This window comes from Muscardinus avellanarius, assembly GCF_963383645.1.
Source record: "Muscardinus avellanarius genome assembly, chromosome: 7".
Taxonomy (NCBI): Eukaryota; Metazoa; Chordata; class Mammalia; order Rodentia; family Gliridae; genus Muscardinus; species Muscardinus avellanarius.
Genome location: NC_137793.1, coordinates 117,922,423 through 118,399,793, shown reverse-complemented (window position 1 = coordinate 118,399,793; position 477,371 = coordinate 117,922,423). Strand labels below are relative to the sequence as shown.

General features: G+C 52.0%; 1 protein-coding gene across 5 annotated transcripts; it reads left to right on the top strand.

Annotated features, from left to right (window-relative positions):
* Window positions 1-43,796: 43,796 nt before the first annotated feature.
* Window positions 43,797-286,650, top strand: PBX1 (PBX homeobox 1; the record flags this gene model as incomplete). Of its 5 annotated transcripts, none has more annotated exons than XM_080698394.1 (9): window positions 43,797-43,987; window positions 46,991-47,064; window positions 237,478-237,722; window positions 242,762-242,952; window positions 250,825-250,960; window positions 253,487-253,646; window positions 261,374-261,486; window positions 262,863-262,952; window positions 286,558-286,650. In XM_080698394.1, 9 exons carry the CDS (start codon window positions 43,797-43,799, stop codon window positions 286,648-286,650), a joined length of 1,293 nt encoding a protein of 430 aa, XP_080554520.1. The 5 variants fall into 5 exon arrangements, with proteins under 5 accessions (XP_080554520.1, XP_080554521.1, XP_080554519.1 ...); XM_080698395.1 differs by having other exon boundaries at window positions 253,487-253,650; window positions 261,384-261,486; XM_080698393.1 differs by having other exon boundaries at window positions 250,825-251,008; window positions 253,487-253,650; window positions 261,384-261,486.
* Window positions 286,651-477,371: the final 190,721 nt, after the last annotated feature.

Sequence of the window (477,371 nt, the reverse complement as noted above, 5' to 3'; positions counted from 1 at the left end):
GGGCCAGGGGTCCTTGCTGGTACAACAGAAATGAGTTTCAGCTAAGCCAGAGACGTAAACAGATTTATTTAGCAAAGTAGGAAATACGCATCGGAGGAGTATGCAGCCATCTCCAGGCTGAGGGCCGCATCTGGGGTCCACGGCTTTGCTTTTATAGGAGTGAGGGGTAGGAGGGAGGGAGGAGGTACATGGGGATAGCACCTGTCTGACCATCACAAGGCAGCCTAGGGCACTCCGGTCACCTGTAGCATCCTGATGGGGTCTCTACAAGAGTATCAGCAGGCACCTCTTCTGTTTAGACTACTTGGGCGCTAACAGCGGCCGAGGTCAGCCTTCCCGTGTGCTCAGTCCTGTGGCCACAGGTAGGTCTCCAGCTTACCTCTTCAATCTGGGTTGGATCATCAACATAAGTGAGTGAATTCTAGTGTGGTGTTCGGCCGCCTTTCTGGGTCTTTTGTGTGGTGTCCTATCAAGGGATACTGCTTTGAGGACAGGTGACAGCATTTAGGGTGTTATTAGAAGACTTGCAAATTCCCCAGAAACCTGGGACTAACAGGCCTGGCTGGGGAGGACGGATATGGGAGCTTGTTGCCACAGGCTCCATATCAGAGCGACAGTTTCCTGATAGCCCCTTTATGTCTTCTTCCTATATATTTCTTTTATTTCTCCTATCCCACCTCTCTGCAAGAAGCAGGCGGCCTACAACTGGAAAGAGTCCTCATCCGGCTCCGAGATTGCTGGCATCCACTGTGGCCGCCAGCCTCTGCAGCCGCAGGAAGGACCTGTCTGGGTCACCTGGTCTGCCCTGCCTCGCGCTGCCTGATTCACCTGTCTCCTCCAGTGATACAGATAACATGGAAAAGTCCCCCTGCAGAAGTGTCGTAGGCTGTAGACTGGGGCATCCCGGACAGTGGCCACAGCCAGCAGCCAGGCACACCCGCCCTTTCCTGGGAGGCTCCACAGGGCCCAAACACACACACACACACACACACACACACACACACACACACACTCACACACACACACACACACACACACACACACACACACACCTGCACAAGGATCTACTCTGATGGCTCCAGCATTCCCTCCTAACTGAATCGCACCATCAACATGTAGGCATCATCCAAAAGGAAAAATAAATCCTCTGTCACACACCTACCTGCTCCTACTCACTCTCCTCTCATCCCCTTTACAACAGAACTCTTCAAAAGACCCCGCTACTATCCTCCCCACCTCCCCCTGGGATCTACACAGACACTGTGTCAAGGTTACTGTGTAGGCCAGGGTCTTCCAGAGACAAGTACTCATGGTAGACCTCCTCTTGGCCCATGTACAGCCAAACAAACACACGATGTTGGTGCCTCCTGACCCTCAGCTGACCTGCGGGATCTCTGCTTAGTGGGTCCCTGTCAATACATTCAGCCTGAGCTGGGTGTGGTGGTGCATCCTGCATCCTAGTACTGGGAGGCTGAGACAAGAGGATCACAAGTTTGAGGGCAACCTCAGCAACATAGTGAGACTCTTAGCAACCTAGCAAGACCCTGTTTCAAGAAAACAAAACAGAAGAAGAAGAAGGAGGAGGAGGAGGAGGAGGAGGAGGAGGAGGAGGAGGAGAAGGAGGAGGAGGAGGAGGAGGAGGAGGAGGAGGAGGAGGAGGAGAAGGAGGAGGAGGAGGAGGAGGAGGAGGCCAGGAGTGTGGCTCAGAGACGAATGCCCTGTCTCTGTTCCCAGCACTGCTGCACTGATCATTAATTCGGCCTGAGCGACTTTATTTTCCCACACTCTCAGTATATGGCCTCACACACCTCCCTCGGTTTCTGCATCTATTAGTTGGAAAGTCCAATCCGTTCTTTAGGTGCTGCCTGGACGCCTCCCCTCGGGTCACAGTCGTACCGGGTCAGGGGCCAGCCCCACTGAAGTCCAGCTGTGGATGGAGAGGTAAAGCCCGAGGATGCACGTACATCTTCTGGAGAACCAGCAACTGCCTCAGCAGCTCAAGGCCCCTCACACAGAGGCTGAGTGCCACTGCGGCTCACTTCGACTGGCAAGAAAATACCCACGCACAAGAGTCTGAGGTCCACCTCATCTTCACCACGGCCTCTGAAACATCCCTCCCCAGCTTATAAGACCTGCTTCCCAGGCGATGCCCTCACTCCGGCCCAGGCTGGGGGTCAGCCGTGTGTCACCTGGACGAATGCAGGGGAGGGCTTGGGCCTGACTCAGCAACCCCAGCCCAGGGACACAGAAGAGAGGACTCCTTCTGGCACAAGTAGAAGCTCTGAGGTTGTTTGTGCAGCGCTGGAGCTGGGAACGTGAGACCCTGAGCCCAACTTCCCATCGTCACTTTGTCCAGCGACACTAGAAGCAACCGGCCAGCACCGCTCCACCCGTGTCTCACAGGTATTGGGAGTATCATCTATGGTCACTAAGTTCTTGGGCTGAGGGGTCAACTAGAAATACACCATGCTAATATTCGGTGCAACCATAAGTAGTTCACGCCACTCATGGGCCACTGGTGCCCAAGTACAGTGGCAGCAGCAGCCTTAACATTTTTAGATCTCAACAGAGTGGAGAGCCAACGCCAGAAACTTCAAAACCAACTACGGGGAAACTCACCCTTAATATATTCCTCTAAGCCAGGCGTGGTGGCGCACACTGGTAATCCCAATACTTGGGGGGCTAAGACAGGCGGATGGCAGGTTCAAAGCCAGCCTCAGCAACTTAGCAAGACCCTCTGCAACTCAGACCCTGTTTCAAAATAAAAACTGACTTAACTGATTTCTCTCTCTCGCTCGCTCACACACACACACACACACACACACACACACACGTTTCTCTGGACCCACTCCTAGTACCAAAATCTGTGTTAGAATTCTCCAGAAAAACACAACCAACAGGACATGTAGAGAACCGTATAGACATGTCTACATGAGAGGCAGTTTGTCAGGGAAATCGGCTCGTGTGTTACCAAGGGAGAAGTCTCAGGACAGCCATCTTAAGCTGGAATGTTGGAGATGCTGGAATGTTGATCAGGCTGAGCCCAGCAGCCTGGGGACTGGGGAAGCTGGTGCCCCATCAAGACAAAGGTCCAAGAACCCGGGGCCGCTGCTGCAAGCCCCAGATCCACAGCTGGAGGGCGAGGAGTTCTGTATCCTGAGCTGGACAGGGAGGGTGAATTCCCCTTCTCTATCTGGGCACTCCGTCCAGGCCTTCAGCGGTGGGGACTGCCCACCCACGGTGAGCGAGGGGGTCCGCTCTCAGTGCACTAACTCCAATTCCACTCTCCTCCAGAAACTCTCAGACACACCAAGGAATCGCGACTTACCAGCTGAGTGTCCTTAATCCAGCCACCTCAACACCTAAACTTAACGAATGACCTGCAGGCTCCAATGCCAAGGGTCAATTCCCAGGCTCACTTTATCATACATACCAAAAGCATGTCATTTTTACAAAAGAATATGTTCAGGGAATGTATTTCAATAGTTTCTGGAACACACTTTTCCCTCTCTGCTCTTTCTTCGTGGCTGACTCTGTCTCCCTTTCCTCCTTGTCTTCCCAAGTTCTAATTGTTGAAACCCACTCATTGGCCAGAGTTCTAGTTGTTGGAATGTTCTGAAACTTACTCTGATTTCTCTTTTAGCTATACCTACCTACCCCAAAAGTAGCCTCACCTAGGCCTATGGACCTCTATCATCTTAGGCTAATGCCTCTCAAACTTATATCTCCTGCCCCATTCTCCTCTGATCAGTAGACTTACATATCTCTTTGGTCACTTGACATTTCTACTTGAGTATGTAAATGGCTTTGGGATGGAACCCAGGGCCATTCTACCGCTAAGCTACACCCTCAGCCTGTTTTTTTATTTTTTAATTTGAAAAGAGGTCTCACTAAGATTTTGAGGGCATCACTAAGTTACTGAGGCTGGCTTAGAACCTACAAGCCTCCTGTCTCAGCCTCCCAAGTCCTGGGATTACAGGTGCACACCACCATGCCCGTCAGCTTCCACTACTTCGAACATGCTCCTTCCAAAACTTCTCTCATGGGTAGCTGGCATCTAGGGCTAAAGCCAAGAACTCTTTGACCAGCCTTAATTTCCTACCCCTCCCACACATATTGTCCGTCAGTCAACGCTGCTGGTCTGACCTTCCACTTATACCCCAGGTGGCACCTTGACCCTAACTTCCGCATCAGCCTGATCAAGGCCTTGCCCTAAGAGACAACTTCCACCTGGGTCTCCACCATCCTGGCCTCTTCCAGGTTACGTCGCTCCCAGATAGAACCCACCCAGAGGGCTCCAAGTCACAGAAACACGCAGAAGCCGCGTCATGGCTACAAAGTCCCCTCTGGCCCAAGATTCAGATGCACCGCCCACTGAGCCATCTTCTACAGTGCAGCACAGTGGGCCTGGCGCTGTCTTGAGGGCGGATCCGGGGCTCCAGGGCTGGTTCTGTGCAGGCCCAGGTGGGAGGGTTGAGGGTCATCATCAGAGACCAGCTCTTCTGCACAGCAGGTAAGCAACCCTGCTTCTCTGGCGCCTCTGACACCTTCTCCTCCTCCAGGGTTCCACACATCATCACTGCACGCATGCTCTTGCCCCTCCTGGTGGGGCCACTTCTCCCTGGAGACGTGGACCGTGTCTTGTGGCTGGGAAGGAACTGCTGAAGTGTCCAGGGCTTCCGGCCCTTGCCAGCTGCCACCTCCCACTCAGCTTCCCTCTTCCCACCTGACCCCGGGCCTTTGTGACCTCCAGACAGGTGACTTGGAGATTAGACTCAAGATCCCTGCCGCCCGAATGCTCTCAGCCCAGAGTGTCCAGACCCTTCCTCCCTCCTCCTCTTCCTCCTCCTCCCCTCCCACTTCTTCTTCTTTATTTTTGTGTGTAGGTATTACTAGGTATTGAACCCAGGAGTGCTGTACTCCTGAGCAACACCCTCAAGCCAAATTTTATTTTTTATTTTGAAACAGTATCTTACCAAGTTGCTGAGGCTGGCCTCCAGCCTGCAATTCTCCTATCTTGGCCTCCCAAGCACTAGGATTATAGCCATATGCCACCACACCCAGTTTTGAACAACTCTTTAAACTATACACTGGTCATTTCTGGATTGTGAAGGTGTAAATACCTTAGGTGGTGGTACCCACCAGTTGATGGTAGACACAGGTGTGTATGTTGGTCAGTTAGAAGACAGGATCGGTGCTGGCACCTGAGGTTAAGACAGCCCTCAGCCGTCACAGCGAAGCACGTTGACCGCTACACCTAGGCATAAAATTTGTCCCTGCGCTGTTTCCCAAGTCCTGGATTGGGGCCAATTCAAGCTCAGACCTGCATTCGGTTCCCTTAAAGCACATTCTCAAATGTGAGCTTCTCCGCCACTCGGGCATATACAAGTTTCTGCATGTACTTTGCCACTGGAAATGGTTGAGGCAAGAAGGCAAGTTTGGCCAATCAATCCGAGTTAATGACTTTGATATTGAAACCTGGGGATCTAGCTAGCCACCACTAAATTAGAAAACAGTAGCAAAGAAATAAAAGATCTGGAGGAGCCTGTAACCATTGCAATATAAATTAAAAACAGCTCTTTGCTGGCGCCAATCTCGGCGCGACATTTCAAAGGTGAAGTAATTGCAGTCCACAGCCTTCCTCGATGCGCACGTGACTCTTCCCAGCACTTCTCTAAGCGGCCGTCGGTTACTATTATTGCCACAGAGCAGAGAAAGAAATCGAGGCATTTCTTTCTCTACAGATGTAGGGTGCCTAACTTCCAGCCACACAGCAAAAGTGGGCAAAATGAGAATCAGAATCGCAGCCAACTAATCTGTGGCTATGGAATCAATCTGTCAAATGATGCGAGATGTGATTAAGTCAACGCCCGGGCACATGGCGCTGTGTGTTTAGTAGGCACTCAATAAATTTCACGGAATGAGAAAAGCAAAGCAGAAAGCAAATATGCTCTACGGTGACCCCAGCCCACATGCCCTCCCAGGCCCTGGAGAAAGATGGTCAGAGCAGGGAACCCCTCGAGGGAGGTGACCTACAGCAACGCAGCTGCTTCCTGCCTGAGGACAGGCCAGGCGAGTCCTCCTCTGCCCAGCTGCAACGCTCACACAAGTGAGCTATGTCCTGGCGTGCCCACGGTGGACCACCTCTCTCCAGAAACTACAGGAGGGTAGGAGGAAGTCCTCAGACCACCAAGAAAAGGGCTCTATTAACCCCGGCACTGTCAAAAAGCTGTGTCTTTTTCTGTTAATGGTTAGTTTGATATTTTGATGTATTGTAATGGTTTCCTTAATCTGTGCGGCCATCATTATCAGTTATACTAAAATGCTATAAATTCCTTGAGGAAAAGAAAGATAATAACACATCCTGCGTGGGTTTGTCCTGGAGCCTCAGGTACTGACACGGGCCAGCCAGATGGCCATAAATGCCCTTGGCCACATTTTGGCCATTCGTGGCATTTATTTATTTATTATTTATTTATTTATTTATTTTGTGTGGTACTAGGGATTGAACCCAGAGGCATTCTACCACCCAGCTACATCCCCAGTTCTATTTTACTTTTTATATTGCAACAGGTTTTTGTTAAGTTTATGAGCGCTTTGCTAAGTTTCTAAGGCTGGCTTTGAACCTGCAAACCTCCTGTCTTAGCCTCCCAAGCATGGGGCTCACAGGCCTGTGCCCCTACGCCTAGCCTAATGACATCCTTCCAACAAACACTGGGTGCCCCTCCTTGGGCATTTATCTGGTAGCCTGTGAGGGCCTCTATCTGTCTGTCCATTGTACAGAAGTGGTCCTTTGCCACAGTGGACTTGTAATTTCCTCAACTGGGCTGAGGGTGACTGACCAAGAACAATCCACCCAAAGAATGAAGGGCCTGCACTGTTAGAGGGTGACAGTCACGGCCTGCAATAAGAAGGCCCGGAGCCTCTGGGATGCTGCCAGGAGCTCTGTGAGCACGGGGAAGATGTCTGCAGCACCGGAACCTTCCGTACCTACCCACTGTGCTCCAGGGAATGTCCTAGAAGGAACGCTTCTCGTGGAATTCAGGTGAGCCACACAGTGATGCGTTCGCGCACACGCACACGCACACGCACAACCGCCTAATTTAGCTGTTAGCTGTGAAACTGTGCTCTTTCGGGTGCGGGTGCGTTATTTGAAGACTCGCAGAGCCGCTTATTCCTAGCTAACGGTTCCACAGCGCAGCAGTTGCTGCGCCAACGTGGCTCCCAGGAGGAGTGGGACACGGTGCAGGCAGTTTGAGAAGGGATCATGGTGGGAAGGCATTCTGCACAGGAGCCGCAGGGTCCGCAGCCGCTCAGCACCCTGCTCAGCACCCTGGGCTCTCTTTAGTCCTCGCTTAGTGGGGATAAACTTTCTGGGGATTTGCTGCTCTTCAAGGGAAGCTGGAGTGATTTCAGAGCTGGGCTGCCTCTCCGCACTCTCTGGCCAAGCTGGTGCCGCAAGCCGGTCCTCAGGGGAGTGGGCCGCAGTGCGGCGCGTCCTGGCAGGGCACGGGCCAGGGTCAGGAGGCTCAGGTCCAGGTAGGCCAGGGCCTATTTTTAACCCGGCAGCTAGGATCTGAGGACACAGTGACTCTGCTTCTATTTGTGGAACTGCCCTGCATCAGACTGGAAGAGGGCATGACTTTGTGGCTGGGTCCTGCCCCGCCCCTGCACGCGAGGGGCCAGCTGGCCGACTTGCCTGCCTCCAAGATTCCCTGAGCCACCCAGCGGTTACAGAAACCTTTTTCCCACACCATGAGGCCCGGTCGCAGGCTGGGAGATGTGACCCAGTCATGGGCTGCACCAGGAGTAAGGCGTGCGGACAGCGATGGTTAGAAGCCACACGGAGGAGAGGTATAGGAGCTGCCAGAGGGGCGGAATTGAACAACCACGCAGAACTGCTGCCTTAGACCCAGCTCCTCAGCCCTCCGGCCCTGAGCAGCAGGATCCGCCTTCAAGATGGAGCTGGGCCACATGGCTGCAGTATTGCGGATCTGAGGGTCGAGCTGCCACGGTGCTGGGGCCCAGAGGGGACGTTGTTGCTCTTTGGCTCATCCTGAAGAGGGGTTAGCCTGTGTGGAGTGAGGTCGGCTTCCTTGGAGGTGAGCTAAGGGGCCGAGGAGCCCCAGCTGGACCCATTCCCAGGGAGAAGGTGGAGCCCAACGCTGTGAGGTTGAGGAGACCTGCCCCTCGCCCCGCGTCTCCGTCCCTCAGCGCCCAATTCTCAGCAGAGCCAGCGGCCACACCCCGGCCTCATGAGAAATGGCTGTGTGCTCCACTTTGCAGGGCCTCTGTCACTCAGAACTACAAATTCAGGCTCAGTTGAAGGAGCTAGAGAAAGAATTTCAGCCCCGTGCTGTCCAAACACGCGTGGCACACGGACAGGTGCCTCCGCTCCGTCCTGGGCGATGCTGAGGCCTGCGGGCCTGGCTCTCCTCCACCACTCAGGAAGCTGCCTGCGCAGCCCGGGAGGAGGGGCCGCCGTCCACACGGCACTTGGCACTGAGTCTCTGCAGAGGTGGGCTCTTCCTCCAGTGTGAAGCCCCCACATGCAACAAGGCCGCTGGTTAGATTGGATGCCGCTTTGCATGACAGGTTGAGGGAAGGAGCCAGCATGATGCACACTGACAGGCCCGTAAATTTGGTTTCTAATTTTATGTATTTATTTCTGTTAAAGAAAAGAGGGAGAGAGGGAATGCTCAGAGCTGCGAAATCATTAAAACAAATTCCCTTCCCCATCCGCCCTCCCTCTCCTGAGTGCGGTGCGAAACAGTCTCTGCAGCTGCAGAGGCTCCCAGGGTATTGATCCCGGGTGGAAATTGGTATTGACTGCTGCCGCTGCACTTCCCGGCTTTTAAAGACACAGCACAAGGCGAGCGCACTCCGCCCAGGACGCAGCTCTGGAGATGTTCACTGAACTCACAAAACAGCCCCGCTGAAAATGGGCTCTGGCATTGTGCTCCCTGGCATGGGCAGGTGGGGCCAGAGTGCTCCCCAAAATGACAGCGCAGAAGACGAGGCCCCTCAGGAGAGGCAGGCAGGACTTGTGTGTGCACTGGTCTCATCCTGACTGCGGACCAGTGTGCGCCTTCAACCCAGATGTTGGAATCCCTCGAGGTCTGAGAGCTGAATGGGGGTGGGCTTGCTGGTCAGCACGCTGCCGCGGTCCTCTGCAGCCGACAGCACACATGTACTGGCACGGAGACGATGCTGCAAAGTCACCTTGAGGCCCTGAGGGCGCCCTCTGCTTTGCTGTTTTCTGGTGTCTTTAGGGAGACTCGCCCCCCCCATCCCTTCGGATTGTCGAAAGAACTCAGTTCCTTGACCCCGCAGGCCCGCTGCCCCAGCCTCGGATGGCCATGCGCGCTCCTGGGCTGTAGCTCATCGCCCTCTTTGGAACCATTCTCCCTCTGACCCGCCATTCGCCTCCCTCTTTAATGTTTGAGGACTTAGCTGGCACCACGGTGGGAAAGCTCCTGAGAAAGTCAGCGAAAGGGAAAAGAGGTGCCTTGCATCAGAGGCCCTCCTTTACGGTTGGTAGCTCCGTAGCTCGAGGCCTGGGGTGAGCGGGACATCAGGGAGGAAGGCATGGTGGAGAGAGCTGCTCGGCTCCTAGCAGCCAGGAAGCAGAGCAAGAGGAGGGAGAAAGGCTTCCGACAAAATACCCTCTTCAAAGGCAGGCCTCCGGTGGCCTCTGCCTCCTCCGGGTCGGCCGCCCTCTCAGTCTCCACCAGCTCCCGATGGAATCCCTTCCCCAGACCCCACCTCTGACACCTGCTGCTCTGGACACCAAGCCCCCAGCACATACGCGTTCCGGGACATTCTGAGGTCGGTGTGGGCTGAGCAGGATAATCCAGGCTATCCACCATCAACGTCCTTCAGCCGAGTCTGTGAGCTCCTTTCCTACCTATGCCAGCTAGTGCACAGGCTCTGGGCATTAGGACCTGGCGTGCCCGCAGGAGCACAGATCTGTGTGAGCTCAGCTCTGACTCAGGAGAGCCTAGCATGGATTAGAGGAGAAAAGTCGGCTCTTGATTTCCAGCAGTGGACAGCTCCGGGGTGGCTGCAGCTTCGCAGGGCGGCTGAACTCTGGTGTCCGATCCTCGCCACCCCAAAGGCTACACCACTGAAAAGCTAGTCGCCATGCTCACCAGCTGGTATGCTAAGTACACTGTTGGGATTCCACAGTGGACGCGGCATGGCTGGCTCCCAGAAGCACCCGGTGCAGAGGGCGATGGCCGTGGTGCAGTGTAGTTACAACACAGGACAGACTCCTGGGAGGCCTCGGCAGGAGCAGGGCGGTGCTGAAATCCAGCACTTCCATCAGGGCGCACCAGCCCAGGGAACTCTGTTCTGCCTCTGCATCTGCCCAGACAAACTCACTGCATGCTTCCAGATGGTGGCAGGGCCAGGCCCCTCGGCCGCGGTCCTCTGCCAGCCCCAGGGGCTAAGGAGACCGCCCTGTGCTGGGCGGGTGCAGGCGGCCAGGGAGGTAGTGCTTTAGGTGAGCAGGGGAGGGGCAAGGCGGATGGACACTTAATCAGTATAAGTAAATATTAGTGAGCAATCGTGTCTTTAAACAGTTACCTTACTCTCTGTGTTCCGTCCATTTCTATTTTGCCACACACATGCATGCACGTGCACACACACGTGCACACGCACACACACACACACACAGGCTCACAATACATTTCTCATCTCTGCTGGTGATTTCTAGTCTGTCTTCCTGAATTCATCCCCACAGTTGGAAAAGCGTAATTCTGCCCTGAAATGTATAGTCCAACAACCTGCGCCTGTTCCAGCGACACGCCGGGACCTCGCCGACTCCGATTTCATGGCATGGAGCCACGCGCGCCATCGGGAGCGGGAGACCTTAGCTCGAGCTCATGTGGTAATTGCTTTATTCTGCATGAACTCACTCTAATTCCCCCCAAACAAGAGCAAAGCTTAATCTCGCAATATTAATGACTACATTATTTACTCCTCTGCGCCTACCTGGTGCGCTGCTGGGGTGTCTGTGGACACTCCGGCCTCTGTTTTTATTTCTTTTGTTAATTTCCAGCAAGATGCCAGAGGGCTGTCAATCCCCTCCCCTTTCGCTCTTAACATTTGGGGAAGTTTGCTAAGTTCAAGCGAATCTCCCTGGACTCATGTCTGTCTCTTGTTCACCTCTTTCCCACTGCGGGATTCTCTTCTTTAATATTCCTTCATTTAGCTGAAGAGACAAAAATCCTACAACTTGTGTTTTAATTCCTGGATTTCAGATTCACCGTCTCATGTCTCATTGTTCAGGCACAGGGACCACCTCTGAGTTGCAGTGTTCTCTCCCCCTCTACCCCCACCCCCCTCACCGACGGCCACTACACACACCCTCTCTTCCCACCCTTTAAGAGCTTTGGTATAGGCCAGGCGTGGTGGCGCACGCTTGTAATCCCAGAACTTGGGAGGCTGAGACAGGAGGATTGCAGGTTCGCAGCCAGCCTCAGCTACTTAGTGAGGCTCTCAGCAACTTAGTGAGACCTTGTTTCAAAATAAATAGTTTTTAAAAATAGAGCTGAGCTGGGCATGGTGGCGCATGCTTGTAATCCCCGCACTTGGGAGGCTGAGACAGGAGGATCGCACAGGTGCGAAGCCAGCCTCAGCTACTTAGTGAGGCTCTCAGCAACTTAGTGATACCCTGTTTCCAAATAAAATATAAAATAGTTCTGGGAGCATAGCCTGGAGGTAGAAAAGCCCCTGGCTTCCACCCTAGTACCACAATAAATAAATACATAAATAAATACATACATAATGTATCTCAGAAGTAGAATGCCCCTGGGTTTAATGCCCAGTACCAATAAAATAAAGCTTTCTTCTTAGCCAGGCATAGTGGCTCACACTTGTAATCCCAGTACTGGGAAGCTGAGACAGGAGGGTTGCAGGTTTTCAGCCAGCCTCAGCAACTACGTGAGGCCCTCTGCAACTTACTAAGGCCCTGTTACAAAATAAAAAATAAAGAGGGCAGAGAGTGTAGTTCAGAGATAGAAACCCCCTGAGTTCAATCCCAGTCACACACACACACACACACACACACACACACACACACACACACGGCCATATTCTGTCACCCAACACTAATTTCCTCATTTGCTTGAGCATAACCAGGTGTCGTGGCCTCCCGACCTTTGGTCCACTCTCCAGCTTCTGTGCTGTTAGCCCAGTCTTCCAGCAGTGGTAGAATAATTGCACCATCGAGGGGACAGAATCCCCAGGGAACCCATCTCCTTGAGAGCCAATGTTTGATGAGTCTTTGAGTCCCCCTGCAGAGAGCATTTTGGAGAGAGAGCGGCAGCCACCCCGTGTTTAAGAGCTTCGTTCTAGAAGGAGCAAAAGACTCCTGCTTCCCTTCTGCTTTCTTCACGAAAGGCAAGAGTCCTCGCGGCAACCCCGCAACCCAGCCTTCGCCCAGGCCGCAGCCTCCCAGCCCCGCCCAAGGAGGGCTGATAACCCAGCAGCTGGCAACATTGGCCCATGCCTGTCATCCCAGTACAGAGGGATGAGACAGGAGCATCACAGGCTCCGGGCTGGCCTCAGCAACCTTAGCAAGACCCTGTTTCAAAATAAAGTTTAAAAATAGGGCTGGGAGTATATCTTGGAGGATTCAATCCCAGCACCAAATAAATAAATAAACAAACAAACAAAAAAAAATAGCATCCACAACACCAGGGACAACTGAAGCAGCCTGCTAGCTCGGCAGTGGTGCGCTGAGAGCTCCTGGGCCTCATCTTGAAAAATAAGGATTAAAGCTGGGCATGATGGTGCTTGCTTGTGATCCTAGTACTTGGGAGGCTGAGACAGAAGGACCCAGGTTGCAGCCAGCCTCAGCTACTTAGTGAGGCCCTCCACAACTTAGTGAGACCTGTTTCAAAATAAAGAATAAAAAATCAGGCTGGGGACGTAGCTTGGAGGTAGAATGTCCCTGGATTCCACCCCAAGTACTACACAACACAAACAAAAAAAGCAAGAACCAGACATAAGTAGTCGATTGGGATTTTAAAAACTCCTTAAAGCTCAGGAACTTTTTTCAGACACACGTAGACACAGAAACCTCCTTTATAGAATAGAGACAGCTAGCGCTTTTTGGTGCAGTACTGGGAGCGCCATGTGTCCCCAGATCGCCCTGCAGGGGTTCCCGGGTCTTCCACACTCATTCCACCAAAGCGATCAGACCAGGCAGAACCCAGGGCCACTCTTGGCAATCTACGGTTCTGTACAGACAGCGAAGCTCAGAAATAAGAACTGGTCTACTCTGTAGCCCAGATCCCGGGGGGTTCCCTGCAGGGGCCTCTTCCCTGTGGGATCCTCCCAGCTGCCTCATCCTCAGCCTGGTGGAGTCCTGCTTGGTGGCAGCTTCCTGCAGGCCTGCATCAAGCCGCTGGGCTCCTCTCTCCACCCCTCCTTCCCTCTGCAAACACCGCCCTCGCTTGGCAAACAACAGCGTTCCTAGATCAAGGAGGCTCCTCTCAAGCAGTTCATTTGACCTTAAAGAGAAATTATATTTCAGTTTAGAAATGCAAGAGGGGAGCAGCTTCGTTAAATCAACCCGGTGTTCATCTTTTAATAAAATAAAAACATTTAACTCTTGCAGGAGAATAAGAACTGTCTGTCTTGCAGTATTTACCGGTTCGCGGTGAACGGAAGCACATCGGGACTGTTTGCATCGGGTTGGACCATCCTAGCACTGGGAGTGGGTTTAATGAATACCTAGTGTCATGCTCAACACCACTGCCCGTCATGTGTGATGGGATAAAATCACTCCTGTGAGCATCTTAACCATTTACTCATGAATTAAAGAAGGACCTAGCAGGCCCTGCATACAGCGAGGCCAACACCAGCAAAGCAGAGTCCCGAACACAAGGATGTGCCAATCCACATCGGGACGCGAGGCACACAACATCTAATTATCTCAAGGCATCATGAATATATAACGGTGTATGAATAAGCCTTCTGGGGAGCAAAGACGGCAGCAATTCATTGTGTCTCACTGAGAGGAAGCAGGACCAGGGAGGGCGCGGGAGCCCCAAAAGACGGCTGGTGTCTGACCAGCGTGCTCTTGGAGAGAGCAGCACGTCCGCCCGGAGGCGCAGGTTCCAGAGAATAGGCATCGCGGCTGTGTGAGGTCTGTGGTCAAAGCACGGGGCCTGGCAACTGCCACCAGGATGGGGACGTGGGCTGCAGGTGCATTGGAGACACATCTTACATTATTCAGTTCGACATCCCATACGGAAGATGTTTAACTGGACAACAGCAAAGTCAGAACTGCGTTCCAGAACAATCACGCCAGCACCATGAAGAGGCGAGCCTGGGAGGAGGGCAGGTAGGGCGGGGCAAGATCATTTCTATCTTCTGGATATGAAACACTTCAGAGATGAAATGTATTTTATCAGTAATATGGCAAGAAGAGAAGGTGAGCTGGGCATGGTGGCACACGCCTGCAATCCCAGTTCATGGAAAGCCGAGATCACAGGTTTGCAGTCAGCCTCAGCCACTGAGGAAATCCTCTGAAACTTAGTAAGACTCTGCCTCAAAATTTAAAAACAAAATGGGGCTGGGTGTGTAGCTTAAGGCAGAATGCCCCTGAGTTCAAGCCACGGTACCACCCACAACAACAAAAGACAAGTTGTTAGAAGTGCCGGCATGAGGCTTGGGGAACAGGGTCAACAGTCATGTCTCAGAAGCGAAGGAGGCCAGCAGGGTGCAGTAGTTTCTAGAGGTCTTCACAAGAAGTGGAGTGGGCCGGGCAGGAAGTATAATGTGTTTGTTTCTACATCCTTCTGGCAATGCCTGAAGTATACACAGACTTTCAAGGGCAGGCCCTCGCTCATAACTTATGGGCATGGGAGGAGGCTGGGGACCCGGGCAAGGAGCCAGTCTCTGGTGCCAGCGGCAGGTCGGTCTTCAGGCTGACCACAGGCAGTTTGGAGCCTGTCAGACTGGACCACGGTTCATGAAAGAAACAATATCACAGGAGGAAACCCCTTGAAGATGCTCTGCGGGGAGCAGAACTCCAGTGCGCGGTGCATTAACAGTAACTGCTAGTAGGTAGAATCATAACTCGCATCTATTTCATAGGATGGTCTTGAAAATCCAGCAGGACAAGAAAACTGGCTCCTGGCATTCACCTGCTCTATATAATTTAATTCTTGTCTCCTAAATATGCACTGTAGACCCTTCTCCAAAGACACACTACAACTAATGTCACACTCTCATAATGTGAACAGCTGAAAGTTCCACGAAATAGAAATTCACTTTATATTTTTCCCTTCAGAGTCTCAAGTAGGTAAGCGGCATCCTGAAATGTCAAGCAAGGGTGTCCCATGGCGACCCATCCTCAGCACTGAACCCGCCCTCGAATGCCACGTGGAACACCTCCTCTCCCTCCCTCCCGGGTATTAGTTACTTTTTACTGCATAATTTATTGCAAAATTAAATTCTTTTTCTTAAGATTCACCTAATTGAAAGATTATTTAGAACTATTTCTCTTAAGATATCTAAATATGACTGCATTGTGCCAAAATTCTGTCATATTCAGACTAGCAAAAAATTACCATCAAAAAAGTTCAATGCGCTTTGATTTTCACAGAAAGAATTCAGAATCACGTGCTGAAGATGTGAAGTGGCCGTCTAAAATCACTCTGATTTTTAAAGAGAATGCAAAACTAAAGAAAACATATGACTTGAGAGGCTAAGACAGGAGGATCACAAGTTCAAGATCAGCTTCGGCAACTTAGCAAGGCCCTCAGCAACTCAGTGAGGCCCTTTTTCAAAATAAAAAATAGAATGAGTTGGGAGTTTAGCTCAGAGGTAGAGGTAGAATGCTCCTGGGTTGAATCAAGAGAGAGAGAGAGAGAGAGAGAGAAGAGCCAATAAGCACCACCCCTGCTTCTGTGAACATTAGGGTAGCTTGCTTACTTTTCTTTCTTTCTTCCTTTCTTTCTTTCTTTCTTCTTTTTCTTTTCTTTTTTTTTTTTTTTTTTTTTTGTTGTTGTTCGTTTTTGGTGCTGGGGATGGACCCTAGAGACACTCTAGCTCCAAGCTACACCTCCAGCCTTTTTAAAAATATATATATTTTAAAACAAGGTCTTACTATGTTGCTGAGAGGCTTGCTAAGTTGCTAGGGCTATCTGCAAACTTGCAATCCTCCTGTCTCACCTCAAATATTGGAATTACAGGTATGTACCACTACGCACAGCTGGGCTAGTATTTTGGGTTTAGGGGGATTTTATTTGTTTGTTTTTTCTTTAATGTTCACTCCGAGTGTACTGTTAGAACAACAACTTTAAGTGTAACGAGAAACACACGTGTGAGATAAAAACATGTTTTTCTGTGCTGTGCTCACAAGCTCATAGAACACTCTGGCGTCCAGATGTGTGGGGACCTTCTTCAACATAACAAGCAGTTTTCCAGTACAGGCAGCTGGCTCTCCCATGATTCAATTCAATTTTGAGCCTACCTACCCAGAGATAAAGTCAGATCCCATAGCTCATGGTCTTGGTCCCACAAGATTGCCCCAACTTCAGATGCCAGTTGAAATAATAGGTTGTCATTTATACTTCTGACGGACTGGCTCTAAGTGAAGGGTCCCGTCACCCTCTCCTTGGGTCTGATTGATTTTCTAGAGCGACTCAAACTCAGGGCAACACTTCTTTACATCGACCATCGTGTTACATTATCATAAAGGATGCTGATGGACAGCCAGGTGGGAGAGGTGGGGGAGGGCTGAGGGATGGGGCTGGAGGGCCGAGGCTTACACACCCTCTCTGGGCGCCCCCGCCCAGCACCTCTCCATAGTCAGCAACCTGGAAGTTCAACTCTATTGTCCAAGATTTTAACAGAGGTTGATCACACCAGATATATTTTGTATAATGCCAGACACATGGAATACAATTATTTATAAATGTGTTAGGGAAACTCAACCCTCCTACAAAGATGTTTGCTTTTATCCTAACACACAAACCTGTATTTATTCACATACACACAAATAACAGATATACAAACAAGGACCTGGATTCCAATGTTTCTTGACACATTTCTAAATGGATTACTATTTTGATACGGTTGACATAATTATACAAGAAAATAGAATAATAGAGAATATTTTGTTCTAAATATACACCATAATGTTAGACAATGACATTTTTTAAGAAGTGCATGTTACCCTCATTTTGCAGAATGAGGACTCATTAAAGCTCACCAAAGACTCACACACATGTTATCTATTACCATTCTCCCCTTTGAGAGAGAGGAAAAGAGATACCTAAAAGTCACATGACAGCCGGAAGACCGTATCAGTCTCCAGCTGTCTTATTCAATATTCCGTCTCGTACCTGGAGGAACGGCTGCCTGGGAGGACTCTTCTTCCTCTTGCCCTCTCTTCTCTCTCTCCCCCCTATTATAGAAAGAACGCAATGGTTTGAGTTTTCTAACACTCAAATCATCTGCTAAAACGATGTTATGGTTCATGGAATTGCCGAGCTAATTGGATTTTGACTCCACCTAAATTACTTTTAGGAATCCAATCTCCGGGTCAGAGCAGAAGTAAGTGGGCTCTTGAGCTACAACTGAGATATTCAGGTCGCATCACAGCGCAGAACCCATGGGTTATTTGAAGAAGACACACAGATTCATTGTTTAGTTTGCAGCTTATGGGCTTGTTGGCCTTGTGGGAATGTGCAGCAGATACACCTCTGAATTGCATTTGAAGAGTGGAGCTGAGGAGGAGACCGTGGCCGAGTCTCTGTGTGGGAAAGCGCTGCGTCCCACATGGCCAGCTTCAAGCTAGCTGCCTTGCCAAGATGGAGGGGGCCGACTCACCCCGACCACTTTGCACACGTGGAAATGGTCTTTCTTGAGATAGAAAACTCAGATATAAGCACCTTAATTTCCATACACACCAGCCATCCTGGTAAAAGAACCAGAATTATTTAAAAGTTCAACATTTGAGAGAAATAGTGTGATAGTAATGTTTGCTATCGTGAGTAATAAGCATCCTAAGAATAGATGGTCAGAAGCTAAGACTGAGAACAGACTACTGAAAGAAGAGTTGGGTTTGGACACTGGATGGGAATAAAATTTGAGGGCAAATGTGGAGAGCTTCGTTGGTGAAGTATAAATGCACTAAAAGAAGAAACGACCAATAAGCAGAAAGCAGGTCTGGGAGCCAGCTCGGTCCCCACCTGCCGGTGCACACACCGGTCCAACACACAGTAGTGAAATGGGCCTGCGGTTAGAGAAGATAGGCAGGAGGGGCCGCGGGGTCAGGTGGGCACAAAAGAATCCAAACGGATTGTAAAGTAGGAGAAAGGAAGAGCTCAACGATGACTGAGATGTTTAGAATTTAAGGAAGTTCATATTATGTGTTGTGTCAGGCCACAGGGTCAGCACATTTCAAAACAAGAATAAGAGCCAGGGCTGTTCTAACCAGGCGTGGAGCTGCGGTGCTGTAGCCGCGTGCAGACCCAGAAGAACAGGATGCGGCGGGTCATTCAGCTGACGCTGGTTTGACAACCCCAGTGTCAGACACATCACTGAATTCCTGGGACAAGAACGCGGTCACAGGTGACGCAAGGCTAAGTACTGATTTCACCCCACCTGACCTAATCCGAGTCACAGCAGTGCTGTATCTCTTGCTCCCACAAGACTCTTTGGGAAGAAGCACCTAAAACGGAATGTCGGTGAGCAATTCTAAAAGAAAATTTCTATCTCAAAATCCAGACAGGTATCTTTATAACCACACTCCTAGGATCTTTCTGAAAATATAAAATCTAGAGAGGTTGCCCAAGAACTGCGCTGTCTGGGTACCTGCATGCCGGCCGGAGGCAGCGCCCCTCCCCCGAGATTCCTCCCCAGAGCCGGCTGGAATCTGTGAGTCTACTGCACCATCCTCAGTGACTTTGGACACGAAAGAAGGAATGCCACTTCTAAGGACAACTACCTAATGGCTCCTGCTTCTGCACTTACTGGACATCCACCACTGTGTGTTTCACGCCAGCCATGGGAAACCCCAGGCTCTCTGAGCCCTGGAAGCATGGTTCGCTAGCGTTCCTGCTTCCCAGGTGAGCAACCATGCACAGGTGAAGCCACTGGCTCCAGGTCACTCGGTCCCCAAAGCTGCACAAATGCAGCTGGAACCAGCCTTTGCACGCAGGCCTCCTCTCTGCAAAGCCCACAGGAGGGCTCTATCTCTGCGGAGCAGAATTTGGCTTTGATAGAAACTACCTAGCATTAAAAAAAAAAAAAAAGTTTGTTCGACCAGGCTCATCATTTTCAAGGTAATCATCTCCCTATCTCTTCACTTGTGCACTAGAACCTCGCCTCCGGGATCTGCACAGCTCGTGGGTTGGGTGCTGTCTCCCAGGACCTGCTTTCTGTTTCCCCAAAGCCCCACTCTCCACACCTAGGTGTTGGTGTCTACCGACTGAGCACGTGGAGTCAAGTGGTCGACATGCGAGGAACTGGACACACTGTCTACGGGTGCAAGAGTGAGGCCTACGCCAGCCAGAGAGCAGCTCTCCCGACCCCTGTGCAGGCCAGGTAGTGGGCACAGGCCCAGGAGCCCTCCTTCCCTCGGTTGAGGCTTCTCAGGAGCACACTCTGCGGCACATTAAACTCCCCAGCGGTGGGTGAACAGAACGCAAAGTCCTGGGAGAGCTGGAGGGTCTCGGCCGTCGCGTGTTGTACAGAGAAGCTGCGGTCTTAGTGCAGTCTCTTCCACAGGCTGAAATGTTTACGTTTTGAAGAAAATGATGTGTGTTCTGCTTTGTAGTTGTGCTGAACATTTAAAAGCACAAAAGCGAGTCTTTCTAACGATGTAACTGTGGTTGAGATACCTGGAGAACAGGAGCTGCAGGAGTGGCTAGCAGACTCCCGGCCAGGCTTGAGCGCAACGCGCAGGATGGAGGGGGATCCGAGGAGCTTGGACTCCGCACAGCACCATCCACGGGCGCCGGGAGCTGGCCGAGGCCGGCTGCACACGGGTGGCTTGTGCAACATTTGCTGCCTCTTTTCAAGTGTGTCTTTGGGAACAGCTAATGCCTGGCTCAGGTGGATATTACTTACAGTTTGAGCTCATTAAAATGCACAAAACTGTGTGGCTGTATGCTCCATCAGACGCGCGTCCAGGCACAGCACATTAGAGGTCCTGCTGACTAGTCTTGGAATCGCACGCACGAGGCAGTCCCGCGTTTCAGGACCACACCACGGTGCTCTCCAAGTGAGCTTGCGTTAAGAAACGAGCAGCCAGGCGTGGTGGCGCATACTTGTAAGCCCAGTACTTGGGAGGCTGAGACAAGAGGATCGCAGGTTCAAAGCCAGCCTCAGCTACTTAACAAGGCCCTCCACAACTTAGTGAGAGCCTGTTTCAAAATAAAGAGTTAAAAATATGGAGCTGGGCCTGGTGGTGCATGTTTGTAATCAAAGTACTTGGGAGGCTGAGACAGGAGGATCTCGGTTCGCAGACAACTGAGGCCCTCTGCAACTTAGTGAGACTCTGTTTCAAAATAAAGAATAAAAAATAGGGCTAAAGGTGTAGCTCGGGGGTAGAATGCCCCTGGGTTCCATCACCAGTCCTACAGAAATAAATAAATAAATAAATAAATAGACCTGGGGGTATAGCTCAGAGGTAGAATGCCCCTGGGTTCAACCTCTAGTACCCCCCCCCAAAAAAAGCAGAGCAAAGAAGCAGGTTTGCAGGTTTGCTCATCAGTGTCCACTAACGTGAACGCACAGGCCCACTGTGTGGTGTCTAAGCCTCCTGTCACAACCATTTCTTCTGGAAGTTTACACTTCTTTTTTAATTTCACTCGGTAATTTTTTTTTTTTTAGCAAAATCCCCTGACCTGATGTCTCCCCACCGGTTCCAAGGACAGGAGTGCGTCTCCTCACGTGGTGTGCTCCAAGGAAGCTGGACCTGGCAGGCCCCTCCTTGCTGCGTCCCTTCCGTCTCCTCCCTCCTCTGCCTCGGGCTTTGCCAGCTCCTCTCCACACTGCATCTCTTTTACTTCCAAAAATAGATCATTCAATTTACGGAGAACAATTAACTGGGAAGAAAAGGCGCTGAGGATGCGGCGGCATTTCAGCTTCTCCGTCGGGCATGGAGTCACTGGCAGCGCCACGGGCGGCGTCTTCCCGGGATTCTGTCTCCTTCTTCCGTGTGTACTGCAGGGGGATCGTGGACTCGCGAGGGACAGACTCAGTTTCCACTGGTCCCCAGACCTCCCCCGTCAGCTCCAAACAGGTCCCAGAGCGGCGGCACAGAGAACAGACTCCTGCTGGGATTCCGCTCCTGTTTGTAGTCAGTGTGCCCCACAGAGCGCTGTGTGGGCATTTTATGTGATTTCTCACCCAGTGAATATTTATTGTCTTCAGTGTGTTGACCTGTGCCCTGACACCTAGTCCATCTGGAACATTCTGAGCCCGAGGAGGTTTGTGTTCAAGATCCAAATCCTTTGAGTGCGGGGAGCTTTAGAACACCTGACTCGGAACCACCAGGGCCCTTGTTAAAAAGGCAGCTGGCCAGCCACCTTCTCACAGCATGCAGGCGATCCTGACAGGGCTGAGAAGCGCAGCTGAAGGCCTCTCCAGGAAGACGTGGCCTCGCCTAGAAGCCAAAGGCCATCTGAAGAAGGGCTGCTGGACGCCGGTGCCCTTGTCCTCCAGGCAGAAGGCTGTAACAGTCCCGCTGTCACAGGAGCAGTGGGTCCGGAGTGCTGCTGGCATCCAGGGCTGAAGGTCAGGCTCACTGCAGCACCTGCGCCGCGCAGGCTCACCCCCAAAGAGCCACGGCCCGAGACCCCAACAGTGCTGACACTGGGAAGTCCCTGTAGGGGGAGCCGGCCCTCATCCCAACCTAGAGCTTTGTAAAGGTCTGGATGCGTGTTCTTTAGACTGAATCGCTGAGGTGGCTGGTTCATGCCAGCAATGCTTGACAGTATAAGATGGGACAAAAGGGAACAAGAGAGAAGAGAGCACATGGGTGCTGCGCCCAGTCTCGTCAATAATTAGGAAAGAGCAACTTAAACTGCAAAATGCTATAATATGTAAGGTACCATAACTTCCAGAATGGCTAAAATTAAAAAGATAAAAAATTTCAAGTGCAGAAAGGATGTGTATCGATGGAAACTTTTACACATTCCTGGGTGGCGTGCAAGTTAATGTATATAATGTGTATATTGCATATACTTTAAAAAACAATTTCTCTTTTTTTGTATTAGGGATTCAATCCAGGGGCAGTCTACCTCTGAGCTACACCCTATTTTTTTTTTTAAACAGGGTCTCGTTAGGTTGCTGAGTCTTGCTAAGTGGCTGAGGCTGGTCTTGAACCTGCCACCATCCTGTCTCAGCCTCCCAACCACTGGAATTAAAGGCATGCACCACCATGGCCAGCCAATACATACTCTCTGGAAAGCATCCTTTTCTCATGCTACCGTTTTATACACACCCAACACAGTACACCAGCACACAGTAGGTGTCTGAGTATGTTCCTACCTATAAAACTCATAACAGTCCCATGCTGGAAACAACGCAAATGTCCAAACAATAGAAGGGAAACATCTATTTATATAGTCACACACTAGACTATCACGTGGTCAATGAAAATTAATAAAACAGTATAGGTGAATCTCCCAAAGATAAAGCTAGTTAAAGAACTCAGACACAGAGAACACCATTTATATTAAGTCTAAATTGTGCAGAACTAAACTTATTAGGCACCGCACATACTTAAAACAATGTAAGAAAAGCAAGAAGGTTATTCCTTAAAACTTGGGATTCTTGTGTCTTTACTGGGTGGAGCGTGGGCTCATGGCCGTGAAGGGCGCTCTGGCTCTGGGTGGGAGCTCGGGTCCACCTCCTGCCCTGGGATGGTTACAGTGTTGGCGGCACTGAAGCGTGATGAATCTGGTAACAGCCAATTCAGGCATCTTCAAAGTTATGCAGTGGTATCTGCACAGTTTTAAGTTGCTATCTTTAACTACTAAGCATATTTTCATACAGTTATTAAATATTTGGACATCCTGTTTTCATGTTTCTTGGCCTCTTTTATAATTTCCTAATTTTGATTTTGATTTTTGCAGGATTATTGAGGTATGACCGACATTGACTATTATTGAGGTACCATCAACACATATTGCCCATGTTTCGCTGTTGTCTATTCTTCTTTATCAATTTGTAAGTTTTAAAATACTCTATGCACATTGCGCATACTTTCCTGACAGTAGCACTTGCTTGCCCTTTTATTCTCTTTACTGTAATTTGAGGAACAGAATGTCTTAACACTAATATAGTCAAATGGACCCACCTCCTCTTCCTCTCCGTCTTTATGATTAGCATTTGGTGTGTGTGTGTGTGTGTGTGTGTGTGTGTGTGTGTGTGTGTGTGAGTGTGTGTGCGTGCTTTACTGGGAATCGAATCCAGGGGCATTCTACCAGTTCTATTTTATTTTATTTATCTATTTATTTTTGAAACCAGATCTCACTAAGATGTAGAGGGTCTCCCTAAGTTGCTGAGGCTGACCTGGAACCTGCAATCCTCCTGCCTCAGCCTCCCAAGTACTGGGGTTACCACGCCTGGTTTTGTTGTGTCTTATCTCTCTACCCTCAGGCAAATGTACTCCTGCCTCTCATCCAGTAGTGATTTTTTGTGTTCTTCATGGTTAGGGACACAGTCCACCTGGAATATTTACCATGTGGAACAGAAGTACATTTTCACGACTTCGCCATGTGAACACCACAGTGCCCTGGCTTACCCGTGCAAAGGACTGTCGTGTTGCCACGGTTCTGGAGCACGTGCTCTGCTAGTCCTTGAGATTTCACACTTACTCGCAGGGCAGGCGAGAAATCTATTTCCTGGCCAGGTACTCTGGTCCATTCATCTTCCTACTTGATTTTCCATGTAACGACTCCATTTTGTACAGTCAGCTTTATGTCTCCATGTAAGGTACAACTCTCCTGTCTTTGACCTGCTCAACCGAGTTTTATCTCACTGATCCTCTGTCCACTTATGAGGTCTTGAGAATCAGCTCGTGGTGTTCCTCAAGAAACTTGATATCTCGATTGGGGTTATATTGACTGTGTAGGTCAATATAGAAAAAAGTAAATATTAATTCTCATAATTCCAAAACATGGCATATATCTTTTATTTATATATACATAATTCATAAATAATTAAATTTTATTTCTACCTTTCAATATTTACCATTTTGCTTAGTTTTCTTTTCTCATGCCCCTGGAAAGAACCTGGAGTGGAAGGTGGAATGATACATCTGGACATTTGATATTCCTGTCTTGACCTCAGAGGGAACTTTTTCAACATGTAATCAAGGGTCATGTTCATTGCAAGGTATTCACGGACACTCTTTGCAGGTGAAGAACACTTCCTTCTAATCTTGTTTATAATAAATTTTAATTATAAATTGATATTAGATTCTGTTGCATTCTTTTGCCACATCTCTTGAAATCACACTATTTTTCTCCTTTATTATGCTAACATCAAATTACAGTGACATTTTAATGTTATGTCAACCTTGTATTAATGAAAAAAACTCAGCTCAGTCGTGCCGCATCGCATCTTCACACTGCAGATTTTGCCGACTGTTTGCTTAGGCTTTGGCATCTATATTCGTACGGGGACACACTCACTTTTATATCATGTCTTTGTTGCTATTGATATCAAGGGTGCAGTAGTTATGAAGTGTCTACCTTTTTTCTAATACTCTGGAAGAATGTTATAAAATTGGTGTTCTTTGTTTTTCAAGAATTATTCAGCCGGGTGTGGTGGCGCACGCTTGTAATCCCCGCGCTTGGGAGGCTGAGACAGGAGGATCAAAGCCAGCCTCAGCTACTTAGTGAGGCTCTCAGCAACGTATTGAGACCCTGTTTCCAAATAAAATATAAAATAGGTCTGGGAGTATGGCCCGGAGTTAGAAAGCCTCTGGGTTCCACCCCCAGTACCACCACCAAAAAAAAAAAAAAAAAAAAAAAAAGAATCATTCAGATATCTTCTGGAGCATAGCATGGTAGCGCATGCTTGAAATCCTAGTATTTGGGCAGCTGAGACAAGAAGAGGTTCACAGCCAGCCTCCACTATTCAGTGAGGCTCTCCAAAACTTAAGGAGATCATGTTTTAAAATAAAAGAATAAGCCGGGCGTGGTGGCACACACTTCTAATCCCCGTGCTTGGGAGGCGGAGACAGGAGGATCGCACGTTCGAACTCAGCTGCGCCGGCTTAAGAGACCCTGTTTCCAAATAAAAATATAAAATAGGTCTGGGAGTGTAGCCCTGAGGTAGAAGGGCTTCCAGGAACCCCAGTACCACCAAAAAATAAAATAAATAAAATAAAAGAATAAACCAGGTGTGGTGGCACAGACTTGTAATCCCAGCATTCAGGAGGCTGAGACAGAAGGATTGCAGTTTGTGGACAATCTCAGCGACTCAGTGAGGCCCTTTGTAACTCAGTGAGACCCTGTATCAAGATAAATAATAATAAACAGGGCTGGGGTGTAGCTTAGATGTAGAATACCTTTGGGTTCCATCCACAGTTCCATAAAAAAGAAAAGAATAAATAGGAATGAGGGTATCGCTCAGAGGTAGACTACCCCTGAGTTCCATCCCCAGTACCACACACACACACACACACACACACACACACACACCCCCCAGATATCTTCTGTGGAAACCACCTTTTATCGAATATCCAATTTCTTAACTAGTTATAGGACTATGCATTTTCTCAATTTCTTTCAGTGGCTATTTTGGTAAATCCAATTTATTGAATTTATCACTTTATTGGCAAATTTATTCACCATATCTCCTCCTCCGCCTCCTCCTCCTCCTCCTCCTCCTCCTCCTCTTCCTCCTCCTCCTCCTCCTCCTCCTCCTCCTCCTCTTCCTCCTCCTCCTCCTCTTCCTCCTCCTCCTCCTCCTCATCTTTTTAGAAGCTGTGGAATTTATATTTATAGGCATTTTTTAAATTCTTACATTGGTTAATTAATTATTTATTTTGGTGGTACTGGGGGTGGAACCCAGGGGCTTTCTACCTCCGGGCTATACTCCCAGACCTATTTTATATTTTATTTGGAAACAGGGTCTCACTAAGTTGCTGAGAGCCTCACTAAGTAGCTGGGGCTGGCTTCGAACCCGTGCGATCCTCCTGTCTCAGCCTCCCAAGCGCGGGGATCACAAGCGTGCCCACCACGCCCGGCTTACGTTGGTTATTTATATCTTCTTTTTTCCCTTGGTCAAACTTCCTAAAACTGTATCACTTTGAATCCTTTATAAAGCCAGACATGGTGGCACACGCTTGTAATCCCCGCACTTGGGAGGCTGAGACAGGAGGATCGCACAGGTTCAAAGCCAGCCTCAGCAGCTTAGTGAGACCCTGTTTTCAAATAAAATATAAAATAGGTCCGGGGTGTAGCCTGGAGGTAGAAGGCTCCTAGGTTCTGTCACCAGTACCACACACAAAAAATTTTAAATCCTTTTAAAATATTTGGCCTACTGATTGTTGAGAGAAATGTATTAAAACTCCCTGCCCAAGATTGTGTGCTTGTTTAGTTCTCTTTGTATTTTTAATAATATATTTACACATTTGAGGCCATTTATGTGCATACAAATTTAAAAGAACTGAATGCCTACTTAGAAAAAAATTGTTAGATCCATATCTTAAGTATATATTGGGATAGCAAATCATAAAAAAGGCTATAAAAAGTAATGGGAGTATTGTTTTAACAATAGGAAAAGAGTAAAATCAGATATCAATGACAAACTAGAAAAATATTTGCCGATCAGATCACAAAGGACCCATTTTTCTAAAAAATAAAATGCTCCTACAAACCAATGACAATATAAGAAAAAAGGGGCAAAGACTCTTCACGAGCTGTTCACGATGGGATACAGTGGCCTGAAGCTGCACACTCAGCCCCTCTGCCCAGTGGCAAAAATGCAAGTTCAGTTTGTTTGGACACAGTCTTTCACCCGTCAGTTCTTTTTACAGTGTTGTGTAAAAGATGTAAAAGAATGTACATTCTTGGCTAATATGGTGAGAGGACTGTGTGGTATGTGTTGGCATGCATGCACAAGAAGCCCATAGGATTTATTTTTCTTTTTGAAGGTTCTGGGGATTGAACCCCAAACCTTGCTCATACTAAGCATGCAGCAGTATCCCCCAGCCCAAGACAAGTTTCTGCTCAGGAAATATCAGGGTTTCTTATTGTCAAGAGAATAGGGGTAGGAAGGAAGATTTTTCACTACATACTGTTTTCTACCTTTAAAAGTTCTAACCATGTAACCAGGAACAGTCGGCCCATAATCCCAATATTTGGGAGGCTGAGACAGGAGGATTGCAAGTTTGAGGCCAGCCTCAGCAACTTAGCAAGACCCTATTTCAAAATATAATAACAACAACAACAACAACAACAACAACAACAACAAGTAAGTGCTGGGGAGTATAGCTCCAAGGTAGAATGTCCTCAATCCCCTATACCAAAAAAAAAACAAAAAAAATCTGAGGGTAAATTATTTTCTTTTTTCTTTTTTCTTTTTTTTTTTTTTTTTTTTTTGCAGGTTTGGGGATGGAACCCAGAGGCACTTGACCTCCGAGCTACACCCCCTGCCCTATTTTTTATTCTTTATTTTGAAACCGGGTCTCACTGAGTTGCAGAGGGCCTCACTAAGTAGCTGAGGCTGTCCGCGAACCGCGATCCTCAGGTCTCAGCCTCCCGAATGCTGGGATGACGAGCGCGCGCCACCACGCCCGGCTGGTAAATTTTCAATCTAGAATTCTATACCCAGCCAAACTGCTGATCACGGATGAGGGTTAAAAATAAAAAATAGAGCTTGGGGTGTTCCTTAGTGAGCAAGCACATACCTAGCACGCACAAGGTCCTGGGTCAATATCTAATGCTAGAACATTAATTAATTGATCGATTGAAGAATAAACATATAGACATACAAAAAATTTCTTTCTCTATGAAAATTCATGACTAAACTAAGAAACAGAAAAATAAAAATTCCAAAAAACTTAGGATCCTATCCAAGAGAGGAAAACGGAGCACCCAGGATATGGAAAAGCGCAGGGTCATCCTGAAACCGTTGTGTCGATTGCAACAGAAACTTGGAGAGTCCAAAAAAAGGTGCTTCTAAGAAACAGAACTAATAGCTTACCTGGTATAGCTAGTCTTTCATAAAGGCATTTTCGGGTTCTGTAGGGAATGTTCAGAATACATTAGCAATAGATACAGAAAAGCTAAACTTTTAAAGGGTAACTACTAACTGCCAAATTTTTTAAAGTACAAAAAGAGAGAACATACACCATTAGACCGCAAAACATAGCTCCAATAAATATTTATACAGTCAAAATAAGGTAAGGACTGTATACTGATTAACCTAGAAAATGCAACGTAAGTATTTGGGGAAGTTGGTAGGGATGAAGGGTAAGATGAAATGGTGTAAGATAGTTTAATATTAAACTTCTATGATAGGAAATTAACACATGGTGTGATACATGGTGTAAATGTGGTATATGCAGAAATCGGAAAATATTAATAGTATCAGAAAAATAGCTGATGTTGCTGATATTGCTTCTCTGGGGAGGTGAGATTAGGTTAAAAGCAACAGAGGGAAGACACGTGTTTTGAGCTAAAACTCTGATGAACAATTTGACATTCAACGCTATGTATACATGAGATGGTTCACTACAGATGATCAGATGGGCTAAATTGGGACCCAAATCACAACTAAATCCCTTCTAGTCTCCAATTTGTGTTTTCTGTGTGAAGTTTTTTCTCCCAAAGAAGCAAGGACTGAGATGGAAATTATTACCCGGTAACATATGTATTACTTTGCTTTGTTTTTTAAATAAAGAAAAATTAAATGTAAAAAACTGCCATCAACTTAACACATGACAGACTGATGTGAAGGAGCCCTCCCAGAATGCGCTAGCATTCCGAAGATATGCTTGGTTTCCAAGGCAATAATTACCTTCCATCTCTGGATGGCAGTCAGACTTTTTAGTAGAATGTATCTCAGTGAACTCTAGAAACATACAATTTTAATAACCTAAGAAGCCACCTGGTCCACTTCTAGAACGTTTCCCTCCACAGTTTCCAGACCTGCAGGTTTGTGGAGCTGCTTATCACGCGCCTGTGAGAACTAGGAAGCGTTCGACCCAGCGTTTACCCCAGGGTGAATCAGAAAAGCCCTAGAGCCCCACGTTGGGCCACGATTCAGTACCAGATGCCTCTGTCTAGTTGTCTCAGGTTTCCAGGGATTCTAAGAACTTATTTTTCCATTGATTAAGCATTTATAAGAGTGCTGTATGACAGATGCCACTCTGCTTACGAAGGGAGCAACACATCTTAATACTGGAAGCAATGCCTGTATTTTATCTCTCTCATCTTGAGATTTTCCCCATTGGTTTTTGGCAGTGTGCAAGTGTGACTGTCACCTAATTTACACTGCTTGGAGAACGTAGAGATTCCTGGAATTTTGCTTTATGGTTATCACCAGTTCTAAGAAACTGCAGCCCACTTCTGTTCAGATAAGGCTTTGCCCTAGTTCCTCTCATCAGCTTTTGGTTCTCCAATTATACATGTGCTAGACCTTTCCACCATGCTCTGTGCATCTCAGAGGTCTTTCCTACAGTCTCATCTTCTTTTCTCTCAGTGCTTCAGTGTGTGTATTTTCTACTGATCCATCCCCTGACTCCTAGTTCTTTCTTTAGCTCTGTTTTGGTGGCTGGTAAACTTGTCTATTGCATTATTAATTTCAATGATTTAATTACTCAGTTTTAGAATTTATTTTTGCTATTTTTGTTTGTAGATTATAATTTTGTATTGAAATTCTCCATACTTATTTCTCTTGAATATATATATATACATATGTATGTCATAATTACCTATTTCTTCTTTGTTAGTTAATCTCTTTTTTTCTCTAGCGCTGGTTGTGAAGACATAAATTCCTTCAGTTTCTGTTTGTCATGGAAGCTTCTTATTTCCCCTTCTAATTTGATAGTTTTGTTGGGTGGAATTTTTTTGGCTAGAAATTGTTTTTTTTTCAGAGTTTGGAAGATGTTACTCCATGCCCTTCTGGCTTTCATGGCTTGGTTTGGGAAGTCTGGAGTGACTCTAATTGGTTTGCCTCTGAATGTCACTTGGCCTTTTGCTTTTGTTGCCTTTAAGATTCTCTGCTTGGCTTCCACATTATTAATTTTTGACAATTATGTGGCGTGGGGATCCTCTTCTCTGATCCTGTCTAAAGGGAGTTCTATAAGTTTCCTGGACCTGTGTATTAACCTCTTGCTCTATGTTTGGAAAATTTCTACTATTACTTCCTTGAAGAGATTATTGATCCCTTTGGTTTCACCTTCTTTTCCCTCCTCTATTCCAATTATTCTTAGGTTAGCTCTCTTAAAATGGGCCCATATTTCTCCAATGTCAAATTCCTGCTGTTGGATTTTTTTAAAATTATAAACTACGCATTTGTTTTTGGAGTAATCATCTTCTAGGAGTGAGATTCTATTCTCCATGTGGTCTAATCAATTGTTTATACTTTGAATTGAGGCCTTTACTTCAATGATTGCATCCTTTATTTCTTTTAGATTCTCTCTAAATTCTTTTCAAAGGTCCTGTATTATTTCTACAGTTATATTCCTGATTTGATCTTCTGGAGATCTCTGAATTTCTGTGTTATCAGGTTCTGATGTTGTGGGGTTGTGGGTGTTCATTGCTCCATTGTTGTTCCTCTTTCCCATGATTTCAGAAGTTTGTGCCTTCTCTGGGTTCTTCCTTGGGTCACTACAACTTCACTTAGGGTGCTCTGGATCTCAAGTCTGTAGTAATCTCAGTCACCACTACTCCTTTACTGGGTTGTATCACAAAGTCTCAGACCCAGGAAGTTAATCGAGGCTGCGGGAGACCATGGGGGTGCCAGGCTGGGTGTTTTCCCACTGGGAGCTACGACAAGTGTGTGGTATCTCTGCCACCGCTACTCCTTCACTGGGTTGGATTGCAAAATCTCAGACCCAGGGAGATTATCAAAGCTGTGCAAGTCCCTAGGGTGCAGTACTGGGATTTCTCCTTTAGGGGCTGCAATTTCACTTACGGTTGTTGAGTGAGCTGATCTGGAGCTGTTGCAGACACGGTGAACTTGCCACTGACACTGCCGCTGGTAATATGATGCCGCTGCCACGCCCTTGGCCGTGAGCCTAGCGTATTTCTTTTCTGGTTTTGAGCTCCCTTCTGAGTCCCTGGAGGGCATGCTGAGCTTGGCCACTGGGAGTTTTAGACGTTCTTTGCACTGAAAAAACTGCTGAATTACACCCGGATGATCCGCAGCTGCTCACTTCAGCTCCTTGTTTACCTTTCCTCTCTGGAGTCTGGTGGGTTGTTGAGTGAGCTGATCTGGAGCTGTTGTGGGTGTGGTAAACTCGCCACTGCTGCTGGCAATATGGTGCTGCTGCCGCACCCTCAGCCGTGAAGCTGGCGTATTTCTTTTCTGGTTTTGAGCTCCATTCTGAGTCCCTTTCTTCTCTGGAGCCTGGTGCTACGAGGAAAGATCTATATTTGTCATAATTATTTTAAAGTCCATGGGCAATAATTCTGATACCTGGACCCCCAATGTATAGTTCCAATACCATTGTCTACTTTTTCTCTTAGCTTGTGTTTGTTGGGATTTATTAGCACCCCTACTAATTTTTAAGTAATAACGAATGCTGCATATACAAAGCTATAAAGATAATTTGAGGGTTCATGCCTATAATCCCAATACATGAGTGGCTGAGACAGGAGGATCCCACGTTCAAAAATAAACTTATGACCTTAGCAAGGCTCTCAGCAGTGTACCAAGATCGTGTTTCAAAGAAAACAATAAAGTAGGGCTAGACTGGGGGTGTAGATCAGAATTAGAATACCTCTGGTTTCAATCCCTAGTACCACAATAAATAAATCAATAAACGAACAAACAAACAAAAAATGTGGGCTTTAGGATGCCTTTCTTTGCTTGTAGAGAGGATTTGCTTTGTCTTTTGAGAGGAAGTAGACAGAACTGCTAACCAGAAGGCGGATTTCAGGTTTTGTGGTTCTGTTCTGTTCCTTGGTCTCCCTCTATTCCTAACACAGCGCTGGAGTGTTTACAAGCAACTCCCCTTCTTAGTGGCCCTGAAATATAATTTTATATCTTTCTAGCCCCGTGAGACTCGGTCTACAGTTTCTCAGCCTCTTGGCCACCACTTGAGATGAGCAGGGGCTCACAGGAAAAGAGTGCTGGAAGCGGGGCTTACCTCTCTGAACTTCCCTTCTCTCTTGGGCCTTAGGACTTTAGTCCTCACTGCTTTAATAATTATCTCATGTCTACAATAGATTGTGTCTTCATTTAACCTGTTCTAGTTGTTTTCACCAGGACCATCTGTGTGATACCAGCTAGCTTGCCACAGGCAGAATGGAAACCCAGAACTGCCTACTTTCTGTAGCCTTGGAGAGCTGAGTTTAAGGGGCCTTCTTTTGTTGTTAAAGGAGGAAAGGTATTTCATTTCTGCTGTTCATCAACAAGCATCGATGAGAGTGAACTTCCGAATGGCAAAGGATGGGAGGGGTGCCTCCTGCCTGGGGCAGTAATGCCATCAAGCAAACTTCCAGAAATACCTATGTGCTTCAAGCAGTGTGAATTAAATGACGATCACCCCGGGCACTGGGCAGCGGTGCGTGAGCTACAGCTCCCTCGCTCCCCCGCTGGTCAGTCCAGGTGAGAAGACGTGGACCTGGGCAGAATCACGAAGCCACTTCCCCCACCATTCTCCACCCTATTTGATAAGCCCTGTCTTGCTCTCAGCTACATCATAATTTGGAAGAGTGTCAGATAAAATAATCCTCTAATCCCAACTAATGTAGGCAGTTAATATTGATTCACGAAAGATAGTTGCTATTAACTTATATATTTGATATTGACTTTATGAAATGTGATGCCATGAGGAGAAACATAAAAATTTTCCATCATTTTGTCATCATTACTTAGTCTATTAAACTACTTTATGCTGCCTTGAGATTTGTCGAAATCCAAAGTGCTAATTCAGGAGTGTAAAGTTCATTGATTCCTCTTTACTTTTATCTACATATGAATTCAACGTAAAGGGAAGGTTTCAGATGATTAGTCATATAATTGAGTTCTGTTAATTTTCCATTTTAAGATATTTTGATGCAGCAATTTTTAAAAGAAGCATTAAATTTTGAAACTAGAGAGAATCTTGGATGTCTCTGTAGTCCAACTATTTTTTGAAACATGAATGTCTTTCCTGGAAAACAATTCTCTGGAAATACTTCTCTTCAAATATAAAGACATGAACCCAGCTCCATGTTTATTGGAAGAAGCAAAAAGAAAGGGGAGAGCTCTATGCTGTGAACCCTCCCCTCCTGCCTCTTTCTGAGGTTTGAATCGCGAGCGAGCTCTGCTTTTGACACAGACCAACACGTTTGTGTCCTTCCACAATGTCAGAGTTTACTGAGTAACAATAAATCCACAAGTGATGTCAATCTCATCAGTTGCAATTCAGCAAGTGCTCATGGGTCACCTGGTAGTCAGAAGTCTGGCCATTACAGGTGCCTTTGTTCCAATCCTAATTACTAATGCCTATAACAGTCAAGATGCATAACACACCTTATAGAGTAAGAGATACATATGTGCTGAGAAAGGATGAAGGTGGCTGGGGGATTGGAGGCTGTTCCGGGAGCAGAACTGTCCAAGCACAGAACTTAGCCTAGGCCGGGGCCAGGGGCGGGTGGTTTCCAAGGGGCCCCGTTGAGCCCGGAGGTGGAGCTGAGCTGAAGCCTGGGGACAGATGATGTCAGCCCGTGCCAGTTTCTTCAGATGGCCTGGTGACGTGTTGGTGCACGCTGCCACAACCAGCCTTGGGGTGCTCCTTCTTCTAGGGGCCTCGGGTGAGGGGCTTGCATTGTTTGGTGGTCAGGTACATTTGATGAGCACACGAGCTTGGCTTCTCTGCTGTAGGGCTGCTCCGCCCATGCATCCGTGTGCTACTGATGGGATGTGGTCAGCTCACAGGTGGCCATTATCTGTCAGCCTGACCGATCAATCGACCTGTGTGTGTCTGTGGTTGAGCCGTGTAGATGGAGATTGCTGACTTGTACAAACAAGATGTAGAGTCTTTGTACTGTGGCCCTGGGACTCAAGAAGGAGCACACCACTACTTCATCAACAGAGTGGCGGGGAGGCCTGGCCTGGAAACGCCGTGGAGCCCCCAGGGCTGGGGCAGCCTGCTCCCTCCCCGCATGCAGAGACCCCTGTGCCGGCCAGCCAGCCACACGCACTCCCTCCAGGCACGCAGTGGCCTGCGCAGAGGCCCATGGGGAACAAGGAGTTGGGTTAACTTAACGGCATGCAGCGATACTGAAGGAATGAACACTTGTTTTTGCCCAGGGGACTGAGAGGGGAGCTTGAACTGGAGTTAGCCCCTGAAAGGTATGGGGCACCTCTGGGAGAGTTACAAAAGTATCTGGCGTCTCTGAAGCAGAAGTGCAGTGCAGAGACGAGAAGTAAGACCGGGACACAGGCTGGGCAGATCTCAAAGTCCTATGGTGCCACTCAAAGGAATCTGAACATTAACCAAACAGCGTCAAATACCCTAAAGCAAAGGACCTCTAGACACAGGCATACCCTGGGCCCCGCGGCGGTGTGCTGGACGGGGTGCGCCTGGGCTGAAGGTGAGGCAGGGCCTCCTTGAGCGCGGCTCCTACATGCTGTGCACGTGCCTCCGCACGCAGAGGTCTGGGCGGCCCAGGGCTCTCCAGGGCGCGGAGTGGCCGAGCCTCTGCTCCAAGAAGAGGCAGGTGGGGAGGGGATGGCGGCTCCCAGAGGTGGGGAGGGGATGGCGGCTCCCCGAGGCCTGGCACGCGGCCAGGCGCTCGCCCTCCTGGCCTCTCGGGAAGTCTCTGCACGGCCCTCAGCCGCAGATCCACGGAGCCGCCGATCCACGGAGAGGCCGCGATGAACCAGGAGGAGGAAATGGCTCTTCCCTTCTCTGAGCCGCTCACCTTCGGCTGGTGCCCTTGTGACCAACTCTGTGCTGTGTGGATTGCGGGTGCTCGGCTCCAGGCACGGGGGAGGGATGAGAACAACTTCAGCAAATACGGGATTGGTGTTCCCACTGTGCCAAGCCCAGGACGGGTGCCGGAGGACTGGTATGCTTTGAAAGGACACCATCAGGGTCCAGGCCTTTCTAGCTCCCTCTCCTGTCCACAAGAGCACTGATTCTCCTGGTCTAAAGACACTGTTCTACCTCCAGACATTAAATCTGCCCCAGGTAGTAATAAAGAGAGAAGAGTACACTGCATATACATGCTGAGTCTGTCGTGTGTGTGTGTGTGTGTGTGTGTGTGTGTGTGTGTGTGTGTGTTACTGGGGATTGAACCCAGGGCCATTCTACTTCTAAACTAACCCCCCAGCCCTATTTTATTTTTTTTATTTTGAAACAGGGTCTCACTAAGTTGCTTAGGGCCTCATTAGTTCTGAGGCTGACCTCGAATCTGCAATCCTCCTGTCTTAGCCTCCCAAGTCCCAAGATTACAGGCATGTGTCACCACGCCTGGCTTGAGTCCATCCATTTTAGGATGAGTTGAAGCGCTTTCCCAGGGGTTCAGCCCAAGAGCTTTCTTCCTGTATCTCATTGCCCAGAACGAGGACACTGAACCACACCTAACTTCAAGGACACCGGCAGAGTCGGTGATTGAGCTGAGTACGCTGCTGTTGAGATCGGAGAGGTTCCTGGGAGGAGAGTAGCTGGCATGTGTGCTGGCTGGCCTGCCAGTCACGTTTTCCATGTGCAGATGGGAGGATCAGCTGGGCGTGGCGGTGCACACCTATAATACCACTACTTAAGTCAGGAGGATCACAGGTTCCTCTGCAACTTAGCAAGGTCCTGTGTCAAAATAAAGTAAAGTAAGGTTGAAGGTGCACCCCCGAGGTAGAATGCTTCTGGGTTCAATCCCCAGTACCACAAAAACAAAACAGGAGGGCCGCAGGTTCACGGCCTGCACACTGTAGCCTAGTGAGACCCTGTTTCAAAATAAAAATAGGACTGAGGGTGTAGCTCAGAGGTAGGATGCCCCAGGGTTCAATCCCTAGAACCTCAAAAACAAAGGAAGGGAGAGGTGGAGTGGGGAGACAGAGGGAGGGGGACGCTCCCTTTAGACATGGCCTGTTGTTCATTTGCCGCTCAGTACAGAGATGCAGGGGGCAGCTGTGGGCGAGGGCGGTGCCGCCTGAGGGCCACCGTGCCCTGCCGCAGGTGCCTTTCTGATGCCCTCACTTTCTCTCCCTTCGCCTTTTTTCTTTTGGGGATGGTTTAATGTAATTGATAGGGGCAATTGGAATTCCCTAAAATAAAGTTTCCTTTAGGGGATTCTCAAAGTATCTCAGAGGTGTACACTTTTATTTATAAGGTAAGATAAACTGTGTTAGGTCTGAATGGAACAACTGAAAGAAAGTTTGGTTTGAAGGAGAAAACAGAGAAGCTGTGTGGGCACTGATCAAACCCTAGCAACCCGCGTTGCTGCAGAGATGCTTCTGAGCTGGGTGTGATGCTGCGGGCCTGCAATCCCAGTACTGCGGAGGCTGAAGCAGGAGGATCACAGATTTGAGGCCAATCCTGTTCGCCTGAGCCAGCGGCCTGCACCGTGCGTCCACACTTGCGCTCCCGAGACAGAGAACACCGAAATCAGACAATGGTCTCCTGTTGCCGGCCCGGTGCTCATCTAAAATGTAATGGGCGTGGTGGGCACGCTTGTAATCCCCCACTTGGGAGGCGGAGACAGGAGGATCTCGCGGGTTTGAAGCCAGCCGCGCTGGCTTAAGAGACCTTGTTTTTAAATAAAAATATAAAATAGGTCTGGGAGCGTAGCCCGGAGGTAGAAGGGTTTTCAGGAACGCCAGTACCACCAAAAAAAAAAAAAAAAAAGTACTGGTGTCCTCCGCCTCAGTTCCCTCTGCTCCCCCTTCTTGCCTCACGGCTTTGCCCCTCAGACCTCAGGCACCATCGCCGTGTACAGCGAGTTGGCCGCTGCTCCTGCTGCCTGACCCTGGTCGGCAGGCCCTGGCCTCCCAACGTGAGGCGGTCCCCAGGCCCGCCCGCACCCGGAGCCTCAGCTCACGGATACGACTCACCATCCCGATCACCGCCTCTGGCTGCATCCCTGGGGCTGTTTCACTGGCTGCTAAGTCAGCGTTCGACGCCATGCCTCCAGCACCTCCACCGAGGCTCCCCATGGGCTTCGCTCTTTTTTAATGTAACTTTCCTGGCGCCGTGGGATCACACAGCCTCGTGAAGTTCAGGGTAGCAGGGCTCCAGTGGGCTTCAAAGGCAGCTAGGGCCGAATCCAAACCCTGGAGGGAGGGTCCGCGTACACAGCTGCCGTCCCCCGCTTCCTGCGTCCTCTGCTCCTGCACCTCCAGGCGCTCTGGCTTTCCCGCGGGCCTGTCTCGCCCTCCCTCCCGTGAGTTTCCTGGGGTTTCTGCGGCTCATCATCCCACCTAAGCCCAGGTGGGCTCTGAGCGTGGCTTCCTGGACGCCCTGTCCCATGCCGCCCTCCTGCTGGGTCCCAAGCCCCTCCGCTCCGGGTTAGCTGAAGCACTCCGCGCGCGTCTCTGGGTTTCCTGACTTGAGCACTTGCTGTTTACTCTCCGCGTGGGCACACATGCTCTGTGAGCTCGGGCTCTCCGCTGTGTCCCCGGAGTCCGATGTACGGCACTGGGCTGGCGCAGCTGCGCGGCCTCGCCCTCCTCCTGACTCACTTCTGCTCTTTAGCCCTGGTATCGATAGTCTATTGACTAGCTTTCAATAGCCAGTCCTAATGGGATGTCCACAGTCCATGCGCTTGCTCTGTTTAGGAAAATAAAAACAGATATTTCCTAGAAAATCTCATCTACTAAGAGCCACAGAATTTCTCCAGCCCAGAAGGGTGAAGTTGCAGCATCTGAGCTTGGCCGTCTAAGGCTGGTAGCCGTGGCCCTGTTTAGAGCTTAGCCGTCTAAGGCTGGTAGTTGTTGCCCCGTTTGAGTCTAGAGTTCTCTTGAGACTCTGATAAATGTAACAGGGCCTTGTTAAAGGTAACGGTGCAATAACATCTGCCATCGATGGTGTTTATTTCTTTGTTTGCTTGTTTTTGCAGTACTGAGGATAAAACCCAGGGGCATTCTACCTCCGAGCTACACCCCCAGCACTATTTTTAATTCTTTTTTTGAAACAGGGTCTCACTGAGTTGCAGAGAGCCTCACTAAGTAGCTGAGGCTGTCCACAAACCTCGATCCTCCTGTCTCAGCCTCCCGAATGCTGGGATTACAAGTGTGCGCGATCACACCTGGCTCTGCCACTGGAGTTTTTATGATATTTCCAGGGATTTGCAGAATTCTTGGAGCTTACACATAGATTCTAGGCTCAGAATCCCTGTCCTAGGATGTTCTTTTTTTTCCTGGAACTGGGGATTGTCCCGGGGGCACTCTACCTCTGAGCTACTACCCTAGCACTTTTAGTTATTATTCTGATTTTTATTTATCTATTGGTTTTAAAACAGGTGTCACTAGATTGCTGAGAGTTGCTAAGTTGCCGAGACTGGCCTCGAACCTGTCTTGTTCCACCCATCTCAGCCTCCGGAGCACCAGGATTACAGGCGCTTGCTGCTGCCCTAGGCTTTTCTTGCTGTAGTATATGACCCCCTTGGCTCACGCAGGGAGCTGGCCCTGCACAGAGAGACAAGGAGACAAGGCAGCGGGGAGAGCTGAGCCAGCCAGGAGAGCGGGCAGAGCAAAAGGAGCAAAGACGGGAAACGGTGGAGAAGCTACTTGAACCGTTTAAGAAAGGCAAGGGGTAGGGGAGAAAATGGCTGAACAGGAAAGACAGGACTCCCTGTCCAGCAGGGACTGGCAGAGCCCGCCAGCTGCTCCTGCCTCCGTGACCCTGCAGAGAGAGCAGGCGTCTCTTCCCACACAAACACCAGCTCGACCCAAACCTACCTGGATAAAACCGTGGACATACAGAGATGCGTGTCTGCTTAGACGCAACGCCGAGTGGCTGTGAGTTTATTCCTGAGGCAGTAACCGGGGCTTACCTCTCTGTAACCACTTGCTTGCTGGGGAGGGCTGGGCCTTGGACACATTCTCTGTCTCATAATGAGGATAAGAATATCTTCTAGTGGGCACTTCCCTCTTTTCCTTCCTCTTTCTTTCTTTCTTTCTTTCTTTCTTTCTTTCTTTCTTTCTTTCTTTCGTGGTACTGGGGATTGAACCCAGAGACATTCGACCTCTGAGCTACACCCCCAAGCCTTTATTTTTTATTTTGAAACAGGGTCTTACTAAGTTGCAGAGGGCCTCACTAAGTTGCTGAGGCTGGCCCCCAGCCTGCGATCCTCCTGTCTCGGCCTCCTGAGTACTGGGATTACAAGCGTGCGCCATCTAATAGGCTTTTGATGGAGCCTAAGAGAGAGCATTCTCAGGACAATCCAGTCTTGTCATGGAGGTAAAGATAGCGGGATGACTCCTTGGGCATGTTAGATCAAGGCCAGCCTGAGAACTCTGAGCAGGCCACATTTGGATAACACATTTTAAAAATATAATCCAGTGGGTGTCCATGACTATCTTGAAGAAAGCAGCATGCTCACTATACCATTAATTCATGTATTCATAAGACACCTATTATCATTAAAGAGCTGCTGAAGCCGGGCATGGTGGCGCACGCTTGTTATCCCTACACTTGGGAGGCTGAGACAGGAGGATCACAGGTTCGAAGCCAGCCTCAGCTACTTAGTGAGGCTCTCAGCAACTTAGTGAGACCCTGTTTCCAAATAAAATATAAAATAGTTCTAGGAGTATAGCCCGGAGGTAGAAAGCCTCTGGGTTCCACCCCCAGTACCACCAAAAAAAAAAAAAAAAAAAATTGCTGCGGAGGCGGGCACGGTGGCACACATCTGTAATCCCAGTACTTGGAAGGCTGAGATAGGAGGGTCTCAGTTTCTATGCTGACTCGGCAATTTAGTGAGACCCTTAGCAACTTAGTGAGAACTTGTTACAAAAAAATAAAATAGTGCTGGGGGTGTGGCTCAGAGGTAGAATGCCCCCGAGTTTAACCCCCAGTACCACCAAAATAAATAAATAAGTAAACACAAACCCTGCTGAGATCTAGAAGGTGCAACCTGTAAGTATAGAAACGGCCTGAGGCGTCTCCTCAGAACCTGCTTTCCTAAGTTTCTTTAGTGAGGGTCTTGCCTTTTGTCCCTCTCTGGTGGATTCTTCTTTTGACTCCCTTTGCCCTCTGTGTGGCGGAGTTTTCCCGCCCCGCAGTTGAGTGTGCGTCACAGGTTCTGTAGAGGGTGGGCTGCAGGTGCGGAGGTGGTCTGGCAGGGCGGGCCTTGTGACGGGGCCGCTTTGGTTTGGACAGCTGCACATCACACGACCAAGAAGCCGCCCGGGGAGCACTTGACCCCCGAATCCCGCACTGAGCGGCGCGCAAACCCACCGTCGGCTCGTACGAAGTCTTGGTTTCTTTATCTGTGAGCAGGAAGTTATTAAAATTAGGTGTTAAATTGTTAAAATGAAGTGGTAATGTGTAGTGAGTGCCTGGAATACAGTCGGCACTCAATAAATTGTGTCCGCGCTGTAGTCACCACTGTATGAATTCCCCACATTCTTCTTGCCGAGCTAGAAGCCCTGCCTTCGTCCTCCTTCCCCTCCGAGGACCAACAGTCAAGTTCTGTTGGCTTTGTCTCAAGATGTCCTCGTCATGGCCTCTTTCTACGGCACCTTCCTGGCTCATTTGCCTTTCTCCCTCCTCCCTTTCTTTCTTTTTGTCCTGGGGATGGAACCCGGGCCATTCTGCCTCAGAACCACACCACAGCCCCTCCTATTTTTCATTTGGAAACAGGGTCTCACTAAGTTGCAGAGGCTGGCCTCGAACCTGCAATCCTCCTGTCTCAGCTTCTCACGTACTGGGATTACAGGCATGTGCCACCATTCCCAGCACCTGATTCATTTTTTCTGAGTTCATTTTTCCTTCACAAACGATTTTGGCAACCAGTTAACTGTTGTCCATTGAGTCTGACAACCAGATAACTTCCTGAAACCTGCCTTCGGCTCCTTGTTTAAAACCAACAACTTTCCACACTGCCTTTGCAGTGTCCACCAAACAATAAAAAGATCTGACTACTCAGCGTCTAGCCAGGCTTCCTAACACTACTCCCGGTGCACAGAACCGCTGCCGACTCACGGCCGTGTCCGGCTCCAATCTGTCCTTTAGACCCTCCTCAAAGTCCACTGGTACTCAGTTGCCCAGCTGCCCCTTTCGTCTCTTACAGGATCTCCGGGGCCTGGCGCCGTGGGTTCTTTTACATTGAAATATATTTGGGTGACACCATAGGGTAACTAACGGCTAAGAGAGTCAGACTCTGTGTGTGTGTGTGTGTGTGTGTGTGTGTGTGTGTGTGTGTGTTGACTAAACTAGCTAAGCCTGCAGTAAAATACTAACTACAACCACGGCAAGCACTCAATAAGCCCTAGCTCTTCTTAGTGTGGATGCTGCACGTGTCTCTTATGTCCCCACGCGGACGTTCCTGGGTGACAGCGGTCTTCTGGCACTGCTGGTAACTTGCCCAGTACTTTGCTTGGTGAGGTTTTGCGAGCTTGGCTTGCGGTCTGGTTTCTTCCAGGCTCTGAGTTGAATTCTATTCACGCGGGCGAGTTGGGATCTAACCTACTCTGCCTGTGATTGACACAGGACTCTTGTGTATAGTTTTGTGCTCAACTTTTGATTGGTGTTACTTAAAAACAGCTTATAAGTCAGAGTATACATGTGAATAAAGTAATTGTTTTTAAGTAATACGACATGATAATTACAATTAATCCCCTGTGCTGTAAACCCTCATACCAGTAAGTGCCAGAAGAGCTTGTTGAGAACCGCTCTGAGACGCTCTCCCGAGTGCCCCTTACCTTGCCAAACTTTTGCAACTTGACTGGTGAAAAGAGCAGGAATCCTTTGAGGATGCCTGCGTCTGGCTTCGTCACACACGCCACAGCGAGGCCTGCCGGGATGCGGCAGGTCTCCGTGTACTCCTCGCCGTCCAGGGCGAGGGCTGGCGGGATATGTCCATTCCAAAACCCACTGGGCTTTTGTCCTGCTACGTCACCCTGTGTGCGGCCCGACAGACGCTCCCATCTCCCTGACTGGCCAGGGGCTGGAGGCAAATCCGTGGTCCAGCAGGCGCTGGAGGCCTGGGCTCCGGCGTCCCGCTTTGCCTTGGGTTTTCTCCTGATTCTTTTTTATTTACTTATTTATTTCATCCTTTTCTATTCTGAGTCATCTTAGGGTTTGTGTCCTTCCATGACCTTCCGTGCGCTCTGGTTGAACACACACACCTACCTTCACAGGAGTCAGGCTTCTGTTAGCTTTGGGGTGGACCGCACCCTGGACCGGCTGTGGAGGAAGCTGCTCGGTGGGAATTCCAGCTTGGCCTTCATAGCGGTGGCCTCTGGACAAGTTATTCAGCCCTTCTGAGTCTCCTCCCTGTGAAATGGAAATAATAACCTTTAACTCGCAGAGATGTCTTGGGGACGAAATGAAATAACTCAAGTAAATTACTTTGTGCGTAGTAGGCATTGGATAACCGTCAGCTCACGTCTTCCTCCAGTTAATAATGCTTATTAGACTATATTAAAAACTCGAACCAGACTGTGATAATGCATTCCTTTATTAAGTATTTAAGCCAAATAACTAATTTCCCCTAGGGGGACGAGAAATGTTGAATTAGTTTCATTCGGCGAACTTATTTATTAATCTCTCTCTCTTCAGCCTTATTTGGTTTCACAGTCCATAATTTAGTTCTCATGCCACGAAAACGACACAATTCTGCGCTCGTTTTAACGCTGGGATGAGGGAGTTGGTTTCTCAAAATCTGTCGTTACGTCTTCCATCTTTTAGAGGTCATTGTTCGTTGTATTAACAGCTTGACTGCTCCTGAACTCCTTGGAGCTGCAAAAACTTTCGCTTTCCAGTCAGTTTCCCTGAGGTCCAGGGATGGAAGAGAACCGGGGTTCACGGCAGGGCCGCAGTCGGAGACAGCCAGGGGCGGGGCGCAGGGAGCCACAGCGCCCCGCTCTTCCGCGTTCACGTCTCGGGGTGGCACGGAGGCCGGGCCCGGCTCGCCCCAGGCCGCAGCCCCGAGGGCAGGCCCGCGCCGCCCGGCCGCGGACCGCGCGGGAGCCCGCGGCGGCCCCTTTAAGGGCCGCGTCCCGCCGCTCGCCGCCCCCGCCGGCCTCCGAGCTCTGATCGACAGGGCGCCGGAGCCGGGGGCGGGGCGGAAGAGGGCGTGGCGCCGCGCGCGGCCGGCCAATCCGCGCGCGGGGCGTGGCTCCGGGCCCCGCCCCGGCCCTCCCCCTGCGCCCTCCTCCCCGTCCTCCTCCTCGTCTGCGCGCAGGCCGTGGCTTTCGGTCTAGGTTTCTGGAGTCCGGAGCTAAACAAAAGCGGGCGCCGCGGGCCGGAGAGTTTGGGGGGCGCGGGAGAGCGGGCTGCGGCCGCGGGCCACCCCGGCGCGGCCGGCGCGGGGCGGGGCGGGGGAAAGTTTGCGCCGACCCCGGCCCGCGCGCCGCGACCCGCGCCGTGTGCGGGAGGCGCCGCGGAGGAGGGCGGGCTGCGCGCCGGCCGCCCCTGCCCGCCGCCCGGCCGCCCCGCCCCCACGCGGCCGCGCCGAGCCCCCCGAGCCGCGCCGGCGCCCGCGATGGACGAGCAGCCCCGGCTGATGCACTCCCACGCCGCGGTCGGGATGGCGGCGCACCCCGGCCTGTCCCAGCACTTGGCGGACGGGGCCGGGGGCGCGGAGGGGGAGGGCGGCAGGAAGCAGGACATCGGAGACATCTTACAGCAGATCATGACCATCACCGACCAGAGCCTGGACGAGGCGCAGGCCAGGTGAGCGCGCCGCGGCGCTGCCCGGGTTTTGTTTGTCGGGGCTCGCGGTCTCCCTCGCGGGGAGACAATGGGAGCGCAGGCTCGGCGCCGGCCTCCGGGGGGCTCCTTCCCGGTTCTGACAGCGCCCGCGGCGCGGAGGGCGGCGGGCGGCGGCCGAGGCGCCCGCGCCGCCCGCGGCGGCCTCGCCACTTTTCCTGCCCGCCAAGTCCGCGGGCGGCGTCGGCGTCCCGGCTGCACCGCCGTCTGGCGAGGGCTGGGAGCCGGACGCTCGCGGCGCCCCGCGATCACTTTATTCGCGGGCTAAGCGGACTCCTGAGCTGATTCGGAGAGTTGCATTTTCTTTCTTCACCTGCCCTTCCCGAATTCATTTTTTTTTCTCCCTTCTCACCCCCCCCCCCCAGCAAGAAGCAGTTAAAGCAAGAAAAGGCAGGGTATTTCTTTGTCAGTAATTGCTAGCGTTCCTGAAAATAGTGTACGTTCACACAATTATATTTTTTTAGAAAAAGCTAATGGAAAAAAAAAAGAGCATTTTGCTTTTAGGTGTATTTGCTGTTTTTTTTTCCACCCCCGAGACTCAGATTTTTAGTTTAACTTTATTGCCTCTTAATTTGAGTAGATTTACTGACTCTCCACGACTCTCAGCTATAGGGTCCCTAAGAAAAGGACAAGAAGACAAAAACCAGGCATGCTGTTCCCCACACTTCTTCCAGGAGCACTTAGGGTGCAACTAGGCAGAAATGAAAGCAAGGATCTCACGCATTTCAGTGCTACGGGGCGCCGAGGAAGGTCTCCATTAAAGAAGCATAACACACATCCCGGCTGCTTACCCCACCGGCCGGCACGGCTCTGCTTTGCGATCTCACACAAATCCTCTTCCAAAATAAAACGCAGATGAAGTGGCAGCCCACTCTCGGAGTGCCCAAGGCCAAGCTCAAAGGGAGAATTTAAAAATTCACATATGTCTGCACAATTACTCAGCTTTGTTAAATCTCCAAAGTTTATTTTTATTTTTTATTTGCTTTGAAAAAAAATCTTTCAAGCCTATGCACAAAATTACTAGACCTCAAGTGACTTAGTTCCGAGGAGGAGACAGGGCACTTAATTTTGTCTCTGGGAAACAGGGATTTGAGCCGGGGAAACCAAGCTGCTGGGAGCTCGGGCGCTGTGAATCACACACTATTGTAGCTGAACACACGCAACACGTAAACTCCAGTGCCGAGGCTCACGGGCCTGGAAACTTGGGGATGGGAAAAGACTTGAACTGCTCCAATTTTTTAAATAGGGGACAGATTTTTAAAATTAATGGTGCTCTTCTGAATTTTATTACGTAAAGAAAAGTTGATAGGTGTGGGAGATGGAAGTCTTCCCGCTGGCGATTCTCTTTAGAATTCAAACTGATTTCTCCATTACATTGTTCCAGAAAAATACACTGAGACATACCAGTAAGCTGGCTTAACAGCCAGTTGGTGAAGGGAAGGGCGGTAAGGACAGACGCTTGACACTTTTCTGATGGTTAGTCCTCTGTTTTGTGAAACTGAGACAAACGTTTCTCAGTGGGCTCCCCTTTAATGGCCTAGATGCTGAGAGAGAGGGATCAGATACAATTTGGGGATGAGGATATTTTCACTTCTCTTCCTATAATCCCATTTGTGTCCTATGGAGATGAGATATTTCTATATAGCTGTGTGGGAATTTTTGTTCGCACTTGGGCCTATGTATAAAGGTACAATTAGTGGAAACTGTTTTTAAAGACCCAGGAAAGACGCTTGATATATTAAAGTCTTTCCATCTTTCTTTTTCCCCACCCCACATGAGAACTGACTAAATCTCTACTAAGCTTTCTTTTTGGTTAAACAATGTGGCTCTTCTTGGTAGACACTGTCCTTTTTTTCTAGTTACATCTTTGCAACGTGTGTTTGTTTATTCTAAGTGAATATTAGTATTTTAGATACAATGTATGTGTTCATTTGGAACTCTTGGATTTTGAGTTTATTACTCTCTTGTATAGTATATAGAGCATGCATGTAATCTCTGTTCTTAGTAAGGATGTGTGTCTATTTTTTTTTTTTTAACTTTCAAAGGGATTAAAAAAGAATTGCTTGTGTTTCCAGTGCCAGGGGTTTCCATTTATCTCTGCACATTAATTTTAATTAGTAAACAGAATTCCCTTAGCTCATAGCTGATATGATCAGTATTTTGTTTCCAAAACAATATCATTCTGCTAAGTGATTCCATCGTAAAGTAGAAGAAAAGGTATTGTTTTCTTGCTCAAGTATGTTCTGAACGCAGACACACACAGACACAAGAACCGGGTGCATGGCTAATATAAAAGGCAAAATTGTATTTATTTTTTCCCCAATGGGTGCAAGGTCCTAATTGTAAATAATTGAATTTCAACACCTGCAAATAAGCGGTGTGTGCACAAGAGGCATAATGTGAACACAGAGAAATGAATTTGCTCCCCATATGGGTATGCTTGCCCCTGGCGATGAATTTCCATACTCTTTAACTTGGGGACTGAAATTTTATAAATTGACAGTTCTACTCAGAAGACCTTTCAAGCATCTTGTGTTTATGAGAATACGGGGGCATCTGCGGAATGAATTCGAACACATGGGTGAATTAAATTTGAAAACACACATCCTAGACCGAGAGGCAGGCAGCTCCTAATAGATTATACAAAACCCTTAACCTGTGCATTTGGCTTTTCCGTGCTTATTGTCCTGGGGAGGATTATTGTTTTAAGAATTCCACTTTGATTAAGCTACTTTTCAGAAAACTCCCTAAATGGGCATAATTTAGGTTAGTTGGGTTCTTAGTTAAATCCCTGCTCTCGACGCTAATTAACATTATTTCTTTTTGTACGGCGGGACCCTGTGTATTAAGTCATAAAAACAGCCGGAGCGCGCCGCCGGGACCTGCCTGGTACCCGGTTTCGGCTGTTCAGACCCTGCACCCTCAGCCTGACCTGCGCCCGCCTGAGCTGTTGTTTGTGTCTTGCAGAAAACACGCTCTAAACTGCCACCGAATGAAGCCTGCCTTGTTCAATGTGTTGTGCGAGATCAAAGAGAAAACAGGTAGGAATGTGAATTCGGTCTTTGGACATTTTCTTTGGCTGATTGAGTCACTTAAGCTGTAATCATGAAGCTCGCATTTAAATATTAAAATTTCAGCGTGGCCTTGCAGTCAAGATTGACCACATATCCTAATAGGAAGTCCTAGTCTGGCTTTCTTTAAAAGAAGAGATCGAGTTTCTTGACAGATATTTTCAAGTGTTTCGGGTTCTGAGGGGAATTTATAGACTGGTGTGCCTTTGGGGAAATATAAAAATGTCCATTTCCTGAAGGGATCGCTTTGGCCCATAATTAAAGCCTTTTATTTTTTGATGTTGGTCATGGAGGCTAAACTGTTAAAAGTTTCCTTTTTTCCCCTTTTGCTTGTGATTACACAAAGCTGCAGACTAGAGGTTCTCAGAAGAGAGCGTTGGCAGGTACCTCTGTGGGAAGCATGGCATGTTGGGTTATCGGTATTTGAATGGCCTGTGGTTTTAAAGCAGGGAGAATCATTGGCTTTAGGAGAGCGCACTGCCTGGAGATAAAAAACTCTGTTGTTTTCTACTTTCTAGACCTTATAGTATCGTGGACTCACACACTTACACCGCATCCCAGGAGGGCATTCAAATTTTAAAGCAACAATTAAAAAATAGCAGTCATCAATCAGAGGTGTTCTTAAACAACAGATGCTCTGGGAAGGACATTTAGCAACATCCTCTTGTTTGTTTATTTTAATCCTGAAATTTTCCAAAGTGGGTAAATCTCTCCCTCTGTAAGAAGAAATATCTGAAACCAGGGCAGAGAGGCAGAGAGCGAGCGAGACAGACTCTGACTAACTCCGGGGTTACACGAAGTGGGCGCCTCGGCGGGCTCTCTGGCTTTCTTGCTGGCTTCAAAGCGGTGCAGAGTGCCTGCCACCCTCTTTATTTATTTATTTTTTACAGCAAGGAGTGTAACAGGCAATAACTCATATCTGAACCATGTAAGCAAGGGCACGACATGAAGGGAAGGGCAGTAAACATGATCACACGCCCGGCTGGGGTACAGTGATGCTTACATGTGCAGGGGTGGGCAGGCAAGGTGCTTTCCTTTCGAGAGCCTTCTGTGGTCTCTCCTTTAAAAAGTAAACAGCTTCAGGATGGGGCTGTTGATTGAATATGTAATTACTTCTTTCTTCGAATGTGTATAGAACCAGTAAGCGGCTCTGTGTTGATGTGTTGTGCTAACTCCCTGGACAAGGCACCTGGCCAGTGCTGTCGGGCCTTTGGGTCTTCCAGGTCGCTCTGCCAAAGACTCACCTTATCGCAGAGCTGCTAATTGGGTGTTTTTAGCTGTGAGACACCTTTTAAGAGATTTATGGATTGTGCATACAAGTAGCAAAAGAGCTGGGTTTTTTTTCCCAGTGTGTAACAGTTTTTAGCTTTCTTTCTATCAGCTCAGATAAGAAAATTTTAGTATGTTTATGTGAATATAGATTTTTATTTTCTCTCCTTTGTTTTCCTGCTCTTTTTCTCTTGGATCGCAAATGCTTATTTATTCTGAAAATGGAGTTTGTTAAAATGTATTTTCTAAGCAGTAGGACTCCTGCTGACCTTGGTTTATAAAATGCAGAATCAAAATATAAGGAAATAGGTAATAATCTGGAGCAAGAAGAGTTTCTTTTTGAAGACGCTGTATCATGTTTTCAGTGACAGGAGGCCTATCAGGGCCCCTACATGTACATTGCGGGCAGCGTTTACCTCTTGTCTCCTAGTTAAAGCCTACCGAGGCAGCAGGTCAGAGCGGGTGGGTGTGAATGAGGCCCGGTTCAGGTGTGCACTGAACAGTCTGCTCCTTGTTAATATCTGCCCAGGTATGGAGACAGCAGACAATGGCATTGCTAAGAAGAGCGTATGTGCACAGAATACATATTTTGGTTTTTAAAGTTTTATGCCCACATGTTTAATGTTCGGAGACTTTCAACAATACTTGGAAGTTTTGTGTGTTGGATCTAGGATAATGTTTTGCAGATAATTTATAAAGTAATGTAAACCGAAAGTATAGGAATATTGTCTCCCATGTTAAGGGGGACACTGCACACATACACCTGTATACACACTGTGGGGTTGATGGGATACTCTTGGGTGGGAGTTAAAAAATAAAAAAGACTGGCCTCCTCTTAGTCTTCACCTTGAGTGCCAGAAGGCTCAAGGTCCTCTGCAGCGCTGAGGACGCTGGGATTCCACAGCAGGGGCGCTTCAGCAGAGACGCTGTGTCTCCCACATGGCTGGTGTGTCCGGGAGTGTCTGTAGAGTTGCACGAGCTTTTCTTTGCTCTTTGCCTTGATACCGAGCTGGGGAAAAGCTGGCGTGGGCGGTCCTTTCACGGGTTCCCTCCTCGTTTGGGGACTTTTCTAATCTTGCTCTCAAGCCCCGTTACGATGAACGAGCTTGTACCTGGGGCAGCGTAGAGGTCACTGGAGGGTGGGCCGCGCGTGCGTGCATGCGTGCGTGCGTGCGTGCGTGCGCTGGCCTGAAGTGCTCACATTGGACTCACCTGGGCAGAACCCAAAAGAAGCTTAGTAAACGCATTCATTTGCTTTTAAGCTTTTTGGTTTTTGCAGATGATTGTAGATGAAAGACTCCGAAGTGAATAGGGAAACTAGCTATCTTACCAACTTTTTGGAACTTCAACACACACACACACACACACACACACACACACACACACACACTCATGTGCACATACCCAAAGTAGGCAGCCCCGTCTGAATTACAGTTCATTGGTTGATTGATGGGTATTTAAGTCAGAAATTACTGTGAGGATATTTAAGAAAGAAGAAGAATCCTCATGTCCTCTTGCTTCAGAGTGTGGGTAAGTTTTTATTTATTTTATTTTTTTCTTTTTAAAAATAAATGCCAAGATCAAAGGCTGGCGGCAAAGGCTCGGGTGGCAACTACCAGACAGCCCCGAGAGAGTGGAGATGTGCGGCGCCGTCTGCACGTTCACCCTGGGAACACAGGGCTTAATGCAGAGTTTTGGATCATTTACCGTCACGTTTTCTTTGTTTTTTAAAGGAGCATGTCTTCTGACATATTAGCAAGGAGCCGAGCTTCGCATGCGTGCATACGTGGTTTTGGTGGTGGGCGGGTTGGAGGAGAAGAGAAACAGTCAAACAGGTTGCGTTTCTAAAAAGAAAAAATAGTATCGTGAAAGACCCAGGATATATTTTTAAACATTTCTCGTTTTTAAAATTTATTTCGGCGTCAAAACTGTACAGGTTTAAAGACTAGAAAAAGATCTAAAAAATGAGGTGCCACTTATGCGAAGACTATTTATAGACAGCATGAATAGTTGCGGTTGTTGTGAGCAGCTCTTAATTTTAGAGTATAATAGCTATATATGGCACTCCGCAGCCAGGTTCCCGGGAGCACATTCTGCGCTGAAGTTAAGTCAAACAACTGGAGGAGGTTAGAGGAGTGTTTTTTGTTCCTCTTCCCTCTTTTTGCTGCCTTCCATTAACTCCCCACCAAGGAACTGTGGGCTGTGTTTTTAAGTCTACTATTCTATTTCTTTTTTTAATCTTCTTTTATTATTCTGACTGCCTCTTCCTTTTGCTATAACAATTTCATTATAGGACTTCTCCATTAGAGAAAAATTTGCATGCCCGGGTGTGTGTTGGGGGGTATTGGAAGCCACTCGGAGAGGAAGGTATGTATTATAGGGAAATAATTACGATGCTACTAGTTCTCGAGCAAAGGACTGTAATCGTTATGAGACAGTTGAGAGCAGCCTCTGATCAAATTCCTTTTGGACGTGGGGCAGGAGTAACTTTTTGTAAAAACTCAAGTAAATGCAGAACCTTTTTCTTGGTAGTAAGAAAAGCCAAGAAAAATTTTTTTGGTAGTGGGGCTAAGAAGAAATAAGGAGATCAAATGAAAATATGTGGAAAGCAGTTTGGGTGACCGCCGCCTCAGGTGCCAGCAGGTCAGGTGAAGTGCCCTGCTTACACCGCTACTCACAGGATGTGGGTGCACGCTGTGGACCTGTCGATGCATCTCTGAGAAAGACGCTGTGAGCTGAGCTCGTGAAGGGAAAGGTCCCTTCTCTCCAGGCACTTGGTGTGCTCCGTTTCTAGAAGCAGATCTCGTGCTGGCAGAGTGTGGGGAGGGCGCCGAGCATTTTGGAAGGGTGCCGTTTGTTCTGACGGTAGGTGTGTGCGGGCTGGATGTGGGAGAGTGCTCTGTGAGCTGGAGGACAGAGCGGAGCCTCGCCCTGGCCCGGGCGCATCCCCTGCCGGCGTGGCCGGCTCTCCCGGGTGTCAGGGTCCCCACCGGCTCTTGATCTGTGTTCTGTTGACATGATGAATTGTTGGATGTTGTTGGCAAAATTGCAAAAATGTCCTCATACAAGCAGGCCATGCAAACCTAGATACTGAATATAGGTAAATAGGGAGACATTTTAATTTTTATTTTAAAGCCTAACTCTAACCTCTTTTGAGGCATGGTTTACTTGCATGCTTTAAGAAAGTTTGTCCTTAGTTTTGACACCAAACATCTTTTGGATAGAGGCTGTTGTGTTTGAATTCGGTGAAATACACGTAAATATATGTTTATTGCTTTTCCTTTAAAAAAAAATCACTGAAAGTACCATGTGATAGTCTGGGTGCAGTAGCACACACCTGTAATCCTTGAAGTTGGGAGGCTGAGACAGGAGGATTGTGGGTTTGAGGCCAGCCTCAGCAACTTAGCAAGACCGTCAGCAAATTAATGAGGCCTGTTTCATAACAATAAAAGGGCTAGGGTATGGCTTGGAGGTGGAACACCTCTGGGGTTTATTCCCAATACCACGAAACAAAACAAAATGATGCCATGTGATAGAGGCAGTATCCCGGGTCGAGTTTCAGAGACACATTCGTTCTTAGAACCTGGAGAAGCAGGTCGCCACAGTAGCCTGGGTTAGAGGAGTCTGTCACCTGGTCCCATGGCTGCCTGCTCGAGAGAGGCTGCTGAGATTTAAGGAATGCAGTATTTGATACATAACATAAATGGAGGATCAATGAATTGTTTTCAAGGTATTTGAGCTCCCTGGGCTATATAAATAAAAGATGGTGCATTTTATATAACAAATGATCTCAAAAGCTCACATTCTAGTCCACTGCACAGGGGTCACTGCATTAACTCTTTCTGGCCAAAGACACAGACATCTGCGGATGGGGTGGCCATGTGTCTTGAAGGAGGAAAGCTTGCTGCTTGCAGCAGTAACCCGTTTTCATCTCAGACTGGTCACTTCTCAGCACTCGGCGGAGACTCGGGGAAGGGGTGCAGGTATAGATTGTCACAAGATCCTAACACCGGCCTCCTAAATGGCAGAATAAGGTCAGTAGTGTCTTACAGGGGAGCCGCTTACCTGACAGCTCCCTTGCGGCCCCACCATTAGGAGTGGAAATTAAGATTGCAGTGGGCGGAAAAATTCATCCTTTGGGCTTAGCTTGTAGTTTCACCCACATCTTCCACTGAAACTTTTCTCGTGAAATGAGTGCCGGGGGTGCCAATTATAGACTTACCAACTAAGCTGTTTTAGAGGGTAGGCAAATCGCTTAAAGACTTGTAGGAGACACTGTAGTAATGGGCTGAGAGCTTGGCCCTTGGGCCAGGGCCCTGGGTTTCTCTCCCAGAGCGGCTGCGTTCGGGTTCCTCGCCTTCTCTGTGCCGTGTTTCCTTGTCTGTAGAATGGAGATCATGGTGAGGCCTGTCCTCAGGGTCATTTGAGGATTAAGCAAGGCAGTATATGGAAATTACAGGGCCTGGCATAAACCCTTCGCTCTTATTTTTCTGCCTTGTTTTCTTACATGAAAAAGAGGCTCACACCAGATGGTCCCTGAAGACCGAGCCAATTTCAAGACTCGGATTCCATGTCGAAAAGAGGGAAACGTTGCTGAATTTAAGCCTCGCTCCCTTTTGTCCCCTCGTTGTTCTCTCAAAGTGAAAATTCGCTGTGTCTGGCGGGGTGAAGAGGAGGCGGCCAGGGCGTGTCAAAGAGCAGAGACAGGGTCACCGTCGTCCACCAGTCCACCGAGGGACAGCCGCCGCCTGAGGGCCAGGGCCGCGGGGCCGAGAGTGGCCTGAGTGAAGTCGGCTCCCGGAACCTGCAGACCTTCCCGCCGCCTGCGAGGCTCGAGCGGGAAAGTGGCGCAGGGCGAGTGCAGGGCCCTGACCTTCCCGGCGTCCTCACAAGTTCCTTATTTAGGAAACGTTTTGTCTGTCATAAGGGCAGCTTTGGCCCAAAACACATTTAGTCTTTCTCGTAGCTTTCTTGAGATAGGGATTTTACATCACAAAATCCATCCACTTAAAAACGAGTTCAGGCCAGGCCTGATGGCGCACGCTTGTGATCTCGGTACTTGGGAGGCTGAGGCAGGAGGATCGCAGGCTCACGGCCAGCCTCAGCAACCTAGTGAGGCCCTCTGCAACTTAGTGAGATCCTGTTTCAAAATAAAAAATAAAATGGTATGGGGAAGCAGCTCAGAGGTAGAATACTCCTGGGATCCACCCCCCAGTACCAAACACACACACACACACACACACACACACACAAACAACCAACCAAACAAAAAAACTGTAACTCAGGCCAGGCATGGTGGTGCACGCTTGTAATTCTAACACTTGGGAGGCTGAGACAGGAGGATCATGGGTTCGTGAACAGCCTCAGCAACTTAGGCCTTGTTTCAACATAGAAAAGGGCTGGGTATGTAGCTCAGAAGTAGAATGTCCCTGGGTTTAATACTTAGTACCAAAAATCAAAACAAAGAAAAAGTGCCTCAAACAACAACAAAACAAGCAATAGTTCAGTGGTTTTTAGTATATTCGCAAAGTTGTGTACCCATCCCACAACCAAATCATAGAACGTCTTCCCTCTGCCCACCGCACACCCTGCACCCACTTCCCATCATCCCGTGCTCCCCCCCCGCCCAGTGCCACCCTGCCCCGCCTTCTGCCTCTGGACTTGCGTCTTCTGATGGTTCATGTGAGTGGAGCCACCCGTGTGGAGTCCCGTGCCTCCTGCTCAGCACGCTCTCAGGCTCACCCAGGCCTGATCGTGGGCCTGGACCTCATGCCCACGTATGGCCGGACAGTATGCCTTTGCATGGATATACCACGTTGTGTTTAGTAACCGGCAGACGCTTAGGTTGTCTCTAACTGGGGCTATTGCGACTGATGCTGCCGTGGACAGCAGCACACACCTTTTCCTGTGTGGACGTGTTTTCTTTGTACATAGGTGGGCATCAGATGGTAACTCTAGGTTTGGACTCTAAAGAGCTGCCGCCGTTTTCGAGGCTGATTTTGTTACGCGCATTCTCTTTCTTTTTAAGCTGCTTTATTGAGGGATAATTAATGTACAAAAAGAAGCCGTGCACACATTTAATGTGTGGCGTGTGAATGTCTCGGCAGGTTGCGTGCTCAGCTTGGCTTGGGCGTGGCCTGCGCTCGTTTTGGCACCTCCCCCTGCCCAGTGACCCTTCCTTCCCGAGTGTAGCGATCCTGTGGTTTTCCTCTCCTTGGGTCACATTCGTCTAGAGAAAACATCAGGGCTGTCTCCACTTGAGGTGTGCACAGCCAGGACCTCGCCGAAGCCCCTCACACGTGGGCATCCGAAGAGGAAGACTGTGCTCTTGAGGCTGGCATGTGGGTCTCCTGCCCCAGAGGAAGACGTTGGCGAGGGTGGCGCCTCCCAGCGTGGCCGGCTGACCCCAGTTTGCTGTGTGGCGTCACCCTCTGACGCGCCACGGAGCGTCAGTCTTCTCACCTGCCTAGCGAAGCAGGGACCCGACTACTTGGGGATGCTGAAAGACCAAGCGCGACCGCGCCCTGGGGCGCAGGGCTCAGAGAGGCAGCGGCCGCGGGCACTTTCCTGGAGTCACTTGTGAGAGCCTTGTCTGCTCCGCTCGTTGCTGGGACCCTGTCTCTCCAGTCTGTGTTTTCTACTAGCTCTGCCCAGGAGTTGCACGGCCATCTAAACTGCTCGCGGATCCCGCTTTTACGTGAAGTAGTTGTCTACATGAGAGAAAAAAAGGAAGTCTTGGGTGAAGCTCAGCCAAAGGTTCCCCAGAGCGTCTACACCTCCTCGGAGTTCAGTGGAGGGAGTTCCATAACAGCCGTGCTCAGTGGGCCCATCTGTAATTTTACGTTTAATGACTTAAGTTTTCTAGTAGCAGCCAGGCATTGTGATACCAGTATTTGGGAGGCTGAGACAGGAGGATTCCAGATTTGAGGCCAGCTTCAGCAACTTCTCCAGTCCCTCTGCACCCGCTTTTAAAATAAAATATAAAAAGCCAGGTGTGGTGGCGTACGCTTGTAATCTCAGCATCTGGGAGGCTGAGACCGGAGGATCGCGGTTCGCGGACAGCCTCAGCTACTTACTGAGGCCCTCTGCAACTCAGTGAGACCCTGTTTCAAAATAAAGAATAAAAAATAGGGCAGAAGATGTAGCTCAGAGGTCAAATGCCCCTGGGTTCCATCCCCAGACCCACACACACACACACACACACACACACACACACACAAATATATATATATATATATATATATATATATATATATATATAAATAAACAAAATAAAATAAAATAAAATATATAATAGGGCTGGGGTAGCTAAAGAGGTAGAAAGCCCTTGTGTTTAATTTCCAGTAAAACAAACACACACACACACACACACACACACCCATTTAAAAAGAAATGATGAAAAGAAACAGAATTAATTTTAATTATACATTATTTAGTTGAACCTAAATGTATCTCAAATATTTCAACATGTTTTCAACATAAAATTCAAAATAAAACCGAACTTCATTGCACACACGTCAGTTACAGCACGTTTTGGCTTCTGGACCGCTGCCGTGTGCTGGTCACCACCAGTTTGGACCACACAGCCACAGCATGGCTGCGCTGGCATGAATCTTTGTTCTCTTCCTGTTTGGCGTGGTTTTCTCCTTCCAAGGAAGAGACGCGGGTGTTCCCACGTGAGCCTGCCCTAGGGGTCTGCAGCGAGTGGACTTGGCCCTGAGGGGCAGCCCTGCTCCACGGTGGGACATCAAGGACTCCTTCCTGGCTGGGAGCGTCCCTGGGAAGCCACTGCTGGGCACTGTAAGGAGAGGTCCCCACGTTGCCTTCTCTGTCTTTTTAAGTTTTTTACTCTCTAGCAGGGTGTGGTGGCGCATGCTTGAAATCCTAGGACTGGGGGGCTGAGACAAGAGGATTGCAGGTTTGTGGCCACCTCAGCTATTTAAGCGGGGCCCTCCATAAGTTAGTGAGACCCTATTTCAAAATAAAGGAAAAAAATGTAACTCAGAGGTAGATTAGAATGTCCGTGTGTTCAATCCCCAGAAATGAAAAAAAAAAATAACCCACAAAACCCCACAAACCTTTTGTTGCATAGTTCCAGAGCAGATGCGCTGTCTGTTCCCTTATCCTTAACACAGTCGGGAATGTTCCCTAAAAGAGACCACGTAGCGTGGAGGAACCACCTTGGTTGCTTCAGCCCAGATGCTGTGGAGCCAGTGCGGAGGACCCCTGCTGTGCCACGGTGTGCAGTGCCCGCCTGGGGTGCCCAGGCCCAAGCCGCCTCCTCACCAACCCGGCCTGTGGCCCTGAGAACAACACCTAACTCTGGCTTCCGGTTCCTAGGTCCACGCAGCACGTGACTCCAGAGAGCCGCAGATCTGACCACCCTCGGTGGGTCACGAGATGCCTGGCGAGGCCTGGGGCCCTTGGAGGAAAGGCCTAGCCTCTGACATCTGAGGGAGCGAGTTCTCTCCCGCCGTCCTGCGGTTCTGATTGGCCAGCATCCTGAGTCTTTGTCGGCCATGGCTCTCCTGGCCTTGATGGGGCCCGAGCTGGTCCATCCATCGGGTTGCACTGGACGTCTCTGTCTCCGAGGGGGCATCGGTGGCTGAGAAATGTCACCATTGCAGCCTCCGTGTGGCATGGGAGGCTGGGTGGGCGCCCGTCCCAGTTTAACCCACCTCATCGACCTGCGATTGACTGCAAACAATGTGTCCCTACTGTGTGCTTCAGCGGGAAGCGCGGTGTACACGCCGAGCCGGGTCACAGTTGAGTGGCGCTGCCAGCTTGGGCTTGGTTCAGCTTGGGGCTTCGAGCGTCACTTAGTCACCTGCTGTTTGTCTCCTCTGAAGTGCCTAGGTAATTTGTTCCCACCTCTTGGCTGGAGTCCTTTTAAAGTGAGGATATTTAGAAAGCTGTTTGCATTTTGCAAAGCAGGTGCGGCCACCAAGTGTGGAGCAGAGTTTACCCGTTTGTCTTGCTTCGAGACCCCCTGAATCTGCCGTAGGTCAGAGGCTCCTTCTGCCTGCTGGCCCGCGCTGGCCTGGGCCAGAGAGCAGGGCTTCCTCCCGGGCCTTGGGTGATTGGAGCCCTAAAGTGTTGTCTCTGAGAGAGAATCCTCTAATTGCCATTGTTAATACAATTAAAACTTTGCATTTCTCTTTTGTCTGTAACAAAGAGAGCAGCTCCGTGACTCTAATGATGAGCACAGCCTACATCCATTCTGAAAGGAGCTCCGTGGATCTGGGGTGTAGACGTTAATTCCTTTCTACACAATTTGCATGCAGGGGCTCAGGGGCCCTGCACCCTGCGTACATTAATAAACATTTTAAAACAAAGAGCTGGCAACACAGGCAGCTTTCCTTCGTGTGGCCGCCCAGCTAGGGTGCCTGTAATCCCTACCCTGCGCAGGGAATGCCCAGTGGGTGCGGGCGGGCGGGTGGGCGGGTGGTGGTACACACTGCGCTGCTCAGGGATAAAGCCCCGAGGAGCGACTGTATTGTGCCAGGAATAAATTAAACCGGCTTCACCCTGAGGCCAATTAAGGGGAAAGAGGGAAAGGGAAAGAGAAAGAGAAAGAAAAGGAAAGCCTGACCCGGACCACAACAATAACAACAACAAAAAACCCAAGAGAAGAGAGATGTTGTTTGCCAGCCCAGGTAGGAGAGCTCCCAGTGGTCGGAGTTGAAGCGGATGGATCGCAAAAGAAAACTTTTGGACCTACAAACAGCGGAGGAGCCGTGTACCTGGGCTGAGGCCTGGGCCCTGGGGATGCAGGACCTGCTGGGGCCGGGCCCCGGGCAGCCAAGTGCTCTTGGCCTCGCAGTGCCCACAGCAACGCAGGAACCTGGGCAGCCGGCCTCTGCCCCAGCCTCTGCCCCCTGCCTACACCCCTGCAGTCCACGCCGGCCAGGGGCAGGAGACTGGAGCGGCTCCGGCTGCGGGGCCTGCGGGCCTCTCTTCCTTCTCTCCACTGAGGCCTGCAGCCCCAGGGAGCATCCCGGGCAGCCACACTGCTATCAACACCACCGCAGCTCTGGCTTCCAGGCTCAGCGCAGCTGCAGCAGGCCTGCCCCCCGGGGAGCCGGGCCTGTCTGCCCTCCAGTCAGCAGGGAGGTGCTGGAGCTGGCCAGGGGAGCCCGGGTGACCTGCACATGCATGCACGTAGAGGAGCCAGCCTTTCTGACTTTCCTGGGCCCTGTGAGGAAGGCCCCGGCTCTCCTCAGTAAATATGCCAGTTGTTGCTGTGTGGTGTTGCAATGGATTCAATAATGTAATCCGAAGTCGCTGCGGAAACCCGCCCTTCCTCCCTGGGCAGCTCCTGCAGGGAGCGAGTCATCTTCCCAGGGGAGAGTTTTAACCCAGAGAACCTGGATGGACTTTAAACCACGATGATGTTTGCTTTTGTTAAGCTGGGTCTGATTTCTTTGACGCTGGAGGCAGGGCCTGGGCCTTCCAGCAAACCCACTTGCTCCTGGGCGGGCGCTTCTTGTTGCAGACAATGTAAAAAGGGGCCTCCAGCTGCCTGGGTTTTGCCAGTCTTGAGAAAACAAAATGGCTTTGGGTAGTGGTCCCCCAGCGCGCCTCCCTCCCCCGCCAGCCGCTGGGGCTGGGGCCGGCAGGAAGGCGCTGTCTGTGCTGGGGCCCAATCCCTACTCCTTTATTTTGCTTCTTAGAAAGTTGTGCTGAAAGAGGCGCTCTTGGGGTGAGATTATTATTCTTAAATGGATCCTCGTGCTTTCCCACTATGGCCGCGTCACAGCCCCTGGAAGGACGGAGGACCACCTGGTCCTACCACAGACCCTCCGGAAACTTTCCGTCCAGTGAGCTTGGGAGACAGGAAAGGCAGGAAGGTTAAATTCTCTCAGAACTTGAAAAATCTATGAGTTAATCTGCTCTGTACACTTCCATCAGGCCTGTCTCTGGCCCTTGGGCTGGAGAACCAGCCGTTATTAATTTCTCAGGATGCGGTTCTCATCCCAGGAGCTCGGGGAGAGGAGGGAAGGTTATTATGTGAGTTAGAGATCACTCGTTAAGTCTGGCAGTTACAGACGCCTAAGCTGAAGTATGGGGCTGGCGATAAAGAGGGAGTGAACGTGGCCTCTCTCTGCCCCAGGGCTCCTGCCTCCTGGTGTCCCAGCCTGGGAGTGCTGGTAACTTCCTAGGCGACTTACTGCCAGCTAAGCAGAGGAGCCCCTGGACCGGATTCAGTTTGGCTTAAGTGCACAGAGCTTGTCGAACCAGCCCCCCCTTCCCTGAATGCCGCCCGGGCCCAGCAGCAGCTCGCAGCTTCCGTGAGTTTCACCTGAGCACCCTTGTCTGAAGATGGAGGGAGACGTTCTCTGCATAGACAGAGCAGTCGAAGCCCCGGGCGCCAGCCCCTCTCCTGCTTCGGTGCAGGTTTCATTTTGCAAACACTTTGCTTTTAGATTTCCCGAGGGCGGGCGTGGTGATCCTGCAGAACCCGCATTCTCTTCTGGTCTCTTCTTTGCTGTAATCAGTAGCAAATGTTTGTGAAGTTCTCTGTGCATGAAGCTTTATGAAAGAGACCCAGGACACACGTGCGCGTTCCCAGCCCAGAGAGGGCCCTGCGTCACCACCACGTCGCGGTTACTCTGAACCCGCCTTCCCTGCGGCCTGGTGACCGGGTTAGAGGCCAGCTTCCTCCCCGGGAGGGCCGGGCCCCACGCAGGCAGCTGGTCCTGTTACAGGCCTTCGCTGTCCCTGAGCACTGTGCCTGGCGGGCATTGCCTTTCTGCCATTCCCTTCCCCCTCGCCCCTCCCCCGCTGTTATTTGCCAAACTTGTGACCTGAGACCACTTGGCATTTCCCGGGATGGCTGGAATTTACCCGGCCTAGGAGGCGTCTTGTGACATTTGCTCACCTGGCTGCTTAAGCTACACGCTGTGCCGCTGCCTGAGGACGCTGGAATTTACCTCTGTGCTCAGGGCTCCTGTTAGCAGGAGCCAAACAGCCGCGCTCTGGGATTCCTTTTTTATCGTGGTGCACGTATGTGGTTATTGATATGTCCACACACGTTGATTGTGTATTCAGTAGATGCACGTGGGCAATTTGTGCCTTATCTGTCACTCGCTGGTCATTATTTAGCAAATGAAATAAATGTTCACGGTTCGCTTTGGCTTCCACATTGACACCTCTTGTGTTGGGGCCACCGTGCTCCTTCCTGTCCCCCCGGTGGGGGCACTGGGTCGGCCCCGTGTCCAGCAGGTCTGCCGCCCCAGACGCCCCGCCCCGCTGCCCACCTCTGAGCATCCCTTTGGTCTCGGAGCCTGGACAGGCCCACTCTGAGGCCTCCCTACCTGTCAGAACCCACAGATAGCCAAGCAAGAGAAACAGGCGGTGTAGACTTAGAGCTGTTGCTCTCCACTATGTGTGATGGACCGGGGGAGACTGGTGCTGGGTCCTGGAAGTGCAGTCGGAAGTGGTCCCCTCCATCCCCCCACACACCAGGCACAGCAGCGCTCGTGAAAAGGGGCTTGCTGTGTGTGGAGCGCCTGCTCTGCTCGGTCTCTAAGGTGAGGGCTCTGCGCGGAGCTAACCAAGTCCCCAAGTCACGCACCACCTAAGAGGCTAAGCTGGGGCAGGTTTTACTTAGATGGTTTTTCCAAGTTGATTTTTCTACAAAAACACTCATTCTCATGGAGTGATGGCCCTTCAAACTGTGCTTCCTCCAAGAAAGGCCAGCAGAATCCTATCCATCTGTCCCTCTCTGGTCTCCTGTCTTCGGGACAGAGATGTGGCCATCCGGGGTCGGCATGAAACAGGAGCGGAAGGGGAGTCCACGCCCACCTCCCCCTCTTTCTGCCTCTCATTACTCCTCTGCCTGCTTGCTTTCCAGAATCCAGCTGATCTCCTCCAGAAGGTGAGCGGGCTTGTTTCTAGCAGTGGTATAAGCCTGAGCCACCGTGTTCCCTTTGTTGGCTTTTCTAGTTCCTGCTCAGAGGCCTGCCATTGTGCAGGAAGCTGAAGCCGGGCGCGGGCCCGGGCTTCCCCTGCACCCTCCTGTCCTAGTGGGCACTAGGGCCGGCTGCCCAGTGATGCCCCGGTGTGTGCTGGAGCCTCCTGGCGGCCCCCCGGGGCTTGCCGGTGCAGGCAGAGTCCCCGTCCACTAGAGAGCCCCAGCTGCAGTGCCAGGGAGGTGAGGAGGCCAGGCGCTGGGAGGTGAAAAGGGATAATTGTGAGAAGTCATTCAGAGCATCTGTGTATACATGTATTACTTAGAAATCAGCACAACGCCCAGTAGACCTTAGCAAGGGAAGCTACCAAAGAAAAAGAAAACAAGCTTCCCTCCACCAGCCACCGGCTCAGGACAAGCTTTTGACTTCTTCTCCCTGTGTTTCTGTTCTCCCGCCATTTTCTTCGTGGCCTTGTAAGATGGCCATTGCTTGGGGATGGTTACACACTGGAGGTGGTTGCTCGCTCAGGTATGAGGTTCTCTTCTGCTGACAGTTCAGCCAGCTTTGTCTCTTCATTAGTTCCCTTCTCATCTCTGTCAAAGAGGAACTTGAGCAGCGTCCCAAACATTCATGATACAAGGAGACTTACAGGATAACTGAGGAGATTCAGGTAGACCGGGACAGTAAAAACGCAAGGGACGCGAGTGTGTGCTGGCGCGCAGGAGACCCGCTACGTAAAGTCCGCGCCCTTTTGCTAACAGGGAAACAGCTCCTGTGTCTTTGGAACAAGCTGCTCTACGACTCGCTCACTCTCTCCCTGCCGAAGCTGGCTGCAGCTTTCACTCTGCTTCCTAGTAGCAGAAGCAAAAAAAGAAATAAGATTACTTTCAAATTTCAAAGTATTTAGACTGAAAACAAATCAGCTGTTTAAGGGGAAGTTTTTTTCTCCTGGTGTTAAACCTCACAAATGTCTACTGTAGTAACCTGTCAAAAGATGCTAAGTGATACGGTGGGTGTTGTCCTTAAGAACATACGACACGCTATCTTCTACCATCATGCTGTACACGTAACCTCTAGTGCCCACCGGACCTCACTGTCATCATCGGTCAACCCTCCGGTCCCCTCATTAGACTACGGATTTCTTGGAGATGGTGATCAGTGTTTGTGTGGCCCAGCACACATCAGATCTCAGCTAATATATTTGAATTGAAGCTGTTTCATGTTAGCCTCCAAAGGGGGAAACTGGTGCATGAGTACCGTGTTCATGGGGTCTGGGCTGCTCGAGCTGCAGTCTGGAATGAGCGGCGCTGACGGATAGCAGTAGGTGTGCTGAGCTCTGGCTTCAGTCTGTGAACCACGCGGTGGGATTGCCAGCATTCTCTCTTTTGTGAGATATAGTAGAAGTTTTTGACGAGACCCTCAGTAGAGCCTGCCTGTCCTTCTGGGGACGGGGATTGGATTCCTCAGCCAGGAGGAGAGGGAAGCCCAGATGGGGATCTGCGTCCCCTGGGGTGGGCCAGCGGCTGTCTTGTACACTCTCCTTTTCACCTGTGTCCCTTGGGTGGCTGGTGCTGGGGAAGAGGGGTGGAGGCCTCTTCTGGGTCTGCTGACCAGGCAGCCTCGGCCAAGCTCGATGGTCCCAGGTTTCCTGGGCAGCCAGGGTCCTGGCCACACTGTGATCCTGGGAACTGGCTTGCGTAGAAACTCAAGAACCAAGGCCAAGAGGGGCCACCCCCGGGACAGGAGGGGCCACCCCCGGGAGGGGAGGGGCCACCCCCGGAACAGGCAGGCAGAGTAGAGGCAGCAGGAAGCGCTGACCACCATGTCTTAAGTTTTGCCTGCCATTTCCCTCCCTCCCTCTATTCCTCTCTTCCATTTTACTCACATCTGTTAAGGCTGCGGGCAAACCTGAGCCTGGACCCTGTCCTTGAGTTGCTCCTGTTCTGGAGAATGAGAGGCCGAGTTCAGGCGGCCCTTGAGCAGGCCCTCTGGGTGACCTGCGTGTAGCAGGTGCGCGTTCAGGAAGTGTCCTGAAAGACGGTCCTGTGTCCTCTGAGCTGGTGGGCTTCCTTCCCCTGGCACAGGGCAGACTCTCGCCAGCCACGTGGAGTCATCTTTGCCTGCCTGGCACAGTGGCACACGCGCACACACACACGCACGCACAGGCATTCACAGGCGCGCGGCCTTGGCATGCTGGGCAGCACTGTACCTCTGAGCTGTGTCCCCGCCTTGGGTGTGTATATCTGATGTGCACCAGTGTTAGATGAAGGAGGGGCAGGAGCGAGTCGCAGATAACTCATTTTACTCTACTTTCGACTTATTTATAGTTTTGGACTGAACCTGCTAAGAAATGATTTCCCACATTGTCACTCCCAGCTTACGGGCACTGGCTGGTGACTGGGTCTGTTCTTCTGTGACGTGTCCGAGTGAGAAGGTGCGGTTCCTCTCGGGTCTCCACTGGGCCACTCCAGCTGGGGCCAGCAGAGGGTCCTGGTTCCACTCAACCTGTTACCAAGTGGGGGAATGTCCTTGGATAGTTCCTCAGTTTGACTCGGGGATTGTGAAGGGTGAGAGGGGTTTGAGGGTAGACATGGGGGCCGGGGAGGGTGGAAGGGGAGGTCTGGGGTGGCGGGGGACGGAGCCACGGCTTCAGCTTGGGTGGCTAGGAAGGGCTTGGGTCCCGTATCCTCCTTTTATCCCATCCACACCCCCTTCCCTTCTGCAAAGCCCCCACCTTTCCTTTTAACCCTCTTCCCAAAGTTAAACTGCCTTTCTGTCTGTTCCCGCAATTCCAGCCAAAGTGTTACAGAAGAGCCCTGCCATCTAAAACCAGCACCAACAACAGCAAATAAAGCCAAGAGGTTGAAAGTGGGAATTTGTTTATTTATTTATTTTAAGGTGAAAGCAGCCATAGGGCTTGGATAATTGGGCGGGAGGCTCTCACCCCTCCTGCTGTGAGGGGCATAATTTAAACCTTTCCCTCAGGGGGAATAAAGGGAGAATTGGTTCCTGCCTCCTCCCCAGCCCCTCCTCCCCGTGGACATTCCTAGTGGGAGTCTGTGATGTCTCAGACGTGGCTGTCAGGACCCGGGGTCATTCCCTGGGGACGCCCTTCCCCCATGTAAGCCTGATGGAGCAGGGACCAGTACCACGCTCACCTCCATGTTGGGTCCTCATTCTAGTGACCACGCTCACCTCCATGTTGGGTCCACGCATTCTAGTGGCCGTGCTTGCTCCTGGGGCGCCTCAGGCAAGGCTTTGGGTGGTCAGACGCTGCGGCTTGGGCTTGAGTTGGGGACCCTAGGACACTCCTGGCTGGGGTGCTGTCTTGTCCCGTGCTCTGGCCGTTGGTGGCTCCTCTCCCTCCCAGGCCCCCTCCTCAAGCTCTTTCTGCAAGCTAGTAGTGGTGTGTACCTAGCCCAGAGGCTTTTCTGCTTTGGTTTGCAAACTTTTTCTCTGCTTTAACAATGAACTTCAAAGGCAGTCACACTTCTTCTCTGTAATGTCCATTTAATAAGTTCTGCTTCTAAGATATGCATCCATTCAGATGTCCAACAGATGGCTCTTCCTGGGAGCCAAGCTAACCGGCGAGGAGCCGCCGGCGAGTGTCGCAGGAGGGTTGTACTGCCCACACATCCCGGACATGAGGAGGTCTGGAGCACTGAAAGAACCACTCTCAGAGCGCCCCGGCCAGCCTGGACGCCCCACGTCATGCCAAGCAGGAGCGTGTGCCCAGTCTCCACCTCCACGTGTCTCTCTGTGGGGAACGGTGGAGTCGGGGTCTGATGTGCCCCGAAATGTGGGAGTGGGAAGACCAATGGGACATGTGTTATCCATAGAACACACAGATAACACATGTGCACATATGTGCAGACATATAAATAGCACACATGTGCACACATAGATAACATGGGCACACAAAGATAACACATGTGCCACCTGTAGAACACATGTGCACACACAGATAACACACATAACACTTGTGAAGACATAAATAGCACACATGGGCACACAAAGATAACACATGTGCTACCCATAGAACACACATGTGCACACACATACCGCACATATGCACATATAGGTAACACATGTGCCACCTGTAGAACACATGTGCACACACAGATAACACACATAACACTTGTGTAGACATATAAATAGAACACATGGGCACACAAAGATAACATATGCTACCCATAGAACACACATGTGCACACACATAGCGCACATATGCACACATAGATAATACATGTGCCACCTGTAGAACACATGTGCACACACAGATAACACATAACACTTGTGTAGACATATACATAGAACACATGTGCACACATAGATAACATGGGCACACAAAGATAACATATGCTACCCATAGAACACACATGTGCACACATATAGATAGCACACATGTGCATACAAATAAATAACATACATGTGCTACCTGTTGAACACATGTGCACACATAGATAGCATGCATGTGCACACACATAGATAACATATGTGCTATCTGTAAATACAAACTTGTGTTGTCTGCAGAACATACAGAGGGACACACACATGAAGCTATGCATGTGTCAGCTGTGGACACATACATGTGCTATTTCTAGGACATGTGTGTACATGTGGGCAACATACATATGATATCCCACATTTGGGTGCATGCATGTCGGTAACATGCACATGTTACTTGGAGCACACATACATGAACAAACATGTAGCTATCATACAGGTGTCATCTATGGACACATACATGTGTCACCTATAGTACACACATATGCATACATGTAGACAACACGTGCATTACCTGTAAAACATTCATGTGGACACATACACGTTGATAACATATGTGTTACCTGTAGAACACACATGTGGACATGCCTCAGCGCTGTCCTAGAGGAAGCTGCTCTCAGCGGAGAGTGCTTAGGTTTTCTCTGATGGAGGACCGCGAGCCGTCACACGCAGGACTTGGTGCTGGCGGATGATGAGTAAGTGCATTTCCCCTTTTTATGTCCAAGGTGAATGGAAACCTCCTGACCATTCGGAGCATCTTCGCGATGCAGGGAGCAGCCCCTGGCCTGTTCTTCGGCTGGGCTGATGTGCAGTGAGGGGTGCCTACATGTGGACGGCGGCCCTCCTGGCCGCCGTCCAGGCCCTGCGAGTCAGGGAGGGCTGTGAGGCTGCGGAGGCCCGTGTGGGACGCACCCCGCACTGTGAAGCACGAGGCCGCCTTCCTCTTTTTCTACCCTGTGCTGTCACCCCACTGACGGGATGGAAGCAGACAAAGGAGCCGCACATGGGCAGGCACGCGGAGGGCCGGTTAGGACGGGGCACCGCGGTAGACATCTGTGGAGTCCAGAATGGTGGCGCGCACCGTGAGCAGGGAGCTGGGATCCTGGGAGTGGCTGAGCGCCGTGCTGGAGAGTTGGCTGATGCAAAGTCAAGACTGCCCGCAGAGGGAGCTTGAGGACGCGCGGAGGCCCCGGATCTTTCCAGGTTGACGCTTGGATTCCAGCTCATACCCAGTGTTGCAGCAGCTGGGAGCTGCCAGGAGGAAAGCCCTGGAGGTGCCAGGTGGGGGGCGAGCCGGCTGGGTGTGGTGCAGGCCCCTCTCTCCAGGGTGGGGCCAGCACTGCCCTGCGCCCGGGTAGGCTGCGTGGCTCTGCTCTGCTCTGCAGATTTGCGGCCTGTGCTTCGGCGAGTGCCTTTCCTCTGGAAGCTGCCTGAGTGACGGAGCTGACCCCAGGGCTGCGTGGCAATCGCTTGCACACTGGGGCTTGGCCAAGCCTTAGCAGGTTAGATGCCTCCCGGGGGTGGCTTCTAAGGCTGCCTTTCCCGGGGGACCCGTCTTGTAGCGGGCATCCTCACGCGGCCGTTATGCTGTTGTGAGCTGTTGGGCCTCGCGTGTCGGATTTTCTTCGAGCAGAGACATCCTGCATGCTTATCCAGAGTGTCAAGTTTTTTTTCCTACTCAGAGAAATGCAGTATGAGAGGTTTTGAACACACAGCTCTTCTTCCTGATCCAGTTGCTGCGGAGACTGATGGGTGGCCTTTTGGGGGCCATCCACCTGCCTTTCTTCTCGTAGCTTTTTGCGAGTTGCTGCCCAGCTCCAAGCCTCATCTGCAGAGCCCATCCTCAGGGAGCCCGCTCACGTTACCAGAGCAGGTCCCCCAGGGCCCAGCCCAGGTGCAGGGCTTGGCCGTGCTCCCCAGCCTCTGCTCCCTCTTCTGCACCTCCTGCCAGTCCCCCTTCTTGCGGGCAGGAGAGGGAAGGAGCCCGGGGAGGCCGGGAGGCCTTGTCTCTTAGTTGGGATGCACAGTGCAGAGTCCCAGGCAGACCAGGGGCCAGAAGCCAGACCGGAAGTGACTGCAGGGTTTCCCAGAATGGTGGAATGAAGCAGGAACAGCGCTTCCTGGACACCAAGCGCCCACGTCCACGTGTGGGGAGGGACCCCGGGCCCGAGGCAGTGTGCACAGCCTGCGGGTGGGCTGGGCTGGGGTCAACAGTAAGTGGAGGTGGGGACTTTGGCTGCCTTTCATGGAGCACAGAGAAGACAGACTGGCTTTGCAGTGGCTTCAACTGTATGTTAATGGCTTTCTGAAGACCCCGCCTCAGGATTCTGGGGACAGTCACCCGGTTACAGTTGCTGCTGGTTCTCGCAGCCACGCACAGAAGGAGCAGAGGAACCCAGGACCCGGCGTCTTTGGGTTTTGGAGTGCGAGGTGATGTGTTCTGTAATTCCCGCACACAGCTAGAGTTTATTTTTGACTTAGAGCGAGCAGCCGAGTTTGGTCTGCCTTCCCCACCCCGGCCGGCTCTCCTTCCCTTGCTGCCTGCAAGCCTTCTGTAGCTTTGGGAGGAATTCCCTTTGGTTTAGAAATAAATAAATAAAGAGGAGGGGGCTGGAGAAGGGAGAACAGAGGCAGCTCTTGGCTGGCAGCCCGCTGCGGGGCCTCAGCCTCCTTGGGGAGCCGGGCCTCTGGACTGTGAAGCCAGGCTCTCTCTGGGCCTCCTTCCCTAAGGGGCCAGGAGGGCCCTCTCTCCCTCCTAACCTCCTTCTTTCCTTGCTGTTGTTAAGGAGAAAATCTCCCTCCCTCCCTCCCTCCCTTCCTCCCTCCTTCCCTCCCTCCCTCTCTCCCTGTCTCTGTCTCTCTCTCTCTCTTTTGAGTCAGGAGCTGCCAGAGCAGTGGATTTCTCCCCTGGCCTCTCCTCTCCCCCCTCCCGGGCCCCCTTCTCAGGAAGGGTTCATCCAGAGTTCGAACCCAGACTCGGAACAAAGTGGCAGACCTTTTCCTGACTCCTCACCCTTTGTCCCCGTCCTCACCCGGTGACAGACAGGAATCAAATGCTTAGGACCCAGCCAGGGCAGTGGGGGAGGGAGGGAGGGGGAAGGTTCCATTAACTCTGGCTCTGACAGCCCCCTGGAGGAGGACTGGGAGGGAGGGCAGCCCAGAGCAGGGTTTTCTTGAAGTTTCCCCAGACACACCCTGAGCACTCCCAGGCTGTTTGCAGACGCTTCATCTGGTTTCTGTTTGAGGAGAGAGCATGGCAAGCAGGGAAGAGAGGCTTGATGGGGTGAGACCCCAGAAGCCTCAGCGCTGGAGGAAGGAAGGTGTTGGGCCTTCGGACCCTGTGGCAAGGAAACAGATTCCCTGGCATAGGAGGGTTCACCTTTCGGAGGTGTGTTGGACTCTCCAGGACACCGAGGACCATAGAGCAAATTACTTCTTCCACAGTGCTAAATGCTCCCAGGTGCCCTGGAAAGAGCCTGTTTACCTCCAAACGGTGAGTTGTTTATTGCCAGAGTGGAAGATATTGGCTCGGAGCGCCGGCTCCTCCATCGCCGGCTCCTCCATCCCCGCATCCCCGCCGGCGCTCGCTCTGTGGAGGTGGCGTGGCTCACCTGTCTCTACCAGCAAGGGCCTGCCGGACACCTCTGTGCTGGCTCCTCCAGCGGGGTCTCAGGGACCCGATGACCTCCGGGGCCTCCAATGGAGCCCGGCGAGTGAATGAGACTTGAGTCACAACACGGTTTCTCAGACAGAAATAAGCATGCTGGCTCGCCTTGGAGGCCCACAGGAGAAGTGGCTCCGGCAGCTCCAGCTGGGCAGGGAGAGGTCAGGAGGAGGCCGTTGTCCTGCCGCGTCTAGGCCCCGGAGGCCCCGAGCTCTTCTGACTCACTTGCCTGGGCAGTGTATTTCCAATGAAGTGGTTTTTTTTTTCCTATTTCGGCTCATAAGAATTTTTGGAATCAAGGTAAACCTTAGTAATTAAGATCCAAGGTAATTTGGATTCTGAATCCTTTCAGGCTAAGTTGAATGAAAAGGTACCTTTTTTCATGTGTGAGGAAAAGGAGCCTTCTCGCCCGCTCCAAGCTGAGTGGTACTCCTGCGGATGTTTATCCTGCTGGAGAGAGTAAACTTTTCCGAGGGAGCAGCGGCATTTGCATACAATAAATGTTTTAATTACTAATGATCCTTGCCAATTAATTAAAAAGTATGTCTGTCATGGCGCTGCTTTCTTGGCAGCACTCGTATTGACGATGAGTTGGTGTGCATATTTAGATAACACAATGACATATCTTTTCCATGTTTGCTAACCCAGACTCCTGCGGCGGAGCACCCGTTAGCAGACCTGGGCAGCCTTCCTGCCCTCCCGAGAGGGACGTGGCACGGTGGGCGCCTGCGGCCTGAGCCCGGCCTCGCGTTTCCTTGGCATCTTTCCTTGGGAGTGTGTGAAAGTGGTTTCGAGGCCGGGCCGTGAACAGGGGTGCCGCGCTGCTGCCGTTGGTTGGTGCAGTCTAGACTTTGCACCTCCCCTGTGGTACCTTTGGCAAGTTGACAGGTGTAATTGATGAGTTATTCTAAGAATGCGATTCCTGGGTAAGTCGAGAGTGGAGTGACTGTTTCTGAGCCCTGATGTGGCTGGGGGAGAGGCAGAGAGACGAGGTGGGGGTGGGGAGGGGGAGGAGGGGAGGAGAGGCTTTGTTCCACCCAAGTTCTGTTCTCAGTCTGACTCGAGAGAGGGCCGCGGGCCTCCCAGCGCTGGGGTCCTGGTTGGAGTGAGCCCAGTTCCTCCCAGTGTGTGTCCTGGGAGAATGGGTAGACACACTTGGCTTTAGCTTGGAAGCAGCACGCCAGCCCTTCCCACTGAGTTTACAGGACTTCTCCAGAAGCTTCACCTTTGCTTGTGTCCACTGTTCAAAGCTGTGACCACTCTGGCCGGCCATGAGGCTCTCAGGCGTCCGCAGGGGGCGTGGGCCGTGGAGAAAGGGGAGAAGTCGAGTCATGGTCACAGAGGCTGGTGCTGGTGACTTTGGGCAGAATCTCCCTGGCTCCTGGGGACTGAGGGGCGGCCCCTGCTGGGACAGGTGTGGAAGCCCAGGGGATCTGGGTGCAAGTGGCCAGCCAGGGGCAGGGCCTTGGGAGTCCCCCGGTGCCCTGCCCACCTTCAGTGGAGTCTCCTTCCTCCCCTGCAGAGCACGAAGGCCACCCTCCTCTCCTGAGTGCTGTGTAAGATGGGACCAGCTCCCCACACTGGGAATCAGGACTTTCCCACCATTTGCAGCAGAGGGCTTTACATTCTTAAACCCAGCCTACCTATTTATAGCCCCAGACAGAGCTGTATTATTGGATTTTGGCTGTCGGTGAGTTGTGGGGACACTTTTATGTTTCCAGTGCTAGGTGGACCCCGGATGCCGAGTTTCCTTCGTAAGAATCAAGTCATAGCCCCAAAGGTCAGGAAGACTGTATCTGCCCCACAAACACTCTCCCCTCTCCCCTCGCCGCCATGGGCAGTGGGCAGGGCGAACCAGCCAGGACCCCTGCCCAGCCCAGGAATGGCACTGGACTTCCCACATGCCTTTCCTTCCCTTATGTCTTTATCTGTAAAAACGTGGGCGTGGTGTGGGCGTGGCCGTGGGCTTATCTCTGAAGGTGTTGAGAGGGTTAAGTTAGCAGTGAGATTATGGCCACACAAAAGCACTGCTCACTTTCTGCCTCTAGCCCGGAGGAGGCTGGGAACCACTGTGTGTGTGTGTGTGTGTGTGTGTGTGTGTGTGTGTGTGTGTGTGTGAAGTGCTGTGTCCTGGGGGCCTGGTACGTGCTGTCCCCCAGCCTTGCACCTGTCTGTCCGGGGAGGCCGGCGTCTCCCTCTTTCTAGGTCGCTGCTTCTCATGAGGATCTGCTCGGGTTCTTAGCCTGGTGTGGTTCAGCGCCTGCACAATCTCCCACTGTTCTCCCATGCCACCGCACATCAAAGGTGACCTCGTCCCTGTAGCGCCGCCCTAAGGGCTGGGTCCGTTCCTCCTTCCACTTGCTGTGGACAGACCGCTCAGGGCCCACGTGAAATGAGGTGCGTTAGAGCTGCAGGAGGGGCCTTGGGTCCTTTTACGCGGTGGCCAGGGCAAGTGATACTTTAAACACAGGATTTAAAAGTCCTAATGGCCATGTGGAAGGTTTCACAGAAAGTGCTCACTGGTCCTGTGTGGCCAGAGGCCGCCTGGGTGGACCGCAGCACTGGCCCAAGAATTTAATGATATAGATCAGAACCTCAAGCCCAGGCTCGCAGCGAGTGAGCTTTGTACTGTCTCCACTAAGCTTTTGTTGTCACGAAGTAAAAAGCCCCAGGTTTCTGTTCATAATTTACCTCTTCTTTTAAGCTGTGCCCTGCAGCTCCCTGGGAGGGAGCTGCTGTGGGGACCAGAAAGCACCTGCCCCAGGACACACTGCCTTCCTGTTGTCCTTCCTCCCTCCCTCCTTCCTCCTTCCCTCCTTCCTCCCTCCCTCCTTCCTTCCTCCCTCCTTCCTTCCTCCCTCCTTCCTCCCTCCTTTCTTCCTTCCTTTTTTCCTTCTTTCTTTTGTACTGGGGTTAAACCTCAGGGCATTCTGCCTGAGCTACACCTCCAGTCCTGCTTCATTTTTAAAAATTTTTTAACAGGGTCTAAGACACTGAGAGGCTTGCTAGGTTGCTGAGGCTGGCTGCAATCAGGGATCCTCCTGACTCAGCCTTCTGGGTACTAGGACCACCATGCCCAGCAGAGAGAGTTTTCTGATTGCTGAGAACATCCTCACTCCAGGGGCCGTGAAACCTGGGGATTTTTGCCAGGCCCCCTTCCGTGGTCTGGAGTCCTTGCCCAGTCTCGTGCCCCTAGGTGTGATGCCCGTGTCCTGGGGACTGCAGCAGGACCTGCAGGGTGGTTTCGGGTGCCCTGGAGTGCACTCAGCGGGAGTCAGGGAGGGGACACGGCGGGACGTGCTCCTTCAGCCACTTACCAGTCCTCACCTTGGCTGGGGGTCTCTAGGCGATTTGTCCCTCACCTCACCCAGCTCAGCTTTGCTTTCAGAAAGCGGTCTGCATACTCTGTGATCCGAGTGTGTTCACGGCTTAATGAAGCCGCCAGCAGGAACCTTACTTATGGCGGTGATGGTTAGGGTTCTGCCTATTGACAGCCATTCTTATAAACCTCATTTTTACTTAGTGTTAACAACTGTATGATCAGGGTTCTCAAGATCATGGAATTAGATCCTGTCCTTGCAAACGGGCTCCTACGAGAGGAATGACAGGAAGAGATGCCCGGCCCGGGCCGGTTAGGAGAAATGCGCTCTAGGGAAATACAGCTGGCCGACTAGCTCTGGAGGTTATAATCTGTAGGGCTTTGGTGGAGTCCAAGATGGTACTCTGAACACAGATTAGACAAACGGAAAGCAGGGTTTCCCAGTGAAGGAAACCAGTCGCTTCCGTCCACTTTAGCCTTTTCCTCTTTTCCTCCTTTCCCTTCTTCCCCTTCCATTTACCCTTCCTTTCTGGACAGCGGTGGGACCAGAGCCATTTGCTTTGGACAGGAGTTGATGGAGGCAGAGGGGATGGGGAGGGAGGGAGGCCTCGGGCCCCTGGTTCTCCTCTCTGACTCACACGGTGTCCACTGCATTCTTAGAGTGGAAGCCCTCTTGGAGGTGAACCAAGTGGATTCTGTTTTCTGATGAACCTGTGTGTCCACTTATCTTTGGCTAGATGGCCGGTGCCCATGGTGGGCAGCAAAGGCCTGGGAAGTCTGAGCCCTCCGGCTTTGTCCTTGGCTTGGTTATTGGTCAAGGGCAGGGAGCCCTGCCCTTCCTAGTAGCACTCGGCTCCTTCTACCCTTGGAAGGGCTCCCTGGGCAGTGTCTTTTCCTTGAGCACCCGGACCTGAGCTAGCTCGACACTATGTGCCTTGAGCTGTAGAGCACTTTTCCTTTCTGCCATCAGAGCCACAGGCAGGGAGGAAGGAGGTGTCCTCATCCCCTTTCACACAGACCTCATGACACGTGTTCCCGTCATCCCACAGGCCTGGCCCAGCTCCGGCGTGAGTCCTGGAGTGTCCACTCCGCGCAGGCTACCAAGCACCATTGTCTTTCTCCAGCCCCCACTTCCTCTCTCCGGAGTTTTCATCAGTGAAGGGTGTTTCTGCCCCGGCCTTCTCTCTAAGATTTCTTTCCCTCCCATTTTCTCCCTGGAGATCCAGGTCTACACCTGCTTTCCTCCCAAGCTAGCCCGAACCCCAGTTCTTGTAATTCCTTCCTTCACAGATCCTGCGTCAGGCCCACTGTCTCCTCCTCCCTCTTGACCACAGTCAGCCCCTTATTTTCGTCTCTTTCCTAGGAGAATTGGCCACTGCTGGGCATATATTTAGCTTGTTATTTTTTCTAGTATTCCCACGTGAATATTTTGTCAGTGGCTTCGTCTTAATTTCAGTCCTTTCTGGGGAAGGGTTAATAGTTCAAGCCCATTGTTTTTCTTCTGAGAGCCAAGACCCACAAAAGCTGTCTGGAGCGGTCCTTCCACGAGTGGGCGAGGGGCACAGGCTTGGGTGGGGTGGCCGGGAGGCGAGTGGCCTCTGGATACCTGCTGACCATGGGGACACAGTCCGTCCGTCCTTCCTTCCTTTCTTTTTTTTGTGGTACTGGAGATGTAACTTAGGGGCTTGTACCTCCGAGCTACACCCCCAGGCCGATTTTTTTTAGTTAGTTTGCTTATTTGTTTATTTATTTATTTATTTATTTGGTGGTACTGGGGTTTCTGTAAACCCTTCTACCTCCGGGGTACACTCCCAGACACCTATTATTTATATTTTTATTTGGAAACAGGGTCTCTTAAGCCAGAGAGGCTGGCTTCAAACCTACCGATCCTCCTGTCTTCATCTCCCAAGCAGGGGGATTACAAGAGTGCGCCACCAGCCCAGTGTTAGTCTTTTTATTTTTGAAACAGGGTCTCACTTAGTTACACTTAGTTACAAAGGGCCTCACTTAGTTACAAAGGGCCTCACTAAGTAGCTGAGGCTGGCCGTGAACCTGCATCCTCAGCTCTGGAATGCTGGGATTACCAGCCTGCCCCACCATGCCCGGCTCAGTTCCTGCCTGTTGCCTAGTTGTAGCACCAGGGGAGCTCATGCTGCTGGGCTGAGCCCTTCCAGAGGTCCGCAGTGCAGGGGCCGCTGGAAATGCATCGTGGTGTCTGTTCTTAACAGCTCCCTCCAGTCTTCTCCTTCCTTAAAAAGCTTCCGTGTGCTTTTTTGAAACAAGCCAAGAGAAGTTGAAGCCAGTGTGTATAGCCTGGACCTCAGGAGCCAGTGCTCCTCCAAAGTGGATCTCAACCCAGAGCTGGAGCTCAGGGGCAGGGCTAAGACTCACGTCATCCTGGCAACCGGAGCCGCCTCTCTCAGAGTACAGCCCTGAGACATGACGTCTCAATTCCCTAGCTCAGTGCAGTCAGGTTGGTCTGACAACCAGGAGAATGATGGGAAATTCTGGGTAGGATGCTCGGGTGGGGACTACCCCGAAAATCCCAAGATGTATTGTCACTGGGAGGTGAGTCGGAACCGCTACAGATGTTTCTGCTTCTCACCCCCTCTCTTGCCACCAAAAGCAGACGTATTTTACCACAGTTCATCCCAAGGCAACACCTGCCTTTTACCTTCCTATAGCTCAGCTCGTCGCAGTCCGGGGCTCGCAAGCAGACTTAGGGGCTCGCCCCCTTCAGGGCCACAGACTCCATCCTAAAGTGGTCCAGCCATCTCCTCTGCCATGTTCCCACTGACAGAAGCCTGGTCCTGGGCCAGAGGCAGGAGGGCGTGCGGGGTGCTCAGGGCCCATGAAGGTCCGGTTCCTCTGCTCTCAGCAGCAGGCACATAGGTAAGCTTCTTCAGGACTCTTTCTGAAATTAACCAGATAGCAACCCTCTGAGGGCTCCCATGCCAGCAAAACTCCTGTGCTTACCAGAAAACAGAGCAGGTAGTGGTGTGCGCCGAGGTCCCAATACTTGGGAGGCTGAGACAGGAAGATCACAGATTTGAAAGCAGCCTCGGCAACTTAGAAAAACCCTGTTTCGAAATAAAAAATAGGGCTGAGGTGTAGCACAGAGGCAGGAGGTCCCTGGGCTCAGTCCCCAGTACCACACACATACATACGCACGCACACGGGAGGGGAGCTCGTGGGAGCCTCCGCAGGAGCACGCGCATGCAGGCAAGGGAGCAGTGATGCTCTACAGGAGAGGGGCAGGCTCCCAGTGTCGGAGGGCTAGCCTCTGCCTCTGGGCTGGAGTGGAGGTGGGGTGGCGCCCAGGCCTCCTCCTCCTGGTGGGAGGAGGGCTTGAGTCCTCTGACCAGGCTCTGCGCTCACCTTACCTAGCTCCAGGCAGTGCCCAGCCCTTCCCCAGCCTCCTCGCGGGGCCCTGACGCCCCTCCATGCCAGGGAAGTCAGCATGGCTGAAATTTGTGTTTGGCTACTCTGAAGATGGGAGACTTGAGCTGTGGAGTTGAGTCCCCAGAGCCCCTGAGGAGAGATCAGGGCACGCCTTGGCGCTGTCTAGGCCAGCCTCCCTCGGCCAGGCGTGGCGGGATCCCCCAGGATGTGGGTAGCTAATCCTGACGGCAATCCCCTTAGGTAAGCCCTTAGTGGACAGTAATCTGTTTGCCCTTCCCTCCTTCCTGGGGATGGAGTTCAGGTCTTTTCAAGCCTCCTAGGTCTCGGCGAGGCTGGTCCTTCCATGTGGCCCCGGGAGTACAGCAGCCAGACCCTTCTGGGCATGTCCCCGCTGGAGGGAAGGCCTGGAGTGGCCAGGAGGGCCTGCGGGGTTACGGGCCCAGCCTGCCAGCCCTGGACAGCTCGCAGTCTGCCAAGGGCTGAGCCGCACTTCTTGATCCTTTCTGAGTTTAGCCTCTACTTTTGCACTCAAGGAAGAGCTCCACCTGGGTTGTTTTAGTGCAATTTTCATTTGTTTTTAAATGTTCTTGTTTATTTAAATTGCTAAGAGTTTGGCTGGGAGAGCAGAAGCCCTTTCTCTGGCCCATCATACCTCGCTCTGGACACAAAGCTTCCAGGCGCCTGCCGTGGCCGGGCCCGCTCCGCTGTGGCCGCCCAGCAGCCTCTGGCCGGCTCCCCTCTCCACCCCAATTCCCACAGCCCTGGCACCCATGGCGCAGCCGACTGGCTGGCTTGCAGGAAGGGCTGGCCTTGAGCGCTGGTCTCCAGGCACCTCATTTCTCTCAGATTTCCTTCTGTCTGCAGAGGGCCTCAAAGGCACTTGCAGAATGCTCGCTGCTAAACAACTGTAAACTGGGGGCCATGCCAGGGAGCGCCGGGAGGCTGGACCGGAGCCCTCCCCGTCCTGTCCCCGGTTGGCCAGTTTCAGTCCCAGAGGCCCTTGCTGGAGGCCCGGCCCCAGTGTCTGGTTTCAGGACCCCTTCTTCTTCCCTCTCCTTTTCTTTCTTTTATTCTGCAGCTGACCCCCGACACACTTTTCTTACTGTCTCTCTTTCCTTTCCCCGAACCCTCTGCTCCATCCGTTGGAATTTTTCTAAATGCAACTGTGAGGGACAGAGTAGACTTAGGGAGGCAGCCTCTCTTTCAAGGATGGCCGGCTTGCCCGCCCCCTGCCCCCCTGGCCCCTCCCTCCTCCTCTCCTCCCTCCCTCCCTCCCTCCTCCCTCTCCTTGTCTTTCCTTTGTGTTTGTTTCATTTCTTTCTTCTTAAGCCAGAGTTGAACTGATGCACGCACAAGACAGGGCTTTGGAGTGAGCGATTGGGCTGAGTGGAGGGTGGGAAGCTTGGCCAGCTCTGCTCCCTGCATCAGAAATTAATATTGTGGTAGGGCCCTGCCGGAGGGCCTGGCCGGCCGCAGCCAGGAGGCGTCAGCGCGCGCTAAGTTCTGTACCTGGGCGAGAGGCCTCCCCGTGAGAGCCTTGTCATGAAGGCTCAGACGCACAGCAGTGTGTGCGCCAAGGAGAGTCGCTGTGACTCGGCCTGACCTTGTGTCTAAGCGGAGGGCTGAGCCACAGGGCGTCTGGGTCCTTGTTGGAAGGCCAGGTTGTGTGTTTAAGGTGTGACCCTTTTCCAAAAGCCTCTTCTCTTGAGTGGAGTCCTTCTCACGCGTTGCGTGGAGAGTTCTGCGCGTCACGCTTTCTTGGATTCAGGGTTTCTGATGCAGACATGATGAGTTTTAAGTTTAATCTGGCGTGCTTTTCGGTTTAGTCAATACAAATTGCATCTACGAGATAATAACAGCGAATTTTAAGTGCACGATCGTTGCCAGCCACAGAGCAGGACACTCGGGCCTCTCCTCTGATCCTGCATCATTCCCCTCGAAGGAACCGGGGCTACACTTGCTGTGTACCAGGTTGCCCTGCCGTGCAGAGGACTGCTTGTCCCAAGAGTAAGAACTTGGCCTTCACAGATCCGGAAAGAACACAGCCTCCCTCTGCCCCTTAGGCACTGCTTACGCAGCCCTTATTGCTGTGGCATAAATAACTTATCAAAATAGTCATAAAGGACTCAGCAGACAGAATGAACTGCTAGAGAAGATCGCATTAAATTTTAATCAGAGGAATTGTCTTAACAAGGGGGGTGGTGTCTTCATGGAGCCAAGCCACACCTTGTGGGCTCCTGTGACCTCCAGCTATCCAGGGCTGTTTTACTGCATTTTTGATAAACGGATGTGTTGAAATTCCTCACTCTTCAAATAAACGCACTAAAGATGGAGGGAAAATGAGACCCCACCCCACACCGGAGGCCTCCTGTGTGCTGGCCCAGTGCTCCTGCAGGAGCCCCCACTGTGCAGGCCGGTGTGGAGGCTGGCCTCCGGAGGCTGCGTCCTGGCGGGTAGACGGGCACAGGGTCAAAGTGTGGGGCAGCGTACGTGGTCCCAGCGTGTCCGTCTTGGGGACCCGAGGTGGTCACTGGAGTCTGATAAAAGGGGACTGCGTGGCAGAGTTGAGTGTACTGAGCAGGTGAGGGGCCGAGTAGAGGGCACCACGGCAGGAGCTTTAGTTAGGTGTTTGTAGGAAGCGGGACGACATTTTTTTCTCTGACGTTCTGCACAGAGCCTCCAGCACTAATAGGGCTGCGGCAGACCTGAGCCAGGAGCACATCTTTTGGCAGGACTGGGCCGGTGAGCTTTCCCCCTGGGGCTCCTGATGCGGAAACGCTTTTCCTGTAGAAAAAGAGACCTGAGTGCATGCGGGGGCCCTGCTGGCACCCCGGCCCGGTGGCCTTTGCTCTCCTCCAGAGCAGGCTCGACCCCTTAACTCAGACGCCTTGGTTTAAAATGTCGGTGACTTATAAAGCCTCATAAAAAGCAGCTGGCCAGGCATATAAATAATATGACTATTAAATTAATGAATATATATCAAGCTTTTACATGTTCAGGGCGCTGGGTTTATATACTCCAGATTGCTCTGGGAGTTATGTAGCCAATTTAACGAAACAAACTTTTAAAAGGCTTTAAGGAGTGAACCTGTGGTGTGTCCGGTTTATAGTGCGTTCTCCAAAGTAGATCTTGATGGTGCAAACAGCCTACTAGCAATTATGTTCCTGTCTCAGAAAGTTTTCAGATTTTGCTGTTCACTAAAATCGTTGACATGCCAGCCCTTTGGGTAAGTACTGCTTGTCTCCCACTCCCATGGGGAAGACCCTCCGCAGCCGCCCCCCAGCTGGAGCTGCAGCAGCGCTGAAGGTGGCCGCCTGAGGAAGGTGTGGTGCGGCCACAGGGATCCTCACAGCCATTCGAGATTGAAAAAGCATTCAGTCCTCAAGAGTTAAGAGTTTTTTTGAGTATATTTAAGACAGCTTTCACCTTCTGGTCTATGATAAATGAACTCGGTGATGGTTCTGTGATACCTGGCCACAGAGTGTTCTATTTGATTAGTGTCTGCCTCGCTGGATTATGGGTACACAGTAGCAGAGACCTGGGGCTCTGTCCTGAGCAACCAGGGCATCCCTGGTGCGGGTGGGCGAGGGCTTCCTCTATGTTTAATGATCGGACGAGATAGTTCTTCCTTTGTGCATGGAACCTTCTGTCCCTTGCAGATGATGAAGGTATGTCAGCATTAACGCTGTCTATGTAACTTTTTGTGTTCTTTTTTTTTTAAGAGGAATTTCAGATCTTGTAAAACCTTTATTTATGGAGCCCTGGGGTAACTGCCGTGAGGGCAGTGCCCAGAGTCCTGGGTGGGTGTCTGGAGGTGGGCCGTGGTGAAGGGCGCTGAGAGGCCGCAGGTGTGCGCGAGGTGGGGCGCACGTAGCCGGGAGCCCAGCCACGGCCATGACCCAGGAAGCAGTTGGGGTCAGATCATGCCAAGCTAACGTTTAACCTGCAAGGCAGCCCTGAGAACCAGGGGACGGGGGAGGAGGGAAGAGGATCAGGTGAGTACTCTAAGGTGCTTTTGGCGGCTGTTTGGGGGATGGATTAAAGGGAGGGTGGGATGAAAAGGAGAGAGGGGGTGTGGAGTGGATGAACGCAGGAGTTCAGAGGCTGCTCTGGAGAGGAAGGGTCTGTGGATGGGGAGGCGTGGAGGGCAGGGAAGGGCTAGTGGGAGCTGCCCAGTTTCTAGTTGGAAGCCCGGGTGGGGATGCTAGGTTCCCCGAGGCTGAGGAGCTCTGAGCCCAGGCTAGGAGAGGGAGTAGAGGGTTTATTTTCCAGGTGCCCATTGGCCATGCAAGAACAGTCTAGAAGGCAGATGGGAATGTGTGGGAAGCTTCAGAGTGAGGCCAGGACTGAGGCTGGGTGTAGTCAGCATGGGAATGGCAACTGATGTCTTTGCGTGTGTGGTTTTATGGATGGAGCCCAGGAGCATTCTAGCTACCCTCCATCCCCTCTTATTTTATTTATTTATTTTTTAAATCTTGAAACAGGGCCCACTAAGTTGCTGAGCCTGGCTTTGATCTTACCATCTTTGTCAGTGCTCCAGGTACCAGGATTACAGGAGAGCATCACCATGCCTAGCTCAGCTGATGTCTTGAGGGGCTTCGTTGACCCCAGAGAGTCTGTGCAGAAGAGAAAGAAAGTAAGGCAAAGCCCCAGGGGTGCCAAGCTAGCAAGGGGGGCGGCAGAGAGGTGGAAGATCCTCAGAGGAATGACAGAAGCCCGGAGCTCGAGGCTGGTCCAGGGCGCTGGATACGCAGCCTCCCTCCAGGCTCTGACGGACGTGTCTGTCTAACCTAGGTTACTCTTGGCTGTGTAGACTCTCCCAGGAGCCCAGGACCCCCTGTGAGCAAGGGGAAGTGTGTTATCTTTGCGCCTAGGTCAGGATGTCTTTGTGTTCTCCAGCGTGCCAGGGCTGTGTGTTCTGAGTCAAGCCCGGCCTTCAGCCGGAAGACCAAACGTGAAGAGAATGGGGTGATTTGCCATGCACTTTTCTCTCCCTAGTAGTACTCCTTTGTTCACTATTCACAGGTGTTTACTGAGCAACACGCATGTGCCAAGTACTTCAGGGGCTCAAAAACGTTTTGGAATAAACGTTGAAGGGTTAAAGACCCTCATGTCCTGAGCTGGGCTTCAAAACAGAACCCAGGTCTGAGTCCCATGCTGAAATATGGCTGGGCTCTTTGGTGGCGTAGGGCCTGGCACTGCAGGCAGCAGTGGGTCTCGGGGCAGCCAGAGCAGCAGGCAGAGGAGTTGGGGTGGCTGTGCGGCCCCTGATTCATGAGTCGTTCTCTGTAGCTACTTTTTGTTAAGTTTAAGAATTCCAGGAATCTTTTAGGAATTGGGGGAGACTGCTCCCTCCTGAAATACAAAACATCTGCTCCCGGTTGCCTCGAAGCTCCACCGTCTGGAGGAAACACAGGGAAGAAGGAGTTGATGTGAATCAGACTTTCTTCAGACAATAAACAGTGACCCCCTCTACTCACTAATGGGAAAATAAACTCGTGGCCGGAGGTGCCGGCTTCTCAGGAGGCCTCCCTCGGCCCCACCTGCCCTGCTCTCTCCCTCCCTGAGAGGCTGGTAAGTTGGGGCAGGAGAGCAGGACACACTGGACACACGGGAGGGCCTGCTGGTCACTACCCTGGCCACCTCGCTCAGCCTCTCTGCCCCTCCCTCCCTCGTTCCTCCTTTCCTTGCTAGGGATTGGACCCTGGGCGTTCTACCTCCAAGCTACACTCGCACCCCTATTTTATTTATTTTTAAAATTTAGAAACAGAGTCTCACTAAGAATCACCGAGAGCTGCACTAAATTGCTGAGGCTGGCTTTGAACCTTTGATCCTCCTGTGTCAGCTTCCCAAGTACAGGGATGACAGGCATGCGCCCGCACCTGGCTCACCTTCCCTATCTTCCTCCCTCCCTCTTCCCCTCCCCCCCCTTCCTGTCTGTCTGTCTGTCTGTCTCTCCATCTTGGCTTTCTTCCTGATGACCACAGGCTCCCGAGGGGAGGCAGCATGTGGCGGGTTAGATACGGCGCCTGCAGACCCTGTGGGCAAATTCCTGGGATCTCCTCCTCCTCTGCCCTGTCCTCCTTCCTGTCTGATCTCTCTCCTCCCACCACCTGCGGCTCTGCCCAGGCTCCTCAGCCTCCCTACCCTGGGCCCCTGGGTTCCTCAAGATCTCACAGCGAGAGCCACCCCGAGCCTTTCTGCTTTTGGCAGGGCTGTGAGCGAGCGCATGGCTCAGGTCCTAAGAGGAGACCCTTCCTCCCTGGCTGACCGCTGTCCGCCCAACACCTGGACACTCGCGGGGCTGGCTGCGGCGCCACGGGCCCCCGGGGACCTGATGGAAGGCGCAGAGGGAGCTGGATGGCGCATGGGCTCCTCCAGAGCTGAAGCCCAGGCTGGGTGTTGAGTGCAGGTTCCCCGGCAGGCAGCGGGCGCCATCTGAGACTCCCCTAGAAGGAACCCGGCAGCATAGGCCTGGTGCACGTGGCCTACGCCTCATCCTCTGCTCCAAGGGTTCTAATGAGGCAGCGCGCTGCGGCTCGCCCTGTGGTGTCTGCCCACCGCCAACCCTGGAACAGCAAAGTCTGGCGCCAAGAATGCTCCCAGCTGCCAAAGGCCGGCCTGGGGCACTGGGTGTGTGCAGCTTTTCTAAAGCTGGAGCACGACCCGGGCTCTGCGGGAATGCTCCCTGGAGGACTGCATGGTCCACTTCCCTGCTAGTTCCAAAAGAAATGAGAAGACAGCCTCAAAGCAGAGCCGGGGCCACCAGGAGCCCATGGACCAGCGCTGGCCAGACTGCCGGTGCAGGAGGCCGGGAAGGGTGAGCTGGAGAGCCTCTGTAGGTGGAGGCTGTCCTGGGGTGGGGACAGCCTCGGCCACCCGCAGGACTGGTGGTCAGCTCCCTCTGGTCTCAGCCTGGGTGCAGCCTTGGTCCGGCCTGGGTGCCTCCTACCCTGACGGCACACACGCAGGCCCCTCTCCTCACAGGCAGAGCCGGGGGCCGGAAGAAAGGGAAGAGGAAGGCTAAGTAGACGCTGGGCCTGCAGAGGAAGCCTGTCTCCAGGGGCTGGCGTACACTCCTGGCCTTTTGTTCCCCCGACTTTCTCTCACCATAAATCCTTCCCGCCTTTTACCCGGCAGCCCCTTCGCATCCTGGGCTGGCCTGGGCCCCAGGGTTCTGTGTGGCGCCAGCCCTTCTGCTCCTGGCCGTCTCTGAGCCGTCCCTGGCCTCCAGTCCCGGCCCTTCGCCGACACCCTGGCTTCTCTCTTCAGAGCCGGCGGGATTGTTTGTTTGCTCTCTCTTGCTCTAGGGATGCTTGGATGCCCCTTGGCCTCCTTGGCGGCTTTCTCCCTCCAGCTGGGGTCTTGTTAACACTTTTTTCCTTCAGACACAACTGTGACCTGGGTGTGTGCACAGTCCTTGGGCTCAGTTCCCTTTTTGGTTACCTCTTTAGAAAAGTGAGCCTTACTTAGAAAGAAAACACGGCCCCTTCCCTGTGCATTTGTTTGCTTTGAGGCACGGGAATAAAAATTACTTAGTTCATCTATGTGCTGCTCAGGGAGTGGAAAGGAGGGTGCACACCTCCAGGAGCCCCAGGAGCCCGGCTGGCCGCCTTGCGGAGGGCGCTGGCTCCCAGGACCAGGAGCCCCAGGAGCCCGGCTGGCCGCCTTGCGGAGGGCGCTGGCTCCCAGGACCAGGAGCCCCAGGAGCCCGGCTGGCCGCCTTGCGGAGGGCGCTGGCTCCCAGGACCAGGAGCCCCAGGAGCCCGGCTGGCCGCCTTGCGGAGGGCGCTGGCTCCCAGGACCAGGAGCCCCAGGAGCCCGGCTGGCCGCCTTGCGGAGGGCGCTGGCTCCCAGGACCAGGAGCCCCAGGAGCCCGGCTGGCTGCCTTGCGGAGGGCGCTGGCTCCCAGGACCAGGAGCCCGCCGCTCCTGCCGGCCTCCCACTAAATCTGCCCTCACTTTCCCTCCAGCTAGAGGAGAGCCATGGCGGGCAACAATGGCCTCCTTTCTTCTGCTGGCCAGTGTTGTGATAGGGTCGGGTTTCCCCCAGCCTCCCCAGCCCATTTATAACCTGACACAGGCAATATGATGTAATGTTATTTTTCAGGACCGCAATCAGGGAATTTTTTTGCCCCGGGTCAGAAGAATGCTAGTTGATTTTCGCTGAAATGAACCATGGCATGGTTTAATGTATGGGCTCCTCGTTCAAGATACAGAGGGGTGGGGGCTGGTGGCTCTGGAGCCCTGGTGAACAACGCACCCGGGTCCCTGAGCTCTGGCCCTGTGGAAGTGGCTCGGGGGCTGCCCTGTGTGTGTCTTGCGGGATCTCTTGCCCTGGTCTGGATTTCAGTGCATCGTCTTGGAGCAGCTGCAGTGACCACAGAGAGGACGGGGCTGGCCTCCCACTCCACACCATGAGCTGCGCGTTGGTGCGCCATGCCCCTCTCCTTAGCCAGCTCCTTCCTGGAGCGATACCTGTGATCCTACACTTTTTCAGAAGAGCCCCCTTTCTGGGACTTCTTTGTGTTTGTTTTGAATCAAAAGGTACAAAAAAAATCTGCAATGAGAGGTTGCCTGGCGCTCCTCAGGAGCACAGCCCAGGTAGAGGACAGCCAGGGCTGAGTCTGGGTCCCTTCTCCCGCCCGGGGGTGGGGTCCCCGGGCACGGTGGCAGGGGAGCTGGAGCGGGTGTGCTGTGCTTTCTGGACCAGGCCCTGCTGCGGGCCTGAGGAGCCTTGGGTGAGTTATTTGCACTCTCTGACTTGGCTCCTAATGTGTGGAGTCTGGGGAACACCGCCGCTCAGTGGGTAGACCTACCTGGGCAGACGACGGAGCCGAGACGTCGCGATGCTTGGCGCTCAGGGGACAGCAGAGAGGAATTTCCCTAAGACCCTTCCAGAAGTACATATTACAGATATCTTTCCCTGTGATTAAATATATATATCCACACCTCAGCGTCCTGTGCACAGCTGCGCACTTGGCTTTTCGGGTGGTTTCTTAGCAGAAACGTAAGCAGCCCGTGTTCAAACCTGTGTTCCCGGCTTCGACCCCAACACTTGGCTGCTCTGAGTGTCGGTCAGCTCCCGGGGTATGTAGACGTGCATAGACATGCAGCTCAGATGGGCTGGGCTGCCGGAGGTGACCAGGCCACCAGGCGCAGGGTGACGGCGTCCAGCGCTGCCCAGCCTCCCGTCCTCTGCAGAGCACGCGTTCCTCTGCCCTGCGCACCTTGCAGACCGTCCCTCCTCGCCGGCGGCCCTCTCAGAGGTCAGGCTGCGGGAGGCGGCTGTGGGCTGCGGACTCCCTGGCGCGGCTCGTCCAGTCCCGTGGACACTGACCACTGGGGTGGGGCAGCTCCAGGGCGCCCGGCAGGCAGCCAGCATGGCGCTGCTCACCGGCCACACTCTGTGTTTGAGCTGAGAGCTGAACCGGCGCCGTACATGTCTTGTTGTGCCTCCACGCCTGGAAAGGTTGCCCTGTGGAGGAAACAAGACTGGAGCTCCACTTCAGAACCTGGCCTCCGCGCCTGCCGCAGCGAGCTCCCGCGCAGGCATGGAGTCTGCGGAGCCCCCGGGCCGCCAGCACCTGGAGGCGTCTGTGCTGGCTCTGTGCGATGCTGGGGGGAGGGAACTGCAAACAGAAGCCAAGCGTGGACAGTTCTTGCCCAGGGATCGTCAGCAAGAGCAGCCCGTGGTTGGGCCGCGTGTGCATGTGTGTGCATGTGTGTAAGTATGGAGATGCAGCGGGCAAGTGTGTTCTCAGGCCTCCGCTCTCTCCATCCCTCCCTCTGGCTTTGCACAGGAAGCGCGAGGCAGCGTTGGTGTGACCGGCACGCCCCGCCAGTTGGGAGCTGAATTCGAGGGCACTGGGGTCGGGCTGCCCTGCCCGGGTGTCCTGTCTCCACCACAGGTCAGCCCTAGGCCCCTCCTCTCTCCTTCCAGTGGACCTTCTCCCATCTTCCCCCACCTCTTCCAGCCCGATGGCGGGTGACCATGTTTCCACGGAGGCCATGGATTTGCAACCCATGCCACCGGTGTTCATGTACCCTCCGAACCCAGAGACCGCCGGAGGAACCGGGCCCACGCTCCCCAGCTCCGCGCGGGGCAGTGACGTGGTGGTGAGGAGCAGGCCGGGCCGGCTGCTGCGGGCACACATGGCCGCCGCGCTGACGCTGAGTCTCCACAGCTGTCCCTGTTCCCGCGCAGGAGACTTCACAACCACCGCTTCTCAGGGCCACAGGAGGCTCTGGACAAGCTCCATGCAGCCGCCCTCTCTGAAGGTAGGAGCCTGGTTGGACCTCCTTTCTCTTCTTTTTTGACCGTCTAAGGCCCCAGCTGTGTTCCGTTTCTACAGTGCTGAAACAGTCTCTCAAGTAACCACAAGGAACGTTGGAAAAACAAATTCATTGTCTTTTTCTCCAGGGCCAACTGTCTTCTTATTAATAGAAATAGAAATAAATAATAACAAAGTGGGACCCTTCCTTTTCTGGATTAACATCTCCTCTTTTGGGCAAGGAGCGCTTTGGTCCATGTGCTGTCCTGATTTTATGCAGGGTGATTCCCCACAGAATCACAAATGTTCAGACTCCAGCCTTCCACGAGTTAGGCACCAAATTGCCCTTTTTGTGACCAATTTGTTTTATCCAGCTTTATAAAGAGACAGCGCCGCACCACCGACAGATAGGCGCGGTGGCCAGGAAGCCCTCGCGGAAGGCGGCCAGAGCGGCCGGATTGACGTCCGAGTGGTTTTGTTTTCTGGACAAGGACTCTGTTAGTTAGAACAGCACTTAATTGTGCCCACCACAACTAAATAAAACCCACAAGACAGTTACAAATGGCCTGCCACCGAGGGGAGGAGGGACGCCGAAGGGCCGAGGGAGAGCCAGGCCTCCTGGGACGCCACGCACTGTTGACCTGGGGATTTGGCTTCCGTAAGTGCCAGGAGGCTCTTGAGGGTAAGAGCGGAGTCGGGCTGGGGAGGGCACTGTGTTTGGTTTCTGCAGTGCCCTCACCGTGGACCCTTTAACTGGGTCCCCAGAGATGCGAATCCCGTGCTCTGGCCTCGTGGCTGGGGTGTGGTCTTGTGGGTCTTGGGGTAGGGGTGGGAGGTGGGCTTGTCTCTTTCCACGTCGATCTCTGGAGCTGCTGCTCTGTGACTCCCAGGGAACTTTCCCATGGCTGTTATCCACAGGTGCAGGTCTAGGCAGGCCCTGTACATCAGAGCCCGAGCCAGCCAGAGGTGCCCGTTCCTCCTGTGCCCCCCCGTCCCAGAAGCTTCCCTTGCTCCTCTCTCTCTACCCCGGGCCGCTCCCACCCTGTCTGATGTGTAACAGGAAACTGTTTCCTGACCTGTATTTCAGTACTGATGGGGAGCGCCAGGTTAGGACGACTAATAGTGCCTTGAAATTATTTGGCATTGTATTGGGTGTATCTCCCTTGAGAAATGTATTCTTGGGAGTGTACCAGTAAACCAGTAAAATGGGTTTCGGTTAGCTGAATCATATTTTATAGCTATTGAAGTTATTAATTTAGAAATCTGTTCTCAAGGACGAAAACCTGACCCAGGCCATTTCAACTTCACACTGAAATTTTCAGGAGAAGCTTATAAATTTCTCTGAGGCTAACTCGAGGAAGCTGTGATTTTTCAGATGGCTCGGTCCTCTTAAAGGGGTGCTAATTACTAGTGTTTATTGACACTTAGCGAGTGGTAAGGCACAATGCTAAATCCCCATCACAGTCCGTGGAGGAATGGAGTATGTTTATCCTAATTTGCTGATTTTGAGAGCGAGCCCATACAGCGGTTATGTGGAGGAACTGGGGTCTGAAGCCTCTTGGGACCTGGTCCCCAAGTCCTACTCTGTACGTATCCTCTTGAATCCATCTCTCCTGTTAGTATACAGCAGCATACGCTTCTGACATAGGTAAAACCTTTGCATTTTTCCATGAGAGCCATTGGCCGCTCGCGGGCTCCTGCATGTTTATTCCTAGAGATGCTAACGTGGCTGTGGCTGGTCATCTCACTCAGGTGCAGCCGTCGGGAACCAGGTGTCTGTTCCTGGGCTGGCTTTCATGGCCATGGAATTGACCTTTCACCTTGCCCGGTGGCCTCGCAAATGCCCTTTGTGGACTAGAAAAAACTGGGGGGATTGTGGGTAAAATGGCTGAAACCACTTGACCAGCCGCCACAGAGGGCTTCAGCTGGTGGTTCAATTTTCCAGTTTGGGACTAGATATTACTGTCATTTTTAATAGCCACTGTGCCATTTCTTAGAGCGTCCCATTTTTATGGGTGAGGAAGGGTAGCCTCTTCAAGAAAGCTTGTGAGTTAGGGTTTCTTAGCTCTAAGCTGGAACCGTCATCCCAGTACTCTGGAGGCTGAGGCAGGAAGGATTGCAGGCTTAAGGACAGCCTCAGCAATTTAGTGAAATCCTCAACAACTTAGAGGAGATCCTGTATTAAAATAAATAAATAAATAAAAGGGGCTGAGAGTGTAGCTTGGAGGTAGAATGCACCTGGATTCAATCCTCAGTACCAAATAAATAAATAAATAAATAAATAAGAAGAAAAAGAGAGTTCCTTAGCTGTAGAGCTTCTCTGAGCTTTTAGATGTGAACGTGCACTGTGAATTTCTCACAGAGGCGTGGTGTCACTAGCATTTTCAGGATGGATGTGGCCTGAGGACTCTCCTTGGGTCCTCGGATGGATTCCAGAGTCACCTCGCTTTCCAGGACACCACAGTCCAAATCCCTTCTGCGCAGTGGCTCCATGTCCGCATGCGCCTGTGCAGTCTCCACCCGCCTCCCGTCGTCTCCAGTTTACTCAAAATACCAAGCGCAGTGCACATGCTTTGTGAATAGTTGTTAGACTTTATTGTTCAAAAAGGAATGGCCGGGAAATCTTTATGTGTTCAGTACGGACTAAATTTTCTTTTTCCTTATTTTCAATCCCTGGCTGGTTGAATCTGCAGATGTGAAATCCTCAGATAAGGAATCTGTAGCTACGGGTAGCTGTTGGCTCTGTTGTTCATTCTCTTTTCAATCTCCACCGCAGCGGGACTATCAGGAGAGAGCTCAAAGGACCGCTTTTCACATTCCCCAAACTCAGGTTTTGGCTTTACCACGAGAGCGCTTCAACGTTGCTCCTCTCCTCTCCTCTCCTCTCCTCTCCTCTCCTCTCCTCTCCTCTCCTCTCCTCTCCTCTCCTCTCCCCTTCCCTCCCCTCCCCTCCCCTCTCCCCTCCTCTTTTCCTCTTGCCTTTGTGTTTTAAGCAGTGCTCTAGCTGGCCATGGTGCTCCCTTGAACCCGTGTCTGTGGCGCCAGCCGCTGCTCTTCTCGTGGCCTGCGCTGCCTCCCAGTGGACAGCGGTGCTGGGAGCTGCCATCTCTGTGCCTGACTGAAGGCTTTGCTAGGTGGCTCTGAGCATTACCTTGGTTTGCCATGGCCCAAGAAAAGTGACTTTGTGTGAAGATGCTGGGTGAGCCTGGACCCCTCCCCCGGGCTGATTGCAGGATTAATAAACACTTAGAAGCATGACTCAGAGGTTCCCAGGGCAGATTTTCAAGTTGACTTTCCCCCAGGAGAAGGATCCACCCGGGGGACTCAATAATACACAATCACAGCGCTGACCTTCTCCTCGGCAGGAGCTAGGGCTCGCCCGGGTGCGTTCCGCTGGGATGGCGCCCGCGGCCTCCTCCTGCAGGGGTAGCTTCTCCGTCATTTCCTTCCTACTCTGTAGAGCTCTGGTGGCAGTTCTGGTGAGCTTAGACTTGGAAAGTAAAGAAAAGAAGATACATTTTTCTTTCCTTTTTCTTAATTTACACCCAAGTGAGCAATCCTGATGTTCCTCAGGGGTTCCTTCCTTCCTTCCTCCTCCATCCGTCCTTCTGTCCCTTCCTTCCTCCATCCGTCCTTCTGTCCCTCCCTTTCCTCCTCCATCCATCCTTCTGTCCCTCCCTTTCCTCCTCCATCCATCCTTCTGTCCCTCCCTTTCTTCATCCATCCTTCTGTCCCTTCCTCCATCCGTCCTTCTGTCCCTCCCTTTCTTCCTCCAAACGTCCTTCTGTCCCTCCCTTTCCTCCTCCATCCATCCTTCTGTCCCTTCTTCCATCCATCCTTCTGTCCCTCCCTTTCTTCCTCCATCCATCCTTCTGTCCCTTCCTTCCTCCATCTGTCCTTCTATCCCTCCCTTTCTTCCTCCATCCATCTTTCTGTCCCTCCCTTTCTTCCTCCATCCATCTTTCTGTCCCTCCCTTTCTTCCTCCATTTGTCCTTCTATTCCTCCCTTATTTCTTCTCATTTGGGATCCCCACAGGCATCCCACCTCTAAGCTGTATCCCAGCCCATTTTATTTTATTTATTTTATTTTGTGGTACTAGGGATGGAACCCAAGGGCATTCTACCACCAAGGTATACCCCCAGCCCTATTTTATATTTTTTATTTTGAAACAGGGTCTCACTGCGTTGCAGAGGGCCTCACTAAGCAGCTGAGGCTGTCTGAGAACTGCGATCCTCCTGTCTCAGCCTCCCGAATCCTGGGGTTACAAGCGTGCCCACCACGCCCGGCTCCCCAGCCCTTTTTATGTCTTTGTTTGGGAGGAGTTTGCCGAGAGCCTCACTGTGTTTCTGTGGCTATTCTGGAGCCTGCAGTCTTGCTGTCTCAGCCTCCCAAGTTCCTGGGAGTACAGGCGTGTGCCGCCCTGCGCGGCTTCTCAGTGGCCCCTCGGTGCTCCTCCTGGAGGACCGCAGAGCTCCCAGACCCCGCCAGCTGTCTCCCAGGTTCTGCTCCTGTGATCCTCCCGCCTGCCTGGATGACCCATTATAAAGAGATGGACACCTTAGGACCTCCTTGGTGTTTACAGCATTTGTGAAGCACTGGCGTTCAGAGCCTGCCTGCGGCCAATTCCCAGCGGTCATGCCAGCTGGTCCACGTGGGCTGCAGCCTGGGTGCCCCGCTTAGTGCCCTGTCTAGATGTGGGTCCTTCTTCAGCCACGCGAAAGCGACCGTTTCATGAGTATCGAGTGCTCAGGCTTTTGACAGAGGCTTACCTTTGAGCTAACCCTCACCCTCCACTTTAGTGCTACCCTGTCTACACTGGGATTGAAATGGAAAGGGATCGTCAGCAGTGATCAGAAGAAAGGACGATCATGTGAGATGCCCATGAGTAATTTAGTGGCAGCAGGGAAGGTTGGGTTAGGCAGAGGAGCCACCCCGCCCCGCCCCACCGAGCGTCCCTGCCCCCCTTGGAGGCGGAGGCAGGACACCTGTATGCCTGTTGTTGACTTCTGCTAGCTTGGTCATGAGCTTGACTCCTCCCTGCCCTACACTCAGGGCCAAGCAGCGAGCAGGGCGCTGGGCACTGACCGCCCAAACCTGGCGGGAGAAGGGCCTTCAGTGAGGGTTGGTTGGACGGAGCCCAGCTTGAGTGGAGTTCTTCCATCAAGCCGCTTACTTGGTCAGGGTTAGGGACGATGAGAGGAGGGACTGGTGGGTGTGCTCAGGGTAGGAGGACCCAAGGCATCAGCCCTGGGGACAGAGCAGCGGGTGATTGCCTGGGGTCTCCATGCCTGCGGGATTGGGATGGTAATCCTAGCTACAAAGGCTCAGCCTCTTCCCCAGCCCATGTCCCCTGTATCCTGATACAACCTGCGGTCCTCTCTCCAGAGAACGTGCCTAGATGCACAGCTTCCCACCCCGTGCAGTTTCAGGAAGCTAAGGGGCCCTGGCAGGTGAGTCGCGGATCTTCTAGTTTTGGCAGGTTATGCAATCCCGCCTTAGCTTAGAAGCAGAGCTGGGAAGTTCCCTGAACTAGACACGTGGCCTTTGAGGTACCCAGGGCCTCTCTGGGAGCGCTGTGCCTCCCCCGCTCCACACCGCTTATTGAAGGCTTCCTTCAGGTGGGTTTCGCAGGTGCTGGCTGTTTCTAAACATCCCGGGAGCAGCTGCCCCCAGCCTGTGAGGTGCGGTGTGTGTCCCCCAGCACTTGCCCTCTGGATCGGAAGTCCCCATGCGTCCTTCCTGCGTGCTTGGTGGAGGCGCTGGGAGCTGAGGCGGCAGGCGAGGGCGGCAGCGACCTGCGGCGCCAGGTGCAGCAGCTGACTTGCTCAGAGGTGCCTTTTCTGCCTGCTCCTCCACTGCCCACTCACCCGGAGGGGCGCCGCTGCGCCCTCCTCACCTCTTGTGGGCGCCCGGCTTCCCCGGCCTCGAATTCGTAGTTAGTGCTATAGGAATGTGGTTCAGTTTCACTTCTGATTCCTTTGCAAGACAGAGCTAGTGACATAAATACTATAAAGACTTAGGCAAATTCTCATAAAAAACAAACAAGTTTAGGAAAACATCTGTATCCAGATCCTTCATGAACTCCAGTTGTGTGGTTGTGTTTAAGGGTCCAAATGCAGACCTGCTTTACTTATTAAAGCAGGTCCTGCTGGGCGTGGGGCGTATTCCTCCAACCCCGGTACACGGGAGACTGCGGCAGGATTGCCAGCCTCAGCAGCTAAGTGAGACCCTCGGCAAGTTAGTGAGACCCTGTTGATGAAAATAACAATGTGATGGTGATGATGATGATGAAAGGTTTGGGTGTGGCCTGGAGGTTAAATACCCCTGGGTTCAATCCCCAGTACCCAAAGTAAATGTATAAGTAAAAATAAATAAATAAACAAACAGAGCAGGCCTTGCCAGGTGCAGTGGCACTGCCTATGAGCTCAGCGCCAGGGAGGCTGAGGCACAAGGATTGCCAGTTCGAGGCTGGCTGGGCAACTTAACTGGTCTCAAAATTATAAAAAGGGATCGAGATAGAGTTCAGTGGTGTAGTGCCCTCAATTCAACCCCAGTACAGCAGAAAGGAACAAAAACAACCCAGCAATCGGCCCGTCGGCCACTGCCCAGGGGCCGCAGGGGCCGCGCCTTAGAGGAGTCCTGTAGCCAGCTCTGGTGTAGACCACCAGGCGCCTCCGCGCACGCCTTTCTGCCCTTGCAGGCTGGTCCTTCTCCCTCCCAGTGCTTGCTTGCAGGGGGTTCGTGGCTGTGCTCCCTGCAGCCTCCAGGTGTGTGACAGGCTTCTCTCCTGTCCCACCTCCTCCCACTGGTGTGAGGGGCGGGTCTGCAGCTGAGTCCCGGTGGCCTAAAAGCAGGTCTGGTGAGGAGCTGTTGAGTGCCTGAGCTTTGGGAGCCATCGGCTTTGGGTTGTGAGGTCACGTCAGGCATTCTCCTTTTCCTGTCTCTATATTTTCCTTGGCTTACCTGTATCCCTAGTGGGGGAGAGAATTAGGTTTAACCAGCCTTGATCATCAGGTGCCTGGCTGGTGAGGCAGGGCTGCCGGGGGATGCTCAGGCCTGGTCCCGGGCACAGACGGCTTCTGGAAGGCTCCTCGGGGGCGGGTAGCGTGACGTAGCCAGCCACGCCGTCCCGGGCTGGCCCATGGCCTTCCCTGTCTGCCTTGCAGGCCTCTGGGCTGGAGCCGTGGGCGGGGGGTCGGCTCTCTGGTGCCCGATGTGTCCGTTGCTCACATGCAGGGTGCACGGCAGGCCGCTGAGGTTCCTAAGGACTCTGGGTGGCCACGCCTTCTCAGAAGGTTTCTGGGTTCCAGAGTAGGGAACTCACACCGGGCTGCTCCTGCTTCTACCTGGAGAACAGGCCTTGGGTAGGTGTCTTCTGCCACTGACTTCCATCCTCTCCAAGAATGAAAAGTGAGCCACAGAGGCGCGGAGGGAAGGCCCGCCGTCCACAGCACATCTGCCTCCAGAAGCCCCTGCCCGCCATTCCTGCCCTGGAAGCGAGCCCTGGGCCGTCCTGCTCCTGTGGGAATCCATGCCTCCTACAGGTTCCCTTTCCTCCACCGTGGTCCCAACGTTAGCACTTGCAAATGCCAAGTAGCTGGGGCTGGGGACTCACCAGACAGGAGAGGCGGATGCTACAGGAGCTGGTGGGTTGCTGGGCGTTGGTGCCCGCTGTGGGCTCTGCACCAGCTCACCAGGAAAGCCATGTCCCCGTGCACCGTGCCGGTAGGTGCTTCAACGATTCCAGCCTCAGGCACGGACCGCCAAGAGCTGAGCTTAGAATGTCTGCCAGCTTCTGAGTCTGTGGTCGATCTTTTCATATAGAGTGGCTGGATGGGAGGGCTCTCTTGGGTGTTTCTGAGAGCGGGCTCTCCTGTGTCCCCGCCTGTGCTGAGGGGTAGCTCCCTGGGCTGAGCTCCTCCTCCTCAGGCCGCGCTCCATGGCCCTGGCTGCCAGCCCATTTCCCCGCTCCTTCACCTTTTCCACCCACCCCCTGCTTGACCCTTCCCACCTTTAACACGCTCTTGTTCTCCGAGGTGGAGATGTTTCCACGAGGCATGAAGCCCAGGTTCGCCTGGCTGCTTGAGGACATGGCCCACAGCCACGAGGCTGGTGGACGCTCTCCACCCGTGGGTGCTCCCCACGCGGGCGCAGTTACCCCACCCTTCCGCATGCCTTCTTGTGCAAAGCGTGCTGTCGTCTCCAAGTCAGCCCTGCCCCTGGCACACAAGAGATGTGCCAGAAGGCTCTGCAGGATGGAGACGTCCTGCCGTGTGGCCAGAGGGCCTGGTGGGGAGAGCAGTGTAGTCCTCGGCAGTGCCGCTAGCATGTGGCGGTGAATGCCCGCGGCCTCCTGTTCCCGGGCTGACGGCGCCGAAGGTGTATGGCCAACGTGCACATCCGTGTCAGGTCAGGGAAAGGTGATCTTGGTCTTTCATTTTTATCTTGTGCAGAAAATTTGAAAAGCTCTGCTTTGGTAAGCAAAGAGCTGCCAGGTTCCTGCTCCCTCTGAGGCGGGCATAGTGTCTTGGCCTCAACTTCATTCCCAAACACCTTCTGAGGCCACCTTTTTTTTTTTTTTTTTTTTGTAGTACCTGGGGATGGAACCCAGGGGCATCCTACCTGTGAGCTACACCCCCAGCCCTATTTTTTATTCTTTATTTTGAAACAGGGTCTCACTGATTGCAAAGTAAGTAGCTGAGACTGTCCGCGAACCCCGATCCTCCTGTCTCAGCTAGGATTGCAAGCGTGCACCACCATAGCCCGCTTTGCGGCCACCATATTTTGATTGGTTTTGTTGGGACTGGGGATTGAACCCAGGGTTGTTCTACCACTGAGCTATACCCCAGCCCTTCATGTTTTTATTGTGTCTGAGGCTCCAGCCCTCCTGTCTCAGCCTCCCAAGTGCCGGGATTATAACTGCGTTGCTGGCCGGGCTGGGCTCCGCTGCCTTCGGAGGGCGTTTCGGTGCTGGTCCCGGTGCTTCACATCTCCCTCCGCGTGCCTTTGTCTGTCCCCGTCTCTGCCCTCTGCCGCATGGCATCTCCAGCCCGGGTGTCGCCACCTCTCCGTGCCTCTCACTTCCCGCCGAGAGCTCCGGAGCCTTTCATTACCACGCTAACAAACTCGAGTCCTGCCTAACGAGGACGCCTCATACGTTATGCTAATGATCAAGAGACATGTTAATGATATTTTAGAAGCCTAATTAGTGGAATATATAACTATATGCAATTTGGTAATGGACTGTGACAACAAGTTGTTAAAAGGGGCCTTGACAAATCCAGTCGCATGTGGCCTCCAACACGCAGGAGCGGAGGACGGATGAGCGCCAGTCAGACGTGTGCACCCGGGTGTGATGCCCGGCGGTCAGATGTGTGCCCGGGTGTGATGCCCGGCGTTCTGTGCGGGGTCAGTCTTGCTCGTGGGTAACAGCGCTTTCCTATTATCCTTCCACGCCTAGATCACAAGGCTGACTGTAGCCAGAGAATTATTTACTAATGTTTCTTAAGCAATTGGCTCTCCCGCCATTTATCATACCCGCAGATCTTTGATAGAAATGTTATTTTGATTATGCTATTCTCTGCAATACCCCTACTGCGATTTGTAATAGGAGATGTCCACACATTAGATAGGTTCTGGTGCCAGGGAGAGCATTTATGATGTTATAAACCAACAATCAAGACTGTGTAAACTGGGAAATAATCTGTGTTCTGTCTATCAACATTTTGATAGTATCGGCAGGAGTACATCGAGGGGTGGTGTGTGAAATCATTCAGCTATTTGGGTGTCATTTTCTCTCAATGAAAGACTCTGTTAAAGACTCACACTCCTCTCGTGCAGTGATTCTGCTTTGTGGGTCATGGACTCGGGGCCACGCGGGTGCAAAGCTTTGGGAATTCCATGCCACACCACACATTGTCCCTCGATAGGATAGTGTCACACATGCACACACGCACGTAAGTGAACCTCCTAAAAGTCTTTAAGTGTATGAGATGCTCTTATGGTAAATGAAACACACATTCACTTAAAGCCCTGTTCAATCTGTGTTGGCCTTTTGTTCACGTACATTTTCCTCCATCTGCGAAAGCAAGACACACAATGACCTTTCAGTGCTTGTTGGTTCTGAGTAAAGGACACTCTGCAGTCACAAAGGCGGGGCCTCCACCTCGTCTCTGTCCTCAGAGCTGCGTATGAAAACTCAAGCAGGCAGGTTTCACTTTGACAACTACTTAACTTTAGAAGATATGTGTGTGCAGATTCTCTTGACCCCAATGACTATTTTTCTAACTTTGGAGATATAGTTCTACAGGGTAGACCGTCCACCTTGGACAGAATTCAGGTTTTGATGGAGGACATGGCAGCCCGTGGCCCACCTGGTGGACCCTTGGGGACGGCGGCACCACTGCCTTGGGGCGCTCCAGTTCCAGAGTCGGCTCTCCTTAGCTTTTTGCCAGGATTAAGAAGAGAATGGGTCTGCAGCGTCACACTTCAGCATCCAGTAAAGCTTTTGGAAATATGTATTCAGTACAGAAATGTCTCAAGTTTGTAGCTTTTTATGCATGTGTGTGTACATGTGTGTGCTCACGTGTGTGTATGTGTGCGTGTGTCACTGGGGATTGAACCTGGGGCATTTTACCTCCAGGTAAAATGACACCCCCAGCCTTTATTATTTATTTATTTTTATTCCGAAACAGGGTCTTGCTGAGTTGTTGAGGCTGGTCTCAGATCTGCGATTCTCCTATCTCAGCCTCCCAAGCACTAGGATTACAGGTGTGCACCACCATGCCCGGCTAAGTTTGCGGCTTCTTGATGGATAAGTCAGTTAAAGAGACAGAGACTTGGCATTCTACACATTGGTTCTGTCCCCCAGAAAGGGACAGTCCCGGGTTCCAGGCAGTGAGTGTCTCTGCTGTTGTTTCTGGCTGGTGTTTCCGAGGCGGTGTGCCACAAGGCCGTCAAAGACAATTCTTGCTTTGTTTTAAACGTCTCTGGAGCCCTGGGTCTGTGTCAGGTGTACTTCCTGACACTTCCCTTTGCTAACTCTTGGCTCATTTCCCAGTGGGTCCTCCCGCTGGTGGGCGCTGGGGTAGGGCGTGGGGCAGAGCTTCCACAGAGACTTGCACGCCTCTCCTGCTCACCCTCATGGGGTGATTTTGCGTTCATATTCTCTTTTGGTACTAGAGATTGAACCCAGGGGACATCCTACATTTTTATCCCGAAGGCCCTTTTTATCTTTTATTTTGAAACGGGCCTCGCTAAGTTGCTGAAGCTGATCTCAAAGCCGTGATCGTCCTGCTCAGCTTCCCAAGTTCTGGGTTAACAGGTGTGCACCATCATGCCCAGCAAGAATTGGTTTTAAACGGAAAGAAGAGCGTAGCTCGTTCCACTTATTAAATGAAGCCCTTTTGACACCCACGACATCCAGGCTTCTGAATTTAGACACTGCGCCTGGTCATGTGTGTGGGAAATGTGTGCTGGGGAGGGAACCCATCTACCTGGAAGTCCTGTTTGAAAGCAGCCGGTTGACGAAACACCGTGTGGGTCTGGGTCAGTGGGGAATGGGCTTCTTCTCTCCTGCGCGACCTGGGGACGTTGGCGGCTTGAATGCCATCTTGAGGACTCCAGAGGACCCAGGAGCCAGCTGTGTGAGTCCACTGAGCAGCGCGGGCACCCCGCCGCTTCCACAGCCTCGCCCTAGCGCTGCACGCCCTTCCTCAGCCTCCCCTTTCTCCTCCTCATCTTTATTGAGAAAGCAGTGAAGGAACGTTCTGTCTGAACTCAGGACTCTGGTAATTATGCCTGATGTTTGTTTCACTTTAAAAGTGAGAGATAATTTTGGGGAGGGAGACGGAAAGGGGAAAAGTTTAGGAGTGAGCTAGTGGAAAGGCACATTCATTATCGGGCTCTTCCTCACACAGCCGTTTGAAGCTGGGAAAATATCTTTCATCTTTGTGTGTGTGAGAGTGTAAGTGTGAGTGTGTGTGTTAATATTAAGTGGAGATTCTTTTTCTTGCCACTTATTTGGTTTTTCTGCTAATAATGAAATTATAATGAGATCCCTGATGGGATTATAAAAAAAAGGAAAGAAAAAAATACCTCCCGTGAATCATCCCATTCCCCTCACCCTCCTTCTGCCTTTCTGTGAAATCTACTCTGCATAATAGGTCTTTGTTTCTGGCTTTGAGACAGAATTGAAGGAGGCCAGAAGCAGTCAGAAGTGTCCCCTGATGTTCTTTTGGGAACTAGGAGAGAGAGTTCTGTGGGCAGAACTGGCAGCCCACGGCCCCAGCGCCCCGGCGTTGCCGGGTGGAGACGCAGAGGTGGGATCGGACGCCTTTGCGGGCGGCGTGTTCTGTTCATGCAGGATGAATTCGTCCTTTCCTTCCCTCTTCCCCTCAAGGATCCATGACGTCAGCTGGTGCACAGAGGCTCTGCCTTGGTTGGCAGGACTTTGGGATTTGGGGAGGCGTGCTCAGGATGATGTTTTAGTATGGAGCCCCTCCTGCTGCATCTGGCCGCTCTCCCCTGGCCCTGCACCAGCACAGGCTTCTCAAGGTGTCCCAGGTGTGCCGGGGCCCAGCCGGGTCTGCATGCGGGCAGGTAGAAGGAGCCTTGAAGGAAGGCTCTGGGCTGCTCGAGGCAGACATGGTTCTCTTCGGTCGTGGTTTCCCCTTGGTTTCCTGGTGGTTTCCTCTTTGATACACATCTCTTCCTGGTGTATTCCAAGGAGCAGTTTAGACCTCGGCAGCACTCAGGTTCAGAGAATTTGTCCAGCGTAAACCTTTTCTTCTTCAGTGTCCTGTCTTGGGCCAGAGATAGCCCACTGTTGCTTCCTAAGACTAGAAGCGCAGCCTAGGAGAGTGGCGAGGTGCCGTGCGCGTCTGTGCGGTGGCTCAGGCAAAGACGGTTTCCGCCTCTCCCAAGCCGAGGCGTTCCTAACGGTAAAGACCGGCTTCAGGACCCTGGACCTCGCCATTTCTGTAGGGTCCCTTCTCCTTCTTCCTTCTACCATTAAACAGGTATAATAAAGCTGGGGAATCTTTACAGTTGGTGATTTTATATCATAGATCAAAGATCACAGCAGAGGAATACACAGCAACCATAAAATTAACTGCTTTTTCAATTTTACAATGCTTTCAGTGATAGAGAATCTTATAAATTTAATATTAATTAAACACTTAGCTTTTAACCTCCTCCTGCATCTACTTTTGGCTGGTGGCTGGAAAAAATTAATTGGGCATCTTAAATCTTGTATTACTAATGCCTTGACAGGAGGGTTTCAGAAGCACTCAGAACTCCGGCAGAACGCGCTGGTAGCATGTGTCTCTTCGCTCACCTAATTGAAAATGCCTTTTTTTTATCCTTCAAAAAAAAAAAAGAGCCATTTGTTAATTTTTTTAAGGAAGTATAAGTTACGGCCCCTTTTCGTAGCCTGAGCTTTCACTCACCTTGGCGCATTCAGCCCTTCACAAAATGGCAACCGTGGGCCTTCCATTATCCTAAGTGCTCTATTGATCCTTGGGTGCAGATGTGTGGCCGGCCATGGCAAGCCCGGTGACCGTGGCCCCTGCCGCAGAGAGCTGCAGAGTGGCCCCGGGCACCATGGCAGGAGTCGGGAGAGAGGAAAAGAGGCGGCTTTCTCTTGAAGGGAGCCCCAAGAGACAGGGTGCCAGTGCACTGCAGGTGACATCCCACCCTCTCTGGAAGGATCTGGCCGTGACCTCTTGTGGGTGGATAGGCCTCAGTATGGCCGCGGCTCCGCACGTGGTGTCGGCGCAGGACTTTGCGCACACGCGGAACGCCGGCGCCCCTGGACTCGTTTCTGTCCCGTCACTGAGCCATAGAGGCAGGTGGGCAGGGTCAGGATTCTGCTGTGACCACACATTTGGGCTGAGCACCTGGGAGGTCAGGAGACGAAGGTGGGCTCCAGGGTACCCCTGCGCCTGCCTTTGATGCAGGTAACTGAGAGACGATGTGGGGTGTATTCTTAGCATAGTGTCCGGGGAGTCCTCTGGTTTAGCGTGAGTATCTCACTTTACAAAAACCTCATTATATGACACTCAGTTGGGGGGGTGATTTAAGAAGTCGTTACTTTGCAGAAATGTTCTTAAAAGCCCCCTCTGTAATAGCTTACCACAGGTTCACTCTAGGTCACTAAGTTTTCCAATCCCAGCATTTCCTAGCAGGATTACAAAGCAGCTCGCAGCAGACTGGAGGAACACATTTTGGGGTAGGCAAGGGATGGAGAAGGCACCGCACCCTGCTCCGGCGTCTCTAGTTGGCAGTCCCGTTGGCAGTAGGGAGCCTTTACTCCAGCTGTGGAGTAATAAATTAGCCGTGGAGCCACCACAGAGCGGGCTCGGCTGTCTGCACCTGGCCGGGCTGTCCTGCGAAACCCCTGCAGCTCCTCCTCTCTGCACAGCTGAGCTCTCTGAACCTTTTAAGAACTGAATTGATGGGATGTGGAATTTGATAGCCGATAAATTAAGGATATTGGTAAATGTAACGGCTCTATTAGAAGATGGCGCTTCCGGGCTGGGCGGCGGTGGTTCGCCTGTGTCGTGGGCGAGTTGCCTGCGGAGAGCCTTTATAGATGGAGCTCTCTGTTTCTCTCTCTACCTGGATATAGATGATATGTGGGGTGCTGTAAAATTTTTAGTGCCTTAGTTTGGGCTGACCGCCTTATTGCTCACGAGTGAGCTGTACAGGTCTTCCTTAACAAGTGGTAATAAAGGCTTTACGGCACCCCTGCACCGCCACATATTTTTGTTTAGACCACATATTGTCTTTTCCTTTTTAAGTCTCCCTCTGCTCAGGTCCCTCCCAAGTACCTCCGTTGCCATGCCAACCATTCCATCCTTTCCTGGGTGGAGCTCAGCAGGACGGCCTCACACAGGATTCCCAGTCCGTGCTCCTTGGGACTGGCTGGAGCTGGAGCTGTGGGCTTCACCCTGCTCACCATGCCACTTGCCCTTGTTTGTGCTTGAAGTGACGTTTATTGGACTTCCCTGGCTTCTCTGCATAAATCATTCGACCTGTTCTCCAAAGAATGTGACGAAGGTGATACTCCTGGTCTGAAAATAGAAGAAGAAGGAGAAGGAAAGAAGGAAGGAAGGAAGGAAGCAGGGAAGGAAGCAGGCAGGAAGGAGCTAGTGGAGGCAGTTTGAGTGAAGCTTGCAGCTGTTTATGTAAGTGGCAGCCAGGCAGGGAGGTTAGGAAGGTGCCTTCTCTACTCAGCAAAGCTTGCTTTGGACTCTCTTTTAAAAGGCTCCGCTCCTGGAGGCGCCTACATGCATTTCTGGGTGCTGTGCACCTCTACAGTTCTCCCCTCTGGCCAGCTTCTCTTCACATGACTCTTGGAATATTAGTCCTGAGGAAAGTTGGACTTGATTCTATAATCAAGTCCAACTCACTGGTTAATTATAGGGAGACTGAGGCCCAGGGTCATACAGCTTGAGGTCACACATGGTATAGTAGTGCAGATGGGATGAATCTCACAGCTCCCATCTTCTGGTCAGACTTTAACTTTGACATAATTAGATGATATTTATTTATTTATTTATTTATTTTTGGTGGTATAAGAGATTGAATCCAGGAGTGTTCTACCTCTGAGCTATTTTATTTTTTATTTTGAAATAGGGTCTAAGTTTCTGGGAGTCTCACCACATTGCTGAGGCTGGTGGCAAACCTGCAACCCTCCTGTTTTGGCCTCCTGAGTACTGGGATTACAGGTGCGCTCCACCAGGCCTGGCTTAGTGGATTCTTTAAAGCAGAAATTATTCAGAAACGTTTACTGTCATGCTGACTCCCATCAAGACGCCTCTGCAGTTCTGTGGGCGCGGGCGTGCCCGCAGCACAGGGACCGCATGGCAACGTGGACAGGTGGGGAGGCTGCACCTTCTGGCTTTCTGGGCTCTTTCTTCAAAGAAGGGCTGGGTTGCCAACTCCTTGATGAAAGAGAAAAGTTCCCGGAACCTATTATCTCAGCCACACACGGAACGCTGGTATCTACAACCACATATATTTATATAGCTCACGTGGGCAATATTTTGACTGCTGCTTTTCTGAAAGACAGTGTGTGATCACGCCAGAGCCCACGGATGATAGAGAAACGCTATCGAGAGAAACATTTTTTTTCAGAAAGGTGAATGAAACAACCCAAAAGAATGTCCTTTTTTTTTAATTTTTTTTTCCCTGATACCATTTTGCAGTCATTAGAAGAACAAGGGCTGAAGGCCAGGGCCAGTCTTCCCGACTAGTGTCCGGCCAGCCGCGTGACTTCCCAGTGGGGAGAGGAATTCGGACCCAAGCGCATTTTGGAATGAGCAGAGGCTACGGGACTACGTAGAATTCGTTCTTGAACTATGGGGAAAAGAATCTGGAATATGTTTTTTTCCCTCTATTTCCAAAGCCCAAGTGAGGGTTTTCCATGCTAACTAATAGGATGTTTTGGAGATAGGCCGGCACTGTTTGACCATCACTTCTCTTTGCGACCTGGGCTGGTGGGGGCGGCGCGGCACTCTCATGTTTGAAGAGTCGGCATGTGGTTTTCATATACAGGCTCCTGTAGCAATCAGCAATTTGCCATGCATCCATCTGTCAACCAGGAAACACTGTGATATTCCACTAGACATCATTTTTCTGTTACCCAGATACTAAGGGAAAGAGAAGGCTACCATTCCCCAGGCTCCTACCAAGCAGACAAAATGAGATCACCTACGTAAAGTACGGAGAAGGACATGAAAGGGCTTATTATTCCTGCTTGACGGATGAGGAGACCGAGCCCCAGAGAGATGAAGGAAATGGCCCAGCTCCTGTGGCCAGCAGTGCCGAAGCTCGGGCCCTTGATTTCATAGCCCGTGTCCTGTCCTTCCTGTGAGTCACCTCGCCATCTCTGTCTGCAGTGGCCGGGTCTTTGCTGAAGTGCCTAATCATCTTCTCCCCTACCCATAGAGAAAGGAAGACGGCAGGAGCAGGACTGGCTGCCAGTACAGGAGGCAGTCAGGCCCGCGGCTCCCAGGTGCTGGGCACCCCGCCAGCAGGTAGTGGGGCAGCAGGCGTGCCTGGCCACAGGCACTGCAGACGCTGGGTTGTGAGAGAGGGGAAGTCGGATGCTGTCGGGCTCAACCGCTCTCCGTTGCTTCTTTATCTTGCAGGCTACTGTGGGTCACTGTTAATCTACTCTTTGAGGAGAGGGCTGTTTGGAGGGGAAGTAGCTTTTAAAAGCTGCCCGCTGGCTTAGGAGCAGAAGAAAGTTCTGGTTAAAAACAAAACGCATAGCTCTGTAAATTCCACGCTTGTTTGCCCACCCTGTCCTTGGATGCACTCACAGAGAGAAGCTCTCAGGCTGGGTAGCAAGGGTAGGTGTGGGGCTGGAGGAGAGCAAAGCATCCTGGGAAAGAGGGAAGTAAACGCTATCACTGCCCTGGCCTTTTACTGTGATAAGGTGCAAAACAACCCTCAGAGGAGGCCACAAGTCCACTTTCTTAATTCATTATTTATTTTAGTTATTGGAGACACTCACTGCTGCTTAGCCTCTGGGCATATTTACACATGTGAGAGAAAGGCAGCCTCTACCATTGCTGTGTACCATCTATGGGTAACATATAAGCGAGCATACTGCTTTCGTAAATACTTGCACCGATACACTTGGAGGATACAAGAATAAAACGGTTAATGTGCTTGTCGGCTTTCGTGGCAGTTGGAGGAAAAGTGGTACGGACTAAAAAATGGGAGATGGATAGGGTCCCTTTGATGGTTTTCTTAGGTAAAAACGTGATTTGGAAGGGGGTTTGGAGGGGCCAAGGCAAGGTGAGCAGCAGGGTGTGGCTCCTGTATTCTGCCAGGGAGCCTGGACGCGGAACAGTTCTCACCTCCTGGGCCGCCAGCTGTGGGGAGGTAAACTGGAAGGGTGGTGAGGCCGCAAGTCACTGCTGCCATCGCATCTGAGTCCTCCTGCATTTAATGGGCTTCCGCTCACTGCTCCTCTGTGGACCAGCACTGATACTCTTACTGTGGTTACTACAATTGCGGGGGCGACCCCACGCCCTCTGCCCTGAAGCCACAGGACCTGCCCAAGCGCCCCTGGTGTTGATGGGAACGCCTGGCTGACATGGCCGGAGAGGAGCTGACCTCGCAGGGAGGGAAGCATCTCTTAGGGCCGCTGCCCCGCCCTTCACTGCACTGTGCACCCGTGGGTGTTGGCCATGGTCCCAAGGAAATACAGCCTCAGATACTTTGATTTCAGAAGGGGTGGGGCGTTGGGTGGGAGCTGCCCACCCGCCCTAGCTCCGCCTTCCTTCTCCTGGATAGGACGGGAGGAAAGCTCGCTCTAGTGACCTTGAGGCTACCTCGTTGGCGTCCACAAGCCATCTCAGGCACCATGGACCACCAGGGCTTGGGTGCTGCGACCGTCCAGTTTTGGGTGTTTTCATTTTTAATCTATTTCTTTACCTCCACCTCCCCACAGTGAATCCTCTTTGGGGACTAAGAGGCAGGAAGTTCCTCTAGTGAATCAGACATAGCATTTTGGATGTAGGATCCCTGTCTTCAGCTGCAGGAGCCGAGTCTTCCCGCAGGCCGCCATCCTCACACCCTGGGTCCTCACACCCGCACCCTTTTCTGCCCTTCTGTTCCTAGCATTCCCTCGTCGCCCAGTCTCCTCTCCCGCTCCAGGCGCGCAGCCTGGGTGTGCTCTTGGTCTGGTAGAATTCAGGTGGACAGTGGTGTGAGGACCCTGAGCCCCGAGGCCGCCTCCTGTGGGCGTCGCACTCTCCCCAGGCAGAGCCCCAATCCCGGCCCTGCACATGGACCCCGGCTCTGCCGCGCCGGGATCCAGCTCCTGCGTACACACCCCAGGTGATGGGGCATGGTCTCCATCTCTCCTCATGCCACTTCCTAACCTGTAGTAGGAAGAGTAATGGTGGCGCCTGCTAGGTAGAGCCAAGTCACAGGTGCCGATGGAGAGCCATTCGGCGTCCGCTCAGCTTGAGCTGCCTCCTGCCGTGTTGGTATTCACTGCCTGACTGTGGCCTCAAGCTGCCTCAAGGGCTGTGCAGCTGATCCCCTGCCTCTGAGAAAGTGCCTCCCGGAGCTTCCCTGGACAAGGCTGTCGGCCCACTACCTTGGCACGGGAGGCTCCTGCTGCTTACCAGGGCCCGTCTGCCTGCCTTCCCCAGCCTGGGGTCAGGGCTGCTGGGAGGTGCACCAGAGGCCCCCAAGGCTGAGGTCAGAGCCAGGCCTCTGAGGACCCTGCTGTAGTGCTCCTGGACCCGGCACTGCTGGGGTCCAGCACCGATGCGGGGCAGAGCCGTGGGAACAAGGCCGCCTTGCCCCTTCCCACCCGGAGTGTCACCACACCCTGGAGGCTTGGGGGAGAGTGCTTCCGAGCCCAGCTCACGAGACCACCTGACCTGACACCCACAGTCCTAGGATCTCTGGTTTCTTTGCACCCTCCACAAGGCCATGAGCGGCCCAACCTGCACTGAGGAGCTCCTAGGCACTGGAGCGCAGAGGGGAAGTGTGCAGCCGCACACCTGCAATCCCAGTGCTTGGGAGGCTGGGGCGGAGGATCACATGTCTGAGGACAGCCTCAGCAATGTAGGGAGACTCAACCTAATGAGACCCTGTTCAAAATCGCAAGGACTGGGGGTTTAGCTTGAAGGTAGAATGCTCATGGATTCAATTGCCAGCACACACACACACACACACACACACACACACACGCGCGCGGAAGTGTGAGCTTTGCATGTACACCAGTCAGTGTGTTTCTGGAGCACAGATTTCACGTCTACCCAGCATGGCTCGGGAGGGAGGTCAGCCCTGCAGACACCACTACCGCTCTTGTCCCACAGAACTCCCCCTTTCGGAGCGGAGCGCTCAGTTTCTTGCAATCCTGTTGGGACTTGGAGACCTGGAGTTTGGGGCTGGGCCTGCTGTGTCAGGACCTGGGCCTGTGCCACGTGGCGTGAACCAGGGTCCGTGTTTCCTGTAGACCTGCGCGTAGGTGGGAGAGGCCGGGTCTCCTGCCTGCAGAGATGGCCAGCCCAGCAGGAGTGCACGCGGAGGCCATGATGCTCCAGCTTCCCTCCCTCCCTCTTCCTCAGGCCAGAGACGCCATTCTAAGAAGGCTGAAGTGTGTGGGGGAGGGGCCGCCGTGAGGGTGGGGGTGGGGAGAAAGGAGGAACAACTGTAAAAATGTTAATTTATTAATCACTGAATATATGGCAGTTCATCTGCGATGCCGTTGCTATGCCAACACCCTGGGAGTTTATTTTCTTAATCGGAGAGAGGAGCCCGCAGTCCCCTGCTCCCCCGCTGTGGCATTTGAATTGGCTGTGCCACTGCTGCCACCCCATATCTGTTTTGAGAGTGGGGGTGGGCAGCGGGGAGGGGCCTGCTCTGCCACACCAGCCACCGAGGCAGCAAGAGGCCTTTCTCAGAGCGACTTAGTAAAAATGACACAAATTAATATACTCTACTTAAACCAGACCAAGATTAATGGTTCTCTTTCAGTGCGGCTTAGCCCAACTGTCACTCGACAGGCGTTTGTCGGACAAAATCAACACTAATCAACATTTATTCGTCTCTTGCCCTTGGGTCTGAGGAGCAGAGCCGGCTGCGCCTTCTCCCTGGTCTCGCCACGGTTTTCGCCCCCCATCCAGCTCCGCCATACATCACCCTTCCTCCTGGTGCCTCTGCGCACACGGATCCGCACACTCAGCCATCAGGGTACATTAGAGGCATGATAGATTTTCTGTTTTAATTTACATCTATTATATTACGGCATAACAGATTTTGATTCAGTAGAGACCGGTGTCTCCCATAGCCAGACTCGTGGGGAGGGTTTCTGCATTAACTTATTAAGGTTCGTTAGGATCTGCCGCGGATAGACTCCCCTCTCGTCCTCGCCCCCTCTCTGGCATGCTCAGTGAAGCCTTCTCCCTGCACCTGCTTCTCCCCCTTCAGCTCATTTTCCTTAGACTTCACTTCCAGAGCAGAGCGGCCGCCATCCCTCCCGGAGGCCGGCTGGGGCCCTCCCCCCTCTCTGATTGGACTTTGATCGGCCAACAGTGGGTGCCGCCTCCCCGCCTGGCCTGGGGACGTGGGCCCTGAGGAGCCTGGGGCCCTGAGTCATGGCCACCCTGCCCAGATGCCGGTTCTACCCCAGCGTCTCCTTTCCTTTCTCTTCCCATTCCATCTTTGTAACTGGGAGATTGTGTTGATATAGAAACACATGTCTATAGAGACTGGAAGGGAGGGAGAAAGTGGCCTTGGGCTGCCCTGGGAGCAGGATGCTGACAGCCAGGCTGGAGGAGGGCGGCTGAGCAGGGCTGCCCACTCCTCAGGACCGCCTCGAAGGCTCTGTTCTCTGCCAGCAGCAGGGTGCATCAGCCCGGCCCGCCGCAGCACCTGGACGTGTATTTATAGTTCCCCGCAGAGTGGGTGTCTGCTTCCTTCACAGAGTTGGCTTTTGACTTTGTGCCTTCTCTCCCTTTCAACACATATATGACTGTTTCTCACAGTATTTATTTCCTCTTGATTTCTGGTTGGACTGCGGTCATTTGTGACTCTGGACTGTGGTCTTGTTAACCTTTGGGTATGTGGTCACCCATTGGCTGGCTGCAGAAAGGGGCCCCTGCGTCTGTCTGCCCCTCTGCACCGGTTCATGGACATTGGCTGCTCCAGGACCAGGAGACTGGACTGTTCCTCAAATGCTCACTGCTCTGGATCCCCTGGCAACTAGAAGGCTGAGTTCTTAACTGTTCCTCTAAGCTGTTTTGTCCAGGCTGTGGTGCGCTGTTTTGTGGGGCTTGAGCACAGAGAAGCCGTGGCTGGTTGGGTGGGTGGCTGGTGTGGCCGCCGGAGTGTGTGATGTTGGGAGGATGGCTGAAGACTTCCATTTCAGTTTCTTATTACACAGCAGTAAAGTAAATGACGCTTAGTATCTCTGCACTTACAGAACTGTAGCTCAATTTAAGAAACAGAACTCCACCAACAGGAGCGCTCCATGTCTTCAGCTCCGGATACTGACCTCGTTAATTTTAATGAGGGGAGAAATTCTCCAGCTGGGCCCGAGAAGAAACTGAAATGCCAATGAGGTTATCACTTTGGGTGATCCCACTGAATCCAGAGCATGAGCAGATTATGCTTGGAGAATTTTCTGAAATCCTATGGGGAGATTTAGTAGAAGGCCTGTGCCCTTGACAGTGTTAAGAGACGCCTTTTGTGGTAGGCAGAGCAGCGCTCACCATGGTCCTCCCGGGTGGAATGGACTGAGCGGTTAATGCTAAAAGGTTGGCCCAAAATAAAACTGAGAAGAGTCCTTTCAGACGGCTCTCCTGCACTCTGCACAGCTCTGCCGGGGCCTTTGGAGTCCAGTGCGCACCAGGATGGTGCTCCCCGTGGAGTTTGGGACATCTATTTCTTGGTCATTCAAGACCGGCGGTGGTTGAGGGATCCTGTAATTTTCTGGGAGGTCATTTGATTTGAAAAGTGACTTTGGCCCCGCTGGCTGTGGAGGAGCAAGGAATGTGAGCATGGATTTCAGATGATGAGGGGCGGTTCTGCCTGCAGTCGCCCCCTGGCATTCGGTTGGGGATCATGCAAGAGACACCATTGTCCAAGGCATTTGGCCCTCTCTAACTTCGATCTAGTGTACAAGATGGCTGGTCTTGGGAGGAGCTGGTCCACCCGTGGGCTCCCGGGAGGTGCGGGCAGGCAGACTGGCTCTTCTCCTCCACAAGTTACAGCTGGGCAGCTCTGCTCGCCCCTGTCTTGCTGCAGGTTGGTGCAGCCTCCAGGCGCAGACATGAGTGTCACCACGACGACACGGACGAGATGGGGCTGAAGGGGCACCGGCGAGGTGGGCCGTCCTGCTCTAGGGCCAGCGGGCATCAGTGGGACCCAGGGAGGCCCGACCCTGCTTCTAGCTCCCTCGGAATCCGGCCCTTCCTTTGAAGGCTGAGGACAGCAGTTAAGGGCGCGCATGCTGCTCTGTGCTGGGTTTGCTTGCGATGGGAAATGCCGGTTGCCAAGCAGCCAGGAATGGACAGATCCTGCTGCCTAGCAACCGCGACAGCGCGGTCACTTGCGCACATTCTGCGTCTCTTCCTGTTTGGTCTGCAGGAGAATGCAGATGGCTTCCGTGGGCCACGCATACCCGGGGAGATCTGTGCACCAGGGCACATCAGTATTTAAGGGCATGTTGTGAATCCATTACTTCCCGAACTGTCCAAGGCTGAGTACCATTTCCTTTGTGTGTGTGTGTGTGTGTGTAACATTCTTCGGTGTCCCCTTTGAAGTGGTGCTCTGGCAGGTAAGCCTGAGGGGATCTTGGGAAAGCAGCCGACTCTTCTGGGTGTTGTCCCTACTGGGCCTGGCCGCTCTCACGCTGCATGTGTACATGTAAAAGAGGCAATTTCCTGGTATATGCGTGTGTGCACACACACACACACACACACACACACACACCAGTTAAAAAAGACGACGGAGTTGAGTGTGACTCCCTGTGGCCCTTTGAGGCGAGGAACCTCCTTCGGAGCTGGCTTGCTCGTTCCCCGGCTCTGACACCCCCAGGGAGGCTGCCACTCCTGACAGAGTCCACGGGGCTGGCTTGGTGGAGGCTCCGGGCAGCTCATCCCCCTCCAGCGTTCTCGCAGGTGTGGCAGAGCACAACAAGTTTTAGAACCTCGTGCTCCAGCAGGATACTATTTGTCAGCAGGTAAAATGGAGGGAGCATCTTCCCGCCCCCGAGACCAGCAGTCCTCCCGGCCGTGTCCGCTCTGGGAGGTCAGTGGTGGCCACAGTAGCCAGGCATTAGAAGGCCTGCGTTCAGTCTCCTCATGCCAGTGCTCTTGGCTCTGGAAGGACAGCTGTATGGGCAGCGCTAAGTCAGAGGCGGAGTTTGTGAGCAGGCTTCCCACGCAGCCAGTGGCTGCCTAGCTCCTCCCAGGGTTAGAGCAAACTTGGGGGTGGGGGAGGTTACTATGGATTTCAGTGTCTTGGTCTTGTCCTCAGCCCTAGCTTTCCAGAATCATGGAATCCTTTCATGCAGGTTGGAAGAGACACAAGAGCCCTCTCCTGTTGAGACTGGACTTGGCTCACGGGGTGCCTAGAGGGTGCTAGTTTATTTTTAGTGGTTTCTTAGATAATCTTTGCAGAATCAGTTAGGATGGGCTGTTCCCACCTCACGGGTAATGAATCAGCAGCATAGAACAGCCAGAGTATTCGCTTGGGATCCTGGGAACGCTCATTTCCAAGATGGCCACTGCTGCGGCCTGGTGCAGCACATGAAGGCCTGGTGCATCCAGAGGCACAGAGCCAGGGGTTGTGGTTTCCAGGGGCCTGTGCGGCTTGAAGGTTGGGCTTTGAATTGAGACTGGCAAGTTCTGGGGACAGATGGTGGCTTGGCTTCAGGAGTCATGGATGTGCTTGGGTTGCAGGGAGAGGAACAGCGTCTTTTCTGGTATCTGCTGTGTGGGGTGACCAGGGCTCCAGGGGAGGGCTCTGGCCTGGCCTCTCCCATCTGGACAGCCCTCAGGCCTCAGTTTCTCCAGCAAGGGTGATGCCAGCGTGGACCTGTTGCTTGGAGCCAGTGGGCCCCGGTGTGCGGACCATCGGATCTGACCACTGTAAAACTGTTCCCTCTGCAGACGGCCCCTCATACACACTGGCTTGCGAAGCAGTGGCATACTTTGATCACCTCTGTGGCACAATAGAGGGACGCTATTCTGGGCAGGCATCTGTCACCTGACCTCTCTGTCCAGGAGGAGCTTGAGCCATCCGTCTCTCAGCTGTAGCTCCTCCAAGACCCCACATCCTCCACCGTTTCCTCATCTGCAGGCAGGGGCCCTTGGAGAGCTCCCCCAGGGCAGCCGTTCCAAGACTGAGCAGATGTTCAAGCAGGGTGCTCGAGCAGGGTGCTTCTGAGGCCTATACCACTGTCCTCTGGTTGTGTCCTTTCTTGAGCTGCCCCTCCCGTCTGAGGCCACGGCGTGTGCCACCAGGGACTCTACACACTGATCATAGGAGTTGACTTGGGGGCTGGGGAGGGGGGAATGGAAGGGCAGGTGCGGCGTCCACGCAGTTCCCTGGGCTGCTCCAGCCTGCTGATAGCAGCGCCAAGGCCTCAGGTCTCCCCGGTGCTCTTCTTCCTGGGATGTGAAGAATTCCAGCTTTTCTGGGACGTCAGAGGACACTGGAAGGAGGTGCCGTGTACAACTTCCCATGACAAGTAACTTCAGTTGGTTTGGCTCAGGGTGACTTTTGGTCTTCAGCGGTGCCCTTCCTCTAAGGAGGTTAGGGCAGGTGGTCACTGCTCAGCCTTTGACCCTCACCAAGGCCCGGGAGCTGAGATGGGGTGAGGTCGGTGCTGGTTGGCTGGGGCCAGCGCACTGCTCCAGCTCCGGCTCCGGCTCCCTTGGTGCTGTCTGAATGTGCTCTGCCCCTTTGATGAGCCACCTCTGGATTGCCCCATCCTGCCTGTTTTCTGGTGGGGCCGTCTGTTGCCACCTCTCTGGAAAGCTCTGTGTGAGATGTTAGTCGTGACTCCGCTTCACAGCCTGGGAAGCCAAGTGCCGGCTGATCTGAGCGGGAACCGGGTCCCAGGGGTGGACGTGTCTCCTGAGGGGATGTGGCTGTTAATAGGAAATGGAGCTAGACACAGTCCAGACGTCCCCAGGCCCTCTGCCTTCACCTACAGGCCAGGACAGCAGGGCATCTCTCCATTTATATTTGAAGCATTCGAGCCTATTTCAGGGTTGATGAGGAGAACCGCTCCTTTAGGGGTGACACTGACATACACTGGTGTAGTTCCTAAGTTTCTGGGGCTGGGGAGGAACAGTGGCATCTCGCCTGTGACATTCTTAGCAGAAAGTGAGCGCACAGTATGCACGTGCTGGTCTGTTTCGATGCCTTTGTCACCATGAGTACAAGTCCTTAGTGTCGGCGAGGACTTGGTGAGGGGTGCTGATGACCTTGCAGGAGCAAACGCTGGGAGAGAGGAATGTAGGGAGACCCTCCTGCCCTCAGGCGCTGCCCCCCCTCCCGTCCCGTGGGGGCACGACCTGTGGACCTGGCCTGGGCTGGGCTGTCGCCATGCCATGGTCTGATCCTTATTGCCACCTCCTGTTGACTCTGATGTTTACTTTAAGATAAACTGTGGGAGCGACTGGCTGATGGGTGATAAACTGGGTGGTCCAGGATTCCAGGAGGACACTTCATTCTGGGGGCATCTGTTTATTTCATGGGGTGGAAGGTCCCCTGAGTATCAATTTTGCTGATAACTTTGTTATTAGAGACCTCGCCAAACAAAGGGGAGGTGGCGAGGGTAGAGGCTGGTTTAACCTTGATGAAACAGTAATTTCACCCAGGATGATGGCCCCCATCTATCTTCATCCATCAAGGCACCGCGAGATATGCTAATGGAGCCCCAGACAGGAGCACACAGCAGTGAAATGGGGCGTCACAGACACTTGCCCTCCCCGCGATGGTGGGATCTTACCTGGCTTCCACCTGACACGGCTCGTGGCAGAGGAGAAGGAGACCGGGTTTCATCCTACAGAAAGGAAAGGCGGGATTGAGAAGCTCGCACTGGGGATGGGGTGGAAAGGGCCACTTAGCTTCTCCTTGACGGCTTCTGGCAAGCTCAGTGTGCAGCCAGGTAGGCGGTGTCTTGCCGATAGGGAAGACGTTTGTTTGCAAGGCCCAGTGTGTGGACCTCCACTTGGTACCCAATCAAGTTACCTGTCATTGTGTCCGGTTTTATCACTGGATTTGTTTCCAGTGGCTAATGAGCTAATATCTTGGTATATATGTATGTATGTATGTGTATGTATGTGTGTGTGTGTGTGTGTGTGTGTATTTTAAAGGTACAGTCTGTTGTTGGGAACTTATTATATGCTGGGCATACCACCATGTTATTTTGTATACCTTAATCTAATTAAATTCCCATAAGCACTTCATGAACAAGCACCATTGTAGCATATATTTAGAGATGAGTTTCAGGAAGTTAAATTCATGACCACGACCACATGGCCAGCATGGGGTACGGTTGGGGTTCAAACCCCTGTCCTCCTTATTCCAAAGCCATCACAGGAAGGCGCCGTGACCGGAGGCTCGGCACAGGGAACACCGGGCCCTGCGAGGAAGCTTGACTCACTTGTGCTCACTGGTCCAGGTCAGCCTTCACTTCAGGGTTCCCTTCCTCACCCTCCCTGATCACGGCATCAGTGCTGCGGCCAGGGCAGGCCCTCCTTCCGACCTCAGTGTTGCGAGGCCTCTCTTTGCTGTACCGAGCGCCTGCTTTGCTGCCGCGGTTCTGGCTGAAAAGCCCTGGCCCGCTGGCTCCCGGTTTTCTACATGAGATGAGAGCCGTTGGGATTTACTTGTCTTCGCGCGGTGACCCTGCAGGAGGCGCAGAGTCTGAGGCTTCGGCTTCCCTGGTGGACCCTCTTTCATTTCCTGCTGGTTCACTGGCTTGGCCTTATGTAGGTGGCATCTGACCATACAGAGAAAAAAGCAAATAACAAGTGAAATTTCATTTTGCTTATTTAATTGAATCTTCAGACCTGGAGCTGTGTACAGTCCTGTTGCTCCAGGGTTCCCGGATAGTTTCTTCAACGCGACCTGCAACTTTCTTTCCCAGGTTGAAGACCCTGAACTACAGAGGCGGTCTTAGGAAAAGCAGGCACAAGAATCCCAAATTTAAATATTTGTGAAGCCGGGCGTGGTGCTGCATGCCTGTAATCTCAGTTCTTGGGGTGCTGAGACAAGAGAATCACAGGTTCAGAGAGCCTCAGTAAGTAGTGACTGTCAACCCAGCCAGACCCTGTTTCAAATTAAAAGAAAAACAAAAACATAGGGCTGGGTTGTAGCTCAGAGGTAGAAAGGCACTGGGTTCAATCCCCAGTATCATGGGGTGGGGGGGGTGAGGGATTTTTTTATTAAAATGCTCAATAAGATGCTAGTAATATATTCTCCCCCAAACAAACCGTGCTGCAGTCGGAGCTCTAACTGGCCTGGCTCTGCCATTGGTTCCATGAGGCCTGAACTCTGGGGACGCGGCCTGTACCCAGGTGTCGTGTGGGTCAGCCTGTCTTGCCAAATGGCCGCCCTGACCAGCGGGACGGGTTGGGGTTCCTCCCGGCAGGGCTGTCCCTCCTCTGGTTCCTTGTCTTGGAGTTTATGTTTAGTAAATCTTCCTCTTAATAAAGCCGTTCTTCAAATCTGACTTTGGACTAGGGACTGCTTTTTCTCCAAATGCAACAGCTGTTAAACATGGCGCACTGGGCACTGTGTGCATCTTTGTTTAGTTTTGGGGTTTTCATCTGAGCAGAGATGGGGAGGAGGGGGAGCACTCCATGGATTTGTGTCTACCCTTGTGGCAGCCCCTGGGTTTGGAATAAGGCTCTCTTCAGGATGAAGCCCATTGTCCCTAATAACCAGCACGGGGTCCCCCCCTCCCGGGGCAAGATGGAACCGCAGAGCCCAAGGTGTCCCCCAGCGGAGGCCAGACCTCTGCTCCTTCTGCCCCGGCTTCATGGGAAGGCATTTCTGAGTCCTTGAGTCCTTGCTCTCCGGACCTTCTGTCACCAACTCTGTTCCCAGTGCGCGGGGAGCATTAACTCCCCGCAGGGGAGAAAGTTCACAAAAGAAATGAATTATGCATATGGAACTCATTTCCTTGATGAAGAGGGGCTCCAGCAACTCCCTGGCCTCGGGATTTAAGGCCCAGAGCAAGGGGGTGGGGCCCAGGAGAGTGTCGGGTGAGATCAGAAAGAACTGGGAGCCAGAGAAGGGGTGGAATATTAAGGACAGAGCAGGCTACCCTTTGAGAACGGGTTATGGCCCGTTACTTCACCAGCAGGCACACAAACACACACCTGTCTCCCAGTCAACGTGCAGATTTGCCCTCCGGGAAACTGGAAGCAGGTAAGGTGGTCCTGGGGCACAGTCAGCACAGTAGTGACGTGACCCCCGAATTCAGGTTTCGGGGTGGTTTCTGACTTATGCCTGTGGGCTAACCAGGGGCACTTCAGGTTTAGAGGCAGCCATCGTGTGAGGGTGAGAACTGTGTTTACGTAGAGAACGTGGGCCCTGTGCCGGCAGACTGACCTTGGAGAGATGCAGGCTCTCTCAGGCACGCCCATCTCGTCTGTGAGTGCGACCGTGGCCACCGCCTGTGGACTGTAAGCATACGTGGATGTGTTGGTACTGGAGCATGGACCCAGGGCATTCTGCCTCCTAGCTACAGCCCTCACTTTCTCTTTTCTAAATTTTGGAACAGGGTCTTACAAGTTGCCAAGGCTATCCTTGAGCCTGCGATCCTCCTGTCTCTGCCTAGTTAGGACTGGGATTACAGGTGTGGGCTACCATGTCTGGCTGGCCTTGTGGAATATTACGAGGCTCAGCTGAAGGGCTTGGCGCGTAGCACGAGGTGCACATCCCAGGAGATCTTGCTTTGGTTTATAACTGGGCCTTCTTCTCTCAGGAGCCCTTGGGTATTCAGGCCTAGTCTTTGCAGCAAGCCAGAAATTCTTTAGAGGGGGAGTAGGAAAGAAGGAAAGAGATGTTGGTTCTGGAGCAGTGCTGACTTAAGGATAATGAGCAGAGAAACAAACACCGACCAGTTGTGGCCCTCATGTAGGTGAGCGGATCGTTTCCAGACATCGCTCCGGCATCCCGGTGCACACAGCCTCTGGAATGGCAGCTGCTGCGTAACTGTTTCCTCGACAGCCGAGGAAAGCTGGCCGTCCGCAGAGCTGGTGTGAAGGGCTGGCCTGCAGGTGGGTTTGGGGCTCCTTGTGTGACCCACTCCCAGGATGAGCAACAGGCCTTTCTCCTGGCTGCCAAGGGCCGAGGCCGCCTCCCTGCAGGCACTGGGGCACGGCGACCTGATCTCTGGCTCCTCTGCTTTCCTGCTACTTGGGGAGTTGAGTCCTCAGAGAGGGGACCTCGCCATGGGCCTGCAGAACCTAGGGACTCCTTGCTGCTTCCCCAGGGGAGGGCTTTTGATAGTCTAGGGGGCTTAAATCCCATTTAGGTTGGAGTAGCTTAGACAGGTCCAACAACGGGTCACGTTTCCCCATTTTTCTCACCAACAAACTTCAGTACATGAGGTTTTCAGAGGGGACTTTGGGGCGCGGACTTTGGGTACATGGGGTGCCTAGCAAAGCGGTACTGGCCTGTCTTGCCGTGTGGCTGATTTTGGTGCTCGTGGGCCCCGGGAAGGGTATGCGGGTGCCCCAGGCCTTCCTTCCTGACAGCAAGGGGGCCACTCTGTGAGTCGTGGGGTTATCACCCCAACGCCAACCCCTGCATCTGTGTCTCATGGATTTTATTTGTTTGGCTTTATGGGTAAGAGTCTGCTTTTAAGCAATGTTTGAAACCCAGTGGTGCAGAGAATAGGCCAGTACCTGGTATGAATTATTTATTTGTTTAAGATTTTCATAGCCCCTTTCTCTCTAAGCCCAAGACACTGTAGGGAACACTTCAGTCTGAGCAGTCGGCATGGAGGATGGGAACCGGGGCCAGTGGGTGAGGGGACGCTCGGGAGGCCACGGGGAAGGCACAGATCTTGGGCTCCACGCCAAGGAATCTGCCCCTCAGCAAGTTCGGCTTCCCTCTCTGAGCCACCTCACTCGCTCCGGGCCTCCCTGAGGCCTGGCCTTTCAGGGAGGCTGAGGGCTTTCCTTTGAAGGTGAGCAGGCCCAACCCTCCCGCCAAGCCATTATGGCCATAAAAATGGTAATAAAAATGTTTTTTTAATGTCATGCATAAACCTCTCAATAACAAGTGTATTTGGTTCAGAGTGGTTTTCAACCCTGGCTGCGCATTAAAGTCACCTGGGGAACTTTTACAAAATACCACGAGGCCGGGGCTGCGCACTGGAACGAGGAGATCAGTCTGGGGGGCCGGGCCAAGCGTCCACACTCTCTCAAGGCAGCGCAGCTTGTTCTGCCGTGCGCCGGCTGGCAAATCCCGCTCTGGGGACTGGGGGAGGCGAGGCGAGGAGGCCAGGTGGAGAGTGGCCTTAGGAAGGAGAGAGAGAAAGACAAAGCAAGAAAGCTGTGTGCATGTGCGGCAGGGGGCGCGCTGCTCTCTGCGGGGAGCTGCGGGTCACTCGAGGACGGCTCCTCCACCACCTTGGAGGCTGGGAATGTCCAGGAGTGCTGTGGTGGCTCTGGCCCTCTGCTCCCTCACCAGCGCCTGGGGAAATGGTGGGCAAGTGCCGGGCCTGCGCTCTCACCCTCTGGCCGTTTGAAGTTGCCCACGGCAATGTGTGTTAGGGTTAGGTACAGAACGTCCCCTGGGGAGCTCATGTTTTAGTGTTCACAGGTGATGTGTTTAGTCATGAGGCTGGTATCCTCATCAGTGGACATTCACTGTACTGGATTCACTGGGTGGTGACCCAGCAGGTGGGTGTGGCTCGAAGGTGGGCCCCTGGGGTGCGGCCTCGGGGAGGCTGCCTGTGCCTTTGAATCCTTTACTTGCACGGAATCTGTGTCTGTCTGACTTCTGTGATGTGAGAGCAGAGCCCTCGCTCCCTCCTTCTTTCTGCTCTGGCCTCCATGATGTGAGAGCAGAGCCCTCGCTCCCTCCCTCTCTCTGCTCTGGCCTCCATGATGTGAGAGCAGAGCCCTCGCCCTCTCCCTCTCTCTGCTCTGGCCTCCATGATGTGAGAGCAGAGCCCTCTCCCTCTCTGCTCTGGCCTCCATGATGTGAGAGCAGAGCCCTCGCCCTCTCCCTCTCTCTGCTCTGTCCTCCATGACGTGAGAGCGGAGCCCTCGCCCTCTCCCTCTCTCTGCTCTGGCCTCCATGATGTGAGAGCAGAGCCCTCGCCCTCTCCCTCTCTGCTCTGGCCTCCATGATGTGAGAGCAGAGCCCTCGCCCTCTCCCTCTCTCTGCTCTGTCCTCCATGACGTGAGAGCGGAGCCCTCGCCCTCTCCCTCTCTCTGCTCTGACCTCCATGATGTGAGAGCAGAGCCCTCGCCCTCTCCCTCTCTCTGCTCTGGCCTCCATGATGTGAGAGCAGAGCCCTCTCCCTCTCTGCTCTGGCCTCCATGATGTGAGAGCAGAGCCCTCGCCCTCTCCCTCTCTCTGCTCTGTCCTCCATGACGTGAGAGCGGAGCCCTCGCCCTCTCCCTCTCTCTGCTCTGGCCTCCATGATGTGAGAGCAGAGCCCTCTCCCTCTCTGCTCTGTCCTCCATGACGTGAGAGCAGAGCCCTCGCCCTCTCCCTCTCTCTGCTCTGGCCTCCATGATGTGAGAGCAGAGCCCTCTCCCTCTCTGCTCTGGCCTCCATGATGTGAGAGCAGAGCCCTCGCCCTCTCCCTCTCTCTGCTCTGTCCTCCATGACGTGAGAGCGGAGCCCTCGCCCTCTCCCTCTCTCTGCTCTGGCCTCCATGATGTGAGAGCGGAGCCCTCGCCCTCTCCCTCTCTCTGCGCTGGCCTCCATGATGTGAGAGCAGAGCCCTCGCCCTCTCCCTCTCTGCTCTGGCCTCCATGATGTGAGAGCAGAGCCCTCGCCCTCTCCCTCTCTGCTCTGTCCTCCATGACGTGAGAGCGGAGCCCTCGCCCTCTCCCTCTCTCTGCTCTGACCTCCATGATGTGAGAGCAGAGCCCTCGCCCTCTCTGCTCTGGCCTCCATGATGTGAGAGCAGAGCCCTCGCCCTCTCCCTCTCTCTGCTCTGGCCTCCATGGTGTGAGAGCAGAGCCCTCGCTCCCTCCCTCTCTCTGCTCTGGCCTCCATGGTGTGAGAGCAGAGCCCTCGCTCCCTCCCTCTCTCTGCTCTGGCCTCCATGGTGTGAGAGCAGAGCCCTCACCCTCTCCCTCTCTCTGCTCTGGCCTCCATGACGTGAGAGCAGAGCCCCCGCCCTCTCCCTCTCTCTGCTCTGGCCTCCATGACGTGAGAGCAGAGCCCTTGCCCTCTCCCTCTCTCTGCTCTGGCCTCCATGATGTGAGAGCAGAGCCCTCGCCCTCCCTCTCTCTGCTCTGGCCTCCATGATGTGAGAGCAGAGCCCTCACCCTCTCCCTCTCTCTGCTCTGGCCTCCATGACGTGAGAGCAGATCCCTCGCCCTCTCCCTCTCTCTGCTTCCTGCCACCGTTCCCTGGGCTCCCCAAACCCTGGCCTCACGTGGACTGAACCCCCAAATCTTCAAAGAAACAGTGAAGAAATAACCCTTCCTTAAGTTGTGTAGTCAGTCATTTTGTATTGCAGCTGTGAGGATGTTGCCCGAGATACAAAGATTCTCCCCACTTTACAGAGGAAGAAACAGGCCCGGAGAGGCTGAATGAATTTGCCCTGGAGAGGGGAAATGACTAGTGGAGAGAGGATCCGACTTGTTCTGTAGAAGCGCCTTTCTCCCCTGCTCACGTCCTCTCCCAGAGGCGCGGGAGTTCTGGTTGGTCAGTTGCCTTCTCTCCACGGGTGAAGACAGGAGGAAGGGAGCCATGTCTACAGTGGTGACCTTGGGGACGGAGCAAGGCGGCATGCTGTAATGAAACTCACAAGCCGGCCTCACTTCAAGTTGCAATTAGGACGGGGCCAACAGAAATAAAGCTGTGTCCAGACCGAAAGTGGACAGGGTGGAAACATTTTCTCATACAACCTGTGTGTCTTTGGTGGCACTGATGTGGCCCACATGCTCTGATCCCTTCACGTGCATTCAGCAGGCCTCTGAGCTGCCACCTTTGCATTCCTGCCGGACAAAGCCTCAGCTGCTGTGCTAGAATGTGCTAGAACATTCTAGAACATGCTAGTGCTAGAACATTCTAGAACATGCTATAATGTGCTGGATGCAGTGTTGCTGCCCTCTTATCTGGTTCAGTCCCCTTCCATGACCCATAACCAATCACACCATTCTGAACAAATGGGCGTCTACTTCCCTTAGCAAAGTGTTCTATAATCATATGTTCAAGATTAAAAAAAAGTTAGTCTTTTACATGTGTAACACTTCTAAAGCACTTTTATTAATGGGTCGCTTTCCTTCCGGGATCATGCTGTGTTGTGGGAAGTGCTGATTCATCTGTGCTCCTCTGTCTAGGGAAGGAAGGAAAGAAACATTTTTGAACATTGACAAAACTTTTATTGGAGCCTCTAGGCCTGAAACCAACAGTCATTTGGTAAAATTGTTTTGGCCCCCAAGAGGCGGGGCCCCAGCCTACCAGTGCTCTTCCAGAGACACAGAACCTCAGGCTATCAATCACTAGTCCTCCAGAAGAGACAGCACCCTTGTGTATTTATGGTCTCCCAGGGAGGATGGCGCCCCATCATCTGTGGTCCTCTGCTAAGTGCAGTCACAGTTTGGGGACCAGCTGCGGATGCCTGTGTCTTGGAGTCGCTACACTTTGCAGTGACTGACTGGATCGTGTCTTTGGGTTCAAGCGTGAGGCCCTCTCTGCTGGACTCGGCCTTGTCCTCACAGCCCATGGCCCACCTGTAGCCAAGTCTCAGGAAGCTCTCTTCCCTCCACCCCTGCTGGCGGCGGGACAGGGCCGCCTGCCCTGCCGGATGTGTTCCGTGTTTGAGTTCTGACCTGGCTCAGCCTTCCCGTGCTTCCCCTTGGGGAGGCTCTTTAGTGCTAGTGAACAAAATCTCGGCTCTCCTTTCCCTTCTCTGTGTGCCGCCAGCTCTGGGATTCTTCACTTGAGAAGTGCATGCTTCTGATGCGGGCTTATCTCACCAGAGCCCCCTGTGAGGATGGCAGCCAGCGGCTGAAGAGTCTAGAAAGGGCATAGAAGGCCACTCTCTGGTCGTGTGCTTCAGCAGACTGGACTGGGGAAGAGGTAGCACCAGGGAGACTAGCCCTGGGCTTTGATGTGGCCGGCTGCTGGAGGTGGTCCTTTCTGCAGCCCGAGTCATTGGCTAACTGGAGGGAAGGGTGGCTTTCTCTCTGCTCCTGCTGACACAGGGCTGTTTCCATCAGAAGATGAAGAGGAGGTGGCCTGAGGAGGGCCTGAGCCAGCATGATTTGCTGTGGACTGGAGAAGTTCCTCATGGTCCTGGGGACCTTCCGCACAGCCCCCAAAGACAGCCTGTCTGACTCTTGACAGCTGGGGACCGGAACCAGCCCTCGGCCTGTGGGCACCCGCTGAGGACCCCGCAGGACGTGGACAGCTGGAGCTGCTCTGGTTCAGTACAAACCACCTGAACCTTCATGTCCACCCCCAAGGAAAGAGCCATCGCCCCTCCCCATCACCTCTCCCGGCCTCCAGTCAGCATCATGGGTGACAAGGAGAGAAGGCGCTATGGAGGTTGAAGGTGGGAACGGCCCGAGAGCTTGGGGAGCGGAGGGAGCGTCCAGCACCCCCACCCGCACCTCCCCCCGGCGAAGGAGGGCGATGAATTTGGCTTCTGCCAACATTAAACTGATAAATGAAATTTGTATGTTAAAACAACGGTAATTTAATTGTGTCCTCCCCTCCCCCCTCCCTCGCCGCCTGTGCTCGGCTCTGGGGCGCTGGCTGCGGGGCTTGGCGAGCTGTCGGTTTGCATTGTGTAGACGGGAGGTCTCTACCTGGCTCGTTTTGTCTCCTTTGCTTGGACCGTCACTGCTGACAGTTCTCATGTTTATTTCATCTCGCGAGGTGGCTGTCTCGTTTCCCTCCCCTTCGATGTCATTAACGCACAGAGAGAGAGCAGGCCGCAGCGCTGAGCCTAATGAATTCCGCTGTGGCTGCTCTGCTCCCCACCTCGTTACCAAAGCTCAAGGTGTCAAATTAAACCCAGCCTGGAGAGAAAGGGAAGTGCTGGGGAGAAAGAAGCCAGGCGGGGACACAGTGGCAGGGGAGAGGACCTGGGCCGCAGCACCCTCACCTTGTCCGTGCTGGTTTCCCGTCCCCTTGTCTCCACTGATTTATTATCACGGTTGACGCAGATTGAGCACCTCAGAAAGGCACAGGGTAGCTGTAACGAGGAAGCGCTCAGAGCTGATGGAGGGGAGTGCACGCACGCACGTGTGCAGAGAAGGTGCCTGCCTGCGTGTCTCTGATCCACCGCAGAAACCCAGTTTCAAAATGGTGGGAGTGACTCGGTGCGGCCACTTCCTGGCAGGCAGATTCCTCTTCTTGTTCCCGCCTGACCTGGGGATGCAGATCTCCTTCGTCTCCTTGACGTTTAATATTATGCCGTTCACAAAGCACTTTTTATTTTTGGGGAGATTGAACCCAGAGGCTTCTACCTCTGAGCTAACCCCGCAGCCCTATTTTATTTAATTTTATTTTGAAACAGTGTCTCGCTAAGTTGCCGCGGCTGGCTGTGAACCTGCGATCCACTTGTCCCAGTTTCCCGAGTACTGGGATTATAAGCGTGTGGCACCAGACCCGGCTACGCAAGCGCTTTTTCTGTCTGTATAGTATTGGCATTTTTATCTTTGGGTGTTTCATTTGAGATGGCCCTTAATGGAGTTTTCCCACTTCACAGACGGAAAGATTGAGAAGTAAAGATGTTAACTTGCTTGGCCAGCAGTGGTAGAGGTAGAAATGAAAGACAAGGGCTTAAGTTTCAAGCCCTCTGCTTCCAGAATTTGATGGCTTTTTTCTTGTATCATTAATTCTTTAGAGTTTGTCAAGAAGTGGGAGGAGGTTGCTGATAAATAAACTTGTAAATTTAAAGAATGGGAGTAAACGCCGAGTCATGTGTGCATCACTCAGCCTCACTGTGATGTATAATTACAGTGTGCCAATAAAAGTAAAAATAAGAAACAGTATGCTCATAACCAAAAAAAAGGGCAGCAAATCTAGACAGTCAGGTGGGATCTTAGTACGGAGTGTGAGGTGCTTTGCGGTGAATGTGCCCATGTAACCAACACTCGCATTAAGGTGTAGAAGTCTCCCGGCAGGCTGGGACACTTCTTTTGGCTCTGTCTACCCCAGTCCACACCCCGGCCCCTCCGCACGCAGCCATGCTGTCTTTCTGGCCGTCAGACTTGCCTTTTGCCTCTCGACCTTGTGCAAGAGGGCCCGTGTGCCTCAGGATTTGTGGGCTGCTCTCGTCGCGGTCCCTGAGACTCATGCTTTGCACAGTGTATCCACATCCACCGTTTCTTTTTCTCGACCAGTGTGTACCTGCTATACAGAGATTCTATAATTTGTCCAGTTTCACTTATGACATTTTTCAGAAAAATATTTTATTGTAAAAGTTTTTTGTTTGTTTGTTTTAAGGTGGTACTGGGGTTCTTGGAAACCCTTCTACCTCCAGCCTACACTCCCAGACCTATTTTTATATTTTTATTTGGAAACAGGGTATCTTAAGCCAGAGAGGCTGGTTTCGAACCTGCACGATCCTCCTGTCTCCGCCTCCCAAGCGCAGGGATTACAAGCGTGCGCCATCATGCCCAGCTATTGTAAAAGAGTTTTTAACAAGAGTTTTTGGGGCACCTGGGTGGGCACCGTCCTGTCCCCTGGGTGCAGCGGCAGGCAGGAGGGACCCTCTGGGTGGGCGCTGGCCTGTCCCCTGGGTGCAGCGGTGGCAGGAGGGACCCGCTGGGTGGGTGCTGGCCTGTCCCCTGGGTGCAGCGGCAGTGGGAGGGACCCGCTGGGTGGGCGCCGGCCTGTCCCCTGGGTGCAGCGGTGGCAGGAGGGACCTGCTGGGTGGGCGCGCTGGCCTGTCCCCTGGGTGCAGCGGCAGTGGGAGGGACCCGCTGGGTGGGCGTTGGCCTGTCCCCTGGGTGCAGCGGCAGTGGGAGGGACCCGCTGGGTGGGCGTTGGCCTGTCCCCTGGGTGCAGCGGCAGTGGGAGGGACCCGCTGGGTGGGCGCCGGCCTGTCCCCTGGGTGCAGCGGTGGCAGGAGGGACCCGCTGGGTGGGCGCCGGCCTGTCCCCTGGGTGCAGCGGTGGCAGGAGGGACCCGCTGGGTGGGCGCCGGCCTGTCCCCTGGGTGCAGCGGTGGCAGGAGGGACCCGCTGGGTGGGCGCTGGCCTGTCCCCTGGGTGCAGCGGCAGTGGGAGGGACCTGCTGGGTGGGCGCCGGCCTGTCCCCTGGGTGCAGCGGTGGCAGGAGGGACCCTCTGGGTGGGCGCCGGCCTGTCCCCTGGGTGCAGCGGTGGCAGGAGGGACCCGCTGGGCGGGCACCACTTCCCTTGGTTCAGAGTTCACGCCCCGCTCCTTTGTCCTTTGCTGTTTATGACACTGGGTGTGACGGTTGACAGCGGGTCCCTTCTGTTTCGCAGTTGACTTTGTTGATTATTTTACTTTTTCTGCTACTTCTCAGGATGAAAATGGGATTTTACTTTTGAGCAGCTGACACGGTTTCCTTCCCAGATAGCAGAGTCAGTTCAAGAGTGCAGCAGTGTCTGGCAGACTTGCTTATACACGGGTTGTTGGGGGGCCTAGCCACTGTGTAGACAGGGCAGTTCTAATTCACTTAGAATTAGCAAGGAAACCCAGTTCTCTGACTTCTAATATTCTAGTCCAGGGAATTTACCTAAACCCAGAGGGTAAACTCTGTGTGTGTGTGTGTGTGTGTGTGTGTGTGTGTGTGTGTGTATGTGCGCGCATGCGTGTACATGTGCTTTCATGGCTTTTGCACGTCCAGCATCCCTAAGGGCTGCCCCGGTGTGGACATAGAGGCCCCGGCTCTGCGGTGGCTGGAGTTGACCCCTGGACGAGGTGCTGGTCTGGGGTCGCACTGTTGCGTGGCTGTGTCCTGGCTGGGTCCCACCTGCCCTCCAGCCCATGCCCATCTCCCACTGCTCCGCACCCCCGGAGGGACAGGAAGGCCTCCCTCGGAGAGAGGCAGATGTTCGACAGATGCTGGCGTTGAAATCCTTTCACTCTTTAAGCTTCCCTGGTGCTGTTTAGACTTTTACAAAGAACCAAGGTGGGCAGCGAGGCTGACAGTGGGCCTGTTTCCTTAGCCCCCGTGCACACAGACTTCATGAAGAGCTGTGCAGCACTCGGGAGCCTGCACAGGAAGGACACGGTTGCAGTCTGTCAGCTGAGGACTGAGGCTGCTAAGGAAGTCCTAAGTATGCATTTATTCATTAGGCAACATCCCTGAGGGGGACAAGAGGTCAGCAAGTCATCCGGGTGCGGCACACACTCCTCATCCCAGCCGGTCTGGATGCCGAGGCAGGAGGGTCCCAGGTGCAAAGCTAGTTTCCTTGCGAACTTCGGTAGAACCATCTCAAAATAAAAAATAAAGATAAACTAGAAAGGGCTGGGAGGGTAGCTCAGCGATAGGGTGCTTGCTGAGCATTCACGAGGCCCTAGGCTCTTATCTCCAGTGCCACAAACACACACAGATGCATGGTACGTAACACACATGTGCAGTAGTACACATACACAATGCATTCGTCAACCCCTGCCCTCAGGGCTCACGGAGGGCACGGTATGTGTGTCACAGGAGGACATGGGGTGCCCATCGAGGCCACCTTGCTTCAGAGAGGGTGCCCATGATGGGATAGCTCAGGGAAGGAGTCCATCTTAGGAGAATTGGCTAGAGGTGCCGTTGGTTGGTTTAGCAGAGCCCCTGCCTATCCCCGACATCCCCTGGAACACGGGAGTTCGGCAGGGCATCGGTCGCACTGTGTGGGCGTCCTGACCGCCCCATGTTGGGCAATGGAGGGGTAGGTACACACTGTGATACCACGACTCTCCCCTGGGTGAGCTGCTGCTTATGTCCTCCTGTCAGGACAATCAGGACAGCGAGGATGTTCCTGGTGAGGGTCAGTCTGCTTCCTTCCGGGGCTGAGCTCCTGGCTGTGTTTGCAGCGGGAGCTCTGGGTGACCTTGGCCGAGGTCGCCTGTGCTAGTTCGCGTTGGGCCTTAGGTTTGTGAATCATTCAGTGCAGTGGTGTGCTGCAGTGAACCTCATCCTAGTCCTGGGGTTTTTTTATGGCATGTAAGTTTTTTTTTGCATGACTCATTTTATAATGAAACTACTATAGTTGTTACGGTATAATGTGGTAGAAAGACTTGACAAGGCCGTGGCTGTCTTTAGGGTCAGAGCATACATGGGACACAAGGAATATGACTTCAACATAATACTTTAACTGTTGGGATTTGTGCAAAAAGTTACCAACTGAAGGTAGAGAATGAAACTAACACAGTATATTCCTAAGTATTTAAAAATGATATTATAAGATAATCAAAATAAGGCACTCTATTTATCTGACTAATTAACCAGAAATTGGGTTGTCTAATATAACTGGATTACTCCAGGGATCTTTTGAAATAGCTAGTCAATGGTAAGACATGTAACAGAAATACTGGTTTAATACATATATAGTTATGTAACTCTGGCCAGGCAGCTGCAGATAGTTTGGAAACAGAGATTCAGCACTTGTGTCCGGCCAGGCAGGTAGCACATTCCTGTCATCCCACTTCTTGGGAGGCTGAGACAGGAGGGTTGCAGGTTCAAGGTCAACTTATTAGTAAGACCTAGTTTGAAATAACATAAAGTAGGGTTAAGGGTATAGCTCAGAGTTAGAATGCCCGTGGGTTCAATTCCAAGTCTCTTTCTCTCTAACATACACATGCATAGATACACACACCCAAATGTCTTATGAGATCTCCATTGTACTTGAGTGATTCTACAATCAGGGAAGTTTTTCAGGTGAACAATAATGCAGAGAGCAAGTGCCTAGTTCATCGCTTGGGAGTGTTTGCCCCAGCTGTATTTGCCTAGATGAGCTGCATTCTTTTAATGAATTTAATTCAGATTTTGCCTAGTCATAAAATTGAAATAATAATAGAGTTCATCTCGTCTGAGTTCGTGTAGGTTAACATACTGGTCATGTTGAGCGTTGTGCCTTCCTTGAAACTAAATTATAAATAGCACTTCTTCAGTGCATTTCAAGACTGAGTCTCTCCCAGCTCTGTACTGGCCACAGCACGCCCACTTCCTCCAGCTCAGGCGGCCTTCCAGGAGGACGCTCCTGGGGCGGCCGCTGGGTGCCGCGGAGGACTTGCAGTGTCCGTGCAAGATGATCAGGGACACGGGAAATGAAGGGGCAAATCCACATGTGAAGTGAGAAGTAGGAAGACAGCAGTGGTCTGGGATGAACAGGCCATGCTTGTAGCATGCCTGCGTGTGTGAGGGGCCAGGAGGCCAGTCTCCTGCGGGCAGCCTGGTGCTCTGAAGGGCTATGTGGCTGTTACTACATTGTATACCCATGTACTATATTACCCTACTATTCCAAGCATAGATGGTCAGATGTGTCCAACTGGTGGCTCACACATGAGTTTGTGAACAAGTTACCTGGCTTCTCCGTGTGATCACAGGCTTGTATTAAAATAAAACTGTCGTGTGGTTATTTGACTAGGGCAGAGGTATTAAGAAAACAGCTTCCAGGCCGAATGAGCAGCTCATGTACTCTCTGATAAAACACAATGGAAGCGTGGCCTGTACTGGTACTCTTTCTCCCCCGTTTCAAAAATAAAAATCAAAGGACTGGGGGTGTAGCTCTATAAGTATGAGAAGAAGGAGAAGAAGAAGAGGAAGAGGAAGAGAAGAGGAGGATGAGGAAGAGGAGGAGGAGGAAGAGGAGGAGGAAGAGGAAGAAGAGGAAGAAGAAGAGGAGGAAGAAGAGGAGGAGGAGGAAGAAGAGGAGAAGGACAAGGAAGAGGAGGAGGAGGAGAAAGAGGAGAAAGAGGAAGAGGAGGAGGAGGAGGAGGAAGAAGAGGAGGATGAGGAGGAAGAGGAGGAGGAGGAAGAAGAGGAGGAGGAGGAGGAGGAGGAGGAGGAAGAGGAGGAAGAGGAAGAGGAGGCTCCAAGAGCATGTGTCTGTACACATCAACTTGAGGGCCATGAGGGCTGAGCAGTCGTGTCGTGACCAGGGTAGGTCCGCCTGTTCTGGCTACATAGCAGAGGACTGAGGAGCCGCGCCATGCTGGGGTATCTGCTCAGAAGGTGGGGACATCTGCTGTCTGTCATGTAATTGGGAGATTTTATCTCAGCAGTAGGCAATGACAATATTGTAAACCAAACCTCATATTATCACAATGCATCAAAACCAGATTAATCGAAGCAATAAAATCAAAGTAACAGTAAATGCTGGTGCAAAATGGTAAGCAGCGTTTGCTTTGGTGCTAGAGTGATGATTTTGTGATTGTAGCATGTTCCACAAGACCTGCTCTGAGCGGGCAGAAACAAGACTCTTGGTCCTTGCAAGATGCCAGTAACATCTTGGTTGGCTCTGCAATGTAGGGCGTCCGGTGCAGAGAACACTTCACATTGCACCTTCTTGTTCAACAGTCTTGATCCAAGTGGGCATGTTTTATTCTTTGGGGGGGGGCATGGGGCTGCTCAAATATCAAGCTCCCCTCGGAAGGAGCTTTTACTTTGATAGCGTGGTCTAGAAAATAAATGTTTTTTCCTACCCCAGTCCAATGGGTTTTCTTACAGCCCTTCATTTATGCTCCTGATCTGTGTGTCTTTATCAACCCTGTAGTATAGCCCGTGGACCTTCGTGTCTATGAGCTGATGGACAGAGTCCAGGGATACAGGCTGCTGCCACCCTTGCTGTTGTGTGGACAGTGATCTTGTCCCCCCGAGGCTTTGGGGATAGCCTCCTGCTAAGAAGACTCCTCCAGAGACTCCCCGCAGCTCGGCACCGTGGATGCCTGCATTTGTCCCACTCTTAGACTCCAGAGAATGGGGAGTGGGAACGAGGCCAGTGGGTGATGGATGGAGAGACCCCAAATTCAAAGGCTGGGCCCTTGCTCTCTTAGCCCATAATGGCATTCAGAAGTTGTGGTGGTGTCGCAAAGAACTAAACAGAAGAAAAGGAGAATTGAAGAAAAATGCCCAAATCAACCCTACAGCCCACTCTCATTCTCCAGCCATGACTCGGCTCATTTGCAAAAGTGACCCTGTACCCAAGCACCCATGAAGCAAAGGCTGCCATGTCTGGAGGCTCCCCTCAGCCTGGACAGAGGCGGACTGGTTGAAACTGCCTTTCATCTGCTGTGGGCATAGGCATTTCAGTTCCCACCTTTCAAAAATGTCAGCATAAATGCAGATAATTACTGGAGATTAAGTACTAGAGATCTATGAACTTCGAAAGTTTGGAACTACTGCTTTTTTTTGGCAGCAATTTGATGTCTAAAATTTATCAGGCAGAGCGTAAGTATTTCCACAGCATGAGGTCCTGGGGTGGCCTCCGTCAGGTCCAAGTGTGGTACTCTAGTCCCATGAGATACACACATGGAAGGTCAAGCTCCATGACCCTGGACAGGCTATTTAACCATCTCCAAACTTTCGGATTTTAAGAGTAAATATTTATCAAGCACAAACACTATCAGCCCACTTGCAGATATTATCTATTTTATTGCAGTGCGGTGAGGTGGAGGCTTCTCTTATCCCACTTTATGTTGGAGTGCACACGGGAGAGGCTGAGGAGGCCTCCAGGAAGGAAGAGGCAGGGCCAGGCTCTCGCCTGGACCTCCGTGGCCTGGAGCCCTCGCTGCACGAGGAGGTCAGGAGGAGCAGGTGGCCACTGTGGACCTTGAGGCAGCACTGGCGCACGGGAGACTAGGAAGCGAGCACTCCATCAGGGCGCTTCCTCCAGGGTGAAGAGCCCACCGGAGCCCAGGAAACGTGTCTTTCCCTGCGTGGCGGGTGGTTGTCTCAGGCTCCAGACGACGCATCCCGGGAGTGCACCCCTGTTGGAAGGTGGATGCAGATTCATGGCATCTAGTCTGGAACGCTGAGGCCGGCTGACATCCTGGCCTCCCGGGGAGGGGCCAGTCCAGGGCATCCACAAGGCTCTTCTCCACGCATCAGCCTGGAGCCTGGATTTCACTCCACCTGCGCTCTGGGACTGTGGCTCTCCCCCTTTATATGAATGCTTAAGTTCTCCGAGGATGAGAGCAGACGCATACGGTTCCCTGTATCACCCTTCATTTGTAGTACCAAACATGTGCTGGGGATTTTAAAAAATGTTCACTAATCCAAGTGGGGTGCTTGGCCAGCACAGGGAGGAGGATGTGTAAGGGGAAGAGGGGATTGCGAGGAGAGAACCCTGTGCTCTGAGGGGGGCGGTGCCAAGGACTGCAGCGCCGCCTTCCCGCACCCACCCCTCCCTGGCACCGGACGCGTGCTTAGAACTTGGCCAGGTGGAAACCTGGCCCAGAACTGAGTGTTTTGTTGTTGTTGTTGTTGTTGTTTTTTGCTTTATGTTGCAGGATTGGGGATGGAACCCAGGGGCATTCTACCTCTGAGCTACACCCTCAGCCCTATTTTTTATTCTTTATTCTGAAACAGTCTCACTGAATTGTAAAGGGCCTCACTAAGTAGCTGAGGCTGGCCACAAACTGCCATCCTCTGGTCTCAGCCTTCTGAATGCTGGGATGACAGGCGTGCACCCCCACGCCTGGCTCCAGCCCTGAGTTTTGGAGGAGCCGGGCAGAGGTGGGATGGCCACAGGTGCTTCAGAGGTGGCTGCGGCCCTGGAGGTGGACGCCAGGGTGGGGACGAGGCCCCAAGGCCAGAGGTGGCAGCGTCCTGGTCCGGGCTGCGTTCTCAGCTGCTGGGAGTATTCTTGGAGCTTGGTTCTCCGGGCTTCCTGTGGGGGCTGTGGGGACTCCTTCCATGGGGAGGTGGGCCCGAGCCCGTTCCTGTTCACGCCTTGCCTGGTGGGAGAGGTTAGGGGACAGTAACTGCTGTCCCAGAGGCCACTTCCCAGGGGAAAGGGAGAGGAGGTCGGGAATTCCCTTCGGGGCACTGGTGAGGAAGGACAGGGTTCCTTGTTGAGCTGAATACTTCTGTTGGGAAGCAAGATTGAAGCCAACTGGAGAAAGCTTTGCAGCTGGCTTTGATACACAAGGGAATGTTGTCTAAACCTGAAATACTGGTTTGGGCTTTGAGTGAAGCCCTTGCCTACCCAGGAGTGCCAGGGCTGGAGCTGGGCGAACTGACATTGGGCTTGAAAAACAGCGGCAGGAGGCCAAGGGTCTCGGCTGCGGCCCACCCAGCTGTGCACAGGCTCCAGACACCTGTGTGGGAACAAGGACCCCAGAGGGGTCGCCGCGGGATAGTGGAGGATCCCTGCCGTTATGAAAGTCCCATTTCCGTCAGCTGTGGGTCCCTGTCACTGTGCTTGCTACAGAAAATCAAAGTCAGTCGTGGCACTGTCCCCAGAGGAAGAGGGAAGTGGCCTTGTCTGGAGGTCGCACTTGGTGGTCGTCCGAGCCTGCCTTGCTTTCCTCCCTGGGCTCACACACAGGGCTGCCTTTGTGCGCCTTCTCCTTGACCGCAGCCTTCGGCACGTTTCTAGGCTCGGCTTCAGAAGGGAGGATGGTTTCTTCACGTGGTATTTCATCTCTTTTCTAACAAGCGCCGACTGTGGTCTGCGCTTTGGGTAAGCGACACTGCCTGCTGACGGGCGCTCTCCTGGGCGCCTGTCCTGCCCCGCAGGTCTGCGCAGCACTGCTCTCCTGGCTTACCTGGAAGCCAGCACCTTGATTGACGCCTGCGCGGCGCTTCGCTGGGTGTGGTGGGGAGCCACCAAGCCATTGGTCACCTCGGGAGCAGACGTGTCACCGTTGCTGAGCCTCGACACCTGATGGGGCTGAGCACAGACAGGAAGTTGCCCGGAGGGGAGCCCCTCGGAGCCCCTCTTCGTGTCCACCAGCTCGCTCTTGGTCCAGTTGTGAATGCTCCAGCCACTGAATGGCCATTGCCATTTTTATCCTTCCGCATCCGTAGTGATCAGAGAGGAAAGGGTCTCAGCGTGTCGAGCCCAGGGGTACCAGTGGTTCACGTCAGAGACCCCCACGTCTTCAGACAGAGCCTGGCGCTGTTCCTTCAGTGTGGTCCAAGGATCAGTAGCAGTTCCACTGTGAGACAGCTTCTGGCTTCTGTACTGACCTGCGTGATTCCTGTCTTGGCATCAGTTAGCGTGTACGTGCATTGTCACTTTGTTGGAACTTCAGAAAGAGTAGTGCTCGCCCTTACTTCATATCGCCAAATAGCAATGGAGTTAGTTGTAGTGTAAAAGGAAAATGGAAAACCGAAGGCTTAAGGGCCATCCCGTGAAAAGCCCCAGTGGCCTGACCATTCTCTCCTCAAACACTCCGCAAAGCTGGTGGAGTCCACGCCTCCCAGACTCGAAGGAAGACTTGAAGAAAGCATCTCCCGCTGGGCGCAGGGGCACACTTCGGTAATCCTAGTCCTTGGAGGCTAAGATGAGAGGATCACAGGTTCGAAGTCAGCCTCGGCAACTGAGTAAGACCCTCTTTTAAAATAAAACGTTCTGGTAGTGTAGCTTGGAGGTAGGACACTCCTGTGTTCAATCCCTGTACAAAAAAATCATAATCACAACATATGAAATAGTAAATGTCTCCTTAGTCTGTTTTTGAAAACCTGTCAGACTTTAGGACCGCAGTGAGGCAGGGTTTACGCAGAGTTCTCCACCTTAGCAGGACCGCGTGGAGCCGGCGAGTCCGAAGCACAGCCCTAAGTCAGTGTCACTCATGATGGCTCAGGACCAGAGGGGACATGCTCAGCTCATTCCAGACAAGTCTGAACCCTGCTCGGCCCCAGCAGCCCTCATGGGGTGCAGGCGCCCGTGCCTCCAGCATTCCTGGATCGGCCTGGTGCACAGCGGCGAGCGGGTGCACGCTCTTCTCTCCCCAGCACCAGGTCTGCTCGCCTGGTCATGGTCCTCTGTCTCCATGTGCTCTTCAGGTTCACACCCATGTTATCACCTGTGTGGGGATCTGCATGGGTAGTGGGTTAAATTGATCAGAAACAGTTTTCTTCCTCTTAACTAAAAATTTCTCCCTTATTTTTTTTATTATTGTGGCTCTTCACTACAGAGAACTACATCTTTAAAACACAAATCTTTTAAATTTGCTTTATCATAGAAATTCATTGGTGCTAACAGGTAGAAATATGGCCAGCCCCGCTTCATAACTTTCAGGTGGTGTCCCCGAAGCCACAGCAGTCAAAGAGAAGACGACGACTACTTCTCCTCCTCCTCCTCCTCCTCCTCCTCCTCCTCCTCCTCCTCCTCCTCCTCCTCCTCCTTCTTCTTCTTCTTCTTCTTCTTCTTCTTTCTCTCTCTCTCTCTCTCTCTCTCTCTCTCTCTCATCTTGAGATTTGGTCAGAGTAGGAGGCATCCTAACGGGGCACTTCTCCCTATTGATACAAGACAATCTAGTGTAACAGCATATCGCTGTTATGAACTGTGGAACCCATTCAGCACTGCATGCCTTGGTGCTGTGGCCTGCAGCTCACCTGATCTCAGCCTTGAACCTGAAGATACTTATCGCCAACATGCTGTGTGCTCCTTAAAAGGATAGCTATATCAAAGATTACTTACATTTAATGAGATGATTGCACCTGTCTGTCATCGCAATTAAAACATTTATGAGATCATCAAACACCTTTCTGAGTGTTCCTCAATGCATTGCTCTTGGTATGATATCCTATCCATCACTGCGCTATGCAAATAATTACATTAGCTGGGTATGGAGCACTGTGCCGGCGCCGTGAGTGAAACATCAATTGCCAGGTAGGTTTGGGGTGAAGCCTAGGCCACCTCCGTAGCACAGCTATGACTAATCAGATGGTGTTTAAGTTAATTACTCTTCCCGGAAGCCAAGGGATGATGAAAGTCAGAGATGGTGTCTTTGTGTGGGACCCAGGCGCCTGGCGGTGGTGTGGAGCGGTTTTCTGATCATCTTTAAACGGGCTCCCTTTTGTGACAGGCCTTGGGAGAAGAAAAGGGCTGTGTTGTCAGAGATCGGCCTCCACATTCCACACGGGAGTGTGCTGAATTCCTGGTATCAGTCCATGTGACTACGGGAGGCTGGGAATCAGGCAGAAGGACTCGCAGTCCCCTGGAAACAGCTGGCTGCCGCCCTGGCTTGTAGGGAGCCCGGGCGTCCCTCCTTCTCTTCAGGATCTGCCATTGGCAGCAGCACCCTTTTCTAGGTGTCTGGACCTTCTGAGCTTCTTTGACTGCCATCGTAGGCTGAGGGGCTACTTGGTTGGCAACTGTGCCTCTGGCCTAGCGACTGGTTACGACCTTGAGCAGCCAGTAAGTCAGGGATTGGGCTCGGGCTGGCCCCGTCCTCTCTGCAGTGTCCCGCACCTCCCGATGGCGCACACTTGGAATCTGTGCGGTAGGGTCTGGGAAGAGAGACCTTTAGCACTGGGGCGGGGAGGATTGGGAGCCTTCTTCAGTGGAGTTCAAATCCTAGAATGAATTTTGTGAATGGTTTAGTTATGAAACTCTTGTGTAGGCAAAATAATTGATCTCTTGTACACTGGCCATTAGCAACATAACTGTTTTGGTCAGGAATGTTAGTTGCAGTAAAAGCAATCCACTCTGGCTACTTTAAGCAGAATGAGAATTTTATTAAAAAAGACCTTGTGTTTTAAAAATTATGTAATAGACAGGACCCAGGTAGCTCATAGACCACGAAGCCCTGACCTCCAGTGACTGTGTACCCAGCTGCATTGTGGGGTTCTCCCCACTGGAAACACCATGATGCCCAGGTCCTGCCCTGGCAGCGGGGCGCCACCCCTCAGAGCCTCATCACCAAGGCTGTCATGAGACTGAGTGCCCTTCCTTCCTGGCCACTGCTCTTTAGGGTCCAAGGCTCCAGAGGCTTCATCGATGGCCAGAACCCAGTTTATCTGCCTATGCCTCGTTGCAAGAGACTCCGAGGTTTTGATTTTCCTGGAGTGGCCTCAGAAAGGTGGGATTAATAATGGAGGAAATTTGCAAAATCACAATGTCTCAACAACTCAGGAAGCCACAAGCGTAAGACGCAGTATGGAGTCCTCAGCCGTGGCTTCTCCCAGGGCTGAGGCCGGCTGAAGGATGGAGGGTGGAGCACGGCCTCTGGCCTCCGAGGGCTCCCCCGCCTCATACTCTTGGGGTGCAGGTCTCCCTCCCAGGGCACCACCCAATGGGAAGGAAGGAGGTGCTGATCCTTGGGTTGGTGGCTGCATTAGGAGTGCTAGCAGCAGGCCCGCACATTATTAGCGTTATTCTTATTTGATGGCTTTTGAGGCTTTTGCTTTATAAATATGCTGAAGGTTTCAGAGATTCAATGATGTATTTAGCTATTGCTTATGTTGTTATAATGTACTAGTGTGTGCGTTGCTCAGACTAGTCTGAGGGAGAAAAATGAAATAATGCCAGCAGCTCTCAGAAGCCTGATAACATACGGCACCGGAGCGGACGCTTCGCCGTGTGACGAGCTCATGGGACTGCGGGCCTTTGTTACTGCCCTCCTAGGGCGCGAAATGTCCCCGCGGTCTCAAGAACAGTAGTAATAATGCACGGGGGCCGGGAGAGGTGTGGAGTGCGTGCGAGGCTGACGGGGAGGGGAGAGAATTGCAGGTACCCGGTCCTGGCATTTGCGCTCCCTGCGAAGAGGAATAGCCATGAATCATTTAATAGGCATGGCCTCGCACTGAGTCCTGGTGATCCTCTGAACTGCTTTTCTCAACCGGCCAGCACAGGTCCTATGAAGAAAGCATGGACGCTCCTTTCCCCCATGAGCGGCCGGCGCTCAGAGCCGTCAGAGCACCGGTCTTGGTCACGGTTTGTCTCGGGGTTGAGTTGGGGTTTGTATCTGGACCTAAGCATGAAGCTCATCTTCAGAATAGAGCCAGATGGATCTGTCTGTCTTGGGCAGGTTCTGCCCACGCCAGGTAATGGTTCTGAAAGCACGTACACTGGCCTGGCCTGACGCTTCCCTCAGACCACCTGCGCCATCTTCATGAACGCGTGGCCTTGACTCCCATTTCTTTGGTGGCACTGGGGATTGAGCCCAGAGAGATTCTACCACCAAGCTACCCCCCCCCCTTCTGATGAAACAAGTTCTAAGTTCCAGCATGCTGGCCTTGAACCTGCGGCCCTGTGCCTCAGCCTCCCAAGCACCGGGGTTACAGGAAGGTGTCACCAGTGCTCGGCTCGGCCGTCCCTTTTTCTTACTGGTCTCGTTTTGATCTTACCCCGTGTGTCTATTTTGTAAGTAAAATGCCATGCCATTTTTTTATTTTTTATTTTTTTAGCTAAGGTCCTTGCCTTGTAGAAGTTTATAACCTGAAAACCATAAATATTGGCAGAGCAGTGACTCTGAGGCTGGCAGAACGCCAGAGCACAGAGAAGGGGGGGCATTTGGGTCAAGACCAAGGCCTTGTATTATGGTCCCTGGTAGCTGCCGCAGCCTGAAGACATCATATGGACGAGGCCCCTGTCACAATTTGATAAGTAGTCCCACAGCTAAGCACGTAGGCCCTGGGTATGCAGCTGTGTGATACTCTTGGTTTCAAGTCTTAAGAGATGGCCACGATGTCTGTAGCATGTCACCGGTTGTAATTTTGCCGAGGTGCAGCTCGAGGTACGTGCCCAGGACTGACTCCTCAGATAGTGAGCGAGCCCAGCCACTGGCCGCAGCCCGTCTCTGGTGGGATTTCCAGATGCTGGGCGCCAGGGCTCAGGTTGGCAGGCTGGTGGCAGGTGCAGCGTGCGCTCCCTGTGTTTTGTGTATGGCCTGCCCCGTGCTCAGGGTCCTGATAGCAGCCTATGGGAGGCCCGCCAGTGTCTTCTGTCCTCGGCGTGTGCATGTGGCGTGCACGGCCCTCCCTGGCTGGGCTCCTCTGTGGAAACGGGTGTCTGTCTGTGTGTGGAAGTGGGTGTCTGTCTGTCTGTGCCTCCACAGGCACATCACTCAGGAGTGTCAGGAATTGTCCTCCCCTGCTCTGACCCAGGAGCCAGCTCTTAGCCTGGGGCCAGAGCCTGTCCGTCCAGGACTCTGAAACAGACCGCAAGTCGCGCCAGGAAGACTTCTTGTTAGCCAGGTGGTGGGTAGGGAACTGGCCAGGCGCGCTCTCCGCCCTCTCCCAGGATTTTCCTCCTGTCCTGGTGTGGGAGGCGGCTTGGTTTGGGGGCTCAGGAAGGCCTCCCTTCAGTAGCAGAAAGGAGAAATGTGTTTCCACCCTTCACTCCTTCCACAGACCGGCTTCTTCCTCCGCCAAAACACGTGTCTCCCAGCCAAGACCCAGCTGGCCGGTCCCTAGGGACCTTCCCCCGAGTGTGGAGGGGGAGCCCGGCCCTCCGGAGTCCCTGCGCAGCCTCCAGGTGACCGCGGAAGCCCTCCGCTCGCCCCAGCCCTGCCCGCCTTCCCCAGGCCGGCCTCACTTGCCATCTTTTTATCAGTGGGCTTGGCACTGCCAGGACGGGCTCCTAGAGCCAGTGTGGCGCAGCCACAGCCCCTCAGCTTGTTAGACTGAAAGAATGTGCCGTTTTAATTAATGATATGTAAATATCCTTGAATGGGCCGCATTTGCATATTAAGAGAGATTTGCGGAATCTGCGGAGTAATATATTTTAATTAAGGATTAATTAAAAATAATGGGAATTTCATTTCGCCTGGCAGAATCCGTTTAGATTTTAGCACACGTCTGCTTGGGAGTCTGGTAGGAAGGGCCGCGCTAGGATTCCCGGCTCTGAGAGGTACGCCAGGGTCCTCATCCCTGAGCCCCGGCCGGGAGCTGGAGAGGCAAAGGGTGACACTGTGCTTGCCTCTCCCGTCACGCACCCCTCTCCTTCCCTCCTCTTTGTGATTTTAGGGCTGTTTTGGTATTCTTTATGGTAAAGTAAGTAAATGGCTCTGAGACACGGAACACTAGTTGTGTTGGCAATTATGTTAATGGGATGCTATTAGGCTATGATTCTATATGAGCAATTGGGGAGAAGAAATGCCTTACTGAGAGAGAATGATACAACAGACGTCTGTCTTATTGATATAGTTCCAGTGGTGCTTTCTGCATAATTACACTCGGCCACTTTCCTTAGGTGGGGGAGAGGCCGCCGCGTTAGGGGCCAGAAGCAAGAGCCAGGTCAGGGTGTCCCCAGCACCTGCACCGAAGACGCGGTGGGGCAGATCTGGGTTCTGTGGCTGAGCAAAATTGGTTTCATAGAAAGCCTACTCTGCTCTACTTCCTGGAGTAAAATGTGGGCGGCTTCCATGCTCAGACTTCTCTCTAGGACCTGAATTCTCTGGAACATGTGCCCTGCCTCCCTGGCCTTCTGTGCCTGACCCCGTCCCCACTTCCTTTCTTGGGTTTATTCAACAAACCCCCATATCATAGGGAATTCACCCTTGGCCCCTGAGCCCGGACACGTGTGCCCAGCCTTCCCGTCCCCTGCCCCTCTGCTGGCTTTGCGGGGTGTGCCCACTGGAGCGGCCCAGCCTTCCCGTCCCCTGCCCCTCTGATGGCTTTGTGGGTTGTGCCCACTGGAGCGGCCCAGCCTTCCCGCCCCCTGCCCCTCTGCTGGCTTTGCGGGGTGTGCCCACTGGAGCGGCCCACGGCTGTTTGAGGTCTCCATCTAGTCATTGTAATGGTGTGTTCCTCTCTCCGGTTCACTAATGTCTGCTCTATGTATTTAGGTGCTCTGATGTTGAGTGCCTATGTGTTTCTAATTGTTATGTCTTTAGGCTGCGTGGTAATGGACTGGGCTTCTACAGACTCTGCCATCTTGTCCCGATCCCCAAGGCGCTAGCAGGATGAGGATCTGACCACTGGCTTGCACTAGTCCTCTTGCACATCTGGCTGCTCTGGGAGCATGGGGGTGTGTAGCTGTAGGCGGAGCCCCTGAGGACACGTGACTGCCCTGGTGACCTGGCTCAGGTAGCTGACTCAGGAGCACTGCCACAGAGGAAAAGGCCTGGCTGGCCTTCTTCCCCGACGGCCACGGGCTCAGGGGCCTTTGTGGGCAGAGGACTTCGTGTGGAGGCAATAGCCTGCTGCTTGCATCTTTCAGGCCGATGTCCCGGATTGTTTTTGTGAGTGCTACAGTGAAGGAACGCTGGGAGGAGTCTGGCGGCCAGGGGTTTAACAATCACACTGTCCCCACACCCTCTCTCCAGGGCAATCCTCCAGTGGACAAGGCCAACACAGCCACTGGGAGTCCAGCTCTGCCCTCGCTTTGGGAGATGCACCCATGCGCCCTCTCTCCTCCACCCTGGATCCTCTTGTCACAGATTTGGGGGTCCCCCTGGGCCCTGCCCACTGTGATGGCCTTCCTGGAACACATTCTGACATCTCAACAGCCAGCTGACCGAAGGCGTGTGGGCCTTGTTGAAAGGAAGATGGGGGGGGGCTTTGAGGCTGAGTGTATTGAGTCTGCTGAGGCAGGAAAGAAAGGATCCCTTCGAACCCCGCAGCTGCCGGGTCAGGAAGGGGAGAGAAGGTCCCAGGCCAAGGCGCGGCATGAACCGGGGCCACAGAGGTCAGTGGGCAGCGGACAAGGCCCCGGGAGCGTCTGGGTCCAGGAGCCTCCTCATCCTGCGTGTCTCCAGACCCCGGCTTCGCAAGGCCAGGGGGCCGTGCCGAATGCAAATGGAGAAAATGCAGTTTCTGGTAAGAGTTCCGTAATAAATAACACCAAGCCTTCTTCCCTATCAGCCATGACGTCCGCATTTCTCTTTCCCCTGCGCCAGCCCAAGACATTTAATGATGTGGCGCTCCTCGTCGATGTGAGGGCCATGCTAATACCGCCACTCTCGCAAAATGGTGGGCACAGATTTTATACTGGCTTAATTATGCTGCAGAGCCAGAAGTCACAAAATAAGTATCAATATATTTCAAGCACAGAGATGCCCTGCCCTCCCTCCTTCCCTCCTGCCTTCCTATTTTTTTAGGTTGGAGAACTTGCCGGTATATTGTGTTTGTTTTTCTGCTTTCCTTTTCATTATGTAGAAGTCGTGGTCCAGGGCTAGATTTGGTTGCTGGAGGATTTCATTAACGAAATGAAGAGAAATAATCAATTTCAGATGTTCCCAGTGTTTGTGGTAATGGTTTCTCTAACAATTCCGATTAGCAGTGTGAGATGGAATTTTTCTTTTAAATTACTGCCCGTTGACATTAAATATGGGCTACCTCGGTGTGCGTGTGCCTGCGTGCGCTGCGTGCGTGCGCTGCCCGCCCTCCGCTCTCCTCCGCCCTGTCTGCAGAGTCCCCTTGCCCTGCGCTCTCACCCCTGAATCTGGGCCACTTCTGGGAACATGTGTGAAGGAATGATTGTCTTTTCTCTTTTCTTTTCTGTAATTGGCAGGGGAGGACGGTGGATCTGCATTCAGATCGCCGTGAAGCCAGGCTCGCAGTCGGGGCTCTGTGCCCCATGTGAGCCTGGGTGTGTGGCTCCCGGTGTGTGCCAGCCCGGTTCTCTGTGCTCAGGGCCCGGCCTCTCCGATCTTCCTGGACCCCTTGTGTTTGCAGGAGCTGGAGCCGTGCATTCTCCACTTGTAATTTGTTTCTTTGTTTGCCGTTCGTCTGACTCTGGCCACCTCTGCTTCCTTTCTCTTGACTCCGTCCTCTCCTCTTCCCCCTGGACACACTGCGCACAGCCCAGCCTCTCTGCAGCGCGTGTGTCTGCATGGATGCCCGTGGTGTCCACGCGGGCGGCGGCCGGCATCGGGCATTGTTTGTACTTTTTCCCTTTGATGAGCTGTCATATGCGGGCAGTGCCCGGGGATTTGATCCCCGTAATCTCTCGACCCCGTGAAGACATTAAGCACCCGCGCAGACCTCCGCTCTGCCTCTGTCTCTGAACCTTTCACTCTCCTTTAATGAGAATTTCTCCTAATTATTTCAGTGGCTGCAGCAGAGGGACCACGGTGTACTTAGATCTCGACGCTGGGACGTGACTGTTATGCTGATGGAGGCAGGAGATCAATAATTTAGGCCCCAGCTTTAATGGCAGAGCGAGAGCTTAAGTGTCTGCATTCAGGTGGGGCCTGGAGGTGTTCAGCGCGTTAACCATTTCCACTGGAGTCTCTCTCCTTTCTTCTTAAGCTGCACTGATCAGTATTATTCTCCTTGCTAAATTGCATTTGTGAAAGAAACCCGTCTCTTTGAACACACAACCATATCTCCTGTGAGTGTGCGTCCGCGTGCATGTCTGAGATCACTCACACGTGTGTACACACACGGGCACATGCTGATTTCTATTTTTGTTCTCATCTGGGGAGTGTCCTGAGTCACATGTCTTAGGCTTTTGGACTGCCCATAATCCATCCTTTCAGAACTCATCTGGTAAAGCTGCAGCCACTTCAAAGGCAGGGGCAGAACGGCATCTTTCTCTCCCTGTCTGCGTTTCCCTTTTTTCTTTTCTTCCCTGTCTAATTTCTCCTTCCATCTGAACACTGCAATTATGCTCGGCTGGAAGGGCAAGGCCAGGGTGCTGAGCTCACCCAGATGTGGGTGTGCGTGCGCCCCCAAGTCCTTTTCATGTGGGGCCCTCCCCGAGGCATTCCAGCAAGCCTGGGGCCCCCGCAACTCCATACAGTACCTACATACGACCCAAACAGATGCCGGGAAAACGATCACAGCGTGTGACATATTTTATATTAAACGTGAAGAGAGAAACACAAACCAGCGGAGCCCAGTTAAGGGTGCTCTCGGAGGACTAGTCACTGGAATATTTATCACCTGAAAAGATGTGGGACCGAGCGACCATGCTTCCCAGAGTGTGAGGCGCGCTGGGGCCGCAGACCCGCGGTCTCCAACAGCAGGGCACTGTCCTCTAGCGGAGCCCAGGCGCCCCGTCGCTCCACAACCTAATCACCTCGGCCCACACTCTCCGGCATGTTTTGTTTTGTTTTTCTGGAAAGTTACTGTTATTTTAAAGTCACTTTAGGACGCTTACCCCCTGTGACTCTGCTTATATTTCAACAGTATAAATTCAATAAAAACCCATGGTTTTCACCTTAAACTTCCCAGCCGGGAGGAAGTTGTAGGAGAGTGTAGAGCGGTTCGCACGGATCTTCCACAATGGCCCCACCCGGGCAGGGCATAGCCACGGCCTGCAGGCCTTCGAGGGCCAGAGCCTCCACCCACAAGCCCAGCCACACCTGCTGGGCTTGGCTAGAGGGGAGTAGGCCACTGGTGGGCAGCACGGGGGCTGAGATGAGGTGACTGGAGCCGGGGACCAGGTGCTGGGAGTTTCCAGAGTAGCTCCCTGCCCCACCAGCGACCGCGCATCACCGTCGGAATGTGCGGCCCTTGCTCATCCACCCTGGCTGGCCTGCGTGTCTGTTTCTCCTGTTCATTGTGTTGGGGCTCCTGATTATACAGGAGATGACGTTATTGTCTTTTGTCCCAAGAAAACGATTTCTAGAAGCAGGTATTCTGGAGTCCTGACCTACGTGGACATGGAGGAGAACTGAGGCTGGACCATGGCCCTCCCGTGCGCTTGGTTCTAGCTGACCCTGCCTAAGACCCTTGGTTTAGTTTACTTTCTTTATTTCTTACTGCAAGCTCACCCAACCAGCTGGTCCTGGAGGCCTCTGGCCCTGGCCTAAGAGGGACAGAGGGCGGTGCCAGGAAGGCCAGAGGGCGGAGCCGCGGCCAGCCCCTGGGCGGCTATGAACACAGTGGAACGGGTCACGGCCTCGTGACGCCCAGAGCATAGCCTTCTCCCTGGGTGCCTGCCGTGGCTCACTGAAGGCTTTTGTGTCCACCCTGCTGTGAGATCCTAGCCCCATGTTAGGGTGGACAGCTGAGCTGGGGAGATCTGGGAAGTCTAATGTCACACACAGCTGGAAGAGAAACAGCTGCAGGACCGCCACCCAGTTCTTTAACCCCAGCCCTAGACCGGCAGATGATGTCACCAGATATGGTCCCCGGGGTCATCCTTGAAAAGGGTGGAAAGCCATTTTACCTGTGACAACAAAGCAGAAGTAAAGATTTGTTTCAGGTCTTCATTCTACCTCCATGTCTATCCCCTGTGTCAGCATTCCTTAGGTGTCGTTGACCCCTTGCTCAGCCCCTGGCTTCCAGCACCTCCCAGGTCGGCATCAGTGTCCTGGTCCAGCCACCCTCCTTCCCAGCACCCTGGGGCCCAGCCTCCAGCCCAGAACTGCTGAGCAGGGGCTTTCCTCACCAACCAGGGCACCGGAAGCTGGTCTGATACAGCCCCCTCTGTTCTGCCCACCTTCTGAGGGCCGCACCGTCCAAACAGCCCAGCTCCGTGGCCTCACTGCTCCCACCAGCCCCAGGAACTCCGGCCCCGCCACCAAGACCCCAGTGCTGGCCGTGGTCTTCCTGCCACATGTCCACTATTTCAGTGTGGGTGGGCACTTCAAGGTTCCTGGAGGGTGCTGATGCAGTCTCCATCAGTCTTGCAGCACACAGGGCCGTGGACCTTTCATGCCTGGCTGTTAGAGCAACTCCCCCGGCTCCCGGGGCTGGCCTCTGCCTGCCTCTGCCCGCCTTGCCCTGCCTGCCCACATTCAGCGTCAACGTGTACGGTTGGCAGAGCTGGCCTCCTGCCCGGCTCCTGGGCATCCTCTCAGCATCCAGAGGCGCTGCTCGGATCAGCACACCCACATCAAGGGCAGGTGTCGGTCTGATGTGTGTGTGTGTGTGTGTGTGTGTGTGTGTGTTGAACCCAGAACATTCTACCTCTGACCTATACCCGAGCCCTATTTTACTTGAAACAGAGTCTCACTAAGCTGCTGAGAGCATCGCTCAATTGCTGAGGCTGGCCTCAAACCTGTGATGCCTCTGTCTCAGCCTCCCACGTTTTGGGATTATAGGTATGCATCACCATGTCTGGCCCATGTCCGTAATTTATGATGTTTTCAGGTGGCCAAATACAATTCCATTAGCAATGAAAGGAAATGTTTGCGTGTGTTTTTGCCTTCTGAGTGTGGGAGATGGCATTTTTGAGGAGCAGAGCTGTGGCCTTCCTCACGTGACTGGCTGAGAACAGGAGCTGGTGGCCAAGCCCTCGGGAGGAAACTCGAGAGCCAGCCAGTGTCCCAGAGGGGAGCACCAGCCCCGTCTCTGTGACGTTTTGAACTCTGTAAGCTGTGGGTTTTCACCAGCCATTATGTACACTAACGACAATCCCAACAAAACAAAACTCTTTAAAAAGCCCCTTGCTTAGTCTGCAGCCCAACAGCGTAGCGAGGCCGGTGTGAGCAGACGCCAGGCGCGCGGAGCCCTGTGCTTCCTTCCTGCTGCCCCTCTTCCCCACTAATGCCGCTGGGTGCTGGGATGCCCTCCTTGAGCACCGTGGTTTTCTCCCCACTGCTCCCTTCCTCAGCCCTTTCCCCTTTCCCACCGTCCCCCAGCCCCTCTCGTCCCTCTACAGGTCTCTCCACATGGTTCAATGACCCTTATTTCTCCCATTTTCTCTCCAGCTTCCACACATGAGCGGAAGCATGCCGCCCTTGACTGTCTGAGACTGACTGATCTCACTCAGCTTAGCGTCCTCTGGTTCCATCTATTTTCCTACAAAGGACAAGTGCAATACTTTCCTTCTTCTTCATGGTTGAGAAGACTTCCATTGCGCCTAGCAAAATACTTCTTTATTAAAGATGCTTTCCTGTGATTGGTTTTATTGACTAAAAGTTTGCTTCTACCAATCCAGCGCTAAGAAAGCAAAGTTAAGGGTCCCCTTCCACAAGCCTCTGTGGGTCCCAGGTTCGTTTCCTCCGAGCTTCCAGGCAGACCTGTCTGGAAATGGAGGTAGGAGGAACTCCAAGATAAGTTTAGATTTATCTAGGACGACTAAGAAATCAGTGTAAGGAAACTTCTGGCAAAGGCAGGATGGTGAAAAACGAAAACCTAAATGCAGACTCAACATGTGTCTTCCTGTGTGGAGACCAGTGTTTTGAGAAAGGCCTTGTCAGGAAGCACAAAGACCGTCCGTAGGTTCTCCTCCCCCTGAAGGGTGCATGGGCTTCGCACTCCTAACTAACCACATCAAACAGTTTGTTTCCGAGGCTGGGCTGGCAGGGCGATGCCGTTGGAGTCAGTGGATGCATGATGGCTAATGGGTGATTCAGCAGGAGACGGAGGGATGCACGGCCTTGCCAGCTCCGCTGTGCTGTGCTCTTTGCACTTCGGCGGGACTGAGTTGGTAGTGAGACGGTCTGCTGCCCTGGCCACTGCAGAAGGAGATGGCTCCCGGGGGGCTGGAAGGCCCGGAGCAGACACGTGCAGCCATGATGTCGTAGACAGGCTCTTTGAAACCCGGTGACAGGATGCAGGCACCCTCTTCTGTCTTGTCATTTATAAAGTCACAACCTGGGATCATCAGGTTGTCAACAAAGCAACTGAGGGAGACCTCATACTGTTTGTTAAGAAGAAACGAAGAGTCGTATCCCCGTAGCGCTGTCCATGTAACTGAGGGACAGACTTTGATAGTACCTTATACTTTGCAGCTTCTGAATTTCTTCTAAGTTTACCTGGACAGCAGCACTCTGCTCCCCTGTACCACTCTGTGAGCAGCATGGTAGGTTTCATTCCTGCCCATGTTCTCGTTTGAACATTGCGACCACGTGTGAAAGGGTCTCAGGCACCTGTGCGTCCCCTCGGCTTCAAGACGGCAATCCGAGGCTCAGAGAGGAGAAGCGGCGGGTGGCTGGAGTTTGCAGCTCGTCATGTCTTCCGGATCCTGCCTCCAGCTGGTGCTGGTGCTGACACTGACCCACTGCTTTGCTCCAGCTCCCATCTGTCTTGTACAAAGCGGTGTTGCTGGAAGTAATAGTGACCACACGGAGCCAATCGCTGGCTCTCCGGAGATGGACAGTGGAGAAGACTGGACATGTTAGTCCATCCAAGTCAGGCTACCACCTGCCTTGCTGCCAGGGTGGACGGGGTGGAGCCGGGTGGTTCAGTGGAAGCAGGCATGTCTGCTTCCAGACACGGAGCCCCACAGATATGGCCGAAGGACCTAGAACTTGGCTACTAAAAAAGTATGAGCTAGAAAATCCTAAAGCAAAAATTTCACTTGCCGTTTTCTTTGGAAAAGTAAACTCATAAGCTTGTTTTGGAGTATCTGAAAAAGGAGACATGCACCATTTCAGAATTACAGATTCCTGAGGGTCTAGCTTTCAACTCCTACCTAGGTCTCACCGTTCCAGTGGCTTTTAGCAGCTAAAGGGCTGGTGAATGTTATCTGGAGGTTGTCTAGACACTCCTAAAATATGTAGAAAGATCACAGAACCAGACATTTTTCTACCTTAAGGAGTTTTTAATATTATTATTTAACAAAAAAATCTGGCTATTGTATACATCAGACAGGCTATTTTTCTCACAATGAACCGAATCCACGTGAGTGAAACTCCCCCACTGAGGGCTCCCTTGGTCAGTGTGGAATGGGCCCCTGGCTCCTCAGCACAAGCAGTGTGTGTGTGTGTGTGTGTGTGTGTGAGAGAGAGAGGGGGGGGGGAGATATCAGGCAGTAGAAAATGGAAGTGTGTATGTACTACACACACATGCCATATTCATATGTAACATACACATATTTTTCACCATAAGGAAGCGAACACTAAGAAGTAAATAACTATTAGGCATTTTAAATCCTTTGACTTCTCATGGTTTAAGATAGTAATGTTAGAGTTAATTACAGTTGCTTCTTAGAGATAGAGCTATTCAGACACATGGCTGCTGATTGTCTGGGCGAGATGCCTGGGAGGAGAGGAATTTGACGTCAACAGCCTGTTGGTATCTGTAAATGAAACCCCAGCCGGGTGTGGTGGCACATGCCTGGAATCCTAGTACTTAGGAGGCTGAGGCAGGAAAATCCTGGGTTCAAGGACAACCTCGCAACTTAGTGAGACCCTGTTGTTTCAAAAAAAGGAAGGAAGGAAGGAGAGAAGGAGAAAAAATGAAAGGAAAGGAAAGAAAAGGCTGGTAGTATAGCTCAAAGGTAGGATGTCCTTGGGGTCAATCACAAGTACAAAAAAATAAAATTAAATGAAATCTAATCTAATTGCAATAAATAAATAAACAAGCTCTTACCCCCAAACCAAAAGTAAACACACAGTAACTTAAACTCATTTGTTCCCAATGTTTAGATCCTTTGTGTATCTTTACTGGTAAAAATATTTAGGTGGACCTGGTAATTCCAGTACTTGGGAAGCTGAGACAGGAGGATCTCAGGTTTGCAGCCAGCCTCAGCAACTTAGTGAAACCCTGTTTCAAAAATAAATTAGGGCTGGGAGTGCAGCTCAGAAGGTAGAGTGCTCCTGAGTTCAATCACCAGTACCACTAAAAAAGATAAAAAATAAAAATAAAAATATTCCCCAAAATACAGAAACCTACTAATTAAGTTAATAACTTAAAGAAGACTGTAGTGGGAATGTTGAAGATCAAGCAAGCGCAGTAGCACCTTTCAGGGTTTTCAGAGTCTGTGCTACAAGTTCTCAACGAAAATGTGTTGCTGTCTTGTGTTAAACATCATTTACACATAATAGTCATATAATTATAACTACGTAACTTTCTTACAGATTTATTAAAACAGATGTGTTGTAACAAGTATGCTGTAGACCTGGTGGGAAGAATTACAGCGAAATTTCTTTTAATGTGCTCTCTAATCTATATTGCTAATTCAGACTGGCTCTCTGGTTATTTTGAGCTAGTAAGAGAATAGAATAAGTTGGATTTTGGAATCACCCACTTTCTTCATAGATATTTAGAAATAAGTGTGATTTTATTGTTTTTGCTTTTGTTCATTTGTTTTTGAGATGGGTTCTTGCTCTGTCATTCGGGTAAACCTTGAATTTCTGGGCCCAGTTCCTTGCCATATCTTATGTTTTAAATAGCTGGGACTATGGTATGTCTTACCATACCCAGGTAAATGTGGTTATTGTACAGCTTTCTTTGAGCTCAAGAGAAAGACCTATCATCCATCCATCCATCCATCCATCCATCCATCCATCCACTCATCCATCTACCTGCCCGTCCACCCACCTACTTACCTATTCATCCATCCATTTATCCATCCACCTACTCACCCATCCATTTATCCATCTATCCAGTATCCAGCCAGCCAGCCATCCAGCCACCCATCCACCCATCCATCTATTTACCCATCCATCCATCCATCCATCCACCCATCCATCTACCCATCCATCCACCTACCCACCCATCTATCCACCCCCACCCACCTACCTGTCCATCTATTCATCCATCTACCTACCGTCCATCCATCTACCCATCCATCCAGCTACCTATGCATCCATTCACCCCTCATCTACCTACCCATGCATTGAATAAAGGCATATTAAGCATTTACTAGATGCCAGGCATTGTTCTTGGCACTTGGGGAAAAAAAAAAAACAAAAAACCCCTGACTTCAAGAAACTTTGATTGATGATTTTTAGTCATTTAATTTTTTTTAGTCATTGAATTTTTGTCATCTATGAACTCTACCCATGAACTGGACTTTCCACCTAAAATAATTAATCATGTGCCCAAAGAGTAACCGAGACCAGGCTCCACCCTGTGTGTCTCCTCAGTCTTATGTGGCTCTCTCCTTCCTCGGGACGCTGATGGGCTTGGTGGCTGCGTCTCTGGGCCAGTGTGTGCCAGCATGAGGCCACTGCTCGGTCCGTGTGGGCAGGGCCACCGTTGGGCAGTGTGCACAGGAAGCAGAGCTTCCCTTGCTTTGGCATGGAGAGCTGTTCACAAGTGTTAAGAGAAAGGAAGCCTGCACGAGAGTGGTGACTCTGCAACCATCATTCACTTGTGATTTACAGAGTTAATGGGCAGAGTGGCTCACTCCTGCATCCCAGTGCTTGGAAGGCAGAGACAGGAGGATCGCAGGTTTGAGGCCAGCCTCAGCAACGTAGTGAGGCCATAAGCAATTTAGTAAGACCCTGTGTCAAGATAAAGGAATGAAGGAACAAATGAATTAATAAAATAGGCTGGGGGGTAGCTCAGAGGAAGAACTCCCCTGGTTTCAGTCTGCAGCACTGCCCCCCCCCCACACACACACACAAAGGCACACACCTGTAATCTCAGCACTTGGAAGCTGAGACAGGAGGACTGTAGGGTCATAGTCAGCTTCAGCAACCTTGTGAGGCCCTCCACAACTTAGTAAGACCCTGATTCAAAATAAAAGATAAAAGGAGTGCGTAGCTCATAGGAGAATGCCTCTGGGTTCAACCCCCAGTACCAGAGAGAGGGAGAAGAGAAGAGGTTAGAGGAAGGAGGGGGAGAGGGGGAGAGGAAGGAGGAAAAGTGCAGGGTTGCTGTTCCCTGCTCCAGGAGCAGTGACAGTAAGGTCCACTTGCAAGCCCTCTGCTAGTGAGCAGTGTGCCATCTTCCTAGTGGGGCATAGCTTTCCATGTTTCATACAGAGCGGTGTCTCCTTTGATCCGTGAGGATGTCCTGCAGCAAAACAGCCAGCCCTATTTCACAGAAGAGAATTCCAAGGACTTTGCCCAAGGTCATTAGAAAGAATCTAAAATAAGCCCTTGCTCTGGCCTGTGGTTTTCACACCAGCACTCGCTCAAACCGGCCACTTGCTCACTCTCGCTGCCCTGACTCCTAAAGCAGTGGGTGAAGAATCTCACCATCACCTTCCGCTCCGAGGAACCACCCCCTCCAAAGTCCATGTGATACGCAGGCTTGCAGGGCTCCGTCAGGTGGACCGCCCAAGCCATGAACCTGGGTGGAACCTTCCTGCGCCCTGAAAGGAGGTTTGGGTTGGTGGGTGCTGTGCGGCTGTCGTGCCCTCCGTCCCCCTCGATGGGGGTCACCTTCACATTGACAATTGCCCTTGGGATTCCCGCGGCCTGTGTATAGAACGTCCAGCGACTGGCCCGCCTTGAAGCAGCTTTACCAGTGTCCTTGTGAGTTCCTCAAGCTCCCTGCACCGTGTGCCTTTTGCAAACAGAGGCACATGGTCAGCTTCAGCAACCTGTGTCGGGCCTGTGGATGGTCCCGCCTGCCTCACAGAGCGCACCCTCATAAGGCCCTGCACTGGACGCCCTGGGAAGCCCGCAGAAATAAAAGAGCTGTCCTGATTCTTTGATTTCTCACACACTCTATGAGTTTAAAAATGATAGAGGGAAAAGGAAATTTATGTTCTGCTGCTTTTCCTAAGTTTCAAGAAGCGAGTTTACAAAATGCTTTCAAGTTTTTAGAAGCTATAATGGACAGACTGCAAAGAAGGATCCTATTGTGTTCAGGCAGACCGGGAGAGTTCTCCGACCCGGCCCTGTGGTTGAGAAGACTGCATGTAGATATTCCTTCAAGAGTCCTACATTCGTGGGCCTGAGTCATCTCTCTGTGGACTCAAGATGGCTGCAGATGTTGCTTCCTGAGGATAGTAAGTCTAGAAAGAGAAATATCACCCCAGACTTCCAGAAATCACCTTGAGCAGGGCTGCAGCCCTGCAAGCTTTCTGTGTTACCTTGACTCGGCCAGGAGAGTTGTGGGCACTGCCTCATGGTGACACGGCACTATACCTCCTCCATTCACACTCACAAACCTACTACAGAAACTCATGAGGCGGGCATGGGGGCTTCCCAGGACTTGGGAAACAGGAGCATCGCGGGTTCATGGCCAGCCTCAGCAACTTAGGCCCCATTTCCAAATAAAAGAATAAAATAGGGCTGGGGGTGCAGCTCAGAGGAAGACCCCTGTGGCTTGAATTCACAGGACTGCATACAACAAAACAAAGTCCAAAGCCCATGACCTCTCTGACATTTCCCACTTTAGCGCTTTCTAGGACTATGTTCAGCAGCAAGAAAGGAGGGGAATCCTCTGGTAGACACAGCGTCTCACTCAGTCCACAACCCTAAGAATTAATCTAAATGATTAGAACCATCGGTGATTGGGAAACCGAGTCTCAGGGAGGTGATGACTTCCTCGAGGACACAGGACCAACACGTGGGCCTAGTCCTCTGAGGCCGAGCTCAGCTCCGTCTGCTGAGGGACGTCCATGCGATGCGGGCGCCGCGGCTGACTTCCGGCATCGCTCACCCTGTCCTGCAGCCGGCGTCAAATCCCCCCTGCTGTCCGTCAGCGCTGCTCCTAGGATGAGAATGGCTTTCCTGACCTCTCTGTGTTGGCATTGTTATTATTTTAGTTCTTTTTTTTTTCTAATAAAAAAATGTGCTTTTAGCCTGCAAAAATAGCCAGGCACAGCTTATCAGGGCATTCCAGAAGGGAGTGCCTAGCTCACCTTGCTTCCTCCAAAGCTCAGCCCCTGTCCCAGAGAGAGTGTGAACCAGGAGGGGCATTAATAGTCACTGAAAACCTCCTCTGTATGGGCAGCAATATGGGGATTTTCATGAACATTTCCTAGTCAGTGCAACAGTCCTGTGGTGGCAGGCATCACCCTCATTTTTCAGACGAGGAAACTTGAGGAATTTTCCAAAATGGCAGTTACTGGGAGGAAGGTGGACAGGAGCTGGACAGGAGCTGGACAGGAGCTGGACAGGAGCTGGGGACTGCGTGCTTCTCTTCCGCCGGCCACCCTCCCTTAGCCTCCCGGGACGGGTAGGGACCTGCTCCTTATTTTGGAGATAACTGTCACACTTTTTAGAGGAAAGTGTTAGGTGACCTGGAGCCTGGAGGTTTGCTAGGCCACACATCCACATAGGCTCTTAATTCTGTGGCTGAAATATTTGCTACTTTTCCAGCATCTTCGCCCATTTTTGTTGCTGTTACAAAATGTCCAAGACTGCCAAATTCAAAAGGGAAGAGGCGCGTTCCCACAATTTGTAAAGAGGAGAGGCTGGGGTGTGTGGGACTGGGCGGCGGAATCGAGCCATGGTGTTCAGACTACATCATAGTGAGGTGGGTTAGTGGGAAGGCAAGCGGTGCGCAGGAGGGAAGGCCTGTGTGTGCACACGGAGGGAAGGGGCGGACCCTTGGGGTCTAGCCCGCTCTCTCTCGGCACAGGTGTCAACCCATTTACCAGGGCGGTGCCTGTGACCCAGACGCCACCCACGGAGCCATCCTCCCAAACTGTTAGGACCAAGGCGTCCACAGTCCCAGAAGCACCTGGGCTCCCTGCTCTCTCCAGCACAGAGCACTCACCTGTGGCCCTGTTATGACCGGCGCTGCCATCTGCACCTGCTGTGGCTTCTTGAGAAGCTTCCCTGCCAGCTGATAGGGCTGGGCAGTTGAGGACTGGCCAGGTGCAGCAGAGGGGCACCTGGAACAGTGGCCACAGGACTTCCCTAGCTGGCGGCCCCGGAGTGACCAGGAGAACACTTGCCTCAGAGGGCAGAAAGCCCAGGTGCAGCCTGGGCGGCCCTGGCCAGGCTATTGCCACCTCCAGGCACACTGGGCTGGTTTCTGCCTGGATTCAAGGAGGTGGACCAGTGGGAGAGGAAGGTTGCATCCACCCGCCCCAGGTCCTTGAACAACAAGGCGAGGGTCGGGGTTCTCAGCCAGCCTCAGCTACTTAGTGAGGCCCTTTGCAACTCAAAGAGACCCTGTTTCAAAATAAAGACTAAAAAATAGGGCTGGGATATAGCTTGGAGGTGGAATGCCTCTGAGTTCCATCCCCAGGAACACACACACACACACACACACACACACACACACACAATGGCCCGGGCCATCGGGGGGATAACCGGACTCCTGGAGCAGCGGCTCAGCCAGGTGCCAGTGCTCTAGCTGCACAGAGGGATGTGGGAGCAGAGAGGGGGTGCCTGGTGTGTGGAGGTAGGAAGGCACCCTGTTTGAGCAGCGGCCCCACAGCTGTCCTTCAGGCTGGTGTGCAGGCGTGTGCCGTGGGTCAGCCCTGTTGCGGGGCTCAGTGAAACCGAGCACGGAGCAGATGTTGGAGAATCTCAGACGTCTTACTGGGGACGTGGGGTGGAGCCACGCAGGGACCACGGCCAGTGCTAGCTTTGGGCACTGATGAGAAACGTGTGCTTGGAGAAATGGTAGACTGAGCACCCACCTAAAAAAGAAGTAACTCCAGTAAGAACCAGGCGTGGTTTTCTTTCTCTTTCGCTTTCCAGAGCTCACCAGCTCTCCCGGCTGTGTGGTGCTTGGGGGACCTGCGTGAAATCCTGCATGTTATGGCCCCCAAGGTGCTGCGTGGCCCGGGCTCTTCCCGTTGTGTCTCCCCTGGCCGTCTGGGGACTAACCTCTGGGGCCAGGGCCTTGGCGGGGCAGCTGGACTCCCAGCACTCAAGCCCCGCTCCACGTGCCTTGCGCTCACCCACTCTCCGTCTTTGTTCTTCCACCCTTGTTGGGCTGTGTCTTTGAGCCTTGTGCACCTCTGAACCTGCTGCACCTCTACCATTAGACAGCTTCTCAGTGGGCAGAGATCACTCTTCAGGTGGTTATGCACAGTATAAAGAGGATTTCTCCATTGGGCAGCGTCTCTGCTAGCCAGCCTCTGCGAGTAGGGAGAGCTCTGGCGTTTTTGTGTATAGGGACCAGTAACACCTTGAAAGGGAGGTTTGGTGCATTGCTCAGGAAGTTTTTGCGACAGTTGCCATAAAAAACGGAGCTGCTGCAAATGACAGCCATGGTTGGGACACGTCGGCTTCTCCGCTTCACGGGGCGCATCTGTGATGTGCAGGATCCCCACCCCTTGCCAGGCGGAGAGGCTTCTGTCTCATCCTAATGAGCGCCAAGTGGCTGGAAGCTGCTGCCTTGGCCCTTCAGTTGCAGGGGTCAAGACGTCTGGCTCATCTAAGAGCTTCATCAACGTCACCTGCCCCTGAAGACACAGGGCCCTGTCTCCATTCTCCTCTTCTTCCCCATCTCCCTTTCTGGAAGATTCCATGGCTTTGTTCTTTTCCACTAAACCATTGGAATCCTCAGTTATAGGCCAAGAAAAAATCAGATTTAATTTTCCGAGCTCTCGTCTGTACACAGCTCTCCATTAAAAACTCAGTGTCAGGCAAGACTGGGAATTCTCTGAAGAGGCTCTCCATGTCTCCCCGAGATGGGGAAGCAGGCAGATCCCCTCCCACACTCGGCCTGACCGGAGCCGCGCGGGAGGGTGGGCCCGGCCTCCCCTCCGCTTGGGGGCCGCATGGAGTGCCCGCAGCCTTCTTCCAGGGCTCCAGATACTGAGCTGGGGAATGAGTAATTGGGCTCGCCAAAGTGTTTAAACACCAGAATTGAAATTAATGTCCCCTCATTGCTGGGTACGCCGGCAATACATTACAGCAAACACCTTCCCAAAGTGAAATGAATGTTTGTTTATCCTCATGAAATATACATCAAAACATGTTGTTGGAAAATGCTCTAATGAGGGAAGGACTGGGGTTCCAGCTAATTCCAGGAGAATAGTTCACTGAAGTCCAGGTTTGGGTTTTTTTCCCCATTTTCCCCTTTCTTTTCTTCTTTCTTTTCCTCCTTCCTTTTATCTCTTTCTTTTTTTTAGAATAACCTGTCCACAGCTGTGTATCTAGGACATTAATATGGGTTTAATGAAAACTCCAGTTGATCTGTCCAAAGATATTGATGAACGTTGCCCGGCGTATTAATCATCTCCTTGAGGAAGGAAATGAAGGGATGGGTGAGCAGGCTTGTGTCAGGTGCCAATCCCAAGGAAGAGACAGAAGAGAGGGGAAAGGTCTAATTTATCTCTACGGCTACCTCCACTTCCTGGGAAGTGGGCTGGGCCCAGGGGGAATGAGAAGGGCCTAGGACCGTGCAGGAGATGCCGGGGCACACGCAGCGCTCAGTCATGAGGCTCCGGCCAATAAGTCCGTTCCTGTTAATTATATCGAGATGGCCAACGATCCGCCAGCAATATCTCCTCATTGATCTCCACTGCAGCCAGATCCCCTCGCGGTCGTGGTGGGCGTATCCTTCCTTTCTCCCCTGCTCCCTCCGCTGCCGGCTCCCACACCGCCCGCCCGCCCGCCCCTGAGCATTTGCCGTAATGCAGGTCCCCTAGCTCTGTGATACAGTTCTCTCCCTAAGTGCCAAATGTTTCTTGATAGGAACAAGCCACATTTCTTTATGGCTTATGGCAAACTGCCTTGATTACTTCTACTGCTGTACCCATTATGTGAATTAAATATGTATTCAGTCGCATGCTGCTTAGGATGTTATTGCAGGGTGACATATGGTACTGACTCAATTAGAATGAAACTAACATTAGATAACCCTTCTGATTACATGCTCCTGACCGGCTCCTCCCTGGCCTCCCCTGTGCGCGCTCCCGTGTCTGCAGGCCGGGCTTCATTAGAGGTCAGCATCTCTGCCACCCTGGCGGCTGCGGGCTTGGAGAGGCGGGGCCTGTGGGAAAAGGAAACGCAGACACACAGACACACAGACACACAGACAGGCAGACGTGCAGGGCTGCTGGGGACGGAGTGCATTGGGCCTGTGCTCGTGAATCTGGAAGGAGCCTTTATAATTCTGTATTTGGCCAGTGTCTCTCAGTCCTACTATGAAAAGAGGAGGCCGGGAGGGTCTCTGGCGTGGCAGAGTGACTGTGGAGTGTGTCATCTGTTGGCTCTGATCTGAAAATGGTAATTTAGAAAAGAACGAACAAGCTGGGTGTGGTGAGCACGCTTGTCATCCCGGCATTCGGGCGGCCGAGACAGGAGGATCCGGTTCCTGGACAGCCTCCGCTACTTAGTGAGGCCCTTTGCAACTCAGTGAGACCCTGTTTCGAAATTAAGACTAAGAAGTAGGGCTGGGGGTGTAGCTTGGAGGTAGAATGCCCCTGGGTTCCATCCCAGACTCACAAAGAAAATAAAAAAAAAAAAGAAGAAACAAAAAGGTGAGTTGACCCTCCGCAGTGGACAGTGGTGACCCGCCTTAGTTGTGCAGCACACCTGTGTTCACACGCACACGGCCTTGGTTCCCAGCAGCGTGGGGCAGTGTGGGAACCCTCATGCCTGCCCTGCACACACAGGGGCTGCTTGCCCGGCCCTTCCAGCTCACATGGCCACACAATGCCCAGATAGGTGGGATCTGCAGACCTTGGGGCTCAGAAGGCAGCAGCAAGGTGCTGGCTGAGCTTTGAGCAGATGTGGCTGCTGGGGTGCCTGTCTGCACCCAGCCCACGGTGTGCTAGAGTGTAGGCCCGCGGTGTCTCCTTGCCAGCCAGCTTTACTGTGTTGAGGGGTGCTGAACCCCTTTTGCTCACCTGCTGTGATCTCCACATGCCAAGCAAGAGCCCACACACCCATGCTCCTCAGAACCCAGCACATCCCGGGTGGCCCTCACCTCCGGGCCACTGTTTGCCGGACAGTGAGCGGGTCAACAGATAAGGAAGGAGGGAACCCAGCCAGGTGTGGGGGGGAGGCTGACTGCATTCCCGGAAGGACCACCCTGGACGACGCGGCCGTCAACCTCTACCCTCCTGCGTTCTCATCACAAGCATGATGACACGTTCCACAAATCCCCCTTTCACAAACACAGAAAACCTAAGACACAGGGTGTGGGGCCTGGCGATGGGGGCGGGGCCGTCACGGAGGACTGCCGCAGGTGTATCTGCACGTTGAGAAATGCTGCCTGTTTACAGACACTCTTGTGGTAAAAGAAGCTAGGAGTATTAGCTTACCTGATGCTCGCAGCGACCCTCTGAAATGAGGGCATTTTCATTAGGGTCTAATTTCACATCAAAGACCAAGGCACGAAGGTGTCGGTGATTAACCTAGGACCGTAGAGTTAGTGAGCTGTGGAGTCAAGACTACACCCAGGTTGGGTCCTTTCCACCCAGCACAGGCTTGGCCAGCTCGTCCCTGGTGGGTGTTTTGTGCTTTGTGGAGACCACCCTTTGCCCCTGCAGTGTGTGCACCCCGAGGCCTCTGCAGGAGGGATCTGGAGCCACAGCACCCTGTGGGGTTAGAGCCCCTTGGAGCCCCAGGGAACACCCAGGGCAGAGCTAGAGGAGGCGCTGGCCCCCACCTGGTCCTTCCCGTGTTTGACATATCTTGTGTGCCTGCAGGGGAGGCTTCTCCAGTGTGTCCTCACTGGCACACCCATCACCCCTCTGCAGGCCTTGATAGGTCACAACGGGGCTTTTCTGGGGCCTTGGCAGCCAGCGAGGCAGGAATCCACCCGCCCGCTCCTGGAGGCTACCCAGCTGGGTGCCAAGCACTGTGACACCGCCCTACCATGCTGCTGGTCGCAGGCACCTCTGCCCTCGCCGGCCTCGGAAGTGGGGGACAGGTCCTCAGCCCAGCCCTCTGCCAGAAGCTTCCTTCATCTTACTTCTGGAAAGCCCTGCTGTTTCTGCTGAGGCCAGATTCCTGTGTTCACATCAGGAAAGCCCCTGCCGACAGAGCCAGGCCTGCTCTGTCCTCCTGCCCCGCCCGCTGCCGACGCCTGTCTCCGCCTCTCCTCTTTGTCTCCATTGCCCCCATGCCTGGCTCTTCTCAGTTGCTTCGTGGTGTCTCCCCTTCAGCCCATCACTAAATTTTCCCCAGAATTCCTTGCCCTCACTTAGCACATAGATGTCTGTTGCTCCAAAATACATACATCTGTCATCTCACCCATCTTTCTTGGCAACCCCCAAGTCCCCAGCAAATAGAACAGGGCCTGGACCAGAGCAAGTATCCACTAGGTATTTACTGAGCAAATAGTAAATTGGAATCTATATTTCAGTCCAAGTTGACTTTGTGAGTTTCAGATCTGCCCAGGTAACTGGCTGGCAGGCGTTCCTGTATCTGTGTCTCATAGACTCCCAAGCTCAATACATCCAAGGCCGACCACGACAACTCCTCCTCTTGGGTCCTTTCTCACCCCACCTGCACAGTCCAGGAACTCCATGTTAGGATCGGACTTTTAACCTTTCCCTACTCCCCTTCCCCACCTCCATCATTCATTAACCAGTTTGTATGGATCCCACCAGCGAGTGTTTATTGAGGACTCTGCCAGGCCCTGTGCCAGGCAAGGGACTACAATGTGCGGCAGGTTCTGACCACCCCTCCTCTGCCCAGCCGGCCTGCCAGCCCTCATGCTGACTTCTCTCTCTGCCCTGTATCCTCCAGCAGTTCCTCCCCGCTAGAGGCTGAAGCCTGAAGCCGCCAGGACGTTCTTAACAGGCAAAGTGTGCTTGCTCACCCTGCTCCCGGTTCTTCACTGCAGCCCTGACCTCAGAAGCTGCTGTGCTGAATCTCAAGGTAGGGTGCCGTGATAGGATGTGAAGTGTGTCCTCATAATTCTGTCATTAAGAACGGCCCAAGACCTGAGGTGTGCAAATTATTAAAAATTTCAGCTAATTCAGATTATCACCATACAGCGTCACTTTCACTAGAGAGAATTTTCATCTGCTCTCCAGGTAGAAGAGGAAGACAACTGTGCGTCCCTGTAGGGCACACTGGGCTGTGTCTGAAGCCTGACAGTGGCTGGGTACCCCTGTGCAACGGGCCCATGTGAAACCTGCCGGGTACGGTCCAAACACCTGTAACTACGAGAACCTGTGGCCAGCCCTGGCCTGCCTTGCCTCATGGGTGACTACCACCTTCCCTTCCATGTCATCCTGTGCCACACGTGTTGCCATCTACACCCCTGAAGCCCACCACTCTGCTCTTGTCCTCTAGACGGTCATCCTTCTACTGGGAATCCCATGCCCACCACTGTACTGAGATGCCGAGACCTCATCTTCCGACCTCATCTTCCTGCCCTCTGGGTCTGCCTGGGCTTCTCTGTCCCTTCTCTGAACTAGTGTTGAGTTTCTTTTTTAAAGATGATATGTTCATTTCCCCACTGGACTGTAGGCACTTTGGGGTCACTGCCTTTTCAGTCTTCTCCCAGTTCTTTAGGACAGGCCTGGGCACGCGGGGATGCTTGTGATCTGACCCTCTGCCTTCTGCAGAGGTCCTACCTCTCCACTGGACATGCCGCATAAACTCACACCGGTGATGGCGTGTTTGGGAAATGGTGGCCTGGCTCAAGTTGGGGAATGTATATTAGAGAGCACGGGTACTGGAATGTACAGGGCACAGGAGGCCCATCTGCCTACCATTCCTAGTTCAGCCCTGAGTGTCTAGAGAGATAGATGGAGGGGGATCCAGTGGTTATTTGAAAAAGATCAGGCTCTCTTGAGAGAGTGTTTTGAAGGGAAGGTGAACAGAGCCTGGTGACCATGTAGATATGGAGGCCAAAGGGAAGGCAGCGTCACACAATGGCCTGGTCGACTGGGTTAAGAACTTGGGACGGTTCGGCATGATGAAAACTAATCACAACTGGTCCCAAAGGCTGGCGGGTGTGGTCACGGAGGCCGCGTGCTCGGCCACACACAGCGGGACGTGGGCTTTGTCAGGTCTAAACAGAGGAGCCCGACCTGAGTTCAAGTCACACTAGACCAGGAGGTTCTCCCGCCCACTGTCTGCTCATGGCTGGGCTCCCTGGCCTCCTTACCTGGGAGAATGGGTTTGGTGGTACTAGGAATGGGAAGGTAGGAGAGGGCAGGGATCAGGTGCAGGGTAAAGTTTTGGCCATTTCCGATTGCTGAAGACCTTTCTGTTTCAATGACTGTCATCATGGCTTCTGTATGATTCTGGAAACTTTTTGGTGGAGTTCTGGGGCTGTAAGCCATGCCTCTCACCTGCAAGGAAGGCGCTTTTCTACAAAGCTGCGTCCCCCAGCCCTGGGCACACACCTTCTCTGTGGCTGAGCCTCCTGGGCTCTCCTTCCACTTCCCCTCTCCGTCCCTACTACTGATGTCATCCTCTGCTTCCAGACAGTTCTAGGCTGAGCTCACCAGTCCTAGGGACCCTCTTTCTAGCAGGAGGCCAGAGTTTATTGAGAAGAGTGGACCAGAAGAGAATTTGTTTCAGGAGAGAACTTGGGTTTTAGAGTCTGAGTGACCTGGATTTGTGATTCTTCTGTCGTCTTTGTGACATTGGGCTTTCCTATGCGCTCTTTTCTCAGTACTGAAGTGGGGGTTCCACCACTTTGTAGGATCCGGTGACAGCTTACCCTAATAATAGCCAACACTAACCCAGCAGCTCTGTTCTAGGCCCCACACTTCACGCGCCTCACCTCATTAATACTTCCCGCAGGACCAGGAGGTCTTCGTCAGTCCCCGTACACTGAGTAGGATTGAGATGAGCACCCTCGGTTACTGCCCAGCAGAGAAGCTGAACGACTTGTCCCACATGGCCCCGCGAGAACCTGGCAGAGTAGGGACCTGAGCCTAGGTTGAATCACTCCGAGGGCGGAACTCCCATGGCAACGTTTGGGAGTCTACGTAGTACCATGTCTGAGAAAGGTGTTCTGAGCCTGTGCAGGTGAATCGCCCTCTGCCATGCGCTTCGTGCACACGGCCCGGAGCCGCAGCTAGCACCTGTTTCGTCTTTTGAGACTTTCACTCAGCTCTCAGTTTCAGCGGCATGCTCATGGGCCACCTCTCTTCATGAGTTCTAAGCTTCTGAGGATGGGGACTGCTCCCACCGTGTATTTTCCCTCCAGTACCTTCTTTATCTGCCGGAGTTCTCAGTAGTCATTTGTGGGAAGGAATGATAGGAAACACTCATTGGGTCTCTTGGGGACACCTTTAGCCTCGGTGCTGTGAGGTCAACTCTTCCTTTCTGGCACCACAATAAAAAAAATCACGGAGCCAGGCATGGTGGTGCACGCTTGTCATCCCCACACTTGGAGGCTGAGACAGGAGGATCTCACGGGTTCGAAGCCAGCCTCAGCTACTTAGTGAGGCTCTCAGCAACTTAGTGAGACCCTATTTCCAAATAAAGTATATTATAAAATAGGTCTGGGAGTGTAGCCCAGAGGTAGAAAAGCCCTTGGGTTCCACCCCCAATACCACAAAAAAAAATAAATAAAATAAAAATCACGGAGTCACGGCATACAGTGAGCATAGTTCTGAAATAGGACATTAAACAATGAAATGACATCACAGGAGCTTGTTGTACGCTGTACAGCACCTCCCCAACAAAATGGATCATAAGAGCAGAAGGCAGCCCTGCCTCAGTGGGTGAGGGGTTTGTGGGACTTGGAATTGAGCTGGACAAGAAAGGGAGGGCTGGAACTGTGCTCCTGGCCTCCACACTTCAGGTCAGATGTCGGCATCCCATCCATCTTGACGTTTCTCATGGTTGACTTGGGTTGGGATGTATGCATTCTTCTGAAGCCTTGAGTTTGTGGGGGTCCAGTTCTCCCCGGGTAGAGGGTGAGAGCAGCACCCACCATGAAACACCTCCATATTTACCAACTTTTAGCTGCTCTAGGGTACAAAGTGGAGTAAAAGTAATGATCTTGTAGGTAAAATAATAATAATAATAATGATAAATGGAGTCTTTCTTTTTTCCTTTGTACTGGGAAGTGAACTCGGGGGCATCCTCCCTCTGAGCTACACCCCCAGCCCTATTTTATTTTTTTATTTTGAAACAGGATCTTGCTAATTTGCCAAGGCTGGCCGTAATGCTGCAATTTTCCTGTCTTTGTGCCCCCCCCCCCCCCCACCGTCCTGGGACGGCAGGCTCGCACCACTGCGCCCAGCCACATGGAGCACTTCTTACTTACCAAGCTTTTGCTCTGGGCACCTCGCTCCTGCTCTTTCGAAGCGTCCGCCTGTGGCTGGGCGGCAGAAGCGGGGACTGCCTTGGCAGCGCCCAGCGAGAGGCCTGGTTTGCTTACCTCCAGTTGGTCCCTCTTTCCTTCCTTATCCAAATTAGCCGGTGGTTACCTCTTGTCTTGTGACTTGGCGATGGCGGTGTTGGGCCCGTCTGAAGCTCCAGGCGTTTGCCCGAGGGCCTCTAGCCAAGGCCAAGGCCCCTCGCTGGCTGCTTGAACCGGGTGCTGTTCCTCAGGGAGACCAAAACAACCTCAGAAGCCTGCACTCCAACCTTGTGCAGTAATTCGATTTCCTAACCTGTACAGCATATATCCACGATGGCTACTAACGCTTACTAAGCACTTACCAATGCAAACTCCAGCCTAGTCCATGCAGGAGCAGTCCTCCCGGCCACCCAGCCCCGAGGAGTCTTCTCTGCCCCACCGGGAGGCTCAGCACCGAGGGCTCAGAAGCAGGCCCACAGCCTGCAAGGAGCAGGGTTGGCTTCCACGAGGTGTGTAACAGCCATGTTCCTCCCTGCAGCTGTGGGGTGGCTCAGAACCCAGGGGAACTTCCCTGGAGAATTCAGCAAGGCCGGCAGAGAGCAGACGGAGCTTCTGCACAGCAGGCGTGCACACGCCACGCGGCGGCGGGCCTGGCTGTGATGGCAGCCACACTGATAAACGGGTCGTGCCCAGGAGAATGGGCAGGTAATGCCTGGGAGCGCATCAGCCCCCCCACTCAGATCGCTCTCAAGGACGCTAGGTGGAAGGATCGCATGCTCTCGAAAGATGGCTGTTTGGAACGATGGACATTAAAACAGCTTTGCTAATGCCCCAGGATCTGGGAGACAAGCTTTCCAGAGTGATCTGTTTGTCCATAGCAAACATCTTCTTGCCTCTCTGCTTGCTCCTGGGTTCCAGAGTCCCGCTTCCCCGCCAGCTCGTCTCCCAGAACAAAGGTCGTGGTCGGTGGGCTGCCTCGAGTCCCCTCTGGAGCCCTACTCAGCAGAGCACAGGATTCTGACTCGCCCACACCGGGAAGGGTGCCGTGTGGGCACCATCGCGCATGGCTCCGCGTCTGTCTGCGGCGGCGGAGAGGCGGTGCAGTGCTTCGGATGTCAGCCCTGTCTCGGAGCACCAGAAAACGGAAGGGGAAAAGCGCTTCTTTGTCTGATCGGGAAATAAATGCCTGGACTGTCCCTTCAGGCCTGCGAAGTGTTCAGAGTGGGGAAGAAAGCCCTTCGCCTCCATCTCACTGCCCTCATCCCTTTCTTCTTTCTCTCTTTGTGGAATAATATAAAATACAAACGCCCAGCAGAAAAGGAGCCGCTGGGCTGTCGTCCCTGGCGCTGATGTTATTTATTTTCCTCAGTCGCTGCTCTGGAAGCCCGGAGTTGACAGAGCGGTTTTGTAGAATAGAAACATTATAGACTGTTACTGTCAGAGTGTTAAATGTGATGGATAGACAAACGGAGGCGGAGGAGGGGACTTAGTACTGAGAGCCAGGGTGCTCATGGGAAAGTAAGCCATCCGCATATAAGAAATGAATGAGGTAATGTGGCGGGAGGTAATGGCTTTCTCAACACGCGGAACAGAGATGCTCATTACAGGGCGTGCTTAACCCCTGGCATGCTGGCTTCCCTCAGGGGGTCCCCGGGCTCTTGCCGGTCCCTCTGCGGGAGCGTGTGTGGCTTCTTCTCAGGCAGGAGCCGGCGTGCAGGGAGGAGTGGAGACAGACATGTCCCTGATAACGCTGCATTAGCAGGCTGCCCGTCAGCAGCCTGGCAGCTCCTGAGGGGCGCCGCATCCCGAGCTGTACAGGAAGATGCGCTGGGACCACCGGTCAGGGGACGCAGCAGGTGATGTCAGCCCAAGGCTCCGTGGACTCCCTGTTGCGGTGAGAGCAGGGATGGTACACTTGGCTCCTTGGGTGACCTGTGACCTGAGGTGTCCTGCCATTCTGTCTCCCTGTCTACCTTAGGCCAGACCGTGATGTGTTTCAGTAGGGGAGGTGTGGAAGCCCGGCTTGGCTGCTAGAGCAGCCCGGTGTGGCCCCGGAGCAGATCCTACAGTGGGGGCAGTAGTGGGGCCGGCAGCCCATGGCAAAGGCTTCCAGCCAGCCCAGTGATGGGCGGCTCTGCCTTGCCCGGGTCCCATCCTCCCACCTCTGTCATGCTGGTGGTCTAGCACATGGCAAGCATTTAGTAGGTTATGAGGCTCCTCGGCCTGGGCCTGTCCAGCCCTGGCAGCCACCTGCTGTGTGACCTCGGGTGACCCTCGGGGCCTTTCTGGTGTCAGCTCCAGCTAAGAGGAGAAGACCACGCCACCTTATAAAACCATTAGCAGGATGAGATGAAACCTCATGCTTGTCGAAATGGGGAGGGTGTAAGACACACACATAGCAAGGTATTGTCATGATTTCTGTTGTTAGAAACCACCAAACCACAATGTGCGTTGAGTGATAAGGGGCAGGACTTCACCAGAAGCAGTGGCTTCAAGCAGCTTTCCAGGGAGTCTTTCCCTGACCCTGCTGTCATCCTCTGACCTTGAAGGGGCCTCTTTGCTTCTGATGGTGGCCACATCCCTGACACCCTGGCTGGGCTGGGTGCTCGTGGGAGCCTTAGACACTTAGTAGCTTGTGGCTACTGACGTTCTGTGATCTTCCTCCATTTTATTCCTAGGGGATTAGCGCAGTTTCTGAACTTCAGAGTCAGCAGGAGCCTTGGGGAGCCGTGCCCACCTGCCTTGACTTTGGACAGAGCTCTCTGCTGAGCAGAGCCTCCTTGCATGGGCCTCTAGGTCCCTTCCTGCAGCCCTGCCATCTTAGGGACCCATCAGCCCAACCTCACCCCAAGATCTCTCTGCTGCCTGTGAAGCCAGCCCCCATCCCAGCCCTGTCCTGGCTCTGCGGGGCCTATGGCTCATGCTCGGCTCTCAGATGCTCGGCGTTGCCACGGCAACGGGAAGACCCAGGTAGGCGGCCATGGTCAGCCTTGTGGGGCTCTGTCGCGCCACCAGGTCAGCTGCTCTCAACTCTCTGCTCCTTCGTCCTCATCCCGTCTGAGGCATGGGTCCAGCCTGGCCGAGGTCTCTCTTCTCCCCAGGCCCCTGCTCGGTGTCTGTCCTCACTGTTTTTATTGTCACCCTCTGTGCAGTAGGGTCTGACCTTCGTGGTTGTGTCTCCTTCCTTCCTGCCACGACTGCTCGCCTGCCCATGAGTGCCCTCTTCTGGGTCCCTCAGATGTGCCCTGCATGGACAGCCATTGGCTCCGCACCATTTTTTGAGGCTTCTGGTTGTTTCACGAGAATATCTTGTCTCTGCCGAGGGTTGTTAAGTGTCTGAGCAAAGGGTGCGTCCTGTGTATTTCCCTTATAGTCAGGGCCACTCTGCCGCCTGTCTTGAGGCTTCTGCCGCTCTCCTCACTAGGTTAGCAGCTCCTTGAGAAAAGAGGCATTCTCCCATGTATTTTTTGTTATCCCATGGTGTGAAGCACAGAGCCTCTCTTAGTGGATCTTCAGCCTTTGACAGTTTTTATCAGAGACGTTCTCTTTCTGCCCTGTCTACCCGACCTGCTTGGCCATCCTTACACTTGACCTTGGATCACTGAAGTGGGAATTAAAGCTCGGTGTGAGTGGAAGTACTTCATGGCGTGTTGTGCTTGTACACTCAAGGACGGGACGCTCTAAGGATCAGGCGACAGGCTGCTTCCCGGGCTCGGCAAGGCGCCTGATACAAGCTGGACATCAGACATGCTGACAGCACAGGTGGAGTATCCCTCTACCGACCTTCATGGGGCCAGAAGTATTCCAGACTTGGATTTTTTTAAGTTTTTAAAAATAACAACCATGTGTTGTGTCTCATCAGTCTGTATTTGCTAGATCATTCTATTTTAAATTTTTTATTGGTGCATTGTCATACATCTTAATGGGGTTCAAGATGGTAGAGGCATACATCATCACCCAATCATGATGTGGGATTTTCCACTAGTGGCCTCAGGCTGGGCTCCAGAGTCTCAGGATTTGGGGGTGTTCAGATGAGGCACACTTGAGCCATAGTGGCTGTCGTCGTGGTGCTGTTGAGAAGCGGTGTGAGTCGTGGTTCTAGCAGGGCTTCTAGGTGCTCGCTGATCTGCCGTCTTGCTCCGCTTGTAGACTTCCCAGTAGAACCCCTGGCTGAGGACCAGTGACCCGTCCCTGCCCTGTCAGCAGGACCACCCGCTCCATCCCAGAGGCCAGAGCCTGGTCCTGGCGTCGCCTGAGTGCTGCTGTGGACCCCGGAGGTCTCCTCACACACAAAGCCAAGGTCCTACTGTAAGACTTCCAAAGTGTCTCTGCCCTTGTGTAAAGTTTCCCAGAAGTTCAGAAGTCCACTGTGCTCAGGCCTGTCCAGCAGTGCCCAGGGACAGCTACCACACACCAGTCCACGTAGGCAGAGCCCTGGGTCTCCGCAGGGTGGTGTGCTTCTGGAGCAGCGCACTCTTCTCACCGAGCTGCCCGCTGTGATTTGTGTACCTTTCCTATGTTCTGTGCCAAAAATTAAAACTAAAAAACAGCATTTGTTTTCTTTTTATTAATGGTACTGTGACCTCTGACCCAAACCTAAGACCTTTGGATCTACGTCAACACCTGTTGAACAGCAAACAGCGTGTAAGCTTTGCCTGCGTGGCCACGTGCGTGAGGAGCACGGGGAGGAACGAAGCTCTCGTGGGCCTGTGGGTTTCCAGTGGGTGGCTGGAGAAATCGGAAGGCGTGTGAGTCCAGCCTTGTTGCGAGGTGCACACTGGGGAGCCCTTCTGGAGGTCGTGAGGAGGGATGGAGAGGCACGGTTGCTCCTGGCTCCTCCTACCACAGCCAGTCGATGTGATGGGAATGTCTTTGTGTCTACCATTAGAGATGGGCAGAAGGCATTGCCGCGTGGCCTGGAGCTCTCCTGAAGATGGAGGTGGAGATGGTGAGGAGTGAGGGGTGGGAGGGTGGTGGCCCAGTGTGCCCTGAGCCAGAGACGCAAGCCCTGGCGGTGTTCACTCACTTTCATTTGCCTGCCTCGTTCTGGTAGGCTTTATGGCCGTTGCTTGGCCTGGCCTCTTCCACACCAGAGCTTTTGGATTTGAGAAAACTCTCCATTTCGAGTTGGATGAGCTGTGTCTGAGTGTGAGCAGGTGTGTGCACATGTGTGGGTATGCAGTGTACATGCACAAGCACACAGGTAGTGCCTGTGTTTGTGTGATTATTGTCATGGCCTCCTGGAGAGCTTTTACTTACCTTGGAGTGCAGATAAATTATCTTGCCAATTCCATCGAGCCAACCATATAATGTCTTCTGATTTTAAAAAAAAATCCCAGTGGTTGCAATTTTCTTCTTTTTATCTCTTTTTTGTTGTTATTCTGCATGTGGGAAGACAGAGAAGTCTTCTGGATGGCGGTGCGGGGTGTGCGAGAGAGGAGGATGCATTTGGATTTGTTTGGCACGGCCAGTTTGTGTGTGGGTTGCTAGGTTAGGGTTCATGTATCTGTTGTTGAGCTGTTGTGTGTGGGGCTGGGAGAGGGAGAAAGAGGGCCACCCCCAACACACACACACACACACACACACACATGATCCGTGATCATCACCAGGAGACCCCAAACTCATTTCAGGGAGACGGCCAGGTAGCTGCGAGCCAGTCCAAGCGTGCGTGCCGCAGCTTGCGTGACTGGCTGGTCACTCACTGACTGTTAAGAAGTCCGTGGAGCTCCGTCCACTTCCACCAGCTGGACCAAGGATCAGAGATGCTCTGGGACCTGAGAGAATTGGAGACAGAAAGCACCATCTCTCCTTCTACCTCTTCCCGAGCCCCTTCTCCAGCCGGGCCCAAGAGCACCCATGAGGACCCAAGCCACCATGTTCAGTGGGCTCTGGTGCTCAGAGCAACTTTCCCACAAATCTCTTTTTATTGGCATTTCCTCCAATTTAGCCAGCCCTGAATTGCATTTGAATCAGCGAGAGAAAGAGAGGGAAGGAGCAGGGAGGAGCCCACCCCCACCCTCTTGGAAACACAGCTCACAGCCAGCTTTATTTGGTGAAATGCTGCAATAGATGCTTGTCAGAAATAATTTATTCCTGTTAGCTGTAATCTGAAGGAAAACAGATACAAGTCCTATAGTTAAAAAAAAAGTAGAGTAGACTTGCTTTCGCTGACAGTACAAAGGTGTCATATACAAGAAGGATTGACACAGACCAAGGGGTCTTGTGGGAAATATGATAATAACTATAAAGAAGACAGATTATTCCCCAGTTGCCAACATCCAAACCTTTTTACAGTCAGTTCAAACATATAAAACTTTATTGCTCTAGCAGAAAGGGGAACAATTTCTGGTTGCACAGCTTTCCCAGGGCTGGGTTTATACTGTCTGTGTTATTGCTCTATAGTGGCATTTTAAAGTTTATTGAACAAGACTTTTACAATTGAAGGAAGTATATAAAACTGTAAATTTATTAGATTTTTCAGGATAAGTGCCCTTTCTAGTTGTGCTCAAGAATTCGGAGCCTGAAACTGCTAGTTACAAGACTTATTAATATTAAAGACTGAGAGTGCGCACATTTTATACCTTAACAGGTCTCAAAAATAATATTATTATATAACTGAACATCAGAGCCTGATGCCATAGAACTGGATGGATACAGACGTATCGGACTCTTTGTACCAGATGTGTTTATTTTTCACTGGCAAAAAAAAGTTTGTTTCTGTTATATCCTTCTTGATTTGATTTTAACGTGGTTGGTCATGAGGCGCCTCCATTCACTGAAGGATGTCTCAGGGTAAATGCTTTTCACTGAAACCCCTGGCGTCTCGCTACAGCTCTCGGGGTGTGGGTAGAGGTAAGTCCAGATGGGAGGTTTCAAGAGTGTGTTTTATGATGAAGTATTATGTTGCAGCTTCCACAAAAAGCACCTCGACTTTGGGTAAGCAGAATATTACTAAAAGGAGCTCTTTTCCCCAACTTTTCACTTGTCATTTTTATGAGTTTTGGGGACATAATTTGAGAAGTGAACGCTGCAGCGGTTGCTCACCCTCAGCGCCGCCCACCTCTGGGGTCAGGTGATCCTTGTTGTGGGATGGTGCTGTCCGTCCCAGGATGGGTTAGCTGCATCCCCGGCTCCTATACATCGGGGCCACCGGTGTCTCCCCTCCCCCTTTACCCAGCCCCACAGGTTTCCAGACAGTGCCAATGGCCATGGGGAGCCATGGGGGAATACCAGTCCCAAGTGAGAACCCCTATATGGTGTTGTAACATGTCTGCAAAAGATTCTTTTGCAGAAAATAAGTAACATGAGTTAAGCTGGGCGTGGTGGGACACACTGGTAATCCCAGTATTTGGGACACTGACACAGGAAACTCACAGGTCAAGACCAGACTCAGCAGTTTAACAAGACCCTCAACAATGCAGCAAGACCCTGATTCAAAATAAAATAAAGAATTGGGGGAGCAGTTCAGGGCAGAGCCCCACTGGGGCCAATCCTCAGTCACACACACACACACACACACACACACACACACACACACACACAATGCATTGTGTTTAGTAACTTAAAGAAACCTTATTGTTAGTAAGATGAATTATAGGACTGGTTTCTTTCAGAAATATCTGAACATATTTCTTTTGGAAGTGTGTTTCCAGGGAAGGTTGACATAACTGAATTTCTAAAATTTCCAAGCCAGGCATAGTGGTGCACACTTGTAGTCCGAGTACCTGCGAGGCTGAGACAGGAGGACCACAGGTTTGAGACTCCCTCAGCAACTTAGGGAGACCCTCGGCAATGTACGTGAGATTCTGTTTCAAAATAGAAAACAAGGGCTGAGGGTGTAGATTGGAGGTTAATGTCCCTGGGATTTATTTCAGTTTTATATGCATATATGTAAAACTCAGGGTCACTTTACTGTATAGCAGAGGGTCTCTCTGGACTTTCTTAAGTCTGAAGGCATATGGACAGAGGTAAATCCACTCATGAAGCAGGGTTTCATGTTCTTTCTATATTATGATTAACCACTGATACGCTTTGCCTTTTTGATTTCCATTTGCATATGCAGAAACATGTGTAAGTCTATGACTAAGGCAGGGAAGGAGTCAGAAGTACAGGGACAATTTTGATTATGATTTTCTCATGTGACAAGTTTAATTCTGATACCATCGACATGTCTTTAATTTTCAATTTGTATTCTAGGAGTTTTCAGCCTCTTCAGAAGGTTTTTGCAGCAGATAGATTAGAAGCACCCAAGGATACTGCTCACAGCACCTGTTCACCTCCCCCGTGCGCGTACCTGTTCCCGTGTGCTGCGTGAGCAGGCTTTGATCTGGGATTCCGTGCTAATGCGTCTAGTGGCCATAGCAGAGCAGAAATAATTAAGCTGATATGTTTTCAAAAGAGATTAAATCATAATAGGCCTATGTTTTTTGACTGCCTCAGTCTTGGCCATCTGCACTCAGCTTTTTTGTTCTTTTTTTTTTTTTAATAATCCCAGCACCTGTGGCCGACCGAGGGTATCTTGAGTGCAGCTCCTCCGGGAAGCCCAGTGGGGACGCCCTTCTTCTCTGCCCCCACGGCTCTGTCGGGGAGCCGAACGCGTCTTATGACCTGTCTTCTACCTCTCTTGCCTTCTCCGCAGGTCTGCAGGCTCCTAATTTGTAGGTGTTTTGGAGTTTCTTTTGTGGAGACGTATGGCATCTTAGGAAGTGTGGTAGAACTCCCTTTCTTACTCAAGCTCTCTCTCAGGCCCTGGACAGGCATCAGGTGACTGGCAAGCCAGGCATCGGGGTCTGCTGGCGGGTCTGGCCAGGTGGCCTGTGGTGAGCTTCCCCAGCCCTCGATCTGCTCAAGGTCACTTCTTGTTATGTCTGGTATCCCACAATCAGAGTACACTTGCTTGGACTTTTAACCTATGTTCACACACAGTATGTCTAGGCAGCTGTATCCCACCTGGATTAATGGAGTCCCACACATTCCAGGTCCTACATTCAAGATGGTTTGAACATGGACTGTAGGGGAGGTTGTTGAGTTGCCCCTGGACACACCAACGTGCTAACCACGCAGAGCTTCAGCACTCAACAGGCCAAAAAATATAGTCTCTGGCTAAAACAATCACAAGAAGCCAGACGATTCAAACACCCTGAGCCAGGCACATACAGCCCTCCCCTAAAGTTCTCGGGACAAGAGGAAAATCTTCATTAAGGTTTTATTATTACTGTGGTTCTGGAGATTGAACCCAGGGATATTCTACTTCCAAGCTCCTTCCCAGCCCTGTTTTTTATTCTTTATTTTGAAGCAAGGTCTCACTGAGTTGCAGAGGGCCTCACTAAGTAGGCCCTTTGTGATCCTCCTGTCCCAAGTACTGAGATTACAAGTGTGTGCCACCACGCCTGGCCATTAAGGGTCTTTAGCCTTCTAGATATCATGTTTTACCACCAGGACCCATCAAGGAGAAGCAGGAATGTACTCTGAGAAAAGCCCCCAACTGCAGAAGAAACAGGAAGCTAAGCAGCCTGCTGATGGCCAGGGTGAGGCAGGCCCTGCCCCCTCTGGGCAGAGGCCTCGCCAAGCAGGCCTGCCACCTGCAGCCAGGCCAGAGGCCCTCACTCCGCAGGCCAAAAAATAACGCACGGGATCATGAAGCAGCCAATGCTGGGGAAGTCAGGAAGGCCTGAATCTTTTATGAGACCTTGGATATTCTGATCACAGCTCTGCCGATACCGAGATTGGAATACAGATTACAGGAGGGAGCATTCCTGACACACAGCCCAGGCTTGAATCTTCCCAAGGTTTGAAGGCGCCTTACCATAAGGAGATTCTGTTGTTTTCTTGGCCATGTTTGCATGGCAGGCTGGGAAAGAGCACTAGCTCCGCCGGGGTGAGCACACCTAGAGATGGCGGGCAACTGGCCTGGCTGCTCCAGCACCCGGGGTTCTGCGAGAGGGAGGGCACAGCCGGCCTCCATGGTCCTGTCTCCACCTGGCTGTGTGGAGGCCCATGGAGCTGCCCAAGCATTCTCTCTGCTTTGCCAGGAGAGGACGGAGAGGGCCCCTGCGCTGAACTGATGCCCAAGAGCCTGTCCTGGGTATGCAGTGGCCTGAGGAAAGGGAGCAGGAGGCAAACCCGGAAGGCCAGCGGGGCACTCTGCGGCTCCCAGACCAGCAGAGTCTGGAGCAGAGTCCACAAGCGCACTGGGCGGGGCGGGGCTTGCTGGTGTCATCTGGAGGGTGCTTCGCTTCCAGCGCAGCAGGGTCATGCCGAGTGCTGGCACCAGGCAGTCCTTGATTGTACCATCCTGACGGAGGCTTGACTTTGGGGCAGGGAGCCGGGGCACCCTGGGGTACACAGCCCCCTGGGTGCCAGGCTCCCGGCCACTGTGCTGCACGTGCAGCGCCACCACTCTGTAGCTGGCTCTGGCTCTAACACCTGTGCCCACATCTGGGTTTCACAGCCAGCTGCAGGTCAGTGGAAGTGAGGTGCAGGCTGCGGACACGTAGGTGGAGTGGCGCGCAACTGTCGCATCCTGGCAGCGCAGGGTGTACCCAGGGCTCCAGCCTGCAGCCTCTGCATCTCGGAAGGGCTGCCTGTCACAGCACGAGGGTCTGTGGGGCTGAGCTAGGGCCGCCATGTGTCCCGAGCTGGCTGAGTGCTTGGGACATACTGAGATTCCACAGGGGGCCTGCCTACATGGGAGGTTCAAGGATCCTACCATCCTACCGGGCCAGACTGGAGCGGGGCCTGGGTTCCACGCAGGTGCTCTCTCCTGAATGTCGGGCCACAGCACCCGTGGGGAGCGTGGCCCAGTCCTTCATTTCAACCATAATTCCTTGAGTACTCTGTTTGACAGGCACTGTGCTGGGTGCTGGGAGCTAGGTATAGACTGGAGGAAGAGACATGGCCCCACGGCTGCTTGCTGACAGGGATACCCACACAAATCAGCCAGGACACTGGGGTGCTCTAAGAAGGCTGCATGGCAGCACTGGGGCCCCCAGTTCAAAGAGCCAGCAGCATGACGCAGACACAATGGCCACAGCTCTCCCAGGTGTCCACGGGCGCCTCTGCCACGGCTTCAGCTCTGAAGGTCCACTGCCTCCCTGTGCAGCGCAAAGTAGAGCCCCTTGGCATCAGGCAGGCGGCTCCCCAGAATCAGGGCCCACTGCTCTTTCCAGGAAATCCTCTGGTCTCTTTAGCCTGGAATTGTGGGAGAACAAAGCCAAGCTCATTGAAACAGAAAGAATAAGGAAACAAAAATGGGAAGTGGGGAGCAGGAGGCTGAAAAGTGGTACCCAGAGACTGTGAGTTCAGAGGGGATCCTCGGGTTTCCAGGATGTGTTTGGATAGCAATTAGGGAATGACTGACGTAACCTTGAAACTTTGTCAGTGACCTTGAAACTTGTGGGGAGACTGAGCTTAGGACCACCCAGACATGTCGTGCAGACCACCCACTGCAGCGAGTCTCAGATGGCCCTGGCGACCGGTCCCTGGATAATTTTGCAAAGCAACCTCATCTCTGTTTTTGTTGGGAAAGGGGCAGAGTAAGGCAGGTGTTGAAAAACCACAAAAAAGGAATTAAAACAAGAAAGTGCCTTAGGGTCACTGGAGCTGGTGGCAGGATCTCAGTCCTCCTTTTTTTCTTTTTTGCTTTTTTGTGGTACTGGGGTGGAACCCAGAGGCTTTCTACCTCCGGGCTATACTCCCAGACCTATTTTATATTTTATTTGGAAACAGGGTCTCACTAAGTAGCTGAGGCTGGCGTTGAACCTGTGCAATTCTCCTGTCTCAGCCTCCCAAGCGCGGAGATTACAAGCGTGCGCTACCACGCCCGGCTTCCCCTTTGAATTTGGAATTATTGCAGGAACATTGCCATGGACCTCATTTCCACTGGGCAGTGGAACACTAGAAATGGGCTCAGGCCCAGGGCGCTCGCCTGTCCTCGGGGTGGCCCTAGAAATCTCCCACGGGGCTGCTGGGAAATGAAGTTCCAGCTGAACTGGTCTCAGGCCTCCAGAGGCCACCAGAAAGGCTGCTGGTGGACATGGAGCCATCACGGTACAGCAGGGCCACTGGGCAGGAGCCCAGGCTGGCTGTTCTGAGGCTGCGTGAACACGCTCCGGCAGGCTTCTCAGCTCTGTGGGGCACGTGAAGGGTCGCAGACGAGGCGCCGGAGACTTCTCCTCCTGAACACAGTGTAGCATCCGTTCTCTGCAGAATTAGAAGCTGAGACCAGAAGAGGCGTGGTCCTCCTGCAGACCAGAGGGGTGTCCTTTCAGTTCACTTTTGTTCCTGTCTTACCTGTCTCCCCTCCTTATTAGAAAGCCAGGGAACCTGAACTTACAGAAGGCTCCTTGAGGGCTGCTGAGCTTACCAAGTGTGGTTGGCAGGGGAAGGCGCTGCAGAGCTCCAATAAAAGGGAAAAAGACACGCAAGTTTAAGAAGACGAGAGGCAAGAAAAACAGACATGAGGGTCAGAAACCCAAGACCGTGTTGAAGACAACTCAAATACTGCAAAATATGCATACCGATTAGGAGGAGGAGCCGGGCGTGGTGACGCACTCCGTCACCCCAGTACTTGGGGGCTAAGACTGGAAGATCTCAGGTTCAAGAACAGCCTCAGCAACATAGCAAGTCTCTCAGCAACTTGGTGAGACTTGTCTCAAAATAAAAAACAAAACAGGTTTGGGAGTGTAGTATGGAGGCAGAATGCCTCTGAGTTCAATCCCCAGTACTACGGAAAAGTTTAAAAAATGAAGAAAGAGGGAGGATCAGTTTTTGTGGCTTATCTTCCCACCTACTGTCTGACCTTGTCTGCCTGGCTGGGCCCAGGCCCTCTTGTAACAGCCGCAGTGACACAGGGTGGTCCAGATGGTCAACTGGCACGGCAAGCTTTCACACAATGGCAGTGACCCCAGCGGAGCCAGCATCCCCAATCATTTTCCGCTGACCCGGAGGCAGCATCCCCCAAGCTCCCACTGACCCGGAAGCAGCACCCACCAACTCCCCCGTGACCCGGAAGCAGCATCTTCCCTGCCCCCGCTGAACCGGAAGCTTGCAGGTGGGCCTTCCACTGAAACATCCTACTTGTAACTTTGTCAGGTCCCCTTTCCCCCTTCTTCCAGTCAGTTGACTTCCTGTGACAAGCCTGAGGAACGCCTGTCACGAGAGGCCACGGCCAGAGTGGTGGGGAGGCCAGAATTTGGAACTTCAGGACACAAGATGTGCACGTGCGTGCTTGGATAGGTCCCTTCCAGCTGGGTCTGGGTCGATGCCCGTGTCTACGCGGGGAAGATGGAGGCAAGATGTAAACACCCAGCTAGAGCCAGGCGTGGTGGTACGTGCCTGTAATCTCAGTACCTGGGAGGCTGAGACACAGCTGCAGGTTTAAAGCCAGCTGCAGCAACTTTGAGAGCCTCTCAGCAACATAGACCCTGGTCCAAATAAAAGACAAAATAGGGCTGGGGGTGTAGCCTGAGGGTAGACCCCTGGGTTCGCCCCGCCAGCTGAGACCCCAGGAAGCTGCAGAGGCTGCGGTGGTGGAGGAGCAGGTCACCACCGTCCCGCTGGGGCTGAGGAGCAGAGTGCTGCTGTTTGCTTATCTGCCGTTCCCTCCAAAGGGAGTCAGAAGGCCCACCTGCCGTTTAGGGGCAGGTCACGCTTGGCGACTGGGAACCTCGGGGAAGGGTGCAGTTCACTGTGCCTCCCAGAACATCCCAGCAGCCTAGGCATTGGAAACCAGGGGAGGAGGAAGGGATTTAAAAAGAAAGGCCCTCTGCCAGCCGGGCAGCTCTCCGTGAGCCGTCTACAGCCGCTGCTACCCACTCGTTACAATTAAAATGAAGTGGCCGTCAGCGGCTATCTTCTCTGTGTGGCCCATATGTTTCTGAGCTGATACTGTCCGGATTATTCTGTTCGGAAAACGATAACGGCTGTTTATAACCTTGGCAGAGACTGAGGCCTAATCAGGCTGGAGCACATTTTCACCGACTGGCTGATAACGGGCTGTTAGCAGCCTTATCGCTGGGGAGAGATAGGCCAAAATAAGCCGAGCCGTGAGCCCCAATCGAGCGGTGCACACTCTGGCCCGGCTTTATTTTTAGATTTGCGTCTCCGGGCTGATATCTGGAGGCCCAGAGGAAGGAGGTGGGCAGATGGTAATGTGTGCCCCCGTGGGGTCAGCACGCGCGGGGTGTTAATCAACACCCGAGGCCGAGGGTCAGCCGCTCTGGGCTCGAGCACTGTGCTCTGGCTCCCTTCAAATGAGGGAGAACAGGAGCAGGTCCAGGGAGACAAAGGAAGGGAGGCGGGTGTCCTGGCCTGCGTGTGGCCCTGCTCTCTGCTCTGTGGGGCCGGGCTCCCTGCAGGCGGGCAGGCGGAAGCGTCCAAGGCTGCTGGCTCCACACCCTCTGCTGCAGAGCCTGCTTTCACTCTCTGTTTTAGCCACTTAGCCTGGGTTCTTCCTGCATCCTGCAGTCCTGTTTCTGCCTGCACGCCAGCCTCACACAGGGGAAGGACCAGAGGACCGGGAGGGGCAGAGAAGGCACCAGCGGGCCAGCCCAGGAGCCTGCAGAGCTGTGGTGGGTGGCTCAGGGTGCCAAGAAGCCCTCGTTACTGACCCAGCTAATGCCCAGGGAAGAGCTGCTCCAAATTCTCCCCTCCTAGAAAAGCTTTCCAGGAAAGCACGTAGAACTCATCCCTGGATCATGACAGGAGCCAAATCTGTAGTTAGCTTTTGTTTACAGCTGAAAGAAAAAGTAGGAGTCAGTGTGTGATACACAAAGTCACACAGAGAGTCAGGCTGCGGGAGTGTCACAGTAAAGCCCTGCCCCCCCTTTGTAGATTCTGGAGTGCGAATGCAGGGTCTTGTGCAGCCAGGCGAGCTGTGTGCCACTGAGCCAGGCCCCCGGCCCCAAATGGCGAAATCGTGCGCTGTCTTTATCTTTTGCACAAACCTTGCTATTCTTGCTGCATCGGCCTTTGGCTCTCTGTTGGGTCTGTCTGTCTCCTCCCTCGTCTCCCCCTTCCTCCTGACGTGCACTCTCTGGGCAGCTTCTTGGTTCAGGGGTCACTTGGTGCTTCGGGGCTGGTCAGGTGGTGGGGAAGAGAGCAGGGGGCCTCCTATCTGGGGAAGGGGAGCACTCAAGCCCACAGCCTGGAGGAGGGCTTCGTTGCCATTATCATGCTATTTACAAGGCAGCCTTTGTTCACCAATTGCTGAATAGCAGAACCCTTGTGCAAGAAGAACCACCTGTGCTCTAGGACCCAAATAAAAGTGTGGAGGACAGTGTCTACTTAGGAAGGGGAAATTAAACATAGACAATTGGTTCAAATCCCCTCCGCCTCTGAGGTCTTTGTGTACATGATTGTACAGCTCGTGTACTGCAGCAAGGTCCCCATGTGGCCATCTGGGGGACACCCAACCTGAGTTCAGGGATAGCTCCAGGCAGGGTCAAAGTGCAATGAAATTATGAATTGGTCCATTTTCAAAAATTCAAGCCAGGCATGGTGGTATATTCCTGTAATCCCAGTACTTGGGAGGCTGAGACAAGAGGATTGCAGGGTTGAAACACCTTCAGCAACTTAGGCTTTCAGCAACCTAGTGTTGACCCCATTTCAAAACAAAATTTAGAAAAGGGCTGGGGATGTAGTTTGGAGGTAGATAGAATGCCTCTGGGTTCAACCTCTCCCTCCTGCCCCCAAATCCCCACACTTCCCAAACCGGTGGCTTTGGAAGTTAGTACAAATAAACCGAATATAAGTGATTTGGGCTACCACTTGAGATACACTGATAACTCAACAAAGGGATCTTTGACATTATCCTCAAAATTCACAGTAACAGAGAAAGCTAAAGTAGGAGAGGCCTTCCACAGGCACCTTCCAGGCTCACTGTCTGTTAAACCTTTAATCACGATATGTGCAGGCCCAGGCCCTGTTTGTCAGGTCGCATGCAGGCGGGGTCTACTACCTTGGGAGCAGTTATTCTTTGGGAGAGCAGGTTACTCCTGCAGATTCTTTACCCTATGCCTGGGCACCAAGGGAGTTAGGGACCACAGCATCTTTGTTTACCAAGATTACTAAGAAGGTAGAAAGGGAGGTCAGAAGGTCCACAGGCAAGAACACATCCATCCACATCGAGGCCCGAGCATCTTCTCGGGAGGGACGGCTGAAGGGGTAGCCTGGTTTCCTTAGATGGGACTTGAATTCTCTAAGCACCAAGTCTAATTCAAACCCTCCTTGGCCAGGCCTTCTTCCGTCGGTCTCAAGGGATAGAGCTCTCTAGAGCAGGACTGCATGTGCCTCTGAGGTCTGTAGGCATAGAGGGCGGCCCCCAAGAGGGAGCCCTTCCGAACCAGGATGGGCGCAGAGAGCCGTCTTCAGCTCAGCCAGGGCCTTCGTTCACATCTCCTGTGATGTGGTCGCAATGGACCCCTTCACTGTCCTGGCCCGGCTGGGTCATCTGTGGAGTGAGGATTGTCGTTAAACGCTGGAGTGCTAGGGCTGTATGTGCTCCTCAGTACCCCCCCAGGTGCCTAACTCACAGGGTGCTTGGTGCCCATGCAGGCTTGGAGCAGTCCGGTGAGTGAGTGGGCAGGACTTTGGCCCAGCCTCTCCAGGGCCCTGGTGCAGGGATTCCCAAGTCGCAAGCACACCGCAGCAGTGCGTCTCTCAGACCTGGGAGCAGCATGGAAGGCCACGGGTATGTTCGGTAGCCCAGTGGAAGCCGTCTACACCGCAGCGTGTCATCATAACCCTTGTCTCCACAGCTGAGGGTCCGTTGACTCCTCACAGCGGGGCTCGTATTCTTGCCCAGGACTCTTCCTGCGGGTAGGGTACTGCCGAGGAATCTCCTCACTTGTCCCCAGGAGAAAGGAACTCTTATGAGACCATGGAGAGGGCTTTAACTTTCCCATTGGACTCCAGGGCCTGCAGAGCCGCGTTCCTTGGAGAAGGCACCACCAAGTTTTTGCTAAATGGACAAATGGCTAAGTGTGAAAGGCTGCTCGTACTGCACCCGCCCCTGCTTCAGGGTGCAGAACTGAGTGGGCGATGGCTGTGCTCCCTTCCAGGATGTGCACTTCTGTGCATTACCTGAGTCTAACCCTCTGCCGCAGACGGCCCAGTCAGGGGAAGCGCCTCCCCGCGGCACGCACTCTCGCGTCCCCTAAGAAGCTGCATCTTCGGGGTCTTAACCTGTGTCTCCAGGGCCACTTGCATTGTAGCTCTCCTCTGCCTCGAGGTGACAGCCCCAGAGGCCTGTGCAGCTCACAGAAGCATCCAGAGAGGCCAGGGTCTAGAGCAGAAAGAAGACTGGGAAGGGGTTCATAAATTTGTGGTTTATGGGGTCTGAGTGCTTTTGAGAGGCGGTGCCTGGCGTATCTGGATCATAAAATGTAAAGACATCCTGCTTATGGGTTATGCTGGTGCAGTGCTTCCAGGTCCTACAGCAGTATGTGTGTGTTGACAACCAAGCAGCATTTGCACGCCTGCGTGTGTGCATGTGTGCGTTCGTGTGTGCGCGCGTCACTGTGTGATCTAGAGGGGCTTGGCAGGGAACACAGCATTGTTCACGCCGGGTTCCCAGACCCTTTCATAAACCTCAGTCACTTGACTCTTGGGCACTAAGTAAATAATAAGCTCCTCCTCCTTGAACAGAATATGAAGCCTAAATATTGAAAAGTAGGTGATCTAGCCCAAGGCAGCATGTGCAGAGAAAGCAGGACCTGTGAGCCAGGCCCGAGAGCCAGCAGCCAGAGTCGTGATCTGCAAACATTTCCATAACGGCGGGTTGCAGGCGGTGGAGAGCGGCTTTCAGGAGCCCCCGGAGCTTCTATTCAGCCCCTGGGAGGTGCTGGTACCAGGTCAGAAACCAAGGAAAAAGAGACGGCTCCAACATACACACGGCCTTTTGCACTCCGCTTAACACGTGCTCTTTCAATGTGCTGAGCACATTCTAGGTGCCAGACAGTCCAATATGGACCACAGTTAAAGTATTAAATACTGGAGTACAGCCGGCCTGGGGTCCTGAGGCAGAGCGGGCGCAGGTGGCTGGGGAGCTGGGAGTGAGGGAGGGTCTTGGAGCTGCAGCTTGGAGACCAATCAGGTCTAAGTCGGCAAAGGTGGGAGAAGGAAGTCACGTTTGAGCAAAGCCAAGTAGCCCAAGCAGGAGTGTGGGGAGGAGCCTGCCATGTCATAGTACTGCCCTCTCTGGCTTTCCTTTTCCTACTGATAAGAACAAAGCCACCCTGGCTTGGGGGACAACGAGTCCCTGCTGTCGGCCGCAGCTTCCAGCTGAGACCTGCTTCAGGCTGTCTTGGCATGGCAGCACCGTGGTTGTGGCTTCTGGAGAGCCTTGTGCAAACGTGACATCAGGGACTTCTCTGCTGCCTTCCTCTCTGGGTTTGTGGTGCTGCCAGACCCAGACTTTGGGGAGAGGCAGGCCCTTCTTGGCTATGGGATGGGCGTGAGCTAGAAAGCGCAGCCATATTAGAAGTAGCTCTTCCCTGTCCCGGCGGCTCCTCCCTTCTCAGACCTGGCTGTGTCTAAGATTGTCAAGCAGGTGTTCAAATAAATAATGCAGCTAAAAATACTTCCAGCGGCAGCTGGGACTCCCTTAGCTCTGGGACAGAGGGAGTACAGCCTCCCAGCTACTTGGACAGGTGTGCGTTGGCTCCAGAAAGTTAGAACAAGCACGCCGTAGACACACCCCTGCAAGGACCACGGCCTCATTTCCGACTCAGAAACAAAACGGGCATTTGTTTCCTCCCACGTGGCCTGGAAGCTGTACTTGGCCCATGGCTGCAGAGGTAGTCTTCAAAACCAGGAAAACCAGCAGGTCTCCGCTGGGGAGCTACTGCAGCTTCAGAGGTGTACTTAGAATTGATGCTGCCTGCAGCCCGTCTGGGTCTGGTCTGCCAGGAACAGCTAGTACCTAGAATCAACCCAAAGAGAAGATTAAACTGCACTTGTCATAATGATGGTAACTTAATAGACTAGTTCTGCTGCTAATCACTCACCATGTGGCAAATGCCGTATTTGTTGCTTTATGTAATCCTCAAAGAGTATCAGGGTAGGAAATAATCTCCCCATTCTCAAAGATGCAGACACTAAGGTCCAAAGGGGTCAAGTCCGATTCTCAAGCTACGGATACCTTAGAAAGAATGTCAGTGGCAATTCCACTTGACTCGGCCAGACTTGGGCCGTATTGTACGTTTTCTCCACACTCTGGGTTGGCCAGATACACTCACAGGCAAAGCGGCTGATACTGTTGGCACTATAGCGTATGCAAGGTAACTTGGGGGAATCCTCCATAACGCCAGCCATGCCCAGGGAGGAGATCTGCTGCCAGAGGAAGCGCCCAGGTGGCCTGCAGGTGAGAGTTTTGGACACGGCTCTGGGTGGTCAGGATGTAGCGGCCCTCGCTGTGGGTGCTGTCTCACGGGATTACCTATGCACGGCACCTGTAAGTCTAGAGGGCTAGCAGACAACCTGAGTGTTTAGGGTGGGGCGACATGCAGCAGTGACCTGGACCCCCGGTTCTGTGGGTCCAGGACAGTACCCGTGTAGCATTGGCCCGGAGCACCTGATCAGCTAGCTCCTGAGTCGCCTGGCCTAGCCGGCCCACCCGCCACAGCTGCTGACAGAGGGCGGCAGACACTCGGCCACACTTGTGCCTCACCCGGACTTTAGGTGGCTCTGGTGGACACGTCAAGAGACCCACCGTGGGCGGGACCGGGTTCTGAGAGAGGAGTGTGTCGCAGAAGTTCAGTCTAGAGTGTAGGAGTGTTGTGATCTGCAGAGAGACGTAGTGGGGGCCTCCTGAAACTGGGACCGTGTCTTCTGATTTCCCAGTGTCTGGCTCAGCCTCGTCCCTCCCATCGATGCCACCTAGAAAGCCCACCTCAGTGTCTAGGGAAGGGACCTTGGGGTCGAGAGCCGAGCGTCCGTGGTCTACTCCAACTGCCCAGGCTTGACATCACCAGGCCTGAGGGCCATGCTGGCTGGGCTTCCAGGAGCCATGCACAGCATGCTGGGCTGTGAGAGGGCACACGCGGCCACGCAGAGGCCCAGGAGCTAGTGCCATGGGGTGGCCATTTTCTGTCCACTCTTATTCAGGTTTGAAGCCCAGGCAGCATCAGGGGAAATTCTGTCCACTTCTTATCCAGTTAGAGGGGAGGTTTGATGTCTGAAATACAGAATGTGAACAAACCCTGGTTCCAAATGTCATGAAGTTTGTAACAAATACCCAGCCCAGAGTTGGGCATGAGGCAGGCAGCAACTGTCACTTGGCCTGAGTATTTGAAAGCTTTAGACTCTCACTAGAGCTGTAAATACTATTTATAGGACATGAGGTAGGCGCTGGCACGTTGGCTTTACCTCCTGGGGACTTCTTTAATTTTTTTTATTTGTAGCTCTGGGAGTAAGCCCAGGGACATCTGACCTCTGAGCTACAATTCTAGCCCTTTCTGACTTTTTGTTTGGAAATAGGATCGTCCTAGGTTGCTGACAGTCTCACTAAATTGCTGAGGTTGGTCTTGAACCTGTGACCCTCCTGTCTCAGCCTCCCAAGTACTAGGATTACAGGCACGAACCACCACGCCTGACTCCTGGGGACCTTTTAAAAACTCTGTACACATCCTCGACCAGAATTCCTGTATATGGGAGGCCTGGACATGTGTACAGGGGGCGAGTTCTCCAGGTGAGCGTGTGCCCGTCCCACTGAACGGAGGTCTGTCTTATAGCATTGTTTTTGTCCCGTCCAGTGCACACAGCAGCGATGGCACACTTTTTGCCGTCCAGCGTGGAGGTGTTCGGGGTCCAGAGGCATGTGAGGTTTGCGTGTTTTTAAAGTGTGTGGATGTGTATCTGTCTCTGAAGGACGGGGTCGGCTGCTGGCTCTGTGACCTGTGATCAGAGCAGCGTGGACATGTCCAGCCCGGCACACTGGCTCTCCCATCTCACCCAGCTGCACGCAGTGTTATCCTCAAGGTAAAGCATGAAATCCCACGCTGACCTTTTCGGGAAGCATTATAATCAAGTTGAACATTTCCAGTTTTACCGCAAATGCCTGCCCTGTGGGGAAATACTTCCCTACATTTTGTGACAGTTGATTCTGATTTTGAGGAACTGATTTGTATGGAATGCAAAATGTCCAGCCTCACATGGAAACTGGAAAGTCCCCATGCCCAGACAGGCCCAGGGCTGTGTCTTTATTATAAAGAAACAATGAAAGATTGTGTTTTCTGTTTCAGAAAATCCTTCCTTCATTGTTCTGCTTTTTTATTTTTTTATTCTACAGTCCCATGGTTTTAATGACCACAGGCAATTCTGGAGCTCTCTGGGCTCGTGGTAAACACGCCCCGTTTGGACTCTGTACACCTCAATGGCAGAGGTGGCTGCGGTTCTGCGGGGTGTAGGGTCCCTGGTGCCAAGGATCCCGGTGTGTACGTGCTGGCCCCATTCTGAAACACATGGAAACTTGCCTGACATTTTACACTCTGGACCAATGCCAGCCTCATGCCCCACATCAGAGGTCCGCCCCCAGGAAGCAGTGCTCCGGGAGCCTCTGACGCACCCCGGAACCCTGGAGGGGTCTCGGTGCCTTTGGAAGGAGACACAGAAACAAAGGCCGCCCCTTCTCAGGCTGACGTGGCCGACACAAGCAGATACACCTCAAGGTGTCTTCTACCAGGCTCTGAACGTGGGGCCACGCAGAGAGCTGCCGCCACAGACTCCAGGAACTCCTGCCCAGCAGCCAAAGCTTCGCTCAATGTGGGGAGCAGGTGGGGCTTGGCAGGGAGGCGCCCAGACGCCCACAGCTCATGGTGGCCAGTGGTCTTGTGGCCAGTGGTCATCCCACAGACATTTGGAGCAACCTCTTAGAGAGAGGAGAGGACCCTCTCTCCCAGGATGTCTCCAGTTCCCTCCTGTCTGTCTACCTGAACTGGTGAGGAGATAGCTGAGCAGGCCCTGGTGACTGTGAGTCTCTGCCCTCCCAGGAGGCCGCCAGCATCCCAGGGGTCCCGGGGACCCTCTGCTTCTGTTCTGGAATTTGCCTGCGGTACTGCTCGCAACAGTTCTAGTTGTGCCTTGTGGCAGGAGATGGGCTGGTCATGGAGGAACACGGGCCTTGCTCCTGCGCCCCAAGGCCTGGAGCAGACCTGACTGCTGCACTTGGGCCTCGGGCTCTCAGCTTGACTCTCAGTATGGCTGGATTCTCCCCAGGGTGCCTCTCAGTGACCCGGTCTGTAATGTTCCCTGTGCAGGCCAACAGGGTCAGAGTGAGCAAGCAGAAGGATGGCTCAAAGCCAGGCAGTGGAATTCTTTGAGCTGTAGTCCTCCATGGTCCAGGAGCACCATTATTCTCCTCTGCAGAGTACCTTCCCAAACACCTCTAGATCCCCCTCCCCTTCACTGTCCCTGTGGGAGAAGTCAGTCCTGGAAGCACACGTGTGCCCGCATGTGAGGGCCACTTGTGTCAACAGCCAGCCTCTGCCCCCTTTCTCCACTGGTTCTTGCTGGCCACAGGGAAGTGGCAGTCTGGCTCAAGGGCCGGCGAGGGGAGCTTCTCCCACTCCCAGCGCATCAGGGATGGGCTCATTCCTTACCCACTCCCTTCATGGACGCTTGCCGAGCATCTCTTTCTGGCGACAGTCTGCATTCTAGGCACCGGGCATGTAGCAGTGGTCAGAACTCTCAAATTCTTGCCTTCACCGAGCTACTTTATTAAAGGCAGTGGACAGTAAGTATGGTAGAACATGGTATAAAGTTATATACTCCCCCATAAAATCCCATCATCTCTTCAACTCGACTTTGCGCCTTCCCCGGGACCTTAGCTCTTGGCTCCCTGGCAAGGGGTCCCTGCCGGGTGCTGGGGCCCTCTGCGGGGTTTCTGCTCCTGCTCCGTGACCATTTTCTGTTACAGAACCTTCTTGCTGCTCACCGGAGCCTTAGTCTGTGATCTGCAATCAGGGTGCGCCCTCCCCCCCACCCCATCGGATGCTCCGGAGCCTTAGTCTGTGAGCCGCCATCAGGGTGCGCCCCCCATTCGGATGCTCATTTTTTATCTCCGCTGCCTCCCCCTGTGTCAGCCCACTCCATTTTTCTTTATAGACTTTCAGGCTACTGTACCTGCTGGTTACTTAGTGGAGAGAGCTGGACATCTCCCTTAATTAATTCCATCGATCTGGAATCCCACAAGGTTCAGGTCCTTGGATTTCTGAAGTGGCTAAATGGAATGTCTAAATTCTAACCTTTTCCTTCTACAAATTGTTTTGCCACAAAGTACCAGGAGGAAGTGCTGCAGTTTTATTTATTTGAAGCAGTATGTTAATCCACAGAAGACTCTGCATTCTTTTCTTTAAGGCTGTAACAAGAATCATTTACTGAATTGTTCATCATGTAAACGTTTGACCGAAGTCAGGCTCTACACGTTTAATACGTGCATCATGGAACAACTAAACCGTGTGCATCGAGAGCATTTTCATATGCGTGCCCTCCTTACACTTAGAGGGGTGCGTCTTTGAGTATTGCAGAACTCCACATGGGCTCAGTCTAGTGTGGTCCCAAGGCTCTCTGACTCAATTTACTGCCCATTAGAAAACTAAACACAAGAGCCGGGCGTGGTGTCGCACGCTTGTAGTCCCAGCATTCGGGAGGCTGAGACAGGAGGATCGCGGTTCGCGGACAGCCTCAGCTACTTGGTGAGGCCCTCTGCAACTCAGTGAGACCCTGTTTCAAAAGAAAGAATAAAAATAGGGCAGGGGGTATAGCTCGGAGGTGAATACCTCTGGGTTCCATCCCCAGACCCACAAAAAAAAAAAAAAAAAAAAAGTAAAGAAAAAGAAAACTAAACACAAAGGACCCACGTCCAAGGTAATTTCCCGTCATACTAGTGAGCTCGGTTTCAGCCTCTGGGCTCACGTTGCTGCTTGGAGGTCTGTGATGCTCCTTGATCTGGAGAGGCTGGTAGCTCCAGGCACAGGTACTAGGCCAGTGTTGGCTGCAGAGGACTCTGTATTCCTAGCCGGCATCTTTGTGCACAAGGCAGACGAAAAGGAGATGCCTGGCTTTCTTCCCCGTCAGGAGTCTTCTCCTCCTCCCCCCTTCCCTCTGGTCATCTCCCTCTGTGTCCCCGGTAGCCACAGTGCTGGGGCTGTGTCTTAGCAGCCTGTGACCTCTCACTCTTTAATAGTGTGACATCACAAAAGGAGTGGCTGCCCTGCCCAGGACGTGTCCAGAGAGCAGAGGCCCGAGTGTTTCCGGGAGGACAGCCGAACCCCACGGCAGCGCTCTTGTTGGGGCGCACCTGTCTGATCTGAAGTTTTCCCTGTCGCTAGTGTGCACGGAACTTGGAGGAGGTGACTCATCAAATCTGTCTCAAGGTCATGTGTTTTGTAGGAATACTGAACCTTCCAAAGAACCAAAAATCACCGTTGAAAGGGACTCCGGAGAGTACGCGCTCAGTTCTCTCCTTTCGTGAATGCAAAGGTGCAGCCAGTAGACCTGTGCCAATCGAACACCTGCTTTACAAACCAGGTCCACAGTGGGCGTTATGCATGGATGGTCTTGGAGCAGAGGCAGCACTGATGGCCAGTACTGCAAGATTCTTCTAAGACCCCACCCTTCCCAAGTGCCGTATGGCCTCTCCTTAAACCAAAGAGCTGCAGAAGGGAGAAAGCCTCAGTAGAGACTGCTCACATGAGCTCCTGTGAGGGTCTTGCTGTGCTCTTCCGAGGAGCCGACCCTGGCAGACCTGGCGTGAGCAGCCAGCCTGGCAGCGCTTGGGGCATTGGCGGTCATCAAAGAGTTAACGTTGACTGCATGTGGGTGGGCAGAGGGACTGATTATGGAGGGAGAGATGGGGGGATGCCCCCCACCCCAGCATGCCCCTGGCCCTCTGAATTGTGGGCCTGGCGGGCGGGGACTCCCCGAGGGCCCGGGCTGGCTGGGCGGCACCGCCGCGCCCCGCTGCCGGCCAGGACTGTTGCTATGCTCCCGGAGCTTAATTTTATTATTGCTCGCCCCTACTTAATGTCTGTCTCCCAGGCAGCTGGTGATGTTTTAATGAAGCTGGAATTGTATAGTCTGTAGCGCTGGATAATCATAAGCTGCCGAGTCAGAATCAAATTAATAATTCATGAAATTAAAGTGTATAATTAATTTGAACCGTGCAGATGAGAAGAAGGGCCGGAGCCCACAGCCTGGAAGGAGCTGAAGTGAGGGTGTGTTTATTGACTGAGCTCTCAGCTCAGCTTCTCTTCCCAAAGAGCAGGAATCTGCGGCGGCAGGCGAGGCCCAGCAGGCCCCGACACAGGCGCTGACCTGGGGCAAGACGCCACCTAACATGCGCGACAGATCCTCGGCTGCTCAGAATGTCCCGGCCGGTTTTGATTCACCCTTCTCTGGCACCAGAAGAGTCTCATTCAAAGAGGATGTGAGATGGGCAGGTGTTATAAGAGACCAAGCTTTGTAGCGCAGGGATTCTTCAGAAGGCGCTCGCTCTCTTAGAACCTGCAGGCTCCCTGTGCCTCACCAGGGTGCACTCAAATTCAGGGAGGCAGGGGCTGCACTGTGCACCAGACCCAAGGACTTTTCTCTCATAGGTGTGTGTGTGTGTGAGTGTGTGTGTCTTTTCCAAGCACACAGGCACACACAGCAAATATGTGTGCATCTTATTTTTTTCTCCCAGGTGATGCACTTTGCAGTAGCTGCAGAAACATTTTTAATGCCATCCTGCCTGGGTGCAGCAGAACTCAGGGAAGCACTGAGTGTCATTCAGACGTGACAGTTGTCTGCATTTCGCCTAAGCCATTGGCCTTGTGGTGCTGGGGATTGAGCCCTGTGAGGCAGGGCTGCCCGCCGAGCCCCCCCCCCCCGCCCCGTGGCCCCTGTAAGGCATCTGCTCTGTGTTCACCTGTGACCTTCGGGGGAAGAGGTGGCCTCTGCCATGTCTGCTGATGCTGGCATGACTGCCAGGCACTCTATCTGCACTAGGTCACCTGCTGGGACGCGGTCCTGCATCTCTGGGGTCACCTGCTGGGACGCGGTCCTGCATCTTTGGGGTCACCTGCTGGGATGCGGTCTTGCATCTCTGGGGTCACCTGCTGGGACATGGTTCTGCATCTCTGAGGTCACCTGCTGGGACGTGGTCCTGCATCTCTGGGGTCACCTGCTGGGATGCGGTCCTGCATCTCTAGAGTCACCTGCTGGGACATGGTCCTGCATCTCTGGGGTCACCTGCTGGGACATGGTCCTGCATCTCTGGGGTCACCTGCTGGGACATGGTCCTGCATCTCTGGGGTCACCTGCTGGGACATGGTCCTGCATCTCTGGGGTCACCTGCTGGGATGCGGTCCTGCATCTCTGGGGTCACCTGCTGGGACATGGTCCTGCATCTCTGGGGTCACTTGCTGGCACCCAGTCCTGCATCTCTGGGGTCACCTGCTGGGACATGGTCCTGCATCCATGCTCTCCTGCATCTCTAGGGATGCCTATACAGGTGCGTGCCTTTTGGTTTCCAGTGACAACACTGTGGGGCTGTGATAAACACAGGGATGTTTGCTTTATGCATTTCATTCTGTGATCCCTCCTGAAAGGGCTCAGAAGCGCAGCCCTCTCCCCAGTGACAGCTGGCAGGGGATGACAGGAAGGAGCAGGAATCTGCAACTGTCCTTCCCTCCCTGCCAGCGACTGCCTTTTCTAAAGGGACTAATGACTGGAAGCCACAAAACAGACGAATGAGGCATAAGCCCCCACGGGCTCGGGCTAAACTGAGGCTCAGTTGGCTTCATGTTTCAGGCCTTCAGAGTGCTTACTTGTCCCTCTGCCTCCATGTTCACACTGAGCTAGAATTACCAGGGGGAGGCTGCACAGAGAGGCCGCTCCTCCGCACCCCAGCCTCATGCTTCGGTGTCTGCCGCAGGTCCTCTCTGCCCCCCTGGAGCTGCCAACCCTCTCTGGCATGACCCAGCTCCCGTGGTACCTCCCATGGCCTCACGGGTAAGGTCCCAGCTGCTGGTGGTTTCCAGTCTGGCTGGCGATCTTAAGCACGTGTCCAGGTTCTGTTCCTCCCCAGCCTTTTCTGCACACTAGCTTGTCTCACATTCTCAGGCTGGGACACACATCAGGACCGGCGGATACCAGCCTATAGCAAATGTTCTTCAGGGAAAAAATAATGGGCTGCGCGTGTCTGGCCTCCTGTTGTCCTTGTGCGACTGAATTGTTACTGTGCCCTCACCGTCTATCACTGTGGGACAAGGAAGCCGGGGTGAGTTCTGCGGTGGCTTGCCCAAGACCCCTGGAGGGGCTGGCACCGCGATGGGGTGTGCTCTGGATTTTCGGCTGGCAGGTGGGGAACCTTTGGTGACTCCATGGTTTGGGTCATCTCTGGGGCCATTTTAGACCTTAAATTCTAGTTGATTTCTGGCAAGTCACGACTGTTGTGGGGTGACAGAGCTACGTATGGCGTTCCTGTGAGCTTTCTTTTTAAGCACAAACACTCGGTCAGCTCACAGTTGCCACCTCCAGGAAACAGGCTCCTTCGGATTCAGATACCCTGACTGAGGTGTGGACATGGTGGTCTCCGTCTGCCCCAGGCCTCTGTAGACAGAGCAGGTCGGTGTGGGGTGGGGGTCTCCAGGTCGACTCAAGTCATCTGAGTCGCTGGACAGTGGTCGTTGGGTTCAGGTGTCGCAGCCATGAAAACAGCGGTCAGCCGGCCTGCTATATGAGCAGTCCAACTCAACCGTGCAGCATCGGCCATTATATGGCTGGAACCAACGATTTAGGAAAAAATTACCAGTCACAAATGGGTGTGTGAGTAGGTGCAGGGTGAAGCCATGCGAGGGACTTAGGTACAGCTGTCGGCGTGGACACTGAATGCATCGTTGAATTAGCACAGCGGTGCTGGGCATTTTGAGTGTAGAGTGTAAAGTGTCTTTTGTCACCTGTGATGACAAACCAGTGTCTCGTTGATGTGCATGGCCACGCCGCACCCCGAGCAGCTCTGCAGTCCTTTAGACGGGCTGCTCCTGGGCCGCCTTGGGGCGTCCTCAGAGCCGCTCCCCGCGAGGCCCAGCTGGGCTCCTTCTAAGACCTCGTGGGCTTCCATAGTGCCGGGGGGCCTGCGACTCAACTCTCTGGCTTCCTCCAGCGACTCCTGCTGATCCTGAACTTTGACTCGGTGGTCCGGCAATGTAGGAGGCGTGAGGGTTCCGCGGCAGCTCAGCACCAAGCCTAGGCCTGATGATGGCTTCCCAGACGCCAGGAATGAAGGCTGTGGCCCCTGAGCAGCCGAAACGACGTCTTGCACTCACTGCTGGCATGTACTCAAGCACTGGGTCACGAATTCAGTAACAAATTTATGTTGTTTAATGTGTGCCTTTGGTATCTGCCTTGCCATCTCAGGGAAATCTCTACAGTTCTGTGGCTTCTGGTGGTAAGATTCTAGAAGACATTGATTATTATTACCTCAGTATTCATGAAGCTGCTTTTGGTTACAATTCAAAGAAGCACTTTTAGCTGTCGGGCATTTTAGTGAGCACATTCACAAGAACTAAGGCAGCTTCGAAAGCCTGTGGCAGTCTTTATTTCGGGGTTCTGTAGTTGGGCACAGAGGTGCTCTTTTGGCTAGGTCTGCCGAGCTGCCACATCCGCTCACAGGATTGCAACTGCCTTTAGTTCCAAGGTTTGGAGGTGCATTTAGAAGCTACAGGCGCAGTTGCTAGGAGTCTGGAGTTAAGCAGGAGCAGAGGTCGGCGGTCTCTTCCCAGGCACCGAGTCCATTCCTGGAGGCTTTGACAGGTGAGATGGACGCTCCGCCACACCTGCCATGAGGCTCTGCACGTCGGGCAGCTGCTAGAATCTGGGCAGCCTCGGCCGCTTCTTGCCTGAAGGTCAGATGCCTCCAGCCGAGCAGCTACAGTGTCCTGCGGACGTGGGAAAGAACCAAGGGGACGCAGGATGGCTAACTGGCGCTCACTCCGGTGCGGTCGGTGTGCCAGTGGCTGGCAGCCCAGCACGCCAGGCCTCACCTTTCGGAGATGTGAACAAGGAGCCCATGGGTCTGAGGCTCCGCGTCACGTGCTCCCATTTCCCTGCCAACCAGCAAGTTCCTTGTTTTCCAAAAGGGTAGAAGTAATCCATAATTTTCAGAAATTATTTATTGTTATTATAACATTTCACACAAGCAGCAGATAGCCCATTATTCAGAGTTATAATATATTTTGATTTAGACAGGGGCAGAATAATGAAACTGGAGGAAATACAGAAAATATGGGTATTAATGTTAACTAAATATACTTTAGTTAACAGAAGGGAGAAAGCTCTCCCAGCCAAATAATTGTTTATTTTCCCCAAATGCATATTTTCCGCTCGGGGCCTGTGGCCCAACCTTCTTGCACTGGCCAGAGTCTTTTAGGAGTTTTTAACCACAGGATGCATCTCTCTCCCGTCCTCTTCTACCCACATATTTCTGTTGAGATGGCCTCGTCATAGAGGCGTGTCTCGGCCTGGGTGTGAACTACAAAACCAGGAACTGGATAGCCAAGGAGGGCAGCTCATCACCATGTCCAGGACCGCAGGGTAATCGTCGGTGGTTCCTCAGCATGGTGGCAGCCTTCCCTAGTACCCTTCCCTGTTCAGTCACGAGCCCCTCTCTGTACAGCACCTTCCATAGGGCATCCCGGGAAAGGCATCTGTTTTCCAGTAGAATTTTTAAGTACCAAGGGTATATATATGGTAGTGAATCCTAGAGGTTCCACAAGCAAAAATAAAAGTATATAACTGAATTCTTACAGTGAGTAGGAAGTTAGTCCGAACTGTATCAAATCATTGGAGTACTTTTATTGATAAAAAGTAAGTTTCCCTAAAGGAGACCCTGCCTGTGCCTATTTTACAGGCTCACACTGTGGTTCCAACACTGAGTTACATTTGGCCACTTATCCATGTCCTTATATTTGCATCCATATTCTTTTCCTCTTTTTTTTCATCTTTCTCTTAAAAAATAATTTATGAAGAGCCAGGCGTGGTGGTGCACGCTTGTAATCCCAGTACTTGGGAGGCCAAGACAGGAGGGCCGCAGGTTCGTGGGCAGCCTCAGTTACTTAGTGTGGCCCTCTGCAACTTAGTGAGACCCTGTTTTAAAATAAAGAATAAAATAATAGGTCTGGGTAGCTCAGAAACAGAATGCCCTTGGGTTCAATCCCCAGTAACACAAAAACAAAAAACAAGAAGTTCTCAGTGAGTGTATCAGTAGGTTGGGCCTGCTGTCCAGGGACCCAGGTTAACACGTTTCTAGTATTGTTCACATACAGCTCTGTCCACTGTGTAAATATATATCATACATGCATGTTACACATATACACAATATGTGTCCATACTCACTACGTGTGCACGCATTTATGCATGTGTGTACGTGCAGTTTCATAGTAATGGGCACACCGCTGGGCTTTGTGCATCTGACACCATTCTCAGCCTGCTCAGGCCCTCTGGCAGCTTTCAAGAGCGGTTCTGTGGCAGGGGCAGCTCGATCCCTGTTGTAGCCAGGGAGCCTGTGGTCTGGAGAGGTGGACCTTGACCTCGCCCGACGTCACCAGCCCAGGAGCAGCATGTCCAGCGCCGACCTCGGCAGGCAGGTGGCTCCAGTCTGCTTTAAGGGATAGACCATGCTGCCTGCTCGATGTAGCGCAGTGAGTGAGGGGCGGGCGATGGGACTGAGAACAACTACCTCTGCACTTACCAGGCGTGGCATTCCCAGCCAGCCCACAGGGCTGACACTTACCACCTCACGAGCCCTTCCCAACACCTGGTGGTACGGGTGCCAGGTCATCCCGAGTGGAAAACGTACAAGCATCTTCGTTCCTGCGCGCGCCCGGCGTTACGCAGCCAGTGAGCGCAGAGCCGCTGGCTGTTGGGATACGTATGTTCTGGGGGGCTGAGGGCTTCGAAAGGCCACAGTGTCCAGCATGAGGGCGCGGGGCACAGCTGAGTGGGAGGCCAGAGTGGCAGAGGCCGGTGGCAGGAGTTCTGGGGTTAGCAGACCTGCTCCCCATTGGTTTGCACCATGCCGCCGGGAATGGGTCATGACGGCTCGTCCCAGCACAGGTGGGCCTTGGGAAGGTGGAGTGGCCTGGCCCACCACCCGTCATCTGGGCCAGGGCGCCAGCTGTGTGCCCAAGAGCCAATCCCGGGCATCTTGGGACTGCGGCATGGGCGGTGAGGAAGCAATGGGTCCTGGTCTCTTCCTCACTTTGCATCTGACCCATTGGTGCCAGACCTGACGGAGGGGCTCCCCTCCCACCCCCTTTCCCGAGGCCCCACCCACCGCTCTGAAGGGTCTCAGCACAGTGAGCCCCCGTGGCCGCCCTGCTGCCCACCAAGACCAGGGCAGAAACGGCACAGGATGCCCAGTGAGTGCCCGGCTCTGTGCCCTGGGTGCTCACGAAGCGATGGGAATGGCTGTCGTTGGCACCATTTTGCCATGTTTTCCTCTTTGAAGATTTGTCAGCACCTGTGTGTGGCTGGTGGCGTTTGGGGTGGTTTTATTTTAGCACCAAGTTTCACTCCATGTTTACGTTCTCCTTAGTGCACACTTTCTGCGCATAGATGTGTAGGCTCGCGCTCACTGGAATGAGGTCAGAGGGGTGGGGGGCCAGTGTTTAGGGCCGGAGCACTGTGTGTGTCCGCGCACACATGGGCACATGGGCGTGTCTGTGGCCCATGGACACAGGTCCTCTGTGCTGGGCTCCCCTGCAGTGGGGCCCTGGGAGCTCTCTGGGAGAGATGACCCTGTTGACCTACTTCTGCACGTCCTTTCTTACTCTGCTTCCCTACCCATCAGACATGTTAATGGCTCACATCATTTTCCCTTTTCATCAGCCAAAGGAAAAAAAATCTCGCTTGGCTTCTCCTCTGATTTCTGCTGTCACTTGATGAGGTCCCTGCTATTTATATTTTTGTTTGTTAGGAGGGAGGGGGAAACATAAATAAAGCCCAGGCAGCCCAGCCACCCTGCAGGCTAGGAAGAGCTCCCCGGGCTGGGGCAGTGGGCCTGCCTAACTGGTATTTAGGCAGGGCCCTGAGGTCCAGCTGTGAATGCCTGGAAAGGGTTACTGCGAAATGCAAACAAAAACAACATGCAAATGAGGCTGCCAGCAACAGGTAGACTTAATCAGATGCTGTCAGATGAAGTCAGCCTCCCGATTGTCGCCTCTCTTTGCCTCCCATTCGGAAGCCCTCATCTGCTCCAGATGTGGTTTAATTTACTGCGACTTGGCTAATTACTGTAATTAAGGATTAATTACTGTTAATTACTTTCACATAAACTCAACGCCAGTCAAAGAGCGGAGCCTTATGAAGTCTGCCACAGAAGTGAGCCGGCTCTGCGGCCTGTGTGCGCTGAGCAGGTCTCTGTGTGGCAGCTGGGCCCCTACCGCGGTAGAGCTTCCTGACCCCCAGCATGACCAGCAGGACGGGAGGCCAGAGGTGCGCGCGGGTCGGCGCTCAGGTGCTCGCAGTGCGCCGACCAGAAGGCCCCTGGCTGCCCCGTGGGCGGCGGGAAGTCAGGGCCATGTTGGGGAGAGGCCTGGACGAGCTGTCCAGGCGTGCCAGGCTCCAGCCTTGCGGGCAAGCGCTGGTCTCGTTTCCTCCCATGGCGGGTAAGGAGCCAAAGTCCATGTTGCCGAGACCCGGGAGCTGCCCTCCACAGACAGCGGAGCAATTAAGACAAGCTAAGGTAGGCAGCACCAGGCAGCCAGCCGGCCGCTTCCTCGGCCTCTGAGACCCTGGGCCTCTTGGTGGCATCTTTCCACCGGTCCTGAGGCTCTGGAGTTTCTGTAGAGTTCTGGCCCGCTCTGCAATGATCTTAGAGCGCGACCTTATTTCCCAAGTGAGGAATGGGTAAAGGGATGGGCCTGCATGAAACATATTCCAATCATACCGCTCCAAGGAGTCCTGCCGCCTAAGGCCTGCTCGCCACTCTCCAGCATTGCTGGCCTCCTTTCTCGCTGAGCGGCTAGTGTCTGCTGATTGGCCGAGTGCTCCCCTCTCCTCAAGTCCTGAGTCCAGGCTCCACCAGCATCCTTCTTGACTTCTGCCTCTTGGAGCAAATGGGGCCCTTTGACCTTGCCGCCCTCTCCCTGCCTAGCTTCCTGGCTTCCTCCATGAGGTGACACCTTTGTCTTCCAAATGAGCTCTGTTTCTCTTCTGGTCCTTGGCTCCTGTCCTCTCTGGTGTCCCCATCTCTGTGGCCCAAGGATGTTCTCTTCCAACTGCCAAACCCACTGGACTTGCAGAAGCGCTGCCTACATTGCATTGTCCCCTCTCTCTCCTCCTCTGGTCACTCCACCTCAGAGACAGCAGTCTACACTTCCTCAGCCCGCTTCCGTCCCCCTTAACCTCCTTCCTCGACTGACGCTTTTCCACTGAACGTTCCCAAGACCCCGCGGGCTTTCTTCCGTCCTTGTCCGACTGAAACTTTCTCACCTGCATGTGATGCTTTTCTGCATGACTTCTCCGGAGCTCTCCCCTCGGCCTCTGCGACTCTGGGGCCCTTGATGGCGTCTTTCCACCAGGTCCTGAGATGCTGGCATTTTTGTAGAGTTCTGGCCGGCTCTGCGATGATCTCATTCTATACTCGCCATCAGGTGCTGGCGGCTTGCCACGGGGCCGAGCGCTCCTTGGTGTCTGTAGACATGTCCTGTTCAGTGTTTATCCAGGGGAGGTGATGCCGCCTACATGCGACCGTGCCCCGCTGCCTGCACCTGGTGCCCTGGCCCTCCTCATTTCCTGCCTCTTGGTCTGTTGGGGTGAGGTATGTCTTTGTGCCATTTTTAAAAATTCTAGGATTAAACTGTTTCACTGTGAGGTCTAAGACCTTTTTTAATAGTAAAATTTCAAACAGCACTTTGTTGAGAGACAAGGAGCAGCGGTCACGGTGCGTAGCGCGTCTGTGTTCTGTACACTGACACGTGTCCACGGAAAGTAACCCGTGGTCGGGAAGGTTGGCATGTAAGGTTGTATTCACGCTGACTAGACAAAGCCACTCGGATGTAAAAGGAAACTTAGTTTGGGATTAAAGGAACACTGGGATACATTTTAATATAGCAAATTAAAATTTACATAAATCAACACAATTAAACAACCTTATATTTGCGCTAATTATAGATGAAGGTTTTTAAGTTTTGTTAAATAGTTTTCAATCTTCCACTAAACTTATTGACCAACTAAAGGAAAATAACTTCTGCACAATTAAGACAGGTTTTCTTTTCTTGAAGGCGCTTTGCTTGTCTTCGTTTCTTGCGGAGTGTACAGGAGCACTATTATTTTTCTCTGTGGTTAGCTTATTTGCAAATGGACTTTGCTTCAGCTTACAGGAGCAGGCGTTTACCCTAGAAGCATGGATTTGTTTTGAGTATGCGCTCGTAGTTTTCACAACATGTAGGTTTGCGGACTGAGATTCTTTTTGTAGAGGTTGGGGGACCAGGAATGGAAAGACATTCTACTCTTCTTTTAAATTTGGAAACAGGGTCTTGCTAAGGTGCCGAGGCTCTCACTAGGTTGCTGAGTTCGGTCTCGAGCCTGTGATCCACCGGTCTCAGCCTCCCACGTCCCGTCATTGCAGTACGTGCCGCCATGGCTGGCAGCGACTGTGATTTTAATGGAGCCAAGATGTGTGTGCTTTCAGCAGACATGCGCTTTACATACGGCACACAGACGTCAGGTCCGGCCACCCCACGTCTGTAGTTACCTGCTTTTTTCCTAGAATTTTGTCATGAGAAATGGATCGCTCTGAGTTCAGATTCCGGCCTTGGTGGGAAGGAAGGAAGCCTTTCTCTTACACAGTGAGCCAGAATCCACTTGAGTGGATACCTCATTTGCATGTTTAAAATACAGAAGATGTAAAATCTGCAATGTAAATGACTTAACGACATCCTGTTATTTCTTGTCTGAATAATTAATTCACAATTTGGATTTCTCCCTTAAAGCGATTTCTGTTTTCCAAGCCCTTGCCATCAGATACTGTTATTTCCCGTTGCTCACAGGGGCCAAGTAAGCCGCGTGTTTTCTTCCTCTCTATGCAACGGCCAGAAGCTGTCCCCCAGCAAACAGGGGCCGATCGCCTGCCGTATGGCGTCCACGATTTAGATATGGATGAAACATATGTAATACTTCATCTTGTACAGGTGATGTCTTTCAGACAGTTGTGGTGATGAGAAATGGGATACATTCATATTGTAACTGGAATGTAGAGAAAGTAAACCCTGGTGCCGTGCTCGGCCGCGCCTGGGCCCAGTGGGTGGGGTCGCAGTAGTCATCTGTGGAGTCACAGAGTGGTAGAGTTAATAATGGACCATTACCACGAGATACAGCAGGCTTGACATACAGGACACTTCTCTCTGCTGGTCATCTTTTCTTCAGTGCTTGGACAATGCAAAAGAGAAAAGAAGTGAAATCATGATTTTATACGATGTTCCTGTGATCCAGAGAGCGTCCATGCCACCTTTGTGCCAGTGGCCTGAGTGTCTCTGGAGCAGGGACCTGTTGGGATAAAGACCTAGTATCATCACTCACCGCTTCCCAGCCCGGATAGCAAGCGCTCCAGATGGGAAGAGGAGCCATACAGAACATGGCGCGGTCCTCTGATCCACTAAGGCTGTTACAAAAATACACGTCTCCAATGAAAATTTAATGTAAACGCTTTATCTGATTATACACATTAGGCAGTTATTTCCATTATCTATAGCATGAGCTCTATAGGCCCAGAGTTTTACAATATAAATGTATTCCATTTTCATCACCACAATTATTTGAATGGCACCACTTCTACAAGATGAACTATTTAGATGTTTCATCCAGTACTTAGCAGCATAAATATTTACTGACTGCCTAAGAGACCCAGGGTAAATGTGCGGAGAGGACTGAGCTGTGTGCACATTTCATACCTGTAGGGCACCTAGGTTTTGAACCTCATGATTTATTGTCAGTGTAAGGTTTGGGTGCCGTGTGCGCGTGTGTATGTATGTGTGTGTGCGCGTGCACGCGTGTGCTCCCTCTCCATGTGCAGGACCCTGGAGGTGCATCTGAGGGCTCCCAGGTGATGCAGAAATGCTGCTGGAAGAGAGGGCGACTCAGCGGGGACGGGAGCGCTCAGTCCAGCGCCTGCTGCCCTCATTGTCCTGGGCTTGGGAAGATGGAGCGTGTTCATTTAGCTTCCAGGACGAATGGCTTTAATAAGGGCAGAGCAGAAGGTGGGCTAGCGCTGATGTGCAGGGGCGCATGCAGGCTCCCTACGGCCATCCGCCGGGGCCGAGGACCACGCGGCCGTGAGCTCTGCAGTCAGGACAGGTTTTCAGCATGCCAGGTGTGCCTCCTTCAGTGGCAGGAAGAGTCATTTGGAGTGCAGGCGAGATGTGCATCAGCAGTAATTGGTTCTGGCCAAGGCTCTTAGGACGGGGTTGTCTCTGGAGAGGGAACAAGGGGCTGGGCCAAGCGGGGACAGCAGGGGAGCCAGGCCAGGAGCAGCGGCCCCGCAGGCCTCAGGCCGGGCCAGGCCCCCTACAGGCCTGTGCAGACTTGGGTGCGACAGGCTCCAGCAGAAATGGGTTCCGAGAGTCCTGCAGGACAAAACGGTGGTTCCGAGATGGAGCCGCCTGGGCTGCAGAGCACAGTGAGTGACGCCACAGATGCCCCAGCCCCTCTGCCTCACCTCCTTCAGCCCAGGCTGCAGACTGCCTCCAGGCCCAGAGTGCCCTGTTTAAGCCTCAAATCATTTTAATTAGCATTATTAGAAATAGCTGCGGGGAGGCGTTGGAACACCAAGTGAAGATGTGTGAGCCTTGCCTTGCAGCTCTGGGATCACTCCTTGCAGCTCTGGGGCCACAGGCACGGGGCCACCAGAGCTGGCCGCAGGCTGTCAGCCCTGCTCACCCCGCCTGTCAGCAGGGGAACACAGCGGGGCTCATCATCTTAATGGACCCTTCTTCTCCCTCCCCACCCAATCCCGCCTTTCATCTTCCTGCTCTTCTTTGAGGCAAATCCGTCCCTCTGCTGCCCACAGAAAGGAGAGAGAGAGAGGGAGAGAAAGCCTCGTGCCAAACAATGACACATACATAGATCCTAACAAAGGCACCCCTTGGGGAATGCACCCAAAGTCAGGGGAACAAACGTAAACCAGATGGGCAGCGGCGAGACGGACGGACGGATGGACGGATGGATGGATGGGGCGGAGGCAGCAGAGCGGCACGGGGACGAGAGGACCAGGATGTGCGCAGGAGGACCCGACGATGGTTGGATGGACGGAGAGGAATGGTGGACATCCCGCTCCGCCCTGGGCGCCCGTAGATGAAGCTGAGTGCTTCATTACACTGAAAGAGTTTAGCGCTGGAGTAGAGGCACGGGTAATGGCTACCCTGCGAATGCCTTCGTCTTCCACCCCTGGCAGGGATCCCCAAGGTGTCAGGGAGGGGTTCCTGCAAGGTGGGACGCCCTTGACTGAGAGCCGAGGCCAGCAGGAAGGGCCTGAGTCTCAGTGGGCCCTGCCCAGCGTGGTGCCTGGCCCCTCCCTACCCTGACCTTTAGCAGCCCTGTGGAATCTGCCCACCCACCTTCGCCCTTGGGCTGACCAGCTTGGGAAGGGCCATTTACTTGGGGCAGAATGACCCAAGTCTCCAAGAACTTAGGAGTCCTGATGGACTGGAGCCACAGTGTCCCCAGTCAGCACGCCACCCCAGAGAGGCTCCTGGACCGGCACAGTGGGCAGGAGTAGCCTCGGGAGCACTAGGGGTGCTGAATAAAAATAAGGGGCGCTCGAAGTACCGAGCGGGGTGCTGAGTAATTTTTTCTGACAAGCCAGCATGTTTGGCATCTATGGATTAGTTCAGTCCCCTGGATAAGCAGATAAGTTGGGACAGAACTCGGAGGCCATACCAGAGTCTCAGTGTTGACATTACTGTTTCCCTTTTAGTTTTTTATCATCGTGTTGTAATGTACGTAAGTAAACTCGCGCATTTTGCGTACGCACTTTGGTGAATTTTGACACCTGTGTGTGTCCCCCTCCCCAGCTGCCATACAGTTGCCATCAGTTGGATCTTAAAAGGCCCCAGTGTGAAGGCTCAGTCCCCAGCCTGGTACCGTCGAGGGTGGTGGGGCCTCTGAGAGGCGGGGCTTGGTGGAGGTCGTAGGTCAAGGGGCTTGTGCTCCGGGGCACCTGGGCCTCTGGTCTGTGGTTTCTTCTTTGTTGCTTGGCTTCGCTCCCTGGCACAGCCCCTGCCAGGAAGGGCAGCCTCCCCACGGCCCCCGAGCACCGGGCCAGCGGACCAGGGCCTGGACCGCCGAAACCGGAGCCAGAACAAACTTCTCTTTATAAGCTGATTCTCTCAGGCATTCGTCGCAGCAGCACAGAGCTGACACACAGGATTTCCTGTACCCTTTGATGAGTTTTGACAAATGTGTGCTCTGTTCCATAACTACCACCCCAGTCAGGATAGAGGACATTACTTTCACCCCAAAAAGGATTCCTGTGCCCCTTCCTGGCCACCGCCATCCCTCGTACCCAAGTAACCACTGACTCTCTCTAGCTGTATTCAGTTCTTCCAAATTGCGTCCTGCAAATGCAATCACACAACACGTGGCCTTTCGTGTTGGGCTTCTTGTATACAGTCAGGTGTATGCGTACATACGGCTTTTTACATTTATGATGCAGTCAGGTGTATGCGTACATACGGCTTTTTACATTTATGATAGTCAGGTGTATGCGTACATACGGCTTTTTACATTTATGATACAGTCAGGTGTATGCGTACATACGGCTTTTTACATTTATGATAGTCAGGTGTATGCGTACATACGGCTTTTTACATTTATGATACAGTCAAGTGTATGCGTACATACGGCTTTTTACATTTATGATGCAGTCAGGTGTATGCGTACATACGGCTTTTTACATTTACTCAGAAATCTCACTTCGCGCGGTTTCCCTTGTGGCCCGGCTCAGTAGCTGCTCCTTTTTGTTGCTCAGTAATATTTCTTTGTGGGGATAGACCGCAGTTTATTCTGTACCTGTGGCTCGCTCTCTGGAATGTCCGTGTCTGAGCTGTGAGCGCTGATTTTACTTCTCCCGGGTCAAAAGCTTGGCCTCGTATTTTCAGGTCGGGTGGTATCCGGTTTCCGAGGACAGCACAGGCTGTTCTCGGCAGTGGCGTGCCGACAGCCTTTTTGAGTGAGACGCTTCAGTTTCCCACACACGACATAGGAGATGAGGCACTGCAGATCGCTGTAAGGCTGTCTTCATGCTTTACCAGACGAATGGTTTCAGTTGTTGCGTTAGTAACATTAAACAGCATTAGCCGGGCATGGTGGTGCACGCTTGTAATCCCAGTACTTGGGAGGCTGAGACAGGAGGATCACAAGCTCAAGGCCAGTCTCAGCAGTTTAGTGAGATTCTCAGCAATTTAGCACAACCCTGTTTCAAAACAAAAACTAAAATAGGGTGGAGGTATAGCTCAAAGGTCGAAACCCCTGAGCTATCTCCAGTAAAAATAAATAAAATAGCCGGGCGTGGTGGTGCAGGCTTGTCATCCCCACGCTTGGGAGGCAGAGACAGGAGGATCGCGCAGGTTCGAAGCCAGCCGCGTGCGCTGGCTTAGGAGGCCCTGTTTCCAAATAAAAATGTAAAAATAGGTCTGGGAGTGTGGCCCGGAGGTAGAAGGGCTTCCAGGAACCCCAGTACCACCAAAATAAATAAATAAATAAATAAATAAATAAATAAAATAAGATTGGAATAATACCTGTTCTAAAATGTGCAGATTTCCACCATCAGCGGACCTAACCGAACTGTGCAGTTTATCAAGGAAATGGGTCCACGGCTGTGTGGCCAGTGGTCCTGGTGCCTCACGCTGTAAATCTGGTGCGGGTCTCATCTTCCCAAGAAACCATGCCTGTAGCTCCGCCCACCTCGGTCCTGCACCGTTGCCGTACACCTGGCCAGACGGCTGTCCGATCTGGACGGTGTGTTCATAACTGATCGGTGTGTCCCCTTGGTGAGCTGAGGGGTCTCTAGTGATGGCGGCGCGGTTAGAGTGGGGTTCTCCGCAAACGGGGAGTTTCTCCTCTTCCTAGTTACTGCGCTACGTAACAGAGCCGTGTATTCTCTAGGTGTTCAACAGGTTCTTGAATAAGTGAACGTGTGGCTGACTGCAGTGCAGTTCAGAGGACTCGCTTCCGCTCTCTAAGGTAAAACATCTTCAGCTGCACGGCAGGTCTCCCGGGTGTGGACCAGTCCCAGACACACCGGCACGCGGACCGCCTGTGTCCTTCACTGGGAGCCACTCACCTGCCCCGTGTCTCCCAGGTCTCCACGTGCAGTCAGCACGTGGCGGAGCTCAGGAGCGGCTGGCCGTGGGGCCGCGCGGGGCTTGGCTCGGCCTCACGGCTTGCAGGAGCGAATTATTCTCAGACCCGTGAATACCTGCTATTGAGCGGCCTCCGAGCCGCCCAGACGGGGCTTTTGTTGGTGGTTATTGAGAGGATTGTCACAGCCATTGACCTGCTCAATTTTACTTCCAAAGAAATGAGCATTTTCATTTCTAAAAGCAGATACGGCAATTTGCTTAAATTGCTGTCTTTAGAAGTTTAGATGGCTATACCTTTCTTCCTCCCTCTTGCCTTTTTTCTTCCTTTTCATTTAAGCAGCACAGTGGCGTCCCTGTTTCTGGGCGTGCACACAGCCTGGCCGCAGTGTTGTTGATTTAGTTGTGTGCACGTGAGTGTGTGTTTCCTTACACACTGGTATTCATTTATCTGAGATCTTAGAGACAAAAGATTGTACTGAACAATTTATAAGCATTTTTTATTTTAACTCTGGAATCCAGGTTCTCTAGGCCCGTGTAACAGAGGCTTGCAGCTAACAGAAATAAAATTAAACAATAAATACCTAAAACTAGAACGCACCTAATGACAAGTCTCCATCTTTGTGGAAGACATGCGGGGTTGGGGGAGACAAGGTAGGTTAGATTTAAAATATTTTAAAGCAGAAGTAAAATGATGTAACTAGGGGCAGAGGAAGTAAAAGGTGCCGGGGGAGGACCAGGGATGGGCTGCGGGCTGCGGCAGGAGGCCTCGAGGCCGGCGGCGCACTGTCTGTGGCCCACGCTGTGGTCCAGGCTCCCTTCACAGAGCTACCCCACCGTGATCTGTGACCATGGCAACGGAACAGCCGAACCACACTTGACACCGTAGTCTTGGTGCACGGAGCCACGTGACAAGAGTGTATTTTAAATCTTAGTAAGGAAGGAGCGCCTCGGGACCGCAGAGGGCTCCTACGGCCTCAAGGCCGTCAGAATCCAATGACCACGGGCTTGACCCCAGGTGTTTGCACCTGCATTGTAAAAAGTCACCGTGTCAGAAAAAGGGTCAGAGGTATAAGAAAACCAAATCGGGGCTCGTTTCCTTGGGAGGTCCTCAAAGCCCAGACCCCACTAGTAAGCTTGGGGTAATATGTAATTAGTGATTTACCGAGTACCTGATCTTGCCAGGTTGTGGTAGGTGCTTGGGATACAAGGGTGAATCCATTGATCGATTCCTAAGCTCTCCAGTTGTCTACTATGGGTCAGGCATGACGATCAAGTTGTTATCTTTGCTTTCAAGGAACTCACAGTTAATGTAGAAGACAGTTCATAAAAAGCAAGTCTTTTTAGTAAGAAACACTGTGCTTTATAATATAGCTATTTGCAAACTTGTGTGGGAAGACAGGAGAGGAAGAACACATTCTGTGTGTGGGTGTTATAGGTGGTCGCAGAGGGTGAGGATTTTAGAGGTGGCACCCTGACGCTGTGGTACAGATGCAGCCTGGGTGAAACGTGAAGACGAGGTCTTGGAGAGCTGGTAACGTCTGTGCACGTGAGCGCGTGTCTGTTTAAAAGGCTGTTTGGGCTCCTCTTTCCCACTCTACACGATGAATAGTTTTCCTATCGCAGCTAAAGCAGAGCTTGCGAGGAGGTCACCGACTAGAGCGCCTACTTAACACGAGGAAGGTATCTCTAGACTCAGTGGGTCAGGACTTTGGGTAAACACACACACACATTTTGTGGTACATTCTACCTCTGAGCTACAACCTCAACCCTTCTATTTTTTTATTTTGAAACAGGATCTTGCTAAGTTGCCAGAGGTTACACTAACTTATTTAGGCTGGTTTCAGACCTGCAATCCTCCTGTCTCGGTCTCCCAAGTACTGGGATTACAGGTGTGGACCCCACCTGGCTTTGGTAAAATTCGTTTTAGCAATGCAGAATTCATAGATTCAGATGTATGATTCAGCATTCTTTACTCCTCTGAAGAAAGCTGGACAAATAATTATTATTATTACTGCGGTACAAATAATTATTATTATTACTGCGGCACCTCCAAACTATGCCCATGCCCTATTGTTTATTCTTTATTTTTTTGAAACAGGGTCTCACTGAGTTGCAAAAGGCCTCACTAAGTAGCTGAGGCTGTCCACAAACCGCAATCCTATCTCAGCCTTCCAAATGCTGGGGTTACAACTGTGCGCCACCATACCTGGCTGCAAGCTGGACAAATTTGCAAGATTATAAGTTGCAACTTCCATCAACAGCAGCCCCACGTAAAGCAGCTAGAAAGGGCCTCACAGGTGAAATGTGTCTGGGATCCAAGGGGGCTGGCACGTGGTCTACGGGGTCGTGCGGCCTTCTGTCCCAGTGTCCACGCGAAGTATCTGTGCAGGTTGCAGGCACAGGGCAGGTGCTGGCCGTGCTGGTGGGGTGGTAGCCAACCTCCTATTTCTCTCATTTACATAGCTCTAGTGGATGGGAAGAGTGTCCTAATTAGCCCCTGGTCATGTTGTGGTTGTGGTCTCTGGGTGAAGACAGCTGTGTGAGGCTCGTACCTCGGAGGTAGAGTGAGCACACGTGTATGTGCGTATTTGTGCACACACGTGTGCATACTTGATTTATGAATCACTGGGCACACCGTGATGCACTAGGGTAAAAACCGCCTACATTAACAGCAACCACCACAACAAAAGTCACCATCGATTTCAAGAGGAACTTGTAAGTCTGCAGCTGATAGCCAGTGGTTTAATTCTTATACAAAGTAAGAAGGTTCTTCGACCTTTTTAGCCAAAACTATATCCCATCTAGAAAAATGCAGGTTTATGGGCTACTTGCCCATAAGAAGAGCCGAGAGTGGTAGTTTTTAACTAAAAGTGAAATAAAGAAGTCAGGTATGGTGCCGCAAGCTTGTAATCCCACTACATGGGAGACTGAGACTGGAGGATCGCAGGTTCAAGGCCAGCCTTAGCAATTAGGTGAGGCCCTCCACAACTTGGTGAGCCCCTGTTTTCAAACTTAAAGAATACGATAGAGCTGGGAGTACAGCTCAGAGGTGGAGCACCCGGCTCCAAGCCTGAGTTTTCTACACATGCACGTGCGCGCGCGCACACACACACACACGGAATAAAGAACTCCCATTTCTACGAGGCAGTGTCCCGGGTGCCCTGAGGGAAGGTCCTTTCTTACCCATGGTACAGTGAGCTCTGGGGACCTGAGAGCAGGGACACCTGCCCTCTGTTCCGTCTCGGGGAGGGGGAGATAAGGCTTCGGGCTTGGGCTTTCTGCCTTGCTCCTGGATTGGAGCCTTCAGCAAGCATTGGAAGGAGGCGCCACAGAGCTGCGTTTCCAAGCAGGAGACCCATCTTCAGCAGCTGGGGAGGTGACGCATTGAAGGCAGTGTCTCAGCTATAACTTTGGGTCTACTTGAGGGAACTGCTATACACAACAGCCTATTTTTAACTAACCTTGGCCCAAAAAGCAAAATCAGAGAGCTGCAGCTTGACCCCAAAAGCACTGCTCAGAGATCCCCATATTTGAGCTCGAGTTTCTCTTTGGAGGTCTGCAGGACGGGGCAGGAGTCCTGGCCAGCTCGCTGCTCAAACGTGCTGCAGGTGTGCTCCCAGAGCCATCAGTGTGGCAGTGTGTAACCCTGGCAGAGCAGAGGTGCCAAGCTTCACCAGGAGCGGCACGGGGCTGCACCTCGGTGGTGTGATCCACCTTCCTGCCAGCTGGGTGCCCGGCAGGGGAGTGGCACAGAAGGTCCCCGGCCACCAGGGCTGGCGATGGGGCCCAGAGCTGCGCTGGGCAGCACTGTGCTGTGGCCATCCCTCGTGGGATCAGGACTGCAGTGTCTCCGTCACAGACGCCAGGACAGTCCTGTCCACCTGCCTCGCCTGCCCCTTCCTTCACTGCGAAGCCGCGGGCTCTTGGTCGACGGACACGCAGAGCCACTGTTTCTTTTTTCTTTCCCTTCTCCCTCCACCTCTCCTCTAAGCGAGTGTCCTCAGGGTGGAAGGTCCGACGCTTCCGGCCCTCGTGCTCCCTCTGTGTTGGCAGTGGTGCGTGGGCAACCTGCACGTTCACACAGATGCTCTAGGTACCGTCTAAGAGACCGTGTGTTGACTTTCACGTATGTTTCCAAAATTAACAAAGGAAAGCTAGAGTTTTGTCAGTGTATCAGCATCTCCGAGGACCGTGTGTGTCTGCTGATGATATTAGAGTAGAAAACCTGGTGCCTTGAATTTTGTCTTGTCCGATAGAATCCAGGAAGAGTCCTCAGAGAACCAGGGGCCTGCTAGAGGCATCGTGGCGCGGTTGGAGTCCATCCCGGGCCGCATCAGAGCCTAGCATGATTCCAGGGTTCCAGCCAGCACACCAGTGACAAGATCTGGAGGGGAAGGCTGAGGTGGGCGCATTTCTTATCTGCATTAATCCTTAGGAAGAGCCTTCTTAAAACTCCTGCATACACACTTCTACGCGCGGGACGCGGGACACGGTCCCGGTCCACTCCTAATACCACCATCTGGCTTTTTCTTTTAACGAATGGATCTCCATTTCCACGGAGGAAAGGCAGAGGGGCTTAATGCACGTCTGGTGGGTGCCTGTGGATACCTTGGGTTCAGCTTGATGACTCCATTTCAATATCCATCCCTCTGCAGCAGAAAGCACACCAGGAGGTAAGGCCAGAGGGTACAAGAGGCGGATTTCAAGAATACCAAAAGACACGGCCACCCATGGCTGCGTCTTGGTGCCTGGGAGTTAGTGGACTCAGCAGTTCAAAATTATGTCCGACTCAATGTCAGAGCATGCTTCCTAGGTGTATTTCCAACTACTCATATGTTTGGAGGACTCATAGTTCTTACTGCCTTCTGATTGGATTGGGATATCAGAATTCTGCATACTAACAACTGAAGAATCACCCACCACAGCGCCTCGTGTGTGTCTGATGAGCTGATTGTGACTCCACAGAGGCCCTCTTAATGTGAAGCAACAGTAACATGCATGGTCTTGCCAGTATTTTGCAGCGCCTGTTGGGTACCTGCCGCAGCCAGCAGCCTTTGCTCCTAGAGCCCAAGCCCCCCGAGCAGGGGTCGAAGCTGCCTCTGGATGACTTTTCTGACCCAGCTGGGCCCTCTACCCTGGTGGCCGGTGCTCAGCAACTGACCAGGGACTAGTTCTTCCCATATTCCATGGACACAAGTGCTCAATGCTGCAGGTTGACACAGAGTTTGCAGCCCCTTCTGCACTTAGGAGCTAGTGATCAGTAACACGTAGCTAGGTGGTTGGAGGACATCTTATTCAGCAACATAGATCTTTACACGAGTCCCAAACCTTACTTGAGCTCCGTGTGCTAGTGACTTACCCAAGAAGACAGGGAGTGCAGGAGCCAGAGAAAGGAGGGTTTGCATCTGCCGATCACCTGCCTGATTCTATGCTCTAGGGCATACCAAACTTATACAGTAATGTTTCTATACACTGTGCCACGCTTGCAAGGAAATACTTCCATTCTCATTTTAAAGATGGGGAAACTGAGTCTGGGAGATGCAGAAAGTCACTGCAGCTCACATCTGATGAATGGCAACGCTGATATTAAAACCCATATTTCTCTATTGTGCCACATTGCTGCTGCAAGGAAAAATACCACAGCAGGCGACTTCAGCTCTGCGGTGAGAGAATGAGGAAAGGCACAGCCCACAGACCAAGCAATGGCTTGGAAACTCGATGACGGAGCTCTGTGTCTTCCTGACGCTGCTCTGGACTTGGCTTCATCATCCCAGGCGGTGTGTCGGGAGTCCTGGTAAAGGATGGAGCAGCGCTCACAGGCAACGGGTCTGCTCAATCATGGCACTCGTATCAACATCTACAACTCTGCACTTATAAAACTGGGCTGATATACTGCTTCTTTACCAAAGTGCCGTCATCGTGGATATGTGGAGGCTGGGGGATGTCGCTCAGTGGTAGAGTACTCACCTAGGGTGTGCCAGGCTCTGGCTTCAATCCCTGGTGTGTGTCTGTCTGTCTGTCTGTCTGTCTGTCTGTCTCTCTCTCTCTCTCTCTCTCTCTCTCTCACACACACACACACACACACACACACACACACACACACACACACACGACGCATTGAAAAGCGCTGAGCGAACCAGGGGTAAGATGCTTTTTAAGAGTCAATACTTGTCAGCGCAGGAACTTTGTAAAGTGGTTTTCCATCTTCTAATTGAGCTGCGTTGCGTACATTTTAAAAATCCAGAGAAGATAGGAGCCATAGGAGGAGTATCAGTGCAATAGTGATTGGTGGTAAACCTACTCAAACAGGCAGAGACCGGGCCAAACCTTCTAAGCATGTACTGCCAAAGAGGATTTACCCTGCTGAGCGGCATCTCAGAGTGCAGGAGCTGAGCGGGGGCTCACGTGCCAAGAGCGCTGGGGAAGCCGTGGCTGTGCGCTCTGTCACATGTGCATGCATGATGGAAAGCCCGCATCCTGCTCCAGGGTCCCGGGCTCCTCCAGCCACGCCTCTCCAGCGCCTTCCTCCAGATCGCCCTCGCTGGGCTTCTTCGCACACCAGACTGCCAGGCTCCGCCGTCCATCCCCTCTGTCCATTCTGCACCATTGTTCACGGGACCCCTGCCTTAACCCAGAGAACCTGGATTATTCTGGAGTAGAACGTGCCTTTTTAAGTAGTCTTCCTAAGTAGTTTGGAATAAAGCGTCCATCTTCAGTAGCCAAAGAAGGGTAGCAAAGACAGCGTGCAGGTTCTGAAGGTGCGCCGAGTATTTTCTTTGTGCCGGCGTCTTGGGTGTGGGAGAGGTGGGATGTGGATGGTCCAGGGAGAGGACACACCTCACCCAGGCCTGGCGCTTAGCCTGGGCCCTGCTGGTGAACCTGGAGCGAGTGCAGACCCTTCTGTACTTTGAGAACGTTCTGATCCAGGGTTGGCTTCCCCCTAAGCCACCCTCGTCCAGCCGCAGCAGTTTTCTTGCTTTTACAAGACTTGTCGGGGTGTTTTCAAAGACTTCCCTGGGTTCCAGTGGTTCCGCAGGGTGGTATGGAGGCCGGGGCCAGGCCCGGGGAGTGAGAGCAGCCCGCTGTCCTCAGAGGGTGTGGATCTGCTCTAGCCCTTGGGCTTCCCAGCAACCTGCAGAAAGGACTCCTGTTTCACAAGGTTCTTTTGAGAAGTCACCGCATTCCTTTTGGTTCTCTCCCCAGTCTCGGGGAGATGCTGTGGCTCCTGTGTGTGGATAAGGAACTAGAGGCCCGAGCAGGTCGACTGGACCTCCAGAGTGCAGGCCCGCCGCCGCGGGGACCAGCTCCTGTCCCGGGCGCCTGGCTCTGCCTCGTCTGTTCCCACTCTGCCTTCTCTGAGCGAGGGTGGTGGCTTTTCCAGGGGCCACGTGACGTGTGGCTTGCTGCAGATTGAATAAGGATCCTCTCTTCTATTAAGTTAGATACTTTTCTTACTGTTTTGTTGCAAGAATATTATTTTTCACAAAAATGTTATTCATGTTAACATGTAATGGGTTTATTTTTAATAACTATTTTAAAAGTACTTAGTTTTGAGTTTCTAACATAGTAATATTGATAGATATACCCCAGTTGTATTTTATTTTTTGCTTTTGAAATAGGGTCTTACTAAATTGCAAAAGACCTCGCTAAGTAGCTGAGGCTATCCACAAACCTGCAATTCTCCTGTCTCAGCTTCTCCAGGATTACAGGCATGCACCACAGCACCTAGCGAGAGTCCTCCAATCTTCAGTGTTTAAAGGGATCCCAAGAACACAGGGTTTGAGAGCCACATCTCTAGAACCTGGCGTCTGTACCCGTGCGTGATTGAATAGTGTCTCCTTTCAAGCGTCCTGGGAGCCTTCCAACTGGCCCTAACACTGAGCAGGGGCCGTGCAGCCCCCGTAGGGTCTCGTGTCCTCTGGCCAGGAAATGTAGGCGGGTAGAGATTCGACTTTTGGGAAACACACCCACCCGGGCCTATGCCCTCTGCTGCAGATGTAGGTAACACACTTGGAGTATTGGTCTCTCCTGGCCAGGGCCTGGGAGGCAGACCACCCCCGCAGAAGATCTGAGGAGTGGGTGTGGGGAGGAGAACAAGGGATGGCTAATTAAGCTCTGTTAGATATTAATTGAAATATAAATTCAACACCTCACCAGCTTTTGACAGTTGTACAGTTTAACCAAACAGTGGGGCTCAGCGCCCACATGTGTCACTGGGTGGGTAGAAGAACAGAAGGGGTGGTTCCAGTGCAGGTGGGGCTTCGGGGAGCCAGCGAGGGGTCTGCGTGCAGCCCCTGAGGTGCAGCCCCATCCTAGCAGAAACGAGGGCATGCCTACCAGTCTGCATTTCCATGTTATTTTCTGCTCAGCTACAATATGTAGTGAATCCCTGGGACCAGTTTTGATCTTAAAAACCATTGTGTGTATGTATATACTAGCATAAAAGTTTCAAAAGAATATAACTAGAAAAGGTTTTGAAAGACTTGAGGGCCAGGCATGGTGGCGCATGCCTGTAATCCCAGTAGTTGAGAGGCTGAGACAGGAGGATGGTAGGTTCAAGGCCAGCCAGCCTCAGCAATTAGCAACACCGTATTTCAAAATAAAAAATAAATGGGGCCAAGTTTCCCAGGGAACAGCTGTGTCAAGGTGGCGAGCAGCTGACCCCTGCAGAGGTGCCCGCACAGCTTCGGGGTGGTCTCTGCTCTGAGTCAGGTGAGCATGCGCTCCACTCTTGGTCTTCCTGCATCGCAGAAGAACAGGGCTTCCCCCGGGCCGTTGGTGTGCACACGGCCGGCGCGCGGGTGAGGGCAGGGGGGCAGCCCGAGTGGTCCTGTCCTGGCTGCTGGCCTGGGCACAGCAACGCGGCTCCCTGCGCTCGCGGGAACAAGCGGCGACTGGGCACCTTCCGAGAACTTGGCACAGGCCCCTGCCCGCTGCGGAGTGTTTCTTTTCTTAAAGCCAGTGCTGGATCCCGGGTCTGTGCTGCTGACGTTTTAGAACATGAGAAAGAGCCGTGCTAGGAGCCAAGTATCTGCCATACTGTGTCGGGAGAACCTTTATCATTCCTGTCAGATACATCACAACCCGCTTGTCTTACCATACATCTTCCTAAATGTGACAGAATATTCAGCTGTTATTAATTGAATACTCTCTAATTTAACTGCTTAGCAGGAGAAAGAGTGACTGGTTTGTTTCAACACGTACCACTGGTACCAACCTGTATGCGGGTTTCAGGGCGGCTACACGACGCAGCGAGCAAAGTGTCTTGTAGAAGGAGAAAGCGCTCCCCTACTTTCAACAGGGTAATTAAATTCAGTTTATTGTTCTAAAACAAATAGAGGGGTATGAGAGAGAGGGGGGGGGAGAGAGAGATTGGGGTAGTGCAGATCTGCGGCGGGCATGCCATTCTCAGTGGTTTTGCAATTGGTAGGGTGGGGATCACGCTAGGTCTCCTCTGAAGTGGGTCAGTGCACCTAGAAGGCTCAGTGGCACTGAGGGTTATTTATTTCATTTATTTGTTTAACAGGTTAAAAGAATGAATTCTATTTTTCTGCCCTTATCTTTTAAAGAAACAAAAGACGACAGCCCTCCACATTTTTGTATGATGGGGGATGTAATCTTAAACCCTAAAGAGCCATCTTGATGTGATTATAGCTTAGAGGTCAGCACTTAAGGCCATGAGGCTGAACTTTGAGAGCCTGAACGCAGCCTCTCTCCTCGGACTTGGGGGAAGAACACAAGCCAGTCAGCGCCAATCTCTGCGGCCACCCAGGACCGTTGAGTCCCATCCACTGACTGCGGGAGAACCCGGTGTGAACATACTTAAAATGTACTGTGTATCCATAATTGCATTGTTTCTTAAGGAGATATAAAATTGGGCTCAGTTCCAGAATGCCTGTAGGTCTAGGCATAACACACATATATAGCTTTTCTTAACAAAATAAATTCGTGCATGATGGTCAGTAGAAACCAGACCTGGCTTGTACGCCTGCCTCCGCAGCAGGCAGAGCAAAGGGAAGGACAGCGTCCGAGCCGTTCCAAAGGTCAGCACCGGCGAGCCGCACTGCACGGGGATGGATGAGCATTCCAGGGACAGGGAGGACATACCTACAGTCAGTGCTTTGAATCGCCCATCCTGGGACTATTAGCTTGAGCGTTCTGGAAAATATTATTACCCCCAGGGCGCCATGTAACTCCCCGGCTCCTGACAAGCCGCCAGCATGGCTGTCCCGGGGCTGCGGGCAGGCTGCCAGGGTTTTAAGAAGGCTCTGGAGGCCCCAGGTAGCCTCCCGGTGCCAGTCAACATCCATTGCAAAACCCAGTTCAGTTCAGGGGGAAGAAAGAAAACCCCCGACTCCCTGGCCTTCCCCTCTGCACAGAGCTGGCTGGCACACACGGAGTATCTCTGCTGGCACTCAGCCCCGGCTGAGGGGCTGGCTTCTGCCTGGGGACGGCATGGAGAAGGGGATTATTTGCACTGTGGCTTTTGATGCAAGCCATCATTGTCATTTTATATGAATAGCGCACACAGGAGAGGCCCAGCACAAAGACTGTCCCCGTCCCTCCCGCACGCTGCCCTGCGGAACCCACGTCCTGTCACAAAGGGCTTCCTGGTTCCCCACCCCCTTCAAAGTCTTACAGAAAATAGTGGCCACAGTTAGAAACTATGATTTTTTAAAAAGTCAAATTTGAGCATTGCAAAAGATGTTAACAATTGGGAGAGTTTATTTTTTTCTCCCAGAGAGAGAATTTACACACTTAGGCACAGAAATGCTGTGCTGCCATGCTCTCGGTCATATTTCTAATTCTTGTTGTGATTTGTAAAAATGCACTTGGCTACAAGATCTTTAAGTACCCCATACATGGTCAGAGAAAAAAGTAAAAAATTATCTTGTAATTTTTTGGTAATTCCGGGTAGAAGTCTATATAGTGAAAATCCCAGAACCCTAAAATTCATGCACCGGGGCCGACATGATTAGAGAACGCCTGGTGTGTTGCTTAGCTCGCCAGGCTCTCAGTTTACAGAATGATAGGCGGTAGTGATGGACTTGGCACAGTCTGGGCGTCTGTACACGTGCACGCAAAGATCTGCCCTGGGCTTTGCTCGGCAGACGGCCTATGTACGGAGGGGGAAAACGGAGGCTGGGATTCAGGGAATGGCTGGTCATAATACAGTGAAAATCACAGCGCTTGACCATATTAGTAGTGCACAGACTCGTCAAAGAGAGTCTAGATGAGTATTACAACTTGATGTTTATGTCACAGGCACTGAAGAACTCAGCAGTCTCAACCTCATGATGTGCTGGGACTGGTAGGGAGAAGGCCCCAAGTCCTCCTTCCCTGTGGGTCCAGCGGACTCGGCGTGAGTCTGGAGTTGAGGAAGCAGAAGTGCCATGTAGCCATACTTCTGAAACTAACTCATCTGGAATTTTGTCAAGAGAAAAATGCAACTAATATTCATAGGGCTCTTTTTTTATACTAGGACTAGTTGGAAGGAACCCAGGGGAGACACATGAGTATGTTGAGTTTGGACATACTTGAGGGGAACAGTGGCGTGTCTGATGGGCTGACCATTGAAGGTCAAGTTCAAAAAGTACAGACAGGTCAAAGGTCCAGGCGTGGCGCACACCTGCAATCCCCGTACTCCTGAGGCTGCCGCAGTGAGCTCACAGGTTCAAGGACAGCCTCAGTAATGTAGTGAGACCTTTATCAGAAGGAAAACACAAAGGGCCGAGGTTGTAGTTCAGAGGTAGAATACCCCTGGGTTCAATTCCCAGTACCAGTAAAATAAAATTACATGACTGCAAGCTTGTTCCAAGTGGATGCCATTGTAAGCTGATATTTGACCCTCATATTACAGTCTTAGTTCTTCATCGATATAGTATTGGTACATTGCAGTTGTACCTCATAGAGAGATTCAGAGCAATCCACTCACGAATGCACAGGAGGGGTGGTTCACAGAGTAGGAGTAGCCAGTCCAGAGTCACGTTCTAACTCTCAGAACACAGAAGGTGCTTTTCAGACTTGAATGCTGTTATCTCATCCACCCTTTTAATCATAAATTATATGACCCATTTAACATATTTCACCGGTGAAGTCAGTGGGTTCCACCTGTGGTCAATTGAGTATTGACAAGGAATGAAAAGAGACCTCTAGAGGCGGTTTCCAAGCTCCCTGAAGCCTGTTTTCTTAACCTACATCACGCTGTTCCTCTTCTGCAGCCCAGCATGTTTCCATTAAGGGCTCCCACACGAGGTCACTTTGACCCAGTAAAGCTGCAAGGCGGTCAGCCGCTGGCCGGGCGGCTCGGATGCAGTCCAGGCCTGCCCGGGGCCGCCTTTGGTGGGCTGGTCGCGGTGACCCCTGGGTCTCCTTGGATCTGATAAGGCCAAGGAAGACCTCCCAAGGTGCTCGCCTTTCCAGCACAACACTTTAGCTTTCCATTCTAAATCTGCATTTCAGGCTGTGGGGATGGCTAGGCTTTGGGGCAGAATGAACCGTGGTGGGGATCTGATTTGGGGTTTGACAGCAAAGCTCCTTGGGACCTCCCAGTTGCCCCCCACCCCCACAAGCACCCCACACTTTTAGGCACTCTGCCCCATGGCCGCTTCCCCCTTGGGTTCCATAACTTCCGTCTCCGTCCCATGCAGCATCAGCTCTGCCAGCGGGCTTTGAGCTCACAAAACACGGCGGCGAGCTTTACCACCTCAGCGCTTGCTTGCTTCCGACAGCGCCTTCCCTCGTTCGTTACTGTTTAAACAGATCAACGCATGGTGTCACGACGGTCCTGGCTAATGAAACTCCCTCTCTAGGTGCCTGCGGCCAGGCGAGGCAGGAAGTGATACTGCTGCGAGCGGATGGATAGGCAGCTTTGAGACCACCCTGATGCCGGAGATAGACCCGGCTCTCCTGAGGGGAGGGCCTGGAGAGACGCAGGGCCCCTGCTCAGGGGCAACGCTGCCCCCGCCCTGCCCCCCCAGACATGGTAGCACAGGCGCGCCCAGGACAAACTGCGTGGCCCCCTCCCGGGGCTGCCAGCGATGGCTTTCTCTCTGGCAGCATGCTGCTTTCTCTACTCACTGACCCAGTGTTATCAGCTGGCTATTGTGCTCACCCTGTGGAGGGCCTGGCAGAAAGTAGATGCTCACTGAACACTAGGTGAATCACCACCAGTGCCAGGGCCCGTGGGGTGAGGACGGGAAGTGGGGACAATTTAGCTGAAATGCTGGCAAGACAGGCCTCTGCTCAGGAGCAGTGGAAACACCCGCCGTCCTCTGAGCCACCACCACAGAGGCCTGGCTGGGACTCTGGTGCCGCAGGTCATTTTCTCTGGACCCCGTTGGAGATACTGGGTTGCGTGTGCCTCCAAAACTCATCAAGCTGTGCACCTGATTGGTCTGCCTCTATTTAGTATACCCTGGACTATTCTAAGAACACCGTCATGGGTCGCATGTCTCCTCGAGCACCTTCCCTTCTAATTGCATGTGAAGGTGGATTGTAGGGGTAGAAACCTACGTACAGAACACGGATTACAACCGTGCTTGGCTGCGCCAAGTTCCAGCAGGGCGCTGTGGCCCGAGCCAAGCTCTGTCCTGGCTGTGGGGCCCCTGAGCCCAGGTCCCGAGCACAGCGCCAGGCAAGTCCTGATGGGTGCCCGTCGACGACGCAGAGTCCTGGTGACAGTCAAGAGCTCTGGCTGCTGGCTTCCATTTAGGACTTTTTTTTTTTTTTCCTTTTTAAAGAAAGAAACATAAGGGAAGCATTTGCTTTGACATTGAATCCACTCCCACGTGGACAGTAATTGCGGGGCCCAGAAGGGGGAGTATCATTGCAATTTGGGGCCAGCCCATCCCGAGGATGTGGGTGACCCTGAAGGAGAGGAACCGGGGAGCAGGGCAGCCCGAGGCAGGGGTGCGGCCAGGGCCAGGGAAGGAGCAGCAGGGCTGCCTCTGATGCGGGGACTCGGCGGAGCAGGGCACCTGGCCACCAGTGGCTGAGTTCGTGGGGCCTCCACCCCGGAAACGGGACCCCGAGCCCCTGGACGGCCCCAGCATGCGCGCGCCTCCCCTCCGGAGCCGTGTGTCTGCGAAAGTTCAAACGCTGAGTCAAGTTTATTGTTTCTATCTCGTTTATTTTAAGTATAGTTTTACACACTATTATGTGCCCTGACATCTTAAATGGAGCCTGTCACTCCGTCTTGACTGCTGCTGGGGGCACTTACCTGTCACCCCCGTCAGCAGCCCTGATTAGGGTGTCAGAGCGAGCACTCGGGCTCCACCCTCCCTAAATCAGCACCCTGTTTACTCGAGGCGGTGCCGGAGCCAGGGACCTGGCGGAGGCCTGGACAGAGGCGGGGGGCGTCCGAGCGCGTGGGGTTGGGGTGGGAAGCAGCTGGCACCCATCTCGCCTTCTCTTTCTCTCCGTCTCTCTCTCTCCTTCTCCCTCATTCCCCTTCCTTGCCTCATTATGCTTTTCTGATGATGGTGAATGCATTCGAAGGTGTCCTCATTCCTAGGCTTTCTCTCTTTGAGAACACCGTTGTGTCCCGTTCACCGATGCCCCACCCCTCGGGGTGACAGTGAACAGGGAGAGCCGAGGAGCCCCGCCGCTCCCCGCCGGCCGCGGCCCGTCTTTGTGCAGTGTGAATGGTTCATTCTCCGGCTGCCCGTGCAGCATGCCGTACAGATGGCTCTGTGTACCCTCTGGACGTGGTTCAATTAGACGAGCGAACGTGGGAGCTGAGACTTGGCCTTTGTCTCTCTGTGGTGGGAAAAGCCCAAGGAGGCTCATGGGCAGGAGTTTCTCTGACTGCTTCGCTCCCTCCTGGAAGCCAGGGCGTCGCCACTGCTGGGGCTTTTCTTCTCTCCTCGGATGAGGGCTGTCGCCTGGGTATGAGCGCCCGTTTCCCCTCAGCCGTCCGGCCTTTTCTCCCTAGTTTCTACCTCTCAGAGAGATTCCTCGGCGCTGACGGCATCATTTACCCACAACACAGTGAAACCACGTCCCTCCTCTGTGCCCCTAAAAGTCCTGTCCCCGCCTCCTCCTGCTCAGAGACACAGGCGGCCAAGGAAAAGGGCTTCTCCTCACAGTGAGACGCTCCTCGCCAGCTCGCCAGATCAATATATAAAAATAGAACACACGTGCATGGTAAATTATGCAGACTAATGAATTTAATCTGGTATGCACATATTTATTAGACACTAGTAGTATTTTAAGTGTGTGTGCATGCATGCAAAAGGCTTTTGGGTTTGGTGTGGTTTTGAATACTCAAAAACAAAACCCTGATTATATTCTGTCATGGAGCGTTGTTTTTATGAACCTTTTGGCAAATAGTAGAGCGTGCTGTTTATATTTTGAGGGATTACTGCGAGAGTGTTTCCCTAACCCCAAATTCATAAGCACCAAGCATTAGACTTACGCCGTGGCCTAGAGGCTGCCGAGGGCCCGTTTACTCGCTTAGCTTCCAGTAGACAGATCGGCTGTGCTTCCTTGGGTCTTGAGAGCGTTTCCGATGGCTTCCCGTTGCCGCTTGCTCCTCACCTGAGACCCCCGCGGCGTCGAACCTGGAGCCCGGCTTGCTCTCCACTTTGTGTTGATTGGTCTTTGCAGAGTCAAGCAGGGACACACATTTCTAATGGCGCCCTACACCACCGTCTCTGTGAGTTTAAGTCATCAGGATGAAGGATGACCTGGCCTACACAGGCACTCCCCACTTCCAGAGCGTGTGCTGGGATGCGGGGAGAACTGCGGTGCCCGGGCCTCGGGTGGCAGAGGCAGGCGGCGTGGGCTTCTCTTCTCCAGCAAGTTGGGGCGTTGTTCAGCTCAGGGGCACACTTCTTTTTCCTACTCAGTGCAATAGGAGCCAGCCTACCGTAGAGGGGACGGTGGAAATCAACCCGAACGGAAAGCCACGTTTCCAGAAAGACTGCACTTCAGTAAGTGTAGTATGCGCCGTGCTCACGTTGGTCTGCACACACTACCCCTTGGACATCGGCCCTTGTACCACGCTGTGGACAGATCCTCCACCGTGCGGTCCACGATGTTTAGGGTCAGGGTCTGGAAGCTAAATGAGTTAAAAATGCCGTTCCGTATTTTTCTGGAAGCTAAACTGACATCTTTGTAGCAAATTTTATAGGAATGCAGCCTTTAGAAATGTTTAATAACCTGTGGTCACTTTCTCACAACTAAGGATCTCAGACTAATTTTCTGCTAATATAAAATCTTGCCAGAGTAATAAAGTTGGAGTGCCTATTTTCAAGGCAGTTTTAATTTATCAATCATTGACCTACTTCTATCTGAAAATTTGGAATAAACTGAAAATTTTATTTTTGGTATAGTATAATATTGGTATAATTTCAAGGTACAAAGGACTTTTTCAAATACATTATCTCAATTTTGACTTTCCCAATAATTCTGAAAAAATTTTAAAAACTTACATCTCTTAGTTTACAGACTGGAACACAATCAAGGAGAGGCTAAATACCTTACCCAGAGTCGCAGCTCAGACCCGGTGTGGCTGTGGTAGGATGGGGCCAGGGAGGAGCGGAGTGGCCCTTCGCCATCCGGACTCCAGCTCCTTCCTGGTGCTCACTGTGCCATGAAGGGCAGTGCTTCCAGCATCGCGATCCCAGGCAGCCCAGGGCTCCGACCTTTCCAGGGCTCTGGCATTGGTAAGGAGGAAGGGGCTTCCTCCCCTCTGCGAAGACCGTCTGGCAAAGTACTTGTTCTGCCTGCTTCTCGTTCTACTGATGTGACCACTCTTGGTTGCCGATGGCCTCGGGAATGTAGCTGGTGGGGATGCCCTGGCTGCCTCTTGGAAGCAGGGCGAGTTTCCGACGTGACGCTGTGTGAGAGTTTGGTTTTAGCTCCCAGCCTTCCCCAGGGCAGCCGAGGGGGCCTGGGTGGTCATGTTTGCTGGCTGGGTGTCATTTAAAGCACGGGTGTGATCATATATCAGATCCTGGCCAACAGCAAAAACGAACGTCAACAGTAAGTGCAGATTATCAAAGGTACGTCGCCTTGTCTACGAGTGCTGACTTGAGTGGCATGTGTCGACGTGGAGAGGTGCCTCGGAAGAGAGGAGGAGGTGCTTCCCAGAGCAGGACGCTGCCCAGCACCTGACTTTACCCGTGCATGGTGGCCAGTCCGTGGCCAGGAGGGACCTGCCACCTCTGGTGGGAATCCTTTGAGATTAAGGACACAGCCGGGCATGGTGGTGCATGCTTGTAATCCCAGTACTTAGGAGGCTGAGACCAGAGGATCACGGCTTGAGGACAGCCTCAGCTACTTAGTGAAGCCCTCCGCAACTCAGTGAGACCCTCTTTCAAAATAAGGAATAAAAAGTAGGGCTGGGGGTATAGCTCTGAGGTAGAATGCCCCTGGGTTCTATCCCAAGAACCGCAAAAAAAAAAAAAAAGCACAGAAAAAAAGCAAAAAGGTTAAGGACTCCCAGCAGAACTTGTTTAGTATGTGGCTGCTAAATTCACACACTCCCTTGATGTTACCTCCAACTTCCATCACAGTGGTTTGTAGGGTTGTGAAGAGTTAGGGGACTGATTCTTGGGTAGCCCATCGGCAGTGGTCAGGGACCCTAAGTCCACCGTGACCTCATTAGAGACCTCTTATGATGGGCTTTGTTCCCGGAGGCCCCCACACAGACTTCTGAGTGCGTGGCCAAGCCTGTGTGATTTGGAGCCCAGATAGTCTCTGAGACCTTCAGTGAGCCGAGCCAGGAGGATATCTTCCCTCGGTCCTGTGTTCTCTATGGCAACTGCCCCAGCGGCTTGGGAATCAACCACACACACTTCCTCCTCAGAGGTACGGACGGCTGGCAGCTATCTTTTCCCTATTTGTATTTTTAAAAAGTAAGCTGGAAGTAGAGCGTCTGCGTATTCATGACAGGAGGCGTTTGATGTGCACTTGGGCATCTGTGTGTGCGAGTTCGCGTTATCTAGCTAGATAGGATTCAAGGATTTTCCTCAGGTCACAGACCCACTCGGACATCCAGCAGCAAGGCTCACTCTGCCGTTTCCGTGGCAGCAGCGTGCAGTGGCCGCATCCCTCACCGCCCGGCACGGCTCTCACTTAGACACAAATGCTCCGTCTCATAACTCCCTTGTCTCATTCGGCTCCTCTTTCAGCTCTCTATTTTTGTCTCTTGCCTTTAGAATTTAACTAGAATTTGTCCACATGGCTACAGTCTACCTACATGGAAAAGACTGCTGTTCGTGGTGACTGTTCCACATCCACACATCATACACCTGGGAAAAAAAGATGTCATGAGTCGGGAAGCCTTCAAACTCCCATGTGGAATATTTAGGCCAGTCTACTCGCCTGCCGTTATCCAAACTACTGCCCCTGGCCACCATAGCAACATTTGCACAAAGCCTGAGACATTATTCTTCTCATCTTGGGCTTTAATTTATTTTTCATTTAGAATTGAGAGCTGATCCCAGGGGTATTCTACCTGGGATCAACCTAAACTGCCAGCTTCCTTTTTATTTATTTATTTTTTTTGAAACAGGCTCTCGCTAAGTTGCTAAGTCTAACCTTGAACCTGAGATTCTCTTGTCTCCTGCCTCCCAAGTATTGGGATTACAGGGACGAGCCACCCCACCCAGCCTTGGCTTCAGCTTTGCAAGACAGCTTGCCATGGGTAAAACTCTCCCCTGAGAGGGTCTCTTTCCTTCGGGACAGAGTCCTTCAGCAGCAGGACAGATTTCCTCTGATTCAGAATGGAGTGCCTGCTCTCCAGTGTGGCTTTCCCGGCCGACCGTTCTACAGTGCCTCTGATTCGGTCGTCAGCAGAGTGCAGATGTGGTTTAACCCGGAGTTTCAGGAGCAGGCACGTAGGGGATTTCTTGACAAGAAGTGGTAGGCAGTGTACAGTCATACATACGCTCCTACATTCATACTCCGCGATTTTATACCTGCCAACCCAAATATGTTTTCTTTGACCTAATTGCCTCGGGTCAGTATATGTGTGCGCGTGTGACTAAGTGTGTGCATGTGTGTGTGAGCATCGTGTTTTTGTGGGTGGTGTGTATGTGTGTGACCTACACCTGGCCATGTACAGTGCAGTAACCTCGACTGCCTTTTCTGATTGAAGAATCTGATAGTTCTTAACCCGGTTTGTTTCAGACACTTGGGCCGAGAAGGCAAACTGGCTTCTCGATGAAGTTTACTGGCTTCTAGCACTGGCTCTGGTCTGGTGCATATTTAGGGAAGGAAGAGCCACAGCTGCTCGTGATGAGCTTCACCTGGTGGAGTGGGAGCCAGGCAGCGAGCCCCAGTGGGGTGCCTTCCGTGTGCCCAGCTCCGTTCTAATGACTTTCCACATGTTCACTCTTGTAAACCTAACAGCAGCCCCATGAGATAAATGAGGTTCTCCCTGGTCTACAGATGAGGACCAGCTCGCCAGAGCCCTAGAGCTGGGAGACTCTACAGAGCCAGAATTCAGCCTGGGTCTGTCTGATGATGAACCGTCCATTTTCCAGGGTACCCCCGAATCTCCACCAGGTATGAGATGCCCTGGAAGTGCCACCCTGTGAAATCACAGCTGCCGGGTCCGCTCACCGACCCGCCGACTCTGCTGCTGGGTTCACCATCTGTCCTCCCGGACTCTGCAAAACCTGATCGAATGAGTTAAAAACATATATGGCTAGGTATGGTGGCCATGCCTCTAATCCCAGTATTTGGGAGGCTGAAATGGGAGGTTCACAGGTTTGAAGTCAGCCTCAGCAATTTAGGGAGGCCCTCAGCAACTTATCTTGAAGGCAGAATGCCTCTGGGTTCAGTCCCCAGTCTTCCCCCTACACACACACACACATACACACACACGCGCGCACACACACGCACACACACACACACACACACACACACACACACGCACACACACTTTATGAACACGCCCTAGCAAAGTTCCAAATGTTATGAGAAGAAAGAGCAGGTAAGCCATGCTGCCCCCCGAGGGCCCTGTGACGGCATCCAGATGAGGCGTGGGAGCGGGGATGGCCAGCGCGGGTGCTGGGCCAAGCGAGCGCCGTGGGGAGCGAGCCTCCGAGCTCTCCGCCCCTCCCTCTCTCGGGAGGCACAGCCATGGTCACTGTCACCCCTTTTACTCGTGGGGCACCTCCGAGCACCATTCCAGCACACCCGCGTCCATGAAGACTCCGTGAAATGAGAACGTAGGCTCGGAGGTAGGGAGCGGGCAGGGCTTGAGGTCACCCCACTAGCGAGAGGCGGGTGTGGCCTGCCCCATACCTTCTGATTCCAGATCCGGAAACAAACGAGAATCATTTCTACCATTTACTATTCTACCAGTGGAGTCCAGTCTTCGGATGGGTCCTATCCCAGACGTTTTCTTTTCTCTTTTTTCCCTTTGAGCTGGTTTCTTTTGTCGCCTCAAGCACATTCTCTGAGTGAGTCATATAGCTTGGTTCTGAGCCCCAAACCTAGATGACTGTTGTCAACTATAAAGAGCCGTGAGCGAGCTGTTTCGACTATGCCTGGCACTTTCCTGAAAGTACTTTCCACTAAGAGCCACTCGTCCCGAGACAGGACTGGCTGTGGAATGTGTGGGCCCAGGGCTCAGGGATGTGGACGCCTTTTTCTTCACAAAGTGGGCATTCCTGATGTAGCGCAAAGGGACCCCACGGAAGCAGGAGGCAGGAGGAACGTCACAGTAGGCCGCGCGCCCACCGCCAGCTCAGCCTCACCACCTCAAGTCTGTGGATTGGCTTCCCCAAGTGTGGATGACGCCCGACATCATGTGGACACGGGGCACCTCCCACATAGATTTCTGGTACAGAGAAGCAGGGAAGGAATCTTACACACAGACGCACATGCGCACGTGCACACACACACACCCACACACAAACACACGCACACACACACACCTGCCACTCTGCAAGACATGAAATTGCAGCTGAGCCCCGAGGAACTCAAGCAGAGCAAGATCTCCTAGAAGACTCGTGCCTCGGGCCTGACCTGCCTGGCTCTGCCCTTCTCAGGGAAGATGGCTGTGTGTGTGTTTTGGCCTTTCCAGCTCTGCAGTCTCCCCCATCGGTAAATCCTGCCTAACAAAGGCAGCTTACCTCCTTCGAGAGGAGGCAAAGCTAGTGTCCTAGCTGTGAATCCTACCGTCAAAAGGGACCCAAAAGGGAGAAGAGCTGGAGGCCTCTCTTCAGCCGCGAGTCGTGGGCACAGTCGGGCGGTACGTGGAGAGAGAGCGCGGCCAGCCAGCTGGGTTTCGGTGCAGGACACAAGCCCAGAGACGACCTGGGGCTGCCTGTTCTCCCAAATTTCCATGCAGGAAACCGAGGACTCAGGCCAGCAGCCGCATCCTCACAAGGCCCTGCTGAGCGGGGAGGCCGAGTTCCGTGTACCGCTGTGAGTGTGCTGCCTTCTGTCTCTGAGACTTGGGTTTGTGGTCACATCGCCTTTCCATTGTGCAAAACACGATGGCCTTGTGCTTAGTGTGGTAGGGAGTGGGCTGAGAGACAGAAGCAGGCCACCCTCCCCCCCCAGGGAAAAGCCTCCTCCTGTCATTGTCCCCTCCCCGCCTCTGCACCACCTCAGACCCGGGCCTCGGCAGGCCTGCAGGAGGTCAGAACTCCTTCCCTGCACGTCCACACATGGTTTGACCCCTTACCTTAAGCTAGGTTCAAACCAATGGTGGGCGCACGCTCCTGGAATCTCGGCATGTGGAGGCTGAGAGGATCGGAGGCTCCAGGCCAGCCTCAGCAACTTAGTGAAGTCTTGCATCAAAACAAAAAATAAAGCAGGCTGAGGTTGAGCTTGGAGGTGGGACACCCCTGGGCTCAACCCCCAGTATCAAGGAATTAAAAAATGGGTACCCAGACCCACGCGTGAAGCAGGCTGCGAGCCTGCGTTAGCAGCGTGACAGGGCTCCTGGCAGGAGGAGAGCGCCGCAGCACCGAGTTCACTTTGCCCGCAAGGCCAGGCGCCTGTCTCGCTCTGCCCTGGAGAACACGTGCCCGAGACGCCAGGCTTGACAGCCGAGACCCTAGAAGTGGCCTACCGTCCCCTGAGTCTCACTGCGTTTTGTAGATGAGTGGGTGGCAAGCTGAATTCACAGGGAAGACGGTGCTCTTCCGCCATGGCCCCACCGCGGTGCTCGCACGCACTCCTGACCCGCAGGTGGGGGCCATCGCCTTCCTCTCCCCACCTGGGGTCCTTGTCCTGCCCAGTGTCCTGAGGCGTCGCCTGGGCCAGTCAGGCCTGAGGACCCTCCCACGGGGCGCGGCTCTGTGGACCTCCAGCTTGCTTGCCTAGCTCTACTTTCCGCGGTGAGGATTTTTAATTGACAGGCCGTGCACGAGGGGCTTGGAGTTACTCGCATAGGTCTGAGAGGTGTGCGGAGGAGGAGGTGCGAGCTCCATGAGCCCGCGGGCACCCGCGGCCCTCACAAGCTGCACGTATCCACTCATTCGTTCATTCCCAAGGGCTGCTGCTCGCCCTGGCTGGCCCTAGTCTGCGGGTGTTTGGACAGAGGTGGCGGAGGTGGCCCTGTTGCTGTGGCCTGATACTCAGCTTCCTCAGGGGCGTGGGCTTCACTCCTGGGACCCGGAGGATGCCCCCCCTTCCTCCTTCTGGCCTAAACCTTGAGGACTGGAATACTTCCTGCCCACGTCTCCAACCGAGGGACGTCAGGGGACTTGAGTGTTTATTGCTATTTTCTCGGGGGTTGGAATAGCTGCGACCAGCTCCTACTTGAAAAACATGATAGTATTTTTTGCTTATTATCAAAAAAGAGAGAAGAGTTTTCTTGCAACTAAATGAGAACTTGATATCTTTTGTGCCCCGGGGGTGCATGTGTGTGTGTGTGTGTGTGTGTGTGTGTGTGTGTGTGTGCGCGCGTGCACGCACGCGCGCACATGCTGGGGTTGCTCAGCCTCCCGTTCATTCCTCCCTCTCTGGGTCTTGGTAGCCAAGACTCCACACCGCACCAGGACGCCTGGCTGCCTTTCACCAGCCAGGCCCGCGTCCTTAGCCGCCCCTCTGCCTGCCCCTTCACCAGGCCCTGGCCGTCCGTCTGTCTGTCTGCCCTGCATTTGTTTGCCGGAAGGCGGAACTCTCCACACTTCAAAATCACTATTCTTTCTTCTGCTTTTTCTCTTAAACAGCTTTTTTAAAGCCCCCAGAGACCCTTAAAAAAAAAAAGAAAAAAGGGGATGCAAATGGAAATTGCGTTGGAAGCTGAAATGAAGACTGTTGCGAGTCGTGAGCTCCTGGCCACACTGGGACAAGCTCTCTTTTATTTTGGGTGATATTTCTTCCTTGGCATTTATTACGCCTCTGTTAAACACAGCTCATGTGACACAGTCTTACTCACAGGCAATCAGAGAGAACGCTGAAAGTTGGGCCATTAGGAGGGCAAGGCAACTTATTGTTAATAGCAGCCATTAAAGCTGAAAGGAAAAATTACCCATCTGCCCCCGCCAGACCTGTCTGCTGTAGAGGGGCCTCCAGCGGGCGGGAGGGGGCTGGGCGGCGGGGGAGAAGGGGATGTAGAAACCGAGATCATGGAGGGAAGAGGGAGCCGGACATGAGTTTGGGCCCTACCCGAGCAGGGGGTGACCTTCTCCCGAGGACCCAGCGTGCTTTGTCTGAGCATCCTTCCTCCGAAGCCACCTGGGAGCTCTTATCCAAAGATCTGCAAAATCCATCTCAGCTGCAGATAAGAAACTCAAAAGAATCAGGGTAGCGGCAACACCTTGCAGTGGTACACCGCTTTCCCCCACGGTCCCCAAGTAATAACAGTCCTGCTGCAGCCGCGCTCTGCCATTAGACCTCGGGGTTCGGCGACACATTCCTCTACAGTCTGTATTTACAAGAGCATGTGGCTCAAACCCCTCTGAGACATGTTAAGTCCTAGCTGAAAACGCAACTCCAGCTCCCACTCCCAGGAGCCACTCTTCTGTGTGTGTGCTCACACAGCCAGGAGAGTGCCTTTGCGGGGCCCTCGTGGACGGCATGTTTGTGAGCCTTGCAGCAGGCCTGCCAGGGGAAGACGAGACCCGTCCTGGGAGCGGGGCCAGCTTGCCCCAGCACCGCCACTGCTGAGACCGGTCACATGCGCTTTGGAGACCCGGAGAGCAGCTTACAGAAAGGCCCTCTGCCCCGCCTGCCCATCCAACAGCATTGAAGAGAGGGCATGGGGCGGCGCTGCAGCCCGCGTGCATGCCTCCCTGGGAAGAGATACCAGAACAAGGGTTGGAAGGCGAGTTGGACGGCCCCAGGACGACCTTTGGGGTTGGCAGGCGCGGAGCAGAGCTGGCAGTGCTGAGCACCGAGGCACCCACCCCTTATCTCCCGGCTCTGGAGAGGTGGTTGGGCCTGTCGGGAGAGGAGGAGGCTGTGCTGACTCAGGTCCTGGGAGGAGTGTCTGATTTCTCAGATAGGCCCTTGGCGTCTGGAGCACCGGCCCCAACCTGCACCTTGGCACCCAACACCCGGAAGAGCAGATCCGCATCTTGTAACCGAGGCAGCTCTCCGGAGGCTGCTTCTTCTCATTTTCTGTGGCCCTGTCCCACCCGGAGCAGACGTCCTCAGCCTCTCTGGGTTGGTGCTGCCATTTTGAACGCTAGGATTATGTTGGTTGCACCTGGAATTGAATCCACAGACCTGCAGCATCCTCAGCCATTTTGGAGTCACTCACTGAACAAAGCTCTTGCCTCCAGTGACACACACAGTCCTGGACACACGCTGCCTTTGCCGCCTCTGCCCTTGGCGGATCGTACCCAGATGGGTGGCCCGAGAGCTGCTCACCTGGGCTTCCACTCATGGATGCTGCCGACTCCTCGCTGCAGTCCGGCCCATTGTTTTGAAAACCAGTCTTTTGTTTAGGAGTCTGGGAGCTCGGGCCACAGATCTCCTGTGGAACGTCACTAAGCACTAACCACGCGTGTGTCCTTCAGTGTGGAGAGTGGTCTGAGGAGCCTGTGCCCAGGGAATGGCTGGACGGTGGCCAAACAGGTCACTCAGGACCCATCACTGCGCCTCAGACCTTGCTCCAGGGTCATTTCTAGGGTGTTGCCTGGGCCGCTCCCCTTTCCAAGTGTTCTGGAAATAATCAGGCATCACAGGGCACTGAAAAGCAGGTACTAGAAAGAGAAGAAATTTCACTGAAGAGGCACGAGTTTGGCAGGGCCACCTGGGCCGCAGTGCGTGGTGGCAGGAGGCTCGTGGTGTGGATGCCAGGAGCTGCCCCAGGCCAGAGCTCAAGGGCAGCCAGGGAGTTCCTGCTGTGGTATTCCCCGCCTGGGCAGAGGCGAACTCCTAACACATAGTTATGTTTAGGAAACGAAGATGTGGCAGGATGGATGGGCCTCCAGGGGCTCATGAGGGCTGCTGCTTTGGAAGACAGGTGGGGGGGGGTCTTTGGAGTGCTCTGTGGAGGGGCGGCATGAAGACGATGCTGAAGAAAGCGCTTTGTAAATACATAGCAAAAGTAAGAGTGGAGTGTTTCCCTTTGTAAGCTTGGGGAGTCCTGTAGGGAGCATCGGACGCTTAGGAAGGAAGTCAGTATAAAGAAAGACCATCTGGAGATGGAAAGGACCCGCCGTCTGCTCTGGGCTGGTCTTGGCACCTCTGCGTGAGCGTGGGATTCTGGGGGTCTCTGGTGTCTCCGAGCCCTGGTATAGAGTCCCCCCCCCCATGTCGCCCAATCAGCTGGGCCTACCTGCGCCGTGCACCACCACACGTGGCTGCAGACTCCTCTGCCGACAGTGCTGCCCTGGCCTCGCAGTTTCGTTGAGGGAGGCTTCACCCTCTGCTGTGAGTTGGGCATGTTCTGTTTTTAATGGCCCAGGAAACATCTGTTGACATGCAGTAACTTCAAGGCTTGCCAGAGACTGGACGGACGGAGGACGTGGGCCTCGGCTGGAGTCTACTACTTCTCCCTGGCTTTTCTCTGTCTCTCAGTCACTACCTCCAGGTGTGATGACCGTCACAGGCACTTCCTGCAGCTTCCCCTGCAGCTGCAGGGCACTAGCCAACAAGCTGTGGCGACTTCTGCCCCCCCCCATCCCTGGCAGAGACCACTGCCCTGGACCATCTGTCCCATGTGGCCGGCAGGGCCGTGTTCAGCCACGTTGGTGGAGCAGAGCCCAGTGTGCTGAGCTCAGCCGCAGGCCCGAGTGCCCGACCACAGGCAAGGGGCCACAGCCTCCCCTCCAGAGCTGGCTTCCGCCAAGCCACAGAAGCCTAGAAACCACCTGCCTCCCGCCGGCCCGCAGAGTGGTCTGCAGATGGAGTCTCTCTTGAGCCCCACTCTTCAGGGGAAAGGGGTGTCTGCATTCGTCACCTTCAGGCCTGGGGGCCCTGCCCATCTCCCCTCAGTCTGCCTGGCATGTCTCCTCCCAGATGCGGGGCAGAGGGTTCCTGCCCAGCGCCCACAGTCGGCTCCCTGCCCGTCTCCCCTCAGTCTGCCTGGCGTGTCTCCTCCCAGATGCAGGGCAGAGGGTCCCTGCCCAGCGCCCACAGTCGGCTCCCTGCCCGTCTCCCCTCAGTTTTCTTTGCTCTCTACGCTCTCTTCTTCCTCTGCCTTTCTGTGGAAATAGTTATTTTTTAAAGATCTGCATATTCCTCAAATGGAAGAATTATACCGGGGGGGAGGGGGGTTCTCTTTGTGATCTTAGAGTCCTAAGGAAACCCCAGAAGGAGCCATAAAGGGTTTGTACACCAGCTCAGAATGATGAAAAGTCCCGCGAAGCCCTAACCCTCACTGGAGCAAGGCAGGTCTCTTGGTTGCAGTGTGAACAGAGGCTCCTCTCCAGCCTGTGGGGTCTGGCGAGCCCCAGTGCCGCACTCCAGGGACAGTTACGGCTCGCCACCATCTGACCTGGGATCCCCACAAGGGCTCACGTGTTGAAGGCTTGGCCCCAACAGCGTCCAAAGCCGGGGCTGTCGGGAGGCCTTTCGCCTCAGGTGCGTTAGTCCATGGTGGGTCTGTAGCTGAGTGGGTGTGGGGGGCTTTGCCATGGGAAGAGCTCTCCCAGCTCCCCACCCTCCACGGGCGAAGCGCTGTGCCCATGGCGAGCGCCCCACCATGATGTCTTGCTTGTGGCGGCCCCGGTGAGCAGGGACTGGCCTTTTTTCCCGGCATTCTGTCACAGAAAGCTGACCAAGCTGGGGCACTCTGGAAGTGCCGCTCCGGTGGGGTCCACCAGCGAGGGCGGGCGAGGGTTGGAGCCCTGGTGGATTCGGCAGCCACGAGACGACAGACGCATCTTCAGACCTGCAGTAGCCGAGGCCCGGGCTGCAGGGGCCAAGCCTGGAGACCTGAAGGAAAATGGAGGTGCCGCCTGGACTGTCGGATACCCATGGTGTATTCGCAGGCACCGGGCGGTGCCAGACGCTTCGAGCTGTAGCAGCTTCCCGCGTGGGCTCCTCCGGTGTGAGTTTGTGGACGGAGCCCAGCGCTGGTGCCTGAGAGACAGGCCGGAGCCCTTTCTCTCCAGGGCCCCCATCTCGCTGGCATGTGAACGCAGGCGCAGAAGCGGCGGCAGTGAGGAGCGCTGCCTGAACACCAGCACCTAATGGTGCCATCTGCTCCAGCGCACTCCCCGCCCGCGGGCGGCTCTGCCGGTGCTGAGCAGCACATCATTTCCGATAAGTTGCGATCATTTACTTGATATCCACATCTCCTTTCAAGTGTCCCCTGGAAACTAGAATCGGTGTTTGGGAAGGGCTGTGCGCATGGGGTGCAACGGCAGTCTGGCACTCGTGTTTGAGGAACGTGGAGTCCTTCGACTGTCCAGCGCTGACATCCAGCTGGGATTCCAGCTGTCAGGAGAACAGGGAGAGGCTCTGTGGGGGACAGTCTAGGGGATAAAAGCCACCATCGGGCCTCAGTGCCTGAGAGCAGGGACCGGCGCTGAGATGGGAGGCGAGAGAGGATGCAGTAGGGACCAGTGCATCACCCATGGAATTGGTCGTCAGCTGCTTGCTCTCCTGGTCCTCAGAAGAGGCCAGGCGTGGTTTGTGGTCTGGAGATCAGAGTCCCCATCGCTGTGCCGTCTTCCCCACCCTCGCCACCAGGATTCTTTGCTTGATGCCTCTTCTCCAGGGTGAGATTCTAGACCCAGCACTCAGACCCCGCCTGTCAGTGGCTTAGGAGCGCTCTGAGAAGCAGAAAGCCCCAGCTCTCCCTGTGGCCCTGCATCTCGGGGTGGGAGTGGCTCGTGGGCTGCATGTGCTCAGCATGGTTTTCAATGAGCAGTGATGGATGGTCTACCCAGCCTCCCCAAAGGGCCCTGGTTTACCCCATGCATGTGCAAGATGACCGTGTGGGGTCACCGGTGGCTTGTGGTCATGGAAAAGGGGAAGATAATTGGCACGTGCTTTGAAATGGACCTGGGCACCCATAAATAGACCCAGTGCCCTTCAGCGGGGGGATCCTGCTGCTAGGCACGGAAACCACCTGATGTCAGTAGGCAAGTCACGCCATTGAGCCTGAGCAGCAGCTCAGGGCTTCGTCTCAGGTCGCCCTGCTCCCCACGATTGCCTCAGGGGTGCGCCCCTGGGCCTGGCGCCCCTTCTCTGCACACCTTCGCCACAGAGGTAGCAGGGCCCTGGCTGGTGGCTGTGCACAGCAGCCGTGCCTCCTCCCAGCCTGCCGGCCAGCAGGACTCCGGGAGCTTCCCCTGATGTCGCCGATAGACTGGGGAGAGGCCTCCCTGCGGACACGGCCTCTTTCTGCCTATTCTAAACCTTCTCTGATAGGAGAAGTTCTCCCCTGTGGCTACTCAGGTTTTTCTGTGACTTACCTCTAGTTATTAAGTCGGCCTCCTTCTAATTTCCTCTGTGACCCTCTAACCAACATGGAGTCACTCTGCCTTCTAGATTTCTTTTTTTTGTTAATAGTTTGTATTAGCTTGAATTAGGTAAGTTGCTAAAAGCAAACAAAACCGAGCCCAAAAACCCTCTGAAGATTCTTAAAGACGTGGCAGGCTTATTTTTCTTACTCGTATAGTCCAGAGGTGCGGGTGCAGGCTGGTCCTCAGGTGTGAGACCTTCTGCCTGGTGTCTGCGCCGTGTGGCTGCCGGTGCCCAGCCCAGGTCATGGCCCGGGGAGGCTGCCGGGGCACCATCCGCTGCTTCACTCCAGTGGGCAGAAGGAAAGCATGGTGGCAAGGGTGTTGCCTCTCTTAAGGACATCCCTGAAGGTTTCACACCCACATCCACTTACCTACACCAGCTGGAATTTTGTTGAATAGCACACAAGCGCCCGCACACCTAGCTGCAAAGGAAGCTGGGAAGTGTCTTCCCTTCCAGTGGCCATGAATTCAGCTAAACTCTGCAGTTCCCTTTCCATGGAGGGGGATATGTTGGCAGAGCCAGGTCAGCTTCCTCCTTCATCATGGTACCAGCATTGTGCCCGCCCTTCTCCAGGCAGTCTGTCCCAGGTTCCCCATAGTAGAGAAGACAGGCCCCTTCATGTCTGTACCTGCACGTTTAGGAGCTGATCTGGCCATCTGCAATGGTAATGGTGGTCCTGGGACTCAGCAAGTCCCCTTTCCTGTCTTCTTCAAGCAAGACGCACTGTCCTGTTCCTCAGCACGTCAGCTCACCAACACTTACTCAGAGGAGTCAGGACTCCAGCGGAGGGAGAAGGAAGGATCCAGGCAAGGGGTGGAGGGCCAGGCTGTGAGTGTACTGTCTCTGGTCCCAGCTGACGTTGCTAGCCGGAGCGGTCAGCGTCCCCCTTGGCCCCTCCGTCCCAGGGCAGAAGTTCCTGACTCCATCTCGCTGGGCGGGACCTGCTCCCACAGGCGTGGCAGTATTAGTCTGTGAATGGGGAATTGGGAGGAATCCTGCGGGGAGTGAAGACTGAGTTATCGGTGAACGCTGGACACCTCTAGTGGCTCCAGGAGGACGTCCAGCCAGGAGGGACCCTGGCTCCGGCGGGCCCCAAGACAGGAGGACCTTGGTGCATCCCAGCTCACAGAAATGTGTCAGTGGCTCTCTGCCAAGAGGAAAGACTTCAGACTGCAGAGGGGAGCCTGTATATGCCTGGCAGAAGAATGTGGACGAGGGATGGAGGAGGGGAGGAGGCCAGAGGACCTTCTGAGAGCTCTCCTGTTGGCCCAGGATGGCTGGCCCCTTGGCCTGAGTCAGCAGTGTGCACTTGTCCAGAAGCACAGGCAGTGTGCGTGCTGTGCGCTGCCGCAGCTGTGTGCACCGTGCATGTGTGTGCATGTGCGTGCGTGTAACATGCAGAAACCAAAACTCTTAACTCTCCCGCTCTTTGCCTCTGTGCACGGGGACTTTTTTTTTTTTTTTTGTGGTACTGGGGTTCCTGGAAGCCCTTCTACCTCCGGGCTACACTCCCAGACCTATTTTTACATTTTCATTTGGAAACAGGGTCTCCTAAGCCAGCGCGCGCGGCTGGCTTCGAACCTGCGCGATCCTCCTGTCTCTGCCTCCCAAGCGCGGAGATTACAAGCGTGTGCCACCACGCCCGGCTGTGCACGGGGACTTTTATCAATGGAGTCGATTCAGATTTAACCACCAGTCCAGAATCTACCAGGTCAAGCACAACATGCTTTTGTAAAAATGACCGTGATCCTTACTTGGCAAAAGAAGGACACTGAGTTTGCAGGGAGCCTCCTACGGCTTGCCCAGGGTGCCAAAGCCCGCGCCAGGGCACTAACATCTTCTGGTCGTGTAGTGGAGTGGGGGAGGTAAGCCCTATGTGGGCACTTGATCTGGCAGGAGAGGCTAGCTACAGCATGCTTGCAGAGAACCAAGCGGCCTGCCTTACAAAGACTCCCAGCTGCCAGGCAAGAGGGGTCCAGGAGCTGCTCCCAGGGCTGTGCTCTGAGATCTTAAGGGTCCGAGAGGCAGCCCTGGGGTGTTGGAGTGTATTGGGACCGGCCCTTCTGCAGCCAGGTCCAGCGAGGAAGGCCTCCGTGTGGGGTGGGCGGCTGGACGCAAGTGGCAGCCAGCTCTCCTGGGCTGATGAGGAACTGCAGCTGGAACCCAGGCGTGGTGGCACACACTTGTAATCCCAGCATTTGGGAGGCTGAGACAGGAGGATGGAGGTTTGAGACCAGCCTCAACTACTTAGTGAGGCCCTCTGCAAGTTAGTGAGACCCTTATTTCAAAATAAAGAACAAAAAATAGGCTGGGGATGTAGCTCAGAGGTAGAATGCCCCTGGGTTCCATCCCCAGACCCACAAAAAAAAAAAAAAAAGAAAAGAAAAAAAGAAAAGAAAAGAAAAAGAAAAACTGCAGCTGGCAGCTTCCTGTAACTGAGCGACACAATTCAGGAAACCCAACTTCTCATCTCCACTTCTTTGATAGACAAGTTTTTAACAAACCAAAAATAAAAAAGAGCATTTCCATTAAACTCGGGGGCTGAGGGTCAGGAGAAGCACACTTATAAACTCTGTCCAGGGCAGGCTCCAAGGCACAGATGGAAGATTCCAGACCCGCCAGGCAGGACATCATGGGAGGAGGCTCCGTCCTCGGCCCCCTGGTGCCCAGAGGTGTGGCGGGGCTGGCAGGCCCGCTCTCGCCTCTCAGCCTGCTCCGCAAGCTTAGGACTCCGCTGCCTGTTCTTCAAGGTCATACATGGAGCACACAAGGTCATACATGGAGCACACAGGCCCCGTGGACAGGAATGGTATGGACGCAGCTCTAAAGAGGCACGCACTTTGCCCTGTGTGCAGCTAATCAGGCTGCTGAGGTCTGCAAAGTCCTCGCCCCTGGAGAGCTCTGTGCCGCCCCTGGCAGGGGCCTAGCTCCGCCAGCACGGTACCCCGCAGGGAGGTTCCTCTGTTCCTCTTGCACTCACCCGGGGAGCCTGCCGCCTCTGTCTGCCTTGTGTGTGTGTGTGTGTGTGTGTGTGTGTGTGTGTGTGTCTGTCTGTCTGTCTGTCTCACTCCCCCCACCCCCTCAGTTTTCGAGCCTGTTATACAAATCTGAGAGCAACCCACCTGCTCCCAGATCGCCCTGCTGCCCAAGCTCTAGGTCCAAATGGGGTGGCTCCCCGCCTGGGCCCCCCGGGGCCTGTGGAGCCCTCTGGCAGAGCCGTCCTCGGTGAGGGGAGACTGCCCTCTAGTGGGTGCGGGCCAGCACTGCTGTGGACAAAGCCGGCCAACCGCCTCCCTCGCAGCCTGGAACTCACCTGCACAGTGCCTTTGGGTTTGGATTTTCTCTTCCTCTGCAGGAGGCAGGTGGCTAGAGCAGCTCCCAGGGCCACCTCAGTTGGCCCGGGTCCTGGGAGCCTTGCACCGGGCAAGACAGGGGCGGCAGCAGGTGGCGTCAGGTGCTACCCAAGGGGGCAGGTGCTGTGAGTCACCCCCAGCTGGGTCTCTTACATAGGGCTGGGTTCTCTAGGAGGAAAGGCCTTCTCTGAGAATAATTACCGAATGGGCCACATATGATGACCCAAAGTCGCCAGCCAATTGGGAATCCCCAGAGTTGGTTCCCTGTGTTTGGTGGTGGAAGGGTGCAGGCACTGCTGGACGCGGGAACTGGGCCCTTTAAACCTGTTTCAGGAAGAGCCGCTGGTCGGGAGGGCGGGCGGGCGGGCACCCGTCAGGGAGGCAGGGCCCTGATCACATGTGATGGTTCTTGGATTAGGTAGCGGCTCCGCGGTCGAGATTGGATCTTGGGGATGAGTGTTAACATCTCTGGTGTCCTGGCAAAGGGTTCATGGGAGTCCTGCATGGTGCCGCAGAGATAAAAAGGAGCTTTTAAATAATCATGTTGTCGCTTGCTCGCCAGGGTCCTGGCTTTGAGCAGTAAATAGGTAACATCAGCTCCGTTTAGACGCATCGCCCATTTCATTTATTCATTTAATGGGGTGGGTTTCTTTTTTTTTAACGGAGCAGCTGAATGGTTTCCGTATCAGTGACTCCCAATACCCTTCTTGATGTAGTCTATTCAAATTCTCCTCATTCTGGATAGAAATGCGAGCTGCAGTGTTCTCTAGTGGGCTATTCCACCCTGCGAGCGGATGCTCGCAGCCCAAGTCCACTGGAATCAGAGCCACCCCTTAGCGCAGGGAGTCCAAGATCCTCCAGGTCCTCTCTGGCTGTGGCTGCCTGCTGCACATATTCAGAATTTTCTATTTTCTCTTTCTTTTTTATTTGTGTATTTTATTGTGGTACTGAGGTTTGAACTCAGGGCATTCTGCCTCTAAGTGCTATGTATTTATTTACTTACATATTTATTTATTTATTTATTTTGAAATGGTCTCACTAAGGCACAGAGGGCCTCACGAAGCTGTGGAGGCTGGCCTCCTCAACTCTGCGATCCTCCTGTCTCAGCCTCCCAGATACTGGGATTATAGGCATGCACCGCCGCACCTGCTGATTTAGTATAATTATGTAGTACGATTCGGAGAGGTCTTCTGGGCTCTCCTTTTTTTTTTTTTTTTTTTTTTTTTCAAATCTGTGATTTGGGGCTATTCATGTCTTGCTGTCATTCCAGCGTCTTATTTATTGGCCACACTGAGTTATGACCGGGCGGGTGGCAGTCCCAGGCAGCGGGGCCACGGTGCCACTGGTCACCCCAGCCATGGGGATGCGCCCTGGCTCTTGGGGTGACATGGATCTTTGTCACCGTGCGAGTGTGTGGGGACCAGAGGCTGCCACGCGGTCTTTGGGTAGGTGGCCAGGAGGAAGCCTCGCAGACACCCAGGCCGCTGGGGTGCCATGGCCTCCGCGCCGGGGCCCCCGCCATCCTGGGCCTGCAGCCTGCTCAGAGGCAGTGTTTGGGACTGAGGTCTGCAGCAGCGCATTGGAGTGGAGTTTTGCTCCAGCACAATTTTTGAATGGTCAAGCCGAAGGGAAACTCTTATAGTAATCTCTTATCAGCGAATGACCCATAAATGTCCTTGTTGATAAAGGGATTAAAATTCACCAAATAGAGAAAAGAACCCATGAGCCGCCCGGCAGATGCCCAGGCAGATGCCCGGCAGATGCCTCGCCCGGAAGGGCCCTTGGGCCACAGAGGGGGAGGAGCCGAAGCTCCAACTCCGCATGGCGGCCACGCCCGGCCTGGGCAGCCGCAGGCCCTGTCATGATGCAGGAGGCCCGCGTACTCTGTCCCTTCGTGGGATCCGCCACCAGAGCTGCTGTGTTCTACAGAGGACTTGGGAGGCGTCAGTAAATAACTCAAGCAACAGAATATCGTGGCCGAGGCTTTATTATCCAGTGACCGACCAAGGGGCGGTTTCCACTGAGTCTCCAGGGCCCTCCAAGGACAGACTCCATTAACAAAAAGTCCAGGAGAGAGACCCCGCGGTTAGGCATGCCAGCCCCTTTGCCGCCATTCATTGATGATTAAACACCAGGTGTGAAGGGGAGGCCTGCCGGGGAACCGTGTTGGGGACTTCCTTGCCCTCCCATCCTGTCCTTGCTCTGGTCGAGAGCCCCCACCCCCTCCGCCCTCAGCTCCGCGCTGTCCTCCGGGGTGGATCCCCGACCTGCAGGAGAGCTGCTCTGGGCAGGAGCTGAGGTTTCCTTCCCAGCCCTCTCCAGGCTGCCTTCCTCAGGGAGGACGAGGGAGGGTGTGGGCTGTCAGTGGCCATGCTGGCGTGGTGGTAATTAGCACCCTGGACATCTAGGGCCCTCAGTGGAGCTCAGCAGGCATTCCCTGTGACGGCAGGACCGGGGTTGGCTGGCTGGGTGAACAAACCGCTGGAGACACTTCCCTGGGCTCAGAGGCACCCTGCCCCCACTCCAGCCCTTCTCTGCCTCTTGCCCTACCCTACCCCGAAGTCTCTTCATTTGCTTCTAACTGAAAGTTCACTCGTGTTCCTTCTGAACAAAGACTTGGCGGTAGGGTGGATTTGGCTGAGCGATTTCTTTCCTGGCAGGACTGTGCGGTGGCAGGCCAAGGTGCGCTCTCCTGCCGAGTCGCTGGAGGTTGGGGTCTTTCAGTCCACGTCCCCCCTCCCCAAAGGTTGTGGTGGCGTTTCCTAAAAACTGGTCATGTTGCCCTGGGACTGCGTTCTGCCTGCATGCTGCCTTCCTGGGGCTCCTGAAGCACCTTCTAGCAGAACAGGACCGGTTAGCCGGAGCGCTGAGCTGCCCTCACAAGGCAAAGCCCCACTCCAGGACCAGCCTCTTGCCGCACTCACCTCTCTGTGCAACCAGCTAATCCAGGGCACAGGCCTGACGATCCCATTCCATTAACTGCGTTATTTACCCCAGGGTATTTTGGAAATGAAAAAAATTAATTAAATATTACAAAAAGAGTTGATGAGTATAAAACTGCAAACCTATGGAAACCTAAAATCAGAAATGAGGAGAGAAATGCTTCCTCTTGAACTGAAATTTGGCAGTTTGAAAATGAAAGTTAGAAATACATTCTCTTAGAATTGGTATAAAATGCATCATTTGGGCTATTTTGGGTGCAGTTGGGCGGCATGAAGAACAGCCTTGTGCAGTCCTCGCCTGTCTTTGAGGAAGCCTTTGGTCTTCCCAAATAACCCTCTGCGCCCATTGGACACTGACGCCCGCAGCCCCACTCGACTGCTCTCTGCCTAAGTCTGGCTATCCCAGGAACCCCTCTGAGTGGGGTAAAATCGATCTTGGGAACAAAACCAGGCCTCCGTGGCAGCCCTCCTGATCCTCGGGTGCCCCTGGCAAGCCTTTGGGGCTCGTCTAGCCACCGGACTCGGTTGTTGGTCTGCCTCTTGGCTCTTTTCTGGTGTCTGCTAACATTCTCCTCTTGCTCTGTCTCCCCTGTAGTTTTGAGTATCCGGGGCGCCCAGGAAGAGGAGCCCACAGACCCCCAGCTGATGCGACTGGACAACATGCTGCTAGCGGAAGGGGTGGCCGGCCCCGAGAAGGGCGGAGGGTCGGCGGCAGCGGCGGCAGCGGCGGCGGCCTCCGGAGGGGCCGGGTCAGACAACTCGGTAGAGCATTCAGACTACAGAGCCAAACTCTCGCAGATCAGACAAATCTACCACACGGAGCTGGAGAAGTACGAGCAGGTAACAGGATCCCGGGGCGAGCGGGGCAGAGGGACGGACGGGGGCAGCCTCGCGCTCCCTAGAAACCTCCCGCCATCGCCGGCCTCCAGGGGCTGCCCTCCCGTCTCCAGCACTTGTGCCGGGCACCTGAGTCTCCTCTCAAGTTCCTGGCCTCAGCGATTAAAAACCTAGGTGTTCGGTGGAAATACAGGCATGAAAAAGTGCTTGTTATTAAGCTTGATATTAAGAAACCCAAGTAGTGGGTATGAGGACTGCCTAGTACCCAGAACCCGAGGTGGCTTCCCGAGTCGTGCCGTGCAGCCCTGTGAGCGGGCTGGCTGCGCTGGCAACCTGGGCACTGCTCTAGGCTGCTCCTTCCCTGGGAGGGCCCTCTTCTGGGTGCTATGTATGCAGATTGGCTTGGAGTTCATTCCACCCACACTCCACTGAGTGGAAAGTCAAGCACTGTGCCCTGGATAGACCCGCGCTGCACGGGCAGAGTGACCCACACCTCCCTGTGTGTCAGCGGAGCCTCGGGAGGCGCTGAGCCAGGCACACCCGAGGCCAGCCCACACTCTGCTCTCACACCTGAGCCCACCTCACTCTCTACCAGGACCAGAGGCAGAGGACCAAGGGCAGCGGGTTTGCCATCCAGGACATGAAGAACCATAGACATGGTGGAAGAGTAAGAAAGGCTTCAGCTGGGCATGGAGATGCACGGCTGTCCTTAGACTTGGGAGGCTGAGACAGGAGGATCGCAGCTTCCAGGCCAGCCCCAGCAACTCAGCAAGACCCTGCCTCAAAGTTAAAAAATAGAAAGGGCTAGGATTAGAGCTTAGAGGTAGAATGCCTCTGGGTTCATCCCCAGTACTCCCAACAATAAAAATAAAAGAATAACAAAAGGCCTGGGTGTGAAAGTGTGCACCTGTAACCCCAGTACTTGGGAGACTGAGACAGAAGGATTGTAGATTTGAGACCAGTCTCAGCAATTTAGCAAGGCCCTCTGAAACCTAGCAAGACCCTGTTTTAAAATAACAGATAAAAAGGGGAGCTGAGGATGTAGCTCAAAGCTGGAATGCCTCTGGGTTCAGTGCCAGTACCACTACCACCAAAAAGAGACCATAAAACCATAAAAGACTTTAACTTACAAAATGGTATATACATGTAAAGTATCCTGGCCTTTGGGAAGCCTGGCCCGCCCCACTGCAGGGCTTCTCGCATCAGTGCTGCCCCCTCTGGTCGCCCCGAGCAGTGCCACCCTACCCGGGCAGTGCCTCCTGCCAACCATCAGACAGCAGCGCGTTTTCAGTCTGCTCTTTGGATGCAGCATTGCACTGAACTCCTAATTTCTTTTCATCGAATTATTAGGTCTTCTTTTCCTGACTAATTTTATAAATTGGAAAAGAAAAAGAGAGAAAAGGTAGAAGCCCACCACCATCCACTGATGGCGGTCTGGGGAGAAGGCAAATGCAGGCCTAATAGAGAATTTAAATTTTAAAACAGAAATGGGCATTTTAAAATTTAAAGCCAAGAAAGTTGGACAATTGCACTCCTGCCTACTTTTGAAATCAAGTTCTGTGAGGTTCCCCATTTTATGTAGGAAAAATTGCCATGAGCCAGGAGCCGAGCTGGAGGCCATCCAGCCTCAGCCACGGCGTCAGGAGGCCTGGGGAGCAGCCGTAGCAGCTGGGTGGGAGCCAAGAGTCACCACCCACCTTCCTGCCAGCCGCCAAGTGCCCCGGCACGGCTGAGAGGCTGCCCTCACAGAGCAGGGTGGTGCTAGAGACACGTGGGGACGCTGCCCGTGAAGGCCCTTGCTGGGCTCGTGGATTCTTACTCTCCATTCACCAAGGCGCCTGGCCGCCAGTTAGCCGCTTCCCTGGACCCGTCATCCGGGCTAACTCTCGTCAAGTAAGGCGGGCAGGAGGAAAGCTCAGAGGGTCTCCCACACACAAAAAAAAGAAAGCAATTCAAGTCAGGCAGGAAGGTGGAGACTGGCTTTGTCCTCAGCTCAGGGCAGCGGCATAGAAGAACTGGCCACTGTCTTGCCTGAAAATTCTCACTCCTCCATCCTTATCCAAATGAGCGAGACCGTGACCGCAGTGGGCCTTTCAGCCAGCACTCCCGACAGAGCCCTGCGGCCAGCGGGTCACACCTGTAGCTGAAGGCGGTTCGTGGGTGGGCACCCGGGCAGGCACTGTGGTGACCTTTGATGTAGCCTGGGTGAGAAAGAGATCAAGGGGGGTCAGCCGTAGCTGAGGTCACATGTCCAGGGGTCGAATGTGCCCTGGGTCCCAGCTTCTGACCTTTATCCCAGCCCAGAACAGAGCCCAGCTGCACCCGGGAAGGACAGAATGGGCGATGTCGATGGCTAAGTGGTCAGTGGCCCCCAGTCATGCCCCTGGGCTTGCCCGCTGGCACAGGGCTGGCTAGTGGCAGCAATGGCCCTCCAAAATCCCCAGCTGAAGTAGCCACTGTTTGTCTCTGAAAGTATTAAATAATGATGCTTTCATTAGAAAGAAAGGAAAAAATGTATATTCATTGAGTGGAATTGGCAAAGTATGTTTTCACCAGAGCATGTTGGTAGCTAAAGTTTTAAGACCTAGCACATTCTAATAGGTCAGGGACCTGAATTTTATTCCAAGTCTATTTATTAAAAAAAAACAGCCCCATGAAACTCTGCAGGGCTCTTCGGCTTTTATAAATACTGCCGTTGGGCATTGATGGGCCAAGTCTCTTAACACCGGATGAGCAGGGCTCACTCAGGGCACAGCTGAGAAGCTCTAGGGTCCCTTTCGTTGATGAGGCTGGCAGCCACAGCCCACCGAGAGAGGAGAGGAAGACAATGGCGGAGCAGAGGCCGGAGACAAGCCCTGGCCTGCAGGGTTCCTAAGAGGCCTCTCTTCAGTTTGCCCTCCGGACACCCTGGAGCTGGCCCTGGGCAGTCTCCTCTTAGAAGCCCTTGCAGGCTCTGTGGGAACGGCTTAAGCTCTGGAACGCATCTCTGCTCCTGAGTTCCCAGCAGAACCCCCTGCCTGCGCGGAGTCCATTAGGCATGCTCCTACCTGAGAGCCTGGCCTTGCTGTGGACACCTGAGCTCCTGGCCCAAGGGGAGCAGCCATTTGAGGGCCCAGGCTGTGGTGAGCCAGGCAAGCTGTGGGCCGTCCAGGTGCCAGAGGACTCTGGACCACTGTGTTCTGTTCGTCCAAAGTGGATCTGGACCCTTCGCTCCGCTGTGTCCCGACAGCCGTGGAGCAGCTGCTCGGCTCCTGCTCCGCAGCAGCAGGACCACTCCACTGTGGGCCTGCAGAGGCCCCTACTGAATGGCAGGGGTCAGGGAGCGTGAGCACTTGCATTCACCCTAATGAAGCCCATTACCACTAGCTGAGCAATCAGCTTCCCAGCTGAAAGCTGTGGGCCTCCCGCCTGGCCTCCTCCCTAGACCCCGCCACGGCTGGGATGGGGCTGTGTCCCCCAGAAGATGGCGGGAGGCCTGTCCTGCAGCACGGTGCTTCGGCCAGCTCGCTCTTGGGCCTGTTCCTCGCGCTCTCTGCTGCTCAGCACCAGGGCTGGGGTTGCATAGGGAGTACGTTCGTGGCACACACCTTGGGTTTCTGTAGCACTTGGCTGAGTGGAGAACAGGACACCAAGGACACCATAGGTCTAGGCAGAAAGGAGGTATTTGCCGCCGCCTTCGCTTTGACCAAGAGGGAAACGGCCTGCCTGACCCTCCAAGGCCACCACGCGTGAAAGACAGGGCCCGCACGTGGGCAGTAGAGTCAAGAGGCTACCTCCACTCCCGGGTGAGTGAGAAGGCCCCGCACAGCTGCAGGCTGTGCCACATACACTCGGAGGCGTGGTCCAAGGAGGGGCCTCCCTGCAGCACAGCTCCCGGCACAGGGTTGTGTCTGCCTGTCTGCCTTTGGCCCCCAGCAGTCGGTGATTATCGCTGCCGTGGTCACCGCACCGTTGGCAGGAATGAGGCACTCCATGCTGCAGAACCACGGCCACACCACGCTGCCAGTCGAGCGGGCACCCTGCCTGCTCCAAGCGCCCTCACACTTCTACATCACTCACCTGAGAGAGCGGCGCAGCTTCATGTGAGGCCATCCGTGAATAGTGCGGCTGGGTCTTCAGCTACAGAAGATCCTAGAGACTCCAGGTGCTAAGGAATAAGAGCTAAAGAGAGAGCTGTGGGTTCAGAGGGAGAGCTGGGCTCTGAAGCCCCGGCTGTGGTACGGCCGTCGCACCCTGCTCCTGGCTCTTTTTGCTTGAGGTGTGCCTTTCAAAGTCCCTTCACCTCTCTGGGGCACTTTTTCCCAAATGTAAAATAAGGATTTCATGTCCAGCCTCGCGTGCAGAGCTGATGGCATGGCGTTCCACAGCCTGAGAGCTCATTCCCGTCCCTGCAGGGACGGTCGTGCTGGATGCACTTAGCTGTGCTGTGAGGTTATTTTATAACGTCCTTGGTGTTAAAGCCTACTGGATCCTCAGAAGGCCGGCACAGGCCGCCTTCTTAAAACTGGAAATAGGTGAATAAGAAATCTCCTGGAAGAGTTAGGAAAGCTTTTATTTCCACGATTGCACTGAAACACTTTGGCTGTATGCATATCCCCTAATTGAATATGTGGAAACTCTACATATAATAGATAACGGGAAGCAGAAAGCTCAGGAAGAGTGTGGCCACTTCTCTTTGCTGTTGACGCAGGGCGAAGGGTAGTGCGTGTTTTACATGAGTATTTACAGTCTCCTCTGTCACAGAGCAAAGTCATGGGGGGAGACTAGAAAAAGTGAGTAGGGCTTTACTTTTTCCTTAAAAAAAAAACTTAAAGTATTGCCCAAACGTGAGCCACAAGGGATAAAAGAAATTCCCAGGCAGTCATTTATCCTCGCCACCTGATTTGACAAAATGCCACGTGCTCTCCGAATTTTCTTTATTTGCACTAGTCTCTGGGGCACGCTCGCGGCCTCGCCTCGTGGACCTGGGGCGTGCCGAGCCTCTGTGTGTGCACGCAGGCCTTGGATCCCCAGGACCCCGTGTTTGTCCTCTGCCCTCACAGGCCTGCAATGAGTTCACCACCCACGTGATGAACCTGCTGCGGGAGCAGAGCCGGACCAGGCCCATCTCCCCGAAGGAGATCGAGCGCATGGTCAGCATCATCCACCGCAAGTTCAGCTCCATCCAGATGCAGCTGAAGCAGAGCACCTGCGAGGCCGTCATGATCCTGCGCTCCCGGTTTCTGGACGCGCGGTGAGTGTGAGGGGTGGTTGTGCTCTGGAGTCCCCGATCGGGGGTTGGGGTCCATTTGCTGGTCGTCTCTACAGACACTAGTTCCACCACATCGAACGCTGAGCCACGTGGAAACCTGGCACAACTCTGGGGTCTCCTAAGACAGTCTGCAGGACAGGGTAGACCTTTGGTTTGATGCAGTGCCCTGGGAGTACATGGTGGGGGGATGATTTTGTCCCCACAACAGCTGCGGGGAGGGGGCGGCGGCATTGCTTTCCCACCACGCCGAGTTCCTCCCTCCCTGGTGCATTCTGTAACCAGGGGCCAGACTCAGCTCACGGCCTGCGGGCCTGATGTGCTTCCCCAGGACGGCCGGCCCCACGTACTTGGAAGCCGGGGTCTTTCCCACACTCTGCAGCAGGCGGTATGCTCAGTTTGTCTCGACCATCTCAACAGATGTTCATGAGTGGACTCAAACATGAGTGGGGAGGGGTCCCCTGGACACAGAGGGGAGAGGCGGGTGACGTGGGCCTGGCCAGGTGGGTGTTTCCTGCTGGCACCGCCGCACATGGCCTGACTTGGGAGTTTAAGGGATCCTGTTGACGAAAGCATGGACAGGAGGGGAGGGCCCTTTAGAAAAGCAAGGGGACCAAGAACAAAGACCAAGGGATCAGTTTTTGGCTCTCCTGTCCTGCCGACCACTAGACCTGCCCCAGGCCCCTCGACTCCCTGTGTCTTAGCTGGTTTGTAAGGTGGCCACCACGGCTGGCTTCTACTCCGGCATGCTTGGTAACTGGCCTAGCATGTATGTCTCAGCGCGGGAGTACGCTCTGCGGCTAGAGTGCATCTCCAGTTAGCCGTCTCTCAGGAACACAGATGGCACCCGGCGTTATTTCCATTCCTGTGTGTTACCCCAGTCTGTGTTTTTTATCGTGGAGTGTTAGCTGTGCCACGGTCAGTATACCGTCTCGTGGTCTATAGTTCTATCCCTTTTGATCAGACAGAGATTCACCGCTGCCCTTGGTTATTCCATCCCTGAAACCATGCATTAGCTCTCCTGCTGTCCGTGCGTGGATCTCCTTACAACTCCCCCGCGTCTTCTTCAGGTCCTTTCTATGCTATGTGGGGCCTGGAATGGGAAATGAGCAGGCCAGCTGGCAGGGTGGACTCGGGCCCACGGGATTCGATGGGGGACGTCACGAGGAAGGGAAAGGAGCCGGCCTTCCCAGCAGCGGGTGGAGGGAGTGGACCCCCTGTGGGTCCCTCACCCCCGGCGCCCCAGCTGGCTCCGCTGCTGCGGGGCGTCCCACGCAGTTGTGCAGTGACCAGGGACTCAGCCAGGCCCTTCCTCTGTGCCGCAGCCGGGCTGCCCAGGCTGCTAACATCCCCATGGTAACTCCCTAGTTAAAATGCTAGGGTTGGTATTTATGTTGGCAGACACTGAAAAAAAACAGAAGTTGGGTCCAGACTGGGTTCTTTTCAAGAAAGAAATCGGAGAGAAGGGCAGAGCAAAGTCATTGTCTCACTGAGTTTCTTCTGAAATAACTCTGCGGTGCCCAGCCGAAGGTCAGACTCCGAGAGACGGGAAGCTGAGCGAGCTTTGTACGCAGTTCCTGTGGGCTCCGCCGGCCTCAGCCAAGCTCGGACCCCTTGGCACCAGAAGGACAATCTATTTGAGACAGGGTCCCTTTCTTGAAATTGAGATAACTGGCCAATTATCATGGTTACTATGATTTTATTGTGTGGATATTTCCATTATTGGTGAAACGCCACCAAGAGCCAGCCCAGGGCTGAGCAGAGAGCCTCCCCGCTAAAGCGTCAGCGAGTACAGACTTCCTGGCTGGGGAGTCCACATCCTTTCCTCTGGCATCACAGAACCATGACCATAACGGAGAGCTCCGCAGACCTTACTGAGGAAGACACGGATCTCACCACCCACCTCCACGCACCACGCTCAACCGGGGACTGATGGGCAGGGCCTCATCAGCAAAAGATTTCATGGAAGACAAGCACAGGACAAAGAGGACATGAGTTCATAATGGGATTAGTCTTTGTAATCTAATAGGTGTGCAGAATCCAGTGTTCCTACTTTGCTGTGGAGCACGCCTTATATTAGCTCTCTATGCTGCGTGGCAGATTACTCCACATTTAACAGCTTGAAACAGCCCAGGCTTATTAGCTCTAGGTTTCTGTTGGTCCAGGGGCTGGGCGCGGCCAGCTGGGCCCAAGGCTTCGGCCTCACAAAGCTGTGACCAAGGCATCTGCTGGGCCCTGGCTCCCCCTAGGCTCCAGATCTTCTTCCAGGCTCCCTCTGATCGCTGGCAGGACTGGGTTCCTTGCACTTGTGGCACTGAGCCCGCTGCATGGACGCCTCCCTCTCCATAGGCAGTCCATAACTTGGCTCTTGGTTTTCTCCTAGAAGGCCAGAGGGGAAAACTCTCCATTCTAAGGCTTTAACTGAAGCTCGCTTTTCTGTTTACTCAGAGTCAGCTGGTCCCCATCTCAGAGTCCCAGGCTTGCACAGAGGCTCCTCGGCATTCTGCCCTCTACCCTTCCAGCTGTGCGTCTGGCCAGTCCAGGCCCCGCCGCTCTCCTGGTTTGGACGTAACTGTACCTGGGAAAGCTCTACTTCAAAACTCCACCCACCCAGCCATTCAGAAATCGCATGCCAGTGTGCCTTCCAACATATAAACTTAGAACTACAAATGTTTTTCTTCCATGGGGAAGCCAGACATGGTGGCATACACTTGTAATCCCAAGACTTGGGAGGCTGAGACAGGAGGATCACAGGTTCACAGCCAGCCTCAGCTACTTAGGCCCTCTGCAACTTAGTGAAACCCTGTTTCAAAGTAAAGAATAATAAATAGGGTTAGAGGTGTAGCTCAGAGGTAAGAAGGACCCTGGATTCAATCCCTAGCACTGCAAAAAAAAAGAAAGAAAAGAAATGGAGGGAACTTACTAGCCCTATAAGTAATGTGCAGTTACAAGTTTGTTGTTCTTGTACTGGAGTGGAACCCAGGGGCTTTTCTACCTCCAGGCTATACTCCCAGACCTATTTTATACTTTATTTGGAAACAGGGTCTCACTAAGTTGCTGAGAGCCTCACTAAGTAGCTGAGGCTGGCTTCGAACCTGTGTGATCCTCCTGTCTCAGCATCCCAAGCACTGGGCTTACAAGGGTGCGCCACCACACCCAGCCCAAGTACACGTTTTAACAATTGTCTGTAGCATTTTGTTAGAAATAGCACTATAGCAAAAACAGGTGACTGAGAAGTCCACCTCTGTGCGTGGTCCTGATACAGAAGATGGCATGAGATGAGACCAAGGCAGGGGGGTGAGAGGCAGGACAGGCACCGGGGAGGTGCAGCCGTGCCCACACCCCCACGCAGGCCTGCTCTTTCATCTCCCTGGGCTCTAATATCAGTCACATGCTATATCAACCATTGAATACCAGACGGCAAAACCTAGGGAAACTTGGGTCCACCCTCCACAGAGCTCCAAACCCCAGGGACAACAGACGCTCCTGTGGTAAGCATCGCCTGCAGGTGACACCCTCAGTGCTTGTACCCTCGCCGCCACCTGGGGGAGAGGGCAGGGACCTTGGAGGAGCGGGGTGCTTGCACACAGAGGGACCAGCAGGAGCCGAGGGGACAGTGTGATAGCTTCGCGATGCTCGCCCGCTAGACACGAGGGCCCCACGCAGGAGAGAGACCTGGCTCCTGTCAGGAAGGAATTTGCTGTTTGTGCGGGGACACGCTGTAGGAAAGCCATGCCCGGGCATCAGAAGGTGTCGCGTCGGGGAACCTGAGAGCCACCAGGTCTTCGGTCCCTGCAGCAGCACAGGGTTTGGCTGGCAGAACAGGTCATGGCATGGAGGTCTGGGGGAACGAGGCCCAGGGGATAGGGTGACCCGCTGGAAAACCTGGACCTCGCCAGCAAAGACTCAGCCCACCCCATGGGGCTGCGGGACTGGGCGCTGTCAAGGGAAGGATGGGCACGAGTTCTCAGTTGCCTGGGATTCCATTCTAACTATAATGACCTGGTGACCGTGCGACCCTGGATAAGTGGCTTGTTCTCCCCAAGACACGGTTTTTGTGTCTGTGAAGTCGGGGCAACTCTCTAAGCAGTAATGAGGAGATCAGATGAAAAGCAAACCTAGCGTCCTGTCTGGCAGTGTTCAGGCCATAATTCAGCCGTAATAATAACAGTTACCGCGTTGCCTATTATTATACACATCAGTATCTACTTCACAGCTGTCGGGCACGGGAAGCTCCGTGGCTTGGGAACTGCTCTAGCCATCCTCCTGACAGTGGCTGAGCTGGAAGATTCTCTCTACAGAACCATGCCGAAGCCAGGCTCCTCCATCAGGGCAACAGGGCCTGCCTGGGGGTCGCCATCTGCATTTCACTCAGGCATCCAGAGCCAGCTATCCTCACAGGGAGACCCCCTCAGGATCTGATGAGCACACTGAAACAGCACTCCTAGCCAGGCCCTGCTCCAGTGCCCATCCACAGCTGCGCCTCTCCAGAGCACAGTTTGGGCCTGCTTTGGAAAGCAGCAGTCCACACTTGCACTGTCCAGAAGATGGCCAATTGATTCTAGGTTCCAACTGATTAAAATACCAAATTACGGCTGGGCGTGGTGGCACACGCTTGTAATCCCCGCACTTGGGTGGCAGAGACAGGAGGATCACACAGGTTCAAAACCAGCCTTGCTGGCTTAAGAGACCCTGTTTCCAAATAAATATGTATATATAGGTCTGGGAGTATAGCCCAGAGGTAGAAGGGTTCCATCCCCAGTACCACCAAAAAAAAAAAAAAAAAAAAAAATTATGAAAACATTTTAAAGACGAATTCCCCAGCTGCACAGTGGCCACCTGCGTCCAACAGCCACCCTGCTGCACGGCTCAGCCTTGGAACAGCCCCATTCCAGAGAGCACAAGGGCCAGTGCAGCCAGCAGCCACACCACAGACTCTGCTTCCCAGAACCGACATCAAAGTGGTGACGACAGCAGGTTGTGGCAAAAGAAAACAGGCTTAAAAGGACAGACCTGGCCTGGCTCGCCTGGGGCGATTGCCACTTCTGGGGTCAGACACGTGCCAGGTACTCAGACATTCAGGTGAATGCATGGTGACAAGTCGGTGTTGCGGTGGCACCATTAGACAGCGAGGGTCGCAGAGGACGTGGCTGTGTGGGTGGCCGGTGAAACTCAATTTGGGAGCTAAGAGTCTGAAGCTGCCTGGGCCTTGGCGGGAGGAGAGGTATGGGCAGGAAACATGCGTGGGGGCTAGCAGCACCTGTTCTCCATGCCTACACTTCTCACCATTACGAGTCTTTTATAAAAATCCTTTTTATCCAGTAATATTCAATCAACACCCACACTTCTTACGCTAAGTACCAGGGTGAGCCGGGTGTGCTGGCGCATACTTGTAATCTCGGTACTCGAGAGGCTGAGACAGAAAAATTGCAGGTTTGTGGCCAGCCTCAGCATCTTAGCAAGCCTGTTTCCAAATAAAATAGAGCTAGAGATGGAGCTTAGAAGTCTCTGGGCTAAATCTCCAGTACCACACACACAAAAGAACCAGGGAGCTGGATTGCCAGCATGTCTGTCTGGTTTGAAACACAAAGCTTAGCTCCCCAAGTTGGTAGCACTCGGAGTGGAAGTTAGGAGACTGGGTGTGCGCTAGCTCCAGCAGACACCGGTCCTTCTCATGACACTTCCTGAAACCCTGAAAGGCCCAATCCTGGGCCCTCCCAGGCCCTGCATGGAGACAGCTCCTGAAGGGGTGATAAGCAAGTCCATCAAACACGGCCACCTAGGGAAGACCGCTCATCAGGATGCGGAGAGCGCGAGAACAGCTGTCCACGCCGTCCCTGTGCACCAGCTCCTTCCAGAGAGGCCTCCTCTGAGCTCAGTTGGAAGAGTCCCAAAAACCACAACTGTGATGCTACGCAAACATGGGGTGAAGGAGCAGAGGCGCTCCCAATTAGGGAGTCTTTGGGGTCCAGCTCCCCACACCCAAGACGACGGTCTTTATGCCGAAAACCCGCAGCCAGAGGTTACCCGAAGACAAGCCTGGGGCCGCGCGCATGTCCACCCCTTGGCCATCTTCCCCAAATTCCCCACATGCAAGAGTTTTTAACACATGCCTACTCTTTACTTGGGGTTTTTAATCCAATCTGTCCAATTTCTGATGCTGGGTGACCCAGAAACTCAGCGTGATTTGGGAGAGTGACTTGGGCTTGGCATATTCTGGACAGATGTGGCTAATACCTGTGGACAGATGGTGTTCATCCGGCAAAATCAGGCACTTCATTGTGCTAATTAATCCAAGAGGGACCCAGAAAACACAATATTAGCTGAATTTCCTATCTAGCAAGGCCATCCGTGCTTCCTGTGGGCTAAATTGGGAAATTCTATATCCTGGCAGGACCAGGGAGGCTCTGGAAATCTTTTCCTTAAGGAAAAGCTCTGGTAAGAACAGAAAGGCGGGGTGCTGCTGGAGCTGGTTTCGGGGGCCGTTGCTTCCGGGAGGGCTGCCAGGTGCCGAGCTGGAAGTCCAAGCAGCTCCCTCTGCCCAGGCTGGGCTGTGTGGAAGCTATAAAGAGGTTTCATCGGTCCAGTCACTTTCTTTTTTTGGTACTGGATTGAACCCAGGGGCATTCTACCTCTGAGCTATACCCCCAGTCCTATTTTTTATTCTTTATTTTGAAACAGGGTCTCACTGAGTTGCAAAGAGCCTCACTAAGTAGTTGAGGCTGTCCGCAAACCATGATCTTCCTTTCTCAAACTCCCAGATGCTGGGATTACAAGGGTGTATCAGTACGCCCAGCTATGGTCCATTCACTTCCAATCAGTCCAGTTTGCACTTGAAAAAAAGGCAGAAAAGTACTGTTATTCAAAATGTGGTCTTCTTGAGCTGGGCCTATGGTGCACTGTAATCCCAGTACTTGGGAGGCTGAGACAGGAGGATCGCACAGGTTTGAAGCCGGGTTCAGCTACTTAGTGAGGCTCTCAGCAACTTAGTGAGATCCTGTTTCCAAATATAAAAATAGGTCCTGGAGTGTGGCCTGGAGGTAGAAAGCCTCTGGGTTCCATCCCCAGTAAAACACACACACACACACACACACACACACACACACACACACACACACGTGGTCTTCTTTCTTCTGGCGACCTTGTGGGCCTCCGTCTTACAGTTTAGCAAGTGGTGTTCCTGGAGAAGCACCACTTCTCTGCTTCTCAGACTGCAGGAGTCAGGGTGATGATTTCAGTCTGCTCCTTGCCTGCCTCCCCAGAATCCTTTTTAAAATGTTGCCTGCATTTAGATAGGCATAGAATGAAGAGGACAGCTTACTTATAACGCATAGCTGCAGAGGAGTCTGTGCGTGTATAGAGGGACAAGGTGCCGAGACCTGGGTGCCACTGCCCGGGTGCCACAGTAGCAGAGCGGGATTGAAAGCAGCTCCTCACCCGTGGCCACGTCCCCTCGTCCACCTGTGTGCACTGAGCAGCTGGCCTGAGGCAGGAAGGCCACCTGGGCGGAGCCAGAGCCGGCAGGCCCGCTGGGCACTTTCCCAGGGTGCTTTGCCTCTCCTGCTACCCCAAAGCTCAGGAAGGGCCACATCACCCAGCAGGCATTTAGCTGCCTGAGGAGACGGCCCCAATCCCGAGCCTTCCCACCCCCAGCACTGACGAGTGAGCGCCACTGTTTCTCACCCCAGTGCTGGGGACACTGGCCACGGCTCTCGAGGCCTGGGCACTCAGACCCTTCTACCCTCTAATTCACCTGCTCAAAAGCATGTCCCTCAGAAAGTAGGCCCATTGTCCCCTCTGTATGTCCATTGGTGTGAACCTCTCCATTGTTCTTACCTTTTCTTTCCCTTGATGAAGGCGGAAAAGACGGAATTTCAACAAGCAAGCAACGGAAATCCTGAATGAGTATTTCTACTCGCATCTCAGCAACCCTTACCCCAGTGAGGAGGCCAAAGAGGAGCTAGCCAAGAAGTGCGGCATCACCGTCTCCCAGGTGGGCGGCCGCGCAGGCCGGGTCTGCTTTACCGAACAGTGTCGCCTCGTGCGGCCACCAGCTAAGCTGGAGACAGGGAGAAGCCTCCAGGCCGGTAAGAGCTTCCAGGAAGTGCCTGGCAGCCAAAAGAGGTGGCAGGAGACGGAGAGGTGGACAGGGCGGGCGAGTGAGCGGGGCTGGGGCTCCCCCGAGGACCTGCAGGGCGCCTGGAGAGCTGTTGGCACACCTCACGCCACTGCGTAGCTCCTTGGCCCATTGTTTTCTACCCAACCTGTGAACTTGAAGAGTTAGGGAAGAAAGAGGACTGGTCATTGTCCAGCCCGCTAAGTGAAAGGGACTGAGCTGCCTCCCCTCGGTGCGCGGGCTCTGTTACTGACTGCGCACGGATCGTGTACTGTGTCCCTGTGGTGACATGGAACAGGTCATGGAATGGCACCACGTGCCTCCCCAGGTGCAGTGACCAAGACAGGTGCCTGTCGATGTGGACAGAGGCATTCCATGAAACTTATAGACCTGGAGTCCTTAGCATTAATAGAAAGCAGGAAAGTGTGTGTGTGTGTGTGTGTGTGTGTGTGTGTGTGTGTGTGTGTGTGTTCCCCTTACTGAATCCATTCAGACCTTTTCCAGCAGCCCTGGTCTCTTACTGAGAACAGTAGCAGTAGTTCTGAAGTCTTTACAGTTTTCTTCGGGGTGATGTCATGTGCAAGGAAAGTAAATGTGCTGGTGTTTTTGCACAAAGCAGGGCAGGGAGAAAATAGTGGGAAAGATGTCTCCAGAGAGAAACTTAGCATCTCAAATGAAATAGATGCTCTTTGGAGTAAACCGAGCGGCTGTCCAGCCTTGGGATGGATCGGGCTTCCGTCCCTCCCGGGGGAGGCTCATCCCATCAGCCTGAGTTTGGCTAAGCGGAAGTGGGCCCAGTCAGAGTACAGAACTTCTCGAAGGCCTTCTCAGTGGCAGGATTTCCGGGGCTCCTCAGCAAGCTCTGGGGATTTCACAGCAGCAGACACTTTTGGAAAGAGCCTTCAGTCGAGGCAGGAGAGCTTAGCCCCTTTTTAACCTTGTCCTTCTCGAAGCTCTCCTTCCTCAGTTTCCTCCGCTCTTCTCGCTGCGTCTCCCACTCACGCCTCCCAGAGGTCTACTCCCTCCACCTCCTTGGGAGCTGTCTTCCTTCTTTCTGTGATTCTCGTCTCCACAAGCCCTTGCTGGTGCGCCTTACCTCTTTAGTCACAGATTCTTTTGAAATCTACTGAAAACCATCAATTGCCTCCCAGAATCCAAAACCAAAATATTCTCATAGGCCCCAGTCCATCTGTGTGCATCCATGACCAAGCTCTCCCTAGGTCCCTGGAGATCCCTTCTTCTCCACTGACCTTCTCAGAGTGTGGCCCCAAAGGTAGCGTCGGAGGCCCCAGGAGCTTGTAAGGAAGGCGGGCCCTCCAGTCCCATGGCTCCCAGATGGGAGTCCAGGGCAGCCGCGAGGACTGTCCCCCCAGGTTGAATACTCGACTGCATTGCACTGTTCCCCACACGCACAAGGTTAGCTCCACTTGAGTATCGGGTGGGACTTCTCCCAGAACAGCAGGCTCCTATCTCAGTTCCCACCGGACTGCCCGCAGGCTCCTTCATCTTGACACGTTTGAGACATGACTCCGTCTCCCGTGAAGCCTGTCACTCTTCCTGTGTCTGCCTGCTTCATGCCGTGCCCGCTGCACATCCTGGCGCCTAACGCACTTTTAGACCCTTCGTCTACGACTGCCAAATGATTAACCAGAATCCTGACTGTGTACATTGGCCGGCGCCTGCCATGCCAGCCAGGGACACTCTAGGAAACACCTGGGCAACTCTGTGGAGACATTTAAGAAGTTAAGTGTAGTTTTGCAGGAACTCTCTTAATCTGCCACGTTGGGGAAGATGATCATGAATTACATGTAAGCCGTAGTGCGTGTGTGGCCAGTTCTCCCTCCCTTTCCAGAATCGTAGTTGTGTAATTGTATAAGAACCACAGCACACCACAGGTAGGAAGGCGAGTCCCCTTAGAGTGCCTTAGCTTCAAAAGAATCGAAACTAATCTACGCATGAAAACGCCCGTACTCGACAGAGGTTGTGTGGATGGTTAAAGGAATGTGTGCTTTGAATGTGCAGTCGGCTTGAGCTCTGGTAAGAGACGGGCATTTCTCTGATAGGTTTATTTTATTGTCATAAGTGAAGAGGTCAACAATTTAAAATGCTTGCTCTAGATTAAGGCCCCGGTTCCCATGAGCAGACCCTCGATGGGGAGTTCCTTTATCATTGCAGTGTTCCCACATCGAGTGATGACAAGCAGGGCCTCCTTCTGTCTGCTGGCTCCTTTTGAAGCTCTTACTTGAGATCTTTTTATTGTTGCTGCAAAATCCTAAAAGTAGGATGAGACTGAATGGCCACCGATTAGCCCACCCTCCCTCCCTGCCGTGAGCCCTTCCTTTTTCTTCTGTGATGTTCTGAGGATGAAATGTTAACTTTCTCATCTTCCGTTGACTGCCCTAGGTATCAAACTGGTTTGGAAATAAGCGAATCCGGTACAAGAAGAACATAGGCAAATTCCAAGAGGAAGCCAATATCTATGCCGCCAAAACGGCCGTCACCGCCACCAATGTGTCTGCCCACGGGAGCCAGGCGAACTCGCCCTCGACGCCCAACTCCGCCGGTTAGTGCCCCTCTGACGGAGGGGACCGTCTTCTTCATGCTTTTTCTACATGGGAATTTCCCTTTAATTCATTAGGTTTATTTTTGTTTGTTTAAAATGAAGAATTTAACAGTAGCCAGTGTTTACTGGTGCTAATTTCAAATCCAGGGTAAGCAGCAAATGTAAAAATAATATTGTAGACAGTCCCAGCTTCCAGAAAGCCCCCTTGCCCTCAGTGTCCCCTCCAAGACCCAGATACTTGGAAATTATAAATTTTCTCCATCTCGAGGCATAATTTTGAAAATTAAATGAGGTGACTCATGAAAAAATATTTTGCACAAAAAGTGCTCCACAACTATGAGCTATTATTGCTATTAGGACTTAAAAGGGTGCCATGAGGGGGTCCTAATAGTTTATTCACTCATTTCCCCCCACAATTGGGTGTTTGAATTGTATTTTTCATTGCTATAATTAATAAACATTTTCCAGCCAGGTGTAGTGGTGCTCACCTGCAATCCCAGTACTTGGGAGGCTGAGGTAGGAAGATCACAGGTTTGTAGCTAGCCTCAGCAACTTGTAAACTTTTTTTTTTTTTTTTGTGGGTCTGGGAATAGAACCCAGGAGCATTCGATCCGAGCTACAGCCCAAGCCCTAGTTTTTATTCTTTGTTTTGAAACTAGGCCTCACTAAGTAGCTGAGGCTGTCCACAAACCACGATCCTCCGGTCTCAGCCTCCCAAATGCTGGGATTACAAGCGTGCGCCACCACGCCCGCTACTTGTAAACTTTTAAATCCACAGAAAAGTCAAACGTATGATGTGCTTTGTGTCTGTAGACCTATCTGCACTTCACGGTTGGTAGCATTTTGGTCCATTGTTTTCTGTCTTTATCTCCGTTGTATGTTTATACCCGTCCTTTGAGCACTGCCTGAAAGTTGCAGACATCATGATACTTGGCCGCAGATGTGTCAGCAGTGTCACCTAAGAATGAGGCACTTGCCTACATAACCAAAATAGCACTATCAGAGCTTCGGATAGAGCTTTGAGATATGAATTCCCCCAATTGTTCCAAAGTGTCTTTTAAAAGTAATTATTTGATATTATTTGAATTGTACACTTTACTGTGTTTCCCTGTGACATTTGCAGGCATGCATACATTGTGCTTTGGGGGGATCTGCTCTCCCTGGGACCCTATGCTCTCCCCTGAGCCCTCCCCCTTCTCCACAGTCCCTCTTTGGTTTCAGGACTTTTTATTTTTACTGTTTAGGTTTTTTTTTTTTCCAGTTTTCACATATGAAAACACTTGGGTTTTGTTTGGTTGATTTCCGTATCCAATTGTCCTGCATGCGGCGACCTCACTGTGGTTTTTCCTTTCATGTGTAAAGAGCTGTGTGTTGTGCTGTTCACAAGTCGGGTTCCCTGCATCAGGGCATAGTCTGTGACATTGTCACAGAGGTGCATTGCTTGGTCCTGAAGACACCATTAAATGCAGAAAGGGCAATAAATAAGATAGGCGTAATAATTAAAGTTCTGTCATTGGGTCTTTTCCACGCAAAGTCCTGCCTTCTCTATTTTGCTATCCCTGCCATGTAGCATGTTGGCCACCTGTAATCATGCAGCGAAAGCAGGAACTCATCCTGCAGGCAGACACCTCCTCAGCAAATCCTGGTCTGCAAAGCCGGCCTCCAGTTCTTTCTAGAGGCTGTCTGTAGTTGTTATTCTTTATTGTTTGATATCACTGTAAGCTACAAAGAAAACCAATGTTCACTAATCCAAACTACTCAGGTTCTCGTGTTAATAACAGAATGTCAGCCGTAAGCTCTGCTCCGGGTGTTATTAGTGAACACACGTCATATCACCAATTCCAGAATTTAGGCTAATGGGATATTTTGGGGTGCATCTTGGGTCATCAGTTCTGACTTCACAAGTTAAAAAAACAAGTGTTAATAGTGCATAAAATACAACTTTACCATCAGTATGCTTCAGAGAGCACACTGGTGCTTGGGGGGGATACAGGAAATCAGAGGTAATCTCTTACTAAATGAGCTTGGTGTAAGATCACCTCCCTGTCATGATCAGGTGCATGAGTTGTGCCTGAGAATGGGTATCTCAGGAACCTGATGTCACCAGCAGCTAGTGACGGTAGCACATTCGAGTGTGGCAGACCACAGATGGCTCAAAGCCCAAGCAAACATGTCTTTGGCTTGTCCACCCACTAAAGTACGTCTGGTCTGCCTGGGGGGCTTGGCCCTGGGCACAGGTAGGCACCACACGCTCGGACCACCCATGCGCGTCTACAGCTCATCCCCCAGGGTCCCGCCCCCGGCTCTGCTGGCATGACCCTTGGCCAAGCACAGTTGTGCGTGAAGGTGGCCCGGCCTTGAGGCCATGCTGGGGAAGGGGCAGAACTGGACTCAGATCAGTTTCCCCTGCAGGCTGGGCACCGTCGGGCATGCATTTGCCTTTTGAAATCTTTTTGTTTTCTCCTGCCACGCTGTGGTGTGGATGGCAAGAAACCGTGCCTAGCAGCTCACTAACCAATCCCTTTCTTCCCAACCCGGTCAGTTATTTAGTGTTCGAACGCACACCCCAAGACGAGCTGCACTGCGAAGCAGACGTTTGCCCTGAAGGAAGTAGATTCTGTCAACATTAGCAAAAGCACACGCAACACTCCTGCAGAGGGTGCCACAATGCAAAACTAATATCACAGTGACTCTTCACCGGCCCCTGATCTATCTGCATCGCAGATGGCTTAGCATGATTTATGACTAGTCCTTAGAAAGGCCCTGTGGACGCTCTTCATTACTGAACCCATAACTATTTATCCTTTCCTAAAGCTCCTGAAAAGAGAAAAGTAAGCATTTTAACCCTCGACTCTGTGTTTAAAAATCGCATTGGGTCTTATGGAATGTCCGTCTGTGATTACAGCTTTGGACGGAATTTTTCTGGTGCTTAAACTTCATGTGACTATTCTGCGCACAGAGCAAGTTGTTATGGAATTGATCTAGGCCTTCCAGGTCGTCCTAAGTCACTGGCAGTAATAGGAAGACCTCGTTTGTAGTACTGATCCTAAAACAGGGACCGAGGAGAACGCTCTTGCGCGCGCGCAGTGGTGGGACTTGAGCGATACGTGCCGTAACTGGAACAGTTACACATGAGCTTTCCCTGTTTCCTCTCGTCCTTCCCTCAGCCCGAATCATTGCACAAAGTGATAAATGTCCAGACTTTTACCTAGAGCGTTCGTTATGTTGTAGACTGGCTCCGTAATGATTTCAAAGGAGAAATGTTCCAAATAAGCGGTTAGTATGCAAAAGTATATTTTGGTAGAGTTGGAAGCTAGAGTCCTGGAACCTAAGGTTTTTCAGCCTCAGCCTCGAAGCAGGAGTTAGTTTTCCTTGAAGCTTTTCTAGGTGCGAATACTCGTTTCTGTGTTTCTAAGTATTCCCATTTGTTGAGATACACCTTGTCTCCTTTTCTTCACGCATACTTACCAAGTCATTCAGGGCTTGTGCAGAATGAGCAGGCATTTAGAAGAGTTGGTGTACTTTATAGTTTACACCATTGGGCTTGGGCACATGAACAGAGCAAAGAGAAAGAATAGAAGAAGGGGAGGGATTGAAACTGTGACAAAAATAAAAGACAGACATGGGGACCAACTGAAGCAATCAGGAAACCCTGGGTCGGTTAGTCTGGGGGTAACTCAGTGGTAGAATGCTTGCCTAGCATGCACAGGCTCTGGTTTTAACCCCCAGTACTGCAAAAACAAACAAACACAAAACTCTGGGTCCATAATTCTTCTGGAGAGACCTGGAATGGTGCGTTCTCAATTTTCTATTTTTGATGAGATCATAAAAGCATGAATTAAGACCTCAGAAAAAGTAGAGTCCCTTCTTGGAAGCAAGAATGAGAGGTCACCAGGCGGGCACCTGGTGAGAGTGTCTCCTGGTAAGAGTGGCCCCTGATGGCATGGGAGTCCAGTCTAATCATGCTGTTCATGTCACCTGCCTGAAACCTCAGCTTGTAAGCTCTAAAACTCAGGCAATCATTGCTGTGCAGCCGCTTCATGAGTATTACATACTTCTCAGTGAGAAATGATGAGCTGTATTTTATGAACACTCTTAGTTTCTTAAGAGGAAAAAGAAAGCCCATTTCACTCTATGGCACTGGTTCTTGACTAGGGGCAATTTTGCACCCAGGGGACATTTGTTACTCTCTGAAGGCATTATTAGTTGTTAAAATTTTGAGGAAGAATGTTGCTGTCGTTAGTGGGTAGAGACAAGGGATATAGCTAACTATGCCACACCGCATATATTCCTCACAACACAGAATTATCTACCCTTAAATGTCAGTGGTGCCAAGGGTGAGAGACCCTGCTCTAGCTTTAGGTGTTATCCCCCTCCTCCCCTTCCTCCTCCCCCTCCCCCTCCCCCTCCCCCTTCTCCCCCTCTTCCTTCCCCCTCCTCCCTCCTCCCCTTCCTCCCCCTCCCCCTCCCCCCTCCTCCCCCTCCTCCCCTTCCCCCTCCCCCTTCTCCCCCTCTTCCTTCCCCCTCCTCCCTCCTCCCCTTCCTCCCCCTCCCCCTCCCCCCTCCTCCCCCTCCTCCCCTTCCCCCTCCCCCTTCTCCCCCTCTTCCTCCCCCTCCTCCTCCCCCCTCCTCCCCCTCCTCCCCCTCCCCCTCCCCCTTCTCCCCCTCTTCCTTCCCCCTCCTCCCTCCTCCCCTTCCTCCCTCTCCCCCCCTCCTCCTCCCCCTCCTCCTCCCATTTTTTTCTTCTTGGGTTTTTTGGATTATGAAGCCAGTTGTTTTGTTGTTGTTGCTTGTTTGCTTGTTGCCTGTTTCTTCCTAAACAAACTGAAGTGTCCTGCAGATTTTTTAGAATAAAAGTACAGTTTGGGTCGTATGGGAACTGATGCTAACACATTTCCACATTGCGATGTTAGCCCAGGCACTAGAGACACAAGTGACTGGTTACTTCTTTGTCTCGCCGCGTGCAGACCTAAGTCTATACGTGCCCGAGTATTTTTGTGGCAGTTTAAGTGAGCCTTTCCCTCTCTGCCTAAGCCCAACCCAGGACCTTTGAAACGATGGGCTCACGTCACTGCAGAGGGTGTCACAGTGACCTGCAGGTAAGGCTCGCGAGCCATCTCGGCGCACAGTGCGATCCACGTCAGCTCTCTGGGAATTCCGCCGTGCTTCCCAAGAGCCCCTCACTTTCTGCCTAGGAATTCCGCGCTTCCCAGAGCCCTCTGCTCCTTGATATGTTCCTTCTAACCTCCAGTGCTAGATGATGGGAACGTGGCTCCCGCTCCCGTTTTAGACGTCCTGTGGGCTTCTGCCCGCCTTATCGCGGTGTTAGTGGCAGCTGGCCTCTTCCTGCGGCGCGATCCCTGCCTCTGGATACTTATCAGAGAAACAGAAGCCGCGGAGTGTTGTACATGGCTCCGGAGACAGCGAAATGCTGACCCAGCACAGCAAGAGCACTGAGGGCGGTTCCTGCAATTACCGCTCTGATACAGATGTATTTGTACATGAGCCATTTATATGCGCATATTTATCTCCGTGTACAGTAGGCGGCCGGCCGTATTTACGATTTATCTATGCACATATATTTTTAAGTCATCTGTGTCAGAATAGCGTGTGTCTTGTGAGCGGCACGTCCACACCTTTCTGGCTCCGTGGATGCGATGCTCACTGCACCCGGGCCGCCCTCTGGGGCATCTCCCATCTCTCCTTGCGGGGCTCACTTCCAACAAGCCATCAACTGGGTGTACTGCCTGTGTGCTTACTGTGCGGTGTCTGAGGGGGCGAACCCGAGTCCTGGGCTTCACACAGGACGCCACTGGGGACATGAGGTCATTCTGATCTGGATTCTTGGTTCCGATGACATCTAAATGGAAGTGTGTACTGTGAGAAGTACGCGGTGAGCTTTAGTATGTAAGCTACATCTCTGTGATTATGAATGGAGGCCTGGGGACTGTAAATCTTCCCAGAAGAGCGGGATCTGCTTCATCCCCTTCATGGGGAGGAGAGCTTTAAGGATTTGGATCACACTCAGGGAAGGATCGCTGTTCAGCCTTTTGGCTAAGATCATGGGTAGTGTCTGTTCATATCAGCTTAATAGTAATGGAAGGAAGTTAAAGGGAGAAATCGCGACCCCACAGGATGTACGCCACATATTGGCCAGATCCAAGGCCTTTGCTCAGACCCAACATTGCTAATCCATTTGATGAGCTAAGGAGAGAAGCGTATGGCAGGTGAAACGCGGCATGCCGCAGAGCAGGGGAGATGCCGCAGGCCTCTGCTGATGCTGGGGCGCCCCCACACCTGGAGAAAGTGTTTCCCCTTTCCTGGGAAAGCGGGGCTGGGATGATAGCTAGTTGGAAGATCAGTTTATGTAGTTAAATAGTCAGCTAGTTCGTTGCATGTGGGTGAAAAGCCCAGAGAATGAAGAAAACAGAGATAGTTCCCCCACCCTACCAGCCGTCTGGCTCCTCTCGGCGGCTCTTGCCTTGAGAGCCGACATGATGGCACTCTGAGGGTGTGGAGAAGCAGAGCGTACAGCAGGGGCAGCACACAGAAGGCGCCGCTTGCCAGGGAGCCTCCTGCTCTGCCTAGTTGCCGCTCTTCCCGTGAGCTGGACATCTCTCCAGGAGAGCTCGAGTCCCTGCCTGCGGAGAAGGCAAGTTCAGAGCCGAGGCAGGGCATGGCTGGGTGACTCCACCCTGATGATGGCTGTCTCAGACTAGGAGGGCAAGAGAGCCCTGTAGGAAACAGGGCTAGAGACGACCGCGTGCCACTGACCTGGGTCCCTGGGTCTCCTCTTCCAGGCTAACGCCATGTTTTAACCAGACCTTGCACGTTGAGCTTTCTGTCCTAATGCACTGAGCCGCATGATGACTTCAGAATAGTATTCAGCTTCTGCAAGCCCTTGTGTGTAGCTGGAGAGTGGGCTGGGCTTGCCACAGTGGAGTGAGAGGACTGGGGAGCACCCGTGAGGGGTCCAAAGGGCGACTCTGGACGAAGCCTCCATCTCTAGGAGGTGAAACAGATGGTTATCTGCCCTTTTGCAGGCCTCTTTCAAAATGATGGTGGTGCTTATCGGCAGTATTTCATGCCTGCCTGAGAGTCCCGCCTGTTTTCCTATTGTGTGCTCCTCCACCCGGGCAGGCAGGTGTCAAGGAAGGTCAACTGTTCTCACATGTTGTGACCCCCACCTGCCTGGGCTGTGGGCCACCCTACGAGGACCTTTGCCCTCCTTCTGGGCACCAGGAATGTCATCAGACCGTATCCCAGGGTAGCCGAGGCATGTAATATTGCCTCTGAGCCCTCCTCCCAGCGCAGCTCCTCTAAGATGGCTGAGCACAGCATGTTTAGAATCCCCTCGGTAGCTCACATGCTCCGTCAGGTGGCAGAAGGGCCATGGAACAGCCCCTACTCTCTTTCTTGTGGTCCTCTGGCCAGCCCTAGGATTTGAGGTGCATGAAAGCGAGGCCTTAGAGGAAGATGGAGTGGACGCTTCCTTTCTCAGCTCGCAGGTGCCGAGTCACGCCGACCGCCCGGAGCGAGCGTGGCTGCACGTAACACCAGCCGTGCACACTTCCACTGCTTGCTGGTTTCCATGCTACTAACCAGGCTCTGTCGATGTTGTGCTGCTGCTGTTGGGTTGCTTTGCACGTCGCCTTCCTCCTGGCTGCCAGCCGCGGGTCGAGCCTTTGCCTTCCTGTGATTCAGGTGCCTCACTCTTTCCTTTCCAGGTTCTTCCAGTTCTTTTAACATGTCAAACTCTGGAGATTTGTTCATGAGCGTGCAGTCACTCAATGGGGACTCTTACCAAGGGGCCCAGGTTGGAGCCAACGTGCAATCACAGGTAGGGACCCAGCCAATGCGGTGCCAGGTGAACGCATTGGTCACAGCCCTCGGTCGTAGGGGCCTCCTGCTTCTGTCCATGGACAGTGTGTCTATCTGTGGACCTATGGGAGATGGCAGGTAGGGAGACAGACATGGATGATAGACAGATGATAGATGATAGAGATAAACACTATAGATAGAAATGGTGATCAAAATAAAGGATAGACAGATAGACAGACAGATAAGGGAAGGGAAAGAGACAGAGAGAAGGAAACAGAGACAGACAGACGGACAACCCCACTCAGAGCAGAGCCAAGACAGCTGTGGTCCTAGGAAGCTCGCCCGTGCTCTGTGACTGCCTACGCTCTGGCTCGCCACGCCAGGAAGGCAGGAGAGGACCAGGTGCCCCGGGCAGACTGGAAGTGGAGCAACGTGTTCTTTCTTTACTGTAGGGAAAAGAAGGACGTGTTCAGCCATCGTTTCCATGTTCAGGTCTCTCATTTGTTGGTTTCCCATGCTCAGAATTTGCCAAAATAAGGGAAAAGTTAATGTGTAGGCAGATGCATTAGCATCTCATGTATTCATGGTAAGCTTTAAGAACACCAGGCCGCTTGACTGAATGCCTCTTCTTAGTCGTCTTTGAGGTCAGTGGACTTGAGTTTCTGGTGGTAAGTCCATCCTGGTGAAGCAAAATTCAAGCCCCATGGGAAGCCGCCTTAGTAAACCAGTGGCCTCTTCACCAGCCAAGAAGTCATATGCACTGGGCAGAATTATTGGGGACATTCACGTCAACCTAATCTCCCACCCTGCATGTGGAACAAAGTACATCCCATGCCTGGAGTAGACCAGTTGGCTGGTGACCCAGCCCCCTGCTCAAGGATTGTTTCCTGGGAACAAGTTTGAGGGCATATGGTCACACTTTGGTCACGCGACCTGACAGATGCCATCCTGTAAATCCTCCAACACCAGGTGTCGGCACCATCCGCTCTGTGAGGTGCTGCTCAGGTCTCCTCCAAACAGGGCCTTGAGCAGGATGCCCCGGGGCGGCAGCCACGTGGGGTGGGCTACGGCAGAGCCGCCAGGAGGGGAGCACCCTCCTCTGTCCTGCAGCCCCATCACCCTGCCTCCTCCGAAGCCTTGCAGAATTGTTCTCCGTGCTGGCAACCCCAGTTTGCTTTCAAGCTTCACTGTCTTGCAGACTGAGCTCAGAACTGATCGTGGGTTTGGCCTAAGAGGAGGAGTCCCAACCTTCTCCTAACAGACTCCACCCCACGTCTCTAATGCGAGATCGCTGCGTCAGCGTGGCACGCCCAGGTGCCCAGGTGCAGCCCGTGAGAGGACGCGGCGCCCTGCCCATGTCTCTGACTAATCTCCTCTGTTGTTTTCCTCTGTTAGGTGGATACCCTTCGCCATGTTATCAGCCAGACAGGAGGATTCAGTGATGGACTCGCAGCCAGCCAGATGTACAGTCCGCAGGGCATCAGCGTAAGAAAAGGGGCGCCCCCACCCTTTGTCTCTCTTCTCTCACTCCCAATTATTTCAAAGCCACAGGGCCCGAATGCCACTTGGTAGGACTTGCCCTGGCCTTCTGGTCACCTAGTTTCTTGCCTCTGTATGGGTCCCGCCACGGGCAGCCTTCCACCCACAGATGCGTGGCAGTCCGGCGGGCGCCATGCAGGCAGCAGGCGTCTAGGCTGTCAGACACTATCAGCGTCTGCGCGGCACCTGCGGCCACATGCGCGCAGCCCAGAGAAGCTGCTGAACAGGTGACACCCAATCCGGGGTGGTAGGAGATGTCACCGGTGGCCAGGGCTGGGGACTGGGGACAGGAGCCAATGGCAAAACCATCGCGCCCAGGTCCAGAGCCTAAAACTCGCCCCTTCCCTGGTCTGTCAAGAGACAATTAAAAAGGATGTTGACACAGGCGGGTGAGTGGGAGGGATGTGGGCGCGGACCGGCTCCGGATGGTTCTGGGGTGCGCTGGCGGCTGCTGACTAGCATGAAAATTCAGAGCGACAAGCTACGTCGCGCAGAGGGAAATCGATCAGACAGACACGGGGAGCCGAGTGTGGATTTGGGACAGCAATCCAACCTGATTTCTCAGATCAATCGTCCGCTACCTCAGCAGCCCTGACAGCAAGCCAGGAAGGAGGGCGGCCAGGGAAAGGAGGCCGTCCTGCGGACGGGACTTCCCTGGCTTTGGGGGCCGCGAGCGGCTCCAGGAGACCGCTTGGCTCAGACGCGGTGGCGAGCTGTGGCGCACATCCTGTCCTGTTTGCTCCTGCGTGTGACAGTCGTTGGGACCCTGGGCGTGGACCAGCGCGCCCTTGAGGTGTGGTGCCTGCCCCTCCTAGGATCATGGCCAGTCCACAGGGACCCAAGAGATCAGGAGAACGCCTGCATCTGGCCAGACAGGCGCGGTTGAGGAGGCGGAGCATGGCGGCCTCACAGGTGGAGCACGCTTGCGCTGGGCAGGTGGAGCCTCAGGGATGGCCCGACAGGCAGGACGGGGTCCTGGGGTAGAAGCTTTGGAGAAACCAATTTCATTCAACATTCAGGGGCCCTGCTCGCAGGCAGGACTCTTCAAACAAAGGGCGCGGCTGCCCCATAAGTCGCCAGGGAAGCCCAACATAGCGCAGCTAGTGACTGGTGACGTGGGAAGAGGTTGAAGGACCCCCCACCTCCCCCCGTGACGGTATGGGTGATGCTGGGGGCACTCACGCTTAGGATGTCTTTCTATTCTGCCTTCTTTGGGAAGACGATCCATCTGAGTTTATATGATAGTTATTAAGCTCTTGGGGAGAAAAGCAGATATCAGAGCTGGCCCTGCCAGGCACTGCACAGGCCATCCTGTTGCTTTCTAGAAAGGACTTCCAGAGCGGCAGGGGGAGGTCTCTCCCTCTTGTGCTAATGCAAACAATACTAATTATCAGCACGTCATTAATGGCTGGCTTTCTGGGAAGCCTGCTTAGAAGAATACCAGATACCACAGTGGAGAAGTGTTTTCTGCAAACAGATCTGAGATGAATGCATGTCTCCATGTTTGTGCTGTGGCATGAGAGCACGTGCGTCCCTGTGTTCCCCGAGCCTGGGCAAGAAGACAGGCATGCTGGAAGACACAAAGGAAGTCCACATGGCAGGCAGGAAGCGGGCCTCACAGTTCTGCTCTTTGGCGTCTTCCTTTCCTAGCTGGGCAGGACACAGGGCACCACTCAGACTCGGGAGGTCAACACAGACCCTCTGACATCCTCGGGCAGGCTGGGAATCATTTCTGACATAGTGCAACCAAATGTGTGCAGACAATTATGTCTGGTTACATAGGCCACCGTGGAAACTGGGCTTGAAAATGTGACTTGGAAGAGCCTCTCAACTTACAGAATCCCCCGCCCCGGGAAGTGTGGTTGTTGTTTTTCTGGGTCTTTAAGGTATAGGCTGCATGAATCAAAACTGGCCGTGATATGATAGGCTCCCTGTGTATACAATTTACATCGTGCCACCTGCAGGAGACAAAGTTGTTGTAGTGATGTATTTTTAGATGGTAGCATCAATGCTGGAATGTGTGTGTACAGTGCAGGGTCATGGCTTCTGAGGAAGGGAGGGAGGGAGGGAAGGAAGGAGGGAGAGAGGTGTGTGCCAGGGACAAGAAAAGGACAAGAATGAAAGAACTAAGCCAAGAAATAGAAGTAAACAGTCCCTAAATCCAAAGCAGCAGTGGAAACCCCAGCTGGGCTCTGGGTTGTGTTTTATTTGAGGGAGGACATTTTCTGGGCAGCCTCTATCTGCTCCCCTGGCTGGGTTTCCGGCACCCATATTTTACCCGATGGTGAGCATGAGTGCAGGCTGCAGGCAAGGGCCCGCGGGAGGCAGGGTGGTGCTGGTCCTGGGAGCTCCTGTGTTCATGGACAAGCAACAGCTCTCTCCCTAGGAAACAGGGCCCGCGGTTCCCACCCTTAATGCCTCTCAAGGGCCACTTTAGGGGAAATGCTAAAATAAGTAGAAATGGACTTGACAAAGCAGAAATTGTTCTGCGTGAATGCAGGACGAAATAGGTGCTAACGTTGTCATTTGACCTCCCCTCCTCTGGGCTTTCACAGTGGGCAGTCCCCAGTGAGGTAAGGTCCCTGGACACACTCCGCAGGTGTTCTCTTGTGATGGGAAGCATGCTTTGGGGATGGGTGGAGATAGTGAGGCCTAAAGACCCCCGTCCTTACCACCCCGGGAGCCAGGTCACACCCCTTGAGGACTCGTGAGGGCTCTGCTCTTGTCTGGCAACAGGCAGTGCTCACAGGGCGTGCGCCGCTCACTCAGACACACCTGAGGCCGATCAGCCCTCAGTCTTCGCTCCCACCCTGCCGCCCGCTGGTTCTGGAAGTCGTTCCTTCTCCAGACTCAGCGACTTCCTACTGAGGAAGCCGCCCTCCTACCCCTCCCCTCCCCTGCACACACCCCCGAATCCCCATGGCCCTTCCTGCCACCAGCAAGCCCAAGGCCACCACTGTCCCGCCGTGCGAGTGAGCCCAGTGCCCCTCGGCCTGGCCACGCACCTTCCCCTCTCCCCGACACGTCCTTCCGCCTCACGGAGAGATCACCCGAGTGCTTCTGAAACGTGGGCCACGGATGGTGCTCCACCAACCTCGGACGGAGGACCCCACAGAGCCTGCTTATTCCAAAGTTTTGGCCAAAATGGAAACAAAGTATTATGCTTCTCTTTAAAGGCAGCGCCATTAACCGATTTATGACAGAAAACATCTCACTAATTCTGCTTTGTGATATTATAGTCACGGAAAAATCGAGTTGAAGCTTTTATCTCAGGAAGCCGTAATATAGATGTTTGTTTTGTCTCTCTCTTCTCCCGTGTTAGGTGAAGGGGAAAAAATGGCATTTACTTGGTAAATAAATAGAATATAAATCATTAGGACACAAATATCCACCTACTTGAACTGAAAACACATCTCATGCGCTTGGATATCCCGAGGGTCCCGAGGAACACCTGGCCACGTGCCTGGTTTGTGATTTGGGGGCCGGCCTCCTCCCACTTAGATGGAAGATGATGCCACCTGTGATGCCGTGTGACTCAGCAGTGATGGTGAAAGTCAACTTAGTGGGCAAATGTTTTTTTGGTTTTTTGTTTTTTTTTTTTTTTGCAATACTGGGGATGGAACCCAGGGACATTCAACCTCTGAGCTACACCCCTTGCCCTATTTTTTATTCTTTGTTTTTGAAACAGGGCCTCACTAAGTAGCTGAGGCTGCCCTTGAACCGTGATCCTCCGGTCTCAGCCTCCTAAATGCCGGGATTACAAGCGTGCACCACCACGCCCGGCTTAACAGGCAAATCTTTACAAGCTCACTGTAGTAATACAAAGTTTGCATTCTTCTTTTTTACTGAACTGAATTTGAAGGGATGTGAGTGCGCCCGCTGCCTGCCCCCGGTTGCCTCTGGTTACCGTCTGGTTCTGTGGCCACAGAGCCCCGGGTGGAGAGGGCAGACGGAGGGAAGGAGGGGAGCGGGCCCTTCTGCGCGCTCTCCTCCACGGCAGAGCCTTGGCTTCTACACTGAAGGCCCCACCCTCACACCACAGCCACTCCTGCATCTGAGACCAGGAGAACATTCTTCAGTCCACAGTAATGGACAGAACAAACAGAACCTCAGAGCCATGGTTTCCTCCCCTGCCAGGTGAAAGGCCGTAAGGTAGAGAGCAGCTAAGGCAGGCCGTGCGAGGGCGTGCTGATGGATTCCTGCGTTCTCTCACACACTTGCTCTGTGGTCGGGGAGGGAATTGGAAGCCGAGCTCTATAGCAGAAGCATGGAACTCAGGAGCAGCAGCCAGGAACAGCTGGGGAAGGCGCCGCCCCAGCCAGGCAGACATGCCGTGCATTAACAACGAGTGGACCTCGCCTCACCTCTGTAGACTCGGCGCCATGAATACTGTTCATCTCTAGCCAGTGATGTGCCCACTCCGGAGTCGCCACAGTCACCGTGCACACTGGGCTCCGCCTGTGGGGCTAGGGACAGGTCAGCTTGCCGCACTCAGAAAGGACAGCTGAGCTGGACTGTTAGGGCCTCGTCCAGAGTCATATTCTATTTATAAACAGAGATCAGTTTTCCACTAAGAAAATGCAAGAGGAGGAGAGATGCTTCAAAGTCACAAAAAAAGAAAGGGTGCTGTGGGGACAGTTGCTGTCTACGAGGTGACAGCGTGCCGGGTCACTCCATCGTGATCCAACTTCTATCCACGGGGCCACCTGTGCCTGGCCTCGCACCCGAGTGGCTGTCCCAGACCCAAGCTGGTCCTGCCTTCTGCTCCTGGAGAAAGTTGGGACCTCTCAAGGGCAGTCTGCCTTCGCGGTTTGCTTTTGTGGTCGCTCCCAGAAGTTATGCAGCCCCTCTAGATGTCACCAAGTAGTGAACAGACTGAACACGCAGAGTCAGTTATGGGAAACCTAGCACTGGCTTTTTTTTTTTTTTTTTTTTTTTTTTTTTTTGGTGGTACTGGGGTTCCTGGAAGCCCTTCTACCTCCGGGCTACACTCCCAGACCTATTTTGTACGTCTTTTTTATTTAGAAACAGGGTCTCTTAAGCCAGCGTGGCTGGCTTCGAACCTGCATGATCCTCCTGTCTCTGCCTCCCAAGTGCGGGGATAAGAAGCATGTGCCACCACACCCGGCTTAGTGCTGACTTCTAAAAGCCACTCTACTGAGGGCAGCCTCCTGCAAAGGACTCTGCCTTCTTAGACAAGCTCCTTTACACAGAGAAAGTTAGACTTCCTTCTTATGAAATCCTGACATTCTTGTAAAATAGGGTGATTTTTCAAAATTACTTAATTTCTGGCTATACTTGAATTTGGACAAATACTTTTCCATATCTCTAAATATTAAATATTTAGGCCTCTAAATATCTAAATTTACTCCAGTTTCACAGAATAGGTAAATAAATGAATAAGTGCCTTATTCAACAAATGTTTGTTGAGATCCTTCTAATATCCCACACCAGGCATACGAACATTGATCACACATGGCATCTGCACTCCGCAAAGTAACAGACAAATGAAAGTGCTGAAAGTGATCTGGTCCACCATCAGTTCCTCCAAAAGAAAAGAACTAGCCGGGCGCAGTGGGCACACTTGTGATCCCCACGCTTGGGAGGCAGACAGGAGGATCGCACAGGTTCGAAGCCAGCCACGCTGGTTTAAGAGACCTTGTTTCTAAATAAAAATATAAAATAGGTCTGGGAGTGTAGCCCAGAGGTAGAAGGGCTTCCAGGAACCCAGTACCACCAAAAAGAGAAAAGAAAAGAAAAGAACTTAGCTCACCCAGTATAAGCAACACAATATATTACCATACTCACGTGCGTGTGTATATATAGTTATATTTTTATATATATATATATATGTATCATTATATTCCTGTCAACTAATATCATGTGAGTTGCTTGCGAGGAATACTGACATTAAGCGGGTCTTTAGAACTTGCTGTCGTGTAACTTTTTGTACTAATAAGAATGATTCATTTCAATGCTGTCCACTAGGTGAACCCGTAGACGGTACATGGCTTCTGCACACTTTGAAATGTAGCTACTGCCGGGCGTGGTGGCGCATGCTTGTAATCCCCGCACTGCTTGGGAGGCTGAGACAGGAGGATCGCACGGGTTCGAAGCCAGCCTCAGCTACTTAGTGAGGCTCTCAGCAACTTAGTGAGACCCTGTTTCCAAATAAAATATAAAAATGGTCTGGGAGTATAGCCCGGAGGTAGAAAGCCTCTGGGTTCCACCCCCAGTACCACCAAAAAAAAGAAAGAAAATAAATGTAGCTACTGTGACCAAGAAAAGGAATATTTAACTTCATCTAATTTTAATGAATTTAAATTGACATGGCCACTCATGGCTTGTGGCAGCCGCGTTGGATAGCCGTGTTCTAGATGCCAGGCCGGTCAGTGAAAGTGTGCTGGCTCACAGAGATGGCCCCACTGCAAAATCAGGAGATGCCCCAGCACAGAAACACAGAAACGCTTGCTTTCTGCTTAAACAAGGCTTCCTAAAAGAAATAAAACTCTGTGTGTGTGTGTGTGTGTGTGTGTGTGTGTGTGTGTGTGTGTGTATTACTGAGAATTTAATTCAGGGGCATTCTTCTTCCAAACTACACCCCCAGCCCTATTTTACTTTTTATTTTTGAAACAGGGTCTCAGTAAGTTGTAGTGGGCTCCCGTCACTAAGTAGCTGAGTCTAGCCACAAACATGTGACCCTCCTGTCTCAGCCTTTCAAGTTCTAGGATTGTGGGCACCATGCTTGGCTAAATAGAATTCTGTTTTAAAAATTAGCAACATATCGGCCAGGCATGGTGCAGGCTTATAATCCCAGTACTTTGGAGGCTGAGACAGGAGGATCCCAGGTTTGCAGCCAACCTCAGCTACTTAGTGAGGTTCACTGCAATTTAGTGATAAAGAATAAAATTTAGAAATAAATAAATTTAGAAATAAATTTAGAAATAAAGAATAAAAAGTAGGGCTAGGAGGTATAGCTCAGAGGTAGAATGCCCCGGGTTCAATCCCATTCCACAGAAGAAAAAAAAAGAAAAAAAACTACCAACATATAAGAAGTCAGCGTAGATAGCCTGGACACCTCAAGCGACGCCATCCTGTGGAGGCAGATCCTCGGCACCAGTGCACAGCTGCCGGCATTTGTCACCACCTCCGTCTGCAGTAGTTTTCAACCCGTTCAGTCACTAATTCACCTCATCATAATTTTTTAGACCTATGTAGGACATATGTTTGAGTTCGTCTTGAATCCTTCCTTACTTGCTGGCCCTTTGGGGGCTTGTAGAGGCCCAGTCCAGGAGACTGAAGCCTCCACTCGTGGCCTCCACCCGCCTGCTCCACCTCCTGCCTGCAGGTCTATACAGGGTGGCTTGCGCCAGCACCTCGGCCTCGTTCTGGCGAGCACGGAGACTCGGGCCCATCCCGAGTCTCGCTGTGTAACCAGGTGCCCTGGGATTCCGAGCACGTTAGCTTTGAGAAGCTCTGCTCTGGGCACAGTCTTTGAACGCAATGTACTTCTAACCTCAGAGAAGGAACAAACACCATCTTCTTTGCATAAAACATGCTAACGTGTTTTAATTTTCTTAAATTTATTTTGAAATTTGGAAAGCATATAAAAACACTGGGAAATTTTGCAGTGAAACCAGCATAGCACAAAGACCGCGTCTCTGAAGCTCCACCCTGCCGGCCGGCCTGCGTGCCTGCCCTCCACGCACCGTGTCACACACGTCACGGGAGACCGCAGCCCACAGTACATTTTCCCTTTGAAATACTACTGGCGTGTGGAGCATGAGCTGGAGCTTAATATTTATTTGTAGTTTTTACTTCTGGGGCAAAATTATGCACAACTAAAGGTCCATATCACATTTAGTTTACATTCTCGAAGTCTCGATAAAAGCAAGATGTTTGTATTTACGTGTCCTACTGTGTGTGTGTGTGTCCACCTTTTCTCATAGTTTAAAAGGAGCTTGGGGCCCCCACCCTCCTGCCCAGTTTCCCTCTCCTGCACATTCTGTCTTCGAGCCACGCACTGCTAGAGAGGCCTCAGCTCCTCCTCTGGTCGGCTTGCTTTTAAATGAACTCATATCCCAGAAGCTTTTTTTTTTTTTTTTTTTTTTGTACTGGGGAATGAACCCAGGCACATTCTACCATTGAGCTACCCCCAGCCCTTTTTATTTTGAATCAAGATCTGGATAAGCTGTTGAGGCTGGCCTCAACCCTGCAGACCCTGCAATGCGATCCTCCTGTCTCAGTCTCCCATTCCTGGATTACAACTGTGTGCCACCATGCCCAGCTCCCGGGAAGCTTTTGAACTGTGTATAAATGTTTGAAAATGAACTGCAGCGTGATTCCCACCTGTAAGGCGCTGCCTTTCTCCTCTAGACTCACCGTTTCTCCCCTTTCTTCTCTGGGACCCCTGCCTCATGGGGTTCTGGCACCTCCTTACGGATGTGCTAGATGCCTCGCAGCTAGTGGGAGCTCGGCCCAGCCGGGCTCTGACCACGAGGACACTAGGGCCGTGCCGCGGCAGTGCAGGTGGCCTCGCGCTCTCTCCAGGCGCAGGGCTTCTGGAGAGACCTCACGTGAGCCGGAGGCCCTTACGGAGGTAGAGGATCACCCACCCCTAATCACCGCTCACAGTTCTGGGGCAAACCTGAGCCTCACCAACATCCGTGCCAGAAAAAGACTGTCTTTATAAAAAGTTTCAACCGCTTCCTGGCTGAGAAAGCCGAACCTCAGAGAGGCTTTCCCGAAGGCCAGAGCTGTAGAGGTGGAGCCGGGGTGGACTCAGGCCCGAGGCCTCGTTCTTCCCTCTGTTCTCGCCGCCTTCCCAGGGGAGCCTGGCAGCTCACCCTCATGCTAAGCTAAGCGAAGAGCCTGGCAATAAACATTCGGAGCCTTGGGAAGACCTATGGGACTTGGTGTGACTCTTGTCACGAATCCTCTCAGGGCGGCGTGGGGAAAACCTGAGACTAGTCGCTTCTTTTATTAAACTAAAATCTGGGAAATGGGGAAGATAGCCTTCCCTGGGCAGAGCCTGAGCAGCACCTCGATTGTGCCAGGTGGCCAGTCAGCCTAGCCAGTGAGCCCGCGACGCCGGGAGAGAGCTGACCGCACACCAGAGTCTTGGTGGTTTATTAGAATAGAAGGCAAGCTGGCCCAGGAATCCAGACATGAAATATTGATAGAGCTCTTTTTAATCTGAGAGTCAGTAAAGTGGGAGAAAGAGGAATATATTCCTGTGCGTTTAATAGATGGCACGTGATAAATAATGGGTCTGGAACGCGCTGGGGAAGCATTTGTGTGAGCCAGCCGCTCCTGACCCACAGGAAGGACGAGCAGGGGCCGCCATGCTTCCCTGCGCCAGGACTTGGGGCAAGGCGGCCCCTCCTCTTGTGACAGGAAACATGTGGTCTTAATGAGTTAAAAGAAGGAAAAACATGGTGGCGTACAAAGGTGAACAAGGTCAGAAAAATCAAGTAGGAAAATGCATGACAGGTATTTAAAATTCTTTAAAAGAGTAAAGTATTAAGAAAAACAAGTAGGAAGAAGGATACACTAATTTACAAAGTGGAGAAAGGATGGCACTGGCAGGACTGGGGTGGAACTGCGCGTGGAGCCACAAGACGCAGGTTGGAAGCAATAACATACGCAACGAAAGAGAACAATTAAAACATAAAATAAGCTGGGATGAGTAGTTAAATAAATAACATTAGCTAAAAAGATACTTACCAAGATTAAAAAACAGATCAAGCAGTAATAAAAAAAAGGAAGTCCTATAAAACAGTAAATTAAAGAACAATTAAAAAACGATAAGGATAGAAAACGAGCAGGCTAAAATGACACTTAATAATTGTATTAATCGCTAACACTTATTGACTTCCTTCTATGTGCTAGGTACTTTATATGCATTAACTGAATTCTAGCTTATTAAAATCATTAGGAAATTTTAAAAATGTAAGCAAAAAATGTTCTTGGGGAGGGCAGACGTGAGAACAAGAATAAAAGAAGAAAATGAAAGCCGAGGTTCCAGAGATGCTCAAGGCGCCTGCAGGTGCCAAGCGTCCTGCTCGCCTGGTGTTTTGCTGGTGGAGCATGGCTCCCGGCCGGTGCTTTCCTTTGCTTCCAGACCTCAGCTTCCTCCAGGGCGGTGCTGCCCGAGTCCGTCCTGCCCTTTCCTCTCCTAGGGAGACTGTCCTTCCCAGCACGCAGGGGTTACAGGGGTGGCAGCGAAACTCACGGCCCTGGCCCGCCCGCCACACATGCCTGGCTGAGGCCTCTCTTCTGAAGGGCTTCCTGTCCCCAAAGAGGGTGCCACCCGCTGCTGGAGTGGCAGCTGGTCCTGTGGCACTCACTTGTACTTTGCTCTGCCATGCATTTCTGGGGAAAAAAAAGATTGCTTTATATTTCACCCCTTTGCTCAAAATTGGTACATAGAGGTACTTATTAAACGAATGCTCTCTAGCCAGCATGGTGGGCACACTTGATAACCCGGGACTTGGGAGGCTGAAACAGCCAGCCTCAGCACCTTAGGCCCCCCACAACTTAGTGAGACCCTGTTCAAAATAAAAAACAAAATAGAGCAGGGGTGTGTCTTGGAGGTGGAATGCTCCTGGGTTCAATCCCCAGCACCACAGAAAAATAATAATAACAACAACAACAAAACAAGAGAAATAAATGAATGCTTTCTGAGATGAGCTTTGTTGAACCCATTATCAATGGATTATTCATTGTTGTTTTTTTCTCCTCCCTCGGGATGTGGTGGAGTTATTTTTTAGCAGCAACCAGACAAATAAGGCTTACTGGAATGCCACAACCCAAACAGTAGTTTTTGTTCTTCCTCCCCTTGGCTTTATCTTCACCTCCACCTGTCCCTGTCCCTGTGGTCTGTGGGATCACCCCCATGTGAGGGCTTTTCCCCGTGTCACCCCATGCGAGGGCTGTTCCCGGGTCACCCCGTGCGAGGGCTGTTCCCCAGGTCACTCCCATGTGAGGGCTTTTCCCCAGGTCACCCCATGCAAGGACTGTTCCTGGGTCACCCCCATGAGAGGGCTGTTCCCGGGTCACCCCATGCGAGGGCTGTTCCCAGGTTACCTCATGCGAAGGCTATTCCCCAGGTCACCCCCATGTGAGGGCTTTTCTGCGGGTCACCCCATTGTGAGGGCTGTCCCCCAGATCACCCCATGCAAGGGCTATCCCCGGGTCACCCCCATTTGAGGGCTGTTCCCGGGTCACCCCATGAGAGGGCTGTCCCCGGGTCACCCCATTTGAGGGCTGTTACCGGGTCACCCCGTGCGAGGGCTGTTCCCGGGTCACCTCATGTGAGGGCTGTTTCCGGGTCACCCCATGCGAGGGCCATGCAGTAGCTTGTGTCCGGAGGCCTGGTTCCTGTGCTGGGCTCCTGCCAGTGTCCCCCGCCCTGACCTCCCCGTGTGTGGGCTCCACTCAGCCCCAGGCTTGTGGGGCAGGCGTCTGGGGATCTTTATAACCAGCTGTCGTGGGGCAGGCATCTTGGGATCTTTATAGCCAGCTGTCATGTGGCATTGGGCAGGAGCGCCAACGAGGCTGAGGTCCCTGCTGCCCTCCTGGCTTGACTGGTTTCCTCTCACCTTTTCCCACTCACCCTGTTTTTCATAGAAACCATGTTCACAAGTCACTCTTTTATTTTGAAGAGCGCTGTGAAGTCACCTGCTGACTCCGGAGGAAGAGCCGGGTTCCCGTGGGCTGCTCCCCAAGACCCGAGCATAGCGCGGCGTGGCAAGGGGTGCCCCGGCGCTCCTTCCTGCTCCCCTCCATGCTTCCCGATTACTGTGGATATTTAGTGCAGAAAACCTAGGGAATGCAGGAAAGTCACAGAGAAGGAAGTACTGCTCTCTCTGTTCCACAGCCTTTGGGCCTTTTGTGTGTAGTTGTGTTTTGTGTGCGTGTGAGTTACATAGCATTTTGTATGTAGTTGTGTTTTGTGTGCATGGGTGTGAGTTACATGGCATGTGTGTAGTTGTGTTTTGTGTGCATATGTGTGAGTTACATATCATTTTGTGTGTAGTTGTGTCTTGTGTGCGTGTGTGTGAGTTACATATCATTTTGTGTGTAGTTGTGTTTTGTGTGCGTGTGAGTTACATATCATTTTGTGTGTAGTTATGTTTTGTGTGCGTGTGAGTTACATATCATTTTGTGTGTAGTTGTGTCTTGTGTGTGAGTTACATATCATTTTGTATGTAGTTGTGTCTTGTGTGCGTGTGAGTTACATATCATTTTGTGTGTAGTTGTGTCTTGTGTGTGTGTGAGTTACATAGCATTTTGCAGCCTACTTTGCTAAAAATACATTAGGAATACTTTCTCTATTATTAAATATTCTCAAACATAAATAGATGCATTGGAACGTATTATAGGGAAAATCTATGCATATATATTTACTTGCATTAATAATACCGTGGCAAGCTTCACAGTACAGAAAATGCAGTGCATATTTTATATTATTTCTTTGGATAAATTCCTAGAACTGGAATTGCCAGATCAAAGCATATGCACAAACCTAAGGCCTTTGTGATGTAGTGCACGCTCTTCTTTGGACACTTCTATCACTTGATGGTCCTCGCTGGCAGTCCCTAAGCGTTCCCCTCGCCCTGGGCCCTCAGTAACAGTACTGTAACCGCCTCCCATTGAATCGCGTTTCCTGACCTCACCTCTGTTAGGAAGAGGCTCGACGTTGCGTGTGCTTTTGGCCTTTTACCTTTGGAAGAATCTTCATCTTCTTACTGCTCCCTACGAACGCTTTCTTTCACAGTGTTGCACGCCCAGCGTTTTTATAGAGAACATTCTGTTTCTGAATGGAGGAGGACTCAGAATAAGGCACGAAGTCTCATCCTATTTCTGTGAAAAGCTCTTCAGAATAAAAGCTGGACTGTTAGAGACATTGGTGTCGATGTTTAAAAAGAAGAGGAAAAATGGTCCTGTGGCCTGAATTAACTTGACGTTTTCTATATTTCTGACCTAAAAAAATATTTCTAATGGCAAAGTAGATCCTGAAAATTATCTAAAATAACCTAGAGATAATGTTGGTCAGTTAGAAATGTCTTTGAAGATTTACCTTGGGCCTAGTATTACCCTAAGCCAAATAATACACCCTTGACTAAGTCATAGCCAAGTTGAAGAAATACAGACTACATTCATGTTAAAAGCTTCTTACTGTCCCAGTATTTGGGAGGCAGAGACAAGAGGATCACAGGTTCAAGGTCAGCCTCAGCAACATAGCAAGGTCCTCAGCAACTTAGTGAGACCTTGTTTCAAAATAAAATTGGGCTGGGGATGAGGCTCAGAGGAAGAATGCCACTGTGTTCAGTCCCCAGGAATAAACACACACACACACACACACACACACACACACACACACACGCTTCCCACCGGCCCTTTTGCTTAGCTTGGATCAAGGAAGCTATTTTTTTGGGCGGCTAGTTTTCATTTGCATGCCGTGTCCGCCTCTGCCACGGTGAGCAGCTTTCTTCCAGTTGCTGAGCTCTGGTGCTCCCCATCACCTGCCCTCCACCTTCAGCGGCACCTCCTGCAGGCCAGGCTCCCAGTCCGCCATGCATCTGGACCATTTCCACTACAGAGAGTTCTAAACCATATAAAAGGAAAACATGTTAAACTTTTAACCCCAGTACCACCTTAAAAACCAAACCCTCTTACACATAGCAGAGAATCCCGGTGTACAGGCGGCGTCTCCCACACCCCTGACCCCAGGGCGGTGGCCAGCGAGCTCAGAAGGCCTGTGCCCGTCAACTGTTTCAAGCACTTGCTCTCGTTTTCTCAGTAAAGATAATTTTAATTTTTTTTAAATTTTTTATTGGTGCATTATATTCATACATCACATTGGGGTAAAAAAACTTGTGTGTAGAGACATGTACACATCACTGATTTAACCCCTACCCAATTCCCACCCCATTCCCTCCCCGTCCCTCCCTCCCTTGCTCGGCTTAGTGGTTGACTTCGATATGTTTAAGTACATTGTGTGTTTTAGAGATTTTCCTCTTCCCCCTCCTTTCTCCTCCTTTAGGTTGTCTTGTTTGCTCCTCCATAGGATTTCCTTTTTCATCTAGAGTTCCTCCTATGACCCATTTCTCCCTAACTCTCACATATTAGGGAAAGCATCTGATTTCTTATTTTTTGTGACTGACTAATCTCACTTAGCATAATGTCCTCCATTTCCATTCATTTCCCTGAAAATGATGTAATTGAGTATTTTTTTTATGGCTGAATAAAATTCCATGGTGTCCATATCCCACAGTTTTGTAATCCGTCTATCTGTTGATGGACATCTTGGCTGGTTCCATAGTTTGGCTATGGTGAATTGTGCAGCTATGAACATAGATACACGTGCATTAGTTTGGTCGTTTGGCTTCCTATCTTATGGGTAGATACCCAGAAGTGGTATTACTGAATCAAATGGTAGATTTGTTCACATTCTTCTGAGGATTCTCCATACTGTTTTCCAAAGTGGTTGCACTAATTTGCAATCCCACCAACAGTGTCTTAGAGTTCCCACTTCTCCACATCCTCACCAGCATCTATTGTTGTTTGTGTTTTGAATGATTGCCATTCTAGTTGGAGTTAGGTGAAATCTCAGGATAGTTTTGATTTGCATCTCTCTGATTGCCAGTGATGTTGAGCATTTTTTCATGCATTTATTGGCCATTTGAATTTCTTCTTTTGTGAAGTGTCTATTTAGTTCACTTGCCCATTTTGTTATTGGATGCTTTGTTTTCTTAGTGTTGAGTTTCTTGAGTTCTCTGTATATTCTAGATATTAGTCCTCTATCGGTGGTATAGGTGGCAAAAATCTTCTCCCATTCTGTTGGCTCTCGATTGAGGTTCTTGAGAGTTTCCTTTGCTGAACAGAAGCTAGTAAAGAGAATTGTTAAAACAATAATATCAGCCGGACATGGTGGTGCATGTTCATGCCTGTAATCCCAGTTGCTCTTGACTGGGAGGCTGGCATAGGAGGATCACAGGTTCAAGGCCAGCTTTGGAAACTTAATGAGGACCCTAACAACTTAGTGAGACCCTGTTTCAAAATAAAATGGGGCTGGGGGTGCAGCTTGGAGATAGACTGCCCCTGAGTTCAGTCCCCAATACCAAAAAATAGTCATAATGCCCCTTGTAAGTAAATCGGACAGAGCGGAGGCGCCCACGTTCTCCTCGGCTGTCTGTGTCCGCACCCCCAGCTTCCCACCTACCCCCGCCCTCCCGGGAGCCGTAATGACCCTGCAAACACTAAATGCCATTTGAGTGCATTAAGCTGCAGACCCTCCAGTGACATGGCAATTATGCCTCCGAAATAGATTTGGTGCGTCACGGAAGAGAAGGGTTTTGAAAGTTTCTGTTGTGATTATAGCCTGTAACTCCCACAAATAATAGGCTTCAAAATAAGAGGCTGCCAACGAAGCCTTTGTGGCTTTGTCTCCATGATGGCCCGTAAATTGCCTTTAATGTCCTAAGTGTGCTTGAGCGTGCCAGTCTGTGGGACGGGGCCCGGCTCGGTGTCTCTGCGCGGCATGTCACCGTCAGTCTGATAATCTCGGGTAAGTGCTGTCTCTTGGATGGCCAGAGCGTAAGAAGCGCCGCTTCCTGCGTGACGGCAAACAGCCTCGAGACGTGTGTCCTCCACAGAGCGGCCCTGTGCGCCGTGTGGCCGACGCACACCCTCGTCCTGTGTCCGTCTCCCTGTACGTCCTTGGTGACTGAGCCTCGCCAGCAAAGCCCAAGCCCAAGCCGAAGCAGAGGTTGTAGAAATGAAAGGAAGAATTCAGTTCTGGGCAGGATCAGCCATCAGGAACTTTATCCTGAGACCTGGAAGAGACGCCCTTTGGTTTAATTATCTAGATTTGTCCTGCGAGTGAACATGATCATTTGTTGTCTTTTCTGCTTATTTATTTTTTGGTTCTGTGGATTGAACCCAGTGGTGGTCTACATTGCCAGCCGCCGCTTTTTTGTTTTAAAACAGAGTCTTGCTAGGTTGCCGAGGCTGATCTTGAAACTGTGACCCCATGTCTCAGCCTCCCGGGTACTGGGATTGCAGGCCTGTACCACCTTGTATACCTACCTTTTTTCTAGTATAAGCCGAAAGAGTGTGCACGCGTGTTCTCTAAGTGCCAGTGTGCTTCCTGAACATATCTGAGCTGGGTGTGGACGTAAGGCAGCATGTGGAGATCAGGCACACCGTGGAGAACTGTGTTGATGTGTGCATGCTTTGCTATCTAAAGTTCTGAGTATAGAGGATGTTTATTCAGGTATAAATAGAAGTCTCTGCACCGAGACACCTCTATTTAGCTGAATCAAGCTGAGTTTATTTCTCTTTGCCAGGAGATCAGGATAACTCCTGCAAAGTTAGATTACAATGAGCTCTAAGTTTGAACCTCCTGTTTGTGCATTTACCCCAAGGACCCCATCCGTCTGTGGGGCCCGGGAACCATGTGTATAGCTGTCCTCTTTGTGCTTTTAGCAGAAATGAGAAAACACCTTCTCAAACCTAAACAGCTTCCCTATCTTGTGCCCTGGAAAAGCCACGAACACATCCTCTGGGTCTCGCGTAATGGGGACCAAGTAACCCAGGCCCTGCCTTCTGTTCTAGCTCCGTCTCCCGGGAAGCGGGGAGTGCACACAAGGTTCAGGCAGCGTGGCGCACTTGTGGAATTCAGTGAGAGCACCCATTCCTGCAAGGCCTTGCGGCTGGGACAGGCCCTGGCCGCGGAGCCCCTTTCCCGGGCTCAGGACACCAGGGAGCCCCGCGCTCTCCTCAGCTGTCCGCCTGGAGCGCGTAGCTGAGCCGCCACTGTGCGGGACACGGCCCTTGTCCTGGGGTAGCAGGTCAGTGAAGGACTGCCACCTCACCCAGAACGAGAACTAAAGCTAGCCTCGTGTGGCAAGCCTGGCCGGGGCCGCCCTCCCATGCCCACCCTGCCCTTCCTGGCCCGTGCGCTGCCGCTCGGCCTCCCAGCCTCCGTGGCCGGCCAGCACACAGGCCACCCTCTACCTCGGGGCCCCTTGCCTCCCTTCTTCCCTGGTCTGTTTTCTGCTCGCCTCAGGCTGGTTTTCCAGTGGGGCCCTTCGTTTTCTCTCCTTGCGCGTAGGACAGCTACCTGTTCTCCTGGCCATTCTCCAAGTGTCTGTTAACTTTAAGCACTAAATCCCTCGGTAGGAGGGGCTGGAGCTTTGGGGTTTTCGTTTGTTTTATCCACCACTTTATGCCCAGTGTATTGCACAAGGGTGGGCACTGAATACATAGAATTTGCAAAATGTAAAGCTGAATAATTATAGCAGAAAAGAGCTGTTGTTCACATGGAGATTTATATTTTATCTGGAAATATGGTCTCACTACGTTGCTGAGAGCCTCACTATGCATCTGAGGTAGGCTTTGAACTGAGCGAGCCTCCTGTCTCAGCCTCCCAAGTACAGGGATTACAAGCGTGCGCCACAGTGCCTGAAGATTAAAAAGACAAATAAAAGTGGCATGTGGTTGATGTCAAATGAACGGTGGGAAAGTCAGCAGAGCTAGAAGTGGGTGATGGAGTGGCCAAGAAACCTGAGAAGGAGCGCCTTGGGCTGATCTTGAAAGGGTGCCGTAGTTCCGAGAGGCCGAGGAGAGGGGTAGGCGGATGCCACGTATCTGCCCTGAGCGACAGAGGCTCACACTCTGGCATCAGCGGTGCCGTTTCTCTGCAGCAGGGTAAAGTCCAAGTCTTTGTAGCCAGAGGACTGTCCCTAGCAGGACATTCACTGCGGAGCTTTCTGACTCTATGACCTGCACAGCAGATTGCAGCCCGAGAGGCCACAGCGGGAGCCAGGTTAGCCATGTGGTGGTATAGACGGATGCGAAGCGCCGGGGTCTGACCCAGAGCTAGGTGCTAATCAGAGAGGACGCCAGCAGTGGATGATCTGGGAGCAGGAGCCCTGGAGACGGTGCAGGTAGTGGAGGCGGAAGATGATTCTGGACCGATGCCAACAGGCAGCAGGGGTTGTGAGTGGAGTTCCAGAGCCAAAGTCCAGTTCCAAGTGCAAGCCATTGTCTCAAGAGAACCACAGGAAGTAGCAGGAAATTAGCAGAAGCTGAGCAGGGTGCTGGGCCAAGGTGCTCTCAGCCACAAACAAGCCCTTGTATGTTGTAAAGGTCAAAGTAAGGCAAACCACGAACTTGGTTCTGATTTACATGTGGCTCCCACCTAAGCCAGGATAAAATGTCTTCTGAGAGCACCTGTTGCTCCCAGGCGAGGCGACCAGGCTTAGCAAATGAAAGTATTGCTTGTGGCACATTTGTGCTGAAACATGGATTTGTTGCCTAAAATCCAAATTGAATGGGGTGGCCTATTTTTTATGTGCCAACTTCATGCCTAGATCCCAAGGGTAGGAGCTGAATGTCATGTGCTCTCAGCTCTGGAAAGAGGAAAGGTGGGGAGGGATACCACACCTGTCCTGCATCTTTGCAGTTCCCACGCCCAAAGAGAGACCTGGAGACTTTCATGTTCAGGGTGCGTCTTGTTTAGATCGTGTGTGCTGTGGAGCTGCAGCCACGGGACCCACTGCCTTCCTCAACTAGAAAACCAAAGCAGAAGAGTGTAGGCAGAAATCACAGGTACTCCTTGGAATAAGCTAGGACGTTCTAGATCGCCCTGTGCGATTTAGCAGGCATTCGCCGTGCATGGTGGCACATGGGTGTAATCCAGTGTTTGGGAGGCTGAGATGAGGATTGATTGCAGGTTCACGGCCAGCCTCAGCAACCTGGTGAGGCCCTCTGCAACTTAGTGAAACCCTGTTTCTAAATAAAAAATAACAAATAGGGCTGGGGGTGTCGCTCGGAGTAGAATGCCCCTGGGTTCCATCCCCAGTACCACAAAATAAAAACAATAAACCCAGCGGTGCTGTGGTCACAATTATGGTTTGGCAGGGTCCCTCTGGTGGCAGCTGGTGATAGCCCTGAGAGAGCCAGACTGGGTGGGAACAAACTTGTTTACCAGTCTGCAATTCCCAGGGACACTTTGAGCAGAGGGCGGCCCTTTGGGGGCTTGCCAATGGCATCTTCTCATCCCAAAACACCTCTTGGCAAAAGCATGCTATTTGGGGGTGAGGGGGAACATGGTGCATGTCAGGAAAACAATTCTCCCAGCTTGAGAAAAGAAAGTGATGGCTGTAGGGCCTGGCCCTGCGGTGCGAGCTGACGCCCATGAGGCATGCAGGAGCTAGCGGTGCACGCGCGTAGGGAGCGTGCGTGCCTGCGCCTTCTCTGGCTTTTCTCCTCAGCTCGGCCCACCGTGCCTGGCCATCAAGGGCCTGGAACACATGCCCCTCCTCCCCAGACACCCTCAAGGCCTCGCTGGCATGGCAGCTGGCCCATAGGCAGTTCTAGCTCCGCTCCATGCTGACATCAGCACGTTTGTGGCACCTCAGCGTATTTCTGGGTTGCAAATGAGAGTTTCTGAGTGCCAGGCTGGCCCGGGACATCACGTCGGGTGGTGGATTCTCTGCATCTGTTCTCTGCAAGCTGCTAAGGTGAGTGCACAGGAAGACTGGGCAGCGGAGGAGACAGGCCAGGCGCTGCTGCCTCCAGCACTGCTGTGGGCTCAAAGCTCCCAGCGCCACAACGGTGAGGGGGGACAGCAGCATGCACCCCACCTCAGCTCCCTCAGCTCAAGGACGGACTGAAGAGCAATACTGGGGCTTCGGTGCGACTCTGAGCCGCGTGTTTCTTCGGAGCAACCACATGTGTCTTCCTGTCCGCCCTCACCTGGCCTCAGCCCACTGGCCAGCTCCCTACCTCCTGCTTGTCTTTAGGTTGAGTTCCAGCCAAATTTAGTGTATATCGAAATCCGTGCCAGATTCATCAGAGCAGGCTATAGAGGAAATAGGTATTTTTGTTCTGAAACATTTTGTTCCCAAACATCCTCAGTCTGTCTTGAAGATCCAGGTTGTCTTATCTGGGAAACCTGCTGTATTTAGTCCAGTTTCCTGTTCTCACAGTTTCTCCCTGAGCTGGCCGCTGGCCGTGTGTAGCGGAATTAAGTCAGATGGGGACTTACTTCCCAGCTGCAGAATTTCTTGTAGAGATGGATGCAAATGTAGGCTTTTTCATCAGAAAGGTTTTCAAAGACAGAAAGACACGTGCAGACTTCACACCTACCCCAGCAGCCTCCGTGAGTGGTTCTGACATTAGCGTCTTGAAGAGCACGTCTGCCAAGAAGGATAGTTTGCATCAGGGAGAGGAGAGGAAGTCCTGCGGAAGGGAAATAGAAATAAGTGTCACTTCCTGCGGCCTCACACTGCTGATAATGAGAGCGTCCTCTAGGCTCACCGTGCCCAGAGATCAACACGCGCGCCTAAGTAGGTGGCACTGGACTTAATGTTCACCCGCAGTCAAGGAAGAGGGAAGGAACTGCTCCCAGGGCCAGCCAGGCAGCAGGCGGGGCACCACAGCCAGGACGGCACAGCCTCCAAGTGTCCTGCACGGAGGCTGGAGGGATGCTGCCCAAGCAGTTAGCCATTGACAGGAGACCCATTAAGTGGGATCTACCAGCAGGGCTGAACCCAGGGAGGGTCCGGCAGCAAGAAGAATATGCCACCATATCAGACACCTCCGGAGAAGAGTGTCCTCACTTGTTTGCTACCCCGCATTAGGCATACCTGTTCTACGGAGAAATTGTGTTCATCTTACTTGAACCATAGGCTTCAGGTTCCTAAATTGGGCAAGAGGGGGGGTCGTAGTGAGGATAGCCTCGGGCCTGGGCCTCAGGGGTCTGCTGCAACATGGGTTCCGGTCCTGGGCACACAGGCGGGAGGTCACCAGCTTCGAGGTGTGCACATGTGTGCGTGTGTGTGTCCCTGCGTGTTCTTGGGTGGGAGAGGAGTGGAAAAAGCTAGAGAGATTTATTTTCAGTAGAATGTCTTAGATATTCTCCACTGGGCCAGCTAGCATAATTAAAATGCTAGTTTTGATATCAGGTTGACTAATTCTTGTCTCTGCCATCTGTGAGTTCTCTATACCCTCTGGCATCTTGAGCACTGGTCTGAGAAAAAAAAATTTAAGAAAATAGTTCAAATGTCTACTATTTGAGTTATTTCAGCTTAGAGATAACTCAGAAAGGAGTCTTCCAGGACCTCCTGGGCAACTCAGAATGCCCCACCAGCCCCCTTTGTGGCACACCCGGGGATAGCCTTTAGTGCTGACGGCTTCGTCCCAGACAGCACTTACTGTTATTCCTGTGAAATTACGGCATCGCTAAATAATAGTGGCTGTTTGTGACCACTGTGAGTGAACATTGTGCCACGCCCACAACATGATGCTCTTTCTGCAGAGGACTTCATCTACTTACTCTGCTTCCTGACACTGTCCTTAAAGAACCTTCATCAGCCGGTTGTGTTGTGCACGCCTGTAATCCCAGTACTTGGAGGGCTGAGACTGGAGGATCACAGATTTGAAGCCAGCCTCAGCAGCTTCATGAGGCTTTCAGAAAATTAGCAAGACCCTATTTCATATAAAAACATTAAATAGGGCTAGGAATGTAGCCTAGAGGTAGAAAGCCCGTGGGTTTCATCTTCAGTATCACAATAAAGGGCCTTTATCAGATTTCCCTAAAATTGCACACTGCTTAGACCGCACCCACACCAATACCCACATGCCATACACACCTGCCTGCCTGCCTGCCTGCCTGTCATCTGAATATCCATCTGGTATACATACACATCTAAAAAAGATGATTGGAATAGACAGCTATCAAAATGCTAACTGTAATTATCTCGGAGTAGTAGAATTATAGGTGTTAAATATTTTGTTTTTATGTGTTTCTGTTTTCCAAATATTATAAGCATCTTTTACTTTTCAAAAAATAAAAAGATACGTGGCATTAAAGGATTACCTGTGGGGAAGAGTAAATGTAGCAGGTGTTCTCAGCCTGTCTAAAATGGCAGGGGACATCCAGGTTCTTGGTTGGGAGGGGAGGCAATGATGTCACCTCCCTGAGGCAAGCCTGCATTCGGGATTTGAGTTAACTCTGTTCTTGACAGAGTCTTGGCTCTCAGAAGCCTCCTTCCATGAAAGAAGGCGTTCTCGCTCCCCCTCCCCCTTCTCTGCCAGTCCCCTGCTGCAGACAGTAGGGCGATGCCCACCGGGGATGGACTGGAGGGGGTAGGTAGGGGAGCACTCCTAAGGGCTCATGACTAAGGAGACATACTCCTGGCTCTGCCCAGGAGGTGAGCTCAACATCTGGTTCCCAGAACGGTTCTTGAGTAATGTTGGACAGAAGCTGCCCTGCTGCTGGCCTGGCTGCTGGGAGCTGCTCTGCAGTAAAGCCCGGCTCTCCTAGGAGACTCAGAGCAGCACTCGGTGAGTGCATGGGAAGGAAGCCAAGGGGAGGGCAGGGCAGAGAACCAGATGCGGAGGTGGGAGACCGCGCCACCTCCTTGCGGGGCAGGAAGTCCAAGTCCGCCCCTCACCTTTCCGCTGTCCTGTGCACCCAGTGTGGACGAACAGCCCTCGGCCCTGTGGTGCAGGACCTTTGCCACAGCTGTGGATTCAGATAAAGAATAAAAAGGGCTATGCAGAGCTCAGAGACAAGATGCCCCTAGGTTCCACCCCCAGTACCCAGGTGAGGAGGGGAAGGAATCTCTGAGGCCTGATCTGTTGGCATTAGCCTTTCCAGAGTTGAGGTGTCTTGACTCCAGAACACTGTGAATGGGCACAGGGACTCTGACGCAATGTTTCAGTGCTTTAAAACATAAACCATTGTGAAGTAGCAATGTTCTATGAATTAGCCACTATGCAAACCGCTTCAGCACAGTTTTGGCTCTGGGGTGTTTGGGGAGGGTGGTCCCTCCGCAAGGTCTCTCAGGACAATCCCATCATTGGCTGCATCTGGATCGAGCATTCAGAAAAGCGTCCTCCAGAGGTGGTGGAGCTCAGTCTCGCCAGTCTGCGGCCCTGGCCTTCCTGCTGCGGCATACCCTAAGTCGCCCTCTGCTCTCAAGGCCCACTGCAGATGCCCTCCTCTGAGACAAAGGAGCCATGGCGAGGCCTGCACCCATGCCTGGTGAGAACGGGCCAGCTCTGGAGTCTCCTCCAGGTCCTCCCTGTAGGAAGAGCTGGGGCGCCAGCCTGGCCCAAGGACCTGAGCCCCATCTCCTCATCATACCTACTCCAGGGCTTCTAGCCAGAGCGCTGCACAGAACGGGGGCCTGGGATCGCATAAACTTGGGCCACTCAGAGCAGAGAGAATCCCGAGAGCATCGCCAACCTTCCCATTTTGCAGAAGGGGACCCAGCCAGGGGAGAGACTGCGCCTGTGTCGGCAGAGTGGCCACAAAGGCGCCATCCGCTCACCCGGCTGACAGGGACGAGTGACAGCCCTAGGGAGAGGTGTGGACTCGGCACCGGAGGCCCAGGGAGGACTGCTGGGGGCTTACCTGCGGGTGGGCATGCTGTCCCTGCAGTAGCCGCCCACTGATGAGGGTCCTGAGCGCCAGGCGCAGGGCAGGGCCCTGGCAGGACACTGACTTCTCTCCCTTTCTCCCTTCTAGGCTAATGGAGGTTGGCAGGATGCCACGACCCCTTCATCAGTGACCTCCCCTACAGAAGGCCCGGGCAGTGTCCACTCCGATACCTCCAACTGATCTCCCAGCAGTCGCATCCCGGCTGCCCCTGCGCCCCGCTTGGGGCGGGGGCAGGAGGGAGGGTTCTCCCCCAACGCTGAAGCGGCCAGACTGGAGGTCGAAGCAATCAGCAAACACAATAAGAGTCTCTTCTCTCCTCTTCTTTGGGATGCTATTTCAGCCAATCTGGACACTTCTTTATACTCTCTTCCCTTTGTTTCTGGGTAGAAGCCACCCTTCCCGCCCCCTGCTGGTTCCCGCCATCTTCCCTGCCCCCCTGCCCTCCCCTCCCCGGGTCTCTGTCCACTACATCACTGAAGGTTATTTTCAACAATTAGAGGAATTCAAAGAGGAAAAGAGTTTGGAAGAAAACCATGCACGCGTGTGTATGTCCCACTGGTGGCCTGTGCAGCAGCCCTGCCCTCTGCCTCTGTTGCTCCACTACCTCCCAGCAGGATCGCCACCACGCCCTGCGCACTCAGCCCCTGCCTCCTCTGGCTCCTCCTCCCAGCGGGCCGCACCAAGGGAGCTTGCCACCCGCCCGTCCGGGTGCTCCCCGGCTCCGGATGTCACGGGTCCTGGCATCAGTCCTGCTTGGTTCTCTACAGGGACAGCAAGGGCACACTTCTGCCAGCCTCCATCCCCTCGGCCCACAGCCCCTCCTCTAGGGGGCTTCATCCACCCCTGCGCACATGCACACACATACATGTAGACATGCGCAGTCATGCCCCCAGCTTCCCCCAGGCACCACATGCAGCCACATGCCCTTGAAATCGGGGCTGTCTCCACGAGCTTCACGGGGTCAGCAGCTGTAGGCACGGGTCCCCAGCACAGAGCAACGTGCCCAGGGTTTCCAGGACCATGGGCTAGAGGACAGGCTGGGACACTGGTGATAAAGGCCAGCTGCTGCAGTCCTCACCTCCAGAGCCCTCAGGGAGCCACGCAGGCCTACAACACCCTGGGACTCAGTGGTCTTGTTCTTAGGCAGGTTGTATCCGCTATCCAGGTGTTACTGCGCCTGTTCTTGACCCTGACCTCCTTCCCCCAGGACAGAGTGGTGTAAGAACACGGTGCAGGTGACCCTTGCCAGCTTAACTTGGAGGGAGGGCCAGGACATTTTCCTTGGGATCGCAGGCGTACTGTGTGCCCCTGCGGTGATGTAGGCGGAGCCCCTCCTCACCATCGGGTGCTGCCATCTGGAGCTTTGCAGCTCTGTGCACGGTGGGGAGGTGCTTGCTCGGTGCCCTGCTTCCTCCTGTAGCATGGGGCTTGCCGTCCTGGCTCACCCAGGGGCTTGTGGGACTGGAGGACCCATTTCACTCACGCAGTCTGAATGGGAAGCCAGGGAGGTTGCAGGCTGAGACAACAGGGTTGGGTTGTCAGGACAGTCTTGTTTCCATGTCTGACTTCGCGCTCCCACCTGTCCCAACAAGAGAGACCCGACAAGAGAGAAAAGATGTTGTTTGGGGATGGTTTTGGTTCAGTCTTCAGCCTGTTTCGTTTCTTAGGATGGAAAAAGTTTCCAAACTAAAAGGCCAAGAGCCAGCTCTGTTAGTGCGTGCTTGAATCAGTGTGTGCCTCGAGGACACTGTCCCCGTCACATCTCCACACGAGCAGCTTCCAGAGGGGTGCCGAGCTCACGGGAAGCCAGGGCGCGGGGAAGCTGCGCGGCACACAGGGCGGATAGGAAAGTCCTCTGTGCCTTCAGGAGAGTCGGTGCCCCCAGGACTCTGGAGGATGTGTGAATTTGAGGGAGATGCAGAGAGTCGATATTTGGTGAGATGCAGTGATGCCGGTGACCCCGGGCGCTAGGAGAGGGCGTCTGCTGACCCAGGGCCGGCCTGGCTGTAGCGCGTGCAGTGTGGTGCGCAGGACCAGGGGAGAAGGTTGTCTTAGGGTGGGAACACACGAAACCCTCACACAGGAGCACGGGGCATGCTGGGCGCGGCAGTCTAAGAGCCAAAAAAGGATCTCTGGACAAGAAGAAAGGGCCCGACCCGAGTGAGTAACTGCCACCTTAAGCTCATTGAAGACAGGGGAGCAGCTCCCTGCCCAGGCAGGCCTCCCGAGCACTCCAGACATGGCCACTGCACGGGCCCCACGGGTGCCCTCGCCCCGGCCCTCCCCTACCCTCCCCAAGCCGCCCTCGCTCCACACCATGGCCACACCAGGCAAAGCGGGGCCCTCCGGCTGCTGTAGGTGGGATGGACGGAGCATACCTCTGGGACGTGGCTCCCAGGACATCCATCAGCCAGCCCCACAGACACCAAATGGTGCCCAGGACCCTTCTGCCTTCAGTGGAATCGGAGCGCTCCATTTTGCCCGTCGGCGAATCTCCCCAGAGCAAGGACACCAGGGCTTGGGTTGCCCCCCGCCCCGCCCCAGTGCCTCCCTGGCGGGCAGGGACCCCATCGGGACTCGGCCCAGGAAGGCGCCTCCTTTGGGTCTGGTCCGTCCTCAATGGCTGTGGTGGGGCCTTGACTGCTGGCTGCCTTTCCCACGCCTCCCCCTCTGCTGGCTGCCTTCCCCACACCTCTCCCCTCTTTCCTTCTGCTCTTTATTTCTCTGCCCAGAAATACCTGACTTCGATACCAAAAAAAGATGAAACTACAGAAACTCAAATTTAAAAAAAAACTTAAAAAAACAAAAAAAAATACTCAACGATTCTTTCAGCTTTATTAACAACATTTTCCATTGTTTCTTGCGACTTGTGTCTCGTTCTTTGTAGTATTGATGATGAACATTTGATAATGAATGTTCTTGTATATTCAGATAAAGAAAAAAAACCAAAAAAGCGGTCTGAATTTAATAGTGTTTATAATAAAAATTTTAAAAACGACCCTCATAGCACGCAAAGCAGGACGGGCGGTCCCCTCCTGTGGTGCCGCCTCTTCCTCATTAGTTCTTGGCCACCAGACTACCTACATCCATCATCTCCCCCATTTCTTCTTTTATTTTCTTGCATTTGTGAATTAGTTCCAGAATGCTAGAGAAGTGTCGAGTTGTGCACACCCATTTCTTGTTTCACAATGTTTAAAAGTGACAGTAATTCATTTTGTAAACTAAAAAAAAGTTGGAATAGTGAGCATAATAGGTACAACCTAACACATTGCATTTATTAACTTTGAGACCCAGAAAAAAGGTTTTTTCTTTTCTTTATTCCTGCTCTGAAAAATACAAAAAAAATTGTTTTGTGTTATTTTGATTTGCTTATTGGGGACGTTTTTAATCATCAGAATTATGATCTTGCTGTTTTTATTCCTTAAATACGTATACGAGGTGATGTGAAAGATGGCTTTGGTAGTGTAGGCTATTTCTTTGTTCTGCGTTGCTTCAGAATTCAGTTGCTATGGAAAACAGGCAAAAAAGACACAGCCCATGCCGACATCTGAGCACTCCCCAGAGCCCCAGAGTGTGCGCAGCTCCGCCGTCCTGCAGGAGGACGGGCGCGACATGCTTCTCCTGCGGCTCCTCCAAATCCAAGCGTTTGGTCCAGCAGGAGAAGGGTTTTGCCTTTGTTGGCTCTAAACTTTGCAATCCAATGCTTTCCTGCTTTCCTTCTCCCTAATTAATAGCAGCACTTCGTGAGGCCTCTTCCACCCGAGAGGATATTTCTTCAGAAGAGCCCCACGGGGTGCTGGCGTGCTGGACAGCATTGGCTGAGCGGAGAAGACCCAGGAAGCGGACCCGGGCCGCCCAGCCTCAGCCCTGCTCTGGGGCGAAGAGTGGTTAGATGCGAGCCCGACTCGGTGCGGAGTCTCGATGTCAAGAAGTGAATTTGCTTCAGCCGACGCGCATCTCCTCGACCTCTGGCTTAGACGGGGCTTAGAGCAGACTGGGGAGCCAGCTTGGTTCGGAATGTTTTTATTAGTCGTAGGAAAAAGAAGGCAATGTTATCTGGAAGAGACTTAACTCTAGACGTCTCTCACGCACAAGTAAAGTGCTCAGAAAGCAGCGTGAACGTAAGCACGCCGGGCACAGGCTGGAGGCCGGTGGTGGAGCCATGCCTGGGGAGGCTCGGGCTTCTCACATCACCTTGCTGGTTCAGTCCCTAGCGCAAAGCTTCATGGAAACTCTTATTTTTTTTGTAACCATGTTTTTTTCCTTTGTTAAAATAAATGAAACAATGTCTTCCCCTGTTCCCCTCTTATTAAGTCTGTCCTCTCCTTTGCGGTTTCATTTTGAAGTGCTTTTCTTCTGTCTTTGGTTGTATCCCCCCCCCCCATTATTCAGAGTATAACCCTGCAAAGCTCTGCTCTGTTTGGTTTGGAGAGTTTAGCTTTTCTGCTTCTGTGAGAGCACAGGCTTCTGTCCCTTCGGTTCCAACTGAACTTTTGTTCTCAAATGATACTAACACGGTGTAGGGTTTACAGTCTCCTAATTTGTACTGGTAATGCATATTCCAAATAAATAGTTTCTTTTGTTGCAAAAATAAATATACACTTGTATTTTGTGCAAATTTCTTCTCATATGCTGGCGATTTCCCAAAGCAGGCCTTTGGGTTAGTGCGGGTCAGGATGCTGATCTGGTGCACAGTTTTAGGATCTGCGTGCTGTGGCGGTGAGAAGTACATCATGTGTCACCTGTGGAAGGAAGGGAGGAAGGAAAGAAGAAGGGAGGGAGGAGAGAGGGAGGGAAGGAAGGAGGGGAGGAGAGGAGGGAAGGAAGGGGAGGAAGGAGGGAGAAAGGAAGGGAGGAGGAGGGGAGGAAGGAGGGAGGGAGGAGGGAGTGAGGAGAGGAGGAAGAAGGGAGTGAGGAGGGGAAGAGGGGAGGAAGAAGGGAGGGAGGAGGGGAAGAGGGGAGGGAGGAGGGAGGAAGGAGAGGAGGAAGGAGGGAGGGAGAAGGGGAGGAAGGAAGGAGGGCGCCTTGCCGTGGGTAAACTGCTGGCTGTACTACAGCAGATGGGAGCATCCGGTCTCGTCTGATTATTTGCAGACATACATTCTCGATCTTAAGTCATGGCTGTGCACCTGGAGGCCTGCCTTTGTGCCCACGGTGACCTGGACATGGGGCAGTTACGGTTCCCAAGAGATGCGTCAGAGCAGAGGATCCAGTTACACCCAGTACTCGCTCCTAGGCTGTCAGAGTTCTGGATTGCCCCAGTAGATCTGTGCATCCGACTTTGCCCCATCCCGTAAGAGCATCTCTTGGGTGTTCACCTGCAGCCTCACCGGGCCTCGAGCTTGAGGATAGTCGGCCAGGCGCCATGTCTCAAGCCTCGGCCTCCACAGCTCCTGTGCCCAGTCTCAGCTGTCCTGTCCGCGAGTGCCATGGAACCCGTCCAGTTGTTCCTCGCAAAGCACTGTGGTTCTTTGGAAAGAGCACTGCTTTCTTGTTCCCAAGCTGTGGTCTCCCAGGAGGAGAGAGCCCCTATGAGGCGAGTCCGTATTGAAAACGGGGCACCAACCACCCCTCACTCTCCCAGTTCTTATCAGTAGAGATGAGCAAGAAGTGGGCAGGGTGTGTGCCCATCATCAGCTTTAATGGGCAAGCTGAGTGTCCGAAGGCCTCAAAAGAATCAAGCTGTCTGCGTAGGATCCGGAGAGCATCGCTAGGGGCCGGAGCAGAGACCTCGTGTTCTGTCCTCAGATCCGAACGTTGGAGCACCTCCTGTGTGAGGCAGGCTCCGGCCGCGTCCTTTCCCACTTGCGTGGAGAGCTGGAGCCTCAGCCACCTCCTGTTGTGGTACATAGACAAGAACGCATGCTGCTTCTATTTCTCACTTATAGAGCAGCAGAGGGTGAGTGTTCTGGGTCAAGCTGCCTCTTTTCCTGAGTGAGCCAGGGCCCCAGCAACCTCAGCCTGGCTTGTCCATCTGGGATATGCGGCCCCCACACCTTCCTGCAAGACGGAGAGGGCATGAGGAGCCTCGTCCACATCCGACCAAGACCTTCCTCCCTGGCAGGCGTGCTCCGTGTGAAGGGGACCCGGAGGGGTGGCCCCTGGGTAGCACCGACTTCCTGGCAGTAATTCCACACAGGACATTCTGCATGGCCACCGGGGGAGCCAAGACTAAGTGAGCTCATCAACCCTCACAGCTGTTTGAGTGACCCCAAAACCCTGAGGCCCGAGAGACAGATGTAGCCATGCTCGTCTTCAGGGGAGCACTGGAAAGGGAGCCAGAGTCCAGTCAGAATTGCCCGAGGGAGAGAACTGCAGTGCCTGCTCCAGGGACGCGGAGGGAAGACGGCCCAGAGCCCGCGCGGCCCTCGGCCTGCGGTCACCAGGAGACCACGCCCTGCGCACAGAGCTGTCCGTCACCTTGGAGAACACAGGCTGGCAGAACCTAGGGTTTTTTGGCTGCCATAACAAACTAGCTTGTGCTACATAATTTACAAACAACGAAAGCTTACTGCTCACACTCCTAAATTTGAAGGCCGAGGGGCTGGCAGAAGTTGGTGTTGGTTAAAGCCTGTCCTCACAGGGTACCAGGGGCCAGGGGTTCCCCCCGGCCTCTCTGGTGAAGACCTGACCTGCTCTGTCATCGGGAGAGCCCTTCCTCAGGACTGAGTCATGTCTTGAAGGCCTTACCTCTATCTTTTAGGTTTCTACCACTTCCTCTTGGAAAAAGAATTCTAGCAAAATATCCATTTTCTGACTACTTGGTATCCAGAACACAGCCTCGCTTCTGCATACACATCATTCCGGAGAAGGCGGCTCAGGAGCTCGGCGTTAGCAAATCGTTCAGTGGGTGGGCTAGCAAAGCAGGTTTCCACCTGTCCAGAGACCAGAGCACAGATCGGAGCTGTGCTGCCGGAGCTTCCTGGCACTCGTTACGTACAGCCTAGAACCACGCTCACGCAGAAAGCAGTGACACCAACCCCGAGCCCAGTGAGGTCACCCACAGGGCTTGCCACCCAGGGTGGGGGTGGAGCCAGAAGCGGAGGACCCTTGTCTTCGTATGCCTGCCAAGGGCCCATGCAGGAGACAGCTTGGCTCTTGCTTCTGAAAGGCCCTGGATGGACCCAAGTGCCCTTCATGAACATTTAGTCTACACTGCCCCCGAAGCCAAAATTCACTCTGGCCCCTCTGCCCAGCGTACTTCCTAATATAGCTCAGCAGAGGCACCGGATGCACTTCCTGATAACACGAAAGACCCCAGCTACCGTATATGTGCATATGAATCTCATTAATAGGCACCCAGAGTGAAGTTAAAGTTCAAAATAAAAATCCTGTCTCTTATAAGTTAAAATTCAAAGAGATGTCGGTCTGCCTGTGCTTCCTCCTGAGCCCATTCCGGGTCTGCACTCGCCTTGTACAGCAAAGCAGAGGCGGCCCCTCTGCTGGAGTGGGATTGCCGCTCCGTCCCTCCAGACCCAGTTGATCCAGCCCTGAATCTCTCTAGTATTGCACTTTCTCTAGAAAGTCACTGAGATGGCAGATAAACAGTACCCAGCAGCAGCCTTGCCCATGTGTTTAGGAAACACAAGCACAGCCCAGGATCCTGCAGCAATAGTAAGCCGCCATGCCCCTGAGCGCAGTCCCCCCCATGGCTAGTGATCCACCCTGGCGGAGAGCCGATGGTGCGGTGAGAAAGCGGGAGAGAGAGCGCGCGAGGAAGCCTGGAGAAGAAGCCACCGACAGGAGGCTAATTTGGCGATCTGCCTCCTGTGTCCTGGGGAAGCAGTCCCGTCTCTGCACTGTGCCTCCTCTCCGAGAATGACTGAAGTATCCATGTCTTAGTGAACCATCCAGATGCAGAGCAGGTGCCCTCTGCCGTGGGCTCATGCCAGGCTCCGCCCTCCCTGGGCATCCATGTTCACATTGGAGACGGATCTCAGTTCCCTTCTCCCTCCAGGCTGCACATTCCCAGTCCCGCACCATCAGCGCAGTGCACTGGAACTCAGGCTCCTCCCTCTGCACTGCTCCTGCTTCTGGCCTCCCTGAGCTGCCTCCGTCCTTGGATTGGGGCTGACCTCCAAGTCCAGGCTGTGGTTGATACTGCAGAACACCGGGCTCTTCCCCACAGAGCCTCTGCTTCCTAGCCACGAGGCCTGGGCCTCCAGTCGCCACCGCTGCCTCTTATCCACAGACTCCCTGCGCCATCCACGCAGGGCTCGCCAGTGCTGCCCCCACCCCACCCCACCCTGCCCCCAACTCCTCTTAAGCAGAGCCAGCTACGTTTAAAAGCTTCTTTCCCTAGCTACATCTCTTCTCTGTCTTGTATAGAGACCGCTCTCTGCTATTGAGCCTAGACATTTGTTTTCTTTACTTAGTTTTCTTAATTCTATTTTGTTTTTCAAAAATTCAGGGTCTGTCCAAACTTCCTTTGTTTTAGATAAAGCCTGTTCTTCCTTAAGGCCTTGAATCCAGCACGGCCACACAGGAGATATCTGCCTTCCTGTGACTTCCATGCCCAGGCGGCCTTAGTGCCCAACCACCTCGCCAGGCCCCCCAGAACCCGCCTCTTGGGTATAGCTCCAGAATACAGGGCTACCTTTCGCTGTACATAATAGCTTTGCTCATAATCCCTGACATGTTTTACCCGGATCTTTCTGATTTGCCCTCCTAAACGTGTCCACCCTTTCTGCTGTCATGGAGAGAAAGCCGTGAATCCTCCAGGAGAAACTCCCTGTGCAGGCGCACGGCCCCCAACACCAACTATGTGCCCACAGCCCGAATCAGTGTCCTGCTCTGCCAGGGGGGCATGTGCGGGCTTAGTCCCACAGACTGCCCTAGGTACCAGCCATGAGTTCTGGGCCACCCACAGGTCTGACAGCCAGATATAACCTGGGAGTCGCCACAGCCCCTCTTCACGTTTGGCAATTTGCTAGAACAGCTCACAGGACACAGGAAGCCATCCCACGAACAGTCACCTGGTTGGTGTAAGGATATAGGGAGCCCCACCCTCCCTGGTGTGGGCGTGCTCAGCAGCTCAGAAGCCCCCAGACTCGTGGTTTAGGGCTCTGCGGAGGCCTCATTACATAGGCGCTATTGACTAGGACCATCACTCATTGGTAACTCACCCTGTGTCCAGCTCCTCTCCACAGAGGCTGAGGCTAGGCTGAGTGTTCCACACTTCTAACTGTGGCTTGGTCTTCCCGGCCACCAGCCCCTGTTCTAAAGCAGCATATGGCCTGCCAACGGTCACCCTTTAGAACAAGGCACTGTCCCACCGCCCCGCCACTCGGGAAATCCCAAAGGATTCGGATGCTCTGAATCCGGAGCCAGGGCAAAGACCACTAGGGTTGGGGATCTCTAATCTGAAGTTCAAAAGCTGAGAACTTTGAGCGCCAACATGGTGCCACAAGTGGGAGATTCCACCTGCCCTCGTGGGAGCAGTCAGCTGCAGCACCGGGCACCACGGTGAGGTGGTGTGGACCGGAGGACATCCCAGCCAAGTGACATCCATCTCCTTCGCCCAACCCGCCTTTGCACGCTGGCTTCCCTCTCCGGGGCGCCTTCTCCCAGCCAGAACACCAGCCTTGGTGTCGGGGCATGGTGCCCGGGTCCCCATGCCCATGGTCCCCACGGGGGATCAACGCTGGGCCTCTGCTCACCCCACGGTGCACTGTATCCTGCTGCAGTTACTCATCACGCCTGCCCTGCAAACTGAGAATGCCCATTCCAGCTCAGCTACAAACGTGTACTCTGCTACGAAGAAGGTGAATAAGACGTTTTCCCGATGACGGTCTCATCTGAGAGAAGACTGAACAACCACTCCCACACTTGCCACAGAGTTTGATTCACAGTTGTCAAGTGAATAAGTGATCACAGAAATTCACCAGGAGCCAAACCACCAGGGCTGGAGCCGGGCGTCCCTGCTAGTAGCGCTGTCCATCGTGTACAGGGCGAGCTTCCTGGGCTGCTCTGCCAGCCAGGACAGCGCCCCGCAGGCGATACGGTGTCCAGAACTGCAGGTCTTGTCAAGGTAGGAGAGGGAGCGCTGTGGGAGGTTCCAGAAAGCTGGAATGCAAGGGGGCTACGGCAGCCTGGGTGTGTGCTCTCCCGGTAGCAGCGGCTGTTGCTGCGCAGATGTCTTTCTCAGTGTCCTGGTGACATTTGCTACTTGGCTTCTCAGTCCTTAAACAGAAACCTGCCCTTTTCACTGAATTCCTTCTCCTTAGCTCATCTTCGGTCTTCCCCAGGTCCCAGGCAGAGCGTTTGACATTTATTATTGGTACAAGAACATCATTTGCTGAGTGTGAAGGAAGAAAGTGTCTCCCCAAAGGGGAGGAGTGAAGGACTATCTGGGCTCTCCCCCTTCCCGTCCCTCAGCAGCAGCCACGCAGGGCCCTGGCCGCGAGCTGCCCCAGTCGCTTCCTACTCCAGCTGTGTGGCCCCGGGGCTGCCAGAGCCAGGCATTTCAGGGCGGGTCACGGGTGGAGGCCAGGGCTGAGGGCGGTGTGGATGCCGCCTGTGGAGGAGTGACCTCTAATGACCACAGGCTTCCTGAGAGTACAGGGGCCACCCATTGTGCCATGGGTGCTGGGGATGACCAGAAAAAAACTAGAAAGGGCTGAAGCCCGCAGCTAGGTGCTTACTGTCCAGTGGCGTCTCTCCCATCTTGGCGGTACAGACTTACACGCGGGTGTAAGCACAAAGGTGCCGCAGGAGAGATGGCAGGTGTGAGGAACCCTGGGCCAGGAGAGGAAGGGCGGTTCCCAGGAAGACGAGGAGGCGGAGAGGTGGAGAGGGGCCGGCGAGGCGGATGCTGTGCGTCCACCTGCCTTCCGTCCCCAGAGCGCATGAGAACGGTCGGTCCTTCCCGTGCGTGGTGCTGCCTCCGAGAACCCAGCCAACCACGCGTGCTGGCTGTTGCGAGGATTGTGTCTGTGTTGAGCATGTGCAGACTCTTGGTCGTTCTTAAACAATGCAGCCCGACAACTGTTTACATAGTATTGGGTATTATAAGGCACCCAGAGATGATTTGAAGCCTACCAGGGGCAAGCACAGGGTGCATGTGAGTACCACACTTTCTCTATACAGGGCTTGACTGTCCTTGGATTAGGTACCCACTGGGGTCCTGGAACCAGCCCCCAGGGGGATGAGCCCTAGGGATGACTGGTGACCAGTGGGGCTGTGGACGCTGGTAGACTCTCATTCATCCTCTGGAACGTGCTTAGTGAACAGTGACTTTAAGACTGGACGAAGGAATTGTCAGAGGAGAGAGGCGCGTTCTCTCCCCTGGGAGAGCCCAGCCTGCCATGGTGCAGAAGTAGCAGGTCCCTGCTCAGCTGCGGGTGGGCTCAGTGGGGGGCAGCGCTGGAGGGCCGGGAGGGACTTGAAGAGGGGTCCTTCGGGCCTGTGTTGTGCCTTTGCCCACCATCGGCCCAGGCCCGCTCGCCTCCCCTCCCTCTCTTCTCCCAGCTCCTGGCCCTTCACCCTCAGTGCTATTGGGCGTAAATCTCCCGTGGAGAGTTGTTTCTTCTTGTGGTCATACAGTAACGGGCTCCTAAACCTGCCTGTGGGCTGAGTTACGAGCGGGTCCCCAGAGCGCCAGCCTCTGCTGTCCACCGTGTGAATTGTGGCGCTCCGGGCTGCTGGGCTTCTTATTTATTTATTTGTTTGCTTTAGCATATTTTAATCTGATCATTAAATCGCAGTCTGCCACCCATGCCCAACCCCAACTGTCTTCAGATGGAACAGATTTTTCACAGGTAATGATACCTATAAACTTTGGGGCTGGCAGCCACCAGAGCCGACGGGGTGTGGGGGTGGTAGCATTGTGGAAACTCCCCCTACCTGGCTGGGGCCACGGCACCTGCTCTGGGCCAGCTCGGCCCGACCTTAGCATCACAACGGAGTGGCCGGCATTTCACGGCACCTGTGGCCTTTGCAGCCGAGAGTCTGCGAGGAGAAGCGCGGTGAGCCCCGCGCCCTGGCTCTGCGTGCTGAGCTCAGTCTGCTGGATGTGGTGCTGGGCACTAAAGGTCGTCAAACAGCCTGCCTTTGTGGTATCCCGCGGGGAGAGAGCTGCGCTGATAAATCAAAGGCAAAGAGGGTGCCAGATGTCCCTGAGCCTGCGTTCCCGGGGTCACCATCTGATCCAGTGCTGCTCCGTGCCAGGGATCGCCCTCGCCACAGGGCCCGACCTGACAGAGGGCGGCAATCATTGTGTTTACGGCAGTGTGCGATGTGTCCATCTGTCCGGTGTTCTCAAGGCGTGCTGACGGGTTCCCTGGGAGCTCCACAACCGTCGTCCTGTGTGCACCATGGGGCGGGGTCACGATTCCCATTCTGCAGGTGACAAGCTGAGGTCTGAGGAGTGGAGAGGAAATTGCCCAGGGAAGCAGCGGGCCGTAGCAGGTTCCCAAGGGCACACCGCGTCGAAGAGCCAGCCCAGCCAGTGCGGCCTCAGAGGTGCGTCTGGAGGTCTGCTCTTGGAATCACAGCCACAGGAAGAAGAGCCTGGGCCCCGTGGCTCCCGCCTGGACACGCTGGGGAGAAATCCACCCCGCTAAATCTTGTGCATGCCAGCGTGCTCAGTACCGGGACAAGCACTTTGAAGATGTGGCTGTGCGGTGGGGGAGATGTCTCCACGTGCTGGAGCCTGTGCGTGGTGGTCAAGGCAGCGATTGGAAGGCTTTAGCTTCCATTTGTCCACGTCCTCAGTGACCTCCGTTGGTTCTGTCTTGTATTTACTACAAGTGAGGAATGGGTGGACAGAGGTTGGACCACTTCCCAGAGGTGCGAGGTGCAAAGCCCCGCCACCCCTGTTGTCCCCAGAACACGCTGCTCCCTATATGCATGGTCCTGGTGTGTACAGCGGGGATCCACGTGTGGGGGACAGTGGGAGCAGCTGTTGCCTGGTCGGGACCTCGGAGTTCGGAGATGAAGGAACTCGGGTGCCGTGGCCACCTCTGTGGGCCCCAGGAGCGTGGGCTTGAGCAGAGAAGCTGAAGAGGCCAGGCGAGGTGGCGCACGCTTGTAATCCCAGCATTTGGGAGGCTGAGACAGGAGGATCATGGTTCACAGATGGCCTCAGCCACTGAGTAAGGCCTTCTGCAACTTAGTGAGACCTTATTTCAAAATAAAGAATTAAAAAATAGGACTGGGGGTGTAGCTCAGAGGTAGAATGCCCCTGGGCTCCATCCCCAGTACCTCCAAACCAAACCAAACCAAATCAAAACAAAAAACCTCAATCTCACTCATGCTGGGTTTTAAAATCTTTGTTTTTAAAACCCATAAAACTCAAAAGTTCTTTCTATTGGTTGTCTTATAACTGGTTTGGCAGCAGTGATCAAATTGCATCTAAGGGGAAGAGTTAACGTTCATGTAAGCCAGGGAACGGCGGATGAGCCGCAGTCTAACCTGCCCGGGGTCTCGTACCTGGAGCCCCGCTCTGCGGGGAGCTGAGCAAGGCTGTGGTCCCAGCTGCATCCCACCAACAGCCACTGCCCATGAGGCTGCCCACACCTGGCCACGGGGCCGCAGAAGGCAGCGTCACAGATGCCAAGCCTGAGGACGCAGGGCAGCTGCAGACCAGCCGTGGGCAGGGCGCAGGGCCTGCGGACACCCACCGCCATCACGAGCTTCCTTATTCTGACAAGAACTGGGAGCATTACCTTACCAGGCTTCGCTCATGACCTCAGCCAGAACCTCCAGGCTAATTCACAATCGGGTTATTTTATTATCTGTGCCCTTAGACTCCCAAATTAAGCAAGATGGCCGCTACGAATCATCCCCAGGCCAGACCTTTAATTAACCCATCAGAATTTAAAATAAATGAGTGATATGTCCTCTGAGATTCAAAAGGGACTTTAAAGGTCCCCCTGTCTAGCCCTTTTCTTTCCAAGTTTTGGGGTCTGACGTGTGTGTGGGGGGGGGGGTTGCTAGGGATTGAACCCAGGGGTATTTAATCTCTGAGCTACACCCCCAGCCCTATTTTATTTTTTGATTTTTGAAACGGGCTCACTAAGTTGCAGAGGGCCTGACTAGATTGCTGAGGTTGGCCTTGAACCTGCAGTCCTCTTGTCTCAGCCTCCCAAGCTCTGGGATTACAGATGTGCACCCCCATGCCTAGTGTAGGGTCGAACTTCTGATTCCGTGGCCACTGATGGTTTTTGTCAAGAAAGACACGTTTACTGAGAACATGGATTTCTAAGAACCCCCCCTGGGTGCCGGGGTTACAGGAGAGTAGGCCACATGAGAGGACGCTCCCCGTGCAGGTTGGGAAGCGCCTGGGATGGCGTGGACTTCGGCCTGAGCTCTATGGGTCTCAGACCTGTTCTGCTGCTCAGGGCCGGGTCTTGGAGGAGGTGTGGCCTCCCAGAGCTTTCTGGGCTTTCCCCACCTTGCAGCCGGGCCCTCCTGTGTGGACCCACAGCAGCTGTCACCATTGGACGCCCTTTGTGCTTTCAAGCTCCGGACAGCCCATAAATTGGGCTGGGCAGACTTTATCTCAGAGACAGACCGTGCGGGAAAACAGGTTGCCTACTGGGGATGGCACTTCACACTACTGAGGAGAAAACCCAGCCACCATTTGTAACTTGAAACCCCCGTGCCCAGCTGCCCAAGGCCACCGTCCCGGGGTAGGTACGTCCAGCCTCTAAGGTGGCGCGTCCATGCAGAGTGGCCGCATGAACCACGGCCCTCTGTCTCAGCCGCCTTTCCCATTAGCTCTGGGGCTGGGGACCCTTGCAGAAAGAATAGTAAACAAACCCAGGATCAGCCAGACACCCGGGCAGGGAGGGAAGGGGAGGAGTCAGACGCCGCAGCAGCCACCGCACCCGCCCCTTCCTAAACCCACAGACTTCTTGTCAATGATTATTCCATCTCAGGCCTGACCTTTCTATTCTAAATAACACTGCAATATCAGTGCAGCCCAGCCCGCAGCCTTTGCAGGAAATTAACTGTATCTGCTTCTCACAGGAGACCCAGGAAATCCCCCTAGTAACTAAGCCCCGGCCGGTTTACAGCAAGAAGCCCGGCATTATCTTCTCCTCATACATTCCTCCTAATGCCCGTCTAAATATCACGGGGCTCCTGGCTGTTTAATTCTAATAAATACTCATCTATTCTCAAAACAGACAAATGTTAGGTCTCAGGTGGGCTCCGCATTCTGTGCAGTGGGAGGAAAAGAAAATGAAGGAGGAGGACCCCCGCCGCGAGGCGCCGCTCTGTGGCTCTGTGCCCCTCCCCCTGGCAGCAGCTTCCAGGGCCCGCTCCCAACTGGTGCGTGTCCAGCAGATCCTGCTTCTCTTCCATGCAGCTCCGGGGTGGAGAAGGAAGGGCCTGCAGTCCCCGGCCCACCTGACGGCCAGGGCATCTGACAGCATGGCCGGAGGGCCGAGGGCGCAAGCTGTGGGGAGTCAGCTCCTCTGCCCTCCTGTGGGGTCTGAGCCTGAGTCCGGGGGACCCTGGCCTCACAGACCCTAACGGAGCATGAAGAGGTGGGGAGACACAGGCCTCCAGGCTTCTGAGCCCGGCTTATTTGCAAATAGCGTGGTCCAAGGAGTAGGTGGGGAAAGAGAAGACGCAGCTCATTTGGGTTTAGGACAAGCCTGGATTTCGCTCAAAGTGTAAAGAAATTCTCTGTCCTTGGTCTCTTAGACAATCCTGGGTGCCTCGTGCAGGCTGCAGCGAGGAGTCGGTGGAGGCCCTCGTGGGAGATCTGGTCTCAGGTCCCCGGACTCCCAGTAGACGTGGAGCCCGGAACCTCCCGCCAGGAGGTGGCTGGGGCCAGGACCTCAGCACAGGAGCCAGGCCTGGGGTTTGATCCCGAGCCTTCAAGTCCCTTGCAGCCGCGTAGTCACGTCAGGGAGGCAGGCGCTCTCCAACTGAGCAGGTGCGACAGTGCCCACTTCGCGCTGTGCTGGGATTCTCCGGGCCAGCGTCTTCCGGGTGTGGGTGGAGGACTCTTGCCAGCAGGTGAGGAGGATGCTCCCGGCTGAAGGCAGAGGGGCCTCTGACAGTCTGAAGACCAGTTCTCGCATCTCCAGCATAAATAAGAAATAGGCCGCTGTCTTAACAGAATTGAAATTCCACTGTGTGGGCTTTTTCGGGATGCTGTGAGGCAGAGATAGTCCTCCACGGAGCTCTGGGCACTGAGCCACCTAAAGCCCCTGGTCCCACGGTGGTGAGAAGCGCCTGACCTCCATCTGTGTCCTGCTTTCCTAGACATTGCTCCACAGGCATGGGAAGGCAGGGAAGCTTCCTGGACCGGGTCCTGGGGCTCCACTGGCTGCTAGCAAAGGCCAAGGACTGGAATACGCTGACATATTTGGCGCTGGCACACCTGTTCCTGAATGTCACGCTGACATTCCCAGGCTTTGGGTCTATCCCAGTCAGCAGGGGTTTGTGTAGTCTAAAACCAGACAGAACGCACTCACGGAATCCAGCTAAGCAGCAACACGAAATGGTAACGAGTCGGCGCCGAACGAGGCATGCGTGGTGGGTGCTCCAGAGATTGGGGTGCTCTGGTGGGTGGAGTGGCTGGGAGCATCTCAGGAATGTCGGAGAGAGCCAGCCCTGGAAGCCAGGTAGGGTCTTGGTGCGTGGATTTTACTGCTCCAATTTATTGGCCCAATAAATAGGCAGTGCATGGCGGGTAAATAAATGTAAAGCCAGTTGGCAGTTTAAGGTGGATGCGCACAGCTCAGGCAGCTGGTGAGCTGGGTTTGCAGGAACTAGGTCTCATTTCAGGTCCTGCGGATGCTGCTGCCCGCCATGGAGAGGCGGGACGGAGTCTGCGGAAAGGCAGGTCTGAGCGCCCTCCTTCCCAGAGCCTTGGGGGCTGCAGGATGTCTGCTGTTAACCCCACCCCTGGCCAGCCTGTAAGCACCCCGACCTCCAGGGCAGTGGAGGTCATGGGAGCTCAGGTCTGAGGGGTGGGAGGGAAGGACCAGCTCTCGCCCCTCCTCGGCTGCACAGTTCTCTACCACAGAACAGATAAGGAACACCATTTTCTTTTTTACATTTGTTTGTTCAAAGGTTGCAGCAAATTGAAGTTTCCCTTCGCCAGGATAGACAATGCCTTAATCACCTCTGTGTCCCACAGCACCTCGCTGCAAGCTCAGAGCCATGACTGAAAGCACCGAGCTTCCACCCTCACCCACGGCCATCACCGACACCGACGAGCTCGCTGTGTGGGAGGGGATGCGCCTTCTTTTTTTTTTTTTTTTTTTTTTTTTTGGTGGTACTGGGATTCCTGGAAGCCCTTCTACCTCCGGGCTACACTCCCAGACCTATTTTTTACATTTTTTTTATTTGGAAACAGGGTCTCCTAAGCCAGCGCGGGCGGCTGGCTTCGAACCTGCGCGATCCTCCTGTCTCCGCCTCCCAAGCGCGGGGATTACAAGCGTGCGCCACCACGCCCGGCAGGGATGTGCCTTCTTTTAAAGCAGAAGCAGAAGAGCTGAGCAAAGTCCCAAATCTCTTCGTGTTCTCTGAAACGTGCCGCATACCCATCCTAATTAATTACGTAGTAATCTTTTATGAACTCACACCGAGGATTATTGAACGATTTACTTTAAGTTTTCAGCTGCTGCAGTCTCAAGCGCAAATCTGCATTTTCATTAGTGGATCTTAGAGCCGCTGCCCCTGGCCACCTTCATAGGTGGGCCTGACAGGGACCGAATTTTATTCTCATTTGCTTCTAGTTTTAAAAACTTTTAATTTTAAAAAAGTTTCATCATCGTTTATCCTGTGATGGGTGCATTTGACTCAAGACCACAGAGAAATCCAGAATAAAAAGGCAGAGACCAGACTTCTTTCAAAGATTATTTAAAAAGCAACAGAAGGAGGAGGAGGAGGAGGAGGAGGAAGAGGAGGAGGAAGAAGAGGAGGAGGAGGAGGAGGAGGAAGAGGAGGAGGAGGAGGAAGAGGAGGAGGAGGAGGAAGAGGAGGAGGAGGAGGAGGAGGAGGAGGAAGGAGAGGAGGAGGAGAAAAGGAAGAAGAGGAGGAAAAGGAGAAGCAGGAGGAGGAGGAAGAAGACGAAGGACAGGAGGGGAGATGGGTCACGTGTTTTGTTTTGGTTTTCAGCCTGAAAACAAAAACCTCCACAGGGACAAGTCTGAGCAGTTAATCAGGAGACTGTGTCCCAGAACTCGGAGGTGGGCGCTTAACCAGGAGTCGTTCCTGCTTGGGTGGTGGCCTGAGCTCCTCCGTCCCCTACCAGGATGAGATCCTCACATATGTAGTCTGTTCCTCCCACCTTCAGTGACATCACTCCTCCCCATCCCCCTCTTCTCTGAGACTCCCCCTTTGATCACTGCTTTTTGTAAGCATTATGTGTAAGACCGCTTATTCTATACCACTGATTTAATTATATCATGGTTAGATATTATATGTGTTAAATATAACTATTTTAATCATACTGATAAAGTCTTAGTATATAATCTCCAATCCACAGTTACAACCATTTTCCTACTATACATTTTGTGTGTGTGGTGTGTATGTGTGTGTGTGATTGGGAATTGAACAATTGAACTCAGGAGCATTCTGGGCTGTGTCCCCAGTCCTATTTTATTTTTTTAATTTGAAACAGGGTCTCATTAAGTTTCTGAGATGCTCACTAATTTGCTGAGGCTGGCTTCAAGCCTGCAATTCTCCTGTCTCAACTTCCCAAATACTGGCATTTCAAGCAAGCACCACCATACCCAGTTCCTACTATATATCTCAATAAAGGTAAAATTATTGTAGATTATCACTGGTGTGAAACTAGGAGTCCCTAAAGCAGTAAATTTTCCCTCAATACTTTCCTTCACTATAAAGCCCTGTTGTATAAAGTCTAAAAATATAGAATTACACTAAATCCCGTTCTATATAGAGTAACAAGTATCATAGAAAGAAAGAAATACAAAATTTTCAAAAACACCAAAGCTACCTCCCACTGGTACACTGGTGGAAAATCTGCAGCACAGACACCATAGCGCCCACCATGGCACCAACATGGGTCCGACAATAGGGTGTCCAATATGGCGCCCAACAATATGGCGCCACATGGCGTGGTCATGCATCAAAGTCAGAGCTAGTGCTGCCTGAGACTCTGGGAGCTGACTGGGTGCTGTGGTAAAGCCAGTCTGAAAACATTTACAGAGGAGATACACCTGTGAGAAAAAAAGATGAAGAAAGTGAGTTGGCAGGAAGTATCCAGAAGCAGTGCCCACCTGCAAGGTCTCCACCAGCCCAGCCGGGGCTACAAACAGAAGTCAGCCTGGGCACTGCACGTGGGGCGGCGCGAGCAGCCCCCCATTCCCCCCGGCCCCCGATGGACCGCCACGGGGCCAGCAGGCAGAGGCCCTCCTGAAGGGAGAGGAATGGTGGGTATGCCTGATTTCCCTGCTGCCACACAATGGAATTTAACCTGTGTCAGTCCTACATAAGTTCTACAGAGAGATTATTTCTGAGACTTTATAATGAGAATATTCATTTTTGATGCATTGTAAAATAGTAAGGTAAAAGAATACTGTTTCTATACATTACAAGTGTCCAAAAGGAAATATATACATGTACACACACACACACACACACACACACACACACACACACACGGTTTTTCATTAAAACATTTTATAGCATGCATTTGGGAAGCTATTGGAAATGGCCTGAGGTGTTCCAGGGCGGAGGCCAGTGAACTCAGAGCAAGCCCTTGAGTTTTCCATTAGTGAGTAGTTAGATGAAGTAATAAATAAATTATTATTAAGCACTTTGCAAATAGAGTGTTATGTAAATGCTAAATAATCATAATAATACAGTAGTGTGCTGATCTTGATAAGCGGATTGGCTTCTGTGTCATTTAAAATGGATGGCACAGCAACGTTTGCAAAGACGAATGCGATCCGTTCACAGAGCCCATCTCTCTGCTGGGAGCTGGGCTTCCCTGAGTTGCTGCACTCCTTCCCTGGCCTCCGAGGGGCCATTAGCCGAGGGGAAGGGTTCTGCCTGCATGCGGGGGCTCGTAAAAGGCTCCTATGCAGGAACATTGAAAGGAGACCTAGGTGAATGCTTAGAGATTTGCATTTCTGAGAACTCAGGGCTAATCTACAGGGGCTGGGGGCAGGGAATGGACATTTATTGAGGCCTCCTGTGACCCGGGCTTTGCTGTGCCGTCTTCTGCCTTTATTATCTCATTTATCCTCCGGCCAGCGCATTAGGTAGCAGACGGGTCGAAGACCAGCAGGCATTACTACTTTATGTAGAAACGGCAAGACTGGACCCAGGGAGAGCCAGGCCCACCCAGGCCTTGACTGCAGCCCCCGCGCTGACACTTTGGGGGCTCACATTTGTGTGGTGAGTGGCATCTTCCTTTGGGGTGACACCCAGTAACTGCTTCTCCTCATTCCTGATATGCCCCTAGTGTACTCTGAACATCAAAGCCACGTAGATCCCCAGTCAGACACCCTCTTTTGTGCTGGGCAAGAAAACCCAGAGCCTCCCCATGCTAGGCAAGCATTCTTTTCCCACCGAGCTGCCTCCCTCAGCCAAATCCAGAGCCTGCGCGCACCTTAAGGACATTCGCAAGTGCTGATAGACGGGTAACCATGTGCCTAATATTCCTTTAGTGGAATCATGTACATTAGCTTACGTGATTCTTATGACACCCTTTAAGTTTTATTGCCTCCAACGTGAAGACCCTTAATATTTTGTTAAGTAACTCAGCTAGTGCAGGCAGGAGAAGGTGAGAAGCAGGTTGTCCACAGGGCTGTGTGGGGCTCCGGTGCTCGGAGGGGCTGCTCCCGCCCACCACTGTGCTCTCAGTGAGGATGTGACTGATCATCCTGTGTTGAAGGTGCCAGATTTTAGAGACACGACAGTAGCTCGTGTGTGTGTGTGTGTGTGTGTGTGTGTGTGAACAGCTTTGTCAAGCATAATTAGCATAAAATGAACTGCACACTTGAAGCCTACAATTTGTTAAGTGTTGACATACATACACGCCTGCGACGCGGTCACCAGAACCAAAATTGGGAACGTGTTTGTTGTGGTTTAGATCTGGAATGCTCCCCCAGACCTAGGTGCAGGCACGCAGCAGTGTCAGAGGGGAAATAGTTGAACGAGCTCCAGGCATCCCAGTGGGTTCATCTGCTGATGGGTTAGGGACTGGCGGGACCCATAAGCAGGGGGAGCGCGGCCAGCGAGGTCGCTGGGTGTGGCCTGGGACTGTATCTGGGCCGTCCTCTCCCTCCCTCCCTCTGTCTCCCACCCCACTTTCGGGGTGAGCAGCTTTCCTGGCCACACCTGCTGCCATATGTTTCTGCCTTGGGGATGGTCAACCATAGACCAGCCCTCCGAAACCTCAAGCCCAATAGCCCTTTCCCCGTCTCGGTTGCTCCTGTGCGGTATTTTGGCCACAGTGATGCGAAGCTGACTAACACTGCATTCATGACTTCCAAAGATTACTTTTTGGCCACACACCCTGCTAGCACCTCCTCACCTCGATCGTGCCCTGGAAGCTGGGTCTGCTCCTGGTCACCATATTGAGGTGCCTTTTCTAGAGTTATATATAGATGGAATCATGCAGGATACACCAGGTTTTGTCTGGCTTCTTTCACTCAGAATAATTATTTTGAGATTTATCCAAGTGTTTTCTTTTTCATTGTTTTATTTATAGAGATAAGGACTTTGAATAATTAGTATGTGTCTTGTTTAATTTTAGCTTTAGACTCTATCCAGAGTTCAAATTCCAGTTCTGTCATTTATTATCTCTGTACCAAATGGCAAGTTTTTTATTCTGTCTGAGGTTAAGTTTTTTTTTTATCTGCAAACTAGGCAAACGAGATATTATAGAATCTGTGTGCAAAAGGTGCTTAATTTTGCAATTAAAAATTTAAATATTAAAAATAAAGCTTTCGTCAAAATTCTTTTACTGTCTCCTATTCCTCAATATCAAGTTAAGGTAACAAAAGTTTTCATCTGCTGTGCCAAGCAGAAAACTTCAGGTGACATATGAATCACTCTTTTTAATATTAACGAGAAGCTGTGAAGTATGTGGGCACGTTGCTATCCCCAGAGGACCGGTGGGTAAACTGAGAGGCGTGGTAGGATCTGAGTTTGACTGAGGCAGTCTCTCAAGATGTGCTGTGCTATTTTTTCATTATGACTTGGTTGCCTTTCAGTGAGTAGCACATCACCCACTAACCCCAAGGCTTTAGGGCACCGCTATAGAAAACAATATTTGGATATAATGATCGTGTCAGCAACTAAGAGAAAGGCCTGACGGGGCAGCAGCACATAACTGGGACGTCAGTCAGATCAGGGCATCGCACCTGTCTTGCATGTCCCCGAGGCCTGTGCCTGTTTGAACTGACGAGGTGCGGCCCAGGCCTGGTTCAGAGTCGAGCAAGAGACGAAGGTGGGGAATCGGAAACTCCTGGCGGCCGAGGTCAGCTTCAAACTCCTGGAGACACTCTGAGGTCCAGGACGAGCCCCTGGCAGAGAACGGGCTGAGAACGGAGGCCCACCCGGGAGGCGCCATAGCCCCGGCCAAGCAGGCTGGGCTCATCCCGGATTTGGGGGAAATTGCACCCAGTTCACATAACTGTTACTAGAATTTAAAAGTTCAGCTACATCCTGGCCTTACGGGGTCGCAACGTGCCGGAGCAGAGGGAGGGAGATTTCCCTTAGTCCAGGGAACCTGGTATTTTTTATTTACCTGATACACATAGGGTCTCTCTGACTTTGAAAAACTCCTGTTTGGAGTTGGGGCACAAAGGAGAAAAATATATCGATAAAATAACTGGTGGCAACAAAGGACTGGATTCCAAAGATTCTTGGGCGCAAAATAAATAGACTCTGCCAAGCACAGCAGGAAGGTGCGCAGGGCAGGCAGGGAGCCGGGCAAGCTTCTGCCCTGGAAAAACCAAGTCACCCTCAAAGTAGAGAGCTAACTCGCACATTGCTTGCTTGCTGTCTGTCCATCCTTCCTTCCTCCCTTTCTTCCTTCCTTCCTTCTTTCTACCTCCCTTTCTTTCTTTTTCTTTTTTTCCCTTTGATGAATGGGGCACAAACCCAGGCCTTCACGCATGTGTGGCAAGTGCTCCCCCAGCCCCAAGATGGACTGCTTTATGAACAGGTGACAGGTAGTTCTCGGCATCTCGGGTTAAGGCGCAGTGGCAGATCCGATGGAAACCCCCAACGGGCAGTGGTGTTCCTAGGTGACGCTCAGGGGTGAGGGCAGGCTTGAAGACAAACTGCGCATGTTTTCAGCATGTAGAGAGATGATATTTTAAGTCGGATGTCTGCTTGTTGTGCGTGAACCTCCCTCTACCATAGACTATCCCTGCACATCTCAGCTCCCCATTCCCTCTGTTATTCAGTCATCAAACACGTGGAGAGTGCCTTCTATGTACAGACCCCATGTTAGGTGCGAGGGGTGCCAGGGTGTTCAGCTCCTGCTCTAGAGAACCAGGGCACCTCCAGGGTGCTGCACTAGTTACCAGGACATTCTGCCCCGGGGCATCATCCCCCCCCCATGTCAGGGCGCTCCCATCTAGGTGTTCTGTTGTGCAGCCTGTGCAGGACGGTCACGAGAGGCGTCAGGTGGCTGGGACGGAGGGCGTGAAGGTCGGAGGGTCACGAGAGGCGTCAGGGTGGCCGAGATCCAGACCTTCGGGCCAAGTGTTCCTGTGCCCGGGGCTGTTTCTCCAGCCCTCTCATCCCGGTACCTTGCCTTAGCCATTTCCTGGTTGTTATTTTATCTCTTTCAGCTGACAAATTGACAGGCCCTCGGGGAGCACTGACTTTAGAATAGCTTGCCTTTGGTCAAGTGCTCAATCCCACAGGCGCAAGACAGACTCGGGGAGAGCCACCGTCCATCTCCGGTGCTGCCCGCCCTGCCCCGCTGATGGTCTGGAAGGAAGTGTGCTTATCAGCTCTGCCCGGGAGGGAGGGAGCACCAGCAGCAGCGAGCTCCAACTGGCTGCCTTTCAGGCCAGCTAATTAAATTAGCTATTGTTGCATTACTGATAGGGACGGTTTGGAAAAGGAAAGGAGCCACTCATCCCAGCAGCCATTAAGCTGAAGCCAAGAAAATGTGCTAATAGGAGCTCTCGTGAAAGAAACCCCTCCGCCTGGTCCTGCACCTGGGATCTTGGGTGTGCTATTCCGCCATCTGCTCCAAGATGGGGCTCTCTGGTTCTGGTCCCGAGACACTGCTGCCCTCTAGATTTCTGGCACCCAGCTCCAGCCAGAGAGACCTCTCCTCCTCCCACTATGAGCCTGATCTGCCGGAATTAGGAGAGACGTGGGGATTTTTCTAGAAGAGAGCAATCTGCCCTTAGGTGCTAAAATGTGATCTCTCTGTAGTATAAAAGACAGTTGAGCCGGGTATGGTGGCGCATGCTTGTAATCCCAGCATTTGGGAGGCTAAGACAGGAGGATTGCGTTCACAGGCAGCCTCAACTAATTAGTGAGGCCCTTTGCAATTAGTGAGACCCTGTTTCCAAATAAAGAATACAAAATAGGGCTGGGGGTGTAGCTTGGAGGTAGAATGTCCCTGGGTTCATCCCCACTACTGCAAAAAAAAAAAAAGACAGTTGATATTTGAAAGAACTCTAAAGAAGTGGGAAAAGGGAGGGAGAGAAGGAAGGAGGGAAGGAGGGAGGGAGGGAGGAAGGAAGGAGGGAGGGAGGGAAGGAGGGAGGGAGGGAGGGAAGACTGAAGGAAGGAAGGAAGGAAGGAAGGAAGGAAGGAAGGAAGGAAGGAAACCCAGAGAGACTGTTTTTAGACTGCTTTGCTCCTGCCTCTTTACTTGGGAATGGCCTCTTCATTACTGATTTCATTCTTGGTGGGTCTGTAAATTAAGTTGTCTGCTAGTTTTGAGATACACAGCCGCCCTAGTAGCTAGTGCCCTAGGGCTTGGAGGCCATAGCTCAGCCCCCCAAGACTCACCCAGACCCCGCACCCTTGCACCCTCTGCCCAGCCGCTCTCGGCTCCACCCAACACGCTGTCCTGGACCCAAGACGCATTATCCAGGCTCTCTACGTCTGTGAGCTCCCCGGTAAGCTTTCCGACTCACTCTTTTCTGCTTAAATTAACCAGAGTCATTTTCATGCAATCCAAATGACTTAAAGATTCTTTAGTCTCACTCCCCTCTTTGACAGATGAGGCGAAGGATCCAGAGATATTACGCGATTTTTCTCAAAATCACACAGTTGTTAATGGGCAAATGCAAGGCTTCAGCCCGGGTCCCGAGCGCCAGGAGACTGCACCTGAGGCTGTGCCCCTGAGCAAACCGCTGCTGCCGCGGGAGCAAGGCGTGGCCCAGGGAGCCGCTCCACCGGGGGCTCATTTCCATGACTTGCCTGGCTTTATAGACCCCATTTCTCATGGTTTTAAGTTTTTTCTACTGTGAGATGTAGACGTACTGCTATTATTAAGATTGCTCATGTGTAAGTTTATACTTGTGTATCATCTTTCTTACTAACGAAGGTGAAGGCTCTTCACTCCCCATTCTTACGCCCTCAACACCAAGGGCTAGAGAACTTTCTGTGGGACTCTTGTACTGCGTGGTATGATCAAGGGCACCAGGCAGAGGGCAGCTGACTTATCTTAGGGGCCGCCTGCGACTGTAGCTGGGAAAGACACCAGCGTTTGCTAGGTTGTTGCTTCTTTTAAATTTGGAAACACATTCTCTAAGCCAATTTCTTCTTCTACAGACAGGAAAATTAACTGTCTCCTCTCCTTCCAGCCATAGTGTTCTAAGACAGAATGATAAACCTAGTCAACTAAATAAAAAATTTCAAAGGTTAATGAATTACACTTACTGAAAGAAATGACTTAAAAAAAAAAAAACTTGTAAGCCTTGCAAATAAAAGGAAACACCTTGCTCTCTGGAGAAGCTGCACTATGAGACTTTAGCTGATATATATATATATCCACTTCAGGGCTCATATAAGGAGTGCTGGGAAGCGCTGAGGTCAGTTTTCTGGTACAGGGCGCTATTCCACAGACCCAGCTGTCATTGAGAAGATTCTTTTGGTGCTCAGAAGAACTGTCTTCCTATGGTGTCCTGGGCTTGGAATTTATCAGCTGTGTGACCCCGAGGAAGTCATTTAATATTATTAGTATAGGTTGTTTCATCTGTAAAACATGGGCAGTAACGATTACTTCACAGGGTTGTTGCAAGGATCAAACCAGCTGATGCAGGAAGAAGTACTACAGCCACAAATCATATTTTCTTAAAAAGAAATAACAAGCAAATTACCCCATGGGGCCATTTGTAAGTATTCTCCTGATATTTATAATAGAGAATTTTTTTTCTATGCCATATGAATGAAAAAGTAACTTCGATTTTTGGCGGCTGATGAGGCATCTCTGGAGCCATCTGGGTCCCAGCCTCTCCCTCTCCTCCCACTTTCAGCTGGTTAGCTGCTCACTGAGATCTTGCCAGAGGGTGGGCAAAAGAGATAAAAACTGAAATCGGTCAATTTGACTCTTTGATGCAGTCCGGATGGAGGCTGTGTGGGCCGGGCTTTTGAAGCTGTGCGTTAAACTCAAATTCTGCCTCCTTACCAGGAAATTGCAAGAACCTACTGAACCTTCGGATGGCAGCTATGCCTCTTCTGACTGAAGGAATGCCGAACCCTTGCTCCTGAAAAGTGGCCTCTCTTCCAGAATGACACATCTTGAGGACGCCTTCAGAGGACGCCTGCTGGCCGGTCAGATCAGCCAGAGCGCTGGCGAGCTGAGAGCAGATGTGGCAGCCAGACAGTTGTCACGTGGACGGAACCTGAAGCACTCCCCTCTGCTTCCTCTTCCCCACGAATCCGGGAATCTGTGCCACCATATCATAGACTGTGGTGCGTCGAGGGATTATCAGATAACCTCTCTCAACTCTCAAAAAGTTGGAATAAATGAAGAAAGCAAGAGGCGTGCCTGTGGAAAGCCCGCTCGTTACCCAGGCAGAAGACGACGGCACATTTGCAGAGTCCTCTGACCGGCCACGCGCGGCGTGGAGAATCGCCTCTCGTCCCCCACATCTCTGAGAGTTGTTCCTATCCCCTGTGGATGACGACACTCAGCCAGACATGTTTAATGTCTTGCCCAGGATGGCAGAGCTGGAAGACCACTGTGCCTTTTCTCCAGTTCGGAGGTGCCTGACTCGCGCGCGTGTGTGTGTGTGTGTGTGTGTGTGTGTGTGTGTGTGTGTACGTGTGTGCGTGTACAAACTCCTCATCTAGGGCAGTGAGATCTAGACAAGGCTCCCCACCCGTCAGCACAATGCACCGCTAGCAAGCCGCCAGTAGGTTCGGAGCTGGTTCTAGCAGAGGAGCGCCTGGATTCTGGAAGGATGCACCAGTGGAGGCCACAGTAGTCCAGCACCTCCCTCCCCACTTCCAGGATTCCCTGCCCTGGTCCTGGTCCGCACCACAGAGCGCCTCTCCAGGTCCAAGGCACCCACACTCCACCGCAGGCAGGCGCCTGGTGACCTAGCTCGGACCAGGAGCAGGCCAGAGTGTGACTCCTGGCACGTTGGCCACGCTGTGGGCGCAGTAGCCACCCTCCCTGGGGGTGAGCCCCACCGCAGTGCCTTTGTCCTGCTGCTCATGGTCCCCGGCAGCTTCCCTGTGGCCCCTCCTTCAGGACACCTCCTGAACGCGTCTCTAAACTCGCACGCATCTGGCGCTCCCGCTCCCCCCTCACCTTGTTATTACCCTTAACACTCAGCACCTAACAGGCCATCGGAGCCCCGGTGAGCTTTCCATCGCCTCTGCTCACCTCGGAGGGAAGCTCCACAGGGGCGAGGGCTTTTTTATTGCTCTAACCCCAATCCTAGAATGATTTAGGTGCTTCCTAAATAGTTCTTGTATGAACAAAGGCTCATCCCGAGTATGAGTGGCGTTCTCTCACAGGCCCTGCTCGTGGCAGACACCCCCATGTTCTGGCTTGTTCTCCTCCGTATCTTATCATTACTTTGCCCTCTTCCTCCTCTGGATGATCTGGAGCTAGCATCTGACCCCCTTGCTGAATGGGAGGGCCTCTCGGCTGAGACTAGTCTCGAAGCCGGAGGTCACGGTCACTGTGAGGGATGGGAGGGAGATTTGCACAGAAGCTACCTGAGAATATCCAGAAGTGTGTCGCATGGGGAGAAATCCCAGGGTTTCCACACAAACAGGCTATCTCAGGAGGTGGTACCCGCAGCTCCTAGAAGCTGGACAACAATGCCTGTCACAGAGCCGCCGAGGACAACTATTTAATGAACGACAAGGTCGGGTGTCGCCAGAAGGGACCACACTCTGGGATTCACGCAGATGATGGGTGAGACACGCATCCCTGGGGACAAGAAAAGTGATGGAAGATAAAAGTATTGTTTGATGTGTATAATCAAAGAAATCAAGGGTCTGTGATCAGAGGCAGAGACGGCCACCCCCTTGGGGTCTGTGGTCAGAGGCAGAGACGGCCACCCACTTGGGGTGAGACATTCCCCTGCTTTGCCCTCGCCCGCTTTCAGACTCAGCCACTAATGGAGGAGAGCGCGGTTGCCAGGTGGAAAGCCTTTGGTGCCGCAGGCTGAAGACATGGGGCCTGTCCCCTCACGTCCCCTGAAGGGTCTTGACCCCTCACTCGGGCTGATAACCATGTCCATCGAGCACTCCCTGTCTTCCATCCCCAAATATTTTTGAGGGCTCTTCGACTCAAGTCCCAGTTTGGCACCGATGGCAGTAGACCGAGTGCAGCAGACGGCCTTTCCCAGGTGGCCAGGCCTCATAGACCCCAACAAAGCACAGACTGATACTGCAGAATTCGCTGTGGCTGACCCCGGTGCGAGAGCTGAGGCCCCTCTCCTGCCCTCAGCAGGATTTACATCATCCCTGCTTCTTAGGGTCCAGACTGGTGCTGGAACCTGCATCCTCCAGTCTCAGGCCATCAGACTTGCACTGGAATGGAACCTCCAACTTTCCTGGGTTTCCAGCTATGGATAGAAGACTGGGAACATCTCAGCCTCCATAACAGGACCACTGTCTGCATAACCAAGTAAATACGGCTGGGTCTGTTTCTCTGGAGAGCTACTTCCTGGGTTCTATGCAATGTCTGAGCCCCAGTTCAATGTATGTGCAAGACACACCTTTTTTCCTGAGCTTCGGGCCTACCTGCTCACAGCCATTTCTTGGGATAAGCTGGTGGGCAGGCAGTGGGTTGTGTGCAGCCAGTCTTCCTGTCCCACAGAAACCTGTCTGCCCCAGGAGGTGGGGCTGCCGCGTGGCCCAGCCCTCGGGTGATGCCCCATCGAGCCACGGTGAGCCCCAGGCCACTCGCCCGCGGCTGCTCTCCCCACAGAGCCTTCCGATCTTTCCCGCGGCACCTGTCCCGCAGGCAGACAGCCGGCCAGACACGGAGCAGACCCTGTTAAGCTTTGCTTCTGCATCCTCAGCACATTTCCTGTTGAGATCTGCAGTAGTTTAAAAGCTAGTCTTCCTCGGGAAAGAAGGGGAGCAGGAGGCACAGGAGGGTGACGGTCCATGCGCCACTCGAACTGTTTCTCCGTTTTGTTATTTTATTCTATTGCTCTACAGATTTCTCATTGGATCCCGTTTTAATTGTGATGGCCCATACAGAAATTCTCTCTGCTGTTCAGAAGAAAGTAATAAAGCTTGCAAGGTTTTGCTTGAAAGCCTTGGTTTGCATATGTGAATAAAAAGGAGAGACCCTGCCGGAGCTCAGAGCCTGCCCTACCAGCCTCCTGACCTCCGATGCCAGGCGCAGACAGGTATGGCACCCCAGGCAGCTACCTGCCTCCACCCTCCTCCACTGCCACTCAGCCCCGGGTCTCTGTGTGCCGGGGTGTGTGCTTGGAGGCAGCTCCCCGGCTGGGGAGTGGGCCTGAGGGGGTGGTGAGGAGGGTCGGGGCCTGCCTGAGGAATGCCACTTCCTTGAGCCTCAGCTGCACCTTGACTTCGGGAGTCTGACCTTTATGACAGTATCTATCACATGCACACGTGGAGCCCTTGAAAAACCGCACTGAATTACTTTCAATCTTCTCTGGTGGGGGATACGAACACTCTCGCACGCATACGTACACACACACACACACACACACACACACACACACACACACAGACTTCCTCACACGATCACAGCCTTCCGGAATCTTTTGGGGCTGACCATAAATATGTTCTTGGTAGAAGAGGCTGGACTCCCGCCGGGTCTGTGACAAGGGGTCTGGACAACACCTGGGTCGGACAAGAACAGGTGCCATCAGCACACCTGTGTCCTTCTGGAGCTCCTTGCGTTGAGCCCGTAGCGCTGTTAAATCATCCTCTGCCCTTTGCAAAACATTTCTTCTGCCTAAAACCGCCTCCTGCGCGTCTGGTGGAAGCCAGGCTGCGCGTGGGGGGAGCCAGTGGGCGGAGCTGCCCCAGACCCCCAAGTGAGCCTCTTCCCAGCAGGCCTCAGGGGCATGGGGCTGGGGGCAACGGGGAGTAATGCTGGAGGGAGAAACCAAAGTACCATCCTGGAGCAGGAAGATGGCACAGGTGAGAGGGGCCCAGGCGTGCCAGGGCTCGCGAGGAGGACCTGACCAGTCCCAGGTCTTGCGAACGCCTCTCCCGAAGGGCCCTCCCAGGAAGCGTTTCCTCTCCAAGGCGAGTCCTGTCCCAGCCACGCTCCCTGTTTCTGGAGGCACCGAGAGTTGGGTGGGATGTGAGTGCTTATTTCATGAAATCCCCGTGTCTAGCCTGCTCCTCACTCAGCCCATCCTTCCCTTGGGATGCCCTGGAAGGAGGCGCCGCTGCTCCGCCCCAGGGGGAGGAGAGGGCCTCTTGGAGCCCGGAATCCTCCACGCACAGACAGCGAGTTGTGGGGTCAGGGATGGCCCCAGGCCGCCTGGCGCTCAGTCTAAGGTCTGCCCATTCTCACCAGGGTCCCTGTGTGCTAGTTTGAGAACCCATGCCGGGGGTTGGAGTCCTATGGTCCACTAGAGCTCAAAGTGGTCCCGCCTGGAACCTGCACAGTCACATGGTGCCGGAAGACATCTGTGAGAAAGGGGGTGTGATGTTTAATGTGGATTGTCAACTCGACGGGATTACACAACACCCAAGATTATGTGATTTGGAGGGTACTGAGTTGATTGGCACGTGGAATGGTAGACTGAAGGGGAAGTCCCGCCCTAAATGTGGACAGCACTGTTTTGATAGGCTGAGGACCCAGCTTAAATGGAGGAGGAAACAGGAAGTAGTGTGTAGATGAGTGCGTTTCTTTCTTTCTTTTTTTTTTTTTTTTGAAAGGTTTGGGCAATGTTTTAATCTCTTGGAGATTCATGAAGTATTGAGTGAGATTCATTCCAGCAACTCTTTCTCCTAATGCTCTTAAAATTTCCAGTAATGTTAGCAGTTATAGCACATGCTAAGCATGCACTCTAACACTGAACTATATCTGCAGCCTAATTTTAGTAGCTCTTTTTTTATTTATTTATTTTTTTTATTGGTGCACTGTATTCATACATCATAGTGGGATACAAACTTTTGTAGACATACATGCACACATCGCCCAGTCAGCCCCCACCCGATCCCCACCCCATTCTCTCCCCATCCCTCCCTCCCATGCTTGGCTTAATGGTTGACATCTAGTATTATAGCAATTTATCCAAAATTAAAAATGATAATCTCACATAACAGTTTCATTTGTCTGATACCAAGCTTTTGATGACTTAAAGATAACATTTCAATATTTCTTTTTACTTTCTTTCTTACCAGAGAATATTTTTTTCTATTTTTTTAGGTGAAACTATCATATATTTATATATTTATGTTTCAGAAAAAAACTCTATCCTAATATGGAATATGGACTCTAGATACCCAAAACAATCTTGAAAAAGAACAAAGCTAGAAGATATATATTTTCTGATTTCAAACCATATAAAGCTACAATAATTGAAACAGTGTAGTACTATTCTAAAGGAAGATATATAAACCATTGGAGTTAAATAAAAGCCTAGAGCTAAATTCTTCCTTATATTGTCAAGTTATTTTTGACATGGTTTCCACGAACATTTGGTGGTAGAAATAATAATATTTTAACTAAATATTGTTGAAACATAATAATTACATGGAAAAGAATAAAGTTGGACCCTTACCTAATCCCATATACAAATATTAACTCAAAATAGATAAAAGACCTAAATATAAATCTTAAGACTATAAACTTTTAGGAGAAAATCTGGGTCATAAAACCTCACAACACTGAAATTGGCAGTGATTTCTTGGATATGATTTCAATGGCACAGGCAACAGAAGAGTATACAAACTCCCTAAAAAATAAAAAAAAAATTGTATATCCAACGACAATGTAAACAGAGTTAACAGTTACTAATAGAATGGGATAAAATATTTCCAAATGCTATATCTGAAGGTATATTAATATTCCAACTAGAAATCCTAAAAATTAACAACAATAAAGGCAAACAATACCATTTAGAGATAGGTAAAAGACTAACATAAGTAATGAATCTCCACAGATAACCAATCTTAGTTGACTGTTGGATGGAAACTCTTGTTTCTCTGGTTCTGGTGTGTGTTACCTATTTCTTCTTTGTAGTTAATCTCTTTGAGTATTTTCCCTAGTGCTGGTTTTGAAGACAAAAATTCCTTCAGTTTCTGTTTGTCATGGAAGCTTCTTATTTCTCCATCTAATTTGATAGAACGTTTTGCTGGGTAGGAAATTTTTGGCTGGAAGTTGTTTTCTTTCAGAGTTTGGAATATGTTACTCCAAGCCCTTCTGGCTCTCATGACTTGGTTTGGGAAGTCTGGAGTGATTCTAATTGGTTTGCCTCTGAATGTCACTTGGCCCTTTGTTTTTGTTGCCTTTAAGATTCTCTGCTTGGCTTCCACATTGGTCATTTTGACAATTATGTGGCGTGGGGATCCTCTTCTCCGATCCTGTCTAAAGGGAGTTCTATAAGTTTCCTGGACCTGTGTATCAACCTCTTGCTCTATGTTTGGAAAATTTTCTGCTATTACTTCCTTGAAGAGATTGTTGATCCCTTTGGTTTCACTTTCTTTTCCCTCCTCTATTCCAATTATTCTTAGGTTAGCTCTCTTAAAATGGGCCCATATTTCTTCAATATCAGATTCCTGCTGTCGGATATTTTTTCCTAGATTAGAAACTATGCGTTCATTTTTGGAATGATCATCTTCTAAGAGCGAGATTCTGTTCTCCATGTGGTCTAATCAGTTGTTTGTGCTTTGAATTGAGGCCTTTACTTCATTAATTGCATCCTTTATCTCTTTTTGGCTCTCTCTGAGTTCTTTTCAAAGCACCTCTATTATTTCTACAGTTATTTTCCTGATTTGATCTTCTAGAAATCTCTGATTTTCAGTTTTATAGGGTTCTGATGTTGTGGGGTTGTGGGCATTCATTGCTCCAGTTATTATTCCTCTTTCCCATCTTTTAGGAAGTTTGTGCCTTCTCTGGGTTCTTCCTTTGGGTCACTATGACTTCACTTAAGGTGTTCTGGATCTCAAGTCAGTAGTATCTCAGCCACCACTACTCCTTTACTGGGTTGTATCACAGAGTCTCCTACCCAGAGAGTCGATAGAGGCTGCTTTAGACTGTGGGGGGTGCCAGGTTGCACGTTCGCCTATGGTGTGATATCTCTGCCACCGCCCCTCCCCCACTTGGTCAAGTCCCAGGAAGTACAGTACTGGGATTTCTCCTCTGTGGCCCGCAATTTGACTCACTGTTCTTGAGTACGCAGATGTAACTGTACTGGATTCGGTGAATTCTCTGCTGCTGCCGTCGGTGGCAATATGGCGCCTCTGCTACACCCTCGGCCGTGAGGCTGGCATATTTCTTCTTGGTTTTGATTTCCACTCTGAGTCCCTGCAGCGTGTGCTGAGCTCAGCCACTGGGAGCTTTAGATTTTACCTGCGCCGAAAGTTCCCGCCTGGCTGTTCCGCAGCGGCTCACCTCGGCTTTCTGTAGCCGTCTGGAGAATTTGCCACTGCCGCCAGTAGTATGGCGCTGCTGCTGCTGCGTCCTCGGGCGTGAGGCTGGTTATCTCCTCTGTGGCTCTGAGCTCTGTTCTCAGTCGGCTTTCTCTCTGGAGCCTGGTGAATTTTTTGTTTCTCTGGTGATGGTGTTTTCTGGCTATGAAAGGCGCTGATTTTGTGGTAATGGAGATTGGTTGTTAGCGGGGCTCTTAAGCCCCGCTTTTCTCGGTCGCCATCTTCCCGGAAGTCCGATGAGTGCGTTTCTTTTGGGGAGAAGTTCATGCGCTCTAACTTGGGACTTTGGCCTTCAGCCCTTCTTCTGTTCCAACTGGACTGTCACCACCATTTCTCCAGAGAGTTTCCTGGCCTGTCCTCCTTGGACCGGGCCTGCACTGTTGGCCACTCCTATTCTGAGACTCCAGCTCTTGGTGTTTGAGCAACCAGGTGGGCCTACACTATTGTGGACTGTAAGATGACTTGGTAAATTCCCCTTTATAATATGCATAGCCTGTGAGTTCTGTTACTCTGGAGACCCTGACTAATACAGAGGCTTTCAGCAGCGCTCAGGAAGTGGGTGACGCTGTATCTCTGAGGTGCGGGACAGAGAGGTTGGTGCAGAAGATTGAAACTTGCCTGATGTGCTGGACACTCCTCCTTGCTCCCAGTGGAGAAGGGTCACGGAGAGCGAGGACGCTGCGGGCCGTGCCGCCTGGCCGACGGGGCCTGGCTCAGCTCTGACCCTTGGGGGGCTTTCTAGTTCAAAGTTCCGCCTTAATCATGTCTTCAGTAAATTCCACGAAGCTTTGTTGGTTTTTTTTTTGTGTGTGGTACTGGGATGGATCCCAGGGGCATTCTACCTCCGAGCTACACCCCGATTCTATATTCTTTATTCTTATTTTTTTGACACAGGGTCTCACTGAGTTGCAGAGGGCCTCACTAAGTAGCTAAGGCTGGCCGTGAACCACGATCTTCCATTCTCTGCCTCCCGAATGTTGGGATGACAAGTGTGCACCACCGCCCGGCTTCCACAAAGCTTATCTGAGTGAGGATTTCCTCTTTGGAAACGTGTAAGGCCCGGAGGTATATATGGTGGTAAGAGGTCATATAACGATTGCTATCTGAACATCCATTGCTTGAGTTCTCCAAATAAGTGTGAAAAACCATAACCAAGAGCATGTGGCTGAGAACACACCCTTATGCTTTGTCTGACCACACTGAAGGTGGAGGCTCTGACATTTGAGGGAAAAAGGCCAACGGGGGCCCCTGGGAACCCCTTCATGCTCAGAGGACAGCCAGAGGAGAGAGCAGCACCCCAGGCGGGATGCTCCTGGCTTCAACAAACGGCAGGTGTCTCCGGCAGCCATGGCACCGAGCAGGAAGGGTGGAACCGAAAATGGAGACTCTGCACCAAGGTTGAGACAGGGCGAGTCCAGACGAGGGTTGTGATGCAGACCAACACAGAAAAACAGATCTCCACGTAGAGGAGAGCAGAGCATCCACAATGGCTTTCATAAAGTAACAGATCTCCACGTAGAGGAGAGCAGAGCATCCACAATGGCTTCCATAAAGTGCCAACCTTTCAAGTTTTCATTATGAATAACCCCAAAGATGTCACAGATACAGAGCACGATTGCCCATTGCCAGCTCACACTGTCAACTCTTTGGGACCACTTCTTCTCGTAGCCTCTTCAAGTTCACTGAAGTACCTTACAGAAGCCCACTAACGTGCTGATTTTATTTACACAATCAGAATGCCATTTTCAGCATCTTCCAAATTTCACAACTATTCATGAATAAAACTCAGGGCCACACCACCACTTAAAAAAAACTACAGAGAGGCCAGGCGTGGTGGCACATGCTTGTAATCCCCGCGCTTGGGAGGCTAAGACAACAGGATCACACAGGTTTGAAGCCAGCCTCAGCTACTTAGTCGTGAGACCCTTAGAAACTTAGTGAGACCCTGTTTCCAAATAAAATTTAAAATAGGGCTAGGAGTATAGCCCGGAGGTAGAAAGCCTCTGGGTTCCACCCCCAGTACCCCCCCCCCCCAAAAAAAAAGACTACAGAGAAAGTTCAAAAAACAGACAAACATGTGGAGCTAATAATCAATAAAGGTGGGCCCTGGAGTCTTCACTGCTGGGTTAAGTAGTTACTTTATTGAAAAAGGCAAGTTTCAAGACAAATTTTAGATGAACTAATATTTTATTAAAAATGCCAGGATGGGTAAAGTTTTGTAAGCACAGTACCAAATGCAGGAAGGAATATACTTGGCTGTCGTAAAAACCTCCTTTATTTGGAAACAGGGTCTCACTGAGTTGCAAAGGGCCTCACTAAGTCGTAGCTGAGGCTGTCTGTGAACTGTGATCCTCCTGTCTCAGCCTCCCAAATGCTGGGATTACAAGTGTGCACTACCATGCCCGGCTTAACTCTTTCTTATTTTTGTGTGTGATACTGGGGGTGGAACCCAGAGGCTTTCTACCTCCGGGCTATACTCCCAGACATATTTTATATTTTATTTAGAAACAGGGTCTCACTAAGTTGCTGAGAGCCTCACTCAGTAGTAGCTGAGGCTGGCTTCGAACCTGTGCAGTTCCTCCTGTCTCCACCTCCCAAGCACAGGTATTACAAGCGTGCACCACCACGCCCGGCTTCCTTTCTTTCTTTCTTTCTCTTTCTTTCTTTCTTTCTTTCTTTCTTTCTTTCTTTCTTTCTTTCTTTCTTTCTTTCTTTCTTTCTTTCTTTCTTTCTCTTTTGGTGGTACTGGGGTTCCTGGAAGCCCTTCTACCTCTGGGCTACACTCCCAAACCTATTTTTATACTTTTTTATTTGGAAACAGGGTCTCTTAAGCCAGCGTGGCTGGCTTCGAGCCTGCGCGATCCTCCTGCCTCTGCCTCCCAAGAGCAGGGATTACAAGCGTGCGCCACCACGCCCGGCAATTTTTTCATTTTTTAAAAAATTAATTTTGCTGGGCATGGTGACACATGCTTGTAATCCCCCGTGCTCGGGAAGCTGAGACAGGAGGATCGCACAGGTTCGAATCCATCCTTAGCTACTTAGTGAGGCTCTCAGCAACTTAGTGAGACCCTGTTTCCAAAATAAAAAAGGTCTGGGAGTATAGCCCAGAGGTAGAAAACCTCTGGGTTCCACCCCCAGTACCACCACCACAAAAAAAAAAAAAATTAATTTCAGTGGCTTAGGGGGGTGCAAGAGAGGGCAGGGAAATGAATATACCTTTACTCTGCCACTTGTAAATCCACATCCTCAGATGGAAACTTCAGCATTTTTCTTTAACCTGTATTTAAATTCAACGTTTTCCTGTATATTTAAAGAGACTGGCTCACTGGCTCAAAGTAAGAATGAAAATACCTACTTCATCTCCTGTTGTAATAAGACACAATTGCGTCTCCACAGTGAGAAGGAGACCAGTCGGGAAGGCAGAGAGTGGTGCAGTCTGGTCTACCAGGCACCGTAAGGAGGAGCGTGTTGGGTGAGCCAGGAAGAGCGCATTGCTCACAAGTCTCCGCTCTAAGCCCCCTCGTTCCTCACACCTGCCAGTAAAGGTTAAGTCCTGGACCAAGTCAGAAGACAGCCTCCCCTGGAGAAGTGGGTAGAAAAGGAGAAACCAGCGACAGTCGTCACTGAGGGTGATGCGTCCTGGACGCCCTGGGCTGTTCCGAGTGTCACTGGGTTGGATCTGGGGAGCTGCGTATGGCTGGTTTTCGTGCCCTTCAGCAAATCCTGTATTTGATTCCCTCATCCCAAAGGCTTTTGTGAAACACAGTGCTGTACCGGGGATGGAGCTGCAGCCAGCCCCCGCCCCGATGGAGGGATGGGGGCGGTGTGAGTAATGCGCAGCCCAGGGAGCCAGCAGGGTGGGGAGGAAGGAGGCCCACCCTTCCACAGACGCCATGGCAGGCGACATTCTCACTGAGACAGCCCAGAAAGTCAGACCACACAACTCAGAGTGAGGAGGGGTACTTGCTCACAGCTGCCATAGAGATTTTGGGTTCAGTCCATGTGAGGCCCAGGTCTGTGAACCTCAGGGCACAGTGGTTGGAAGCAGAGAGGGAGAGGGCAAGAGCTTTGCTTGTACAGAATGGAGGCCAGAGGCAAGAGAGCCAGCGAAGAAGGGCATCTAAAGGCACAAGCCAAGCCCCGGCCCAGCGCCACGCCCCCAGGGCCACCTTCACAGCCACCGCAGACCTGCCTACAGTACCACCCAGTGAAGCCGCTACAATCCATCCACTGGTGAGATCATGGCCCCGTGACTTAAGGCTTAACCACATCCACTCTGCACGCGAACATAGGAGCTCCACGTCTAACCACGACGGCGTCTGTTTCTTCTCTGTGCATGCACCTGCTGAACCTCCATTTAGTTATCCCTTGTGAAATTTCAGAAGTACCCTCGTTCTTTAGACATTAAACATACCATAGGGAAGAACTCATGAAGTTTTATAGTTCTTGTTTTTTTCTAGGAGCTCAAAGGCAAACATCTGTGTGTGTGTGTGTGTGTGTGTGTGTGTGTGTGTGTGTGTGTGTAAAGATGCATGCAGAGACCAAGAGACAATTCTGACTTATCTAGCCCTTTATCAGTATAAGTCTCTATATTTGCATCTTGGTCCACCTATAAAATAATGTTCCGTGTTCTGTTCATGGTTAAGGGACTGGGACCAATCTGGAGCATGTTAGCAGGCAGTGGTACCGGGCGTCAGCTCAAGGAGGATCACTTCACAAATGGAACTGGCGGTGACAGGGCGGAACTCACTCTGCTTCCTTCTGAGCTCCACGCCCCATCACGCGTGGCCCTGGAGGGACGCAGGCAGCATCCTCTGGCCTTCCCACTTCCCATCCCTCCCACACCCACATCATCACCAAGGCGCGCTCTGGCTCCTCGTGGTCTGCCTAGCTCCACTGTCTTCCCAGCTTATTCAAAGCACAGATTCAAAGTCAGACACAGGTAGTACACACCTGTAAACACAGTACTTGGTGGGCTGATGCAGAAGGCTCATAGATTTGAGGCTGGCCTCAGAAACTTAGCAAGACCCTGTTTCAAAATAAAAAATAAGCAGGGCATGGTGGTGCACGCTTGTAATTCCAGTACTTGGGAGGCTGAGACAGGAGGATCATGCAGGTTCGAAGCCAGCCTCAGCTACTTAGTGAGGCTCTCAGTAACTTAGTGAGACCCTGTTTCTTTTTTTATATATATATATTTATTGGTGCATTGTAATCATGTATCACATTGGAATACAAGACTTGAGAGGATATACAAGCACACATCATCCAATTAGCCCTCATCCAGCCCCCATCCCATTCCCTCCCCCTCCCTCGATCCCATGATTGGATTATCTTTGATACATTTGTTTACGTACCTCCTGAGTTTTAAAGAGGTTCCATCCTCCCCATCCCATCCTCTCTGATTGGCCACCTTAATTGCTTCTCTATAGGGCCCTTTCTACAACTCGGCCTCCTCCTTTTACCCCTTTCCTCCTAGTTTTTGCTAATTAGGGGAAGCATCTGGTTTTTATTTTCTGTGATATTTCTCTGTGCATGCCTCTTTGCAAGTTCCGATCTCACTCTTGATGGCCCCAGTAGTGGCCTGGCCACCCGGAGGACTCTGATCCCGACCTAACTGGCTCCAGCACCGGCCTTGCCTCATGGGAGGCCCTGATCCATGGGAGGCCCCCGCACCGGCCTAACCCCTCTGCTGGCTCCGATCCTGGCCTTGGAGGCCCCAGCACTGGCTTTGCCTCACGACAGGCTCCAATCCCAGCCTTGCTGGCCCCGGCACCAGCCTTACCCCTCGGCAAGCTCTGATCCCGGCCTCGGAGGCCCCAGCACCGGCCTTGCCTCACAGCAGGCTCCAATCCTGGCCTCGCTGGCCCCAGCACCAGCCTAACCCCTCGGCAGGCTCCGATCCCAGCCTTGGAGGTCTCAGTAGCGGTCTTGCTTCATGGCAGGCTCTGATCCCGGCCTCGGAGGCCAAAGCACTGGCCTTGCCTCATGACAGGCTCCAGTCCCAGCCTCGCTGACCCCGGCACCAGCCTAACCCATCGGCAGGCTCCGATCCCAGCCTCGGAGGCCCCGGTACCAGCCTTGCTTCACGGCAGGCTTCGATCCTGGCCTAACTGGCCGCGGCTCCGGCCTAACCCCTCAGCTGGCTCCGATCCTGGCCTTGGAGGCCCCAGCACCAGCCTTGCTTCACGGCAGGCTCTGATCCTGGCCTCGCTAGCCCTGGCACCTGCCTAACCCCTCGGTAGGCTCCTATCCTGGCCTCGGAGGCCCCAGCACCAGCCCTGTCTCACGGCAGGCTCAAATCCCGGCCTTGCTGTCCCTGTCACCGGCCTCACCCCTCGGCAGGCTCTGATCCGAGCACCCTCTTCACCCAGCAGGTTGTCCCACGTTTCTGAGGAAGCGTGGTGGTAGTATTCTGCCTCTGGGGTTATTTCTTCAAAAGGTCCAGGTATATTGCAGCAGATCTCTGCCTCCCCTGAGTACTGGCCGCTGCCATTGCCACTGCCTCCACCATTTCAAATCTTTCCCAAGCTCTTTTTCCACTCTGCATGTTGTCCAGTGTTCCTAAGCATGCACAATGGTAGCATTCGACCTTTGGGGTAATTTCTCCAGAAGATAAGGTTGGTAGGATCAGATTTCTGCTTCTCCCAAATACCAGCCTCTACCGCCATCACGGCGACTGCTTCCAACACCGTCTTCCTCCTAGGTCTCCCGCTAAACTCTCTTCTCACAGGTGATGTCCAGGATTCTTAAGGATGTAAAGAAGGAGTCCTCTTTCGCAGGGAATTTTTCCAAAAGTTCCAGTCCAGTTTGGATATGTTTTGTCTGCATCTCCAGTATCCTGGCTGCTGCCGCAGCCATCCTGACCCCTCTTCAATATTTTTCTTTTTTCTTTTCTTTTTTTTAAATAAGAGAAGATAGTATGTGTGGTTTGAGGAGGTTGTGGGATCAGGCACTCAGTAGCAATGAATATTTTTCTTTCCTCCCTTCCAAGAGTGGAGTCCAACAGGCTCACTGCGCAGAGCAGAATCTGCTGTTCTAAGCGCACCACGGCCTGGCGCAGCACAGCAGTGCTGGGTTCCTCTGTACCTGCAGCTGGGCCTCCTGTTTGGTACCGGGCCTCCTGGAACTCCGGCTCGGCCTCCTGCCTGGCACCATGTCTTCCCAGGGGTAAACCGGGCCGCCTGCCTCCCACCCGGGGCACCAGACCTTCTGGCCCAGACCTCTGGACCTTCTGGGGGGCCGGCGTGCCCTGTGTGACACCTGCCCAGGGCCCAGGGCCTTGCGGCCCAGGCCCCAGTCCTTCTGGGGGGCTGGCGTGCCCTGTGCAACCCTTGCCCAGGGCTCAGGGCCTTGCGTCCCAGGTCCCAGTTCTTCTGGGGGGCCGGTGTGCCCCGTGAGACCCCAGCCGGGGTCCAGGGCCTTGAGGCCTGGGCCTCCGGTCCTTCCGGGGGTCCGGCATGCCCCGTGCGACCCCCACCCGGGGCCCAGGGCCTTGGGCCTCCGGATCTTCCGGGGGTCTGGTGTGCCCTGCGCGACCCCCGCCCCTGTTTCTAAATAAAGTATAAAATAGGTCTGGGAGTATAGCTCAAAGGTAGAAAGCCCCTGGGTTTCATCCCCAGTACCACAAAAAATAAAAATAATAAAATAATAAAATCAGGCTAGGGGTGTATCTCAGAGACAGATTGCCCCTGGGTTCAATCTCCAGTACCACAAATATAAACAAACAAACAAACAAATAAATAAATAAAATGCAGATTTAATCTTGTCCACCCTTTCAAGCCCCCCAGTAACTGACTGTTATCTCCAGGGCAAATTCTCACAGCCTGGCATGGGGTGGACATTCCCACCCGGGCCTTGGCTGACCTGTCCACCTTCCTCCATCCTCAGTCCTGTTCCAGCCACACGGAGATGCCTGTCACATGACTCATGGGCAACCGGAGACCTGGTGCTTCTCAGAGGTCCCGTCTACTCCACAGAACTCCCTGCCTCTGCCAGGCTTACCTCTTTCCTTCCAGAGCCAACGGCGTCATTTCCCAGGGAGCCGTCAGCTTCCGCCCTGCTCGGCAGCCCCTCTTCCACACGTCCACAGTAACTTGTACATGGTGCTTGTACAGCATTGTGCAAATCACACTGGAATTACCTACTCACATGTGTGGCTCCTCATCTCTGTCATGTTGAATCGAGATCCCCATTGCTAGTGCGTCCAACAGACGATCCCTGACACATTTAAAGAACGCAGGGTGGAGAGTTAAGAATCAGGTAGGAAAGTAGGAAAGACTTCTGAAGTCTGTCTCTTCTATTTATATACACCTGAATTTCTTTGATGCCCAAATCCACAAAGATACTGAGCTTCCTATAAAATAATGAAAGAAGTAATGCTATCACATAAAATATTGTATCGCCTTTCAAATTGATTATCCAGCAATTGAGTGTGTGGTAGATGTTGCCTCTGCTATCGTCCTTGATAGGGAATGCTTTGCCTGGTTGCACCCGGGAGAAGTTTCTCACTAAGCCTAGTCTGCTCTTACTCCGCTTACATTAAGTCCACTGAGGCATCTCATCTTCTACACTGTGGTAATTATATTACAACACACACTTCAGGGGAGAGATGGGTCTAGGTTCAAACTGAACCCCGCCATTTACAAAGATGACGCATTGCAAAAAGTACCTAACGTTTTTAAGCATGATCTTTCTCATCCAAGTATGTTGTTGTCTCTGTGACTGTATCATGGATATGTCACAGTGAGTCCTACTATTACGTGTAATTACAATTACCAATAAAAATGTTTTTAAAAAGAAGTAAATGACCTGGAAAAAAGGTTGTAAAGGTTAAAATACAAGAACAGCTGCATTCAGAAAACCATTGTCATGATTGTTCTAGAAGAGGGAAGCCTCCTGGTGGCGCACACCTGCAATCCCAGTACTTAGGAGGCTGAGACAGGATCGCAGGTTCATGGCCAGCCTCCACAAATTAGCAAGGCATCTGCAACTTAGCGAAACCTTTTTTCAAAATTAAAATAAAATAGGGCTATGGCTGTGTCTCAGAGTTAGAATGCCCCCGGTTCCAATCCTGAGTACTACAATACACAAAGAAGACCAAGAACAGCCTCGCGGGTGCTATGTCTGCAGGAAGTCAGAGGGTACTGGCTTTTGTGACCCTCTGAGCAGGACCCCTTGACGTCCATGCTCAGCCCACGAGGTACTCTGCCTGGACTCAGCGTGGATGTAGATTTCTTTCATGGATTCTGGTGTCCCTCAAGTCAGCAGTATGAGACTCCAGATACCTAAAGGGTTTTTCTGAGACAGAACGAACAGTCTGAGACTTCCTGAGCAACACTTTCCTGAAAGACAATGGCAAAGGCGGCGGGATTTGGGGAAGGAAGGAGCGAGAGGAGCAGCGGCTGCCCAGGCTGCCGGGCCCCTAGGAGATAGGCGCTGGGCTCATGGCCAGCACCTTCAGTAATGAGGAGTGACGGCGCAGGAGGGCGGATGGTCTCTGACCTGTAACAGAACTTTCTCGTGACCCAGAGACTAGATCTGCTCTAAACAGGGAGTGCTTGTAAGGTGGCATCTGGAGCAGCCCCCATCCAGCGGGTCACACACACCCAGCTCACAAAGGCAGATGCCCAGGGAAGACATTATTGGGAGGACCAGAGCCCTGCCTTGGAGACTAAATCGGCAATCCATTATTAAACTCCCTGCAGCCACTCACCACACCCTCCTGGCATGCAAAGTGCCCAAGTCCAAGATAAAAGCAATTTTCAGAGTAATTGAGGAAGATCTTGGTGTGCTAAAGAGACAGTATGAAGGAGGACCTGCCCACCAAAACGGTAATGTTGGGTATTTTAGAGGTTGGGAGCAGAGGTAACAAGGCAATTAAATATTTCCCTACCTTCCTCTCCGACTTGTAACAAACATTACAGATGACAGTTGTTAAAAGCATAGTTAAGCCGGTCGTGGTGGTGCACGCTTGTAATCCCTGCGCTTGGGAGGTGGAGACAGGAGGATTGCACAGGTTCGAAGCCAGCCTCAGCTGGCTTAAGAGATCCTGTTTCCAAATAAAATATAAAATAGGTCTGGGAGTGTAGCCCAGAGGTAGAAAATCCCCTTGATTCCATCCCCAGTGCCACCAAAAAAAAAAAAAAGCATAAAGTAGGTGTGCATTACACACACACACACACACACACACACACACACACACTTCAAACTGTGTAATAAAAATCAGGCAAACTCGTGTTTAGGACCCAAGGAAAAGGGAGGAAGGCAGGGAGTTTAAAGTTATTAGCTGTATTCTTGGAGTCAACGTGTGATCTTTACAGTTTCATTTAGTCCTTACCATCTGCTGGAGTAAATGTCAGCAGCCCCGCTTTGCAGAGGAAGAGGCTGAGGCTCAGGAACACGAGTGGCTTGCTCCAGTCACATCCAGAGTATGTGGAAAGCCAGGGATTTAAGTGAGGTCTGTCTTCAAAGGCTACCACCTTCCACACCAAGTCTCATAGTCAGTTCTCTGAAGATAGTAGATTTCTTTCTACGTAGCTGGGTGTGATGGTGCACGCCTGTAATCCAAGCACTTGGGAGGCTGAGCTAAGGGGATCTCGGGTTGGAAGCCAGTCTAGCAATTCAGAGGGACCCTCAGCGATTTAGTGAGACCCCATTCCCATATAAAAAAACAAAATGGGGTTAGGGGTGTAGCTCAGAGACAGAATATCCCTGAGTTTAATCACCAGTACCAGAGAAACTTTAATAAAGAATATTCATTTATGGAATTCCTTATGTATCTGAAGGAGAAATTCATTGGAAGTCTATTTCCATGGTTAAGATTTGATGCGGTCTTGATGCTCATGTGTTGTTTCCACTGCCCTGTTATAATTGTCCCTGTGGCTACAGTGGCCCCTTGATAGCAGAAGGGTATCGGTTCTAGGGTATCCCTTGGATACCAAAGTCCATACATGCTCAAGTCTCACATAAAATAGCATACTATTTGCATCTAGTCCAGGGAAATGCTTTTGTGTGTTTTAAATCATCTCTACATTGCTTATAGTACCTAATTCAATGGAAATGCCCTCTCTACCCCTTCCTCGCTCCCTCCTTCCCCCTCTCCTCCCTCCATGTGTGTGCATGTGTGTGTGTTTGTGTTAAAATGCATTATTTAGGGAATAAGGGAGAGAAAGAAACATCTGTACATGTTCATTACTGATGAATTTTTCCCCAAATATTTTCGATATGCCATTGGTTGAGTCCTCAGACGTGAAGCTCCCAGACATGGGTGACAAGTGTATCTCTAGTGAAGTAATAACGTTTACCAATTTCTGTTACTATGAAATTAGCACTTTAGAGAAACACGATGTTCATGAATGTAAAGAAGACCATGGAAAAAATAAATACAAAGAAATGTATTTGGGTGAGAGAAGCCACACGCAGTTAGGATAGGCACTCGGCGGGGCGCACACTTGGTTAAAGGATCCTAGTCCTCAGCTCAGCTGTAAAGCACACGGAACTCGTCCTAGACATGTTAAGGTCGCTTCTACTTCTGACTGGGGTAGATTGTGCCACTCATGATACTTGTTCAGTTGCACCCGAGGGAGGCCTTGTGGTCAGGGACGCACAGGCAGGTCCGAAGGGCTAGTTCATGTTCAGCTGTGAATAAGGCCATTGTGTCAGTTATTATTTCTTTCTGAGTATTTAAAGGTTCAACCCAGTCTCCATCGCCACTTCAGTCTCAGCGGCAGCCCATGGCTTCCTTTCCCTCCCTGGCTCAGGCCTCCTTCGTGGTCAAGCGCCTGTAGTGTGTGAGTGTTGTATGCCCCATCATTCATGAGTGAGCGTGGTGTAGCCCATCGTGAGTGAGCGTGGTGTAGCCCATTGTGAATGAGTGAGTGTGGTATAGCCCATTGTGAGTGAATGAGCGTGGTATAGCCCATCGTGAGTGAGTGAGTGTGGTATAGCCCATTGTGAGTGAGCGTGGTATGGCCCATCATTCATGAGTGAGCGTGGTGTAGCCCAACATGAGTGAGCTTGGTATGACCCATCATGAGTGAGTGAGTGTGGTATAGCCCATTGTGAGTGAATGAGCGTGGTATAGCCCATCGTGAGTGAGCGTGGTATAGCCCATCATTCATGAGTGAGCATGGTATGGCCCTTCATTCGTGAGTGAGCGTGGTATGGGCCATCATTCCTTTCCACCTTGTCGTCTCAACCTCCTGAAGTCTGAGGAGGGGACAGGGCAAGATGGAGAAGAGACAGTCCAGCGGCAAACACCACTGCCATCCTTTCTGGCTTACCTAGCTGTCAGCTCTGACTCCTGAAGCTCTTTGGACCCGGAGGCTTCCCACTTGTGTGGTGGCTTGAGCCCAGGAACCGCTCACATGACCCACTGGACACCCACTTGTCCTGGCCAGACCACAGAGTCATGGGGCGGCTGATTGCCATATGTCTCGACAGCTGCTCTCCAGCCCCAGCTAGAGGGGAAGATCCATGGTGAATTTTGCATGAAATCAAGAGTCCTTCAAGGACTCTCACTCATCTCCCTCTTCAACCTGAAGTCCACTGCTCCACTCCCTAAATTTCAGTGGGATAGAGAGGGCTTCACTTCTAGGCACCCATCACTGAGTCCCTATCACTGTATTTGTAGAAGGCTGGTCCTGGGAAGGAAACTAAAGGTGACGCCATGATCCTCCCTATTAGTCAGAAAACCTTTCACTGTAACTCTTAAGCCACTATGTCAGTAACAATTCTCCCTGTGCCAGGCGTGGTGGTGCATGCTTGTAATCCCTGCACTTGGGAGGTGGAGACAGGAGGATCACGCAGGGTTAGAAGCCAGCTGTGCTGGCTTAAGAGACCCCATTTCCAAGTAAAAAAAAAAAAGGTATTAAAATAGGTCTGGGAGTGTAGCCTGGAGGTAAAAGGGCTTCCAGGAACCCCAGTACCACCAAAAAAAAAAAAAAATTGTCACAGCTGCAACCAAAAAGCCCAATGACAACAACATAGAGGAAGAAAATGTATTTGCTCACCGTTCTGGAGATTTCAGGAGTTTAGTCTATGTTAGGCCAGGTGAAGTCTGGAGTTCAAGGCATGGTGGCCAGAGGCAGAGAGAGTGAGGGCTCCGCTCTCACATCATGGAGGCCAGAGCAGAGAGGGAGAGGGCGAGGGCTCCGCTCTCACATCATGGAGGCCAGAGCAGAGAGAGGGAGAGGGCGAGGGCTCTGCTCTCACATCACAGAGGCCAGAGCAGAGAGAGGGAGAGTGCGAAGGCTCTGGTCTCACATCATGGAGGCCAGAGCAGAGAGGGGGAGAGGGCGAAGGCTCCGCTCTCACACCATGGAGGCCAGAGCAGAGAGAGGGAGGGAGTAAGGGCTCCGCTCTCACATCCTGGAGGCCAGAGCAGGAGAGAACTTGTGAAGCGGTTCATGGACATATCTCTCTTCCCCAGGCCACACCTGCAGTGCCCCACCCCATGCATCCGGTCACACTCTACCTGCCTAAGTTATCACCCATTAAGTTCTTAAAATGGATATATCCGCTAGTGAGATCAGACCCCTCAAGATTCAGTTTTCTCACCTCTGAACAGCGACACATAAGATCTTCAGGGGGCATCCTGCATTTAAACTGTAATAGTCACCAATTTGAATCTCAGGATGTGTCTTACACTCATCTGGATTAGACAGGGGTTAATGGCTGTCGGGAAGTTTCTCATTTTCTAAGTATATTCAGCAGGAGGCTTTTGTTCCTTAAAATAAAAAGTACTTCTCACCCATTGTTCTTAGCTTTGGCCAACATCCCAGGACACTGGGAAAAGTCTACTAAGCATCTTGTTACTTGAGAAAAACAGTTTTCTAAACTCAAGAAAATCCAAGAGAAGAAGAGGACTGAATTTCAAATCCTTCAGAAGAAGTGAGCCAAGAGATAAAGCCGCAGAAACTTCAGAGCTTAGAGGGGTCTTAGGGATCCAAGACACGTTCCATAAGGACAACTGGTCTCCCGAGGGCCCAGCTCCAAGAGCCCTACGGCCACACCACGTCTGGTTCCAGTTTCCTCTTCCCTGACCCCACGGGGAGCAGAGATCATGGTGTCCTTCACGGTGATGTTTTTACCTATCATCCTCATTTTTTTTTATCACTAGAGCAAACTGGGGAAAATTTATCACTCAACAATGTTTTGAGATTTTAAAATATAGTAAAACACATTCATCTGGAACACTATCAAAAGCTGAAACAGGACATTTTACATATTTTTTTATTATGCTTTTATGGGGAAGAGGTAAATGACATGTAAACACATTGAAATCAGAATCTTTCCCAAAAATGAAGCTTTCAAGATATGTCATTCCTGGGTGAATCTGGTCAATACAGTTGTTCCCCATCTGAAAACCAAACGAAGAAATCTTTGCACTTCATGATTATTAATCATTTGCAAAGAGCTTTTCCATGCATCATCCACACTGAGAAGAGAGGTTACCACCATGGCCCTCATGCACTGTGAGCGCCTTCTCAATTACTGAAGGACATGACATGCCGTTCTGTGTAATTCAGTGCTAAGTGTTTTAGAAATAGTCCTTTCAAATGCGATCCTGGAAGACAAAAATTCTCAGCCCACTAGAGCCTTCCAATCATGGAGGCAGCTCACTCTCCCAGTTATCTCGGGGATGGGGTTGTTATTCCAACTTGTTTTAGTGGGCAGATGCTGTTGCCGAAGAAGAAGTTGTTCAAAACTTTTGTGTCAGTGGGGGCTCTCCAAAGAGAACACTAGAGCTAGATATGAAGAGATGTATCATAAAGTATTGGTGCACAAGACTGCGGAGGCTGCGATCCACAGCCTGTTATCTGCCGGCTGGAGACCCAGGGGAGCCAGTGGGTGCAGTGTGAGGACCTCGAGCCAACTGCCTAGATTTCAGTCCAAACTTGAAGGTCTGAGAACCAGGATTGAGGGGCAGGAGATGGACATCCCGGCTGACAGAATGAATTCAACCTTGATCCAGCTTTTTATTCGACACAGGCCCTCAACGGAGTGTCCCGCACTGGGGACAGCCCTGGAATTCACTCAGCCACCTAGTCAAACTTCAGTTCCTTCTGGAAAACCCTCGCTGGGACACTGGGAGAGGGGTTAGCCAGCTACGGGTGCCCACAGCCCAGTCAAGATGACATGTAAAATTAACCATCACACCTGTCTGCTACAATATAGACAGTCCTTGATCTATGATGGTTTCAACATAACAATTTTCCACTTCACAATAGTGTGAAAGGGATAGGCATTTCATAGAAACTATACTACAAATTGTAAGTTTCAGTTATTCCCTAGGCTGGTGATATGCAGCTCAATACTCTCTGGGGATGCTGGGCAGGGCCAGGGACCTGCAACGCCCAGCCAGCCTGCGATCAGGAGAGAAGGTGGTGGACGCTATAGTGTACGGTGTGCTCATCTATGATGCCAGCCAGGCGAGCTCTTCCAGTCATGCATCAGATACTCACGGCCTTTACAGCTCCTGTTAGGGTCAAGGTGGAACCCCACTGCAAGCCCAGGAGCATCTCTACACATCAGGAAACCTAAGATTACATTATAGAAAGCCTTCCTAAACATAGCCAATCAAAGCCAGACGCAGTGGCACACGCTTGTAATTTCAATACTTCAGAAACGGAGACAGGAGGGTCAAAGGTCAAGTCCAGGCATATTGGCTGTTTATATTGCCAATTTAGCAAGACCCTGTTCAAAACAAACAGTAACATAAGGCTGAGGGTATATCCAGATGTGTAATGCCCTGGGTGCAGTCCCTAGTACCAAACAACAACTAAACAAGTGGCAGAGCTGCCGTGCGCTGGAGCACGGCGCCACTTATAACTTTCAATTTTAAGGAAAACCTCAGTCTGATAAAAGGGGAAAGGGCCCAAAAGACCATATGGTGACAGAATGGGATTCAGCACAGCCAATGAGACTGTGGCGTAGCAGACAAGGGAACGGCCTCTGGAGATGTCCATGCCACATCCATGTGAAGGGTTCAGGCCCCTGGTGGATGGTGAGGCCGCATGTTGTTTTAGGAATTATATATCTACATGTTCGTGTGCACTCGAAAGAATATTGCTGAGAGGTGGATGTTCTCTGTGTTGCTGGCCCCAAGAATCTGTCTGAACCGATAAAACCGATAGGCCGTGCGTGAGAGCTGTGTGATTTGGGCTCACATAAAACAAAGCCATTTTGAGGATGGAGCGGCCCAGAGGGATGGGGAGGGCTGAGTGATGGCAGTGCGGTCTCTGTGTCGAGACCCAGGCAGAGTGTGGTTGTGGGTCTGAGCTGAGAGTGGCTGGGGAGCTGGATTGGTAACAACACACCACCAGGCCGTGGGCGCTAACGGTGCCACTCAGACCCGTGGACCAGGGACAGAGGCACCTGGGGAGGAGGTCACGGTCCCAACTCCCCACCCCACTCCACTCAGGGTGGCACCCACAAGGCAGCCATGGCACAGCTAGCCACCCCAGGGAGGAAGGGCCCAGGAAGACACAGTGAGAGACACTGCCCCTCAGGGTCCCTGCAGGGCCTGCCCAGGGGAGCCTCACCCAGGGTGAGCCCCTGGGCAGGATCTGTCTCCATCTTTGCACTACTGCAATGCAGGGAGTCTCAACCTGGCCCTGGGATTTTTTTTTTTTCAGTACTGGGGATAGACCCAGGGGTGTTCTGCACCTCCAGATCTATTTTTTATTCTTTATTTTGAAACAGGGTCTCACTGAGTTGCAAAGGGCCTCACTAAGTAGCTGAGGCTGGCTGTGAATGCGATCCTCCCGAATGCTGGGATGACACGTGTGCGCCGCCACGCCTGGCTTTCTATGTTTCATGTCTCTGGTTGAGCACGAGCCTGTGCTTTGTAGGGTGCCGAGCAGTGTTCCTGGCCTCTGTCCCCCGGAAACAAGTAATACCTCAGAGTCCAGATGAGACAACCCAAAATGTCAACTGTCCTTGGGCCCCAAGTGTCCGCAGGCGAGAGCCGTGCGGAGCTTCACTAGTGGACACAGGAAGCGGTTTTCAACACGTGGCCGCCGCACACACTGGAGACTTTACAGCGCTGGCTCGCACACACTTGGTCAACGCCATGAGGTGGGTTCTGCACCTGTCTTCATTTTAAAGAAGAGCAAAGAGAGGTTAAGTAACTCTCCCAGGTTCACACATGGAGACACAGTGGAGAGACCGCAGACTGCAGAACAGCAGCCATGTACTTCCCCGTGGCCGCAGTATGGAATGGCTATTTCTTTTCAGTATTTTTTAATTTTTTTTTTCCAAAAGTAGAAGGCACCGTGATACTATTCCTAGAGTTATCTCTCCAGTGCTTCCCCACCAGCCCATGGGGAGCCTGGATGTCCCTGTGCAGGATGCAAGACCAGCCCAAGACAGCCAGTGTGGCTTAAACCACCAGGCTGGGAGAGCGGCCTGGTGGCCACGCTCTGTGGCTTCCTGAGTCCAATCACCGCATCTCTACTGCCTCACAGCTAGTGAGTTCTTCATCCACGGCCCAAGAAGGCCACCTGAAGGCAGGCATGATCTCTCTGAATGGCGGCCGGCTCGGTGTCTGTTGTGGCTGGCAGCGTGTGGTGGACAAGCATGAAGGCCCAGGCTCAGGGGTCGAAGGGCCTGGACCCGCCGGTTGGTCCAGGCTGGCTGGGGGGGCTCACAGGAAGGCCGCTCTGGGCGGGCTGGCCGATGAGCGCTGGCGACCCCTCTGTCAGCCAGTGCTCACACACAGCCCTCAGCGCTCTTCCCCGCCATTGGCTGGGTGTCGCTTTTATCTTGAGTGAACTTAATGGTGGTGAAAGGCAGCAGCCCGAGGTCCCTGGGAAGAGCTTTGCCAGAAGAGCGGTAGGAATGAAAGCCCCCATCCAATCGCCTCCGCCGCCCACCTGGAGAACAAGCAGCCCATGACGCCCGGCAGCCGAGGCGGCGAGCTCTGCAGGCATCCCAGCAGAGCCCTGCGGCTTGCAAACCAGAGCCCTGCGCAGTGGCTCCTCCTCGAGGAAGCTCAGCCGTGTTTCGGGGGTTGAATTCTGTTTCTCTTGTCACAAGAATCTTCCCAAGAGCCATCCTATGCCCAAGACTTGTGAGCTTTCTAAACACATATTCATCTTTAACGAACACAAGCGCACACAGAAAAGTGTGGGGAGTACCCTGGCCAGGTTCAGTAATGTCTAAGCCACACGTGGATGAGAGATGGCTTTAAACTTCAAATCCAGCGAAGCTCCTAAGAGGGGCTGTGGGAGGCAGCCGCTCATGCTCACAAGTGTCTTGGGGCCGCGTGAGGGCAGGTCTCGGCTTTCCCACGTGGGACGAGGGTCCAGGCTAAGGTGGGGAGAGGGTGGGCCAGGGAGCAAGGAAGAGAGGGGCAGCTGAGCAGGCTGTGCCCAGGCGCGTCCTCTGCTGTTCAGCTGAGGCCCTCTGATGGCGACGCTGTGTACTGGACATGCCTGTCTCCTGGCGGAAGACGCCAGCTGCCTGTCTGTGGTTCTTCTTTATCCAGCCCCCCTGCCCTTTATGTGACTTATACGATGCTGCAGGTAGGTCCAGGGGCCGAGAGCGCCCGCGCCCTTCAGAGCTTCTTACCTGACCCAGCATGCATGGACGCGCAGTTCTTTAAACAAGCCCTTCCCTGAATTACTCAGTGTAGAATTCCCTAAAGAGATGATGAAGCCGGTGCGGTGGCGCATGCCTGACATCCCAGGAAGCTGAGGTAGGAGGGTCACAGGTTCAAGGGCAGCCTTAGCAACTTATCAAGACCCTGTTTCAAAAGAAAAAATAAAAAGAGCCAGGGATGTAGCTCAGTGGCAGAGTGCCCCTGGGTCCCACCCCTAGTTCACACACACACACACACACACACACACACACACACACTGCAAACTGCCCACCTGCAGGCAGCCAGGTGCTTAGACAGCTTGATGGCCCCACCACCCAGAGAAGGGGAGCGTGCAGCCCAGCTCCGAGGGCGTCGCCGTGGCCTGGGAACGGTGGGAGCCAGCGTGGGCTCACCTGGGCTCACACGCCATTGGCCACAGAGGCACGGAAGCAGCGTGTTTCTATCCACCCCAAAATCAGCGTCAGCAACAGATGTGACCAGCACCGCGGTCTGAGGCAGAGGGCAAAGAGAGTCCCAAGAGGCAGCGACTCCTTCCAAGCATGTGTGGCAGAGGTGCGCAGACCCACTGGCCACTCCATCTCTCAGGCCTGTCCCGCTGCAGCCCGCTGCTCTGCCCCTCCGGCCTCCGACGGATCCGCCGCCACCCAGCGTCCCTCCCAAAGCCTGACGGGAGGGCCAGTGCTGCCCCCTTTGCTCAGTCTTCCTCCACGTGTGCACGGGCATCCCAGCCCTCAGGACTGCCAGGATGACCCCACGTCCCGGTCTTCCCAGACACAGGGTTTTGGTATCAGGTGCACCAGGATGCTAAGGGCCCATCCAGGACCTTGAGGGCTTCCTCCGACTCCTCTTGCCTGCCCTCGTAGGGCCCCGCTCTTTATTGTCCCTTAGAGAAATCCACTCCTGTGCCAGCTCCTGGGTGAAACGGCCCAGGCCCTGTGGTGAGGAATCTTCCCTCTCCCTGGAATCCCGGCCACTCTGGTCACCTGGATGATTCCAGGGGAAGAAGCAGCAGAGGGCTGGGAGCGTGGGCTGAGGCTGAGTGGGTGTGAGTGCGAGGTGACTGTGGCGGTCAGTGGGTGAAGTTAACCTTCTGCCTCGGCTTCCTCGTGTCTAATGGAGGCGACTCTTGCAATACCTAACTCTTGGAGAAGTGCAAACGAGCTGAAATGACTCCCGTGGCGCCCACCTGCCCCGGGGTGCGTGCATGTGGCGCTAATGAGTGGGAAGTGTGGTTTTCATTCAGTGGACAGGTGCTCATCCAGCACCTCCCATATGCCTGGCCCGCTCACGGACACTGAGCGAAGAGGCCTAGGAGCTGGGGCGCGGGCAGGGCGTGGAGCAGGCTGCAGTGGCGGTGGAGGGGGCCGGTGCCGGGGGCCAGTGTCTATCACCGAAGGCGCCACGCGCTGCCGGAGGCCCTGCCCGGCGAGGCCCAGCGTGCAGGTGTCTGGGGAGAAGAGCTCTGAGGCGAAGGCAGGGTGGTCAAGGTGTGAGCCGGACTAGGGCATCGTCCTGGGGACACAACGCTGAGCAGAGGGGAAGAGGAGCGTGGTAGGGAGGGAGGCCTGGTCCAGTGACAGTCCATGGAGGCCACGCGGAGCCAGACGAGGGATGCAGGTGCACCCCGCCCGGGAGGGATGGCAGTGTTTGGGACGCAGGAGTAACATTTTCTGGTGCAGCGTTTCAAGGATCCCCATCACTGCGGGGTGAGGCTGGACTGCACGTGCCAAGCAAGCGGACCCTAGGGCGCCTGTCCGCAGATGCAAAACTGGCCGTGTGCGCCAGTGGCTGGGCCGGCCAGGACGCGTCCTGGGAGGGGCTAGCCTGGGCTATGGAGGTGGATCCCGCGGGTCTCCAAGGAGGCGGTTGGTAGCAGTGACCCCTCTTCCAGGTCCCCAGAAACAAGAGAATAAAAGGCAGAAGACGAACGGCCTTTGCCTCCGCAGCAGCTGCCGCTGCTCCCGCATCCGCACGGCCAGTTGATTTAGGGATTTGTGGAGAGTGCCGCTGAGCCCGCGTGCCTGCCAAGTAAACCAGCAGGAGTGCCCAGTCCTTCCCTTCCCGTCCAGGTGCTGCAGGGCAGTGCCCTGGAGCTGCCGATAAATTAGTGCACTTGCTGCTGGAGGGGCTCACAGGCGCCCCCTGGGCACAGCCCGAAGTCGAGGCCATTGGTCTCCATGCCACGCTGAGCCTGCCTGGAGCCAAGTCAGTACCACGCACCAAGGACCAGTTCCAGAGAGGCTTACTTGGGACTTGCCGTCACAGAAAGATGCTGCTAACAGCGTGGCTCTCCAACACTTTTGACACTATCTTGATGCCCAGAGGTGCAGTCAGGCCCTACAGTACCTGGGACCCAACAAGAGGCAGTACAGAGCCGATCCTCACCCAGGAACCACCTTCTGACCCTCTCCTGGCAGGGTACACTTGGCAGATTGCAGGTACCAACACATTTGTCACAGGCCAATTCTCCAGCACTGCACATAAAAATTAATGTTCTGGAAAAAGATTTGTATGATCAAGTACATTTGAGAGACTCTGGGTTAAGAAAATGAACAGGTTTACTTGTGAGAAATCCCCAAAACTCTCGCTACGCCACATGGCCTGCATTTTTTCCAGAGGGGAGGAACACAGGCAGGATGTGAGCACGAGGCCCTCTTTAGCAGAAGCACCGATTAAGGCCAGCGCTGCTCTTGGCACGCATCGGGAAACGCTTCCTGAGGGAAACGCTTCCTGAGGCCGACGTTAAGGCGGGTCACATTCTCCGAGACCAAAGGACGCTTGGGGAAAGAGGCCAGGAGGATGCCGAGGGTGGGGTTAAAGATGTCACCGGAGATTAAGAAGAAGGGGGAGTAGTCAGTGCAGGGGAAGAGAGGGAGGGGTTCTCCTGCCTTCACTGAGGCTTCTGGCCGAGACCCTTCCTCAGCCAAGACTCACCGTCCAAACCACAAGCAGAGCACCTGCCCTGAGACCTGCTGGCACTGGCTGACCCTAAAGGGAGAAGAAGCCAAATGAAAAACAAAGCATTTGGCCCACGTTGCTGTCTTCCGGGGGAGGGAGGCTTCCAGAATGGGAGCTGTGCTCAGGGCAGCGGCCATGCAGGCCACGCCACTTTCCTGAGCCCCTTAACCACTGTCTCCGCCAGTCTCTGATGCGCTATCCATCACTGCCGTCTGTAGCACGCAGAAGCCCACCCTGTAGCTGTTTGAACAGCTCCAGTGCCGGGGTCTCACCACCTCTCAGGGCGGCTCCCAGGGGGCGGGAGGAGGAGCCACTCCTGGCATGCTTGAGCACTGTGGGCTGGCTCTGCGGACCGAAGAAGCATCCGGAGGCAGCTGGACCACGTGACTGCGACAGGGAGCAGGAAAGCGCGCCTGAGGCCCCGGGGCCCCCACGCTTCCCCCTGGGAGAGAAGCAGCCCTGCAGTAGGCCTTTGGGTGAAGAGGAGGGTGGCTTCCGGAGAGCAGTGAGACCCCAGAGGTGGGTCTGAAGAACTCCAGCATGGCGGCACATGGCCAGCGTTGGCAGCCACAGTAGGCGCCCTCACAGGGGGAGGGCGGGATGGGAGAGGGGTCAGATGGGAGGCTGGGCTGGGGCCTGGCGGGCAGCAGTAGGGGTGCATGCCCTCCGCTCTCCCAGCACAGCCTGGGCGCTCGCTCCTGGAGCTCCAGGTCACCTGAACACCACCGCCTCCCCGCCCATTTGGGGTCAAGCCCGCAGCCCAAGCCTGACTCAAGCCCAGGGCTCACAAGTTTTTTTGTTTGTTTGTTTGTTTTGAATACTGGGCATGGAACCCAGGGGCATTCTACCTCCGAGCTACACCCCCAGCTGTATTTTTTATTCTTTATTTGGAAACAAGGTCTCACTGAGTTGCAAAGGGCCTCAGAAACTGAGGCTGGCTGCAATCCTCCTGTCTCAGCCTCCCAAATGCTGGGATTACAAGCTCGCACCGCCACGCTGGGCTAGCTCAGGTTTGTAAATAAAAGGAACCCAGCGCCTTTTTAGCAGGTGGAGCCATGCCAGGCCAGCCTTTGCTGTGATGGCGTCCCTGTGTATCTGGGTCCTGTTCTCCAGCCAAAGGGAGAGGTACTTGGGCACCATCGAGGCGCCGAGCCTCAGCTCTGGGTCAGTGAGGGCTCGGGGATGGATGGCAGGGTTGGGGAGGATGTCCTTCCCGGGAAGGACCCGGTCTCAGCCTCGCCGCACCCCAAAGGGCAGCCCTCGCTTAGGGCCCTCGAGGCTTGGCAAATGGCTGACTCTAATGTGGGCTTGCGGAACAGCCTGAATCTCCACTCACCCGGTGTGTCTCGGCCTTTGGAAGGGGGGACAAGGACATGTCCTGAGAGATGGGCTGCAGGCCGAACCTGGCGAGTGTGTGCTCATGAGCATTTATTTGCTAGTGCACATGTGTGCACCTGTGCACAAGGCAGACACCGGCCAAAACTGCATCCGCAGCTTCCCCACTGCCCGCACCTGCAGCACGGGGCTCTGGCTCCCAGGTGCCTCTGTGGCAGGCTCTGGCCACGGAATCGGGGTCTGCTGCCACTTCCCCGGGGCGGGACGTCCCCTGCCTTGCCTGCAGAGCTTGGGTGGCTTTGGCAGCCCCCACTCAGGGGCAGAGCACACTGCCCAGCCTGGCCTCCTTCCCTCCCTGGAGCCACTTCCCAGACCAGAGGCTGGTGGGCCTCATCCTCTGCCCATGCTCGGTGTGGACGTGGCCCTGAAGCTGGTTTGCAGGGCCTACAGTTGGCCAGCGGCGGAAGGCCAGGCGTGGGCGTTACTTCCTGAGCCGTGCCCAAGGACGATGAAGGGCACCGGGGAGGGAGGGAGCAGCTGACACCCTCACCCCGCCAGCCCTGAAGGTTCTCACACTCGCCCCAGCCCCTGCACCTCCCACGAGGCCCTTTGCATTCTGCCCTGGTCTGCGGCGCCATAGGTGCCCAGAGATGATAGGGGTTGCGAGCTTGAACATGCAGCCCACCAGGCCCAGGCAAATGCTCTGCTGGTGACTTCAGACGGTGTTCTTCTAGCAGAGCTGAGGGGCTCAGGCAGGTGCTACAGCATCAGTAAAGGCAAGACAAGAATCTACTTCTCCCTCTTCCCCTTCACTCATTCCTTCTTTTTTCCTCTCTTCTCAAATCTCAGGAGGTCACCCACTAAAAACACCCGTGCAGACGCTCACCGAGCTCCCGAGCTTGTTCGCGCCTGCCTTTGCCTGACAGGGTGGGCGTTGATTTCAGGTCTCTGGAGTGAAGTGTTGGCCATGCTTGAGACTAGGGCTGCAAAACAGGTCCTAGCATTCAGGAGGAGCTCGGCTTGGACACTCGTGCCTCTGGCACCTAGTGGAGGGTGAACGGTGTGAGGCATAGACGTGAGCTTTGGAATCAGACGGGTCTCTGCCTGGATCTGCCACATGCTGCCTGAGTCTCTCTGACTCTGAACTTTGTGCATGTAGCTGATGATGGTGAGAACCCCGTGACGTGTGTGTGTGTGTGCATGCGCGCATGTGTGTGTGCACCCAGGATGTCGCTGATGTGAAGTCCTGCCCCGTCTGCTTTGATTGTGACCAATGAGAACCCTAGTCTGTGAGGTTGAGTCAGGCGTGACATCCATAAGATTTGTCCCTCATTTGGGCCCAGCACCCGACTCTGAGATGCTGGGTCGGCAGGCTCGAATCCCTCCCTCGCCCTGGAGCCTTCTCCTCCGCATTATTTTGAAAGATTCTGACAGCAGATTTGGGACAGGACCTGGAATCTGTGCTTTGCAGAAGCCCCACAGAAGGCCGCAGGGACTGGCAGAGCCTGGGAGGGATGGCGTAATGAAAGGCTCCATTTAGAAAAAAAAATCATAAGCCCCTAGCAGCCAGCTAATAGTTAAAAAGAAAAGTATATTTTACTGCAGCTTACAGCTTAGGAATGTAAAATATGCGATAAGCCCACCCCATCTTATCTATGCTGTCTGGGTCAGAGCGCCTTGACCCGGGAGCTTACTGACTACACCTGGTATTTTATCTAACACTTGACTACAGAATGTACTTTTCAAATGATTCTGTAATTTTCTGTAAACGCATGCAACCTAGCCCAACCCCCCCCCCTAACTAGTGGTCTTTTCCCTATAAATACCCTCAGTTTCAGTGGCTCGGGGCCGAACTCCTATCCGAGTCGGCCCCAGTGCACTGGCTCCTTAATAAACCTTTTTGCTCACTGCATCAAGGACGTAGTCTCTCGTGGTACTTGACGTTGCTTATCCCGAGGTTGACTGAGGGTATCCCCTCGGCGGGGGTCTTACAGTACAAGCCAGGCGCCCCAGGAAACCAGCCAAGACCCTCGTCAGGAGCAACCAGCACACAGCAAGCCCATGAGTAGTGGGCTTCCTTGTGGTATCTCCACAAGCCTGTCTAAGAGGCTTTGGGAACCAGCAAGTCTTAGGATGTGGTGATGTGCAGCGGCTGAAGGGGATAAGCAGGTTTTTTGTTGTTATTGTTTTTTCCCCTAAGTAAACACACAAGCACCCTTCAGCCAAGTTCTGCTAGAATGGCGCAGGGGAGGTGGCACCCTGAAAGACCCCAGATGTTTCTTTTTTTACTGGTGCATTGTAGCCATACATCTTAATGGGCACATGATGGTAGAGGCACACATGCACACATCACTCAGCCCCCCTTACCCTCCCCACCCTGATCCCTCCTCCCCCCTCCTCCCCAGCTATTTCTTCTTACCTCATTTTCCCCATATCTCCTGAGTACCACCCTACCAGGGTGCACGTGGAACTCAAACCCCAGTGGAATGGGGCCATCCGTGTGGTCTGTGGCTGAGACTTTAGAATCCACACCCACAGTGTGAATTCTTTTAAGACAGAGCCAAAAGGATGTCCCGGGAAACAATCACGTGCTGGGCAGGGAAGCCACTCGGGACAAGAACACATCCCAGGAGCAGCCAGTGGTATCGCATGCCAAGGACAATCAGGATGGTGGGAGGGAGCTGGGACATTTGCCATTTTGCTTTTCCCGGCACCAAAGCAATAGTTGTTGATAACGCTTCAAGTCCTATAGATAAGCTGCCCCCAAGGACTGGGAATCTAGGCAGTGGGTGGCGCCATGTTGAACCCAGGGAGCTGGGTCTGCATGCCCCTGGGAGCCCACAGCTGGGAAGTAATTGCCCCAGGGGACAGAAGGCAGGTGCAGCCTGTCCAGGAAGAGCCGGGCCAGCCGCCGGGGCCAGGCAGCTCCCTGACACAGCTCTCTTGGGCCTTAGCACTTGTGTACAGGGACGATGAGGTGCCAGCCATGAGGGTTACGTGTTCTGGGGGAGGAAAAGAGGAGGTTGAAGGCAGTTCGCATCTTGGTTTGAGAAAGTAGTCAACTCTGCAGAGCTCTGGGAGGGTGGGCAGCATAAATGCGTGGGCTGACCCCACACAGGAGTGACCGAACACTGTGGGTAAGAATGTCGGCCCATAAGGACAAGCCATCGACTTCCACGCGATGGCCACACTGTTGGGCTCAGCGGTCCACGTAGTGCTCCCTCCTGTATGCTCCGAGGAGCTGCCGCTGCCCTATCACTGCGGAAGCAGAGCAGAAAGGCCAGCATCCAACAGACACCACCTCAGGAGCCAGCATTGCAGTGCCCCTTTCCAAACTTTGCTGCAAATTAGAACCACCGGAGCTTTTAGTACGCTTTACCCATTAATTCGTGGTGTCCGGGGCGGAACTCCGGCTTCAGCACTTACAAATGACCTAGCAGATTCCAGTGTGCGGTCGGTCAGGTCTGGGAACAACTGGTTCCACACACTGTTCCTTTAATCTAAAAAATAGTCCTGGGAGATAGGCATGATAAAATCGGAAAGCCCCATTTTACAGATGAAGAAACTTGGATTGCAAGAATATCATTTGTCCAGGGCCAACCCACAATTAAGAGCCTAACTCTGGGTTTAGATACAGCACTGTCAGGTGTGATGGCGATGTTTCTTCACGGTGTATTAGTCAGCTCAGACGCTGTAACAAAGGCTCACAGGCTGATGGCCACCTACCTGCTTAGTCCTGCTTAGGTGGGGAACAGCTTTAGGCAGAAGGGGCGAGGAGGAGAGAGAGAGCTTGGGTTTGTCTTCCTATGAGAACTCCAATCTCCTCAGATTGGGGCCCTAAACTTATAGCCCCACTTAACCTTACACCCTTCTCATGAGCTCTATCTCCAAACACAGTCACATGGGCGGGGGGCTCCCACATGTGACTATGGAGGAGACACGACTGGGTTTGTAGTAGGTAGAGTTTGGCACAATGCTCAGCAGATACTTGACAAGCAGTAGTCACAGCGACGCAGGACACGTGAGAGTCTTTTTTTTTTTTCTTCCTTTTTTCTTTTTTTGGTAGGCACTAGATATTGAACCCAGGACCATTCTACCTCTGAGCTACACCCCATCCCTTTTTTATCTTTTGATTTTGAAACAAGGTCCCACTAGGTTGCTGAGATGGTCCTCGAGCCTGCGATCCTCCTGTCTCAGCCTCCCATGGCCTGGGATTACGGGCACGAGCCACCACGCCCTACTGAGAGTGAGCCTTGACTTTTGTGAGAGGTTTTCCAACCCAGGGCTGCAAGAACAAGAGGGTGTAACTGCAAACCTCACCGCTGAGTTGGATTTGGGCTCTGATGCCAGAGTATATTTCCCAAAAGATTGTTCAAACATACTTAAATGGGAAAAAAAATCCCAGGATCACTTCTGTCTTTGCTTAGCAATGGAGCAAGAAGACTTCGCACAAAATGAGAAGATCACACTTTGAGGAATGAAACTACTTCAGGAAAGTTGATGCGGGCGGAAGGAGCACCCTGTGGTGCTCTGAGGACCAGGTCTGGGTGCTCTGGGAGGGCGGAGGTTCCTGCTGGACCGCTGTGCAGTGGGCCTCCGTGCACTGCAGCGAGGGCGGAGATGGCTTGCAGCGTCTCCATGTTCTCCTTCAAGGACAATGGTGCTCACCGCAGCAAAGAACTGCAGCCCACGTCCCCACGGAGATGGAGGGAGACGCCTTCCTGGGTGTCCCGACCCCCGAGCAGAGGGGAGGCTGCTCTCACTTCAGACAGGATACGGACAGCGTACGGCATCTGGTGGATGGGGAAAGCCTATCAAATCTGAAAACTGTACTCTGGTAAAATAGCTGTGCTTTGTTTAGAAAAATTCTCAGATGGAAAACTAGCCAATAGTATTCATCAAAAAAAGTAGTCTCCAGTATGCATATTTGAATGTGTGTCCTGGTTTTATCATGATGATTATTATTAGGTCAGAAAAAAATGCTACATACCTGTTTGGGCAAGACACTTGACACTTTAAAAATGATATCTTTATGAATAAGACGAAGAAAGGTGAACTGGTGGAAATTCAGTTGTGTAAATATCTCTTAAAATTCTAATAACAGTACACATGCCTGAGCTGATACCAGCAACAGGAAAATTTCTAATACTTATGGCACTAGACGTAGCTAGTGTCTATCTCAGACCTGGTATTTCACAGCTACCCGCCTTTTAAAAGTCTATGATATTTAAGATCATGACTGTTGGTCTAGCCCTGCCCTCTCCTTTTTTTTTTCTTTTTGGTGGTACTGGGGTTCCTGGAAGCCCTTTTACCTCCGGGCTACACTCCCAGACTTATGTCATATTTTTATTTGGAAACAGGGTCTCCTAAGCCAGCGAGGCTGGCTTCGCGCCTGCGCGATCCTCCTGTCTCCGCCTCCCCAGCGCGGGATGACAAGCGTGCCGCCGCACCGGCTGGTGTAGTCCCCTCTTGTTAAGTATGTTGGGCAATTATTTTGTAAATACCAAGGATACACTGACTGACGGGTGACAGAAGCTGAGAGGAACAAAGCCATGCCGGATTATTTAAGTCAGAGACGTTGTGAAGAGCACGAGTGATTTTCAAACTAGCGGGAAGGACAGGCTCTCCTTCATGGAAAGAGAAGCAAATGGTCTGTCCTGTGGCCACCTACTCCCCCAGCACAGGCCTTCGGGGAGCATCTGTCCGGAGGCCCACCACAACTGCAGAGGCCCAGCCTGGAGCCGCAGGAGAGCCCGCACAACACCAGACTCGCAGGTCAGGGGAGCAGAGAAGTGGCCTTCGGGTGCCAGAGTGGGAACCAGACCCAGCTGGCTTCCCAGAGTGGTGGGTGGCAGCTTCCACTGGAGCCACACAGATGGGATGCAGCGCCCAGCGGCCTGGGGGAGAGGGTCCCAGCCCACCTGGCTCTGATGCGCCCGCTGTCTACGGTTTCTTCCCAAGGAGATGGCGAACTACGGGGAGATGTTTACGTCCTCTCTGTTCCTGCCCTGCCCAGGAGGCTCGCAGGACACCTGGACATAGTTAGAACGGTTTCTCACGGCGCCGTGGTCTCCTGCCTGTCTTCTTTGGCCTCCTCTGGCATTGAGAATAAATAGTCTTGGAATGTCCCTGTCCTCACAACTACTAAGTCAGAATCCTAGCAGAGGGTGCAGAATGTGAATATTTTAGAAGTTTTGCAGGTGAGCTGTATAAACACAAGAAGATTTCACTCTCACCCGCGTAGTGCCGGGTCCTGGGGCCACCATCCTGGGCCTGCCTCTTACTCGCTGTGAGGTCTGGGCAAGGCACCCAGCTTTCCTGCACCTTGAATTCCATCTGAAAGACGGGGGTGATGAGGGCCACCTCAAAGAGATGTGGTGAGGACTTACTGGGTCCACGCTTGGAAAGCATTTAGAATCGGCTGGCACCCAGTCAGCCCTCCTGCGGGTGAGCATTATCATCTGGGCGTGCTCGGGTCAGAGGAGGAAATGGTAGGCCCGCGTGGGAGCCACACACGGCCAGCCCCACCCGGGAGCCCCAGGAGCCCCGGTGCCCTCTCTGCAGGGCCTCTCTGCTTCTGTTCCTCCCACCTCACTTCAGGATTATTTAGAGCCCAATGCTCCGCCTCTAAGGATGATCCTGAATGTGGCTCTTGAAACAGGTGCACAGGGAAGACCGAGGAGTCCCAGCGCCACCTGGAGAACTCGCTCCAAGTGCTGCCCACCGGTGTTTGTTCTGAATCAGGCAGCAAGTTAGTCTGGGAGGGTGTAGAGACCAAGAACTCCGTGGAGAATTTCGCCCACCTCACTTACAGATAAGGAAACCAAGGCCCTCAACCTGGAGCACACAGCCCTGACTCCCAGACCAATGTTGCCCCTTGCTGACCTCAGGGCACCTGAGCTGGCCAGTGCAGGGGCAGTCACCTGGTCTGACCCTGCTGCCGAGACATTGCAGATGCCCATGCCTGCACTCCTGGTCTGCCATTTTCAACCCCTCTGTTAGCCGACGGTGGCCATCAGCATGCGATTCCAAGAGCGAGGCTCTGAGCCACTTCTGAGAGGGGCTTGGGATAAAGCAACTCAAGCACTTCGACCCCTCTAAACACGCAGAGCAGGCGTCTCTCGCGGTGGCCCGGTGGTCCTCTGTCACCTCCCACAGTGTGGGGGCTCGCGGGGGCATCGCTCTTTACTGCTAGTGTGTTCGTTCTGTTGCGGACCCAGATCCCTGATGAGAAGAACTTGGAGGAGAGGTTGATCTGGTTCACGTGTCAGAGGTTCAGTCAAGGTTGGCCGGCTCCAAGGCACAAACATGGCGGTCGGGTCTTGAGGAAGGAAGTTGCTCAGGACAGCCTGCAAGCAGAGGGTGTAAGAGGAAGGGTCCAGGGACACACACAGCTTCCAAGGGTGCTCCCCCAGACCCACCTCCAGCCTCCTGCCTAGAGTTACCACCCAGCAGATCCTTCAAGTCATGAGTCCATCAATGGCTTTAGCTGAGATTGGAAGCTGCTCCATGATTTCACCTCTGAATATTTCTGCATTGTTGACACCTGGGCTTTTCTGGGGGACATCCTGTAAGCAAAACATAGAGACTTATTACAAGTTGTGCAGACAGTGGGTGTCTCTGTGACCACCTGTCCGTTAAGGGTCCCCAGTGCCTGGGCCACAGCCTAATGGCTTCCTCTCCCTGCTCTCTCTGACTCCCTCCTCACACCCTCTTCCCACGGGCGGGTTTGGGCTCCAGGATTCTGGGCAGAGTGCAGAGGAGCAGGAGCTCTGCAGGAGCCGGCAGGGGAGAGAGGCCCCGGGCCTCAGAGCAACCCAGCAGCTTGGCCTTGTTACTAATAATCCTTCCCAAATCACTGAATGGTTTCTAGGCATTAAAGTTATCGTTTGCCATAAAGCCCTTGTCTGTTTTCTGGAGAGTTTAATATACTGCGGGAAGTTTCGCCCATAAAAGGTGACGGCCGCGCTCCCGCGAGCGAGCCGGCGCCGTGACTTATGACCTTCATAAACGTGAGTGGGCCTCGCAAGCAGGCCATCCGTCTTTGGAGTAATTCTGCTTCGTAGTAAAATATTTTACTGTGCCCGATCCTGTCAGCATGAACCTCGGTGGTGTGGAGGCTCCTGTCCGCTCCATCTGCCTCTTGCTGCCGACTCTGGATCCATCTTCCGCTGGCCACGTCCAGCCCCGCTCAGACCCCAGGATCACCCTCACTTCTCCGGGCGACTCTGCCGGCTCGCCGAGCTTGGGAGGCGGCAGCATGATCGTGGAGGTGGGTATTCTCCCTGCCCCTTACAGCACCCAGGCGCCTGCCTAAGCAGCCTCGCCTAGCCAGCCAGGGGCTTCGCTGGCCACAGAGCCCTGCGTGAAGCTGCCTGCGGGGCTGCAGAACCTTCTGAAGGCCTGGGACCCTTTGTCACCTGACCCAGCATGGCAGTTGGCATTCTGCTTTATAGTCCCAGGGCCTGAGGAGGCTCCCAGGCCCGGGCTCACAGGTTCTCCCATGGAGGTAGGAGGACACGGCTCCTGTCAGCAGGTTCAAGCCCCCGCTCTGGCGCCCGCCACTGCGTGACAAGACTGCCAGTACCATCTCCACCTCAGGGCATTGACAAGAGCCAGTTAACTACTGCATAAACAGCAATGCACTGGGATGTGTACATAGGTCAACACATCACGTCGGACCCCATAAGCACACAGTTATTATTGGTCAATTAAAGATAAAGAAAGAAACCCTAAAAATAACCAGCCAACCCTCCCCCATCAGTGCTGACAGTGTGTTCCTGGCAAGGAGTCCTGGGAGGCCAAGAGGGGAAGGACAGAGCAGATCAAGAGGATCCCAGACACCTGGCCTCCAAAGGTCACTGCCGCGGGACTGAGGGAGCCGGGCCTAGGGCACAGAGGCCGGCTGCAGAGGCTGCGGTGGGTGAGCAGAGGCCCTCCGCCCCTCCGCCCGGCCTCCCCCTCCTTCTCTCGGCCCTCCTCCTGCAGGCCCTGGCCTGCCCATAACAGATCAGTGGGTGCCAGGCCACGCCACCCGCCGTCCCCGGGGCGCTCTCTTTGGGGTTCACCCTCACCTCCACTCTGAAGAATATTCGAAAGGTTTCACAGAACACGTCCAGTGAGTGTGGAGAGCAGGATTAGGGGACAGTGAGAACGTGACCAGGCGGGGCAGTGAGCCCTTCCCTAGAAAAGACCCCTGGTGTGGGGCCTCAGCCTCGGGGCCGCCTCCTGCCTCACTCTAAGGAGCCTGTTGAAAAGACAACCCTACATCCTCTCATTTACAGCATGTCTGAGGAATCACTGGTCAGCTAGCGCTGTGTAACAAGCTAACTCTCAGAGGTGTGCGGCGTGCCATGGCTGCGCTCACACAGCCTCCCTGCTGGGCTCAGCTCCACGTGGCGTGCAAGGCCTGCCACCCCCCCCCCATTCCTACAAACTCTTTCAATGTCCTCCAGGAACAAATTTGAAAACAAATGCTTAATTCAGGCACATCAGTCACTGATGGGATAAAGTTGTTCATATTAATCTGTTTTAGAGAACAGTATGACCTCGATACAGGGATAATGCATACACTAAAAGAGAAAGAAGGAGAGAGGAAAGGAAGAAGAAAAGAGAACAAGGGAGGAAGGTGGGTGAGAGAGGGGAGTGGGAGGAAAAAGGCCCAAGAGGAGCTGGACCACCACCCTTGAAACTTGCTGAAGTGCCAACTTTCAAACCCATGGCATTGGGATTTCTGGGGTGAGTCCCAGGAATGGTGTGTTTTAACGAGCTTCCTGGTGATCTGATATGAACGTTGGAGAACCACTGTTCTCAGCTGCAAGTTGGTCTCTTCCTCCTACGGATGATGCACGGTCTAGCCAGGAATCTCCTTGCGGGAGCAACGTTGGCACCTCCTAGGTGAGCGCCTGCTGCTGGCAGTCTGCCCACAGCCCATTACCCAGCAAGTCACACGTCCAGAAAAGATGGAGAACTGGGGCCAAGAGTTCAATCAACCACAACTAACAGAAACCCTAGGAGAGCACCTTGAGGACTCTCATGGCCTGTCTCATTTAATTGTCCAACAGTGCTTTGAGGTAGGGGTCCTTCTCATTTAACAGGTGGAAGAAGGAGGTTCCCGCACACTGAGGTCAAGGTCATGTGGCCAGTAAGACCCAGGCCTCCCATCACCAAGTTCACAACTATTTCTACTGCGTCAGATTTCTGGCCTATGGATTCATGAGGATAGGCATGGGGGTCACAACTGGAATCAATTCCAGTGCACAGTGGAGTCTATGCACAGAATAAATATAAGAGAAAACACTTGAGAAACTCTTATGAGGAATGAGTTCAGGGAACAAGACTCATTTGTTGTTTCTAGTTTTACAAGTAAGGCAGCATCCTTCCCCCTTCTCGTTCCCTGCCCAGCCCCCTCCTCCTCCCCCCTGGCTCCTTGGTAATTTAAGACACCTGAGGTGCTATAGCAGAAAAATATGCCCGGAGTCCAAGTGTGATCTATGGGGAGCCTTGGCTGCACACCTTAATTATTGCTAACAAAGTAACATTTTAATAGCTTTAGGTTGAAATTGATGAGCCCTTCTGTTCCCTGGGAGCTTTGCAAAGACACCACTCGACATCTTGTAGGAAAAAGAAAAGGACGTGTGTTGGTAGCGGCTCTGGCTCTGTGTGAAATGGTCACTCTTTAAAAGTGCACTGTCCTTGTTCAGCAACTTCCTCCAAGGAGCTTAAAGCGCATTAGAGTCCATATGCTTGCTACTGCATTCCCAGTTCTGTAAATAGGATCAAACTCCCCGGGGAGGACATTACGAGGGTAGTGCGGTCTCCCAGGTGCTGGGAGGCCCCGGAAGGACAGGAGAGCCCACGCTCCCCGAGGACCTTTTCGCCACTGTCATAACGAACGACTTGGAAATGGTGGCTGGGTGCGACGAATCAGCCGATGGGGGTAACCTCAAGGAAGTTTCAAAAGAAGATTCGGCCTCCAACTTCCCAGGCAGTCTCAGGATTTGGGGACATTGACCGTCTGGGCCTGGAAGAAGTGGTGCCACATAGTAGGTCTCCAGTTCTTCCTGAGCCTTTGAAGGATGCTCCGATCCATTGCATCCATCAATATACACAGCACGCTACACTCTCGCGAGCCTATGATCCTCCCGTCTCATCCTCCCAAGTACTGGGATTGTAAGAGTATGCCATCGTGCCCGGCACACATGGCAGATTTTAATTCATATGACCTTAAGGTTTCTATTTTTCATTACTCAGAATCCAGGTTTGGGGAGTTAAAACCTTCCCGCCCTTCCCATTCTTTCTCCAGAATGTTAAGTTGGAAAGGTAAGTGCACAGAAGCTGAGTTTTGCTTTGGGGTTTTGTTTCCCTCCCTGCAGTTTTACGTCCTGGGCAGAGTAAAGAGCGTGTCACTGGTGTCTGGGGTGGGTGGGGAAAGAGGTGGAAGGTTAGTGTCTGGGGTGAGGTGGGGCCGGAGGGGGCAGGTTAATAATGCAAATTGGCCAGGCGTGGTGGCGCACCCTTGTAAGCCCTGCGCTTGGGAGGCTGAGACAGGAGGATCGCAAAGGTTCGAAGCCAGCCTCAGCTACTTAGTGAGGCTCTCAGCAACTTAGTGAGATCCTGTTTCCAAATAAAATATAAAATAGGTCTGGGAGTATAGCCCAGAGGTAGAAAGCCTCTAGGTTCACCCCCAGTACCACCAAAAAAGAAGAAAGAAAGAAAGAAAGAAAGAAAGAAAGAAAGAAAGAAAGAAGAAAGAAAGAAAGAAGAAAGAAAATACTGCAAATTGTCACCCACATCATCATTTTGCCCCATCATAAAATAAGAGGTAGAAAGAACCCAGAAAGAACAGAAACAGAGGCACTGTCTTTCCTGAGAATTAGCCACTCAGTAAAAGAAAACATTGGGAGAAGGGCGTCTGAAGTCAGCAGGCAAGAAAGAAGAGAAAGTAAAGAGCTATTAAAACATGCTGGGTCTTTAGCAGATATTATTTTTCCATATAGCCATCTAGCCATAAACATAACTCAATAATAAATAGCTTCCTGGTGAATGATATTGAGCTAAGGCTTATTTAGGGAGCCCCAATACACCTGAGTCAAATTCATATCATATCTCGTTATATGTCACATTCAGTACGTATAAATAACAGCGCGTAAATACTAAGGGTGCCCTGTGACAGTTGAGAGAGGCCCTGGAATTAGTTCAGGAAGTGGGTAGCCAGGCATGGTGGCATGTGCCTGTAATCCCTGTACTTGGGTGGTCGAGGCAGGAGGATCACAGGTTCAAAACCAGCTTTAGCAGCTTAGCGAGCAACTTAATGTGCCTCTGTTTCAAAATAAAATAAAATGAAATAGGACTGAGGGTGTAGCTAGCTCAGAGGTAGAACAATTCCCAGTATCACACACACAAAATGGGGTACCTATTGCAAATCCATCAAAAATGGGTAGGATGCCCTATTGGGATAAAGGGGGCAGTAAACGCGCTTTCAGAGCAGAGTGATAAGGTTCTGATGAGTCACTTTGAAGGCGCAATGCAGGAATTCCAGGGGCTGTCAGCTCTTGGCCAAGCCTAGAGATGACCTTTCTCAGTTTCTGTTGCCAAATTTATCTCAGTGAGATAGCACCTCCATGTTAAGATTTCTTCAGATTCTGCAGGGAAAAAATAGTATTGAGAACTTTTCTGAATCAAGCTTTCACCAAAGAACCCTGTTGGCATTGAGGTTGTCACCACCATACTGAATCAGTGTATCACACAAGGCAGGGACGTCTAATATGAAATAAACAAGACAAGTGAGTACACTTTGAGAAGAAGCCATTCTTATTAAAGCTGAACCTGAGTCAAGATCCTGAACACTTTGACTCCACTACAAATTATAAGCCAAAGAGCAAGCCAGTGCTCCAGCTGGGCAGCTGCGTCTCCGGAGCATCTTCCGTACCATGGGCATGGCGGTCCCAGGAGGAGGAGGAGTGAGGACCCACGTGGCGGGCCCTTTCTTGCGTCAGTCAAGCTCTCTCCTGGAAAGGTTGACCTCCTGATCTTCCTGCCCGCTGTGCTTTAGGAACAGCAGAGACATTCCCGGGAGGGCGGTGAAAGGAAGCTGTGTGGACTGGGGCCGACAATCGGGAGGACAGCACATCCACAGCAAGGCAGAAAGTCAGTGTGGCCACCAGAAGTGGGCACTGCCACAGCCAGACCCTCACAACCAGCTGAGAGGACCCGAGGGGCAGAAAGGTGGCTGTCACAAACCTCTGCAAATTATGTATCTCCACATCTCAGATAGGAGCGGGATACCTAATAGCCGGGGTAGTCATCGAAAGCAGGAACTTTTACTCTTGAATTTTAACAGGAGCATGTGGGATAAGCAGCAATCATCCTCCAAACAGGTTGGGAAGACAAGTTTCCTTTTCCTGTTTCGGGTTAGCTTTCTTGAAATCAGAGAGCACGCTGAGAAAGACACCTTGTTAAACAGTGAACGGCACCCTGACCATCAACAACAACCACTAAGCTTCTGGAGGTCTTACAGCATGGGGCGGCATTTTTAAAGTTTTGTTTTAAACTTAACTTGCATTAATACTGCCAGGTGGCAGCTGAGCGACAGAGAAGCCCAGTGTCTGTCCCAGACACATCCACTAAGTGATTGGTCCAAGATTCCAATCCATGTGCTCCAACTCTGAGGCTTGGTCTTAAACCTCACGTTTTATAAAAAAAAAAAAAAAAAGAAATGCAATTATCACTCTCCAGTATTCATGTCTGCTTCTGAGAAGCCCTGAAGTTTTCTTGAAATCTAATAAGAATGTGCATATATTCCCAAATAGCACCGGAACACCATAGGCCCTGGCAGACACCACGAATGGAAGAGGTCCGCTACCGAGGACACTGCAGCACCGTGTAAACCTGGCAGTAGTAGGAAGGCTGCGCATGAGTCAAACGCACCTGTCGGCCGACACAACAACATCCCAGAAAACATCTTGGCAACTAGAAGTCATCGCAGGTGGACTGGAAGCAATGCCTTTCTCCAGGATCCTGGGCAGGCCCCATGCTGGTCCCCAGACCTGGGTGCACAGCAGAGTTGGAGTCGGGGGCTCAAGGCTCTCCACAGAGGCAGAGAGCCCCCATTGTGAGCCAGGGAAAATCTCAATTTCTAGTCCAGAAAGCCTGCCAGAAAAAAATCTGTGGTCCACTTCTAATGCACTTCCTAACACGCCACAGACATCCTTTCTCCTAAATTCAGAAAAATCTGTGTGTCCCGAGGAGGCTGGCATCTGCAGGCAAAGGAGCCGACCTTAGAAGATAGAGCACCCGCTTTCCAACTCCGGCCTCATCTCCCAGCCCATCCGGTCTTTTCACCAGGGCCTGTGGAGACACACTCCTGGACCTTCTGACTTCTGGCCCAGCAGGGAAAGGGTGCACTTTTTTCTCCAGATTGCCCCATAGAGCTGCAGCATCTGTCTAGACAAAAGGGCCTCCAGAGAACTTACTGGAGCTGTTTGCCAACTAACCCATTTTGCTGCTTCCAGACGGGAGGATCAGTGCATGCCACTTCCAGAGGAGGAAACAGGAGAGACATCGGGTCCAGGTAATAGCGCAAAAGAAATTTACGACGCTGATGGCAAATGTAAGCCCCTTAAAACTATTGCTGCTTTGTGAGTTCAGAAGCAAAGTGTTATCACCTCCTATCTGCCTCTCATCCCCTCCTGAGAGACAGAGGCCCTGGACCCCGTCTCTCTCCACCTCTCTCTCTCCTTTTTTCTTTCTTTCTTGCAGTACTGGAGACAGAACCCAGGGACATTCTACCTTCAAGCTACACCCCCAGCTCTATTTTTTATTCTTTATTTTGAAACAGGGTCTCACTGAGTTGCGGAGGGCCTCACTAAGTAGCTGAGGCTGGCTGCAAACCTGTGACCTCCTGTCTCAGCCTGCCAAGTACTGGGTTTACAAGCATGCACCGCCACACCTGGCTTCATCTTTCCCTCCTTGATGGCAGGCACACGCACGTGCGCATGCGCGCACACACACACGCACACACACCTTCTTGACCTATTCATCCGTGGACAGCTATTGTGTCATGCCTCAAAGGGCAGCAATCTCTCCTAGAGATACAGAGATACAGAGATACAGAGTTCTCCTAGAGATACAGAGTTCAGCTCTTTCTTCCAGGTCCTGAGCTCAAGGCTTTGAGATATGGATCCAGAAGTGAGGCCTCCGCATCACAGGAGGTTCTGATTTCCGCTTTCTGAGGAACCACGGTGTTTTGTCCGCCCTCTCCACATCCTCGCTGTGCATGTCTGATTTTGCGTGCTCGCTTCTGTAGTAGATGCTAACACCAGTCGGGCATCCCCTCCCATGGTTTGGACTCGCCTCTTCCTGGTCCCTGGCAATGCTGCCACCGAGCGCCTCTGTTGTTCCTGGGGGCCATCCTAGGCATCCTCTGAAATGTCTGTGCGTTTCCTTCGCCCATTCTTAATCAGATTTTTAATTTTTTACTGCTAAGTGGTACATATTTTGGATAGTGACTCCTTTTCAGGTGCATGATTTCAGATGTTTTTCTCCAGGCTGTGGTTTACCTTCTCATTTTATGGGCTGCTTTCTTTACTGTGCAAAAGGATTTTAGCGTAATGTAAGTCTCGCTTGGCGACTCTTGCTTTTGTCTCGTATGCTTTTGGTGTAAGATTCAAGAAACCACCGCCAAGGCCGTGAGTCAGGGGGTTTTCTCCAGCTTTCTTCTGGGCATTTCACAGATTCAGGTGTGGCATTCATCTCTACTCCACTTTGAATGGATTTTTGTGTACAGTGTATGAAAAGGGTCTAACTTTATTGTTTTCTATGTATATATCTAGTTTTCCCAATTTACTGAAGAGAACCTTTTTCCCCCATTGTGTATTCTTTACGCCCTTATCAAAGATCAGCTGATGGGCTTCTTTCCGAGTGCACATAGTTATGGTACGCATTCTTGAAATCACACTAGTCCATGGCTTGCCTTTAGCAACTGAGCTATTTTGTACCTTTGTAATACATTTTGAAATCATAAGGTATGATGACCCCAGCTTTGTTCTTGTTCCAAATTGCTTTGGTTATTTGGAGTCTTCACGATTCCATACAAAATTTAATATGAGTTTTTCTATTTCTGTAAAAATTATAATCGACACTGTAATGGAATTAAATCTACATATTTGAGCTTCTTTGGCATTGTGAATCTGGATATCCACTTCTCTCTGTACATTAGTGAGTTTCCAACCATCATTTCTTCATATAGGCTTTTCGGCCCCTTTCTTTTCTCTTTTCTTTTTGTTTCTCTGACCGGGTACCTTCATATTCCCTGTTTTAGAGTTCACTAATTCTTTCAGCTGCTTGATAAAGTCTGTTGTTGAAACTGTCTGTTGAATTTTTCAGCTCACTTTGTTCAGCTTCAGAATTTATTTTGTTTCTTTTTTATAGTTCCAGTCTCTTTGTTCATCTTCTCGTTTATGTTCCTGTACTACTTTTTAAATTTCGTGTAATTTTATCTGTGCTCTCGTGAGCTTCTTTAGACTGATCACTTTAAATTTTTGTTCAGACAGGCGGGAGATCTCCATTCCTCTGGGATTAGTTGTTGGAGTTTTACTTTGTTCCTAGATAATGCCATGCTTCCCTGGTCCTTTGTAATCCTTTCAGCCTGGTGCTGGAACACACATATTTGAAGAAGTAGCTATCATTTCCAGTCCTCGTGTGCTGGCTTCAGCATAGGAAGCCCTTCGTCAGTCACCACAGCCAGAAATTCCGTGCGGCCTGGCTAGTACTAGTGGCATTTGTGAGTGGTAGACTTGCCGCTAGAGCCTGGCAAAGGGCTTGTGCTGCGGCCCTGGGCTGGTGGATCTGCTACTGGTGTTGACAGGTAGGAAGGTCTGGTGCCAGGGTCCCCCGGGGCGGGCCTGGTTCTGGTGTCTGGGGTAAAGGTGCACATTTGCCTCCGCTTCCCCCTCCCCTAGAGACACACCTGTGGGCTGGGGGCTCTCGGTTCTCTGCTGTGCAGCCTGTGGGGAGGGGCAGTCGCCTCCAGTGCCTCTTTTCTGTTTTCTGTGCTCCACCCGGGTGCCGTGCCTTCTTGCCCGCATTCTGGAACTCTCATGGTGGTAACTTTGTTCCATGAATGATTGTTAAATCAAGGATACTTTCATTCTTTAATAATGTACATGAAACTTTGTTTATATTCCCACAAATTTATTTTTTAAAAACACAATAAAATATACTCTTATTCATTTATTTATTCACTTAACTGAACAAAGTTGTGACTGAAAATTTTATTTTTTCCAATTCAATATGATTTCCGAAGAACACGAGTACTGAGTAATGTGTGTTCTAAGTGTACGAAAGGCAGGCGAAGGCAGGCTGGGGAATCGGTAGGTTTGTTTCCAGCGTCTCTCCCTACCTACACCCTATAATAAGTGTGCACCACGAGGCCAGCATCCCAGCGGCACCCTCCTGGAACTGCCACTCGCCTGTCCTGCCCATCCCAGGAAGGGCTCCTTTGTCCCAAAAGGCTTCTCTAAGCTCCGCTTTGGGTTGTAACTAATCCAACCGTCTAATGAGAGTCTGCGACTGAAGATGGATCATGACTCTTTTATTTGTCCCAGAAGACGATTTTGCTTGAGTCTGGTACTCTTCTGTCTTAAACTATAGAGAAGAATAACGGGAGCCTGGTGTGCCCTTGGCCGACCACCAGGGTGCACGCCTGTGGAAAGACAGCTGCGTTTGGCATTCTTCAAATCACAGGACCCACAGCTAATCAGACATAACCTTGTCTCGGACCATTTTGTGACTTCTCCAAGGTTTTCTTCACAGTTAAAAAGAAAAAGTTATTAGATTCTTTTTCTCTTAATGACAATTATAACTTCTGAGGCAAATTCTTGTTTCTTCTTCAAAGCCCCTTCTTAAATGAACCCTGCTCTAATAAACTGGAGATTCTTTTTGGTTCACACACTGAACATTTGCAGCCCAAAAAAGGGCTGGTTTTCATCAACTTCCCCACCGAGGTCCAAGTGGCAGCAGAACATATTTTGACCAGCTCCCACGTGACGTTTCTGAGTAATCAACAAAACAGACTGACCAGGGAGGGCTTATTAGCACTTGGTTCTTCTTACAGTCAGAGTGCTGAAGAAATGTCTTTTCCCTTGGAAAGAAAAAATCTTACTAGTAACCATAGCAATAATAATTCCATCTCCGAGTGAAAATTATTATTGTTATCTTTGTTGGCAGCCCCGGTTTCTTTCCTGTCACTGCAGACAGAAGGCAGACACCGTCTTGAAGTCTATAAAAGGCTCAGCTAAGCTGGATGAGAGCAGCTGTTTTCCCTCTCGGCTGAGAAGAGAGGAAGAGAATAATGGCCTGGCCATGGACGGGGCTTAAGCTGGATGCGCGGAGTTCCTGAAGAGTGCTGGACGGGCTGTCATGGGAGTTACAGAATCCTCTTCTTTCGAAGCCTTTATAAACAGCTGGCTGGCCAAGGTCTGGAGCAGCCGCGGGACCTGTGTCCACCAGGCTGAGACGGGGCCCTGCAGGAGCAGCTGGGCCCCCTAGCATGCCCTGCGTATTCCAGACCTCCGGCCCACATGCAGCGTGAGGGCAGGAGCAGCTGAGTCAGGCAAAGCAACCGAGCAAAGATCAGCCACAGTCCCAGAGTAATCACGGGCCCCATGATTATTTCCCTACAATGACGTAACACAATGGGATTTGACCAGATGTATACCATTTGGGCGGCAGGCTTCCTGAAGAGTCACCAAACCCGTCCCTTCCTCTGGGTTGCTGATTTGTCCACCTGATTCCATACTGACCCTTAAGAAGTCAGTGTTCTCAGCCAGGGGGAGTGGCACATGCCTGTAACCCAGTATTGGAAGAGCGGGAAAGGAGGATCTCAGGTTCCAGACCAGTGTGTGGTAACATGGCAAGATCATGTTCCAAGCTAAAACACAGAACAGAGCTGGGGGTGCAGTTCAGAGGTGGAGGGGCCCTGGGTTTAATCTCTAGAATCGGGAGAAGGAAGAGGAGGAGGAGGAGGAGGAGGAGGAAGAGGAGGAGGAGGAGGAGAGAAGGAAATAATTTAGTGTTCTCTGAGATGGGAATTGCACTTCACTTTCAGAAATTCTTCAAATACATATGGAGAAAACAGTTCGCCCTATGTAGAGCTTTTGCCAGAGTTGAATATGAATGGCCGCTTTTCTAGCCCAGCGGATGATCTCTCTCATCAGAGGAATGAGCTAAAGCCTGCTTTTATTTAAAAAATAATGGTCAGAACTCACTCGGTTTTCAGCAACAGCAATATTTTACCTCAGAGTTGACATGTATTCATTTGTTCCAACTTCTAATTGCAAAGCAACAACCCCAAAAGGCAGCACAGAGGCAGAGGAGAGAGCCTGGACCCTAGAGAGCCAGCTGATTACAAAGGCAAATTAAGAGAGAAGCCTCAAGTCCTAAATCCTACGTGCCTTTTCAAAGGCACCAATTACCAGTGACTCACTGGGAAAGGGACTGTCTTTAATTTTAAGACACATTTCTCAACAGCACATCATTGGCAGGAAATTACAATGGCGACCCACTTAGAAGTACAATTAAGGGCTCGACCTTTGCTGTGCAAGCTTTACTCATGTGTTCTGTTTCTGTAGCAGCTCCTCATGGAAACAATCTGCTGCTGGATTTTTTCTGAGATTCTGAGAACATTTCGTCTTTCGGTGACAAGCAATCTAGTCTCTGATCTCATCCAACCCCTTCCTATGAAACCAGACTGAGGAACATTCCAGAAAAGAACAAACTCATTGCTGGTGGGACCAAAAGAGGCAAGATGGGAGCAGATGCTTTGCACAATAAGTGTTTTGGACAGAGGATTCCTGCGAGGCCTGGGTCTGACCATGTGTTAGCGTGAATGCCCTCATATGTCAAAGCTGCACTGCTTTTTTTGTCCTCAGACATTAACCAACAACTTACACATTACATTTTTATTATCATGAGAATTAACACAAGGTATGAAATAGGAGTGTGTGTGTGTGTGTGTGTTGTACTGAGAACTGAACCCAGTGGCATTCTACCTTGAGCTATACATCCTCAGCCCTCTTTACATTTTATTTGGAAACAGGATCTCACTAGGTTGCTCCGAGTCTCGTTACATGCTGAAGCTGTCCTTGAACCTGAGATCCTCCTGTATCAGCCTCCCAAGTACTGGCATCACAGGGTGCACTACCACATCCAGCTGAATACAATTTTCAGTTTTAGAACTGAAAGAGAAAGTTGAGAGGTTCTCAAGGCCATTCTCTCCAGCCTCAGATGGGCTCACCTAGAGGGAACTGAGTGCCTTCATCGGCCAAGGCCCAGGACATGGACAGAATCTGCACAGTGACTACGATGCAGATTAGCAGAACAGGCTTTTAATTACAACAGGAGATTGGAGAGAGGGGATTGGCTAGTAATAGACAGAGAGCCCTCGATAGGTCAGCAGGGGAAAGGACCTTCTATACCCATCAGTTAAGACAGTGTTTAGGGAAGACTGTGCCCAGGACAACAAGATGCACAGCAGCTTCAAGTAGGTAGGCTTAGCTAGGACGTCGTCCTCTGAGGTGCTGGGGAAGCTGCCAACAGTTAGACTCTGCACTCAGAGCTTGCTGAACAGTCCCACAGAGACTCAGCCAAGGTTTTCACACAACTCCAGTGCAAAGACACTGGGAGACAGTGAGTGTTCAGGGAGACCAGCTGGATGCTTGGCGTGCTGCAGAAGCTAGGCACTGAAGAGTCCCGCCCCTGTGGAGCTAGGCACTCAAGAGTCCCGCCCAAGCTCCAGGCTCCAGGTAGTCAGAATGCTCTGTGGAAGCCGGGAGCTTGGGAGCTGATCGACGAGTCATATCGGTTTCCTGAGAGAGCTCCAGCCGTGAGAAGGCTCCAGCCCAAGGCCAAGCCTAGCTGCTCCCTCCTTGCCCATACTCAGTCTCAGTTTCCTGGAAAGGTCCAGCCCCTTCCCAGAAACCACACAAATGGTATGCACACCATTTCTGTCAACCAATAAGCTTAAAGGCCATACGACCCTCCAATGGGATGCAATATCTGGTCCAATTAGCCAACAGTGAAACACCAACTCAGCCCAAGCATGGCCACGTTCTCCTCTCTCTCTCCCTCTCTCTCTCTCCCTCTCTCTGACTGCTTCTCTTCTCTTTAACTGCTTCCGCTCTTTCTGACTGTTTCTCCTCTCTCTGACTTCTTCTCCTTTTGACCCCACTGCCTAATAAATCTCTTGGTTGTATGGTCATCTCTGTTGCAGCTTTTGCCCTTCATTGGTGCCATGACTCGGATTGGGTGCCCCCCCCACCCCTCAGTGGGACCGCGCTCCGAGCCGGAGGGCAAAACTCACTGGGACGCTATAGCCTTCACCTATTATTTTGATTACCTACCTCGCATCCACCACCGGCAATTTTGGTGAGTCTTCCTTAACCCTAAAGCTTCCTAAACCTGTTGGGTCTCTCGCTGGGTGCTAATTGCTGATCCTCAGCTGCTCCAAGTCCAGAACTTCATGACTGCACTGGGCCTCACAGAGTCTTAATCCCAGTTTTTATTAGGACTTAAAAATCTCAAAACTCCCTTTCCAGGCTATTCCAGGACAGTAATTGCTGGTGTTTGTTATTTAAGGTGATTTACGATTAACTCTCAGTTCTGTTCTTACCTTTCCTTATCTCAGCTGTGAATATGGAGCATTCCCTCCCCGGACTTGGGTCCTCCCTTTCTGCAGGTCTACTGGGACCTGAAAAAATCCAAGTGCTTGATGACCCATTGTCCTCTGGTCCAATGGTACCCACTGGGGCCGCTCGCCCTTCAGATCCTGGTGATGACTGGGCTCTTCTGGTCAAGATCTTCTGTATCCAGTCCTGGGGGGATGCATGCAAGTCCTGTCCCAGGAAAGACACACTGCAGTTGAGCCCCAGGGAAGTTGTATGCACTGCAGGGCATGACCAGGAAAACAACAGAACCAGGAAGCAAAGTTTTGTCTCCTCCCAGCATCCTCTGCTGATGAACTATTGAGTCCACTGGCCACGAAGAAGTCTTTAAAGGGCCCATCTTCATTTTCCCAGAAAAGGCAGCAGAGTTTGGATTTAGAGCTGAAAAGCAATATACCTATATTGGCACAGCGCCTGTGGCATGACAGTCATATTACATTTCACCTAACTTATTCTCTACAATATTGCTAAAGGGCCAATATCATCATTCACAATATACAGAAGATGAAAGAGTTTGAGAAATTTCACAGAGTGAATAAGCAGCAGAGTGAAGATTAGAATTGCGTTCTGACCAACACCAAAGCCCGTTGTCTTTCTGTATTAGGTTTTATCAATGACACCAGTCTTCTCCCAGAGTGATGGCCTAGAGGCCTGTCTCAGAGAGAGGCTAGAGATAAGGAGGTCTCCAAGATGAGGGTAGGTGGGGATACAGCTGGGCTATGGTGGAAATGCGGTTGGATTTCTGTGAGTTGTGGAGTCTAAGAAAATTGGAAAGGTGGAGACTGGAGGAAGAGGGAGGTTGGGAACTAAATTATACTAAAATCAGAGGGGTCTAGCAAAGAACTGAGATTGGTTTAAGCTTATGCGATGAAACTGGGGGCAGGGATGCACAAAAACAAAGAAAACAAGCTCTAAGCAGGTCGAGAATCCCTTAGTCTACCATCACCACGGGCTCCAGTGACTGTTGCCATGCCTACCGGGAGAGAGGGTGGCTGAGAACAGAGTTCCAGCTCAGCAGATGCATAGGCCGCTGGCCGGGCGAAGACCACAGCCTATCTCCTTTCACCCCGTGTCTGTGCTGCGTCCACACAGGGCACCACTGCCTATTGATTCTAGAGCTGGGCAGAAGCAGGTGGAAGAGCTGGACCACAGGGCTCTTGCCTGCTGAGCCATCAGAGGACACAGCAGAGACACCACGGAGCAGAGCTCAGCCAGTCTTGGGACACTTTCGTGGCATCTCCATGGACCTTCAGTGGCCATGCAATCCGCTTCAGAGCCCTGTGCACACAGACATTGTCCTTGATGTTGGCCAAGGCCTCGTATCAGGAAATCCCAGCCCTGACTGGACATTGGCATCACCTGGATAGCTGTTCCCAAAACACTGATGCCTGAGGAGATAATAATAAGAGCATTATTTATGAACCTGCAAGTTCCTCAGGTGACTAACGGACACCAAGGTTTGGTGTCACTCTTCCTCTGATTGTAGGCTGACAGAGAGAGAGAAGGAGAGAGAGAGAGAACGAACCTTAACCCCCCATCTCTTTCTCTCCTGCAGGATTCTGGGGGCAGTTCCCTTCACAGATTAGCTGCCTGCTGGTGGTATTGCTCATGGACATCTAGGTGGGTTTGGCCCCCAAAGCTAGTCAAAAGGTTCTGAGGATTTGAAGATTGTGTAGAGGTGTGCAGGATTCAGTATTCTGAAGCTATATCACTTGCCCAGAACTTTCTAGAATATTATATGAACTAGAAATAACAACCAGTGAGGTAGGGGAAGACTGGAGAGAGAAAGGAAGTTATCAGGGAGCATTCTTTTGAGTAGTAGGGTGCTGTTGACCAGGACAAATGCTGCTGAGAGTTCAAAATGGAGACAGGAGACACCATCAGATTCAGAAACAGGAATGTCACTGGTGATCTTTATAACAATAGTTCAGCAGAGCAGGGAGAGAGCAGAGCTGTGCTCTGATGGTTGAACAATGAGTGTTCTAGCATTGGGAAGAGGTTTTAAAATGTATTAATGTATCAGCATTGGGAAAGATTTCCAGTTTTAAAAATATATCTTTTATACTAAGAAAGCCAGGGCTAGCTGGCAGGAAGGAGGGACTTGTAGTTTACATTTCTAAAAGAAGGCTGGAGCCAGAGATGGGAGGAAATCCCAGATCCTGGAGAAACAAGTTCACACATCTTGGGGATGGAACAAAAGGAGGTCTGAGATGGGGCTGCCCCCCCTTCCGGGGAAAATCCGCCTGGAGACAGCAGAACCAGGGCTAGAGATAAGGTAGCATATCCCAGATCAAAGGACCTGCCGGACTTGGTCGGGATAAAACACTGAGTAAACTGGAGTTCTGTGGCATTTTCATTCGCACTGCCCCCTTGGGCCTGCTTTTGGGCACAGGGCTGTAAGCATTTCCTATATTTCTATCTTTCTAATAAACTTCTTTAAATCTTCAGCAACTGTCTTAGCTTAGGACAAGAATCCACGGTTTTTCTTCTGTTTGGGGCTGCTTTGGGTTTTATTATGGGTTGGGGGTAAGTATGTCCGGGACCCTAGCAGGGGTTCCCGGGGAATGGATTCCCCGAACCATATTCTCCCAATCTGTAACAATGAGGAGTCAGGGGAAGGGAAAACCACACTGATCCAACTCCACTAAGAAATCTGGCCCCAAAGGAAGAAGGGGCATAAAGAAGCCGCGTCAGGCGGCAGCCGGTGGGGCCTGCGCAGGCAGGAAGCGTCTCCTTTTCTCAGCACTGCGCTTACCAGAAGTAAAATTGTGCCGCTACAGTATTACCGACCCAGCTCCTTCTGCTTTTAGTCAGTACAACTCCTCAATGCCCCGTCGCCGTGTGCACATCAGGGTGTGTTCGTGGTGAGCTCATTTCTATTACCGCTAGATGCCATAGTCCGGGGGCACTGGTGCTGCCAGCTGGGTTTGTTGGGAGCCGCGCCTCTGCAGACGCGGCCCTGCTGGTCCTCTCCTCCCCAGGCCTCCTTGGAACCCCTCTGCCCACCACAGGCAGCCCACTCTTCAGGGTCTAAAGTCACAACTCTGCTCTGTGCCTTCTGAGAGGTCTGTACCTCTTAGGAGTGAGCGCACGTGCCTTCACAGGACACACAAGGCCTCCCGCAAGGGGCGGCCCCTCTGACTCAGCACTCGCTCCGTTGCCCCTGCCGCTCCCTGCTCTGAGGAAGCACCCCGCGCCTACTCCGCACCGGCCTTCACGGGGCCAGCTCTGGCCTGTCTTCCAAGGTCTGTCTTCTCAGGCATTTTCTTCTCCAGAAAGCACTTCCTCCTCTAATCTTTCAGAGAACGGTGGGTTTGCATCCATCTGCACACATCATATTGCCTTGGGCTTTTAAGGCACGAGTATGTTTCCTCCAGTAAATGACAGGTTCCTCAAAAGTGAGAGCTATATCCCACTTTTCCTTTTTCTTTATCCCAGTGGTGCATAGAACACTTCAGATCAATAACTTGAGCTCAGAGGAGAGCAGAGGCCATGGGAAGATCGGTACATGAAGGGACGGTGGGAGGTGGTCAGGCGGAGGTCTGGAGGAAGGGGAGTCATACCGGTCCTTCTTCACCCCGGGGCCGTGACTCACAGACAGGACACGGGGAGGGAGGCCAGCGCAGGTCCACTGCACCAGAGGCAGTCAGCGAAGAGCTTCCAAAGCCAGGTAAAATAATTGCAATTCAAAGTCAACTTGGCCACACAGGTTTGGGGTAATGAGCATAGAAAAGAAATGAGTGTTCAATAACCAACGAATGAAATCTGGAAAATGTCAAGTAGCATCAGCTAGTTCTAACAAAATAGAGAATGTGTGGTTTTTGCAGCACCTGCTTTGGGCAGCAGGCCTAGCCCAGGCACCTTCTGTTCTGCTCCGCGCAGGTCCCTTCTTAACTAAGGTCGGTTGAGCTACCGTGGAATGTCAGCTCACGGCTGAGCGTGTGGTGGGTCAGGAGCCACATGTCTCCAGTTAGTGTAAGCTCTTCTCTGACTCGACTGCAGGTAGGTTATTTCATGCCTCGGTTTCCTTGTCTGCAAGATGAGGGTGCTAATCCCGCTACCTGCTGGAACTGTTGTGGGGACTAAGGGAGTCTCATCCGCTCACACCCTCAGAACCATGTCTGGCTTGCTGAACACCCTGTCAGCAGGCATTATATTAAAAAGGATGCAGAAAATACTAGGCTTCCAGGTCTCAAAAGGGCAATGGGTGGGAAAAATACCATCAGGTGTATTCTCCAAGCCAAGGAGCAATGAAGACTGGGCTCAAGGAAAGATGGGTCCGCTCAGACGCAGAGCACCCTGGGGTCCCTGCGGTAAAGCACGGCTGGGCATGCGCTGGCTGGTGTCCTGCCTGCCCACTAGCAGTGATGGAAGAGTGTGATTCCCTGCACAGAGTAACCATCACGCATCTACCGCCCGGATGAAGCCCCGAGGAGCAGAGACCACCATCAAGGCAGTTTCTGAGAGGACATTAATAAGGCTTTCTAGAAGCTGCCAACGTCCGGCCACAGTAATTATCCAGTTGGTTTGCTGAATCAGCTGGTCTGAGCTTCCCGGGTCCTGCTAATTAGGCTCCAGCCTCTCGTCTCATTAATAAGCTTCCAGTTCATTTGCATGTGAGGAGAAACGGGGAGCACGGCAGAGTTTAATAGAAACTCAAATCACCTCCAACATGTGTCTTTTTTATTAAAATATTTAACCTTTTATTATGACTCAGAAACATCTGTTGGCATTCAGCTCGGGAAGGCATTATGAATCCAGCATTTGCACACGGTTCCGTGGCCCTCCTCCTCACACCTGGTCTCCTCGTGATCCAGGAGCAAGAAGAAAAGACAAATGAACGTCTGGACGTAGTGTTGGGAACTTGCAGGTGGAAGGAGCTATCTGCTTCAGCTCCTGCTGTTGGTAAATGCGGGGACCCAGGGCCTGAGAGGTAGGCCGGCTTGTGAGGACCCACAGAGACAGGCTGGAGGTCAGGCCCGGGGTTCTCTGACCCAGGAGACACGGCCCCTGGCCGCTGGCTGGGCCACTGCTTTGTGCTGCTTGATCCTTGTCATCAGCGCCCCGGCCTGAGGGCCTGAGCCTCCATTCTCCTGGACCCCAAGACAGGCCCAGCTCTCCTCTCCACCTGCTCCTGCCTCCTCTCCACGAGCTCAAACCCTGCAGGTCCAATGGGTTTTATTTCAAAACCCAAGCCCGGTCGTGGAACTTACCCAGACCTATGCTGAAAACATTGCACATGTCCCCCGGCATCTTCAGTGTCTCTTAGACAAACACCACAGCGTCCCTCCCACTGCCTGCAGTACAGTGGCCTGGTCGCCCCACTCACCCAGCCCCTCCTACCTGCCAGCTCGCCGCCCCACCCTCCTCTTCCCTCCTCCTCCCTCGCAGTCCCATCTCCACTCAGTCCTCAGTCTGCTGCTCTGGGTTCCAATGCTGCTCCCCGTGGCGGCCCAGCTCCAGTGCCCTCGCTGAGGACCGGAGGCCCTGCTCCCCACGCCCTTGGTTGTAATCCTTCCCTGCTTGGTGCACTCCCTGCTGGGAAGTCCAGCAATGCAGCATGGGATTTTCCAATGGAGATGACATATTTAAAACACTCACTGCAAGCCTAAGAGACATTACGGGCTCTTCCGTAGCCACGCAGCAGCACCTACACCTGCAGCTTCGCCCCTCGCTGATTTGAGTCGCCCTCGGTCCACTTCTGACACTACTAGATGGAAAACCCAAGAAATAGACGAGTCATGCTCCAAGTGACACAGCGCTCTGAGGTGATGAGCTATCTTGCCGTCTTGCTCTGTCCCAACCAGGACACAAGCCAGGCGCCGTCCAGAGTGTCTACTCCATATATGCTACCCCCCTGGGTCTCCCCCAGCTCCTCGGTTACCAGGACAACTGTTCCTGGGGTGCAGTGCCGGGATATGGGGCTCCCATGCGCAGTCCCAGGCATGCCCTGTGGTAAGGGAGGGCCTCTGTACTGCCATCTATTCATACCAGCATATTATTACGAGACCCGCCCAGACCACAGAGGAGGGAACCCTACACTGAGCTTGGTGGGAAGACCTGAGAAGACACCCTCATCCCTGGTAAGAGATGAGCAGGGTTGAGCCGGTGAAGGGGTGGGAGAGGGAAAGGTGTGCCAGGAAAAGGGGTGCCCTGGCCAAGCCGTGGGCAGGAGACGCAGCGTGGAGGGTGGGAGCCCTGCCCTGGCACAGGAGCCGCACAGAGCCCAGCTCAGACCCGCGTTTTCAGCGCAGGCGCCCAGTGCCCATCTAGGGTAGGATTTGGCGCGTGTGCGTGCCCAACCCCAGAGTCCTGGCCGCCCTCCCCAGCTCCGAGTCCTCGGCAGGCCACAGAACCCATCAGAGTCGCGCTTCGGCGCCAGCGCTGGTGCAGGGCCCCCACTCTTTGACACCACATGGAGATTCTTATTGTCTACAGCCACTCAACAGACTCTCACTGTGCTCATCTCTGGCCCAGCTCTGTGGGGAATGTGCAAGCAGCCTAAGACGTGGTGCTTTCTGCAACCAGGGTGGTAATTAATATAATTAAAGGGATGGTGTGAATACATAAAGATAAAGCCTAATTTAAGAGAGCGTTGCGGCAGATGTTGGACCCCCTCCCGCTGCCATCCACCCCCTTCCTTGCTAACGGAGCCCCTTCTTGGGCGTGACACGGGTTGCAGCTAGCTATGAAAATGGAAGGCCTCACCCAGCGCCGGAGGAGGCACCGGGACTGGACAAGGTTAATCAAAGCGCTCAAATCCTTCTTTGCCTTTTTCTCTTTTTTCTTTTACTGGGAATTGAACCCAAGGGCTTTTTATTTTTGCCTTTGGGCTAGACCCCAAGCCCTATTTTATTTTGAATTTTGAAGCAGGCTTTCATCAAGTTGCTGGGTCTCACTCTGTTGCTGAAGCTGGCCTTGAACCTGTCATCCTCCTGTCTCAGCTTCCCAAATACTGGGATTATAGGTGGGCACCACCACAACGGAATAAAGGGTGCTTTATTCCTGACTACCACTGACTGGTCTCGGCTTAGGCAAGGGAGCCCTCTAGACAATGAGCCGGGAAAGAGTCTGGGTGCAGGTTCTGCTGTGCCCTCTTCCTGCAATCAGATAGCAAGCTTTGTACTTCCAACACCGCTGGTCAGAGCAAGTTCAACTCACAAGAGCATTTTACTTTTTCATTCTTTTCTTTTTAAGTGGCACGTGATGATCGTACGCATTTCTGATCATTTGATACATGTGTACGGTGCGTGGAGATGAAATCAGGGCAATTGGCATTTTACCTGCTCACACCTGGGCTTGGGAGACTTCAGCTTCTCTCCCTAGTCGTTTTGAAGTGTGTAATAAACTGTTGGACACTACAGTCACCCTGCTGTGCTCTGGAACACGACCACTGTTCTTCCTATCTGTTGTGTTTGGCATTCCTTACCAGCCTCCTCCCATCCCCTCCTAATAGTCTTCCTAGCCTACTCTCTGAATGAGATTAGCTTTTCTAGTTCCATGTAGGAATGAAAACATGTGGGATTTGTCTTTCCGTGTCTGGTTTATTTCAGCCAACATCATATCCTCCAGGATCATAGATGTGCTGCAAATGACAGGGCTTCATTTTTTATGGCTGAGTCACTTTTCATCATGTATGTATACCTTATTTTCATCATGTATGTACACCTCATAATCATCATGCATGTATACCTCACTTTCATCATGTATGTATACCTCACTTTCGTCATGCATGTATACCTCACTTTTGTCATGCATGTATACCTCACTTTCATCATGTATGTATACCTCATTTTCGTCATGCATGTATACCTCACAATCATCATGCATGTATACCTCACTTTCATCATGCATGTATACCTCACTTTCATCATGTATGTATACCTCACTTTCGTCATGCATGTATACCTCACTTTTGTCATGTATGTATACCTCACTTTCATCATGTATGTATACCTCATTTTCGTCATGCATGTATACCTCACAATCGTCATGCATGTATACCTCACTTTCATCATGCATGTATACCTCACTTTCATCATGTATGTATACCTCACTTTCGTCATGCATGTATACCTCACTTTCGTCATGTATGTATACCTCACTTTCATCATGCATGTATACCTCACTTTCGTCATGTATGTATACCTCACTTTCATCATGCATGTATACCTCACTTTCGTCATGTATGTATACCTCACTTTCATCATGCATGTATACCTCACTTTCATCATGTATGTATACCTCACTTTCGTCATGCATGTATACCTCACTTTCGTCATGCATGTATACCTCACTTTCGTCATGCATGTATACCTCACTTTCGTCATGCATGTATACCTCACTTTCATCATGTATGTATACCTCATTTTCTTCACTCATTCACCCGTTGATAGACACCTCAGTTGGTTTCATACCTTGGACAAAACACATGGGAGTCTCGAATCTCTTTGACATTCTGGTTTCCCTCCCTTTGGATATATCACCAGTAGTGGGACAGCTGGAGCATATGGTGGTTTTATCTGTGGACTTTGGAGGAATCGCCATACTTTTATTTTATTGTGGCTACACTGATTTGCATTCTGACTGTGTATACAAGTTCCCTTTCTTCACATCTGTCTTTTTGTTGTTGTTTTGTTGTTGTTTTGTTTATTTGATTGTTTGGGGTCCTGAAGGCTAAACTCAGGGGCACCCTACCTCTGAGCTACACCCCCAGCCCTATTTTATTTTTTATTTTGAAACATGTTCTCACCAAGTTGTGGAGGGTCTTGCTAAGTTACTGAGGCTGACTTTGAACCTGCAATCCTCCTGTCTCAGCCTCCAAGGACTGCGATTACAATGTGCACCACCACGCCTGGCCTTCCTCACATCTTCACCAGCACTTTTTACTGCTAATCTCCTCGATCATAGCCATTCTGATGAGGCTGCGATCATTGCGTTATGGTCTTGATGTGCATTTCCCTGATAATTAAGGATGTGCACCATTTATTCATATTTTTGCTGGCCATTTGTGTTTCTTCTTCTTTTTTCTTTTTTTTTTTTTTGTGGTACTAGGTATGGAACCCTTCTACCTCCGGGCTACACTCCCAGACCTATTTTATATTTTTATTTGGAAACAGGGTCTCTTAAGCCAGCGCGGCTGGCTTTGAACCTGTGCGATCCTCCTGTCCCCGCCTCCCCAGCGTGGGGATTACAAGCGTGCGCCACCACACCCAGCTTGTTTCTTCTTCTGAGAAGTGTCCATTCATATCCTTTGCCCATTTGCTTTTTGCTCTTCATTTGAGTTTCTTGTATATTCTAGAAATTAGCCCCTGTCAGATGAGTAACTCTCACATATGCCCTCCAGCTCTGCAGGTGGTGTCTTCACCTGGTGCTTCCTTCTGTGGAGAAGCTTCTTAGGTGGTGTAACCCCATTTGTCTGTTTCTGCTTTTCTTGGCTTATGCTCCTGGGTCTTACTCTAACATTCTTGGCCCGCACCAGTGTCTTGGAGTGTTTTGCCTGTGTTTTCTTCTGGCAGTTTCATGGTCAGCTCTCACATTTAGGTCCTTGATCTGTTTAGGTTTTGTATGTGGTGAGTGGTAGGGGGCTCTTTCATTCTCCGGCAGGTGGATATCCAGGTCTCCCACCACCCATTTGAGAGCCTGTCTTCTCCAATGTCTGTTCTGGATGTCTCTGTAGAAATTGGCTGCCATGGGTATGTCGCTTATTTCCATGTTCTCCATTCTGTTCCGTTGTGCTGTGTGTTGGGTTTTGCAGTGGCGTGAGGCTGTTTTGGTTATTAGAGCTTTGTAGAAAGTTTCACCCTCAGGTATGCTAATGTTCCCAACTTTGTTTTTTTTTCCCAGGATTGCTCTTTGGCTATCTGGTATCTTCTGTGGTTCCATATAAATTTTATGGGTATTTTTTCTATTTTTACGGAGAACGTCTGGTATTTTATGGGACATGCATCGTGGCTGTAGATTGCGTTGGTAAAATGAAGTATAACATCAGTTCTTCCAATCTTTGAACAAGGATGTTTTTCCAGTGTGTGTGTGTGTGTGTGTGTGTGTGTGTGTGTGTGTGTGTGTGAGAGAGAGAGAGAGAGAGAGAGAGAGAGAGAGAGAGAGAGAGAGCCTTCTATTTTCTTTCATCGGTATTTTAAATCTCCACCAGAGACATCTTTTACTTCCTTGGATAAATGCATTCCTAGGATTATTATTTTGTAGCATTTATTAACAGGATTGCTTTCTTGAATTTTTTTCATCAATTTTGCTAATTTCTTTTTCGGCAAATTTTCCAGCTAAAACACTGCTGGCTTCTAAATGTTGGTTTTGTACCCAGCAACTTTACTAAAATTGCTTATCAGTTCAAATAGTTTTCAATGGAGTCTTTAGGTCTCTCTATATACATTAGGTCATGTTGTTGCACATAGAACAAATCTGAATCCCTCCTTCCCCAGACTTTTTAAATATTTACATTCTAATTGAAAATGCTATTCCATATTTCTAACAGAATTGCAAGATTTAGCATAGAGATCTCATATGCCCTGCACACAGTTTCCCCTAATGTTAACAGCTTAGATAAACCTTTATAAAATTAAGTATAGTATAATGCCACTAACTAAAGCACAGAATGTGTTTGCCTTTCCACTGTTTTTCCACCAATGCCTTTTGCTCTCTTCTGGAATCCTACACTGCATTTACCAAGTCTCCAACAGGTCTCGTTCAGCCTTAATCTTCTTTCCGAGGTCTCTTGGAGATGGCTGGTCAATGGGGTTGCAGACTGTCCTTCAGTTGGGTTTGCCTGCCTTTCCTGTACCTAGACAGGAGGCATGCACTGTTGGAGAGATGTCACGGGAGTGACACTCCTTCCTCTGTCATTGCATTGGGCATACTATCCTGCCACGTCCACTGGTGACACTGACTAAGACAGTGTCTGCCAGGATTCTCCCCAGGAGTGGACTTTTCTCCCCTGCTCTTTTTGTCTCAGCTGAAGTTAGTGTTTAGAGGACTTACTGGCCACCAATTAGGGCTGTGTCTGTAGAGGAGATACAGGGGAAAGTTCTCGAGAAGTCTCTGTCCCTCCCCAAGGCTCTTCCTCCTCCTCCCGTTTCTGTGCCATGGTAGACTTCAGAAGGCTCTTGATCTTCTCTGCAAGAGCCAATGGTTGCAGGAGAAGGCTGCAGAGAGCAAGGGCTCCTCCCTTCTTTGTGGCTTCCAGGTACACAAGGTGTTGTAGCCAGCTCTCAGCTTGACCAACTGCTGGCCCTTGCTGTTGAATCCTACCAGTGCCCAGTGGGGTCTACTCCAGGCCAGGCCAGGCCTGAATTTTGTTTCCCTGCAGACACTGTCTCTCCTTAGATCTGGGTAATTGAACTGATCTGTGATCTCAACTCTCCTCTGAGTTTGAAAAAACATTCATGAGGGGGAGATTCAAAATGGCAACTGAGGGACACAGCACTTCTCAGTAGCTGAAATAAATAAAGTTCAGCTACTTAGAAGGCAGTGTCTTAACCAACAAAAGAAATATATCCCAGGAACCAAAACAGATCCAGGTACCTCAGCGGAAGAAATCAAGAAACCCTGAACTCGAGACCCACTGGAAGAAGAAGAAGAAGGAGAAGGAGAAGGAGAAGGAGAAGGAGAAGGAGAAGAAGAAGAAGAAGAAGAAGAAGAAGAAGAAGAAGAAGAAGAAGAAGAAGAAGAAGAAGAAGAAGAAGAAGAAGAAGAAGAAGAAGAGTTCAGGCATCGGACCTGCTGCAGACAAAATCTGGCCGCCTGCCTGTACCAGCAGGGGTTGCCGGCCCAAACTGCACTCCCTGGTCCTGACTGATACCACCGTGGCAAAATAATCCAAAAGTTTGAAAATGGTCATAGAGCCTCATCTTAAGCAGCAAGTGGTGCCCACGCCAGAAGCCTGTGCGCTCACCAAAGATGGGACCACAGCGGCACAGTGAATCCTTCAGACACCTGGATCAAGGAAGCCAGGTATCTGAGTGCGTCCAGGGAAGCTGCAGGGCTTAGTGTGTGCCCGAGGTCCAGCACTGGCCCTGCACGCCTGTCCCCCGCCCCAGAACCCAGCACTGTCCTCATGCGCCCTGTCTGCTGTTTGAAAGAAACACACCTTACAGCAAAAGACATTCACAGACTGAAAGTGAAAGGATGGAAAAAGATATATCATGCCAATGGGGACCAAAAACGGGCAGGAGTAGCAACACTGATATCCAACAAAACAGACTTTAAGCTAAAACACATCAGAAGACACAAAGAAGGGCACGTTCTTTTATTAAAAGAACAATCCATCAAGGAGATATAATGATAGTAAAGGTTTATACCCAAATGTGGGTGTAGCTACATTTGTAAAACAAACCCTCTTGGACATAAGATCTCAAATAGACCCAAATACAATAATAGTGGGAGACTTCAATATAGTTCTCACGCCTCTAGATAGACCTTCAAGGCAAAAGATGAGTAAAGACTCTGCAGAACTGATGAAAACTATAAACCAAATGGACTTAATAGACATATACAGAATATTTCAACCAGGAAAAACAGAATACACAGTCTTCTCAGTAGCCCATGCATGGCACCTTCTCCAAAATAGATCATATTCTGGGGTACAAAGAAAGCACCAGCAAATTCAAAAGATGTAATATAATTCCCTGCATCTTTCAGACCATAATGGAATGAAAGTAGAAATTAACAACAGGATACCCAAAAGAAACTATTTAAATACATGGAGATTGAATGATACTCTCTTGAATGATGAGTGGATAAGAGTGGAAATTGGAGAAATAAAGAAATTTATAGAATTAAATGAAAATAGAGAAACAACTTACCAAAATCTATGGGAAACTTTGAAGGCAGTGTTGAGAGGAAAGTTCATAGCATTGAGTGCCCACATAAGAAGAACAGAAAGCCACCAAGCAAACAACCTAGTGACACAACTCAAGGACCTAGAAAGATGCAACAGTCTAATCCCAAAGCCAGCAGAAGGCAGGAAATTATTAAAATCAGAGCAGAAATAAATGAAATAGAGAAGAAAAAAACAACTCAAAGAATCAAGAAAACAAAAAGCTGGTTCTTTGAGAAGATTAATAGGATTAACAAACCCCTGGCCAACCTATAGAAAGAAAAAGAGAATCAACTCAAATTATTAAAATCAGAAATAAAAAAAGGAGACATCACCACAGACAGAGGGGAAATTCAAACGATTATCAGAAACTATTTTGAGAATTTATACTCCAACAGACTGGAAAACATGGAAGAAATCGAGAGATTTCTAAGCACATATAACCTACCTAAACTGAACCAAGAGGACATAGCAAGCCTAAACCAACCAATAGCAAACAAAGAAATAGAAACAGCAATCAAAATTCTGCCAAGAAAGAAAAACCCAGGCCCCGATGGATTCCCAGCTGAATTCTACAATACTTTCAGTGAATAACTAATACCAATACTTCACAACTTGTTCCGGGAAATTGAAACAGATGGAATTCTCCCTAATTCCTTCTATGAGGCCAGTATCACATTCATCCCCAAACCAAATAAAGATACTTCAAGAAAGAAAAATTACAGACCAATATCCTTAATGAACATAGACGCAAAAATTCTAAACAAAACACTAGCTATACGCATTCAAAACCATATCAAGAGAATTGTACACCATGATGAAGTTGGTTTCATCCCAGAAAAGCAAGGCTGGTTCAACATACACAAATCAATACATGTTATTCACCACATAAATAGAACTAAGAACAAAAACCACATGATCATTTCAATAGATGCTGAAAAAGCATTTGACAAAATCCAACACCCATTTATGTTAGAAACACTGCAGAAAATTGGAATAGAAGGAACATATTTCAACATCATTAAGGCTATATACAATAAACCCAAAGCCAACATCATATTGAATGGAGAAAAACTGCAAGAATTCCCCTTAAAATCAGGCACAAGACAAGGATGCCCATTATCACCTCTCCTTTTCAATATAGTCCTTGAGACTCTTGCTACAGCAATAAGACAAGAGAAGGAAATCAAAGGAATTCAAATAGGAAGAGAGGAGCTAAAACTATCCTTATTTGCAGATGATATGATTCTTTATCTAGAAGATCCAATGAACTCAACCAAAAGACTTCTGGAGCTGATTAACCAATTCAGCAAAGTTGCAGGATATAAAATCAACCTAAGAAATCAGTTGTGTTTCTTTATGCCAACAATGAATCCACAATGAAAGAAATAAACTATTCCATTTACTATAACCTCTAAAGCAATAAAATACCTAAGAATAAACCTAACCAAAGATGTAAAAGACCTCTACAAAGAAAACTACAAAACATTAAAGAAAGAAATTGAAGAAGACCTTGGAAGATGGAAAGATCTCCCTTGCTCATGGATAGGCAGAATTAATATCATCAAAATGGCCATTCTGCCAAAAGTGATCTATAGATTCAATGCAATTCCCATTAAAATACCAACAACATATCTCATAGACCTGGAAAAAATCCGTTATGAATTTTGTATGGAGGAAGAAAAGACCCAGAATAGTCAAAGCAATTCTCAGCAACAAGAACCAGGCAGGAGGCATCATAATCCCGGACTTCAAATTATACTATAGAGCAATAGTAGTAAAAACAGCATGCTATTGGCACAACAATAGGCAGACTGACCAGTGGAACAGAATAGCAGATACAGAAACCAACCTACACATCTATAGTCAACTGATCTTTGACAAAAGGGCCAAACTCATATGATGGAGAAAAGACAGCCTTTCCATTTGTAGAAAGCTGGCTCTGAATCCTTACTTCTCACCATGCACAGGAATCAACTCGAGATGGATCAAAGACTTAGAAATTAGATCAGAGACTGTGAAGTTATTTGAGAAAGGCATAGGATCTACACTCCAACATATAGGTACAGGGAGTAACTTTCTCAATAAGACTTCCAAAACACAGGAAATTAAAGCAAGAATTAATAAGTGGGAGCTCTTCAAACTAAAAAGTTTCTTCTCATCAAAGGAAACCATCAAGAACCTAAAGAGGAAGCCTACGGAATGGGAGAAGATCTTTACCAGCCACCACTCTGATAGGGGGCTAATATCCAGAATATACAAAGAGCTCAAAAGACTCTACACTAGCAAAACAAACAACCCAATCAATAAATGGGCAACTGAAATGAATAGACATTTCACAAAAGAAGAGATACAAATGGCCAATAGATACATGAAAAGATGTTCAACATCACTAGCCATCAGGGAGATGCAAATCAAAACTACGCTGAGATTCCATCTAACCCCAATCAGAGTGGCAAACATGAAGAAATCAAACAATAACAATTTCTGGCAAGGATGTGGGGAAAGAGGAACTCTTTTACACTGTTGGTGGGAGTGCAAAGCAGTTCAGCCACTATGGAGATCAGTATGGAGATTCCTTAGAAAACTGGGAATAGATCCACCATATGATCTGGCTATACCACTCCTGGGTATCTTTCCAAAGGGGTTGAAATCAGAGAACTATGTTAACATATGCATACCCATGTTCATAGCAGCACAGTTTGTAATAGCCAAAATATGGAACCAACCTAGATCTCCATCAACAGATGAATGGATTGCAAAATTATGGGAAATACACACAATGGAATTCTATTCAGCTATAAAGAAAAATAAAATAATAGCATTTGCAAGAAGATGGAGGGAGCTGGAGAACATTATGTTAAATGAGAGTAGTCAAGCACAGAAAGAGAAGGGACATATGTTTTCTCTAATATGCCCAAGCTAGGGAGGAGTGGGCATACCAGAGGGACTCCAGATGATGGAGGGAAATCTCAGCAAAGCTTGAATGGAAAGATAGGAGAGGAAGAAAGTTGAGGTTGTTCAATGGAGGAGCTACATATGTGCCGTCTCTAATTCCTTTTCCTCGGCATTTGCATGCGTGAAAGATTCGCGTGCAAAAAATTGGCTAAGCTTAAAGAAAGCAGTGCCCCGAGGGAAAGTGTTGTCTCTGGCCAAAGTACTCCCCCACTCTTAGATATTCTTTCATAACTACTATTATTTTGGTAATGATTCTTTTAACTTTCCACACGAATTGATCCGGTGATGTAAGATCAGGACTGTGGGAGAAACTGAGTCCGTGGAAAATAAATTTTCTAGTAATTTGTCTAAGCCTCTAAATGCCCTCAGCTTTGCTCAAAGATGTAAATCTAGTCAGAATTCAGATGCTGTAGAAGCATTCCAGCTACAGCAATTACAAATGCAGAATTCCTCTCTATCTCTGACCTTCATTCTAATCATTAACCTATAGTAAAAGCCTTAAGAGTCAACTGAAGCCATTAGCCCTAAAAACTTGCAAGGGAGGCAACCGGTGCCTCTGTTTACCCCCTCTCCTTGTGATCCAGCCTACATACAGAGAAGATAAACTTTGTGTGTGTCTTCAAAGCAGCCTAGTTGATGAACAGTCACTACTGCCCAATACAATAGAGCCAGAAGGCCAGGAAGATTCTTGACCTTTACACCCAGTATGTGCACTGCCCGAGACAGGCAGACACCACGTGGTTAAGAAATGAATATGTCAGAACAAAGGACAGATATGATAAATGTGTAGGTGTGAAGAAAGGAAATATGGTGAGAATAAGAAAGCATTTTTGTATGAAGAAGAGTTTATCCTAAGATTGTCCCAAATGGGAAAGAGAGAATCAGGGTAATCAGAAAAAAAGGAAGTTGCAGAGGGTTTGTGATAGGAAAATGGATTATTAAAAGAGGAATAGGCTTCTAATAAGCCTATTGTTTGAGGAAAAGTGCTCAGCAGCTAAAGAAGTACATCTGACAACTAAATCTAAAAACTTCATGTTACTTTTTGGTGTTTATCTACTAAACTGTGTTGTGAGCTTGTTTAAGCTTTCAGACTTTAGATGGCAGTGCAGACAAAACCCGGGAGACCTCCATCGCAGCCCCTTGGATCGCCATATCTCCCCATGCCTGCCATATGGACTAAGCCCTAGGAACGGAAAGTTCCAAAAAGAGTTAAAGGAGATTCCATGAGAGGCTGTCTTCTCCAATTCCTGGGCGTGCCTGTGTCTTCTGGAATTTGCCCTTTGGAGCTGCCTGTCTGCAAGGGCAGGGGGCTCAAGGGCAGGGGGCTGGATTTGGTCACAGGATCCGGAGCTAATCTTGAATGCCAGACTAGTGTCTTTTTACTTTGTTTACATGTCCTTCACTATTGTTTTGTGGTGATTACACTTCTTTTTCTTTTTTTTTTTTTTTTACTATTAATCTCACTGGTGAAGGATATAAATTTTCCTGGGTTCTTGTAATAAAGTGTCAATTTCACAAGAGGCATTTGTCCATGTCAGATTTTTCCTCAGAGAGGAATCTCCACTTTTAGCACCGTGAACAGAAACTTAAAGGAGTTTATTTCATAAAAAGGGGAAAAAATCGCTGCAGATAAGTGGCTGCAGAACTGCAACCGAAGCCTTTGCCCACCTTTCTGAAAACTCGGTCCTGAGTGGACTCAGTGCCCATATTCAGTGCCCGGTTGAGCCAGTCTGCCACACGTATGGATATGTGTAATAGCATAAATACAACATGATTAATCTGGCCACTCTCTATTGGGGGAGGGGGAAGGGCATGAAGCACAATGTAAATGTACACCACTCTCAATATGTTCCACTTATAAAAAATAAAAATTAAAAAAAGGGAAAAACATTCATGAATTGTAGGTAGACAGAAGTGGGCAGTCTTTGCCTACATGTGTGTCATGTAAAGTACAGGCAACCTGGCCCAGTACACACCCACTGTTTCTAAGTTTTAGGAAGCATAAACTAAAAGTGCATTGTGCGTGGATACACGCACATCTTCCCTGTTCCTTGGGGATTTTAAAGTTTTTTTAGCGTATATTTTTGAGCTATAATGTGATGTTTGATTCACATATACATTGGGTAGTGACCAACTCAGGGTAATGAGTATATCCATCACCTCTAACTTCTATCATTTCTTTATAGTGATGCCATTCAATTCTCTCTCTTCTAATCATTTTGAGAGATATACTGCATTATTGTCAACTATATTCTGTGACAGAATGCCAGAACTTAGTCCTCTACTCAAACAATAACCTTGTACACATCAATTCACCTTCCCCTTCCTCACTCCCCACTCTTCCTCCCAGTCTTAGTAACCACTATTCTGCTCTTAACTGCTCTGAGATTGACTTGCTTAGATTTTGCTTCTGAAGGAGGCCATGCTGCACCTCTCTTTCTCTACCTTATTTCACTTGATTCAGTCCTCCAGGTCCATCCATGCTGTCATGAACAACAGGGCTTTTTAAGTTTTGAAGAAGGAGAGGCAACCATTCTACACACATGGAAGAAAGCTTTTGTGGGGTGAGACTGAAGGAAAATGATCTTTAGAGTCAAGGGATCTGGTAATGACACATAGAACTCTAAGATTCTAAAACTGAATAAATGGCCTCGTTTCTTTCGGCCCCAGACTTTTCCATCTGTAAAATGTGGGGAAACACATATGGTCCGAGCCAGTACTTCTAGAACAAGACGTCGGCAGATTCTGTTCTATAGCCTGGCATGTGGATGTTCTAGATTTCACACACCAAGGAGTCTGCGTCACAACTTTTCAGCTGCAGTGTTGTAAGGATACAGTAGCCCCACGAAGTAGGAAAGAAATGAACACAGCTGTATCCCAGTGGCATTTATGAATTTTTATTTACAAAATCAGGTGTCAGCACAGCTTTATCAGCTGCCCCTGAGCCAGACCTAACCTGCCTGGGGAGCATTTAAAGTATAGTAAGACACCTGTTAAGATTCTCCCTTCCCAGCTGGGTGCAACCTTGTAATCCCAGCATTCGGGAGGCTGAGACAGGAGGATTGTGGTTTGTGGACAGCCTCAGCTACTTAGTGAGGTCCTTTGCAACTCAGTGAGACCCCAAATAAGGCATAAAAAATAGGGCTGGGGGTGTAGCTTGGAGGTGGAACGCCCCTGGTAGTCATCCATTCTCCATGTGGTCACTTGTTCACAAAGGTTGAAAAGGTCCTTCCCAGAGAAGTTGCGCTCCTCATTCCTAGTCCTGTTGCAGCGGATGCTGCCCTGGCCTGCCTATGAGTACCTCCAATTATTTTCTGCAGCATCTGGCTTCCATAACTATTGTAAAGGTTTTCAAGCCAGAATCAAGACCTGAATTCTAGCCTTTCCATTTGCAAGTAGTGTGGCTTATGCTAGAAATAACTTCATGATGATGATGGTGCTGGTGACAACATAAAAGGATGATGGTGATGACATGAAGGATGATGGTGATGGTGAGGGTGATGGTGACCGTGATGGTGATGGAGATGGTGATGGTGTTGATGATGATGATGGTGACAGTAATGGTGATGGTGATGGAGACAGTGATGGTGATGGTGATGGTAAAGATCATGGTGACGGTGATGGTGATGATGATGATGGTGCTGGTGACAACATGAGAGGATGATGGTGATGGCAGTGATGACATGAGGGGCAATGGTGACAGTGATGGTGATGGTTACAGTGGTGCTGATGCTGACAGTGATGATGATGATGATGGTGATGGTGACAGTGGTGGTGATGGTGATAATGGTGACGATGCTGATGGTGGTGGTGATGATGGTAGTGATGGTGATCCCAGCACCCAGTGAGCCCTTGCTTTGTCCCTGGGCCAGGACTAAACCCATGACACCCACTGTTCACCATAACACTGTGAGGCGGGCATTATTTATCCTCATTTTGCTGAGGAACTCACAACCAAAGACATCATGTCCAAGAAGAGTGGCTAGGTAACAGTATTCAGTCCTGATCAGTCACTCTCTAGTCCTTGATCCCAGTTTCCTGGCTGCTCTGTGACTTGGGGTACATCCTTCAGGAGTATCCAAGGATACCTGCAAGCCCCCCAAACCCAAGTGTGGCAACTCAGTTAGCTGGATTTATACCTGAGTGGTCGGAAGGGAAGCAAGATGGGCAGATCACATGAACCAAGTGACCAGTGGGAGTCATGGGTGGAGAACCATGGGGCAGGAGGCAGAGCCACAGGGTGACAGAGTTTGGCAAGTGTCTGGCCTGTCCCTGCAGCAGGGAGAGTCACCGGAGCACCTTGGACACAGGTCAGGCAACTGTGAAAGCCTTCTGTTCTGTGGGTGGGGTATGGGACACTTCCAGCCAGGCTGCACCAGGGAGGGGAATTGCAGCTCAGGTAACAGCCAGGAGCCAGGATGTGCTTCCTACTCAGAGCATGGATGCACTGAGCTCTCTGGCTCGGGAGCTGATGGAGAAGGCCAAGTCCAATTGGCTTGACTGAAGAGCCAGCCTGAGGATGATTTATCTAGTTTGCATCGCGCACACGTGTGTGTGTGTGTGTGTGTGTGTGTGTGTGTGTGTGTGTGTATGCACATGTAACTATTTCTGAAGGTGCACTGCAAACTAATATGCACCAGCCATGTATATTCTGGAGCTCACTGCCTGCACACACCCACCCATGTAAGTACCTTGACGCCTAAAGGGATGAGTCAAATGAACAGAAGCCGCGAGCCTGCCAGTTGTCTTTTTGTGCAATGGGTCAGGGCCATTGTTTCCTACAATTAACCCGGGACTCAGAGATTTGCAAATGAATCCAGTGGGTACCACAGCTTGGACGCCTTCCAGAGTGCGCCATGTGCCAGGCTCCACTTCAAAGCTTCATCGAGCTGAACTGCCAGCTTCCCTGAAACCCAGTGCTGTGGAGGACACAGGCGGAGGGGAAACATCAGACTGGAAAATTGCCCAGTGCTCTGTTACAAACATATTGTCAGCTGCTGGAGCCTTGGTGCCCGGCCCCGCAGCGATGGGTGCATGCCATTCCCGTTGGCTCTTGGAAGCCACATCTGATTCACACTGTGCAGAAGAACCTTTGTGCCTAGAATTGGACGCATTAAAGGCCTGGTGCATCGTCTGAGAATGAAGGGCGGCGTGCAGGTGAGAGCTCACAGTAGGGCGCATGGAGGAGAGCTCACCCTTGATTCCTCTGCAACTGCCTCTACCCTCTGATTCTCCCAAGGCCCCACATTGCTGATTAGCATCTCCCATCTGCTTTTTATTAGATGCAGGTAATTTGGGGGCCCTAGAGAACCCGATTACAATGTTCGCCATCATCAGATCTACAGAGTGCAATGATTACAAACCCAGAATTCCAAGGCCCGGGTGTGATGGGCACTGAAATCCTAAGGTGATTGGAGGGTCCAGAGGAGCCCCTCATCTCGAAGGACCTACTCCTGGTTGGATAGATTGCCTCCTACTTCCCCCACTATTCAGTCTTCATCTTAAGGAGATATGTACATTTTTATTTAATTAAGAGCAATTTTATTATCTGGCAAAGGTCGCACATGAGAAAACTAACACATTAACAGCGCTCCATTTCATTAATTAACTAATCTGCTACCACCCTTGGCCCCTGGTAGGGGACTTGAGAGACTGGGACACATGCTGGGTGAATTTTGATGAGAGTCGATAGAACTTGGTCAAGAGCTTTGAGGCAGGGCACGTGGTGTGTGTGCTGTTGCGTGTGGTATGTGTGTGTGTTACTGCATGCAGTGTGCACGGTGTATGTGTACCCTCAGTGTATGCTCTGAAAGCCACCTGGATGGAGGATGGCATGCACACCTCTGCCCTGGGATTTCTTGTAGACACTTACGAGATAAAACAAATACCTGCCTAGTGAGGAGAAATATACCCAGAGCAGAATGACCCCCTTCCCACGGCTCTCTCCAGTGACGACAGGGAAAGTGACCGGGTTAGGTGGGTCTCTCCTGGAGACTCCCTGCATGACTTTGGCGCTGGCTTTGAAGGTCCCAGGGTTGTCTGAGCATCCCCAGGAGGCCAGCGTTAGCGCCTGGGGAGTAAGCAGGACTTCCAGCACTTGGAGAGGGCCCATGCAGATGTGGGCCCCGATGGTGGGTGTTGGTGAGGACGAACGTAGGGGAGGGCGGAGGTCGCTGCCCCGTCCCCACCAGCTCCGGAATGCCACGACAGGAGGAAACAAGTAATCGAAATGGACACAAATCACTTAGATGATGACAAATACAAATTTTAATAGCCTGGGATGAGGCGTTATTAGAAATGACTTGCCTGCGCCGCGCCTCTGGATTTGCATTTAAATGTAATTAACACTGAATGGTGCTTGCTGCTGCGCACACACGCAGCTGCCAGCGATGGTGTCGTGAGGGCGCTGTGGAGATGCTGGGAAGCATTATCTTTAGAAAATCTTCCACCCCTGTTTTCCCTCATTTGTAGTTTAACTTCCTTCATTACAGGACAGTAGGGGAGGAGCACCGCTTCCTGGCGCTCACGCCGGCTCATTTCCCCGGCTGAGGTCCTCGGCGGAGACAGCAGGGCCATCTCCACAGCAACCGGTCCCATCCCGAGACACGGCGCGGCCTCGTCATCGATTGCTGATGGAGTTCCGCGTGGAGAAGCCGCCTGTCCATGACTCCTCTTCCCCACACACGGCGGAGAAGGAAGGTGTGGGTCAAGTCTGTGGGGCAGGAAGTGGACTGGCGCCTCGAGCCCCGTGGCCATCTCCCTCTGCCTCTGCGCCCTTCCCTCCGCGTGGAAATCAACCAGGGCCTTGGCGCAGACCCCACAGAACTGTGTGCAGAGAGTAAAGAGTCAGTGGATACCTACTGAGCAATCACTGTAGTGGGTTTGTGTGTGCGTGTGTGTGTGTGCGTGTGTGGTACTGGGTTCCTGGAAGCCCTTCTACCTCCAGGCTACACTCTCAGACCTATTTTTTATATATATTTTTATTTGGAAACAGGGTCTCTTAAGCCAGCGCAGCTAGCTTCCAACCTGCGTGATCCTCCTGTCTCCGCCTCCCAAGCACGGTGATTATAAGCATGCGCCACCACGCCCGGCAGTACTCTGGGTTTTAAAGTGCACAATCGTGTTTTTTCCACGAGGTAGAAGCTCTCTATCATTCTGGGTGTTGATAGACTATTGCTATGTCATCTACTCCTCCCACACTCAGAACTCGGTGTCCTAAGATCACAGCCATTGTGTTAGCGCTCCAGGTCTGTGAGTCGATGGGCTTGCCAGGGCTCTCCTGTGGGGCTTGCTCAGGGTCTGGGGAGAGTGTGGCCCCTGTTCCCCTGAGAGGCTGGAGTGCTGGGCCTCCTTCCCGCTTCCAAGCCCCGCCTCTCTACATGAGTCTCTGGGAAGACAGAAAGGAAGAAGAAAAAGCAGAATAAAAAATACCCACTATCCACTAACCAGAAGCAGTGACTATTGACATCTCGGGCATAGGTTCTCCTAGGAGAGCTGTGCTGTACTGATAAATCACACTTTTATTAAGAGCGTACTATGAGTTAGGAAAATATTAAATGCACATATTGCAACCAGCTTTGTTCTTTTATTTAGCAATGTATCACACACATCTCTTCATGCCAATAAACATGACTGCACACCATCAGTTATACTTGTTCATTACATGCCAATGTGTAGATGTTGTCTAATTTATTAACTAGTTACCTATTATTAGACACTTGATTTCATTGCAACTAGCATTCTTAGAGTTAACTATGTGTGCACATGCTAAACATTTCTTAGCATCAATTTCCCAAGATGAAAATACTAGGCCAGTCCAGCATGGTGGTGCACACCCGCAATTCCAATATTTGGGAAGCTAGACAGGAGGATCATAGGTTCAAGGACAGCCTCAGCACTGTGGTGAGGCTCTAAGCAACCTAGAGAGACCCTGTGTCCAAATAAAATAGGGCTGGGGATGTAGCTTGAAGGTAGAATGCTCCTAGGTTCAATCCCCAGAACCACACACACGCACACACATGCGCATGCACACACACACACACACACACACACACACACACACACACATGCACACACACGGAGAGTAATACCGGGCTAAACCACACGCTTCTCTTTCAGATGTTCAACACTTGTTTTTCAGATTTGGAGACTGTGAAGAGGTAGGAGGACAACAGGCAGGCAGGGCCAGAGGCGCTTCTGGCTGCTGGGGCAGAGACGTGGCACCGGCGCAGAGAGCCGTGTCCTCACCATGTGGAGGTCTGAGGTCAGTGCCCGCCTGGCTGGCTCCTGCGGGGCCTCTTGCAGGCCGCAGGCCATGACATCCAGACCCTCACAGGGCAGGAGGAGGCCGGAGAGCTCCCTGGCCCCTGCTAGGAAGACGCAGTTCCATTGGTGAGGCTCCACTCACTTGAATGTCACCCCCGAGAGCACCAACTGAGGCTTTAAGTCTCCAGCGTATAAATCCGGGGACACAGAGATTTGCTCCATAAAGGCACAATGCTCATCGCCTCTTGCCTTGTTTGCTTGTCTGATTTCACACCCGTCTTAGAACTCATCAAGGAGAAGGCGTGGTGACACCTCCCGTCCCTGGTTCCCAGCGAGGACACGAGTCAGAAAGGATGAGAAGCCAGGCTAAGGCCGGGGACTCCAAGGCCGCCTCCTGGCGTCTTAGACTTCCTGGTGACACGGATATGCTTTGGGATATGCTGAGCGTCTAGAACAACCTCCCCAGGAAAGGTTCTTTATCAAACTGTCAAAGTTCTCTTCAAAAATATGGATTTCCAAACCTCAGTCAAGATCTCTGGAGTCGTTACTGTCCTCAGCAAAACAGTTGTTGGTGTGGGTAAAAATGTCTTGTAGAAGCCAGGCGTGGTGGCGCACGCTTGTAATCCCCATGCTTGGGAGGCGGAGACAGGAGGATCACACAGGTTCGAAGCCAGCCATGCTGGCTTACGAGACCCTGTTTCCAATTTTAAAAAATATATAAAATGGGTCTGGGAGTGTAGCCCAGAGGTAGAACAGTTTCCAGGAACCCCAGTACCACCACCAAAAAAAAAAAAAAAAATGTTTTGTAGAGATTTCTTTTTTTTTTTTTTTTTCTGGTACTGAGGAAAGAGCCCAGGAGCATTCTACCTCCAAGCTACACCACAGCCTCTATTATTTTACTTCAAAACAGGGTGTAGCTAGGTTGATGAGAGTCTCACTACCTGCTGAGGCTGACCTCAAACTGCAGGCCCCGCCTCTGCCTCCCAAGTGCTGGGATAGCAAGCATGCCTGGCTCAGAGAATTCTAATGTTCCTACAGAACTAAATTATATCTTAAAGTCTTCACAGACCTTCTGAAGCCCCTCCATGGACTACTCTCTCCTAGTAGTAAGAGTCCAAGTTTCAAGTAACAGGGGTGATTGCGTCCAGGTGTGACGGGCAACCTAGCAGCCGGGCGACACGGTTCTGACAGGGCTGCTGGCATCGCATGCCAGTGTTCAGTGGAGTCCAGCGTGTCTTAAGGCTCACGAGGGCAAAGTGGAATCCACAGCCAATCTTCCAGACCCTGGGGCTCTGATGGAAGAGGCTGACCATCGCTGCACTGGAGAAAGTGGGAAGGCCCGGGTGCCGTGTGCTCCGCTGTCGGGCAGGCATCGGCGTGTGGTCCAGCGTGTGGTCCTCGTGTGGATGATGGCTAGGACATAAACAGGTGGTGCTATGCTCAGCTTCTCGCATCAGTCTTCCTTTCCCAGAAAAAAGAGAGACGAAAACACACATGGCAGCTCCACCTTCTCCCTTCACCCAAAGTGTGTAACACCAGGAATTTTGGACATGGAAGCAGGCTAGTCCGTCTAGAAATCTCCAGAGCATTGTAGGCTAATACATTAAATTAAAGAGAAACAGAAGCCATCACTACAAATTGCAGGATTATTCTTCAAGCCAAGATCGTCCTAATTATAAACTAGCATCTTTATAGATGTCACAGGGGCTGTTTTAGTGCAGCTTTGCTGATGCTAAAGAGATAGTGTGGAAATGTGATCAGGGATCCTCACGCTACTGTCTAACTGGAGGAAAAAAAGTTAATTAGACTCTTTTTGGCATATTAGTGGAGACAGGCTTCTTAGGCACATTTACAAGCTAATGACATGCCTATACGCTGCTATCAAAAAATGCATTTAAATAAACTGATTTAGGGCTCAGCCATTTCCTTCTCTTTAACCAGTGCATTCAGGACAGCGTTACCCACATTTAATCGGCACGACACTGGGGCATTTCTGGGGACCATGGCGCAAGATGGGGATGGTCTGGAGCTTTCTGCTCCTCCCGTACTTCCCAACCTGTCCTGGACCACAGGTGGCCCCACCCTGCCTGCTGACCATTCTCCAGACAAGCAGCCTCATCTGGCTAAAGGCCATCAAACCAGTCGGGCATGGTGGACCACACATGTAATCCTAGTACCTGGGAGGCTGAGACAGGAGGATCGCAGATTCGCAGCCAGCCTCCGCAACTTAATGAGGCCCTCAGCAACTTGGTGAGACTTTGTTTCAAAATAGAAAGTTTTATTTATTTCTTATTTGGGGCTGGGGGTGTAGTTCAGGGGCAGAACACCCCTGGGTTCCATTCCTGGTGCCAAAAATTTAAAAAGTCTGTTAAGCCGACAGTGATGGATCTCGGTGTCTCGGCTCAGAGCTGAAGGAAGACTACAAGTGGTTTGGGTGCAGACTGTGGGAACAGCAGCGCAATCCCTGGCTGGCTGGACGGCCCTGCTCTTGCTCTGCGCCTTCTGGGGAAAGAAGCCCGCTTGGACGGAAGGGGCTTTCCCTTTCCACCTCAGAAGCCAGGGCCTCCCTACCAGCCTGACGCATGCCTCTGGAGTCAGGATACGCCTGTCTTCCCAGAAGCCCACTTTCCACTGGCTTTGTTGAACCTGAGCTCATCACAGCTGGAGATCCGGCCTTTGCCACAGCAGGCTCCTGAAGCTCCCTAGCCCCAGGGTCCATGCTTATAAAACTCCTTCCTCGATTGTTTTTTGAGAATGTTAACTGAGCTGCTGCTCTTAGTGTCCAGTTAACCCCAGGCCGGTGGCACGTGCTTGGCAAATGTCATTAATAGTAATGTTGTCGCTGTTGTTAACATTAATACTACCATTGGCAGCATCCCTGTCGCTGTTCTCCTGCGCTTGGGACCCCTGCCGGCTCCCTCTTTCCTATTGGAGGAAACCTGAATTGCCCTTTGGATCCTGATCCTGATTTCTGTCCAACTTCTTTACCAATTTCCTTTTCCCACCGCACCATCCCCTAGACAAACCGTCAGCCTTCCCCAAGCATCTTCCTGTGCTTCCCCTGCCGCCTCCGCCTGCCTGGTCCTGCCCTGACAACCAGCTTCCTGCAGAAAGGACCTCACAGCTCGGCTCTGGGGACCTGGACCACCACACCACATTCCCTCTAGGTGGAACAAGGCTCCTCCCAGCCTCTCCTTCCAGAAACCACAACGGAGTCCTGCTCTTACCCCCAGCCCTGAGCATGTGAACTGAGCTACTGCACTTAGTGTGTCCAGCAGAATCCTGGCCTGACTCAGTGCTTGGCACAGACAGGTACTCAGTGAATGTTTATAGAACCCAGGAGGAGTTCAGGTTTAAAGCCGCCTCAGCAAGCCAGGCGTGGTGGCGCACACTTGTAACCCCCGCGCTTGGGAGGCTGAGACAGGAGGATCGCACAGGTTCGAAGCCAGCCTCAGCTACTTAGTGAGGCTCTCAGCAACTTAGTGAGACCCTGTTTCCAAATAAAGTATAAAATAGGTCTGGGAGTGTAGCCCGGAGGTAGAAAGCCCCTGGGTTCCATTTCTAGTACCACACACGGCAGAAGAGCAGCCTCAGCAACTTAGTGAGATCCTGTTTCAAATTAAAATTACATAAAACAGGGCTGGGGGTGTAGCTTATTGGAGGTAGAACATTCCTGCATCCCCCAAAACACTAAAATAATTTGAGCTATATCTGACTAGATCATCTATAAAGTGCCTTCTAAAACTAAGGCTCCTAAGTCCATAATTTCTAAAAATACTGAACTTGATAGTCTATTCTCTTCAGCTTCCTGTCCATAGAATGTGATTAACATAGAATTCTTAACTCAGCCGAGTGCAGCAGCACATACTTGCAATCCTAGGACTAGGGAGGCTGAGATAGGACCTCAGGTTTGAGGACAGCATTAACAATGTAGAAATAGTCTCAGAAAACTAGTGAGGCTCTGTTTCAAAGCAGAGAATAGCATGGGGGGTGTATCTCAGAGGTAGAATGCCTCTAGGTTTAATCCTCAATACCTCAAAATAATTAATAATAATAATAATAATAATAATAATAATAAATAGAAAAAGAAGAAAGAAGGTGAAGGAGAAGGAAGGAGAAGGAAGAAGAAGAAGAAGAAGAAGAAGAAGAAGAAGAAGAAGAAGAAGAAGAAGAAGAAGAAGAAGGAGGAGGAGGAGGAGGAGGAGGAGGAGGAGGAGGAGGAGGGAGAAGGAGGAGGAGAAGAAGGAGGAGAAGGAGAAGGAGAAGGAGAAGGAGAAGAAGGAGGAGGAAGAGGAGGAGGAGGAGGAGGAAGGAGAAGGAGAAGAAGGAGAAGGAGGAGAAGGAGAAGGAGAAGGAGAAGGAGAAGGAGGAGAAGGAGAAGAAAAAGAAGGAGGAGGAGGAGGAGGAGGAGGAGGAGGAGGAGGAGGAGGAGAAAGAGGAGAAGAAGAAGAAACATTTAATTTACTGAGGGGCTTACTGAAAGACTTAACTGGGTCAATGCATAAGAAAAGATGCTGTGAAGTTAAGCTCTCCCGTGGGCCCAGGGAGAAGTATTTCCTTGTTTACTCCATGTTGCTTCCCTGAGATGACAGGAAAGGATAAAGGTGTGTCATCTGTGTAGCCTGATCCATATTTGTCCTCAAGGTCCTTCCTGTCCCAGGCCCACAGTCCAGGCACACTGAGCATCGCTCCCTCTACCAGGGAAGGGGAGCATTTCTGGCAGAGGTCTCCACAGGACGCAGTGGATACACAGAAGTGCGTGTCCACGCTCAGCCTTCATGCTCAGACTCCACTCTGTTCCCGTGACAGCAGGACCCCAGGACATGCCTGTCTTCTCCTCCTCCACCCGCCCTCCATGAGGACAGAGCCTGGTCCACCCTGTTATGATTATAATCATCATCAAATCATCAGCAGAGCCTAGTGCTGAGAACAACTTCACGTGCCAGGAACTAGCAACAGCAGAGACGATTATTTCTTTTGAATGTGACTGCTCCACTGTCAGGGAAAGTGTCACTTCTGTAAGGCAACGAATGTGGGTTTTTGGCAGAGCAGATACACTGAGGCCTGCCATTTAGTTTGATAGCAATTCATCCTTGGCGGTTGATTGAGATATAATCACTCAAGAGCAGCTTCTTCCAAGCACTTCCCCAAGTGCTTCCTGAATCCCTGTTGTTCTGGCCAGGATTCTCACAGCTATACTTTAAAGGACTGACCATGTAACTTGGAGGAAAGCAGATGTATTTTCTTACAGTTTCAGGTTCAGTCCAGGGAGGCTGGGGCCCGTGGACCCCAAAGCATGGCGGCGAGAGGTGGAGGGAGGGAGAGCACATGGGCTGCGATCCTCCCATCATGGGAGCCGGGAGCCAGAGATTACAGCAGGGGAGGGGAACCATCTCTAATCCCCAAGGCTGCACCCCAGAGACCACCCCTCCACCTTCTCCAGCCACGTCCTACTGGCCCCAGCCACCACCGCAGGAATCGCAACCTCATGACTGCATCACCTCAACCCCAAACACTCACTGTGAGCTCTTCCAGGGGCCATTCTCTCTCTCTGTAACATTCTCCCCTGCCCAGTGAGGATGATAGCTGGGCTGCTGACAGTGGAGCAGTGCAGCTGGAGGCCAAGCAGAGACGTCCAGGGACCCGGGGACAGTTGCGAAGGAAAGAAGAGGTACTGGGTTCTGAAGAGCCAAGCAATCTGACGCTCCCAGGGTCAGGGCAAAGGCCGGGCCCTCAGTCTAACTCATCCTTAGACCAGCCATGGGGCTCCTGTCTAGGACCTAGTCAGCGAGGGAGCACAAATTAAAGCCAAAAGACCAAATACGCTGAATTCTATGGTGGGCAGGCCTTCGGGGCATACGTTAAACTGCCCTTTTAACATGTTGGGACATAAAAAGGGGGGAAGGAAGAGTATTCTCCATTTAGCCAAAATCGTCCGTGTAGGGATGTTCCCTGAGGGACTTGAGGCAATTTCTGCAAATTTCCAGGTTTGTCTGGAGATTGGGAAGTCCCGCGATCATCAAGAAGCAGTATGGCCCCAGCAGAAGACGGCCTCCTCAGGCAGGTCGGGGAGCTGGTTAGATGTGGGCCACATGGGCACTGCCCAGCGAGGCAGCCACACTCGCCAGAAAGAGCAGCAGCTCGAAGCTGGCTGCACCCAGTCATCTCTAGAGCACAGCCGGAAGGGGTGTGTGTGTGTGTGTGTGTGTGTGTGTGTACACATGTGCACATGTCAGTGTATATACATGCATCTAGGGGCCTGGACTTAGCATAAAGTCTTCCACAAGCTGGAGCCAGTGAAACCCCTTTGTCAGAGCGCACAGGGCCTCTTTGACACATAAAGAACAAGCCTTGGCTAGCCTGGACAGCAACCTTGAGCCTCGCCCTGCAGCTCTGAGCACTTCCCGAGGAGACAGTTCTGCTACTGCAGAGCAATTACAGCCTGTGAAGCTCAGAGCGAAGCTGCCTCTCTCCTTTAGAAAGACAGTGGGGCTGGAGGTGCCTGACTTAACGGGCATTCTTTGATCAGAAAGCTGTTGAAACAAAAACTGGACCCGAGTCACTAGTCCTCACCCCAGGGTTAGCTTTGTGGCATGTTCTCAGGTAGGATGATATTCCCACCTGCAGGATTTCCAGAGTTGTCCACAGGAGCGAGGGCCTGGATGATTTGGGGGACATTTCCTACACAAGGCAAGGCTTGGTATCTTAAGGACAGCAGGGGAAATGTCAAAGTTATTAATTTTTATAGAATATGTTAACAGACTTCCTATTACCCCCTCCCATTATTCAGTGTTGCCTTTCTATTTCTTTGACACTTAACTCTGACAATATGACACCAAAAATCTCAGTGCTGGCGGCCTTCCTGACCCCTGGCTCCTCTCCTGACAACAGCTGGGACATTTGACCCCGGCCAGCAGGCTCTGCTTCAGAGTCACAGCAAATAATTTTTTATACCTAGAAAAGGTGATTGTATAGGACACAGTATGCCCTTGGCAAGTTTTAATGGCATTCTTCTTATTTCCCTGGAACTTCCCAAACTCTCCAGATATGTTTTTTTTGTTTTTTTTGTTTGTTTGTTTGTTTGTTTTTTGGTGGTACTGGGGTTCCTGGAAGCCCTTCTACCTCCGGGCTACACTCCCAGACCTATTTTTACATTTTTATTTGGAAACAGGGTCTCCTAAGCCAGTGCGCGGGGCTGGCTTGGAACCTGCGCGATCCTCCTGTCTCTGCCTCCCAAGCGCGGGGATTACAAGCCTGCGCCACCACGCCCGGCTCCAGATATGTTTTATTCCTCTAAAGGTCTTGAAGAGGCATGAGGTTCATTATTGGGGTATTAGAGAGAAATCTCAAATCTGCAAGGACATATCTTCAAAGCAAGTCCCAGAGAGTGTCCCAATTAGACATTTAGGGGTTGAGATCAGCCCATCGCTCCCACCCACTTACTGCTGGCCAGCACAGCTGATACCTGCCAGCATTAATGACTGTCTCCTCCAGGTGAGGTGCCACCAGACCACGCTCCTCAGAACGGCCTCGGTGGTGACTGCCAGCTCGCACATGTTCTGAAAATTATTCGCTGTTGTTTCCCAAGGATCTGACCAGTAACTTAGAGGAAAGATTTATTTTCTTATGGCTTCGGGCTCAGTCCATGTGGGTCCGGGAACCGCAGATCTCAGGGCCTGGGGGCAGGAGGTGGGGAGAGCGCATGGGCTGTGGTCCTCACACTATGGAGGAGGAACCAGGCCGCACCTCCTCCAGCCACACCCTACAGGCCTACCAGGCTCCACCCAGGGAAGCCAGTAAGTGGATCTATCCATTGCTGGGGTTACCTCCTCACGACTCCACAACGCCAGCTCCACACATTAGTAAATAAGCTCACTGGGCGTCATTTTATATCTACGAGAGCAGATAACTTGTCTTTAATAGGTCTGAGTGAGTCACATGTGCCGGCGTATCCTCTGAGGTCAGAAAAGGATGGTGAGACCCTGAACATCCCCACAGAACTCCCCAGGGCACAGAACCTCAGGGAGTCATGAAATTCAGCCACGGCTGTTACACACACACACACACACACACACACACACACACACACTGTTGTTGAGGGAGGCCATGTTCTGGAACAAGAATAAGGAAATAGGAGAGAAAAGGCCAGAAGGGTGTCAGGTGAGAACTGCAGGGACTGCGGAGGTACAAGTGCCTGGGAGGCCCAGGGCCAGGCCGCCACCTGCTGGCTCTGCTTCCTACCTACCCACCCACGGAGCAGGCCACCTTCAAGGTGCCTGGGAGGCCCTGGGCCAGACTGCCACCTGCCGGCTCTGCTTCCTACCTACCTGCCCGCGGAGCAGGCCACCATCACAGCCTAGGCCGCTGCACAGAGATACCTGTATCCTCTAGCCCAAACCCATTCCTGCTAATCTCCTCACTCACTTGATCTCAGACCACTGCTTAAAGAATCCATTGACCAGCTGAGTGTGGTGGTGCACACCTGTGATTCCAGTACTTGGGAGGCTGAGACGGGAATATTGCAGGGTGAGGATGGCCTCAGCAAGCAGGGACACTCTCAGTGACCTCGTTAGACACTTTACAAGTCAAAACACTTTTAAAAGGAGGGATTGCTCGGAAGCAGAAATGCCCCGAGTTCAATCCTCAGTACACACAAAACAAACCAACAAACAACAACAAACTAAGTCTAACTAGTCCCAAGACCTAGTTTGATCCCAGTTTTGACCCTTATCAAGGTGACCTTGAGTGAGCTCCATGGGTCTGGGAGCCTGGGCTCTGCTACACGGCAGAGATTGACACACTATCCTTGAGATTCTTTGTCTTGAAGCTTTGAGGGTCTACGACTCTGAGCTCCAGGCAGGAGATTAACTCTGGATGTCAGAAAAGGCATTTTGTTTAGAAAAATAAATAGGACAATGTTGAAAATTATTTTTCTATTTAGCTGTATTTTGGCTGTTATACATGGTTTTTATGTTTGTTAATATGGGGCTGAAAAATGATAATTTATCCATCATTAACATTTCTCTTTTGATCAGTCCATAAAACCATTATAAAATCAACTGAATTTGATAGTTAATAGAGATTCAGTTCCTGAGCCATTTCAACCCTTTTGCATTAAATTATGTAAAATTAGCAAAAATTATGAAGCTTTGCTAAGTGACAGGTGCTATGCTAAGTATTTATATATATTAGCTTGTTTACAAAGCTATTTATTGGGTAGTTTTATCCCTAGTATGTGGGAAAATTGAAATTTGGGGGACTGAGGTAATTTGCTAAAGGTTACATAGCTGACAAACATGCAGAGCTGGATCTTGATCTTGAGCACTGTAACAACAGAATCCTGGTAACTGGGGAAACGTGGCGAGGAGCATGTGCTGTTTTAAAAGTCCATAGGGTCGTGTCGTAATGAGCACTATGTAGTTCACACATATATTCATACATGGCCTTTTCCATAAAATATCCTGTAACAAAGAAATAACTGTGCTCAGGACCTCTGGGAAGGTCTGTCCTCATTAGCAGTCTGCAGAGCGGCTGTGCGCCTTCAGCACCGTGGTAGACACACCAAGGTCACGGCAGCTTGAAGGTCATTTGCTCTGCCTCGCTGGGGTCACTCGGGATGCAGCCCAAGGACCAGCGCACAGGGCTCACACGGGCAAATCTGATCCTCCCAAGAATCCCAGCTCTCAGATCATAACCTGGAGAATGAGTCAGCGCGGGCACACCCTGGACCAAATCAGGGAAATCACATGACTGGGGCACATCGAGAGAGAGAGAGAGAGAGAGAGAGAGAGAGAGAGAGAGAGAGAGAGAGAGAGAGAGAGCGCCTTGATTCCTCGGCACCTGTCCTCACTCATAGCTCCGCCCTACTTCCATTCTCTTTCCAACCGTCTTCAACACGACTTCGTTCTCCACTATTGCCCTGAAACTTGACTTCTGGTGAGGTCCCTAAGGGCTTAGATCTTTGATACTCAATGATTCGTCCACCTGGAAATGCAGAGTCCCTGGCCTAACCCCAGAATATGATTTTAATACTATCTCTGTGTGATCATTCTTCCCATGAAAGGTTGAGAAGCGCTAACCTGGGCTTTCCGGAAGCAGATGATGGATCTCCCGCACTCGCTGCTCTTGGGCCAACTACTCCCGCACTCTTGACACGCCCTGCGGGGTTGGTGTGTCAGCCTGGCCTGGCCTCTCCTAACCCGCTGGCCATTCTCCCTCAGGCCCCTGATGGCCTACCGCTTTACTCTCTCTGCATCCACTACCATGCGTCCAAACATCCCTCTCCCCGCTCTGTCTTAAGCTCTCTGCTCCTCTACCTGTGCTGCGCAGTGGCCGTTATCTAGACTCTTCCAACAGAGGTTCCAAACCACACCTTTACCCAACTCCTCTTCTGAGCTTGAGGTTTGCATATGCATTTGCCAAGTGGACATGTCCACTTGAGCAGCTAATAAGCATTTTAATATTAACGCGACCAAATTAGAACCATTGGCTCTGAATCACCTCCCCGAGTTTTCTCCATTTCAATAAATAACGCCTCCCACCATTTGCCTAAGTGCCTAGGGAGACGCTCTGTAGAAGAACCTCATGTGGGCGGCTGAGACAGGAGGGCGGTTGTTTGTGGACAGCCTCAGCTACTACATAGTGAGGCCCTTTGCAGCTCAGTGAGACCCTGTTTCAAAATAAGGAATAAAAAATAGAGCGGGGGGTGTAGCTTGGAGGTAGAATGCCCCTGGGTGCCATCCCATCCCCAGATCTGCAAAATAAAAAAAAAGGAAGAAGCACTTCATTCTGTAAATAAAATTTATCTAGAGTCTCACTAACTCTCTCCAAAGGAGATAGCAAAACGAGGCATAACTATTCACATAACATTGTTATGTAACAGTGCTGCAGTTCAGGGCCAGGACTACCTGGCCCCTGCGAGGACTGGCATTGTGCTTCAAGCGAACTACAAAGGAGATCAGGATGCCCAGCGCTAGCTTCCCAGGCTTCAGCAGCACACACCCCAAGTCCAAAGCCAAGGCCTCCCAGACCCAGCTCTCGAGACTGCGCAGCCACCGCTGCACCTGCCTGCACCCACCACCTCCCCCTCTGCTCTTGTGGAAACAGAGGAAGGGCCCAGCCCTAAGCCCGTCCTCTCCCAGGGAGCCCCTGCCCCCAGGCCTCACTCCTCCCTGCTCCTCAGCTCTCCCTAACTGCTGGGTCATTCCAGTCTCCACAGACGTGCGCTAAGGAAGAATCCCTCTTTTAAAGCACCCTCCTCCCTGAATATGGCACTGGCCCGCAGCCCATCCACTGTGGTCCCTGCATCCTAAACCTCCAGCAAGCTGTGGGCTCGGGACGCCTCACGCCCTCACTCTGGCCAGCTCTCCGGCCGACGTTGTCTGGGTGGCTGCCACGGCTGTGCATGGTGTGCTTTCCCGGTACCGGTGGTGTGGCTCACGCGTCATCGCTGTCTCCCTCCCATCTCACCCCCAGCCCCTTCATCATCTCTCAAGTGAACGACTTCCCACCTGACGATTTGCTTCTTGCTTCTGAGACGACCTCCACCTGGCACAGCTCCAGCCTCACCTCACGAGCCACGAGCAGCGAGGCCCCGAGAGCCAGGCGCCCTCCCAGACACCTCTGCTCTTCCTGGCTCTCGGGCTGATCCCTCTCCACTCCTTTCCCGTGGATTGTAGTGGGCTGGGCTCTCCAGTCCTGGGCCTCACTCTCTTCTGCTCCCTTCCGTGTGTCTCCAGGTTAGAGTTCCAGCACGGCCCCTCTCTAAGGCCCAGGCTCACGGTAGCGCTTGAAGGATGGCTCTTGTCTCCACATTGAGTTGATTCTCCAAGTGGCTGGCGGCCTTCCGGGCCCTATGTAAGCTCTTTAAATAGTTGCTCATTTCGTCTGTACAACAATGATCCAACTTACTAAACTTGCAGATGAGGACAATGTGGTCCAAAGCGGCCAGGGCCCTCCAGGCCCCTGGTGCCCCTGAGGAACATCACCCAGATTGAGTGGCCTTGCTCATCCTAAGGTCGTACTCGGAAGCCCGAGGCATTCTGCTCCCTAAATTCTTGTTTTCTTTTGCAACAGTCACGCTGGCCTGATAGAATAACAGACTATCAGAACCGAAAGCGAACTTAGTGGTCAAGTGGAGCGCTCTCATTTTCTATACTTGCCCAGAAAGGGCAGTTTTCCTCAGATTTATTTAGATCCCTGCTTACATTTATGATGGGTGGTTATTTTTGTGCTCCGTGTTTGGGGCTGTCTAAGGTGCCGGGTTTTGCTTTTTCTCTAAGCTGCATGCCCAGCACTGGGTGCCCTCTCTCTGCGGATGTTGGTGGCACTCAACTTCCTAACTCGAGAGGTCACCAGCAGTCTTCCAGAGAGAGATCTGAGGTCGCTGGGTCATTTCTCCTGGGGCCTCTTCAGAAGATGACAGTTTTCCAACTGCACAGGCCTCGGAGTCTTACCCCAGGAACTCTGAAATGCATCTGCTAAATCTCCACCCAGCCCCATCAAGTCTATTTATTGTGCTGTATCCAGAGCAACTAACCCCAAGACTGTGTCTATGCCAAAGACATGAGTAAGAGCCGGAGGAAACTGCAGGTATCCAGATGTTCTCTGGCAATGACAAACACCCAGACATTTGGAGACATCTGGATGACGGACTAGCTTTTTCAGTTTTCATCTGGAAGATGAAGATTATGCAGACGCAGCATGATTACATGCTGGAGGATAATAAACAAATCATTGACAATGTCCACAGGATTGCAAACATCTGGGCGAAAAAAACAACTAGAAGATCCAGCAAAGCGATCCAAATGTTTGGCATCATTTAAACAAAACAGTGGACAGCAGGAGATGGGCAAAGAATTAGAAAAAAAGGAAGGAAGAAAGGAAGAGGGCCCTATGCAAAATCATCCATGTGAAAATGCGTTCCTATCCAATTCAGAGGGAAGCGAGCTAGCCGGGGTGAGTTACCATCACAGTCCATGTTCTAGGTGTGTCCCCTCCACGCTGGGGTTTCCAGACCTACCCAAGTGAGGAAGCCTCCAGAGTGCTGTGGCCAGGGTCTGATCCGCTTACCCTGGACAAGAATTCCAGGGCATCACTAAGTCTTGTTTTTGTGTGGTTTCCCTAAGAAAAAAACAAAACAGAGAACCCTTCTGGGGCTATAGGACTTGCCAACAATGAAAAAGGAGGTGCCAGTCACCTCTGCCAAGAGGTAGAAAGAGGAGGGTGTCCTGGAAACTGAAGAATTAGCTCAGAGGAGCCGGGCATGAGTGCATGTGTGTAATCCCAGTACTTGGGAGGCTGAGACAAGAGTATCACAGGGTTGAGGCCAGTTTCAGTAACTTAGCAAGACTTTCAACAACTTAGCAAGACCCTGTTTCAAATGGAAAACAAATAAAATAGGGCTGAGAGTGTAGCTTAGAGGTAGTATGCCCCTGGGTTTAAGCCCCAGTACCACTATGTAAGTAAGTCAGTAAGTAAACAAACAAGCAAGCAAGCAGATTCAGCCCATAGGGCTGAGAACACTACAGGATGAATGGGGCACCTGAGGCTGCTAGTTCAGGTCACCAAGGGATATCTGAATCTGAGGATAATGATGAGACAAGGGTATATATATCCCCCAAAGTGGATTTCATTCTCTCTTTTAATTGGTGAAGGAATGAAACATCCTATACCAGGGCAAATGAAAGAAGTGTTGCTCTTGGGCTAAAAGAATTGTCCTAAGGGGAAAATTATCTTTTCTTTTCTTTCTTTTTTTTTTTTTTTGTGGTGCTGGGGATTGAACCAGGGACATTCTACCTCTGAGCCAAGCTCCCAACTCGATTTTTTCTTCTTTATTTAGAAACAGGGTCTCACTAAGTTGTGGAGGATCTAACTAAGTAGCTGAGGCTGGCTGCGAACCCGGAACCTCCTGTCTCAGCCTCCCAAATACTGGGATTACAAGCGTGCACCACCACACCTGGGTCATGTATATCCCAAATAGCTCTTGGAAAGAGCATGAAAGCCTCAAGAGCCCTGGCAGTGGAAAAACAGTGCCCTTCAGGCAAAGGCAGCATCACAGGGCTTTGTGGCTTTAAGCGCTGGAGGTGGAGATGGGACTGGCACCTGTCTGTGGAGTAGCCAGAGGACCAGAGCATCCCAGGTGCAGATGAGCCGTCCGGCCAGGTTTGGAATCAGATGTCCCTCTGAAAGCAACCTAAGCCCGTTGTTGTTGTTGTTGTTGTTGTTGTTGTTTTCTGCTATATTCCAGAGAGACAAAGATTTTGAGCCAAAAAAACAAAAATAAAAACAAAACAAAAAAAAACCCAAAACAGAGGCAGCTTGGTGTTGTGTTTTTCATCTGGGCCCTGTGAAGGAAAATGTAATAAAACTTCCACATCTGAGCTGTCCTACTTGTGATATTTGCTTTCTGGCCATTTTCCCCATCATTATCTGGGAACAAATGCTTTGCCAGAGCACAAAGAGGGGAGTGAAATTTGCAGACCAAAAAAGGAGAAGCGCCAATGCCGGCCTGCAATCACGTTCACACAAAAGCACGGAAGCAACAAAGACCATCAGTGATTTCCCAGACAGCCCAGTGCTGGACTTGAGCTTGCCAAAGAGCCCGAGTCCCTGCACATTTAAAAACCATTGTCCAGAACCCAAAAGCTTTCTTCACACAATGTCTGTCTCTTGATCGGCCACCAAAAGAGAGAAGGAAAAAACTCCCTCCCCAGGCCCCTCGGATGTGTAAACAGTAAAAGTCTGTGCAGATTCACTGGGGCCTGCATCCCATTGTGCAAACAACATTTAGAACCAGGGACCGGCTATCCCCGCCTCTTTACTGGAAGAATTGCTGTCAACATGCATTGTTTCTAAGGAAAATTTAAGGCAAAGCCGTCTCCAAGTCCTGTAATTAAAATAAGGAAAAAAGGAAAAAAGACAAAGCTAGGCAAACTTCTGAGATAACACTTTTATTACATAGGCTTCCCTTAGGTGACAGAGAAATAACTCAGAAGTCATCAAAACACACATTAAAAAGTATGTCGGCTACGTACGGCCGCCCACGGCCCCTCTGCTTACCATGCGCAAAGGGCCTTCGTGTGTGGAGCCTCGTGGTTCTCCTGCCCGGCGAAGGCTTTGGGATTCCTGATCCTTTAGGTGCCACGGGCTGCCTCAGTGTGCAAACACATTTTCGGGGGGCAGAAGCCCACGCCACCCTAGTGCTATTTCCTCAATGAGCTTCAGTCAAATTCTGCGTTGCTCGTGTAAGGAGAAGAAGGTCCAGAAAACGAGGGGACGGATACAGTGTTGAGGTGGTTGCTTTATGCAAATCTAAACGTCGTCCTTTTGGAGAACAGATTCATCAATGCTCCTTTGTTCTTAATTTCAAAGGATTCACCACAAACTGCCTTTAAATGACTCTTATCCTGCAGAACCAAATCTCAGGTCCTGTTTATTAAAATTTGTTGACTCAGATCAGGCACAGTCATGCATGCCTATAATCCCAGTACTTGGGAGGCTGAGACAGGAAGGTTCCAGGCCAGCCTCGTCAATTTAGCAAGACCCTGTTTCAAAATTAAAAATAAGCCAGGCATGGTGGTACATGTTTGTAATCCCAGTACTTGGGAGGCTGAGACAGGAGGATGACAGGTTTGTGCCAGCCTCAGTTACTTAGTGAGGCCCTCCACAACTTAGTGAGACCTGTTTCAAAGTAAAGAATAAAAAATAGGGCTGGAGGTATAGCCCAGAGATAGAATGTCTCCTGGATTCAATCCCTACTATTGCAAAATAATATAATTAATAATAATAATAATAATAATAATAATAATAATAATAATAGGCTAGGGGTGTAGCTTAGAGGAAGAATGCCCCTGGGTCCCATCTCTAATACCAAAAAATAAAAAATAATAATTGACACAGCTACTGTTCATGAAAATGGCCTCTGTGGGTGAGGCCTGAGGATTCTCTCAAGATGAAGAGAGCGGCAGGTGTGGAGCAGAAGGGCTCCACAGAGGGTCTTGGAGGAGATGGGTCCTCCGAGCAAGCATGCTCTTCTTTGAGACCATCCCACATCCAGCAGGTGCGAGTCCAGCTGGCCACGTTTGGACTACCTGCCCTGCTTCCCCCCGCAGCTGTGGATCATGAATGCAGCTGTATTTGGATCCAAGAGGAGCCAATCAGGTCCTGTTCCCTGAGAATTTGGAATTGGGGTTGGGACGTTGGTCACTTGATCCTGGTGTATCCAACTAAAGATGACATACAAGGCTGGGACCCCCTTGGGAGATGGGGAAGGGCAAGAAAGCCACAGCACCTGGCACTGCCCCAGGACCTTGGTCCAGACCTCCTGAGACCCAACATGCTTTCTGCTCTAGACACGCTGGATTTGTTATTTCAGCTATTTAAAAAAATCGCCGTCCAAAATAGAGCTTATGATGCCTATGGCTGGGCTTTTACACCAACCAATTGGTAATATTGGGGGAAGTTTCTCTCACATTTAAATGATAAAATGTTTATTAATTTCACAAATACATATAGATCTCCCATCATGTGTCAAGTAGTAGCAAATCAAAATTTATGTGTTCTACTAATGTGGCGTTCTAGAAAGTACAGAGATGAGTGAGGATCTATCCTTAACCTCTTAGAGCTTATAATGATGAAGAGCTGGCCAAGCAGATGACTTGGCTAAGATTATAACTGCTTGCAATCCCAGCATTGGGGAGGCAGAGACAGGAGGATCGCGATTCACAGCCAGCCTCAACCACTTAGTGAGGTTCTATGCAACTCAATGACACCCTGTTTCAAAATAAAGAATAAAAAGTAGGGCTGGGGTGTCGTTCAGAGGTATAATGCCCCTGGGTTCCATTCTCAGTACTGTAAAAATAATAAAGATTCTTACCATCACTTGATAGATTTGGTATTAATAAAAGTCAAAGTTTGTCTTTGACTAAGTAAAGACACTTACTCAGTCTAAGCTCTTTTAGGTCACTATTTGTGTTATTTTTCTGCAGTGTTGGTTTCATCTCAGTGAGCCAGAGTGGGCCCCTCAGACCTTTGTATCCAGCCCTGGCCCTGTCCACACCACATGGGAGCAGAATCGCTTGGAGACTTGGAGCCCAGAGCCATGGTTGGACACACTGACGCCGTCCAGGGGTCCCTTCCCACTCCATTAGAGTAGGAGGCGTTCTAGAGAGATGGATTGAATTCTAGTGGGAAGTATGCGCGTAATCAGATTAACTGATAAACTTCCGTCAGCTAATTTTAGATAAGTCCTCCTCTTTGTGGATGTACTTACTTCTCACCCACATTGCTCAACTACTTCTTGTTATAGACGAAAAACAAATATGCCTTGATTTCAAGTCAAAATGGCCATCTCCCCTGCCGCTTATATGTAATCAAGAAATGCTCCTCGCGCCTGATCCCTGAAGTGGCTGTCCATCAGGTCTAGCAGGATAACCTGAGAGGCTGGTGTGAAGACTCGAGAGTCGCCCTCAGTGCTCCCAGGCGGTGGAGCTGGGCTGGGTCTGAAATCTGTATTTTCAGCATCTTCCTGAATGACTGTAACGTGATAGTGGACCGCATGGAAGACAGAGTGGCATGAGAAGCTTAATCAGGGTTGGTGGAGGCAGGAGCCTTATTCCAGGCCAGGTGCCCATGGGTGGGGCCATCAGGACCGTCCAGTGCTCGTCCTGGGGAGTCGGGAGCTGATTCTCAGCCCCGAGCCCACCGGCCCAGAGGAAGGGATGCCTGCCTGAGGTTTGCTCCCAGGCACGGAGAGCCCAGCATCGTCCTGCGCTTAGCGGCGGGTGTGTGCCTTCAGCCCCTGCCCCATGGGAGCCGAGCCAGCTCCGCCTCTGCCCTTTGCAGTCCCCAACCACAGCCTGCAACACTTTCATACCATCTCCTAATCTTAATTGTCTGGCTTGAAAGATTTTACTCTAGGCTAGACTTTCCCAAAATATATTTTAGGCAACTACATCCTTAACTACCTCAGAGGCACACCCGCACGTACAGCCTTTTGTCACGCAGACCCGAGAGGAGCCGTAGACTGCCTCCGTCCTGGGAATGATCAGAGGCGCACAGGACCACGCTGAAGCCCGACACGGCCTGCAGTAAGGGCCAGACTGGCCAGGGAGAGCACCCGGCCGTGCTCTGCCGAAGTCAGAGACCCAGGCCGTCCTCCTGTGTGTCTGTCGGGAGCATCTTGTCCTGCGCCCTCTCTTTTCCATCCACTGAGTTTCAACTGTTTACCACGTAAACAGCACAAGGGCCGGGTCTTAAGTTCCTTTGTCTCCCCAGTTCCTAGCACAAAAAATGCACACGCTGGTTACTCGTAAATGTTTGGGGAACAAATGAATGAGAAGACATGGAGAAACGTGTTTCTACGAGAAGAAGGCTTTTAAACACCCAAGCTGACACTTGGGTGGTGCGTGGTGTCCCAGAGAGTGTGTGTGTGCCCACGTGCGTGACCTGGCGCCTCGGTGCCCGATCCCGATGCGCGCCCCCTTGCCCTAGCAGCCCTGGGCTGCTGCAGCCCCCGTGGTCCTCATTAGCAGAAGCGCCTGAGCCTGCCCGCCCCTCTCATCCCAGCCTGAGCCCTGTCAGGGCTTATCAAGATCTTCCTTGCTCAATTCATGGGCGATCATTATTTCAGAACCTGCGATAGGACAGCAGTAGGTTTTATGTGATTAGCTGCTGAGATAAATGTTAATTAGTTTTCAATTTCCATAAAGTACCCCACTGACAGAAAGATTTGTTAAGTCAGTTAATGGCTGTAGATGATTGTTCCAAAATCGGGACGGGGATAAAGAGCTACAGGACAGGGGCTGGCGAGGCAGGAGCTCCAGGCAGCCAGGCACGGGCACCGGCAACAGGCACGGGATGGGACCGAGGGGTCGCCACAGACCCTGGAGTTGGAAACCTCTAGGAAAAGGACTGGGTACCGGAGAAGAGAACTTAAAGAGAGGCTGGCTGGCTGTTTTGATCATTCAACATCGAAAGGAAGATGTACTTGAGGCCACAGTCCAAGAATCGGACGGCACAGAAGCGTAAGGACCCAGCGCCGAGTCCGGCATGTGCCCTGTTTGGGTTTCATCTCGTGCAGGAGGAGGAGAAAATCTCTCAAGAGAAGGAAGGAGCTGGGGCTAGATGAATGGGTCCTGTTCCTCCCCAGTAGTATGTAAGCCGGCATGGACTCAGGCGCGAGGCAGCCTGCCTTCCTCCTCGTATGTCGCCAGCAATCTTACAGCCACAGTCTAAACAGCTGACCACATAACTTAGAGGAAAGATTTGTTTCCTTTAAGATCTGGGGACCGACCGTGGATCTCAGGGCATGGTGGCTGGAGGCAGAGTCTGAGCGCATGGGCTGGCCTCTTCATATCATAGAGGCCAGAAGAGAGAGGGAGAGGAGCCTGGGGAGAGGGGATGGGGGAGGGGGTGAGGGAGAGGGGAGAGGAACCCTTTCCATGATCTCCAAAGCCGCACCCCTGGGGCCCATCGCAGTACCACCCAGGTAAATCTAGTATAGTGGATTCATCCTCCTGGGATTACAACCCTCATGACTTAATCCCATCAGTCGCAAACATTCAGTGAACTCTTTAGGGGACATTTTGTATCTTCACTACAGACTTGCTGGCTTGGGCAAGGCTAAAGGCTCCCTGAGCTTCAGGTTCAACTTAGGAAGAGAGGAGGGGGAAATTAAGCACGTCCCTCTCATCAATGCATGTTGAGGACCAAAAGAGATACTGTACATAGCATTCTTTGTGCGGTGTCTACACAGAGTAAGTATTTAACACGTGCCAGCTGTACTGCTGATCCCTGTGGGCTTGGCCAGTTTACCAATCACCTGTCCCTCTAATGACTGGTTCTTATTGCTCATGTCTATAGCCCTGAATGCAGCAATGGGGCTTCTAAAAATGCTGAAGGCCTTGGACAGTCTCACTAGACAGAGATAAGTTATGCAAGAGACAGACCTCACCCAACACCCTCACCAGTGACGACATCCTGGGAGACCACCTCCCGGCCAGCCCAGCATGCCTGAGAGTGCAGGCAGCTGTCCTTCCTGCCTCTGAACAGAGCGGGCCCAGCCTGGCCCTCACGGCCCGTTCTCCATCCAGTCTGATGCGATACATGAGAGTTTCCAGAAAGATGCCGCTGTAGGCACTTTCTGTTCCCTGCCTGGAGCTCACACCTTCCTACCCAGGACAGGGAGCTCAGACCCACCCTCCAGCCGCAGAGCCCAAGCCAGCTCATGCAGCGCAGAAGTGCCATAGCCCCAGCAGCACGACTGCTCCCCCAGAGCGCCAGCAGCCTGGGTTCAGTTTTACCTGTGTCAGAGGGAGATGAGGAATTCAAAGGAACCGGGCAGTGTGCCATATGGATGCTCTGGCATGAGCCACCCAGCACATATACCGCATCTTTAGTATTAAGGATTCTTTTAATATACCCCCCCCACAGCCCAACTTCACCATGCATTCGTGGATACTTGAAACCAAGGCAATGTTATGAAGTATGCAGCAAATTACTCCAGACCTGTTTTAGGACTGTGCCAGGAGATGGAGGTCAATATTAACTTATTATTTCTTAAGAATATTTGTTTTCAAAGTCTTTGATCCACATGCTTATTTATGTAGGGAGCCAAGTTTAAAAAAAAAAAAGTATAGGGCCATAAGGAGAAAAGGTTAATTAGCAAGAAAGTTTCCTTCTCTCCTTGCAAGAACAAAAATTTTAAAAAGACAGAAGGAGAAAAACATTTCACTAGATCATCAGGACAATTAGCAGTTGTTACCAGAAATAATGACTTACAGGAAAAAACTCTCCATTATAATTTCTTATGCACTTACATTTAGATGCCTGATTTTTATGATGGAATTTATAAATAAGCATGAAATCATATAAAGCTCAGAGTTAGAACATAGCTCATTTTTTATAGAAACAAGATAGTATCTGGAAATATTCTCTTTATTTTTAACACAAAAAAATAAAAAGCAAAGGGTGCAGTTAGAGGCAGATTGACAGTGACATTTCATTAATGGTTGAATAAAGTAATTTCTTTCTTGCTTGTGGTACTCAAAAAGGCAACCATGACAGCAAGGTTTTCTTTATGATTATTCTGTTTCTGAAGCACCCATTAAAGATAAATAACCATACATAATTATATATATCTATCTAATGTGGCAGACATTTCTTAAAGAAAAGAAACTTTATACTACTTTCAACCCCCACCTCCCTTTTCCATTTCTCCTACTGCTTCTGTGAAAAGAGGAGCAAAGTGAGCCTGTGATGACCTATTAGGTCAACACTCCCGGGCAGGGACATCACCTGCAGGGCACAGCCTCCGTAGACTGAGTCTCAGCCAACATTCTCACCGATACAATAAAATGACCGGCCAAGAAACTCAGAGGAAGGGAGCTTTATTTGCTCAGTTTCTTGGAGATTCTAGGTTCAGTCCATGTGAGGCTGGGTCTGTGGAGCTCAGAGCATGGCGGTGAGAAGCAGAGAGAAGAGCACAGGGCTTTGCTCCTCCCGGCGTGGAGGCTAGAAACCAGCAAACAGGACTCAGTCACAAGCACAGTCCAAAGGCCACACCCAGGCCAGCTTCTCCAGCCACAGCCAGCCTAGGTGACCACCAGTAAGTCCATCATAATGCCCACTGATGAGGCTGCAACTCTCCTGTCTAACTACACTGACCCTGTGTATTAATAGCTGGGCTCCTCAGGGGACTTTCTCTATCTGACCGTAACAGGCTGCTTGCTGCACGTTACACTACACACAGCATCACATGCAAAAGCCCAACCTAAACCCAAGAGGTCTGATCCACACAACATAGTTATCTGGAAGTTCTTGCCGAATGCCTCCACGATGCCAAACTATCCAGCTATTAGATTTGTTGGTGTAGACGTGAAAATAAATGCAGACTATCAGAGGAAGAAGAGGCGACGGCAATTTATTCAGAGCTTTCTAGCAAGGAGCCGGCCACCATCACATGCTTTCTACAGAGGCTACTGTTGGCACAGGAGTAGGAAAGCTTTATAGTGGAAGAAAGGAAGATTTCAGGTGTGCACTGAAGCATGCTGGGAGCTTTGTTTCAGGAAAACTGCAGGCAGGTGAAGTAGAATGTGGATGGAATTGTGTTTTGGCATTCTCTAGCTGATACTAGAGAATGTATCTATTTTAGGACGTTTGTCTATTAACCAAGTCCCGGCTATTTGATAGAGAATGCCCTTTGGCTTTCTGGTTACTGCAGGTGATAGGTTGGCTTCCTGGAATGGTTCACTGTGCCTTTGAGATTAACTTCCTGGGCTGGTTACTACAGACAAGGGGTTGTCTTTCTGGCCTGGTTGCGGCAGTTGTGTTCTATTCTTATATCAGAGTTTTATTCTTATATACAGCCTGATCATTTTCCATTGAAAGTGCAAACTCTGGTCATTAATTTCCTATACTGCTGCTTTTGTTTCCTGAATTCATTTTTCTTTCTCATGAATAATCTGAGTATTTCAGAGAAGTAAGTTTCACTGAGCTTGATATGCCCTTCACATCTAACTTCTGAATTACTACTGGCTCTTTACCCTCAGCTTTTCTTTGATGACCTTGTATTGGCCAAAGCAGTTTCCTTGCGGGTGGAAATTTTATTTATTTATTCATTCATTCACTTGATAGTCATTAATATCTATTTTACATATACAATATAACAAGTATAAATAATATATACAATATCATAAGAGTAGATGTAATATCTACTATTATATGCAATTTCTTCTGTGTAGAGACATTGGTGAACAGGACAAGAAAGATTTCTGCTTATACTCTAAAGGGTGAGGGAGACAGTGAAGAGGCATAAAATAAAGAATCATTAACAACAACAAGAAGTTAAGTGGCAGAAGTACCATGCTGAGGTTGCTAAGAAGAGGAAAGTCTCGGTCAACATTCTCGCTGCTCTAATCCAAAACAACTGACCACACAACTTATGGGGAGGCAGATTTATTTTCTCACAGGTTTTGGAGGTTTGGGGTTTAGTCCATGTGAAGCTGGGTCTGCAAATCCAAGGGCATGGCACCAGGAAGAAGAGATATCGAGAGAACGGGGGCCCTCTCCTCACACTGTGGAGGTCAGAAGTAAAAGAGAGAAAACGAGCAAGAGCATCCAAGGACAAAATCACAGTGCTGATGCGCTGGGCCCCACCTCTCCAGCCACACCCCACCTGCCTAGGTGACCGCCCAGTAAATCTATTACATGGGTTTATGCCATGATGAGATAATAACCCCAAGGCTTAATTACACCAGCTCTGAACATTAATACATGAGCTCTTCAGGAAAGTCTATATCTAATCATAACAGAGACATTTCTGATGAAATATGAATATCAAGGATATAAAGGAAGGACATTCCAGGCAGAGGGACCCAACTGGGAGAGAAACGTCCAAGGTGGGCCAAAGCTGGCATGTCCTGGAACTTACAGCATCTCTGTGGTGGTACCACAGTGAGCTGGAGAGAGTGGCACAGGGGAAAGAGAGAGCATGAGTGGCTGAGAGATCCTTTTTCTTATTCTAAATATGAGATAAGGCATCAGAGGGCCTTTGAACAGCAGAGAATCTAAGCCTCACCACAAGGATCCGAGGCCATTTATAGGGTGATTGTGTAAAAGAGAAGATAACAATTTATCTTCCAGGTTTGAACTAATCCTTCAAAGCCTCAAAAGACCTCCGTGGTCCACTTGTCAAGTAGGGTACTATGGAGATAAGATTGTGGATGGAGTCTTGGCCCAATATCTTCTTAGTAAATAATGCAATAAATAAAGCTTTGACCCAAGATCATCTTACAAGGGGCCCTTGAGACTATTTCACTATTCTCTGAGTGCATCATAAAATGGGTCATAAAGGAAGATTCTCTATACTACTTCCTCCCCATGAAGTGAAGCTACCAATTAAGAAGGTGCCAGCAAAAGTCTTTAAAACTGACCTCTCTGCCTCCAACAAGATAGCAAAGCAAAGTCAACACCACAACCTTAGAAAAACTACAAAGAATAGGATCTCCATAAAAAAAAAATGAGAGCAACAAATGTAGAAATTTCTTCCATATCCTCAGTGAAATCGCCTGCTTGGTGCAAGAGCCAGATGGGTTATTTACAAATGGCAGTATATTACTGAAAACTTAATTATGCCATTATTATAATCACAGATGCAACTCTAGATGAGTTTAGATCATTACCAAAGTAGACCAACACTACCTCTGACATCAGATACAAAACTATGAACCTGGAAAAATGCTTTATTTTTCATTTCATTCAAGAAGAAAAATCAATAGTAGCCTACATTTATATGGCAATATAAAGAATACATTTGTAGTCTTTCCCCAGGAGATGCTAATTCTCTTGCTCTTCCATAACCGTCCTGAGATCCCATTGAGCATCAGATGGTGGATTAATAACCAGCTACTTCTCACTGGTCATCATGGTATAACAAAACTGCTCGATGCCACACTAAGACACATGGATGCCAGAGCACAGGAGTTAAACCCTACAAAATTTCAAAATCTTCCACAAGGAGCAAGTTTCTCAGCATCCAGTCCCAGTCAGGAGCATAACGGGGTACTCCTTACACAAGGACATACTAGTTGTTATATTTATAGGCCCTTCATAAAGTAAAAAACAATGAAGATCAAAATATTTTGGTGGGCTATTTTGATCATTATATCAACCCATGCATTGATCAGTGTTCAACAAACCCCAGAATGAGAAAGAGTTCCGTGGCAAGGAGAAGCCTGCCCTTCTGTCTGAGGTTTTAAGACATGGAAGACTCGTTGCTATTGAGGGAGCTACGTTAGACATGGATCATTATGGAGTCTCTGGAAGTCCCAGTGGGAAAGCTCTAGCCTAAGTGTGCTCTGGTTAACAAAACCACAAGCACATGGCCGACATGACAGCTTCCCTCTACCAACACCAACTCTGCATTTGAACTCTGCTTATGACTCGGCAGTGGTGGGAACAGATACCCGATGAGGGGTCACCCAGGACTTGTTACCTAAAATTTTCCTAAAATAAACTGAGTGTTACCTACAGAATCACCAAAATGGATGCACACAGAGGTAATACATAAGAGGAAGCAGAATATAAAATACTGTTTCCAGAATGGTCTAAAAGTCACTGGAACATTCCACAAAGATCCCAGATTTTTTGCCTCTCCCTCACACCACACCTATGATCTCATGTAGGAGTCCCTGGAACCAATTGATAGGGATCACTTCCTAGTTTAACTGATAGAATGGTTTCCCCCTTGGTGTTTGATATAATGCTGGCGTATGGTTGAGGGTGTTTTAGAGAAGCAGACATGTTCAATGGTGGCGGAGTTTGGACCTAAGTGGCATGATCCAGATCTACAGAGTGCCTTCTACATGACCCAGCTTATTGGAGTGCTTAGAAACTGTCAGATCAGTGATGTATATGGGAGACCAAATAGAAGTTATTCAGAATAATTTCTACCCCTAAAATATTTCTTGGGGCTAGTTGTACAAAATATGAATATATTTAACAATACTAAACTAGATGCTTTAAAATAGTTGCAACAGTAAATTTTGTTACATGTAATTTTCCACAATTAAAAATAAAAATAATCATTTTCCATCTCAAGGATCCAATTTATTTTTTGTATCCTGTGCTACCTGATCTGGTGTTATTCTGTGTTACCTTGTGTTCTGAATCACAAAAAGTCACAGTATTTGAAGCCCCACTTCCTGATTATCATTAGAGGGGTATAGTCATTCATCAAAACTAATCAAACATTACCTTAATAAGAGCCTCTACTGTATATAAACTATATCTTAATAATAACAAAGTTGATTTTAAAAGAACATTGACTATTTGGGTGGAAAAGCAGAAACATGAACCTAAAACACTTCCTAGGCATTACTGATGATAAAGAAACTTGGAGTCGTTGAGATGATTTTGAGTCTTATTTCCATAATTCATCATGCTTTTTCTGAGCTCACTATTGCAGTGCGCACATACACAAGAAGATGTGCACCTGTCCATCCCTTTTCCTCAAACTTCCACTATAGTTTTTGAAAAGAAGGGCAGATGTGGCCGGTTCAAGCTGACCCCACGCTGGTTCCTAGGGAACACCACTCTTTAATCCAGGAATTCACAGCACATTTATTAATAATCCAATTTGACAACCTTGAAGAGAACACCTATCAGTAAGTCGAGTTTATCAAAGTAATTCTCCCCTTGCTCTCTCTTTATGAAGGAGGAGGAAAGTACCCATGAGTTCCTCTTCCCCTCCACGCCTGGCAGTTGGGAAGAACTTCTCAGGTCCTCACTGGGAGCAGAGTGGGAAATTACATGAGCACTTTCTCTGGCCCCTTGGGCCACAAGAGGAAACCTTGTAGCTACAGTCTCAGAAGAGCGTGACTGGTCCCTCTTCCCCTTGCCCCTGACACTGGGAGAGGCAGGGGTTCTGGCTAAGCCTTGCCAAGGGAGCAGAACACACTCTCCTGCCAGAGTGCGGTTCTGGATGGACCGTGGAGGAAGTCTAAGAGGAGAGGAAGGAGGCACCAGGAGGTGATGCCTCAGGACAGGCTGCTCTGTGTCTCCTGGACCTTGAGGTGAGTTGTAGCCCTAGGTCCTCTGAGTTAGGCTTGCTCGGTTGTGAAGACAGCCAGGGAGAGCTCAGGTAAACTGTCCACTATGACCAGTCCTCACTGGAAGCAAATGAAAGGAAGGGCCCCAGGCCACCGGTCAGGACCACGCAATTATTAGGAGTACCTGCCAGAGAGGGCGCGCAGTGATTCCACAGAAATGAAGTGCTTCAGGTGGAGCTGGATGGGGAAACTCCAGAAGGTGCAGGTACAGAGGCTTGTCCACCGTTCACACAGAGTGAATCCAGTGGCGTGCCACCCAGTACCCGCTTCCCTTCCTACCAAATGGAATCGCTGTTTAATTTCTGTCCCCTTTCTTCTTCCTTTCCTCTTATTTTCAGTACTTGAGGCTGAACGCAAGGGTATTCTGCCTTCAAGGCACACCCAATCCCTAGTTTACTTTTTTATTTTGAATCAGGGTCTCACTAAGCTCCCGAGGTCCTCGCTAAGTTGCTGAAACCAGCCTTGAACCTGCAATTCTCCTGTCTCAGCCTCCCAAGTACTGGGGTTATAGGCTTGCACCACCGTGGCTGGCTTCTCTTCCTTCTTCCTATCACTGATTTAATTGCTATTTCATTAACATCTGTACATGCAAGTCACTGCTCCTGGCCCCGTGAAGTAGGCAAAGTCCCCGTCCTCACAGAGCTTACAGGCCGGGGAGGAAGGCAGGCATCCACTTAAATATATATTGAAATAAACTCTGCTAAATACTATTGAAGCAAAGAACAGATGATTCACCTCTTAGTGGAGTAACACATGAAGTAATAAGTGGGCAGACCCGAGTAGAAATAATAGAAACAATGAGGATATTAAGGTGCAGGATAAAGGGTGAGCACTGGGCGTGCAGGGTAGCAACTAAATGAATGTGAAGAAGCAAAAACAACGGAGGGGGGGGAGAGAGAGAGAGAGAGAGAGAGAGAGAGAGAGAGAGAGAGAGAGAGAGGAAGAAGAGGAGAAGAGAAGAGAAGGAGAGGGAGAGAAGAGAGAGAGGAGAGAGAGGAGAGAAAAGAGAGATAGAGAAAGAAGAGAGAGAGGAGAGAGAAGAGAGAGGAGAGAAAAGAGAGCAAGAGAGAGGAGAGAGAAGAGAAGAGAGAAAGAAGAGAGAGAAGAGAGGAGAGAGAAGAGAAAGGAGACAGAGAAGAGAGAAAGAGGAGAGAGAGAAGAGAGAGGAGAGAGGAGAGAGAGAAGAGAGAGGAGAGAGGAGAGAGAGAAGAGAGAGAAGAAAGAGAGGAGAGAGAGGAGAGGAGAGAGAGAGGATAGAGAGAGAGGAGAGAAAAGAGAGAGAGAAAGAGAAGAGAGAGAGGAGAGAAAAGAGAGAGAAAGAAGAGAGAGAGGAGAGAAAAGAGAGAGAGAAAGAGAAGAGAGAGAGGAGAGAGAGGAGAGAAAAGAGAGCAAGAGAGAGGAGAGAGAAGAGAGGAGAGAAAGAAGAGAGAGAAGAGAGGAGAGAGAAGAGAAAGAGGAGAGAGAGAAGAGAGAAGAGAAGAGAGAAGAGGAGAGAGGAGAGAGAGAAGAGAGAGAAGAGGGAGAGGAGAGAAGAGAGAGAAGAGAGAGGGGAGAGAGAGAGAAGAGAGAAAGAGGAGAGAGGAGAGAGAGGAAAGAGAAAGGAGAGAGAGGAGAGAGAAGAGGGAGAGAAGAGAGAGGAGAGAAAAGAGAGAGCAAGAGAGAGAAGAGAGAAGAGAGGAGAGAGAGAGAAAGGAGAGAGAGAGAGAGAGAGAGAGAGAGATCCAGGCTGAGTATCTACTATGTAGCCAACAGCAAGCTACTCTGTCCCCAACCTTTCCATTTTGTGTTTTTTTTCCATCGAAGGGGAGGTGATGGGGACTGGGAGAGCGTGCGTGCTGGGTTGCCATGGCCAGGCTGCCCATCAGGACGGCGGAGGAGGGCACCGGGGAGGGCTGGGACGTGCAGAGAGCACTGTCAGGGAGAACTTGGGCTTGCTGTTAATGACTTTGACGTTATTAGGCTGGACAGAGGGATGTCGCTGTGAATCATTTTCAGTGTTCTTCCATATTCATAATGGACTAAATATAGCAAGAGGGACGGGACTTGCGGGCACGGGGTGGTCATGGTGGATGACTCCCAGGATGAAATCAAATGCCATCCTAGCTTCTTGTTCCCTGGGGGCACAGAAACCCATACCCCTAGCCTCCAACCCCAAGATGAAACCAAGACGTGGTTGTTAGACTTTTACCCTTCCTCCCAGGAGCCAAATTCAAAAGCCACTTCATGATCCAGGACTTTGTGGTGATCTGTAGGAGTCTGGAGTGTGCGGTCCAGCCAGGGGCAGCTGATCCCAACTTTCCTTTTCCTGAGGCAGGCTGTCCTCCATCCAGTGCCAACGCCTGGAGTCATGATTTTCATAAAATGAGAAGGTTAACGTTTCCACTTATGTAAAAGAGTATATGAGTATAGGACTAAATTAAAATAAATAAGGGATTTATCCTTATAATACCATGAAAGGTGGACATAGAGAAGTACAAAAATAAATACAGGTGGAATTCGGAGCCAGCATCTCAGCTGGTGATGCCCGGGCTGCTAGAAAGTCTGCGTCATGATGGAGTATGTTGAGGTTAATGCCGAGACTGTGCACAGAAAGCATTCAGCATTTAGTTCCAAATAAAGGAAAAAGGAAGTATTTACTACTTTGTTCTTATAAAACTTTGATTATAAAAGAATACATAGCCAAGGTAAGACAGCTGGAAAACTAAGAAACAATGATATGCAATCTGCCACTCCAGGGCAGCCAGTATGAAGATTTTGTCTTTCATCCATGTTCTGATTGGCATATATTTGTAGATTATACTGGTTTCGGGTAATTAAGCTTAAAATTATTCAGTATAGACAATGTGATGCATGCACATGTTAGTTTTAATATTCACCTGAGAGTGATTCAAGAAGTATTTACTCAGCACATAAAAACTCATCACCAGCCAGGCGTGGGGCGCACGCTTGTAACCCCAGTGCTTGGGAGGCTGAGACAGGAGGATCATGGTTCGTGGACAGCCTCAGCTACTTAGTGAGGCCCTCTGCAACTTACTGAGAGCCTGTCTCAAAATAAAGAATAAAAAATAGGGCAGGGGGTGTGGCTCAGAGGTAGAATGGCCCTGAGTTCCACCTCCAGTACCGGAAAAAAAAATGATCAAGATCTGCATCAGTAGAGTCGGTATCGTCCTTACTGATTTTAGAAATGACTTGGAGTGGGAAATAAGTGATGTCCAACAGCTGTGTTCCGAGCTGTTCTCTAGTGAACATTGTATTTCCCAGCATCCCCTTCTGTACCGCTCTGGGCCACGGCTCTAAGGGAAGAACTTGCAGGAGGCCTGGGAAGCGGAGGAGGTGACTGCTGGGAAGCTGTCTGCAGAGGGGCATCGACACTCAGAAGCAAGGGTGTCTAGCGAGTTCCAGCTGTCGTTTTCTCCCCACGCCCAGATCTCCTGTCTGACTCTGTCCTGCTGACCATTCACAGCCCTGTCCACCACGGCTTCTTGGCAGCAGACCCTGACCAGGCAGGCCCATACTCAAGGGGTGAGAGCTTCCCAGCCCTGCCCACGAGTGTCCATGAGAGTTCAGACTTGTCCACCGGCACCAGGGCCTGTCTCTCTGGTCTTGTGCATCCCACACCTGCGTTTCTTAAACTTCTGCTCACAGTTGTGTAAAGTATCAATGGTAAAATAACTGAATGCTTTGTTCTGTTAAATTCTGAGTTGCTCTGTCTCTGACTAAACCCTAAGTCACAGTTATTTGTTGCAGAAATGGTTTCAGATGGACAGAATCCAAAGAAGGGGAACCTCTGTTTTTTGTTTTTTGTTTTTTTGTTTTTTCACGGTAAATGAAGACACGAGAGAAGAGAGACTGTGACGTGTAGTGGCAAAACAGCGACTTCCATCCTCATATGTAGTCATGTGGGGCCACGGGCCCGCAGCAAACAAGGTCTGAGTGACCAGATTGCTGCTGCCATAAAACACATTAGTGGAAATCAAGAGTGTAAGACTATGGGGTTGGCTGATTGCATCTAAGGATCCTGCAGAGAATGGAGAGAGAAAAGAAGGAGCTCAGAATCTTACACCTGCGGTGCAGAAACTTAACTACAGCAAACAGACCAAGTGGTGCCGTGTGCTCATCCTGCTACATACGTGTATGATGCACAGTCAGATACACCAACAGAAGATTAGTAAAAGATTCTAGCTGCACTAAGAGTAACTCTTCTCTCTACTAGCTTCCAGGTGAAACACCTAAGAAGAAATGTGTAACCTTAGTTGTAGCTGGGATTATAATGCAAGTTGGACTTACAAGATTGCAGAGCATCTTTATGCTACATTTAGAGAATTGATGGGTGAAGAGTCCATCACCAATGTTTATAATGAAGAGACAGGAGCAGACTGAAATGAAGCTAAGGACCTAGATTCCCCACATTTGCCACAAGGTCCTGTGACTGAAGGCACCATCTTCCTCCCTATTTGAGGAAATTTGTCTCCCATTCCCTGAGGAACCCGTCATGGCATGTCCCTTTTATAGGGAGATTCTGACCCTCCCAACACCCTCCCCACAATTTCCCTTTATTCCAGAGCTCTATGCAGAATCAAGTTCCAGCAGGTTTCAAAGGATAAGTCAGGAACTATAACTCATGAAGTGTCACATGCCGAGAATGAATTTTCAGATTCCAACAATTATATGGTGAGATATTTGGGGAAATGTGTGGGAAAGACCCGAAGGATTTGGGTTAGGATGAAAGGCTATAATACGAGACTTGGATACATTCACCAACAAGAGTAAAATAAGCAAAATTTCTGGATTCAATATGATAGTTCAGTTTTTCTAAAAACAGTTTCTAACTTTATGCTATCTACACAAGAATCACCTCACGCATATTAAAACACTTTATCACAGGTTTTTAGCAGGTCTTAAAAGCAGTCTTTCAAAATTTGTTGAGACACTCATGGGAAAAAGATCTATTTTTTTCAAAGAATATGTGTTTCATCCTTCACACTGAGTATAGTGTTCTAAAAATATCTATCAAATAAAAGTGGTTGGTGGTATTATCATAGTTTTTTTCATAGCTTTGCAAAACATAACATATTTTATTAACATATGAATGTGAAATTACAAATATTAAGGTAATATGAAATTTCATACCAAAAAATGTAGATGAAGTAGACAAATTCTATAGAATTGTAATGTATCAAAACTGACACAAAAAGATAAAGAAAGTGTAAGTAGTCATATCTGTCTTAAAAATTAAATGGATAAATTTTAAAACTTTTCCACTAAGAAAATTCCATGCCCAGATGCTTCAATGGTGGATTCTACCAAAAACACAAAAGAAGAAATAACAGAAGTCTCAAACTTTTAGAAAACAGAGGAAGAAAAAGAAAAACTCATTTCCTTAAAAGGCTTGCATAACCTTAATATCAAAATTTAAAGATATCACAAGAAAAGGAAATTAAAAAAACTCATTATAACATGAACATAAAATATTCTTAACAGTAAACATCATCAAGACCAAGTATGATTTATTCCATAGATAAATCAGAATTGAGGGCTGAGAAATGGAACTCTCTATCACATACACTCACATTAAACTGATTTTCAAAGATACCAAGGTAATTGAATGAGGGAGGTAAAAATCCTACAACAAATTGTGCTAAAAAAAAAACCAACTAGCTAGCTAGCAAGTATGTGTGTGGGGGTGTGGGAAATGATCCCTCTCTGTATCAGGATTTTAGTTAAATCTATAAAGTCTATAAATACTGTTCATTGTAGAGTCAGGTATGGTTTTATGATTCTATTTACTTTCTTCTGAATTTTTATTTCTAGTACTTCTTAGTCTTTATTATTATTCTGCCTACATTTTTGCGGCACTGGGGATTGAACTCAGGGCCTCCCCTTGCTAGGTAAGAGCTCTGCCTCTGCAGTTCTCTGCCAGCCTTACCTTATTTTCATTAGTATTTAATTCTGAGACAGGATCTCTCTACGTTTCCCCAGATGGCCTGGAACTTGCAGTCCTCCTGCCTCTGTTTCCCAAGTAGCTGGGATCGCGGTGTGTGCGTCACCTCCCCAGGCGCTTATTTCCTTTGAGGCTGCACAATTTTCAAGACCTCTCTCATATTTTCTCTTTCTTTTCTTTCTGAGACACCCCAGTGCTGTTTGGTCCCAGGTATGGGGCAGGTTCATTCCAAAGTCCTGTCTTCCAGCTATGTTGAGTCATGCAGCATATCATTGCTGGCTATAGTCACCGCACTGCGCATAGAACAGGGGACTTACTCCTGCTCTCCACCGCTCTGTCCTCATTGACCCACTGCTCTCGTCCCTGGACAGTCAACTGACCCCTAGCAGTGGACAGCTGAGAGCCAGCTGAGGGCTGGACACCTGCGGGTGGGCTTGGACTTGTCAGGCTGTGGCCCAGGACAATTAGGACAGAAGCCTGTGGCTACATTTTAGGGAGACCCCTAGAAAAACATGCAAATGTCTTATTTCTAAAGGATTGCAGCTCCTCCGTCTAGGAAGCCTCGATGGAAGTAAGGAGAGCCAGGAGCTGCCCACACACGCTTCAGTGATCTCCTGTCTTTGTAGCCCCACCTCTGCTTTTCCTCACCCTCCGACCACTACTGGGGCTCTGCCTGGCTCCTATGCTCAGAGGACCCTGCCCTGTCCTTCCCCCTTCTCGGGCCTCTACACCACTCAAGTTCAAGGCAGCAAGGGAGAATCCATCCAGTGCTCGCAATTCCCCTTGTAGGCCAAGTCTTGGGTCACTGGAACCTCAGAATTCTCTGCCCAATCCATCCCAAGTCCTCTTCCTTCTAGGGACTGTGCAGGCCTGTGCCTGTGCCGTCTATGGGGTACAGGTGGAGCCTCAGTGTGCCCACTGCACAAAGGAGGCCCAAGTGATTCAGGACAGAAGGTGGGGGGGGACCCGATGAGGGCTTGGGACTGCCTCTGTACTGTGGCTCAGGGCCCAAAAATAACCAGACGGAGGCTGAACCACCCACCGCCTTCATCCCTGGCACCTGCAAATTCCTAACTTCTCCAGGAGGGGAAAGAGGAGTCCCCTATGCATCACCCAGGTGTTCTTACTGCATGTTTCTCAAACTTGACCACAAACAGTCTAGAGGCCTGATCCGAAAATCCAGAATACCCAATGCTCCAAAAGCCGGATGATTTTGGAGAGCCAACCTGACCCCACGAGGGGAACTTCACATGTGAAACTTTGTTCTGTACACAAAAGTGCATAAAATGAACTTAGGCTATGTGTATAAGGTCTACACAAGAGGTAAATGGTTTTTGTGCTTAGCTTTGGGCCCCATCTTTAAGAAACCTCATTATGTATAGGCAACGAATTCAAAATCCCAAAAAATATGAAGTCCTAAATACTTCTGGTCCCAAATGTATAGAATAAGGGATACTTCACTGGTATGAGAATCACTGAAGCTTATTAAATGCACACTGCTGGCCTCACCCACAGAATCAGCCTCAGAGGGTTGTGAAGGGACTCGTGGATTTGCTTTCCTAGTGAGTGGTAGGGTGATACTGCGGCTGCCAGTCCAGGGATCACGGTAAGTACTGTTCTTGGCAGAAGTCTCCTGTGTGCCACCTTAACACGTAAAAAGTCCCCGTCTTCCCCAGTCCCTAAAAAACATTTCAATTCTGCATCTTTGATGTCCTCTTGACTTTTTTGTTTTATGTATTTAAAATTTTTAATGTTTAGCACCATTTTAGCGACTCTTCCAGAGAAAGAGTTGAATGTGTGAAAAAATCGTGTATTTTTGTGAAAGTTTTATAAAAGATTTTTCAAAATTGGTACTTAAAGGGGTAATTTTTATTTAACAGAAAATTAACTTGTGTGACCTGTCTCTCCCTTTTGACGGTGACAGATAAATGGAGTGTTACCGAATTATCATAAAATAATGGTTTTGCATCTGTGACTCCCTTTGACCTCCACATAACCCAGCGCACACAGATACTGCTTCACCCCAGCAGCTTCGTCTCCAAACGTCAGTATCATAATTGCACTGGGTTCTCGGGCAATAGGAGTATTTTGAGGTTAAATGAGAAATTATTTATGGGATGTATCCAAGACCTGTGTCACCATGGCGAAGCCCCACAGGATGGAGGTCTCAGCTCCGAACTGCCGGAGCCCAGCACAGCGGCCGCCTAAGCCACCCTTCCAGGGCGTGCAGAAAGCAGGGCGGAGCTCAGCAGGGAAGAGCCTCTGGAGTCACACAACCCCGTTCATGTTGGATCCGAGCCACTAGCTACGGGCCCTGGGGCACTTTCCTCATCTGGGGAGAAGGTCCTCGGACAAAGTGCATGCCGTTGGGCAGGAAAAGCAAAAGCTCTCTACGAGATAATAACATAAATACCAAGATTCACAGAAAGATAAAATGCTGATAAACTGGCACGTGGAAAAAAAGGTTTAACCTTGCTGTTCAGTTTTAAAGGTGCAGAAGTTAAAAGACAATGTTGTTTTCCTCTGTAAATGAACAAATGTCTCTTTAAGTGGCGGTGCATTACTAAGTACTGTCTACTAAATGTTTCCTATCCAGTAAGTGTCCACTGGCATGACCTTGGGACGCTATCAAGACCCTCAGAAATGCTCCCGGCTCCTCATACAGTGGTTCTTTTGTGGGTGCGTCTCTTATACAACAGGACTCGGCGTAAAAGAGGATGCAAAAGTGGAGCTGTGTTATTTATCACTTGCCTTCAGGTGCCTCGGCGGGGCAGCCTGGAGGCAGTCATGTTTCTGCTACATCCCTGGCCAGATACAGATAATACTCAGAATCTCCTTAAAAGGAATGCATGTCCTGGAAGAGAGTCAGGAATCCACATACAGAGGGAAAACACAAACACCTGGGAATGTGATTGCGCGAGGGCTGCTGGAGATTACTTCTGCTGTGCAATGAGCAGGCATTGGATGCTGGTGAGGCTGCTCCTTGGACTTCCTGAACATTCCTTGCAGGTCTCCAGGAACTTTCTAGAAAAGCACCTAAATGGCCTCCGCTCTGGCCTCGGGCCTCGGTGAAGCTGCCAGGGGTAAGGGGTTTGGGGGATTAGTGACGACCTCTGGATGTGGAGAAGCCAATTCCGCTGTTGGAGTAAGACTCAGGGTAGAGGCCAGGTATAAGGCCCGAGTGCAATATCCAACAGCGGAATTGGCTTCTCCACGTCCTGTGCCGAAGCACTCCCTTGCGCAGGGTCCCCAGAGCAGGCTCCATTTCAGAAGCTGGCGTCCTTGAGGCTGGGTGCTTGGGTCTGCAGCGTACTTTCCTCAGTGTGCTGTCGGGTGCACCAAGTTCCGTATCTGCAGAGCTCACCCTGCTCCACAGGAGAGCGCACGGCCGGTGGCTCAGGAGACTGGACGCTCACGAGGACACACCAGCCCCCAGGGGCCCTGGGAAGGACGGGCCGCTGACACTCCAGACGCCCTGCTGGCTGCAGCGATGCTCCCACAGCACTGAACACCTTCGGACCCTGGCCCAGCAGGCAGACATGTCCCGCACAAGCTGCCCAGGACCCCCAGCTGAGGCCCTGTGAGCACAGGGGCAGCATAACCAACAGCTGACTGTCAAACACTGGCTGGGAAGTGTCCAGGGGCCGCAGAGCCTTAGGGTGGCCACTTGCCTTCCATTTACGCTAACACACAGCCCGCCCGCCCTCCCTCCCCCTTCTTAATCGCATCACAACTCAAGGCTAAGTGAGAGTTTTAAGTGTCGCCTGACCCAGGCGCCACCATCTTGTATATGCGTGGCCTTGGGCCACTTAGCTAAATATTTGAGCCTCATTTCCTCTCACTGGAGAAAAAGGGAGACCCTGGCTCCTCTCACCTACGCAAGGACCTGGCTCCCCACAGGGCAGTAGTGCTGAGGCCCTTTGCAACTAAACTGCGCATTGATGGGTTGTCACCAGTATTAGCCAGCGTGTTCATGGGACTCCCGCTCCACGCCAAGTGTGCGCCATGTGGACCAGCAGCAGGAAGGAGTGAGGCTCCCTGGCACCTCTCTTCTCACCCGCCCCATTCAAAACACACCCAGGAAGACAGCCGGAGGGCAGGAGGCCCCCAGCTCCCACCATCCACGCCTGCGTCTCCATGTCTTCATAGCAAAGGCCTCTTTAGGGTTCCTCCCCCCAGAACCGGCACTTCCCCTCCAGGGAACAGGATGTCTGGGAGACCGTGGTTTTATTCCTAATTGCATGTGAGGTGCTGGGTGCCCGAGGAGCCCATGAATTCCAGGCTGTATCAGCCTCCACTGGTTCTCACCCCTTTCACTTCTGTCTCCTCTCTTCTCCGTCATGCTGCCCTCCCCCTGGCAGACCTGTGTGTGGTCCCCTCTCAGCCCCTTCTGCCCCAGGCAGCCAGGCATTCACCCTGAGGTTCCCTTTGACTCCCCTGGGAGTCCCGTGCCTAGAGGCAGCCTGCCTGTGGGCTGACCTGCGGCATTTCGCTTCCGGATCCTCGCACGTCGAGGTGTAACAAGGAGCAGAGCTGTGCGTGGTGGGATGCAGGCGTAGGGACTCTGGAGATGCCATGAACGCGCGGCTGTGGGTGGTTGGGCATGTCCAGATGGGCCAGGGAAAAACATTTTGAAAGAGGGGCGTGAAGTATGGGTCTGGTGAGTTTGGAGTTGGGGGCCTGGGAAGCCCGCTGGCCGCAGCCTGGGGTGGCGGCTCAGGTGGCACAGCCTGGAGCACCGGTGTGGGCGTGGCTCTACAGTCCACCAGTGGTTGTGGTCGGCCCTGGTCGCTTTGGGAGACAAGGACTGTTGAGCTAGAGAGGAGAAGGCCCAGAGCAGATAAGCAGGAGCGGTAGGGGGCCACAGGAGGCGGCCAGGCTGACGCAAAGGCTTTTTGTGGAAGCAAAGCTACCCCCCAGTACCTCCAAGGAGAAACGCCCTCCCCGCGGCAGGAGCGTCCGTCCCCATACCGAGCTTTTCACCATGCCGGAGACTTAACTCCCACTCGCAAACTGAGGGCGCTGGGCCACAGACTGGTACTCTCTCGAGGGGGTGGTTTTCCAAAATAACACCTACGCAACACCTCTCCAAGTACAGTCCAGGACTACTGCCGTAGGCAGAGAGCCAATCGTATAAAAGAACTAATTCCTACTGATTGCCTCTGATCTAACCCTATTAAAGGTAAGAAGAGCTTGATAATACAAAGAAAAAAGAGAAAATCAAAGGAAATATCATCGTTAAGTCAGTTGCTTTCCCAACGAACTCAATCCAAGGTTTATTTATTTATTTATATTTATTTTTTATTGTTTTTGGTGGTACTGGGGTTCCTGGCAACCCTTCTACCTTCAGGCTACACTCCCAGACCTATTTTTTATACTTTCTTATTTGGAAACAGGGTCTTGTAAACCAGCGCGGCTGGCTTCGAACCTGCGCAATCCTCCCGTCTCAGCCTCCCAAGCGCGGAGATCACCAGCGTGCGCCACCACGCCTGGCTTTATTTACTTATTTTTACATATTTGTTTCTTTTGTGGTGCTGTGCATTGAACTCAGGGATACTGAACCTCCAAGCTCTATCCTCAGCCCATTTCATTTTTTATTTGGAAACAGAATCCCGCTTAGTTGCTGAGTGCCTAAGTTGCTGCGGCTGGCTTTGAACCTGTGATCCTTGCTGTCTCGGCCTCCCAAGTGCCGGGGTTAGAGGTATGCACACACCTCACTCCATGTCATCATCGCTTAGCTCCTGAATTTCCTTCTGGGGCTACAGGACAAGTATTAAAAGTGGCCTGGAGGTGCCCCCCTGAGTCCCTGGAAGGATGCTCGCAGACCCAAGCCCACACTTCTCCCTGACAGTGGAAAGCAGATGCTAAAACATGCCCAAACCAGACAACAACAACAACAACAACAATAATAATAATAAGGGGAAAGGAAGAAAAGAAGAGGAAGATGATGAGGAGGAAGAGAGAGAGGAGAAAGAGGAGGAGGAGGAGCAGGACAGGAGGAAGAAGAGGAGAAATAAAAGAGAAGGAAAAGGAAGAGGAGGAGGAAGAGGAGAAGGAAGAGGAAGAGGAGGAGGAGGAAGAGAGGGAGGAGAAAGAGGAGAAGGAGGAGGAGCAGGACAGGAGGAAGAAGAGGAGAAGGAAGAGGAGGAGGAAGAGGAGAAGGAAGAGGAAGAGGAGGAGGAGGAAGAGGGGGAGGAGGAGAAAGAAGAGGAAGAGGAGGAAGAGGAAGAAGAGAAAGAGGAGGAGGAGGAGGAGGAGGAGGAGGGAGCACAGCCTCTTTGGTCTGTAGGCAGGGGTCTCCCTGGCAGCTGTCTCTGCTGTGGACACTATCTGTATTTCTCTTACATGAACTCACGCACTACTTTCTTATGTGTTGCTCATTAAAGCCCTATGCACACAAACTCTGAATTTCCATGAACACTAGGTGGATACAGGTGAGGGGAACTTGGACCAGAAGATGAGATTCCTTTCCGGGGCAAAAATGCGTTTTTGCCACCAACCAACACAGAGTGTATGTTAGACTGCAATAAAAGGTCTGCGACCCAAGCAGAGGTCACATGGGAACAGTCCAGTCCATCAAGTGGAGATCAAAAGGGGTCAGTCCAGTCCACCAGGCAGAGGTCACAGGGGGACGTCCAGTCCACCAAATGGAGGTCACATGGGGATGTCCAGTCCACCAAGCAGAGGTCACATGGGGATATCCAGTCCACCAAACGGAGGTCAGAGGGGGATAGTCCAGTCTACCAGGCAGAGGTCACATGGGGACGTCCAGTCCACCAAGCAGAGGTCACAGGGGACAGTCCAGTCCACCAAACGGAGGTCACAGGGGGATAGTCCAATCTACCAGGCAGAGGTCATATGGGGACAGTCCAGTCCACCAGGCAGAGGTCACAGAGGGATGTCCAGTCCACCAAGCAGAGGTCACGTGGGGACAGTCCAGTCCATCAAGCTGAGATCAAAGGGGGACAGTCCAGTCCACCAGGCAGAGGTCACATGGGGACGTCCAGTCCACCAAGCAGAGGTCACATTGGGATGTCCAGTCCACCAAGCAGAGGTCACGTGGGGACAGTCCAGTCCACCAAGCAGAGGTCACATGGGGACCTCTTGGTAGCCAAGATTTGCCTGGAGGGCTGGGTGTTCCTCAGGTCAGAGCACTTGCCATGCGTGCAGGAGGCCCTGGGGTCCATCCCTGGCACGGCACACACACACAACAGAAACTAAACTGAGATTTGAGCTGCCTCCATCAGAGCTTCCTTGGTCTCCTGTGCCATTACTGAAGCAAAGGCTTAGACAATCCTGGACTCTTAGGGGTCCTTCCTGAGAGTGGCACACAGCCCTTCTCCAGACTCATGGTGCAGAGCACCTCACAGGGCGGTAGCTCCCCTCAAAGCCAGTGGCGGGGACCACTCTGCCCTGCACCAGGAGGAGGAGGGCCACGATGTTCTTCTGAGCCGCATTAGAAGCTAGCACACATATCACCACATGAAGTCCTTACCGAGGACAAAGCCGGCAATCTTCCTGTTCAGAGTAGGAAGAGTGTATGCTCTCAAAGATGTCACAATCTCCCGGTGTAACCTGCTAGGAACCAGAGTACAGAAGCAAACAGCCTGCCCAACCCTCCAGACGCACCGCACCCTCGCCCTCGCCCACATTAGGGAGCCATCCCTTCGCAACTAACGTATTCATGTGTGTCCTCCTGGCTTCAAAGGACATTTGAGTGGTGTTATGTGACCGCTGTGCTGTGCCCTTACTTTAATGCACAGGTAGATCTTTCTGGGTTTCACTGAGGCAAACCTGGGCTCTGGAATCATTTGAATTTTTTTTCATTTATTTTAATGACCGAGTAAAAACGATAATATGGTTGATTCAATCCACTGTTTATGATTGTGGAAAATAGTGATTTCTTTGAAGCAAAAAACATTTGTGGGTGTGAAGGCAGACGCCTTCAAGGGCTGTGCCCGGCAAATGCAGTCAGAGCCGAGGGGGGCAGGCAGCCTTGCAGAATCTCAGGGCAAGGCTCCGAATTTCCATGTGCACTAGGGGCTTGCAGGTGAGAGGGCACCTGGGACCAGCCCACAAGAGTCCTTTCTAGGGCCCAGAGAATTCTTCACCACTGACCAACTGAAGTGCATGTGAGATTTCAATACAGGCTTTGTGATTTCAAACACAGGTCACAGCGGGATTCTTCCCTAAGACGTCTGGGTAGCATTTTCCCTCAAACTCACCATACATTCTTTTTAAGAGTTAAAATTAATAAATCCCTTAGACAATTGACATCCAGGTCTTCAGTTAACAGATACATTTGCATAATCATAACCAACCCCTGGCTGTGGGGGGGCACTAGTGGGGGGCATGGGGGCACTAGTGGGGGGCATATGTCTGCACTTCTAGGGCCCAAGGGATGAAATTACCGTGAAAAATTCAGAGGCAGTCTATTTTTCTCAACTGGCTCAAAACTGGTTCCACGCGTCTTCATTTTAATAGGAATCAAGTGAAGGGTGCTGACTCATTAGGAGACCGCTCGAGAGCTGTGACTTCGTGGCTGGTGGCCGTGCAGAGCTGTGCAGAGCTGCGGGTTAGTGTTTCAGAAAGGTGAGAAAATGATTCTACTTAATGTTTAAAGAATTACCTGGAGGGTCTGTTTACAAGGGCTTTCGAAATTGAGGAATATTCTGGGCTGTTGCAGCACTGTGGAGATCGAGAATGTATTTTATTCAAAAGCAGTACAGCAGACAAAGTGTGTGTGTGTGTGTGTGTGTGTGTGAGAGAGAGAGAGAGAGAGAGAGAGAGAGAGAGAGAGAGAGGGAGAGAACTTTTAATTTAAAATTTTAACACTGTAGCAAGAATAATGATAATATCTAACTCATAAGGTTTGGTCAGTGTTCATCCTCCCCCTCTTTACTATAATAAAATACTAATATACTAAGACTTTACAACCCCTTTTCATGTTTAATCTCAGAATTCATTCTGTGTGTATGTGCATATATGTTATTGTGAATTGAACCCATGGGTCTTCTACCTCCAAGCTACACCCAAGTCCTTTTTATGTATTTATTTGTTTTTTTGCTTTGTTTTGTTTTGTTTTCGTGCTGAGAATCTCTTTACATTGCTGAGGCTGGCCTCAAGCCTACAATCTTCCTGTCTCAACCTCCCAAATAATAAGGTTACAGGCCTGAGTCACCACACCAGTTACAATATTCACTGTTAAAATATTAACTGTGTAAAACATGAGCCTAAAACCAAATGGAGAGAGAACAGAGCCCTGCTCCCCAGGAGGTCTCCACACCAGCGCTCTCCTGCTCCGGGCTCTGTAGGGCACACGTGGTAAGTCATTGCCTCATCTCACTTTTTATTTGTGTCTGGTGTGGAACGTTTCCAACTATACAACACACACACACACACACACACACACACACACACACACTCACTCACAGCTTCGGAACATTGGCAAATGTACTAAGCACCTACCCCCGAGCTCCCGGAGAGGAGTGGGCGTTTGTCTCAGTGTGCACCAGCCCACGAGAGACTTCACACATAGCACCTCTCATCTCGTCTAACTCTGAGACGGTAGGACTAGCCTTAGTGGATTGTTTGGTTTGGTTTTGGTTTTTGTTTTTTGCAGTACCTCCAAACGACACCCCCAGCTTTATTTTTTTATTTCTTATTTTGAAACTGAGTTGCAAAGAGCCTCATGTCCCCAAACCACGATCCTCCTGCCTCAGCCTCCCAAATGCTGGGATTACCAGTGTGCACCACCACGCCTGGCTCTTAGTGTGTTTTTGAATGGCGGAGGGAGATACAAAGGGCATCGGCAGCCGTCCAATTATTGGAAGAGCGGGCACTCAAGCTGAGCTGGACCACAGTTCCCCAAGCTGGAGAGCCACCGAAGTCTGTGGGTTGGTGGAATAAGTTTCTAATTTAGTCTCTCTCAGTGGTCCTGTGGGAGCCCCACGGGGCGGTCTTCACAGGGGTCCTTGGCGCTGCTCCCTGGCGAGTCGGGTGTGAGACTCCACCTGACTGCGTTAGCGACAGCATCCTCGCCGCACCGCAGCTCACAAGAGCTCAGGGGTGCACTGGCTGGCAAAGAATGCGTTCCTGCCAAGTGGCACCAACGATGCCACAACGGGCTGTGCCAAGAAGACGGGCAGGGTCAGCACTGGTGAGGCCGAGCAGCACTGGGACGGGCCGCGGCAGCCGCCGGAGCCCACCCTGAGCTGCTTGAGCCTCCCACGGTCCCCAGCACAGCAGCCGGTGGCAATGGGATCCCACATGTCCACCTCAAGTGGCATCTAACTCAGGTGTTTTAGCCCTGCGAGAACTCTTGCTAGGAACTGTCTACGTCTAGTTGTATGTGAACATATGTAAAAAATAATGTGAAAGCCTGGGACCTTCTTTGGACAGGGTGTTTGCATACTGCCCGGGCTGGAGGAAGAGCACACAAACCCCCAGGCCCATCAGCTGCTTCTGCTCTGAGAATACATCAGAGGGAGATGTAAAGACTGCTCAATTCTGCCAACCAGTTTTTCTTTATTTCTTTACAGATTTACTGAACTGTCCTAAGAAATTTAAATATAAAAATCTATCACTCAGAGCCAGGTGTGGTGGCGCACACTTGTAATCCCAGCATTCGGGAGGCTGAGACAGGAGGATCCAGGTTCACAGACAGCCTCAGCTACGTAATGAGGCCTTTTGCAACTTAGTGAGGTCTTGTTTCAAAACAAAGGATAAAATGGGGCTGGATATGTAGCTTGGAGGTAGAATGTCCCTGGGTTCCATCCCTAGTACCGTAAAAAATTAAAATTAAATAAACCTCATTCATAAAGGGTGTGTGTGTGCGCGCCCGTGAGTGTGCAAGGGTGTGTGTGTGTGTGTGTGTGTGTGTGTGTGTGTGCGTGTCCTTGAGGGAGGCTTTGTATACCAGAACATTCTGCTCAGGTATCTTCTTCAATTGCAATAACTAAAACTTATTTTATTAGCTGTTAATTCAAAACCATAGATCCCTAGTTCAATTTAAAAGTCTTTTTTTTTTTTTTTCCTTGAAATCTAGCCAATTTAGCCGGGCTTGTCATCCCCGCGCTTGGGAGGCGGAGACAGGAGGATCGCGCTGGTTCAGAGCCAGCCACACTGGCTTAAGAGACCCTTTTTCCAAATAAAAAAGTATAAAATAGGTCTGGGAGTGTAGCCCGGAGGTAGAAGGGCTTCCAGGAACCCCAGTACCACCAAAAAAATAAATAAATAAATAAAAAATAAATCTAGCCAATTTAGCACTCATATTTTGACAAAGAAGGGTTTTCATTGATGTTGAGTCCAATTTACAAACTTAATTAAGCTGCTTTACAAGTTTTAAATTATACTTATAAATATAATGTATTCAATTTCTCTAATTATCTGACCAAAAGCTTTCCTGACATTTAAGTAATTCTTATAAGTCTAATAAATTAGACTCTTAAATACAGTGAATCCTAACTTCTCTGAAATAAACTAATAAAATCTTACTAACGAGGTTAGTAAGATTTCTTCTTACTAATAGTAAGATTTCAAACAAAAATTATAGGACTAAATCAATTATTTCACTACACATTTTAAATCAGAGTTACAGAGTTAAGCCTTTGTTCTAATAAGTCATTGTTAGTATTTAGACATTACTAGTAACTAAAATTCCAAATGTTTCTAGACTCCTGATACAAAGACTGGTACTATGATTCTGGCCTTTTTAGCATTTCAATAGTTACTCAAAATTTTATGAGTTTTGAAAATGTTTGTACAGTATAAAATCAAGAATGTGACCCACACAGTCTGGGGCTCCATCAGACCCAGCTAGGGGTGCGTGGCACCGCGAGACTTCACCAGGACAGCGGCTGGGGCCCACCTGAGATGCAGAGAGAGCAGGCCCAGCCGCGCTGGCCTGGGCGCGGGGCGTGCGCAGCTCGCGCAGCGTGGCCCGTGGGCCGCTCACTCCCCAGGCTGTGGTCAGGCTTCCTGCTGCACCCCTCCCTCTAACCCCAGAAGACTGTGAGATTAAGCGCTGAGGTCCTTCGTTTCCTAATTGGCCCAGTAAGTCCCGAGGTTCCAACGCACAGCCGTTTATTTCAGAGCTATCATACATGGTATATTTGTAGCTCAGTTAAGTTTTTATAGGTGCTGCACATCTGGGATGAGGGACAGAGTGGGTCAAATGCATGAGTATGCTTTCCGGTGAACTCGGAAGCCCTCCGGCAGAGCACAGTTCCAGCATAGCCAAGGCCAGGGTGCGGGGCAGGCGTGGCCGACTGGAGCCGGCCTCCGCGGGCTTCCTCCTCCTGGGCTGCCTGGCTCTACAGTGGGATTCTCAACATCCCTTCTGACTGGCTGAGTTTTCAGTCACGACTCTGAAGACCACTCCTCCGACACAGCCCATCCCTAGCGCTCATGGAGATTAATTAGGAAACCTAGCCCAGTTGCCTTCAAAATTTGTGTTTGTTATGAAACCCTTTGTTCAGTTGTCAGTGTTATCCAGATCGATGAACAGATGAAAACTCCAGGGTCTGTCCATTTGGAGACCGTGTGAACGTCCAGGCATGAGCCCAAGGGGCAGCTTCTCCTGCACTCCTGGTTCCGGGCCTGGCGTCGGCCATATGCCTGGTCGGCGGTGTTGGGGTGCAGCGTGGGGCTCGTAGGTGTCATAACAGTGAAGCTTGGTCCTGCTGCTCAGGGTAACTACTGAGCACATGCAAAATCCAGGGAAGATCTCAGAGTAAAGAATGCCACCGCGTGTGTGTAAATGTGTGTGTGTGTGTGTGTGTGTGTGTGTGTGTGTGTGTGTGTGTGTGTTGGGGGCAGTACTAGCTGTTTCATAGTTCTATATTTTCCTCTCCTTTCTGGGCTACATTTCCCAGACTTCCTTGCACGTCAGTGAGCCCAGGTGACTGGGCTCTAGCCAAAGGGCTGTGGAGAGAAAGCAGGTGCCCTACTTCAGGGCTTGCTGCTTGAAAATCTCCCTTCCCTGACTTCCGTGCATCCCCCTCAGAGCTGGCAGAAGCAGAGACTGTGGCCATCCCAGCGTGGAAGGATCTAGAACTCTCCGGGAGCTACACCTGCACCAGCAGTGTTTGAGAACGCCGCTTCCTCCATCCGCTGTGCCCCCCACCCCGCCCCACCACCAGCTGACGCCAGTATCCTCGGCTGCGTGCGTCAAACTTCATTTTCTGTAAGAAGTCTATGAGCCCCTCAAGATGAGCTTGCTTCCCCCACCGAGCACAGCACATTTCTGCCTTTTAGTGATATTTGTGTTTGTTATCTCTCTTCCTAGATTGTGACTCGGGGACAGTGGCTGTGTCTGGTCTCTCAGGACACCTGGCTCCCCTTGGCCCATGTCAAGTGAGAAATACCTGTTAATAAACACAAAAGTGCTTGCGTGGTGTCATCTAGACTGAGCACCAGATGAGTTAGCTGAAACATGCCATCCCCAAATAGGATGCCACCACAGAGTTAGGACCCATAAGCCACCAGTCACCTCTTCCCTTCTCCGTCCAGCAATCCACGGTCGTCCTCTAGTTTCTGCTTTATTTCCCAGAACACAGAAAGAACATGGAGAACAAGAAAGGGTTAAGCACACAGCAATCTGGTTGACGTGAAAAGAAAAGGATGTGGAGAGATTTTAATAAAAATGAGCTCTACCAGGACTCAGGCTTACCTCCATGAGATGAGGAAGACACCAGCAATGTGAATTTGCAGGTGCTAATTAGCCAAGAGAGGGCTCCTCGATTGCTCCCAAAACACCATCAAACGCAGAGAAACCGGGAAGCCAATCAGGAACACCCTGGCACGGGAGAGCTGCACGCTCACAGCCACGCAGATCGGGCTTAATTTACTACATGTTTCTCTGCATCCACCAAATTTGTCGAAGAAAATGGGTCTTTCTCTGCTCCTGGCCGTAAATTCCTACATCATTAAAGCCTGCTCAGAGCTCACATAATAATGGAAGAATTCTCTATACAAAAGTACTAAAAGGCTGTTCCCCTGGGCAGCGTTAATTTGGAAACCGCACTGCTCTGTGGAACGGGGCGCCTCTGAGGAACAGACACAGGGAGGGACAGGCTTTGAACCCACCAGTTCCTCTGCTAGGAATGCCTATGCTCTTCCAGAGAGCTGAAGGCCATCATAATTGTTTGCATGAGGGTGACGTGAAGATGCCCCTGCCATCACAATTAATTAAACTTCTTCACTGTTGCGTGCAGGTAACACTTCAGGGGAAATCTCTGTGCAGCATCAGGCAGCCGGCTTCATTTCCCTGACTCGGCTGGTTTTCCTGGTGGACTGGGCGCAGGCAAGCTGGGCCGGCGGGGATGGCGCTGATGACCCCACCTCGCCCTCTCCGGAGCCCTTCCTTTGCTGCTTTGGCCACATCAGCTGACACCGAGTCGACCCAGGATGACCAGGCGCCCTCAGGGACTCAGTGGCAGCGGCTGTGCGCGGCTGCCCTGAGGGTGGCGGGGTGCTGGCCGCCTGCGAGCTCCGGAGGTGTCTCGTGTTTGGAGCACGTCGGCACCTGTTTTCTGCTTTGTATTAGGATCAGATGCGTCCAGCTGTTGCTCCCTGCCTATGCCAAGAGTGCTGTCTTATCCCCGCCATATCTTGGGTGCTGTGCTGTGCACTTTTGGGGGCACCTGGGAGTTGTTTACTGGCTCTGGGGCCTCTAGAGCAAGGTGGTGCCAGCCTGGGAGCCTCGCAGACCCTCAGCTAGTCAGGAGATTAAGTGTAATCGAGGCCAGCCACAGCTCCGGGAAGAGAGGCCGCTGGGACACCTGCTCGGGACCCCGGCTAGAAGGACAGGCGTTTCTGATGGGAAGATGGGTCCCTTGGCTGGAAATTGTGGGGAGAAAGGTCCGAGACTGAGATGTCATGATTCTGGTTAGTCTAGTTAATGCGGTTGGATGAATCATATAAAATTGCTGATATTTGATTTCATTTTACAAATTAAAAAAATGACAACTTTCTACAGCCCAATCTAATGAAGCGGTTCTTACACAGCATCCCGGTACTAGCATTGTGGTCTCGGGGAGCCCTGCCAACCGCTCCTGTGAATTCATGGTGCGGGTCTATGTGGGGGAGGCAGAGAGGCCCCGGGGGCGCCGGGGGCCCACTCCCAAACTCTCTCTGCACGTAAGAAGTACCTTGGATTTGTGCAGCTTGACACCCAGAGGTTATTATAAAATTAGTCATAAAATACAATTAGGCCTTAATGAAAATTGATGAGGTCTTCTCTTAAGAGCTCATGTAGATCAGAATGGAAGCAACAGAGGCCCTCTCCCAAGGGCATCTTTGCTCATTCACAAAATACTGCAGAGTGCCCCCTAAGCGCCAGGATGTGTGCTAAGTGCAAGAAGGCCCCCGCGTGCAGAGCAGAATGAGTCACTCCTCCCCCGGAGCTTCCAGCCCTGCAGAAGGCGCCGGGCAGTAACAGTAAAGACCCGACGGAGCCAGGCAGGACGGCGCAGGCCTGTAATTTCGGTACTTGGGAGGCTGAGACAGGAGGATGGCAGGTTTGAGGACAGCCTCAGCCATTTAGCAAGACTCCCAGCAACCTGGTGAAATCCTTTTTCAAAATTAAAAAATAAAATAGGGTGGAGGGGATAGCTTGGAGATAAAATACCCTGAATTCAATTCCCAGCACCACTACACACACACACAAAAAAATGTGTTAGATTTACAGCTGAACTGAGCCAGGAACACTGGCACACCTATAATCCCAGTCCTTGGGAGGCCAAGGCAGGAGGACGGCAGGTTTGAGGACAACTTAGCAACTTAGCAAGACCCTTGTTTAAAACAAAACACACAAAGGGCTGGGAGTGTAGCTCAGAGGTAGAACGCCCCTGGGTTCCATCCTTAGGAGCAGGAAAGAGAGGGGCGGCCATTCTGGAGACTGCTTCTCCCCTGGCCTGGGGAGGGGGCACTGTAGAAAGCTGGCTTTCCTTGTTTTCAGATTTGAATTCACCAAGCAAAGCAGGGCTGTGGGTCAGCAGAGAGCAGAGGACGGCTGCGCTGTGTCTCCCTTGAGCGAGGCCGCTTCCTGGTTTTCACTCCTGCACACAGATCCCCGAGTGCTGGGCTCCATGGATCCCCACCCCCCGCAGGCTGTGTGGGGCCCCAGAGGTCTCCATCCGCCCCAGCCTCTTTTTTTTTTTTTTTTTTTTTTTTGTGGGTCTAGGGATGGAACCCAGGGGCATTCTACCTCCAAGCTATACCCCCAGACCTAATTTTTATTCTTTATTTTGAAACAGGGTCTCACTGAGCTGCAAAGGGCCTCACTAAATAGCTGAGGCTGTCCATGAGCCACAATCCTCCAGTCTCAGCCTCCCAGATGCTGGGATTACAAGAGTGTGCCACCACGCCCGGCCCCAGCCTCTCTTGTAACGGCCAGTTCTGCAGGTCTCAGGGTCACCTGGGTCTCTGTAAGAAAGAATCGTTCCAGACACTGGTAGGAGGATCTAAGGCTGCTGGAAGGAGGCGCTGGCCCACACTCCCCGCCCCACCCCCAGGAGGGGCCCCCACTGCGGCGGGGCATCTCACCAGGCTCACAGCGCTGACCTGGAGGCCCCAGTGAGGCTGTGGTGTAGGGAAGCGTCCCTGGGCCATGGCTCTGGCAGGGCTCACTTGATTCTTCATTTACTATGCCCTGCGGCCGTGGGGAGAGGCGCCAGGAGCTGGAGATGTCAAAAAGGAGCCAAAAAGCCAGGTGTGGTGGCACACGCCTGTGACCCCAGTACTTGCGTGGTGAGTCAGGAAGATCACGGGTTGGAGACCAGCCTCGGCCGCTTAGAGAGACTCTGCAACTCAGTGAGACCTCGTTTCAAAATGAAAAGTGAAATAGGCTGTAGTTCAGAGGTAGAATGGTCGTAGGTTCAATCCCCAGTACCAGAGAGAAGAAAAAAAGCAAAGACTGTATAATAACGTGTGTCCCGGCTCGGCCGTGGAGAGGTGGCCCCACCGAGGGCTGGCGCTGGGGAGGGCTCTGCTGAACACTGCAACACTTCCAAAGGGTGGGCCTGTGGTTGTGTCAGAATCATTTGAAGTGTTTATTCTAACTCACAGGCCGAGGCCCCGCTCAGGCCTCCAGGACCAAAATTCCTTGGACAAGGGCCCAAGAATTTAGATTTTAACACACTGCAGAAGTTCTTCCAATACATGTATTATTTGAAAACAACTGGCCTGAAGTGCAGTCTTAGTATGATCGCAGATTTGAGGCCAGCCTCAGCAACCTAGGACCCTGCTTCAAAGCTAAAAATTAACAATAAATAAATAAACAAATAAATGGGTTTGGGGAGCATTGTAGCTCAGAGGTAGAATGCCCCTGGGTTCAATCCTCAATATCTAAATAAATAAGTTTAGTCTTTAAGTGGTTAATGTTGGTCTTTGGGAAGTGTGTGTGCGCGCGCGTGTGTGTGTGTGTGTGTGTGTGCATGTGTGTGTGCGTGCATGCATGTGAACCTGTTTGATCTAGTAGTTATCACTGCTAATGAAAGAATGCAGATGGAAAACTCACAACTCCAGCTGGGTCAGATTTAGTCTCCAGGTTACTCCACAGATGTGGATTGTACAAATCTCTTTCCACCACAGGCAATGTGTACACGCGCACACACGTGCGCACAGTGTACCTGGGTGGGCTGCCTTGTATCCTGAGCAGGATTCCAGAGAGAAATTTAAAATCGTCTGTTGGGTAAATGGAAGAGTTGGTGCAGGCTGAGCCCACGTTGCTGAGCGCCTGGAGGAGCCTGTCCCCTGGAGGACCCCTGGACCTCCGTGCCGTAACACGTTCACGTAGCTCCTTCACCTGCCAAGTGTGTGGCCTCCGCCGTCTCACCCCTGCTCGGCAAGGGCCTAAGACTTGGGACATCTGACCTTCGCATTGCCTCCACCTGCTGCTCCCGAGCAGCCATCCCAGGGCCTCGGCGGCTCCCTCCCGGAGCTCACTCTCCCCCTCTTCTTTATGTTTGGATCGAGAATGCCCCCGAAAAGCTCAAGTCTGGGCAATGCAAAAATGTCCCGAGGTAAAATAACTGAATCCGCGCTCTAATCTCACCCGTGGACAAATCCACAGAAGGAGTGATCGTCTGAGTGGACCTCCCGGGTGGTGACGTAGGCAGGTGAGGCCGGCTGTCGGGGAGGGCCTCGGGCTGTGCCCGGGCTGGTCACTACATCTGTCTTCCGGCCACGCTCGGCCCAAGGAGGTGAGCCGCTGTCCTCTGCCACACGCCGTGCCCCCGTGTGTCCGCCTGGGGGCTGGCCGGCTATGGGCTGCACCTCTGAGGCCGTGAGCCGAATGAGCCTTTGCTCACCCCTGCTCTCCTGCCGGGTATCTGGTGGTGGTGGGAACACTGGCAAGAGCAGCCTCCATCCCCACGCCGGTGACTGGCGGCTCACTCCAGGCACACCTGGTGTGAAGGGGCCTTGCGTCCGTGTGCTAGGAAGAGCGCGTATTTATACTGCATTCCTCATACAGAGGATTCAGCTCATTCCTCAGAAATATGCCAGTAAGTGATTGAAAATGACTGCTTCCATACTTCACTCAACAGATAAACAGAGAGCAAACATCTCCTAAGAGCAAGAACCACGCTTGCTTCTGTACGTAGTACAATAATGATAAGAGAGAATCTTTCAGAAATCTCAGCGCGCTTCACATCAGCGTGCAAAGCTTGCTCCTCTCTCTGTGGTCCCTGCTGACGCACTGAACGTGCTCCTGCAGCCCCCGGGCTTGAACCTGAAGCACCACGGGCCACGTTACCAGTGTGACCCTGACCTCACCATCCCATCTCACTGAGAGTGCCACTACGTGGGCTCCCCGCCAGAACACTCACCCGACCCTCCCCATCCTGTCCTCCAGGTGGGAAGCATTTTCTGGTCTCCACATTCCAGCCCTTCCTCTGAGAAGCTGCACTGGCCTCCAGCCGCGGCAGCAGGGCCAGCCCGTTCTCTATGCAAGTAGGTTTAGACGTAGTTTTACTAGGGCTGGATCCATGTTCACTCCTCTCAGCAGCTTATGAGCATTTAAGGGCCTGGTGTACATTTGGAATAGCTGGATGTTGAGTTTACTCTTAAAGTCCAAACTCCCAGCAACCCCAGACACTTCCACCATCCATCCAGCTGACAAGGCAGAGGAGGAAAGTTATGGTCCCCATGGCTGCTTTGGGCAGCAGATGACTGCTGTGGGACATGCCAGATTCCTTTTCAGGCCATCTCTGGTGCAGGGTTGACCGGGACTTGCTCTGGATCATGGGATCTAAGAGCACTTAGCGTTTTTGAGAGCTGGAAGTTTGGGGCCCTGTTTACCTACAGCTGCGGGGTCAAGTGAACCGCTACGGACCGCCACTCAGAGTCGAAGCTTCGGAGGTGCTTCCCAGAGCTTCCAGGGCATCCAAAGTGCAGCGTGGTGGTCAGGAGTGAGTGCGTCAGTCCAGCGTCACCATGACCACGCCAGGCAGGCGGAGGCAGGAGCCACAGAGTCCAGTCGAGTGCTGGGCACGGGGTGCAGCGCGTGACGCAGGGAAGGACCACTGGTCATCTCCACAGATCAGGGCTACTCCAGATGCTGAGCGCCCTCATCTCCTGCCGTGGAAGAGGCATCAAGGAACTGCTCTCTAAGTATGCCTTCGGGGAGCACTGCTGAGACACAAAACCGTGGGAAGGCCCCATCCTCGGGGGCCAGGGCAAAGTGAGTGGGGACTCTGCTCCTCTGTGCTGAAGTAGGAAGACGTTACAGTTAGATACAGCACGCCCCTGAAGGGCCCCCGAAGGGCGCCTGTACTGGTGTTTGGAGTTGGTGCAATTGAATCACGAGGGTTGTAACCTCATCCATCGGTAGATGGATCTATTGTGATGGGTTGACTGGGTGGTCCCCGAGGCAGGTGAGCGTGGCTGGAGAGGCCGGTCCCTGTGTGCGTGGCCCGAGGGGCTGCGCCTCTGAATCCCCTTGCTCGGTCTCTTGCTTCCAGCCTTGATGATGTGAGAGCTCACCTCCTCCCTGAGCTCCACACCCGGGCCTCAGATGGATGAAACCAGAACCTCCAAATCGAATCAAAAAGATCTTACTTCCTCTGCGCTGTGTGGTCAGGCTTCGGGCATCATAGCAGTGGAAATGCCGGGGACCTCAGATGCCCGTTAAGGACTGAGACCGAGGAAGGTCACGTGTGAGGATCTTAGCTGATTCCATTTATAAAGCTCTCATTTTCTATTAATTAGCTGATCGAACCCTTATGGTGTGACATGTGTTTAAGGCCATTGTAGAACGCACACTGTCACAGAAATCTGTTTTGTGGGACTTGTTAGCACAGATATTATTTAGCTAAACCGCTCTTAATGATTCCTTCAGAGCCGGCTGCACCTGTCGGGTAATTTGTTTTATAGTTGGGGACCCTAAAAACTCGATTTTTTAACTTAGTCAACCCAAGTGGCCTGTCCCTAGACTGGGAAGGTCAGTAGGTATTGCTGTGTTCAGAAGAAGTTTAAAGTCATGCGTGATTTATCCTAGAGTAAGAGAAAGCCCCAGAGTGAAGCATAATTTTATTCCATTTCAAAGAGTCTTAAAAAATATATTGTTTTTTTCAAATAAATTGCTTCAGGGGAAAGAAAGAAATTTGAATCACATCAAATACCTGGCTCCTTTGAAAATAACCTGTTGCATGGGGCCGCTGAGCGTCGCTGTGGATTTGTGAGCACAGACTGGCCCGCACCTGGGAACAAGTGGGCGGTTTGGAGCTGTGCTGTGGTGGACCAGGCCTGCCGCCGCCGGCAGATCAAGGGCCGATCAAGGGCTCTGCGCCGCTGCAGGGATGCTGCAGTCCCGGCCGGCAGAGCGGGCCTCAGGGCTGGGGCAGCGGCTTCTCAGTGGTGACACATTCTGCTTGTGAAGTGCAAATGCCTTGCTGACGACAGATGGCTGAAAGGAGCTTCTTCAATCATTCTGCAGTCCCGTCAGATGCCGTGGTCCCGGGTAAGGAGACACGGAGGCACTGCGTATTGGAACCTCTCGGAGGTCAGGAAAAGTTTCTTGTGGGGTTCTTTCTAATGCATACTCCAAGAAAAAAATTAAGGTCTCAGGGACTGAACGCCAGGAAGTTCGTCCACTGCCATGAAAGCCTCATGGGTCCCAGGGGACCCCAGGCACCCATTTCCAGGGCAAAGTGGGCTTAGCTCTCCAGAGAGAGACCAGAGCTGTGTGCACACAGAGCTGATGACCGCGCCCATTACGGGAAACTGGAGGTGCCTTTGGAGATAAGACCTTTCCCAGTTGTTGGCTGGTTCTGCTAGAAGGTACCAGGCTGTTCCCTGCTCTTGGGGTCTATGGGGGCCAAGAAAACACAGCCTGACAGCAGGGAACAGGCTTTGTTTAGGAATGAAATCCAGAAGGAGGTATCTGGCTGGGGAGAGAGCCCATGAGAGTCAGGAGCCCACCTCCCCACGGGCTGGCGGCTTTCCGTGGGGACAGTGGCCAGGTCGTCTCGGGGCAGGCGATGGTCGGGGCGATTCTCTCTTTGTTCCTTTGTTCTCGGTCCTTCTCCGATATGGCCTTGTGACCAGACCTCACGGTGCACACACCCGTAAGAGTGGCTAGAAGCTCATCAAACGGAAAGGAATTGGATCAGATTCCGTGTGTGCTGCCCACACCGTGTGCAAACTTGGGCGCATTGTTCAATTTCTCTAATCTAAGTTTACTCACTTGCAGAACCGGTGAAACTAGCCAGGTCACAGGACTGCGGTAAGGGCTCTGTGACATGATATAGAGGGATGGCCCGAGAGAGCGGGTATTTGTAAGCACTGAAAACTACAACCAGGCCGTCACGGGCTTTACCTGACCATGGAAATGTGGGGTTCGCAGGGTGTCCCTAAAAGGGCCAACCCATCTGTGCAGGGACCACTGAACAGCTTCACGTAAAGGGAGGGACGGATAGCTTCGTCTCTGGAAGAGAGAGCTTCATCTCTAGATGGGGCTGGAAAACTGTTTTTGTTTTGCTTTGTTTTTGTAAAGAGCCAGAAGGCAAACATTTTAGGCATGCTATCTGGTCAGGTACCTCTCTAGCGTGAATGCCACCGGAGACCACACATAAACCCCGTAAAACTACGCCAGGCCAGGCAGCCAGATGCCGCGTCCCCGTGACACCTGCTCTGGAACAGAAAGAACTGTCTGATGAAGAACAGCGGTCAGGAATTCGAAGGAACGATACCAAAACCACGTGCTACTGCTGCACTACCCTTCTGTCCACTCTGTGACACACGCAATAGAACATTTCATTGATTTGGTCTCAGAGAGGGTTGGTGGCCTGAATTTACAAAGGGATTGCTAATCATATACTGATCACGGCCATGAACTTGGTAAGGTACGTAGGCGGAGCCTGAGAGCTGAGATAAAAAGGAAATTAAAAGAAGGTTAAAAACTGTGTTTTGCACAGGAAAACTAGATGGCCTACATCACAAAGAATTCATGCAGTAAGCTGTTGATCCTACTAACTCTCTAGTGAGTGCGCCTTAAAAGTCCTAGAGAACTTAGAAGGCACCGTGAGAACTGGACGTGTTAACAACATCAAAAAACATTTACATAAATATTCAACTCATCTTCAAAAGAAGGGCGGCTGTAGAAATCACGTAGGATGGGTTCCCGCTGGCGCACACAGCCCTGTTCTTGTGCAAAGGGGAAAGATCACGTGTGGACTCTGCCCCTTCACGACTATTCTGGGGGGGGGGGGGAAGAACAGCATTTTTATTTTTTTTATAAACTTAATCAATCAAAGAAGCCAACGACGGCCCAGAGCCCATGAACGCAGCCAGTCCCACCCGACAGAGGCGCTCACCTTCCATGGTGCCGATGCTTCGGCTGGACACGTCTTTGTGTGTGTCACAGGGGCATCCCAGACCTGACCCAGAGTGTGCTCGTGCCTCCAGACCCCAGAGATGACCCAGAGCCTCTAGACTGCCTCAGAGAATCACCCCGTCCAAACCTCCTGCAGAAAATGTCATGGGAACAAGCCAGCCACTGGATCCCGGCCACGAGCTACCATCGGTTAAAACCTGATCTGAAAGGAAGAAAATGACGGTCTTTCCTGGCTCTCCTGGGCCCTCTGCGTGGGATGGCCGCTGGCCCACTCTAGCTCTCAGCTCCTCCCATGGCCGAGGGTTCAGGGAAGCAGCAGCCTTTGGGGAACCCCTGCAGCCCCCAGGAGAGGCAGGATGTGTGGAATTCACCTGCTCAGGTAGAGGGTGCTGAAGCCTTCTGGCTCCTCTCTCTGTTTCTCTCTTTGGTGCTGGGGATTGAACCCAGGGGTACTCTGCTCCAAGCTTTTTGTTTTTTATTTTGAAACAGGGTCCCAATAATTTGCAGAGGGCCTTTCTACATTGCCAACGTTGGCCTCAAACCTGCCATCCTCCTGTCTCAGCCTCCTACGTCCTGAGATGGCCACCACGCATGGCCCATGCCGCCTCTCTGATGATGTTTGTGATTTATTTTTAAGTTAACTTCCAACAAAGTGCATTCCAGGGCAACCCGAGAGCTACAGAGATGTGGCAGCCAGAGAGCTGACATGGTGAGCACGGGCCAGACCAGGCCTGGGGCCGCAGGGTGACCTAGTGGCCGCTCTCCCTTCCCACCCATCTCTCTTTTCAGTCTGGGGTCTCTGGCACACACTGGGCTTATCATGACTGCTTCATGACACCCTCTGGACACCTGCCAGGGCATGGCCCACTGTGGGCTCTGCTTCTTCAGCCTGACACCATCCCTCCTCCCACCCCCAGGGAAGGCACGGCCAAATCCCACTGGCACCATCCAGTCAAAGGCGGCATTCTGCCCATTTCCTTCCTTCCTTCCTTCCTTCCATCTTTCTTTTTTTTTTTTTTTTTTTTGTGGTACTGGAGATTGAACCCAGGTGAATCTGTCCTTCAAGCTACACCCCTGCCCTATTTTATTTTTTATTTTTGAAACAGGGCCTCACTAAGTTGCCAAGGCTGGCTGCGAACCTGTGATCCTCCTGTCTCCGCCTCCCGAGTGCAAGGTGGCGGGTGTGCAGCACCAACCTGGAGCTCTGCTTGCTTTCCAGACATCAAGAGGCCCGTGCACTGGCGCCTGGTCCTGCGTGCTCCGGCACGGCAGTCCTCGTCCGGGCCTTGTCTCTGAGCAGCCTTGGGACCAGCCCAGGCCTGAATCCCACCCTCCAAGGGGCTGGACACCTGGCACATCCACTGTGGGTCCCACCGAGGCTTAAGACAGATGCTGGGGCTTGCAGCCACAGGCCTTCACAGCATGCTGGATCAAACAATCCCTCCTCTCATGCCAGGTTTGGGTTTTACTTTAAATGTTGAAGCCATTCCCTCCCCAGCCTTCTCCATTTTAATGTTGAAAGACACGGGTTGCTGGCAGTGCTCAGAAGGGAGCTCCGTCTATCTGTCCCGGGGTTGGCCACACTGACACGGTATACTTCAGCACAGTGTGTAATGCGTGGTTTAATTTTAAATTCTTTAAAATGCAGATTTATCTAGTTTTTACCAGCGCCGGCGGGCAGGCTTGGCGCAGCCGGACACCTCTGCTGCGTGCTTAAAATCCAACCTCGGGGAAGACAGGCGCGCAGGCAGGCTGGGTGTGAAGGAGGAGGCTGGTGCTGACACACGCGTGAACGAGAAGGTGTGAAAGAGAAGGAGACGCTTGTGGAAGAACAGCCCCTCCTGGGGAGGGGGAGGCAGACAAGTGTCTTTAATAACATATGCGGCCCTATGGAGCTCCAGGGCTAAATAGATGGTTTGGTGGGGTTCTCGCGCCCTCCAGTGGACATTCTGAGAATTCCACCTGTGCCTGGCCGCGGCCTTGCTTCACCCTGGCCCCTAAGGCAGTTCTGTTCCCCTTGTCTGACAGAGCCCAGCAGGCCTCCTCATGGAGCTTCAAAGTAATCAACAAGATCCCAATTGTAACATCAAAGAAATCCCAAGTGATTTAGAAATTAAGTCAAGCAAATAATAAAGAAAATAGAGCAGATTTAGAAATTAAGTCAAGCAAATAATAAAGAAAATAGAGCAAAGCAAACACGACGGAAACGTCCAGATCCAAGTGTCCTGGAAGACAGAAGTCCCGGAAAACTTCCGTCTAGGCGTGGACCACGCCAACGAGATCTCCGCATGGCAGTGGGCGGTGCACCCACAGAGCCCCGCCTGGTGAGGGCCACATCCTGAGCAGCCCACCTTCGTGGGCAGCATCCTAAGTCAAAGAGCGTGCCTAAGCCCCGTGTGGTGGGCACGCTTGTCATCCCAGCATTCGGGAGGCTGAGACAGGATGATCGCAGTTCACAGACAGCCTCAGCTGCTTACTGAAGCCCTCTGCAACTTAGTGAGACTCTGTTTCAAAATAAAGAATAAAAAAATACGGCCGGGGGTGTATTTCGGAGGTTGACTGCCCCTGGGTTCCATCCCCAGATACGTAAAAATTTAAAAATTAAAAAAATAACAAAGAGCCTGCCTGCAGAGCGGCCCGAGCCACAGGCTACACTGCAGCGTGGCTGTGTGCCCTCCACGGGCCGTGGCTGGCTTCCTCGGGATCCCTGGCTGTGGCCTGGATTGCAAGAGGCGGCCGACACTGCGTCTCACTAGAGAAAGCTTCAAAGCACGCGGTGCGGTTCCAGCGGGGCGTGCACCGCTGCTGCAATACCTCCAAGTTGGTACTGGTTAGTCGAGCTGTGGTAGGTCAGCCCTTATTTAGGGACCGTGAGCACCGGCACCTCCGGAACCCAAGCACCGCTGCCCGTGTGGAATTCTTTTGAAATACGTAAAAATTCTCCAGTAAACTTCTGAACAAGACAACGACCAGTCTTCCCTAAGCTAATTCCTAGAAATTCAAGGCATGCTAAAATTTTCCAAAAGTTCTTTGTGTGCTCGAGGTCATGGTGCTGGGCCAGCCCTCGGGGCTTACTGTGCTGCTCGGGGCTGGTTCTGCCACACAGGGCACCCACTGCACCTCGGAGCAGCCACCAGCCCCAGTCCCTTCCCAGGCATCGGCCAGTCCTCCACCTGTGGGGATGGGAGTGCCCCCACATGGCCGCAGGCCTCTGGGAACAGGGCAGCTGCGAGGAGCCACTGCCCAACCTCTCCGGCCATAGTGGAGTTCCCACAGGGCCAGTCTCAGCCTCCCCATGCCCTGCAGGGTGGGGCGGTTCTGCAGAGGCCAGCCCGGCCCCAGCGGCTCTCCTAACCCTCAGCATGTCCTCCCATAGGCCTCTGAGAGCAGGCTCCCTGAAACCAAGCCCCCAGCACCCATGTCGCTAGCAACAGAACCAGGCTCCAGAAAGCAGTCACTACTGACAATCAGCGTGCCCCAGGGGCAGACTGCCTGCTGGTGGAAGAGGGGTTGCCCAGGCCGTCCCAGAGGGTGTGGCCACGGCTGGTCAGAGTCACACACAAAAGCGCTCTTTGTCAAACAAGATGGAAATGCTGGGCTAATGGAGCTATAGCAGCCGCGAGCTTCACAAAGTGGAGCCGCAGAAGCAGCGGAGTCTGCTCTAAAACAGCACTGCCCTCAACCACCTCCTCCTTGGACCAAATACTGCAGGAGTCCCTGTCCTGCTTCACTGCTACTTGACCCGGCCCAGCTCCGCCACGTCCTCTGGGGATATGAAGTCAGGTGGGGCCTTGCTGGGCTGGGCTGCGCTCTGGTGGGGACAGGTGCCGTCCTCAGCGCAGCTCAGCCAAACCCACTGCTGGTGAGGCGTGACCCGTGTGTGCACTGCTGTCCCCTCACCTGTCAGCCTGGGCCTTGACCTCTCACCTGCCAGCCCTGACCTCTGCCCTCTCACCTGTCAGTCTTGGCCTCAACCTCTCACTTTCCAGGCTTGACCTCTGCTCTCTCACCTATCAGCCTGGGCCTTGACCTTTCACCTGCCAGCCTTGACCTCTGTCCTCTTACCTGTCAGCCTGGGCCTTGACCTCTCACCTGCCAGCCTTGACCTCTGTCCCCTCACCTGTCAGCCTGGGCTTTGACCTCTCACCTGACAGCCTTGATCTCTGCCCTTTCACCTGTCAGTCTTGGCCTCGACCTCACACCTGTCAACCTTGACCTCTGCCCTCTCACTTGTCAGGAGGGTCCCTTTTGGATGCAGGCAGTGTGGGGGTCCTCAGTGGCGTCTGGACGGTCAGGCGCAGGACGCGGGCCCTTTTAAGCCATCGTGGCCTCTCGGGGCTGGACCTTGGCATGAACCATTGTCGTTGTCACTATTACTGTTGTTACACGGAGTCCTGGGCGTGTGCAATGAACTTAGTACAGCTTTGTAAACCAAGAGATGGAAGGGCACCAGGGCCCAGACCACAGAGTGAGTCAGGGGAGCCCGGCCCAGGAAGCAGGATTGTCCGCCATCCCCAGGACCCCAGCTAGGCACACAGCGGGCCAGGCACCGCACTTCACCAAGTCTACTGCCCAGAAAAAATGAGCAGCTCCCTTCCCCAACCTTTGGGTTTTGTGGGCTTAGCTTCTCGGAGCTGCCTGCTCATTCAACCCACCAGGGAGCTCTAAAACCTGTTCCTGCCTGCGCCCCACTCCATCCAATTAAGTGGAATCTCTGGGGTGCCCTGGGCGTCAGCAGCTCTCGAGAGCCCCGGACCCATTCTACTGCGTGACCAGCATTCCCAGCCGCAGCGCTGGCGCGGGTGCTCAGCCTCCCGTGCTCTGCCATCACCTGGGAGACCTAAAATGCCAACCCTGTGGGCTCCATCCCTGAAGGCCCTGATCTAATAGGTCTCACGGGAGATCTGAGCACTGGGTACCACTGCAGAAATCCAGGTGTCAGCCGTGCGCGGCCAGGGCTGAGAGCGCTGGGCCTGGGAGGGGAGATGGAGGGCCCGTGCCCAGGAGGCCCTTGAGGCCTAAGTGGGAGCCGCTGCGCCCCTGCCCCATAGGTGTGCTGGGCTTCCTGGCACTGGGGACGCTGGGTCTACCCAAGTCAGCCTCAAGCCTGGCTGGGGACAGTCCCACACCAGCGTGCTGGGGTCTTCCACCGCCTGGGGCCAAGGCAAGTCCATCAACCAGGCGCTGGGAGCGTCTCCCTCCTGGACAAGGTGCCCCCACATCGTCCCTCCCCTGGCCCTCTCACAGATTCCCAGCTGTGCCAGATGTGGTAGCACATACCCAGAGCCTGCTCTTACCCCACAGGAGGCTGTGTGCTCCCCAGAGCCTGCCCCATCCTCCCAAACAGACTGAGTGCTCCTCAGAACCTGCCCTGTCCTCCCAAGCAGGCTCTGTGCTCCCCAGAGCCTGCCCCATCCCCCAGGAGAGGTTTCCTGCTCCTCAGAGCCTGGTCTGTCCTCCCAAGGAGGATCGTGTTCTGTGCTCCCCAGGCCTGCCTCATCCTCCCTAGGAGGCTTGTGCTCCCCGGGCCTGCTCCATCCCCCAGGGGTGGCGCATGTGCATTCTTTCATGATTCTGTATTTCACTCCAGTGCTCCCGGGTGGGAGCTGGAAGTCTTAGACCAAGGTTGGGTCACCCCTTGGGGCTGCACAAAGAGCCCACCAGCACCGAAGTGGTCGGTGCTTCCAGTGGGGACCAGGACATGGCTGCTCCTGGGCTTGCAAGCGTGCCTTAAGTGGGCAGATACGGGGTGGGCGCTAGCGAGGAGGGAGGCTGTGGCTGCCCACTGACCAAGGGTTTCAAACTGTCCCAGGGTGCACCACAGCTCTGAGCAGCGCACTCCTCCGTGGTTTTGGTTTACACATTAGGGAATTCCAGCCCAGGGGCTGCAGGGAACTTACATTCCGAACCCTAGAGCCACGGGGTGCAGGCTAGGATTTCAACGTAGTCTGGACTGTAGAGATGGCTCCGTCCCCCGGGCCACCTCGGGGGCCTAAGGACAAGGCCACAGAGCTCTCCGAGGGAGAAGGCGAGACCGTCTGTACTAATAATAATTATCATCATTATTGTTTGGTACTGAGCATCGAACCCAGGGGCGTTCTGCCTCCAAGCTACACCCCTAACCCTTTTTTCTTTTGAAACAGGGTTTGCTAAGTGGCCGAGGGTCTTGCTAAATTCCTGAGGCAGGCCTCGAACCTGCAATCCTCCTGTCTCAGCCTCTCACGTACTGAGATGACTGGTGTGCACCACCACTCCCCGCTGAAAATGGCAAACTTTATATAAGAGAATCTCAGGGCATGGGGTAGTGCAGGGTGTGGTGGGAGAATAAGAAGGAATATAAGATTGGCCTTGAGTCAGCTGGGCATAGTGGCACATGCTTATAATCCTATTGGGAGGCTAAGACGGAAGGATCACAGGTTCAAGGCCAGACTCAGCAAATTAGTGAGACACTCAGCGATTTAGTGAGACCATGTTTCAAAACAAAAAGATCTGGGGGTGTAGCTCAGAGGTTCAATCCCTAAGTTCCCCTAAGTTCAATCCCTAGAACCAAAAAAAGGAAGAGAGGAAGAAAGAAAAGAAAAGAAAAGAAAAGAAAGAAAGAAAGAAAGAAAGAAAGAAAGAAAGAAAGAAAGGAAGGAAGGAAGGCCATGAGTAAATGACCACATGGTGCTTATAATACTATTCTATTTTATAACCATTATTCAAAACTAACTTTTTTGGCCGCAGAGACCAACCGTCGTCACTGACCTCTGACCTCTCTCCTGTGATCTCTGCCATCTACACACCCCCTTCCATTGTGTTTGCCACGGCACCATTGCGCCCATGGAGCTCCCACCCAGGGGACTCAGGCACACTGGCGGGGACTCTGGGGGCAGATAAGGGGCATGGCTGCAAACCAGGTCACCGGGTCACCAGGTCACCGGGTCGCCAGGTCTCTCCCTGTGTGGGCAGCGGCGTCTCACAGTACGGTCACATTCTCCCCAGGCGGGCCCTGCCAACATCCCTCCTGGCCAAGGACGGCTTCCAGCCCTCCGGCGGGCTGAGGGCTCCCGCTCAGCTTCCTGCCAGCACTCTGCAGTGGAGCCCAGCTCTACTTCTGCCTTTGAGGAGCCAAGGGACCCTGGGGGGCCAACCAACCCAACCTTTGGGAACAGTGGCGTCCTCCCTTTGCCCTGGCGTGGCGTTGGCCCAGCTGTCCACCCAGGCCTGCGTTTACACTGATGCCCACAGGGCGCTGGGTCTGTGTGGACCAGTAATAAACTTTCAGCCTTAGGCCTAGGAACCTAAGAACCTGGAGGCGGACACCAGCCCCATTCAGAAGTACGGTGTCACCGTACTGAGGGCAACCCTGAAGAGGGGAGGGCCCCAACTGACCTCAGCATCCCCGCCCCAGGCCAGAGCGGACACCTCTGCCTCCAAGAAACAGCTGCAGGCCGGGTCCCACGGGGTCCCTCGCTCTTGACCCCAGCACCTACTGCCCTCAGCCTGGAGGGATTCCATGGCTCAGGCAACCTCGTAACTGGGCCCCAGCAGGCCAGATCCAGGGACAGTCGCCCTGGACGAGCTCCTGGGAGAAACGCAGATGGGCCACAGATGTAGCTGCGTCAGGGCTGGGACTGAAGGAGCCAAGAGCCTTTGGGAGAGGCAGAAAGGCTCTCAGGAGGGGGCCTCCGAGGAGGCCCAGGAAGGGCCAGGCTGGCTGCCCTTGTTTGGAAATTGAGCCTGAGGAGCTGCAGTTTGGTATTTAGCCACGAGGTGGAGACTTCGCCTTTTAAACAGGAAACCTTTTGGGGTTTCTGGGAAGGTGCAGAAAGTCCAGGGCAGCCCTGAAGGTCAAGTCTCTGTGCCTGGTGGGAGCCGCCCTCCCCGCAGCTGTAGTCGGCTGCCCCTGACCCAGCTCTTGCGGCCCCACCCCTGGACCCTCAAAGCCGCGCAGGAGGTGGGCAAGCTGCTTCTGTGCCCCACCGCGGTGGGCAGCGGCACACTCCGGCCAGCCTTTGTGATCCCTGTCCCCGAGGGCGCAAGTGGCGTTCCCCTGCCACGCAGCCTAGCCGGCACTGGGATTGTAAGCACAGGGCCAACTTTCTTTGGAAGGAGGTTTTGCTGAGAAAAAGTACTGCAGCAATTGACTAGACTGCCTGGCTATGGTTGTGAACTTTAATAGAAACAGCGGAATCCACCCAAGATTCCAGACCAGCTCCCCAGCCTCCTGCCTTCCTCCCCCTGCCCTCGCCCCGCCCACCTGCAGCAGATTATCACAGACTTCGACGGCTGCAGACGTGAGCCAGCCACGCCCTGGCCATGCATCCTGTCACAGATCTTTGAGCGGCCCTGCACACCATCCTGGAACCTGGGGTGGCACCGGCAGGTCCCTGTTCTCAGCGAGCAGACAGCTGCTGCTCGGCCCTCCAGCTCTGCCCGGGACCTGCACCATGCTGGCGGCCCTGAGTCCCGAGGCCAAGTCAGAGTCGTCTCCCACCCCATCCCCAGAACAAGCAAACCGTGTCTCAAGAATGCTAGAAGGAATCAACACAGGAAACCTGATAGTGCTGCACACTGCAGTGAGCTGGAGGTTTCTTTTTGTTGTTTTGTTTTTGTTTTTGCGGGTCTGGGGATGGAACCCGGGGCATGCTACCTCCGAGCTACACCCCAGCCCTATATTTATTCTTTATTTGGAAACAGGGTCTCACTAAGTTACGGAGGGCCTCATCAAGTAGCTGAGGCTGCCACGAACTGGGTTCCTCCTGTCTCGGCCTCCCCAAGGCTGGGGTTATAAGTGTGTCACCAGGCCTGGCGTGATTTTTTAAGGAAGAACTCTAAGCATGTCCAAGAGTCCCCAAAACACATCTCGTGCCAGGCTAAGGACTCTGGGGACAGCAGGGCTGTGCTGTTTCCCTGTGTCGCTGTTCTCACAGAGTTCTGAAGCCACCCAAGTGCCCTGCAGTGTCTGGTCTCGGGGGCACACTCAGCCAGGAAGGAAGAACATTGCAGATTGTCCCAGATTTTGTCACCCTGGCTAGACCTGCAGCCTTCAGGCAAAAGCCCTGGGTTGGGGGTGCTTGTTACCCGCGCTAGGTAGGCGCCCTGTGAGTCAGAAAACTCTGTTGTGCCTCATTCCAAGAGGGCAGCCCCAGCCCCCCAGCCCCTGTGTGCACCGCCCTTGACCCTGTCTTCAGAGAGGGAGAAGGTGGGCCTCCAGTCTGCCGAAATAAAGGACATTGTGTAAAGATGTGTAAATGGGCATTTGCACTGGATGCAGCCACCCCAAGAAGTCACAGCAGGGAGGAGGTGTGACCAGGAACTGCTGAAGGAGTGAGACAGTGGGGCCAGCGGGCCCAGGTGCGTTCCCAGCGAATCCAAGAGCGTCCCGCGCCTCCTCGCAGGGTCCTGAAGGCACGGGCAACCTCCGCTGGAGCGCCTGGTGCCGCCCGCTGGCTCCAGGCGTAAGGACATAGGAATCCTCCTCCGTTGGCATCCTTCCTGTAACTCCAGCTCCAGGGAGGTTTTGTCAGCACTGCACCTGCCAGGGAGGCCTGGCCAAGAGCTCCGCCTCCTCTGAGCAGGTGCCTCCTGCCTCCTGCCCTCCGCCGCCCTAAGCGCTGTCACGACTCGGTGGTCGAGGTGATTAATTAGCGCGTGGCCGTGCGGGGCGAGCTGGCCTCCACATCTGCCCAGGGACAGCGGGGGTCGGCGTGCCATGTCACTCCTTTCTCTCTGGCTCTTCCAAAGCCTAATTGCCTGTGGCATGCGGGCCAGCTGCTGTAGGAGGTGGAGCGTGGCCTGTGGTGCCCCGGCCGCCCTGAGCAGCAGAGCTGCCTGCCCACTGCCGCACCTTTGTTCAAGAGCGGGGCGGCGGAGGTTTGGGGCTTTCCTGTCTCTTCCTTTCTTCTTGGTTTCCTTCTGCACACAGCCCAAGACTGGCCCTGAGAAAGAGGGGACAGGGGTCCACAAGGAAGCACTCTTGTCCCCAAACAACCAGAAACCCCTCTTCATCGATAGGACTCATGGTGCCACGGTCACTGCTCATCACAAAATGAGCTCTCTGTTTTACTCCTGCCTAGGAACTGTTGGGCCAGGATGGAGAGGGAAGAGGAAGGGGAGGGGGTGGTCTGGGACTTGGTGGGGAAAAGCCAGGTTGGGAGGACCTGCTCTCCAAGGAATGGCCTGAGCTCAGGGAGAGAGAATTCCAGCAGAGAAGGACAGGCCTGCTCCAGGAGACGGCCAGGGCCTCGGCACGCTTAGGAGCAGCTCTACTTGGGAATGCCTCCCGCCTGGGTGCAGAGGCATCCTGCCCTGAAAGCCGTTCTGCCCGCGGTTTTCTAGCAAGATAATGGCGTGTGTACAGATCAAGGACGGAGCAGAGCAAGGGCACTGACGGTCGCTGGTCCACAGAGCGTGCCGACAGGCCGAGCACACCTTCCCCTGGGGGCTGCTCGCAGGGCTGAGCTGGAAGGCCCTCCCACGTGGCTGGCTCACTCTCAGCAGTTAAGGAGCTGGCTCTGAAGCAGAAAAGTCCCCCAAAGTCTGCAGGTGAAGCCAGGAAATGCTGGGGTGGGAGGATGGTCGCTGTGGGAAGGCTCCTGATCTGTGTGGGCGCCGGCAGAGCGGGTGGAGAAGCAGGCTCACCAGACCCTGAGCGTGACCCTGGAGGCCATCTCCACTCCTCTTCCCAGCCAAGACCAGGAGCAGTACCCACTGGGCACATGCAGGCACAGTCTGCACCAAGCCTGGGACACCCTCTTCCTGGAGAACAGGAGGGCACCCTGGTCACACGTGGGAGGTGGGGCGGGCCCTGGGCACTAAGGACCTCATTAGGTGGAGGGCGCTTTGCACCGTCCTGGCAGGGACTTGGCCAGCAAGAGCAGCTGAGGCTCCTGCCGCTCGCCACACTTCTCATTAGCCCCCCGCCGGGCTGCCGCGGCAGATGAGGAAGGGCTGCTGCTGCTGCAGCTGAGCGGCCGCTGCCCCCAGCCTGGGGCAGCACTGGTCCCGTGTTCTTGCTCCCCCAGCCCTCGAGCGGGGAGCCAAAGGTGAGAAAGAGACATCCCCTTCGTCCTCAGCTCCCTGGGCCGCAACATCCCACCTGCCTGCCGGACCTGAGAGCACAGCTATTACCTCCCCGGCTTCCAGGTGCCTGTGTCCAAACCTGGCACGGGGAGAGGATGTTCTGCGGTCTTCCTGAGGGTGATGTTTTAATGTGCAAAGGAGCAGGCCAGGTAAGGGACACGCCAAGAGATTCCGAGCGAGCGGTCAGAGAAGAGCCGGGCAGAGTGGGCGGCCCAGGCAGGACGGGCCGCGAGCAGGCAGGGCCGGGTGGAGGGCCATGCCCCGGCTCCAGCCACAGCTTCTGCTTCGCCTCCTCTTCCTCCCAGGTGTCTGTTGCGTCCCTCGACTTCCCTCATCATGGAGGAAGGCTGTGTTTAACTGCCCAGCGGGCACTCTGTCTTCTAGAGCTTGTGGTCAGCCTGCTTGTCTAAGGGCCTGATACCAAAGAGCCAAGAAGCTTTCGGCAAGTTCATGATAAATAACAGATCCTTGTCTATATTTGAACCCAGTGTTACCAAGAAACGGGCTTTCCTGGCTTCCCGTCACCCTGCACCTACCGCTGGCCCACCTTCCAGAGTTCTGACTTCCTGACTTCATGAGCTGGGCCATGGCTTGGGCATCTGATGGCAGATATAACCTTCCTACGCCACTCGTGGGTCAGAATCCCTACAGCTTCCTGCCCAGGCAGAGTGAGCACTGCGCATCGCAGCTCTCTGTTCCCTCACAGTCAGGCGGGGAGGCATGAGGACAGACAGTCAGAGTCAGGTGCGGCTGTGAGAGGTAGGGCGGTGGCCAGGCTCCTCCTGCGGGCTCCTCTACCTGCCCAGCCGCTGCTCGCAGCACTTGCCTGGACCCGCCTTCCCTTCCCTCCCATCTCACTGGCCTCTCTGAACTGGGTATTTGGCTGGTTTTCATACCCCCCATGGCAGCTCCTCCCAAAATATGTTCAGCAAAACCAAGACCCTTGGAACACTTAATTTAATAATAAATATCGCGAAGTGGGAGAGTTTGGGTCCAACTGTCGCACTGCTTTGGAAATGTGAGTCACTGCGTGCTCAGCGGGTGGTTCACAGCACGCGCCAGCCTCCTCTGGGCTCTGGGAAGCCCCTCTCCTGGGAAGCCTGGTCAGCTTTATTCATTCGTGGTAGCTGCCAAGCCTGTATCACCGCAGAAGCCCCTTTTATGCACCACCAATTAGCAGCTCATGGGGCTGGGTTTTGTAGAACGAGCCTGGGTTAAGTATTGCTGGCCTGAGGGGTTTTTAACAATAGTTTAAGATATGCCACTGCTCCAGGGGACTCTTGAAGGTGCAAATCCTTCTGGAACCAAAGGAGCTACCATTTCAGGATAAACAAAGGGCTTTGAAATCACATCACATGGATGACCACCTACCCCTGCATCCGGCCACGCAGAGCGTGCTGGTGGCCGCGGGTTATACAGAGGCAAGGCGCAGCTCCTTACAAAGCAAATGCATGCTTCCACTGTGACAGAGGCAGGACCAGCGCCACTCAGACACATTTCCACTTATATTGCACCATCTATTTAGGGGGGAAAGCCCACATGCACACAGAAAAAGACAATCAGAGACTATGGACCGCATGCACCTTCCTTTTAACAGAGATTTGCTCTCCGCACAGAACTGTGGCTAAAGCAGATGCTGTGTATGAGGCAAAGGGAGAGAGGGGTCATCACGTAGACAGGGCCCCACGCTCTCTCCCATGTGTGTCTGGAAACAAGACATCAAGTCGCATCCTTCCTTCCATCAGCAAGTTTGCATTTGGTGCCTACTGTGTGCAAGATACTCCCGCACCAAGAAGAAAGGAAATATAGGCAAGTAAAGTACAGCCTTGACCTACGGGAGTTAGCAGGCTCGGAGAAGAGTTAACATGTAGAATCTGAAACTACTATCGTAGAGTCGGAGTTTTAAAGGAAGAGTCCCTCGGAGACCCTGCAGGCCAAAGCCATCCAGGAGGCCCAGGCCCAAGGAGCACAGATAAGGCCACGCGTCTCCACAGTAACAGAGCTGGTGCTGATGTCTCCTCCTGTGTACCTCCTGGCCTGCCAGGTCCACAGCATGTACTGAGCCCTGAAGAGCTGCGGGTCCATGCTATGGGGACTCAGAAGGGAGGCCCTGAGGACCAAGGCCCCAAGGCCTTGAACATGTGTAGGCTTTCCATAGGGCGAAGGTACCCCTGAGCACAAGGGCGCCCAGGAAGATGTCATAGAAAGTCAACATTTAGAAATGAAGGCGCACGGGGCAGTTTGGGTCACAGGAGAACAGTCCGATTCCGATCGGACAGCCAGACACTCAGTGGATGGAAGGTTTTAATAGTGGGCTCAAAAGTCGGCAGAGCCAATACACCAGATGCCCTGAGTCGCCAAGGACCAGGCCGAGTCAGCATGACACGCGGGACTGTGAAGGTCAGCGTCAGCCCAAGCAGCAGGCCATTGGGAAGGGGGGGGGCGCATGGCAGAATCCAAGGGTGTGACATGGGAGGATTGGGAGACGCGGCAGGGCAGACCGCCAGCGTGCACAGAAGAAAGCCGAGCAGACAGCGACGATAACCGGGCTTCGAAAGCAGAAAGGAGGGTGACCAAGTTTCCCTCCCGTCAAAACTTGAGTGGAAGGCTACCGGGAGGCTGAGGCAAGAGGGTACACATTCATGGGTGGCCAGGGCAGCGTAACCATAACCTGTCTCAAAATTAAATGAAAACACATTTAGTGGCCCCTGAAATGTCACCAGTTTCTCTCTCCAGAGTGACTCTGGCTGTGTGCTTGAGAACTGAAGTCAAGGGAAGAGCTCTAAATTCCCAGTACTCTTCCAGCCAGGGAGTGATGGGACCTTGGGAGAGCACTGCCCCAAAGCCTGGAGCTGCTGGGCATGGAGGAGCTGGCTCTGGCCCCTGCCTGGAGGCCTCGTCATGCCTGCGGAGGATTCCTTCTCTCTAATTCATGCTCCTCCTCCTAACCCACAGGGGGCCGCACCCACATTTAAACTGCTGGGGAATGTATCACCATTGTGCCCTTGGCGTGCGAACTAGCTGTGGCCCGGCTCTGCGCCCTCTGAAGCCTTCCCTGGCATCTTCTGCAGTCAGTATTGCTTCTCCTAAAAGGAGGGTGTTTGCAGATGGCTGTTTCCAATACTCGTCCAAGTGGACTAGGCCATGTTTGTCAATATAAACCAGGGAAGTCACCTACTCTGAAATTCAGACCTCCGCTGCTGCAGAGTTGAGAGACTGGTATCTCTTAGCACAGCGAATAACCCAGCGGGGATGTAAGGATGGCGCCGTGCAGGTCTGTGTGGAGGGAAGCTCTGACCCTGCGTGGCCTCGTGTTCCATTCCTGCGATCCCTGCCCTTCCTGCAGGGCGCCTTCCATCCCAACACAGAGCTCTCCCAAAGAGGTGCTCAGAGAACGCAGGCGGCCAGGGCACACCTGTCTTCCTGGGACCACAGGTCCCGCTGAGCTGAGTGGGGAGAGCAGAAGGACCCCTGCATCCAGAGATAAGATCAATCAGGATGCCCTTTCTCCCCAAAGAAGCAGAAATGGAAGGAGGGAAATAGAGAAGGAAGGACAGGGAGGAGGAAAAGAGGACTCAGAATCGACTCCCCGTGCTGAGAAATGGTGTGTGTGTGTGTGTGTGTGTGTGTGTGTGTGTGTGTGAAGAGAACATGTCCACATCTCACAGTAGTAATTAAAACCTCTCAGTCAGATGCTATAGAGAGATTAGTTGTCACATTGTGTTAAAGGAATCCTTGCCTTATTCCCTGGAAGGGGACAGGCTACCTGCCGTCCAGTCATCTGTTCCTGCGTGGGAGGGACCCTCCGCCAGATGCCTCCGTGACAGATTCTGCAAGCAGAAGCTCTTGGCGACTGGGCAGTGTTCTGCGGCAGCTAGGTAGCAGGCAGACAGCGAATCTGCAGGCCCGGCCTCTTCAGCAGCCGTGCCCAGCTTGTGGCAGCTGAGACCCTGAATGTGGCTTAGACACCCTCTCCTCTGGATCTCGCCTTTCCAAAGGAGGCTGGGAGGTTCAACAGGGAACAGGGAAGGGCCGGGAGGAGCCCGGCCTGACACACCCGCAGGGGCCTGAGCCTGAGCCTTGGATGAGCCCCGGCCCTGGGCATCAACGAGCCGGCCTCTGTTCCAGGCCCGTCTCTACTGCTCCAATCAGGCACAGTAGGGTCCCTTACGGGAAGAGCAGTGAAGTCGTGGGCAGTTTCTCATTACCAAAAATCCTGTTGATTCCATCAGATACTCTGCAGCCCACTTAAAATCCAGCCAAATTGGCCTTTTTTAAAAAAAAAAAAAAAACTGACTGCTATCTTGAGTCCACAGACCGAAACATTGATCTACTCAAAGGGACTGATAGAGACTGTCTGAGGGGTTGTGGACAGCGTTCTCCTGGATAACACTGCAGATGCGAGATTTGCCGATGCTTTCCCTGCCTCGTGTTTATGTAACAGTCTCGTTTTCCTCCAAATTCTGTGAGTTATATTCTCTCTTTCTTCCTTTCTTTCATCCTGGGATTGAACCCAGAAATATTCTACCTCTGAGCCACACCCCCAGCCCTGTTTAATTTCTTTTTATTTGAAACAGAATCTCATCAGGTTTCCGAGGCTGGCCTTACCCATGATCCTCCTGTCTCAGCCTCTCAGGTCCTGGGATCACAGGCATGCACCACCACGCCCGGCTAGCATGTTGCTTTTTTCAATGAACTTGACTATTTTGATTGAGCTGACTGCTATTTTGATTGCTTGCTTGCTTGATTGATTGATTGATGGACCAAACTGTTTGTTTGCCCTACAGGAGTCACATGAACTATCCGAGGGGTTCACAGACACATGTTCTCTGGGATAACACGTAGCAGATATATGATTTGCAGATGTTTTCCCTTGTCCCGTGTTTATGTAAGAGTACAATTTTCTCCCAATTCTGTGAGTTATTTCCTTCCTTTCTTCTTTCCCTCCTTCCTTCTTCCTTTTGTACCAGAGATTAAAACCAGGGGCATTCTACCTATGAGCTACACCAATGGCCTTTTTTAAAATTCTTTTTTATTTTGAAACAGGGTCTTAACCAAGTTGCTGAGGCTGACCTTAAACCTGTGATTCTCCTGTCTCAGCCTCTCAGGTACTGGGGTTACAGCCATGGGCCACCAGGCCCAGCTAACATTTCTAAATGAACTATTCTGATTGACTGACTGATGAGAAAAACCATCGCTTTACCATAAGAAGTCACATGAACTACCTAAGGGGTTGGTGTACACCGGCCGCCGCCTGGACAACAACAGCAGATGAATGGTCTGCAAATGTTCTCCCTTGCGCTACATTTATATACCTACCGTGTCATTTCACTCCTAAGCCTGCAAGTTGTGTGTGTGCTTTCTGGTTGGTGTCAGGGACAGGTTTCTTGCCCTCAGGTAGCTTTTAGGTAAAGTCATTGGGTAAGTGCATTCAAAGGATAGGTTTTATCACAGGATGTTATCACAGCCAATAAGCACGCAGAAAGACAGCGAACATCATAGACACCAGAAAATGCAAATCAAGACCATGCGAGAGACCACTGCCACCCACCAGAGTGGCTGGAATAGGGGAGACTGGTAGCCAGTGTCTGCAAGCGTGCAGAGAAATTAGAACCCCCAGGTAGGGCCGGCAGGATTAAAAATGGTGCCACTGCCTGAGAAAGAACTTCACAGTTACTCGAAAGGTTAAAGAGTTGCCATCAGATCCAGCAATTCCACTCCTAGGTGCGTATAACCAAGAGAAAATAAAACTACATGAAATTTTGTACATGAACATTCAGAGCAGCGTTATTCATAATTGCCAAGGTAGAAACATCTCAAATTCTCACCAGCCAATAAGCAGATAAGTAAGTATACCAATGTTAGCAGAAGGCATATCAGTTGGCTATATAGAAGAAATGAAATATTAATATAGGCTACAGTATGGGTAAGCCTTGAAAAAACCTATGCTAATTAAACCTGACACACACAAAAAAACACATATTGGGTGATTCCAGTTATATAAAACGTTCAAAATAGGCAAAGTAAGTTAACAGTTTCCACGAGACAAAGGGAAGGGAACTGAGGGAGGGAGGCTGTTAACAGGATGAGTTGGGGATGAAGTGTTCTAATTTGACTGTGATCTGTGAATGTGATGAGGCAACAGAACTATATTTTAAGTAGATGAGATATAGGCTATTAATGATATCTCAATTAAACTACTATTTGTAAAAAGAGTCAGTCCTGGTGTCGCACATTTATAATCCCAGTACTTGGTAGGCTGAGGCAAGGAGAATCACAGCTCAGTACAGTTCAGCCTCAACAACTCAGTGAGACACTCTTAAAATAAAATAAAAGGAGCTGGGGGTATATCTCACAGGTAGAATGCCTCTGGGTTCAATCTTCAGAATCAAAAAATAAAAAATAAAAACAGAAATTTTTAAGCAGGGGATGTGGAATTCATCTGCTCATCTCCCAGGGTCTAGAACCAGGTCCTCATTCTCCACAAGCTCTAACTGATCGGCGTAGATGTGGTGCTGATAATGATGACCATGACGGTGATTTTTCTTCTTTTCAATTCAAACCTTTCTTTCAGGAGACATTTGGATGTGACTTTGTAGTTATAGAAAAAGTGAAACTTGAATGTAATTACTGGAATGTCAAGCCCACAGGACCCTGAGAGTGTCCCTCCAGTTGGTCCCGTGTGAATGGAAGTGGGCGGCCCATAGTATGTAGTCAGCTTAGTGTGGTCCTCCACGTGGGTGGGTTGACGCTGTTTTGATCAGCATTCTCACCACTATAATTCAAAACTCCTTATGACCACAACTTGGAGGAAGATTTACTTGTAGTCCTGGAGATTTCAGGGGCTCAGTCCATGCCAGGCCACATTCTATTGACAGAGCTCAGGGTATGGAGTGGGAAGGAGAGAGAGAGAGAGAGAGAGAGAGAGAGAGAGAGAGAGAGAGAGAGAGAGAGAGGGAGGGAGGGAGGGAGGGAGGGAGGGAGGAGAGAGAGAGAGAGAGAGAGAGAGAGAGAGAGAGAGAGAGACGGAGAGGGAGAAGCGGGGGCTTTGTTCCCAAATTACAGAGGCCAGACATAAAAGAGCAAGCGAGGGATTTGGGGGCACAAGCACAGTCCCTAAGCACACCACCATTGGCCCATTTCCTCCAGACACACCCCATCTGCCTAGGCTATACTCAGTAAATCCATTGCAATTGATTTATCCACTAATAAGATTAGGTCCCTTATAACTTAATCATACCAACCCTGAACATCAATACATGAGCTCTATATTTACATATATGACGTTATATAGTTAAACCATAATGCTCTGGTACCATTGAATCAAGAACAATGGCCCTATTAATACTCTGTTGTCCCACTCCTGACTCATCATCTGTAGACTCTTGCGTCCCCACAGTTCAAGGTCTCCTCCTGAAACTTCCTTGTTTAGGGGTTAAATTCCATCAGCTAGCCTAGAGCTGCTTAGACTTGATGACAGCCTGCTGTGAGAGTCCGCTGGTGGATACCAAACGTGGGTTCTCCTCTTCTTCCACAGCGTCTGAGTTCCATCTGCCTGGCGTGGCCAGGGGACTAAGTTCTGGCTACTGGAGTGTGAGTGGAGGTGACATGTGCCACTCTGGGCTCTTTCACGATGACTGCATATATGCTTCTCTGGCCCTTTTCAAAAACCCTTCCCCCAAATAACAGAGAAACACCGGAGAAGACATCTTGCCCACAGAAGAAGTAACGCTTTTTTACAAAGACAGAGTAACTCTACCAGCCCTGAACCACATACTCACCATTGCAATATCACATGAAAAAAAATGAATTTCTAATTTAAGCCATTGCATTTGAGGATCTCTTAAGAAGAGCAACTCAGACTGTTCTCTAACTAATATAATTCAGACTGTCATGTGTGCACAGGACTGATGAGAAAACCAGGTGCTGATTGGTCATGGCCATGGTCTACATTTCCCTATAAAAGGAATATCTGATTAATTCTACAGAGCATTCTCTTCCTATTTGGGCAACTGTAGTGGAAGCCCTTTTATCACCTATTATTAGGATTAGCAGTTGCTTCTTAATCTAAAAGAGTTGATTAATGTGGAGAATCATTAAAATATGATACAAACATAGAAACCGATGAACTCTTCCTCCTGCTGAGGAATGAGTGGTCCTCTCGGGGCCATCGTGGGCCATGAAAATGATGATGGGAGCCTGGGGCCTGAACTCAGTGACCGCATGTAACTTCTAGTGAGCCGGGACTGCCTGGCTTGCTTCTGGGCTTCTGTTCTATGAAGAACACCGTGAGCATCGGTCTAAGATTCATGAAAACAATGAAGAGTATTGATCAACTGTTACACTGATTAAGAGGTAGTGATACTCCATGGTGTTTATGGATCGATCAGATTCTAAAATGAACAGAAGTTTAGAACAAAGCAAATCAGACAGCTCTGCAAGGTTTTCTTTTTGAAGTTCCTAAAGGGCTGTTTCAGTCAGCGTTCTCACTGTCATAATCCAAAACAACTCACCCCACAACTTAGAAGAAGGAACATATATTTACTCACACTTCTGGAGATCTCAGAGGTTCAGTTCATGTTAGACCAGGTCTGTGGAGCTCAGAGCATGGCAGTGGGAGGCAGAGAGAGAAAGAAAGAGCACGAGGTCTCTGCTCTCACATCATCACATCATGGGGGCCAGAAGCAAGAGAGAGCAAGCAAGGGGACTTAAAAACAAAAGCACAGTCCCCAAGACCACACCTTAGTAACCCACCTTCTGCCACACCCCACCTGCCTAGGTTACCACCCAGTACATACATTACAATGATTTTTCCACTGGTGAGAGCTTATTCCTTATGACATCAACTCTGAACATCACTTCATGAGCTCTTTCAGGACATATTCCGCATATAAAACATAACAAGGGCTGAATAAAAATCTCTATCACAGTAAAGTGCATCCTCTTGGGATCAGAATTCACACAACCACTGGATACACCATGCCACATTCTCTCTGGTGGTGATGAAGACATCTAACATTTTTTTGAATTTCCAGGTGAGTTGTTAAAAGTCATCATGAGCCCCATGCATGATGTAAGACAAAGTACTGTAAAATTAGAGGGTTGTGGTTTAATCGGTCTTGGTAGACATGGTGATTTCTTAGTGCTGGATTCACAATCTATGTCCTCCACAGCGAGTGTGCCACCAGCTCTGCTCAGCTACGGACAGTGCCACGGTGGGGTCTGTGAGCTCACCAAGGCCCATGTTGGGAGGACCTGAAGTTCATGAGCCTTACATGGTTCCTAAGGAAACTCCACGGGGCTGTCCTGAGACATGTTTCCTTAATCAAGTCTCCCTCCCGCATGCACCTCCCTCCCCTAGACCCTTCACTGATCCTCCAGGGTTACTCCTGCCTTATCTGGACCTCCTCTTGCATCCCGATGTCTCCCCAGCGTCCCCTTATGAGAGGACATACAGGACCTGGCTGATCTCACTCGGGTACTACTCCCTAGTTCCGTCCATTTGGATTTCTTACTGTGGTGAATCACCTGAAATTCACCCTCCTGGCTGCATTTTCATACCCAGCTCGAGCTCTCAGTAGACTCACGTCACCGCGAAATGTCACTGAGCTCCAGCCGTGGACCTCTTCATCTCGCCAGGCGGAAACTTCCCGTTAAACACTAGTGCCCGTCCTGCATGTGGCCCCTCTCTGCCGCCTGTCCTGCTCCTGGTCTCTCTCTGCTGCCCATCCTGCCCACAGCCCCTCTCTGCCGCCCGTCCTGCCCCTGGTCTCTCTCTGCTGCCCATCCTGTCCGCAGCCCCTCTCTGCTTCCCGTCCTGCCCGCAGCCCCTCTCTGCTGCCCGTCCTGCCCGTGGCCCCTCTCTGCCGCCCGTCCCGTCCTGCCCGCAGCCCCTCTCTGCCGCCCATCCTGCCCATAGTCCCTCTCTGGCCCATTGTTCCGCTCACTGTCTCCACCTCAGATTACATCTTGAGGTAGCTTTTTTACACCTGGGCCTTCCAGCCAGTGACAGGGACAGACAGGGTGACAGCGGCTAGCTCCAGGTTGATGCAGGTGGCATTTCATTTCAGATGTCGCCCTGAGCTCAGCAGGCGGCACTGTCCAGCATCATTGTTGTTGAAGCTGCTGGGGGTTAAGGAACCAGGCCTCAGGACAGCAACCCCGCACCTTGACCCTGACCATGGAGACCGCTTCTTGCAGCCTGGCAGAGACGCACGCTGTGACTGACAGCAGTGAAGCGGGGCAGCTGGTGCCCCATTAATAACCAGGGTCCCCAGGGGATCCGCCGCCTCGCCCCCCCCCCCCCGTGACCACAGGCGGTGCAGACACCCACTGTCAGGGTACGCAGGAGCCCCGGCCACCCCGGAGGATGACTGCTGGCCATCACCTTTCCAAACAGCTTCTCGAGGGGCCTGTGACATTTACTTCCTGACCTCAGGGTGACATCTCATAATGGCAAAATTACCCCAACCCGGGACTTCTGAGGCTCGGAGGCTTAGTCCACGCAAAGCATCACAGTAAATGACAGCAGCCATTGCGGGCAGGGAGGCAGGGGCTCGAGTGCTGAGCCTATGGCTCTGAGCTCTCCCCAGTGAAGTACGCTCCTGTGATGCGTTTAATCTCTTCCGTTGGTGGTGGACTCGTCTAGCACAGACAGCACGAGCAATTAGCAAATTCATTCTGTGAGCGCCGTGGCCCAGCGTTCAGGACTGAAAGAAGACAGTGGCGGCCGCCGACCACCAGCTCGCCTCGCACCAGAAAACAGCCTGCGGGTGCGGCCCGAGGGCGCGGCTTCTGCAAGGACGGTGAGGGCCTCACCAGACTGTGCTCGCCACACCGAGGAGAAGTTCAGCAAGGGGCAGGCTTTGCTTAGACACACAGCCATTGCTCTGTAGGGATGTTGTGGGGCGGGGATTGCTAAGCATGTGCCAGTAAACCTCGGCCGTATGCACTACAGAGCCTTGACTTCAGCCAGGAGCTGCCGTTCAAATTCAGGCTCCTCTTATGAGCTGAAACTTTTGTTTGCAGGGATTGGAGGGAGCACTGAGGTTTGAGCCCGGGGGCATCTGTCTACCTCTGAGCTACTCTCCCAGCCCTTTTCATTTTTTATTTCGAAGCAGAGCCTCACTAAGTTGCTGCACTATGTTACTGCGGCTGGTGTCAAGCCTGCAATCTTCCCATCTCAGCCTCCCATGTACTGAGATTACACGTGTGCACCGCCACACCTGGCTGTGAACTGAAACTTGAATAAGAAATAAACCACCTGAACCTTCAATTTTCTTTAGGCCAGATGGACATCATATTGCCTAGCCCACCTTCCCTGCAGGACTATAAGATGAAATGAAATAAAGCAGCAGAACCAGAAAGAGTGGCAGCTAGGTACACACTGCATGTGCAGGTACGGGCCTGCATATAGTCATGTGTCAAGGCACGCCCGTGTGCACACTTGCACACGCTCACACGTAGTGTTGCTATTAATTCACCCTTAGAATCCTCAGCAGTGTGCAGAGGACCCTGCATCTGCCCCCTCCCTGGGGATAGTCACCACAATTGGACGCTGTGAACGCAAGCTGCAGAAGACGAAAGCCGTTTGCAGGACCTCGCTGACCTGACACTGAGGACTCACGGGCAAGAGTGCCGCTCACAGCGCGTGTGCGGCTGGTGGTGTGCACGGACGGTGCCAGAGCTCTCGGGGCCTCCCTGACAGGCGGCCTGGAGGCCGTGGATGCAGTGATCACCGTTGGGAAAGCACAGTGAAAGGCATCAGCTCCTGCTGGGCCGCCGCTCTGTGGACTGCGCGGGCTGGGGGCCTGTCTTCCTCGTGGGCCCTGCTCCAGACAGCCAGGGCCACCGGCAGCCGCACATTGCTCAGGCCAGTGTTCAAGAGGGAGAAGTCCACGGAGCTCGCTCATTCCAACCTGGAAGCCGAAGACGGTGTAAGTGCAGAGGGCCCGGACCTGCGCACACCTGTCCTCACACGTGAGGCGCACACGTGCGTGTCCTGCGGTAGGTGTGTCTGGAACCGGCCTGCGTTCTCCCATGCGTGTCTCTTGCCACACGACCACCCACTGTGCGCCGGCTGTTTGTCTCTCTTGCAGAGAACCCCAGAGTCAGGACCCTGCATGTCTGTGACTCTACTCCCAAGAAGCTAGGGAAGGGCTTAGCACAGTAAATATTAGTAAAGAGAATAAACAATAACTGTGGCTGCTCTCGTCTTTGCTAAAAGAGGAGGCACTCAGTCATTAAAAACAGCTGCTGAGCTGGTGTGGTGGTGCACCCTTGTAATCCCAGCATTCGGGAGGCTGAGACAGGATCACTGTTCACCGCCAGCCTCAGCTACTTAGTGAGGCCCTTTGCAACTCAGGGAGACCCCGTTTCAAATTTTGTTAAAAATAAAATAAAAAGGGCTGGGGGTGTAGCCCAGTGGTAGAACGCTCCAGGGTTCAATCCCCATTATCAAATAATAAATAAATAAATAAATAAATAAATAAATAACAACAATAGGAGAGAGGGCACAGATGTGTAGGCACTGTCTTATTAAAAGGACCAGTGTAGACTAAGTCCAGGGGCCATCTGGTCAGAATCAACAAGACTTCAGGAAACAGATTCCCGGGTCCAAGGCTTTCTGACTCAGGAGGTGTGGATTGCAGTCCTCAGATTGGTGACTCTTAAAATCCCATAGGTGATTCTAGTATATCCACAAGTCTAGTAATTACCAGACTACATTATACTACGTCCTCATGGGTGCCCCCTCCCAATAAAGTTAGTTCTTGAACCAATTCCGGGTGCAATATAGGCGAACCCGCTTCTACAAATTCTTTCAAAAAAGGGACTGGGAGTGCAGCTCAGGGTTGGGAAGCCCCTGAGGTCAATCCACAGCACCACAAAACAGGGGCCGAGGGAGTGCGTTTTTGTCCAGGGAATACTTTTACTGGACTTCAGAGGAGAGAGGTCTGTGGGGAAGGAGAGGACCCGACCCTGGGCTCTCCTGGGGTTGAGGAGAGCCCACTCCTGTTTCCCGGTGGATGGAGGAGACCCCACTGCCACTCCAGGTGGTGGGGTGTGGGGTGATAGTTCCGAGCTGGGAACCAACTCCATTCTACGAGCTCTAGCCTGCCAGCATTGGACTATGGGTCGGACCCAGGAGCATGGGGCGGGGCTAGGTGTACACCGCACACTTCAGAAAGGTAATTGAAAAGGCTTGGGGAAAGTTCAGAGAAAAGTAGGAAAAATTCCACACATGGGGATCCAAGGAGAAAGAAATTTGGAAATAGGGTCTCCCTGAGTTGCTGATATTCTAAGTTGCAGAAGCTGGCTTTGAGCCTGAAATCCTCCTGTCTCAGCCTCCCAAGTACTGGGATTGCAGGTGTGTGCCGCCACGCCCCATATCCTTTCTCTCTTCTCTGTAATCCCCGTACCAGGAGGCTGTGTGCCGCAGGAGCCGACGGGCGTCGGAACACCGTGGCTAAGCGCCTCAGCTCTGGAGAAGACGGGCCTGAGCTTAAATTGCAGTATCTTTGAACCTTAATTTTCTCTTCTCCAAGATGCGGTGGTGACGGCACCTGCCATGGGCAATTCTGTAAGAACTGAATGAGGCAGAAACCAGATGACCACTGAGCTAGATTGTGGAAACCAGCCTGCTCAGGAAACATTAGACTTTGGCATTCCCAGGGAACACCCCCCTCCAGCTAGGCCTCCGGGCGGCCTGTAACTCTGCCGCTGTGGAGGCCCAAGCCGCCACCATGTGGCCAGTGACCTGTGGAGTTAGCCTTTGGCGCCAAGGTAAAAACAGAAGAGGACGGAGCAGCAGACCGTCAGGTGGTAGGTTTGGGCCTACCTGAGGTCTGAGTCTATGCGGCGTGGAGCCAGAGCCCAGACGGCTTTTCCCGGAGCCTGAAAACTGCGTTAGGAAGACTCCAGGAGCTGGCCTTGGGCCCCGCACACAGCCGTTCCAGCAGTGTCCAGGGGGCTCTGGGGTAACCCCTCAGCTAGCAGGGCCAGGGAATGGGAGAGGTGCTGTTCTTTACGTTACAGCACAAGGATGAGTTGGAGAAAAGAGGATGGAAGTGGGGAGGACAGAAACACTGCTGCCCTTTGTCCAGCCGTCAGAGCTGGCTCTGGTGTTGGCAACCCTCTGGGAGCCTCCGGCCTGGGCCGGGCTAACTTGGCCCTGTCCATTTAAGAATATTTGATTTGATTGCAGAGCAAAATGCTTTTGAAAAGCGGGGCTATTATCCCTGAAATAGAAAAATTTTTAAAAATGTGAAAAGCACCTTTGAAGTCAGTTATCCAAATGAAACTTGTGACCTCAGAGAGATGGCCGATAAGCCGGGAGCAGAACAAGGCAGGCATTGACCGGCCGGCCGGCAGAGCCAGGCCGCAGCTTACGGCCTTCCAATATAAGTCAAAGATGAAAGATGTGCCGGGCAGCCCGCCTGACCCTGGGCCTCCGTTATCTCCGACTGACTGCACACAGTTTTCTCTGAACAATCCCTTACTGTCTGCCTGGTGCAGGTGAACCTCAGGCAGCAGGGCCTGGGTGGCTTGGCTGGGTTGCGGGAATACCATGCATAGCACAGGGGCCGGCCGAGGGCCCCCGGCGTGAAGCGCGGTCTTTATTTCTCCCCTAATTTCTTGGAGGCTGGGGCAGGGCAGCTAAGTGCAAGCCGAGGACAGCCAGGCAGGGCCGGCGTGCGTGCTGATGGACGGGCGGCTCTCGCTCCTGCTGAAAGAACATCGAAGACGAAGCGAGCTCCAGCGGCCACCTGCCCCAGCTCCACACGCTGCGCACCAGAGCCCTGGGTAGCCAGAGGGTGGAGACGAGCTGGGTGAAACCTGACCGACAGCCACAGGAGCCGAGTCAGGAGTGCTCAGCTGTGAAGCGTGGCCCTTTGGGGGTCCCCAGCCCCTTGTGCACCAGGCTCTCCCAGAGGACTTGCCGACGCCCAGACGGTGGCCCAGCCAGTCTGCTTTAGTGGACGGGCTTCTCCCATGGCCCAGGAGAGGTGGCTGCTGTCCTGAGCCCACACTTTGCGGTGGCCGTGGAAGTGAATATCAGCCTCACGTGAGACCCACCATTACAAATGACACTTTTTTTTTTTTGGCGGTACTAGGGATGGAACCCAGTGGAATTCCACCTCCGAGCTACAACCCCAGCCCTATTTTTTAATTCTTTATTTTGAAACAGGGTCTCACTGAGTTGCAAAGGGCCACACTACACTGCGAACCTCGATCCTCCTATTTCAGCTGGGATAATCCCAAATGCTGGGATTACAAGCGTGTGTCACCACACTCTGAGGGCCCTGGGCTGTACTGAGAAGGCCCGCAGGTGGGTAGCTGCGGGTCGCAGCAGAGGCCCACAGCCCACGCTCCATCTCAGACATGACGCTCCACACACAGCCCACTGGTGTCAGAAAAAGCAGCTGAGTGGTCTCCCGAGCACGGGGAGGAAGCCGGACATGTCACAGGGGGAAGGCCTTAGGTATCACCAGGAACTGGAGTGGTATGCAAGTTGCAAAGGAAATCTGGCTGGGAAATGGTTTCTTTCTTTCTTTTTTTTTTTTAATGAAAACATCATGGGACAGAAGAGGCCTTTCTAGAGGCCACCGGCTGAGGGAACCCAAGACAGGAGGCTGAGGGCCGTGAGGCAGGCGGGCCAGGTGAGCCCGCAGAAGGCAGGAGTTCCCATCAGAGGCAGGATTCGGCGGATCCCAGTCTCCATGGGAGCCCGACCCAGGCCCCTCGTTGGGGGGGGTCTCCGGGTCCTCAGCCCCCCTCTTCGGCACCATCTTACCCTCCCTTGTTTTCCCCTGAGTCATCTGCTCAGCCCTGGCTCCCCTCAAATATCCAGGCAGGGAGGCAGAGGAGGGAAGCCCTCTCCAAACTGCCCGTGACTTGGTTGCTCATGGTCTTCCCTTCCCTCCCGCCCTCTTCCCTTCCTCCCTTCTTTCCTCCCTCTGTTCCTTCTTTCCCTCCTTTCTCCCTTCTGCAATCAGCATTGGGCCCCTCTGTGTGACCAGTAAAATGCTGCCAGGCTCCAACAGGGTGGCCCGTGACACCACCCTGCCTTCAGGAAGCTTAGGAGACCTGCAAAGCCACCTCCAGGCCAACCGAGCCAATCCCAGCCAATCCCCTGCAAGAGCTGCTGCAGAGTGCGCTCCGGAGCGGGAGCAGTGCAGAGCAGGTGCTCAGCGGGGAGGAGGGGGCGCAGGAAGGAGCCCTCGTGAAAGCAAGAGGGCTCATGGTCTTCCCACGCACACAGGGTGCGGGCGGAGCAGACAGGTGTGGACTGTCCAGAGGCCGGAAGTCAGCCCGGCAGCGTGTGCACCATCAGTCCCGTCTACATTTAACAGGGCACACTCTGTGGACCAAGAACAGGTCAGCCATGGTCGGGAGATGAGCGCCATGAGCGGCCACTCCTCAGGCATTCCCCGTCCAGCAGGGGGTGCCCTGGAGTCGGGTCGCTTGGCAAGCCCAGCACTACGGATGGGAGTGTGGGTTTGTACTAGGATGGAAGCCAGGGGCATTCACCCTTCCAGCTAAACTCCAGTCCTTCATTTGTATTTTAATTTTGAAACAGGATTTCACTGAATTGCTGAGGTTAGTTTCAAACCCATGATCCTTCCCAAGTCCTGGGATTACAAGCGTGTACCACCACGCCCGGCTCCTGATGGGAATCTGAACAAGAGAATGGAGGCCAGGGGAAGCCGCAGCTGCCCCGGGCATGCGGGGAAGCCTGCTGCCTGGCCTCTGAGGCCTGGCCTCGGGCTCGGGGCTCCACTCAGCTCCTTCTCTCCCCAGTCACACGTTGTTGGGAGGAGAGGGAGGAAGACTAAAGGAAGGGAGGAGGGGAGAGCGGAGCGGGGAGGGGAGGGGCAGGCAGCGTGGCCCGGGGGAGGCCAGGGGCTTAGGACAGGCGGCGGGGGCTCTTGGGACATGGTGGGGTGTGCGTGCTGCCCAGTTTGGGCACCCACACTGCACTGGCACGTAGCACAGAGAGTCCTCAGGAGACAGCACATCTTCATGGTCCCTTCGAGCATCCCAGACATGGCTGAGGGCTGCCTGCTTCTCTCTGGTCAGGAGAAAGAGAACGTGGGTCCTTGGCCTGGTACGCACTGTGCCTCCCAGGTCAGGGAGCCCAAGGCCAACCTGGCCATCTCACAGCTCCCATCAGTCATGGTGAGGGAAGGAGAGGGCTCATGGGCCCGGAGGTCACAAGCAGGAAGCATGGGTGTCAGCTCAGGCGCCGGTGCTGGCCCCAGAGCAGGGCCAGGTTCTGCCAGGTGAACGGGCAGGAGCTTCAAGAGGTGGCCCCTTGTGCAAACGTGCCCTGCCGTGGAAGCCAGCCTCGACCGTCTGCCAGCGAGTTATGAGAAGATGGGTGCTCCCAAACCAACCGACCAACAGTCAGTGCCAACAGACGAGCTGTACACGTAGCTCCTTTCTGGGGAAGGAGTCCGTCACCTGCTAGAATTACCATTTCAACAGAGGAGCCATTCTAGCTCCGAGGCAGCCCGCTCCTGCTTTCACTATCGGCATATCCACTAAGCATCCTTAGGTCTCACCACCTGCCCCTCCCCTGCCCTGAGCGTGTGTCCACCAGCGAGGACCAGACCTGGCCTGTGTCTTCATGTCCAGGTGACGGGGCAGCGTAGCCTGGGCAGCCTGTGCCAGCGATCCTCCTGTCAATCAGCTTACTGCCGGCGGGGCCTCCAGCAGCAGTGCCGTGGGGCGCCCCTGCCCGTGTAATTTAGGAGCCCCTTTGATTACACAGGTGAATGGCCCGGCTTGTCTCCTGGCAGATGTGTGGCTGGGGGCCGTCCCTGTGATTATGACTTTATTTGGTCAAAAGGAGGGTAACTTGAGAAAGGGGGTCCAGGAAGGAGGGACAAGGGGCAGGCACCAGGTGAATTTTTGAACTCTCCAGGCTGCATTTTTTGACCCTACAATCCCTGAGCCGCCTTATTATTAAGTTTAATTACCAGCCCCAGGCACAAACAACAGGGTCCCTGAAGAGGACTGAGCCTGCTCCTGCAAGCACCACCACGCAAACCCGTACTCTTCCAGGCAACCGACTTCCAGCGGAGGGCCCGGGTTAGCAGCAGGCCAAGGTGCTGCAGGTGCCTGAAGACCGCAAAGCATCCGTCACTAGAGCCTCAAAGGCCACGTGTACCCAGGCCCCACTTAAACACAGCCAGGATGTGCAGTGTGTATCCCCGGTATTGATTATTGGAAAATAATTAAAGCTCTTTCTCCCCCAAGGACTGTGTCGGTGTCAGATGGACTGGCGTGTCGATGCTCCGGTAGGTAGAATGGCTTCGGTTTGAGAACTGGCCCTGATTCCTACAAGCCACACTAGTCAGTCAACTGTTGGCAACAGGCTGCCATTTTAACAACACCAACTATCATCTCAATTAAATGCCTTGGGAAGCGCATCCTAGACAGCAGCAGGGGCAGGGGTGCTTGGTGGCTTCGCCTCGGCTGGGGTGGCAGGAGCTGCAGGCACTGGAGCAGAGGACAGAGGGAGACTGACAGAGGAGGTGGAGAAGGGGCCGCTGGTGAGCCTCTCCAGGGCCTGGCGCTGTGTGAGTGCTGCAGGGCGCACAGGTTGCTGGGAGGTGAGCAGGAAAGACAGCAGAGGAGGTGGACAGGGGAGGAGGCTTGGCTCAGGGAGGTGTGCGGTGTGGACGGCAAGCTCTGTGGCAGTCCAGGCTGGGCCAGGAAGCTGCAGAGGGGCACAGCAGGATGGAGCTTAGGATGAGACGGCGTCCAGACACAGCACAGGCCGGCCAGTGCGCAGGCCCTCCGCAAACGCTCTGCGGGTCTCTCCCGGTGCCTCCCTGACGGCCCCTGCCCCAGGCTCTCTGTTGCCCCCTAGGGCCCCATGGGCCTCGGGCCCTTCCTGGCGCTGGCCCGGCTTGCACCCAGAAGGCATTGATGAGGAACCCCTCCCCGGTTCCTGCTTTCTCCGTCTGTAAAGCATTAGGGCTACTTGTCCTCTATGGTCATTTTGAATTTCTGTTTTCTGTGACCTGTGACCTATTTTCTATAATGCAGAACAAAAAGGTGAGATTATGGATACCTACCTTTGTTCCTGTAGGAAAATACTTTCTAAATGTTGTCTTGACTGTTTTAAGCACCCTGCCTTAGTGCCGCCGAAAGAATCAAAGTGGTAATCTTTAACCATTAGGTCTGGTTGTAAAGTTGATATTAAATAATTAAATATTCTTAAATGGTTATTTTAAATGATGCAAAATTAAGAACTTAGTTTCTTGGGAAAGTTTGGTGGCTCTTCACAAATTTAAACCTTACGACCTAGCAAGTTTGCTCCAACACACACATCAAAGGAACAGACAACAGATCCTGGACAGATCTGGCTCACAGCAGAAGTATTCACAGCAACCAAGAGTCGGAACAATCCAAATGCCCATCCGCAAATGACCGGGAAATGAAATGTGCTATGAACACAAAATGGAATATTATGCTTCCATAAAAGGAGTAAAATACGGAAATATAACAGTATAAGCATATATATGTATATATATAACAGCTTCCATAAAAAGGAGCGAAATATGGATGGGGCTTAAAAACACAGTGGCAAATGAAAGCCAGACTCCTGAGGTCTCATGTGGTGACTCCACTCATGTGGCCTGCAGGACAGTAACCCAGAGGGACAGACGAAGCAGATCGCTGGCTCCAGGGACCCGAGGGAGGGTGGGTGAGAAGTGACTGCTTCCTAGGCATGGGTCTGCTGGGGATGCTGGTCTTATTTGGATAATGGAGGTTCAAGTCGCGAGGCAATCTGTGCACCACCCACCGCTCCGCATGGCCCGCGGCAGACCTAAAGACTCACTGTGTGCCCGACAATCACCTCGCTAGCACACCCACTTTCTCAGCCACACTACCCACACTTCGAGCGCTCAGTAGCTGCAACTGGCGCACAGAACCTTTCCTTCCTGCAGCTGGTCCCAGTGAGCCTGCGGATTCAGCCAGTGCATGCTCACAGACACTGCGCCCAGGAGGCTGCCCTGGTGCCCCGGGTCACCTGCTCCGCACAGGCGCCATGGGGACACTGTGTGTCCAGCTCAGCTGGGTGGAGACCCAGGAGCAGCCTTGGGGCTGTGTTTCCAGGCAAATGCCCACCAGAGGGCACTCTCAGACCCCGGAGACCCAAAGGCTGGCGGAGGCTGGACCAGTCCTTAGCATCTTGACTTGAAGGTGAACACCGGTACGAATAAGAGTCCGTGAATTCTCATTCTCCCCTGTGAAACTGATCGCAGTTTGGGGAAATGTTCCTTCTTGGCTGTATGAGATTCCAGTGCAATGCAAATTTGGTGAGTATGTTGAACATTTGAACTATTTTTTTTAGGGGGGCGGATACTAGAAACAGAACTTAAGGGTGTTCTATCTCTGAGCTATAGAAAATAGACCTTTTGATTTTTTTTGAAACAAGGTCTCACCAAGTTGCTAAGGGTCCTGTTAAGTTGTTGAGCCTGACCTCAAAACTGCGATCCTCCTATCTCTGCCTCCCACACACTGGGATTACAGGTGTGTGCTACTGAGCCCAGCCAGCTTGAACTAACATAGTGCAGTGGGTTGTGTGTCCGTGAGCGTCAACAGATCCATGCTGCTTTCACTGGGGAAGCAGGTGTGTGTGGCGAGGCAGACACAGGCACAAGGCAGTGTGAGTTTAAGTAGGCAGACGCTTGTGCAGAACTGCATGCCAGGGCAGAGCCCCATGGTCAGCGCGTCCCCGCTGCCCCAGCTCCGTGCGCCTCCTTCCAACACAGCGCTGACTGCGACACCGTCAGACACCGGCTGCTCGCCCTCTGTGCCCACACGGCGCAGACACAGCAAAGCCATTTGCGCACATGAGTCCATGTGAACATGCGTATTTCATTCTGAGTGTCTTCACCTCAAAAAGCCGCAGTCACCTGAGGGACGCCGAGGGTCAGAGTTCGGCTCCGAAGTTCTGTCGACTTGTAAATCTAAAGGCCAAACTGACCTGCCAGCTTTCCGCTCATTCTATCGGCCAGAGGCACTGGGGGCCAGAGATATTTTTCCTCTTGTCCTATACATGGAAGTGTCATGGGTTAGCACTATACCCCGGCTCTTTTGTTTTTCCATCTGAATTTTATCACTGATTTCTCTAGGTCTGTGAAGAATGGCCGTGGCGTTTGGGTAGAGATCACATCAGCTGAGCCGCTCGCGCTGGGTGGGATGGCCGCTTGGTTATATTTACCCTGCCTGCCCCGGAGCATGCCAGGCCCTCCCATCTTCCAACATATTCAGTTTCTTTCTTTGACGATTTATAATCTTCACTGTAGATGTCTTTGAGCTCCTGGGTCAAACGTGTTCCTAAGTATTTTGTCCTTTCTGCGGTTGCTGTGAATGGAGGCTAGAGCGATGTTCAGAGATAAGGGTAAGAGCAGGTGGGGAGGAGACCCCGGGGCGACTCAGGAGCTGGGGAAGGGGCAGGAGGCGTGGAGAGGGTGCAACTGCTGAAATAGCGCTAGGAATGTCTCCACACCTCCCCGTGCCAGTCTCAAAGCAGGTACAGGGAGGCCGGAGGAGGGGGAGGGCTCAGTGGGAAGTGGCCCATGGGTGCGTGCATTTTTCTCTCTGTACCCCAGTAAGATGTACAGTTACAGTGCACCCAGTGAAAACACGCACCCTGGCTGCCTCAAGGGCTGGGAGGCCGGCTGCGGGAACCCGAGTGCTCAGGGCAGGGCTGGGGCTGCCTGGGTGCGTGGCTGGTCAGCCCACAGACTTAAGTGGCAGCTTCCC